Here is a 537,488-nt window from a genome sequence, read left to right as displayed (position 1 = left end):
CTCAGTTCATCACACTCTTGCCACAGAGTCAGAAGTTTGTGTTCAAGAAATATTCAGAACACAACATCTTGAATCACTTCATTGCTAGGGGATTGTTGAGGTGCCATGGAATCCCTACAGTGTGGAAGCAGGCCATTCGGCCTATCGAATCTACAGTGAACCTCTGAAGGGCATTGCACCAGAACCACACCCATAATCCCACATTTCCCATGGCTATCTCACTTAGCCCGCATGCCTCTGAACAATTTAACATGGCCAACACACATAACCTGCACATCTTTGGACGTTGGAAGGAAACTGGAGCACCTGGAGGAAACCCAGACAGACGTAGGGACAGTGTGCAAATTCCACACATTCTGTCACCCGAGGCTAGAATTGAACCCAGGTCCCTAGAGCTGTGAGGAAACAGTGCAAACCACTGAGCCACTGTGCCACCCCTGCAAGCAAACAAAGTGGTAAACATCAGGTACACTGTCACTGTTGTGAAATAAATTTTCTCTGGTGTACTGGCTAAAATTAAGCCCCCAAAAAGATATTACTAAGGCAAAGTCAAATCAGATTGCTGTTCAAGAAAAGGTTGATGTATGCAAAATGAATTATTTCTTACACTTAAGCAGTGACATCACTTTAAAACTGGCTGCAAAGATCTCTGCAAACATCTTTTCATGTTTTTGTAAGATGTTATACAAATCCCAGTCTGACTTTCACTGGGACACCCAGTGGTAATAAGTAAGATTCTCCACATTTCTATTATGAAGAGCAAAGGTTGGGAGCCAAGGCAACATTCCACAACTAGCCACACTCCTCGTCACATTGTTCTCATACATATGCAACCTTAGCATCTAGCAAACAGTGCGGAAAATTGCCCTGTCCATAAAACATAGGTCAAATCCATTCTGGCCAATATTTGTTTGTTGACTCAGTCTGTTGTACAAGGTAATGTTTCTGAAAGTGGTCATTTTACATCAGCTCCACCAATTTTACCACTGTCTCTCAGAGTCTGTTACCTTGCTTTCAAATGGAGCAGATATGACTGCTAACTCCCTAGGTCTTATAATTATGCCTGGCAATATGTAGCTACTGTCATCATGCAATAAACCATCTTGTTGTTTAAGAATTGTGCCTCTTCTGAAGATACAATATTGTGCTGTATCGTCGATCGATAATCATTGGATTAGCCTAAGGTAAAGGAAAGGAGGATTAGTGGCAGCAAAGGACATAATAGGAGAGGTGGCAAATACCACAAAATGCCAGCACTGGTCATTTTAGAAAATATCACATGGTCTATCTCGATCATGAGCAAAGTAATGGAACGGGGTTTCAAGGAGTGCTTAGTATGTAATGAAATGTTCATTGATGCCCACATTGGGTTCTGTTACAAACCCCAATGATCCATATCTGGGCACCAGAGCTGAATTTCAGGAGTGAAGAACATATCTGCCCTCGAAATCAGGGCAGAATGTGACTAAGTGTGACTAATTAAAATTAATTGCAATAGCATTTAGGAGAAACAATTCAATTGCTGAAATATACAAAAGGTGATGGTACGGCTGTTGGAGGCCAATCATCTCAGCTCCAGAATATGGTCACAGGAGGTACTTGAGCGCAGCTATCTTCATTAACTTTATCAATGACTTTCATCCAACATTAGAACTGAGAATATTACGTGGTGTTCATTTGTAACTCCTCAGACCATGAAGCAGTCCATGACTGCACACAGCAAGAGTGGGGCAAACACCAGCTGAAGGAATCTTGGACAACTGGCCGTCTAAATATGCTTTTATTCTCCTTATAATTTGAAGGATTACTCAGATCCTCCAATTATTTCTGCTGATATGTTTGGCTTACGTTATACTGTGGCTTCACCGTTTTGGTGCTGGCCAGAATGAGAGTTACAGAGTCATAGAGATGTACAGCACTGAAACAAACCCTTCAGTTGTACTCGGCCATGCTGAACAGATATCCTAAATTAATTTAGACCCATTTGCCTCCATTTGGCCAATATCCCCCCAAACCCTTCCTATTCGTATACCCATCCAAATGCCCTTTATATATTATAATTGTACCAGCCTCCACCACTTCCTCTGGCAGCCCATTCCATACACGCACCATCCTCTGCATGAAAAAATTGCCCTTAGGTCCCTTTCAGATCTTTTCCCTCACACCTTAAACCTATACTCTCTAGTTTTGGACTACCCTACCCTGGGGAAAGGACTTTGGCTCTTCACTCTATGTATGCCCCTCATGATTTTGTAAACCTCTCAACCGCTTATGCTTCAGTGAAGAAGTCCCAGCCTCTCTTTGTTACTCAAACCTTTGATTCCCGGCCACATCCTGGTAAACCTCTTCCTCAGAAACAAAAGGTTTATTTGTATACATCTGACAGAGGAGCAGAAAGAAGACAGATGGTGTGGAGGGTTGCTAATGATAGTGAAAGAGAAAAAGAGGTGCAAAATTAAGGTCTGAAAGATTGTCTCAAAGCACCAGACAGTGTGTGTCCGCATGTGTGTGTGTGTGTATGCATTGGGGGCAGATAAATTTAGGAAAAATGAGGTACAAAAACATAAATATGTAATACATTAAGGAAGAAAAATATCATTCCTCAAATAAGAGGTGGAAAAATATAGATTACAAGGTTGTCTGTCCCTCTTGATTATAAAACTCTCAAATAGTTTTTAAGAATTTAATTAGGTCAATTCAATAAGCAACTGACCCATGACTTTAATACAAAATGTAGAGTGCACAAAATCTTCCACTTTCATTTTATAAATTAAGGAGACTGACATATTGCAATTATTTATACACTGAGAAGCTCATATTCCTTATTGCACAGCTCTTTTTATTTTCTGTTTGTTGTGAATGATGATTACTCTTTTAATTTTTATCATCACAACAATTTGACAGCTGCCATTTTCACTTTTTAATAAACCAATTAGCTGTCTTCTTAGACACTTAAGGACAATGTGAGGTTGTGAAAGATGCAATAAAACTCAAGTTATTTCTTTAAGCAGTGACCCTTGTTGATTAATGAGTGCCAATGTTGAATTTGTGTTCGCCCCATTCAACCTTTTTGAATGACCAGCTGAATGATTTTGGAGGGCCTTGTGTCAGGATGCCCCTAGCTCTAGGCCAGAAGGCCTGACTTCAAATCCCACCCGCCCCAAACACGTCTGTAATAATAAACAAAGAACTGGGATTTGCTGGAGATCTGAAACAAAAACGGAAATTGCTGGAGAAACTCAGCAGGTTTGGTAGTATCTGTGGAGAACAAGAATAGTTATTATTTCAAGGTCAGTAATCCTTCTTCAGAACTGTTAGCAACCAGAAAAAGGTGATGTAAATGCTGACCAGATGTAGGTAGGGGTTAGTGAGAGGAGATATAGAGATAGAGCCCAGAGAGACAGGACAACAGGCAGACTGAGGAAGGGCTGAATGATGGTAAGCCGGTCAGAAAGAAAAGCTGGTGATAGGGACCATAAATCAGCGAAGATGAGTTGAATGTGCCTGTAATATGTCTAAATAGGTAGATTAAATATCTTCAACATTGCTTGCACTTGTGTGACTGCTCCACAACCTTCAGGGGAGCTAGTAAACAACATGAAAATGCAGGACTTTTTTCTCAGTGATCCAGATGGAGGAGAAGGGCTGAAGAAGGGCTTATGCCCAAAATGTCAATTCTCTTGCTCCTTTGATGCTGCCTGACCTGCTGCGCTTTTCCAGGAACACATTTTTAAGCTCCGGATGGAGGAGAAAGTTTGCCAACACATGAAAGTTAAGGGCTACTCTCAACACTGAAGTCGGGTAGCGAGACTTCCGAATGGGAGATCGATCAGTGATTTTCCTGAGAATGTGTCTGATGTGGTGAGCTACACTGTGATGGGAAACCCGATGCCACAGATTATGCTTTATGCTATGGCTGGAATTCTAAACAATAGTCTTATGAAGTCATCGAGTCATACAGCACAGAGACACTTCGGTCAAACCAGTCTATGCCGAACATAATCTCAAACTAAACTAATCCCACCTGCCTGCTCCTGGCCCATATCCCTCCAAATCTTTCCCATTCATGTATCCATCCAAATGTCTTAAACATTGTACTTGTACCCGGATCCACCACTTCATCAGGTAGTTCATTCCACACTTGAACTACCCTCTGTGTAAAATAATTTGCCTCATCACATTTTAAAATCTCTCTCCTCTCACCTTAAAAATGTGCCCTCTCGTCTTGAAATCCCCCATCTGAGGGATGAGACAACTACCATCAACTCGATCTATACCTCTCCTTATTTTATAAACTTCTTTCAGGTCACCACTCAACCTCCTACGCTCCAGTAAGAAAAGTCCCAGCCTATCCAGCCTTTCTTTATTACTCCAACCTTGCACACCTGGCAACATCCTGGTAAATCTCTTCTGAACCATCCCTACCTTAATAATATCCTTCCTGTAACTGGGCAACCAGAACTGGACACTGTATTCCAGAACAGGCCTCACCAAAATCCTGTACAACCTCAACATAACGTCCCAACTCTCATAATCAAAGGACTGAGCAATGAAGGCAAGCGTGTCAATTATCTTTTTAACCACTCTGTCTATATGTGATACAAACTTTAGAGAATTATGTACCTGCACCCCTAGGTTCCTCTGTTCTAATACATGACCTAAGGCCCAGCCATGAACTGTATAAGCCCTACCCTTGCTTGTTATACCAAAATCCAATACCTTGCATTTATCCATCTGTCATTTTTCAGCCTGCTGACCCACTTGATCGAGATCTTTTTGTAATCTTAGTAACCTTCTTTACTGTATGTCATGCCACTAATGTTGGTGTCATCCACAAACTTACTAATGATGCCTTCTATATTCTCATCCAAATCACTTATACAAATGAAAAACAGAAGAGGATCCAGAACCAAACCCTGTGGAACACTGCTGGTCACAGGCCTCCATTCGGAAAAGCAATGTGCCACCAGTACTCTCTGTCTCCTGCCATTAAGCCAATTATGTATCCAATTGGCAAGCTCGCCCTGAATCCCATGGACCTAACTTTACCAATTAGTCTGCGTGTCCCCGTGTCTGCGTGGTTTCCTCCGGGTTCTCCGGTTTCCTCCCACAGTCCAAAGATGTGCTGCTCAGGTGAATTGACCATGCTAAATTGCCCGTAATGTTAGGTAAGGGGTAAATGTAGGGGTATGGGTGGGTTGCGCTTCGGCGGGTCGGTGTGGACTTGTTGGGCCGAAGGGCCTGTTTCCACACTGTAATGTAATCTAATCTAATCTAGTCTACCATGCAGAACCTTGTCAAAGACTTTATGAAAATCCAAACTCTGCCATCATCGATCTTTTTGGTAACTTCCTCAAAAAACTGAATCAAGCTTGTGAGACACAAATTTCCTGGCACAAAACCATGCTGACTATTCCTAATTGATTTTTTGCCTTGCTAAATGTCCATAAATCCTATCTTTTATTATCACCTCCAACAATTTACCGATAACCGAAGTCAGACTCACAGGTCAAAATTTCTCTGGTTTCTCCTTACAAACTTTCTTAAACAAAGATATAACATTAATCACCCTCCAGCCATCATGCACCTCACTCCTAGTTACAGAAGATGCAAATATTTCTACAAGGAGTCTCATAAGTTCTTCCCTTACTTCCCAAAGCTTTCTGTCATACATTAGATTAGGTCCCAGAGATTTATTCTTTAAGACCTCCCAAATTTATTTTTTCTGTAATGTGAACTGTTTTTAAAACCTTAAAGTTTATTTATCTCCCAAAACATATTTTTTTTGGCAACCTTGCACATTCTGTTCATGCTCAGCAAGCATGCAGAGTGAGAAGATTTGGGTGTTTGCAGCATTACACCCATTCGTGCCAATTACTGCACTCCACACAGCAAGTTCCATGGAAGAAGAGACATGACTTAAATTGTAAGAATGGAATCTTTATTACAGGCAGGAGATTATAATCACACTCAACAAAATGGCAGACTCGAGAAAGGAAATGTGCATTTTCATCAGGAATAAGCAAGGCTTTGTGATTCTTTTTTAATGCATAGCACAAGTCAGTGTCACAAAACTTTACTAATGGCAAGCCAACATTTTCCAGTGAGCAAGCAAACCTATAAAACTGAGCAGCAGCAACAACGGTTTGAGGTATTCCATTGAAAAATGGGGCAGCACAGTGGTTAGTACTGCTGCCTCACAGCTCCAGGGACACAGGTTCAATTCCAGCCTCAGGCAACTGTCGGTGTGAAGTTTGCACATTCTCTCTGTGTCTGCCCGGGTTTCCTCCGAGTGCTCCGGTTTCCTCCCACAGTCCAAAGATGTGCAGGTCAGGTGAATTGGTCATGCTAAATTGCCTGTAGTGTTAGGTGCATTAGTCAAAGGGAAATGGGTCTGGGTAGGTTACTCTTCGGAGGGTTGGTATGGACTGGTTGGGCCAAAGGGCCTGTTTCCACACTGTAGGGAACCTAATCTAATTTTAAATACAGTTTGCTTTTGTAGCTGTGCTCCTGTCATAAATGTAAACAGCAAAATAAATTTTCAAATATGCTGTGAAGGGCTCCTTATTTATTACATTTGATGTTGTTGCTATTGTATACAATAAGTGAGGTACAACTAGAACAAGCCAAAAACAGCAGTATTGTCAACGAGAGGATCAAATAGAAAAGCAAGTCATTTGTTTATAAATAGAATTCAAAAGCAGCTTTCAGCTGAGTAAAACTATGTGGGAGAAAGTGGATTTTGCAGAAGAGTAGTATCCCACTTCTTTGTGTACCTGCACCACTACAGGTTCAAGTGTGAAAGACACAGTCTCATAATAGAGACGTACAGCACAGAAACAGACCTCATGATTTACCTTATCCATGCCGGCCAGTTATCCTAAATTAATCTACTCCCATTTGCCAGCATTCGGCCCATATTCCTCCAAACCCTTCCTTTTCATATACCCATTCTTTGAAATGTTGTAATTGTACACCCCTCTATCACTTTCCCTGGCAGTTCATTCCATACATGCACCACCTTCTGTATGAAGAAGTTGCCCCTCAGGTCTTTCCCATCACCTTAAACCTACGCCCTCTAGTTTTGGACTCCACTACTCTTGGGGAAAAGATCTTGGCTATCACCCTATCCCTGCCTCTCATGATTTTATAAACCTCTGTAAAGGTCACCCTTCAATCTCCGACACTTCAGGGAAAATAGCCCTAGCCTATTCGGCCTCTCCCTGTAGCTCAAACCCTCCAACCCTGGCAACATCCTTCTAAATCTTTTCTGAACTCTTTCAAGCTTCACAACATCTGTCCTATAGCAGGGAGACCAGCTGGTATTAAAGACGGACAATGTGAGTTCCAGATGCTGCTGTGAGGAGACAGTGGGGTGAAATATAGTCAGCTAGATGTTGTGATGGGCAGCTACTGGTTCCATAAGAGAAGTAGGCCATTCAGCCCATCGAATGCCCATTCAAAATCACGCTAAGTCATTGATCTCACCACCAGGGTTCCATGCTATTCAACCTTGATCTTGAAATCTACCATTCTCCACCTTGAACACACCAGTGATTGCTTCCACCACTTTTTCAGATACAGAATTCCAAAGATTCACCTCCCTCAGGAAAGAAGTCCCACCTCATGCTCAACGGCTGGTGTTTATTCGGAGATTTTATCTCCCTGGTTTTGGAACCCTAGCCTTGCGTCATCTACTCTGTTTAAATTTTCAAGAATGTTTGAAGTTTCTGAGACTGCCTCATCCTCAGAAACTCATGAGAACCTGTCCAACTAAGACAGTGCTGCTAACCCGAGAATCTCCACTGTGCTCCCTCCAGATATATACAAGTACAGCCTTCCTTAGATAAGGGGAGTAAGACTACACACAACACTGCAGTTGCATTCTCTCCAGATTTTAGATGCAGGGGCCCTGATTAACATAGGTTTCACGAAATGAAAACTCATACTTACAAACACAATCTCTTATCGGGGTGTAATTTTAAAGATCTGACCACATGGACAGTTCCTGTACTTGTGAATGGCTGCTTTAAGTTGTCCTGCACTATTTTGTGACTTACATACAAATCGACTTGCAGATTCAAGAGTGGAACTCGTTCTAAATATGCAGACGGCCTGTAGCGCCCATTCACAGGAGGACCTGCCACAGGATTACACCCGAGAAGGGCAGCACAGCCCACAGCAGCCTGGCCTACTTTGTCTCTGCACCTACTGGTGCTGCAAGGAGGCAGACGGGATCAGTTCCAGTATACACGGAAAGCAAAGCAACAATAACCTGGTCACCAGCCACTGAGCCCATCAACTGGGAGGGAGCTGATGGATCATAGATATCTTAGATGATTGTCAACCATCCTGTTATAATTTCAAATCATAAAATCATAGAATCCCTACAGTGTGGAAACAAGCCCTATGGCCCAACAAGTCCACACCGACCCTCCGAACAGTAATGCGCCTAGCCTACATACCCCTGAACACTATGGGCAATTTAGCATGGCCAATCCACCTAACCCACCCATCTCTGGACTATGGGGGAAAACCAGAGCACCTAGAGGAAACACACGCAGACATGGGGAGAATGCGCAAACTCCACACAGACAGTTGGCCGAGGGTGGAGTCGAACCCGGATCCCTGGAGCTGTGAGGTAGCAGTGCTAACCACCGAGACAGCGTGCCACCCCTGAGTAATCCTGAGTTGAGCTGATAACCTCCCAGTGGGACAGATGTCTACCCCATTGAATTGGAGACCAGGACACATGTTCCGCTGGTCACTTATCTTTGTCAGATCACTCAGACTGCCTGTAGTGCTTTCATGGTGTGGAAATATAGTACAGAAGGAGGTCATTCAGCCCATCAATTCCATGTCAGGCATCCTCCATTCTGTAATGGTGAGCTCAACAGCCCAGCTCTGCGCCCATAGCGCATCACGTTTCATTCACTCCACTGCTCATCCGATATTCTTTTGAAATGGTTGATTGCATTAGCTTCCACTGCTCTCATGTCCCTGTTTTGCTAAAAGACTAATGGATGCATCTTGCACTAAGACAGGAGAAGCTGAGGTCTGGGTAGGCTGCTGGTGGAAGGAGCAGGAAATCTGAGCATAATCTAATGCCCCTCATCCCACATCTTCGCAGTGCCGTACAGAGAGAAGAGCTGATATGATGCTTGCTACCCCCACCCAAAACTTAGCCTTCAGCTGGCTGTAACCCTCATCCCTGATTACCACATTCCCTAACCCCACCTACAATTCTTTCTCCTCCTGTTCCCTGATCAGTGCCTGCCCCTGGCCTCTCACCTGCTCTCGGATTGCTGTAAACCCTGCTGAAAGAGAGGGTACTATATTTCAACACACTCTCCGCACAGTACCATCCACAGTACCTTATTATCTTGCATAATAAGGGGCACAGCATTCAGGACTGAGATGAGGATGAATTTCTTCACTCAGAGAGTTGTGAATCTGTGAAATTCTCTCCCACCGGAAGTTGTTCGGGGCCAGTTCATTCGCTATATTCAAGAGGGAGTTGGACCAAGCCCTTCTGGCTAAAGGGATCAAGAGGTAGGGAGAGCAAGCGGGAGTGGGTTACCGAGATTGCATGATCAGATGATCAAAAAGAATGGTGGTGCAGCTTCAAAGGGCTGAATGGCCTACTCCTGCACCTCTTTTCTATTTTTCCAAAGCCACCAATGCATTAGATGTGCAATAGCATAAAACTAACCACGCCAAGCAATAATAAGAACTCGTGGTACATCGATATCTGTCCTCTCCCCGCACCACCCTACAATCACAAAAATGGTTCACAAATCTCCCTCCCATCTGCTTTATGTCTGAGTGAGTCCAGGCTGGGATTTTGTGCATGTATTTGACACCTTCTCAGGTCAACCTGACTTCAAAATTGCCGTGGCCAATGCCCTGGAACCATCCTTTGCTCTCTTCAATACAGAAACATGCTCATCAGAATTTTGAAATTTGCTTAAAAAGTTTTCTTTTTTCAAAAAATTAATAACCCTATAAATTTAAGGTATTTTGTAAAGGTCGCAATTCCTCACCTCTCTCAATGCCCCCTTTGAGTTGGGTTATGGAATCAGTTTTCAGCATTTTATAATAACTATAAGAACTAGGAGCAGGATTAGACAAGACAATTCAGCCCCAAGTCTGCTTCACTATTTGATACAATTCTGGCTAATCTCACCTCTGCTTCAACTCTTCTTTCCTGCTCACTCTTCATAATCCTTCAAGCCAGTGCTAATTACCTATCCCTTCCTTAATATCTGTGAAAGCAAATTTCACAGATTCATGACACATTGAGGGACTTAATTTCTCCTTAAATCTGCTTCAAGTCTGCTCCCCCTCATCATAAAACTTCGGCCTCTCGTTCCAGATTGCCCCACATGAAGAAACATCCTTTCCACATCAGTGGAACAAAGAACTGCGGATGCTGGAAATCAAACAAAAACATAACTTTCTGGAGGAATGCAGTAGGTCTGGCAGCATTTCTGATGAGAAAGTACAGTAATTATGAACCGCTCTTGTGCTTTCTCTCCACAGATGTTGCCAGATCTCTGGCCTCCCTACATCTGATTTGTCAATCTCCCTGTACCTGGACAGGGAGACGGACCGCTACCGCATCACACACCAGATTACAATCTTAGCATCCTAGTAATTTGCAGCTAAGGTTGAAAGCCCAATTAATGTCAATAACCACAGGGTGCACCTCTCCAGTACTTTCTGATGCTGTAATATCTTACTTTAGTGGCATTTTGGCATTTCAGCACTCCTTTGATATTGCACAGTACTTACCGAATGGAAATTTAAATTAACACCATTCACCATTATTGCAGTGACTTCAGATTCAGTACCTGTCAGCTATGAATGAAGCAAGGCCTGTTTGACAACTTGTCTTTGTTTGTCCAAAACTGGTACATATTTGTTTTTCCTCACATGGTGCAGTAGAATAGAGGGCCTAAATTCCATAGTAGTTACATTTCCTCATTCTTTTATACTTTCTACAACCTTTGATTTACTTCCTCATTCACAATCGCACAGAACTGTTCAAAGGAAAGGTTTTACTTCAGCGTGTTTTGGTTAATTACAGATGGTTCTCTCCCTTGGCAAAATATTTATTTCCCAATAAAGTGGACTCTGGTGCTCCCATTCCCTAGCTCCGGCACTTTTCGCTCCTGCTCTCTCAAGCGGACAGGTTGGCTTGACAATGATACGTGACCCTTGGGAGTACGGTTCAGCAACTTACTTAACCACAGCAGCAGACACTTTCAGGTTCAGAATTTGAAAAGCCTGTTTGCACTGTCTTCTAACACAGCAAGCTCCCAGCATTTGCGTTCAGCGTTCATGATCACTGACTCACGCAAATCATTCTGTGCACCATACTGCACAGTGTGGTGTCAATGCCAGCCCCTCTGGGGTTTCCACACCACAAACATGGACAACATGGGAAAGGGATTTGAAAATTTGCATGTGAAACTGGAGCTGCACACACAAAACAAAAATGACAAAATTCAGCTCTTAAAGCCATAGTATTGTCACGCCAGCTGTGTGGTCCACAGATTATTTTATAGCTACTGAGGCAAGTTATTCCAACTTTTATGAAAGGAATTGATGGAAGATACTCAGGCAAGAAAGTGGAGAAGACCTGATCCTGGCTATAAGCGAGGAGTGAAAGGCAGATGGTGACAAGGTTTGCCAGTGGGCTGGAATATGGGCCGTTGATGAAGTAATGGTTTGATTCAACATCGAAAGTGTGCAGACTTGCTGAGGCTGTGAATAGCCAATAAAAGGGATCATTTTTTAGAGCAGCTAAGCACATCAGGCTTTTGTCTCTTCAACAAGATGATTAGTTGTTCCACTGGGAAATTTTCATAGCAGATAAAAAGTATTATTTTCAAATATCCCATTGGTTCCTATTCTAAAACTTGGTGATATTCCTCTGCTCGGCATTCCATGTGAACACCTGGACTTTATTTTTCTGACACAATGGGAATGGTGACAATATGCCAAACGAGAACACAAGGTCAAGATATTGAGTGTTCAACTAAGCACGGTCTGCGAAATGCATTTCCAACTTTGTAGCCTGCACAGGTTCATGTTAAATGAGGTGGTGTGTCTATCTGCTGGATAGCCAACTGCATGAAACAGAAATGAAAATTGCAGCCTGGATTAAGGTTAGAAACATCCATTAAGAACTTATTCTATTTTAAGAATGGGTACAAATTCAGTGAATTTGACTTAGTGAAATTAAACAAAAGCTCAAGTTGACTGAAAAATTTATTATTGTTTAATGATGGAACAAACTAATGATAAGAAATGAGCACATCGAAGATACATTGACATTGTACTGCAATGGATATATTTGTCAGAAGAAATCCAGACATGGGGTGAGTTAATGAAGACTAATGCAATTAGTAGCAATTCCCTTCAAGTAGCAATCTGGTTATTGTCAACTGGGGAAAGGCCAAAATTGTTCTGAGTCACTAGTCAATCAGCTTTTTAAGTTCCTGCTCCACCTGTTCCACAAACGCCGGGAAGCTCTGATCCAGCAGACAGAGTCGCAGGAATGGACCCAGCTCTTCAGTGGTCAAGGTTGACTGTTGATAGGCCACTGGCAGCTGAGGTGAAGTTGCTCCCAGCATGGACTAGGGAAGAAAAACTCATGACAGATTCAAAGTGGTTTTCAAAAGACCCGTCACTGAAGTATGTTCTCTCTCTCTCTCTCTCGAGCTTCAACGTAAGCTTTGACCAGCATGCATATAATATCAAATTAACAAAACCCGAAGTTGAAAAATCAGAAATCAACTTCAAGTTAAAGGAAGGTCAACTGTTAACCTCTTTGTAGGTCAGGTAACACCGATTGAGAGAGAAACAGAGTGTTGGGGCTGGAGAACCACAGCCGGTCAGGCAGCATCCGAGGAGCAGGAGAGTCGACGCTTCAGGAATAAGCCCTTCATCACGTTCTTGATGAAGAGCTTATGCTCAAAACATCCATTGTCCTGCTCTTCAGATGCTGCCTGACCGGCTGTGGTTTTCTAGAACCAACACTCTTCGAGTCTGATCTCCAATGTCTGCAGTCCTCACTTGTTATGTGAGAGAAACAGAGTTGATATTGCGCGAACTGAAGGAAGATAGAAATGTTTTAGGTTTTGTACAAGTAAAAGTGCAAAGAACAAAAAGGAGGGGTCCGCCCTTGAGTAGCAGGCAGAGAAATTAAACAACAACAGGTTTCATGGCTCAAAAGGGAAAGAAACTAATAATGGTTTTGGGAAAGAAATAAAAGATTTATCCAACAAACACAGAATGCTGGGGAAACTCAGCAGGTCTCGCAGCATCTTCAGAGAGAGAAACAAACTTAAGACTCGGGCTACTGTCTATATGGAGTTTACACATTCTCCCAGTGTCTGTGTGGGTTTCCTTTGGGTGCTCCAGTTTCCTCCCACACTCCAAAGACGTGCAAAGTCAGGTGAACTGGCCATGCTCAACTGCCCATAGTGCCCAGGCATGTGAAGGGCCGGCACATTAGTCAGGGGTAAATGTAGAGTAATAGGGTAGGGGAATGGGTCTGAATGGGTTCCTCTTCGGAGGGTCGGTGTGGACTTGTTGGGCCAAATGGCCTGTTTCCACACTGTAGGGATTCTTCCATTCCACGCTTCAAGCCCAGTATGAGTGTTCTTCAGAAAAGATTTGTCTAAAATTAGTCTGAATGACAGAATTATAAACAGCTCCGTCAGAGAAAAAAAAAAGTTGTGAGGAACCAGATTAAGATGACGCATGCAAAAAACAAAATGGGGGAGGGGGTGGGTTTACAATCTGAACTTGTTTAATTCAATACTACAGTATGGAAGGCTGAAAAATGCCTAATTGGAAGAGCAGCAAATACAGTTCAAAAATCGTTAATCAAAACAAGTCCATGTAAATTGCTGTTGCATCTGGGATGGCTTGGACAAGGAGAAGGGATGTGTTGAAAGGACTGGTGTTACCCCCTCTTCGCTTGCACAGGAAGGAAAGGAAGTCCTGCTCAGTTCAGCTCCAAAGGAAAGCCTTCAATCTAAAACATTAGCTCTGTTTGTCTCACCTCAGAATCTGAGTTTGAACAGCATGGAAAGTGGCCCTTCAGCCCTACATGTCTGTGCTAGTCATCAAACACCTATCTATTCTAACCCATTTTCCAGCACTTGTCCCGTAGCCTTATATGCTATGGCATTTCAAGTGTTCATCTAAATGTCTTGAGGGATTACCCCCTCTGAAACACTTTTAGATAGTGAGTTCAAGATATCTACAACCCTCTGGGTGAAAAAGAAATCCCTCAAATTCCCTCTAAACTGCCTGCTCCCAATCCTCCTTATCTCCCAATTCATGAATCCAGACACATTTATCACTAGATGAAGTCTCAACAGAAGTCAGAGATGTGTAGAAATTCTCTCCTTAATGTCATTGAGAGACAACCTGCAGCAAGTGAACTGCAATGGATCAAGACGGCAGCTCACCACAACCTTCGAGGGCAACTAGGGACGGGGCAATAAATGCTGGCCAGCCAGCAATGCCCACATCCCACAAAATGAATTTTAAAAAGACTCAATTTCATCAATTACTACCAACATTGTAAAAATCACACAACACCAGGTCACAGTCCAACAGGTTTAATTGGAAGCACGAGCTTTCAGAGCGCTGGGCCTTCATCACGTGGTTGTGGAGTGTAAGGTCGTAAGACACAGAATTTATAGTCCACTTATAGTCCACTTATAGTCCACAACCACCTGATGAAAGAGCAGTGCTCCGAAATCTAGTGCTTCCAAATAAACCTGTTGGACTATAATCTGATGATGTGTGATTTTTAACTTTGTCAATCCCAGATCATTACTACCAGCATTGTACACTTTCCTAGAATACCTGATCTTCAGTCTACCTCTGTGAATGCATAGCTTCCCAATGGGGAGCTAAGGGAAACAACTAACTCTCATCCAAATTGAGAAGAATAATACTTCTACTGAATACCTTGCCACATCTCGACTTTTAACAGACAAAGAGTACAAATTTGTGGTAACTAGTTGTGATACAGTCAAATAATATTTAGATTAGATTACCTACAGTGTGGAAACAGGCCCTTCGGCCCAACAAGTCCACACCGACCCTCCGAAGCGTCACCCACCCACCCATTTATTAGGAGAAAATGAGGACTGTAGGCGCTGGAGATCAGAGTCGAAAGCGTGGTGCTGGAAAAGCACAGCAGGTCAGGCAGCATCTGTGGAACAAGAGAATCCACGTTTCGGGCATAAGCTCTTCATCAGGAATGAGGCTTGTGGGCCAGGGCTGAAGGATAAATGGGAGGGGGGTGAGGTTGGGGAGAGGTAGCTGGGAAAGCGATAGGTCGATGAAGGTGAGGGAGAAGGTGGTAGGTCAGAGGGGGCAGTGATGGATGGGTCCAGAGGGCAGTGCTGAGTTGGTGTCAAAATTAGAGTGGTGCTGGAAAAGCACAGCAGGTCAGGCAGCTTCCGAGGAGCAGGAAAACAGACGTTTTGAGCAAAAGCCCTTCATCAGGATATCTTTGCTGTCCTCAGACTGAGCCAAGGCCTATGGACCAAAATCTATTTGTAATTTACTACTTAAAAAGTGTGTGTATCACTCAGAAGCCATAAGGAAAGCTTCCGGAAATAATTTTAATCGCCTTACTGGATTGGGAGATGTCACACTGCTATTAGTGCATTGGAAAATACACAAAGACTTTCACTCCTTGTGAAATCTACTTGGCATCCTTCCTGGGAGTATCTACTGTCTGTACTGACTGCAAAAATTCAAACAGGATTTGATTCAAGAACGCAGATTTGAAACAACGTAAAAAAGATGGTTTAGTCTCCCTACCTTTGCGAGTTGCTTGATAGATATCCTACCCTCAGGAAGGGTACCTTCTGCTGATGTTTGTCCCTCCTCTGTGCCATGCCCCTGTCATTACAAAGCAGGGTCATGAAATACTAACAACTGAGGCACTTCAGATATGAGTGTCATATGGTACACATTGGGAATCAAACCTTTGTATCAATGCATAGATGGCATCTGCACCGAAGAAAGCTAATCTTGGCAGTTCCAGTGTGATATCATTTCTACAACTGTTAGTGACATTAAACCAGAATGCACTGAAAACTGGTGAGTCACCACCTAACGTCTAGGCAAATCATAATCAAATCACATGGGAAGCTGAGAGGTGAGTGTGCCTCCATCCTTCCTTGGATACTAGCAGGTTGCTGTCTCCTTACATGCAACACAGCTGATACTGACACCTCAGAGAAGCAGTCACCCATTAACTACAGCAAGTATTGTTTTAACCAGCACCTTATGAACCAGCATTTTTCATAAACCAGCAAAAATTACATACCTCAAATACCAACAAGGTTACTATATATTATACTGTCCAATCATCATAGCTTTCTAATTTACCTCAATGTAAATATACTTGTTGAACTGAATAGCCACACGAAATATCAACAGTTCATTCTGGCAGGTGGGACTAGATTGGGTTAGGATATCTGGTTAGCATGGATGGATTGGACCGAAGAGTCTGTTTCCATGCTGTACATCTCTATGACTCTATAAGTACTGCGATCTCCAAGTAGTCGGTTGAGGGTGCAGGTGAGAAAGCTCTCTGCCGTTATTTAAGGCAAAGTTGTGTTATTATTTATGTGATTTGTGCTGTAAATAAAGTATAGCAGTGATGTGTACACACCCTGCATTACACTTCGATTACTTCGCATGTATGTTCACATTGGTTATATGGACCTCTTGATTATCCAGAATATTTGATCAATCTGCAACACTCCTGGTCGGTGCCGGATAATAAAATGCTTGTTGTAATTTGAATGCACTACAGTAAACATCGGAATTCAAACATATTCAAGCTAACACAAATGCCCAAATTGTCACATCTTTGAATAATTCATATCTCTAGGGACATTCCTTGACTATAACTGATGGCAGAATTGCTAGCGATGATTACCCAATCATGGGAAGCACTGGGAACCTTCCCATCTCTGCTGATGCACATCCACTTCAATGGGAAATGATTTTCTTTTTTGGTTTCCAGGAGGTTTAAAGCAGCTGAGATGAATGAGTTAAATAATACATTTGCATTTTGGGGGGATTTTCAGCATCTAGTTATTTGACATATTATAATTCATGGTCGTATTCTGGATCAAGCAAGGATTATTCACTCCTTCCACTAGATACTCCTCCAGAACAGATACAAAAGTTAAAGACCAGTTAGAATAGAAGAATTATAGAATGCCTACATTGTGGAAGCAGACCATTCAGTCCACACTGATGCTGTGAAGCACATCCTACCCACACGCACCCTATTCTTGTAACACTGCATTCCTGTGGCCAATCCACCTAATCTTCACATCTTTGGACTGTGAGAGGAGACCAGAGCACAAAGAGGGAACCCATACCAACACAGGAAAAATGTGCAAACTCCACACAGACAGTTGCCTGAGGGTAGAATTGAAGCCAGGTCCCTGGCACTGTGAGGTAAAAACAATGACTGCAGATGCTGGAAACCAGATTCTGGATTAGTGGTGCTGGAAGAGCACAGCAGTTCAGGCAGCATCCAACGAGCAGTGAAATCGACGTTTTGGGCAAAAGCCCTTCATCAGGTTTACCAACTTGCTTACATCTGTCCTCCCCTCCCACCTCCGGGTATCCCAGAGGTGTTCTCTGAAACGTTCCGCAAGTAGGCGGCCTGTCTCCCCAATGTAGAGGAGGCCACATCGGGTGCAGCGGATGCAGTAAATGATGTGTGTGGAGGTGCAGGTGAATTTGTGGCGGATATGGAAGGATCCCTTGGGGCCTTGGAGGGAAGTAAGGGGGGAGGTGTGGGCGCAAGTTTTGCATTTCTTGCGGAGATAGGCCATGATTGAAACCTATAAGGCAAACCATCTATTAAAAGCATTGGGATTGCCGTTCTCAAGAGTGACCACCAACAACAATCGATTCTACGCTGAGTCAAGTTTTTCCTCAGTGAGAAGGACAACTGGAATGCCAGCAGTTGATTAAACTGTAGAGAAACAATAGGGCAAAACAGAAAATAAAAGTGTGAATGTTGAATAAGTTGTGCGGGGGAAGTTGGTGAAAAGAAAAAAAAAATTCACGACACTGAATTGTGTTTTCTTCAGGACCCATGAAAGATGTCAAGTTCCTTTCATACATGCATTTTGACTGGAAATTTCATATGCCGGACCTTGGGTAGTGTTGTAGAACAGAGGGACCTGGGGTGCAAGCACATAGTTCTTTGAAGTTTACATCTTTGAAGACAGGGTGGTTAAAACGACGTTTGGCCGCTTGCTTTCACTGCACAGTCCTTTGAGTATAAGAGTTGGGAAGTCACACTGAGAGTGTACAGGTGAGGCTGCTTCTGGAATACTGTGTCCAGTTCTGGTCACCCAGTTATAGGAATGATATTATCACGCTGGAGAAGGCTCAGAAGAGATTTACTAGGATTGTCGCTGGGTCTGGAAGGTTTGAGTTATAAAAAAAGGCCGGACAGGCTTGGACTTTTTTTCACTGGAGTTTAGGAGGTTGAGAGGTGACCTGATGGAAGTTTATAAAATAATGAGGGTATCGATAGAGTTAATGGTAGTTATCTTTTCCCTATGATGGGGATTTTCAAGTCAAGGGGTCACATTTTTAAGGTGAGAGAGCGTGTGGAATGAACTTCATGAGAAAGTGGTGGATGTGGATACAATTATAACTTTTAAAAGACATTTGGACAAGTACATGAATAGGAAAGGATGTGGAGGGACACGGGCCAGGAGGAGGCTGGTGGAACTAGTTTAGTTTGGGATTATGTTTAGCATGAAATAGTTGAACTGAAGGATCTGTCTGAATCTATGTAGGATTTATCCAACATCGACAGCTTCTTAAGCAAATCACACTCAAGCTCACCGTAATAAAAACAAAATGCTGAAAATCTGGAACAAACACAATGCTGGAGAAACTCAGAAGTTCTGGAAACATTTGTGGAGAGAAGGAGAATTAACTATTAAAATCTGATATGACTTCTACAGAGCTAGTGTAAATAACGTCCACTTTCAGTACTGACCCAAATACCCGGTGATAAATGCTTGTTCCAAATATTCCACAGTAGCTGGGCTTTAAGTATGGTAATGGTATGGAAAACCTGGCAGGTTCCAGCAGTGATGAGTACTTTTGCTGCTGGCAAGTACAGGTTAGACCTAGAGCTGCATTAATAACGAGGGGTGGCACAGTGGTTAGCATTGCTGCCTCACAGCGCCAGAGACCTGGGTTCAATTCCCGCCTCAGGCAACTGTCTGTGTGGAGTTTGCACGTTCTCCCTGTGTCTGCGTGGGTTTCCTCTGGGTGCTCCGGTTTCTTCCCACAGTCCAAAGATGTGCAGGTTAGGTGAACTGGCCATGCTAAACTGCTCATAGTGTTAGGTGAAGGGGTAAATGTAGGGGAACAGGTCTGGGTGGGGTTGCTCTTCGGAGGGTCAATGTGGACTTATTGGGCCGAAGGGCCTGTTTCCACACTGGAAGTAATCTAATCTAAACAGCAGAGAATTGTGTGAGATCGCTCAATAGAGCTGATGGATGGAAAGCCTCCATGAAACTCGTCAAGACTGATACTTCGCTGCTTTTTGGTAACATTCAACCCAAAAGAAGCGCTGAGGTTAGCCAAAGTCAGGACAGCCGTGACTTGAGTTGGAAATGTGCAGAGATGTTCCAACACCATTGCTGCCCATTTTCTACTCAGCGACAGAGGTTGCAGGGAAAGGCAAGCAGTCAACCCAACGTTAAGCAAGTTTTAGAGTCATAGAGTCATACAGCACAGAAACAGGCCCTTCAGACCAACCAGTCCATGCCGACTATAATCCTAAACTAAACTAATCCCACCTGCTTGGGCTCAACCCATATCCCTCCAAACACTTCTTATTCATGAACTTATCCAAATATCTTTTAAACATTGTAACTGCATCCACATCCACTACTTCTTTTGGAAATTTATTCCACACCCAAACCACTCTGTGTAAAAAAAAATTGTCCCTTTAAAATCTTTCTCCTCTCGCCTTAAAAATATGCCCCCTAGTCTTGAAATCCTGCACCACAAGGAAAAAACACCTGTCAATCACCTTATCTGTACCCCTCATGATTTTATAAACTTCTACAAAACCTTCTATAAAACCTTCTCTGCTTCAGTGAAAGGGTTACACCTGAAATGTCGACTTCTCCAACTCCTGATGCTGCCTGGCTTTCTGCATTCTTCCAGCCTCCTGCCTGCCTATTTTGGATTCCAACATCTGCAGTTTTTTTTGTCTCTAACCGAGTTTGTTCCTCAGTGAAAGAAGTCCCAGCCTATCCAGCCTCTCCTTATAACCAAAACCCTTCATTCCCTACAATACCCTAGTAAATCTGTTTTGAACCCTCTCCAGCTTAATAATATCCTTTGTATAACAGGGAGACCAGAACTGCACGCAGTAGTCCAGAAGAGGCCTCACCAACATCTTGTACAACCTTAACATGACACCCCAACTCCAATGCTGAAAAGGTCTGACCAATAAAGGCAAGCATGCTAAATGCCTTCTTAACCACCCTATCTACATGTGATTCAAAGTTCAAAGAATTATGTTTCTGAACTTCTAGATCTCTCCGTTCCACAACACTACACAAGGCACTACCATTAACTATACAAGTTCTGCCCTTGTTTATTGTACCAAAATACAATAACTTGCATTTATCCAAATTAAACTCCATCTGCCATTCTTCAGCCCATTGACCCAATAATCAAGATCTCTTTGTAATCTTAGATAACCTTCTTCACTGTCCACTGTACTACCAATTTTGGTGTCATCCACAAATTTAACCATGCCTTCTATATTCTCAGCTAAATCATTTATATAAATAACAAAAGTGGACACAGTACCAATCCTTGTGGAACACCGTTGTTCACAGGCCTCCACTATGAAAAACTACGTCCAGCACCCTCTGTCTCCTGCCATTAAGCCAGTTTTATATCCAATTGGCAAGTTCACCCTGAATGTCATGTGGTCTAACTTTACTAATTAGTTTACCATGCAGAACCTTGATAAAGGCTTTACTAAAGTCCAAGTAAACAATGTCTACCACTCTGCCCTCATCAATCTTCCTGGTTATTTTCTTACTTGCTTACCGCACCCACACAGCACTGGTAGGGGAAGGAGATGAATACTACGGTGGGTTGGCACCAATTAAGTTAACCGCGCCATCCTGAATGGAGTTGAGCTACTTGAATGTTCAGCGCTGTTGCACCTGCACATTAGTGATGTGCATTCCACTTTGCTTCAGACGCGAGCACTGTAAATAGTGAAGAGAGGTGAGGAGCTGAAATTTCCTTGCTTCAAGAGCACCATTATGTCATACCAATGTTATCTGTCACTTGTCAATTGAAATCTCAAAGTCTTGATGGCACCAAGTCATGTTGCTGGGGATTGACATGGACTACTTCATTATCAGAGGAACTTTAAATGAAACAGAGCCACTGTAGAAAGATTGTTAAACAGCTGTATTTCTAGTTTTATGATTGGCAGGTCAACAATAAAGCTGAAGACCCCCAAGGAACTCTTGTGGTGAAATGCCAATGCTGCAACTGTTGGCCTCCAACAATCACGCCATCTTTTGTTGCTTCAGGCATTACTCCAGTGACTGAAGAGTTTGCCATCTGACCCTTACTGACTTCATCATTGCGATTCGTGGTAATCAATTCAGACATGACGAATAGTTTTGTTCAAAGCTAGTGAAGGGAAAAGTAATCTGAATAACCTCAACAGATTCTACAACACCAGTGGCAAGCCCTTTAAAGATGAGGAAATGGATGGGGATTGATCAATATCGATGCGGAGAATTGCCAGCAATTCAGCACTCTGAACTCCTGAGGTATAAGCTTAAAAAACAAGCGAGAAAACATAACAGCTGGGATTGCTCACCAACACTAACACGAATAGCAATGCTTTTGACACAGTACAGCTTTTAGTAGTGACTCTGTAACACCACATGCAGATAATCGCCTGTCAGTGCTTTAAGAGATTTCACAGGTACAGGGCATTCATGTTATTGCCAGCGACCATTGTGAATATTTTGATCCCACGTTAATATTACAATCCTATACATACTCTTAACAGGAGCATTAGGTAGATTCAGTTCAGCATTTAACATTAAATCACATCAAAATAAACTGGTTGCAAAGAAAGGATTATTTCACCTCTTGATGACCTACCTCTGGCTCTAAACTTCCAGAGCAGCCAATGTTCGTTGCCTGGCTCAACTGTAGAGCTTGATTCAGATTTTGTCCATTGGGATTCTGCACATTGATATACTGAAGGAGCTTCTGCACACAGTTAGTACAATGTTCCAATGCTTGCTCATGGGAATTTCCACTGAACTGCACTCGAAACATACGACTTTCATTCTGTAAAAGAAGAGGAAGATCATGAAATGGTTTGAATAATTATGACACAGGGAACTTTAACTATTTGCATGTACTGAGATCAAATTTATTCATTTACTCTAAAACTTGGGAGGTCTTGTCGAACAGAGGGTAGTATCCCAGCCTCAGAGTTGAAAGGTCATGTTTCAAGTCCCACTCCAGGACTTGATGGCCAAGGAAGGTGCTTTCATTATGTAGCTGAACAAGTTGAGAATCAACTGTCCAACACACACAAATGGCAGGCAGTAGGAGCTGGTCAGCCTTGTGATGGGAAGAAGCCGAGAATCTCTATTATTGTTATCCACAGCTAGTCTCCAACATGGATGTACACGTGTTTGCTGCCCAGCAACTCATTCACTTCTAAGTTAGTCAACAGCATAAATTGAAAGGACTGAGTCTTAAAGAAAAAATCTTTACAAATTTTAGATATCACACTTTGAACTCTCAATAATTTCAAATCACATCAAGTCGATATTTTTTCAAAGTAGGTAAAAATGAGAAGCAGATATCATTTCTTTTCTGCAGTACAAAGGTACTTTAGGCAAATCTCTTTGCCACCAGTGATAAGCGCTCACCCATTATTAACTGTGTTCAAAAAACAAGTTTAGAAGTAGTTTACTGATGCAGTGGTTTGTTGGTCAGGGAATGCTTTGCCAGAGGATATGGTTGAAGTAGAGATCATTGCATCTTTTAAACAAAATGCTTGAATCTCAGGGTCATTAAAAAATGGGATTGGTTATGGTTTTCTCAGAGTTGCAACAACTAAATCAGTGTGAAAGTCGAGTTTGACAGGAACACAACATGTACATCTTGTGAGATACACTGTCTGATTTTCAACTGAGTGGAAAATGAGTTATGACAAGGAGATATAACAGGCAGCTAATCCATTATTGGATTTTGCAAACCACTGTGATATCAAGGTATATGGGACAGTGTAGGAAAGTGGTGTGAAGGTAGATGATCAGCCATGATCCGATTAAACGGCAAAGCAGACTCGATAGGCTGAATAGCCTCCTCCTCCTACTGTCCTACGTTCCAGAGTTGAATCTCTATCCCAACAGAACAAATTATCATGTCCCATGCCTTAAATCTCCTATGACTACAGCTAAACATACATGATATTTATGTGATACACTATTTTAATCAAATATTTATTAGCTGATGAAGCTTAAAATAAAATTTTCCACAAAACTTAATTCAAAACACATTACAGTCAAGGAAAACTGAGTCACTATTTACGGATGTTGCTTTTTGCTCTACGGAACTACTGTAAAAAAAGAGAGTCCTTAAAAGGACATTAAATTAATAAAGCATGAAGTTCTAACATGATCTGCTACTTAAAAAAGCAATAAAAAAACCACTAATTGCAGGAGATCTGAAACAAAAAAAACACACACAACTTTAGAACTGAGAAAATAGAGTTAAAAATCACACAACACCAGGTTATAGTCCAACAGGTTTAATTGGAAGCACACTACCTTTTAAACCTGTTGGACTATAACCTGGTGTTGTGTGATTGTTAACTTTGTACACCCCAGTCCAACACCAGCGTCTCCAGATTATGAGAAAATAGAGGACTGTAATAGAGTCAGAGAAAAGACGAGGTGACAGAAAAGACAAAAAAATCCACATGTAAAATCCTGTGAGAAAGACTCGTGCGAGACATCGGAGTTTCAAAAGGCATGACAATGCAAAGAATGTGAAAAAAGCTACATTTGTGACAGGCAACTCAGGAAACTATGAGATGGATTAGAAGTTAAAATTAAAACAAGAGAAGTGGATGTGGCTACTGCTCCAGGGAAGTGTCCGGGGCTCGATCACTCTGTTCGCTTTCGTTTTCTTTTCTCATCTGTTTCTCTTCTTGGTTTTTGCTTCCACTGACCTTCTGAGGTGAGATTGGTCATGGCGACATTGACAAGGAAGGCGTTATGAAGGTGATTTTGTCAGGGTCTGGAGTGTGGCGACAGCTGGTGAGCCCGGAATGGGGCCCTGGGGGCAATGTCGAGGCGATGGCTGGGCAAGCACGGGACCTGGCACTGGCTGCTACATCAATGGAGGTGGTAGCGACAAAGTAGGCCCAGCAGTCAAAGATGGCACTCAAGGAGTAGCAACTTGGATGTTGGTTGGTTGGTAGTGGCACAAGGGTTATGGACTCGCTTTAAGTTTTTTAAAACATTATTCCCAAGCTATTCAAAATGGTGTCGGCATCATGGTGACAGTGAAAGCTTTTCACTGTATTTTACAGTTGTTTTTGCACTGTAAAATACACCTGACAATAAAATGATCCATTTATGTTCCTGTAAAAATTGATTTACAACTTCCTACCTTAACTTTAGACCCAAAGAGCAGACAATCTGCTCTGCGGACTGCTTTCCACCATTTGTGAGCTTCAATCAAGGAAAATCCTTCCTGAAAAATCAAGGGCATTAGGTCAATCACCGGTGAACCTCCTGAAACAGAATAAAACAGAAGAATACTTCTTCAACTCTGGTTCCAAGAAAGCCCTTATAGTGCCTGGGAAAACTCCTCTAGTATTCATGGTTAAAATGTTTTCAATATTTAACTTCAAAACATTCCAGAGTTCAGTTAGGAACATACAGCAGTGTTTCTCAACAAAGGAATCAGGTGAGTTCAGAGCAAACCAATTGCTACATAAGTTATTTCTCATTTGTGGAGCTTACTAAGCCAGGAAAGTTTGGAGAGGAATCTTCACATTGCTAGAACTGAGAAAGTTCAGTTCTAACGATCAGAACTGGGCAAAGTTCCATGTTAGCGCGGGCTATGAAAGTAATTGTAAAATTAGCTCACAGCTCATGATAAAGAAATTAGGGAAAGTCAATTAAAAGGACAGATGTGAAATTTCTCTGGGACAGAGTCTCTGTAAAGGTTGATGTTGGGAAACAAGTTAATATTTATTTAAAACCTGCATTGTTTGATTATTTTGTTTGTGTAATAAACTTAGTTCTACTGTTAATAACATCTGTAGGCACAGTTAATATGTTTCAGCGACTAACCAACTGCAAAAGTTTACAAAAAACCTGCAGATCCTAGAAATCAGAAACAAAAACAAATGATTGGGGAAAGTTCAGCAGGTCTGACAAAATAAAGTCATCGAGATGTACAGCACGGAAACACAGTCTTCACTCCAACTCATCCATGCCGACCAGATTATCCTAAATTAATCTAGTTCCATTTGTCAGCATTTGACCTCAGTCCCTTTAAACCCTTCCTATTCACGTACCCATCCAGATGCCTTTAAATGGTGTAATTGTACCATCTGACGGGAGAAATCAGAGTTAACATTTCAGGTCCAGAGCTGCAAGTTCTGAAGACTTTGATTAACTTTGTTAACTTTGATTTGTCCCCACAGATGCTGACAGACCTGCTGAGCCTTTCCACCAATTTTTGTACCAAACGTTAATTGCAAAAAGCTAAAAGTACGCTTTTTGAAATCAGGTTTCATTCTGGGATCCAACTTGCCCAGTATCATCATCAGTTGCACATGCCTTCATATAAAGCACTGGTTAGCCGTCAGTTGAACAGTTATATCCAATTTAGGACATCAATCTGGGAATCACATTAAGGTTTTAGAGGCGACCTAGAGAACTCTACAGAAATTGTGCAATGCCGAAAAGTTCAAAGGCTGGAATATTCCTATAGGTTCAACTGTAGATTGCTGCAATTAGAAGTTTGAGATTGTCCTGTAAATTGCCAATCTCTATGTATATTGTATGTATACATAATATATAGATACGTTACATATGGGATTTCACTATTTGCATTCATCGTTGCAAAGTTAAAAATTACTTCACCTACCCTTTGGGTGGGAATATGCATCTAAAGTATAATTTAGAATGAAACAGCATTAGCTATTTGAAACTTGGGTTCAGCGGTAAATTTATTTCTATTTTCATTAAGTGACTTTAATGCTGTAAACAAGAGACATGACAAAGAATGCAATAATAGTTTTTGAATGTTTTTGTTCAATTTATTTAGTCTTTCAACAAGCCACTCTAGAAATGGAGCAGTATCTGGAAGACGTCTTCAGGTGATATGCGAGTCATCTGAAAGGCTATAGGTATGAAAGAAGTCCAAGTTTCTCAGCGAGTTGCACAATCCTGCAATACAGCTACAACGTAGCTGTACATTAGGGTGTTGCCTGACTACACAGTGCTATTGGCATTTTAAAATGCATTGATAAAGCAAGTTTCCTTCTCTACTGTGTCCTTGAGAAATGCAAAGCATTGAGGGGTCAGTATCAGTTTGTGGAACTATGTGCCCACTGGAGGTGCTCCAGGTTGTATGGGGTTGAGTTTTGGAAATTCCAACCTCAGGCTTTGCAGCATAGTACAATAGTTGAATCACAGGACAACAATGCTCCAAACGCAGTACCCTTATTCCCATCCCCACCCCCTTCTAAATCCCCAATGCTGTTATATTGCTAGGCTATTAAACTGAAAGCCCCAGGTGATGTTCTGGTGACCCAGGTTTGAGTCCTGTCATGGCAGATGGCGGAATTTGAATTCAATAAAACCTGGAACTAATCATGACCGAAAAACCATTGCTGATTAACATGGAAATCCATCTGGTTCACTAATGTTCTTGAGGGAAGGAAATCTGCCAGCCTTATCTGGTCTGGCCTACATGCAACTCCAGCAATGGGTTGTCTCTGAATGGCCATCTGGGTAGTTAAGGACGGGAAATAAATGCTGGCCTGACCAGTGACGCCCACAGTTCATGAACGAAAATAAGATTGAATTGTGGGAGAATTTTCTGTGCAGTGTTAAAAGAATGCTTTCATTAACTGATATGTTATGCATGAACTGACTTCTTCTCTACAGCAAAGCTGATCAGAGAAAGAATAATTAATTTATTTACTTCAAGTATGGCAAATAGATATGAATACAGATTATCTATGTGATATGCTCAATTTCACTTATTATTATGCAAGATTTCATGAATATTCAAAGGCTGCTATTATTTCCAACTGATGAATAACACTAAATGCACTGCACATACTACTGAGCAGAACTTGGATTAACAAAAACAAGTTGGCTCCCTTACTTAATTTATATAGGAATCAGTCCTTTCACCTGACTAATTGACTATCTCTGTCTCATTGTGTCCACTGCAGAGTTGGTGCAACCACTTTGGACGTTATACTTAGCCAGATACAAAATACTGTCGAGCTTCCCATTGTCTCAGGTTTTCGGAATTATTACATTCTTATATTTCCGTCATGTGTGGTTCTGTGGTTCAAAAATACACTCTGATTTGAAGTTTTTAAAAAAAACACAGTGGCTTCCACCAGAAACTTCTTTCACTATGTATTTCAACATTTTGTAATATCCCAGATTTCACACAGTCAGAATAGAGTCAGAGACTCATTTACATTTATAATGGATTGCACTATCTCCCTTTTTGAACAATACACTTGAACAACTTCCGCCAATTGTTAACTGGATATTTTAATTAGCTACTATGGTAATCGATTAAAGATGACAAGATAGCTACGAATGGAGGAACATCATTTTTCCTATTTTAGATGAACCAGTTGAAAGCTGTTTTAAAGAAAAATCCACATTTATATAGCACCCGTTCTGACTTCAGACCACCCAGAAATGCTTTACAGCCAGTGGCGAGCACTTGAAGTGTAGCCACTGTTGTGATATGGCAAGCATAATAGAATAACTAATAACAACTTATAATTATATCAAACAGTGTAGGTGCTGGAAATACTTAGATCTGGCAGCTACTATACAGAAAGAAAGTCAGATAATCTTGGATGTAGTTTTGCTCGCTGAGCTGAAAGGTTCATTTCCAGACATTTCATTACCTTACTAGGTAACATCTTCAGTGGACCTCATGTGAACCAATGCTGAAAATTCCTGCTTTCTATTTATATGTTTGGGTTTCTTTGGGTTGGTGACGTCATTTCCTGTGCTGTTGTTATTTCCTGTGGTGAAGTCACTTCCTGTTCCTTTTCTCAGGGGGTGATAGATGGGGTCTAACTCGATGTGTTTGTTGATAGACCTCCAGTTGGAATGCCATGCTTCTAGGAATTCTCGTAGGTGTCTTTGTTTGGCTTGTCTTAGGATGAATGTATTGTCCCAGTCGAAGTGGTGTCCTTCCTCATCCATATGTCAGGATACTAGTGAGAGAGGGTCATGTCTTTTTGTGGCTAGTTGGTGTTCATGTATCCTGGTGGCAAGTTTTCTGCCTGTTTATCCAATGTAGTGTTTGTTACAGTCCTTGCACGGTATTTTGTAAATGACGTCAGTTTTGCTCATTGTCTGTTTAGGGTCTGTATACTGAGTTAACCTTTCAGGTGAATGATCTTTCTTCAGAGCTTCCAAACTGAAACACCGACGCCAGAAATACCAGAGAAACTCAGACTTATCCAGTGCCTATAATAGAATGAAATATCCCAAAGCACTTCACAGAAGTGTTCTGAGACAGACTGGCTCTACCACATTCAGGAGATATTAGACAAGATCACAGGGCACTGAGTCAAAGAAGTATATTGTAAGGAGTGTCCTACAAGGAGGAAAGTGAGCATAGAGAGTAAATTCTAGAGCTAGGGACTGAGGCAACAGAAGGCACAGCCTCAAGTGGTGGAGCAACTATGACCGATAGACGCTAGACTTAGTGGAGTGCAGTTATCATGGAGGGTTGTGGGACTGAAGGAGAAGGATTAAGGATCTGAAAACAAGGATTTGAATCAGAAAAACATGACACTGTTTAACCAGGAGCCTATGTATGTCATTGAGCACAGGAATCACAGGGGAGCAGGACTTAGCTTCAGAGTGAGGAGGTCAAGTTTCTGGACGAGAGAGTCTGGAAGTCCAACAAGAACTCCATTGGAATAGTCAGATCTGTAGGTAATGTAGACATGGACAAGGGTTTGCACAGCAGTTGAGTTGAAATGGAATGAAGTGAAGGATGTTACAGATTTGGAAAAGGTGAGTTTCGGGATGAGGAGTGAGAGGTCAGAAGCTCATCTCAGGAATAAATGCCATACCAGGTCTGTGTACAGACTGACTTCATCACAGACTGTTGGCAGGGAGAGGAATGGAGTTGGTAGTTAGGGTATGGAATTTGGAGCAGGGGCTCAAATCAGTGGCTTCAGTCTTCTGAATATTTAATCTGGAAGACTTTTCAGCTCATCCACAACTGTACATCAGATGAACAGTCTTAGAATTTAACATGACAGAAACTGGGAGGGGCAGTAGCAAGATTGAGCTGGGTCAGCCACGTATAACAACTAACTCCATGCATTCAGATTATGTGGTTAAGGGGTGCCATGCAGTGAGAATTAGGAGGGGGCAAAGAATTGGGGACAGGAGGTAATTGCACACAAGCAAGAACTGAAGCCACTGCAAGTCATTTTCTAGCTATTATGAGGTAGATATTAATGGATCCATGATAGAGTAGCCCCACTCAGCTGAATGATGGAGACGCTGCGGAGATAGATGGCGGTCAACGGCATTGAAGGCTGTAGACAGTCAAGGTGGAGGAAGGACAGCTTCCCTTTGTCGCAGACTGGAAACCTGGAGTGTCGTGGTACAAAACCAACTTTCCCTTTGCCTCTGCACAGGAAAAGATCTTGTCTTGTAGATTGCGTTTTTGCACAGAAGAGGGCATAAGAGGAACACAGATACAATCATTTCTGCAATACCTTAGTTGTATTAAAAGTTTGGTTTTGTAATTACTGTGTTGTAACAATAGTCATCATGGTTCCAATTTGTGAAGGTCAACATAATTCCTTTGACAGTCAACGGCTTGTTTCAGGGGAGGACTGCTCTACATCTAAGCACATTGAGACATTTCTTCCCCCACCTCCCCCCCCAAAACCCATTTTCAGTAATTACAAGTTGTACACAAGAGTCTTTAAGACCATACCTCAGAAAGATAAACTATAAGAAGGTTTACAATAATACCTGCAGATGGTTATCTCCAAACACAGAATTGCACATTTCTCAGAAGTAGGCCAATTTGGTTAATATCCCTCATGTGGCAAATGCTGTGCCAGAATCCATCTGTCTCCAAGTATTCCATGTACTCCAAAGAATATTTTAAAACATCTTATTTTTCCTTCCCCCATCCACCTCCCAAACATTTGCTTCCCACTCTTCATGAAAATATTAACTCCCTGCTGGAATACAGTTGCAAGAGGGATTCAGTAAAATAGCTCTGTTTCACATCTAAGGAAGATATTTTATGTGACAGTATATTGTCACTAAACCAAACCCTAACATTATCCGAAGCAACACACATGCAATTTTCCTACAAAACCTACCAGTGGTCACCAACATACAAAATCATGGATATTTTCCTCTCTCCAACTTAAGATAGTTAGAAAACCTTTCAGCTAACCTAATCATCACAGTCAAAAATGGAGCATGCCCAGTTTTGATAATACAGTTGTTCACTACTTTAACTTCCTCAGTCAGGAAGCCTGATGTCTCACATTTAATGTGTTCTTATTCCAACTTTAACTGCACTAGACCTCATTGAAAATATACAAAAGTGAGCTCATGAATCCTAGCTGGCCAATTACTGTCCCGACAGTCAATTCTCGATCATCAATAACAAGAGAATAGAACGGGTCATCAAGCCACTCAGCTCCTGACCTCACTACAGCCTTGGTTCAAACATGGACAAAAGAGCTGAATTCCAGAGTGGAGAATGACAGCCCTTGACATCAAGGCCACTTTTGACTGACTCTGGCATCAAGGAGCCCCAGCACTGGAATCAGTGCATCAGGGGCCAACTCTCCCTTGGTTATGGTCATACCTGGTGTGTGGGAAGATGGTTGTGGTTGTTGGAAGTCAGTCATCTCAGCTTCAGGACCTCTTTGCAGGAGTTCCTCAGGATAACATCCTAGCCCCAACCATCTTCAGTTGCTTTATCAGTGACCTTCCCTCCATCAAAAGGTCAAAAGTGGGGATGTTCTCCAATGACTGCACAATGTTCAGTACCAGTTGTGACTCTTCACATTCACAGCAATCTCTGTTCAAATGCAACAAGACTTCAATCCAGGCAAGTGGCAAATAACATTCGCACCACACAAATGCCAGGCAATGACCATCTCCAATAAAACATAATCTAACCACTGCCCCTTGACATTCAATGGTGTCACTATCCCTGATTCCCCTGCTATCAACATTCTGCCATTGAGCAGAAACAACTCATGTCAGTACAGTAGCTACAAGAGCAGGTAGGCAATTGGGAATTCTGCAGCAATTAACGCATCTCCTGACTCCTCAAAGCCTGCCCACCACCTACAAGGCACGAGTCGAACCCTAATCTGTTCAACTATGCATCAAGACAATCGCTCATCCAAATAATCAACTGAACATTCTCTGAACTGCTTCCAATGTAAGCATGACCCTCCTGAAGTGACGTGATCAAAACTGTACACACTTCTGCAGATGGGGCCACACCAAGGTCCTGTGGCAAGGCTTCCCTATTTCAGGCCTTCTTCCTTCTTGCAAGGCCCAACATTCTATTAGCCTTGTTGTACCTGTATGCTGATGTTTTGCAAATCAAGTACAAGGACAGCCAGATTCCTCTGTACCGCAGTTTTCTGCAGTCTGTCGCATAAAGCCAGATTACATAACCTTCAGTAAGCAGAGCTGCAGAATGCTAGCATGAAATGAGCACAAAATGATTCCACATTAACAGTTGTGTAAATGTTATACGAACTGGATTCAGTCCAGTTTGCTCATCAGCAATCTTCCTCTCTGCTGACCCCATTTCCCACCTTGGTAATAATTTAGCTTGCTTCATCTTTAATCACAAACCCTTCAAAACCACTGGCAGCAGAGACATTCAGCTGTCTAGGTTTCCCGCTCTGGAACTTCATCAACTGTACTTTCTGCCCAGCCTCTCTCTTCACCTTGAAAGTTGGTGCTTAAAAACCCGCCTCAACTAAAGCTTCTGGTAGATTCAGTGTCAATCATTTCTCGTCTGATTTCAGATTAAGGATCCTTGAAACTGCAAAGTACCAGGTAATCCGACAGAATAGAAACACTTGCCCTTGACATTTGATGGCATTACTGTTGGCAACCTGTCCACAATCCACAGCCTGAGGATTATCATTGGCCAGAAACCAGACTGGCCAAGATACACAAATACAAGAGCAAGTCAGAGGCTGATTACTTTGCTGGGAGTAATTTACATCTCGACACTTCAAATCAGGGCGGCACGGTGGCACAGTGGTTAGCACTGCTGCCTCACAGCGCCAGAGATCCGGGTTCAATTCCTGCCTCAGGTGACTCTGTGTGGAGTTTGCACATTCTCCCCGTGTCTGCGTGGGTTTCCTCCGGGTGCTCCGGTTTCCTCCCACAGTCCAAAGATATGCAGGTCAGGTGAATTGGTCATGTTAAATTGCCCGTAGTGTTAGGTAAGGGGTAGATGTAGGGTGGGTTGCGCTTCGGCAGGTGCGGTGTGGACTTGTCGGCCCGAAGGGCCTGTTTCCACACTGTAAGTAATCTAATCTAGAATAAACATCTACATGGCACAGAATCAGGAGTGGGATGGAGACTCTCCAATTGCCTGGATTAGGGCTCAACATGCTCAACATTCTTCATCCCCCATGAAACAAAGCTGTCCTCTTTTTAGAAGAAGAATCTCGACAGTGCAGAAAAAGGCCATTCGGCCCAACAAGTCCACACCAACTCTCCAAGGGGCAACCCACCCAGAACAACTCCCACACCTTATCACTCCACATTTACCCCTGACAAATGCACTTAATCTACACAACCCGACACACTATGGGCAATTTAGTATGACCAGTTCACCTAAGCTACACATCTTTGGACTGTGGGAGGAAACCTACGCAGACACAGGGAGAATGTGCAAACAGTGGCCCAAGGCTGGAATGAAACCCAGATCTCTGGTACTGTGAGGCAGCAGTGCTAACCACTGAGCCACCATGCAGCCCCAGTTCTTCTGTACTGGCACTCAGTCCACATCCTATGCTTTACACACGGACAATAAATACTGGCCTTGCTAACAAAAAATCTACATACCGCAATCAAATATAAAAATTGCATTGCATTCCTAGGGTAAAGGTACTAAGTATTTGCAAGTTATTGTTCATTCAGTTCTGGACTCTAACCCAGATTTATTTTTTTAAAACGTGGATATTTGAACACAACTAATTTAGGAATTAAATGCCCAGATCCCCTGAATAATTTTAAAAACATGATTTTTTTTTGACAGGGGAAATCCCATTTCTGAATTAAAATGTATTTATTGTCTTCTGATCTGCATAATCCTTTCCAAGAAGAGAATACAGTAGGACAAGGGTATTTGATTAGATTGCTTACAGTGTGGAAACAGGCCCTTCGGCCCAACAAGTCCACACCTCACAGCGCCAGAGATCCGGGCTCAATTCCCGCCTCAGGTAACTGTTTGTGTGGAGTTTGCACATTCTCCCCGTGTCTGCGTGGATGTACTCTGGTTTCTTCCCACAGTCCAAAAATGTGCAGGTTGGGTGAACTGGTCATGATAAATTGCCTGAATGCGTCTGGGTGGGTTTCTCTTCGCAGGGTCGGTGTGGACTTGTTGGGCTGAAGGGCCTGTTTCCACACTGTAAGTAACCTAATCTAATCTCACTGCACAATTCAAAACAGTAGAAGGGGAGCCCAGCAGGTTTCCAAGCCAATTCTTATCCTTCAGTTGATACAAAAACAGATGCTCTGGTCACTATCTCAACGCTGTGTGCAAACTGACTACTGCTTTTTGCGACATTAACTATGCTTTTTTAAAATTCATTCACGGGACGCCAGCATTGTTGATTGGCCAGCATTTATTGTCTGTTTCCTCGGTGCCCTTGAGAAGATGGGGTGAGCTGCCTTCTTGGACCACTGCAGTCCATGTGCTGTAGGTTGACCCACAATGCCCTTAGAGAGAAAATTGCAGGATTTTGACCTTGTGATGGTGAAGGAGCAGTGATATATTTTCACGTCAGGATGGTGAGTGGCTTGCAGGTGATGGTGCTCCCATGCATCTGCTGCCCTCGACCTTCTAGATAGAAGTGGTCATGGTTTGGAAAGTGCTGTCTAAGGATTTTTGCTGAATTTCTGCAGTGCACCTTGTAGACAATACACACTGAACCCACTCAAGCGAGTGGGGAGTATTCCAACAAACCCCTGACTTGTGCTTTGTAGGTGGTGGGCAAGTTTTGGGGAGTCAGGAGGTGAGTTACTTGCTGCAGGATTAATTGCCTCTGATTTGCTTCTGTAAACAGTGTTTATGTGACAAGTCCAGTTGAGTTTCTGGTCAATGGTAACACTAAGGATGTTGATAGTGGGCGATTCAGTGACGATAACATTATTCAATGCAAAGGGGCTGTACTTAGATTTTCTCTTATTGGAGATGGTTATTACCTGATATTTGTGTGTAGCAAATCTATATCACAGTAGAGGTGGTGTTGGATGTATTGGAATGTATGATGGTGGATAAATCTTCTGATCCTGACCAGATACATCCAGGAACACTGCAAGAGGTTTAAAGAAAAAAAATTGTGGGGCCCTTGTTGATATTTTTGTATCATTATTAGCCACAGGTCCCAGAAGATTGGAGAGTAGCAAATGTTATGCCCTTATTCAAGGAGGGCTACAAAAATAAAAACTGGGAATTATAGACCAGTAAGCTTAACATATGTGATAGGCAAGTTACTTGAGAAGATTCTGAGTTAAGATATACATGCATTTGGAAAGACAGGGTTTGATTAGGAATAGTCAGAATGGTTTTATGCATGGAAGATCATGCCTCATAAATTTGTTAGAGTTCTTTGGTGAAGTGACCAGGAAGGTTGACAAGGGCAGGGCGGTAGACATAGTCTATATGAATGTCAGTAATGCCTTTGATAAGGGTCCACATAGTAGGCTGCTCTGGAAGGTTAGATCGCATGGAATCCAGGGAGAGCTGGCAAATTGGACACACAATTGGCTTGACGGTAGGAAGCAGAGGGTAATAGTGGAAGGATGCTTGTCAGACTGGAGGCCTGTGACCAGTGGAGTGCCTCAGGGGTCGGTCTTGGTCCCATTATTGTTGTTTTCTATGCCAAAGATTTGGATTAAAATGTACAAGGCATGATTAGTAAGTTTGCAGATGATACAAATTGGTGGTATCATGGAGAGTGAGGAAGGTTATCAGAAATTGCACCTTGATCAGCTGGGGAAGTGGGCCAAGAAATGGCAGAGTTTAACATAGATAAGTGTGAGGTCTTGCATTTTGGATAATCAAATCAGGGTAGGAATTTCATGTTGAATAGTCGGGCCTTACGGAGTGCAATAAAACAGAGGGACCTTAGAGCTTAGGTGCACGGTTCACTGAAAGTGGAGTCATAGGTAGACAGGGCAGTGAAAAAGCTTTTGGCACACTGGCCTTCAGCACTTAGTATAGAAGTTGGGAAGTTATCTTGCAGATGTACAAGACGTTGGTGAGGCCACACTTGGAGTATTGTGTTCAGTTTTGGTCACCTTGCTATAGGAAGTTATCAAACTGGGAAGTGTGCAGAAAAAAATTTACAAGGATGTTGCCAAGACTCAATGGTCTGAGTTACAGGGAGATGTTGGACAAGCTAAGGTTTTTTTTCCTTTAGAGCATAGGAGACTGAGGGGGGACTTAGAGAAGTGTATAAGATCATGACAGACATGGATAGGGTGAATGGACTCAATCTTTTTCCCAGGGTTGGGGAGTCAAGGACTAGATGGCATCAGTTTATGGTTAGAGGGGAAAGAATGAGTGAACCTGAAGGGCAGATTTTATACACAGAGTGTGGTACTCATATGGAATGAGGTGCCAAAAGAAGTGGTTGAGACTGGTACATTTACAACATTTAAAAGGCTTTTGGACAAATAAATGAAGGATATGGGCCAAGTTCAGGGAAATGAGGTTAGCATGGTTGGACATTTCGATCAGCATGGACTAGTTTGGGCCAAAAGGCCTGTCTCCGTGCTGTAGGACTCTGACTAAATGTTACTTGTCACTTGTCAGCCCAAGTCTGAATATTGCCCGATCTTGCTGCATTTGAACATCAACTGCTTCAGTATCTAAGGAATCACAAACGATGCTCAACATTGTGAAATCATCAAACATCCCCACTTTTGACTTTATGACAGTTGGAAGGTAACTAATTAAGCAGCTGAATGGTTGGGCTTAGGGCATTACCCTGAGGAACTCCTGAAACTGAAATGACTGACCTCCAATAACCTTGTGCAAGGTGCTATATAAATCCAAGTTATTTCTAAAATCCTAGTTTACCTTTGTTTCCTACATTAACCTCACTTCTGATCCTACTATACAACAGACAGTATTCTCATTTAATGCATTTGATGTAGACGCAATAAAAAGGTAAGCATTATGGTCATGAATACTAGTCTTGTTTTAAACAGTCAACACACAAAGGGCAAAACCAATGTCTGCCCCACCACAAGCACCATTCTGATTCTCACCAATCTGTTTTATTACATTGGTGTTGAATCTTTCTAGGGTTTCCTTCTTTAGAAAGATAAGACAACACAATTACAAAACGCTACAGTTGTTTTTCATCAACCAGGGTGGCACAGTGGTTAGCACTGTTACCTCACAGCGCCAGGGTCCCAGGTTCGATTCTAGCCTCAGGCAACTCTCTGTGTGGAGTTTGCATATTCTCCCTGTGTCTGTGTGGATTTCCTCCCGCAGGCCAGGTGAATTGGCCATGCTAAATTGCTAATAGTAGTAGGTGCATTTTTATAGGGAAATGGGTCAGGGCGGGTTACTCTACGGAGGGTCGGTGTGGACTGGTTGGGCCGAAGGGCCTGTTTCCACACTTTAGGGAATCTAAATAAAAAAAAAACCTGTTCAGATGTATTATGACAAACCTCTGGACCAGGTAAGACTTGAACCAGGACCTTCAGGCCCAGAGATCAGGACACTACCATTGCAACAAGCAGTCTTACAAAAGTTTACGTACAGAGGTATGTTGAAAACGTTTAAAAAGGTGGCATTCACAAATGGTTATTGTTACATTATTTATAAGTAAATATCCTTAATGATACCCAGTATTCCTCTCAACGCCACTCACTCAGCAGCCATGGGATTTATTGTTGCCACCTCCCACGCAAAATAAACTATAACATTATGCTGGACTAATTACCAGGTTAAATATCAGGTTTCCTTTATACTTGACAGGGACTTTTTAAGCCTGTCCATGATCAATAAACAGCATTAACATTATGAGAAGGCAAAGCAAAATTAAGAAAGAAAATCTGAGCTGAATCCTGAGGTTATAGCCTCAAGGAAACGAGAGATGCAAATGTGTTTTTCCGCTGGCATACACAGGTTGCGTATATGCAGTGTCATTATAGGTAAGTTCTGACTATTCCAGGCACTATTTTCAGGCTCCCCCATGTTTACACGCCAAAACAAAAACAAATAATGCATTCACTCGCATCTCAACAGCAAAATTCAAACTAGCACTAGGTGGAAGGATGGCAGGAAAGTTAGCAGCTCGAGAAGCAACACCGCTACACCATGAGCCCCGATTGTCTGAAACTCAAACTCAGCAACACCCCTATCCAACCAGCAATACAAGCAACAGGACAGCATCGTAATCAGTGATTGAAGATTGAGAATCCTCACTGATTCTCTCGCACTCATATACAGGGGCAACATTTTTCTGTCTGGTAACCCTCATTCTGGGTGTGAATTTGCCCACCTACCCTGTGATTTGAACACATTTGTCACATTGAGCATAGGAAATTTGTCATTCCCTGTTATTGAAAGAAGGTCGAAGAAAACAGGTCAAATCCATCTGCACCACCACATGCTGCCCTTGAACCGGCTGTGAAGATTGAAACGGTCACACATCTCCTTGAGAAACATGCCTTTGGAAAGGAAGCCTGGAGAAAGATGCAGTGGTTGTTGTCAAGATTTGACCCAGGCATTTCCGTGCAACAGGACTCCTGAGCTCTATGGTTTGTTCCCTGGAACACACACCAAGTCAAACATAAGCTCCACCTAGAGGACCATCAACTCAGTGAAAGATGCTCTTTGGTCTGCCTGAAACCTGTTGGTCTTCCAGCGTTAATCCCAAACTAGCGCTGCAGACTGGCACAGTCCAAGCTCAAGGACTATGTGCTGAGGGAGGCACTAAAGCTTGGGGCAGCTGTAACCAAGGCACGGTGGGGAAAGACCACTGTCTGAGGTCTTGCTGAAATGAAATGGAGGTCTGTTCAGTTGTTGGACCCTCCTGGTGCCTCAAATGCATGTAAATATAATCTGGTTCATGGTAGGAGTGCCCTTGGTTTGATTGGATGGAGTCAAACTCTAATGATTGTTTGCTTTCTTCATATGCTACCATACAGAATCGAACCCCATTTAAGACTGTACAAAGATTTTTTTTTAAGAACAAAGTACATTTTTTGAAATTAAAAGAAAGATGGGCAAAGTGATCAGGACTTGCACTTACTGACATGTCTGCTGCCTCCACTATCACACTGAGTTCTTTAGCAATTTCTGTTTTGGTTTCAGATTTTCAATGACTGGAGTTATTGTTTTAGTTTGTATTCCTCAGTTTGGTACGATGCTTTAAGAGTGTCAAAGGTAACTTTTTTCACTACTCACACAGATGTCTATGACTTAAAGAAATGCTCATATTATCGATGAAGCAAGTTTAGTACGTGAAACACAGAAAAAGCCTTGGCTCCATTTATCCATTGATTATATTTAAGGAGAGGTTATTTTTTTTAAAAATCATCCTGACTTGCAACTGTACTGCGGCTCCTTTACTGGCACTGGGTCAAAAACTTGGATCTCCCTTCATCATAGCACTGTGGGTGTTAAATAAAGTCGCAGGTAGGTAGGATAGTGAAGCAGGCATTTGATAAGCTTTCCTTTATTGGTAAGAGCATTGAGTACAGGAGTTGGGAGGTCATGTTACGGCTATACAGGACATTCGTTAGGCCACTGTTGGAATATTGCGTGCAATTCTGGTCTCCTTCCTATCGGAGAGGATTTGAGCTATAGGGAGAGGCTGAACAGGCTGGGGCTGTTTTCCCTGGAGCATTAGAGGCTGAGGGGTGACCTTACAGAGGTTTACAAAATTATGAGGGGCATGGATTGGGTAAATCGGCAAAGTCTTTTCCCTGGGGTCAGGGTGTACAGAACTAGAGGGCATAGGATTAGGGTGAGAGGGGAAAAATATAAAAGAGACCTAAGGGGCAACGTTTTCACACAGAGGGTGGTACGTGTATGGAATGAGCTGCAAGAGGCTGTGGTGGAGGCTGGTACAATTGCAACATTTAAGAGGCATTTGGATGGGTATACGAATAGGAAGGGTTTGGAGGGATATAGGCCGGGTGCTGGCAGGTGGGACTAGATTGGGTTGGGATATCTGGTCAGCATGGACGGGTTGGACCGAAGGGTCTGTTTCCATGCTGTACATCTCTATGACTCTATGACTGCACTATTTCAGGGAAGCAAAAAAAGAACAAACTCTGGATGTTGGAAATCAGAAAAAAGAACAAAACAGAAATTGCTGGGAAAACTCAGCAACTCTGCCTGCATTTGTGGAGAGAAATCAGAGTTAATGTTTCAGGTCCGATTTCCCTTCTTTCGAAAGAGATGCACTATTTCAGGAAAATGGCTTACTATCACCTTCTCAAAAGGTGTTTATGGTGTTTAAGGAATGGTGACAGGGTGATCATATGACTGCTATGTAACGTAAAGATAGCAAGGAAGTAAATTGAAGTTGCTCGGTAAGAATTGATTGCTTTTAACCAATATTGTAATTAGATATGCTTTCAGAGGCTGAATGGCCTACATCTGCTATCAAGTCAACGTGGTCATTCAATGAGATCGTGACTGATTTGATCATCCTCAACATCTGCCTTTTCCCCACAACCCTATTCCCTTAACTAAAAAAAAGTCTTTAGCAGCTTTGAATACACTTAATGATCCACAACCCTCTGTGGGGAAAATATACTTCTAATTGACTACCTTCAGAGGGAAGGAAATCCTCCTCTTCTCTGGTCATAAACGGGCAGCTCCAAATTCTATGAGTATACCCTCTCCTCTGGACTCTCCTGCAAGCCGAAAACAGCCTCTTTGTATCTAACCTGTCAAGACCCATAAGCAAGTTGAATGTTTCAATAAGGTCGCCTCTCATCTTTCTAAATTCCAAAGAGTACAGTCCCAAAGCTCAAGCTCTCCTCATTAGAAATTCCTGCCGTACCTGGAATCAAACAAAGGAACCTTCTCTGTGCTGTCTCTATGTCTTTCCCTCAATAAGGGAACCAAAACTGATCACAGTATTTGAGCTGTGGTCTGACTAGTAGCTTGCATGATTTTAGCAAGTGATGAAGAAGAGGTGGGAGGAGACTTGTGAGGAGCACAAGGATAGAAGCAGCTGGTCTGAATATTATGTTTGAGACGCACGTTCGATTTAAAAAGTTTAAAACTAAAAATTGGATAAAACATTTATGGATATGAAGGTATGTTCATTAAATAAACCTATTGATAAAAGTAATTCAATGCTAATTGAGCTACTTCAATTCACCTCCTTGATCTCTAAGTTATGGAACGTAGCAATAAAAATAAGCTTCATCTTCCAAGAAGTAACTTTTCTTTTAAATCCAATTTTTCTCAAACTTATTCAGAGCTGTTATTACACACCTCTAGAGTAGGTAGGACGTGAACCTGGGCCTCTCAGTTCAGGGGTTGGGACACTACCACCAAACCAAGAGGGCCACCAGTTACTAGAATCCTGTCTCGTTATTCATGCACAGGATGAAGGTGTCACTGGTTCGGCCAGAATTTATTCCCTAAATCTCTACAGGGCAGTTAAGCGTCAAGCACATCATTGCTGTGGGTCTGGAGTCACATGTAGGCCAGACCAGGTAAGGATGGCAGATTTCTTCACTAAAAGGACATAAGTGAACCGGGTGGGTTTTACTGACAATGAATTCATGGTCATCACTAGATTCTTAATTCCAGATATTTAAATTTCCACCATCTGCCATGGTAGGATTCAAACGCAGGTCCCCGGAATGTTATCTGCATCTTTAGATTAACAGTTCAGCGATAATACCACTTAGCCATCGCCTCCTGATGGAATGTAAATTTACTTTCTTGATTGAAACAGGCATCATAACTAAAGCTTGTCTTCACACCGTAGGGAAAAATTATTGTTTTTTTGGAAATAAAAAGTAAGTGGCCTTTAACCCTCTACTGCTCCAACCTGCATACTGTCTTGGGAAAATAAGAAATCTGACCAATCCCCTATTGCCCTAATCTGTATATTTTTCCAGGACGGCTGTCTGATAAGGAACATGAACCGGAGCAAGCCATTTGGCCCTTCAAGTTAGCTCTGCCATTCAAAAATAAAGTGAGGCTGGCCTTCCACCAAAATGTCACCTTTCCACACTCTCCCCTAATCCCTTAATTTCCTTCATGCTCCAAACAAAGCTTCTCAGAATCCTCGCAACTGTATTAGACAAGAAACAACTGAAGATTGTTATTCAGAACTTTTATTTCTTTAATTATCCCCCTAACAATTTGTACTTAAGGATCTGTACCGTGACGCTGTTGTACCTAAGATGGCACTATGAGTGGTGATTTGTAAACTTTGCACTCTACTCATTTGAGAATGTGACAATAAAGCTAATGAAGATGGGGAAACAAAAAGGTCCAACAATTTTCTCACCTAAAAACAGCAAGAACGGGGATAGTTTTTCATTTTCAGATCTGTCGTGGTGCCAGAAACCCACAGCCAGTGGGAAACTAACCAAGCTGGGTTTCAGACACCCAAGGCAGTCATCACACAAGCTGCTGTGTTCAAACGAAGGGAGTTTGTAGGGAAGCCTAGCTGCACCATGGGGAGTCCAGAGGCTTGGCAGCAATGAGAGAGAAAAGGGAGGTTCACTTCCTGGGAGAGTGGTGGGAAGAGGGCACGTCACCACACAGGAGGGGTGTCTTCTCAGTTCAACGGCATCGCGCCCTGCCTCCAATTCTCCCTTTTCTCTTTGCTGAGCAGTCTCCCTGCAGGGTCTCACCACTCTTCAGGTCCACACATAGGTGCAGGCTCAGGTTATTGGAATGCAGAAGGCCACCACAGTAACAGAGTCCCACGCAGAAAAAGGTTTACAGGGGATAAACCGATTGGTCTAGGACTTGGACTCGGCCCGGTCCAGCCCAGTGATGCCCCCTCAGTTGTGAATCTGTGTTTTGCCCAGGCTCAGTGAGGAAGGCATCCTGGGTGAAGTGCCAGGTTGCTGAGAGGAGATGCTGCAAAGGACCCACCGTGATGAGGTGCTAGATGTTTCCAAACATCTGCCTGGACAGCAGCAGCTTCCATGGGCATTTCTTCTCAGGCATCTACAGGTATTTTGACCGCTCCCTATAGACCTTGTGTTCAGGGTAGGATCTTCATGTTCTGGACTAATATCCAGTGCCCCACTTTTCCGATTTGTCTTCAAACCATCTCCAGCTGCATCTGACTTGGTGCTCACCTGAAATCCAACACTTTTGCTCATGCAATGCCTAAAGGGTGGCAAGTTGTGTGTGCTGGCTAATCTATGATGAGCTGCTGCAACTTTGAAGGGGTCAGCCTTATGGATATCACAAACTCTTATTTTATTTAAACTCCTCTTGTCTCCATGACGTTACTGCTTGTCCCCCACCGCCCCCAACACAGTCCTCGCCTGTCCGCAACTGGTCCGAGTCAGAGAGTTACAGAATGCCCAACACCCTTAGAGATTCAGAACACTTGGAGCTCAGCGTTTTAAAGAAGCCATTTGAAACTTATGATGTGGTTTTGGAACCCTGCAGCCCCCAATCCTGCAGCTCTTGGAAGAATGAAGAATGAAGAGACCTAAGGGGCAACATTTTCACTCAGAGGTTGGCATGTGAATGGAATGAGCTGCCAAAGGAAGTGTTGGAGGTTAGTACAATCACAGCATTTAAAAGGCAAATGGATGTGTATATGAATAGGAAGGGTTTGGAGGGATATGGGCCAAATGCTGACAGGTGGGACTAGATTGGGTTGGGATATCTCGTCAGCATGGACGAGTTGGACTGAAGGGTCTGTTTCCGTGCTATACATCTCTATGACTCTACGATGCTGGTTGCAGAGTGGTGGGCCCAGAGTCTGGTCACAAAACGTCAGCCAATAGCATGCTGGACATAGCAAGGTAACTGGGGTAAAGGGACTGCCAAGACGTTTATAATGTAAACATGTACACAGTCAAATTTTAAATGCCCAACGCTTCACTGCACAGTATCATACAATTATTAATCAGCTGAAATTATCCAAGGTACAGCTCTGTCATAAGGGAAGAGGCTCTTGACTTATGCAAATGTACATGGCTTACAGCTCTCTGGCAGTAAAGGGCATAATACAGCGCTGAAAGTCAAGATGTTTTCTTCTATTGTGGTTGTTTAAGAAAGCAATGCAACAACTTCAAACATTTATTAACAATAAAAAAGGGGAGCGGCAAAACAGCAGAAACAAACAGAAGACCTAGATCATTATTGCTTGAAAATTGAACAATTTACTCAAGTCACATGTAGAAAGGACTCCACAAACCATGAATAACTTAAAACACATGGTTAAACTTGAATAATACATTTTAAAATAGTAGTCTCCAAGAAATTAACTGATATAAAAGAAAACTGTTGAGGGAAAAGAAACTGACATCTTGAGTAAGAGGTTAGTAAGCAAGGTTCTTTGTCTTCTGTTTTACATTTTCTGTTTTAAGGTCCAGTGAGGAATATCACTGCAATCGAGTACTCTGCAGTAGGACTGCATGCCAATGTCTGAGTTATTTGTTTCTTTAATTGCAACAATCACGCTGCAAAGAGCAGATAATTATATTCACTTAAGTAACAGGATTTTCCTCCTCAGCAATTAACTGGTTTATTCAATGGTGAGGAAATGCTGTCAATTAATGGAGAAAACTACTTAAAATCACAGAGTGGTACTGTACTTTAAAAGGCCATTTGGCCCAGTATTTGTGCTGGTCCTCTGAAGAAACAATTCACCTAATGCTATGCCTCCATATTTTGTCCTTGTCCTTGCACATTTTTCCTTCTCTGATAACGATCCAATTCCCATCTCAGAACTTCAACTGAACCGGTCTCCACCATATAAAAGTACAGCGTATCCTGGATCCTAACCTTTTGGCAACTTTGGTTGTTAGTGATGTACCCTGTGCCATGGATGTTTTGAGGTGCTTTGACAAAAAAAAAGTCGTTTGTACTTTGCCAGTGTACTTCAAAGCATATTATGAGTTATCGGTTACTTACCTACAATGTTGGATTAATCCTATAAGCTTGTACAACAAACTCCAAAGATGATAGAATCAACAATAATTCAGCGGAAGCTGAGGCCACTCAGTCCATAACGTCCATGCAGGCATTTTCAAAGTGTAATCTAATTAGATCCCTCCTGGTCTTTCCCCACATCCATGCCATTTTTCTTTCTTTCTTCAAATGTTCATCCAGTTTCCTTTTTGAAGCCCTCCATTAAATCTTTCTCCACTACTCCCTTAGGAAATTTATTCCCAAGTCATTTTTGCTCAAAGTCTTGCTTGCAAATCACCTTTAAATCTGTGGCATTTGGCTTGTCAATACTTTAGCTATTGGAAATAGCCTCTCTTTATTTACTCCTTCTCAATCTTTCATGATTTGCTTTTATTAAATCTCCTGTTAGCCATTTCTACTCCAAGGACAACAGTCTTTCGAAATAAGTGATCTCCCACCCATTCTGGTAAATCTCGTAAATACCCTCTCCAAAATCTTCATGTGCTTTCTGTGACACCATATTCCAACTAGGGTCAAGCGAGTGCTTAACTTTGTGGCTTCTATGATCTGTGCCTCTGTTTGTAAAGCCTATGAGTCCTTACATCTTTTGTTTTTGTTAACACTCTGGCCCCCCTATTACAATTACCACTCCATCAGTGCTTCTGATTGCCAGCAAAGTAATGGATTGCTGTTGTCAATCATGCTGTCAAGTGGCACTTAGACAGTAATAAACTGCTCACTGATGCCTAGTTTAGGTTCTGTCAGGACCACTTGATTCTAGACCTCATTACAACCTTGGTCCAAAAGCGCTGAATTCGAGGGGTGAAGTGAGAGTGACTGCCCTTGACATCAAAGTAATATTTGATTGAATGGGACGAGCATAACTGAAGTTCATGACCATTCAGGGAAAGCCCTTCACTAGTTGGAGTCACACATTGCACAAGGAAAGATGGTAGACGTTGTCAGAAGCTAGATATTATTGCCAAGCTCCTCAAGACAAATAATTTTTAATCAATCTATTCAAGGTTGATATGACAAATCTCTGGAGAAAGTAGGACTTAAACCCAGGCCTCCTGGCTTTGGGGTGTGGATGCTACCACTTCGCCACTGGAATTTTCCTCCGGATAGAATTAAAGGCACAATCTTCAGCTCCATCATCAATGACCTTCCTACCATCACATCCTCAGAAGTAGTAATGGCTGCTGAAGTGATCAGCACCATTTGCAACTCCTCAGTATCCATATGTACCAAGACCTTTATAAAATCCAGGCTTTGGCTGAGGAGTAACACATGCCAGGAAATGACCCCTCTGCAAGAGAGAAATACCATGTTTCTTTGATGTTCAAGTGGCCGTATAAATCATATAGTAGCAAGAGAAGAATGATTGGGGCAGTGGTAACACTCCTGTAATTCTCTCAATATCTTTCGATCATCTCCAAGGCACAAATCCAAAGTGTGATAGAATATTGGCAATACACATTCATCTAAAGAGGAAAGGTTGGATAAATGAATTGAGAGCTACCTGGATGATGAAATGTATGGAAATTAAGATGAAGCAGAAAAAAAAAATGTGGATCATTCAATTGAGAATCAGGTTAAATATAGGAGGTTCAGAGGGGAATTGATAGAACAAGAGCGAGCCAGAGAGAGAACATGGGAAGAGATTGGAAGCTAACATGAAAATGAATCCAAATATTTTGCATGGCCATGTAAATAAGGCAGCAACATGAGGAGTGAGAGAGAATTGCTGAGGTACTAAGCTAATACTTTACACCTGTCTTTACCACGGAAGAAGGTGCTCTCAAGTCATGAAGGAGGAGACAGTTCAGGCACTTGAAGGTTTTCAAATTGACAAGGAGGAAGTGTTATTCTGCTGTCTCTCCTTAAAGGTGGCGAGGCACCAGAACCAGATCGGATTCATCTGAACATACTGAGGTAAAGACAGGTGTAAAGTATTAGTTTAATACCCCAGCAATTCTCTCTCACTCCTTATTTACATGGCCATGCAAAATATTTGGATTCATCTTCATGTTAGCTGCCAGTCTCTTCCCATGTTCTCTCTCTGGCTCTTTCTTGTTCTATCAATTCACCTCTGAACCTCCTATATTCAATTTTTTTTCTGCTTCATCTTAATTTCCATACATTTCATCATTCGAGGAGCAGGAAAGTCAACGTTTCGGGCATAACCCGCAGCTGATGAAGACCTCCAGCGTCTGCATCCCTCACTTTCTCCAACCTGGAGAAGGTACACATCACTTCAGCATGTCACTGCATTAAGTATGAATTCAGTACATTTAAAACCAGTTTGTGAAAAGTATTTAATGTATGTTCTGCAAACATACCTGACTCCAACTTTGTTTAGATACAACTCCTGTTCAGTCTCTTCACAATGAAATCTCTAACGCTGTGCACTGATACAAACATGCACAGAGCCTTCTCTTAAGCAGCATGGATGGAGATCTAATCAGCCAGCAATCTTGCCATGTAAGCAAAGTTCTGCATAGCTGCAATTCAAATTACCAATCTCGTTCTGGGAGATCTCATGTGCACTCTTTACATGGCACACCAGGAACATGTTATTCAGGTTCCTCTGGAAAATAGCATTCAGTTCCTCTGAGCTTCTGTTCCCAGAGTGATCCTATGGAGGGTTAGTATCCCTACAGTGCAGAAAGAGGACATTCAATCCATCAAGTCTTCAGCGACCCTCTGAGAAAACATCCCACCTAGATCCAACCCCCATGGATAACCCATTTATCCTTCACATCTCTGGACACGATGGGGCAATTGAGCATGGCCAATCCAGCTAACCTGCACAGTTTTGGGCTATGGGAGGAAACCCACACTGATACAGGGAAATTATGCAAATGCCACACAGTTGCCAGAGGCTAGACTTGAACCAGTTTCTCACCATGAGACAGCAATGCTAACCACCCAGATGCCCATAAAAGCATGCCTAACCTGTGCACAGACCAGCTCAGATAGGCCAGGTACTCCCCATTGAGGAACTGAGCCTTGGTCTCCCACGCAGCAGGTGGATATACTAACTACTACATTCACGAGGAGCTGCTGGCTAGAAATTCTCTAATTTTTAAAGTAAAAGTCATCACCATCCCAGGAGGGTTGTTCTTTCATTTTGGAGAGACGACACGTGATGAGTTTAACCTGGGGGTCACATCAGGCAAGGAGCAAGGTTGAGAAGGCAGGATCCAGCTGTCTGTCACAGTGTGGCAAATCAGCCATTCAAGTAACTTAGGTGACTGACTAGAGAGAGTTCTTCTACAATCAAACTAACCATTAGTTACATCTAGAAATACAATAATGTTATGTTTGTAAGGCAGCATGCTTTTATCTGCTCATGCTTACATATATTTAAAATGGAAAACCAAACTATTTTGTCTGCAAAATTTTCATTTTTTTTCGTTTGTTAAACTCAATAAATCCAGTGTTCTTGGTTTTTGTTTTGCAATACACAAATGTTTATTTTCAAAATGTGGTATAGTTATTTTTTATTTCTTCTCAATATAATGATTTATTTTCTCTTTCGTGTGAATTTCTGGCAGCATTTTCTGCAATGAAGCCACAGGGAACCATTTGTACAATCTCATCAAGCCAATCACTGGCTTGTGGAAATATTCTTTTTCTTCCAAGGCCCCATGTACTAAAACACCTCAAAGCAGATCCTTTCCTGTCACTTCCTAGGTCAGAAACAAACTACATAACACAAGAAGATAAGAAATAGGAAGAGCAGTAGGCCATTTGGCCCTTCAGGCCTGCCCTGTCAGGTGACAAGGTCAAGGCTGATCTGTCCCAGGTCTCAAACCTTCCCTTCATGCCAGCTCAACACAGCTGTCAACTTCCTGAGTTACAGGGGAGTATCTGGCATGTCTCAGCTGGACTGTACACAAGTTAGGACATGATTTTATGGGTGGCACAGCAGCTCAGTGGTTATGACTGTCGCTTCACAACATCAGGGATCTCGGTTCAATCCCAGCCTCAGGCGACTGTATGTGTGGAGTTTGCACTTTCCTCTGTTTCCTCTGGGTGCTCTGGTTTCAAAATGGCTGTATTCATGAGTTACTACTCTCAGACAGCACAGGGAGGGGAAAGTGTCACACTAAAGCAATCAAAACAACTTTGTCCTTGTGAATTCTCTCCAGCATGAGACAGACAGCTGGATGCACTTTTATGGTCTTAAGGAGTTATTTCACATCCCCAACAACAAAAATTATCTCTGGGATCTGCAACTCACTTCATTATCATTTCTCAAGCCAAAGGCATTAGGTGGGATTTTGACAACAAGGCTTCTGCACTTTGTAGAATACATCAAGGAGTGGAAAAACACCTCAAAACCATTCAGCCACTTACTAGTAGGGTTGTCCCACCTCGAGAGATTAGGAAATGACCTGACTGCACAATCGTCAGCAAAAGAAGGCCCTTTTCTGGATCAGACTCAAAAACCTACAAGGAAAAACAAAACTGGTTTGTGGCATTAACAGTTAACATTATCAAAGTTATTTTCGCAGCATTTAGCAATACACATCCTTTCAGGAGATTCATGAATGTGCCTGATATGTCGCACTTTTGAAACCATGAGCCAGATTGGAAATTTGTAAACCAACAAGCACTTACAGACTCCACAAATACTATAAGCACCGATCTGCTTCCTGCGATCTCACACCCCTTCACAATCCAGCCATCACATCCCACTCCAAAACATTCCATCTTATACCAGCCATATAAAGCAGACATAATCTCGCACCCCAGTGTCTGCTATTTCACAGTTCCTTCAGATGCCACTCATAATCTCACACTCCGCACATACCATCTGGCCTGATTAACATCATAAGAATTTTTTTTTGTGATTGCTTACGTAAGCTGGGGTGGTTACCTTCTGCGCACTTTAACCTGGTGGAAGGCAAGCAGTTTAGGTAAAATGGACATACTATCCACAGAAGAAACCCTACATCAGTGGCTTAAAGTGTATATTGGCTTTGTTTGTTCAAGGTGCCAATGTGAAACAGGTGACGATCTAGAGCTGGCAGGGTGAGGGCATCGCTGGAGATAGAAGATACTAAACTTAACAGTTTAACAAGAGAGAGCTCACACCCTGGTAACATGATGAAATTAATTTATATAGATCACCATTCTATAGATTTCTAGCGTCAGAGAATACTCAAGACACAAACAAAAACACTGTTTCAAAGGGTGACTTTGACTACCAGACTGAATAAAAAACATCTTCAGAAAAGCTTTTGAGGGGATTACCTTTGAAGTTTAAAGCAAACAGAAACAGAATACTGCAGAGCTTTGTCGAGAGTTAAAGTTTCAAGAGGGAGCCAGAAAAAGTTAGATGCACAACCACGGTGGCTCAGTGGTTAGCACTGATGTCTCACAGCACCAGCAGCCTGGGTTCGATTCCTGCCTTGGGCAACTGTGTGGAGTTTGCACATTCTCCCCGTGTCTGTATGGGTTTCCTCCGGGTGCTCCAATTTCCTCCCACAATCCAAAGATGTGCAAAGTCAGGTGTCTTGACCATGCTAAATTGCCCAGAGTGATAGGTGCATTAGTCAGGGTAAATATAGGCTAGGGGAATGGGTCTGGGTGGGTTACTCTTCGGAGGGTCGGTGTGGACTTGTTGGGCCGAAGGGCCTGTTTCCCTACTGTAGAGAATCTAATCTATGTAATCAGCTTCAAGAACAGAAGCAGAGAAAGTATCAGGGGAAGATGTAATAGAGTGGAAGCTGAATAGAGTAAACAACTCAAGATGATGAGTGGAGGGCAAAAGCAGATGGCAAGTGGACATGTAAAGAAACACAAGTTAGATGATAAGAAAGAGGAAAATGATGTAGGCCATTCAAAAGGATTCTGGCTAATTCAACACTCCTCATCTCTACTTCCCTAGCCTTCCCCTATCACCCTTGATTCCCCGACTGATCAAGAATCTATCTATCTACTTCAGCCTTAAATAGGCTGAAGGACTGCATCCTCAGCTCTCTGTGGCAAAAAGTTCCAAAGTTGCTCAACCCCCAGAAAAAGTTCTTCCTCGTCTCAGTGTTAAATTGGAGCCTCTTAACTCTGAGACTGTGCCCTTGCGTCCTAGACTCTCTCACGTGGGGAAACATCCTCTCAGCAATAACCGTCAAGCCCAGGGTTTAGGAGGTAAAATCTGGAAAAGAATCACCATCAAATTCTTTCTAAAAGAGAAAGAGACAAAAAAAAGGAACCTTTCCTTCTGAAATCATTGAACTCCACATTTGAGTTCTCAGGAATATAAAGTGCTGAATCAAAAGAGAAAGTGCTGATTGTCAAGTTTACCGGATCAGGGCGGGAGACAGAGGTCAGAGTGGGATTGGAGCTGACAATGAAAAAAATTCATCAGAAATAAAAGGAGTAGACCATTCAACCTTTCAAGCCTGCCCTTCCATTCAAAAAGGTCATGGTTATCTGTCCTAGGCTGCATTTGTCTTTCACATCAGCACAGTTTAGCCATCAACCACTTCAAATTTCAGAAAAGGCGTTGAGTGATCTAGCACCCACAATTCTGCGGGAGAAAAGTTTTCACATCATAGTTTTAAATGAACGCTCTTTACCTTGCAATTATATTCTAAGTCCAACATTCCTCTACACACTGAATCATAGAATCCATACAGTATAGACGGAGGCCACTTGGCTCATCAAATCTACACTGATCGTCCAAAGACCAGAACCTCACTAATCCATCTGGCCTGCACACTATGGGCAACCATAAGAGAACATGCCATCTTAAGACTATTCTGTATTTTTTTTTTAAAATAGGCCCCGTCATGAGCTACTGCAAAATTACCAACTGAATGTTTGGTGTTGCACTTGCAAACTTACAAATATGTTCTGCAAAAAGATTACCTTTTCGCCGTTTTGTCACAGAGTCTTTATAGTATGGATAAAGGTCCTCAGCCCATCATATCTATACCAGTCATCAAGCATCCATCTATTCTAATCCCATTTCCCAGTACTTAGCCCATACCCTTGCATGTTGTGGCTTTCAATGCACTCATTTAAATACATCTTAAAATTTCTTGGGAGCGGTTTTCCTCTGATGGTGATGGCTAGCACGAGGAGACAGCTTTAAATTGAGGGGTGATAGATATGGGACACATGTCAGAGTTAGTTTCTTTACTCAGAAAGTAGTAGGGGCATGGAACACACTGCCTGCAACAGTAGACTTGCCAACTTTAAGGGCATTAAATAGTCATTGGATAAACACATGAAAGACAATGGAATACTGTAGCATAGATAGGCTTATTGCACTGTAATGTTTTATGTTCATGTTCCTGCCTGTTGTGCCATGGGTAGTTTCCAGAGACCACTACCTTTGGGTGAAAAGAAAACTTCCTCAAGTTCCCGATGAAACCTTCTGGGTCCCTTATAGCCCTAATTACTGACCCCTCTACCAAGGCGAAATGTTTTGCCCTATCTTCGCCCCTTATGAGTTTGTATATCTCTATCAGGTTCTCCCCTCAGCCTTCTCTCCTATAAAGGAAGCAACCCTAGCCTATCTAGTCTCACTTCATAATGGAACTGCTCCAGCCCAGGCAATATCCTGGTGAATCTCCTCACGCATTCTCTAGTGCTATCCCATTCTTCTTTCACATAGCAACAAGAATTGTATCTCGCTGTAACCTAACTAATGTTATATCCAGCTGCATCATAACCTTCTTGCTGTTGTATTCAATCTCTTGATTAATAAAAACAAAGTTTGTGAGAAAATTTGTAGCTCGGGTGCTCGTTGTTGTGGTTCTGTTCGCCGAGCTGGGAATTTGTGTTGCAGACGTTTCGTCCCCTGTCTAGGTGACATCCTCAAGTGCTTGGGAGCCTCCTGTGAAGCTCTTCTGCGATGTTTCCTACGGCATTTATAGTGGTTTGTCTCTGCTGCTTCCGGTTGTCAGTTCCAGCTGTCCGCTGCAGTGGTCGGTATATTGGGTCCAGGTCGATGTGTTTGTTGATAGAATCTGTGGTTGAGTGCCATGCCTCCAGGAATTCCCTGGCTGTTCTGTTTGGCTTGTCCTATAAGAGTAGTGTTGTCCCAGTCAAACTCACGTTGCTTGTCCTCCGCACGTGTGGCTACTAAGACTAGCTGGTCTGTCGTTTCGTGGCTAGTTGGTGTTCATGGATATGGATCGTTAGCTGTCTTCCTGTTTGCCCTATGGAGTGTTTTGTGCAGTACTTGCATGGGATTTTGTACACTATGTTGGTTTTGCTCATGCTGGGTATCGGGTCCTTTGTCCTGGTGAGTTGTTGTCTGAGTGGCTGTTGGTTTGTGTGCTGTTATGAGTCCTAGTGGTCATAGTAGTCTGGCTGTCAGTTCAGAAATGTTCTTGATGTAGGGTAGTGTGGCTAGTCCTTTGGGTTGTGGCATGTCCTCATTTCGTTGTCTTAATAAAAACAAGTATCCCATATGCATTCTTTACCACTATCTACTTGTCCTGCTGCCTTCAAAGATCTAGGGACATACTTAACAAGATCCTTCTGATCCTCTGTACTTCCAAAGTTCCTACTATTCATTGTGTACTCCCTTGGTCTGATAGTCCTCACACTTCACAGAGTTAAATTTGCCACTGTTCAGTCCGTCTAAATCAGCTTTCCTCCTAGTTATTTACCACACCGATTTTCATATTATCAGTGAACTTACTAATCACACCTCCTACATTTACGTCTAGATCATTCATATAGACTATAAGCAGCAAGGACCGAAATACAGAACCCTGTGGCAAGCCACTGGACACAGACTTCCAATTAAAAATAACACCTTTCAACCATAAGTCTATGTTTCCTGCTACTAAGCCAATTTGGATTCCAATTTGACAATTTGCCTGGGATACCATGGTCTCAGTTTCTTAACTGACATCATTGACGCAGAAAATACTGTATCCACGACAGAAGATTAAACAGGAATCAGTAGAAATCATCACTTCATTGGAAGAAGAGCTGTGAAATCTATTTTGATTGACACATCTGTCGTTGGAAATTCAACGTAAGGTTTTGTTTGTTCATTACTGTCACTCCTTCTTTGTTTAATGCAGTGCTTTTGTTCAAATTCACATTGAAATTCAAACACCCAATCCAAATAGCGCACTTTGTGATCAAGAACTGGATAACAAGGGATATTATTGAGGGCTGAAAAATAAAATGGGGAATTAAGAATGAACAGATGAGCACACTTTTCCATATAGAAACAACACACCAAAAACTGAGTGACCAGTCAAGTACAACTTGTTGCCTCAGATCACATCCTCACTTATCACTTCCTTCCCCTCAAATAGTACAACCTGTTTATATCAGCACTCTTTCCTAAAATAAAAAAACAGAAAGAACTGGAGATGCTAGAAATCAGAAACAAAAATAGAAATTGCTCGAAACCTACTGCAGGCCTGGCAGTATTGGTGGAGAGAATTCAGAGTTAACATTTCAGGTCCAGTGACTCTTCTTCAAAACTGACAGTAGCTGGGATAGGATCCTAAACGTTTACTCTGATTTCTCTCCACAGATACTGCCACACTGAGCTTTTCCAGAAATTTTTGTTTTTGTTTCCGTACATAAGTTAGCTGACATGCATCTCCAATTCATTCTACATTTTCCAAACAATCCCTTCCATATTTCCCAAATGATACACATCCAACACTTATGCCCCAGCTCAGAGTACACAACTCCGAACCCAACCCCCACCTTGCCCAGGGTGCGCACCAACCCCTCTCCCCATAGCCAAATCGCTCAGGGTGCGCACCACCCCACATTACCCTAGCCCCTCCCCAAAGGTCCATTCTCCTCTACCACACCCTAATCACTCCCAACCCCTCCCCCTCACCCTCCTCACCTTCCACCCCCTACCCCCTCACTCTCCACCCCCTACCCCCCACCCCCTCACTCTCCACCCCCTACCCCCCACCCCCTCACTCTCCACCCCCTACCCCCCACCCCCTCACTCTCCACCCCCTACCCCCCACCCCCTCACTCTCCACCCCCTACCCCCCACCCCCTCACTCTCACTCTCCACCCCCTACCCTCCACCCCACACCCCCTCACTCTCACTCTCCACCCCCCCCACTCTCCACCCCCTCACTCTCACTCTCCACCCCCCCCCACTCTCCACCCCCTCACTCTCCACCCCCTCACCCTCCACCCCCTCACCCCCTCACTCTCCACCCCCTACCCCCTCACTCTCCACCCCCTCACTCTCCACCCCCTACCCCCTCACTCCCACCCCCTCACTCTCCACCCCCTACCCCCTCACTCTCCACCCCCTACCCCCTCACTCTCCACCCCCTACCCCCTCACTCTCCACCCCCTACCCCCTCACTCTCCACCCCCTCACTCTCCACCCCCTACCCCCTCACTCTCCACCCCCTACCCCCTCACTCTCCACCCCCTCACTCTCCACCCCCTACCCCCTCACTCTCCACCCCCTACCCCCTCACTCTCCACCCCCTCACTCTCCACCCCCTACCCCCTCACTCTCCACCCCCTACCCCCTCACTCTCCACCCCCTACCCCCTCACTCTCCACCCCCTCCCCCCTCACTCTCCACCCCCTCACTCTCCACCCCCTCACTCTCCACCCCCTCACTCTCCACCCCCTCACTCTCCACCCCCTCACTCTCCACCCCCTACCCCCTCACTCTCCACCCCCTACCCCCTCACTCTCCACCCCCCCTCACTCTCCACCCCCCACCCCCTCACTCTCCACCCCCTCACTCTCCACCCCCCACCCCCTCACTCTCCACCCCCTCACTCTCACTCTCCACCCCCCTCACTCTCCACCCCCCCTACCCCCTCACTCTCCACCCCCTCACCCTCACTCTCCACCCCCCTCACTCTCCACCCCCCCTCACTCTCCACCCCCCCTCACTCTCCACCCCCCCTCACTCTCCACCCCCCCTCACTCTCCACCCCCCCTCACTCTCCACCCCCCCTCACTCTCCACCCCCCCTCACTCTCACTCTCCACCCCCCTCACTCTCACTCTCCACCCCCCCTCACTCTCACTCTCCACCCCCCCTCACTCTCACTCTCCACCCCCCTCACTCTCACTCTCCACCCCCCCTCACTCTCCACCCCCCCTCACTCTCCACCCCCCCTCACTCTCCACCCCCCTCACTCTCACTCTCCACCCCCCCTCACTCTCCACCCCCCCTCACTCTCCACCCCCCTCACTCTCCACCCCCCCTCCCTCACTCTCACTCTCCACCCCCCTCACTCTCACTCTCCACCCCCCCTACCCCCTCACTCTCCACCCCCCCTACCCCCTCACTCTCCACCCCCCCTACCCCCTCACTCTCCACCCCCCCTGCCCCCTCACTCTCCACCCCCCCTGCCCCCTCACTCTCCACCCCCCCTGCCCCCTCACTCTCCACCCCCCCTGCCCCCTCACTCTCCACCCCCCCTACCCCCTCACTCTCCACCCCCTCACTCTCACTCTCCACCCCCTCACTCTCACTCTCCACCCCCCTCACTCTCCACCCCCCTCACTCTCCACCCCCCTCACTCTCACTCTCCACCCCCCTCACTCTCACTCTCCACCCCCCTCACTCTCACTCTCCACCCCCCTCACTCTCACTCTCCACCCCCCTCACTCTCACTCTCCACCCCCCTCACTCTCACTCTCCACCCCCCTCACTCTCACTCTCCAACCCCCCTACCCCCTCACTCTCCACCCCCCCTACCCCCTCACTCTCCACCCCCCCTACACCCTCACTCTCCACCCCCCTCACTCTCCACCCCCTCACTCTCCACCCCCTCACTCTCCACCCCCTCACTCTCACTCTCCACCCCCTACCCCCTCACTCTCCACCCCCTCCCCCCTCACTCTCCACCCCCTCACTCTCCACCCCCTCACTCTCCACCCCCTCACTCTCCACCCCCTCACTCTCCACCCCCTCACTCTCACTCTCCACCCCCCCTCACTCTCACTCTCCACCCCCTCACTCTCACTCTCCACCCCCTCACTCTCACTCTCCACCCCCTACCCCCTCACTCTCCACCCCCCCTCACTCTCCACCCCCCCCCCTACCCCCTCACTCTCCACCCCCCCTACCCCCTCACTCTCCACCCCCCCTCACTCTCCACCCCCCCCCACCCCCTCACTCTCCACCCCCCCCCACCCCCTCACTCTCCACCCCCCCCTCACTCTCCACCCTCACCTCCCAGGTTTTCTGGCCTCCCCCGGGCGGCACGAACCGCCCATACCGCTTCAGCGGCCACTGGATGTGAGGCAGGTCCGCCTGAGGCTGGCTGTGGGCCGGAGGCTGCTCCCGCTCAAGCCCGGGGCCGCCTCCGAGACCAGACTCGGATTCCAGCAGCTGCCCCGCGGGCCGAGCGGCCGCCATCACTGATGAAGATTGGTCGGGGTGGGGAAGTGCTAACGATGTAAATCAACCAATCAACAGTGGCAGGTGACCCGCCAATCACACTGAAGAATCAACGGACCCTGACCAATTAGGTTGCAGCTCGATTTCTATTGGTTTACTGAAAGGCGGGAATCACAGTGTCCAACTGCGACGGTGCCCTTTAGACCAATCAGATTTAGAGGCGGGAAACGGGCTACCCAATGAACGTGCTGCCTTTTACTGCTGAAGGATTCCATTGTGTGATCTTCCTGGGCCATTCCTACAGTGTGGAATCAGGCCATTCGTCCCATTGAGTCCACACTGACCCTATGAAGATTATTCCCATCTCCCTACTTTATCCCTGTAACCTTCCATTCCCCATGGCTAATTCACCCAGCTTACATATTCCTGGACACGAAGGGCAACTTAGGAGAAAGTGAAGACTGCGGATGCTGGAGATCAGAGTCAAGAGTGTGATGCTGGAAAAGCACAGCCGGTCAGGCAGCATCCGAGGAGCAGTAGAGTGGATGTTTCAGGCGTAAACCCTTCATCAGAAATGAGGTCTGATGAAGGGCTTATGGCCAAAACATCAATTCTCCTGCTCCTCGGATACTGCCTGACTGACTGTGCTTTTCCAGCATCACACTCTTCGACTGAGGGCAACTTAGCATGGCCAATCCAGCTAACCTTTGGACTATGGAAGGAAATTGGAGCACCCAGAAGATACCCACACAGACACAGGAAGAATGTTCAAACTCCACACAGTCACCCGAGGGTGGAATTGAAGCCAGGTCCCCAGCACTGTAAGGCAACAGTGTTAACCACTGATCCACCATTATGCCCTTATTCTTAGTAATGTGCATATTCTTCGTGAAGAGGGCTGTGCTTGGAGTTCTGAAGAATCAATGGACCCTGACCAATTAGATTGCAGCTTGATTTCTATTGGTTTACTGAAAGTCGGAAATCACAGTATCAACAGCAAAGAGGCATTTCAGACTAATCCTGGTCCTCCTGGTCCTTTGCTCATTAAGATCTTCCGCTCTTAAAACGGTAACTCAGCAAAGACAAGACATGATCGTAGTGAAAGGGGAATCAGGCTCGAGGAACTGGCAACTATATAGTCTACTTCTGATCCTATTTCTTATGTTCTTAATTGCAAGTAAACTGTTGCTGAAGGTCACTTTCTCAGATCTCCAGAGAAAGAGTAATCCGGAATTAAGTTTTAGGCTAACCAGGATATCACAAACAAAAGTTTTTTTTTTAATTGATTCATAGGATGAGGGAATTACTGGCCAGGCCATCATTTATTGTCCAAAGGGCAGTTAAAAGGCCACCATATTGGTTCTGGAGTCACATGTAGGCCAGGCCAGGTAAGAATGGCTGTTTCTTTCCCTAAAGGGCTTTAATGAACCAGATGAGTTTTCCCCGACAATCATAATTACCTATAAACTCTTCATTCCAGGGTGTTTTGAATTCAAATTTCATTATTTGCTAACATAGGATTTGAACCCAAGTCTCCAGAACATTGCTGGATGAGGAATCCAATCATAATACCACTTGGCCAACCACTCAGCTGCACTGTCATTTTAGCAGGGTAGATTATTCACAGAATAACAGCAGAAGGTGCAGAAGGAAGCCGTTTGGCCCATCATGCCTGCATCAGCTGCTCAGACCAATTCACCATAGACATTTCTCTCCATGAGACAATGACAATTGATTATATTGCTTCAGGGTCACTACTCCACACCAAGCATAGACAAGTCATGGAGTCCGAGAGTCATAGTCATATAGTCATACTGCACAGAAGTAGACCCTTTAGAACACAGAACGTTACAGTGCAGTATAGGCCCTTCAGCCCTCGATGTTGCACCACCCTGTGAAACCAATCTGAAGCCCATCTAACCTACACTATTCCGTTCTGTTCCATGTACCAATCCAATGACCATTTAAATGCCAGTAAAGTTGGTGAGTCTACAACTGTTGCAGGCAAAGCATTCCATACCTGGCTACTCTCTGAGTAAAGAAATGTCCGCTAACGTCTGTTCTTTATCTATCACCCCTCAATATAAAGTTATGTCCCCTCATGCTAAACATCACCATCTGAGGAAAATGGTTCTCACTGTCCACCCAATCTAACCTTCTGATTATCTTATATGTTTCAGCCTTCTTCTCTCTAATGAAAACAGCCTCAAGTCCCTTAACCCTTCCTTGTAAGGCCTTCATTTCATGCCAAGCGACATCCCTGTAAATCTCCTCTAATCCTTTCCAAAGCTTCCACATCCTTCCTATTATGTGATGACCAGAACTGCACACAATACTCCAGTGCAGCTGAACCAGAGTTTTCTACAGCTGCAACATGACCTCATGGTTCCAAGATCCAATCCCTCTATTAATAAATGCTAACACACCGTATGCCTTCTTAACAGCCCTATCAACCTGGGTGGCAACTTTAAGGGATCTATGTACAAGGGCACCAAGATCTCTCTACTCATCTACACAATCAAAAATCTTACCATTCACCCAGTACTCTGCATTCCTGTTACTCCTTCCAAAGTGAATCACCTCACACTTTTCTGCATTAAACTCCATTTTCTACCTTTCAGCCCAGCTCTGCAGCTTATCTGTGTCGCTCTGTAACCTACAGCATCCTTTGGCACTATCCACTACTGACCTTAGTGTTGTCCATAAATTTACTAAGCCATCCTTCTATGCCCTCACCCAGGTCGTTTATAAAAATGACAAACAGCAGTGGACCTGAAACAGATCTTTGCATTACACCACTAGTAACTGAACTCCAGGATAAACATTTCCCATCAACTACCACCCTCTGTTTTCTTTCAGCTAGCCAATTTCTGATCCAAACCGCTAAATTGCCCTCAATCCCATGCCTCTGTATTTTGTGCAGTAGCCTACCATGGGGAACCTTATCAAACGCCTTGCTGAAATCCATATATACCATGTCAACCACCTTACCCTCATCCACCTGTTTGGTCACCTTCTTAAAGAACTCATTAAGGTTGGTGAGGCTCGACCTACCCTTCCCGACATCGTGTTGACTATCCCTAATCAACTTATTCCTTTCTAGATGATTATAGATCCTATCTCTTATAACCTTCTCCAACACTTTACCCACATCGAAGTAAGGCTCAGTGGTCAATAATTATTAAGGTTGTCTCTACTCCCCTTTTGCTATCCTCCACTCTTCTGGAGACAATGATTAGATTAGATTAGATTAGATTAGATTACTTACAGTGTGGAAACAGGCCCTTCGGGCCAACAAGTCCACACTGCCCCGCCGAAGCGCAACCCACCCATACCCCTACATCTACCCCTTACCTAACACTACGGGCAATTTAGCATGGCCAATTCACCTGACCTGCACATCTTTAGACTGTGGGAGGAAACCGGAGCACCCGGAGGAAACCTACGCAGACACGGGGAGAACGTGCAAACTCCACACAGTCAGTCACCTGAGGTGGGAATTGAACCCGGGTCTCTGGCGCTGTGAGGCAGCAGTGCTAGAGAAGCCGAGGATAAATCTCATCCAGCCCAGGGGATTTATCTATTTTCACACTTCCCAGAGTTTTGAACACCTCCTGCTTGTGAACCTCAATCCCATTTCGTCTAGTAGCCTGTTTCTCAGTATTCTCCTCAACAACATTGTCTTTTTCCAGTTTTTTTCATTGAGCACTTCCCGTTTCTCCTCTGATTCCACACATAACTTCCCACTACTGTTTTTGATTGGCCCTGATATTAATCTAGTCATTTTATTATCCCTTATATACCTATAGAAAGCCTTCAGGTTTTCCCTGAACCTATCTATCAACAACCTCTCATGTCCCCTCCTCACTTGTCATAGCTCTCTCTTTAGGTCTTTCCTGGCTACCTTATAACTCACAATTGACCTAACGAAGCCTTCACATCTTATCCTAATGTAAATCTTCTTCTTCCTCTTGACAAGAGATTCAACTTCCTTCATAAACCAAGGCTCCTGCGCTTGACAACTTCCTCCCTGCCTGACAGTTACATACTTATCAGGGACACGCAGTAGCTGTTCCTTGAATAAACTCAGCATGGTGGCACAGTGATTCTCACCGCGCCACAGACCTGGGTTCAATTCCTGCCTCAGGCAACTGTCTGCGTAGAGTTTACGCATTCTCCTTGTGTCTGTGTGGGTGTGCTTTGGTTTCCTCCCAAAGTCCAAAAATGTGCAGGTTAGGTGAATTGGCCATGTTAAATTGCCTGTAGTGTTAGGTGTAGGGGAATGGGTCTGGGTGGGTTGCTCTTCAGAGGGTCAGTGTGGACTTGTTGGGCCGAAGGGCCTTTTTCCACACTGTAAGTAATCTAATTTCTATTGAGCCGTTTCCTTCCCATCCTATGCATCCTAAATCTTGTCTAATGGCATTGTAATTGTCTTTCCCCCAGCTGTAACTCTTGCCCTCAGGTGTATACCTATCCCTTTCCATCACTAAAATAAACAAACTGAATTATGGTCACTATCAGCAAAATGCTCACCTACCTCCATATCTAATACCTGGCCAGGTTCATTTCCTAGTACCAAATCCAATGTGGCCTTGCCCCTTGGTTGGCCTTTATACATACTGGACAAAAACTGACTCAACTAAAGTACTTGAACTATAGTATTCCCAGTCAATATTTGGGAAGTTGAAGGCCCCCATAACAACTACTGTCATTCTTGCTCCTATTGAGAATCATCTTTGTTATCCTTTCCTCTACATCTCTGGAACTATTCAGACGCCTATAGAAAATTCCCAGCAGGGTGATCTCTCTTTTCCTGTTTCTAATCTAGTCCATATTACCTCAGTTGATGAGTCCTCAAACATCCTTCCTGCAGCTGTCATACTGCCCTTAACTAACAATGCCACACCCCCATCTCTTTTACCATCTTCTCTGTTCTTACTGCAGCATCTAAATCCTGGAACATGCAGCAACCATTCCTGTCCCTGCTCTACCCATGTCTCTGAAATGGCCACAACATTGAAATCCCAGGTACCGACCCATGCTGCAAGTTCAAAGACCTTATTCTGGATTGTTGAAGAAAACTCTCAGACTCAGACCTTGCGAACTGATTAGTTTATTACATGATATATCATGGGGAATTCTCCGTCCTAACTGTGGCTCGGTGTTATTCCAAAGTACATCAGGATACTACAGGATTATATAGAGAAAACAGCTAGGAGCTGACCTTTAATTACACAGTTTGGCATACTTACAAGTTGGTACTAAATTAGGGGTCAGCCATTAAGTTCAAAACTAAAGCACTATTATGCATTCCACAAGTGGACAGATCAAGTGGTATCACCACCTGCTCTCGTTACACAAATTGCTAATACTAAGCAGAGATATCCCTAATTGACTGAATGACCATGAAGAGGCAATAACTCGAGAAGGAAGGGGAACGAATTGGAAAGTCTATGTCAACGTGACTGGTTCTACAGCCTGCGCTGATCATTCAGTAAAGGGAGGAGACATTATCTCGAGAAGGAAGATAAGAACAACCTTTCACATTACCTCATAGTAAAGAATACATAGCCAGCAAAGTTCTGGCTGGGGACACAAAATGGAACTCTCAGCCGAATCAGGAAAATGGCTTCCAGACAAATAATGTTAACTTTTCCCCAATATGAATGTTCCTGGCATTGAAATAGACACACTTCAAACCAACATTTTGCTTGCCGATGCCCTCGTGCAACCCTGAAACCTTATTTCTGACATCCCTACTCTCAGCCTTCTCTATACTCAAACTACAATTTATATTGCCATCCCCCTGCTGAATTAGTTTAAACCCACCTGAAGAGCATCAGCAAATATCCCCCCCAGGATATTGGTACCCCTCTGGTTCAGGTGAAGACCATCCTATTTGTCGAGGTCCCACCTACCTCAAAAAAACCCCAGTTATCCAGGAATCCAAAGCTTCCTCCCTGCACCATCCCTGTAGCCTCTCTCTCCCTATTCCTCATCCCACTAGCACATGGCACGGGCAACAAACCAGAGATAACAACTCTGTTTGTTCTAGCTCCAAGCTTCCACCCGAGCTCCCTGAAATTCTGCACTAAATTCCTATCTCTCTTCCTACCTATGTCATTACTGCCTATGTGGACCAAGACTTGGGGCTGCTCCCCCTCCCTCTTTGGTCCAACTAGTCCATGCCAAAATAATCCCTAACTAAACTAGTCACACCTGCCTGCTCCTGCCTCATATCCCTCCAAACCTTTCCAAATCATGTACTTATCAAAGTGTCATTTAATGGTTATAGCTGTATTCAGATCCACCATTTCCTCAGGAACTTCATTCCACAAACAAACTACTCTCTGTTTAAACAATTTGCCCCTCATATCTTTTTTTAAATCTCTCTCCTCTCACCCTAAAAAAACTCTTGAAATTCCCCATCCTAGAGGAAAAGCACCTACCATTAGCTCTATCTATACCCCTCATGATTTTATAGACATCAGTAAGGTCACCTCTCAGCCTCCTATGCTCCAGTGAAAAAGTCCGAGCTTATCCAGCCTTCCTTTATGACTCAAACCTTCCCTACCCAGAAGTATCATGGTAAATCTTTTCTGAGGCAGGTACCTCAGTCAGAATTGGAATGCTGTTGGTGGTTTTCTGAACCTTACACTAGTTGATTAGCTAAATGATTTAACCATTCCCCTTTAGCAGGGTAATAGGCACAAAATATTATGTAAGTTTAAGTGCAAATTATGGTAAGTGTGAATCACAAATCTTTTGGCTATTTTCTAAGTCTTAGTATTACAAGCCAGCCATACCCACAAATATGCACATATTTCCAGGATGAAATACTCAACGTTTCAGCATTTCTGCTAATTATGCTCATTTGCAGACCATCATTGGAGTGCTACACGTTAAGCTTATTTGGAGTACAAGCATCTCGATAGGCTCCTTTCAAAAACATATTCAAATTTCTTTCTTAAATTAGGGAAGCTGCTGGACTTCAAAAGGTTCAGTATAGGTTTTCTAAAAAAAAGTATTGCTAGTTATTTCAAATCAGCTTACTTTGATGGCACAGACTGACACTGTGATTAAAATTGCTTATTTTTTGTCATAAACTTGTGATAAATCTATTTGCAGATGTGTTAGTCAAACTGCATCACATTACTGCAACTAAATTTATAACAAGATATATTTTTAAAGCAATTAAAAAGATACACACAAGTGTGGTAAATGTTTGGTACTCTCTTCTATAATGGTAATGAACGCAGGATCTGTTGTTCATTTTAAATCTGAAATAATGAAATAAATGCACAGAGACTTGCATGTCATCACTAAATCACTCTTTATTTCAATGTACACAGTGCATGTACTCTGACCAGCCAGCTCAAATCCATCCTAGACTGAGAGGCTTTCTCAATCTCCTGTTTATTTTTTTTAATTCCTCCACACTACCGCCTAACTAGGGTAGTGCTTATATTTTCCCTAGCACCCATGTTGTGTGTGTGTGTGTGCGGGTGTGAGACACAGTGAAAGACACAAGGTGCACAAATCTTTATTCAATTTCCACCACCAGGAAGAAAGGAAACACCCGAGTGGCCAGTGACAAGCAGTTCCTTTCTTAGAGGGCAATGCTGCGTGATCAAACAGTGAAGGGGAGGGCAGGGATTAAATCAAAATAGAGTTGGAGGGGGAATCTTCTGTTTAATTTTTTTTCTTTAGTGAACACTCCTTTTTTTTTGTTTTTTTTCTTTTTTTTTAACCCCCACACTACCGCCTAACTGCAGTAGTGCTTATTTTTGTCCCAGCACCCATGGTGTGTGTGTGTGTAGGTGTGAGACACAGTGAGAGACACAAAGTGCACGAATCTTTATTCAATTTCCACCACCAGAAAGATAGGAAAACACCCGCTTGGCCAGTGACAAGCACTGCCCTTCACATCAAAGGGCAATGCTGTGTGATCAAAACAGTGAAGGGGAGGGTAGGGAGTAAATCAAACTAGAGTTAGAGGGGGAATCTTCTGTTTATATTTGTCAGCCAGGCACGCTGATTGGCCCAGGCTAACAACCCCAATCAAGGATCTCATAGTCAATGAGATCCACCTAAACCTGATTTCAATCACTTTAGATAGATTATTTTGTTAAGCAAAGGAATTGATCAATGGCAGGTATATAGAGTTAGGCCACAGGTCAGCCATAATCTCATTGAATGACAGAACAGGCTCAACGGGCTGAATGGCCTATTCTGCTCCTATAGCTTGATTGCACTTATTCAGGGACAAATTTTGTTTTGCAGTTTAGTAATAAGTAAAGAAATTCAAAACCTCGCAAACCAAGAGTGTATTTTGGCCCAATCTTAGCAAGATAGTTGATTGGAGCCAAAGCTGAAATTCTACATCCAAGTGTTAAGAGTGCCTCTTATTAATGACATAAACCTCTTTTTAAGCGGTGAGATTCAGCCGATCGTCCGTGCTTGATGAAGCTGTGAGATCTTTTCTTGACTCGTCTTTCTTCTTCCATTGTCTTATATCGTCCTGCTTTCATGAGGTCGACACATTTTACAATTTGCTTTGTTGACATATGCTGAAGCATTTATTTTGTTAATATTTTGCATTCTGAAAACCTCTCTCAGTATTTGAAGATTTTGGGGAAAGTGTTGGTGTAGTGTTAATGATCCAGAGGCTCTGGTAATGCTCCAGGGACAAGGTTTTGAAACTCACTTGCGATCTGCTGGAACTTGAAATGAAACTCACAATCCATGATTGCTATAAAAACCACATCTGGTTCATGAACGTTTTGACAATCATGCATGAGATCTTTTCAGAATCATAGAATTCCTATAGTGTGGGAGAAAACCATTCAGTCCATCAAATCCACACTAATCCTGTGAAGGGCATCCACCCACACCCATCCCTCTACCCTATTCTTGTAACTCTGTATATCTAAATGCTAAGCCATATAGCCTGCACATCCCTGGGCAATTTAGCATGGCCAATCCACCTAACCTGCAACCAGTGGAAACCCATGCAGACATAGGGAGAATGTGTAAAGTTCAAACAGATAGTTGCCTGAGGGTGGAATCAAACTTAGGTCTCTGCTGCTATGGGGCGGCAATGCCTATCACTGAGCCACCATGCCACCCCATGGATAGGGGTCTGGAATGCACAGCCCAGGAGGGTAGCTGAGGTGGGTGAACTCACAACCTTTGAAAAGTACTTGGATGAGCACTTGAAATATCATAATCTTCAAGACTAACAGGACATTTGGTTCAACAAGTCCACACCTCCAAAGAATAACCCACCCAGACACATTCTCCTACCCTATCACTTTACATTTACCTTTAACTAACACATCTAACCTACACAACCCTGAACACTATGGGCAATTTAGCATTGCCAATTCACCTGACTTGCACATCTTTAAAGTGTGGGAGGAAGCCGGTGCACTCGGAAGAAATGCGCGCAGACACGGAAGAATGGACAAAGTTCACACAGATGGTCATCCAAAGCTGGGAGGCAGCAGTGCTAACCACTGAACCACCATGCCACCCCATTAGTGGTGGAGGCTGATACAATTACAGTATTTAAAAAACATCTGGATGAGTTTATAATAGGAAGGGTTCAGAAGAATATGGGCCAGGTGCTGGTAAATGGGAATACTTCAGAATATCTATTTCCTTGCTGTACATATCTATGACTCTATGACTATGGGCCATGTGTTAGAAAGTGGGACTAGTGTAGATTTGGTGATACAGACTTGGCGGACCAAAGGACCTCTGCTACGCTGTATGATTCTATTATTTCATAAACTTTTATGGAATATTTCTTACAACATTCAAGGCCTTTATCACCTGCAAACCTTCCAGCTTTTTAAATCTTCCTTCTATTTCTCAAAATATATTTCTCCAAACCAAATACTTTTATACTTCAACTTTCATTGACCTTTTCAGAAACAAAAACAGAAATTGCTGGAAAAGTTCAGCAGGTCTGGCAGCATCTGTGGAGAGAAATCAGAGTTAATGTTTTGGGTCCAGTGACTCTTCCTCAGAACTGATGTTGCCTGGTCTGAAGCGAAGGTCTTATGAAGAAAGGCTGAGGGACTTGGGTCTGTTCTCATTGGAGAGAAGGCTAAGAGGCAATTTAATTTACAAGATGATCAGAGGATTAGAAAGGGTGGAGTGAGAGTCTTTTTTGTAGGATGATGACACCTGCTTGTACGAGGGGGCATAGCTGCAAATTGTGAGGTGATAGACTTATGGCAGATGTTAGAGGCAGGTTCTTCACTCAGAGAGTGGTAAGGGCGTGGAATGCCCTGCATCCAATGTAGTTAACTCAGCCACATTAGGGGCATTTAAACAGTCCTTGGATAAGCATATGCATGATGATGGGAAAGTCTAGGATGATGGGCTTAGACTAGTTCACAGGCTGGCGCGACATCAAGGGCTGAAAGGCCTGTTCTGTGCTGTATTGTTCTATGTTCTATGTTCGATATTACATTGACTGCAATCTTTCCTCATTCCCTCACAAGGGGTTTAAGGACAGCAAGCTAATTGTCAGAATAATTCAAGACAAACGCTGCTGTCCCGATGTTCCTGGTAATGTACAGATTGTATTTATTATTGATTTAACGAAAAGAAGGTGTAAGGACAGTTCATGTAAACAAAACAAAATTGACGCAGTCAGCTGGGCCAAATGACCTGCTTCTTCTCTGTTCTATGATTGTATGTAGACAGCACTTCTCCAGTATCTATTTTGTTCAAGTGACATTCTTTTGTTCATTATTTTAATACAGGAATTAATTGTTTCTCTTAAATGGGTTGATGCTGCCTTTAAAACAGGAGACAAAAGAATGTCATATGATCCCCGAACATGACTGGTAGTAATTTCTAGGCTAAAATGTCACTGTAATGAATAAAATGATGAGGTGAATTTCAAATCCAGGCTTGGGTATTCAGACTTGTTTGGGAATAACAAATACAGTAATTTAAAGCTCTTTTTGAAGTATTATTAATGACACAAAGTTTATTAATGTATAAGTATTGTTAAGTGGTCACTTGGTGGCATAGAACTATTGGGAAAATATACTTTTGCTGAAGCTTTTTTGACTTGTACTGTTGACAAGTGGATTCTGATTGGTAGAGGTGTTGCCATGGAACTTGCATCAGTTGCACCAATCAGCACTCCCTTCCCATACTGTTTCAATGTTGTTTTTCCTTAACATTAGCGTTTCTTGAAAATTGTCCTGATGAGTGCTAGATGAAAAGCTACCACAAAGAAGCATATTTTTTCCCAGTGATATAAATGATTTCAAATCATAGTAGTCAGATGTTTGCAAGAAATACAAAAATCTTGATGAATCTCTTTTGAGGAATCAGCTTATCAAAAGCAGAAGATAGCTGAAAGAGTACCACAACAGCTGAGAAATAAAAACATTCCAATAAATCTGACTGTTGTTGCAAGAAATCCAAATGAGACCATCATAGTAAGTATCAGGAGCAGTGAGAATACTTTTCTTATCATCCTCAAGAGTATTAGAAAAGTAGTGATCATGATGAATAGATTGATGCTACAAAATGATTAGGGGTTTAGATAGGGTTGACCATGAGAACCTTTTTCCACGTATGGAGCCAGCTATTACGAGGGGGCATAGCTTTAAATTAAGGGGTGGTAGGTATAGGACAGATGTTAGGAGTAGATTCTTTACTCAGTGAGTCGTGAGTTCATGGAATGCCCTGCCAGCAGCAGTGGTGGACTCTCCCTCTTTATGGGCATTTAAACGGGCATTGGATAGGCATATGGAGGATAGTGGGCTAGTGTAGGTTAGGTGGGCTTGGATTGGCGCAACTTCGAGGGCCAAAGGGCCTGTACTGCGCTGTATTTTTCTATGTTCTATGTTCTATGTTCTTAAAGTCAATGTAACTAGGACAGTTATCAGGCCCCATCACTTTATACAATTAAACTCCGAGAAAAAATATTTTTGTTGTTGGGCAAAGGCTAAATGATACAAGCAAATCATAACTTTGGATGATATGAGTTATTGAATTATGAAAGAATTATTTCATAAATTAACATGTTGTCTTCTAACAGTACAATGGAGAGTTCATTCTTGCAACTTATTCCAGTTATGAGAACGAGCGTTGCAACAACCTGTAAATATTCGTGAAGGACTGAAATACAATCTCAAACCATGGGAGCCAGCAGATGACTTTTAAAAAAACATTCACCCGTGTCTGTGTGGGTTTCCTCCAGGTGCTCCAGTTTCCTCCCACAGTCCAAAAATGTGCAGGTTAGGTGAATCGGCCATACTAAATTGCCCGTAGTGTTAGGTGAAGGGGTAAATGTAGGGGTCTGGGTGGGTTGCGCTTGGGCGGGTCGGTGTGGATTTGTTGGGTCGAAGGGCCTGTTTCCACACTGTAAGTAATCTAAATGTTCGATCCCATGCACATGTAGAAAATGTTGCACATGGTAAATGAGGAAGAGGCTTTACTGAACCCACAAGGCCATCTTATTCTTTTAATGGCTAGTCCAGATCTTCCAGTGGCTGAATAGCTGTTATTCTTTGGAATACTGCATTCATTTCTGGTCTCCCTGCTGTAGGCAAGATGCTGTGAAACATGAAAGGGTTCAGAAAGGATTTACAAGTATGTTCTCTGGCTTGGAGAGTTTGAGCTGTAGTGAGAGGCTGTAGTGGGATTATTTTTCTTGGAGTTTCGGAGGCTGAGGGGTGACCTTATAGAGGTTGTAAAATCATGAGGGGCATGGAGCTGTGAATAGTCAAGGTCTTTTCCCCCAGGGTAGGAGAGTCCAAAACTAGAGGGCATAGGTTTAAAGTGAGAGGAGAAAGATTTAAGAGGACAACATTTTCATGCAAAGGATGGCGTGTGTATGGAATGAGCTGCCAGCGGAAGTGATGGAGATTGGTACAATTATAATATTTAAAAGACATCCGGATGGGTACATGAAAAGGAAGGGTTTGGAGGAATATGGGACAAATGCTGGCAAATGGGACCAGATTAATGGAGAATATCTGTTCAGTATGGACAACTTTAACCAAAGGGCTTGTTTCTATGCTGTACATCTCTGACTGTATGTGGAATCCCCACCACAGCAGAGTCTAAAGGAATTGACCAGGAAATTCAAGCTTCCACCCGCCTGGAACCCTCTGAAAAAATTATCTTTCAAATTGGAGAATCTCAAGTTTTCTAATGAAATTAAGGAAGTAGTTACTCAAGAAAAATTAAACTATTAAGTCTACCTCTTGAGTAACTGTTTAACTGATGTCATACTTAGCCCACGTACCCCAGACCACTTATAGAATATCTCACAAGCTTTAAAAAGTACTTGGTTGAGCCCTTGTCAAGAATGTGGTGCTAGAAAAGCACAGTCGGTCAGGCAGCATCCGGGGAGGAGGAGAATCGATGTTTTGAGCATCGGTCCTTCATCAGGAATGGCTGAGCACTTGGAATGTCATGACCCCAAGGCCATCACTCTAGCATGGGAAAGTAAGACTGAAGTAGAGGTAGTAGTGTATTTTTAGCAGTGCAGACTTGATGGATGAAGACCCTCTTCTGTACTACATGATTCTATGATTCCATGACCCTGATTGAGCATATCTTAGGACTCAAAACCCCTGCCAATGGACATGCTCACTCATTCTCCTGCTCCTTACCTGAACCACAGCCACACACTCATCTCCCCACACTACCCAAGCTCCTGAAACTCCAGCAGGACTATACTCTACTGCCACCACTGAACCTGACTCCCTCCCCAGTGCTCGATCCAACACCAGACTTGACCCATACCATGCAAGGCTCGATTTCCAACCCACACCAAATATTGCAACACCAACTTATAATCATAGAAACCTTACGATGCAGAAAGATGCCCATGAGTCTGCACCGACTCTCCAAAGAGCACCCCACCCATGCCCGGCCCCCACCCAATTCCCATAAACTCACATTTCCCATGGCTAATCCACCTAGCCTGCACATCTGTGGACTGTGGGAGGAAACCCAGAGCACCCGAAGGAAACCCACTCAGACAGAGGGAGAATGTGCAAACTTCACACAGACATTCACCCAGGGCTGGAATCGAACCTGGGTTCACTGCAGTTGTGAGGCAGCAGTGCTAATCACTGAGCCACCGTGCTGATTATACGAGCTTGCTGTGAAGTGATTAGCTGTTGTGCTTTCTAATTATGCATGTTACTCGAGTCTGAAATTCACTGATCTTATAAGCCATATAATTGGCCTATGTGAAGGGACACTACCACTGCACAACAAGAGCCTTTCCTCTTAGCCTTTTACCTCAGATGTCAATGCGACCTGGTTATTGACATTTGTACTAATGGAAAAACTGTCTTTCCATCCATCCTATACATGCCCTTCATATTCTTATAAACCTCTATTAGGACTCCCACCAACCTTAGCTATTCCAAGGAAAACAACCCCAGTTTTTCCAATCATTCCTCACAGCTCAGAGTCTCCAGCCAAGGAAACATCCTTGCACACCCTCTCTCGTACAATCACGCCCTTTGCAAAACGTAGTGACCCAAGCTGTATGCAGTACTCCAGTACAACCTCTGTACCTCGACTGGTAAAGGCAGGTATCCCATGACCCTTCTTAACAACTCTATGTGCACAAAGGGCCACAAGGCTAAAAGTTTGATTGATAAGAGTAGAAGTTCGGCACAACATCGTGGGCCAAAGGGCCTTTTCTGTGCTGTACATTTCTATGTTGTATGTTCTTCAGTGGCTGCTGCTCTGTTAAAACTCATCCATTACATTGTGATAATGCAACCTTTCAAAGCACCAATGACATAACTCCCTTCCATGTGTGACAATGCTGCCCCTTTAACAAGGTTATTTTGTCCTGGTTTTTTTTGAAGAGGGGTGGTAAAGGCAGAGGTGCTGATATGTCTAAAAGTTAAACAATGGCAGTGGAGTGGCCAGTTCTCCCAGTTCAGGTTTTTTTTTCTAGTTTGGTTTCTTTTAGCAGGCAGTCAGAAACTGTTGGCAGCAGAGAAGCTGCTACTGTGAAAAAAAGGTTCCATGCTTCAACAGACATTTCTTGCCTCGTTTTTCTCTCTGCAATCTCTGCTGCCTGTAAGAATCTGAGTTTGAATTTACCATTTGCCAAGGAGTGTGTTTTTGGGATGTTGCGAGTATTGGAGCAGCTCCTTTGTTAAGTTGCGATTTCAAGTCGGTTGGGTTTCCAAATAGCTAAGTTGTTCTAAATTCTGTTTTCTTTGATTTGTGTTTCAACCATATTATGTGAATAAATTCTGTTTTGCTTAAAGCTGAGTGGTTTGACTAGCTGCATCCCTCCTGGAATATCCGCTTGCACCTGCCTATACAAAAAAAAATAAGTTAGGGTCTGGGCTACCTTCTTGAAGTGTTTTGAAAGGGTGTGGCTTTGTCCATAACACATGGAAATTTTTTTAATTAAGTGTTGGAGTGGGTGGGTGGGAGGGAAGCAATTCCTTTTGATCAAATGGCAAAAGTTTTTTTTTGCCTGTTTTAAAAGGAAATGGTGACTTACAGAACCAGAAAGAAAAGGAAAGTTCCATTTATATACCATGACTACATCTTTAAGAAAACGGGTCTCTCCATTTCAGACACTTCTGAGGGGAACCGCATTTCTCATGGGTCTGCAAAATTCTCTTCCCGGAGAGCCACGGAGGCAGAGTGATTGAATATTTTTAAGTACAGGTGGGTAGATTCTTGTCCAACAAGGGGCACAAAGCGGGGACACAGACAAGAAAGTTGAGTTGAGGCTGCAGTCAGATTTTCTTGAACAGCAGAGTGGGCTTCAGGGGACAAATGACCTGCTCCATCTCGAACGTTGTAACGTTCTTAGTTCATCGCTGCAAAAATGACTTAGACTATGTTGCAGAAGGAACACAAACAAATTTCAACTCCAAGGCATCTAAAAAACAATGCTTGCTCGAGGAGGTAGGTTTTAAGCAGTGACTTAATAGTGGAGAGAGCTGTAGAGAGAGAGATGTTTAATGAGGGAATACAAGAGCTTGGGATCTACACAGCCACAAGTAACACAGTTACGGAAATTGAGGATTTACATAGAGTTGAATCATAGAAGTCCTACATTGTGGAATTGGACCAATCAAGTCCACTCTAACCCTCCAAAGATCATCCTAGAATCATCCCCCTACTCTATTCCTGTAACCCTGTATCTGCCATGGCTAATCTACCTAGCCTGTACATCCCTGGACACCAAGGGCAATTTAGCATGGCCAATCTACCTAACCTTCACATCTTTGTACTGTGGGAGGAAACCAGACCACCAGGAGGAAACCCACACAGACAAGTGGAGAATGTGTAAACTCCACACAGACAGTCCCTTGAGGGTGGAACCAAACCTGGGTCCCTGGCACTGTGAGGTAGTAATGCTAACCACTGAGCCACCATGCCACTCCTAATATGCACCAACATGTTATGGGTTGTAGACATGGGGGAGGATACAGAGGTGGCATGGGGAAAGGCTATGGAGGGATTGCACCACAAGGACAATATTTAAAAATTTAGATATTTCTCGACTGGGAGCCAAAATGTGTCAGCAACCACAGAGATAATGGGTGAGAGCTGGAATTGATGTTTTAGGATACGGGCAGAGATTTTTGTGAGTTCAAATTCATGTTGGTTGAATGTAGAAGGCTAGTCAGGGCAATATTGGATTTGTTGTCTCTGGATGTTACAAAGGAATGCATACAATTTTCAGACACAGATGAGTTGAGGTAGGGACAGTAAAGAGTGATGTTGTAGTATTCCTGTTTTAACTGGCCATGAGGAGGCAGGTATAGAGATAAAGACTGTGAGCACCATTGAGAATGAGTTAGGAACATTTAACTGACTTGGAACCACTTGAACAAGACAAGTAATTGTTTTAAACTAATGGTAAACTAACAGACCTTCCAGACTGAACAAGAATGTCCTTCCAGTTCTTTATCCACAAATCATAAAAGATGAGATTTTGACATTTTCTTTCAACTCTAAGCTTCTCACATTCAAAAGCCAGGATGAACATTTTTTTTCGACTGATTGTGCAGCTAATTGAAATGTAAAACAGCGTTGGCATAAGCATGCTGTGGTTGGCTGATTTTTCATTGTTTTAGGCAGCTAATGTCTGTTGTTTGAAGTCAGGCACAGCAAAATGATACTCATTTGTGATTTTGACTGGCACTGTGAAAATTTCTGAAAGTCCAATAATGCACCCATTCTTTTTAAATAAAGAGGAATTTAGTGAGGTACTTGTTTTTGTTCGGCACAGACTCAGTGGGCTGTGCTGTGGACCTCTGTGATCTATATGTCAACAACTCTGACTTTTACTCTTAGTTCCAAAACAGGAGTGCAACACAGTGAACAGTACAATGGTTAGAGGTAGGGGCTCAAGACTAATAATCCAGAACACCAGGCTCATGTTCTGAGGGCATGGGTTCAAATCCCACCATGGCGTCATGAAATTTGAATTTGATTAAAAAGTTACTTTGGCTTTAAGAGGTATATTTTGTCCAGGTTCTTTCTATGAAGAAAGGTTGTGACAGATGTATTGAGCAGTCTGCTCAGAGCCAATAAAGTTAATAGCTTGTGAGGCTTTCTTTTTTAAAATTGGAACAATACAAGCATCCTGGATGGGTGAGGTCAAGATCCCACAGAACCAGGATATTTACTTTTGATACTTCAACAGCAGTTGTTGCTGGGGTCTTGAAGCTGGATGTGGAAGCTGTTTTTCCTCTGTTTGTTATGGCTGAAAGTTATGGTTCTCCTCCTGCCACTAGAATTGCATGTGAGACCATCTATTTTACTGAATTTGCCTTTGCCAAGGGTGTGTTTATGGGGATGTTGCTATATTGGAACAGTTACTGTTTAGTAATTCAATAATCTTTTACTCTGTTAAGTTATTCCAATTTCTTCTTTCTTTTGTTGTCTTTCAACTGTAGAGTATGAATAAAGTGTGTTTAGCTTCAAGACTGGTAGTTTGACCAATTGAATTACATCGAACTACAACACCTGGCACTTGCTTATAAAATAAGAAAACATTAGGATCTAGACTATTATCTGTTGAGGGGGCTTGGTCCTGTCCATAACAACTAGTCTAATTAAAGCAACTGCCAGTTATTGTTAAAAACTACTTTATTCACTAAAGCCCTGCCATACATGCCTGGTTTGGTCTACACGAGACTCTCGATCTGCAGCAGCATGGTTGACTCTGGGCAGCTGGGGATAGATAGCAAATGCGGGTCTCACTAACCATGCCCACAACCCTGCATAAAACTTTTAAATATAATATTTAAGGGTAGTAATCAAATAATGCTTGATGGTGTTTCATAGAGGAGAAAGGGGGAAATAGAAGCAGCATGCTTAGAGTTAACACATTCAGTTGTTTGAAAATCAGTTTGTTTTTAGCTTATGGTTAATATCGCAATGACAGCTCATATGTAAATAGTGCCTTTAACATACAAAGTATTGTTCATACTTTTAGTCAAGTTACTATAGTTAGAGCTAAAACTAAAACCAATCAACTCAGAAGATACAGATGCAAAGGATACAATTCTAAAGAGTGGGCAGGAACAGAGACATCTGTGTGTATGAACATAAATCATTAAAGGTGGTACGGCAATTATAGAGTGTGACTAATAAAGCATACAGTGTTCTGGGCTTCATACATGGGGGCATTGAGAATAAGGGCTGGGAAGTTTTGATAAATATAAGAAAAGGTTAGACCTCAGCTGTGGTGCTGTGTACAATTCAGGGATAAGACACTCTAGGAAGGATGTGAATGTGTTGGAGAGAGTGCAGAAGAGGTTCACAAAAATGGTTCCAGAGATGAGACCCTTCAGTTAAGATGAAAGATTGGAGAAGTTGGAACTGTTTTTCTTAGAAAAGAGAAGGTTAAAAGAAGATTTGAAAGGGAGATTTCAAATCATGAGTGATCTGTGAAAGGGAGAAATTGCTCCCACTCATAAAAAAGATTGAGAATTAGAGAGCATCATTTTCACTTAGAGTCTTACGGATGTACAACATGGAAACAGACCCTTTGGTCCAACTCATCCATGCTGACCAAAAATCCTAAATTGATCTAGTCTCATTTGCCAGCACTTGGCCCATATCCCTCTAAACCCTTCCTATTCATATACCCATCCAGATGCCTTTTAAATGCTGTAATTTTACCATCCTCCACCACTTTCTCTGGCAGTTCATTCCATACATGCACCACCCTCTGTGTGAAAACATTGCCCCTCAGGTCCCTTTTAACTCTATCTCCTTTCATCTTAAACCAATGTCCTCTTGTTTTGGACTTCTCTACACTAGGGAAAATACCTTGACAATTTATCCTATCCATGCCCCTCATGACTTTATAAACCTCTATAAGGTCACCCCTCAGCCTCTGACACTCCAGGGAAAATAGCCCAAGCCTATTCAGCCTCTCCCGATAGCTCAAACCCTCTAATACCTGCAATATTGTGTAAATCTTTTCTTCACCCTTTCAAGTTCAACAACATCTTTCCTAAAGCAGGGAAACCAGAATTGAATGCAGTGTTCCAAAATATGGCCTAGACAATGTCCTCCTAATCACAGCATTGAGGAGCTGCCAGGGTGACATGGTGGTTAGCACTGCTGCTTCATAGTGCCAGGAACCTGCATCCAATTCCTGCCTTGGATGATTGTCTGTGTGGAGTTTGCACATTCTCCCATCTCTGTGTGGGTTTCCTCCCACAATCCAAAGATTTTGCAGGTTAGTTGAATTGGCCATGCTCAGTTGCCCATAGTCAAGAGTAAATGTAGGGGAACGAGTCTATGGGTTACTCTTCAGAGGATCGGTGTGGACTTGATTAGATTAGATTCCCTACAGTGTGGAAACAGGCCCTTTGGCCCAACTAGTCCACACCAACCCTCCGAAGAGTAACCCACCCAGATCCATTTCCCTCTGACTAATGCACTTAACCCTATGGGCAATTTAACATGGCTAATTCACCTGATCTGCACATCTTTGGATTGTGGGAGGAAACCAGAACACCCAGAGGAAACCCATGCGGACACAAGGAAAATTTGTAAACTCAACACAGACTGTCACCCAAGGCTGGAATTGAACCTGGGACCCTGACGCTGTGAGGCTGCAGTGCTAACCACTGAGCCACTATGCCACTCCTTGTTCAATCAAAGGGCCTGTTTCCATACTGTACGGAATCTAATCTAAAGAAATAAGGGTGATGTGAGACCACCTTTTCACACAGCGAGTAGTTAGCGTATGGAATGCATTGCCTGGAAATGTGGTGGAGGCAGGTTGAATTGAAGCATTCCAGAGGCAAGTGGATGATTATTTAAGTAGAATCAATGTGCACACTTAGAGGGAAAAGATATTGGCAGTGAGTAAAGTGCTCAGAGGGCCAGTGCATCTACAGTGGGCTGAATTCTTCCTTGCAACAATTCTGCGATTCTGAGTGGAAATTTTCTACACCTCCCAACAACTTCAAAAGTGAAAATAATTGGTATTTTCAAATATTGCCCTGTTAATGTAAACAAACACATCAAGTAGCTGTAATTATTTCTACCTTGCACAATCAAAGAACAATAACTACAAAACACTGATGTGTCCGTGAGACAATAAAACCCAAAGCAAACACAGAAATAGCCCATAATATAGAATTATTTTTTACATGGCTATGTCAACATACTGTAGTCTTCACACAAAGACCCATGCTGTGAGTTGTTGAATTTACCCACTGACAATAATTTTAATATCAATGACTCGGTTAGTACCACCAGGTTTTGTGTCAATGACTGTGAGTAACAACATGAATGGGTTTAGCCCTGACATGCTGGGAAGAGTCTTGCAGCATCTTTGCAGAACCCACTGTTCATTCTATACCCTTAAACATCTCAAAGGGAAGGCTATGCTAATGCCTTCATTTTGTGATGTTTAAGGGCGTGGAACAGTTCTTGTGATCTGGGACCTCCAGCATATAGAATAGCCTTCTCTGGAGGTCTTGCCCATCAACAGCCATTGTTTTCTTGATTCTCTCATGGGATGTGGGTATCAATGGCAAGGTCAATGTTTGCAGCCCATTTCAAACCCACTTTGAACTGAGTGGCTTGGAAGGACATTCCAGAGGGCTGTGAAAAATTACTTACAGTGGTGTGGAATCAAACTGACTCTAAAGGATGTTCATGAGCCAGATGGGTTTTTACAATGATTGGTGATAGTGCCACGGTCACCATTACTGAAACTAGCATTCAATTCCACATTTGTTCATTGAATTTGAATCCCATTGGCCACCATGGTGAGACTTGAATCCATGTCCCATAGAGTTAATCTAGGCCTCTGGATTACTAACAAAGCAACATTACTCCAGGGTCTCCTTCTCCCAGTCAGAGGCTAGCATCTTTTGGGCTCAGCAACACCACTGAGGAAACTATGGTTGCTACAGCAAGGACATGTCCTAAGAGCCCCTCAAAAACAAAGTGATCCAAGTCAGTAATGTTGGGGAGGTGGGCCATGCAGTGGGAGTTGGTGTCAAGCACTCATCCAAGAAACTGGGCAGTATTCCCTAAACTTCTGACTTGTACCTTGTAGATGACAGATTGGCTTTGGAGAGTCAGAAGATAAGTTACTTGCTGCAAGATTCATACTCTCTCAACTTGCTCTTCTAGCCACAGGATTCATATGACAAGTCCAGTACAGTTTCTGGTCAATTGTAACCCCAAAGACATTTGGGGCAGCAGAGTGGCTCAGTGGTTAGCATTGCTGCTTCACAGAACCAGGGACCTGGGTTAGATTCCAGCCTCGGGCGACTGTCTGTGTGGAGCTTATATGTTCTCTCCATGTCTGTGCAGGTTCCCTCTGGATGCTCTGGTTTCCTCCCGCAATCCAAAGATGTGCAGGCTAGGTGAATTGGCCATGCTAAATTACTCATAGTTTTCAGGGATATGTAGGTTAGGTCCATTAGGGGAATGGGTCTAGGTGGGTTACTCTTTGGAGGGTCAGTGTGGACTTGTTGGGCTGAAGGCCCTGTTTTCACACTGTAGTGATTCTATTCTACTGACAGTCACAGATTCAGCAAAGATAATACCATGCCACCGAGTGATGATCTCATTGGATGTAGTCATTGTCTTTTGAGTGTCAAAAATGTTACTTGCCACTTGTCAGCCTAAACCAGGGTATTGTGCAGATCTTGCTGTGTTTAGATGTGGACTGCTATTTGGGATATCACTGCTGACCATTATCCGATTATGAGCAAACATCCCAACCTCTGAGCTTATAATGGAGGGAAGGTCAATAACAAAGTAGCTGAAGGTGTTTGGGCCCTGGACACTTCACTGAAGAACTACTTCAGAGATGACCTGGACCTTAGTTGACTCACCTCCAACAAGCTCAACCACAATCCACAACCCGTTGGGCATCCTGCATGTTGGCCAAACTACCTGGAGCAGTCTGCTAAGGCCCTAAATCGTGGCCTCCAAAGCTGTGGGCCATAATGCCTAATGGAGTTGGCGGCCAGTAGTCACATGCTCCAAAGCAGCAATGATAAAATGTCAAAATGCAAGACCCTTTAACTCTCACGGTTATTTTTTGATATTGGGTGTGGCCTAACTGCCCATTTTGTGGGCCCGAACCATGTCCTAAAACCTTAGTGGGAGGGAAGGGTGCTACTTCCCTTAAAACCCTGTGGAATGAACAGGGTTCCCCCTTCATCTTCACACATCTCTCACCTGCTCTCCTCCTCCACCTTGATCTCACAGAAATTCCTCCACATAGACATTCCCCCTCTTGCTCACACAATCATCTCCCCATTTACAAACTATCTCCCATTCTCCGCTTGTAGAAGCATTCTCCCCCACCACTCCCATCTCATACTCCTCACAAATCATACCCCCTACACCATCCTGCTCTGGCAACTTTCCAACACTAAATGGGTCACTATGGGAAAGGTTTAGGGAAATAATTGGCCACTTCAGGAACTCGGTTGGCAGGAAGATCCATGGCAGGCCATCCAATCCAAAACTTAACAATGGCAGAATTGGAAATGTGGCAGGCTCTGGTGTTGCACCACCCTGCCCAATTAAATGCCTTTTCTGCCTTCAAGCCCACGTCCAGCACAAGTGGAGCATTATGCCCACCTTGTCCAACTTTGAGGATCCTTAACACACCAGAAGGTGCTGCTGCTGTGTATTTCTCTTGGAAACAGAAGGAGAGATGTCTGTACCCAGGGTAGCAGTCAGTGATGGAATTCCTAGCACCTGGAGTAGATGAAGCAAATAGCAGAGATGTGGTTAAAGAGGGAGTGAAATTGGTTAAGAGGAAGAAAGGAATAGAACGTTCTTATGACAGAGGTAGTGATGCTACCTTTTCTATGGCCTGGTAAGATTATAGCAACTTTACCTTTCACTTTTCCATACCTCTGGAGCAGGTGAGATTTAACCCAGTCCTTCTGGCTCAGAGATAGGGTCATGGCCGTTGCATAACATGATCCTGTGTCCTCTGTTTAATGTAAGACATTGCCTGAAGAGTGCAATTAGCTGTGAACAATTCTGATGTCACAAGTTCTCTGCCCTCACTAATGTAAACGAAACCCCAACACCTCAAAGCATTTACAGAAAGGTATGCCCCACCGGTTTTGGATTGTATTGTTTCATGCCTCCAACTCCATTTCAATGTACTCCCCTCCCTCTTTCATGATTACTGTGGCACTGTTCCTAATGGGCAGTGCTTGGCTAATTGTTATCAAAAAAAGAGAATCTGCCTCATTGCTGCTTTGGGGATCTACCAGTCTGAAAAAAAAGGCTCAAATAAATGTAAATTATCGCAGATGCTGGAAATCTGAACCAAATGCCGAAGAGACCTGCAGGTCTGATGGTATCTGTGGAGAGAGAAATAGAGTTTAATTTTGAGTCGAAAAGAAAGTGAGGACTGCAGATGCTGGAGATCAGAGCTGAAAATGTATTGCTGGAAAAGCGCAGCAGGTCAGGCAGCATCCAAGGAGCAGGAGAATCGATGTTTCGGGCATGAGCCCTTCTTCAGGAATGAGGAAAGTGTGCCAACCAGGCTAAGATAAAAGTTAGGGAGGAGAGATTTGGGGTTGGGGCGTTGGAAATGCAATAGGTGGAAGGAGGTCAAGGTGAGGGTGATAGGCCGGAGAGGGGTGGGGGCAGAGAGGTCAGGAAGAAGATTGCAGGTTAGGAAGGCAGTGCTGAGTTTGAGGGATTTTTAGATTAGATTACTTACAGTGTGGAAACAGGCCCTTCGGCCCAACAAGTCCACACCGCCCCGCCGAAGCGTAAGCCACCCATACCCCTACATTTACATCTACCCCTTACCTAACACTACGGGCAATTTAGCATGGCCAATTCACCTGACCTGCACATCTTTGGACTGTGGGAGGAAACCGGAGCACCCGGAGGAAACCCACGCAGACACGGGGAGAACGTGCAAACTCCACACAGTCAGTCGCCTGAGGCGGGAATTGAAGCCGGGTCTCCGGCGCTGTGAGGCAGCAGTGCTAACCACTGTGCCACCATGCCGCCCTTGAATGAGACAAGGTGGGGGGAGGAGAAATTAGGAAACTGGAGAAATCTAAGTTCATCCCTTGTGGTTGGAGGGTTCCTAGGTGGAAGATGAGGCGCTCTTCCTCCAACTGTCGTGTTGCTATGGTCTGGCAATGGAGGAGTCCAAGGACCTGCATGTCCTTGGTGGATTGGGAGGGGGAGTTGAAGTGTTGAGCCACGGGGCGGTTGGGTTGGTTGGTCTGGGTGTCCCAGAGGTGTTCTCTGAAACGTTCCGCAAGTAGGCGGCCTGTCTCCCCAATATAGAGGAGGCCACATCGGGTGCAGCGGATGCAATAAATGATGTGTGTGGAGGTGCAAGTGAATTTGTGGCAGATATGGAAGGATCCCTTGGGGCCTTGGAGGGAAGTAAGGGGGGAGGTGTGGGCGCAAGTTTTGCATTTCTTGCGGTTGCAGGGGAAGGTGCCGGGAGTGGAGGTTGGGTTGGTGGGGGGGTGTGGACCTGACGAGGGAGTCACGGAAGGAGTGGTCTTTTCGGAACGCTGATAGGGGAGGGGAAGGAAATATATCCCTGGTGATGGGGTCCGATTGGAGGTGGTGGAAATGACGGCAGATGATACGCTGTATATAGAGGTTGGTGGGATGGTAGGTGAGGACCAGTGGGGTTCTGTCCTGGTGGCGGTTAGAGGGGTGGGGCTCAAGGGCAGAGGAGTGGGAAGTGGAGGAGATGAGGTGGAGGGCATCGTCGATCACGTCTCGGGGGGAAATTGCGGTCTTTGAAGAAGGAGGCCATCTTGGTTGTACGGTATTGGAACTGGTCCTCCTGGGAGCAGATGCAGCAGAGACGAAGGAATTGGGAATATGGGATGGCATTTTTACAGAGGGCAGGGTGGGAAGAGGCGTAGTCTAGGTAGCTGTGGGAGTCGGTCGGTTTATAGTAAATGTCTGTGTTAATTGTCTGTTTAATTTTGAGTCCACAATGACTCTTCTTCAGAACTGGAAACATTCACTCTATTTCTGTCTCCACAGATGATGCTAGACCTGCTGCATTTCTCCAGGATTCTCTGAATCTGTTGCAAACAAAAAGGCTACAATTGGACAGCTTGATTGACACCACATCCAGAAGCATCCATTCCCTTCACTACACTCAGGAGCAGCACTGTGTACTGTCTACAAGATGCACTGCAGAAATTCACCAAAGATCCTCAGATATAGCATCTTTCAAACCAATGACCACTTCCAATTAGAAGGACAAGGGCAGCAGATACATGGGAGCACCACCTTCTGCAAGAGGCCCTCCAAGCCACTCATCATCCTGACTTGGAAATACAGTCAGTTCTGCTATAACTTGTCTTTTGTTAATGTGAAATGGCTGTAACATGATTGGGAATAGCGAATGCAGTTTCACAATGGGAACTTGTAAAACGTATGCTATCTATAAGGTGATTAGATCGCCAAAACTTTAAGTGTTACTTGTATTGTGCGATTTTTGTCTAGTGCAGGGTTGCACAGATCGTGTTATAGAAAAATTGACTGTATTCCTTCCATGTCACTGGGTCAAAAACCTGGAATTCCCTCTGTGGGAAGGGCACTGTGTGGGTCTACCTACAGCACATGGACTGCAACGATTCAAGAAGGCAGCTTACCACCACCTTCTCAAAGACAATAAGTGCTGGGCATAGCCAGCAACAAAATGAAAGGGGTCGAATTGTTTTCAAAGCCTTTCAGAGGGAATGTAAGCTGTACTCTTTTCTTTAATTATTGCCAGTTAACCCCCTTCCATCTCCCCAACCTCCACGTTTTCACATAATTTTGTTGCTTCAGGACGTCAGGTGCTGCTCAGTTTTCAGGCCCACGTCTTTGCAAGTTGGACTTTATGACAAACAGCACTGGAGAGAAACCTGAGCTGGGGGTACTGGCTGCCATCGATTTGAGATGCTCTCTTGTAGCCCCCTCCCAGGGACTCCCCCAAACCTTGCCCCCTTCCCAGTTTGGGGGCCGAGGGTGAACTGTGCAGCCTGCAGGCTTCAGTCCTGGGCCAATCCCAGTTTAAAAGACAGGGGGAGGGGACACATAGAACCCAGACAAAGGTGAGGGGCAGCTTCTATGGCAACCCAATAGATCACATTCCCCTATTCAGTAAGCCTATGGGAAACGCAGAGCGCTCTCACGGCAGTTAGCAGCTTTTCTTCGCTGTTATAATGGGATCTCTGCCGTGGGTAGGGTTCAAATCCCGCAAAGGATGAAGCCTTGTTGATTGTTATTTTTTTTATTGTTGTTAAATTTCTGCTGGCTTGTCTTTTATTCTCTGCTTTCCAGTCCAAGGATTCTCCCTCTTTTATTTTATTTTTGGAGAAGTGGGAGGACTCGCACGCCTCTTTGGGGTTTGCAGACTGCGAAGTCCTGGTGCCTTTTTGAACCCCATGGCCGTGGTGGGTGGGTGGGCGAGGGCTCTGAAGAGGAGGGGGGGTAAGCGTCCGGATTTCCAGCGCCCGTCCATACAGGGAAGGGGAGGGGGGAGGAGAGGGGGAGGTGGGTGGGGAGGGAGAAATCCTCTCTCCGCTCAGTGCATCAGGAGCTAGAGATGTGGCAGGGATCTGAGAGCCCGTGGTCGCTGTGTCTCTCTGACGGCGGAGCCACATCTACATAGCAGGGGTACAGGGAGGCTCCTAGCCGAGGGGACATGGACAAGCTGGCTCCTTCCATGCGCAAGAGACTCTACAGCCTTCCGTCGCCGACCCGGGCTAAAGCTGGGACAGAGGACGAGGAGAAGGAGGGAGACCGAGAGGCGGCCAGGAGGAGTTTCAAAATGAGACCCTTGCCTTCTCCCTCCGGAGGGCTGACCAGGGAACCACTGGCCGGAGGACAGGACAGCAGCCTCTTGGAAACCGAGCTCGGGAGGACGGTCAAAGGCAGCAGCAGCAGCAGCACGAACGGGGACTGCCGCCGGTTCCGGGGCAGTCTCGCCTCGGTGACCGGCCGCACGCTCCAGGGAGCCGGGCTGGCCGACGACAAGCGCCTGATCGTCGAAGGGGACTCCAGCCCCAGCGAGGACACCAACCCCGGCAGCGAGGGCTCCGAGGCGAGTCCCCAAGCCGAGCCGAGCCCCGAACCCGAGCCCGGGCTTGCTTTCCTGAAAGTGGACACCGCCGACCAGATCCTGCTGGAGGATGAGCTCCGGGGGGGCCAAGCCGGCTTCATGCAGAGACAATTCGGGGCCATGCTCCAGCCGGGAGTCAACAAATTCTCGCTCAGGATGTTTGGGAGTCAGAAAGCAGTAGAGAGGGAGCAGGAGCGAGTCAAATCCGCCGGCTTCTGGATTATCCACCCTTACAGCGACTTCAGGTAACCCACTGTCTCAATGCCCTTAAATCACTTTAAAACAGAAACAAAGTTCATTCCCTTGCCTTTCAGCCAAGATAAGGCATGTCCCAATTAGATCCTGCAAACAGGAGGGAGGTAAAGTTCCAAAGAAGGGAGTTGGCACAAGGAACAGATTTAAAATAGTCCTTTCCCTGTAGTGTTGAGAGTTTTATTGTATGAAAACTGCCTTGATAAATAAAGCCAAGTATGAGGATTTGTCCAGCGGCCTGGCAAGATTGGGGATGTTTGTTTCAATATTATTTATGCAAGTTTTATTTTATGGAACGTAAATAAATGTGCAGCTTGTGAGAGTTCCTAACTAGGGAGGTACAGCTCCACCCCGTTCTTTGCGGGTAAACATTTTGTTAAACTCTTGGCGAGCCACACTCAGAATTCTAACCTTTGCCAATTCGTTCTGGTCATTGTGAAAGTTTGCCTAGAATTTGGCAATGATCGCAAAATTGCATGTGTCCTTAGTTGTTTGTGTTAACGCACTCCCCATCCACGTCGGCTTATATTTACGTACATTTAATGGCAATGACCTGGTTCTTCGATTTCATCAGTCATTATCCATCTCCCACACCAGAGATCTCCAGAGATCACCACATCTCCTCTGTGCACCAGAGTTCCCTCCTATACCCATGCAGGGGCAAAGCGACAAGCAAGGTAGCCCTGTGTAGCTGACAGAGGAGAGGTAGCTGAGAGGCTATGGTGCTCTATAGTTAGGCAAAATCTGACACATTCCAAACTCGCCTCTGGGCATGAGAGTTTGGACAAGATCATCCAACAGCTAGCGCTGATAACGCTTCAGGCTCATATGTGTGTTGGAAATTGCAATGGGGTGTGGGAGGGGAAGGGGAGGGCGGATGGACAAGAGGACTTTTTTTAAAAAAAAGCCCTGTGCGTTAAGGCCAGGAGGATAGGCAGGGCGCGCCCGCAAGGCGGAATAGCGGGATTGGTGTGGTGGTTGCTGTCCGTGGTGCTGAACGCGGCCGTTCCCTCCATATCCCCGCGGCCTCAGTCCCCACGGCTTCGCCAACGCGTAGCCTCGAGACTCAATGCAACTTGCGCCGCGACAGAGCCATTAGAACCGAGTTCACTCCCGAAATAACGCGGATTCCCTTTGGAACCGGCGGTTTCAAGAATTGCGCTCCACATTGAAGAGCGCCACCAGCAACCAAACCAAGTTAGCGCCCTGGAGCACGAACAAAACAGGAATTGGAGCTGGAGAGGAATCGGGGGCACTTTAAACCTTGCGATTTGATTATCCTTATAGGTTTGAAGGTCTTTGGAAGCTTAGCATGGTAGAACTTGAACAAGAGGGTGCCTGATACCCATGTGTGACCCATCTCTTGTAACTGTCTGCTTTAGCTGCTTACTGGGGTTGGTTAGCTCAGTTAGTTGGCTGGCTGCTAAGCTGTGTAACGTGATGCTAACACTGTGGGTTCGGTCCCCACTTCATAGAAGACCCCATCATTTTAACCTTGCTCCTAGCCATTGCGTGGCGACCCTTAGTTCAAACTCGCCACCATTCCAATGGTTTCTCTCAATGCTTATTGGGGTATTGTAATTTCTTGGGCGATTAACCTGTCCATGACCATAGAACCTTGCAATGATTATATGACAGCCGACAGCACTCTTCTTCTACAAGTTGTAATGCTGAAGAGAACGTGTCCCGACCACTAAGGGACCTTGCCATAGCTTTGCGTTCTGTTTGTTTTTCTTTTGCAGACAGGCGCATAGTGGTGATGACAAGACGATATCTTGTCCCGGTGATCGGCTCGCAAGGCAAAACTAAGTAGCTATGCTTTCCAATTGTCAGCTGGACCCGAAGACCCTATGCTTGAGATCACTCTTATTGTCTCATACAGTCCAGACAATGGCATACCGTGTCATTCCTGGCTCACCAACCCAGTGATTGGATGGACGGGCCTCTTATATTACCGGAAATATTGGCTCGTTTACCAAGGATTCTGTCCAGCTTTCTGCTCTTTGTACAGCCATAGAGTCATACAGCACGGAAACAGACCCTTCGGACCAACTAGTCCATGCCGAACATAATCCCAAACTAAACTAGCCCCATCTGCCCGCTCCTGGCACATATCCCTCCAAACTTTTCCTATTCATGTCCTTGTCCAAATGTCTTTTCAAATGCTGTAATCATGCCCACAACCATTACTTCCTCAGGAAGTTCATTCCACACAGCGAACCACCCCATGGGTTAAAAAAAGTCCCTCGTGTCCCTCTCCGTATCTCTTTTATAAACTGACCAAATGCATAACATACTGCCCATTTAACGTGCATTGGCGATTTAGCAGAGAGGAACACCGTCACGTTTCTGGCAAACTGATGGTGAAAAGTTGAACGGTACAAAAAACAATTTTACTTCCGTTGAGGTCTTAAAATGCTCCAGTTCCCCAGAGAAAACACAATGCTGTGCATTTCTTGTGAAGATAGTTATTGTTGACTTTGTGACCATGAGTGAGACAGCAACTTCACCTACGGAGATATTCATGGTTTCACAGCCAGCCGAGAGATATGTTTAAACGATTTCTTCAAGTAGTGCTTCCTATGCATTATGTCATAAGTAGGAGTAAGTCCAGTTTAAATTAAGCAACAAGCAGTCATACCTGGACTCATGAGAGCGTCATTAACATGTTCTTAAATACGTTAAAGATGAACTCCCGATCAATGAAATTTGACTCTGCCCCACAGCTTTGTTCACATTTTACCTCACTCTATTCACGCAATTTGGTACTGGAGATGTCATCATTTAAGTCTGATTTAGCTCTACAAACACGACTGAACGCTTCCTAAAGTTGAAACCATGCTATATGTGCAAGCGACTGACGATGCAGCCTTCAGACGTGCTGTGACAGATATCAGTGTAAAAAAGACATATTGTTCTTTCAGCCACACGTTGTCCTAGCTGATTAAACATCAAATGTTCCGAGCAACATTGATTGTAAAGCTAGGCTGTGTTTTAATGAGTCACAGACATTTTGAGTGTGATACATTTCATCACCTCCTCTTCATGTTTAATAAACTCCAGGGTGGAGTATGTTGGAAACACCGCCGTTTCATTGATGTAAGTGAGAGGCAGTTTTGCTTCTCTCGTCCTGAACATGTGAATGGGAAGGTTTCGGTAATGAGCCTAGTTTAGTTTGAAGGAAGGGAATAAAATGCAAAGCCTGTGTACCCAATCCAGCCTGGCACCTCATTGCTGTACCGGAGGAGTGTTACACTGCCCGCAATGCCGACCTTTCAAAGACTTGATAAAATAACACATTGTCTACTCTATAACGTGGACGCTAAACACCCCATGTCAGTTCTTGGTGGGGGTGGGGGGGAACTGCATCTTAGTTACAAATCACTGAAAAACAAAAAAACTTTGTAGTGTGCAAATTGGCTGATGTGTTTAACAGTGACAACATTCAAAAATACTTTATTGGCAACAAAAGATCTCAAGGCATCCTGAAGTTATGCAATGTAGTACATAAATGTCAATGATTTCCTTTTCTTTACTGACAATAGACAATAGGTGCAGGAGTAGGCCATTCTGCCCTTCGAGCCTGCACCACCATTCGATATGATCATGGCTGGTCATCCTTAATCAGTATCCTGTTCCTGCCTTATCTTCATAACCCTTGATTCCACTATCCTTGAGAGCTCTATCCAACTCTTTCTTAAATGAATCCAGAGGCTGGGCCTCCACTGCACTCTGGGGCAGAGCATTCCACACAGCCACCACTCTCTGGGTGAAGACGTTTCTCCTCATCTCTGTCCTAAATGGTCTACCCCATATTTTTAAGCTGTGTCCTCTGGTTCGGCACTCACCCATCAGCAGAAACATGTTTCCTGCCTCCAGAGTGTCCAATCCTTTAATAATCTTATATGTCTCAATCATATCCCCTCTCAGTCTTCTAAACTCAAGGCTATACAAGCCTAGTCGCTCCAGTCTTTCAGTGTAAGGTAATCCCGCCATTCCAACCTCCGCTGCACTCCCTCAATAGCCAGAAGAAGGGTAGCATGGAGGGTAGCATGTAACAATTGATGATACAACATTGACTGAAGTTCATGGTTTTATCTTGTTAATTTCAAAACATCCACATACGGACAAATCATATAAGAAATAATGTATTTCAGGACCTAAAGGGGTCTGCACTTTTCAGATAGGCTGGGAATTTTTCACCAGAGCAAAGGAGGTTGAGAGGTGATCTTACAGAGGTTTAGAAAATCATGAGCAGCATAGATAAGGTGAATAGCGATGGTCTATTCCCTAAGGTGGGGGAGTTCAAAAGTAGAGGGAATAATTTAAAACTGAGAGGAGAAAGATTTAAAGGGTATTGTTTTTACACAGAGTGGTTAAGATTAGATTACCTATAGTGTGGAAACAGGCCCTTCAACCCAATAAGTCCACACCGACTCTCCGAAGAGTAAAGCACCCAGTCCCATTTCCGTCTGACTAATGCACCTAACACTATGGGCAATTCACCTGACCTGCACACTTTTGGACTGTGGGAGGAAACCCATGCAGACATAGGGACAATGCATAAACTCGCACAGTCACCCAAGGCTGGAATCAAACCTGGGACCCTGGTGATGTGAGGCAGCAGGGCTAACCACTGAGCCACCATGCCACTCCACATGTGGAATGAACTGCCAGACCAGATGCAGGTACAGTTAGAACATTAAAAAGACATTTGGATAAATACATGAAAAGAAAAGCTTTGGAAGGATCAAGGCCAAGCACAGGCAGATGGGTCTAGTTTAGTTTGGAAACATGATCAGCATTGACTAGTTGAACTGAAGGGTCTGTTTCCATGCTGTATGACTCTATATATAATATATATATATATATATATATATATAGCAATAGAGAAAATGTAAATGAAACAAAGGATTATTTTTGGAGGACTGCCCTTAATTGTGTTAAACTGAGCAGTAATAGAAGAGGTACTGGGACACCAGTCTGGTCTTGTAGGTGATATGATGTGTAACAAAACAAATTGTGATTCGGTGGTGCTGTTCTTACCTCTGATTCAGGAGACTTAACTTCCAGTCTCACTTCCTCCAGAGACATGCAGTTACATCCCTTAATGAGTTGATTAGAATATATAGCAATAAATTCAATGAGCAGCAAAAGAGAATGCCAAGTAGCATAAAGTAATTAAAACAACATCCCTGAATATAAGAATCTGTGCTAATGTGATTTTATGATATAAAAGAGTCCAGGAGCTCTTCAATCCAGTGTTGGAGTTGATGACCCTTTGCCTGTCTCTAGCCCTGGGCAGCTCCAGGCCAGGTAAGGCATTGGAGGTCAAAATGAAACACGGGTAGAATGTTAAATGTAAATGCAAAATGCTAGGCTTGGAATTATTGACAGAATATTCATGCTATGGTTAGTAAATCTGATGTTGTCAGTGCTGAATTGAATAGTTTTCTTAAATAACTTGCTAAAAGTATTTCTGTAGATAATTACAGAGTAAACTGAATGCCAAACAGTTAGTGATGGAATAGCATCAATTAACAAAACAGTGAGCAGTCCTTAGATTTAGCATGTCTTCCTAACTTTTTTTTCCAAGAATAATATTTGTTAGCATCTCTATTTAGTTCATCATCAATTCTCTCCCCTTCCCTTCCTAAATGTGTCGATTGATTCCTTGCTGATGTTGTGTTCCATAGGCACCAGCCACTCTCCATTAACACATCTAAAATGGCAACTCATATAAATAGGAAGAAAGACTTCCATCTATACCACATTTTCTTCGCACATTTAACATCTCAACATTAAAACTAATGGTGGGCTTTTTGAAAATCAGAGACTGTTGCTAAATAGAAACTTTAGTCAATTTGCAGTCAATTTGCACTCAATAAATTCCCAAAGATGACAATGTGATAATTACCAGATGATCTTTTTTTTTGATGTTGATTGAAAGATAATCATTGACCAGAACAGCAGTGTCTTGGGATCTTTTACATTCACCCAAGTGGCAGATAGAGTCTTGGTTTAATTTTTTAACCAAGAGATAACAATCTAAACAGTGTAATACTCCTACTGCAATGCTCTGGAGTGTCAGCTGTGTTTACTTTTGCCTGGAACTCCAAGCCGTTCAGTAGGTCTTGTGATTCACAGATGACCAATTGAACCATGATTGACCTAGGAGGTGAAATGTATTAATCTGCTTTATTGGTGAATTTCAGTCATGGGTGTAGTAGTTGGACCCTTGCACAATATGCATAGACACCCCTGAATGAGGCTTCGAAGTGGGAGCTCTGATCAACTTCTTCAGTTGACCACAGGTACTGTGGGGCAATTCTCGCAGTTGAGGTCAGTGTACCAAGGTCATTACCCAACAAAACTGTGGTGAACCTGATTGTTGTGGTTCAGTAGCTCACTATTTCTGTTGGTGGCTGCATTTATAGAGATGATCTGATTATGCATGTTCTTTTTTCAAAAGTGGAAATGCACTGTCTTTTAACAAAGTGCAACTGATTCATGCAGTTTACAAAGTATTTTCCATATCATGCTCATTTTGTTTGAAAATAGTAAAGCATTCAAAAATTACTAATCCTATCTTTCAGTTCTAAAATGCTTCAGAAGAATAAAACACAGAACACAATCAGAAATTGCTGAAAAAACTCAGCAGGTCTGGTGGAAAACGATTCTGAAGAAGGGTCACTAGAACCGAAATGTTAATTCTGCTTTCTCTCCACAGATGCTGCCAGACCTGCTGAGATTTTCCAGCAATATCTGTTTGCATTACTGACTTTCAGCATCAGTAATTGTTTGATTTTTTTCTGTATTGTAAAACACAAAACATATATTTACAAAATGTGAATCAATACAGAAGACAAGAGACAAGAAAAACTAGTGGATTTGATTTTTACTGCCTTCCATACCATCATCACTGACAGTTGACAATTTCCTAAAGTGACATTCCAGAAGAAAGGAAATAAAGTTCTAAGGGATGACAACTGCACTTTTGTCCAGATTTCCAATTTTAGGTTTTCCTTTGTCAAAGGGCATCCTTTTGGCAGTGAATGTCTATCACTGTCCCTCTGAAACTGGCCAGTCAGAGGCCTGCAAGAATTTCCTCGGGGAAGTCTCCCTTCTAATAGTACATCTGCAATTTGGAATTCACTCTCGTGAAACACGAGGAATGAGTCCTTTCCTTGTTAATCCAAATACAAAAATATAAACTTTGACCAGGAGAAAATAGTCCTGCAACTTTGCAGAGAGAAGTCTTCATTTTATGTTATATAGAGACACACACAAACTCCATCAGTTGGCAATCAGCTGTTTCCTTCCATCAATGTACCCTTCACGTTTTATCTGTTCCAAGTTGCACTCTGTACTTTAAATTGATAGTTCAGAAAGCTCTGGTGTCTTTTTAGAATACAGAGGGCAGCACAGGGCCACTGTGAAATTGTGATGAACAACATAAATTTGTTCATTTCAAACAATTGCCGACTGAGAGAAATATCAATTATTAGAACCCAAAAGTTATTGGAATGGATGTATTATGATGGCATTTTAGTCTATTTGTAGTCTATAACCTGTAGGGGCAAGGCACTTGAGAATGTGGACCTTAGATTATAACTCGTGACACTGAATGAATAACAGACCATGAATGATAACTAATCTAATCACTGTTTTCTGTGGATGTGGAAAGTTAGATTGATGATGTTTGGGTATAAGTAGCGTTCACATTGTATTTCCCAATGTCTGGCAGAGACATCCCTTCCTCAGCCACAGCCTGTTACTAAACCAGTGGTAATTCATGGGGACTATAAGTACAACAAAGAAGGTATTAAAATGATATTTGAAATTTATGCAGTTCATAAACTGTTTCCCATGTCTCTAATGTTGCCCTACCCCCATATCTTTCATGGGTTAGTTTGTTTTCAGTATCTTGTTTATCAGATTGATCATTGTGATGTCAAGCAGAGAGCTCTAGTGAGAATGCTGCAAGGACAATGACAGATCTTTAAGACATCTGTCCCAGTTCAAATCAGGAATTTGTCATCCCTTTGTGTCAGATAATTGCTGATTTGGTTTTTCCATGAGGCAAGCTGGGGTTCAGCAAGTGCAAGACTTGGGGGGGCCCAGTGGCAAGCACTGCTGCCTCACAGCACCAGGGACCTGGGTTCAATTCCAGTCTCAAGTGACTGTCTGTGTGGAGTTTGCAATGTAATCCCTGTGTCTGCCTGGGTTTGCTTCCACAGTCCACAGATAGATGTGCAGGTTAGGTGGATTAGCCATGTTCTAATTGCTCATGGTTTCCAGGGATGTGCAAGCTGGATGGATTAGTCATGGGAAATGTAGGGTTACAGGGAAAAGGTAATAGGGTGGTTCTGGAAGGGATCCTTGTCAGAGGGTGGGTATGGATTTGATGGGCTGAATGGCATGCTTCCAATCTTTAGGAGATGCTATGCCATAAAGATAGTCGGGAGAGTGTTGGAATCTGCAGTTTATAGTTGTCAAGACTTCAGCAGCTGATGAACGGGTAAGGCCCAAGTTGCAGATGTGGAAACCTGACCATTTTGTAATAGAGGTGGATATAACGTCACATGCTCATCTCAGGATTGTGTAGGACCCTAAGTTTGTGACTGAGTGATGTTTAAACTGAGGCAGGCATCCAGGATGTGTGATGGAACTGGTGCTGTAGGTTCTGAGTTTACAACAGGGAGCTGATGATAATGGCCTCAGCCTTTTCAGTGTTTAGCTGGAGGAAACCGCAATGCGGAAGAAACTACGGCAGACACCAGATTAGCAGCACGAGACCACAGAGCCAGGGCTGAGTGAGTTGGTGGAGAACTAGAATTCTGTGGCTTCTGCATTCACAAGTGATCTGATCCACCTGCAGGTGAAAACTTTCATAAGCTCTCTGATCGGTACATTTTCTTGCAGTGTTCAAATTATTTCCTATGAACTCTGTTCTACGTGCAGAACGACCTTTCTGTTCTAATAAAACACCTTGAGTCAAGAGTGGTAATTGACAAGATTCTATTCTAACAATAGGAGTTATTTGCAAATGACTAGGGAATCTTGCTTCTTCCTTATTGAGGAGGATTTCACCTCTGACTTACACCCTTCACAATTGCACAGGCACAGAAGTACAGTTCAGTGAATTAGCCTATACAACTTTTAACTTAACTCAGCCATTGTGGAAATTCCACAATGGGCGGCACGGTGGCACAGTGGTTGGCACTGCTGCCTCATAGCGCCAGAGACCCGGGTTCAATTCCCGCCTCAGGCGACTGACTGTGTGGAGTTTGCACATTCTCCCCGTGTCTGTGTGGGTTTACTCCGGGTGCTCCGGTTTCCTCCCACAGTCCAAAGATGTGCAGGTCAGGTGAATTGGCCATGCTAAATTGCCTGTAGTGTTAGGTAAGGGGTCGATGTATGGGTGGGTTGCGCTTCGGCGGGGCGGTGTGGACTTGTTGGGCCGAAGGGCCTGTTTCCACACTGTAAGTAATCTAATCTAATATCTATATCTAGTGTCACAACTGCCCCTATTAAGAATTCCCTTCTAGACATTCCTGACTCATGCCCATAGGAATGGAGAGTCAGGTTATACAAATTCTTGTTTACAATAAGTTAACACAAAGATGATCAATATTTCATTTGCAATGAATGAGTTGACTTTACCTGCTACATAATTAAATTGGTTAGAGTTGAATTCTTAATCTGAAAGCTGATAGGCACTAATGCCAATAAAGTAATCTATGGTCAAAAAATATCATTGCATCAATTGTACACGTTCCTGTGAGCAATACAACAATGTTCCTTTTGGCTTTATATATCAAAGAAAATGCATCCATATGTTTGTTCCAAACACCTAAAGTCTTATAAACTGCCCATTGATATAATTGCAATTGATAAAATGGACATTGAGCTGCAGCTTGACCTTTAAAATCACCTTCTACCAACCTTTAATTCTTAAATTATTAATATTATTGAAAAAAAGAAATATGAAACTGAAGAATAGTGGTTTTATTTGGCTCTGAAGAAAATGAGAATTCTCTGTTTGTCTTAAATCTTAAATTGCTTATGGATAAATTCAATCTCTCTGGGTGAGGCACATTTCCTTTTCACACATTCTGATGCTGAAATAAATGTTCACCTTACAATATCAAATCTACTCAAATGTCAAAAATAGGCACATTCCTGTAATGGTAATTGCATATCAAAACAAAATGTAACTTGAATCTCAATTATAAGTTAACACCCAGTTACTCTTGTTCACGATAATTTGCTTTGCTTCATCTTATCTACCTTAACATATAGCCTTTATTTTAACTGTCCTCTAACTGAATACTTTGAGGTATTCTACTAATTCTAAATGCTTTCCCATTCTTTAAAAGTGTCACAATTTTTCAGTGTTCAGTTCATCTATTTTCCCAATTGGTTCTCTTCCTCTTTCTCTCCCAGTTATATTTTAGCAATGAGAATCATTCAACTTATTTTTCAACATAATGAATGACAATATTTTAAATTGAGGCAGCCACTAATATACAGGATCATAAAAAGCTGTTCATACAATTTGAAACTGTCATTCTGCCTCAATATTCTGCATGCATTTATCATTTCGAGGGATTCCTCACCTTAGTAAGATAAAAAATTTACTTTTCACCTTGGAGCCCTGACCTCCATGTATTATCTAGGATTATTTTTCATATAGGGAGACTTTGATTATTTTATGTGCATAAACAAGCAACTTATCCATTTCCAGCGTGTGGGCATCACTGGGAAGGCCAGCATTTAGCGGCCATCCCTAATTGTCTTTGAGAAGGTGGTGATGAGATGCATTCTTGAATACAACTGGGCTGACAGGTCATTTCAGAATGCAACTAAATATCAATGTCATTGCTGTAGATCTGCAGTTGAATATAGGTCAGACTGTGTAAGAATGGCAGATTTCATTTCGCGAAGGAGATTAATGAACCAAATTGTTTTTTTTAACGTCAAGTCAGTAATTTCATGGTCATTAATACTAGCTTTTTATTATGGATTTATTAAATTAATTGAGTTTAAATTCCCCAGCTGCTATGGGATGTTTAAGCTTAGATCATTAGTCCAGGTCTCTAGATTATAAGCCCAGTAACGTAAACACTCTGCTACTGTGCCCCAGTAATTTGCAGTTCATGCAGGATAACTGCACCAAGACAAATTAAAACAAAATTTAGATGTTTACAAGTATTCCGTTTGGGACTGCATTTCCTCCATTTGCCAAGAATACTCATTCTTTAATGAACTGTCACTGAGCGGGAAGGTGCAGAAATCTCCTTCCCCAGGTGATATTAACACACTGTCTCTTGAGATTTTCTGCTCTCTACTGCAGTATCTTTGTGAATTCCCTTATATTCCTTGTTGCAATTATTCATTCACTAATGCACGTCTAAATAGAACATAGAAAAAATATTCAGCTGAAATATGAATGTCGACAGGAGATGAATGTCGAGAACTGACCTGAAGTGGATTCGTGTTCAGATAATCAGACCATGTATTGTACTGTGTTCAATTGTGATATAAAAATAATCCTGCAGATCTTTGCCTGGATGAAATACTTTGCAGGCCTACTAAAAGTATTGAGTAAAATCTTTGTATTTTCAAGCATTACATTTTACATCATGATTAAAACTTGAGAGCAGAAATCATATAGATCGATAGAGGAAATAGAAAGCACATTTAATAATTATCCTTTAATGTACGTCAAGAATGCAATCAAAGATTAAATGTTAGGATAGCAGTTCCCACATTGGTGAAAGGGTACTGATCAACTGACTGGGGTGCATTTACAATATGGACTTTCCTTCCAGATATCTCCCTGTGGTTTGTCTGACTTTAGTTTTCATGGGCAGACCAACTTTCTTATGAGCCTTTACTGACTATATGTTTGGAGTAACATCTATCATTTAGCACATTGCTCCTATTCAACTCAAGGTAGCTGGTTAGCTCATTTAGCTGGATTGCTAGCTTGTGGTGTAGAGTAATGCTAAGAATGTAGGATCCATTCCCACACTGGCTGTGATCCTGTTAACGAATTTGTTTTCTTTCCTCTTGCCAAAGGTAAGTTGATCCTCAGGTTAAGCCACCACCATCTCTTTCTAATAAATGAGATGTGTTACATATTATTTCACCTCATCAATCATTGTGTATCACTCACCGGAGAACACATGAAGGGTACTCACATAATGCTTCCATCTCTTTTTAACACAAAATAAGCCTCACATGAACAATGCACACAGGCAACATCAATCTGCTAAAGCCTTTCAGTTAGTGCAGTAGGAAGCAAAGACAAACAGCTTATCAACTGAGCATCTACAGCAAATTGAATTGGCTTCTAAGCAAGCAGAACAAGGGCATCGAAGGTTTTTGTGTTTCTTTTAAGAAAGCCTGTTCATAATAATGGTGATCAGAGCAAGAGATGTTACCCACAATTTCTATTTACACTCTGGTATCACACAAAACCATGAGAATAGGAGGGTGGCATGGTGGTGACATCACTGGACTAGGAATCCAGATGTGCTCAGGATATGAGTGTCAATCCCACTGCATCTCGTGAAACTTAAAAATAACTCATAAATCTGGATTTGAAAACTAGTTTCAGTAATGATGACCATTTCAACATTAATTGATTATGGTTAAAAAAACAACCTCCATCGGGTTCACTGATGTCCTCTAGAGAAGGAAATTTGTCATCCTTAGCTGGTTTGACACATGTGACTCCGGACCCATAGCAACCCGGTTGAGAATTAGCTTTCTGGAATGGCTCGGCAAGCCATTCAGGTCAAGGGCAATTCGGCCTGGATGATAATTGCTGGCCTTTCCAGCAACAATCTCATCCCCAGGATATTCCATTAGGACCCCCTCCCCACCCTGCAAGACCAGAATGCCAAGTTCCTGCTCAGGAAGCCCCCACCCAATTTTCACACCTGCTAGAAAGGCAGGTATCTGAACCTGTAGAGAGCTGAGGCCCACAGTGGCTGCTAATTGACCATAGAAGGACCTAAACGGCTGACAAGCTGAGAAGGCTCATAATAAACATTCTTATGCAGTGCTTAGTGACTGATCTAGCAAGAAGACATCAGCTGTGCATTCTCCAGGAGCAACCCACTTAATTATTTTCCATTCTCACCACTTTCTTCAGCACCACCAGAAAGGGGAAAATAGTGCCAATGGTCTTTATATGAATGTAAAATTCTTACCAAGCAATATACTTCAAAAGAATGAGGGGGTGATGGTGGTAGAGTGGTAAAGTCTTTGGATAGTAATCCAGAGCCTCAGCCTAATGTTCTGGGCTCATGAGCTCAAATTGCATCATGGGAGAAAAGGTATTGGGTCAAGTCTCTATCACAAGAAGCAGAATACATGACAAACAGATGGGACTGAAGACAAGCTAGTCACCAGGACCTGATAGACTGCATCCAAGGAATTTGAAGGAAGTGGTTTCGGAGGTAGTGGAGACATTGGTTGAAATTTTCCAGAACTCGTTGAACTTTGAGAGGGTTGTAGTGGAATTGAAAATTGTTAAAGTGCCTGATTTAAGAAGGGAGAGAAACAAAAAGTAGGAAACTAGGCAGTTAGTGTAACATCTGTTGTTGGGAAAATCTGTTGAGGACATAAAAAACTGTCAACGGATATAGTTAGGTTGAATGAGTAGGCAAGAAAACTGGGCAATGGAGTTTAACATTTGAAAATGCAAGGTCTTTCACATTGATAGGAAGAATCAAATGATGAGCTGCTATTTAAATGAGAAGAGACTCCAAAAACATGCAGTGCCCAGGGACCTGGGTGTTGTGTATGAAGCACAAACAGTTAGCATGCATGTGCAGCAAGTAATTGTGAAGGTAAATTGAATTTTGGCCTTTATTGCCAGGGGTTGGAATGTAAAATTAGGGAAGTTTTGTTTCAACTGTGCAAGGTGTTGGTGAGGCCATGCCTGGAGTCCTGTGTCCAGCTTTGTCCCTATATTTAAGAAAGTATAGTTAGGATTTGGAGTACTTCAAAAGTGATCAATTGAGCTGATTCCTCTATTCAAGAGGTTGACTTTTCAAGAATGGCTAAACAGGTTAGACCTACATTAATTTGAATGAAGAAGAATGCGAGGTAAGGATATTGAAACAAAAGGATTTTCAGGGAACTTGACAGCGTAAATGTTGAGAAGAAGTTGCCATTAGTTGGGGTGGGGCGGAAGTTAGAAGTTTACAACTTCTAACTTGCAATAGGCCTTAACACCTGCTGGAAGTGAAGACTACATTTACCTCACCTCAGGGAAAGGCGAGTTACATTTTCATTTCGACAAAATGAGTTAGCTAGCTGTGAAGTAGACAACATGAGATTGGCATGCAGCCACAGGACAAAGAGTTCCTAACACAAAGACTGAAATCATGTTTGAAAAAATGTCAGGTCTGCTTTATCCATCTAAAATCACAAAGAAGTAAAGGCGAAAAAGAATTAGTGGAAAATACAATTTTTGATAAAATTGCTTCTGAACACTTTTCTTGTGCCACCTTTGAAGTAAAATTTTAAACAACATAATGTCGCCAAAAAGAATAGAAACTTTAAGAAAAATTCATTTGGAATTTTGCAGTTCAAATATTCTGGCAACAGGAAATAAACAGAAAAAGATGTATTGTCCTGTTCTGAAGCAGAATCATACTGAACACGAAATGTTAACCCTGTTTCTCTCTCCACAAATGCTGCCAATTCTACTTAAATTTTCCAGAAATTTGTGCTTTTATTTAATATTTATTATATGCTAGATTTTGGAACCTATAACTTAAGCTGCAACATTCCAGTTCAAAGTGGAAATGAGTATAACTCCCTACATATAATTTTCTTTGGGACATGGTAACATGAAGCAGCACCTCTAAAGGAACTATAGCAGCATGTAAGAGCAAAATCAGCTGATTTGCCAGTTGCACAGAAAGTTGCACTTGCCACTAAGCAGTAATGACAGCTTTCAGCACTTGCTGAGTCACAGAGAAAGGTGTAAATGAGTATGGCACAGTCTTGAGCAGATTTGGATGCTAATATGAACAGATTACAAATTGTCGCGTGGTAGTAGAGAACTTGAACATTGCTGAGAAATGAGACACGCTGTTGACCCTTTTAATCCTGCAGTTGAGGACAGGCAAAGAATACCAGATTTCAAAGGGAGAAGTGATTTATGTTGCATTGAAAAAGGGGACAAATTGGTTGGCATGTTGAATCTGATTGATTAGATGAACATATGCTCATACTCAGGGACCAGTCCTCTGCAAGAAATAGGGACATGCTTGGGTATTGTGTCTTTCCTGAATTAAACAAGAACCATGGGTGATACTAGTTAACAACTGAAAGAATTGCAGATGCTATAAATCAGAAACAAAAATTGAAATTGCTGGAAATGATCTGCACATCTGGCAGCATTGTGAAGAGAAATCAGAGTTAATGTTTCAGATCGAGTGACATTTCCTCAGAACAGATAGTGGTTCCTTGGTGCATTTTCCATGACAACTCCTTGACCAATCACAGTCACCTTGCCAACCAAAAGTACCCTTTTCTCAAGCAGTAGAAATTGTTGATTCCTTTGCAATTTGGCATTTTTGCACCTGCCCTGATGAGCGCAAGATGAAACGCTTCAATAAATTTAAAAATGGATGCAGTCACTTAATGAATTACCTTCTTGTTATCACTTTCAGAACTCGCTGCATGCAAGTTGACTCCCTCACTTTCTGTGTTATGATAATGCATATACTTATCAAACATTGGTTGTAAGGTCCTTCAGAATTTCCTGAGATTGTGAAAGGCTCTGTGCAGATGTGCCCCTTTTCCATAATTGTAATTGCCCTGCTCAAGGGTTGACTGCATTTGTTTTGCAATTGTCAGTCCATCGTGCATGCACATACTGTGCTCAGCAATCAGTCTTGCTTGGTGTCAGATTCAGATTGGATCTTGCTATTTTTGCTCTCATTGGCACAAACTTGTGAATTGCATCTATTCATATCTTCATTCATTTAGTTTTATTTCTAGGAAACTGTAATAATACCAACCCAAATATAGACTCATCAAAAGACACAAGAAGGAAAGGAAACTGTAAATTCTGGGATTCTGAAACAAAATGAAATTTTGGAAATACTCCCCAGGATAGCTAACATCTAAGAGGAGATGAAGGTTTAACACTATTATGAATAGGGCTATTTATCAGAACAGAATTCTAGTGAATTAGTTAGGGGACAAAAGTACCACTTGTTTTCAGTCATCTGAAAAAACATAATGCCTTTTGCATATACTTTTTAACTGGATTGCAGCAAACCTGTCGATGGCTTTATGAACAAAGATCAGTCGATATGAACAATAAACCCAGGGGAATCCCTTAGTCATGAGCGTCTTTGACTGACTCTGCATATTCACCAATCTCTCATTATTACAGGATCAGCATGCATCAGTTTGACAATTTCTATGTATAAGATCGCCAATATTTCCAGATAAAATCAGTATGTCTGGTTAATGTTTTCAGTGCTCAAACAAACTGAATTATTTTTCCCTGTCCACAGTAGGATACAATTCCATTATGCGAACTGAGATTCCCCCAAAAGTTCACTTGATTGATGCCTTAGTCATGCATTCCATTTAATACGGAATATGTTGTATTTATAGGGAATGTGCTATATTTACAGTTTGGTGTGCTGTATTTACAGGGGCTATACACTATTTCCAGTAAGATATGCTGCATTTACAGGGGTTATGCTGTATTCATGATAGGATATTCTATATTTACAGGGGCTGAGCTATTTTCACAGTGTGATATGTGTATTTACAGGGATTCTGCTGTATTCACAGTGATATAGGCTTTAGAGGGGCTATGCTGTATTCACAGTGGGATATGTTGTATTTACAGGGGCTATGCTATATTCACAGTAGGATATGCTGCATTTACAGGGGCAATGCTGTATTCACAGTAGGATATGCTGTATATACATGGGCTATGCTATTTTCACAGTAGGATATTCTGTATTTACAGGGGCTATGCTATTTTCACAGTGTGAAATGTGTATTCACAGTGATATATGCTTTATTTTCCGGGGCCAAGCTGTCTTCATAGTGGGATATGATGCATGTACAGGGCTATGCTGTATTTACAGGCGGAGCTGTTTTGTTTACAAATAGAGATGCTGAATTTCCAGAGGTTTTGCTGTTTTCACAGGAGGCAATGCTGAATTGGAGGAGAGGCTGTATTTTGGCAGAAGTGCAGTAACTTTTGCTGGGTGGTATGCATTGTGCTGTATTTTGCCCCTTTATGTGTATGTGTGGGGAGGGGTGGGGGGGATGGTGGGGGTAGTATTTTTGTGTTAGTGCTGAGAACCAAACAGGTGCTAAAATTTAAAAGGAGGGAAATGAAGTTGAAAGATCATATAGAACAATGTTGGATATGAGTGGGTGGTTGGCATACCACCAGAATCACCACCCCCCCCCCCCCCCCCCCCAACACCACCATTCCCCGGAGTTAGGTTCAATGGAGGAAGATGGACAGCAACCATAAAAAAGTAACAAGGATGACTCTACGTCTCAGCGATGGACCCGCCCATACTACCCTCAACAACTTTCTCCCCTCTATCCTTCATCAAGTGGGCCCTAGCATACACATCTCCCTCTTCCAAGCATTCACCTGCACATTTCCTCTCTTCCTGTCCCACAGTTAATATGAGCATCTTATCATATACCACTAGTTCAGGGTCACTTTGTTCCTTCCTGCTCTTTCCAGATGTCAAATGGTCCCCACTTTTCCATCCATCACCACCCCATCCTCATTTCATCTTTCTTTCCCCTCACTACAAACTATAATGTCTGACCCGTCCCCCCCCTCATCTTAGCTGCTCGAGGAATGCTCACACTGGACAGGAGTCAGAATGTTAACTTCAGCTCTGGGTCAAAGCACTAAATGGGCAAAATTATCTCCACATTGCAATGAAAGGCTTGCATTTATATAGCACCTTTCATGACCACAGGGCATCCCAAACGTCCACATGGCCAATGAAGCCCTTTTCAAGTGTGAACTCTGTGACAATTGTAGCAGCCAACCTTGTGCACAGCAAGATCCCACAAACAACAATGGGATACTACTTTGGTAATCTGTATTTTGTGATGTGGGATAACCATTGACCAGGACACTGGAAATAACTCCCCTGCTTTTGTTTGGATGAGATTTCATAGGTCCTTGACCAGAGAGGGCACATGGGACCATTGCTTTGGACCATTGTCAAAAAGATGTTATCTCTACCAGTACAGCATACCTTCAGCACTGCATTGCATTGGAGTGTCAGCCTGCACAGTGAGGTTCCCAAGTCTCACCTACTGCACTGGAAGATAAAGCACCAGCCCAACATGTTTGAACATACTGAGTTCTCAGCACAGTGGTATATTGTTAAAAGCAAACTCTTTCAGATAGACATTGAAGGTTGTATGACACTGTTTGCAGAAAAGCAGCAAGTTTAGCCGATGTGCTAGCGAGCAAGACACCCTAAACAGCAAGAAATCATCCTGTACATTATTCAGTGGCACCATGCTGTGTAAAACAAAAAGGTTGCCTGTGCATTTTATTTAACAGCTGTCATCCTATACTTCATTGCGTATTAAGTGCTTTTGGAACCTTTGCAGAAATTCAATGAATAAATGCAAATTTTAAAATGACACAACACCAGGTTATAGTCCAACAGGTGTAATTGGAAGCACTCGCTTTCAGAGCGCCACGTTCCAAAAGCTAGTGCTTCCCATTAAACCTGCTGGATTATAACCTGGTGTTGTGTCATTTTTAACTTTGTACACTCCAGTCCAACACCGACATTTCCAAATCATAAATGCAAATTGTTCTTCACATTTATCGTATTTAAATGAAACAGTGACATGTTCAGCTCTCATTTGCCAGTGTGAGTGTCACACTTTATGTGAGGAACTTGGTCTCACAAAACCTGCTTTTTGGTGGGTTTCCCAGAATCGTGAGTCTTAAACCCTGATTTTTACCTTTCTGCCACTTTGCACTGTCTCTGAACGTGGTTTCATAAATGGTGGGAAAATGACTGCCACTTGCTTGCCTGGTCAATGGCTTTATGCTTATCTGTGCAAAACAGTTTATAGCTCCCCTCCCTTGCTTCAAACCACCAACCAGCAAACTCCACAGAGAGGAAGCTGGGCAAATTATGAATTGAGTTGTGGGTGCAAAACTAGCGGAGGTGAATTGGCTGGTCGTTTTTCTTCCCAAGCTCCTTTCCCTATCTCTCTCTGTTGGAGCTGCAAATATACACTGCCTACTTCTGTTCCACACGGAAATCAGGGCTCTATTTCTTCACTCTTTCTTCTGATCTTTGAAACAGTAAAATCATCATGGGCGACTCTCTCATTAGAGAGACAACTGGTGATAGTTTTAATCTGAGGGTCATCATATCTCAGGCAAAGTGAAAGGTTGAGAAGGAGGGACCTTTATGGTAACTTCAGCTGGTGCAAGAATGAAATGTGCCCTATTAGCTTCAAACTGTGTCACAAACAAACAAAGCTAACTGAATCCCAGAAAGAGGCAGATGTCTTGGAAACCTATTGCCAGTGTCAATCAGGATCTGAGGACAGTCAGGCCTTTAATACTTTCTTCCAGGTACAGATAGTTAAAAAACTTAAACTCTTGTGTATGTTGGTGCAATGTGAATGGATTTTTTAAAAAATCATTTACAAAATGTGGGCATTTATTGCCCAGAGGGCAGTTATGAGTCAACCACATTGCTGTGGATTAGGAACCACATGTAGGCCAGAATGGGTAAGGATGGCAGCTTCCTTCTCTGAAGGACATAAGTCAACCAGATGGATTTTTCCACCGTGGTAATGGTCATCATTGATTCCAAATATTTATTGGATTCAAATTCCACCATCTACTCTGGCAGGATTTGAACCTGGGTTGCTAGAACATTATGTTGGGTCGCAGGAGTAATAACTCAGTAATGATTCCACTAGGCTATTGCCTCCCCCTAAATGGCTTTGTTTTAGAATTGGTAGATGAGTGGTATGATTACAGCTCTAGTTGAAGAGTTTGGTGGAATAGACAGAAAGAAACAGTTTCCTTGTGTGGAGGAGTTGAGAAGAAGGGGACATAAACAAAAAAAAAGATGAAGCCAGATGAAAAGAAATCCTTCTTCAAACAGTGTATTGTGAAAATTTGGAACTTTCTACTCCTAAAAGCTGTTAAGGTTGAAGGATAATTGAGAATGTTAAAATGGAGATTGGCAGATTTTTGTTGGGTGAGGGTACTAAGGGCTACAGAACACAAAACGCTGAAGTCAGAGTAGACTGTTCAGTCCCTCAAGCCTGCCGACCATTTGATAAGTTTATGGCTGTAATCTCAACTCCACTTTGCTGCCTGTCTCCTGTATCTCCTGAATCCCTTGTTGATCTGAAATCCATCTTGCTAAACCTTGAATATATTCAATGACCTGCTACTCTCTGGGAAAGAAAATTCCTCAGGCTAACAACTCCATGAGAGAAGAAGAAAGCAGGAATTATCAGCAGTGCTTTGCCCGGAGGCCTACTGAAAATATTACTGGGTAAGGTGATGAAACGTCTGGAAGTGAACCTTCCAGCTCAGCTAGCAAACCTATATCCAGAATAAATTTCCTCCTCATCACCCTTTAACGTTTAAACTGTTCTTGATATCCCTGGAAGGGAAAACTTCCTTCCAGCATCCATCCTGTCTCGCCCTCAACTGCAGTTAGTCATTGAGTTCAGAAACAGATCAGCTATGGTCTAATTTATTGCCAGAACAGGTTTGAGGGGCTGAATGGTATTCGCCTGTTTCTACGTTTAGAGGTTTAAAGGCAGGTGTCCTGCAGGACTCACCTAGAAATAAAGAAATCTCGAAGAGGAACTTGACCAACAAGAAACTATCAGTGAGAAGAGTTAAAGAATTACCAGGAATTTCTTTGAAGCTGAGCTGTGACAAATAGAACTTAATTCTGCCTTTAACCTAGCAACATTGCAATGGTTTTGGACATCTTGCTAGATGAAAGGCATTATATAATTGCAAATCGCTATAGTAGCAACTGATCCATGACAGCACCTGTGTACAAAAGGAAAAATTGACAATATTGTGAAAACACTTTAATGGAAGTTGTTTGGTATAGGTTTTCATCTCTTGTAGTTGGTAATAAGAAAAAAAACCCTCCAATTTTCAGTAATTTCACTGAATCACAAAACCTCAAGAACTAATTTCAACTTTTGGTGCTAATCAGGAAAGTAGGCTGGCTTTCTGCCTAGCCCACCATTGAACCATTCTAAATTGCTGAGTTCCCTCCCACAAAATTTGCCCCATGAGCAATCACGTACGTTTCAGGTTTATGAGTCATGATATTTTAAAACACGCTCGATTCACAAATGATCCCTTCAGATTGGAAGATTGTAGCTGTAGTCCCATTATTGAAGAGAGAAGGAGGAAAGAACAAGAAATGATCGGCCTTTTAGTAGAATTTTAAATTTTTGCCAGAGTTGATTGAGCCACTTGAAAAAAATTGAGCTTAATAGCAAGAGCCAACATGGATTTGTGAGCCTTGGATCATGTCTTATATTCCTGACTGAGGAAGTAACTAAAGTAATAAATGGTGAATGTCCGAAGATGTAGCTTACATGGATTTCCTGAAGGTATTTCATTCCGAATAAGAAGCAATTAGCTAAAATTAAAGCTCATGGAATTTAGTGACCTGTTCGTAAGATTTGTTGGGTAAATAAGAAGCTTGATTTTTCCCCTGGGCCAGGGAAGTAAGTTCAGGGCTGTTTGTGGATCCTGAACCCACAGTTGGAGAGAAACAATCACTCATTTGAGCTTTTACTGTGATACCCCCTTAATTTGAATGGGACAAAGCAATTGAGCACAGCGGGTTAGCTTTTAAAACTGATAGGCCAGTCACAGACCTTGCAACTTGAGGCGAGTGGCAATGGAAGACGAGATGTGGAGGTGCCGGTGTCGAACTGGGGTGAACAAAGTCAGAAGTCACACAACACCAGGTTATAACCCAACAGGTTTATTTGAAATCACAAACTTTTGGAGCACTGCCCCTTCATCAGGTGAAGAGGCAAAAAGAAGCCAAGAGAAAGTGGGTTTACCTTCAACCTCTATCTAACCATTCCTAACCTTTCCTTTGTAACATGTATTTAACAACCAGGTGACCACTCTAGCGGAAGGGTATAAATGTTGTATTACTGGCTTTTAACACAAGCCTACTAAACACTGACAGGGAAGCAAAATGAAGGGTTCTTTAATGGAGAATAGCAGCAGCCCAGGAGACTGTGCTACTATCACTGGTCCACCTACTATCGCACTTGTTAACTTACATCACTTTACATAAAGGTAGTTCTTCTATAATGCGATGGTTGCATTCTTATGCATTATAGAAAAATCACGCTTCAGATACAGCATTTAAAGTCTGGGGGTTGTAATCGCTTTACAGCCAATACATGTTTTTGAAGTTGCGCTTTAGAAACAGTGTCCCCACTTCATCAAACACGTTACACCGAATTCATGTTAACGAAAAAGGCATAATAGCAGAATGACCTGTGTTTAGCAGTTTGTCAATCAAGTTAATCTACATGCAATTCAAGACGATATCAGGCCAAGGAGGAGAAAGTGAGGACTGCAGATGCTGGAGATCAGAGCTTAAAAATGTGTTGCTGGAAAAGCGCAGCAGGTCAGGCAGCATCAAAGGAGCAGGAGAATCGACGTTTCGGGCATAAGCCCTTCTTCAGGAATCTTTCAGATCAAGGAAGGGAGGCATGCTGTGGGCAGGCTCTTGGATTCTCCTGTACCCAGGTGCACAGAGAAAGCCTCTAAACCTGCTTTGAGTGTTAGTTCCCCTTCACCCACCAAGCCTACTGCTGGATCCCTACCTATAAGCACCTAAACCTGCTCCCTGGTGGCGTGGAACCTGGAAGTCAATGGAAAATTCCATCCACTTTCCTTTGAATTGGTTCCAGTTGGACATTTCATAAGCCTAACTGGCTACCCAGCATATGCAAAAGTGACACTTCTGCAAACATGGCCAGGAGCTGGGACTCAACCAGGAAACCAACATCCCAGTCAACAGGGCTATTTTTGGTGCCCAGCTGTTTCCAATTTCTGCTCCAGCAGAAAATTTAACTCAGCGAATACGGATAATGGATATGTACCTGAATGAGAAGGAAGTAACTAATGATGTCCCAAAAGGATCTTTACTGGGGACGAACCATTCTCACAGTATCTATTAATGACTTTGATTCTGCTACAATGAGCCATATATCCATGTATGCTGATGGCACACAGATTGATGGCATTGTAAGTAGTGTAGATGGAAATATAAAATTACCAAGAGACATTCATAGAACAAATGAGAAACAGATGAATTTGAAGGAGGTCCTCCAGTTTGGACCAAAAAGAGACAGAACAAAATGATACTTAAATGATAAATGACTAGATCAGTGGAGAAATTTAAAGATGATGTACATATTACCAAAATGCAGTAATCAAGCACAAAGCAACATTGAAAAAGCCTAATATATACCTAATTAAGCAAGTAAATTATGAAATTATTAACTTGAGAGCTAGAATATAAAAAGGAGAACTGTTACTAGAACTATACAACATCCTATACAACATCTTATATCACGTTCCTGATGAAGGGCTTATACACGAAATGTCGACTCTCCTGTTCCTTGGATGCTGCCTGACCTGCTGTACTTTTCCAGTGCCACACCTTTCAACTCTAACTCTCCAGCATCTGCAGTCCTCACTTTCTCCTAGAACAATGCAAAGCCTTAATTAGGCAATGCATTGTACAATTTGGATCTCCACACCTTATAACGGATATATTGGCCTCAAAGGGAAGATTCAATAAATATTGCCAGGGGTTCAAGGGTTAGACTACGATGGTTTGATTAAATAAGCAATGCTTTGATTCCTCAGAATATAGAAGGTCAAGCAGCTTTGTGACTGAGGTTTTCCTCAGTTTAAAAGGAGTTGGGATAGGCGTAGAAAATGTTTTTTTTTCCATTAATGGAAAGCCAAGGATAAGAGGACAAAATCCTAAACTCAAAGTCAGGCCATTTGGGAGCGAGGTTAGGAAATATTACTTCATCAATACTGCAATTCAATACTTGGGTCAGTCAGATTTAAATCTGAAACTGTTGGACTTTTGTCAGCTAAAAGCTGAGAGAGATTTGGAATGAGTGGGTACAGCTAGGAAGCAGATCAATTATGATCTAACTGATTGGCATGATAGATTTTTAGGGCTGAATGGTACACTTGGGCAGCACGGTGGCACAGTGGTTAGCACTGCTGCCTCACAGCGCCAGAGACCCGGGTCCAATTCCCGCCTCAGGCGACTCTCTGTGTGGAGTTTGTACATTCTCCCCGCGTCTGCGTGGGTTTCCTCCGGGTGCTCCGGTTTCCTCCCACACTCCAAAGATGTGCCGGTCAGGTGAATTGGCCATGCTAAATTGCCTGTAGTGTTAGGTAAGGGGTAGATGTAGGGGTATGGGTGGGTTGCGCTTCAGCGTGGCGGTGTGGACTTGTTGGGCCGAAGGGCCTGTTTCCACACTGTAAGTAATCTAATCTAATCTAATCTAATAAACTTCAGTTCCATGAGTCTATTTTCTGGATCAATTGCTTATTTGTGGTGCCCTTTTCATAACTTGATCTGTCTAGGTTTCTGTTGGTTTAACCATGGAATTTCTTTGCTTGGTTCATGCTTATGGGCCAAGTTACACCATAGTTTGACCATTGCCTTCTGCAGGATGGCTGATTGGGAAACTCTCTCCCTCTTGCTGCCTGCCATCAGGAGTATTCATGGATTGATAATGAACCTGGTTCGCCAGACTTTGAATGTACCTAGTGCGGGACCTGAACCTGGAGCTTCTGATGAGACATTCGGGTCATTCTCACTGCACACTGAAGAACCTCCTCACTAATATGATATACAGTCAACTAATGCAACCCTAAGGGCTATTCCTGCCTGGGCTACAATTACTTTCGGTAATGGCTGAACAAGAAAATCTTGTTCTTTCTGTTAGGGGTGAAGGAAGGCTAACTCTTCTTCTATACTCATTTACGCATCATTGAGGGACTGCTCACTATACATGGTTGATGGCCACTGATATAAAACTAGATATAGATAATATGGTATTGAAAGATTCAACAGATATGTTATAGCTCCTGATATATACATGTCACAGGCTATTGCTAAGTAATTCAGTTACAAACAGTTGCATGCTTTCAACAGATGTACAATGTTAAAAATCACACAGGGAGAAAGTGAGGACTGCAGATGCTGGAGATCAGAGCTGAAAATGTGTTGCTGGAAAAGCGCAGCAGGTCAGGCAGCATCCAAGGAACAGGAGAATCGACGTTTCGGGCATTAGCCCAAAATTTCTGAAGAAGGGCTGATGCCCGAAACGGCGATTCTCCTGCTCCTTGGATGCTGCCTGACCTGTTGCGCTTTTCCAGCAACACATTTTCAACTAAAAATCACACAATACCAGGTTATATTCCAACAGGTTTATTTGGAAGCACTAGCTTCAGTGTGCTGCTCCTTCATCAGGTAAGTAGTGGTGCTCTGAAAGCCAATGCTTCCAATTAAACCTGTTGGACTCTAACCTGGTGTTGCGTGATTATTTAACTTTGTCCCCCCCAGTCCAACACCGGCTCCTCCACATCACGGCTGCCTTCAACAGGTGTATCATACTTCAAGTTGCTCCATTTAAGGTGGAGTCGGAGACCTTTGCACCTTCAGGTCACATGACATGACACAATGATTATATCATGTTCTTAAAGGTATACTGCATGCTAACTGTGAAACATACATAGTATATGGCACTGACAGTGTAACAAAATGTCCCAAGGATATTATCAGTTATTTTATAAAATGACACACAGCCACATAAGGAAGGTTGGGTGGCAAAATGCATAAGTATAAAGCTGGGTTTAACTGAGCACCTTAAAGGAGGAGACAGAGGCGGAGATGCAATGGATTTTTGTAGCTTAGTGTCCAAGGCTTTTTTTTTACTTTTTTGCCATTGATTAAAGTGCAGGAACAAAGACAATTTGTGGGAGAATTGTACATGATTTTACTGGAAACATTGCAGTTGTTGGTCTTCATATTAAGAACCGTGCTTGAAGTGATCTGGTGAAGTTTCACTAAACTAGTCCCTGGGAGGAGGGTTGGCCGTTGTGATGACAGGTTGAATAATTGGCCTTATATTCGATGGAGTTCAGAAGAACAAGAGGTGATTTCATTGAAACACAATTGTTTCTGAAGGGGGTTGGTCAGCACTGATGCTCTTTCTGCTGGCTGGGGAATCTGAAACAGGGGCACAAGGTCAATTTAAGGGGCCAATCAATTAGGACGAAGATGAGAAGAAATTTGCTCACTCAAGGGGTTGTGAATCTATGGAATTCTCTGCCCCAGAAGGTTCTGGGATGCCGTTATTGAATATGTCATTATCATAGTCCACTCAGCCCATAGTGCTGCATGGATTCCATTATCTATTGCAAATCTCTTATCTTTACATAATATTGCTGCACACCATTTCTATCCAAATAGTCATTTGATATCCTCTTGAATCCCTCAATTGAATGCCACCTCTACCACATTTCCAAGCAGTGCATTCCAAAAATTTAAGATTATGATATGCAGATGTTTGGTCTCTTAGAGAAACAAGGGAGTTGGGAAGTTGAGTTGAAGTCCTTGATCAGCTTTTGAATACAGAAGCGATATAAAGGGGCTGAATGGTTTACTCCTGCTCCTATTGTGTTGAGGTCCTGCCTTCAAGCTGCTGAAGAGACAGTTACCAATGGTGAGGTGAAGAAAATGGCGGGGTGTGGTGGTGGGTATATGCCAAAGGATATGAAACTGAACGATTGGAGAGATCTCAGGGTGAGGTTCTTGGTGCACAGTGGTCGTGTGAGCCAGGAGGCCCTGATTTAAGTCCCACCTATCCTAGAAGTGTGTAATAACATCTCTGAATGGGTTATGTAGAAAATATCCTGAACGTTATTGGTAACAGATCAGGGCAAGCTAAGGTGTCACCAAAATAGCTTGAAAATGATGATAGCTTGTGAGCTGAACTTGGCACCGCTTAATAGGAGATGGAATTTAGAATCTGTCAGTAGCTCTACAATAATTGTTTGGACAGTTTCAAAAGCATAATCTTGGAGTAAAGACATTTAGATGAAGCATTATTTTAAATGTTATGGTGGACTGCCATTTCCCATAATCTAGGTTGGTTGTAGCCTTAGCAGAGTAATGCCAAGTTAGCAGCTGCTTCAAAGCCAGTGTCAATTGAATCACCTGAGTCATAATTAACATGCTACATCGTCCAAATTCATCATCTGCAAATGTGAAAATTCTTGTTAAGAATCCAAGCTGCTTGGACACCCCACAGATGCTGATGGTTGACAAGGTTTTACACAACTTTACATAACTCACAACTATTGGCAGTAAGTTGCAAAATCACCAACCTAGGTGGACCAGCATCAGGTGTAAAGAGTGCAGTGGCGTCTATTGTTCCTGGTACTAGATTAGTCCCCACACTAACACAAAATGGAGAGTCCTTCACTGATCCAGCTCCCTCACAGCCAGTTCGTAGAGTGAGTACACTCCTGTTTATGTTTTTGTTTTCCTTTCTACTTCTTTACCCTGCACTACCGCCTAACTGCGGGAGTGCTTATATTGTCCCCAGCACCCATGATGTGTGTGTGCAGGTGTGAGATACAGTGAAAGGCAACAGGCGTACAAATCTTTAATCATTTTCCACCACCAGGAAGAAAGGAAACACCCATGTGGCCAGTGACAAGCAGTACCCTTCTCAAAAGGTAATGCTACTGTGTCTCTGCTGTTTATATCTGTCAGCCAGGGATCCCTGATAGGACTAGATTAACAGCCCCAATCAGAGAATTTATGTTCAATGAGGTCCACCTGACTGAGCCCGTTACCATCACTACAATGATGATTGTGGTATTGTAGTGGGCTAACAAAGAATTGCAGTCTATTTGTGGAAAGGAGTGAGGTGACACAGGAAGAGCAGATACTCAGTGTTATGCATAATTTTGCAGAGACAGGATGTGCTATGATTTAGCAGAACAATGAAAACAGTTTGTTTCCAAACTGACAAAAGCCAGAATCCCTGTCAGGATAAAAGAAAAACATTATTTGTGTATGAGGGCGTGACCTTTGTTGTCTTCACAACGTTTAGCATTCTGCACCTAACTTCAGCATGACTTACCACAGAATGTCAAATAAAAATGCATACGGAAGTAAAGGTCATCGCCACTTCTTCCAAATAATGGAATCTCGCTGGCCCATTAGCTCATAAAATGTTACCTTACAGAAGAAACCTATGGAACATTGGCTTCTAGAATACTCATTAAAAGGAACGTGGTCTCGCGGACAGAGAGATGTTTGGAAGGGTGGAAAAGAAACCTTGACAATTCTTGAAAGGGGAAGCTGAATTGTCTTCTTGCACAGGATTCATTACTTGCCCTGTTTATAAATAGTCTGGACTTAGCTATTTAGGAGAACCATATTCAAATTTGCTGCTGGCACCATGTTGGGAGAAGGACTGAAAGTTGTTAAATAGTTTGACTATAAGCTAGCACTCACCTCAATGCATACTGATCTTTGGCCATGCTAAATTGCCCGTAGTGTTCAGGGATATATAGTTTAGGTGCATTAGTCATGGAAATGTAGAGTAATAAGGTAGGGGTGTATGTCTGGGTCGGATACTCTTCGGAGAATCATTGTGGACTTGTTGGGTCAAATAGCTTGTTTCCACACTGTAGAAATTCTATGATTCTATGAAGATGGCTGGGTTGATGGTTGAAATGATTTAAAGTAGAAAAAGACACTTTGAAACAAGAATGGGCAAAGGGGCAGCCCCTCGCGCCCCCGCCCCGTGACTGCAAAGAGTAGAGAATCAAACAGAATTTAGTGTGGACATGCTCAGGTCATTGAAGGCACCAGCACAAGTAAGTAAGACATTAAAATGGAAAACGAGTTCCAGAGACAGAGAAGACATGGTGGCTCACTGGTTAGTGCTGCTGTCTCACAGCGCCAGGCTCCCATGTTTGGTTATAACCTTCGGCGACTATCTGTGTGGAGTTTGCACATTCATCTCCGTGTTTGTGTAGGTTTCCTACTACAGTCCAATGATGTGAAGGTTAGGTGGATTGGCCATGGGGAACTGCCCATTGTTACGACATGGGTAAACCCTCCTGCTTAATTTAAACCAGCAACACAGAAAAGATTTATTCTGTGTAGTAATCTGTGAAAATTCAAAAGGCCAACAACTATTTAAAGTAAAAATAAACAACTTTATTTCTTAAAGTATAACAGAGAATAATTAACTAGTAACTATTTACATCTCCTTCCTCTGACCTATCTTTTACTTTCCCTTCTATATCTCTAGTCTGATAAAACCCCCGATTAAGATTTACTGAAAAATTCAAATTTCAAAACCAACTAGCTGTTGAATCTCCTTTTTTTATATCTTCCTCTGTAGATTTGCTCTCCAGGTCAGTGTCAATGTTTTCCTCTGTCCAAACTCCTTCTCTAGCCAGGTACCTCTCAGAGGGTTCTGACTAGCAGCCTACATCTGTTGGTCTATTGCAGTTCTCCCTTAACTGTTCAATTTTTTCCCAGTCTTATACCCCCAAAGTATTAGATTATGTCATTGGCTTTTAATATTGTCAATATACTAAGTTCAAACTTGATTGGAGTTTGGTATATTTTTTGGGATATAATTTAAACTGATTGGCCGAATTCAAATTTACTTTTTGACTCCTGGCAACCAGCTACACTAGCTGCTGGACCAAAAGGGTGCATTGTATCTTGTTCAGAACACTTGGTGCTGTCAGGTAGTTCTGCTAGCCTTTAATTCTCTCAAAGGTACAATACACCCACATCATCATAACATCATATCGCCCAAGGATGCGCAGGCTAGGTGGATTGGCATTGTGAAATGCAGGGTTATAGGGATAGGGCAGGTGGTGTGGGTCTGACTGAGCTAGTTTGGGCCAAATGGCTTGCTTCCACACTATGGTAAGCATGAAAATAATGCAGAACAGGTTTATGACTCCAAAGCATTGTCTACTGTTTTGGATTGCTGTTACACGAAGAATATAACGACAATAGAAAGAATGGAGTGTGGATTTGCTGTTCTTTAACAACAGTTAAAGTTGTGAAGAGAAATTGGAGATATTGTCTACTGGCGGCACGGTGGCACAGTGGTTAGCACTGTTGCCTCACAGCGCCAGAGACCGGGGTTCAATTCAGTTGCCTCAGGCAACTGTCAGTGTGGAGTTTGCACATTCTCCCTGTGTCTGCGTGGGTTTCCTCTGGGTGCTCCGGTTTCCTCCCACAATCCAAAAATGTGCAGGTTAGGTGAATTGGCCACGCTAAATTGCCCATAGCGTTAGGTGAAGGGGTAAATGTAGGGGAATGGGTCTGGGTGGGTTGCGCTTTGGCGGGTCAGTGTGGACATGCTGGGCTGAAGGGCCTGTTTCCACACTGTAAGTAATCTAATATTATAGATTTTCTCATTGAAGTGGTGAACATAGAACATTACAGTGCAGTACAGGTCCTTTGGACTGCGATGTCGCGCTGACCTGTGAAACCAATCTGAAGCCCATCTAAGCTACACAATTTATTTTTGTTCATATGTCTATCCGATGACGATTTAAATACCCTTAAAGTTAACGGGTCTACAACTGTTGCAGGCAGTGCGGTCCATGCCCCCACTACTCTCTAAGTAAAGAAACTACCTGTGACATCTGTCCTATATCTATCACCCTTCAAATTAAAGCCATGCCCTCTTGTGCTAGCCATCACCAGCTGAAGAAAAAGGCTCTCACTGTCCACCCAATGTAGCCCTCTTATATGTCTCATTTAAGTCACCTCTCAATCTTCTTCTCTCTAGTGAAAACAGCCTGCAGTCCCTCAGCCTTTTCTTGTAAGATCTTCCCTCCATACCGGGGAACATCCCAGTAAATCTCCTCTGAACCCTTTCCAAAGCTTCTACATCCTTCCTATAACGTGGTGACCAGGACTATAAGCAGTACTCCAAGTACGGCCACACTAGAGTTTTGTATAACTGCAGTGTGACCTCATGCCTCCGAAACTCAATCCCTCTACTAAACTCATAAGAAGTATGCATTCTTAACAAGCCTATCAACCTGGGTGGCAACTTTCAGGGATCTAAGCCTAAAGTTTATGGAAAAATAATGACTGACAGATTATTTCTCCTTGTTGGAAATCTAATTAAAAAGGAGGCATATATTTTTGATAACAACATTCTTTAAGAAAAAGACACATTAAATTTATAGTAAAACAGAAATTTCTGGTGAAACTCAACAGATTGGGCGGCATTTGTGGAAAGAAAGCAGAGTTAACATTTTGGATCCAGATTTCTTCAGACTACTTTGATTAACATAGTTACACAACTTTGGATAGAATGTTGAATTCTTTCACACAAACTGTTTGAAAGAAAAAGGCCTGTCTGTTGATTTTATTTGTAAAAGGGAATTGTGGATAGTAAATTGAGAAAAAGGAAATTGTTAATGGGGTATGAAGACCAGTTAGAGTCTGGGTGGGGTTCTCAGGAATGTGGGTGTGGATTTGATGGGGTATAATTCCACACTATAGGGATTCTATGTCGCAATTTCAAACAAACGAACATGTCACCTAAAGATAGTCAAGAATATCAACATCATATTATTATGCTGTATTCCACAAGTAGCACTCTAAGATGAACTAGGGAACATGTCTAAGTCAGTTACCAGAAACTAACATTGAAACTCAAAAGCTTTCACACCCAAATATTGTTTTTGATTAAAATTGTATTAACTATTTCTAATGGGAATCCACAATATCTGGAGCTCTTTGGAGGGAAAGCACTTGTCTTTCAAGCGCTTGTCTTATGCCTTGGCAATTCGTGATTCATTGTTGCATTTCAATAACTTTAATACTTAAGTGACAAACATACAGGATATTGGATACTTATCGGGGATTAAAAAGCAATATCTTTGGCCTGTGTAAGGTACTATAGACAATGACAGCAACAGAATGTTTGTAACCATCAGCTAAGCTTACTGGCAGGCTGCCCAAGCACTTCTAGAATTTCCTGGTGTGTACCTAGCAACCTTTTTTTATTAGCCTGACGTTGACATCCCAGTCCTCTACAACAGAGCGAATATCTGATCTTGCCATCTGGGCACATTTTATCCCCTGTGCTCTCACTCCTGCATTCTGTGGTCAATGATTCACTATGCGAAGACTCCCTTCCTCTCGCCAACCTCTGAAGTAGGTACAGTGCCAACCTGTTACTTGTGAGGGTCAGCTTAAGGGATGCTACATCTTCAGAAGATCAGGCATCCTCATCCTAAAGTGGCAGAATGCTCTCAACATGCCTGAATTGTGAGGGAGGGACAAAAGTTAGTGCTTAGTCTGAAAAAGAAATGTGTGCTTGCTGAAAGCAGCTGCAGTTTGTCATGTTGTGGGTCTAGGGTGAGATCAAATCATCGAGTCATAGAGCTGTACAACACAAAAGTAGATCCTTCGGTCCAACTCCTAAATATCCCAAATTAATCTCGCCCCATTTGGCCCATATACCTCTGAGCCCTTCCTTTTCAAATACCCATCCAGATGTCATTTAAATGTTGTAATTGCACCAGTCTCCAACACTTCCTCTGGCAGCTCATTCCATACACATACCATCCTCTGTATGGCGAGGTTTCCCCTTTGGTCTCTTTTAAATCTTCCCCTTCTCACCTTAAACCCAGTCCCCAGTCCCACTAATGTTGGAGTCCCCCACCCTGGGGGAAAAACCTTGTCTATTTACCCTATCCATGCCCCTCATGACTTTATAAACTTCTATCAGGTCGCCTCTCAGCCTCTGACGCCCCAGGGAAAACAGCCCCAGTCTGTTCAGCCTCTCCCTAGAGATCAAACCCTCCAACCCTGGCAACATCCTTGTAAATCTTTTCTGAATCCTTTCAAGTATCACGACATTCCTCCTATAGCATGAAGACCAGAACTGAAAGCAGTATTCCAAAAGTGGCCTAACCAATGTCTTGTATAGCCGCAACATGGCATCCCAACTTCTACACTCAATGCACTGACCAATAAAGACCAGCCTACTGAACACCTTCTTCACTATCCTGTCTATCTTGAACTCCACTTTCAAGGAACTTTGAACCTGCACTCCAGGGTCACTTTGTTCAGCAACACTCACCAGGACCTTACAATGAAGTGAATAAGTCCCGCCCTGATTTGCCATTCCGAAATGCAGCACCTAACATTTTTCTAAGTTAAACTCCATCTGCCACTCTGCAGCCCATTGGCCCATCTGATCAAGTTCCCATTGTATTCTGAGGTAGCCTTCTTTGCTGTCCATTACAGTTCTAATTTTGATGTCATTCGCAAACTTACTAACTGTACCTCCTATGTTCACATCTAAATCATTTATATAAATGACAAAAAGCAGTGGACCCAGCACTGATCCTTGTAGCACGTTGCTAAGAAGCTAAAGGGGGTAAGAGGTGGGACATGAAATGCCTTCTTGTCAGGTTGTTGAGTCTATTCAAGGCAGGGGTTGATAGACTTTTGGATACAAAGGAAATTGTATTGGTGTCATGTTGTGAATATCCAGTTCATTATTTACATGTTTGAGAATATAACTTCTAGTTTTCATAATTAACATTTTAACTATAGGAAATTGTTGGGAAATGAAATATAAACAATTCTGATGTAAATGCAACTGAAACAAGCTGACAATGAAGAAAACCTAAACAATGATTTCATGATCTCTATTGGTTGTAATGGAGCTGGAGGGGTCTAGAGAGGGAGAGAGGGAAATCACATCTGTGAGCAATAAAAACACTTGTATGGGTTGCAAGATCAAAGAGTTGTGTTGAAGATAAAATCATTAATTTGTATTTCTGAATCATCCTGAAGAATGCCACATTATCGCAGAAATAGTCATTCAGGGCGGAGCCTTGGTGAGAGGGTCTTTTGTTCAATTTACCTTTGTGAGTTTTTCGACAATAACAATCTGAAGGAAGCAGCTGGAGGAATTTTTCTAGCTTGCATCTGGTCGAAGAAATCCACAGGGGTGTTCAGAGCCCAGGGCAGAAAGCAGTCAGCTTGAATAACCAGATGGAAAGAGCTGCATGAGCAGACTGGGAGGTGGTTAAAACAACAGTCTATGTATATTCAAAGCCAGAATAAGGAGCTGAAGAGTTCACTGTCTGGAGCTTTTAAAGAGATCAAAAAACTAATGGAAAATCCCCATATAATTTATACCTTTAAGGACTAGCTTGTGTACTGTGTAGAATTAAAAACTCTGGAGAGCAATGTTTCCATCCAGGAAAAGTGAATGAACCTTAAAAAATTCATAAAACGGGATCCTTGGGGATGATGTGTGAGACGAGGGTAATAGTGTAACTGAGTTCTTCGCAATAAATACTCACTATTAATAATATAGGGTTATCATTAATAGCTCTTACTTTGATTAATTTTGTTTTAATGGTCCAATAAAGTTTGTGTTTGTCAAAATAGCATTAGCCCCTGTTGTATTGTTCTGCCAGTTAACTGCTGGGTATTGGGATTTCCTCTTTAAACAGGAATAGTTTTAAATGTTCAGGACATAATAACAGAATAATGAACTTGGTGTAAAAGGTTAGCTGTGACCTTAATTTTTTAAATTCATTCATGGGATGTGAGAGCCCCACTGGCTGGGCCAACATTTATTGCCTATCCCTAGCTGCTCTTGAGAAGGTGGTGGTGAGCTGCCTTCTTGAACCGCTGCAGACAATTTGGTGTAGATAGACCATTGGAGAAGGAGGACCAAGATTTTGACAGCGTGGAAATGAAGGTACAATGATATATTTCCAAGTCAGGATGGTGAGTGGCTTGGAGGGGAACTTACAAGTGGTGGTGTTTATGTGTATCTGTCACCCTTGTCCTTCTAAATGATAGTGGTTGTGGATTAGGAAGATCCTGTCTAATAAAACGTGGTGAATTCCTGCATTGCATCTTGTAGATGGTACCCATTGCTGCTAGTGAGCATTGGTGGTGGTGGCAGGAGTGAATATTTATGGTTGCTGTGCCAATGAAGCAGGCTGATTTCTCCTGGATGATATCAAGCTTCTTCTGTGTTGTTGGATCTGTGCTCAGAAGGTGCTAAAGAGTATTCCATCACACTCGTGTGTTGTGCTCTGTAGATACTGGAGAGGTTTTGGGAGTCAGGTGATAAGCTAGTTGGTGCAAGAATCCTAGTCTCCAATCTGCTCTTGTAGTCACTGTACTTACTTAGCTAGTCCAGTTCAGTTTGCGGTCAACTATAACTCCTAGATTTTTAATAGTGGGGAATTCAGTGAAGATGGTGTCATTGAATCTCAAGGGGTGATGATTAAATTCTCTCTTTTTGGAGATTATCATTGCCAGCACTTGTGTGGTCTGAATGGTACTTACCACTTGTCAGCCCAAACCTGGTATTGTCCAGGTTTTGCTGCATTGAACATGGGACTTCTTCAATATCCGAGGAGTCATAAATAGTGTTGGACATTGTGTAGTCATCAGTGAACATCCCTAATTCTGGTATTCCAATGGAGGGAAGGCCATTGATGAAGCAGCTGAAGCTTTTTGGGTCTAAGACACCAACCTGAGGAACTCCTGAAGAGATGTCCTGGGACAGGGATGACTGATGTCCAGCAACCACCACTACCTTCCTTTGTGCTATCTCGGAGTCTAACCAGCAAAGAGTTTTCTCCCAACACCCATTGACTCTAGATTTTTCAGGACTCCTTGATGTCACACTCAGTCAAATGGGCGGCACGGTGGCTCAGTGGTTAGCACTGCAGCCTCACGCACCAGGGTCCAAGGTTCGATTCCAGCCTTGGGTGACTGACTGTGTGGAGTTTGCACATTCTCCCTGTGTCTGCGTGGGTTTCCTCCGGGTGCTCCGGTTTCCTCCCTCAGTCCAAAGATGTGCAGGTGAATTGGCCATGCTAAATTGCCCATAGTGTCAGGTGTATTAGTCAGAGGGAAATGGGTCTGGGTGGGTTACTCTTCGGAGGGTTGTTGTGGACTTGTTGGGCCGAAGGGCCTGTTTCCGCACTGTAGGGGATCTAAAAACTTCATGTCAAAGGCTGTCATTCTCACTTCACCTCTGGAGCTCAGCTCTTTTGTCCATGTTTCACCTAAGACTGTAATGAGGTCAGGAGCTCAGTGGCCATGGTTGAACTCAAACTGAGTGTCAGTGAGCAGGTTACGGCTTGTAAGTGATAGCACTGTTGATGATTCCTTCCATCCCTTTACTGAATGGTGGAATGGAATCAAAAGGCTGAATACCCTACGACAAATTATATTTTTAGGTTGCTATACTTATACAAATATGTCAGCCAGTGCTCCCTGATTGGCCCAGGTTAACAATCAAGGATCTTATAGTCAATAAGATCCACCTGGCCCTGGCTCCAATCACAGCATTGCATTTCAAACAAAATTATTAAGTGGCTGCAAAGTATTATTTAGACATTCTAAGGATGTGAACGTTGCTATACAAATGCCAGGCCAAGTCCAAAAGTAAGCTATACTGTGCTATGGTCTGGAAAGCCAGGGTGAAGGATGGAACTGCTTTAGTGTAGTCGTTTTGCCACCTTTGATCGATGGCTCAGAGATAGTTGGGAATATTATAATTTTAATATCATGTTTATAAGCAAACATATAGTATCGCTGATGCACATTTAACGACACCTCAGTTGTCTTCAATTATATGCAGATGGAAGGTAGTTTTGAGCTTTTACTTGAGAAAAAATGAAATTAGAGTGGGGTTGAGCTCTGAGGTGTAAGCATGTACAAATAAATAAATATACAACAGGTTTAATGTTGATCCAGTTCTATCCTTCACCTTGGCATTCCAGACCAGCACTGTCTAGCTTCCTTTATGACTTTGTCTTGCATTTGTATAGCAACTTTCACATCCTTAGAATGTCTAAATAACACTTTACAGCCACTTAATCATTTTGTTTAAAATGCATTGCTGTGATTGGAGCCAGGGCCAGGTGGACCTTATTGACTATGAGATCCTTGATTGTGGTTGTTAACATGGGCCAGTCAGGGATCCTTGGCTGACTGGTATAAACAGGAGTGTCAGAAGGTCTCCTTAGTTTAGGAACTGGCTCTGAGCTGGTTGGTCTGATTAGTTATCTTGGATAACTAATGGCAAGGTCAGCAGAAGAGAGAGCATTCAAGGCCTCGGCCTCTAACTTTTCATCTAAAAGACAACAACACTAACAATGAGACTTGCTGTCCAAGCTGCACAGAAGTATCACACTGGGTTATGTGCTGACATCTCTGGAGTGGGATTTGAAACCACACATTAGACTCAAAGGTGTGAATGCCAGCAGCTGAACCACAGATGCCTCTGTTGGGGTGGTTGTACAAGGCATACTGTTGCATCAAACTGTCTCGGCGCAACTGGGAATTAATGTCAACCTTGTCAGCCAGGCCCATGAAGAAATTTTTAAAAATGTGTTAACACCTTTACTAATGTGGTGATGAGAAGGAGAAGAACTGCATGAAACATCCCTCTATTAATACCTTTAACCATCACTTCTGGGCTACAATATGGAAATAACCTGAAAACTTAAGATGATGAGACACGTTTCTTTATTTTTCTTCTTGAGGCTATTAGGTTGAACTTCCTGAGTCATTTTAATGTGAGTATTGGACTTTGTTCTAGTTCATAGTTAAAGATTTGAGGACATTCAATTACTAGTGTGATGAATACTGTCTTACCATCAAATAAACTGGCTTCCACTGGGATTCTACAGGATACTTTGTCGCCTTTATTGAATTATGAGTTAAAAAAATTGGACCTACCATTTAATGTATATCGTTTAGTTTTGTGCATGACAAACAGATTTCTCTTTCCAGAAAATGGCAATACTATTCAGAGGGTACAAAATATAACTTGTGGATTGTTGAGGGACCTTTGACTTTCACAGAATCCCTACATTGTGGAAGCAGGCCAATTGGTCCATCAAGTCCATACTGACTCTCCAAAAAGCATCCCATCCCCGCTACTCTGTCCCATAGCTAATCTACCGAGTTTGCACACGACGGGCAATTTAGCATGGCCAAACCACCCAACCTTTGGACTGTGGGAGGAAACCAGAACTCCCAGAGGAAACCCATGCAGACACAGGGAGAACATACAAACTTCACACAGTCACCCAAGGTTGGAATCAAGCCCAGCCCCTGGTGCTGTGATGCAGCAGTGCTAACCACTGTGCCACCCCTCTTATGATGTAGCATTGTATTGGAATGTTGAGATGAAGGGTAATGGTTCATTTTTTATTGTAGTATTACTGTTTGCTAATGTAGGAGCAATTAGCTTTCTCAGTATGTGGTCTCATGCTATCATATAAGTGAAATTTTATTTTTAAATGTTATATGAGCATTGTCGATGAGCTTTATGTTTTTAAAACAAATGAAATAAATATTTGCCTAAACATAGCAGGACATCACAAAGTGTTTCAGAAACAATGAATTACTTTGACATTTACTAACCAGTAGTCTGGCTGTTATAATAGCAACTATTCACGCAGTAAAGTAGCACACAGCAATGTGATGAATGGTCAGTAAATCTGTATATGGATGTTTTCAGTTGAGGGCAGGCTGAGATGTTAAGATATCAGCGTGGCTCTTTGCTGTCCCTTTAATTAATGGCCAGAATCTTTAACATTGACCTGAACGAAAGTGAGACATTGCTTTTGTTGTATGCTTTATCCTGAGCACAGTGCCTCTAACAATGCAGCAATCCTTCAATATGATAAAGGCAGCACCCTTGCTGTTTGTTAGCTTGGCTCTGTTTATAGTATTCACCTTCTTTCACATAGGAGGTTATGAGTAACATTCCCACCTGTTACATACTTCTAATGTCTAATTTGACTCAGGGAAACGTAGAGATTACACTAGTATCTAAGCATATTACGGACTTTATTTACAGAATTTTAGACAATGTCTACGCCATCTTTCCTGCTCAGCTTCTAGTACATTCTGTGGTGTCTGTTGCATGTCCTCTGGTACATTGCTTAACCAATCAATCACAGATAGTATCTGTTACTTACCAGTCTCCCGCATCAAACACAGAACAATCAGACCATTCAATACTCCACCAGCCCAAGATCTAATGTGACATGTAGCCTGACATTTCAATACTTTCTTAAACGCAGGGGATGCTGTATTGCTGAAAATGCAGTCTTGTCGATAAAATGTTAAACTGAGATTTCACCCCTGCCCCCACCATTCAAACTGACATAAGAGTCTGATTCGCTATTTTTTATTTTCACCGACTTGAAATCCTGAGACTTCCTAACTAATAGCACAATGGGAACAACTTCAGCAAGTGGACTACAAGCGATTCAAGATGAAGGGCCACCATCATCCTTTCAAGGGTAACTAGGGCACTAAATGCAAGGCTTGCCCACCTCCTCGAAATGAAGCATGCAAAGAATGCAGTTATCTAATGAATTGACCAACTTTCCTCCCCTTGCTATTTGATCACTTAGTCCAAATGCTTCCAGTTGTCGAAGTCTTGCCTGCTGCATTTGGCTCAGTATCAATAACAACTCCACTTCAGAAGTAATTAAGTCACCGTGAGGTATTTTGGAGTCCTGTGAGCTTATAGTAAAGGCACTGTATGAATGCAAGTTCTTCCTTTCAAGAAAGAGACAGCACAGTTGGCTTTCATATGTCATTTTGACACCTTTGGAGTTGCATGGTTTTGCTCAGAGCTCCTTTTCATCTACATTATAAGCAACATGGAACTGGCAATACAGCTCAGTTGAATTGGCATAATGGCAATATTATAGATCTCAATAGATGATTATAAATTGTTCTGGATTGGTGTTAAATAAACAGCAGAGGGTGGTTGTACTTGCAATAGTAACCCACCAAGTGGTGTTATCATCTATTTGTTTCAATCACAAGTTGGATTATTTGTGTAGACAACAAGTAGAAAGCCATCTGTTCTTCTTCTGCCACACGCTGCTGAAGTGTTGGAAGAAGAAAGCAAACATATTAATCATCTAAGATGTTAGCGGGTAAGCAGCATCCCATTTGAAGCATTAAAGCATGGTGCCATATAGTATTATTACATTTGCCAGAAGGTGACTTCTGATCTCAAGCTATCTTCCAGGCTGTCTTGTTTAGGTGTCCAGAATGGGAAATATCTTGTATATCAATAGCAACAGGGAAGGGAATTTGGAAGCTCTAGTATCTTGCACAGAATCTGGCAAAATGGAAGCGTTATTGTCGGAAAAATATGGTCAGGTCGCAGAGATTCTGATGGATCACTAGCTCCCTCATATCCTCCATCATTTTGGTAATTTTCCACCACAGCTGACAGACATACAGCCTGTTGCATGTCCCTCTGCTACATTAGTGCCAGGAATTAGACATTGTTATTAAACATTGTTCAAATAATTAAGCCTAACTGACATGGAGCATCCAGAATGTTATTGCATTTGGCACTGAGTAGTGCTCAGTCTAAATTTATTCCACTAAAATAAACAAAGATGTTGGAAATCCGAAATAAAACAGAAACTTAGCTGGTCTAGCAGAATCTGTGGAGAAAGAAACAGTGTTAAAAGTTTTGAGTCTGGTAAGATGTATCTTTGGAACCTGTGATATTGGCAAGACAAGTATTTGCAGCCCATCATGGATTGCCCAGGAGCTGAGTGGCTTCCTAGGCCATTTCAGAGTCAATAATATTGCTGCGTGCCTGGAGTCACATCTAGGCCAAACTAAGCAAGGACAACAGATTTTCTTTCCTTTAGGACTCATTCCATCACTGAACATCCCACTCCCCTTAGAAATGATACTAACAATGAATGTGATGGGGTGAAGATAGACCCAAGTCAATCTGGCCAGCTGCTAGGCTCAGCTTTCTCCCCTTTGTTTCCTCACCAAATTTTAGGACAAAACAGATGTAAGCCCCCAGTGCTCAGAAGGTTACTCCCAAACCATTAGCCCTGCCTTGCCTATGTAACAGGCAACTATCAACCTAAGCATACCGCTGGTGGTGTTAGAAATCACAGAGGGAGCCAAAGTGGCTGTGACAACATGAACCTTCAGATGCATGTTGTAGCCCAGAGCTATGGATTGTGTTGGTACAGGCTCCAATTTCTCCTCAGCACATGGCTGATAGGAATCTCTCTCACCCATGCCATCTGCTATTGGCATGTGTTGGAAGGATTTGCAAGTTGTCACTCAACCAGTTTGGTTACTTTAGCCATCAATTGGGACTCAACTGCCGAGTGTCTGGCCAAGAGACAAGGAAACCATTCATTGTGTTACAAGATTTTCTCATCCTAATTACACAACACTAGAAATTTTCAGCACACCTTCAGAGCATTGTATATGTGCTTAACATTTGTGAGAGAATCTTGAAATGAGTCCCACTCTGCCATGTTTTCATCCAATATACCGAAGTCTTCTTAGGCACTAAATATTTATCTAATTTTCAGCTAAGTTGTCTCTCCCTCATCTAACCCTTCTGGCAAAGATGCCCACACTCTCACAAACCTTCTGTATGAAGAGTTAGCTCCACACTCTGTTTTTAGAAGCAGGGACACAATTGCAGTGCGACTTACTCCCCTTAAAAGCCCATCACTAAATTACTGACTGAGCTGAATAAACAAATAACAAAGTTCAAGCATTGCACACCAAAGGTAGTGTGACAACAATACAAAAAAAACCCAATAGAGCGTGGGATAAACAAGGGAGGGGACCAAATTAAATTTGTGTGGGAGGAGGTGATGATACACTCCAGACCCTGTGGTAACATCAACCCTCTCTAAAGGCCTCAAAGATGCTGGTGGATACTGCATGCTCCTTCTGCAGGGACACTGGGACATGAACGTAGCCACAGAAGGGAGGTAGATTGTCAAGAATCATGATCCTATCCAATCGCCTCACAGTGGGGCGGCATGGTGGCTCAGTGGTTAGCAATGCTGCCTCACAGCACCAGGGACCCGGGTTCAGTTCCTACCTCAGGCATCTCTTTGTGTGGAGTTTGCACATTCTCTCCGTGTCTTTGTGGGTTTCCTCCGGGTGCCCCAGTTTCGTCCCACTGTCCAAAGGTGTGCATGTTAGGTGCATTAGTCAGGGATAAATGTAGGGGAATGGGTCAGGGTGGGTTGCTCTTCAGAGGGTCAGTGTGGACTTGTTTCCACACTGTAGGGAATCTAATCTAATTTAAAGAAAAAGTTCCACAACCAAATCACCCAGATGACTATTCATCAAACACACCATTGCAAGTATTTTTTACTGTGAAATGCCCACCTCCAAATAAACATACACTGTCTACCAGCGGAAGTGTGATCTTCCCACTTTTTCGGAAACAAAGAAGGTTTGTGATGAACCAGCTCAGACACGCTATAACACACCTCTGGAGCATAGAGTCATAGAGTCATAGAGATGTACAGCATGGAAACAGACCCTTTGGTCTAACCCATCCATGCCGACCAGATATCCCAACCCAATCTAGTTCCACCTGCCAGCATCTGGCCCATATCCCTCCAAATCCTTCCTATTCATATACCCATCCAAATGCCTCTTAAATGGTGCAATTGTACCAGTCTCCACCACTTCCTCTGGTAGCTCATTCCATACACGCATCACCCTCTGCGTGAAAAAGTTGCCCCTTAGGTCTCTGGACTCCCCCAACCCCAGGGAAAAGACTTTGCCTATTTATCCTATCCATGCCCCTCATAATTTTGTAAACCTCTATAAGGTCACCACTCAGCCTCCAACGCTCCAGGAAAAACAGCCCTAGCCTGTTCAGCCTCTCCCTGTAGCTCAGATCCTCCAACCCTGGCAACGTCCTCGTAAATCTTTGCTGAACCCTTTCAAGTTTCACAACATCATTCCAATAGGAAGGAGACCAGAATTGCACGCAATATTCCAATCGTCTAACCAATGTCCTGTACAGCCGCAACATGACCTCCCAACTCCTGTTCTCAATACTCTGACCAATAAAGGAAAGCATACCAAACGCCTTCTTCACTATCCTATCTACCTGCGACTCCACTTTCAAGGCAGCACTTGGCCCAGAGGGGCCGACCAGACCTCCCAGTCATTGCCCATTTCAATTCCCCTTCCCATTCCCTTTCTGACATGACCATCCTTTGCCTCCTCCATTGCCACAACAAACCAAACCATAAATTGGAGGTACAACACCTGATCTTCTGCCTGGATGGCCTACAGCCCAGAGGACTCAATATTGAGTTCTCCAATTTCAAATAACCTCCCTTCCCTCCCACTCCTCCCAGCCATGTACCAGATTCATTCCTCCCATTAACCAAACAGGTCATACCCTCTACCTGTCTTCAGCTATCCTCATGTCACCATCCTGCCCCCGGCACCCCCTTTATCTGCAGCTCTCCTTACACCCACCCCCAGTCCTGAAGAAGGGTTAAACCCGAAACGTTGACTTGTCCACATTCTGGTGCTGCAGGACTTGAACCCTGGCCTCCTAGCCCAGGAATTGAGGGACTCTATCATTGCATCAGAATAGCTTTCAATCCTTCCTTTCCTAAACCCCCAACAAATCACCTTTGCCACTTTAATAAAGGAACAAAATACAAGCACTATCCACATGGACAATGGAACTATATCAAAAATAAAGGAAAAGTCGGAAAACAGGGGAGGTTCTAAATCAAAATGGAGTTGGTATCGCCTAAATCTTGTTTTCCTTCAAGTCAATATCCATTGAGAAATAAATGTTAGTAACAATACCTAAACCAATCAAACATGTATTTAAAAAAACTCATAACACAGCCAGCTTTTACAAAGTTGACAATGTCCTTATTATTTTGAATGCCCACCGTCAAATCAAATCTCCTTGCTTTTTCAAATAACCCACAACAAGTCACTTGTTTCACCTGCTAAATGAACAAGTTAATCTCCTCACTCTTGCTAACTTTTCCATTTTTTAATATTTTCTTCTCTTTTCAATTTTTATTTTTAAAAGTCTCCTCATTTTTTAATATCTCATTTTTAATAACTCCTCATTCTTACTTACAATCTTAAGTTCATCAATCCTTGTCCACAATCAAACTGTATGACCATTGTCTATTCACCATAGTAAAACCCTTAATCTTTTATAAACCTGTATTGAAGCTGTAGTAGGAACAGCTTGATTATCTCAAAGACCATAGCTTCAGTTCAATTCTAGTGATGTCAAATGTGCTTGACTGGCAAAATGAAAGAAGGAATGAACATCTATATAAGAGATAAGTATAATTCATTTTGACTCTCTTTGACTGCACAGCAGTTTTAGACTGATTTTATTATTTTACAGTCACTCACTTGCAATTTTTTAAAAAATTCACTTGTGGAATTATTGGCATCACTGGCTGGACCAACATTCATGGATAACAATATTGTCCAGAAATCAGCAGGTTTGGTGACTCACTCCAATTTAACCATTGGGAGTGATACTGGGTTAAAGATGTTTTAAGGCCAAACTTGCATTTCCTAAGAATTTAAAATCTTCCTTTATGGCTGCCTATAATTTCTTTGGGAGCTTCACTTATTTTTAGTCACTTTTTCAGTCTGAACAGACTGTAAGTTTACTTTGAGGCAATCTGATGAATTAATTGTGAATCTTTCATTGGTGATGAAAGTTGAGACAATGTGTTGTGTTACTGGTTTAACCACCCTGCTAAAGGAAGAGGGTTTCGATGTGTGAAACTGCTGGAATTTGTTAAAATATAAATAGATGTAACAGCCTGTTTACATATAACTGTTCTCAGAATGTGCTATTGCAGAATATCACCACTGTTGTCATGGCTTCATTTTCAAGCCTTAGTGATTAGGCCTCACTTTTTTTTGTCTTGGAAAGTTTTAGTGCTTTTTCATCTGTCAAAATCCATTCACTTGGTCCCACATCCTCATCTCTTCCTTCTATCGTCACATTTTGAGATGCCTATAGGTGAAGATGCTATATAAAGACTGTATTCAATTCAATGGAAGCTGTAAGGTGCTAGGAGGAAAGGTGAGGCACTGAAATTTAAAATGAGATATTAGCTTCATTTGAACAATGGCACATCCACCTTCAAATTTTGTGTCTGCCTTGCAGGAAATATATAGACTTATAGGTGAGTGCACAAAGGATGTCTACATCCTTAAAGGATGTAAATTTAGAAAACGATTTAATGAGAAAAATGTTTATATTGTGATTTCCTTTGGAGAAGAGAGAAATTGGACTGTGGAAGAGTGCTGTGGTTTTGCTTTATTCATTCATGGGATGAGAGTGTAACTGGCCAAGCCAATGTTTATTGCCCAACCCTAATTGCCCAGAGGGCAGTTAAGAATCAACCATGTTGCTGTGATTCTGGAGTCACACATAGACAATCCCAGGTAAGGATGGCAGTTTCCTCCCCTAAAAGGCATTAGTGAACCTTCCAGCTCACTAGGCAAACTTACATCCAGGCATTAGTGATCCAGATGGGTTTTTCCAACAATCCACAATGGATTCATGGTCATCATTAAACCCTTACTTCCAAATTTTACTGAGTTCAAGTTACACCATCTGCCGTGTCAGGATTTGAACCCAGGTCCCCAGAACATTACCTGGATCTCCGGATTAACAGTCTAGCAATAATACCACTAAGCCATTGCCTCCCCCATTTGTTCTTACAGATTTGCACAGATGTGGAGAATTGGATCCAGGAATTTTCTAATAACCATTTGTAACTCTACTTGCGTTATTTTATTGATCTGAAGCAATCAATCTAGTAACAATTGAGGAACAGTTTTGTAGACAGACACTGAGAATGCTGGAGAAACTCAGCAGGTCTGGCAGTATCTGTGGAGAGAGAAACAGACTTAAAATTTCAAGTCCGTTATGATTCTTTTTCAGAAGTGGAATTTTGTGAAAGTTGATTATGCTGACAGCTGGGCGGGCTCCCCTTTTACGTGTGCTCCAGTCTTCTGGCCTCTGGTAAAGCTGAGATGATTTGGATTGTATCGTTTGTAGTGCAGTAGTGGTGTCCCTGCCTCTGTATCAGGAGGCCCAGTTTTCAAGTCCCATCTGTTCCAAAGCAGTGTCATAACATCACTGAAGAGGTTGATTAGAAAAGATATAGCTGATTTGCGATGTCATTTGGTAGAAGAGAAATCCTTAGATGTTCCTTTGTTGCTGACCTTGGGACAGTACTGCATTCTACACATAAACAATCTGATACTGTCTGTAGGATGCAAGGTTTGTAAATATTTCTAATCAACCTGTTCATAGAATCCCTACTGTGTCGAAGCAGACCATTCAGCCACATAAATCTTCTGAAGAGCATCCCATTCAGACCCACACCGTACCTTATCCTTGTAAACCTTCACTCCCCACATAGCTTGTAAATTTACCTCAGACATGGCTAATCCACCTAAACTGCACATCTTTGGACTTTGGGAAGAAACCCACACAGATAGGGGGAGAATGTGCAAACTCCACACAGACAGTCGCCTGAGGCTGGAATCGAACCCAGGTCCCTGGCACCGTAGTGCGAACCACTGAGCCAACTTACCACCCGATCTTCAGCGATGTTGTCACACATGTCTAGAGCAGGTGAGACTTAGACTGTGCCTCTGGCTCAGGGAAAGGGACACTATCACTTCACCATACAAGCTAGTCAAGCACCGTTCACTTGCAAGGATTGTAAATTGTATAAACTAGGCAGGTCCTAAAAGTGTCTCCACCTCCTGATGCTGCCTGGCTTGCTGTAGTCTTTCAGCCTCCAGCGTCTACTTGGGATTCCTGCACCTGCAGTTTTTTTGTCCTTAACCAAGTATAGATTGGTTTAGGACATGATGTAGAGGTGCCGGAGTCGGATTGGAGTGGACAATGTCAAAAATCACACAACACAAGATTATAGTCTCACAGGATTATATGAAAGTACAAGCTTTCGGACTGCCACCTGATGAAGGTAAACATCCAAATAAACCTGTTGGACTATAACCTGGTGTTGTGTGATTTTTAACCTGCTTTAGGCCAGATTGATGAAGTTACCGGCATCCATAAAGGAAGATCTGAAATCTAGTGGAAATACAAGTTTGGCCTTAAAGCACCTTTAACCCAGTATCACTCACATTGGTTACATTGGAGTGAGTCAGCAAACCTGTTGATTAGCTATAAATGTTGGCCCAGCCAATGATGCCCATATTCCATGAGAGAATAAAACCAAATTGCAAGTGAGTGACTGGAATATGATAAAATCAGTTTAAAACTGCTGTGCAGGCAAAGACAGTCAAAACCAATTACACTTATCTCTTACATTGATGGTCTTTTTTTTCCTTCATATTGTTATAGTCAAGCACATTTAACAGAGCTAGAATTGGACGCCAGTTATGGTCTTTGAACTAATTGTGTGATTCCCACTAAAGCTTCATTTCAGCTTTATAAATGATGAAGGGCTTTAATAGGGTGAATGGACAAAGGCTATATGAGCTGATTGCAGAAAAGGGTTGATGAACTGAATTTTGTCACTAAGGATGAGGAGCCATTTAAAAAAAAGGGAGGAGAGTTTAAAAAATTGAGAAGTTAAAAAGAGTAAGATTTTAAAAATGGACAAATTAGAAAGGGTGAGGAGATAAGCTCCTTGTCAACAAAGATTTTTTCAGAAATTCAAATTAATGGTGTGCGGCATATGATGGTTATAGGAAAAACATTTTAGAATGAAGATTTTGCTGCCATATGGATTAATTGAGGTGACTAGCATGAGCACTTTAAGGGATGCAAGGTACATAGCTAATTAGCTTATTGAAAAATGATCATGGCTGCAGATGACAAATGGTGGTGAAGGTACAAATAAAACAAGTTATCATAATTTATAACAATTAATGACTATAATTTAAAAGAAAACTAACTTATAAAATAAGAGAAGGATGGAATAATTCTGTACATTTCCATACACAAGTTATTATAATATATTGCAAACTTAAGGTATCCTTAACTTAGAGAATAAAAATGAAATGTCCACTGGATATCCATTTGTATTTTATCTTATTGACCAGACCAGACCAGAGCCCCTCAATATATCTTAAGAAGGTAGCCTGGAGTCTAACATTTTCTTATTTTAAAGGTAATTTTGAAGTGCTATGTTCCAGATGCAAGGTCAAACAACTCAATGTTAAGCAAAACACAATTTATTTAAACACTATAGTTACAATACAACCAAGGAAAGAGGAATTTAGAGTAACTTAACAGATTGGAAACTTAATAGAATAATAGATACAGTACCTATTACTAACTGTTCCAATATAGTAACATCCCATAGACACACTCCTTGGCAAAAGGCATATTCAGACACAGATTCCCACATGCAATTCTCCAATTCAGGAGGCAAAAAACATCAAGAGAAAGTATCAGCAAGGAGACATTCTAACTCTTTTGAGACCCCAATGGCTTCTGCTTAAAACTAAACATAAAAGCTAAAAAAAAACTAGGAAGCCTGGTCTATGAGAGCTGGTCTCACCCAGGCTGCTTCCAAAGTGATAACATGACCACTGTATTAAACTCCATAGATCATGCAATAGCCAGGTTGACTTCATTAAATCCTCAAACTTTAGGCACACTTTGGATGGAAAGGTGTAAAAGTGTATGCTATTTGTATGTTAACTGAGGTGGTGAGCAATAACGGGACATTCTTGTGCGCTCCTATACGTAAGAGCAAATTGAATTTGTAGTTGTTGGGTTGGAGGTACATGTTTCGATTCTGTATCTCATGTCAGGATAATGGTCCAACAATCAACTCCTCATCAGGGATTGTTTAACTCTTTGGGTTGGTTTAGTTAAAACAGTAAAACACGTTATAAGTTATGAAGCAGACATTACAGCAAACCATTTCTGTATTTGGAGCTGGCAGGCAGAGTTGCAATCATGTTTACACTTTTCATAAGAATTCCTTAAATGCAAGGTGGAGATAAAACTCTGGTTACTTTACAAAGCATTTAATTATGCACAACATCAAGTGTACGTGAAGTTTGGTTCCAGTTCTATTCTGGATGTCCCTGTCTATCAGGATTGTAATAACTTTGTTAATAGCATTTTCTGAGGTACAAGTGTAAAAGAAATTAGCATGAAGCATAAGTGCTGGTACATACTAGTTGGATTGAAACGTCTGTCTCTGTGCTATACATATTGAACATTTCCATGCAATGTTCACTTTTCGAAAAGTAAAGATTGCGAATGAAACAGCAGTATTTCTCCTTTTAGGTTCTACTGGGACCTGACTATGCTGCTTCTCATGGTGGGAAACCTGATCATCATTCCTGTAGGGATCACGTTCTTCAAGGATGAAAACACCACTCCCTGGATAGTCTTCAACGTCGTGTCAGACACCTTCTTCCTTGTCGATCTAGTGCTGAATTTCAGAACTGGGATTGTTGTGGAGGACAACACAGAGATTATTTTGGACCCACAGAGGATCAAAATGAAATACTTAAAAAGCTGGTTTGTGGTAGACTTCATATCCTCCATTCCAGTGGACTATATTTTTCTAATAGTTGAAACGAGGATTGACTCAGAAGTTTACAAGACTGCCAGGGCGCTGCGGATTGTAAGATTTACCAAAATCCTCAGTCTTCTTCGGTTGCTGCGGTTATCCCGACTAATTCGTTACATCCATCAATGGGAAGAGGTAAGTCTCCACTTTATTTAGCTCCAATAATTTCTTTGAGTGGAGGAGTCTAGCCATTTTTGTAATATTAACAACAGAAAGTCCCTGAAAATGTTACTGAATTAGTGAATTAGTTTGGATTGCGAAAGATGTACTGGGATTTGTCTTCATGATCAAGGCTAAAGGTGACAGGGAATTCAGGTCACAGAGCTTCCCAGATGGAATTTCACGATCCCTGCTCTATCTTTGCATGAAGATTATTGGTGAGGTTATGATTCCCATGCAATTGTTCCTGTATCCATCCTGTTTAAGGTCTCTTTTCAACCACGGTGAGGAAAGTGATGGTAGGCCCTGGAAAGTTTAGAAAAGGCCTTGATGTGTAGTCCACTTGACCTAACACCAGGAGAAAGTGAGGACTGCAGCTGCTGGAGATCAGGGTTGAAGTGTGTGGTGCTGGAAAAACACAGTCGGTCAGGCAGCATCCGTGGAGCAGGAGAGGCGATGTTTCGAGCATAAACTCTTCATCAGGAATCATTCAAGATGAAGAGCTTATGCTTGAAATGTTGAGTCTCCTGCTCTTTGGATGCTGCCTGACTGGTTGACCTAACACCACACAGGACAATGGCCAGTTGGTGACCTGTACTCCATCAATAATGACCCCAGCTGTTTGCATGTGGTCCTGATCTCGTGTTGAGGTCTCCAGGGTTGTAACCCCATCAGAACCAGCTCTGAACCATTGCTCTAGCATCTCCTTTGGGCTCAATGCTCAGAGGCAGCTGAAGCAAGACAGACTTGCCTTTACATAGCAACTTTTCAGGCCCTAAGGGTGTCCCCAAAGCACATTGCAGCTGCTGAAGTATTTTTGACACGGAGTCACTGTTGCAATGGAGGATATTGTTATTGCACAGCAGGATCCCACAAACACCAAATGCACAATGATCAGATAATCTGTTTTCAAGTTGTTGTTTGAGGGATAAGTACAACATGAGGACATTGGGGATAATTCCTTGGCGCTTCTTCCATCAGCATCCTTCACATTCATATGGATGTTTTACAATGCAGTCGGGAATCTCTCTTTAATATCATCCAAAAAGGCAGAAAGTCTGACCATGCAGCAGTGTGCCAGTCAGCCTAGAATTTGTGTGCTTGTTCCTAGACCTTACCAACCATAGCTGAGAGTGCTCCCTTTCTGCCACATCTCTGGAGGACAGAACATTGTATAGAAATCCAGATATACTTTGTAATAATTTTCAAATGCAGAACTAGGGCAGGGTTAGCAAGTGATGTAAAAGTCTGCTCACTGTAATTTGCCTCAAAGCCACATAGTGACGGGCATGGAATATTTTCCTGGGTTTAAGGTACTCTTGTTTATTAGGTTAAATAAAATTTATGTCTTTAGACGAAATTCTGAGTTCAGCATTATTTTTAGCATGCTGGCTAATGTGCTTGTGAACTGTTTTAACGAAGCTATTAATCCAATAAGACAGTTTTATTTGGTTTTAATTGTGCATATAAGATTAATTAGTGCACTGATCTTTAAGGGTAAAGGTAGAATGGTGAGTCACACAGTATGAAAAGAAAGAAATGAAGCCTTGCATTTATATTGCACCTTTCATCACCTCTCATCTTCCCAAAGCACTTTATGGCAAATGGAGTACTTTTGATGTGTAGACACTGTTATAATGTAGGAAGCACACAGGGATTTAACCAGATTCTCCCCATCTTAAAAGCTGATTGTTTGAAATGCTGAGCAAGGTAAGACAGGATAACTCCAAAGTTATTGTTCAGGATCACTTTGCATGAGGCATCTTTTTTTTCCTTGGTCCCTCAGGATTGAGGGCAACTTGCTTCCTCTCCCACACAGTAGGTTCTGATGAAGGGCTCCAGCCCGAAGTGTTGATTTTCCTGCTCCTCAGATGCTGCCTGACCTGCTGTACTTTTCCAGCAACACACTCTCAACTCCGATCTCCAGCATCTGCAGAACTCGCTGTCTTCTAAGTTCTGAGATGGACCAAACGCAGGCAAAGGGGATAGTTTAATTGTGAAAAATGGGCAGCGTGCCCAGGTTGGGCCAAAGGGCCTATTTCCATGCTGTAGACCTCTATGGCTCTGCGGTTGACATATCCACTGTGCCATCAGCATCTCCAGAACAGCTGATGCCTAAAGGGTTGGTTGGATGAGGCAGGTCAAGGTTTGTGCATTCCCTCTGATGACTCAACTTGGACTCTGAATGTTTCCATTTTCTGTTTGGAGTCTTCCCTGATGTACCTTCTCCAATTTCGCCAACCACAAAACTGGGTATCCCTGAGTTGGACCACTTCCAGAATGCTTTGAGGACCATTTCTAACATGTTTCGGCTCTGCTCCTGGGATTCTCCAGCTGAGTGACTGAGCTCCAAGTGGAAGAATTGCTTCCAGGAGATTTGGCAATGGGTATATGCTTAACATGCCCCTCCCAAGGTTGACATTAGCAAATTTCAATTAGATCAACCCTTTAACATAACAAAATAACTCAAGATGTTTCACAGTAGTGTCACCAAACAAAACCTGAATAGTAACAGAGGTGAACAATGACTTGGTCAAAATGGAAGGTTTTAATGATCACGTGAAAAGAGTCAAGAGAGGTAAGTGATGTAAATTTTTGTAACAAAATCCTGTAATTCCCTCTCTAAAGGCATTGGGGGTTAACCCATATCAGGTGGACTGCAGCAGTTAAAGAAGGCAGCTCATCACCACCTTCTTAAGGGGCAACTAGGGACGGGCAATAAATGCTGACCCAGCCAGTGACACCCCAATCCCACAAATGAATGAAAGAAATCCCTGACAGTTTTGTTTTACCTAATGAGGCAATGCTCATGTCCCTGAACATGAAAAAGAATGGTGGGCTTGGATATTGAGGCCAACTGGAAGGGCTCAAGGGAATTCCAACACTTGGTGGCTGAAGGCAAAGCTGGATGGAGGGATGAAAATCAGGGACACACAAGAAGTCACTACTAGAGTAGTGTAGTGATGTAAAGGCTGAAGAAGATTGCAGAGCAAGAGGGATCAATGAGTCAATATTTTCCAGTTAACTTCCAATTTCCCAATGCACTGGAGATGCCTCATTGTGAAAAAAAACAAAGAAATTAGAAACCAAAACAGAAATTTCTGGAATAGCTCAGCAGGTCTGGCAGTGGAGTGACATTTGATTAATGTTTTGGGTCCAGTGACCCTTCTTCAGAACTGACGGTAGCTAGGAAAAGGTTTTTTTTTTCTGCAGACGAAAGGGTGGAGGGAGGGGGTAAGGACTAAACAATAGGCGAAGGTAGAGCCCAAAGAGAGAGAAGAACAGTTGGACAGACAAAGGAGTGGATGACAATCTGACTGGGAGAATGAATAGCTACTAATGAGGCCTATTAATGGCTAACATTGGGTAATGTGTAATCACAGACCATGTGGTAATAAGGCAGAGGTGGGCACTGCAGATGCTGGAGAGTAAAGTCAAGATTAGTGTGGTGCTGGAAAAGCACAGCAAGTCAGGCAGCATCCGAGGAGCTGGAAAATTGACGTTTTGGGCAAAAACCCCTCATCAGGAGTAATAACAATCATAACGTGATAATAAGGCCTGGCATGTGTGTAAGGACGTGGGAGGAGGTTCCTCAAGCCCTAACTTTGTTGAATGCGACATTGAGTCCAGAGGATTGTAGGGTCCCCAAGTTGAAAATGAGGCGTTGTCCTTTCAGCTTGCTCTGAGCTTCGCTGGAGCACTGCAGCAAGCCTGAGACAGAGATGTTGGCCAGGGGGACAGGGTGGGGTGTCGAAGTGGCTGGCAATGGGAAGCTCAATGCCTAATCATGGCTGAACAAGAATCGCTCCTTCTGCCTGCCATCGGCGTTTATTGGAAGGTTTTGTAGGTTGTTTGTCCTCATCATGAGCACATCTGCCTTGGTTGTCAATCCCTGAGCTGGACTCGAACTTGACGTTTCTGATTCAAAAGCAGCTGAGGCAACCCACTGGGCCACTTTGCAGGGATGTATCGGCCCCTATTTACTTGCCCATCTTGAGCACAAGCCTTTCTTTTGTAATCATTTCAAACCCAGCACAACGTTACAAAGCATTTTCCTTCTGTTTTGGCTTCGCTCCAGAAGAAAATTAGGTCAGTCCGAGATACCGAACAAGTAATGAAATTTCAGCCCAACAGCTGTTGGTCTGTGTGTGTGTTCCTTTTAAAAATATACTTTCAATGGCCTTCCCCATTAGCATCAGCACATGAAACACATGCAAATACACAAATGGAAAAACTTCGCAGGCCTTTGAAATACATGTCACATCAAAGTGTTTGAAGCGCTGAATTCTAGGGCGGCACAGTGGCACAGTGGTTAGCACTGCTGCCTCACAGCGCCAGAGATCCAGGTTCAATTCCCGCCTCAGGCGACTGACTGTGTGGAGTTTGCACGTTCTCCCCGTGTCTGCGTGGGTTTCCTCCGGGTGCTCCGGTTTCCTCCCACAGTCCAAACATGTGCAGGTCAGGTGAATTGGCCATGCTAAATTGCCCGTAGTGTTAGGTAAGGGGTAAATGTAGGGGTATGGGTGGGTTGTGCTTCAGTGGGGCGGTGTGGGCTTGTTGGGCCGAAGGGCCTGTTTCCACACTGTAAGTAATCTAATCTAATCTAAAGTACGATGTGAAAATAATATTGCACACAATCAATACATTCGGAGAGATGTGTGTAAGATAATAAAAAGAATGTCACAGAGTCTGCACTTGACCTAAGGATTAAGAGATTTCCACAATTGGATTTCTCCTCCAGAATGTCATTAGCCACTTTAAGGAAGTTAAAAACAATTACCTGGCATCACTTTGCAGTGACCGTGAGATAAATTAAGTCCTTCCGAGATGTTGCCTTGTGATGGGGAAACAAGGAAATCTGCATTACACTTTTCAATGACTCCATCAGTAAATTCAATCTTCCCTCCACTGGAGCTCCATTGCGCAGAAATTCTCCATCTGCAAACAAAAAAAAAATCCTGCTGATTCTGGAAATCAGAAACAAAAACAGAAATGACTGGAAAAACTCAGTAGGTCTGGCAGCATCCGTAGAGAGAAAGCAGAGTTCACGTTTTGGGTGTAGCGACCCTTCTTCAGAACTCAAGAACCTTGCTGCAGCTGTACAGGACATTGCAATTGATGTCCCCCAACTTTTTTTTATTCACTCATGGGACATGGACATCACAGCATTTATTGCCTGTCCTAGTTGCCCTTGAGAAGGTGGTGGTGAGCTACCTTCTTGAACCGCTGGAGTCCATTTAGTGTGGATAGACCCACAATACCGTTAGGGAGGGAATTCCAGGATTTTGACTGAATGGTACTAAAGGAATGCAGACATATTCGCAAGTCAGAATGTTGAGGGTTTGAATGGGAACTTGAAGTGTTCTGTATAAGGTGGCAACATAGGTGCAGTCAGGGCAATTCAGTGGAACTGCATTAGATTGAGGTCTTTGTCTTTTGATAAGTTTAAGCAGGTTGTCCCTGTACTCAAAGAATGAGAGGTGATCTTATTGGAACATTGAGGATGTTTGACAGGGTAACTGCTGAGAGGGTGTTGTCCGTCACTGGAGGCATCTAGAGCTAGTTACCAGAACAGTTTCAGAATAAGAGATCTCATGCTTAGAACCAAGATGAGGAAGAATTATTTTCTCTCCTGGTCATGAGTATTTTGAATTCTTTATCCCGGTGAGTTGAGGGTTATAGGGGACAGGCAGGAATGTAGACTGAAGCTACAATAGATCAGTCACAAGAAAATCCAAAGAACTGCGGGCGCTGAAAATCAGAAATTGCTGGAAAAGCTCAACAGGTCAGGCAGCATCTGCGGAGAGAGAAAGCAGAGTTAAGGTTTCGGGTCCAGTCTTCAGAACTCAGTCCTGATCTTACAGATTGGTGGAGCAGGCCTGAGGAGCCAAACGGTAAAAACAATGACTGCAGATGCTGGAAAGCAAATACTGGATTAATGGTGCTGGAAGAGCACAGCAGTTCAAGCAGCATCTGCTGTGCTCTTCCAGCACCATTAATCCAATTGAGGAGCCAAATGGCCTACTCTCTTGCTCCTATTTCATATGGTCTTATGCAAGTACAATTCTCCATACAGAATAAACCATTGCAGTGCATATGTGAAAGAATGGAGTAGTGCTGACAGAGCCAATGTTTGCACCAGCTGTAGAACTCGCCCAGCTTCAACAGACTTCCAACATTGGCAAGATACGTTCGAATAAGGGAGGTGTTTCAGCCCATTTAGCTTTCACCATCTGGCATAGCAAGTGGAACATCCTGTATCTGCTCTGTGAATGATTTGATTACCATGTCCTCACCAATACATCCTGGTAACAGGTCTTGTTTGCTGTGAGCTTCATACAGTCATAGAGATGTACAGCATAGAAACCCGTCCGTGCCGACCAGCTATCCCAACCCAATCTAGTCCCACCTGCCAGCACCCAGCCCATATCCCTCCAAACCCTTCCTATTCATATACCCATCCAGATGCCTCTTAAATGTTGCAATTGTACCAGCCTCCACCACTTCCCCTGGCAGCTCATTCCATACGTGCATCACCCTCTGTGTGAAAAAATTGCCCCTTAAGTCTCTTTTATATCTTTCCCCTCTCACCCTAAACCTTTGCCCTCTAGTTCTGGACTCCCCCACCCCAGGGAAAAGACTTTGTCTATTTATCCTATCCATGCCCCTCATAATTTTGTAAACCTCTATAACGTCCCCCCACAGTCTAAGGAATGTACCCTGGTGTTGGAGCAGACATCTTTTTCCTATGTTCCTACCTCATCAAACATGCACCTTTCTGAACACTGAACCCTGCTTTTAGACCATGGGAGAAATTTAACTCCACAGAAAATGAAAGTGTTTGGGCTCAGTGGGAGAGGTTAATATGCTAAAACTCCCAGCATTCCACCCTCCTCTAACTTGTCGGCTTTAATGAGAGGCATGATGAAGGTTGCCTAATTCAGTCCGCAAGCCTTGGTTGATCTTTTGAGCTCTTTTTTAATGAGGCTACATGTTTTTTTTTTAAAATGACCCACTTTGAATTTGACTCTGGGTGGGTTGATTTCTAGATTCAGAAATCCTGACAATGGTTAGAAGTTTAAAAAAAAGATGACAGATGCTGGAAATCATAAGCAATCACAGAAATTGTTGGAATGGCTCAGTCGGTCTAGCAGCACCTGCGGAGAGAAATCAGAGTTCATATTTTCGGGTCCGGTGACCCTTCCTTAGAACTTGTGACAATGGCAATGATTGTTGGGCTCAAGGAGCAAGTGCCTTTCTTTTTATCTGCTGGAGCTAACCAACTGTTCATGAGGCCCTTCACATCAGTCCTCGGGGAGGGAGTGGTGGGACAGGGTAGGGGCCGGGGGAGTGGGAAGTGATGGGACAGGGTGGGCAGGAGGTGGTGAGATGTTGGTGGGGCGGGAGGTGGGAGGGTTGTGGGAGGGGGAAACGGGATGGGACATGCTGGGGAAGGGGAGAATTTTGGGATAGGGTGGTTTGGAGGGGAGTCATGGGACAGGGTGGGAGCAGGGGAGAGGGGGAAGTGATGGGACAAGGTGAGTTGGGTGGGTGGAGGGGTAGGTGATGAGATGTTGGTGGGGTGGGGAGGTGGGAGGAACCTGCACATGGGTGATAAGTGCATGACAGTCATTGGGCGCCTGTATTAGGACAAAGATGTCTTTGAGCGGCAGTGGCTGAGCAATGATTTCCCTGTGTGGGGAGGGGTGGTAAAGCTGACTTAAATGTAAAATGTCACATTTCCTTCTGACTGAGGGGTTTTAACTCTGCGAGACCCCGTCCCTGCAATCAAAGAAGAAAAGCTTTAAATGTTGCAACTAGTTATAACTCATATGGATAACCTCGAGAGTGAGTATCCAAAAAGAAGCAGAACACAAAAGGGGTGTCAGGACATTACTCAATTTCTTTCAGAGAAGAGAGGCCTTTAAAAATTGACAGAGGAAAAACAAGACATGCAAATGCCTTTTACTGAGATAGGTCGTGCTATCTTCTGGAACAGCAAGCTATAAATGTTGGATTCAAGCAGCACTTTGACAATGCACCAGATGCTATATTTAGTGATATATCCAGATGCTGATATTATTGTGCTAACCTAGTGTTTGTAAAAATAAGCCTGTGAGTGAATTGCTTTCTGTTGTTAAGATCTAAGCCAGATTAACGTCAGTTTTGTTTATACATTCATTTTGTGGAAATAAATATTTAGAGAGAGATTATTTTTTATTAGTTTTTTTTTAAAGAAAATGAGATTGTTCTTATGAAAAGCAAAAAGATTTGAAGGAGATTTAACTGGGGTTCTCTGAATGATTGAGGCATTAGAACAGCTCTTCCCAGAACATTTTCCCACTGTTATTCCAAATCAAGACTTGAAAATTGAATTGAGTCGAATTTATTGTCACGTGTACCGAGGCACAGTGAAAAGCTTTGTCTTGCGAGCAATACAGGCAGATCACAGAGTTAAATAACACAGATAAGTAAATAATAGGTAAACAGTGGCAAAAACAAAAACACAGGTACAGGTGAATGGTAAGAGTTTGTGAGTCCATTCAGTATTCTGCCATTGGAAACAAAAAAGGCTGGAGATCACAGAGGGTCAGGTGGCATCCATGGAGAGAGAGCAAACTAGCATTTTGAGTCCAGGTGACTGTCCCTCAGAGTTTGACAATCATCAACATCTTGAGAAAGGACTGAGAGTAGAGCCAGGGGGGCTGCTGGGAGAGCTGCAGCCTGTTAGAGTAAATCTTTGGTTTCAAAAAAAAAGTTCTTTATCCTTTCCAGTCCCTACTAGAAAATACAGGAAAATGGAGAGATTCTGTCATTGGCGTAGAGAATGGAAGCGATGAATGAATTCAACACTGCCGTTATGCTGAAGAGTATGCCACAGAACAATACACTGTTGTAATTGAGCTTTCAACAACAAAAAGAAAGACCTGCATTTATGCAGCACCTATCATGATGAAAGGATGTTCCAAAATCATTTGAACAGCCAATTAAATAATTTTTGAAGTGTAGTTGCAGCTGTCATGTCGGAAACACAGCAATTTGTACACAGCAAGGTTCCACAAAATGCAATGTGATAATGACCAGGCCATCTGTTTTTATGATGTTAATTGAGGATAAATATTGGCCAGGACATCAGGGATAACTTTGCTACTTTTCTTCAAATTAATGCAGCGGGATCCTTTACATCCTGAAATGATTGAATAAGACATCATTTAAATGAGAAAGACAGCACCCCCAGTAGAGCAGCACTCCCTCAGTGTCCCCTTTGATCTTGTCCTGAAGTGGGACTTGAACCTAGAACCTTCTGTGAAAGTCGTGATCCTTAATATCCAACATTTTTGATCTCTGGCTAGTGATGGAAATGTCTGAAAAGGTGGCATCTGATCATGCTTACCGGCATTGTTTCATTTTCATTACAGGAAGTGAGGGGCTAGGAATGGTATCTGTCCACATGCAGTAAATAATTTATTGGGTGAAAAAGATTGTCAACAACAGAAGCTGACTGCGAATATTAGGCTCCCGAAAAGGACTGAAGCACAGCCAGAACTAGAATGCAACCTCTGGGTGACAGACTGGGGGGGTGAGGCCTGTGCTGTATCTTCCAGTGTACTACTGCAGCCCCTTTTCATTCCTCTGTCAACTCCCCCCTCCAATCTGACATCGATGGATTACAGGATGAAGAGCTGGAAATCCATTTTACATTCTGTTCCCAACCCAATGCGTTGCAGATAGCGCTAGTCCTTTGCTTCGAAAGGTGTTGAATGAAAAGAAAAGGCAAATTACCTTTCAGAAGAAGAGAAACTCGGAGATTTTAGTGGAACTAAATTGCCAGATATTAAACCACACTAAATCAAAGCCCAGTTCTGTGGACGCTGGAAATCTGAAATAAAAGCAGAAAATGCTGGACAAAACTTAGCAAGTCTGGCAGCATCTGTGGAGAAACAGTATGTATTTTGAGTCTTCAGCCCCCCAGCCTTTGGGTGATTGAAAATGTTATGCAATGCCAGTCTAACTGTGCATGCATTAGAGATAGAAAGGGATACAGGGATAGTGAAGGAAAGCAGATTGGAGATCAAAGTCTGAGCATGATTTTATTGAATGAAAGAGCAATGCATCCAGTTCGTGTCCATATTTTTTACACGATAAACTTGTAACAATTTTGAGACAGATTGTTGGTCAATGTTTATTTTGTCTGTCTATGTCAAGAGTTTTGGGAGAAATCATAGTATCTCTACAGTGTTGAAGTAGGTCATTCGGTCCTTTGCGTCCACACTGACCTTCCAAACAGCATCACACCCAGATCCATCCCTACCCCCACACCAGTCCTGTAACCCTGTATTTCCCATGCCTGGACCACCTAGCCTGCACATCTCTGGACGCTATGGACAATTGAGCATGGCCAACCCACTCTAACCTGCACATCTTTGGATTGTGGGAGGAAACTGGAGCAGCCGGAGGAGACCCACTCAGACACGGGGAGAATGTGTAAACTCCAGACAGACTATCACCCGAGGCTGGAATTGAACCTGGGTCACTGGTGGAATGAGGTAGCAGTGCTAACCAACAAGCCACCATGCCGCCCCCACATCCTGTCGCATCACAGCCAGAGGAGCTGAAATCAGAAAACCGGTTAATATGGAATCTATACAGCGTGCGAGTTTGAAGTATGGCAATGGGCCTTTTCCAAGTTTTTATTTTAACTGCCCACATTTGTGTGTCGGTGCAGAGTAAATTATGGTTTTCTCTATTAAATGACATTATTTAGACCATAAATGCCTGTTTCCAGGGAGTGTAATGAAGTGTTTGCTCTGTTTTCCCTCTATCAGCTTTCAAATCCACCTACTTATCTTTGAGAGGTCACAAAACTCAAACTGTGTGATGTACTGTACACTACTTGCAGTCACAGTTGTATAATGTCAGCAATCTGTGTCCAAAACTGTTACACATCCATTATGTATTTGCAAAGTGATCATTTCTTCAGATGTAGCATTTGCTAACTCATTACTTTCATTCACCTTCTAAATTCTGATAGTCTACTGTCAAATCGTGCACAATATTGATTAATAAAAAAAGGCAGTGTTCCTGTTTTGGACGGTTACTATAGAACTGGACGAACAACCTGAACATTGTAAATTCAAGTGTGATGTTTCAATCCTAAATCTGGTTATGAGAGATCCAAAACCAAAGGGGAAAATAAATGATGTGGTAGTGCTGGTGTTGGACTGAGGTGAACAAAGTCAGAAGTCACACGACACCAGGTTATAATCCAACAAGTTTATTTAAAATCACAAGCCTAGTTTCGTGTGACTTCTGACAAAGAGTAAAAGACAATGAACAAGCCTCTCAGTCCGCATTAGCGTATAAGGAAAGCAAAGCTCCTGCCTGCACCTCACCAGGATATATGTGACTTCAATCCCACCACATAGAGCTCCGAGGCACACAAGATCATTATGGCTATGATTTCTCCCAAAACTCCTGGCATAGAGAGAGAAAGAAAAATGTTAACCAGGTACCGGTCTCTGAGTTGTTACAAGTATGTAATGTAAGGAAAATGGACATGGCCCAGATATAGCTCCACCATTCTTTGGCCAATCTTTGATCTCCAGTCTGTCTTTCTTTGCTCCCCCTTTATTCCTTCCTGTGGTTTAATATCTTGAACGTACTCTGCACAATGTACCTGAGATAGAGAAACCCAAGACTTGCAATGCTCTTGGGTGGAAAATTTCCTCTGAAAGACTGACTTTTTATCCTGAGGCCGTGACCTCAGTTTCATGACTTTCCAACCACGGGAAAAGCCTCTCAGCATCTAAAGCCATTATGCTCTTTAGGAATTTATACCTTTTAATTGTGGAACAGTGGTAATGTCCTTACCCCTGGATCAGAAGGCCTGGGTTCAAGTCCCACCTGTGCCAGAGGTGTGTAATAACATCTCTGAATCATTCCTAATCAATGAAGTTGATTAGGAAAAACAGGTTAGACAAATAATTTCAATGATATTCAATGGCCTCTTGTGGGGAAAATGTAATCTTGGAGATGTTGTGTGAGGGTTTGCATTCTTATGGTGTTCTGGGTCATGGGATGGACCTATAACACTCAACAGATGAATGCAGGGGTATGTGCCTCATGTATACTATCACTGCTCATTGCAGGTTTACCCTTTCAGAAATTTGACTATATATTTTGATTTTACTGAGTGAGTATATTCAGAAGATTCTGGATAAGGCTATCTGATATTGTACTGAACTCCCAAGGAAATGCAATCTCTTAAAATTACCCTTTTAATATATTCATAAGTGGGATTGAAAGTATAATAGAATGGTTGCAGCACAAAGGGAGGCCATTCTACCTGCTGCGTCTATCTTGGCTCCCTGCAGCAACAATTCACAGCTGTGCTTCCTGACCTTAGACCTCATGATCCTGCAATTTATTTTCTCTTCCAATTCCAAGAAGCAATGATTGAATCTGCCTCCACCATATCCTTTGACAGCACATTCCCAGCTCCTAAACACTTGATGCAGGAAAAATGGTTTTCCCTCACATTGCCTTTGCTTCTTTTGCCAGTCACCTTGAATGGGTGGCCTCTAGTTCTCAACCTTGCCACCAATGTGAACAGTTGCTTCTGATCTACTCATTTCCAGATCCCTCATTATTTTGAATGCCTCTATCCTCTTCCCTTGTGAGAACAACCCTAGCTTCGCCAATCTAACTATGCAACTGAGGTTCCTCATCCCTGGAAGCATTCCGATAAATCATCTTCTCTGCACTCTGTCTGAAACCATCATGTCATAGACTTCCTATAGTGTGGAAACAGGTCAAAGAGCATCCCACCCATCCTTACCTACAATTCTCTGTTTCCTACAGTTAACCCATTTAGTCTGCACATCCCTAGGCACTATGGGGAATTAGCAATGACCAATCCAGCTAACCAGCACATTTTTGGATTGTGGGAGGAAACCGGAGCGCCCAGACACAGGGAGAATGTGCAAGTTCCACACAGACAGTCGCCTGAAACTGGGATCGAAACTGGCTCCCTGGCACTGTGAGGTAGCAGTGCTAACCATTGAGCCACCACGTCATCCCAATGTCTTTGCTGACCTAGGTGAAGTTATAAGAGGTCATGCAATACCCATAAATATAAAGTGCAGTCTGGTACATTCGAGAAAGTGAAGTGTAACATTTTTGTTTTACAAATATCTTTTTGACTATTCAATGCAAAAACCTGATTGGAAAGATTTGTGTAAGGTCTGCATTAATATTACTGCATAAAGCAATACACAAATGACCCAGTGTAGCAAATATATAACGTAATTCCCATTTACTGAGTTCAAACATTTACAGCAAGAAGTCTCTTCCTAGGACAATACCTTTCAAGTTTAAATTGGAGTAATAATGAAACATGTTATGTCTTTTTATGAATCCCTAGTTATAATTTACACAGATTTCTAAGTGCAACAACTATGTTTTTTTTCAGTCTCCAGTCATAATAAGCATTTAATATTGTTGATTTTTCATTATGTATGCAGTGAGCTGTTCTTCCTGTCGATTAGTTCTGCATTAAGGAAATGATGCTGAATCTGTTTACATTTTTAACAACGGTAAACTGTCAAATTATTCAACTTTCCTTAAATATTCCACAAGAAGACATTAGGACGATTACCGATTCTCTAAAAGGTTCTATTCCTTGACAGGAATACAAACGCTGTAGCACTGAATGCGGCTGAATGCAACTTGTTAGCCTTTATTGTTAAGTGTCAAACACATTCCTGTGGATCACTTAGACTAGACTGGGTGAAGATGACAGACATGCTTCCCAAAAGGATATTAGCAAATCTGATGAGTTTTCATGATAACCAGGTTGACATGACAACCATGAAACTAATGCCAGCCAGATTTATTTAATTAAATGCATTCAAATCCCCCAGCTGCTATGGTCATATTTGGAATTGGGATTTTGTCTCTCTATGGAGGTGTGAATCTAAACGCAACGCACTGAACATAAATCATTTTTTGATGGCCTTCCTTGCTCTGACACCCCACAAGAGGATTACTAAAAAAGAAATTGCATCTCTTCCAGCACGCATTTTTAATGTTCTGGTGTGGGTTTTGGAATGACCCCCAAAACGCGTACTTCCTTGAAGAGTTTGTGACCGCTGAGAGAGGCTTGAGCGGTGAGGGAATCCATGCAAAATGTTTGCTACCTTGACATTATCATTTTTAAATTGATGACTGGATGTGTTTTTAATACAATTATTCATTGTAGGGGTGAGTCCCAAAAAGATAGGTTGATACTTGTCATTGAGTCACAGAATCATTCTTCATAGAAACAGGCCCTTCGGCCCACTATGTCTAAACCAATCAATAAACTCCAAAGTACACTAATAACATTTACCTGCACCTTGTCTATCGCCGATGATGCCCTGGCATTTTAAGTGCTCATCCAGATGCTGCTTAGATATTGTGAGAGAACTTGCCTCCACCACCCTCTCAGACAGCACGTTCCATATTTCTGCCACCACCTGGGTCACAGAGTCATAGAGTCCTATAACATGGAGACAGGCCCTGCAACCCAAGCTGGACCATGCTGGTTCTCTGAACAACCAACCCCTCACCTTAAACTTGGGCTATCTGGTCTTAGATCCATCTGCCCTGGGGAAAAGATTCTCACAATCTACCCTGTCATAATTTTGTACACTCCAGTAAGATACCCCTTCAGTTTCCTGTGCTCCAAAGAAAACAAACCCAATCTATCCAGTCTCTCCTTGAGACCATTTGATAGCAGTGGGCACCATTTTCTAAGCGTTGTCATTTGTCACAATATTTTTTTTCCCCATTGAAGGAAGTGTCATAATGTGTTAACATTTAAAAAAACCTAACAGTCTCTGCTGCAATATTTTGTGCAGTTATTTAAATCAATTGTCAATTCTGTGTGTTTTCAGCATACAAAACTACTTTTGAAAGTTTTTTTTTAAATCTATGCAGCTGCTTCTTTCTATTGATGATAGGAACTCTGCTTTGAAATGGGAATGGTGTCTGTCATTTTCGGACAACGTGGCTAGGATCTTTTGTTATGGCTGTTATAATCATAATGAATACTTGGTGGGACTATCATATGAAAAGAGACTTGTCAAGCTGTATTCTTAGAAGCATGAGGGGCTACCACATAGCTACCTATAAAATCCTAACCAGATTCTACAGAATAAATGTAGGAAGATGTCTCTGATGATCAGGGAGTCCAGAACTAGGAGTCAGAGTCTAAGGATACAGGGTCAATCATTTAGCACTTGGAGGAGGAGAAATTCTCTCAGCCAGAAACTGATGAGCGTGTAAACTTCTGTACCACAGAAAGATGTTGAAGCTAAAACGTTGGATATTTTCAAGAAGGACTTAAATATAGTTCTCAGGGGCCTGAAAGAAAAACCTGGAACAGGATAATGAGTAGGATAATCAGCTGTTGAAAGTGTTATGGAAGAAACCAAACCTTCTCAAAATGTATGAAGAAGGTAGCCTAGACCCTAACTTTTTCTTAATTTAAAGGCAAGTGTCAAGTGTAGTGTTCTAGATGCAATTTGGTTGGTCAAACTACCAGATTTGAAGCAAAACACACATTGTTGATACACTACGGTTAAAATACAACAAAAGAAAGAATTGGAATCACACTCTATTGGAAAGCTTAACAGAATAATAGATTATTTAACTACTAAGCAATAACTGTTACAATACAGTAGCATCCCATAAACGCACCCTAGGCAAAGGCAAATTCAGTCAAATAGATTGTCTCACAGGCAGTTCTCTAGTCCAGGAGGAAAGAAGATCAAGGGAATAATTTGAGAGAGAGAGAGTAGCAGGGAGAGATGTACTGTAGCTTCCAAACCCAGCTTCAAAACCCAGCAACTGCTACTAAAAATCTAACACTAAAAACCCTAGTTCTGTGAGAGCTTACTCATTCAGGCAGCTTCTATTACTCCAACTATTTTTTTAAAAAGCCTCACAAGTTGTTACCTTTATTGTATTTAAATAGAGAGCTCAGTACCTCTATCTCACCTCTTCATCAAAACAAAACAGGACCAAGTGCCCCTCTTAAAACCATAGCATCGTCACAAAAGGCAGAGCAGGTTCAAAGGGTCGAATGGCCTACTCCTGTGTCAGTTTGGTAGAGTTTCAAAAGCCATTTCAGATTCAGCTCAGGAGATGATCTATTAATCCAAGAATGATTGTGCCTTTTTAACAGGTTGTAACTACAGAATATGCCTGGTTGGTTTGTAAATTTAACAGGCGCCTAAAGGATTGATATTTATTTTGGTATTCTATAGGCTGTTGCAGCTTTATTTCTATAGAATTCAACAGAATTCAAAATTAGACAGAGTTTACATAACAGTTACAATCTGTAACACAGTTTAAGTCAGGACAGTAGGTTGATGATATACCCTGGGATTCTTAAAATGATCAGAGCTCCATTTCCCTCACATTGAATTCAATAATATTACGGAAGAAAACTAAACTTAAATGCACTTAGTCAACACAAGTTTTGAGAGGATTTGTAGTTCAGGTGAGGTTCTGGATGTAAGTTTGCTCGCTGAGCTGGGAGGTTCATTTCCAGATGTTTCATCACCATACTAGGTAACATCTTCAGTGGGCCCCTGGATGAAACACTGCTGATAATTCCTGCTCAGCGAGTAAACTTATATCCAGAACTTAATCAAAACATTAAAATTTATTGCATCTTCTGTTTCAACATTAATAGTGCCCAGCATTAGGGGTCTTGGTCAAGGCTACTAGATTTTTTAAGTAATGTGCTGCTCAAAAAGGTTTGACAATATTTGGGTGGAAATCACAACTGTCCAAATTATGACAGATCACATACGCTTTCATCTCAGTTTCTCTCTTGTGTTCTCACTTTTGCCTTTGAAGTGAAGAATAATAATTTGTTAGAAAGGATGGGCTTGAAAGTTTGTAGAATCATAGAATCCCAATGGTGCAGAACAATACTATTCAGTCTACATCGACCCTCTCATGGTTTTCTTTTTAAACCATGGTTTAGCCCACCTCACTGGATGCTACAGGGCAATTTTCAGCATGGCCAATCCACCTAACCTGCACATCTTTGGACTGTGGGAGGAAGCCCATGCAGACAGAGGCAATTACATTGACAATCGCCTGGGGATGGAATTGAATTCAGATCCCTGGTGCTGTGAGGCATCAGTACCGACCATTGCGCCATCTAATCTTATCTGATGATAACCTATAAAATTAGTTCTCATAATTGCTCCTCATGTGATCTGACTCACCAGTTTTGCCACCAACCCAGAAGATTTAAATTAGCCGTGATCATATTGAATGGCTTGAAGGGCCAAATGGCCTACTCCTGCTCCTAATTTTCTATGTCTCCATGTAATTCAGAAGTGTACAATCATTTTAAAGTTCTGGAAGAGAGATTCATGTTGCTGTGTGCACTCACTCTGACTGCAGCATCAAGGCAATGACAGATCCAAAGCAAGAGCTTACATTAATTGTACATTCTGGCTTTTGACACAAGTTGTGGTATTTATGAAAAAAAAAGTCCCTGAGGGCGAAACGTTGGTTGAAGGACATTTGTGAAATTGCTTACAAGGAAAGTGTAGTGTCAAGGTGTGAATGGAAAATAAGACACTTTCTGTATCATACTTCTGCAGTTTAATGTAGCCCTATGTGTGCCATACGTTTCAACAACACTGAAAGAATGAAATGGCTGCTTTTCCAGCACCACTCTACTCCAGAATCTGGCTATGATAATAGATATTGGTTCTGACCATTCAGAAAATAATTTCCAACACTACCAAAGCGTTAAGCAAAAGAACTAAGCAACTAACATAATCGACAAAATCACCTTGATACTGGAATTAAGAAATATTGACAAAACAGTCCTACCCCTTGTGAGTCAATTTTCTTTCTAATTTATTGAAGGAAAGCTAGCTGGGAGCATCCGTTGGTGCTGTGCTGCTTTCTTGAATCATGCCAGTCTATTTTGTGTCGGTACAGCCACAGTGCTGTTAGTGAGACAGTGTCAGGATAATGACCCTGTGACATTGAAGGAATGGCAATATATTTCAAAGTCAGAATGGTGAGTGCCTTCGTGGGGAGCTTGCATCTGGTGGTGTTCCTATATGTCTGTTTCCTTTGTTCTTCCAGATGGTATTTTGTTTGTAAATTTCAAAGTTGCCAACAAAGGAGTCTCTTTTTCAATATATGTTGTAGATGATATACATTGTAGATGCTGAGCATCAGTGGTGGAGTGAGTTAATGGGACCACATCCACAAACATTTACGTGGGCTGCTTTTTCTTTCGTCCCAGATGGTGTCAAGTTTTTTGAGTGCTGTCAAAGCTGTAATAATCCAGGCAAGACCTACGATCACATTTCCTTGCTCCCCCAAGCCTGTCCAAGACCGACAGGCACATTGTAGGTCTTGGACAGGCTTTGGGGAGCAAGGAAATTAGTTACTTTCTGCAGGATTCTTAGCCTCTGACTTGGTCTTGTAGCCACAGCATTTACATGGCTGGGTCAATTCAGGCTCTGGTCAATAGCAATCACATTTCTTCTCATTTCAAATGGTAGATGACCAATAAGAGATCGAGAAGGATTTACTTCCACTCTGATTTGAGCGTTCTAAGCCCAATGCACAATCTGCAGATCCTGCCCCCTGTAGGCCAGTTGGTTATTTGCACCCCTCTCCAACACCATGGCTTCATGTTTCTAATTCAATCTTTTGATGTGTTCTGCACCTTCTGGAATAAACCTTCCCCATACTGGGTGATTACAAGCCAGAGGGTCCCACAAGGCAGAGAGATATTTGACATGTTTGGAAGTATGTTGAGAACATTCCTCAAGCCTTTTGCCATAATTGAGTTCCAAGTAGGGGACTTACTTCAACTTTTGGTGCCAGGCCTGCAAGCAACCAATCAGCAGAGTCGGTTTTGAGGATTGAGCAGCTTGGTGCTGGGCAGATTGGTTTAGGAGAGGGCACTGCTTTTGGATCTCCTTAACTGCTGCCCGATAAACTGGTAACATGTTTTGAAGAGCAGCCAACTTTGGAACAACGGTTCTCAAAGCTTTCTGTAACTGAGCCCTTGACTCCTGTCTGGGTTGGAGAGACACTAATCAATAGGAGTTCATCACAACGCCATCATTGTGTGATTCAACTAACAGGATGGTATGAGATGGAGATCAGTCTTTTATCAGTTACGGATTCCTATAGGTTCCTGTGTTCACTCCACATGGGAAGGGAGGAAATCTTGCCTCACACCCCACCCCCAGGTATTCCTTTGCCCCAGTGATTCCCAGCATTGTTTCACAATGCAGAGGATATAGTACAGTCCCAATTGAGATAAAGTAACTGCTTACCAACACAGCATGGACTGGAAGGGTCCGTTTCTGGACTATATGACTCTATGACATGATTAAATGAAATATTTCTGTGCCATAAATTTACATTGTGCAGCTGAACATTAATCAATTGCAGAGACTTAAAGAGCAACGGCCTATCCGTTGAGTCATGAGGCAAATTTAATCACCAAATCTACACTCTCAATTATTTTTACAACTGAGCGGCTCAGAAGAACATTTTTATTTTCAAGGTGCATTGTCATTTTATTGAAGATTCTGAGTGGGCTTAACAGGACAGATGCTAAGAAGACATTAGGGTTAGGGAGAATGTAGAACGAGCCAGCACTGTTTAAAAAAAAACTCCCATTTCAGAAGGAGACGAGGAGGAAGATCTTCTTTCAGAGAGTCGTGATTGTTGGCATTCGGTTCCACAGAGTTGAGGCCCAGTGATGATTTTGTCAAATGACAGATCTGATTATATGGCCTTCCCCTGCTTCATTTTCTTATCTTTCTCTGTTCCTTGCACTTCCACGGTTTTGATATAAAACTTGCCTCTTTCCCCAACCTTTCAGTCATCTGTCTTAATGGCTACGACATGGCTGTTTATCAAACTTTGCTTGATATCAGTCTTGTGAAGTGTCTTGGGACACTTTAACTACATTAAAGGTACTATACCAATGCATATTGCTGTTACCTAGCAGAGTGACTGCTCTGAATGGTGCTTTATGCTCCACAAGAGCTAATTCATGTTGCCCCACCCTCATCGAGTCAGCACTGAGGCCTGGAGTCCGAGTCTGCTCTGAGGCCAGGTGTTCAGGATGTCACCGAGAAGAAAGAAGAGAGGACAAAAAAAGAAAGACAAAAAGGAACAAAAAAGAAAAATAAATGGCGGATCCGATGAGCTCCAGCTGAAGGGTCTAACTCCACTGCCCTCTTGGATCATTAATTTGCCATTGCAATAATTCTACTTTAGTGTAGGGGTCACTTACTTCCCGAATAGTGGCTGTGGAATATTCAGGTCAATTTCCTTTCTTCGGATGTTGTTCGTAAAACCCACTAAAAGCGAGCAAGGGTGAGCAACCATAGAGTAAGGCAGAAACTAATTGAGTGAGACACAAACAGAAGTTGCTGGAGAAACCCAGCAGGTCTGGCAACACCTGTGATGGGAGAAACAGAGTTAACGTTTTGAGTCCGTTGTGACTTTCTCAAGAGCTATATTCGCCTTCACCCTGCAGTCAGACCTGCTGAGTTTCTCCTGTACTTTCTGCACCTTTTTCAGATTTCTAGCATCCACAGCATTTAATACTTAAAACATTTGTGCGTTAAAATGGAAGAAGGATCTTTGTACTTCAACAAATCTTCCATAACAGTAGAACGTCACAAAGCAATTAACAGGCGAAAGTGAGGACTGCAGATGCCAGAGATTAGAATCGAGAGTGTGGTGCTGGAAAAGCACAGCAGGTCAGGCAGCATCCGAGGAGCAGGAGAATCGATGTTTCGGGCAAAGGACCTTCATCATGAATGAGGCTGGGAGCCTCAGGGGTGGAGGGATAAATGGGAGGGGGGTGTGGGGCTGGGAGAGGTAGCTGAGAGTGCAATAGATGAATGGAGGTGGGGGTAAAGGTGATAGGTCGGAGGGGAGGGTGGAGTGGATAGGTGGGAAGGAAGATGGACAGGTGGGACAGGTCATGAGGGCGGTGTGGAGCTGGAAGGTTGGAATTGGGATAAGGTGGGGGTTGGGGAAAAGAGGAAACTGGTAAGGGAGTGGTGAGGGAGGAGGCCCAGTACCTGTATGTCCTCAGCGGAGTCGGCCGGGGAGTTGAGGTGTTCGGCCAAGAGGCGGTGCGGTCGGTCGGTGCGGGTGTCCCGGAGATGATCTCTGAAGTGCTCTGTGAGTAGGCGTCCTGTCTCCCCAATGTAGGGGAGACCGCATTGGAAGTAACGGATACAATAAGTGAATGTGTGGATGTACAGGTGAAACTCTGATGGATGTGGAAGGCCCCTTTGGGGCCTTGGATGGAGGTGAGGGAGGAGGTGTGGGAGCAGTTTTCGCATTTCCTGTGGTGGCAGGGGAAGTTGCCAGGACAGGAGGGTGGATTGTTGGGGGCCGTGGACCTGACCAGGTAGTCATGGAGAGAACGGTCTTTACAGAAAGTGGATGGGGTAGAGGGGGAAATATATTTCTGGTGGTGGGGTCCATTTGTAGGTGACGGAAATGGCAGAGGATGATACAATGTATATGGAGGTTGGTGGGGTAGAAGGTGAGGACTGGGGGTGGTGGATTCTGTCCTTGTTGCGGTTGGGGTGGGGTTGGAGGGCAGAGATGCGGGAAGCATATGAGATGCGCTGGAGGGCATCATCAACCACATGGGAGGGGAAATTGCGGCCTTTAAGGAAGGAGGCCATCTGGTGTGTTCTGTGGTGGAACTGGTCCTCCTGGGAGCAGATGCGGTGGAGGCTGAGGAATTGGGAATAAGGGATAGCATTTTTGCAGGAGGCAGGGTGGGAGGAGGTGTAATCCAGGTAGCTGTGGGAGTCGGTGGGTTTGTAAAAAATGTCAGTGTTGAGTCAGTCACTGTTGATGGAGACATAGAGGTCCAGTAAGGGAGGGAGGTGTCAGAGATAGTCCTGTGGCATTTAAGGTCAGGGTGGAATGTGTTGGTGAAGTTGACGAACTGTTCAACCTCCTCGTGGGAGCACGAGGTGGCACCGATGATGTCATCAATGTAGCGGAGGAAGACGTGGGGAGTGGTGCCGGTGTAACTGCAGAAGATAGATTGTTCCAGTTGGCCGACAAAGAGGCAGGCATAGCTGGGGCCTATGTGGGTGCCCATGGTTACCCCCTTCCATTTGGAGGAATTGGAAGGATTCGAAAGAGAAACTGTTGAGAGTGAGGACCAGTTCAGCCAAACAAATTTGAGTGTCAGTGGAACGGTACTGGTGGGGATGTTGGGAGAGGAAGAAGCGGAGGGTTTGGAGGCCCTGGTCATGGCGGATGGAGGTGTAGAGGGACTGGATGTCCATGGTAAAGATGAGGCAATGGGGGCCAGGGAAACAGAAGTCTTGGAGGAGGTGGTGGGCGTGGGTAGTGTCCCGAATGTATTGGGGAGTTCCTGGCCCGTGTGGATAGGACAGTATCAAGGTAGGTGTAGCTAAATTCAGAGGGGGAGGAGCAGGCTGAGACGTTAGGTCAGCCGGGATGGTTAGGCTTGTGGATCTTGGGTAGGAGGTAGAATCGGGTGGTGTGGGGTTCCCGAACTATGAAGTTGGAAGCTGTGGGTGGGAGATCCCCTGAGATGATGAGGTTGTGTATGGTTTCCAACTTGAAGATACCTCCTCCTACCACCCCTTTGACAATGACCTCACCTCCCATCACCAAACCATCATCTCCCAGACTGTACATAACCTCATCACCCGCACCAACCAACCCCACCACCCCATGGCTGAACACTTCAACTCTTCCTCCTATTCTGCTGAGGACATGCAGGCCCTGGGCCTCCTCCATTGCCACTCCCTAACCACCTGACACCTGGAGGAAGAATGCCTCATCTTCTGCCTCAGGACCCTCCAACCCCATGGCATCAATGTGAATTTCACTGGTTTGCTCATTTCCCCTCCCCCCATCTTATCCCAGTTCCAACCTTCTAGATCAGCACCACCCTCATGACCTGCCCACCTGTCCATTTTCCTTCCCACCTATCCACTCCACCTTCCCCTCCGACCTATCACCTTTACACCCACCGCCATCCACTTATTGCACTCTTAGCTACCTTACCCCCAGCCCAAGCCCCACCACCTCCCATTTACCTCTCCACCCCCGAGGCTCCGGGCCTCATTCCTGATGAAGAGCTTTTGCCCAAAACGTCAATTTTCCTGTTCCTCGGATGCTGCCTGACCTGCTGTGCTTTTTCAGCACCACACTCTCGACACAAAGCAGTTAACAGCCAAGGAAGTAGATATTTTCTCATCGACCTGTTCAGTGATATTATTACAGACCTTTGGAGCAGGTTGGGACTTGAACCTGGGTCTATGAGTAGGTACACTGCTGATGTAACACAAGGGGCTCAGCCAATGAAATATAGTTGCCATAATAATGAGAGAAAACTGATAGCCCATAAACTCTCTCAATCAGTAATGTACCAGTAACCAATTAATCTAATTCTGTGATAATAATGGAGGCATCAGTATTGGTCAGGGTACTGGGGATAACATGACTACTTTCTGTTGAAATAGTGCCATGGAATTTTTTCTAACATTTGTGTGTGAATGGTCACAAGGGACCTCAGCTTAACGTGTCATCTCATCAGAAAGATGACATCCCTGACACTGCAACACTCCTTCTGCATTGCACTGCTGTCATCCTTGACACTTGGTGCATTCAAATCCTAGAGTGGAATTTGAACCCAGAGGCAAGGGTGCTATCAAGTGAAACACGCTTGACACTTTTATGAGTCCACTTCATTTATAATTAATGAACTGTTGCGTTAAACAGCATTGAAACATAACAACTGGGAAGATAACTATGGTCATTTAAACAAAAAGAATTGTGGATGCTGGAATGATTGTTACCGAGTAATTTGTTCCTGGTTAAAAGATGATGGCTTTCCTGCTCCCAATAGGATGGTGGAAATCACTAGTTTAAAATCACCCTGTTCTGATGTGCTATGACAACCTCTAGAGTAGATGGGACTTTGACACAGGTCTCCTGACTCAGAGTTAGGGACATTACCACTGCACCACAAGTGCCCAAGGCACTTTGATTGAATTCAATGGATTGATGAACTGTTCATACACACAAAAAAGTGATCATTTGGTGCAAATAGCTCTTTCCAGTATTTACCAAGTCAAGATTCAGATTAGTTCAAGATTGAGATTTTTCTTAATTCATTCATGATACATGGACGTCACTAGCTTGGCTGTTGCTTATTGCCCATCCCTAATTGCCCAGAGGGCAGTTAAGAGTCAACCACTTTGCTGTGGGTCTGGAGTCACATGTCGGCCAGACCAGGTAAGGATGGCAGTTTCCTTCCCTAACGGTGAACCGGATGGATTGTAACATCGGCAATTGTGTGGACTCCCTTTGATCGTTACTTGGAGTTTGGTCCCATATTTTCCAAATCACGGCTTCTTTTAGCGTCCAGTACAAGTTGCTGAAAGCTCAGTCGAACCCTCTAATTATTAAGCTGACTTGTTGACTCCCAGACTGGGAAGTTGCCACATGTCAGTGTTTCAGAAACGTGGAGGAAGTTGTTAATTTGCCATTCAACTTGCCACTTTGCAATTCCTCCAGCTAATAGCAAGCTAACTTCATAAAATAATGCGTTTTGGGTTGTCATGTAATATTTGCATATTAATCAGTGGCAGAAAATGAAGCCTGATTGCTGGCAGCTCTGACTGCAATGACATGAGTTATGAGTCATGTAGGATGCTATCAGGAGTGAAAAATCAAACTCAAACAAGTGAAATTAAAGTTGATGATCCCATCTACTGAGAAGTAATAGGGAAGCAAAACTATTGACCTGCTATAAAATGCTTCCCAACTTCATAGTTCACAAACTGGGTTCTGCTCTAATTGCTCCATCAAACAACAAAGGGTGTACAGTTAATCGTGGAATCCCTATAGTATGGAGGCAGGCCATTCAGCCCAACACCGACCTTCTGAAGAGCCAGACCCATCCCATTCCTATAACCCTGCATTTCCCTATGGCTAACCCACCTAGCCTGCACATCCCTGGACAATGTGGGCAATTTAGCATGGCCAATCCACCTAACCTGCGTGTCTTTGGGCTGTGGGAGCAAACAGGTGCACCCAATGTGGGGAGAACATACAAACTCCCACGCAAACAGTCACCCAAGAGTGATGTCGAACCCAAGTCCCTGGTGCTGTGAGGCAATAGGGCTAACCACTGAGTCACCATGCCACCCTAAGAAAGTCGAAAGTGAAATCACAACCTATCAGGGACACCAAAAAGAAACATTGGGCAGAATCTTTTAGGGTCCTGAGTGTTGTGGGCCAGGGCTACATTTTGGCAGAATCTGGCAAGAACTATGTTGAGGTCAAGAGCAACTCACCATATCTTTTAATGATTTGCCAAGCATGAGCACAAGATGAGTTCCTCACTTGGCAGTGGTCAGTTGTCAGTGAAGGAGGATTATAGCTTTTCAAATGCCATATTGATGCTGCAACTTGCCTCACTAATGTTCAACTTGCTAGAATGGCGACGGGGAGGAAACATGAAGGGGATAGATAGATAAGTTTCTAATCAGCAACGGAATCAAAGGTTATGGGGAGAAATGAAGAAAGTGGAGTTGAGGCTGGTCAGATCAGCCATGATCTCATTCACTGGCAGAGTAGACTAAATGGGCCAAATGGCCTCCATCAGCTCCTACATCTTACAGTCTCATGGGAGGGTGTGTGGAATAGCATCGGTGGACTGTGTGAGAGCATTTATTGGCAGTGATTGCCATTGTAATCTCCACAGAGTGAGGATTACTAAGATGCAATGTGGGTTAGGAGGACAATTGCAAGTGTGTGCTGTCAGGTTAAATGAGGTACTTGGAGGCTCTGGAGGATGTTACCTGACAACCACGTGGATCCTGGTGTCGTGCTGTCCCAACCATAAGCTGCATTCCCTTCCATCACTTGCCTTTCTCTCGATGTGAAATGCAAATGCCCAGGGCAGGTCGGGTCTGGTACACTTTGGGCAAAAGCACATTTGCTGGTTGTTATTACACTACAGGGTCAAATACATGAAGCATGCATTAGCAAGCGAAAGCTACATTTCATTTGCAACCATGTCTTTGACCATATGCAATGCATGCAGAAGAACATCTTAGGTATAAAAGATGGATTGACCATGCAAATCTCACATCGTCATCTCAGTAATGTGGAAGTTAGTAGCAATGACTGAAAAGGAGGTGAATGCTGGCTAAACTCTCCCTTCACTGTGGACCTTCCATAGGTACTGTCAGGCAAGGAGAACATCATTGGATTATATGCCCTGTCGACAATGGATGAAGCAATGATAGGCTTCATGACTGATGTGCACCTGGGATGCATTGGTACTCATGGTCTGATGTGATGTGCTGATCATTCAGTTGTTATGGAACCATCAAGTTGGTGTGCATGCTTTGAGCAGCCTTGTCTTCCCATTTGCTGTAGTCTGATATGCTCACTACTGCTGGGATATACTGGCATCACAAGCACCATCTTGAAACTGCAAGGATGCACCCAGTCAAGAAATGGCAGTCTACTCTTGTGCTGCAATGGCACAGCAAGCTAATCCTTCCCAGGACACAGAAGTGGCACATACAACTGATATTCATAACATTCCTACAGTGTGGAAGTCGGCCTTTCGGCCCATCAAGTCCATACCAACCTTCTGAAGAGCATCCCACCTCCTCCCCTTTAACCCTGCATTTCCCATGGTTAATCCACCCAGCCTACACACCCCTAGACACTATGGGCAATTTAGCATGGCCAATCCACCTAACCGGCACATCTTTGGACTGTAGGATTTGACCAGAGCATCCAGAGGGAACCCAAGCAGATACGACTGGGCATGACACCCCACCCCCCACCCCCCCTCCCCCCCACCACTTCAACTTTGAGACATGGGCAATTAGCTGATGTGTGTTTTCTGCCCAAGTCAAGTGTGAGATTGACAAAGCACTGTCCCAATGCAGTACATTTCCCATGCGCTTGGCTGATGACTGCTGAAAAGAATGACAAGCTGCTTGCTTCTGTTCCCAAGCATAAGGCAAGACAGAACAACTTTGAGATGCAGCCTGGTCCAAACTATGTTTTGGGTGCCAGTCCCTGCTTGTTTTAGCAGCAGTGTTGCAATGATAGAGCAGAGTGACTGGCACATGTGGGATGACCACGTTCATGGGCATGGATTTTGTGTGACTACTACCCTCGAGTGTGCCCTTAGACATTGGTGCTGAATCTCCAAGATTCTGGGTAAGCCAACAGCTGGTGTCACCAGGTATCCACTCTGACTGTAATGTTGCTAATCCTTGTCTTTCAGTTTCTAGCTGGAGGGTGGGAGGACTGGGGAGTCCATACTCAGCAGGGAGGTTGGTTCCACTGGCGGGCGGAACTAGAATTGGGAAGCATAGACTCAAAATAAAGGGGAACAGGTTTAAGACTGAACTGAGGAGGAACTTCTTTACCCAAAAGGTTTGTGAATCTGCGGAATTCCCTGCTTAGTGAACAAAGTTAAAAATCACACAACACCCGGGTTGTAGTCCATCAGGTTTATTCGGAGGTACTAGCTTTCAGAGCTCTTTCGTTAGGTAGCGCTCCGAAAGCTAATGCTTCCAAATAAAGCTGTTGGATTATGACCTGGTGTTGTGTGATTTTTAACTTTGTCCACTCCTGTCCAACACCAACACCTCCTAATGATGGGTGCCTAGTGAAGTAGTTGAGGCTACCTTATTGAATATTTTTAAGACAAAAATAGGTAGATTGTTTTTTGAACAATAAAGGAATTAAGGGTTATGGTGAGTGGGCAGATACGTGGAGCTGAGTCATGATCTTACTGAATGACGAAGCAGGCTCATGGGGCCAGATGGCTTACTCCTGCTCCTCGTTCTTATGTGGCTTATGTTCTTGTGTATAATGAGTGATAAATCCTATTAATGGAGCTGTCAGTACTAATTAGTATGAATCTCACCTCGACGTCTGGAATTTAGTTGGAAAGTGTGGTGACTTGTGGCTCCAAGATAAGTTTCACTTGACTTCTAATGCTATTGGCCTAAATGTCTTGCCATAACCCTTGTCATTCAGGGCCTGAGAAGACTGTATATTTATTCAGGCAGCAGATAATGCATAGAATGTGAGGGCTGGGCAGAGAGAGATCCCATATATAAATGGTGATCTGTCCCAGAACAGGCCTCTATTTATTTCTCCACACCCTAAAGCCTTGCTCTTTCATAATCCTATAGGGGGAGGCTATTGTGCTAATGTTACTAGACTAGCAATCCAGTGTCTCAGGTTAATGTTTTGGAGGCAAGGGTTCAAATCCCATAATGAGAGATGGTGAAATTGGCATTCAATTCAATTGGGACTGAAAAACTGGCTTAATGGTGATTGTTGTTGCAAAAATCCACTTGGTTCATTAACGCCCTTTAGTGAAAGTAATCTACCATCTTTACCTGCTTTAGGCTACACGTGGCTCCAAATCCATAGCAATAGCCTCTCGGCAATTAGGCAATAAATGCTGATCTAGCCAGGAACACCCACATCTTGTGAACAAATAAAACAAGAAGGAGCTCATTGGAATCTCCAATTTCAAATTGTCTAAAGCCATTCTCTTTCCGTTAATTTTCATGGCCCACATTCTCCTACATTCTCAAAAATACCAACTCATTCAGTAAGTTGTTATACTTCAGATTACAGTCAATCCAAACCTGCTGTCCTTTTCTCGATTTTCACTAAGATGCTTTCCTCCTCAACTCTTCTGAAAACTTTATTGCGATTGTGCTCTCTCCAACTGACCCACTCCATCTGGGTCAGTTGGGTTTCTTCCCAGTGCTCCAGTTACCCCCCACAATCCAAAGATGTGCAGGTTAGGTGAGCTGGCCATGCTAAATTGCCCATAGTGTTCAGGGAGGTTAGGTGCATTAGTCATGGGAAATATAGAGTCATAGGCTAGCGGTCTGGGTGGGATACTCTTCGGAAGGTTGGTGTGGACTTGTTGGGCCAAATGGCCTGTAGCCACACTGTAGGGATTCTATTCTATTTTATCCTCCTCCAGAACCATATCTCACAGATTTCTTGTTTTAGGATGTCACATTTCACGAGGTCTACATTTCAAATCACAATACTGAACATTCTTTTCTTAAGATCTCTACTCATTCATTTGTGGAACAATGCTTAGCGTTTGGAGGATGACATCCTTTGATGTTCTTCACCAAATTAGCCTTATTTTTTTCCCAGGAGATCACAAGGATTCAGGTGGAGTGGAGTTGTATATGTGGAACAGGCTGGATAGACCTTCCTTCTGTCTGTTAATGTCTATGTTGTGGTAACTGGATGTTTCTGTTGCAAGAAGATCCATACAGTAATTGTACCATTTGTAGCAATCAAGAGTTTTATTGAAGTAACTGATCATTATTTATGCAGAAAGAAAGAACTTGAGTTTAGATAGCACCTTTCATGATTACAGAATGATGAAGTATGTAGCTGCTGTTGTAACGTGGAAAGACAAACATGGTAATTAGCCTTCACATACAAATAAAGAAGCAAGTGTTCTAGTTTTGGTATTTTCACAGATGACCAACCTTGGTACCTGTTGTGTATTATCCACCTACACCAGTGTGTTGCACCGAGTAGGGGTTGTTTGTGTTAGTTTACTGCTACATGTGTTCCTTTGCCCATCAGCCAACAATGGTTTGTTCCTGGACCATTGCTGGACAGCCGTTTGCTTTTGGACTGATTACTCTCCGAGAGATTGTCAATCTCCTCCCCCAACACATCTGATCAAGAGGGGCGAGACATGTGTGCAGGGCAAAAGTAAGTTGGTTGATTGCAACCAACAGAAAGATTCAGATCATTCACGCTGCTCTTGTTATTTGGCAGGCCAGCATTTGTTTCCCAGCTCTAGCCTGCCTTGAACTAAATGGTTTTCTAAGCATTTTCAGAGGGCAATTAAGAACCAACTACATCAGTCTGGATCTGGAATCATGTCAAAAAAATTGGGTGAGAATAGGAGATCTCTATTCCTCAAGATATTTGGATAATTCTTCTGCCACTAATAGTTGCTCCACTTTCTGTGCCATGCAGTCTCACCCTGTAGGTTGTAATTTTTGCTGTTTCAACCATGGTAACCAGCCTGACAGGACAGTTACAAACTTGACAGCTAACTAGTAAAATAATGTCCATAGATGTAGACGAGTTTTGTGTCTTCTGGCTCAGCTGGTTTATACACACATCCACATGCACGCCCATCCACACACACACACCCATACCCATATACACACACCTATCCACACACACACACTCATGCAGACTCATACACACACACATGCACATCCATCCACATGCACACCCATCCACACACACACACCCATACCCATATACACACACCTATCCACACACACACTCATGCACACTCATACACACACACACATGCACGCCCAACTCACATGCATACCCATACATACTCACACATGCCTATACCCATACAAACACACACACACACCCATACACACACACTCATGCACACATGCCCATGCACACACGCAAACCCATACTCACACACACACAACCATACACACACCCATATTCACACTTTGCACACCCATGCACACATACAAATGTGCATGTATACCCATACACTCACACACATGCACATACATGCACAAACCCACTGACACACATGCACACCCACTCACAGACCCATATTCTCTCTTTCCCTCACACACACACACACGCACGCGCTCTGGTATCTTCTCAGTTTGCACTACAATGTCAAGTTGTGAAGAGTGTTCTTCTGTGTGGACCTCTTTGTGTAGGACCACCATTACTTCTATTGTTTTGAAACTGAATATTACTTCTGCACATCTTCAAATGTAGGAACCCACTCCTTTGTAGTGACTGAACATTGTCTATGCCAGTAGCCCTTGTTGTCCTGTGGCATTGGCAATGATTGTCTTTTGTCAGATGTTTGACTTGCTCTCTGTGTAGAATTGTCATGTGTTTTTCGACAGTGTGCATACATTTAAAAGTGAATAGACTTTATTGCTCTTTTGAGCTTAATATTCTTCCCTTGGGATCCCTCTTTGAGTCATTCTGGTTTCTCCTTCCAGCATATTTTAAATAGTTTTCATCAAAGTAGAATCTTCTTTGGACTGGATGAAATCTGACAAAGTTTCATTAAGAATTCCAACACAATTTCTGGCTCTAATTTCTGATTTCAAAGCTTGCCATATATATTTTTCCATTAATCTTTAGAGGCCATGAATGAAATATTTAGGTGTTCTCCCAGAAATTAAACTCTTCTGAACAGTTAGTCATTTCAAATTTAAGAACAAATGCATTTTATCAAAAGTTCAGAGGACATCTTCAAAAATGCTAAGAATTTCTTTGCTATTTTGTCTTTTACTACATCTTCTGCATTCAGGCTCATGAATGTAATAATGTATTGATATGCTCAGCTTCCATCTTGGTGCTTAATTTTGAGTCAATGTTATAGCAGGTCGTTCAGCTATAAAGCACGTTTCGTTAATATGAATTCGTTCTATGCTGAATTGGAGACACTGTTACGAAAGCGCAAATTTTTAACACGTGTGCTGGCTTTAATGCGATTACTTCACCTACACTTTAAGCGCTGTTTCTAAATCTTAATTTTTCTATAGTGCGGGTTGCACAAGAATGCAACCATCACATTATAGAAAAATAGCTGTATCTTCAGAACTGTTACTTCCATGAAGTTCAGTCTTGTGTTCTGTATGTTCATTCTTTGAACTTGAATCTGCTGGGAGACATCTTTTTACATGATGTCTCAATGTTCTGATTAGTTTTATGAATGCACAGAAAATGTATTTTTGATTTCAAGATTGATTTATAACTGCTGTCTTTAAGCCTGTATTCTTGCATTCACCAATGCTCTTAAGTATAATGATTTTAGAGTTTGCTCACCTTTGTACCATAGCAATATTTCTGTAGTACAACACCAAACACTAAAATAAAACTTTAAATTGTGTTGCTGGCTGTTCTGTAGTAATTTATTTTGTTCACAGCATCCCCACAGTGTGGAAGCAGGCCATTCATCCCTTCGAGATGCCCCCAAACAGCATCCCAACCAAGATCCAACCCCATCCCTGTAACCCTGCATTTCCCATGGCTAACCCTGGACACTATGGGCAATTTGGCATGACCAATCCACCTAACCAGCACCTCTTTGGAGTGTAGGGGGAAACTAGAGCACCGGATGAAACCCATGCAGACATGGGGAGAATGTACAAACTCCACACAGAGAGTCATAGAGATGTACAGCATGGAAACAGATCCTTCAGTCCAGCTCGTCCATGCCAACCAGAAATCCCAACCTAATCTAGTCCCATTTGCCAGCACTTGGCCCTTATCCCTCTAAACCCTTTCTATTCTCAAACCCATCCAGATGCCTTTTAAATGTTGCAACTGTAGTAGCCTCCACCACTTCCCCTGACAGCCCATTCCACACATGCACCACCCTCTATGAAAATGTGAAAATGTTGCCCCTTAGGTCCCTTTTATATCTTTCCCCTCTCACCCTAAACCTACGCCCTCTAGTTCTGGACTCCCTGACCCCAGGGAAAAGACTTTGTCTATTTATCCTATCCATGCCCCTCATGATTTTATAAACCTCTGTGAGATCACCCCTCAGCCTCTGACGCTCCAGGGAAAATGTCCCCAGCCTATTCAGCCTCTCCCTATAGTTCAAATCCTCCAATCCTGGCAACATCCTTGTAAATCTTTTCTGAACCCTTTCAAGTTTCACAACATCCTTTTGAATAGCATGCAGTATTCAAAAAGCCATTTAAGGGTGGGATCAAACCTGGGTCCCCAGCGCTCTGAGACAGCAGTGCTAACCACTGAGCCACTCTGGAACCACCATGTTCAAGAACTGTGCTCTGTTTCTTTGTTACACTGTATCACTGAAATGCTCCTCTGCGTTTTGTTTGACAACAGAAGCTTGGAAAACCTTATCATTTCAAAGTTTCATGTTTGTTCTCATGTAAAATAAGCATTTACCATCTAAATACCCCCTTTCATGGCCTAAAGCATCAAATGTTTCCTTCTACACATTAAGAAAAATAAATCTCTGGCTGCAGTCTCCAAAGAATGATCCCACCAGAATCATGCTTAATTACTGAATCTGGAACTTTTTGAACCTTCAATTTCCTGACTTCTCTTCTTCTGCAAGATTCTTTTACTGGATCATTCCAAACTTGCTCTTTTTCACCTTAAATTAATGCTGAGGCCTTCCAGATTCTGTCAACAAGGTAAAAACAATGACTGCAGATGCTGAAAATCAAATACTGGATTAGTGGTGCTGGAAGAGCACAGCAGTTCAGGCAGCATCCAACGAGCAGCGAAATCAACGTTTCGGGCAAAAGCCCTTCATCAGGAATAAAGCTGTGGCTAGTGCTGCTGCCTCACAGTACCAAGGACCCAGGTTTGATTCCAGCCTCAGGCAACTGTCTGTGTGCAGTTTGCAACTTCCCTGTATGTCTCAGTTTATGTTCTGGTCCTTTTCACTGTTCCTCACAGCTGCCACTTATAGATTCTAATGTTAATAACATTACTACTCATTGCGAGAGGCAAGAACTATCTTGTACACTTGCTTGCCTTCTCTTTCTGGTCTTTGTGCCAATTTTTAAACAATTTCTTTTCCCCTTTTCTCTTGGGGACATCTGACGACTTCCTGGAGCTTCAGTTGCTCCTACTGCCTCCTTTTCTTAGGCCTCTATGGTTTCTAAATGTGGCCGGCTCTTGACGTCACAGAGTCATACAGCACGAAAACGATTCCTTCAGCCAAACTCATCCATGCCAACCAGATATCCCAAATTAATCTAGTCCCATTTGTCAACATTTGGCCCCTATCCCGCTAAACCCTTTCTATTCATGTAGCCATCCAGATTTCATCAGCCTCCACCAGTTCCTCTGGCAGCTCATTCCACACACCCATCTGCATGAAAAAGCTGCCCCTTAGGTCCCTTTTAAATGTTTCCCCTCCCACTTAAATCTATGCCCTCTCGTTTTGGACTCTCTCACCCAGGGGAAAAGATCTTGGCTGTTCGTACAATCCATGTTCCTCTTGCTTTCATAAATGTTTAGAGGATCACCCCTTCAGCCTCTGATGTTCCAAGGAAAATAGCCCCAGCCTATTCAGCCTCTCCCTATAACTCAAAACCTCCAACCCTGGCAACATGCTTGTCAATCTTTTCTGAACCCTTTCAAGTTTCACATCATCCTTGCTATAGCAGGCAGACCAGAATTGCACGCAATATTCCAAATGTGGCCTAACCAATGTTCTATACAACCACAACATGACCTCCCAACTCCAATATTCAATGCTCTGACCAATAAAGGCATGCATACCAAACACCACCTTCATTGTCCTATCGACCTGCGACTCCACTTTCAAGGAGCTATGAACCTGCAGTCAAAGATAACTTTGCTCAGCAACATTCTCCAGGACCTTACCATTAAATATATAAGTCCTGCCCTGATTTGCAGCACCTCACAATTATCTAAATTAAATTCATTTCTCTTTGACTGCCTACACTCTTGTCTCATTGCTTCTTATTAGTTTCTGAATGAAATTTTGCCCCTGGATTGTTGGCTGTATTTCCTGCTTCTATGCCTGCCATTGTCTCTTTCTGTTGTTAACTGCTTTTTCAACTGCCGACTAGCTGGCTGACTGGGTCTTCTTAAAGTGGTAATGCTGCTACAGTGGAAAACTCACTTGCTTGAATAATTTTTTTTCTGGGTTGCCTGGACCTCTTCTGTTCATGGTGGCTGTTTAGATCCACAATGTTGCAATAGTGTGGTATTTTCCAAGATCTCGGTGGTATCTTGCACTACTTGTCAACTTTTACCAAAGTGTAGTGTTACGTAAGAGTTGGTTGAGGTGATTCTCTGCCATTAATCCTCAGTTTAGCTCCAGACAAAACAAAGACAATCTAATGATTATTGGTAGGAGATAAACCTCCACTATATATTTTCTCCAGAAGAATCACTATTCTTCAATAACAAAAAGGTTTATTGCATGAGGGTACTAGTAGACAACCCTTTATCTGAAATCCCGAAATCCGAAAAGCTCTGAAATACGAAGTTAAAAATCACACAACACCAGGTTATAATCCAACAGGTTTAATTGGAAGCAGGTAAAAACTCGGTAAAAAACTAGCTTTCGGAGCAACGCTCCTTCATCACGTGATAGTAGAGGGCTCGATCGTAACACAGAATTTATAGCAAAAATTTGCAGTGTGATGTAACTGAAATTATACATTGAAAATTTGATTGTCTGTTAAGCCTTTCATCTGTTCGAATACAGTAATAGTTTCACTTCTTTCATGTGTAAATCAAAAAACCTTTTTTTTAAAAGGTTGCATTCTCGGGTTAGCTGTTAACAATGGTGATAGCTAGACAATATGTTGAAGGTGTTGGACCCCTGTGTTCTCTCTCTATGCCATGATGTTTAGATTGATTCTAATCTAAAAAGTGAGATAACAGAGTTTTACATAAATTCATGCAGTTTTTGAGCTCAGAGTTCTACATGAATGTATGCAGTTTTTGAGCAAAGTGCAATGTAACTCTGCAAGTACAAATTCACCCCACAAAATATATGTACGCATGTGGGTCTTTGTCTGTGTGTGTGTGTCTGTCTGGGGTGGGGGTAGTGAGTGTGAGAAAGTGTGTGTGTGTGTGTGTGTAGTGAGTGCAGAGTGTCTTAAGTCTGTGAGGGGGTGCATGTGTGAGTGTGGGAGTGTGTGTGTCTACAAGGGTGTGTGTGGGTGTCTGTGTGTGCATCTGTGTGTACCTGTGTCCATGTGTATGTGTGAGAGTGTGTGTGTGTAGGAATATCTCTGTGTGTGTGTGTATAGAGCAATGGTGATCACCTGTAATGTGACATGAACCCAAGGTCCTGGTTGAGGCCCTCCCTATGGATATCGAACTTAGCTATCAGCCCCTGCTCGGCCACTTTCCTCTGCTGCCTGTCCCAAAGTCCACCTTGGAGGATGGTCACCTGAAGGTCCGAGGCTGAATGTCCTGGACCACTGAAGTTTCCCAACTGGGAGGGAACCCTCCTGTCTGTTGATTGTTGTGCAGTGCCCAAATCATCCGTTGTCGTAGCCTTTGCTCGGTTTCCCCAATGTACTATGCCTCTGGGCATCCTTGCCTGCAACGTATAAGATAGACAACGTTGGCCTAGTCACATGAGTACCTGCCACTTACATGGTGGGAGGTGTCCCCACGCGTAATAGTGACCATCCTCCAAGGTGGACATCGGGACAGGCAGCAGAGGAAAGTGGCCGAGCAGGGGCTGATAGCTAAGTTCGATATCCATAGGGAGGGCCTCAACCAGGACCTTGGGTTCATGTCACCTTACAGGTGATCATCATTGCACTACACACACACACTCTCACATACACATGGACTCTCTCACAGACTTAAGACACTCTGCACTCACTGCACACACACACACACACACACACTTTCTCACACTCACTACCCCCACCCCAGACAGACACACACACACACAGACAGACAAAGACCCACATGCGCACATATATTTTGTGTGGTGAATTTGTACTTGCAGAGTTACATTTGCTCAAAAACTGCATACATTCATGTAGAACTCTGAGCTCAAAAACTGCATGAATTTATGTAAAACTCTGTTATCACACTTTTTAGATTAGAATCAATCTAAACATTATGGCATAGACAGAGAACACAGGGGGCCAACACCTTCAACATATTGTCTAGCTATCACCATTGTTAACAGCTAACCCAAGAATGCAACCTTTTTTAAAAAAGTTTTTTGATTTACACATGAAAGAAGTGAAACTATCACTGTATTCTAACAAATGAAAGGCTTAACAGACAATCAATTTTTCAATGTATAATTTCAGTTACATCACACTGCATATTGTTGCTATAAATTCTGTGTTATGATCGAGCCCTCCACTATCACCTGATGAAGGAGCGTCGCTCCGAAAGCTAGTGTGCTTCCAATTAAATCTGTTGGACTATAACCTGGTGTTGTGTGATTTTTAACTTTGTACACCCCAGTCCATCACCGGCACCTCCAAATCCTGAAATACGAAGGTATTTTCGTGAAGTTTGTTTTTTCATTAACAAGGTTGTTTGGCGTGTAAACAGTTAACCCAACTCCACACCCACTCAATGCGTGTCACTCAGATACGACGAGCGTGGGCATGGCCCAACACTGGCAGGCCTTGATCCTGTTTCAGGGCCTGTTTCAGTCACAGTGAGTGCTGTGAGGTCTTTGTTTTAATTTCACCATCAAACTGTCACTTATTCTGAAATTTGAAATTCTGAATTCCGAAAACTCGCTGGTCCCAAGCATTTCAGATGAAGGATTGTGCACCTGTAATAAGTACAATAACATCTGGTCAGGCATAATTACCAGGATCTTAGGGAATGCACTGTGTATGACTTCATTGATGGGTGGAGCTCATGTAATATGAAAACTAACTTCTTCAGAACCAACGATTGGCTGAGTTGGATTTGGGAAGAGTAGGGGTTGCAGTGTAGAGGTGTTACAGTGTTCTATACGTCAGGTTTTCAATTTGCCTTATTTTTGAGTAAGTCACTGTAGTGATTGGAACCAGGTGGATCTTGTTGACTGTGAGATCCCTGATTGGGGTTGTTAACCTGGGCCGATCAGGGAGCCCTGGCTGACAGACATAAAGTGGGGATTTAGAATCTCCTCAGTTCAGGGACTGACTCTGAGCTGGCTGGCCACAGCCAGTGTACTGCGCACAAGTAAATAAAGAGTGACTTAGTGACAGGATACCGCCATCTGTGCAGCTATTTCAGTTTACGAGGATGTTGCCTGGTATGGAAGGTGCTAGCTATGAAGAGAGGTTGAGGAGGTTAGGTTTATTTTCACTAGAAAAAAGGGGATTGAGGGAGGACCTGATTGAGGTTTACAAAATCATGAAGGGTATAAACAGGGTGAATAGAGACAAGCTTTCTCCCAGGGTGAAGGATTCAATAACGAGAGGTTATACTTTCAAGGTGAGAGGTGAAAAGTTTAAGGGAGATACATGCGGCAAGTACTTCACACAGAGGGTGGTGGGCGTTTGGAACGTGTTGCCAGCAGAGGTGGTAGAGGCAGACATGGTAGATTCATTTAAGATGGGTCTGGACAGATGCATGAGTCGGGGGGGAGCAGAGGGATACAAATGCTTAGGAATTGACCGACAGGTTTAGAGAGTATATTTGGATCGGCTCAGGCTTGGAGGGCTGAAGGGCCTGTTCTTGGGCTGTAAATTTTCTTTGTTCTTTATATAAAATAATCAAATATTTTCTCTCAGCTTCGGACATCTTGGTCAGGGTGGTAAGTAGGAGAGAAGAAGATTTTGATTTTTTGATTTGATTTTATTTTCAGGTGTATTCAAGTACTAAAGTACAGGAATACAGTGAAAAGTGTATAATGTTGCTGCACAAGGCGCCATCTTAGGTGATAGTACCTAGGTAGGGAACTTAAGAACAAGGTAGAAAGAAAGAGCAAGTTAAAAGTTAAGCATTATAGTAATTATAGTATAGTGTAAAACATACAAAATAAGGTTAAAGGTTACACACTGCAGACCTTCTTAGTCCTGAGTAGAAAGGGAGGGGAGTGGTGATGGCCCAGTGGCATTATCACTGGACTGATAATCCAGAGATCTAGATAACATTCTGGGGACCCAGGTTTGAATCTTGCCATGGCAAATGCTGGAATTTGAAATCTATAAATATCTGGCATTAAGAATCTAACGATTACCATTGTCTATTGTTGGAAAAACCCATCTGGTTCACTAATGTCCTTTCGGGAAGGAAACTGCCAACTTTACCTATTCTAACTGACATGTGACTCCAGGCCCACAGCAATGTGGTTGACTCTTAACTGCCCTCTGGGCAATTAGGGATGGACAATACATGTAATCAGTGGTGTGCTCATCCCATGTGAATGAATAAAGAAAAAAACCCTGAAAGTTCAAACATGACGGTCTTTCTTAAGTACCTAGCCACGGTGTGACTACTATGCCAGGCCAAGAGACTGCCATGTACCGCTGAAAGACTACCATGCTGGGCCGAGAGACTACTTCGCTGGGCCACTGAGAGAGTGCCCTGATGGGCCAAAAGTCCTCCATGCCATGCCAGATGGCTGCCATGCCAAGTTGGGAGGTCTGCCCAAGAAGAATGAAAAAAAATCGCAAAAGAGAAAAGAGAGAATAAAAGTTGAAGAAATGGATGGAGTGAATCCGCTCTGCCACCATCTTGGATTTGATTGTCAGTCCGATTGCCAGTCTGTGAAAGTAAAGCACCATTTTCCTCATCGTGTTGCACCATTTCCTTCTGTTTCTCTCCTGGTTTTGAGTGAGTCTCTGCAGGTTGATGCGTGAGCCACCACAATAAAGCAAGACCGAGTCTTCCCTTCAATCTAAATCAAAAAAGAAATTGGCCATCAGTTAGGGAACATCTCATTCCTGGCGTTCTTTTCTACATCCACCATCTTTTTCAGCCATAGCTCTCATCCATCTGCCCATTGCTTCACTCAAACACCATTTGCCTTTTAACGAACGTGTTCATTCATTAACTTATTTTGTTTCATCCATTCATGAGCATCAGTGACTAGCATTTGCTATCCATCCTTAATTGTCCTGCAGGCAGTTAAAATAGAACTACATTGCTGTGGGTTGGAGTCACGTGTAGGCCTGACCAGGTAAGGGTGGCAGTTTCCTTTCCTGAAGGACATTAGTGAACCAGTTGGCTTTCCCCCAACAATTGGCATTCATTAGACTCTTAATTCCAAATTCTGTATTGAAATCAAATTCCACCATCTGTCGTGGCAGGATTTGCACCTAGGTCCCTGGGGCATTTATTGGGTCTATGGTTAATAGCTTACCAACAATGCTACTGGGCTACACCTCTCCTTATGTCCAAGTGTGTGGTGCTGGAAAAGCACAGCCGGCCAGGCAGCGTCCAAGAAGCAGGAGAGTCGATGTTTCGGGCATTAGCCTTCTTCAGGAATGTGCCTCGTGCCCGAAGGGCTTGTGCCTGAAACTTTGACTCTCCTGCTCCTCGGATGCTGCCTGACCGGCTGTGCTTTTCCAGCGCCACGCTCTTTGACTCTGATCTCCAGCATCTGCACTCCTCACTTTCTCCGACCTCTCCTTACGTGTTTTCCAGTTGCAGTTATCATTTTTACCTGATTATTTTTCCACCGCTAACATCAAGCCCGATGGTCAAAAATTACCAGGTTTATTCCCCTCCCCTTCTGTTCGCAGTAACAGTTGCAAACCTGTAATACTCTGGATGTTGCGATGGTGTCAGAGAAGATCGAGGGGTTAGTTTCTGCTTTCCTCATTTGATAATCCAGACAATGTGACTTCTGAGGGCAGTTGACTTTCAAGTCACTCCTCTTGTCTATTTATGTCTCATCCCATATCCTTACTGTTTCCTCCTTTGCATCTGTCTTCGGTAGAGGAAAAGATACTGCCAATTTCAGTGGAAAGTAGTCATCAAGTTCCTCACCTCCATAAGAAGATCCACCTTATAATAACTGATCTGACCCACTATCTCTCTGACTAACCTCTGTTTATATGTTCACAAAAGAAAGTCTTTTGGCTTCCCTTTTATTTTGACCGCAAATCTATTCTTGTAGCACCCTCCAATAATTGGACCCATTTTCTGCAGTGAAATCACTCCCTGGGTGCCCATTACCCACCATATAATTACCAGCACTTCACAGACACAAAAAATACATTAACAATCTGCCTTTAAATAGTTGCAACCAAAAGAACTAGACAAGAGCATGGGGAAGGTCTGACTTCTACTTAATCACAGTTACAGATATAAAACAGGAGGCAGAAATTCAATTCATTGAACTATTCAGTTGTACCTCACTCCCCCTTCCCAACAAAGATCCAGCTCAATCTTTAAAACTTGACGTGTTTGTTCATATTTAGTGGAGGCAAAGTCGGACACTCCAGCTGGAGTTTCTCTGCTCTGCCTCATTCTTTCTTTCCTTTTCTTCCTCTATTCCACTGCCTCTCAGCCTCAGATAAGCAGCCCCGGCCTTCAACCCCTGGCCTCCGAAGTGAGGAAAGCAGTCGGTGGACTGAGCGGCCCAGTGCGGAGCGGAGCATAGAGGCCCAGTGTGGAGGGGGACTGTGGCCCAGTGAGGGGCGGGGCATAGTGGCCCAGTGTGGAGGGGGACTGTGGCCCAGTGAGGGGCGGGGCATAGTGGCCCAGTGTGGAGGGGGGACTGTGGCCCAGTGTGGAGGGGGGACTGTGGCCCAGTGTGGAGGGGGACTGTGGCCCAGTGTGGAGGGGGACTGTGGCCCAGTGTGGAGGGGGACTGTGGCCCAGTGAGGGGCGGGGCATAGTGGCCCAGTGTGGAGGGGGACTGTGGCCCAGTGTGGAGGGGGACTGTGGCCCAGTGTGGAGGGGGACTGTGGCCCAGTGAAGGGCGGGGCATAGTGGCCCAGTGTGGAGGGGGACTGTGGCCCAGTGTGGAGGGGGACTGTGGCCCAGTGTGGAGGGGGGACTGTGGCCCAGTGTGGAGGGGGACTGTGGCCCAGTGTGGAGGGGGACTGTGGCCCAGTGAAGGGCGGGGCATAGTGGCCCAGTGTGGAGGGGGACAGTAGCCCAGTGTGGAGGGGGACAGTGGCCCAGTGTGGAGGGGGACTGTGGCCCAGTGTGGTGGGGGACTGTGGCCCAGTGTGGAGGGGCACTGTGGCCCAGTGTGGAGGGGGAGTGTGGCCCAGTGTGGAGGGGGGAGTGTGGCCCAGTGTGGAGGAGGGAATGCAACCCACTGTGGAGGGGGACTGTGGCCGTTAGGAGGGGCTCTGTGGCCCACTGTGAAGGGGGACTGGGGCCGTTAGGAGGGGCTCTGTGGCCCAGTGTGGAGGGGGACTGTGGCCCAGTGTGGAGGGGGACTGTGGCCCAGTATGGAGGGGGACTGTGGACTAGTGTGTAGGGGTCAGTGGCCCAGTGTGGAGAGGGACTGTGGCCCAGTGTGGAGGGGGACTGTGGCCCAGTGTGGAGAGGGACTGTGGCCCAATGTGGAGGGGGACTGTGGCCCAGTGTGGAGAGGGCACTATGGCCCAGTGTGGAGGAGTCAGTGGCCCAGTGTGGAGAGGGCACTTTGGCCCAGTGTGGAGGGGGACTGTGGCCCAGTGTGGAGGGGGACTGTGACCCAGTGCACAGCATGGCATAGTGGCCCAGTGTGGAGGGGACCTGTGGCCCAGTGTGGAGCGGGGCATAGTGCCCCACTGTGGAGGAGGACTGCGGCCCAGTGTGGAGGGGGACTGTGGCTCAGTGTGCAGGGGGACTGTGGCCTAGTGTGGAGCGGGGCATAGTGCCCCACTGTGGAGGAGGAGTGCGGCCCAGTGTGGAGAGGGGACTGTGTCCCAGCGCGGATGGGGACTGCGGCCCAGTGTGGAGGGGGACTGTGGCTCGGTGTGCAGGGGGACTGTGGCCTAGTGTGGAGGAGGACTTAGGCCCAGTGTGGAGGGAGGACTGTGGCCCAGTGCGGAGGAGGACTGAGGCTGAGTGTGGAGGAGGACTCTGGCTCCGTGTGGAGAGGGGACTGTGGCCCAGTGTGGAGGTGGACGGTGGCCCAGTGTGGAGCGGGGACTGTGGCCGTGTTGAGTGGGGACTGTGGCCCAGTGTGGAGGGGAACTGCGGTCCAGTGTGGAGAGGGGACAGTGGCCCAGTGTGGAGGGGGAGTGTCACCCAGTGTGGAGAGGGGACAGTGGCCCAGTGCGGAGCAGGGCATAGTGGTCCAGTGTGGAGGGGAACTGCGGCCCAGTGTGGATTGGGGACTGTGGCCCAGTGTGGAGGGGGACTGTGGCACAGTGTGGAGCGGGGACTGTGGCCCAGTGTGGAGCAGGGATTGTGGCCAAGTGTGGAGCGGGGACTGTGGCCCAGTGTGGAGGTGGACTGTGGCCCAGTGTGGAGGGGGGACTGTGGCCCAGTGTGGAGGGGGACTGTGGCCCAGTGTGGAGGTGGACTGTGGCCCAGTGTGGAGGGGGGACTGTGGCCGTGTTGAGTGGGGACTGTGGCCCAGTGTGGAGGGGAACTGCGGTCCAGTGTGGAGCAGGGATTGTGGCCCAGTGTGGAGAGGGGACTGTGGCCTAGTGTGGAGTGGGGACTATGGCCCAGTGTGGATAGGGACTGTGGCCGTGTGGAGGGGGACTGTGGCCCAGTGTGGAGCGGGGACAGTGGCCCAGTGTGGAGCGGGGACAGTGGCCCAGTGTGGAGCGGGGACAGTGGCCCAGTGTGGAGTGGGGACAGTGGCCCAGTGTGGAGCGGGGACAGTGGCCCAGTGTGGAGGGTGTCTGTGGCCCAGTGTGGAGGGGGACTGCAGCCGTGTGGAGGGGGACTGTGGCCCAGTGTGGAGGGGGACTGTGGCCCAGTGTGGAGGGGGACTGTGGCCCAGTGTGGAGGGGGACTGCGGCCGTGTGGAGCAGGGACTGTGGCGGTGTGGTGGGGGGGGCTGTGGTCCAGTGTTTGCAGGGACTATGGCCGTGTGGAGGAGGACTGTGGCCGTGTGAAGCGGGGACTGTGGCCCAGTGTGGAGAGGGGACTGTGGACCAGTGTTGAGGGGGGACTGCAACGCAGTGTGGAGGGGGACTGTGCCGTGTGGAGGGGCTCTTTGGTCCAGTGTGGACGGGGACTGTGGCCGTGTGGAGAGGGACAGTGGCTCAGTGTGGATTGGGACTGTGGCCGTGTGGAGCGGGGAGTGTGGCCCAGTGTGGAGGGAGTCTCTGGCCCAATTTGGAGGGGGAACTGTGGCCGTGTTGAGCGGGGACTGTGGCCCAATGTGGAGTGGGACTGTGGCCCAGTGTGGAGGGGGAACTGTGGCCCAGTGTAGAGGGGGACTGTGGCCATGTGGAGGAGGTACTGTGGAGAGTGTGTAGGGGGGACTGCGGACCAGTGTGGATAGGGACGGTGGCCAGGTGTGGAGTGGGGACTGCGGCCCATGGTGGAGGGGAACTGCGGCCCATTGTGGAGGGGGACTGTGACCCAGTGTGGAGCAGGAACTGTGTCCCAGTGTGGACCGGGCACTGTGGTCCAGTGTCGAGTGGGGACTGTGGCCCAGTGTGGAGGTGACTGTTGCCCAGTATGGAGCGGGGAGTGTGGCACAGTGTGGAGGGGGGACTGTGGACCAGTGTGGAGGGGGACTGTGGCCCAGTGTGGAGGGGGACTGTGGCCCAGTGTGGACCAGGGATGGGGCCCAGTGTGGAGGGGGCATCTGGCCCAGTGTGGAGGGGGACTGTGGTCCATTGTGGAGAGGGGACTGTGGCCCATTCTGGAGTGGGACTGTGGCCCATTCTGGAGTGGGACTGTGGCCCAGTATGGAGGAGGACTGTGGCCCAGTATGGAGGGGGACTGTGGCCCAGTATGGAGGGGGACTGTGGCCCAGTGTGGAGCAGGGAATGTGGCCCAGTGTGGATGGGGACTGTGGCCCAGTGTGGATGGGGAATGTGGCCCAGTGTGGAGGGGGACTGTGGCCTAGTGTGGAGAGGGGACTGTGGCCCAGTGTGGAGAGGGACTGTGGCCATGTGGAGGGAGACTGTGGCCCAGTGTGGTGGGGAACTGTGGCCCAGTGTGGAGTGGGGACTGTGGCCCAGTGTGTAGTGGGGACTGTGGCCCAGTGTGGAGCAGGGACTGTGGCACAGTGTGGAGAGTAACTGTGGCCCAGTGTGGAGCGGGAACTGCGGCCCAGTGTGGAGAGGGGACTGTGGCCCAGTGTGGAGGGGGGACTGTGGCCCAGTATGGAGGGTGACTGTGGCCCAGTGTGGATTGGGACTGTGGCCGTGTAGAGAGGGGACTGTGGCCCAGTGTGGAGCAAGGACTGTGGCACAGTGTGGATGGGGACTGTGGCCCAGTGTGGAGGGGGACTGTGGCCCAGTGTGGAGGGAGACTGTGGCCCAGTGTGGAGGGGGACTGTGGCACAGTGTGGAGGGGGATTGTGGCCCAGTGTGGAGCGGGGACTGTGGCCCAGTGTGGAGGGGGACTGTGGCCCAGTGTGGAGCGGGGACTGTGGCCCAGTGTGGAGGGGGACTGTGGCCCAGTGTGGAGCGGGGACTGTGGCCCAGTGTGGAGGGAGACTGTGGCCCAGTGTGGAGGGAGACTGTGGCCCAGTGTGGAGGGGGACTGTGGCCCAGTGTGGAGGGGGACTGTGGCCCAGTGTGGAGGGGGACTGTGGCCCAGTGTGGAGCGGGGACTGTGGCCCAGTGTGGAGGGAGACTGTGGCCCAGTGTGGAGGGAGACTGTGGCCCAGTGTGGAGGGGGACTGTGGCCCAGTGTGGAGGGGGACTGTGGCGCAGTGTGGAGCAGGGATTGTGGCCCAGCATGGAGTGGGACTATGGCCGTGTCGAGGGGTGACTGTGGCCCAGTGTGGAGTGGGGACTGTGGCCCAGTGTGGACCGGGGACTGTGGCCCATTGTGGAGTGAGGACTGTGGCCCAGTGTGGAGAGGGGACTGTGGCCCATTGTGGAGTGGGACTGTGGCCCAGTGTGGATGGGGACTGTGGCCCAGTGTGGAGGGGGACTGTGGCCCAGTGTTGAGCTGGGACTGTGGCCCAGTGTGGAGGGGGGACTGTGGCCCAGTGTGGAGAGGGGACTGTGGCCCAGTGTGGAGGGGTGACTGTGGCCCAGTGTGGAGGTGGACTGTGGCCCATTGTGGAGTGAGGACTGTGGCCCGGTGTGGAGCAGGGACTGTGGCCCGTTGTGGAGGTGGACTGTGGCCCAGTGTGGAGGGGACTGTGGCCCAGTGTGGAGCGGGGACTATGGCCCAGCGTGGAGGGGGACTGTGGCCTAGTGCAGAGCGTGGACCGTGGCCCAGTGTGGAGGGGGATTGTGGCCCAGTGTGGAGGAGGACTGCGGCCCAGTGTGGAGCGGGGACTGTGGCCCAGTGTGGATGGGGACTGTGGCCTATTGTGGAGCGGGGACTGTGGCCCAGTGTGGAGGGGGACTGTGGCCCTGTGTGGAGGGGGGACTGTGGCCCAGTGTGGAGGGGGAACTGTGGCCCAGTGTGGAGAGGGTACTGTGGCCCAGTGTGGAGGGGGGACTGTGGCCCAGTGTGGAGGGGGAACTGTGGCCCAGTGTGGAGAGGGGACTGTGGCCATGTGTGTAGGGGGGACTGTGACCCAGGGTGGAGCGGGAACTGTGGCCCAGTGTGGAGGGGGACTGTGGCCTCGTGTGGAGAGGGGACTGTGGCCCAGTGTGGAGGGGGACTGTGGCCTAGTGTGGAGGTGGACTGTAGCCCAATGTGGAGTGTGGACTGTGTCCCAGTGTGAAGAGGGGACTGTGGCTCAGTATGGATTGGGGTCGGTGGCCCAGTTTGGAGGTGGACTATGGCCCAGTGTGGAGCGGGGACTATCGCCCAGTGAGGAGAGGGGACTGTGGCCCAGTGTGGAGGGGGACTGTGGCCCTGTGTGGAGCGGGGACTGTAGCCCAGTTTGGAGGAGGACTGTGGCCCTGTGTGTAGGGGGGACTGTGGCCCAGTGTGGAGCGGGAACTGTGGCCCAGTGTGGAGGGGAACTGTGGCCCAGTGTGGAGGGGAACTGTGGCCCAGTGTGGAGCGGGGACTGTGGCTCCGTGTGGAGGGGAACTGTGGCCCAGTGTGGAGCGGGGACTGTGGCCCAATGTGGAGGGGGACTGTGGCCCAGTGTGGAGGGGGACTGTGGCCCAGTGTGGAGGGGAACTGTGGCCCAGTGTGGAGCGGGGACTGTGGCCCAGTGTGGATTGGGACTGTGGCCCAGTGTGGAGGGGAACTGTGGCCCAGTGTGGAGGGGGGACTGCGGCCCAGTGTGGTTCGGGGACTGTGGCCCAGTGTGGATTGGGACTGTGGCCCAGTGTGGAGGGGAACTGTGGCCCAGTGCGGAGCGGGAACTGTGGCCCAGTGTGGAGCGGGGACTGTGGCCCAGTGTGGAGAGGGACTGTGGCCCAGTGTGGAGCGGGGACTGTGGCCCAGTGTGGAGGGGGGACTGTGGCCGTGTGGAGGGGGACTGTGGCCATGTGGAGGGAGACTGTGGCCATGGGGAGAGGGACTGTGGTCCAGTGTGGATTGGGACTGTGGTCGTGTGGAGGGGACTATGGCCCAGTGTGGAGGGGGACTGTGGCCCAGTGTGGAGGAGGTACTGTGGCCCAGTGTGAAGCGGGAATTGTGGCCCAGTGTGGAGGGGGACTATGGCCGTGTCGAGGATTGACTGTGGCCCAGTGTGGAGTGGGGACTGTGGCCCAGAGTGGACCGGGTACTGTGGCCCAGTGTGGAGGGGGAACTTTGGCCCAGTGTGGAGAGGGGACTGTGGCCCAGTGTGGAGGGGGAACTTTGGCCCAGTGTGGAGAGGGGACTGTGGCCCAGTGTGGAGGGGGGACTGTGGCCCAGTGTGGAGAGGGGACTGTGGCCCAGTGTGGAGGGGGACTGTGGCCCAGTGCGGAGGGGGAATGTGGCCCAGTGTGGAGGGGGGACTGTGGCCCAGTGTGGAGGGGGGACTGTGGCCCAGTGTGGAGGGGGGACTGTGGCCCAGTGCAGAGGGGGACTGTGGCCCAGTGTGGAGCGGGGTCTGCGGCCCAGTGTGGTGGGGGACTGTGGCCATGTGGAGGGTGACTGCGGCCGTGTGGAGAGGGGACTGTGGCCACAGTACAATTTGGGACAGCGGCCCCAGTGTGGAGTGGTGACTGTGGCCACAGTGCAGCGGGGGACAGTGGCTCCAGTGCGGAGGGAAACAGTGGCTCCAGTGCGGAGGGGGACAGTAGCTCCAGTGCAGAGGGGGACAGTGGCTCCAATGCAGAGGGGGCAGTGGCCCCAGTGCAGAGGGGTCAGTAGCCCCAGTGCAGAGGGGACAGTGTCTCCAGTGCAGAGGGTGACAGTGGCTCCAGTGCAGAGGGGGACTGTGGTCCAGTGCAGAGGGGGACAGTGGTCCAGTGCAGAGGGGGATTGTGGCCCCAGTGCGGAGGGGGACTGTGGCCCAGTGCGGAGGTGACAGCGGCCCCAGTGGGGAGTGGGGAGAGCGGCCCCAGTGCGGAGTGGGGAGAGCGGCCCCAGTGCGGAGGGGGACTGTGGCCCAGTGCGGAGGTGACAGTGGCCCCAGTGAAAAGTGGGGAGAGCGGCCCCAGTGCGGAGGGGGACTGTGGCCCAGTGCGGAGGTGACAGCGGCCCCAGTGGGGAGTGGGGAGAGTGGCCCCAGTGCGGAGGGGGACTGTGGCCCAGTGCGGAGGTGACAGTGGCCCCAGTGAAAAGTGGGGAGAGCGGCCCCTGTGCGGAGGGGGACTGTGGCCCAGTGCGGAGGTGACAGCGGCCCCAGTGGGGAGTGGGGAGAGCGGCCCCAGTGCGGAGTGTGGAGAGCGGCATCCAGTGGGGAGGGGGACTGTGGCCCATTGCAGAAGGGGACAGTAGCTCTGAGTGGAGTGTGGCAGCAGCCTGTGGTCAGACCACATAACAAACCCCTGCTCCAGTCTGCTGCAGAGAGTATTTGGAGAGAGACTGTGATGTTTGTCTCTGTAACTTTGTTTCTTGTTTTTTCTGACCTATGGTTACACTGGGTCTAGCTGTCATGTGACTCTTCTTCATTTTTCTGCTCTGTAACTGAGGATTGTACCTCGGTACTCTGTACCCACAATGGTGCTGTAAGTGGCTCGTTTGAGTAAATGTGACAATAAAACTAATTCAATTTGGAGTTGAGTCTCAAATTTCAGCTTTGTGCTGAGAAGTGCTTCTTGATGTTCGTCTGGAACAGACTGCCCCTAATTTTAAGATAATGCCGCATTATCCAACTTTTCCTAACAGAGGAAGCCATACTCGTGGTCAGACTGTGGTGTAGTGGTAATGTTAGTCAAGTAAGTAATCTAGTAGGCCCAGGCTAATGCTTTATAGACATCGGTTCAAATCCCACCACAGTAATTATGGGGTTTAGAGTTAATGAACAAATTTGGAATTGAAAAATAGTCTCTGTGATAATGGCTGTACAACTAATGTTGGTGGTTGTAAAAATTGAGCAGAAAATGATGACTACAGGTGCTGGAGATCAGAGTCAAAAAGTGCGGTGCTGGAAAAGCACAGCTGGTCAGGCAGCATCAGAACAGCAGGAGAGTCAACGTTTCAGGCATAAGCTCTTCATCAGGAATGAGGGGCTGGCCCAGGGGGGCTAAGAGATAAATGGGAGGGGGAGGGGGCTGGGGGGAAGATAGCTAGGAATGCGATAGGTAGATGAAGGTGGGGGTGAAGGTGATTGGTCAGAGAGGAAGGTGGAGCAGACAGGTTGGAAGGAAGATGGACAGATAGGACAATTCAAGAGGGAGGTGCCAAATCGGTGGGTCGGATCTGGGATAATGTGGGGGGAGGGGAGATGAGGAAACTGGTGAAATTGATCTTGATCCCGTGCGATTGAAGGACATGGGTTGAATGTCAACCCTCCAACTCGGCACCACCCTCTTGAACTGACCTATCTGTCCATCTTCATTCCCACCTATCCACTCCACCCTCCTCTCTGAACTATCACCTTTACCCCCTCACCTTCATCTACCTCTCGCATTCCCAGTTACCTTACCCTCCGCTCCACCCCCCCCCCCTCCCATTTTTCTCTCAGCCCCTTTGGGCCACCCCCTCATTCCTGATGAAGGGCTGTTGCCCGGGATGTTGACTCTCCTGCTCCTTGGATACTGCCTGACCGGCTGTGCTTTTCCAGCAAAGCACTTTTTGGTTGTAAAAATCTGCCTCGTTCAGTAATTATCTTATTAGGGAAGAAAATCTGTCACCCTTTCCTCATTTAGTCTACAACACGGTGGCACAGTGGTTAGCACTGCTGCCTCACAGCACCAGAGACCCGGGTTCAATTCCCGCCTCGGGCGACTGTCTGTGTGGAATTTGCACGTTCTCCCCGTGTCTGCGTGGGTTTCCTCCGGGTTCTCCGGTTTCCTCCCACAGTCCAAAGATGTGCAGGTCAGGTGAATTGGCCGTGCTAAATTGCCCGTAGTGTTAGGTAAGGGGTAAATGTAGGGGTATGGGTGGGTTGCGCTTTAGCGGGGCGGTGTGGACTTGTTGGGCCGAAGGGCCTGTTTCCACACTGTAAGTAATCTAATCTAATCAATGTGGTTATTGTTAAATGCCGTCTGAGATGGCTTTAGCAATCCAGTCCATTCATGAGCAATAATTGTTCAGAGGAGGTTCATTAGATTGATTCCAGAGATGAGGGGTTTGGCTTATGAACAGAGTATGAGCAGTTCACACTCACTAGAGTTTAAAAGAATGGGAGCAGATGGAGCTGAAGTATATAAAATGCTAAAGATGATTGAGAAAGTTGGCATAGAAAGGATTTTCTTCATGTGGGATAATCTAGAAAGAGAGGTCATAGCTTCAGGATACTGGGTAGGAGATTTCAAATAGAAATGAGGAGAAATTCCTCTCAATAGGTCAGAAATCTGTGGAATTCACTTCCTCAGAGTGTGGCGGATGCTGGGATGTTAAGTAAATGTAAGGAAGAGATAGCCAGATTTTTAATTAGAAATAGGTTGATAGGTTATGTAATTGAAGCCAAAATAAGATCGGCAAAGCTCATATTAAATGGTGAAGGAGGCTTCAGCAGCTGAATTCTACACCTATTCCTTGTTCTTATGTTCCTCGTGCTGGCCTTGCCAGAATGCCCACGTTCCAAGAATAAACACAAATCCTTTGAACATTTTAAACACTACAATCTGAACACTACTTATTTTGCCCATCAGAAACCTCTGGCACCAAGGACAATGGATTTTACTGACACAATTGTTAAGAATTCAGAAGGGAAAGCTGACTGGAATAACCTGTAAAATTATGCAGATGATAATTCCAGTCACTAAAGTAGCAGACAGTGATATCTGTGTTCACAGATACAATCCTCCTGCCTGTAATTCGTCACAATCTGACGTTGGTGTGACTTGCTGTGGTCTCTTTTCACATGCAGTCGCTGATAAGACAGTTCAAATAAAGGAGAACAAATTACACAGATCGACCTAGCAACCACTATATCTAACTTGATGGCAATTTATTAAATTAGGTTGTGATACAGAAGACATTGGACACAAATGAACAGCAATCCACATGCCAGTTTTAACACTAAATAAGGTATCAACTCCAAAACGCTCTTTTGACAAGATAGCTCTATTAAAATTTTAAAATTCCTCATTACAGTTTCCAACACCCTGCCTGGTCATGACCTCCATAATTTTGTAGAGTCTACAACCAGCTCTAAGAGCCTCAAACCTTGTGTGCTTCCAATTATGGCCAAGGGAACACACCCAATTTTCATGGATCCATCTTTGACAGCTGTGTTTTTATCAAATGAATCCTAAGTTCCAGAAATTCCTCCCAAAATTTTTGTCTCTTGTTTCTCTGTGTGTGTCTTCCTCACCTCTCTGTCTTTCTCTTTCTTTCTCTCTCAATCTCTCTGTCTCTCTCTCTCTCCATTTCTCTCTCTCTCCCTTTCTCTCTGTGTCTTCGCATAAACCAAATCATCCGCTGACAGTTCCGCCACCTCCAAACAGACCCCACCACCAGGGATATATTTCCCTCCCCACCCCTTTCTGCCTTCCACAAAGACCGTTCCCTCCATGACTACCTGATCATGTTCATGCCCCCCAACAACCTACCCTCCCGTCCTGGTACCTTCCCCTGCCACCGCAGGAATTGCAAAACCTGTGCCTACACCTCCTCGCTCACCTTCATCCAAGGCCCTAAAGGAGCCTTCCACATCCATTAAAGTTTTACATGCACATCCACCAATGTCATTTATTGTATCCGTTGCTCCCGATGCGATCTCCTCTACATTGAGGAGACCGGATGCCTCCTAGCAGAGCACTTTAGGGAACATCTCTGGGACACCCACACCAATCAACCACACTGCCCTGTGGCCCAACATTTCAACTCACCCTCCCACTCTGCCGAGGACATGGAGGTCCTGGGCCTCCTTCACCACCGCTCCCTCACCACCCGATGCCTGGAGGAAGAACGCCTCATCTTCTGCCTCGGAACACTTCAACCCCAGGGCATCAATGTGGACTTCACCAGATTCCTCATTTCTCCTTCCCCCAACTCACCCCAGTTCCAAACTTCCAGCTCAGCACTGTCCCCATGACCTGCCCTACCTGCCTACCTTCCTTTCCACCTATCCACTCCACCCTCCTCTTTGACCTATCACCTTCATCCCCACCCCCATTCACCCATTGTACTCTTTGCTTCATTCCCCCACCCTCCTCCCTGACCTATCACCTTCATCCCCTCCCCCACTCACCTATTGTACTCTATGCTACTTTCTTCCCACCCCTACCCTCCTCTCATTTATCTCTCCATCCTGCAGGCTCTCTGCCTCTATTCCTGATGAAGGGCTTTTGCCCGAAACGTCGATTTTCCTGCTTCTCGGATGCTGCCTGAACTACTGTGCTTTTCCAGCACCACTCTAATCTGGTCTCTGTGTCTGTCTATCTTCATTGTAAGTTACATCTTTGACCAATTTTTTGGGGCAGTTGCCCTGCAATTCCAATTACGAATCAGTGTTAAGTTTGCTTTGATAATTAGCAAAGCACCTTGGATCTTTCGCGACATTAAAATAGCTTTATTGCGAGTTGGTGTCATTTTAGCAGATTGTGTCTTGGAAAAAGAATAAGAGTCATGGAGTCACATAGCATAGAAACAAATCCTTCAACCCAACTCATCCATGCTGACCAAGTTTCCCAAACTAAACTAGTGCCATTTGCTTGCTTTTGGCCCATATCTTTCCTATTCATGTACCTGTCCAAAATACCTTTTAAGTATTGTGACTGTACCTGCATCTACCACTTAGTCTGCCATATGTTCCATACACACACCACCCTCTGTGAGTAAAAGTTGCCCCTCAGGTCCCTTTTAAATCTTTCTCCTCTCAGCTTAAAATTATGCCCTCTAGTTTTGAATTCCCCAACCCTAGACAAAAAAAAAATCCTTTGCTCGTCACCTTATGTATGTCCCTCATAATTTTATAAATCTTTATAGGTTACCCCTCAACCTTCTACAAACTAGTGAAAAAAGCCTCAGCTTAACTACCCTCTCATTATCGGTCAAACCCTCCAGTTCCAGTAACATCTTTGTAAATCTTTTCTGCGCCTTTAATAACATCCTTCCTTTAGTAGAGTAACTAGAAATGTACACAGTATTCCAAAAGTGGCCTCACCAATGTCTAATACAATGATAACATGACATCCCAACTCTTAAACTCACTGTTGCAGACATTGGGTGTGGATTACATTGTCACATTATAGTGCCTGCCCTGGGAAAGAATCGTTCACTGAAGGTTTGTATCCCATACAGATCTGTCCCTATGGATGGTGAAGGGTGTCTGATAACAGTTATGAATAAAACATCGATACATGGAGTAATCCCATATTCCTTAAAAGCATAAAGATTTTAAATGCTGATTTATTTTTTCAGGGAGATGTAGGTGTATTCAATCAATCAACACATTTTAACACACAGGTACACCCAACAAATGCAAGGAGATGGCATATAGGCCTTAATTGAGAGGGGACTGTGGTATAAATGGCAATCCTCCACCCCGAATATATGCTGTTGTTGTGTTCACTGGTACTATTTTGGTTGCCTTATGTAGATTCATTTCCACCAACCCATCTTATTAATATTATTCTAAGTTACTGACACCATTTAAGAAGGGGTGCCCACAAAAAAGTCTTCAGCAGAACACAGGCCCAATCTTGCTAAACACAATAAGTTAATTGCTCAAGATAGTGCTTAATATCTACATCTGAGTTACACGGTAAAGGAGTAAGACTACTGGGTTCAATGCCAGAGTATGTACACATTGATCTCAATCCAGGAAATAATCATACAACATAGAATAACAACTGGTTAGCTCCCCTCATGATTAGCACTGCTGCCTCAGAGCACCAGGGACCTGGGTTCGATTCCACCCTCGGGCGACTGTCTGTGTGGAGTTTACACATTCTCCCCGTGTCTGTGTTGGTTTCCTCCGAATGCTCCGGTTTCCTCCCACACTCCAAAGGTCTGCAGGTTAGGGTGGATTAACCATGGGAAATTGCCCACAGTGTCGAGGGATGTGCAGACGAGTTGGACTAGGCATGAGAAATGCCGGGTTTCAGGGATAGGGTTAGATCTGGGCGGGATGCTCTTTAGAGGGCTGGTGTGGACTCAATGGCCTGCTTCTACGCTGCAGGGATTCTCAGATTAGTCCTTTGCAATTTAGCCGAACTTGTTTAGTGATGTCAGTGAACCCTTCCGCGTAACAACTGTCTCATACAACAGGCTGGAGTCCAAGAATATGAGAGATTAGCTGTAATTGTGTAAGGCTTTGGTAAAGACCATGCTTGAGTAGTGTGCACAGATTTGGACTCCATATCTGAGGAATAAAATTCTTACTTTGGAAAGGGTATAACAACAGCTACCCACTTGACTGGTTTCTGGCATTTAGAGAGTTGCCTTGTGATGGGAAACCAGAGCTCTCTGGGGTTTAGATGAATACGAGGTGACCTTATTGACCCATGCATGACTGTGAAGCAGCTTTATGGGATAGACAAGCACCGATTGGTTCCCTTGGTTGGGGAATCTAGAACACAGGGACACAACCTCAGGAGAAGGAGTTGATTATTTAGGACTGAGCAAGTTTTCACTGAAAGAGTTGTGAAACACTTTGTATCTCCATTCATCCCTAAATGTTTTCAAGGTTGGGATACTGAGTCTGCCACATGAGAGACATGGGGAGTAAATCGGGAAAGTATAGATGAGGCTGATGGTTAGTCATGATCTTACCGAACAATGGAGAAGGTTCAATGGCACACTCGGTCCCCTGCTGCTCTTATTTCTTATGTTCCTGTGTGGTCATAGAGTCATCGAGATGTATAAACCCTTCAATCCAACTCATCCATGCCAACCAGAAATCCTAAAATTAATCTAGTCCCATTTCCCAGCACTTGGCCCATATGCCTCTAAACCCTTCCTATTCATATACCCATCCAGATGTCTTTTAAATGTTGGAAGTGTAAAGGCCTCCACCATTTCCTCTGGGCTCATTCCATACATGTACCACCCTCTGTGTGAAAGAGTTGCCCCGTAGGTCCCTTTTAAATCTGCCCCCTCACATTAAACTTATGCCCTCGAGTTCTGGACTCCCCCACCCCTTATCTATTTACCGTATCCATGCCCCTCAAGATTTTATAAACCTGTATAAGGTCACCCTGTAGTTTGTGCCTGGCTTGAAGGTTAAAAGAAGGACCTTCACTTTTTGGGTGTATTAATCATCCTTGGCAATCATCCCAACAAAGGGAAGATGATTCAGCCTCAGCAGGTATGACAACAGTAGGACAAAACACTGGGGTGTACTTGAAATATAATTACTGCCGTGGTGAGAGTGCCATTATTTTTCACAGCAAGATCATGCTATGAAAATTAATCGGAGTGGAACATCTTGATTTTGAGTCAAATTTTAGAATTGCATTTTCCTTCACTTGACTTTACCCAATGGTTGCCTAATCTTCAATTGACCTGTCTTTGCTTTGACTTAGCGCATGCCGCCCCCAACAAATGCTACTCCAGTCAATATCAAAAGCAAGAAGTGTTTCTACTCCTTCATGACAGTTTAGAGGGGCCGAGTCCTGCCCTGGTTTGCCTTATCAAAATACAACACCTCACATTTATCTAAATTAAATTCCACCTGCCACTCCTCAGTCCATCGAGATCCAGTTCTGAGATAATCTACTTCACTGTCCCCTGCATCACCTATTTTGGTGACATCTGCAAACTTACTAATCATCCCTTCTACATCCACATCCAAATCATTTATAGAAATGATGGATCCAGCACTGTTCCTTCAGCACACCACTGGTTGTAGGCCTCCAGGCTGAAAAGGAATCCTCCACCATCACCCTCTATATCCAACCTTCAAGACAATTTTGTAGCCAATTAATACCATGTGATCTAACCTTACGAATCAGTCTACCAAGTGGAATCTTGTCGAATGCTTTGCTGAAGTCCATATAGGCAATGTCTGTCATTTTTGCCTTCATCAATGTTCTTTGTCACCTCTTGGAAAGACCTAAACAAATTAGTGAAACACATTTTCCCATGCATGTAACTATGTTGACTATCCTTAACCAGTCCTTGCCTTTCCAATTATGTGCTAGCCACTTGCAGTGCTTAAATGTAAAATGGTTTGAAGTATGTTTCTGAAAAGAGAGACACATTGATAAAGCTTTTCATCTTACACAAGACAAGTAAGAATGCCAGATTTCAAAAGATCACAATCATTTACAAAACCAGAGGAAAGGTTGCTGATTGAAATCCTTTTCGTCTTACAAGAGAGGGAAGGCAGCTTCTCCATGGCATTGACTCAGCTGATCAGAATTACAATGCCAACCAATCAGCACTGTTTCCTCCTATAGCATAACTTACTTTGATCATTTTAAAAATTGGCATTTGCGCATTTGTTCTGAAGAGTATAACATGGAAGAGCTTAGGCAATATGTCTCTTTTCAGCCAGCTTTCTAACTACAGCACATGGACTGCAGCGTTCAAGAAAGCAGATCACCACCACATTCTCAAGGGCAACTAGGGATAGATAATCAATATTGAGCAGTCAGCGCTGCCCATGTCCCATGGTTGAATAAAAATAAAAGTTCTGTGCGAACAAGGAACTGAAGTAAATTGATAGAATTAGGATATCTTTTAATGCATATGTTTTATTTGATACTTAGGTATACTGACCTTTTAATTTAATTCCAGTATACATTACATAGTGTCCCTTAATGGAATATAGATTATGGGCTGTTCTATTCTAAATACTCTTGTGAAATAACTAAATAATAAGTTTGACAATCAATACTCAATCACATCCACTGAAAGAGCAATATGTCCATGAGTTCTTGGGATCATATTGAATTGAATTGAATTTATTATCAAGTGCACAGTGAAAAGCTTTGTCTTGTGAGCAATACAGGCAGATCACATAGTTAAGTGGCATAGATAAGTAAATAATAGCTAAACAGTGGCAAAACCAAACACATGGGTACACTGTACAGGCGAATGTTAAGAGTTTGAGAGTCCATTCAGTATTCTAACAACAGTAGGGTAAACACTGTTACGAAACCAGCTGGTGCGTGTGTTCAGGCTTCTGTACCTTCTCCCCCGATGGTAGAGGTTGTAGAAAAGCATTACCAGGGTGGGATGGATCTTTGAGAATGCTGGTGGCCTTTCCTTGACAGCGGGCCTAGTAGATGGATTCTATAGATGGGAGGTTGGCCTTTGTGGTTGTCCAGGCCGAGTTCACCAATCTCTGTAACCATCTCCGATCTTGAATGGTACAGTTGCCATACCAGGTAGTGATACATCCAGATAGAATGCTCTTGATGGTGCACCTATAAAGGTTGACAAGAGTATTTGTCGCCATGCCAAATTTTCTCAGCTGCCTAAGAAAGAAGAGACATTGTTGGGCCTTTGTAACCAGTGCGTCCACATGAAGAGTCCAAGAAAGCTTGTTGTGGATGACCACTCCCAGGAGCTTGACACTCTCCACTTGTTTCATCTCTGTGCTGTTAATGTGTAGGGGGGAGGGCATGAGTAACATCCCGTTGAAAGTCAGTAATGAGTTCCTTGGTTTTGCTGGCATTGAGAGCTAGGTTGTTTTCAATGCACCGTTTTTCCAGGTCTTCCACCTCACATCTGTAATCTGTTTCGTCACCATCTGAGATTCAACCGACTATGGTGGTGTCATGAGCGAACTTGTAAATGGCATTAGTCTGGTATTCTTCAGAGCAGCTCTGCCACTGGTTCTGTATTAGTTCGTGCCATGCACTTAGTACCTACTTCCACACCAGGAAGTGCCTGCATCTGGGTATTTAAGTGCAGCTGTGGAATTTCTGAATTGCAGCTGCATGATCCCATAATGATATGGTTTGAATGCTATCTAATCAAAGTGTGTGGTTCAAAGCATAGTAGATTATAGTCCAACAGGTTTATTTGGAAGTACTCGCTTTCAGAGCACTGCTCCTTTGACAGATAGCTAGTGGGGCAGAATCATAAGACACAGAATTGACAGCACAAAATCAGAGCAACTGATATTGAACAAACCTCGACTGTGGTTAATCTTTTAGGGGTTGCAGGTTTCAATTCATTAATAAATAAATCCCAATTTATAAATTATAAAATGTCACATTGATTGACTGGCTGCAGATTGTGTGTTTTTTGAGCAAAATAGAATGTATCTGCAAATACAATTCCTACTTTGGAAATAGAACCAGTCTGACTCAAGGTTGGAATACATACAGACTCTAACCTCACACCCTTAATGCATTGTCTGAGCTGAGATGTCACCTTTCTTTATAAAACCTTAAGTTATCGCGAGAATGTGACTTGAAAGAAGTTCTGTGATTTACATATTAAGGAATCAAAACCTGCATCGCATTCTAAAAGATTAACCACAATCTATGTTTGTTCAATATATCATATCAGTTGCATGACGTTATGATCTTGTGCTATGAATTCTGTGTCTTATGATCCTGCTCCACAGCTACCTGATGAAGGAGCAGCGCTCCGAAAGGTAGTGCTTCCAAATAAACCCTGTTGGACTTTAACCTGGTGTTGTGTGATTTTTAACCATGTCCATCCCAGGCCAACACTGGCACCTCCTCATCATAGTAGTAATTGCATACTCAGCACATTCAGACATATGTTAGACACAGGAGGACACCACAGGAGTATTGTGGAAATTATCCCTGAGAACTTAGCAGGAAAAAAAATCAAATGTCAAAATGAATCAAATTGTTGAGCAGATGGAATTCTTTGCAGGCTGTGCCTTTGCAGAACTTCTCAAAGTTATTTACATTTTAATTTAGCAATCAACCGCAAAACCTGCCTAACAATAATGAGAATCATTGCACTGTTATAAACAGTGGAAATAAATGGAAAACATAGAAAGTTTCAAATTAAATAAAATGTAATTTACACGAAAATTATTTCCACAGGGTGCTGCTGACAACATTGCCATGGCGAAGTTACATCTGAAAGCAACACTTAAAGTTAGTCATTTTAAGCCAGAGTTTCTTTTGGTCGTCATAAACTCAAAGCAGATTGAGATAGCCTTCAATTGGTGGAGCAGCCCCATAAACCAGCTCATTCTAAGTGGAGTAAACAAAACACAGAAGTTGCTGGAGAAACTCAGCGAGTTTGGTAGCATATGTGGAGAGAGAAACAGAGTCAACGTTTTGACTCCAGTACTCTTCTTCGGTTCAGTCCATTGACCTCCTCCCTCCTCCATATCCAAGGGCCCAAACACACATTCCAGGTGAAGCAATGCTTTACCCGTGCTTTACTCAATCTAGCCTACCGTATGTGCTACTCACAATGTGGTCTCCTCTACATTGGATTAGATTAGATTCCCTACAATGTGGAAACAGGCCATTGGGCCCAACAACAAGTCCACACCAACTCTCCAAAGAGTAACCCGCCCTCACCCATTGCCCTCTGACTAATGCACCTAACACTATGGGCAATTTAGCATGGCCAATTCACCTGACCCGCACATTTTTCGATTGTGGGAGGAAACCCACACAGACATGGGGAGAATTTGCAAACTCCACACACACAAACAGTCACTCGAGGCTGGAATCAAACCCAGATCCCTGGTGCTGTGAAGCAGCAGTGCTAACCACTGAGCCACCATGCCACCCCAAGGCAAGGAGAAACCAAGTGTAGATGGGATGGCTGCTTCACAAAACATCAACACTCCGCCCACGAAAAAGACCCTGAGTTTCCAGTCATCTGCCATTTCAACACACTACCCTGCTCCCTGGCCACAATCTTTGTGTCAGGCAGTGCTCCAGTGAAGTGAAGCTCAAGCTGGAAGAATAACACCTCTTGGGAACTCTACAACCTTCTGGACTGTATATAGTATTGAGTTCAATAATTTTAAGGCTTATGCACCCTTCCCCACACTTTCCCCCACCCCCACACACCAGGCCTTGTTACCACATGATTTGCTATTACACACAACCCGTTGTTAGTCATTAATAGTCCCCATTAGCAGCCATTCATTCTCCAAGGCTGACGGTTGTCTACTCTTTTGCCTGTCTAACTGTGTTTTTCTCTCTCTCAGCTCCATTTCCACCTATTGTTTACTCCTTGCCTCTTCCCCCTCACCCTACCTTCTGCATAAAAAGACAAATTCTTCCCAGCTACCATCAGTTTTGAAGACAAGTTACCGGACCTCAAACGTTAGCTCTGATTTCTCTCCACAGATGCTGCCAGATCTGCTGAGTTTTTTCCAGCAACTTCTGTTTTTGTTTCTGCAACATCGGTCCCTTGGCACCAGAAATAGACTTTTAAAACCATCCAGGAGATGGCAGATCACCAACATCAGGTCCATTGCCTGAAAGAGGTTGAGATTGGAGAATGTACTTTTGGGATTTGGAGGAATGTCCGTTTATTAAACAGCCACAGCACACTGTTCCCATAAGAAATATAGCTGTCAGTGTGTCATCAAATACACCCAATTTCCCTACCATGACAACTGAATGCACAGCCAATAAGGTCACATATTCACACACAATAACTGGACCCTTGCACACATGGTTCCATGTGTTAATAGTATGGGTAAAAAGGTAAAAACAATGACTGCAGATGCTGAAAACCAAATACTGGATTAGTGGTGCTGGAAGAGCACAGCAGTTCAGGCTGCTCGTTGGATGCTGCCTGAACTGCTGTGCTCTTCCAGCACCACTAATCCAGTTAATAGTATGGGTGTCAGTTTAGCTCAGTGGTGAAGTAGTGCGATGCCAACAGCATGGGTTCAATTCCATAGCAGCTAAGGTTATCATGAAGGACTCTCCTTCTCCATCTCACCGCTCATCTGAGGCATGGTAACCCTCAGCTTAAATCACCATTGGTCCTCTCTCTCCCTCTGTCTAAGGGGCAGCACAGTGGCTCAGTGGTTAGCAGCGCTGCCTCTTGGTGCCAGGGACCCAAGTCTGATTCCAGCCTGGGCCCCTGTCTGTGTGGAGTTTGCACATTCTCTGCGTGGGTTTCATCCAGGTGCTCCGGTTTCCTCCCACAATCAAAGGATGGGCAGGTTAGGCGAATTGGCCATGCTAAATTGCCCCATAGTGTGCAGATTAGGTGCATTAATCAGGAGTAAATTTAGTATAATACAGAAGGCGAATGGGTCTGGGTGGGTTACTCTTCAGAGGGGTCAGTATGGACTTGTTGGGCTGAAGGGCCTGTGTCCACACTGTAGGGATTCAATGAAATCACAGTCCTATGATCTGGCAAGACTATGGCAACTTGAAATGCTTAACAGCATTCTGATGTAGGGACTTCAGCCCGTGAGGTTTTACTTGTGCTCCTATATCTAGATACAAGCTGAAACTGTGGTTGTTGGGTTTGGTAAAGTCACCAAGACCCTACCAGGCTACAGGCTTACGCTCCTTATGACCTCAGGTAAGGGGAGAGTCCTTTGTGATAACCTCAGCCGCTGATGGGAATTGAACCTATGCTGTTGGGGTTATTCTGTATTGCAAACCAGCCAATGACCCCTTGGAGGTGTTTGGAACCTGCGTCTGTGGGAGTAAAAACCCATAAGTGGATAAAGATTAAGTTCCAGTCTATCATTCACCAGTTGGCTAACTGGAATCGAACACCCTGCACAGCAGTTTTCAGGATAAATTGAACTTTTAGGGCATTCACTGTTTATATAATTTGGGAGGTTTTCTCCTATCTTTAACATATTTGATCTAATAAAGGGTCTCTAAAACAGACTGCACTCGGAAAGGACAAGCATTAATTGGGGATTTTTTTTACCTCGATAGGAGGCCTTTACATGATCAGTTTCGATGTTGAGTGAAGTAAATCCCAAACTGCATTGGATGCTAACCCCCCTGCTCTTCTAGATTAAATTCTGAGATCACTAAAACAGTTAAATTAATAGCAACGGGTCCCCCAATGCTTTGAAAGCTTCACTCAGTCTCAGCCTTGTAACCCTTAACATTCTAAATCAATATTCCATCTAACTATTCAATACTTCAGTACAAGTCTTCATTTTACTGTCTCAGAACTATCAAAAGCATTATGACCATTTCCACCTACTTTCGATTTTTAAAAATCAATGCGTGCAGGATGTAAATTTAAAATAGTTTTAAATCAATATCTGGGAAAGACATTCTTTCCTCAAACCACATGTGGGGAAGTAAAATTGAGAGGAATGTTGTATTATCGGAGTTTCAATGTTTTCATCTGAAATGACCATGGTGACAATTTTCTCTCACTGCATGTTATGATAAAAGTTCACATTGTCTGGGTTTGTGAATGTGGGTTGCTTACTTTTAAAAGTGATTTAGAAGTGAAAGACAAAGGTGACTGCAGTTAAGAACTGAACAAAAACTTAAATAAAGTGACCAACACTCTGGACAGACATGGTATAAATTTTAAAAGTTATAGGGAGGATGTTGTGAAACTTAAAAGGGTTCAGAAAATATTTACAAAGGTGTTGCCAGGGTTGGAGAGTTTCAGCTGTAGTGATCTTCCCCAAGATTTTCAGTCCTGTTATTTATAAAACAAACAGCCATATTTCATATGATATTATATCCATGTAAGTTAAGAGTCAGCTTTGACAAAGGTCAGTTAGACTCTAAACATCAGCTCTTTTCTCTCCTAACAGATGCTGCCAGACCTGCTGAGATTTTCCAGCATTTTCTCTTTTTGTGTTAGGTTAAGAGTCTGACTTTCTTACAAGTCCATTATTCATTACCCAGGTTTCTTTTGTAATGTATGTTTGTGTTATTAAAAATATATTTATAATTTATAGTGAGAGGCTGAATACACTGGGGCTATTTTCCCTGGAGTGTTGGAGGGTGACTTTATAGAGATTTATAAAATCATGAGGGATATGGATAGGATGAATAGACAAGGACTTTTCCCCAGGGTAGGGGAGTCCAAAACTAGAAGGCATAGGTTTAAGGTGATAAGGGAAAGATTTAAAAGGGACCGAAGGGACAATTTTTTCATGCAGAAGTGGTGTATGTATGGAATGAGCTGCAAGAGGAGGAGATGTAGGCTGGTACAATTACATTTAAAATGATTTGGATGGGTTTTTGAATAGGAAGAGATATGGGCCAAATGTTGGCAAATGGGACTAGATTAATTTAGGATATGTCATGGATTAGTTGGACCAAAGGGTCTGTTTCCATGCTATACATCTCTGTGACTCTTTGATCCTAAGTTCAGGCCCCAGCACTGACCCCGTGACACATCACTCGTTACATCATTTCGAACAGTAAACAATCCATTTTTGCTTCTCACAATTTCCTGTTAGCTAGCCAATCTTCCATTGATGCCAGTGAGGTCTCTGGTATGTAGTGGTAGTATCCTTACGTCTGGGTTAAAAGGCTGAATTCAAATCCCTTCTGCTCCAGAAATGTATCATAACATCTCTGAACAGATTGATAACAAAATATATGTCTATGCAGATGTGTTACCCGTTATGCCATGGGCTTTGATGTGACACTTCAACAAATGCATTCATGTGATCCAGTACCCCTTTATTCCATAACAGATGTTACTTCTTGAAAGATCGTGGGTGGCACAGTGGCTCAGTGGTTAGCACTGCTGCCTCACAGTACCAGGGTACCAGGTTTGATTCCAGCCTTGGGTGACTGTCTGTGTAGAGTTTGCACATTCTCCCCACGTCTGTGTGGGTTTTCTCCGGGTGTTCTGGTTTCCTCCCACAGTTCAAAGATGTGCAGATCAGATGAATTGGCCATGCTAAATTTCCCCATAGTGTTAGGTCAATTAGTCAGAGGGAAATGGGTCTAGGTGGGTTACTCTTCAGAGGGTTGATGTGGACTGGTTGGGCCAAAGGGCCTGTTTCCACACTGTAGGGAATTTAATCTAATCAATCTAAACTCCAATAACTAGGTTAATCATGATGTCCCTCTGCACACAATTATGTCAACTCTGCCTAATTATCTTGAGCATTTTTCCTGCTAAAAAATAATAGTTTACTATCTTTCCTATGACTGATGTTAACCTAACTGGCCTTCCTGCCTTTTGTTTCCCCTTGTGAGCTGTTATGATAATGGTAAATATGGACTTTCACCCAGTTCACACGTTCATGGAAGATGCAGATTGGCGATAGGTTGGAGTATTCAATACGGCAAAATGATGGATGGGTTAGATACACTTGGATTGTTTTCACTGGAAAGACAGAGGCTGAGGGATGACATGATAGAGGTCTACAAATTTATGAGCGGCGTAAGTAGAGTGGATACTTAGATGCTATTTCACAGGGAGGAAAGATCAACAGTAAGAGGCCGCAGGTTCAAGGTGAAAGAGGGAAAGTTTGGAGGTGAAGTGGTGCGAAAATGTTTCAAACACAAGGTGGTGGGTGCCTGGAATGCACTGCCAGTGGAGGTGTTGGAAGCAGGCACACTAACAATGTTTAAGGCGTATCTTGATCGACTCATAAATGAGAGGTGAACAGAGGGCTAGAAACCGTGCATGGGCAATAAGTGGTGGGCCTAAATAAGGATTAGGAATTGGCGCAGACCTCGTGGGCCAAAGGGCCAGTTCCAGTGCTGTATTGTATTGTATTGCATAATGAGCAGACTTGGAAATATACAAAGTGTTGGAGAAAAAATATACAAAGGAATCTCTCTCTGTCTCTCGCTCTCTCTCTCTCCCTCTCCTGCTCTACTTGCCCACCCGGAACTCCAAGAATTTCCTGAGTATTACTTTCCTGGTAGTTAGAATTTTCTTCAGTTCATTGTTCTTTTCCGTTCCCGTTGATTTTGAATGTTACTTACCTCCTTTATAGTGAAAACCAATGCAAATACCTGCTAAGTTCATATGCCATCTCCTTATGTTCCCTCATTAGTTCTTCAAATTCAGTTTCTATAAGGTCAACACAAGACTATAAGATCAACATGTATCATCACCTGGTGAAGAAGCAGCTCTTCGAAAGTTGGTGATTTCAAATAAACCTGTTGGACCATAACCTGGTGATGTGTGATTTTTACCTTTATTTACAGCTTCTTTTCAAATATCGGTGGCATCTCTTCACATCAACTTGCTTCCAGCTTAGTTTATTTCGGAGACCCCAATGACTCCCCCCATATGACTTGTCATTTATTAAAATTTTGTATCCCATCTTCTGACCTGCGCCCATCTTTTAACAATTATGTACATTCTCTTAATGCTTGATAATACCTTTAATTTTTTACTTAATCATTTATGGTGTGTGTTTCTCTTCCATTATTTTCTTTCTTGTTTGAATATATATATTTTGTAAATTCTGAACTATCTGCCTTTATGTCTGCCACAATAGCTCAATTGACCTAACTCTTAACCTAATTTAGTATTTTTCATTTTAGCTAGATTTATTTTCATGCCCTCATAATTGTCCTTTTTCAGTCTAAAATACTCGTTTTGGAACCAATTTTCACTCCTTCAAACTATATGTGAAATTCAGACATATTATGGTTGTGCTGCTTAGAGACAGCCTTCACTATGAGGTTATTATGGACTACTTTCTGGTTGGGTCCAGTTTGAGCTGTTTATTCTATGAACCTATACTGGAAACATTATATGATCTCCTCACTTGGCTTCTATGCCCAGGTCTTTATATGTGAAATAAAATCACCCATTCTCACCATAGCTTTCTCCCAAGATCCCATGATTTCATCCATTATGCTCAATTCTACGATGTAGTTGGGATTTGTGAACCTGAAAACCACTGCTATTCATGACTTGTCTTTACCACTTCTCACGTTTACCCAAAACCCTGGATTCCATCCTCCCTCTCCAACTTGCTAGTGCCATCACTAATTAACACTGCCACACCTCCACCTTTTCCTCAGCTTCCTCTCCTTCCAAAGTGTCATGGACACTCCATTATGTTGTCCTACAGCCACATTTCTGTAATTGTACTTAATTAGTTGCGCTATCAGTTTTTTTGTTCCAAATACCATGTGCATTCACTTGGAGAGCAGAAGCTTGAACACACACACAGCATGTTCAAGAACAGCTTGTTCCCTGCCATTATTAGACTGATGACTAACTTCATCGACTATTATCTGTATTCTACCAACATGTATTTTTATGAATGTGGTTATACTATGATAATAATCAGATAATATAATTTGTTTTTGCAAGATTGATTAAGGTTTCAAATATTGGCCTGTTCCTCGTCAAAGGAGTATCATGAAATCTTTTGTATCCATCTGAACAGATTGACAGGGCCTCACTTACAGCATCTTTGACAGTGTTCCCAGAGTATGACATGGGTGTGATGTGCACTTAGGCTTGAGAGAGGGACTTGATTCAGGGACTTTTTGAAGCAGAGGTGAGAGTGTTATTAACTGAGCCACAGCTGATAGCTGCATAATATCCATATAAAACCACATTAGCTTCCTTCTATTGCATTGTCTGTGGTGACTAGTGCTTGTTGTGACATTTGAATAGTCTAAATTCAACTGAGGCTTACCAAATTCCTGTATCAGAGCATTGGGCAGCAATATTACTTCGGAATCAGAACTTTGATGCTTCAAGCCCTGTTGTAACTTGCCTTCAGTGTCTTGCAATTTCTTTCACTTGAGATGTTGAGTCAAGTCCCCATCTACTCCCCATCTGTATCGTCACCATCCATTCAACTGGATAGAAATCTGTTGACAAGTTGATATGTAGAAGAGCAGCAATAGTGTCTTGAGGTTTTCAACCTCGCCCGTCATACCCAAAATCTTCAAGAATTAAAGATTAAGGTTGCACAGCTAGAAGAAAATGATGAGACAAGTTGATGCTATTGATCACATAATTTGGTTATTAACTAACATTATATACTGGGTACAGTTATGTCTGCAACTCATTTTTACTTGTTCATGCGTCAGCATTTATTGTCCATCCCTGGTTGCGCTGGCGAAGGTGGTGGTGAGCTGCCTTCTTGAACTGCTGCAGAGCTGATCATCTATGGACACACACAGTGTTGGTAAAGAGGAAGTTATAAGACATCGAGCCAGTGACAGTGATGGAACGATTATATATGTCCAAGTTAGGATGGTGAGCTGCTTGGAGGAGAAATAGCAGGTGGTGGCATTCCCATGTATCTGCTACCCTTTTAGATGGTAGTGATCAAGGGTTTGGATAGTGATGTTGAAGAAGTCTTGGTGAGTTGCTGCAATGCAACTTGGAGATGCTATGCACTGCTGCTACTGTGTGCTGGTGGTGATAGGAGTGAACGTTGAAAGTGGCGGATGGGATGCTCATCAAGCAGGTACTTTGACTCAACTAGAGTGTTGTTTGAACTGTGCCATCCAGGCAACTGGGAAGTAATCCATCCCATTCCTGACTTGTAGATGGAGTCAGGAGGTCTTCCTAGTCTAGGTAAAAACAATGACTGCAGGTGCTGGAAACCAGAGTCTAGATTAGAGTGGTGCTGGAAAAGCACGGCAGTTCAGGCAGCATCCGAGGAACAGTAAAATCGACGTTTCGGGCAAAAGCCCTTCATCAGGAATACTTCCTCATCTGACTGGCTCTTGTACTCACAGTAGTTACACAGCTGATCCAGTTTAGTTTCAGGTCAAGAATAAACCCCAGGATGTTCATTCATTCAGTTACATTAGAAGGTACAGTGTATTATTCACCTCTATGTTTCTACCAATTCCTTAACAGTTAGAAATTTAAAAGGTTGCCTGTGAGTGTTAAGCTTACGTTATTTCAGCTGCAGCAGAGTATCCGATAGGAATAACAATAAAAAGATACACTGATGGTGAGCTGCAATCTTAAATGACCCAGTGGTATGACATGCTTAAATGCTTAAGCAGTTCCCCTTATTTGCTCTTCCTTTAGTGCAACAGATGTACTGACACACTGTCAGGAGTCCCCTGCCCTGATGTCTTCCTTACTCAGTGAGTCAATAAATACTGAAAAATATTGAACTCATGGGTCCTTTAGAATCGGTAGATGGTAATCTGAAAACATACTCTTTAACATTCAGAGTATTCTTCCCCACAAGCATAATAACAACTTATGTCATATAGCTTCCTCTATTAAAAAGGACTCTTGTCACAAGTGCATTTTAAAACAAAGTACAAAACTTTGCCCAGTTGGGATATGTTACATAGAACATAGAACATAGAAGAATACAGCGCAGTACAGGCCCTTCAGCCCTCGATGTTGCGCCGATCAAAGCCCACCTAACCTACACTAACCCACTATCCTCCATATACCTATCCAATGCCCACTTAAATACCCATAAAGAGGGAGAGTCCACTACTGCTACTGGCAGGGCATTCCATGAACTTACGACTCGCTGAGTGAAGAACCTACCCCTAACATCAGTCCTATATCTACCCCCCCTTAATTTAAAGCTATGCCCCCTTGTAATAGCTGACTCCATACGTGTTACATCAGATGACAAAAGTTTGGGCAAAACATAGGGATTATCTTAACGGGACAATGAGGTGTAGAAGTTCAGAATATTATACATGCTGCAGAATCAACCATTACTAACAGTTGGTGTAGAGTGCTTCCTTATTCCTGTACAGGATCTTAGCCCCTGCTTGGTTAACCGCAGTAAAGGATAAGCAACGAGTGAGTCTTAACAAGCAAAGGCACTTGTCTTAACACAATGAGTCTAGTTTGTTGCAGTAGGTACAAGTTACTTTGTCTAGTTTGTTTTAGTAATTATGTCCAACAGGAACTACAATGTCACACTTGACAATAATTGGGTCCTGGGCTAGATCACTGGATCTTCAGCTAGATCCCTGATTCTTCACTGAAGTCTGTGCAGCATCATCAGATGTGTGGAGCTGTATGAAGTTACCAGCATTAATCCTTTCTGAACCATTACATTGGACCACACAGCGGTGTAGGGCGGGCATTCCAAAACTTAAGATACTTCTTGCCTTTAATTCCCAGTTTAACACTGGGCACAAATTGGGCTGAAATTTGCTTTGCATTTTTCAAAAAGAAATTGTAATGAAAGTTTGAATTGAATACCAAAGTAATGCCAAACAAATGAATGTTTCTATCGCTACTGCAATTCGAACCATAACCAGTTAGCAAAGCATTTTGGATCAGTTTTGCTGAGTCATTCTGTTTGGAAAGATCTCAACCTGCAACAAGAGCGTTGATGTGGGATCAGAGTTTCTTCCAATGTCTTGGTCTTGGAACGGTGAGACAATGAGGAAGAAAAGGATATAGAAAGAAAGAAAGATAGAAGACAGAAAGACAGAAAAAAAGGAAGGAAGGAAGAAATAAAAAATTCATAACTTTGAAGTTAAAGAAAACTACAATGTGTTTAATGGATGCAAATGGGACGGAATGGAAAAGAAGGACCTCCCCTTTCAAGGTATTGTTGAGACTGCACTTGGAGCACTGTGTATTGTATATGGTTTCCATCTCCTTATTTAAGAAAGAATAGACCTTGCTTCAGGCTGGATCTGGGATGGTGTGATTGTCTTGAGAGGAAAGATTGAGCACTTTGGGCATGGGCTCATTGGAGGAATGAGAAGTGACATTTAAGATTTTGTGGGAGTTTGACAGAGAAGATGTTGCATAAGTATTTCCCTGCATGGTGGATTTCAACTCAGGAGCACAGTTTCAAAACTTGGGGTCTCCCCACTGATGTTTTGAAAATTTCGTAGGGGGTCGTTACTGTAAATATTGTTCCTCTGAGTGGAAGCCGGGTCTTTGATTGAGAGAATGAGGACTGCAGATGCTGGAGATCAGATGAGGCCTTTACCAAAGACTGATTGTTCATCTTCAGTGAGTGAGAGGACTTGGGGGATGGTAAGGATGAGGCCTTTACTGAGGACTAATTGTTTATCCTCACTGGTGAGGTCTGAATATATTCAAGATTAAGTTAACCAGATTTTTGATCTACAAGTGAGTCAAGGCCACAACCAAATCAGTCATAATCATGATTGTATTGAATGGGGTGTCTTTCTAGTTAGCACTGCTGCCTCACAGCATAAGGGACCTGGGTTCAATGCCAGCCTCGAGTGACAGTCTGTGTGGAATTTGCATATTCTCCTCCCACAGTACAAAGATTTGTAGGTTAGGTGGATTGGCCATGGGAAAGGCAAGGTTAAGGGGATAAGCTAGGGGGTGGGTCTAGGTTGGATGCAGTTCGGAAGGTTAGTATGGACTCAATAGGCCAAATGGCCTGCTTTCATACTGTAGGGATTCTATGAACTTCAGAAGCCAAAGGTTCTTATTCTTTATGATTCTACATATAGCCCCTGTGACAGAAACAGACCATTCAGCCCAACTGATCTATGCTAGCTTTCTTTGTTAACATTTTATGTTAAATAGTAAACATTTAGTTTGCTTGTATTTATTAACTCAGTCTTTTTTCTCTAACCAGGGCTGGAATCATTTGATCTCATTGTTCCTTGTGAAAATAGACAAGTTAATGGATGTTTGTGGAAGGTGCCACTTTTAGGATATTTAAGTGGGAAAATGTATAACAACCCATGGGGATAGCTCTCTGGAAATTGAGTCCTACTATTCCCAGAGTCATCATGAATGTTAAAGATTCTAAAAGTATGCAAAGGTTTTCTCCTCATCGCAGGTTGACAGAAAGCAGAGAACATGTTTCTGTACTTAACAAATACTGCGGTCTAGATTAGAGTGGTGCTCGAAAAGCACACCAGTTCAGGCAGCATCAGAGGAACAGTAAAATTGACATTTCGGGCAAAAGCCCTTCATCAGGAATACAGGCAGAGAGCCTGAAGGGTGGAGAGATAAGTGAGAGGAGGGTGGGGGTGGGGAGAAAGTAGCATAGAGTACAATATGTGAGTGGGGGAGGGGATTGAGGTGATAGGTTAGGGGGGAGGGTGGAGTGGGTAGGTGGAAAAGAAGATAGGCAGGTAGGACAAGTCATGGGCACAGTGCTGAGCTGGAAGTTTGGAACTGGGGTGAGGTGGGGGAAGGGGAAATGAGGAAACTGTTAAAGTCCACATTGATGCCCTGAGGTTGAAGTGTTCCGAGGTGGAAGATGAGACGTTCTTCCTCCAGGCGTCGGGTGGTGAGGGATCAGCGGTGAAGGAGGCCCAGGACCTCCATGCCCTCGGCAGAGTGGGAGGGGGAGTTGAAATGTTGGGCCACAGGGCGATGGGGTTGATTGGTGCGGGTGTCCCGGAGATGTTCCCTAAAGCGCTCTGCTAGGAGGCGTCCAGTCTCCCCAATGTAGAGAAGACCGCATCGGGAGCAACGGATACAATAAATGATATTGATGGATGTGGAAGGCTCCTTTAGGCCCACTCACCTATTGTACTCTCTGCTACTTTCTCCCCACCCCACCCTCCTCTCTCTTATCTCTCCACCCTTCGGGATCTCTGCCTGTATTCCTGATGAAAGGCTTTTGCCCAAAACGTCAATTTTACTGCTCCTCGGATGCTGCCGGAACTGCTGTTCTAATCTAGACTTTGGTTTCCAGCATCTGCAGTCATTGTTTTTACCTTAACAAATACTGCTATTTATTACAAGTAAACAGTGTCTTACTATAGATGAAACATTATGCACCATTGACATATAACTCTGCCAATAAAAATATAATCCTCTTATATTCTGCCTTTTTATATATACAGACACATGACATGCATGCAAACACACGCATACACACACTCACTCAAAGATTGCTGAGTTTTTTATGATACTTCTCCTGGTTCAATGGTCATCCTTCTCTAGATGCTTCCACTGGTTTACAAAAGGCAGAATGTGGCTGGTTTATTTATGAAGGTCTTTGACTTATCAATGAAGAATCACACCTTACAACAACTGTTGAATAAAACTGTAACCTGGTTTTTTTCAGGTCTAAAGTGGTTTACTGCAGAGAACTGAAAGAGAGCTCCTAAGCTGTTGGTAATTGGATGGTTTCTCCCAATCTTGTTCACAGACCCTGGTTGTTTAGTTACCTGAGAACTAATCCCATGACTGTTAGCAAGCAAAAAATCAATGATATCTGGTCACTAGTTCATAGCCTGATCAGCTTCTTGTTTTTGACCAAGGCTTCAGCTGTGCACAAGTGCCTAGTTCCAGCTTGTCTAGAAACTACGATTCTGAAATAACTGCACAGAGGCCAGTCTCCTGTCACCAAGTCACCCCATATTTATATATGCACAGTACACTGGCTGCAACCGCCCAACTCAGAGTCTACACCTGAAGTGAGGAGACTCGAATCCCCTGTTTATATCAGTTTGCAGAGCTCCCTGATTGGTCCAGCCAATAAGATCCACCTGATTCCAATCACACAACCTCAACTACTGTTTCTTCAGCAGCTGCATAAATAGTATTTGCAATGAGTTTCTTGTTTTCAAACATACAATGATCCTCCAGCCATTCTTCATTATGAGGAGTTCTCATTCTCAGTTCTAATTCTCGTTCTCGTTCTTGTTCTGATATGCTCTTTACAACTTGTTGTTTATAAATGTGATCAGCAGTGGGAGGCCCTGGTAATTCAACTAGCCTTGTGAGCCAGTGACTTGGCCATTCTTCTCATCGGGAATACCCCAGTGAGATGATGTCACTGGGGCTCTGGAATACTGGGTCTAGAACATGGGATTGTTAACATGACTGATAATATTTTGCCTTCAGTTTTCCGCTTGGTAACCTGGTGTCACATTAGTTATAATGCCCTAATGATCATCCTTACAGATTGATTGATTAATTCTATGGGTTAGTCTATTTGGTTCAAATAGCATCCTGGCTATTGTTAGAATTTTAATTCATACCATGGTTTTGGATTTTAAGCGTAAAATGTATAGTTAGTCTCTCTAATGGTTGATAACGACAGCTATCATTGATTATTGCAAAAATAAATCTGATCCACGAAAGTTCTTTGGGAAACCTGCTGATTTGTGGTGCTGAACTGGCCTGCATGTGATTCCAGATCCATGTCAATATGTTTGACTGTTAACTGTCCTCTGAAGTTGCCTGGCAAGTGAGTCAATTCAAGGGCAGTTGTGAATGCACTGTCAGCTTCCCATGAAAGAATAAAGAAGGGGAAAAAATAAGTTTGCTTGATTCCTTTGGGATGGTGAACAGTAACTTCTAGAAACGTTTCTCCTGATTGGCTGCAGAGTTTTGCCTTTTTACTACCTCTTCACAGAGACCATGTTAACGAGAATTGGAAGGCCGAGGTTCGGTTGCCTACTGGATATGATGACCTGGTTAAGCCTAATCATCCTCACTTTCATTTTATTCTCACAGGTACTCATCCATCTTGATAGAGATGCAGTTTTTCCACTTCTCCACTAATACAATCTGACTGGCATTGACAGGACCAGGTGTAACTTTACTTTTAAGAGAGTTCACCTTTAAGGACTCCGTGTCCTGTGGATATACAATGTCATGACTCTGCCTGACAGTTAGTCTGCTATGTCGTACACACAAGCCGAAACGAGTTGTTTCCCTCTAATGAACTGCTTCATAGCTTATGACGTGGTTTACTGTTTTAAATAAGCTCATCCACAGAATTAATCGATCTATAATGGGTGATAATTAGACCATTATAACTAATTGGACACCAGGTATTAGGCAGAAGACTGAAGGTAAAATATTACCAGTCATGTGAACAATCCCAGGTTCTAGACCCAACATTCCAGAGCCTCGGAGCCATCATTGCACAGTAGGGTATTCCTGCTGTGAATAATCACATCTTTGATCAGTAGAATATTCATTTGTGCAATTTAAGATTCAAACTGCTTTTTTTGTTTTGCTGTTATGTTAATGATGTATACCAACTATGAATTTAAGCCTCTTTGAATTATTATTGTAATAAGACATTTTTTTTGTTTTTAGACTCTATAATATACTGGTATTCAGGTCCCGTGTACCAACTGTAGGAAGTCTATTATTTAGAAGGAATTTTTCAATTGTTTGTTAAGAAGCAGCAGTTTAGTTATAATACAATTGTTAATGAGACAGAAAAGTTGCATTGCCCAAGACAATTGAGGATGGTTCACTGATATCAGAAGATAGTCAGGCTGTTGGCATGGAGTGTATTGACCTCATTAAAGTTGCAGTGGCAGCATCTTGCTCTTTAGCCAAAGAGCTAGGGAGCTCTTCCTAGGGCATTTCTCCTCCTCTTTTGTAGATCAGAAGGAGACAGTTGCTTGGTGAGCACGTCTACCCGACAGGGATCGTGTCCTGACCCTGAGTACTTGTTGATATATTCTATTTCTGGTGGTTTTCTCTATGACAATCACCTGTTTCAGTCTTTCTATGAAATGGACATGGGACAACTACTCACAATTTCAGAACAGCTGATAGCCTCTTGCCCCCACCAGCTTGTATAATGTAAGAACAGACCTTTCTGTTCCTCCTGAACAACTTGATGACACGAGGTGTCAGTGACCAGGTAACTTTTGGTTTTCGTAGAATCCTTACAGTATGGAAAGAGGCTATTCTGCTCACTGAGTCTGCACTGATCCTCCAAAGAGTACCCTCCCAGACCTATCTCCATAACCTTGCATTTCCCATGGCTAACTCATCTAGCCTGCACAGGGCAATTTAGCATGGCCAATCCATCTAACTGCACATGTTTGGAGCATGGGAGGAAACCAGAGCGCCTGGTTAGAAACCCAACAGACAACATACAAACTCCACACAGTCACCCAAAGCTGGAATTGAACCCAGGTCCCTGACACTGTGAGGCAGCAATGCTAACCACTGAGCCACCATGCCATCCTTTAACTTTACTTTTATTCCTGTTTCTTAGCATTGTTTACATTTACTGTAGCAACAGTTTTAAGAAGTGTCCTATCAGACTCAAAACGTTAACTCTGTTTCTCTCTCTTTAGCTACTGCCAGACCTGCTGAGTTTCTCCAGCATTGTCTGGGTTGATTTTAAGAAATCTTGTGCTACTCAGAACATACTAGAGCAACCTCAAAGTATTTGGTTTCTCAAGGGATTCCATTTTCTAAGACCAGCACTTGTAACCTACACTTTTGACAGAAGCATGACAAAAGTTTCCTAACTTGGGACATCTATGAATAGCAAGTGGGAGATTTCCTGAGACATTGTTGGGATTGATGTTGTTAGATCAGGTTTAATTTGTTCCTTTCAGAGAAAGGTTTGTGCCTTTATGCTGCAAATTCATCCAAAGTGTTCAATTCTCAAAATAAAGCAACTGTTAGAATAATCAATTCTAAAATGAGCAGTAGGTCAATCTAACCATCAGCTTTTTAAAAGGTAAAATCTTGCAAAGAATGGTTTCATTTGGAAGCAACTTGCTGTTGATGTTTAGACCAACTCCTATGCAGATCTGAAAATTCAGGCTGTCCATTGCAACTTAAAAATGGTTTCTAGATTCTTACAAGGGCAGAATTTATATTTGCCAGTATTAGAATGGCTTCATCTGCAGGCACTTTTCCTTGTTGTTAAATCATAAACAAGACTTGATTTCAAGCATGCACTTATTATTACCATAAAACTCACTGTAATCAGCTTCACTGCTTTTCTCTCTGACAGGGTCTGAGCTTGTTCATTTGATCTTTTATTGTTTACAGCCTCATCCATTATTTTTTCACTTGTCTTAATACCACTCCATTGACCCATTTAATCACTCCTTTTCACGACCCTGTAGCTGTGCTTTTTTCCTCCAATACTGGCTCCTGAACAGCTCCAACTTCAATCGCTTTGGCAGCTATGCCTTAAGAAGCCACGGTCTGAAGCGGATAAGAGTTGGGAGGTCATGTTGCAGCTTTACAGGGCATTAGTTAGGCCACTATTGGAATATTGTGTGCAGTTCTAGTCTCCCTGCTATTGGAAGGATGTTGTGAAACTTGAAAGGGTTCAGAAAAAATTAAAAAGGATGTTGCCAGGGCTAGAGGATTTGAACGATAGGGAGAGATTGATTAGGCTGGGACTACTTTCCCTGGAGTGTCGGAGGCTGAGGGGTGACCTTATAGAGGTTTATAAAATCATGAGGAGCATGGGTAGGGCAAATAGACATGATCTTTTCCCTGGGGTGGAAAAGTCCAAAACTAGAGGGTCTAAGGTGAGAAGGGAAAAATTTACAAGGGACCTAAGAGACAACTTTTTCATGCAGAGGATGGTGCATGTATGGGAAAAGCTGCCAGAGGACGCGGTGGAGGTTGGCATGATTACAACATTTAAAATGCATCTGAATGAATATCTGAATAGGAAGGCTTTAGAGGGATATGAGCAAAGAACTGGTAAATGGGACTGGATCAGTTTAGGATACCTGGTCGGCATGGATGAGTTGGACTGAAGGGTCTATTTCCGTGCTGTATGACTCTATGATTGCCTCACAGCCTCTCCACTCTCTTTCCTTCATTTGAGATGCCTCTCCTTTTACTGCATTCAAAGACACTGTACAAATATAATTTATATTTTGTCCTTTCTTTCCCCCCTTACCCTCACTCCGTTGGTTTTGGCTCTGCAATAAAATCTATTAAATCTCCATTTGCTTCCAGCTCTAAGGAAAGGTCAGTGATCTGAAACATAACTCTTTTTACACACTCCACATATGCTGTGTGCCCTTGAGTGTTTCCAATGTATTTTTTTATTACTCACAAAAGGTTGATATTGTATGCCAACCGAGAGGCAGATAATCACCAAACCAGTATTAGGTGGTTCTTGTTTGAAAGACCATATTAAACCTCATCCTTTGTCACCTCAAGACAACAATTCACTGCATTGGATGAATTGCAAGGAGAAATATTTCATCACTTAGCTTCACTACTCTCCAGCATTGCTGCTAAACTCAGGGATGTTCTTTAAAGTGGTTTTGACTGGATAGACATAGATCATAGAAGAGTACAGGGTGGGAACGAGGCCTATGAGCCAAACATAATGGCAAATTAAACTAATCCCTTCTGCCTGCCATTACTCCATATTCCTCCATTCCTTGCATATTCATGTGCTTACCTAAATGTCCCTTAAACACCCCTATCGTACCTGCCTCCAGCACTATCCCTGACGGTGCCTTCCAAACTCCTACCACTCTCTATGTAAAACTCATGCCCTTCACATCTCCTTTCAACTTTCCTCCTTTCACCCTAAATAAACTCACCTGTGTTTTAGACATTTCAACTCCAAGGCAAAGGTCCTGACCGTCAAACCGACCTATGCATCTCATAATTTGATAGACTTCCATCAAGTCTCACCTCAGCCTCTGCTACTCCAGAGAAAACAACCCATTTTTTTCTAGACTCATCTTATAGCTCATACCCTCTGATCCAGGCAGCATCCTGGTAAACCTCTTCTGCACCCTCTCCAAAACCTCCACACTTCTCCTGCGATGTCACGACCAGAAGTAAATGTAATATTCTAAATATAGCCTAACCAAAGTCTTTTCAAGCTGCCCCATGCCATTCTGACTGTTTATTCAATACCCTGACCAATAAAGGCGAGCATGCCAGAATTCTTCTTTGCCACCCTAGCTACTTGCGTAGCCATACGGTGGATTTTCCCATTTGGAGGGAAAATCAGATTTAGAGTCATACACGTAAGGTAGACAGTAATAAAACCAACAGTGAATTCAGCTTCTTTACCCAGAGAGAGATTAGAATATGGAGCTCATACCACAAGGTGCTGTGGAGACAACTTTGAAGTTAAGAGAAAGCTAGAGAATTGTATTAGGGGTGAGTATAGATAAAGTCCAGCTTAGATGCAAAAACTATGGAATGTAAACACCAGCATATACATGTTGGGCCAAATGGCTGTGTTGTAAATATTTAATGTAATCATCATTAATCTTACGATGACAAGACTGTGGGAAAACTGCTGGAAAATGGGAATAGAATAGTTAGGTGGTCAGGCAACATCCAAGGAGCAGGAGAATTGACTTTTCAAGCATAAGCTCTTCATCAGTAATGCTTGAAGCATCGATTCTCCTGCTCCTCAGATGCTGCCTGACTGGCTGTGCTTTTCCAGCACCACACTCTTCGATTCTGATCTGCAGTGCTCACTTTCTCCCATAGAATCTTGAGGTGGCTATTTTGGACTGGCATGGAAATTATTAGCCTTTTTCTGTGCTGTGGATCCTTATGAATCCAATCTCTTTGCAATTTGTACTATTTCCTGACCTCTAAATCTCACAATTTTTATCCAGATTTTGTGTTTGAATAAGATAAATAGATAGAAGGAAATAAGTTTAAAGGGGAATGGGCAAAGGACAGATACATTAACAGTAGGAATACCCTTTGTGTATAGTGTTATGATCCTAATAGTGACAGATAGCTTTCAAAAAGAGAATATTGTGTGCAATTCTGGTCTCCCTAATTTAGAAAGGATGTTGTGAAACTTGAAAAGGTTCGGAAAAGATTTACAAGGATATTGCCGGGATTGGAGTGTTTGAGCTACAGAGACAGGCTGAATAGTCTGGGGCTATTTTCCCTGGAATGTCGGAAGCTGAGGGGTGACCTTATAGAGGCTTATAAAATCATGAGGGGCATGGATAGGATAAATGGACCTGGTCTTTTCCCTAAGTTGGGGGAGTCCAGAAGGAGAGGGCATTGGTTTAGAGTGAGAGGGGAAAGATTTAAAAGGGACTTAAGGAACAACTTTTTCACACAGAGGGTGGTGTATGTATGGAATGGGTTGCCAGAGGAAGTGGTGGAGGCTGGTACAATTACAACACTTAAAAGGCATCTGGATGGGTATATGAATCGGAAGGGTTTACAGGGATATGAGCCAAATGCTGGCAAAGGGGACTAGATTAATTTAGAATATCTGGTTAGCACAGACATGTTAGATTGAAGGATGCTGTACAACTCTATGGCTCTAAATTTCCTGAAGAGAAAGAAAAAGGGAAAGGGAAAGATTTTACATTTAAAACATTTATGTAACAAACAAGCTCTAACTTATTAACTTATACTAACTTAATGTTAATTAACAATAAATTATTACAGCAAGGTAAAGAAAAGACATTTTCCTATTACTATCTAATACAATTGAGATGGAGCTTATAATGTCTTTTGCTGTGAACTGCACTCTGGGAGATGCTTGGCTTTACAAAAACAATTCCACTGTTGTTTCTGCTTCAGCAGCAAGCTCACATCATTCTATTACACCGGGTCAAAATGTTCACTGACTTCCAAAGGTCATTCCACTTAAGCCTGAGTCTTGCAGCTCTGACTTCCTACAGCAAGGCACATCTCAACAACTCGTTCTTAAAAAACCTTTCTTTTTATAACAGAGACAGAACAACTCTCACACACACCCTGCGTTTTGTTCAATCGTTCTTCCTACCTCTCCACAGCAGTAACTGCTTTTGCTTTTTCAGAGTACTATTTGCTTTCTCCCTCTCTATGTCTCAAAAAGTACATTTCCTGTACTGTGCGGGAACTGTCACTTAACATTTCAGTCAGTAACTTAGAATTTCTTTGTGGGTACCAGTCAGGTTACATCGACCTGCCTCTAAATGGAGGTGTCCAAATAAGAACTAGGAGCAGGAGTAGACCATCTGGCTCCTTGAGCCCGCTCTGTCATTCAATAAGATCATGGATGATCACTTCATGACCTCAGCTCCAACTACCCACCCTCTCACCAGAACCCTTAATTCCTTTACTGTTCAAAAAATGATTTATCTTAGCTTTAAAAGCATTTCCCAGATTTTATGTTTCACTTTGAATAAATAGAGACAGTTTAAAACATAATCGCCTTGTCAAGTCCAAGGGTTTGTAACAGGAGATAATCACCAATGTCAAAAGTAATGTTGCAGTTTGTCGTATTCCATGTTGTGATTCCCCACTAGTGGTGAAACCTGCAGTCACAGAATCAAAGAGTCATAGAACCCCGACAGTGTGGAAGCAGGCCATTTGGCCCATTGAGTCCGCACCGACCCTCTGAAGAGCATCCCACCCAGACCCACCTCCGACCCTATCCCTGTCACCCTGCATTTCCCATGATAAGGACTAGAATGCGTGTCCGCATTTGCAGAGTAACATATCATTGGAGCTTGCGTTTAAGTCTCTTTTAAGGTATGATGGGAGAAATACAAAAGGGACAGAGGAGCAATTTGATCACACAGTAGGTGGTGAATGTCTGGAACTGTGTGCCAGAGGTAGTGCTGGATGTGAGTACAGTTTCACCATTTAAGAAAAATTTGATGATGTACATAGATGGGATAAGTATGGAGGGATATGAACCAAACACAGGCAAATGGGACTAGTTCAATTGTGAAAACTGGGCGGCATGGATCAGTTGGGCTGAAGGGCTGTTTCCGTGCTGTAAACCTCTATGACTCTATGACACTAATCCACCTCGTCTGCACATTCCTGGACACTATGGGCAATTTAGTATGGCCCATTCACCTAACCTGCACATCTTTGGAATGTGGGAAGAAACCGGAGCACCCGAAGGAAACTCCACACGGACCATCCCCCTGGGGATGGAATTGAACCTGTGTCCCTGGCACTGTGAGGCAGTAGCACTAAGTATGTTTTTTTGTTTGAATCTTCACATTCAATTTGTGCAACAGTCTCTTTTCTATTTCGTCAAATATATACCTCCAAAAACCAGATGTGCTCTGAAACTCCACAACTTGCCTCTAATTACAATCCATTCCTCTTCCTCAGACTTGCTGACTTCTATTGCCTGCATAGCCATGTCAATTTTATCATCCTGTCTGTACGTCTGTGGTCTGTTTCTCCCTGCTCCGCCATTTTATTCAAACTTGCCACTCCACTCTCTCTGACCTATTTGTACATAGACTGTAGATTGACCTGTTACCCCCCACAGTTCAAAGATGTGCAGGTTAGGTGGATAGGCCATGCCGCATAGTGTCCAGGGATGTGTGGATGAGGTGGGCTAGCCATGGGGAATGCAAGGTTATAGGGATAGGGTATGGTGGGGGATGGGGGGTCTGGGTGGAATGCTCTTGAGAAGAGTTGGTGTGGACTCAATGGGCTGAAGTCTAGATCAGAGTGGTGCTGGAAAAGCACAGCAGGTCAGGCAGCATCCGAGGAGCAGGAAAATTGATGTTTCAGCCCTGATGAAGGGCTTTTGCCCGAAATGTCGATTTTCCTGCTCCTCGGATGCTGCCTGACCTGCTGTGCTTTTCCAGCACCACTCTAAGCTTGACTCTGATCTCCAGCACCTGCAGTCCTCACTTTTGCTTCATTGAGCTGAAGGGCCTGTTTTCTGCACTATAGGGATGTTATTGACTGCAAAGCAGCTTGAAGCTTCCAATGGTCATGACAAAATTGTAATATAAATGGAAGCCCTCTTTTTAAAAATTCCTTAACACGAACCATAACGATGAAAGCAGCATTGAAGAGCCTTGTGTTTATACCTCTAACCCCTGGTACTCATTCCATTTTCTAATATTACACTGTCAAGCTCAATAATATTCCCTGTTAGCTTTCCTCAGTGGTGTCAAAAATATTCACAAAGACTAAAGAAAAAAAAAGATATGAACAGGGAAAAACAAAAAGAATAATTTAATTCTCTTGATTTATAAAAGAGTTAATGGTGGCAAGGATTCATTTCTAAGAAACTGCTGGAATGGAATGAGGCAATCGTTATGCTCTTTGCAAGTAATTTTCCCTAAAGTGCTACAGTAATCTTTGTCATTTCAACTGTGATCCTTCATTTGATTATTTCCAGTGGTGGCAAGATAATGTTGCAAAGTACCTGAGACCCTAAACAGTGAAAGAAGAATAAATAAAATAATATTGATTATCAAATGCATAGAGTTCTTGCAAAATAAACAACTTTGCTTTCTTATTGAATGTAAAGATTGCAACACATTTTTTACTGATTAACTTTTGTTGTGCTCAAGAAGATAGATGACAGTGCTTGGAAATTAAATATTTTTGACATGTAAAGGATCAGTTTTTTATATTTTTGATATGAGTTTCACCTTTCCACACCATGCGCCTGGTAATGAAACATGAGCCTAATGTCTGGTCCCAGTAGATAAAGTTGGGAGAACTCTTTATTCCATTCATTCTCATGTCCTGGCTTTTGCCACATTTGGTGCAGAACCAGACAACTACAGGATGAAACTCTCTTTGAATTATCTCAGTCATCGACTAACGGTGTTCATTATGGGCTTCCTGTGGTTAATATATATGTGGAAGCTCAGTAGTTAGCACTGCTACTTCACAGTGCCAGGGACACAGAGTCGATTCAAGCCTCAGGTGATTGTCTCTGATGGGTATGCACATTCTCCCTGTGTTTATGTGGGTTTCCTCCAGGTGCCCTGGTTTCCTCCCACAGTCCAAAGATGTGCAGGTTGGGGTTGATTGGCCATGCTAAATTGCCCCATAGTGTGCAGGGGTGTGTGGGCTGGATGGATTAGCCATGGGAAATACAGGTTATGGGGAAAGGATAGGGGGTGAATCTGCGTGGGATGCTCTTCGGAGGGTCAGTGTGGACTTGATGGGCTGAATGGCCTGCTTCCACACTGTAGGGATTCTGTGGCATCACTCAGCAATACTTCTACTATGTGCTTTAAACCCATTTTCAACTTGACTGATTTGATTTTTTTATTCATTCATGGCATGTGGGCAGCACTGACTGGGCCAATATTTATTGCCCATCCTTAATTGCCCAGTGGGCAGTTAAAAGTCAACCAGAATACTGTGGGTCTAGAGTCACATGAAGATCAGACCAGGTAGGGATGCAAGTTTCCTTCCCTAAAGGACAGTAGTGAACCAGATTGGCTTTTTCCTGACAATGGATTCATGGTCATCATTATTCCAGATTTCCAAATGCACCATCTGCTGTAGCAGGATTCAAACCCATGTCCCCAGAACATTACCTGGGTCTCTGGATTAACAGTTCAATGATAATACCACAAGGCCATCACCTCCTCTTACATAAGCAGTGTTTCAAACACCGGTCATTCTATATTTTTGAGGTAGATGGGAGTTTATTGAAATCACCTTCTTCAGATGCATGCCTGAAGGCTGGTCCAACACTCAGTACCATGTCAACCATCACCTGCCACCCATTCCCTCACCTCCACCCTCCGCCCCCCACCCCTCACCAAACTACCACCACCCCACCCCTCCAGACAGGTAGGCAAGGAGACAGAAGTTGTGTCCATCCCAGCTAAGTCAAGGATATAATGCCTGGGCTCTTGGTACCAATCTGATTCACACTGATTCCACATCTCAGCATCCCCCATCAAGGCAGTCTGAGTTGCTATGGCAACATGCATGTTTGTAATCTGGGGCTGTGAATAGTCATAAAGCAGGATGGGGAGATGTCAAGTTGCATAGAAACCTATAAGATTTTATCAGGACTGGGAGAATATTGTAGAGGAGAAGAATGAGGTACGAGATAATAGACTAAAAAGGATCGAGGTTAGTTACGCACAGGTGTTATCAATTCTAGAAGGAGTGAAAGTAGACAAGTCCTATGGGCCGGATGGGATTTATCCGAGGATTCTCTGGGAAGCTAGGGAGGAGATAGCAGAGCCTTTGGCTTTGATATTTGAACTGTCATTGTCTACAGGTTTAGTACCTGAGGACTGGAGGATTGCAAATGTTGTACCCTTGTTCAAGAAGAGCAGCAGAGATGACCCAGGTAATTATAGACTAGTGAGCTTACTTCTGTTGTAGGAAGGGTTTTGGAAAGGATTATAAGAAATAAGATTTATAATCATCAAGGGCAGGTCGTGTCTCACAAACCTCATTGAAGTTTTTGAGCAGGTGACGAAGCATGTAGATGAGGGTAGGGCAGTTGATGTGGTATACATGGACTTCAGTAAAGCCTTTGATAAGGTTCCACAGGGTAGACTGATGGAGAAAATGCAGAGGCATGGAATTGAGGGTGATTTAGCAGTTTGGATTAGAAACTGGCTTTCTGAAAGAAGACAGCGAGTGGTGGTTGATGGAAGATATTCAGTCTGGAGTCAGTTACTAGTGGTGTGCCACAAGAATCTGTTTTTGGACTACTGCTGTTTCTCAATTTTATAAATGACTTAGATGCAGGCATAGATGGATGGATTAGTAAATTTGCAGATGACACTAAAGTCGGTGGAGTAGTGGACAATTTGGAAGAATGTTACAGATTACAGGGGAACTTAGGTAAACTGCAGAATTGGGCTGAGAGGTGGCAAATGGAGTTCAATGCAGCTAAAGGTAAGGTCATGCACTTTGGGAAGAATAACAGGATGGCAGAGTACTGGGTCAATGGGAAGATTCTTAGTAGTGTGGATGTGCAGAGGGATCTTGGAGTTCATGTGCATAGATCCCTGAAAGTTGCCACCCAGGTGGATACTGCTGTTAAGAAGGCATACAGTGTGTAGGTTTCATTGGTAGAGGGATTGAGTTCCGGAATCGTAATATCGTGCTGCAACTATACAAAACGCTGGTGCGGCCACACTTGGAATACAGTTCTGGTCGCCCCATTACAGGAAGGATGTGGAAGCATTGGAAAGGGTGCAGAGGAGATTTACCAAGATGTTGCCTGGTCTGAAGGGAAGGTCTTATGAGAAAAGGCTGAGAGACTTGGGTCTGTTCTCATTGGAAAGAAAAAGGCTAAGGGGGGATTTGGTAGAGACATACAAGATGATCAGAGGATTAGATAGGGTAGACAGTGAAAGACTTTTTCTTAGGATGATGATGTCAGCTTGTACGAGAGGGCATAACTACAAATTGAGGGGTGATAGATTTAAGACTGATATCAGAGGCAGGTTCTTAATGCAGAGAGTGGTAAGGGCGTGGAATGCCCTATCTGCTAATGTAGTCAACTCAGCCACATTAGGGAGATTTAAACAATCCTTAGATAAGCACATGGATGATTTTGGGATAGTGTAGGGGGACGAGCTGAGAATGGTTCACAGTTCGGCGTAACATTGAGGGCCAAAGGGCTTGTTCTGTGCTGTATCGTTCTATGTTCAAACATTAGAGGCAGGATGGATGATGCTTGGGGGAGGGGGTCAAAAACCAGATCATAGTTTAAGGATAAAGGACTTTTTAGGACTGAACTGAGGAGAGCCCTTTTCTTCTCACAGTCCAAAGATGTGCAGCTTCGGTGAATTGGCCATACTTAATTGCCCATAGTGTTCAGAGATATGTAGGTTAGGTGCTTTAGTCAGAGTAAGTGTATAGTAATAGGGGTAGGGGAATGGATTTGGGAGGGTCAGTGTGGACTGGGTGGGCCAAATGACCTGTTTCCATGATGTAGGGATTCTAAGATTCAGAGTGGTGAGCCTGTGGAATGGTTGAGGACAACACATTGTGCTTTCAAGAAGGAAGTAGATATAGTTTCTATGGCTAAAGGGGGAGGGTGAATTAGGACACTGAGCTTGATGATTAGCTATGATCATAATGAATAGTGAATGACAATGAAGAAGGGGTTTGGTATTCTTGCCTTTATTAGTCAGTGCACAGGAGTTGGGAGGTCATGTTGCAACTGTACAGGATATTAATTAGGCCACTTTAGGGATACTGTGTGCAATTCGGGTCTCCCTGCTATTGGAAGGATGTTATAAAAAGTGAAAGGGTTCAGAAAAGATTTACAAGGATGTTGCCAGGGTTGGAGGGTTTGAGCTAAAAGGGGAGACTAAGTAGGCTGGGGCTACTTTCCCTGGAGCATCAGAGACTAGGGGAGACCTCACAGTTTTATAAAATCATGTGGGACATGGATAGGATGAATAGACAAGGTCTTTTCCCCAGGATGGGGGAATGCAAAACTAGATCTCTTAGGTTTAAGGTGAGAGGGGAAAGATTTAAAAGGGATCTAAGGACCAACATTTTCACACAGAGGGTGTTGCGTGTATGGAATGAGCTGCCAGAGGAAGTGGTGGAGGCTGGTACAATTATAATATTTAAAAAGCATCTGGATGGGTGGATGAATAGGAAGAGTTTAGAAGAATATGGGCCAAATGGCACTAGATTAGTTAGGGTTGGCTGGTCAACATGGACCGAAAGGTCTGTCTCCATACTATACATCTCTATGAATGGCAGAGCAGGCTCTAAGGGGTTGAGTGGCCTACTCCTATCTTCTATGATGAGTCTCCAATTTTTCTTTCTGCCTTGTGGCTGTACAGCAATCACTCCTGCCTTTATTTGCCTTCCAATGGCATGTGTTGGAAGGATTCACAGGTTGATATTTGACCTCTTTGGCCATGTTGGTGATCAGACATTCCGGGACCATCAGGACCCACAGTGGGACTTGAACCCAGAGCTTCTGGCTTAGAGGCAGGGGTGTCATCCAAAACCCATTGAGCCACAAGAGCTCCCTAAGATTATTCCAAAAGTGGCTTAATCAATGTCCTGTAAAGCTGCTCTTGCACATCTTTAATGTTCTCCTCCTACAACTGGTATCCCAGCTCTCAGCTGCCTTTTGGGCTCTGGAATTCCCTTCTTAGATATTTCCTCTTCTCCCCTATCCTTTAAAACTTAAAACATTTCTCTTTGCTGAAGCTTTTGGTCATCTGTCCTAATAGCTCCGACGGTGGCAAAGGTGTCATTTTCTTTCTGATATTGCTTCTTTGAAGTGGCTTCGAACATTTCATTAAATTAAAGATGCTCTATAAATCCAAGTTGCTTTTACAATTTCCTTTTTCAAAGTCCACACATTTCATTGTCAGCTGGCTCAAAAAGCATTTTTACTTCAACTTAAATCTTCATCATTCCTGATGAAGAGCTTATGCCCGGAATGTCGATTCTCCTGCTCCTCGGATGCTGCCTGACCGGCTGCGCTTTTCCAGCACGCAATGTTGACTCTGATCTTCAGCATCTGCAGTCCTCACTTTTGTCTTAGATCTTCTTTACGTTCCCTTGAATTTCTCCAACCGCTTCAATGCAGCAGCATATGAAGAAACTGGAAATGCCCGCAAACCAGTCGGTGTATGTGGCTCACAGCAAGGAGGCCTTGCAAGTGTCTTGGCCTCACACTTGCCAACCATGGACAGGCAGAGCTCAGTTTACTTAATTTAATATTTCCTCCCCCAGACGGCAGAGAAAGATGTTTATCCAATCTGCCTCTATAATGCATCAGTTCATAACACAGCCAACGTTGGATCTCTTTGAATCAGATTGTCAATTCCGTGCCAATTTCTGCTGCATAGTCAGTAGTTGTGCATTGTTGACCTGCAGCCATAGAAATATCGCTTCAGATTTTCCAATCATACTTTGGCCTTAACCACTCAGCCTTCATTCAATCAGTCAGAACTGGATTTGTATTCTAATCACATAGCTGAATGGCTACTCTGTTGAATACACTCAGTGCTCGTAAGTGCCATGATTTTTCATTTGTCATCACCATGCTCTGTTCGCCAGTTCTGGCCTCTTGCATGTCACCTCAATTTTTAACGTTATCCTGGATTTTAAGCTTCTCTTCCCATCTGAGCTCTGCACTCTCCTCCTGCCCCCCAAACCCCCCCCCCCCCCCCCATCGACAAATCTCTGATGGTGGAAACCTGAAACAAACACAAACTGCTGGAGAAACTCAGCAGGTCTGGCAGCATTTGTGAAGAGAGAAACTGAGTTAAATTGAATCATATCAGACCCCAAAACATTGTTTTCTCTCCCCAGGGATGCTGCCGGACCGGTTGAGTTTCTCCAACATGCTCGGTGCTTGCTACAAATCTCTGGATTGCTGAGCCTTTTCCAGTTCATACATCGAGTCATAGAGCCGTAGAGTTGTATGGCATGGAAACAGACCCATCGGTCCAACACCAGATATCTGAAATTAATCTAATCCCATTTGCCAGCATTTGACTCATATTCCTCTAAACCCTTATTATTCATATACTTGTCCAGATGCCTTTTAAATGTTGTAATTGTACTAGTCTCTACTACTTCCTTTGGCAACTCATTCCATATACACACAACCCTCTGTATGCAAACATTGGCCCTTACATCCCTTTTAAATCTTTCCCCCTCTCACCTTAAACCTATACTCACTAGTTTTGGACTCCCCTACCCTGGGGAAAAGGCCTTGTCTATTCATCCTATCAATGCCCTTCATGATTTTATAAACCTCTGTAAGGTCACCCTCAGCCTCCGTCTCTCCAGGGAAAATAACCCTGGCCTGTTCGGCCTCTCCCTGTAGCTCAAACTCTCCTACCCGAATAACATCCTTGTGAATCTTTTCTGAACCCTTTCAAGTTTTCAAAGTTTGTGAGAAGATTTGTAGCTCGGGTGCTCGTTGTTGTGGTTCTGTTCGCCGAGCTGGGAATTTGTGTTGCAGACGTTTCGTCCCCTGTCTAGGTGACATCCTCAGTGCTTGGGACCCTCCTGTGAAGCGCTTCTGTGAGGAAACATCACAGCGCTTCACAGGAGGCTCCCAAGCACTGAGGATGTCACCTAGACAGGGGACGAAACGTCTGCAACACAAATTCCCAGCTCGGCGAACAGAACCACAACCTTTCAAGTTTCACAACATCTTTCCTAAAGGGTGGGGGGGAGACCAGAATTGAACACAGTATTCCAAAAGTGGCCTAATCAATGTCTTGTACAGCTGCTCTTTCACATCTTTAAGCTTCTCCTCCAACAACTGGTATCCCAGCTCTCAGCTGCCCTTTAGACTCTGGAATTTCCTTCTTAAGTATTTCCTCTTCTCCCTCCTCTTTCAAACTGTCACTTAAAACATATCTCTTTGCCTAAGCTTTTGGTCATCTGTCCTAATAGCTCCTACAGGGGCAACAGTGTCACTTTTTCCTGATATTGCTTCTGTGAAGTGTCTTCGGACATTTCATTAAATTAAAGATGCTCTATAAATCCAAGTTGCTTTTAAAATTTCCTTTTTCAAGGTCCACACATTTCATTGTCAGCTGGCTCAAAAAGCATTTTTCAAAATTCACTCATGGGACATGGGTGTTGCTGGCTGGGACCACATTTCTTGCCCGTCCCTAGTTGCCCCTTGAGAAATTAGCGGTGGGCTGCCTTCATGAACCGCTGCATTCTGTGAGAAAAGTGAATTTTCAGAACCTTCAGCTCATTTGATAGATATGTTTGTCCTTAATAAGTAAAGCAGATTGGCTTGAGCTGTTTGGTTTCAGGAGAATCATTAGGAAAAGATCTTTTTATTCTGTAAAATCACAAGGATTAGACAAATCAGACGACGATTTCCTGCAGCATTGAAGAGTCTGGCTTGTGTAATCTGATTTGTCCTTGTTTTGTTGCTGTTTCTATAGTAATAGCAGGAAAGAGAGGAAGTTGAGAAATTACAGACAGACACAGACCTCGCAATAACTAATAAAGCAAAAAATGAAATAGATTGAAGATGAGGATAAACATTGTTTGTGAACACCTACACTCCCTCTCATTTTTCCTGCTACTGCACAGACCTCTGACATGCATGGCAACGACTTCCAGAACCTGGGGTCAAAGTATCCCAATACCTACTGGTTTGTGGGGACTCTACAAATTCTGCATAGTAGAATAAGCAAATAAACAGCTAGTAAAATAACATTTTAGACCAATGTCTTGGAAGGAGTTTGTGAGTCATTTTCTGTGTGATGAAGCACCATCTTTTATTTCCACCTTCCCATGGTTGATGTACCATTTTATATTTTCACCTTTCTGTGCTTGGTGCTCCATTTATATTTTCCCCTTTCTGTACTTGGTGCTCCATTTATATTTTCCCCTTTCTGTGCTTGGTGCACCACTTTATATTTTCCCCTTTCTGTACTTGGTGCTCCATTTATATTTTCCCCTTTCTGTACTTGGTGCTCCATTTATATTTTCCCCTTTCTGTACTTGGTGCAGGATTTGAAAGCTTTTCCTTTCTGCGCTGTGGTGCGCCAGTTTATATTTCCCCTTTTTTATGCATTGTACACCATTTTACATTTACCCTTTTATTTTCATTCTTTATGTTTTTGTTTTCCTTCCAATGTGGGTGGAATATTCCCACAAAAGAAGATCCAAACTCAAGTTATTATTTTCAAAGTTGAGATCAGTGGATTTTAGCTGAATAAGGGTAACAAACAACATTCAAGCAAGAGTAGAAGATAAAGATACAAATCATCTGTGACCTAACCATACGGCAGTGGAACCACCTTGATGGGCTGAAGGGCCTCCTGATGTTCCCATGCTTCTATGGGCTGTATTGTACATTGATGTGGTAGGCCTGCATATTGTGGTTGTAATGAAGTCAATCAGATGGACCTCATAAAATATGATGGGGCTGTTAATCTGGTCCAATTAGGAGCTCTGGCTGATGTATAAAAAGTGAGGTGCCAGAGATACTCTGAATAAGGCAGCACTAAAGTTGAGGACTGTTCGTGTGTTAATAAAGGATGACTTCGTGTTGGCTATTGGCCTCTGTGGAGTCCTTTCATTGCCCCATAGATAAATTCTGGGAGTGAGCTCTATTCTAGTGTGTTATAGAGTCAGAGAATATGGAAACAGACCCTACAGTCCAAACAGAACGTGCCAAACATAATCCCAAACTAAACTAGTCCCATCTGCCTGCTCCTGGCCCGTATTCCTCCAAAGGAGAAAGTAATGATTGCAGATGCTGGAAGTCTCTTCTGACTCATATCTCTCCAAATCTTTCCTACTCATTTGGCCTATACAAATGTCTTTTAAATGTTGTAATTGTACACACATCCACCACTTCCTCAGGAATTTTATCGCACACGTGAACAACCCTCTGTGAAAACATTTGCTCCTCTTTTCCTGTTGCATTGACTGGTGATTTATTGACTTAAACCACGACCATGTCCCCTCAGAAACAGGAAATCCCACCTCTGAGAACTGGCTGTTGATCAAAAGTTGGCAGTTTTCCAATACCAGCAGCACCACCAGGAGCAATGGCTACTGCTGGTATTGCAGCAAGGACTACAGAAAGGTGTGCTGTGTTGGAGGCAGACCAGAGTTAAGTTGGGGGTCAGGCTCGCAAATTTTACCTATGGGGGCAGGATTATCATGCCTGTTGTAGAATTCCATCCGTAGGAACAGAGGAAGCCATTTAATCTCTCAAGCTGAGGTGAGGGGTGATGGGGTGAGGTAGAGGAGACTAGTGTAGACAGACTAGTGAGGGAAACTGGGTCAAAGAAGGACTTGGGGCTCATTAAGGAGGTGTTCTGTCCCCCCACCAACCATTATAGTGAAAGTTGCTTTGGGTACAGCAATAGTGGCAGGTTTAAACTCTCAATTGCCTATTGAGTATCATCCATTGGCTCACAGTGGGCAAATCACTCATATCTCTTATTCCACTTGGGGTCGGGGGAGTAGAGGACAGGCAAAAAGACATTTCACGTCAACCCCTGCCAAATGGGTACAATACAATCCAGCTCACTGTTCCCACAATCAGTATTTTCTGACCAAAATAAAACCAAGCCTTTTGCAATAACCTGAGTTTGTGAAAGATGCAACATAAAGCAATTAATTGCGAGTGAAGTACTTTTGTAGTGTAGTCACTGCCAGTCACTGGCTGGGCCAACATTCCTAGTTGCCCTTGAAAAGATGATGGTGAGCTTGTGTTCTTAAGCTGCTCTGGTTAGTCCATGCGCTGTAGGTTGATGCACAATGCTATTAGAAGGGAGTTCTAGAGTTTTGACTCAATGATGCTGAAGATATTTCCAAGTCAGGATGGTGAGTGGCTTGGAGTGGAATTTGCAGATGGTGCATTCACATGTATCTACTGTCTTTGGCCTTCTAGATAGTAGTGGCCAAGGATTTAGAAGGTGCTGTCTAAGGAGCCTTGGTGAACTTCTGAAGTGCATCTTTGTGATGATGCACATTGCTGCTACTAAGCATCATTGGTGAAGGGAGTGGATGCTTATGGATGTGGTGTCAATCAAGTGGGCTGCTTTGTCCTGGATGCTTTCAAGCTTCTTCACTGTTGTTGGAGCTGCACCCATCCAAGTAATTGAGGAGTATTCCATCACACTCCTGACTTGTGCTTTGTAGATGGTGGACAGGCTCTGAGGAGTCAGGAGGTAAGTTACTCACTACCCACTCCAAGATTCCTAACCTCTGATCTGCTTTCTTAATGGTGGTATTCATATGGTTAGTCTATTTCAGTTTCTGGTCAATGGTGACCCCCAAGATATTGATAGTGGGAGATTCAGTGATGATAAAGTCATTGAATGTCAAAGGATGTTGGTTAGATTCTCTCTTTTTGGAGCTGGTCATTGTCTAGCATTTATGCGGCACAACTGTAACTGGCCACACAACCCTGGATGTTGTGCAGATGTTGATGCATTTGGACATGCACTGGTTATGGGGCATCATTGTGTCACAACAAATACTCAGTGTGTGAAATAGGGTCAGTTAAACTGTTGACAAGAATGATGAGTGCTTAACGCATTTCTACTCATTACTTAACAGATGGAAACATGTCATATAACCAGAATTAGTGTCCTTGCGTTCCTAGAAATGGTTTCTGGTACATTCTGAACATGCTGGCCTCACCATACATCAGATAATGTATTGATGGACCTCCCTGTGTCTCATTGCTTATGCTAAAAGCTCCTAAGAGTGACCTAGAAGTTTCTGAGCATTGTAACTGTTCACAACATCATATGATAGGAAGGAAGGCCAGACCTCAGGGCTAAATATAAGTGGATGTTAATGGTGTCATTAGCAGCATCAGATAGTCCAATCAATCAATGGCATCCTTGAAATTCTTACATCTTTGACCCCAAAAAGCCATCTATTCCTCCTGCCCCAATGTGCTGAATACACAGGAGACTGCATTTGGTGAATTGAACAAGTGAATTTAATAAAACAATGCTGGTTGCTTCCTCTGCATTTGTATGACCCAATCATTGACCTCCTAATCAATAAAGACCTGTCTCAAAAGAAGCTAACAAATTGTACCATTTTGTCTGATTGGACAGATCTTCCACATGACCTACGACCTGGCAAGTGCAGTGGTGCGCATTGTTAACCTCATTGGGATGATGCTGTTGCTATGCCATTGGGACGGTTGCCTCCAGTTCCTGGTTCCTATGCTGCAGGAGTTCCCAGCTGACTGCTGGGTGTCTCTCAACAACATGGTGGTGAGTAACTCTTGGCACACTACAAGAATATGCATCAATGTAATGTATTAGTGATTCGAACTTTGGGTACTACATGAGAGCCACATTTCATACCTGGATTTATTGTGCTCAGGTGAAGCCATTTAGGAAGAATTCAGACTAGACTCTCAAGAGGGCACTTGTGGTGCAGTCGTAGTACTCCTCCCTCTGAGCCAGGAGGCCTGGGTTCAAGTCCTACCTGCTCCAGAGTTTGGTAATAACATCTTTCAACAAGTTGAGTACAAAGTATCTAATAGATTCATGAGAATGGTTCCAGGGATGCAGATAATTTGGAACAGTTTTCTTTGGAAAAGAGAAGATTCAAAAGAGTTTAAATTGAGGTAGTCAAAATTATTAAAGGTCTTGAAGTAATAGACAAATCTGTACTGGAAACAGAAGGAAAGACATTTTGTTTTGGCACGGGTTAAGGTTTGGTATGTGCAGCCCTTGGTAGAGTTTGGTATGAGCTGCCCATGGTAGAGTTTGGTATGAGCTGCCCATGATAGGGTCTGGTATGTGCTGCCCATGGTAGAGTTTGGTATGAGCTGCCCATGATAGGGTCTGGTATGTGCTGCCCATGGTAGAGTTTGGTATGAGCTGCCCATGATAGGGTCTGGTATGTGCTGCCCATAGTAGAGTTTGGTATGTGCTGCCCATGGTAGAGTTAGATTCAATCGAAGCATTCAAAAGAGGATTAGATTATTGTCTGAAAATGAAGAATATGAAGGTCATGTAGACACAATGGTGTGGATCACCAAGCACACTGTTCATTTGCAGAGTCACATAGACATGACCAGTGGAATGGCCTCTTTCTGTGCTGTAATAATACTGAGATTTTGGTTGCTATCAGTTTATTCAGGCATCGAGAAGTGTCATCGAAACAAGGTAAGCACTCATTTCTTTGCGCTCTTGACAATGGCTTTGAGATGACAAGAACATAGTGAGTCATCGTCACATTGGATAAGACATAAAGACACTATTTGTCTCATTGCCTTTGCTAAAACCTCCAAAAATAAATCGAAGCAGCACTTTGAGATGGGAGATCAAGCTTTTCGCTTGAAGTTTTCACCAAATACCTGAGATGAAAATGGAGAACTGATGTGCAAAGTTTTTTTTTGTACAGGAAGATACAATGGATTAGCCTTGAAAAGGAGTTGGAGCACAGCAATGTGTGATTATCCCATGCCTGATGAGTGCCATGCTGACTGAACAGCAACTTGGTGCACGCTCTTTGTAATGATTCCTGTGGTGGTCAGCTCAAAGTGTTCCGTTGTTTGTGTTATGGACCAGACCAGACCTCTTCAAACTATTTTAAGAAGGTAGTCTAGCCCCCAACTTTTTTCTTATTTTAAAGGCAAATCTAACATGCTGTGTTCCAGATGCAATTTGCCTGGTCAAACTACTTGATGTTAAGCAACACACAATTTATTTAAACATTATAGTTAAAATACAACAAAAGAAAGAAGAACTTAAAATAACTTAACCCTTTTGGAAAACTTAACCATACAAAAGATGTAGTAACTATTACTAACTAACTGTTCCAATATAGTGACATCCCACAAATGCACCCATTGGCAAAAAGGCAAATTCATAAAAATAGATTTGTCTCACAGGTCTGCGAGAGCACACCACACCCATCCAGGCTGCTTCTATTGTTCCAAAAACCCCAACGCCTCCCAAGCTCTTTACTTTATGGACCTTCATTAGCCATCCCAAACTCTGTCTTAAAATCTCTCTTTAAAAAAAGGACAAAATAACCTCTTAAAGCCACAGCATCATCACAATTGGCAACATTGTCAGCAGACCACCCTGCTGTCTTTGGAGTTAGCTGCATTATCTCAAGGAAAGGGGGCCTGATCTCTGATATTGGCATTATATGTCATGCAGGAAGTCAACCTTATCTGGGACACTGTAAACGTGGCACAACACGAGGGAGCTTTCAAGGTTTGAAGATAATGCACTGGAGTCTTGGGTGAAAGAGAATAGAAAGTAGATTGTTTTGTCCACATGGGATCTTTTCCAGGCAAGCAGCCAAAAGGCAACTGGAGGAGATAGCCATTGAGGTTAATGCCAGAGGTCGAGGATTTAGTACCTGGATGTAGTGGCGCAGAGGTCATTTGATGTCCTCTCATACTTGGTCATGGTCATTGGACTCAGCTTCAAATTTCATGTCCTACCAATGGCTTAATTGGCATAACAGATTCTCTGAACCTCCATCAGTCACTTGTCAACAATCTCTGCCAGTCTAGACTCACTCCACTGCATGCCTCCTGTGCTTCACACTGTGGTAAACCTTAGAACTTTCACACCCTGGCAATTCAGCTAAGACAGGCATGTCACCCAAACACATTTTATAATGCTCATTCATACATTTCCAATTTTTTTGGAGGACAAGTCATCACGCAGCGGGAGGTGGGAGAAGCTTCCCAGATTGAGTACAAGTTTATGGGTGACCTAACCCTGATGAAAGAGGCAGGGCCAGGCATTATTTTGTCGGTGGGGCCAAATCGATTGAAGGTGATGGCATCCGCACCTCACACTTAATGCTCCTCGGAGAGTATACCTACTTTGTACCAGAATTTATTCTGACTTCAAATGTTTCAGCACGGGCCATTTATATTCTTCCTAAGTCCCCGTATCCCCTCAGACGGATTTTGTCCAAGAAGGTCAACCTGGACGGGCAGTAGAGGAATGGCAAAAAGAAGAAGAATGATCAAGAAGCTTAATTATGCAAGCACACACAGGATGTGCGTGTGGATGTAAGTTTGCTCACTGAGCTGGAAGATTTGCTTTCAGATGTTTCACAACCATGCTAGGCAACATCATCAGTGAGCCTCTGGTGAAGCACTGGTGGTATGGCCCGCCTTTTATTTATGTGTTTAGGTTGCCTTGGGTGGATGATGTCATTTCCTGTAGTGAGGCCATTTCCAGTGGTGATGTCACTTCCGGTTCTTTTTCTCAGGGGGTGGTAAATGGGATCCAAGTTAATCTGGTTGTTGACAGAGTTCTGGTTGAAATGCCACACTTTTAGGAATTCTTCTGGGTGTCTCTGTTGGGTTTGGCCTAGGATGGATGCATTGTCCCAGTTGAAGTGGCGTCCTTCCTCATCTGTATGTAAGGATCCTAGTGAGAAAGGATCATGACTTTTTGTGGCGACTTGATGTTCATGTATCCTGGTGGCTAGTTTTCTGCCTGTTTGTCCAATGTAGTGTTTGTTATAGTTCTCGTAAGACTGTCTGTGTGTGTGCATGTCTGTATATGTGTTTGTCTCTGCATGTGATATGAATGTGTTTGTGTGTGTGTATGTGTGTGTGTCTCTGCATGTGATGTGAATGTGTCTGAGTGTGCATGTCTGTCTGTGTGTATGTGTCTCTGTGTGTGATGTAAATGTGTTTCTGTGTGGGTGTGTGTCTGTATGTGTGTCTCTGCGTGTGATGTGACTGTGTCTGTGTGTGTCTGTGTGCCTGTATGTGTGTGTCTCTGTGTGATGCGAGTGTGTGTGCATGTGTGCATGTCTGTATGTGTGTGTCTCTGCATGTGATGTGAATGTGTTTTTGTGTGTGTGCTGTCTGTACATGTGTGTCTCTCTGCATGTGATGTGAATGTGTCTGTGTGTGCACATGTCTGCATGTTTGCATGTGTGTGTCTCTGTGTGTGATGTGAATGTGTCTGTGTGTGAGCGTGTCTGTATGTGTGTGTATCTCTGTGTGGTGTGCATGTATTTGTGTGTGTGTATGCGTGCCTATATGTGTGTGTGTCTCTGTGTGTGATATGAATGTGTGTGTGTGCGTGTGTCTCTGCATATGATGTGAATGTGAGTGTGTGTGTAGGCTGTGATACAAGGCTGATCTGCAACCACAGCAGAAAGGCAAGGTCAGTGCAGGTTCCAATTTGTTGGAGGAGGAAGTTTCATGCCTCCTCTGCTGCAGTGGACTCGGGTAAAAACTTCGACTGGGTTCACAAGTGAAGATTGAGGTAAAAATGAAGGGCTTTTGCCCGAAACGTCGATTTTGCTGCTCGTTGGATGCTGCCTGAACTGCTGTGCTCTTCCAGCACCACTAATCCAGTACAAGTGAAGATTGACAGGCTCAAACACTGAAATGTTTGGGCACTGGAAAACCTGTCAGAAAGTCTGTTGGTTTCTGATGAGAGAGGATATACTGTGACCAGCCTCTCTTTGAGCAGAGATTCTCAGTGATCTTCCTTGTACAAGAGAGAACAGCGAACTGTGATGCGTGAAATCTCTATCTCTGGCATGATCAGAGCTAGAAACAAGAAAGGTCATTTTGAATGCTTAACTTCATTGCCTGAATGCTCTGAGCTTACAGTCATGGCTGCTCCAGGTAATAGAGTTCAATGGAGACTGAAACGTAGATGCCCTGATGCAGTCTTCCTGGCTGTTCCCTGAATGCTCTGGGCATATTGAGCCTCCTACTGTGGTGCAGGCTCGAAGGGCTGAATGGCCTACTCCTGCATCAGTTTTCTATGTTGACAGAGTGTCCATCTGCACAGTCCCTTCCCCTCCCTGTCACAGCCACTTATCCTACTTTGCACTTCACGGCAAAGACCTGCACATTTGCCCAGGTCTGGGTTCAGAGATCTGTGCAGAGGACTTGAAATCAGGTGAAATGTTTTCCATCTGTCTCATCTGGACATTGACTGGTCGAAAGAACTGCAGAAAGCTCCACGTGTGTGTGGAAAATCTCACCCACGCCAACCTGCAACGAATCCCATATGGAATTGACAATCACGTTACATCCAACTTATAGAGGTTTATAAAATCACGAGGGGAGTAGATAAGAGGAATAGCCAAGGTCTTTTCCCCAGGGTGGGGGAGTCCAAAACTAGAGATACATAGCTTAAAGATGAGAAGGGAAAGATTTAAATAGGGGCTAAGGGGCAACTTTTTCACAGAGGGGTAGTGTGTAAATGAAATGAGCTACCAGAGGAAGTGATGGAGGCTGGTACAATTATAACATTTAAAAAATACATTTGGACAGGTACATGGGTAAGAAAGGGATATGGGCCAAGAACACCAAATGAGACTAGTTCAGTTTGGTCAAAGTTGGTTTCCATGGATGAGTTGGACCTTGCTGTTTGATTCTATTACTCTATGACTTAGCTAGTACCTTGGGTTTGCTTCCTCTCTGGTTCAATTAATTCTGAGATAATTAACAAGACCACTGCAAACTATACTATTCATGGGGCAAGTAACAACTCTGGTCACTTGATGATTTATGTGCTCCCTCTGATTCTTTGACTTTGCCCGGACTTCTTCCTGAGCAACCAGGTGAAAGTGAGGGCTGCAGGTGCTGGAGGATCAGAGATTCCACTCTCATTCCTGAGCAAACCTCTCAAATGGTGCGCTGCCTTCCCACCTAGCTGCCTGAGGAAGGAGCGGGGACTCCGAAAGCTTGTGGTTTCAAATAAACCCGTTGGATTACAGATATCCCCCGCTATCCCAAAGTAGAGCATTCCTATGAAACCTTTTGTAAGCCGATATGGAGAAGGAAAAGAAGGATTAATTTATCTGGAAAATTTCGCCTTTTCTCATAAAGGCGAAAATCCTCTTTGGATTTCTTTTGGTTAGTGAAAACAGGTACTAACATGGGTCTTTTGCAAAAGCGAAGTGGGGTGAAGCAAATTTTCGAAAAACGGGGGATAACTTTATAACCCAGTGTCGTGTGATTTTTGACTTTTTCCTGACTGAGGCCTCTCCACGCAGATCAGTCACGCTAAAGCCAGGGACTCCACTGAATCTAGCAGGATGGGCCTTTCTCCAGCTGAACTATCATGAGGGAGGAAGAGAGATAGGGTGGTGGGCCCCACATTGGCAGAGGCTGGCACTGATTCGCTGTGCAAGCCGCCTGGTCTTTGGGTAGATGTTACCGATCCCTGGCTCGTGGCTTTGATGTTGGTCATTTTCTACATTTGGAGCAGCTGCAGTTCCAAAGCAGCACCCCTCGCACCTCTGGGTGTCAATGAATGACTGAATTTCGCATGAATGGCCCTGCATTACACTACGCGGCAATGTCAGAATGGAATTGCTGGTTAGTATCTTCCAGAAACGGAGTCTCTTTCAAAGGTTTCCACTTTTTCTCATTCACACTGATGGCCATTATGACACTGACCAGGCTGCTTGATAACCAGCTTGTTACACGTTCCTCTGCTCCAGCAGTCCTCCATACATTTCTCTGGTACCTCTGCCAGAATCCTGATAAGCACAGGAATTAAGTGGAAGAGATAATGGCCACTGACAGGCTGCCATTTTACAATAAGCATCTTCCGTGGATGCACTGGACACTTTTTTGTAGCACTCACTCAATCAATCCTTCTCCCTTATCTAAACATCTAAACATCTTCAAGGTGTTAGGCCTTCCAAGAACACAATGTGTATGTATAACAAAAACACTTTCTGGACAGGGCTTTTGGACCAAACATTATCAGACAGCGATGTGATTGGTGGATGTTTTATTTTCTCAGAGTCAGCTTAACTCGTGTCATCGCACGCACTATTTAACCTCTCGCACCCCTAAAAAGGAACTGTTTATCTGAACCAGAAGCTTGTGGGTAGAAGCCTAGAGATCTGAGCACTAGTTTCAGATGACATTGCTCTGAAATGCTGAGGCAGTGTTACACTGATGGAGATACCGCCTTATGCATGAGCTGTTAAGTGATCTTAGGTAAAAACAAGGACTGCAGATGTTGGAAACCAGAGTCTAGATTAAAGTGGTGCTGGAAAAGCACAGCAGGTCAGGTAGCATCCGCGGAGCAGGAAAATCGATGTTTCGGGCAAAAGCCCTTCATCAGGAATAGAGGCAGGGTGCCTGCGGAGTGGAGAGATAGATGAGGTGGGGGGGGGGGGGGGGGGGGAGTGGGGAGAAAGTAGCATAGAGTACAATAGGTGAATGGGGGGGCGGGTGAATGGAGGTGATAGGTCAGAGAGGAGGGTCGGGAAAGGTAGCAAAGAGTACAGTGGGTGAATGGGGGTGGGGATGAAGGTGATAGGTCAGAGAGGAGGATGGAGTAGATAGGTGGGAAGGAAGTTCCCTGTTAGGTGATCTTGCCCACTTAGATTCCACGATGCTGGTTAATTTTTACTCTTTGGCCAACTTCACAAGTAAACAAATAATTTGGATTTTTTCATATTGCTCTTTATGGGAGCTTGCTATGTACGATTTAGCTGCCATGTTTTGCCCATTATACCTTTGAATATAGGAGTTGGGACATCAAGTTGAGGTTGTACAGGTCATTGGTGAGGCCTCTTTTGGAGGACGGTGTCCAGTTCTGGCCAGGTGTTCAGAAGAGATTTACCAGGATATTGCCAGGTATGGAAGTTATAAGGAAAGTCTGGGACTTTTTCAATGGAGTTTAAGGGGTTGAAGGCTGACCTTATAGAGGCTTATAAAATCATGAGGGGTATAGATAAGGTGAATCACAGGTGTCTTTTCCTAAGGGTAGAGATTTTCAAGACTACGGGGCCATTTTTAAGGTGAATGGAGAAAGATTTAGGAAGGACATGAGGGGCAAGTTTCTGACACAGAGTGTGCTTTGTGTGTGGAACGAATTGCCAGAGGAAGTGGTGAATGCAGGTAAGGTTGCAACATCAGTATTTTCTGTGGAAAAGGATATGGAAGATATAGACTGTAGGGAAATAGACGGTTACATCTTGCAAAATGTCCAGATTACAGAGGAGGAAGTGCTGGATGTCTTGAAATGGTTATAAGTGGATAAATTGCCAGGACCTGATCAGGTGTACCCGAGAACTCTGTGGGGAAGCTAGAGAAGTGATTGCTGGGCCACTTGCTGAGACATTTGTATCATTGATAGTCACAGGTGAGGTGCCGGAAGACTGGAGGTTGGCAAACGTTGTGCCGCTGTTTAAAAAGAGCGGTAAAGAAAAGCCAGGGAACTATAGACCAGTGAGCCTGACCTCGGTGGTGGGCAAGTTGTTGGAGGGAATCCTGAGGGACAGGATGTACTTGTATTTGAAAAGGCAAGGACTGATTCGGGATAGTCAACATGGCTTTGTGCGTGGGAAATCATGTATCACAAACTTGATTGAGTTTTTTGAAGAAGTAACAAAGAAGATTGATTAGGGCAGAGCAGTGGATGTGATCTATATGGATTTAAGTAAGGCGTTCAACAAGGTTTCCCATGGGAGACTGATTAGCAAGGTTAGATCTCATAGAGTACAGGGAGAACTAGCCATTTGGACAGAACTGGCTCCAAGGTAGAAGACAGAGGGTGGTGGTGGCAGGTTGTTTTTCAGACTGGAGGCCTGTGACCAGTGGAGTGGCACAAGGATCGGTGCTGGGCCCTCGCATTTGTCATTTTGTCATTTACATAAATAATTTGAAAGCGAGCATAAGAGGTACAGTTAGTAAGTTTGCAGATGACACCAAAATTGGAGGTGTAGTGGACAGCGAAGAGGGTTACCTCAGATTACAACAGGATCGTGATCAGATGGGCCAGTGGGCTGAGCAGTGGCAGATGGAATTTAATTCAGATAAATGTGAGGTGCTGCATTTTGGGAAAACAAATCTTAGCAGGACTTATACTCTTAATGGTAAGGTCCTAGGGAATGTTGATGAACAAAGAAACCTTGGAGTGCCGGTTCATAGCTCCTTGAAAGTGGAGTCTCAGGTAGATAGGATAGTGAAGAAGGCGTTTGGTATGCTTTCCTTTATTGGTCAAAGTATTGAGTACAGGAGTTGGGAGGTCATGTTGCGGCTGTACAGGACATTGGTTAGGCCACTGTTGGAATATTGCGTGCAATTCTGGTCTCCTTCCTATTGGAAAGATTTTGTGAAACTTGAAAGGGTTCAGAAAAGACTTACAAGGATGGTGCCAGGGTTGGAGGATCTGCGCTACAGGAAGAGGCTGAACAGGCTGGGGCTGTTTTCCTTGGAGGGTCGGAGGCTGAGGGGTGACCTTATAGAGGTTTACAAAATTATGAGGGGCATGCATAGGATAAATAGACAAAATCTTTTCCCTGGGGTCGGGGAGTCCAGAACTAGAGGGCATAGGTTTAGGGTGAGAGGGGAAAGGTATAAAAGAGACCTAAGGGGCAACTTTTTCACGCAGAGGGTAGTACGTGTATGGAATGAGCTGCTAGAGGATGTGGTGGAGGCTGGTACAATTGCAACATTTAAGAGACATTTGGATGGGTATATGAATAGGAAGGGTTTGGAGGGATATGGGCTGGGTGCTGGCAGGTGGGACTAGATTGGGTTGGGGTATCTGGTCAGCATTGACAGGTTGGACCGAAGGGTCTGTTTCCATGCTGTATGACTCTGTTACAGCAATGACTGCATTTCAAGAAATAATCCATTGGCATTAAAGCCTATTAGGCTGTCCTGAGGACATCAAAGACACAACATAGATACAGCTCTTTCTCTTTTCTTTTTATTTCACTAAATTTATTTTGATTGTGTATTATACAATACAGTTGGAAGATTTCTGGCAGGTATTACTAATTTCAGAGTAGAAGGTTAATACCTTATTATGTCCTTTTTCATTGTAGTGATTAAGGATCAGAAATGAATTCTACAATGTGCTTTTTTTATGCAATTGCTTTAGTTTTCAGCATCTTTCTGAAGTCCAAGCGCTTGAAGTCAGTTAGAAAGAGGTTTGAAAGTGACAGCAAGGATTGGAAACCCAGTTTGTTCAGGAGCTAATATGACTTAGCAAAAGCAGTTGTGATGGGTGAGTGTGCCAGACTACAGACTGCAGAGTCTTTGGCAAGTGAAGCTTTCCTGAACCGGGATATGGTGGCAAAAGTAATTAATCGTGAGGCAACAATTCCATGACCCAAATACATAGCTTCATAGAAGGACAAAGCCATCAGGTACAGGGGATGTTCTTGTGAAGTGCAGATATCTTTTGAGTTGGACATACACAGAATCCCTATAGTGTGAAGCAGGCCTTGACACTGTGAGACAGCAGTGCTAACCACCGAGCCACTGTACTGCTCTGAGTCTCTGAGTTTCATCTCCAAGTCACATGGTAGATGTTGGGAAGATTCACAACTTTGTATGACTGACCTGGGAGCAAGTGGCTCCAGAGACTCAACCATCTTTCCCGGCAATGGTTGTGGGATGCAGTCATGCCAGTCAACAGAAAATTCCAAAGCAGCCACAGAGGCAGTCAGGTATAAGGCTAGACTACCTAAAACGCTTAATGCAATGCTGTGGAGCTTCATGTCCCACACCCCTCACATTCTCTCATTAGCTCACATGCTCCTTATCCATGTCATACTCTGACAATTCCATGACCATGCCAAGATGATGTAATAAGGTTTAGTTGAGAGACCAGTCTATAACTCCATGAAGGCTGGTGTCCCATCATCAAGTCATCCTTTATTTACACGTGCATAGTACATGACACTGACCCAGCTAGCTCTGAGCCAGCTCCTAGTATGAGCAGAACCCCTGACACGCCTGTTTATCTCTGTCAGCCAGGGCTCCCTGATTGGATCAGGTAGACAGCTCCAATCAGGGAACTCATATTCTATGAGATCTACCTGGCTGACCTCATTCCAATCACTACAGCCTAAAGACTGGACTCTTGAAGCATCTGAGCATGTTTCACAGACAGTTCTGGTTCATCTGTCAATTTCAAAATGTTTATTTCCTCAAGTTATATATCTTGACATTTCTATTATTGAGACTTAAACTGTCCTGATGACCGACAATGCAGTAAAAGGATTATTTTTTAAGAGAGTGGAAAATACTGAATGAACTAATGATTATTTATTTGAATTCTCTTTGGTCTTTGTTTAGTTCATTCATGGAATGAAGGCATTGCTGGCTAGGACAGCATTTATTGCCCATTCTTAATTGCCATGGATAAGATGGTGATGAACTGTGTTCTTGAACCATTGCAGCCCATGGGGTGTAGGGATATCCAATGGTGTTCTCAGATATTGTCCCAGTGGCTGTTAAGGGACATGATATTGTTTCTAGTCAGATTGGGGTGTGGCCTGGAGGGGAAAGTATTGGTGGTGATGTTCCCATCCACCCACTGCCCTTGCCCTGCTGGCTGGTGGTGTTTGTGAGTTTGGAAAGTGCTGGGTTACTGCAGTGCATCTTGTGGACAATGCACAGTGCAGCCAATGTGGGTCAATGGTGAAGAGAGTGAAAGAGGAAAGAGGTGAATGTGGTTCCTCTAATGTTAATCCGAAATCCTCAGGAATGGAGTCAGGAATGCTGGAATAAGGGCCTGTCTGCCATTCTTAAAGGGTTATAGTATCATCGTCACTGGATGAAAATCCAGGCGTGTTGCTAACCATGTATTAATTTGGTATTTAATTGTACTCTGGTACATCCTATGCTCCAACATTAGGGGCAGTGTAACTTGTTGGTTTGGAGATATATAACACGATTGGAGATATATGATAATAATCGCTGCATAAATAAATCTTGTGTATAGACCACTTTCCAGTTAAATACTCTCCAGTTTTCTGAACTGAAATAAGTATTGATGTTTCTTCAGTGTCACTAAATAAAATCCTAGACCTCACTTTATTGAAAAGGATTGTTAAAGATCCTTTACCTCAGGGAATGCAGTGGAAAAACAACCTTCACCTTCTCATGGGTGGATAGAGAAAAGCAATGTATCATTTTCACTAAATCTATAAAATGAATTTTTAAGAAATTTAAGTCAGAGTTAATGTAGGACTAGATTGAGGCAGATGGGAATGTTGCATCCGCGATTTTGCTCAGAATAATGCAGATGGCACTAGTTTCTAAGTTTTTTTAACAGGTTTTACTTACAGGAGGTTGAAAGCATGGAATCCCCACTGTGTGGAAACAGGCCATTCAACCCATTGAGTCCATACCGACCCACCAAAGAGCATCCCACCCAGACCCACCTCCCAACCCTATCACTGCATTTTCGCATGGCTAACCCACCTAGTCTGCACACCCTTAGAGACTATGGACAATTTAGCATGGCCAATCCACCTAACTTGCACATCTTTGAATTGTGGGTGGAAACCGGAGCACCCAGAGGAAACCCACGCAGACACGGGGAGAACCTGTAAACTTCACACAGACAGTCACCTGAGGGTTGAATCGAACCCGGGTCCCCCAGTGCTGTGAGGCAGCAGTGCTAACCACTGAGTCACCGTGCTAATTTCTGTATTGTCGCAATCATAAAATATCTGCAATGCTCTTCAGGTCTAGCTTCCAGAAACTTCTGTGGTGTTGGTATTCTTTAGCTGTGAGTCAATGCCCAGGCCAAACCAGTCAAGCACAGTTGTCATGGATCAGTTTCTGGAATAACATAGTCTAACTCAGAACTACTGAGCCATTCAACACCACATGACCCTTTGAGTGCTTGGCTACCCAGTATGCCTGGATGGTTTGTGACAAATATGATATCAACAGCGTGGGTTCAGTTCTGGCACCAACTGTGGGCACCATGAAGGTCCCACCTTCTCAACTTTACCCCGTCACCTGGGGTATGGTGACTCTCAGGTTAAACTCAGCTGTCGTCCTCCCTTTCTAACAAAAGAGCAGCTCTAGGGCACGACAGCAACTTTATTTGCTGCCCTGAATTTGGAGTTTTGAAGCTTGGTGGTGGTGGAACAAGTTGAGAGTGTGTTGCTGGAAAAGCACAGCAGGTCAGGCAGCATCCGAGGAGCAGGAGAATGAAAGGTTCCTGAAGAAGGGCTTCAGCCTGAAATGTTGATTCTCCTGCTCCTCAGATGCTGCCTGACCTGCTGCGCTTTTCCAGCAACACACTCTCAACTCTGTTCTCCAGTATCTGCAGACCTCACTGTCTCCTCGGTGTCGGAACAAGTGTCAACATTTTATCCGATTTGATTTTGTCTGTTTGTGGCTGAGCAAGGCTAATAGAGTTAGGTGTAGCTTTTGATAGACCACCAAAAAGAAGAATAATGTTACCTGCCCAATACATGATTCTACGCCTGAGGAAGGAGCTGAGCTCTGAAGGTTTGCAATTTCAAATAAACCTGTGGGACTATAACGTGGTGTTGTTTGATTTTTGACAAAGTCATCTCCAGTATTCCAAAGGCAGTTGCAGACTCGAAAGAGATGAAGGTGACCCAGTGTCAGTTTCCGTCAGCATGAATGTGCAAGTTGACCGTCTACACGGAGATGATTTCCCTGAGAGACAGAGATCAGGTCCGAAAGCAGAGAAGGCCAGAACAGGCCATTGGGTAATTATAATGGTCACCGTACAGGGATGGAAACAAAAGCCATTAGTGAATGAACACTGATACTTATAAACTGGTATGGTAAAGAATTTCAAGCAAAGTTTGTGTGTGACAAATATTGCAATGTGGAATTTTAATTTGGGGGGATATCTGCCACATTTCCACGACTTGATTCAACACTCCCTCAAAGAATCTTCCTTCACAACAAAAAGCATCCTTTGGCTAATGTCGGCATATATCTGAAAGTAATTATCTAGTTGATACGCTGTCATGGGGGACCATGCTTGAAATCAAGGCCACTAAACCTGAAATTGTCACAAATGGTAAAGATTTTATAAAAGTAAGCAAAATTTCCCAATTTACCTGTCTTTTAGACCCAGGTTGTTTATTTATGCACAGAATTTGATTCTAGCTACAGATACAGTCAGTTCTTCTATAATGCAATGTTTGTATTCTTGTATAACCCCGCATTATAGAAAAATCGCACTTCAGAAACAGTGTTTAAAGTGTTGGCGATGTAATTGCATTACAGCCAACACATGTTTTAAAAGTTTGCACTGAAGAAACAGTGTTGCTAATTCATCAATTACGTGTTACGGCACGTTCGTGTTGACAAAATGCATGTTATAGCAGAACAACTTGTAAACTATTATAAACCTTTTCATATAGCTCTATTAGTTAAACTTCGAACACACTAATGGAACTCTGCCTAAACACACATACAGATTGTTCTTCTGTAACGTGATGGTTGTAATCTTGTGCAACCCCGCGTTATAGAAAAATCACAGCTCTCAAAGTGTTGATGACGTAATTGTGTTACTGCCAACTACGTTTTAAAAGTTTGCGCTTTAGAAACAGTGTCCCCAATTTATCAATTGCGATACAGCAAGTTTGTGTTAATGAAATGTCCATTATAGCAGAGCGACATGTACAGTCAGACTGTATTTTTAAAAAAAAATTGGTGTTGTGGGTAGAGGGAAAGACTGGGAAGGTTGTTCACAGGAGTTTCTGCGGATAATCCAGCTATTAGTTCACACTTACAATGTCTCTGATTTATTGGTTAAAAACTATAGCTTGCAGCAACTGATGAAAGGAATTTAAAAAAAAAATAACACAAAGAACTAGATGCCGGTAATCTGAAAACAAAACAGAAATTGCTGGAGAAACTCAGCAGCTCTGGCACCATCTGTGGAAAGACAACAGGGTTAATATTCTGAACAAGGGTCACTAGACCCAAAACCAACACAGATGCTGCCAGACCTGCTGATTTCTGTTTTTTGTGCGGTTGAGGGGAAATGCTGGCTTCCCTCAGGCTGATAGAGTCATACAGCATGGAAACAGACCCTTTGCTCCAACCAGTTCATGCCGACCAATCTCCCAAACTAAACGCGTCCAACCAGCCTGTGCTTAGCCCATATCCCTCCAAAAGTTTTCGTTACTTATTAAAATGTCTTTTAAACATTGTAACTGTACCTACATCCATCACTTCTTCTAGAAGTTCATTCCACACACAAACCACACACTGCCAAAAGTGTTGCGGCACAGTGGCTCAGTGGTTAGCAGTGCTGCCTCACAGCACCAGGGTCCCAGGTTTGATTCCAGCCTTGGGCAACTGTCTGTGGGGAGTTTGCATGTTCTCGGTCCAGGTTCTCCAGTTTCCTCCCACAGTCCAAAGATGTGCAGGTCAGGTGAATTGGCCATGCTAAATTGCCCATAGTGTCAGGGGTGAATGTATGGTAGGGGAATGGGTCTGGGTGGGTTACTCTTTGGAGGGGCAGTGTGGACTTGTTGGGCCGAAGGGCCTGTTTCCATACTGTAGGTAATCTAATCTTATACCTTTTTAAAATCTTCCTCCTCTCACCTTTCGAGACTAAGGGGCATAAATTTAAGGTGAGAGGAGTAAGATTTAAAAAGGACATGAGGGGAAACTTCTATACACATAGAGTAGTTAATATGGGAAAGAACTGCCAGAGAAAACAGTGGATGCAAATACAGTTATAATGTTTAAAAGACATTTGGATAAGTTCATGAATAAGAAATGTTTGGATGTGATTCCACTGCAGAGAGAAGAATGACTCTATGACAGTGCCTTTCCCTCCAATGGCTTCCGACATAAAAATCCACCCTGACCAACTATTGAGATCCACTCACATAATTGTTGACAGAAAGTCTTTGCCAGCAATAATGTGTCATCATTTCCCAGACAGTTCAGCTATTGCTGACTGAATCATTATTGGTGCATACCTGTCTGGCCTCGAAGCTAACTGCAACTAGACATCCACACTGCTTGAATCAATAACAATGTAAACAGCACTTACAATGAGTGTCAGATAACTTGCTTTTAAAACATCCAGTAATCCTTCACCAATCCTTGGTTTTTAAAACAGTGATTTACCCATTTCAGTCCAGAATCAAAAGTATGGAAAAGTAAAAAGATTTGGTCTTTATACTGTGAGATTCATCAATGCCATTGAAAGTAATATAGAAACAGGAGAAGGTTATTTAGCTTCGTGAGCCTAATCCGTATTCCACCTCAATCCCAACTGCCCACCTTTTCCTTGTATCAAAGGAGAAATTTCAGTATAGCACAGGAACAGACCCTTTGGCCCACCAAGACTAGCCTGACACATGATGCCTTTTTAAACTCAATACTTTTGCCATTACATGGTCTGTAGCCTTCTAATCCCTGCCCTAGTCTTATTTTTCGGCTCCTCAGATGCTGCCTGACCTGCTGTGCTTTTCCTGCAACACACTCTCAACTCTGCTGCCCAGCACCTGCAGACCCCACTGTCTCCTATTCTTATATCTGCCAAGATATAAACATTCCAATGCCTCCACTACCTCCTGTGGCAGTACATTCCAGACATTTACAACCCTCTGTGTAAAAGTTCTATCTTGCAAATCTCCTTTAACCTCTTTTTACCTTAAACCTGTGTCCCCAAGCAATTGATATTTCCCGCCCTGGGAAACAGAATCCCCATCCTTTCATACTTTTGGTGAACTAATATTAATCAATCCCAGATTGAAAATTAAAAACTCACCTCGTAATGAGTTGCAATAATGGAAGAGAATTCGAAACATTTAAAGGGATAGGCTCAATTATGGATAATGAATATTCTGTCTGAGACCTTCTGCTGAAAAAGCATTCTCCAGTTAACCATGAGCAATGGCAAAGGAGATCCATTCTAATCCCTATATAATTTCAGCACAGGAAGATGTGAGAGGCTATTATGTAAGGCTTTGAAACATCAATGGAAATAATCCATCATGTCAGAACATAAATTTCTCAGTTTATTGTATGTAGAAATTTCTTGCCCACTTGTCAAATTAAGCTGTAATTGTGAGGGGAAGTGTATAATGTATGCAGAGGAAGCTCGGCCAAAGGCAGTTTGTACACAAGTGATAAATATTAAAGTAGAAAATGATAATTAATACTATAAAGGATTTGACAAAGTGCTGGCTTTATAGAAAATTTATAACCCCTGCTTTAGGCAGTACCGTGTACTGAATGGCCCAGATAAAAATACAGTCGGCATGCGGCCAAAGCAAGGCCAAATAAATCAACGCATTTGCAGAACTCTTTACGTCTCTGCAAGGAACTGGCTCAGCACTTTACTTATATATAAAGATAAGCATTGTCAGAAGTTTGAAATGTGGGATGGTGAATCGGAGGGACCATTAGATCTCAAAACACTTTGGTTACCCGTTCCTTCATTAGTTACTCTTCTATTTCCTAATACTTTCGGGATTTCCTTTGTACCTCGATTGGCTTTTCATGATGCTCATGGTATTTGTACCAACCCTAACTGCCTCATCATCCTTGCTCAGTAACATTGTCAACCAATGTGTCCATTCGGATTGAGTCTTGCTGAAACCCTTCCAGTCCTACTCATCCCTGCTACCTCTCCCCTGGACTCTGCAACTACTATAACTCTCTGAATTCTACAATGGTTCAACATATTTCTGAATTTTTCTGAGGTAAACCTGAGGGCTCCACTTACACTTAATCTTATTTACATCAATAGGCTGAGGTTAGAACAGACACAATAAGCAGGCATCTTCCAATTTGCTCATAACCTTTACTGGGAGGTGATGGCCTAGTGATATTATTGCTGGACTGTGAATCCAGAGACCCAAGGAATGTTCTGGGGACCAGAGTTCAAATCTTGCTATGGCAAGTGGTGGCATTTGATTTCAATAAAAAATATCGAATTAAAAGTTTAGTTATTGATTATTGGAAAAACCCATCTGGTTCATTAATGTCCTTGAGGGTAGGTAACTGCCATTCTTACCCGGTCTGGCCTACATGTAACTCCATACCCATAGCAATGGGATTGACTCTTAAATGCCCTCTGGGCAATTAGAGATGGGCAATAAATTCTGACCTAACCAACGACGCCCACATCCTTTGGATGAATATTTTAAGAACTCCAAATTCAGGGTGAAATGAGGAACACAATCCTTCTCTGTAGAGGCAACAGCCCTCCAAAAGTGATTTTCCCTAAATTGACTCGAGAGTGGAAAATGATGGTAACATCACTGGACTCATTGCACAGAGGCCCAGATTAATGCTCTGTTGACAAAAGTTCGAATCCCACCATTATTCATGGAATATAAATGCAATTCAGAGATTGGAATGTAAACATTTGCCTCAATAATGGTGACCATGGAAACCAATGTCACTAGTTTACTAATGCCTTTCAGCGAAGAAAATCTGCCGTTCCTACATAGTCAGGTCTATATATGACTCCAGACTCACAACAATGTTATTTATTCTTAACTGGCCCCCAAAATGCCGAAGCAAGCCAACCAATTCAAGGCCAATTGCAAATGAATAACAAATGCAGTCATTGCCGACACTGACAGCTTCCATCAAAAAGAATAAAGGAAAATGTTACATTTAGCCTCTAACATTGGCTCTCAGTACCCTTTAGTGCTTTTATCATAGTGTGGAAACAGGCCATTTGGCCCAACAAGTCCACACCGATCCTCCGAAGAGTATCCCATCCAGACCCATTCTCCTACCCTATTACTCTACATTTATCCCATGACTAATGCACCTCACCTACACATCCCTGGACACTATGAGCAATTTAGCATGGCCAATTCACCTAACCTGCACATCATTGGAATGTCGGAGGAAGCCCATGCAGACACAAGGAGAACATGCAAACTCCACACAGGCAGTTGCCTGAGGCTGGAATTGAACCCAGGTCCCCGGCACTGTGAGGCAGCAGTGCTGACTACTGAGCCACCACCTGCCATTAATCTGCTGACTGACTGCAGTATAATTGCACACCTCAGTACCTAGAATATAGAACATAGAACATTACAGTGCAGTACAGGCCCTTTGGTCCTCGATGTTGCACTGACCTGTGAAACCAATATGAAGCTCATCTAACATACACTATTCCTTTATGTTTATCCAATGACCATTCAAATGCCCTTAAAATTGGCAAGTCCACTACTGTTGCAGACAGGGGCATTCCATGCCCTTACTACTCTCTGAGTAAAGAACCTGTCTCTGACATCTGTCTTATATCTATCACTCTTCTATTTAAAGCTATGTCCCTTCGTGCTAGCCATCACCATCTGAAGAAAAAGGTTCTCACTGTCCACCCTATCCAATCTCTGATCATTTCGTATGTATCTACTAAGTCACTTCTTAACCTTCTTCCCTGTAACGAAAACAGCCTCAAGTCCCTCAGCCTTTCCTCATAAGACCTCCCCTCCATACCAGGCAACATCCTGGTAAATCTCTGCACAGAGAAAGTGAGGACTGCAGATGCTGGACGGAGGTGCTTCATTCCTGATGTAGGACTTATGCCCGAAATGTCGATTCTCCTGCTCTTCGGATTCTGCCTGACCTGCTGTGCTTTTCCAGCACCACACTCTCGGACACAAATCTCCTCTGCACCCCTTCCAACACTTCTGTACCTGTTGCCATTAGAGGCTCAAAGTTCTGCCCAGTGTACCTGAACAAGTAAATGCAGCAAGGATGTTCCTGTTGATCAGGTTGTCCTGAACAAGGGGAATCACAGTTTAATGCTATCTGGATTCAGAATTGGCTGGCTGACATAAGGCAGAGAGTGGTTGTAGATGGAAAGTATTCTGCCTGCAGGTCAATCTTGAGTGGGGTCCTGCAGGGCTCTGTTCTTGGGCCTCTGCTCTTTGTAGTTTTTATAAATGACTTGGATGAGGAGATTGAGGGGTGGGTTAGTAAATTTGCAGATGACACAAAGGTTGGAGGTGTCATCAATAGTATAGAGGGCTACTGCAGGCTGCAGCGCAATACAGACAGGATGCAAAGCTGGGCTGAGAAATGGCAGATGGAGTTCAACCTGGATAAATGCGAAGTGATGCATTTTGAAAGGCCGAACTCACATGCTGAATATAGGATTAAAGACAGGATTCTTGGCAGTGTGGAGGAACAGAGGGATCTGGGTGTGCAAGTTCATAGATCCCTTAAAGTTGCCACCCAAGTGGATAGGGTTGTTCAGAAAGCATATGGTGTTTTGGCTTTCATTAACAGGGAGATCGAGTTTAAGCGCCGTGAGGTTTTGCTGCAGTTCTACAAGTCCCTGGTGAGACCACACTTGGAATATTGTGTCCAGTTCTGGCCGCCCTACTATAGGAAAGATACAGAGGCTTTGGAAAGGGTGCAAAGAAGGTTTACCAGGATGCTGCCTGGACTGGAGGGCTTGTCTTATGAAGAAAGGTTGAATAAGCTCGGACTTTTCTCTGTGGAGAGAAGGAGGAAGAGAGGAGACCTGATCGAAGTGCACAAAATAATGAGGGGAATAGATAGAGTCAATAGCCAGAGACTTTTCCCCAGGGCAGGATTGACTGGTACGAGGAATCATAGTTTGAAGATATTAGGAGGAAGGTATAAAGGAGACGTCAGAGGTAGGTTCTTTACACAGAGAGCTGTGAATGCATGGAATGCGTTGCCAGCTGTGGTGGTGGAAGCAGAGTCATTTGGGACATTTGAGTGACTGCTAGACATGCACATGGAGAGCAGTGAGTTGAGGGGTGCGTAGGTTAAGTTACTATATTTTACATTAGGATTAAATCTCAGCACAACATCGTGGGCCAAAGGGCCTGTTCTGTGCTATACTTTTCTATGTTCTATGTTCTACATACAGGGTTGGCCATTTCGGACTGAAATTAAGAGAAATTTCTTCACCCAGAGAGTGGTCAGCCTGTGGAATTCTCTGATAGCGGTTGAGGCTAAAACATTGGATGTTTTCATGAAGGAGTTAGACAGGTACATAGTTTAGTGAAGAAGGCATTTGGTATGCTTTCTTTCATTGGTCAGAGCATCGAGTATAGGCATTGGGAGATCATGCTGCAGCTGTACAGGACATTGGTTAGGCCACTTGTGTAATATTGTGTGCAATTCTGGTCTCCCTCCTATCGGAAGGATGTTGTAAAACTTGAAAGGAATCAGAAAAGATTTCCAAGTTGGAGGGTTTAAGCTACAGGGAAAGGCTGAATTGGCTGGGACTGTTGTCCCTGGAATGTCTGAGACTGAGGGGTGACTTTATTAAGGTTTATAAAATCATGGGGTGTATGGATAGGGTAAATAGACAAGGTCATTTCCCTGGGGTGGGAGAGTCCAGAACTGGAGGGCATAGGTTTAGGGTGTGAGAGGAAAGATATAAAAAGGGAGCTAAGGGCCAACATTTCCACATACAGGGTGGTACGTGTATGGAGTGTCAGAGGAAGTGGTGGAGGTTGGTACCATTACAACATTGAAAAGGCATCTGGATTGGTATGTGAATAGGAAGGGTTTAGAGGAATATGGGCCATGTGCTGGCAAATGGGACTAGATTGGGTTGGAATATCTAGTCGGCATGGATGAGTTGGACTGAAGGGCATCTCTATGACTCTGTGACCTAGCTTTTGGTGCTAAGGGCATGTGAGGAGCATGTGAGGAGATTGTAGGAATAGGGCACAATGTTGGAGACATGATCATACTGAATGGCGGAGCAGGCTTGAAGGGTCCACTCCAGCACATACTTTCTATGTATCCTTGGGGTTGTTCGCTGATAAGATGGTTTTAGTAAAGGCCTCAGGACAAGATAACTCTGGAGGACACTGGTATTAAGATTACCCTTGTAATGCTTTCCAAAATTATGGAAAATAATTTTCGCTGATAATCAAAATTTATTTAACGGTGAATTAATTATACCACACTACTCAATGTGAAGAAAGAACTTGTATTTTTAAATCGAGTTTTACATGTCCACAGGATACCTCCAAGGGCTTTACTGCCAATTATGTACTTTACAATCTTCCTTCAGCCTTCGTGGGTTGAAGAAAGGTGAAATATAAGGCCCAGAAAGGGTTACTTAGAATTTAGAATTAGAATTAGATTGTTATTGTCACATATACTCAAGTAGAGTATAAAAAAGATAGGTGGAGGCAAAACTATGGTAATTTGAATGGGACATAGAGAATTTTAAAATGGAGGTATTTCCAGATGGAGTCAATGCCGACATGGCGTGATGGATGAACAGAATTTGGCATGAGGAGGGATTGGGCAGCACAATTATAAATGACCTCATGATATGAAACATGGTAGGTGGGAGGTCCTTGTTCTCATCCAAGATCAGCTCTGGGAATTTCTAAGGTGTTTTCTTTATGATGCTGGCACTTTTAACGTTTACTTCTGAATTCAGCCGGCAGGTTGGCAAGAGACTGAGGAAAACATTCCCAGCACAGATTTGGAGTGAACTTTTATATTGTTTCAAGCTCATTTGAACTCCTCGAATCACGAAACCAACACTTCTGTCAAAGCATATTATGTGGAGTTTCCCAGAACCATTTGCCAATATTTCATAGAATCAAACGCGAGTTAAAACATAAAATGAGGTGGTGCTGGAAAAGCATATCAGGTCAGGCAGCATCCGAGGAGCAGGAGAGTCGGGCAAAAACCCTTCATCAGGAACATGTACTCATACATGAGTACGGTGAAAGGTGTATAATGTTGCCATTTCCGGCGCTATCTTAGGTACAAAGGCACCTAAGTACAAAATAATAGGTAGAAAAATAAAGAAAAAAAGTTAAAAGTTAAACATTACAGTCCCTTTTTGTGTAAAGCTGCCTCATGGAGCCCATTCTTGTCAAAATCACTTGTACGTTATCTGTCCAAAGAATAGTGTTACATGCTTTGCCATGGCTCAGACCTTGCAGATAGCTGTTTCTGCTCCAGCACTGTCACTGTGTCAGAAACATGATGAAAATCATCTGAATGGGATCACTGCTGCCCTTCTGATTGAGTTATAGTGAAGGGAAGAGAAGCTGCAAGGATATTGCAAGCTCATGAATTTTCCATCATCTTTATAAGCTTCAAATGTCAAATTATCAAATTATCAAATCCAACTGTCACAATGTACACTGGAGAGCCCTCATCCATGAATTAATGATCTTCTCTTAATGTTCTTGCCTACATTACCACAGTGACGATCCTTCCAAAGTATTTAATCGACTGGAAGGTGCTTTGGGACTGCCTGAGATTGTGAAAGGTGCTTTAGAAAGGCAGGTTCCTCCTTTTTGTAAGAACTCCATGTGTGGTGAGCTGTTGGGAGGTGAAGGGGGTGGTGGCCGGGTCGGGGGGGGGAATAGTGTAGGGGTGTGGGGGGTGCGGAGGGAATGTGGGGTGGGTAGGATGAAAGATCCCTAAGGATGAGCACCAACATCCATGGAGCTCTGTGCTATCAGCTCCTGACTGCATGTGAAATTTCTACTCATAAAAGAAGACAAACAAAATTATTAAAAGTCAAAGCTTGAAACACTACACATGCCGAATCTTTAAAGAAAAGGCAAATATAACAGGTGAGGCTTGGGGTAATATTTTGAGATGCTTGTTAACAAAGGCTTATTTATCTAAACAGCTCACCCCATGTATTTTATTAAAAGAACAAACTGATTGTTTTTGTCAGTTGATTCACGCCCATTGTTCCTCTAAAGTGAAAAGAATGGCTTTGTTCAATTGTGAAGATCTTCTGTTTGTACAACAGAGATCTATGCAGTGTTCATTTCTTCCTGGACAATTGCCATTTTATGTTGTATCTCGCGTTTGATTCTATGAAATATTGGCAAATGTGTCTGGGAAACTCTACGTGTTCTGCTTTGACAGAAGTGTTGGTTTCGTGACTTGAGGAGTTCAAATGAGCTTGAAACAATGCGAAAGTTTACTCCAAATCTGTGCTGGGAATTTTTTTTCTCGGTGTTTTGCCACCCTGCTGGCTGAATTCAGAAGTAAACTGTATTTCCGTCAACGTTCAATGTGCCAGCATTGTAAAGTAAACACCTTAGAAATTCCCAGAGCTGATCTTGGATGAGAACAAGGACCTCCCACCTACCACGTTTCATACCATGAGGTCATTTATAATTGTGCTGCCCAATCCCTCCTCATGCCAAGTTCTGTTCATCCATCACCCCGTGTGGCATTGGCTTTGTCCAGAAATACCTCCATTTTAAAATTCTCTATCTCCCATTCAAATGACTATAGCTTTGCCTCCACATATCTTTTTCATATTTTATAATGGAATGGTGATCGTTATCTTCAGTCAGGCATTTGACAGGTTCCGCAAGACAGACTGGTAAGCAAGGTTAAGTCTCATGGAATACAGGAAGAACTAACCATTTGGATACAGAACTGGTTCGACGGTAGAAGACAGAGGGTGGTGGTGGAGGGTTGCTTTTCAGACTGGAGGCCTATGACCAGTGATGTGCCACAAAGATCGGTGCTGGGTCCACTACTTTTCATCATTTATATCAATGATTTGGATGTGTACATAGGAGGTATAGTTAGTAAGCTTGCAGGGAGAAAGTGAGGACTGCAGGTGCTGGAGATCAGAGCTGAAAAATGTGTTGCTGGAAAAGCGCATCAGGTCAGGCAGCATCCATGGAGCAGGAGAATCGATGTTTCGGGCATAAGCCCTTCTTCAGGATTCCCGCAACATATGCGCTTTTCCAGCAACATATTTTTCAGCTTAGTAAGTTTGTAGATGACATCGACATTTGAGATGAAGTGGACAGCGAAGAAGGTTACCTCAGAGTATAACAAGATCTTGATCATGTGGGCCAATGGGCTGAGAAGTGGCAGATGGAGGTTAAATTAGATAAATATGAGTTACTGCATTTCGGAAAATCAAATCTTAGCAGGACTTATACACTTAGTGTTAAGGTCCTGGGAAGTGTTGTTGAACAAAAAGACCTTGGTGTGCAGGTTCATAGTTCCTTGAAAGTAGAGTCACAGGTAGATAGGATAGTGAAGAAGGCATTTGGTATGCTTTCCTTTATTGGTCAGAGTATTGAGTACTGGAGTTGAGAGCTTGTGTTGCGGCTGTACAGGACATTGATTAGGCCACTTTTGGAATGTTGCATGCAATCCTGGTCTCTTTCCTATCGGAAAGATGTTTTGAAACTTGAAAGAGTTCAGAAGAGATTTACAAGTTTGGAGGATTTAAGCTATAGGGAGAGGCTGAATAGGTTAGTGCTGTTTTTCCTGGAGTGTTGAAGGCTGAGGGGTGACCTTATAGAAGTTTATAAGATCATGAGGGGGATGGATAGGATAAATAGACAAGGTCTTTTCCCTGGAGTGGGGGAGTTCAGAACTAGAGGGCATGGGTTTAGGGTGAGAGGGGAAAGATATAAAAGGGACCTAAGGGGTAACATTTTCACACAGAGGGTGGTACGTGTATGGAATGAGCTGCAAGAGGAAGTGGTGGAGGCTGGTACAATTTCAGCATTTAAAATGCATCTGGATAGGTATATGATTAGGAAGGGTTTAGAGGGATATGGGCCAAGTGTTGGCAAATGGGACTAGATTAGTTTGGCATATCTGATCGGGCTGGATGAGTTAGATTGAAGGGTCTGTTTCAGTGCTGTCCACCTCTATGACTCAATTATTCTACTTGCAAGGCCAGCATTTGCTGCCCAACTCTAATTGCCATTGAACTGGGCAACTAAGATTCATCCCCATCGCCACTGGTCTGGGGTCACATGTAGGTCAGAGTTGATAAAGAGAGCAGATTTCCTTCCCGAAAGGACATGAGCAAATCAGGTGGGTTTTCACCACAATCTGGTAAAACTCAATGAATTTATGTAATTGATGGTTTTTGTCATGTTCCCATGACTAGGTGAGAGGGTAAAGATTTAAAAGGGATTTAAGGGGCAACTTTGTCACACAGAGGGTGGTGCGTGTATGGAATGAGCTGCCAGAGGAAGTGCAGGAGGCTGATAGTATTACAACATTTAAAAGACATCTGGATGGGTATGTGAATAGGAAGAGTTTAGAGGGATATAGGCCAAATGCTGGAAAATGGGACTAAATTAATTTAAGACATCTGGTTGGCGTGGAGGAGTTGGACTGAAGGGTTTGTTTCTGTGTTATACAACTTTATTTCTCTATGACTCAGTTCAGATTTATATTCTAGAATAATTAATTGATTTTAATTCCACTAGTATTGGGATTTGAACCCACGGCCCCACAGCCTTAGCCTGGATCTCTAGGCCACTAGCTCATTGAGATTGCTTTTATGCCATCACCTCAAAAAGAGGTGGGAACTTTGAAGAAATGCAAGTTTCCTTTTCAAAATGCCAGCGTGCCACTAATACAGACAATACGTGCCTCTGGACTCAGCTGAAATGTCTGCCCAATGACTCAGCGACACTGAACTTTCGATAAAAAGTCAAACATTTAATAAATAAATGCTGGGTCATTAGCAGCAGGTATGAAGGAAACTACGTGGTTCAGTTCTTTGTGCTTTTGACGAGAGGCACGTGACTGTGTGAGGTCTGTCACATAACCTCACACAGTCTTGGGGAAAGAGCAAAGGATAACAAACAGCCTGCCTACACAGTATCAGAAATGCAAATACTTCAGATCCCTGGTAGAAGTGATGTGTGACAGGTGATCACAATCTGCTCTGCTGACTCCTGATAGCCACGAGGCGTCTTAAAAAAAAGCAGAAAATGAGAACTGCTCAGTGCCTCTGCTCCTGAGGTGGCATTCTCTCTGTCAACGCTACACAATGCTTGCTAGAGGTCAGGTGGTGTAGAGGGTTGCAGGCCTACCAATAGGGCTGAAGTTCAAGTTCCATCTCAGGACTTGATAGATATGGGATGCCATGTGGCCTAATACATTGCATTATCAGTCCCTAAGACCTTATGATCCAACCATGCCCAGTAATAAGCTTGGGAGAGTTTCCTGGACCAGTCAGCACCCATACAGAAACTTCAACAAAATGGCTTCCATGGGTTTGAAGGTTCTTATTGTGAGCAAGTGCTCCCCTTAGTTTGAGGGGATTACCAGACACACCAATGATTTGGAGGGCACTAACTGCATGAAATCAGTCAACGTTTCACCAATAAGGGGCAATGGTTAGAAATACTGGAAGGAATTCACTAACCATTGCTCAGAACTTGTCCATCAAGTTGCATTAGCCTTTCATACCCCCATGTCTTATTGTTGAGGTAAAGGGCAGCAAACAGGAAGGGAAAGGAAGAAAATCCTGTTATCCAGATCCCATTACCTCATGTGTCCAAAGATGTGGTCAGTCACATGAAGGCCCAGAGCTGTTGCTCACAATTCTGATTAGATGTCACCATCAAGTCAAAGGACCACCGATCAGATTGAGGGACAGTATGCAGCATGGAGAGTATGTGGTTTCCCTGGGCCAGAAGGAGGGGATACTGTGAATTTCTAAAATATAACAGGGCAGCACAGTGGCTCAGTGGTTACCATTGCTGCCTCACAAGGGCAGGGAGATGCTTTCGATTCCATCATCAGGTGACTGCTTTTGTGGGGTTTACACATTCTCTCCGTGTCTGCGTGGGTTTTCTCCGGGTGCTCTTGTTTCCTCCCACACTCCAAAGATGTGCAGCTCAGGTGGATTGGCTGTAGGAAATGAAGAGTCACAGGGACTAGTTGGGGTGCTCCTGAGAGGGCCAGTGTGGACTCAATGGGCTGAATGACCTGCTTCCACACTGTAGGGATTCATAGAATTATAGAATACCTACATTGTGGGAACAGACCATTTAGCCCAATAAGTCTACACCAACCCTCTGAGGAGTAAACCTCCCAGAACCATTCTGCTATCCTATTACTCTGCATTTACCCATGACTACACATCTCTGAACGCTATGGACAATTTAGCTTGGCCAATTCATCTAACCTATACATCTTTGGATTGCACATTTTTATTACCCTTTTTTATGGTAATCTTTGGAATGTAGTCACTGTGATCATGTAGGAAACCCTGCAATAAGTTTGCACAGAGCAAGGTGGCACATATGAAATAATGCCTAGTTAATCTGATTTAGCATTGTTGGTCGAGGGGTAAATGTAGACCAGGATATTGAGGAGAACTCTCACTCTTGTGAAAATACTGTGGTATCTTGTACATTGACCTGAAAGAGGGTCAGTTAGCTCAGTTGGCTGGTTGGCTGATTCGTAATGCAACGTGACACCAACAGCATGGGTTTGATTCTCACACTGGCTGAGGTTATGGTGAAGATCTCACTTTCTCCACCATTTTCTTCACCTAAGGCATGGTGATTCTTGAGTTAAACCACCACCAGCTGTGTCTTGCTCTCTAATGAGAGGGGGGGACTATGGCTGCTTTATCTATTCATCTGAAAGAGGGTTTGGGCTTAGGTTTCGTCTCTTACCTGACAGGAAAACCTGCCCTCAGTACTCAGAATTTTGCCTTTGATATTGTACTCCGGTCTGGTAGCTGGTTGAGATGGATCAATATCATTGCACCAAAATATAAGCTAGGAGAAAGTGAGGACTGCAGATACTGGAGATCAGAGTCGAGAGTGTGATGCTGGAAGAGCACAGCAGATCAGGCAGCATCCAAGGATCAGGAGAATCAACATCAGGATGAAGGGCTTACACCCGAACCATTGATTCTTCTGCTCCTCAGCTGCTGCCTGATCTGCTGTGCTTTACCAGCACCACACTCTTGACCAAAATATAAGCACAAAGATAGGATCAGGGTTAGCCGAGTAGGGATAATATTCCCAATACATCATTGTGCTTCCATATGTGAGATGCGGTAGAGGTCCATCTGACAACAGGACCCTCTTGTTGATCCCTGCCTCAAGTCCTGAGCATGGGGTTGTTTGTATAAACCTGGGTCCCTGACCTTGAGACCAGGAGGATATGAAAGGTGACTTCAGAGAAGCATGTGCTGAAGCTGGAAGTGGGGGACAAAGGGAGGAGTGTGAGGTGAATGGGTGGGGCTGCTGAATTCAATTGCAAGAGCTGTCCCTTTAAGATTGTTGAACTCAGTCCACACCAGGCCTCCCTTCTTCGCACAGAATATGGAAGCTGCCAGGTTAGGATACCCATTGTACTCTATGCTACTTTTTCCCCACCCCCACCCTCCTCTAGCTTATCTCTCCACGCTTCAGGCTCACTGCCTTTATTCCTGATGAAGGGCTTTTGCCCGAAACGTCGATTTCGAAGCTACTTGGATGCTGCCTGAACTGCTGTGCTCTTCCAGCACCACTAATCCAGTTTACGATATCTGCTAAAATGCTCACACATCGATCTGAAGAGAAGCTGAGAGGTGTCCTGCTAACACCTCCACCCACCTCCAACATTATGGAAAGATCTGTTTACCGAATACTGCCACCTTCCACCCAAATGAAATGAAAAAAACAGATAGAAATTCAGATGCTTGAGAAGGGAGAAAAAAAGTTAAGAAGGAAAGAAGAGGTAAGAAGCAATAGAGATGCCTGATTCAGCAGTATTAAACCATCAGAGACATGAACGGGCTGGGGCTATTTTCCCTGGAGCTTCGGAGGCTGAGAGGCGACCTTATGGAGGTTTATAAATTCATGAGGGACATGGACAGGGTGAATAGTTTTCCCTAGGGTAGGGGAGTCCAAAACCAGAGGTTTAAAGTGAGAGGGGGAAAGGGACCTAAGGAGCAACATTTTCAAACAGGGGGTGGGTGTGTGTATGGAATGAGCTGCCAGTGGACATGATGAAGGCTGGTACAATTATAGCATTAAGAATGCAACTGGATGGGTATATGAATAAGAAGGGTTTAGAGAGATACAGGCCAAAAGCTGGCAAATGGGACTAGATTAATTTAGGATATCGAGTTGGCATGGCCAAGTTGGATCAAAGAGTCTGTTCCTGTGCTGTACACCTCTATAAAGCTACATTCCCCAAAAGTACTATGGCTATAACAGGAAATCAGAGGATGGGATATCTTCAGTGAGAAACTCATCTCCTCTACACCTAGAGCTTGTTCACTACCAACAAGGCACAATTGAAGGATTGTGGAAGAATACTGGCAACTTTCCTGGATGGGTGCAACTCTGTTTAGATTAGATTCCCTACAGTGTGGCAACAGGCCCTTCAGCCCAACAAGTCCACACCGACCCTCTGAAGAGTAACCCACCCAGATCCATTTCCCTCTGACTAATGCACCTAACAATATGAGCAATTTGGCATGGCCAATTCACCCAACCTGCATATCTTTGAACTGTGGGAGGAAACCAGAGAACCCGGAGGAAACCCATGCAGACACGGGGAGAATGTGCAAACTCCACACAGATAGTTGCCCTGGAATTGAACCTGCGGTCCCAGGTGCTGATAGGCAGCAGTGCTAGCCACTGAGCCGAAGATCGACATCATCCAGGATGGCCCACTCACTCTCTCCGTCATCAGTGCACGGTGACAGTGCTGAGTACCACTTACAAGTTGCAATGCAAGAACTCACCAAGGCTTCTGACTGACATCTTTCAAACCTGTGACCTCAACCCCCTGGAAAGACAAGGTCTGCAGATGCATGGGAGCACTAACACCAGCCAACTCCCCTCCAACTATACACCCCATGCTGACTTGGAACAGTGTCAGTGCTGTTACTGAGTCAATCTTCTACACCTCCCTTTCTCACGATGTTATAGGTAAACTGCACCACATGGACTGCAGCAGTTCAAGAGGTGACTCAGCAACAGCATCTCAAAAATGATCTCAGAATGGATGAAAACCATCCTGCCTTAGCTGTCGATATTCACTTCCCACGTTAGAATTAAAAAACTAATTTCACTGAGATTGTTTGCCCACTAAACAATAGCAAATACACTTCACGACTACTTTACTGATTGTCAGGCACTTTGGTGAGAGTTCTGATGACATGATGGTAAATGTAAGTATCTTTCTTGCATAATTATATGGCTCAACTGCATGCTAACTAAACTGCTAAAGACTCTCTCACACAATACGGGTGTACACTTTATAACTACTTGACAAGGTGGAGGAGGCTATTTTCCAAAATATTTATTGTGCTGCAAAGGTCTTCGGCATTTTGATTTCTTGTAGAACATAAAGGCTTTGTGCCAGCGCTGTTGGATAAAAATGCATTCATTTACAAAATGTGCACTCATTATTAATTACAGACACCCCCAAGGTATGATTTCACAGGTTCGCTTCACCTTCTGTATTACATTAAACAAGGACAGTGTCTTCAGAAACAAACAAGTTAACGATGAAGATGCTTGTTATTGGTGGAGGGAGATATAGTCGGTTCTGCAGTTATGAAATAGTTCCATCCCGTGCAAAACCATGTTATAAGAAAATCGTGTAATCGTAGCACCATTTAAACTAATGGGGCCTGAATTGCATTCTAACCAATACATGCTTTAAAGGTTTGCACTTTAGAAACAGTTAATCGTGTTATAGTGAATTTGCATTAACCAAACGCATGTTATAGCAGAACAACCTGTAGAAAAGGAGGCTTAGATATATAAAGTACCTTTCTCAACCTCAGGATGTTCTGTTAATGGGCTTATAAAATCATGAAGGGCATGGAGAGGGTGAATAGCCAAGGTCTTTTGCATAGGGCGGGGGAAATCCAAATCTAGAGATCACAGGTTTAAAGTGAGAGGGGAAGGATTTTAAAAGGGGCCTGATAACTTTTGCACACAGAGGGTGGTGTGTGTATGGAATGAGTTTCCAGAGGAAGTGGTGGTGCAATAATAATATTTAAATGAATAGGAAGAGTTCAGATCTGATGAAGAGTCTTCTGGACTTGAAACATAAGCATGCTTTTGCTCCACAGATGATGTCTGACCTGCTGTGATCTCCAGCACTTTCTGTTTTCAGTTCGGATTCCAACATCTGCAGTAATTGGCTCCAACAGAGTTTAAAGGGATATGGGCCAAATGCTGGCAAATGGCACTAGATTAATTTGAGGTGTCTGGTCAGCATGGACTGGTTGGACTGAAGGGTCTGTTGCTATGCTGTATAACTCTATGACTCTTTAAGTACTTTAGAAGCACAATGACAGTTGTAACAAAGTGCACCCTAACCCTCATGCAATTTGTGCTCCCGAGGTATGATAATATCCAGGTTGGTTAGCAATGATCTAATCTACCACAAACTAAGTGATAATGATGGGATAATTTGTCTTGGTAATGCTAATGAAGTGATAAAGTGTGGCCAAGTCTCTGGGGAAAATAATCCTCCCCACATTTTCAAAAAATATTGCCAAAGAATCTTTCCATTCTTTGAAAGAGCCTTCACTTCATGAGTCACCTGGAAATCAGTAGCTCTGACTATTGTTCTCACTCAGTACCACATTTCAGCATTAACTTGGGTCTTGTTTTGAAGTGCTCAGAGTGGATTTGAAGACACAGCCTTTTGTTTAATGATACTGACAAAATTGTTGCCCTGCCCTAAGTTTTCCACTTTCAGTTTGATGCTGACAGTCAGTTTTTCTATAACACCATGATTAAGTTCTTGTTCAATCCAGTATTACAGAAAAATCACACATTAGAAACAGTGTTTAAAGTGTTGGTGCTGTAATCGTGGTATAGCCAACACGTGTTTAAAAATTTGTACTTCACAACCAGTGTGCCCCAATTCATCGATCGTGTTGCAGTGAAATTGTGTTGACGAAATGCAGGTTAAGACAGAACATCCTGTATTTAATTTCAAGAGGAAATCCTTGCCAAGGCTCTTTGAATCATTGCACCTTTCGAGCTCACAACCTCTGCCACCCAGGAGGGCAAGGTGCAGCAGATGCGTGGGAACACCACCCACTTGCAAGTTCTCATCCAAGCCACGCACCGTCCTGACTGGGAAATATATCACTGTCTCTTCACTGTCGCTGGGTCCAATTCTTGGAACTCGCTCCCAAAAAGCGCAGGGGGGTGTACTAACATCCCAGGGACTGCTTAGGATAGGCAATGGCTGTTGGTCATGAAGAAAATTCAAGGATGCCTAAATGGAAAGCACTGACCATGGAGTGTGAATGTTGCTGTGATTCCTTTTCATAAAGTCCATGTTGCTTTATGTACTTGCACACATTAGCAACAAGATGCTTTTTGTCCAAGGATAGTGTTCCTTTAAAACCACCTCCAACCTTAATTCTGCACAGCGAGTAGAACATTACACAAACCATTGGCATTATGTTCTGAAGCCCATGGAGGTGCAAATGAAGAACTGAGCTTTGCAGATTTTTAATATTGCAATGTCCCCATTCCATTGACTAGCTGTGAAAATAGCCTGCACCATATTACACTGATAAGAAGTCTGTTTGATTTCCCCCCTACTGACTGCTCAATCATGCATCAATCGCTCTGTGATGGTTACCACGGGAGACTGTACTAAAGGCCCAATGATAACGAGGTACTCTGCAATGGATGGCTGAATTGAAGCATACTTTTGCACTGACACTTCATGTGAATTGGAATAGCTTGTGTTGGATGACGGCAGTGTGTTAAATGAGGCTGGCAATGGCCTTTATCATTTGGACATGGTTGGAATTGGCAGATAGTCCAAGTGCTTGATGGATTTAAAAGAGGATCAAGTTGGAATGAAGGATGAATGGAATTCTGGTGACATTGTGATTACCATCCCACTTATTGATTTTGGGCATGAATAAGGATATGTATATGTCAAATGTACAAAATGAGCCATGTGTTTAGATTCCCTACAGTGTGGAAACAGGCCCTTTGGCCCAACAAGTCCACTCTGACCCTTCGAAGCACAACTACCCAGACCCATTTGCCCAACACTATGAGCAATTTAGCAAGGCCAATTCATCTGGAGCACACTGGGGAAATCCACGCAGACATGGAGAGAATGTGCAAACTCCACACAGGCAGTCACCCGAGACTGGAATCGAACCTGGGACCCTGGAACTGTGAGGCAGCAGTGCTAACCACTGAGCCCAACGTGTTCACAGGGTTCAGGTGATGACCCCCAGAATATAAGGCAGTTGTCCTATAGTTTGCAATTGTTTTTACAAGTGACCAGTTCTCTGAAAACAACAGGAAGCTGCAGAGGGTGGTATGTGTATGGAATGAGCTGCCAGAGGAATTGGTGGAGGCTGGTACAATTGCAACATTTAAAAGGCATCTGGATGGGTTTGGAGGGATATGGGCTGGGTCCTGGCAGGTGGGACTAGATTGGGTTGGGATATCTGTTTGGCATGGACCGAAGGATCAGTTTCTGTGCTGTACATCTCTATAACTTTATGACTCTCTGCTCAAGCCTTGTGCCTTTTTTGCATTATCTGAGAGCCTGGCTCTCCTATAATTTCCCATTTCTTTCTCCATGATAATTCTCTGGCCAATGAAAATCAACTTGGCAACCGATCCACAACCTATTTTCCTATTGAATCAATTGTGAGCATGCTAATTTCACTTTTGTGGTGTGTGTGTGTGTGCGCGCTAGACAAAACGCTTTAGCAATAAATATCTCTCCTCAGTGAAAAATGCTTTTATTTTTACAGAAAAGTGATAAGCACACTTGTTGATTCAAAATGGACTATTCAGATCCTTCATCCTGTGCGGGAAAAATTCCTAACTTCCCACACACCAGAGGACAACAGTGGCTGAAGGACCTGAACTTAAGGGAATTTCTATTTGCCAGGATTTGGTGTTGGAGAGACTGTTAGGTCTGAAGGTTGATAAGTCTCCGGGACCTGATGGCCTGCATCCCAGGGTACTGAAGGAGGTGGCTTGGGAAATCGTGGATGCGCTGGTGATTATTTTCCAGAGTTCAATAGAATCGGGGTTGGTTCCTGAGGATTGGAGGGCGGCTAATGTTGTGCCACTTTTTAAGAAGGGTGGGCGGGAGAAAGCAGGAAATTATAGACCAGTTAGTCTGACCTCAGTGGTGGGAAAGATGCTGGAGTCTATTATAAAGGATGAAATTACGGCACATCTGGATAATAGTAACAGGATAGGACAGAGTCAGCATGGATTTATGAAGGGGAAATCATGCTTGACTAATCTTCTGGAATTTTTTGAGGATGTAACTCGGAAGATGGACGAGGGAGATCCAGTGGATGTAGTGTACCTGGACTTTCAGAAAGCTTTTGATAAAGTCCCACACAAGAGGTTAGTGAGTAAAATTAGGGTGCACGGGATTGGGGGCAAAGTACTAGATTGGATAGAGAATTGGTTGGCTAATAGGAAACAAAGGGTAGTGATTAATGGCTCCATTTCGAAATGGCAGGCAGTGACCAGTGGGGTACCGCAGGGATCCGTGCTGGGACCGCAGCTTTTTACAATATATGTAAATGATATAGAAGATGGTATCAGCAATAACATTAGCAAATTTGCTGATGACACAAAGCTAGGTGGTAGGGTGAAATGTGATGAGGATGTTAGGGGATTACAGGGTGACCTGGAGAAGTTAGGTGAGTGGGCAGATGCATGGCAGATGCAGTTTAATGTGGATAAATGTCTGGTTATCCACTTTGGTGGCAAGAACAGGAAGGCAGATTACTGCCTCAATGGTATCAAATTAGGTAAAGGGGCTGTTCAGAGAGATCTGGGTGTTCTTGTCCACCAGTCAATGAAGGCAAGCATGCAGGTACAGCAGGTCGTGAAGAAGGCTAATAGCATGCTGGCCTTCATAACAAGAGGGATTGAGTATAGAAGCAAAGAGGTGCTTCTGCAGCTGTACAGGGCCCTGGTGAGACCACATCTGGAGTACTGTGTACAGTTCTGGTCTCCAAATTTGAGGAAAGACATTCTGGCTATTGAGGGAGTGCAGCGTAGGTTCACGAGGTCAATTCCTGGAATGGCAGGATTGCCTTACACGGAAAGACTGAAGCGACTGGGCTTGTATACCCTTGAGTTTAGAAGACTGAGAGGGGATCTGATTGAAACGTATAGGATTATGAAAGGACTGGACACTCTGGCAGGAGGGAACATATTTCCGTTGATGGGGGAGTGCCGAACCAGAGGACACAACTTAAAAATACGGAGTAGACCATTTAGGACAGAGATGAGGAGAAACTACTTCACCCAGAGAGTGGTGGCTGTGTGGAATGCTCTGCCCCAGAGGGCAGTGGAGGCCCAGTCTCTGGATTCTTTTAAGAAAGAATTGGATAGAGCTCTTAAAGATAGTGGAGTCAAGGGGTATGGAGATAAGGCTGGAACAGGATACTGATTAGGAATGATCAGCCATGATCATATTGAATGGCGGTGCAGGCTCGAAGGGCAGAATGGCCTACTCCTGCATCTATTGTCTATTGTCTATTGTCTATTGACAATGTCTCTCCAATAGATCCTGGCTACATAGCTCAGTCCATGATTCGGAGAAGCCGGTGTTGGACTGGGATGTACAAAGTTAAAAATCACTCAACACCAGGATATAGTCCAACAGGTTTTATTGGAAGCACACTAGCTTTTGGAGTGTCGCTCCTTCATCAGGTGATTATCAACAATCTCCGAAATCTAGTGTGCTTCCAATTAAACCTGTTGGACTATAACCTGGTGTTGTGAGATTTTTAACTTTGTTCAGTCCAGTGAGTGAAAACAAGAAATTTCAAAGGTGACTTGCACTTCAAACATTCCTGCTTGCCTCAATGGAATTTAAGCAAACAAAGTTAACACTGTATCACAAAAGGAGATAACAGCTGACCAAACATGAACTGAAAGGGGTGAGTATTGAAGGACTATTTTAAAAGGTGAGTCAGAGCAGCTGAGAAGTTTAGCAAGGGAATTCCACAGCCGAGCCAACTGAAAGCACAGACACCAGTGTTGCAGTGGTCTGGAAAATCCAAGGAATTTGTCACTGTGATCCAAAATTGGCTACGATAGTTGTGAGGAATGAGGAAAACTTCAGGTTTGTTATGGGGATGATGATTCCACCACCACCACCACCACCTCCCCCCCCCCCCCCCCCCCACCCCCCACACAGGAACCGTGTACAGAGCAGCCTTGGTTATGCAAACAAGACTGGCGGGGAGTATTTTGTTTGGATAACTGATTTTTCGGATACCGGATAACATTTTTACAGGACCTTGAGATGTTGTTTGGATAATCCAAAATTCGGATAATTGATGTTCGGATAACTGAGGGTGTTCTGTATACATTGGCTGCAACTTCACACCTACCAAATACAACCAGAAACATGAGGATGGGGCACCTATCAGCAATTGCCTCACCTCACATGCCCCAAGGCTGCCATCTTACAGTGACATCCCTTGCATTTTAAACCTGGGACTTGATGACATCCTTAGTATCATAAGTTATTTTGAGGAAGGATACTTGATTCCCCTCTTTGTGAAGCTTTGACCCTTTAAGATCACACTCTACCTCTTCTAGTGCTAGTGCATTTCAGGAAATTTCCACTATTAATGTAAGGGATCTGCTTCGAAACTTCCATGTTCTTGGAAAAACATTGCCTCCAAGATTGAGGAAGATCTGTAGCCAGGTTATTTGCCACCAGAACTCAATCATCCGAATGGGTAGGATTCCAAAGGGAATTATCATATAGATTCCAAAGGGAAATTATCAACTTGCAAATACCATGAAGAACCTTAAAATGGCATTGCTTTCCTCTATCTCTCATCATTTTCCATTCTCTGCCTGAGAGTAATTATTCTCTGAAAATCAGCAAGTCATTGTGAGGTTTTTACTATGAACAGGATAAGTTTAGTGATTGTAACAAGGTCAGCCAGGCACACCTCATAGAACCAAAAACAGAAATTGCTGGAAAAGCTCAGCAGGTCTGGCAGCATCAGTGACTAGAAATCGGAGTTAACACTTCGGGTTCGATGACCCTCAGAACTGGATCTCGTAGAAAATGAGTTTGCTCATTGGGTCTGTTAATCTGATCCCATCATGGAGCCCTGGCTGACAGATATAAACAAGAGTGTCAGAGGTTCTGTTCACCCTGCAAGCAGGCTCTGAGGGACCAAGACCAGTGTCAAGGTCTCTCTAAGCGTCAATAAAGGGTGACTAGGTGATAAGATACTTGCCTCTGTGGAGGAAGACCTTGAGTCTCCCTCATTCTGAAGAGGGAATTGAATGCTTTGCTATTGGTATCAATCTGATCCACACACTAGCCAACTCTTCAACTGAACTAACTGGGTCCCCACATATTACTTTGCAGCAATGATAGGGTTCACCAAAAGAAACAAAAGAGACTGATCCCACAATATTAATAGTTCAACACTGATTAGATTTTTCAATTGGAGGCCATGGTCATGGAAAATGGATAGTGAACTAAATTTTTATCTGATAAACCTTGTTGGGAGCAGAGTAAAAGGTGCTTCATCCGGGGTCTTACTATAACACTGAACACCGGAGATGAGAACCAGTCACATTTCCCAGCAGTGTAACAGATAGATAAAGGCTTGCTTCATTGAATGATCATCATGATGACAGGCCTCAATTGTGATTACAATACAAATAAAGCAAGTAACTGTAATTCATAATATAGTTATAGATAATTATTAAAATCCATAATGTGACATGAAAATAAATGATAAAATTAGTGTTGCGCAGTGTGAACATGCAGGCAAATAATTATAGCACATTTCAAAATGCGTGCCTGAATTTACAGAATAAGATTGAAAGTTTTACTGACCTCTGCTTTTTGTATCCCTGATGTGGAGATGCCGGTGTTGGACTGGGGTGGACAAATTCAGAAGTCACGTGACACTAGGTTATAATCTGGCAGATGTTTTTGAAATCACAAGCTTTCAGAGCCTAGCCCCTTCAACTCCAAAAGATTGCAATTTGAAAAAAACTTGTTAGACTATAACCTGGTTTTGTATTAAGGTCTATAGATCATGTATTTTCAGGTCAAACTCATTAAATTCACAATTAATTACATACAATAGGAGTTTTATAAAGTTGGGGATTTTCATTGTCTGATAGTTGATTCGTTCTGTATTTTACGTACGCAATGGTGTCTTTTGTCTATAATTCCATTGTAGATTGAGAGACTAGGTGAAGGTGGGATTTAACGGATTTCTAGTGAAGCCCAAATAAACATTCTGCACTGGTGCAAAAATCTGGAGCAGTGAGAAAGAAGTAATTAAAATATTTCCATTTCTGAGATTCCCAATAGAGTGGTGATGGAAGACATTTCGGGTAATTTGATTTCATGGAATTCCTTATCAGCTCAAGTGTAGTAGGACCTTTGTGGTGCCATGGTATTGTCACTACTTCTGGGCTGGGAGCCCTGGGCTCAAGTCCCACATACAGCAGAAGTATGTAAAGGCAACTCTGAACAAGTTGTTTAGAAAGTATCGAGTCATACAGCATGGAAACAGACCCTTCAGTCAACTCATCCTCACCGATCAGATGTCTCAAACTGGTCTAGTCCCCTTTGCCAGCATTTGGCCCTATCCCTCTAAATCCTTCCCATTCATACACTCATCCAAATGCCTTTTAAATGCTGTAATTGTACCAGCCTCCATCATTTCCTCTGGCAGCTCATTCCATACACCCACCACCCTCTGCCTAAAAAAACGTTGTCCCTTAGGTCCCTTTTAAATTTTTCTCCTCTCACCTTAAACCTATGCCCTTTCACTTTAAACCTATGGACTCCCTTACCCTGGGGAAAAGGCATTGGCTATTCATCCTACTCAAGCCCTTCATGATTTTATAAATCTCTATACAGTCATCCATCAGTCTTCTACACTCCAGGGAAAATAACCCCAGTCTATTCAGCTTCTTCCTTTCGCTCAAGCTCTCCAACATTCTTGTAAATCTTTTCTGAACCCTTTCAAGTTAAAAGTCTTTCCTGTAGCAGCAAGACCAGAATTGAATGCAGTATTCCAAACGTGGCCTCACCAGTGTCCTGTACACTTACAACATGACGTTCGAACTCCTATACTTAATGCACTGGCCAATTAAGGCATGTGTACCAAATGCCTTCTTCACCACCCTGTCTACCTGCAATTCCATTTTCAAGGTTAACTCTGTACCTGCACACCTCGGTCTCTTTGTGCAGCCACACACCCCAGGGCCCTACCATTAATTATATCAGTCTGCCCTTGCCTTATCAAAATGCAACATCTCACATTTATCTAAATTAAATTCAGTCTGCCCCTCCTTGGCCAATTGGCCCATCTGATCAAGGTCCTGACATAACCTTCTTTACTTTCCATTACGCTATCTATTTTGGTATCATCTGCAAACTTACTAACCATACTTCCTATATTGTTATTGAAATCATTTATCTCTATGATGAAAAGCAGTAGACCCAGCACCAATCCTTGCAACACATTGCTGGTCACAGATCTCCAGTCTGAAAAGGAACCCTCCATCACCACCACTGTCTCCTACCTTCAAGCCAATTTTGTATCCAATTGGCCAGGTCTGCATTGATTCCATGTGATCTAACCTTGCCAACCAGTCTGCCATGTGGAACCTTGTCAAATACCTTGTTAAAGTCCATATAGATAATGTCTACTGCTCTGCCTTCATCAGTCTTCTTTGTCACCTCTTCACAAAGTTCAATCAAGGCGGTGAGATGCGATTTCCCACACCCAAAGCCATGTTGACTACCCTTAATCAGTCCTTGCCTTTCCAAATGCATGTAACTCCCGTCCCTCAGAATCCTCTCGAACAACTTACTCACCACCAACGTAAAGCTTACCCACTGGTCTATAGTTCCCTAGCTTTTCCTTATAGCCTTTCTTAAACAATAGCACCATGTTAGCCAACCTCCCATCTTCTGGCTCCTCATCTATGGCTGTTGATGCAAATATCTCAGCAAGGGGACCAAACACCTCCACTAGCTTCCCACAAAGTTCTGGAATACACCTAATCAGATTCCAGTGATTTATGTACCTTTATGCATTTTAAGATTGCCAACACCTCCCCTTCTATAATATGGTCACTTATCAAGACATCACTAATTATTTGCTGAAAATGTGTTGCTGGAAAAGCACAGCAGGTCAGGCAGCAAGCAAGGAACAGGAGAATTGACGTTTTGGGCATAAGCCCTTCTTCAGGAAATGTCGATTCTCCTGTTCCTTGGATGCTGCCTGACCTGCTGCGCTTTTCCAGCAACACATTTTCAGCTCTGATCTCCAGCATCTGCAGTCCTCACTTTCTCCTCCATCACTAATTATTTAGCCAAGTTCCCTAGCTTCCATGTCCTTCTCTATGGTAAATACTGATGCAAAATATTTGTTTAGTATCTCACCTGTTTCCTTTGGTTCTACACATAGATGGTCTCATTGATTACTAAGGGGCCCTATCCTTCTGCTAGTTACTCTTTGCCCTTAATGCATTTTTAGAATCTCTTTGGATTCTCCTTAATCTTATTTGCCAAAGCTATCTCATGTTCCCTTTTTGCCCTTCTGATTTCCCCCTTCGGTATACTCCTCCTGTCTTTATACCCTTCCAGGGATCCACTCCATCCAGCTGTCTTTACCTGATGTATGCCTTCTTCTTTTCTTGACTAGAATCTCAATTTCTCTAGTTATGCAGCATTCCCTATGCCCACCAGCCTTGCCCTTCACCCAAACAGGAATATTCTGTGTCTGGACTCACGTTATCTCATTTTTAAAGGCGTCCTACTTTCCAACCATCCCTTTACCTGTAAATAGCCTCTCCCAGTCAGCTTTTGAAAGTTCTTGCCCAATACCATCAAAATTGCCCTTTTATCAAAATTGCCCTTTCTCTAATTTAGAACTTTAACATTCAGATCAAGTCTATCCTTTTCCATAACTGTTTTAAAACTAATTGAATTATGATTATTTGCCCCAAAGTGCTCTCCACGTGACACCTCCCCCACTTGCAATGGCTCAGTGGTTAGCACTGCTGCCTCACAGCACCAGGGTCCCAGGTTTGATTCCAGCCTCAGGTGACTGTCTGTGTGGAGTTTGCACATTCTCCCAGAGTCTCCCTGGGTTTCCTCCGGATGCTCTGGTTTCCTCCCACAGTCCAAAGATGTGCAGGTCAAGTGAATTGGCCATGCTAAATTGCCCATAGTGTTAGGTGCATTAGTCAGAGGGAAATGGGTCTGAGCAGGTTGCTCTTCAGAGGGTCGGTGTGGACTGGTTGGGTTGAAGGGCCTGTTTCCCCACTGTAGGGAATCTAATCTAATCTAATCTAATCATTTCCCAAGGTCAAGTTTTGCTCCTTCTCTAGTCGGTACAACCACGTGAAATCATAGAATTACAGGGTGGAAGCAAGCCATTCAACCCATTAACTCTGCGCCAACCCCCCGAAGATCATCCCAACCAGACCCTCCTCTATGCCCTATTTGGTAACCCCGCACTTCCAATGGTCAATCTACCTAACCCATGTTCCCCAATATCGAAAATACAAGTGTAAGGTTCTTGTGGTATAATAGTAGTGTCCCTGTCTTTGAACCAGGAGACCTGTGTTTAAGTCCCGCCTACTCCAGGGTGCGTGCTAGTACATTGATTAGAAGAAAATAGTTTCTCTAATGGGGTACAGTACTAGGGAGGGTTACCTTAAAGTTAGAGTTTAGCAACAGAATCTGTATAACGAATGAACAGTGTGGACAATGGCAGGAAACTTTGGAATATTAGATAAGATGTCCAGCAAATGCCCATTTTCTAACCAAGTGTTGAACAATAAGAGGAGTGGTGGAGGATCGAGGGAGATGAGCCTGTGTGGCACTGTTGTTAGTGCTGGCACAGTTGCAGGGATGATGGTGAGGTGTCGCGAATGAATGAGAAGGCATGCAGCATTAGTAAGGTGGAGGAATTGGGATGGGCAAGAACAGGTGAAGGGTCGGCAGAGTATGAGCCTTTGGTGGGAGATGGGTGCAGTAACAGAGTTAGATTGAGTGTGAGGCAATGGAGAGAAGAGGGTGGCACTTTGCCTGGCAGAGTGAAGGAGATAGTTACTTCTTACATACCTGGGAATTTCTCCAGATGATAGAGAGTAGGTGGCATCCTTGGAGCAGGCTGGCAGGGTATAGTACTGAAGTAAGAGGATGCCCCCTACTCTGCACCATTTCAGGATCTCCAGTACCCCGCCCGAACAGCAGGATAACAATTTCTCCTCATCTACCATGACAGGCACAAATGAATCAAGGCAGCACCTGATTGACAATGCTTGACTGGGACATGAACTTTTAACTGTAGCATCCCAGAATCCCCTGATTCCTAAAATGGCAGGACTGATGTACGAACAGAGACTGGATTGGGCAGGACTATATTCACTGGCGTTTCGAAGAATTGCATTAAAGCCTATTAAATTCCGACAGGACTAGACAGAGTAAATGCCGGAAGGATGTTTCCAATGACTGGGAAGCCCAGAGGCAGGATCACAGTCTAAAGATATGGGCCAGGCTGTTTCGAACTGAAACTTCTTCACCCTGGGAGTGGGGAGCTTGTGGAATTCTCTGCCATGAAAAGCGTTTGAGGCCAAAATATTGAATGTTTTCAAGAAGGAGTTAGATATAGTTCTTAGGTCGAAAGGGATCAAAGGATGTGGGGAGAAAGCAGGAAAAAGGTACTGAGTTGGATGATCAGCCACAATCATATTGAATGGGGGAGCAGGCTCAAATGGCTGAATGGCCTACTCCTGCTCTTTTTTGCTGTTTCTCTGAGACATCGCTAGCACATGGATCTGAGCTCCCTTGCCACCTTCCTGCTAAAGAACAGGCAAGATAACTTTGTGCAAGGGTATTATAATGTTACAGATGGAATGATTTCACCCCTGAAGCACCAATAATGTGAAGGTTGCAGTGTGAACTGTAAACAGAGATGGAGACTTGATGTGCAATGCTTGGAGACCAAATGAGCCAGTGACTAACGCAGTCAGATTGTTAAGTCAATCCATGTCATTTTTTTTTCTCTGCTCAGGAGCTCAGACCTGGCACACGCGGTGATAATCACAGAGCCTGAAATATAAATGTCAATCCATTTGATATTGACATCTTTGCCGTTTGCAGCAGAACTGCACAAAATCTGGCGTGGCAACTCCTCCTACCTAATTATGGTACTTTTGTACAACCGATTCATGGATTCAACCTTATCAGCAGCTCTCCGTGCCTGCTTCCTCAGAACAAAGAGCACTGATGTTAGGAGGTGCAGGGCCACAGTCCAGAGAACACCTTCCTGTGAGAGGACTGGCCATCACCAGAAGCAAAAGCGAATGTGGCCGTTCTGAAAAGGTTTGCTGAAAATACCATCAACGTCAATTTTGGCAAGATTGTCAGCGACCGGTGAGGAACTGCAATGTTCAAAGTTTGGCAGATACCGCTTAACAAGAGATTTATATGTCACCGTTCAGAACCTCCTGAAATCTCCGATTGCTTCGAGCCATGCAGCACAGAAACAGACCCTTCGGTCCCACCAGTCCATGCTGACCATAATGCCAAACTAAACTAGTCCCAACTGCCTGTGCTTGAGCCATATCACTGCAAACATTTCCGATTCATCTAAATGTCTTTTAAACATTGTAACTGTACCCTCATCCACTCCTCAAGAAGTTCATTCCACACGTGAACCACTTTCTGTTTAAAAGAAATTGCCCCTCATCTTTTTTAAATCTTTCTCCTCTCACCTTAAAAATATGCCCCCCCACCTTGAAATTCCCCCAGCCGAGGGAATAGACACCTGTCATTCACCTTATCCATACCTCTGCTTTAAAGCAATTTTGAACTGTAGTCACTGTTGCAATTTAGAAATGTAATTGAATCCCTACAGTGTAGATGCAGGCCATTCGGCCCATACCAATCATCCTGTGGGCATCCCACCCAGACCCAGCTCCCTACCTCATCCACATAACCCGGGACTTACCCTGGCCAATCCACCCAACCTACACATCCCTGGACACAATGGGGCAATTTATCATGGCCAATCTATTTAACCTGCGCATCTTTGGACTGTGGGAGCAAATGTGTGCAGGCATGGGAGGAGAATGTGCAAACTCCACACAGTCACCCAAGGATGCAATTGAACCCGGATCCCTGGCGCTGTGAACCACCATACCACCTTAAGTGATGATTAGATTAGATTACTTACAGTGTGGAAACCGCCCCGCCAAAGCGTAACCCACCTCTACCTCTACCTCTACCTCTACCTCTACCTCTACCTCTACCTCTACCTAACACTACGGACAATTTAGCATGGCCAATTCACCTGACCTGCACATCGTTGGACCGTGGGAGGAAACCGGAGCACCCGGAGGGGACCCACACAGACATGGGGAGAATGTGCAAACTCCACACAGTCAGTCGCTTGAGGCGGGAATTGAACCCGGGTCTCTGGCGCTGTGAGGCAGCAGTGCTAACCACTGTGCCACCGTGCCACCCATGATAGGTCCATGATCACAATTACAGAGACAAGCTTTACCTCTCAGCTGCTAATTTGTGCACAGCAAGCTCCCACGTGCAGTAATATTTTAATTGTAAAGATAGGATGTAATGAATTGGAATATAAACCTCAGAGGTAGACTGTGATGTGACTGACCTTAGTAGTCATGCGTTTGTATTCTGCTGGAAGGTTGGAACAAGTACAGGACACAGCATGCTACTCTCTGTCTTTTCCATCATGTACAGACTGTAAAGAAACATAATTTCAAAGTGACCCAAAGTGCTGGCCTGAGCTTGCACAAAGATTCAAAGACCCCCCCCCCCTGCCGAGATAAATAATAATCAAGTTATTTGTATTTTCTGTTGTAATGAGTTTGTTGAGGGATAAATATTGACCAGGAAACCAGGGAAATAGTGTCAGGTCATATTTCAAATCCACCTGATGGATTCGGAGGGGCCTCAGTCTTAAGGTCTCATTGAAAAGGCAACACCTACAACTGGGCGGGATGGGACCATTCGCCACAGCAGGTTCGCCGCAGCAGATTAGCCACTGCCCTTTCACCGCCAAGGACGCTTAACCACTGCCCATTGGCCACTGAAGACGAGTCGCCACCGTAAGCCTTTGTAACTCTTTTTTATATATAAACCAATAAAATGATATTTATTTTACCTTTTTTTATCAATATGTAGTATGCAGTTGTATAAATAAAGGGGACTGAGAAGTATGAAAGAACAGGCGGGAGGGAAAACAATCAGTACATATATATATTTCCGGTGGCGAATACTATCCCAGAGGTCAAACGACCCCAGTGGAGAAACGCTGGTGGTGAACCGGCAGTGGTTAATCAGCGGCGGTGAATGTGCCGCGGTGAATTATCACCAACCCACAACTGGGACAGTGCTGCATTGGAGTGTCAGCCTAGAATTTGTGTACAATTTGTATGAACCTCAAGGCCTTCTGGTTCAGAGGTTAATTTGTTTCAAATCAGCTGATTAAGAGCTGAAAACAGAAAGCAATTGTCTGTGAATATCGTCCTGAGAGCTTGGTGTCAACCGGCTTCTTGAGCTGGTGTACTTTGTTACACCTCAGAAAATCTCAATCCTGCTATAATTTACTGTGCTATCCAAACTTAACCATATTTATTCTCCGCCCCGTGGCCCAACATTTCAACTCCCCCTCCCACTCTGCCGAGGACATGGAGGTCCTGGGCCTCCTTCACTGCTGCTCCCTCACCACCAGACACCTGGAGGAAGAACACCTCATCTTCCCCCTCGGAACACTTCAACCCCAGGGCATCAATGTGGACTTCAACAGTTTCCTCATTTCCCCTTCCCCCACCTCACCCTAGTTCCAAACTTCCAGGTCAGCACTGTCCCCATGACTTGTCCGGACTTGTCCTACCTGTCTATCTCCTTTTCCACCTATCCACTCCACCCTCTCCTCCCTGACCTATCACCTTCATCCCCTCCCCGACTCACCCCCCCCATTGTACTCTATGCTACTTTCTCCCCACCCCCACCCTCCTCTAGCTTATCTCTCCATGCTTCAGGCTCACTGCCTTTATTCCTGATGAAGGGCTTTTGCCAAAAGGTCGATTTCGCTGCTCCTTGGATGCTACCTGAACTGCTGTGCTCTTCCAGCACCACTAATCCATATTTATTCTCATCTGGAAAAGAAACCAAAGGCTATTTTTTGCAGCCTTAGGAATGATGCTGTGAGGTCATAATATTGGGGCAACATCTACCTATTACAAATATCTGCTGTAGCACGTAAACTTTTTTTTTCAAAAATATACTTTATTCACAAAAAAATCTCTTTGTATATCTAAATTGTGACCAAAGCAGTTCAGTTCAGTACATTTGCACATCAAGGAGAAAGTGAGGACTGCAGGTGCTGGAGATCAGAGCTGAAAATGTGTTGCTGGAAAAGCGCAGCAGGTCAGGCAGCATCCAAGGAGCAGGAAAATCAATGTTTCGGGCCTGAGCCCTTCTTCAGGAATGAGGAAAGTGTGCACATCAGGTCAATAAGCAAAACATTGGACTCTGACTGTATCCAAAAAAAAACTGAAGACCTCTCTTGCACAGACAATACTAATATTTACATGTATTTGAGGCGCTAGTAGGGTCCGATAAATGAATGGACCCCCATTTACCTTCAGCAGAAAGACCTCAGATAGTGGTCTGTCCCCACCACGCCTTGGCAGCAGCTAGCCTTAGCTTTCGTGCACCCCTCAGCATGTAGTCCTGAACCTTGCAATTGCCATTCTGCAACACTCAGTCAGGGTCAACTCCTTGTTCTGGAAGACCAACATGTTTCAGGCAAAGTGTCTTTCATCAAGTTGATAGTCATCCAGGCGCAGTGAATGTTTGTCTTGGTGTGTGTCCCGGGGAACAGATCATAGAGCACAGAGTCCCACCTCACAGAGCTGCTTGGAATGAACCATTACGTCCCCAGACGCTGAGGGAAAAGGAGAGGGTGGATTCTGTTGTGTGGTTCCCTGAGCAGGCTGTCCAAGTCTTTTGGCAAAATGCATCATCACCAGAACTTTCCAATAAGCACCAAGACAAGCTTGGCTGGTGGTGAGAAGGGCATTGCCTGTGAGATCCTTGATGCACACCCGGTCAGTCTATGCCAATGCATGCTGCCCTCGAAGGGGCTGCGGGGGGTGGGGAGAGCAGAGAATATCACACACCTCCTTCTGGAATGTGCCTTTGCAAAGGAAGTCTGGAGGAAGATGCAGTGGTTTCTGCCGTAGCGCATAAACTTTGATCTTCCGGAGGGTTTATCAGTGAATATATTGTGAAATTTGGAGACAGTGAGGACTGTGGATGCTGGAAAGTCAGAGTCGATAAAGTATGGAACTGGAAAAGCACAGCAGGTCAAGCAGCATCAGAGGAGCAGGAGAGTCGATGTTTCAGGTCAGAACCTTTCATCAGGATATATTGTGTAAAGTCAAAATGGTTGTTCATTCTCTCTTCTCTTGACTTTCTTTTTGGAAGACTTCTCTCAAACAGTGAGCGCCAATTTTTTTTTTAAAAAGAAAATTTGGATGAGTTGCTGAGCCTGACAGCTAAAGTAAGCTCAGCAGAGAGGAAGAGAGAGAGAGAGAGAGACAGTAGTTAACACTGTGATTGATTCAACATCAGCTGTGCATGTTAACTCAGTCCTGTCATGCTGCCAATAACACTGGGAGTTGTCCACAGGAGTCTTTGCTTAACTGAAAAAAGCATTAAAACTAACCTGAACAAAGACAAAAGGGTTCAAATTATTGATAATTGTGATTTTCAAAAAGGAAATATCTTTTTAACAAAGGAAACACTCGAGGTGACAGTGATAAAAATGATTGAGAGCCAATACAATGAAGACAGGGTGCAATGAGGTAGGTTGACAGGCTAATCCCTCATTCATTATTCAAGCTTCTCAATGGTGTTCCAGTAGCATAGGCCAAATTTGTTTCAATGTGTCAGCATCACTGACATTGCAGTCTACCTTTCATTAATCCCTTTTGTCCCATTTCTTCCCAAACCAATTCCTACCGAATTAAATTGGATGGCAACAGGATATATTGTCACCTGTCTCTGCTACAAAGAGAATCTGGCGACTCAACTCAGACAGAGAGAGAATCTCATCAATTCTATCCTTTCTAAAAAGAGTTTCAATCACCACAACATCTTTAGCAGAAGTCTAACCATTGCCAGCTAAATCAAAGAAAGGGTTTTATCAGTGCTGTCCATTTTAAAGAACTTTTCATTGACAGCGTTTGATTTAAAGAGCCTTATCCTGCAGCTCTTACAGAGAATTTCTTATTACATGTATATCCTTTAAAGGGGACTTGGAACAAAACCGAAAATGCTGGAAAAAAATCAGCAGATCTGTCTTCAACTGTGGAGAGAAGGCAGAGTTAGCATTACTTGTTGACTTCTTTTTTCCTATTAAATGGATTATTGTTGCTGCTTGCTTTTTCTTAAGAGAATTTCACCATTTTCATCCATTTGAACACAAATGCTTCCACTTAATCTTGAGATTTGACTATGCTGGCATTTTGTTGGGTGGTCTTCCATTTTGGATGCTTGAATTCATCCAATATATGTGCTGCCTGTATCTGAACATATACCAAGTCCTGTTGTCAGGTCACATCTTTGGGCTAGGGAGAGGCTGAATAGGCTGGGGCTATTTTCTTTGGAGTATTCCCTTAGAGAAGTTGTAAAAGTCAGAAGGGGCATGTTTAGGGTGAATAGTCAAGGTCTTTTTCCCAGGGTCAGTGAGCCAAAAACTAGAGGGCATAGGTTTAAGGTGAGAGGGGAAAGAATTAAAAGGCACCTGAGGGAAAGCAGAAGTTGGTGTATGTATGGAATGAGCTGCCAGAGGAAATGGTAGATGCTGGGTCCTATTGAATGGGCAAAATCCAGGCCATTGTTATCTCTGAATGTCAAGAATTGAAAGGAGGTTTCTCTGGGGATTAAATTGAAAAAAGCAACACTTTACTCAACCTGAACATGATTTGGAGATGCCGGTGTTAGACTGGGGTGTACAAAGTTAAAAATCACACAACACCAGGTTATGGTCCAACAAGTTTAATTGGAAGCACTAGCTTTCGGAGCACCGTTCCTTCATCAGGTGGCAGCTCTGAAAGCTAATGCTTCCAATTAAACTTGTTAGACTATAACCTGGTGTTGTGTGATTTTCAACCTGAACAGTTCATTATGACTTTACCAGCCCATAACTGTGTGTATTTGCGTTCTATATGTGTTAGTTAGTTTTACAATAAATGTACTATATACAGACTCATAAACAATGATTGCTCAACCTCTCATTCTTCCATTCTTGATGAAAGTTGGACTGGGTAGCTAAGTGGTTAGTGCTGCTGCCTCATAGCACTAGGGTGCTGGGTTCAATTCCAACCTCAGGTGACTGCCTGTGTGGAGTTTGCATGCTCTCCCTGTGTCTGTGCGGGTTTCCTCTGGGTGTTCTGGTTTCCTGTTGCAATCCAACGATGTCTACTTGTGACTGTACTTTTAAGAGGTGCGCACCTGCACTGTTTGGTCTCTCTGTTTGGCAACACTCTCCAGGGTGAATTGCCCTGCTGGGAGGGTCAGCAATAACGGATGTGGGGTGGGATGCTCTTCGGACGGTCAGTGCAGGCTCAATGAGCCAAATGGCCTCTGTCGAGACTGCAGGGATTCTATGAGTTTCTTACCACCCGTGTCCCTTTTAAAAGTAAAATCTAGAATAGAAAATGCCAAGCTGGTGTCTCATTCTACGCGTTAAAGCAAAGGGACATTGATTAATGATGTTACTTCTGCAGAGGGCTTCAGCTCAACTCACTCACCTATCTTCTCCCACTGCAGATCACAGCATGTGTCTGCATCTCAGCATTCTGTCAACAAGGAGAGGATTGCCCAGATTTTGTCAGCCCGTCACTGAGAGGTATAATTAATTAACCAGAGTCACAGGGAGGTAGCAACTAAACCCAAGGGGGAAACAGAGGCTGTTTGTGATGGAGCTGTTGGTGCTCAGAGGGCAGCTTTTAGTGAGTGTTATCTTGATGTGAGAGTAAGTGTGTGCCCAGATCTGTCAAGTTTGACTGATTAGTAAATGTTGTGCTAAATCGGCCGCTCATTCTCGCTAATGTTTACACGTGTTGCCAACAGAAAAACAAGCAGCATCTATTCGAACAAGCACATTTATGCCACGCATTCCCTCACCCTTCACTGGAAGTTATACCTGTGACTTTGAATTTCTCTCTAAAGCCATCTGCCACTCTGCCCATCTACAATTCTATCCCTCTATCTTCCTTGTGGAATCCTCTTTGGGTTGGATTTTCTCAGCTTTTTGGTGGTGCTTCCTTTTTTTTTGGTTCGGGGTGGGGAGGGCAAGTCACTATTGACCCACAGAGGGTGGTCCATCACGGCCACGGTCGGTCTTTCTCACGCAGTCCCGGCTCTTCAACTCACCCGTTATGCATCGGGACTTCCACACGTGCCACTGCTGGGATTTTGCAAAATTCCTGCCGCTAGGGATGCGTTCAGATTTCCCAGCACCGCAGCATTTCAACCCTTCTTCAACAGAGCAAACACTGCAGGGTGGTAAAGCGAGGACATGGTTGCCCCGATGGGGACCCAAAGATACAGGTGGGATGGACACTAGAACAGGGTCCTAGTGGGTCACCCAGGAAGGCCAGGCAATTAGGGAATGGCCAGTCTCGTCAAAGATAGTGGCTCAGGTACATATGGTCAAAAGCAGTACCAAAAGGCGGTTAAGTGACCTTCTACCCTCCACAAGAGAAATGCCACCATTTTCTCTCGATGCCCTCATGTTCCTTGAGGCTCCATTCACTGAAAGCCCCCGAGGGGGAGGCAATGGCCTTGTGGTATCATTGCTAGACTGTCCATCCAGAGACCCAGGTAATGTTCTGGGGTCATTGTTGGTCTGGGGACCTGGATTTAAATGCCATCACAACAGGTGCTATAATATGTACTCAGTAAAATCCGGAAGTTAGGGTCTAATGATGACTGTGAGTCGATTGTTGGAAAAACCCACCTGGTTCACTAATGCCCTTTTGGGAAGGAAATCTGCCATCTTTACCCGGTCTGGCCAATATGTGACTCCAGACCCACAGCAATATGGTTGACTCTTAACTATTGTTTGGGCCATTCGGAATGGGCAATAAATGCTGGCTTGGCCAGTGACCCCCTCATTCCATGGATAAATAAAAAATGACCCTCACACTGAGGATCATGGGTCTAAACTCTCTATTGTTTGCAAGTCAGTGGCTTTCCCTCAGCTCCTCCTCCCAAATGATGAACCCTTTGTATTCCCTCACTGGGAACAGCTCTCCTGCCCAATTATCTCCAGCGACTTCTCTCCCCAGCACTTCTATCCTGAATCCTCCCTTTGTCTTATTGCAGGAACAAAATGTCTCCAAACTGGGCTAAGAAGGCTAAGTGGCAAACATTGGAGTTCCTCACCACATATGAAGAAGTAATGTCGGTGTTGGCTGGAGAAGAGACCAGTCATGTAGGGACACAGAGACCCTTGTGACTAATAACTGGGTCAGCTTTCTTTGGCACTGAGTGGAGCTCTTCCACCAGAGCTAGCTCATTCATAACCTGAATAAGCTTTTACCCCTTTTACACAACCAGCTCCCCCCCTCTTCTCTGAGACAGGCACTATTGAGAGTCAGCGAACCGTGTGAATGGGGATAACACCCGAGAATCTGGATTCCACCTCCACTCCTGAGGAGGAAGCCAGCCAACTCTCAGACGATGCACCGCCAACGCTCAGGGAGTGTAACCTCAGTGGGTTCGCTAACCTGATTAGATTCAGGAGCGCAATCTGAGCACATCACAGACCCATCTTCCCAACTGGTCAAGGAAGATTTCTGACACTCAGAAAGCTGCTGGAGACCTGCTTCACCCCAGGCCAGAGATGATCCCATGAGTGATTTGAACAAAATGAGAGAGGGGAGAAAACGCAGGAAGGTCGGTTTATCAGAGGCAGTCAGTAAGCTGTACTGAAGGACAGAGGAGTCCTCTCATTATCAGTGCTCTGTTGACAGTGGCATGAGTGCATTTAGCTATCTCCTTGTAGAGGTGGGCTACTGCCATGGCAAGTCAACAGTGTGGTGCTGGAAAAGGACAGCAGGTCAGGCAGCATCCAAGGAGCAGGAAAATCAACGTTTCAGGCTAAAGCCCTTCATCAGGAAGCTCTGGGATGCTGCCTAACCTGCTGTGCTTTTCCAGCACCACACTCTCCACCCTAATCTCCAGCATCTGCCATCCTCAGTTTCACCCAGTTGATTACTGCCATGGAGACCATGTTCCTGCACCCACAGGGCCTACTGGATTTATGTATAGACCTACATCTCTACATCTCTGCATTCCTGCAACAATGATAAGGTGAGACGGGGAACGAGAAAATTCACTCCGGGTGCCACTTGGTCTAAGGGAGACTGGTTTATAGCAGTAGGCACCCAGAGAGAGGAGGAGCCACACCCAGGGCCCTCAGAAGCATCCTCCCTAGATATTCCAGAGGCCAGCTGTTCCTGCGGGAAAGTCAAAGCTGAGCAGTGTCTGGGAAGGAGACTCTCAATGGGCCTGGGTCCTAAAACCACCCCTCTCCTGCATTCCCAATGACCTTTCAGACCAACAAGGTCAACGAGAAAGCAGGCTCCCTGCAGCCCAGCTGAGGGACTTATTTTGGACATTGTGGGAGGAGACGAAGAGAAGACATTCTGATGGAGAGTACAGGGGTGACACTTGGCTGCAAATGATCCTGCGCGTTTGTAAGTTCTTGTTCACTCACCCTCTTAAAATGTTTACTCCGGTCTCTTTTGTAACTGTAAGAGCTGGTGAAGCTGCATCTATTTGAGAGATGGGCAGCCTCTTCAGATGTCTCAAAGATAAAATAGGTTGGAAAGGCCGTGCATTTTCCATCTTGCATGTCATGTTTTCATCGCAGATAGCCTCAGACCTCCCACAAAAACTCCAATCTGCCACCAAGAGACATGCCCAGCTATCACTTGTATCCATACAGGGACCCGGGTTCGATTCCAGCCTCGGGCGACTCTCTGTGTGGAATTTGCACATTCTTCCCGTGTCTGCTTGGGTTTCCTCTGGCTGCTCCGGTTTCCTCCCACAGTCCAAAGATGTGCAGGTTAGGTAGATTGGCCACGCTAAATTGCCCGTAGTGTTTGGTGTGTTAGTCAGAGGGAAATGGGTCTGGGTGGGTTACCCTTCAGAGGGTTGATGTGGACTTGTTGGGCCAAATGGCCTGTTTCCACACTGTAGGGGTTCTAATCTGATCTAATCAATTGGAAAAAAAAACATGCACAATAAAGGGGACCAATTTGTCTTGGACAATGTATCCATCATCGGACGAGCCAAACAGAGATATGTGTGGCAATTCTTGGAAGCCGGGCATTCAACCTGGAACTCCATTAACAAACATGTTAAGTTGGACCCCATATGCCAACCACTAAGAAACAGAACCAGCAACACAAGTGGAAATGACACCACCCATCCCAGCAGACCCAGACCGAGCAAGTGGGACAGAACACCAATGCTTCACTGGAAGCTCACTGATGATGTCACCTGGTGTGGTGACGAAACATCTGCGAACAAACTTACCAGCTCAGCGAGCAAGTCAACAACCTCGACCATGTCCCAGATTTGTGTATCGTCACATTGTCACTCATAGCCAAAGCATTGCATTTTAATGGGCAGCACTGAGGCTCAGAGCAATGAGCAGTGACTGTGGTAGAGCCTGTCCTGTATACGTCATCTACACTTACACCCATCCCGCCAGGAATCGGTGATACTTCCACACGTGCCTGCAGACAAGGTTGCTTTCAGTCTTTCAGCTTTTCAAGGTAGCACACTGTCATTCAAGGCTGGGTGTACAATGGGAGGTCGACTCTTCCTCATAGTTGAGTGGCCTGTTTCAAGAAGCAGCACAAAGCATCGCATTTTTCAGGTGAATTGCCTTTCTACAGGATTTTCCAGCATCTCAGAGCAATTTTGCACAAACTCTGAAATATTGACGGAAAGGTGTAAAGGAGAGGCCAGGATGTGGAGGTGCCAGTGTTGGACTGGGTTGGACAAAGTCAAAAATCAGACAACACCGGGTTATAGTCCGAAAGGTTTATTTGAAAGCAAATGTTTGGAGCACTGCTCCTTTGTCAGGCAGCCAGTGAGAGAGAATATATTTGGACACAGAATTTATAGTTGAAGATCAAAGGGTCATACAATTTATGCGGATATATTGAACAAACCTAGATGGCTATTAAATCTTTAATCAGTTGGAATGGAGGTGCAGGTTTTGATTGATTAATCCCTGCCCCAAGATAAGTTCAAGTTTTATCAGAATAAAGGAAATGTTTCAGCATTGCTGCTTACCCCATGTAGGTGTTCTTTGCAATTCACTTGGATATTATATACTCAATGGAATCTTCAGCTCAGTGCCACTGAGGGGTAACTATTTGAAGTTGATTTTCTTGCTGAGCTTGGTGACGCCATTATGATCACTGTTTTCTTCAAAGTCATAGAGATGTACAGCATGGAAGCAGACCCTTTGGTCCAACTCATCCATACCAACCAGATTTTTTCAGCAATACTGCAAGGAACCCTCTGAGAGCGTTTTACATTAGATACAGTCATCTGTAGGGTGTGTCGGAATTGAAACCATTCAGTAATGGCACTCTTAATCCTTCACATCGATCACTACAAAGAAACGTGTTGTGCCCTAACACAGTGTGTTCTGAGTTATTTACAAGGAGGCCATATCTTGATACAGAGCACCGAGTAAATTTATGTTGCAGATCCAAGGTGCTAATGCTACAGTGGGGAAGTGAAATTTAGGCATTTATCCATCATAGTAACACTCTGTATCTAAAAGCCACCCTCACAAGGATGGCATGGCTGCACAATGATTAGGAACTACTGCCCCACAGCACTGGGGACGCGGATGCAATTCCATATGCATGTGTGTTTATGTGTATGCATGTGAGTGTGCATGTGTGTGTGTGTGCTTGCGGCATGTGTATATATGCATGTGCTAGCGTGTGTGTGTGTGTGTGTGTGTGCATGTGTGCATGTGTGTGTGTGTAGATATCCCCATGTCTGTGCGGATTTCCTCCCACAGTCCAAAGATGTGCAGATTAGGTGGATTGGCCATGCTAAACTGTCCTGTAGTGTCCAGGGTTGGGCAAGCTAGGTGAGTTAGCTAGGTGGAGGGTGGGATTCTTTTCGGACATTTAGTGCAGACATGATCAGCCAAATGGCCTCTATCTGCACTGTAGGGGTTCTATGATTTCATAGACGATGTCCTTGCATTCTTACAGTTCAGCGGATCAATGTGGCAGCTCTGAATTGGTGTTTCCCAGTGTCAGGTATAAAAAGTGGAGCACAGCTACCAAACCCAGTTTGTACCTGTATTGCTTTGCATACCTAATATGGCAGGGAACCAATTGATACCAAATATATTTCAGCCATGATAGCTTGACCCCATAAATTCTGATGTTAATTGTTAAAAAGAGTGACCTTTTAATGAAATGCAATTAGATGCCAGGTGTATAGCAATGATGCATGGTTAATGCAATTTCTCCTGGCAAAGCCTCACAGCTAAAGAATTGTACTCTACCCCCCCTACGCACACCCCCATATACACACACACTCAGTCTGCATGAAAGGCAGCCATTTTGAATCATTTGAGCAGTTGAGTTGGAACGGAGATGGTGTGGTTTCAGCTTCACATCCTCAAAAATGACTTACAGGCTTATGAACACTGACTCACCTTTTAAAATAGTCCTTCAATATTCACCCCTTTGAATTAATGTTTGGTCAGCTGTTATCTCTTTCTGTGATACACTATCAATTTTACTTGCTAACACTCCACTGAAGCATGTGGGAATGCTTGAAGTGCAAGTCATTTTTGAAATTTTTTATTTTCACTCACTTGACTAAACCATACATCCAGGATTTATTAGAGAGACACAGTCGTCTGGCGTGTGGGAAGTTCAGGAGCTTTCCCGCACAAGATGGAGGATCTGAATAGTCCATCATTAAATCAACAAGTGTGCAACTTACCTCTCTCTCTCTTTCTCTCTCTCTTTCTTTCTCTCTTTCTCTGTCTCGCTCGCACATGCACACACACACATGCATATATTCAAATACACACACACACACACACACCAATGCCCTCATCCAATGAATGAAGTTTTAAAAATTGAATCAGATTCCACAATCCTTTCAGTGTATTCCAGGTTGAAACAATGTGCTGTGGACCCCTCATGTTTTGACTTGTCAGTTTTTATCTGATTACCCTCAGGATAAATGCCTTTGAATGTTTTAATGTGTTAAAGATGCTACGTAAATGCAAGTCATTTTGTTTCATTACCCTATTACTCCTAGTGTCCAGTTTTCTTTGGAGTAAACAGCACATGCAGCAGTTAATTTGAATGTTTGTTGGATTTCATGCTTGTATAGCACATTAATTTATTTTATATAAGACTACTTGGATCAATTAACCTTCCGTCAATTAATCAAGTGCCTGTTGCTTGCCTTGTTCCCCCACATTGTCTTTTTTAAATGCTCCTATCCTTTCTGCAAATAGCTTATGAATATATTAATTTGCAAACATCCAAATTGGGGGCAGTAGCAAGCCATTCAGCTCAGCTGCTCTGCTATTCAATTCGATCATGACTGAGTTGATTGTAATCTCAATTCCACATTTACACCGAAGCTCCCACCTCCCACCAGGGTTATCATTGCCTCCACTGCTGGTCAAGAATCTATCCATGAGTTTACTTAACTTTTAATTTTCAGATCTAAGAAAGGGTCTGTCCACCTGAATAACGGAATCATTCGATTGTTATGGATATGTGGAGGCCATTCGGCCCACAGTGCCTGCATTGGTTCTAACACCCATTGCCAATCTCCTGCCTTTTCCCCTTATCCCTGCATACCATCACTATCTAAATAATCATCCAGTTCCCTCTTAAATGCCTCATTTGAACCGGTCTTCACCACATTCCCAGATACTCTAATATTTGCTCAGTGAAGAACATTTTTTCTCATGTCATCCTTACTTTGTTTTACCATCAGTTTAAATCTATGACCTCTTGTTGGATGTACCCACTAGAGAAGGTGCAAAACTTGACCTACTCTTGGGAAATAAGGCAGGGCAGGTGACTGAGGTGTTAGTGGGGGAGCACTTTGGGGCCAGCAACCATATTTCGATTTGTTTTAAAATCGTGATGGAAAAGGATAGACCAGATCTAAAAGTTGAAGTTCTAAATTGGAGAAAGGCCAATTTTGATGGTATTAGGCAAGAATTTTCAAAAGCTGATTGGAGGCAGATGTTCGCAGGTAAAGGGACGGCTAGAAAATGGGAAGCCTTCAGAAATGGGATAACAAGAACCCAGAGAAAGTATTTTCCTGTCAGGGCGAAAGGGAAGGCTGGTAGGTATAGGGAATGCTGGATGACTAAAGAAATTGAGGGTTTGGTTAAGAAAAAGAAGGAAGCATATGTCAGGTATAGACAGGATAGATCGAGTGAATCCTTAGAAGAGTATAAAGGACTTAGGAGTATACTTAAGAGGGAAATCAGGAGGGCAAAAAGGGGACATGAGATAGTCTTGGCAAATAGAATTAAGGAGAATCCAAAGGGTTTTTACAAATATATTAAGGACAAAAGGGTAAATAGGGGGAGAATAGGGCCCCTCAAAGATCAGCAAGGCGGCCTTTGTGTGGAACCACAGAAAATGGAGGAGATACTAAATGAATATTTTGCATCAGTATTTACTGTGGAAAAGGATATGCAAGATATAGACTGTAGGGAAATAGATGGTGACATCTTGCAAAATGTCCAGATTACAGAAGAGGAAGCGCTGGATGTCTTGAAACGGTGAAAGGTGGATAACTCCCCTGGACCTGATCAGGTGTACCCGAGAACTCTGTGGGAAGCTAGAGAAGTAATTGCTGGGCCTCTTGCTGAGATATTTGTATCATCGATAGTCACAGGTGAGGTGCCGGAAGACGGGAGGTTGGCAAACAACAGTGGTGCCACTGTTTAAGAAGGGTGGTAAAGACAAGCCAGGGAACTATAGACCGGTGAGCCTGACCTCAGTGGTGGGCAAGTTGTTGGAGGGAATCCTGAGGGACAGGATGTACATGTATTTGGAAAGGCAAGGACTGATTCGGGATAGTCAACATGGCTTTGTGCGTGGGAAATCATGTCTCACAAACTTGATTGAGTTTTTTGAAGAAGTAACAAAGAAGATTGACGAGGGCAGAGCAGTAGATGTGATCTATATGGACTTCAGTAAGGCATTTGACAAGGTTCTCCATGGGAGACCGATTGACAAGGTTCGATCTTATGGGATAAAGGGAGAACTAGCCATTTGGACAGAACTGGCTGAAAGGTAGAAGACAGAGGGTGGTGGTGGAAGGTTGTTTTTCAGACTGGAGGCCTGTGACCAGTGGAGTGCCACAAGGATCGGTGTTGAGTCCTCTACTTTTTGTCCTTTACATAAATAATTTGGAAGCGAGCATAAGAGGTACAGCTAGTAAGTTTGCAAATGACACCAAAATTTGAGGTGTAGTGGACAGCAAAGAGGGTTACCTCTCAGATTACAACAGGATCTAGATCAGGTGGGCCAATTGGCTGAGAAGTGGCAGATGGAGTTCAGTTAATTCAGAAAAATGCGAGGTGCTGCATTTTGGGAAAGCAAATCGTAGCAGGACTTATACACTTGATGGTAAGGTCCGAGGGAGTATTGCTGAACAAAGAGACCTTGGAGTGCAGGTTCATAGCTCCTTGAAAGTGGAGTCGCATGTAGCTAGGACAGTGAAGAAGGCGTTTGGTATGCTTTCCTTTATTGGTCAGAGTATTGAGTACAGGAGTTGGGAGGTCATGTTGCGGCTGTACAGGACATTGGTTAGGCCACTGTTGGAATATTGCGTGCAATTCTGGTCTCCTTCCTATCAGAAAAATGTTCTGAAACTTGAAAGGATTCAGAAAAGACTTACAAGGATGTTGCCAGGGTTGGATGATTTGAGCTATAGGGAGAGGCTGAACAGGCTTGGCTGTTTTCCCTGGAGCTTCGGAAGCTGAGGGGTGACCTTATAGAGGTTTACAAAATTATGAGGGGCATGGATAGGATAAATGGGCAAAGTCTTTTCCCTGGGATCGGGGAGTCCAGAACTAGAGGGCATAGGTTTAGGGTGAGAGAGGAAAGATATAAAAGAGACCTAAGGGCCAACTTTTTCACGCAGAGGGTGGTACATGTATGGAATGAGCTGCCAGAGGATGTGGTGGAGGCTAGTACAATTGCTACATTTAAGAGGCATTTGGATGGGTATATGAATAGGAAGGGTTTGGAGGGATATGGGCCGGGTGCTGGCAGGTGGGACTAGATTGGGTTGGAATATCTGGATGGCGTGGACAGGTTGGACCGAAGGGTCTGTTTCCATGCTGTAAATCTCTATGACTCTATGTTCTGTTCCTGTTTATGAACAGGTACTGCTACTCTATTCATCTTACTCATGAATTTGAAAGCCCAAGTCTCCTCTCAGCCTTTTTCTCTCTCAGGAGAAGAGTCTTATTTTCTACAATCTACCTTCAGAGCCGAAGTTTTTTATTGCTGGAACCATTCTTGTAAATTATTTCTTCAGTTCTGCTGCAATGAATTAATAATATCTTGATATATTGATACATACATATTGATATATTGCTGGGGTGACATGTTTGCTCAGTGGTTAGCACCGCTGCATCACAGCACCAGGGACCTGGGTTTGATTCCAGCCTCGTGGAACTTTCTGAGTGAAGTTTACACATTCTCCCTGTGCTGTGTACATTTCCTCCGGTTGCTCCAGTTTCCTCCCACAATCCAAAGATTTGCAGGTGAATTGGCTGTGCTAAATTGCCCATAGTGTTCAAGGATGTATAGGTTAGGTGCATTAGTCAGGGGTAAATGTTGAGTAATAGGGGGGTGGGTTGCTCTTTGGAGGGTTGGCGTGGACCTGTTTCCACACTGTCGGGTTTCTGTAATCTTTCCTAGAATGTGCCATCCACAACACTGCTGCAGCCGAGGTCTAACAGATGCCTCGTACAAGTTCAACCTCAATTCTATTCCCCTGTTAGAATGAGCCTTGCTTGTTGGTGTTTGTGCTATTTTCATTTTGTTCTAAAGCAGACTATTGAAAATTTATATTCATCTCATTCTTGGGTGTGGGAGTAATCTCTGCTTCCATGACTACTCTCCTTTAGGAGTGTCGGAATTGGGTGTCATGTTGAGGTTCTACAGGATGTTGGTGAGGTCTCTTCTGGATTGCTGGGTCTAGTTTTGGTCTACATATTATGGGAAGGACATTATTAAAATGGAGAGGGTTCAGAAGCGATTTACCAGGAAGTGGCTGGGAATGAAGGGTTTGAGTTATAAGGAGAGGCCGGTTAGGCTAGGACATGTTTTCACTGGAGTGTAGGAGGCTGAGAGGTGACCTTATCGAGATTTATAATTTAATGAGGGGTATAGATAAGATGAATGGCAGGTGCCTTTTCCCTAGGGTGGGGTTTCAAGACCAGGGGTATTTTTTTTAGGGTGAGAGGGGAAAGATTTAAAAAAGACATGAGGGGCGTTTCTTTTGTTTACGCAGGGAGTAGTTCATGTGTGGAATGAACTTCCAGAGGAAGCAGTGGATGCAGGTACAGTTACAACATTTAAAAGACATTTAGGTAAGTTCATGAATAAGAAATGTTTGGAGGGATATGGCCAAGTGCAGGCAGTGTGACTAGAACATGGTCAGTATAGACTGATTGGACCAAAGGGCCTGTTTCCATGCTGTATGACTATAAATCTATGACTACTCCAGTGGGTTTCTGCAGCACCCTTCACCATCTCCACTGGTAGCAGAAGTGCAGAGGGTGTTGGTAGCATGGCAGTAGTGGCTGATAGTGGGAATGGATTGATGCCCACAAGAGAGGGACCTGATTATCTCCAGACCAGTGGTAGGCACATTAAAATCATTTTATGTGATCAAAACCCCAACATTTCTTCCCTAACAACACAGTGTGTATCTACACTGAGTGGATTGCAGACGTTCAAGATTGTAGCTCACTACCACTTTCTTAAGGACAATTAAAAGTAGTTTGGCTTTGTTAATGATGCTCAAATCCCATGAAAGAAATTAAAAAGAAACAGCTAGAAAGAAGAAAGAATTCACGAAAGAACATGCTTCTATTATTGTTGAAAAGAAATGCGTTTTGCCGAAGTTGTTAATCTTGCATTCCTCAGGACATTTCACAAGAATACCAATTCAAAGGGAAAACTAACAATCATGTTGCCTGAGAGGAGAGTGCTGGTCAGCTGATAAAAGGGCTCTGATTGGCAGAGGAATTGCCATGGAAGGTACATTCATTAATGATGGTTGACAGCTAACTGACAAATTTTGCTTAAATTTTAAAGCAGGCAGGTTTATTGTGAAAAAAACATGATGTGTCTTTTTTAAGATTCACTCATGGATTGTGAGTGTTGCTGGCTGGGCCAACATTTATTGCCCATCCCTATTCATTGTTGAGAAAGTGGTGGTGAGCTGCCGTCTTGAACCGCTGCAATCAATTTGCTATAGGTAGACCCAGACAACCATTAAGGAGGGAGTTTGTGAGTTTTGACCCAGTGACACTGAAGGAACAATGATATATTTCCAAGTTGGTTTGGTGAATGACTTGGAGGGGAACCTCCTGGTGTTGGTGCGCCAGTGTATCTGCTGCCCTTGTCCTTCAAGTTGATGAAAGACTTGGGTTAGGAAGGTCCAGTATAAGGAGTCTTGGTGAATGTCTGCAGTACACCTTGTAAGTCGTGTCCACTGCTGCCGCTGAGTATCAGTAGGAGATTGAATGTATGATTTGGAAGTGTCTCAAGAAAGGAACAAGGGATGATTTAGGAAACGACAGGCTAGTCAGTCTAACCTCAAATTGGAAGCAATTCTGAGAGGCAAAATTATCAAGAACAATCAGCCTAGTTTTGTTCAGGGGTTCACATCTCTGACCAACTTCATTCAACTTTTCAAAGAGGTGACCAGGTGTGTATGTGACAGCAATACTTTTGATGTTGTCTACTTGTACTTCAGCAAGGCTTTTGCTAAAGTCCCACCTGGCAGACTGGTAGAAAATGTAACGGCACTTGAAATCCATGGACATTGGCAAATTGGATCCACAATTGTTTGAGTGGGAGAAAGCAGAGGGTGATGGCTGAGAGGTATTTTCTCGACTGAAAATCTGTATCCAGTAGAGCCCCACGGGATCAGTGTTGGGATCCATGCTGTTTGTGATTTGTGTAAATGACTTAGATTTGAGTGTATGAGGGTTGATCAGTGGGTTCACAGATGATACAAAAATTGATGGGTTGGTAAGTAGTGTGGAGGACAGCCTTAGATTACTGGAGGGTATAGATGGGCTGGTCAGATAGGCTGGCCAGTTGCAAATGGAATTCAATCTGGATAAATGTGAGATTAAACACTTGGACAGGACAAATAAGGCAAGGGAATATGACCCTGGGAAACACTGAAGATCAGAGGGACCGTGGTGTGCATGTCTAATAGCTCTTTAAGATAGCAGGACAGGTTAAAGTGGTTCAGAAAGCAGATGATATTCTTACCTTTATTAGCTAAAGCATGAAGTTTAAGAGCAGTGAGGTTATACTGGAACTGTACATGACATTAGTTAGACTACAGCTATAGTACTGTGTGCAGATCAGATTATCGGAGCAATGTGGTAGCACTGGAGAGGGTGTAGAGAGATTTACTGGATGTTGCCTGTGCTGGAATGTTTCTGTTATGAAGAAAGATTGAGCAGACTGGGGTTGTTTTTCTTAGAGCAGAGGAGACTGAAAGGGAACATGATTAAGATGTAGAAAATGATGAGGGCAGAGATAGGGTAGACAGGAATACTTTCCCCCTGGATGGAGGAATCAATGCCCAGGGGGTATAGATTTAAGGGAAAGAGAAGGAGGGACATCAGGAAAGAACTTTTTCATCCAGAAGGAGGTGGGAATCTGGGACTTACAGTCTGCAAGGATGGCAGAGGTAGAAACATTTAAGAAGTATTTAGATGTGCACTGTGAAGCTGAGGCATACAAGGCTATGGGGCAAGTGCTGGAAAATAGGATGAGAATAATAAGGTAGCCTTCTTTGACTAACATTGAGGTGATGGGCCGAAGGGACATGTTCTGTACTATCGATGTCTATGACTGGTACCAATCAAGTGAGCTGCATTGTCCTTGATGGTGTCAAACATCTCTTGAGTGTTGTAGGAGCTGCACTCAAGGCAAGTTCACTGCACAAGAATTTATACAACCCGTGAAAAAGTGCTGGTTGGTTGGTACACTGATTGGCCAAGGTGTTGCCATGCAGAATACAACAGAGAGCTATAGGCTCTCCAAGTCATTCAAAATAGACACAAGTTTGAATATGTTCATTTGTTTTTGCAGTGAACAGGTCCCTGTGTGTGACTGTATGGTATTCTATCACACTCATGACTTGTACTTTGTAAATGGCTTTGGGGAACCTGGAGTTGTGTTACTTGCTATAAGGTTCCTAGCTCTGACTTGGTCTTTTTTTTAAGATTAGATTCCCTACAGTATGGAAACAGGCCCTTTGGCCCAACAAGTTCACACCTACCCTCCGAAGAGTAACCCACCCAGACCCAACATTTACCCCAGCTAATACACCTATCACTATGGGCAATTTAGTATGACCAATTCACCTGACCTGCACATCTTTGGATTGTGGGAGGAAACCCACACTGACATGGGAAGAATGTGCAAACTCCACATAGACAGTCACCTGAGGCCCGAATCGAACCTGGGTCCCTGGCACTGTGAGGCAGCAGTGCTAACTACTGAGTCACCATGTTTTGTAGCTGCAGCATTTATTTGACTAGTCCAGTTCCGTTTCTGGTCAATGGTAAGTCCCATGATATTGATAATAGAGGATTCAGTGATAGTGATGCCATTGAATGTTAAGGGATGATGGTTAGATTCTCTCTTGTTGGAGGCGGTTGTTGTCTGCCACTTGTGTAGGGCGAATATTACTTGCTATTTGACAGCTCAAGCCTGAGTATTGTCCAGGTCACCCTACATTTGGACATGGTAGCTGAGGAGTCAGAGAGAGTGCTAAATATTGTGCAGCCATTTCTTATGATGGAGGGAAGGTCCTTGATGAAGCAACTGAAGATGGTTGGACTTAGTACACTGCAGTGAGGAACTCCTGCAGAGATTTTCTGAAGCTGAAATGATTGACCTTGAACAACTACAAGTATTTTGTTGATGCCAAGTATGACTCCAGCCGACAACTCCTACTATTCAATAATGCCACTGTTATTGCTGAAAAGGGAGGCATACTGTTGAAGTTTTTTCAGTTTGCACACAATAGGGCAAATGCAAAAGTACCAAATTTAAAATATTCACAAGAATTTATACAACCCGTGAAAAAGTGCTGGTTAGTTGGTACACTGATTGGCCAAGGTGTTGCCATGCAGAATACAACAGAGAGCTACAGGCTCTCCAAGTCATTCAAAATAGACACAAGCTTGAACATGTTCCTTTTTTTTGCAGTGAACAGGTCCCTGTGTATGACTGTATGGTATTGTTGTGTTTGACCCCAAGGTTGTGAGGTGAAAAGCTTTGTCAATAAGACTCACTTTTCAGAAATATTCTAGTTGTGCACAACCAAGTGATTGTCAATACTCACCTCTTACCAACATGGCTGACAGAAGCAGTTTATGAAGCAAGGAATTCACTTGAGGTTCCATCTTGTGTCATCTACAATGGAATTGCAGTACCATTGACTGGGACTTGAATGGATGTGTCTTATTACAAACATATAGATGCCAATAGATGCAAACATTCCAGCACTAAAACTCTCAATGACAGCGTTGCATTTTAACTTTGAAAGAAATATGGGAGGATACGAGTATCCTAATAAAAAGGAGAGGGGCCCAGCCATGTGTGAGCAGCCCATGGGTTGTGAGTGAGGCCCAATTCGTCCGCACTGATTTGGTGTCCTAAACTGAACTAGTCCCATTTGCTCGCACTTGACCCATATCCCACTAAGCCCTTCCTATTCATATACCCATCCAGATACCTTTTAAGTGTTGTATCTGTACCAGCCTCCACCAATTCCTCTGGCAGCTTGTTCCACACATGCATCACCCTCTGTGTGAAAAAGGTTTTTCTTTTTTAAATCTTTTCCCTGTCACCTTAAACCTATGCCCTCTAGGTTTGGACTCCCCTACTCTGGAGAAAAGACCTTGACAATTCCCCTTATCTACGCCTCTCATGATTTTATAAACCTCAAAAGGTCACCCCTCAGCCTCCCATACACCAAGGGAAAGAGGCTTAGCCATTCCAGCCTCTCCTTATAACACAAACCCTCCAGGCTGGGTAACATCCTTGTAAACCTTTGTTGCATCCTTTCCAGCCTAATAACATCCTTCCTATAGTTGGATGAACTATAGGGTTTTAATGGTGGCTCAATGATTAGCACTGCTGCTTCAGGGACCTGGGTTTAATTCCATCCTTCGGCAATTGTCTGTGTGGAGTTTGCACATTCTTCCTGTGTCTGTGTGGGTTTCCTCCTACAGTCCAAAGATGCGCAGGTTAGGTGGATTTGTCATGCTAAAAATTGCCCATTATGTCACAGGGATGCGTAGGTTAGGTGGATTAGCCATGGGAAATGCAGAGTTACAGGGATAAAAGAAAAAGACAGCTGGGTGACGGTTAGGGGACAGAAAGGGAACTGGCAGGCAGTGCAGGGATCCCCTGTGGCCATTTCCCTCAACAATAAGTATACCGTTTTGGATACTGTTGGGGGGGATGACTTACCAGGGGAAAGCAGTGGGGCACCTGCTGCTCAGAAGGGAAGGGGGAAGAGGAGCAGAGCAGTAGTCATTGGGGACTCAATAGAGGGACAGACAGGAGGTCCTGTGGGGACGAGAGAGACTCACGGGTTGGTGTGTTGCCTCCCGGGTGCCAGGGTCCGTGATGTCTCTGATCGTGTTTTTGGGATCCTTCAGAGGGAGGGAGAGCAGCCCCAAGTCGTGGTCCGCATTGGCACCAACGACATAGGTCGGAAGAGAGATGGGGACTTGAGGCAGAAATTCAGGGAGCTAGGATGGAAGCTTAGAGCTAGGACAAACAGAGGTGAGGAATAGGGAGAGAAAGGCTACAGGGATCGTGCAGGAGAGAGGGTTTCAGTTTTTTGGATAATTGGAGCCCTTTCTGGGGTAGGTGGGACCTCTACAAGCAGGATGGTCTTCATCTAAACCAGAGGGATACCAATATCCTGAGTGGGAAATTCACTAAAGCTACTAAGGTGGATTTAAATTAATACAGCAGGGGGATGGGAACCAAAATTGTAGGACAGGTACAGAAGAGGATGAGAGTAGGAAGTTCCCAAATCAAGTATCTGACACTGGCAAGCGAGAACCTGGTTTGAAGTGTGTGTACTTCAACGCGAGGAGCGTCCGAAATAAAGTGGGTGAACTGGCAGCGTGGGTTGGTACTTGGGACTTCGATCTTGCGGCCATTACGGAGACATGGATAGAGCAGGGACAGGAATGGATGTTGCAGGTTCCGGGATTCAGATGTTTCAGAGAAGATGGTAAAAGAGGGGGAGGTGTGGCATTGTTGATCAGGGACAATATTACAGTTGTAGAAAGGATGTTTGGGGACTCGTTAACTGAGGTAGTATGGGCTGAGGTTAGAAACAGGAAAGGAGAAGTCACCATGCTGGGAGTTTTCTATAGGCCTCTGAATAGTCCCAGAGATGTAGAGGAAAGGATAGCAAAGATGATTCTCGATAGGAGTGAGAGAGGCAGGGTAGTTGTCATGGGGGACTTCAACTATTCAAATACTGACTGGGATCACTACAGTACGAGTACTATAGATGGGTCAGTTTTTGTCCAGTGTGTGCAGGAGGGCTTCCTGACACAGTATGTAGACAGGCCTACAAGGGGCGAAGCCAATTTAGATTTAGTACTGGGTAACGAGTCTGGCCAGGTGTTAGATTTGGAAGTAGGAGAGCACTTTGGAGACAGCAATGACAATTCTGTCAGGTTTACTTTAGTGTTGGAAAGGGATAGATGTACTCCACCGAGCAGGAGTTACAGCTGGGGGAAGGGAAATTATGACGCAATTAGGAAAGATTTAGGAAGCGTAGAATGGGGAAGGAAACTGCAGGGAATGAGCACATTAAAAATGTGGAACTTATTCAAGGAAAAGCTCCTGTGTGTCCTAGATAAGTATGTACCTGTCAGGCAGGGAGAAAGATATAGAACGTGTGAGCCGTGGCTTACTGAGAAAGTGGAATCCTTGGTCAAGAAGAAGAAGAAGGCTTATGTTAGGACAAAATGTGAAAACTCAGTTAGGGCACTTGAGGGTTACAAGGAAGTCAGGAAAGACCTAAAAAGAGAGCTCAGAAGAGCCAGGAGGAGACATGAGAAGTTGTTGGCGGATAGGGTCAGGGTTAATCCTAAGGCTTTCCATAGGTATGTCAGGAATAAAAGAATGACTAGAGTTAAATTAGGGCCAATCAAGGATAATGGTGGGAAGTTGAGTGTGGAATCAGAGGAGAGAGGGGGAAGCACTAAATAAACATTTTTCGACAGTGTTCACTGCAGAAAATGAAAATGTTGGTGAGGAAGATCCGGAGATACTTGCATCGAGAGTAGAGGAGATTAAGGTTCACAAGGAAGAGGTGTTAGAGTGTGAAAATAGACAAGTCCCCTGGGCCAGATGGGATCTATCCTAGGATCCTCTGGGAAGCAAGGGAAGAGATTGCCGAGCCTTTGGCATTGATCTTCAAATCATCATTGTCTACAGGAATAGTGCCTGAGGACTGGAGGATAGCAAATGTGATTCCCTTGTTCAAAAAGGGTAGTAGAGTCAACCCTGGTAATTACAGACCAGTGAGTCTCACTTCAGTTGTTGGTAAAGTGTTGGAAAAGGTTATAAGAGATAGGATTTATAACCATCTAGAAAAGAATAATCTGGTCAGGGACAGTTAGCACGGTTTTGTGAAGGGTAAGCCGTGCCTAACGAATCTTATTGAGTTTTTTGACAAAGTGACCAAACAGGTAGTTGAGAGTAAACTGGTTGATGTGGTGTATATGGATTTCAGCAAGGCGTTCGATAAGGTTCCCCACAGTAGGCTATTATATAAAATGCGGAGGAATGGGATTGTGGGAGACATAGCAGTTTGGATCAGTAATTGGCTTGCTGAAAGAAAACTGAGGGTTGTATTTGATGGAACATATGCAACTTGGTGTCCAGTTACTATCGGCGTACCACAAGGGTCGGTGTTGGGTCCACTGCTGTTTGTCATTTTTATAAATGACCTGGATGAGGGCTTAGAAGGATGGGTCAGTAAATTTGCAGATGACACTAAGGTCGGTGTGTGGATAGTGATGAAGGATGTAGTAGGTTGCAGAGAGACATAGATAGGATGCAGAGCTGGGCTGAGAGGTGACAAATGGAGTTTAATGTGGACAAGTGTGAAGTAATACACTTTGGCCTGAGTAATCAGAATGCAAAGTACTGGGCTAATGGTAGGATTCTTGGGAATGCAGATGAGCAGAGAGATCTTGGTGTCCATGTACACAGATCCCTGAAAGGTGCCACCCAGATTGACAGGGTTGTTAAGAAGGCATACAGTGTTTTGGCCTTTATTAATAGAGGGATTAAGTTCCGGAACCAGGAGGTTATGATGCAGCTGTACAAAGCTCTGGTGCGGCCACACTTGGAGTATTGTGTTCAGTTCTGGTCACCGCATTACATGAAGGATGTGGAAGCTTTGGAAAGGGTGCAGAGGAGATTTACTAGGATGTTGCCTGGTATGGAAGGAATGTCTTACGAGGAAAGGCTGAGGGCCTTGAGGCTGTTCTCATTAGAGAGAAGAAGGTTGAGAGGTGACTTAATAGAGACATACAAGATAATCAGGGGGTTAGATAGAGTGGACAGGGAGAGCCTTTTTCCAAGTATGGGGACGGCAAACACAAGGGGACACAACTTTAAAGTGAGGGGAGATAGGTATAAGACAGATATCAGAGATAGTTTCTTTACTCAGAGAGTAGTAAAGGTATGGAATGCTTTGCCTGCATTGGTAGTAGATTCGCCAAGTTTAAGTGCATTTAAGTCGTCATTGGACAGGCAAATGGACATACATGGAATAGTGTAAGTGGGATGGGCTTCAGATTAGTATGACAGGGTGGCGCAACATCGAGGGCCGAAGGGCCTGTACTGCACTGTAATGTTCTATGTTCTATAAGAGCGGGATGCTCTTCAAAAGGTCAGTGTGGACTCAATGGGCTGAACGGCCTGCTTCCACACTGTAGAGATTCTGTGAATTGTACACAGTACTCAAAATGTGGCCGTACCAATGTCTTGTACAGCAGTAACATGGCGTCACAACTCCTGTACTTAGTGCTCTGACTGATGAAAGTGAAATCTTATGGGGGCCTGAGCAACTTGGGTATGGCAATATATATGGCAGAATGTGATGAGAAGTCCGGCAAGGCTCATCGTCACAATAGGCCTGGTGCCATTGTTTATGCTTTAACCAAGTGGCAAAATGGGTTTCTTTCTGGGTGATGGCAAGTTGCCATTCAAGGGGGATTATTGCTTGTTTAATTGCCTTGTTGATGAACAAAATCTCCCCTTTAACATTCAGTCTTACCAAATGCTCCAAATACGCTAGATATTCTAGAAATATTCACATGGACCGGGTAGTTATCGGTTTCAGCTTACCGCTGGAGGCTCTGGAAGAAAAGATCTTGCTCATGATAGGACAGCATCTCAGGGCACCATTCATATGAATCCCTTGTCCATTAATACTGGCATCTGATATTTTCCAACCCCTCACAGACTTTGTGGCACCACTCCAATCCACTAGGAACTGCTCAGGAAGCACACAGTTGCACTGCAGAGTAACTACTGGTGAAAAGTTGCTGCCATGAAGACAGGGAGGGGCACCCAGCTCACATATAGAATCATGCAAACCCTACGGTGCAGAAAGAGCCCATTCAGCCCATTGAGTCTACATCAACCCTCCACAGAGCATCCTACCCAGATCCAGTCCCCACACCCTATCCCCGTAACCCCATATTTCCCACAGCCAATCCACCTAACCTGCACATCTTTGGACTGTGGGAGGAAACTGGAGCCCATGTAGTCACAGGAAGAGCCTCCACATGGACAGTTGCCTGAGGCTGGAATGGAACCCGGTTTCCTTGTGCTATTAGACAGCAGTGCTAACCACTGAGCCACTCAAAGCAATCGCAGCAGGAATTGGACTAGGCTGCATCTCAGGGCTGCTCATTTGCTTTGTGGGTGCTCACTCATTGAGGGTCTACAAACATGCTCAAGCATCCCCACCTTGGCCACCATTCCAGTTAATGTGTCGGTCGGCTCTCAAGCACAACTGTATTGACATGCTGTTTTGTGCAGACCCACAGATAGGCCATCAAGACCTGATGTAAGTGGGAAGTGAGGGCATTTCGATGTTCAGAACACTTAGATATCAGTTTCACACCTTGGGAATGTGCCAACCATTTGCACTCTGTCGGGGAGTCAAGGCTGTGGGTGAGGGGGAGGGAGGGACTGTAGCAAGCATTTCTGGAGATGAGAAGGGGACAAAGAAGAGTAAACTCATGATGCGTGGGAGTGGTTTGCAATACAACATTGGAGAGTAGGGTTGGCCGCAGAGAAGGCATAGTGACACTGACCATCACCATGGCATCCATAAGGGTAGCATTGTGGAGCAGGATAACATCACTAAGGTGTAATTATGGGATTAGAGAAGAGAGATAGAGGCACAATTCAATATGGTGGATCTCTGCGCTGGGGGAATGGTGGATATAGGCCATTGGGGTACAGCAAGGATAAAAGAGGGCATTGAGTCTCTTGGCAGAGAGTATGTACTTGGTGATTAGGTGGAATCCAGTGCTGATGGTGTTCACCACAAGCTGTGTCCCCTTCCAGCTTGTGTCATTGGTTAGAGGCGATATGCAACTGGAATATGCCTGGTACAATGCCTAAGTTGGGTGATCTGTGTAGCTAAACAATAACATGCACATACTCTGACCCAAGTTCTCTTGAGAGACTTTAATGTAAGTAGCTATTAAGTATTCTGTAACAGACCTGGTCTGTTTATCAAGGCTGGGCCTTTGTTGTGGACATGCTCCTCACTTGGTATCAGTAATTTAGACTAACTCCAATAAACAAAATTTGTGGCAATAAGTCAATGCAAAGCATCTCAGATATTAACAGTAGTCATGTCCACAAGATAAACCAACTCATTTTATCAAGCAAACCTTTGGTTATTTAATTAAATTTTTTGGTGCCAAATTAGGCTTACTAATCATTGCTGTGAGTTTCTGCATGTGCTTTGGGATGTCAAAAGTGCTATCTAAATGTATGTTGCCATTGTAGCCTGTAGTGAATTCCATTTTCAAGCTGAGCTAGTTGTCATTGGTATTGATTGTGAATACTGTGAAATAGTCTGACAAACTACTGGAATGTTTTTGAAGCTATAACTGGTGGAATAGAGAAGGGAGAACCAGTAGATGTTGTATATTGGGATTTTGATAAACTCTAAAATAAGAGGTTAATGTGTAAAATTAAAGCACGTGGCATTGGATGTAATATAGTGAGAGTCTGGAGTGAGAATTGTTAGAGGACAGGAAATAGGGTAGAAATAAATGCATCTCTATCTGAATGGAAGATGCTGACAAATGGGCAAATGTGTTTAAGAAGGCTTTTTTTTTCTATAGGCTAAGGGTATTGAGAGGTGTGGAGAGAAAGGGAGTATGGTGTTGAGATGGAGGATCATGTTGAACAATGGGGTGAATGACTTACCATGCTCCTATTTTCTACGTTTCTATGTATGTATTATTCATTCTTGGGATATGGGCATCGCTGGCAGTGTGTATCTTTATACCCCATCTATAGCTGACTGAGTAATTTGCAAATATACTCCAGAGAGTGGCATGGTGATTCATTGGTTAGTACTGCTGCCTCATAGTCCCAGCGTCACGTGTTCAATTCCACTCTTAGGCTACTGTCTGTGCGACGTTTACACATTCTTTCCGTGTCTGCGTGGGTTTCCTTCAAGCGTTCTGGTGTCCTCCCACAGTCCAAATTAGGTGCAGACTAGGTGGGTTGGCTGTGCTAAGTCGCCCATAGTGTCCAAGGATGTGTTGGCTAGGTGGATTGGCCATGGGAAATGCAGGGTTCCAGGGATAGCATAGGAGGTTGGTCTGAGTAGGAGGGTCAGTATGGGCTGTATGGTCTGCTTCCACACTGTAGGGACTGTATGATCAGAGAGCAGTTCAGGGTTCATCACAATAGACCATTTTATTTTTGGCAGGATTAAGAAAACACACAGCCACCATTGCATATCCATTTCTGCTGTGCATAATTCTGTAGAAAATGAAATCTGTTGCAAATGCAGTTGACTGGGTGCCATCAATAAAAGACCAAAATTCAAAATCATTTCTTTGTCAGATTTGCAGAGAGTGTGCACACATAGTGTGTACCATTTGTCAACGTTCATCATATTACATTTTTATATTTAATCTCATTTACCTTGCTTAACCAGTATACATAATCATCCCAGATTTAAATTGCCTGCTGAAAATCTATAATATAGGTGTCTGCACAAATACTGAAATTCTTTCAGTAAAGCTGCTATTTGTTCGGTCGTGTTTGATTGTAGAATTATACGTTCAGAAATCAATGTTTGCTTCTCACGATTTTCTTATGTTCTGAGTAAAAGATTCTGGAAAGAGCCAAGCCTTACGTTTCTGTCTGTGTCACTGGTGAGTGGATTTTCGAGATAGGAATAGGTTGTAATGCCCTTCCCACATCTTCCGAGGCCAAAACTATAACAAACAGCAAAAGGAGCAGATCGTACAGCCCTCGGCCTTCTTCTTAAATTAATAGGATCATGTTTGACCCTTTAAATCAACTCCTCCTTCCTTACCTCCTGACAAACAATTGATTTTAGCCTTCAATATATTCGGTGCCAGTCTGAGGTCGAGTTTCAGAAGATTCAGTGCTATTTGAGTGGAGAATATCCTCACTGCAGCCTGAAATGACCATTCCATTATCCTGTGATTATACCCCCCTAGTTCTCTCTCCAAGGAAAGCTATAACTTCACCAGTCTAACTGGAAGGTATTAAATTGCAGTATTGTTAATAATGGCAGGTTTGGTACAGTCAGTAAAATAGTCAGTCAGTCAAATCTGATGCTGAAATTGCTACCATGAAAAGGGAATAAAATAGAATAACTGCAAGTGCACGAAATCAACAAGTGCCTACAAACCGTTATGGTTCATTTTAAGGATGCTAACTTTCTAAATCTATTAATTATAATTCAAATTATTATAATTTTCTTGTTCTATCAGGTGAATGCATATTCTGCAGTTCCTTCAAACTCTTATTTAAAATTCATCGCAGATAATCGGCCAACTCTTCCGTTTACAACTCCTACAGTAACAGAGAAATGTAGGTATTTGCTAACTAACCTGTTCAGAAGTAGTTATTACACATCTCTGGAGCAGGTGGAACTTGAACCTATGATCTCCTGGCTCAGATGTAAATGCAACACACTGACCAGCAAAGACTGACAATCACGACAATGATAATGTCATAGAGTCATAGAGATGTACAGCACAGAAACAGACCCTTCAGTCCAACCCGTCCTTGCTGACCAGATATCCCAACCCAATCTAGTCCCACCTGCTAACACTAATTTCTCATAATCTTGTAAAATGAGGCAATGATTCCTGTCTTCTCATGTTGACCACTGATTTAGCATAGAGAGTATTACTAATTTCTTTTAAAATCCCACTTCCAAAATTATCCTCGATGGCGTTTCAACTCTTTGGGCAGGCAGATGCTGTACAGGTATTTTGGCTGTTAATCTGTCTTCACCAAATCTCTCGTTCACAAAAGCAAGCAATAAGTTTAAAAAACTGTTCAGCTCAGGCAATCTATTTAATTTAGAGGCTTGTAGAATGGGCAAAGGCAATAAGAGCTTTGTGGAATTAATTCTTCACGTTGTACAAGATGGTGCGAAGCCACATTGCGAAATATTTTAATGAAATTATTAGGAGCAGCTATCGGTCATTTTGTTCATCAAACCAGTTCGTAAACGTGTGGCTGATCTGGTGATCTTAACTCCACTTTCCTGTCTGTTCCTTGTAACTCTTTACTTCTTCACCAATCTCTCTGCTTCAGCCTTGAATTTAATCCTCCATCTTCCATTTCTAACTGCGGAAGAGGATTCTATTGATTTCCGATCCTTCGTGAGAAGAAATTTCACTTCATAGAATCACAGAGCAGTACAACGTGGAAACAAACCTTTCAGTCCATCTCGTCCATGCCAACCAGATATCCTAAATTAATCTAATCCCATTTGCCAGCATTTGGCCCAAATCCCTCTGAACCCTTCCTATTCATGTCCCCATCTAGATGCCTTTTAAATGTTGCATTTGTACCAGCATCCACCACTTCCTTTGGCAGCTCATTCCATACATGCACCGATGCCTGTGTGAAAAAGTTGCCCCTTAGGTCCCTTTTAAATCTTTTGTTCTGTACTCCCTACCCCGGGGAAAATAACTTGTCTATTCACCCCATCCATGCCCCTCATGATTTAATAAACCTCTCTCAGGTCACCCTTCAGCCTTTGAAACTTCAGGAAAAATAGTCCCAGCCTATTCTGTATAGCTCAACCCCTCCAACCCTGGCAACATCCTTGTGAATTTTTTCTGACCTCTTTCAAGTTTCACAACATCCTTCCCATAAGAGGGACACCAGAATTGCATACAAAAGTGACCTTACCAATGTCCTGTACATCTGCATCTCCTACATTCAATGCACTGACCAATAAAGGCAAGAGTACCAAATGCCTTTTTCACCATCCTATCTACCTGTGACTCCACTTTCAAGGAACTATGAAATAGTGGACCTCTTAGTTTGAAATTGTGGCTCCTGGACTTCAAATCTCTGAAAAGGGGAAGCATTCTTTCAGGATCTTCCCTGTCAATCCTTCTCAAAGTCTTCAATGTTTCTCTAAGATCATCAGCGATTCTTCCAAAGGTTTCGAGAGTTTCGAGAACTTCTTCCTCTAGTTGGCGATCTAGAGCTAGGGTGTGTAATCTGACAGTGAATTTCAGACCATTCAGAAGAGATTAGAAAGCACTTCTTCACACAAATGGTAGTAGATGTTTGGAAGTTCCTTCCACAGTTGGTATTGAATGCAGGTTCAGTTGTTAATTTTTAATCTGAGATGAATAATTTTTTTTTGCAAACAGTTATTAAGTGATATAGGCCCAACGTACATGTATACAGTTAAGGCCACAGATGAGCCATGATTTCATTAAATGCTGGAACAGGCCCAAGGATCTGAATAGCCTTCTCCTGTCCCTATCATCCCATGGTCCTAACTGCAATGAGTATCGGTCCAACCTGTTCAACCTTTCCTCATAAAATATTCACTTTATACCAATCAATCTCATGTCCTAAGACTGAGTGCAATTTGATTTTAGCACTGTGTTTTAATTAAGGATAAAAGTCTTCCCTTTGTGAATTCCAGTGAAGAATAGTATTGAGGTATAGGTATATTATCTATATATTGAAATATAGATAATATGCAGTAATAAATTGTTTCTTGTGCTTATTACTGCTCTAGTTATTCCTAGCCGTTTCAAACTAATCATAAAAGTAAATAAAGCCACTTCTTAAGCAAAAGATATTACTCTGGCATCACAGACAAAAAAAGTTTTGAGACTCAATAAAAAGACCTTTCATTTTGGGTTAAAAATCATACAACACCAGGTTATAGTCCAACAGGTTTAATTGGAAGCACTAGCTTTCGGAGTGCTGCTCCTTCATCAGGTGGTTGGGTCATCAAGAGGAATTGAAAAATGCATTTCCTGTGTGCTAACTTTCTTTCCGTTGTTTTGGTCTGGAGAAAAATCTACTCTTAAAGAGGCTGAAAAGTGCATTTAATATTTTTTAAACATCTCCTAAATGGGTAACGATCATGATCATTGTCTCAGTTTTAAAAATGAACAAGAGACAAAGAAATGGCAAAGCTTAGAAATGAAGCTGAGACATGGGTTTATACACTGAATTGAAAGCTGTGTAAAACCATTTCCACAAACAAAAGTGTTAAATATAACAATCAGAATAAATAGATTGCTACATTCTGTAATTTATTTTGTTTTTTTTTCTGTACTTCCAGCAGCTTGTGGTGGATATAAAAATACTCCCTTTCCTCTTGTGTGCACTCCAGTGCGGTTGTAAGGTTCCTGGGTTTTTTTATAGAATGTCAAAGCGTGTTTTCTGCCCTGACATTTACAAACACTAATCTACAAATTTCAGGAGCAGCAGGATTTACCTTGATCAGTCACTTATTTAACAACCCACTGAAGTAAACATGTGCCTCACCACTTCAAAAACAAAATCAATCCTGGACAACATGCTTGAATCGCATTTAATTTCTTTTTCAAGTAGCCCCACAATGCCAACATCTTGCCACACTTGGGCTGGCATGGTGGCTCAGTGGTTAGCACTGCTGCCTCACAGCACCAAGGACCCGTGCTCTATTCTAGACCCGGGTGATTGTGTGGAGTTTGCACATTTTCCAGCATTCCCAACATTCATGGTGGCTCTGGAGAGGCTGCTGCCTCACAGAGCCAGGACCCGGGTTCGGTTCCACCCTCGGTCTGTGTGCAGTTTGCACATTCTTTCTGTATCTGCCTGTGTTTCCTGCCACAGTCTAAAGATGTGCAGGTTAGGTGGGTTGGGCCATGCTAAACTACATATTCAGGATTATGTAGGTTAGATGTGTTAGCCATGGGTAATGCAGGGTTATAGGACAGGGGGATAGATCTGGGTGGGCTGCTGTTCGGAGGGTTGGTATGGACTTATTGGGCCAAATGGCTTACTTTTGCACTGTGGGGATTCTATTAAAATAAATACATTTCATGCCAATTGCAGTGTTTTGTATAATTTCTTGACTCACACAAAGAAAATGACTTGCATTTGTGTAGCACCTTTCACCATCCCGAAGAGCTTTAAAACCAATGGCATACTTTAGAAGTGTGGCTGCTATTGTAATGTAGGAAATGTTCCAACCAGCCTTATGAAATAAATAACTGAATCACCTGTTCTCATGATATTGGTTGATGAATAAGTATTGGCCGTCACGTCAGGGAGACGTCCCCTTGCTCTTTTTACCAAATGGTGCCATGAAATCCTTTGAAACAGCGAAGTTTTCTATGACAACAAAGGCCAAGTACGACAATCAAGTGTGATCTCTGCTCTCCAAGTGGTTGTGGAACTTGGAGCCTGAAGGAAGAAACTGGATGCCTTTGATAGCAGATGTCTTTGTGCGGTTTTAGGCAGACACTAGAGGGATTTTTTTTTTAACCCAACTCTGAAGGTACAAATCGCTCAGAAGTGAGTCCAGTTTCAAACAGCATCTGCATTGTACCATGCAGCTGGTTGGGTCAAGTCTGCAATACCTTGACCAATGGCCGCTGCATCCTGTTCCTGCCAATGGGCTCCTTCGTAGAAGAGGATAATGTTATGGACCAAGCTAGACAGCCTCAAAATATTTCAAGAAAGTAGCCCAGACCCTAATGTTGCCAGCTGTTTTAAGCAGGTGTAAAGTAGATATTCCAGGACAGATGCAGTTGATCAAACCACTTAGTTTTAAACAAAACAGAATTTATTTACAAGATTACCAAATGAAGTACAAACAAAAGAAACATAAAACAGATAACTTGTCCTATCTGAAAACTCAGCAGATTATTCCAGCTTAAAGATGCTGTTCCCAAGACTTGCAACATTCCCCATAGACACCCCTTGGAATAAAAGGAGAAATCAAATGTAGGGTCTTACAGAAGAGAAGTCAGAGAGAGAGTACCAGGGTTGAAAAGCGTGTTGCTGAAAAAGCACAGCAGGTAGGGTAGCATCAGAGGAGTAATAGAATCAACGTTTCAGGCATTAGCCCTTCATCAGAAAATGATGCCCAATGCTTTTGCCCAAAACCTTGACTCTCCTGCTCCTCGGATGTTGCCTGATCGGCTGTACTTTTCCAGCACCACACTCTTCGACTCTGATCTCCAGCATCTGCAATCCTTACTTTTTCCTTGAGAGAGAGTACCACCTGGACCTGCTTCTTTGTGTCCAGCAGCTTTTACAACTGCTGTGCTAAAAACCCCACCATTGAAAAGCTGAGCTGGGAGAACTGGCCTGTCCCTTTTCATCGTACAAGTGTTTTTATTTAAAAACTCGAAAGCCTTTTGCCTAAGGCAGTATCTGTTAACTGTAATCAAATTGGCCCTAAAACCCTTCAACCCCAGGCTTTTCGGAGTCTCTGAAAAAGAAACCAAGGACAACATAACCTTGTTAAAGAAGCAGCTTTGTCACAACAACCAAACAGGAACTAGTGCAAGGCTGTCGGCGGAGATCTCTAGCTGGTCAAAAGACGCCAGAGGAATGTGACAGCTTTGGCTGTGGACAAGCAGAGAATGAAAATGCTCTGTCTGCCTTGTGCATCGTTAGATGTTGGAATTTACTGAGTCCAAGTGAGTAAGATCTTTTGCACTCACCTGAAGGGGGCAGCAGGGGCCTTGGTTTACAATCTCATATTGCACAGTCATGATTGAACAACGTTGGATTTGTCACTCAATAGGCAATATATAATCCAACCTCTAACAAGCCTAGTCCTTCTTGCATCAGGTAACTCTCTACTTCCTAGTCTTCATGGTATCTAGGATTAATATAAAGTCGTTGATTTAAACCCTGCATCATGACCACAAACTTAGGAACAGCAGAAGGCCACTCAGACTGTCAGGTCTGCTTCATGATCCAGTCAGATCATGTCTGGCCTGATTGTGACTTCAACTCCACTTTCCTACCTGTTCACCCATAATTCTAGACACCCTTGTCAATCGAGAATCTGTCAAACTCAGCCTTGAATATATCCAATGACCCAGCCTCGACTGCTCTTTGGAAAATACAATTTCACAGCAAATCGATCCTATGAGAGAAAACATTTCTCCTCTTCAGAGTCTTGGATAGACACATGTAATCTTCAAACTATTTCCCCAACTTCTTGACACCTACAAAAAGCAAAGAGTCATCTTCCTGGTATCTACCCCCTATCAAATCCACTCAGCATCTTAATAAACACCGAAAGAACTGCAGAGGCTGGAAATCAGAATCAAAAACAGAAATTGCTGGAAAAGCTCAGCAGGTCTGGCAACATTTGTGGAAAGAAATCAGAGTTAATGTTTCAGGTCACAGAGTTCTTAGGCAGGGTCACTCAACCCAAAATGTTAACTCTGATTTCTTTCCACAGATGTTGCCAGACCTGCTGAGCTTTTTCAGAATTTTCTTTTTTTGCCACTCAGGATCCTAATTGTTACAGTTAGATCACCTCTCATTCTTCCAGACTCCAATGGGAACAAGCCTAAGCTGCTGAACCTTTCCTCATAAGTTAACCCACTCATCCCCTGAGTCAAATAACCCTTTTCAGAACTGTTTATAACACAACTTTCTGAAGTAACAGGGCCAAAATGGCACACAGTGCTCTAGATGCAGTCTAACTGAGACAAGTTAAGGTCAGTCTTAGTAATAGAGTGCTACTCAGCTTTACTTTAATGTCAGTCCAAACTCAAATTGTTGCATTTACACCCTGGTTGATCTGGTTAACTTAATCCCAATGACCACACGAGCATGATTTAACTCATGGTGAGTGTGGATCAGAACATTATGTAGAAATGAATGCTACAGCATATAAAAGATAGTATGCTACTGGTCAGAAACTGGAATTAGGTGGCAGGAAGACATTATCATGAAACAGTGGGAACATTCCAGGCATTCCCTGCAAAGTCCTAAGGGTGATTGTGAGCAATGATGGTTCGTGGTAGATTGTTATATGGAATCAAAAGTGGAGGAAAAATAGAGCTTAGTTTTCTGTTGTTCTTTTTAACAAGGTCAGAAAATCATTTGGAACAGCAAGTTAAGGTAAACAGCAGTTCCAAGAAAGCATGTGTAAAAATCAACAGCAAGGGAAATAATTGCTAGGATGCTTGTTAACTGGGACTTTACAACCAGGGAGACATGGAGAGTCAAAGGGGCAGCAGAAGCAGGTTCATTCAGACAGAAATAGGTTGATTCAGAGAGAAGGTCTGTGAAAAGGCAGAGGTGCTGTTATTAGCAATCCAAGCAGTTAGGGCTGGTGGAAGGGTCCCAGAGTTTCTCCATAGAAAACTAGAAGCAGAAGGCTATGGAACTGACAGAGAAGAAGACATCCAACCAGACCCTGGTCTAGATGACATTAAGGAAGCTACGTTAAGTAGTATGTGAATAAAAGCAAAATACTATAAATGCTGGAAGTCTGAAATCAAAACAGAGAACACTGGAGAAACCCAGCCGGCCTGGTGGCATCTGTGGAGGGAGAGATAGAGTTAACATTTTCTCCATATAACTACATGAGCAGGGAATTGGGACTAATTTAGTTTGGGAACATGGTCAGTTTGGACTAGTTGGACTGAAGGGTTTGTTTCCGTGCTGTATAACTCTATAACTCTATTTTGAGTTTAATATAACTCCTTCAGAGCTCTGCGAATACCAACTTTGATTCTCTCTCCATGGATCCCACCAAGGTTGCTGGGTTTTACCAGTTCCTTCTGTTTTAAAATAGAAATGAGTTGACTTAACAGGTTGATTAAGGGAAGAGATACTAACAAAGAAAAATAACATGGAATGAATGCAGTAATTTGCTGACATCAAGTTGATAAAAGAGGCTTTATTACGGAGAGAGAGAGAGAGAGCTGACTGTTCCCTGACATTTGCGCCTCTGTCAGATTGATTCTTTCTTACTGATATTTATATTGAGATAGTTCTTGTATAATGTGGCAGAGGTTGTGTTTTGCTTTTGTGCGATAAGCTTTAATATTCTTTTGGTAAAAGTAAACTGGTAGCCTCTTTTGACAATGTTTCAGTGGCTGACCTCCATGATAAGAAGAAACAATTGCTCTATAAAGCCAGGTTACACACTGGGATCAGAATGTCCATTATTACCATTAACCAATGTCACAGCATGTAACTTATGTACAAATGGCAGCATGGGTCATTGAGGCTGTCATTTCAACCCCTGCTAACTGCAGCATTAGCACAAAGCAAAGCTGACTTGGATTTATATTGCGCTTACTGGGTTTATGGCAGCCTTGTGTCTTGTTAAATGATGGATTTTTGCTATACTGGTCAACTTCATGTTAAACATCGGCTGATGTGGGTCAGGAATCCCATTCGGTCATGATAACTGTTTGCTGCAGAGTCAGAAGGGTGGCTGAGGAGGTGCAGGATGCAGTAGCTTCTGCTTTTTTTTGGGCCTTCTTCTCATTCAGTTAGTATCTTCCAAACAGACAGCCTCCAGAGCCCATCAACCAGTATCTCTAGCTGGCCGTGTCATTGTCAGCCATCTTGATATCTCACTTGCTGGTGTTCCTGTAGGAGAGATACAGATGATGAGAAGAATGTGACCCATTAGTCAGTTCACAGACTTGACAATTTATGGTTACAGGCCCTCATCCTTTTGATGAAAATAGAGTGATAGAGTAATACATCATGGAGAAAGACCCTTCAGCTCAACTTGTCCATGCTGACCACGTTTCCTAAACTGAACTATTATTCTATGAGTCTCGTCCCATTTGCCTGCGTTTGGTCCATATTCTTCTAAATCTTGAAACGTCTTTTCAATATTGTGATTGTATTCGTCACTTTCTCCAGCAGCTTGTGCCATATGCTCACCACCCTCCCTGTGACAATGACTAAGACTTGTAGGCTTAGCTGATCGGCATGGATGAGTTGGACCAAAGGGTCTGTTTCCGTGCTGTACATCTCTATGACTCTATGACTCTAGCGATGTGTGATGGAATTCACACCCTCTAGAACCTCAGAGCTGCTAACTCAGTACTCCTAAGAGACGCCAAGGACAGATTTGAGATGATGAAGATGGAAACAGTTCAGCCTTTTATCCTGCCTAGCATGTGTTGTACATGTCACACTGTTGGAGAGGAATGAGCTGAGGATGCAGGCTTGTAAGACTCGTAGTTTGGTATTCTCAGTCAAATTGCTATTTGTCTGTTCTATTTTACTCAGCTTGTCAATAACAGCTGTAGTATTTGTAATGCAGGTGTTGCTTTTAGCATCAAGGGACAGATTGCTCATGATTGTAGGGACTCAATACATGAACTGCACCTAGAAGCACAGATGCATGAAAATGCTACCATTAAATTCCTCTGCAAGCTCACACCATGGAAATATCTCGCCATTCCTTCACTGTTATAGGGTCAAAATCCTAGAATGCTCTTTTTCATAGCACTGTGGATGTATCTAGACAAAATAGAGAGGGAACCCTGTAGAATTCTCTGCCACAGAAATTGGTCAAGACCAAAATATTGAATGTTTTCAAGAAAAAAATAGATATAGTTCCTTGGACTAAAGGAAACAAAGGACAGGGGGAGAAGGTAGTAATAGGTAACTGAGTTGGATGATCAGCCATGATCATATTGACTAACACCAACAGGCTCAAAGGGCTGAATGGCCTACTCCTGCTTCCATGTTTCTACGCTCCTGTGAAGGCACTACCTCCTCCTGGAGCCTGGGAACAAGAGCTGAGCCAGCCAGAGACACCCACGTTTCATGAATGAATAATTTAAAATAAAAATCACATTACCACACTGCCATCTCTTATTGTTGACAATCCTGAACCATCACATTAGTCTTTCAGATACTTACTGTCAAGTATAAGAGAGTCTGTCTATTTGCCAGTGGGCCGAGGAGTGACAGATGAAGTTTAATATTGATAAATATGAGGTGTTCCATTTTGTTAAGACAAACCAGGGCAGGGCTTACACAGTTAATGGTAGGGCCCTGGGGAGCATTTTTGAACAGAGAGATCTAAGGGTGCAGGTATATAGTTCCCTTAAAATAGTGTCACAGGTAGACAAGGTGATGAAGGAGGTATTAGATACACTTGCCTTCATCCGTCAGGGCACTGATTACAGGAGTTGTGACATCAAGTTGTTGCTGGGCAAATTATTGGTATGCTGCATTTGGAGTACTACAAACAATTTTGATCACCTTGCCATAGGAAGGATATTATTCAGCTGGAAAGACTGCAAAAAAAAGATTTACAACCATGTTATCAAGACTGGAGGGTCTGAGTTATAAAAAGAGGCTGGATAGACTGGGACTTCTATCCCTGGAGCACAGGAGGCTGAGGAGTGACCTTATAAAGGTTTATAAAATCATGCAGAGTCCAGGTAAGGTGAATAGCTAATCTCTTTTCCCCAGGGTCGGGAAGTTGAAAAGTAGAGGGCACAGGTTTAAAGTGAGAGGGAAAAGATTTAAAATGGACCCAAGACAATATTTTCACACAAGAGGTGGCACATACACGGAAGGAGCTGCCAGAGGAAGTGGTAGAGGTGGGAACAGTTGCAACATTTAAAAAGTATTTGGACACATACATGAATGGGTAAGGCTTAGAAGGATATTGGCCAAACACAGGCAAATGGCACAAGTTTTGTTTTGGAAACCTGACCAGCATAGATGAGTTGGGCTGAAGGGTCTGTTTCTGTGCTGTATGACACAATGGCTCTATGAAGGTACAGAACCAGCATCGTTAGTGTGGAGCAACTTTCTCATGAGGATTTGGTGCATTTTTGTCTCAGACATCAGGTGGGTATGGCTGAACAGATTTCCTCAGTTCAGATTTGTAATGAACTTCCTCCACAGATGAACTCTTCCCCCTTGTATTTACACCAATCTGTTCCAAAAGCTTTTGATTCAGAGCCTCATTGGCGCAGGGCAATGGGGATGTGCCTGCACCCTTCCAATTGACTCCTTTTGAGAGCTTTCAGTGCTCTCGAGGCTGCAACTGATTCACATAGAATTAGTACAGATCGTTCAGCTATAACTCGCGTTTTGTTAACACAAATTCACTGTAACGTGATTGACAAACTGGGGACACTGTTTCTAAAGCATGAATTCTTAAAACATGTGGTGGCTGAAACTCGAATACATCGCCAACATGTTAAGTGCTGTTTCTAAAGTGTGATTTTTCTATAATGCAGGGTTGCACAAGAGTGCAGCTATCGTGTTCTGGAAGAACTACCATGTGCCCCACAGTACGATAGATACTGAACTAGAGAGATAAAAAACAGTCCATTTTGTTATGTGTTCATTCAAACATTTCACACAAGCAGTTTGGTTTACTGACATATTTTGAGGCCACAAATAATTCTTATGCAGACTCCTAGACTGTACAGTGCATTTCGTCAAAAACAATATTATCTTTGCTCATTACCTGAACCACTTACAGAATTGGATGGAAAACAGTGCTGCTGCTCAGTGCTCTGTTTCCCAGGTCTCTTAGAGTCACTTAGGCTTACTTGACTCATTCCTTCTTTCCCATTCTGTGGTAATTTCCCAGCTACTCCAGAAGTCTGTCTTATTTGTTGTTGAATTGCACCTTGTCTGGAGAAGTGTGTGGCTCTCATTGAAAGTGACGTGGAATTTCAATGCGAAATCTATTTGGAATCAAATACACCAGGCGGGGAGGAAATGATAGTTAAAGCGGGCTATTCAGAGGCTGCGAATGCAAGACATCCAAGAAGCCCTCTTTGTGGTCAGTTCAAGAGATAGCAATATTGCCAACTTGGCTTAAAAATGGCATTTCAACTGATGCACAGCAATAGGATGGTTAATGGCAGTAAAGTGACAAAGGAGGTTTGATGATGGCACCCTGTAGAATTTGAGGTAATTAATATCACGCTAGCCAAAGGAAAATAAGCCTAGAGGAAATGAAAAGGGATGAACCCAACTTGACCTGTGACTCAGGTGAACTTGTATGTGGTAACACATTCCTGACAGGAATCAAACTTGCAGGCATGACAGATCAACAATGTGTGGTCAGTATTTCTCAGTGGGTTGGACTCTTGTGTCTGAAAGTTCTGGTTTCAAGCCGGACTCCAGAACGTACTGAAGTCTAGGCTGACTCTCCAGTGCAGTAGCGAGGGAATGCTGCATTGTTGGATGAGATGAGATGTCAAACTCAGTCCTAATCTGCCCTCTCAGTTCGATGCATTAGTTTCCATTTTAAAAAGTAGAGGATTTCTCCCTGGAGTCAGCTTGGCCAGTACTTATTCCTTGTTACATTCAATTGAATAAAGTCAGCAGTGACACAACACCAGGTTAGAGTGCAACAGATTTATTTGAAATCACAAGCTTTTGGAACACTCCTTCATTGTCAGGTTCACCTAAATGAATAAACCTGTTGGACTATAGCCTGGTGTCATGTGACTTCAGACTTTATCCACCCCAATGCAACAACAGCACATCCACATCATCACTTCAACTGAATAGGTACCCCTTCATTTTAATTCCCTTGTTTGGATGCAAAAAATATTTGGTTTCTTCATAGCACAATTCAATTTAACTGTAGGTCATTCTTTCAAAATTAAGAAATCAACTATGTGGTTTTCTCGAGTGGCCTCTCAGAGCAGTAATAAAACACAACAGCAAATGCATGCACAAGCAGAGGTGAAAGGTTGATAAAGGAGAGAGTGTGTGGTGCATAAAGGAAGACAAAAGACTATGCAACTGAGCATAGTGATCTTAACACACGGTTACAATCAGACCAGCCATAATTTTATTGAATAGCAGGACAGGTTGAAGTAGTTGAGCTACCTACTCGTATATACATATGTTTAGATGTTGGAGGTGTTAGGTCTGTCTCAATACCTGGCAGATACAAAACAGATGAGATGTGTTGTTCCAATTGTTGAGATAGGCCTCGCTGGACTTCTTATGTGATTCTACCATAAATCTCAGCATAGCCCACCTCATCTGGGCCCCTAAAGGATTTTATCCAAGTTAACTTCGGCTCAGACTCATTCATGTTTACTGATGGTTTTGTGGCTCAACCCGTAGTCAGCTGAACTTTGCATCTGTGTTGTGCTTTCATTTGCCAATACTATTTTAAGTCCATGAATGTACCCAGATATTTGTATCATAGATTTCCTGAAGTGCAGATGAGATCATTTGGCCCATCAAACCTACCCCAACTCTCAACAGAACATCCTACCCAGACCCCATCCTGACCCACTTCCCCACTCTATCCCCATAACCACCATTTACCATGGTTAATGCACCTAGCCTTAGACCCTTGGACACTACAAGGGAATTTCGAACAGTAAATCTACCTAACATTTGTGAACTATGCGAGGAAATCAGAGCACATGGCAGAAATTCATGTAGACAAGAGGATAACTTGTAAACTCCACACAAACGCTGGAACCCAATGCTGGAATCGAACCAGGGTTCTTGGCACTGTGAGACAGCATAGAGTCTTAGAGTCATACAAGAAGGAAACAGATCCTTAGGTCCAACCATTCCTTGCTGACCATAATCCCAAACTAAACTAGTCCCACCTCCCTGCACTTAGGCCATATTCTGTCAAACATTTCTTAGGTTAGATTAGATTCCCTACAGCGTGGAAGCAGGACCTTCATCCCAACAAGTCCATACCACTCTCCGTAGAGTAACCCACCCACACTCATTTCCCTACTATACCCCTGACTAATGCATCTAACACTATGGAGCAATTTCTCATGGCCAATCCACCTAACCTGCACATCTTTTGGAATGTGGGAGGGAACCAGAGCATCCGGAGGAAACCCACACCGACATGGGGAGAATGTACAAGCTCCACACAGACAGTCGTCTGTGGTCGGAATCGAATCTGGGTCCCTAGCGCTGTGAGGCAACAGTGCTAACCACTGAGCCACCATACTGTCCTTATTCATGTACTTTTCTAAATGTCTTTTAAATGTTGTAACTGTATCCGCGTCTACCATTCCCTCTGGAAGTTCATTCCACATGTGAACCACTTTCTGTTGAAAGAAATTATCCCTCATATCTTTAGATTAGAATAGATTCCCTACAGTGTGGAAACAGGCCATTCGGCCCAACAAGTCCACACCAACCTCTGAAGAGTAACCCACCCAGCCCCATTTCCCTCTGACTAATGTACCTAAACCTACGGGCAATTTAGCATGGCTAATCCACCCTAACCTAACGTCTTTGGACAGTGGGAGGAAACTAGAGCACCCAGAGGAAACCCACGCAGACACAGGGAGGATGTGCAAACTCCACACAGACAGTCGCCTGAGGCTGGAATCGAATCTGGGACCCTGGTGCTGTGAGGTAGTGGTGCTAACCACTGAGCCACCATGCTATCCTCAAAAAAAGTGAGCTTCAGTGAGCCTAACGTGATTTGAACACACAATCTTCTGATCTGGAGTCAGATGCACTGCCGTTGTGCCAAAAGCAAATGTTGGCAATAGTGGGATTTAAACCCACACCTCCAAAGAAACTGAAGCCTTAACAGCACCTTAGACCATTCGGCCAAACTACCATACAATGTTAGATCTTTTTTAAATCTTTCTCCCATCACCTTAAAAATATGTCCCCTAGTCTTGAAATGCCCCACCCAAGGGAGAAGGCAACTGCCATTCACGTTATTTATACCCCTCATGATTTTATAAACTTCTATATGATCATCCCTCAACCTCCTACCCTCCAGCCTATCCAGCCTCTCCCCATAACTCAAACCCTCCATTCACAGCAACATCCTGTCAAGCTTTTCTGAACCCTTGCCAGCTTAAAAATGTCATTCTTATAGTAGGGAGGCCAGAACTGAACACAATATTCCAGAAGAGGTTCCGTCAATATGTTGTTCAGTCTTAACATGACGTCCCAACTCCGATACTCAAAGGTCTGAGTGATAAAGGCAAGTGTGCTAAACAACTCCTTAACCACCCTGTCTACATGTGATGTAAACTTCAAAGAGTTATGTACCAGAGCCCCCTTTCTGTTCCACAACACCACTAAAGGCCTTACTTTTAATTGTAGAGGTCCTGCCCTTGTTTGTTTTACCAAAGAGCAATACCTTGCGTTTATCCCAATTAAACTCCACCTGACACGCTTCAGCCCATTGACCCAATTGATCAGGATCTCTTTATAATTAACAGCTAACCCGAAAATGCAACTTTAAAAAAAAAGGTTTTGTGATTTACACATGAAAGAAATGAAACTATCACTGTATCCTAACAGATGAAAGGCTTAACAGACAATCAATTTTTCAATGTATAATTTCAGTTACATCACACTGCAAATTTTTGCTATAAATTCTGTGTTACGATCGAGCCCTCCACTATCACCTGATGAAGGAACGTCGCTCCGAAAGCTAGTGCTTCCAATTCAACCTGTTGGACTATAACCTGGTGTTGTGTGATTTTTATCTTTGTAATTAGGTAACCTTCTTCTATGTCCACTAATACCGCCAATCTTGGTGTCATCTGCAAATTTACTGACCATTGACCACTGCACCGGTTGATGGAAGTTGAAAAGTAATTACCACTACGTTAGCACCCTGAATCACTAAAATGGATTATTTCTGCACTACGTCACTTGTGCAACCTTGTTGAATTTTACAAGTGTCTCCTTTCACAAGTTGGTTGCAAAGTGCACATCCTGAGGGCACGAGACACATGACATGAACACCTTTGTTTTTAACCATTTCAATTGATAGTTGGAAAGCCTCTCAAATTGTTGGGGCAAGTAAATTATGTTCACTGAATTTATTTATCCTTGTTCTGAACATGACTTGCAAAACCTGCTATTTCAACTCTGAATGAATTGGAAACCTAATACAGCACATACTAATTGTTGCAGTGCCTAAACAATTGGCAGTAACTAAAGGGCTATGTGGATTCCTAAACAATGACTTTTCTGAGAAATTTGTTCATTGTCAGTTTCAGAGGCAAACTGGTTCTTTATCAGTTAACCTTGCCTTAATCTGTGGGAAAGAACCATGCCTACTTCCTCATGATTAATGTGCAGCAATCAGTGAGCGTGAGTGATGAGGCTATAAGTGTGTTGTGACTCATTCAGTCACTGTTTGTGGAAAAAAATGTCACATCACAACCATCTTAAGTGAGCACATAGAAGGCACTGATAAGTTTCAACATGGGACAACACATTGAGGGAAGGAGTGTGTGTATAAAATGAGCTGCCAGAGGAAGTGGTGGAGGCTGCTACAATTCCAACATTTAAAAGCCATGATGTGGAGGAGCAGGTGTTGGACTGGGGCGGGCAAATTTAAAAATCACACAACACCAGGTTATAGTCCAACAGATTTATTTGGAAGTACTTGCCTTCAGAGTGCTGCTCCTTCATCAGGTGATTGTCACCACTTGATGAAAGAGCAGTGCTCCGAAAGCTAGTGCTTCCAAATAAGCCTGTTGGACTATAACCTGGTGTTGTGTGATTTTCAACATTTAAAAGGCAAATGGATGGGTAAGTGAATAGGAAGGGTTTAGAGGGATATGGGCCAAGTGTTGGCAAATGGAACTGGATTAGGTTGGGATATCTGGTTGGCATGGACGATTGGACTGAAGGGACTGTTTCCATGCAGTACATCTCTATGTTAAGTACAATTTTGCTTTCTGTTAACATCCCTTCAATAGATTATCTAGTTATTATCACATTGCTATCTATAAGAGTTTGCTTTTCTCACAGGAGCTCACATGCATCCTTCACAAAAACAACTGCAAAAGCTCTTAATTGGCTATAATACAACATTGGGATGCCCTCAGTTCATGAAAGGTGCTAAATAAATGCAAGGCTTTCTTTTAGTGGTTTCTTAACTCTCATTCTGTTTTTTTTTCAAACCAGGTACTGTTACTGGTTGTCTCCCTTTTCATACTCAAAGAGATGTACAACATGGAAACAGACCTTTTGGTCCAACTCACCCATGCCGACCAGATATCCAAAATTAATCCAGCCCCATTAACCAGCATTTGCCTCATAACCCTCTAAGCCCATCTTATTCATATACCCACCCAGATGCCTTTTGAATGTTGTAATTGTACCAGCTTCCATCACTTCCTCTGGCAGCTCATTCCATACACGTACCACCCTCTGCGTGAAACAGTTGCCTCTTAGATTTCTTTTAAATCTTTCCCCTGGCGGTACAGTGGCACAGTGGTTAGCACTGCTACTTCACACTGCCAGAGATCCGGGTTCAATTCCTGCCTCAGGCGACTGACTGTGTGGAGTTTGCACGTTCTCCCCATGTCTGCGTGGGTTTCCTCCGGGTGCTCCGGTTTCCTCCCACAGTCCAAAAATGTGCAGGTCAGGTGAATTGGCCATGCTAAATTGCCCGTAATGTTAGATAAAGGGGGGAATGGGTGGGTTGTGCTTTGGCGGGTCGGTGTGGACTTGTTGGGCCGAAGGGCCTATTTCCACACTGTAAGTAATCTTAAACATATGCCTCTAGTTCTGGACTCCCCCACCCCAGGGAAAAGACCTTGTCTATTTATAAACATCTGCAAGGTCATCCCTCAGACTCCGACACTCCAGGGAAATAGCTCCAATCTATTCAACCACTCCCTAGAGCTCAAACCCTCCAACCTTGGCAACATTCTTGTGAAGCTTTTCTGAACCTTTACATGTTTCACAACATCCTTCCTATAGCAAGGCTACCAAAATTGAATGCAGTATTCCAATAGTGGCCTAACCAGTGGTCTGTACAGCCACAACATGACCTACCAACTCCTACACTGAATGTACTGACCAATAAAGGCAAACATATCAAATGCCTTCTTCACTATCCTATCTAACTGCAACTCCACTTTCAAGGAGCTATGAACTTGCACTCCAAGGTCTCTTTGCTCAGCTACACTCCCAGGACATTATCATTAAGAGTATAAGTCCTGCTCAGATTTGCCTTTCCAAAATGTAGCACCTCACATTTATCTAAATTAAATTCCATCCTCAAGATCTTGTTGTACTCTGAAGTAAACTTATTTACTGTCCAGTACGTCTCCAATTTTGGTGTCATATGCAAACTTATTAACCATACTTCCTCTGCTCACATCCAAATAATTTATATAAATGATGAAAAACAGTGAAATCAGCACCAAACCCTTGTGGCACACTACTGGAGTCACAGGCCTCCAGTCAGAAAAGCAACCCTCCACCACCACCAACAACCTTCCCACAACCGATGTCAGACTCAGTGGTCTATATTACCCTGGCTTTTCCTTACCACTTTGCTTAAGTAATGGAACCACATTAGCCAACCTCCAATCTTCTGGCACCTCACCTTATGGCTATTGATGATAGAAATATCTCAGCAAGGGGCCCAGCAAACACTTCCCTTGCTTCCCACAGAGTTTTAGGATACACCTGATAAGGACCCAAGGATTTATCCACCTTAATGTGTCCTTTAAGAGTGTAGAAATAATAAAAATCTAAAAGTTTTGTCACCCAACACTTCAAGTTGGACTTCACCCAACCATCTTAATAGCATGAGAAAAGATTCCAGAAGCTTCCATCTGCCCAGAAACTCTGAATATTTATATAATGTCATGTGCTCCATTATATATCCTAGACTAGTTGAATTTCTTGGTCTGATGGTTTTAATGATGAGAGATCATTGTTCCCCCAGAGTATTCAATTACCTCAAACTAAATGTACTTGCATTATTGACTGTTTAATGCATAATTAATCGTTTAACTACCTACTGCATAAAAGATATTTAATGAATAGATACAAATCCTTAAAAAATCTTTACTTTCAAATCAATAAAATGGTGTCTATGTTACAATAGCGTGATCAATAATTTCTGATACCTTATATTGGCTTGCATTTCCCCTTTAATTCCCCCTGATACTTGACTCCACTTTTGTCTACTGTTAGGGCTCTTTCAATTTGGGTGGTACTGACATTTCCTTGTTGGGTGCAGGCAATATCAGACTCACCCCGGGGAAAAGACCTTGTCTATTTACCCTATCCATGCCCCTCATGATTTTATAAACATCAGTAAGGTCACCCTTCAGCCTCCAACACTCCAGGGAAAATAGCCCCAATCTATTCAACCACTCCCTAGAACTCAAACCCTCCAACCCTGGCCTGTGATAAACCAAGTGGAGTTATATAGAATTGAAGGAGGCTATTCAGCTCATGAAAGCTATGATGATTATATTAAGAGCGATCCACTCCCTTACTATTTTCCCATTATCTGAAAATCTTTTCTCTTCTCCATTTCCACCTGGAAAGTTTTGATCGAATCTGCTTCCGTTATCCTTTCATGGAGCATATTTCAGATCAAATCAATGCACAACAACCAATAATTTATCTTCATCTGACTCCTAATATCTGAAGCAATGAAGAGATCCCCAAATAAGACAATGATTCTGCACATATCAGTCACAACATGCCACACTTACTTTGCTTTTTTTTTATTGGATGTAGGCATCAATGACAAGGTCAGCTTTTGTCACCCATTTCCTAATTGCCCTTGGACTGATTGGTATGTCAGTTTGAAGCCCTGAAGAGTCAGTCACATTGCCATGAGTCTCGAGTCAAATGTAGGCCAGACCAGGTAGGGATGGCAGATTGTAGCTATCTTTGCTAAAGGAGATTAGTGAACTTGATGGAGTTGGGTGACTATCAATGATAGATTCATGGTCACTGTCAATCAGACTAGATTTATATTCCAGATTAGAAATTGGTGGGATTTGAACCCGTGCCCAAATGGGCGGTGCAGTGCCTCAGTGGTTAACACTGCTGCCTCAGAGCGCCAGGGACCCGGGTTCAATTCCAAGTTGGGCGACTGTGTGGAGCTTGCACATTCTCCCCCGTCTGTGCGGGTTTCCTTCGGGTGCTGGTTTCCTCCCACAATCCAAAGATGTGTAGGTTAGGTGAATCGGCCATGCTAAATTGCCAAACGTGTTCAGGAATGTGTAGGCTAGGTGCATTAGTCAGGGATAAATATAAGGTTGGGGAATGGGTTTGGGTGGGTCACTCTTCAGAGGGTCAGTGTTGACTTGTTGGGCTGAAGGGGCAGTTTCCACACTGTAAGAATTCTAATGTCTTCAGTGCATTACCTTGAACCTCTGAATTGTCAGGAGTGTGGTACCACCACTATGGCCCTGTCACCCCCTACTGGATCAATTACATGGAGCCATACAACATGGGAACCAACCTTAAAGGCCCAATTTGTCAATGCTAACCTGATTTCGTAAATTTGGCCCATATTCCTGGAAACCCATCCTTTCCATGTACCTGTCCAAATGTCTTTGCATTGTTGTAATTGTACTAGCCTCCACCACTTCCTCTGGCAGCTCGTTCCATACACACACCACCTTCTGTGTGAAAAAATTGCCCCTCAGGTTCCTTTTAAATCTTTCCCCTCTCAACTTAAACTTACGCCTTCTATTTTTGGACTTCCCTAATCTGGGGAAAAGACCTTGGCTATTCACCTTATCTATATCCCTTATGATTTTATAAAACTCCATAGGTCATCTCTCAGCCTCCTAAACTCTAGGGGAAAAGGTCCCAGCCTATCTAAGCTCTCCTTATAACTCAAACTCTCTTGTCTTGGCAACACTCTTGTAAATCTTTTTTGCACCCTTTCCTAGATGTAGCAGGGCAAACAGAGTTGTATGTAGTACTCCAAAAGTGGCCTTATCAATGTCTTGTACATCCATAACAAGACAGCTCAACTCCTATCATCAATGCTTTGACCGATATAGACAAGCATGCCAAATACCTCTTCACCATCCTGTCCACATGTAATGCCACTTTCAAAGATTTATGTACCTACATCCTGAGGTTTCTCTGTTCAACAACACTCCCCAGGGTCCTACTATTAACTATGTTAGTAGGACTGCCCTGGTTAGCCTTACCAAAATGCAACACCTCACATTTATCTGAATTAAACTCCATTTGACATTCTTCAGCCCACTGGCCCAGTTAATCAAGATGTACTTGATTTACTTAGATAATATATACTTAGACAACCTTGTTCATGTCCACTATACCACCAATTTTGATGTCACCTGCCAACTTACTAGCCATGCCTCCTATATTCTCATCCAAATAATTTATATAAATGTTGAACAACAATGAACCCAGCCCCGATCTCTGCAGAATACCACTGGTCACAGGCTTCCAGTCTGAACAACAATCCTCACCCACCACCCTGTCTCCTACTATCAAGTCAAATTTGTATCTGATTAGCTAGATCTCTGTAGACATAAATATTACATCGGATATAGAGCACAGAAACAAGTCATTTATCCTAAACGGTCCACACCAGCATTATGCTCCACTTAACAATCAGGAACAACAATTAGTTTCCAAGTTACCTCAGCATTTGTTTACTCAGTTTACATGCACAAAACAGGGAGTATTGAACAGGAATTTTTTTAAACATTTCTTCAGTTAAATTTCATTACACAATGTGGACTGACTGGCTTTAAAACAGTTCCTTCTCAGTAAATGAGCAATGAACAGATGGATTTTTTTTTGGAAGTACTAGGATCTAGGAAAAAAATTATCAAACTGGAGAGGCTTCAGAAGAGATTTACCAGGATGTTGCGGGGTATTGAAGGTTTGAGTCATAAGGAAAGGCTGGATAAGCTGGGACTTATTTCACTGGAGCATAGGAGGTTGAGAGGCGATCTCATAGAAGTTTATACAATAATGAGAGGTATAGATAGAGTTAATGACAGTTATATTTCTCATGGATGGGGGTTTTCAAGACTGGGGGCATATTTTTAAGGTGAAAGAAAAGAGATTTTAAAAAAGACATAGGAAGTAAAGTTTTTACACAGAGTGTGGGTACAATTACAACATTTAAAAGATATTTGAATAGATACATGAATAGGAAAGGTTTAGAGTGATATGGGTCAGGAAGCAGGCAGGTGAGACTGATTTAGTTTGGGATTATGTTCGGCATGGACTGGTTGGACTGAAGGGGCTGTTTCCATGTTGTATGACTCTATGACTATGACTCCACGTGTGCTAATATTTATTAGGCGAAAGTGAGGACTGCAGATGCTGGAGATTAGAGTCAAGTTAGAGTGATGCTGGAAAAGCACAGCAAGTCAGGCAGCATCCGAGGAACAGGAAAATCGATATTTCGGGCAAAAGCCCTTCATCAGGAATGTCAATTTTCCTGCTCCACGGATGCTGCCTGACTTGCTGTGCTTTTTCAGTGCCACTTTAATCTTGACTCTGATTTCCATCATCTGCAATCCTCACTTTCACCCAGTTGATTTTAACTTTACTGTGAATCCTCTTCCAAGGATGTCTACCTTGAAGAAGCTCTCCTCCTCTCTCTACAAGGATCTCAGTGAGTCTCTCTCTCTCACTGCAATCCCCAGGTCATCTCCTCTGCCATTCCTGATGAAACCCATTTGCCCGAAATGTAGATTTTCCTGGTCCTCAGATGTTGCCTGACCTGCTGTGCTTTTCCAGCACCAATCTAACCTTGCCAATATTTCTTGCCTATTTGGTGTTCCCCTGGAGATGATAGTGGAGGCCCACCTTGAGCTGCTGCCATCGTTAGATGTAGGGAAACCCACAATGTTGTTTGTATTGATGGATTCCAAGATTTTGACCCAGGGACAGTAAAGGAACAGCAATGTAGTTCCAAATAAGGATGGTGATGGGGAACTTGCAGGTAGTGATGATCCCATGCATCTGTTACCCTTGTCCTTCCAGTTGGTAGGGGACGTGGATTTGGAAGGTGCTGTCAAAAAGGAGCCTAAGTGAGTAACTACAGTGCATCTCATGGGTGGTACAAACTGTGTGTCAATGGTGGAGGAAGTGTTGAAGTTGATTGACTGGGGGGTCAGTCAAGTGGGCATCCTTGTCCAGATGTTGTTGAGCTTCTTTATCTGCACCTATCCAGGCAGGTGAAGAATATTCTATCATGACACTAACTTATGCCTTGTGGATTGTGGACAGGCATTGTGGAGATAGATAGGTTACTCGCGGCTGAATTACATAGAAAATAGGAGCAGGAGGAGGCCATTTGGCCCTTTGAGCATCCTCCATCATTCATTCTGAGCATAGCTAATCATCCAACTCCATATCCTATTTTCTCCTCATACTTTTTGGTCCCTTTAGCCCTAAAAACCATATCTAACTACTTCTTGAAAAACAAAAGCTTCCTAGCCTCTGGCCTTCTGTTGTAGCCACAGTATTTATAGAGCTTGTGCATTTTAGTTTCTGATCAATTTATTTATGCTCCAGTCAGTTTTCCACCCCCATCCTCGACAGTGACTTTCCAGCTATATGGAAAAGGCCATAGGAACACAGATAGGCCATGCAGCCCCTCAAGCCTGTTCCACCACTCAGCCAGGCCATGTCTAATCCATAAACACTAACTCCATTAGGATCTGTGATCCATAACCATGGCATGAGTGCTCTGCTTGGAGACAGGTTCTTGACTCATTGTCAGCTAATATGTCATCTTGAGCTAATTTCTTAGCAGTTTCGGTCACTGATGGTTTTTCTATTGCCTTCTAAGTCATATTGGACTTAGTGGGGGTGCTAGATGAGCAGGCAATTCCCACATCTGTCTGAGGTAGAACAGGAATTGAACTAACCTTGTTAGTGTTGTGCTGAACCACAAGCTATCCAACCACCTTCCAGCTCCACACCCTTAATGCTCTTCATAAGATCACTACAGTGTAGAAAGAAGCTTTTCAGCCCATTGAGTCCATACTGACCCTCAGAGGAGCATCCCACCCAGACCTCCCTGCTACCCTATCCCTATAGCTCTGCATTTGCCATGGCGAGTCCACCTGGCCAGCACATCACTGTGACACTATGGAAAATTTAGCATGGCCAGCCCTATAGGGAGGCAATGACCTAGTGGTATTATCACTGGACTGTTAATCCGGAGATCCAAGTAATATTCTGGGGACCTGGTTCAAATCCTGCCACTGCAGATCCTGCAATTTGAGTTCAATAGCAAATCTAGAATTAAGAGTCATGAAACCATTGCTGATTGTCAGAAAAACCCATCTGGTTCACTAATGTCCATTAAGGAAGGAAACTGCCATCCTTACCTGGTCTGGTCGACATGTGACTCCAGATCCGCACTCATGTGGTTGACTCTTAGGTGCCCTCTGGACAATTAAGGATGGACACTAAATGATGACCTAGCCAGCAATCCCACATCTCATGAATGAGTAAGAAAAATCTGGAAGGAAGACAGAGCACCTGGAGGGACAAACACAGGGTGATTGTGTAACCTTCACACAGACTGTCACTCTCAAGGACACTCAGGTCACTCGTGCTAAAAGACAGATGAACCACATCGCTGCCTGAGAAAAGTCTCTTAACCTTGCCGTACAAAAATCTCTGTCTCGGTTTTGAAATGTTTCTGTTGTCCCTCACCAGGCTCACCATATTTCCAGGCCAGTTGGGAGCAGGGAAGAGCTTGAGTTTCAGATTGCTATCCTTTGGAAGTACAGCTTCCTGACATCACCCCTGAACAGCCTCACTGTAAGTTTAAGGCTGTGCCCAGTTTACACTCCATGTCAACCGATAGGACCCTATCTCCAGCTGCTCCACATTCGGACGAATCGCACATTGGATAAGGGACCTCAATTATCCAGCATTCGATTATCTGACATTTGGATTATCTGGCAGGATGGCAAGGTCCCGGTGCTTGGCTAAACTGTGTTATCAGGCATTCGATTATCCGAACATTCGATTATCCAAACAAAATGCTCCCTGCTCGTGTCACTTGGATAATCAAGGTTCCTATGTAATGTGGTCCTGATAAAGCGGAGCATCCTCTGCAAACTTAACTTGGGAAACACTGTAGGACATTAACTGGTAAAGCAAATAGATGGTTCACAAACAGTGATCCATAAATCATGTGTACAGCTGTACAGGACTTTGGTTAGGCCACAGTTGGAGTACTGTGTGCAGTTCTGGTCGCCTCACTTTAGGAAAGATGTGGAAGCTTTGGAGAGGGTGCAGAGAAGATTTACCAGGATGTTACCTGGAATGGAGAATAGGTCGTACGAGGACAGTCAGAAACTTTTTCCCCGGGTAAAACAGAGTGTTACAAGGGGACATAAATTTAAGGTGAAGGGTGGAAGGTATAGGGGAGATGTCAGGGGTGGGTTCTTTACCCAGAGAGTGGTGGGGGCATGGAATGCGCTGCCCGTGGGAGTGGTAGAGTCAGAATCATTGGCGACCTTTAAGCGGCATTTGGATAGGTACATGGATGGGTGCTTAATCTAGGATAGAAGTTCGGCACAACATCGTGGGCCGAAGGGCCTGTTCTGTGCTATATTGTTCTATGTTCTATGTTCTATGTGTAAGTCAAAATTATCTGCAAATATTCAGGCAAAATCATTGACCTTTGTTTTGAATGTAATAAAATGCCAACAGTTTGCGACCTTAATTTTGAACAACAGCGGATACTTTTGAAATCTCAGCCACAGGACAAGTGCAGGCCCGGTGGGTTTATTTTGCTTTAAGTCTGTGATGTCATTTCCACCAACAAGACATCAGCAGGTTACGTGCCAAAGGGGGCGAATTAAGACTTTGCACGACTCCAGCTTTTGTTGGCAGAGAAAGGTTGACTTATTATTTTTTTAAAAATCACAGGATCACAGGATCCCTACAGTATAGAAGCAGGCCATTCGGCCCATCAAGTCCACGCCAACCCTCTGCACAGCATCCCACCCAGACCCCCCAGCCTTATCCCCGTAACCCAGCATTTCCCATGGCTAACACGCCTAGCCTGCACATCCCTGGACTCCATGTGGCAAGTTAGCATGGCCAATCCACCTAACTTGCATATCTTTGGACTGTGGCAGGAAATCGGAGCACCCGGAAGAAACCTACACAGACACAGGAAAAACATGCAAACTTGGTGGCACAGTGGTTAGCACTGCTGCCTCACAGCGCAAGAGACCTGGGTTCAATTCCTGCCTCAGGCAACTGTCTGTGTGGAGTTTGCACATTCTCCGGGTGCTCCGGTTTCCTCCCACAGTCCAAAAATGTGCAGGCTAGGTGAAGTGGCCATGCTAAATTGGCCGTAGTGTTAGGTGCAGGGGTAAATGTCGGAGAATGGGTCTGGGTGGGTTGCTCTTCGGAGGGTCGGTGTGGACTTGGTGGGCCAAAGGACCTGTTTCCACACTAAGTAATCTAACCTAATCTTCAGGCTGGGATCAAAGTCAAGCCCCTGGTGCCATGAGACAGCAGTGCTAACCACTGAGCCACTGTGCAATAGAGATGTACAGCACGGAACTAGACCCCTCAGCCCGACTCATCCATGCTGACCAGATATCCTAGATTTGTTTAGTCCCATTTGACAGGACTTGGCCCATAACCCTCTAAATCCTTCCTATTCATATACCCATTCAGGTGCTTTTTGAATGCTGTAATTGTACCAGCCTCCACTACTTCCTCTGGCAGCTCATTCCATACACACACCACCCCTGCGTGAAAAAGTTGCCAATTAGGTCCCTTTTAAATCTTTCCCCTCCCACCTTAAACCAATGCCCTCTAGCTCTGGACTCACCCACCCCAGGGAAAAGACCTTATCTGTTTACCCTATCCATGTCCCTCATGATTTTATAAACTTACCACCTGAAAAAAAATTGATAAATCGGACGAATGATCATTGTGTTTATGAGGCTCTAAACTTTTCCACTGTGTGATAAAATGCAGTTTTGTACCCATGATCTTGGGTACCACGAGTGTCTGAATGCGCTGCAGTAGGAGTGTAGAGTTGCAGATTAAGCATTTGTCCAGTGATTTAAATTGAGATGGTGTTAGCAGAGACTTTTTAGACTTCTTGTTCGGGCTCTTGGTTGCAAGCATTGTGTGCTTCAAGGAAACGTATGGGGATAAAACATCTTCAAGGTAAGTCCAGGCAAAACATGTATAAAAAATATTGGGTGGAATTTGAAAGGATTCCCATAAAGCCATTGTGATACCCATCCCACACCATTGTAGGTTTGCTCTGCAACTATCTAAGATTCAAGAAATGCAATAAGTGACTCAGGGCAAGGCTTCCACCCTATCCGGTGAAGAACATTTCAGTGAAGGAGTTTGCACATTCTCCCCGTGTCTGCATGGGTTTCCTCCGGGTTCTCTGGTTTCCTCCCACAGTCCAAAGATGTGCAGGTCAGATGAATTGGCCATGCTAAATTGCCCATAGTGTTAAGTGCATTAGTCAGAGGGAAATGGGTCTGGATGGGTTACTCTTCGGAGGGTTAGTGCGGACTTATTGGGCCGAAGGTCCTGTTTCCACACTGTAGGGAATCTAAATCTAATAACTCCAATTAGCTTGACCAGCAGCTCTCCAGTCTCAACAACAGTACCGCCGGGAGAAGTGGCCATCACCGTAACTGCAACTGTCTCCAACGATGAAGAACTGGGAACTGACCGAGAGGTGAAAAATGGCGCCCAAGATTGGCAATGTTGTTGTTGGTTGGGTCCAGCGGGGGCAGAAGGGCAATATTGACAAGGTGGGCCACAGCAAGAGGCTCCGACATTGCTGGGTCTGGCACAGGGAGTGTTGGAAATGAATCGGCAAAGCGGCAAAAGATGGCGTTTAAGGATTGGCATCATCGACATTAGTTGGGTCTGGCATAGATGGCGGTAGGGAGTTGGTGGCTCTGAGCCAGCGAAGAACCTAAACATCAATGGAGTTCTCTTTAAGCAACACCTTTTCACTTTTCTCTCATTCTTAAACTATCAAAATGGCACCACATGGTGGCTTTTCATTGTATTTTAGTGTATTTCTTACAGGAAAACATGCGTGACAACAAAAATCATTAATTCGTTTAATTTTGAGTGAGGTTCTTGTTGGGGCCATGAGTTGAGGTCTTGGGGAGAGCTGGCCCGCACAGACCAGAGACACAAACAAGGAGGGTTGCTGAGCAAGGGGAGAGGGTCTCTCTCATGGAAAAGAGCACGACTGAAGGAGGCCCCTTCCCACCAAGACTGAAACATACTAACCTTCTAGGCTTCTCACCCATTGCCAACCTCACCTGTTATAAAATTGCAATCGTATGAAGGGCTTATGCCCGAAACATCGACTCTCCTGCTCCTCGGATGCCGCCTGTCCTGCTGTGCTTTTCCAGCGCCACCCTTTTTAACTGTGATCTCCAACATCTGCAGTCCTCTCTTTCTTCCTGTAGGAAATTAATTATCTATTTGAAGATTATTTTTGGCCAAAGAAATAAAAATCATGGAACGTGGGTCTTCCTAGAACTTCCATGCTTTGAAGCCCATCCTTAATTGCCCTTCAGCTGGGTGGCTGTGTAGGCCATTTTAGAGGGAAGTTAAGAATAGACCATGTAGTTGTGGATCTGACATCATGAGTGGGTGGGCAACAAGACAAGCACCAATGGAAGCTAACAGATCTTCTCTCCTGTAAGGCCGCACACAGGGAAGCATAAAACTCAACCCTCTGTGTCAATGTTCCTTTTCCTCAGAACTAAGAGACTTTGTGATTCTTCTGTGGAAATAGAATGACATGTCTTTACCCTATTTAGCAAGTTGTGCAATGCCCATCAGATCCAATTACTCAACAATATTTACAGATCCCAGGAGCTGATGAAGTGCTGGGTTGGGCAACCTAAGTGACCTCGTCCTATTAAGAACACAAGTGAAGGAAGTGAATGCATAGAGCTATCACAGGAAGTCTAGAACATTCTTTAAGCAATAGGTCATTTTCTAAGAATCAAGTGACAGCTGGAAAGATAATTAATGAATCATAGAGTGCACCAAATGTCTTATTTTTAACAATTGGCTCTATCTCTGAAGATTATGTTCTCCATTTCACAACAGTCAGTGGCATTAGCAGTAGATGCATGCACATCTCATTTAACCGTCAGAGGTGCAGTCAAGTACAGTAGAGTGAAGTGTGAAATGTGCGCTATTTAAGTGTACACTATTCTTGACAATGACGGTGATGATTATTGAGTATCCAGAGCTTGCAATGTGTCACAATGTCCTGGACACATGAGTTAAGTGCAATGGCAAAATATGATATCGATTTTCACTCTGTGGGATACTGGTAGAACATTCTGCAACAGCGATTCACTGAGCCACAGACAAGAGAGCGTGACAATGCTTCTGTAATGTCTCCTCACTCAGTGAGCTTTCAAGTAGCTTTTGGGCTGGCAAAAGGGGATGTACTGAGCATAGCCCGAACCAATGTTGCCTCTTGTCCCTTAGCCAGTCCGGTGTTGACTTAGGAGAGGATTGGTTAAGAAAGAAACAAAGCAATGTCTGATATTGACAAGAGTTGTAACATGCCTTGAGGCTTTAGAATAGAAAACGTAACTCGTGAACAAATCACCAATGCTGTCAAGGAGTATCAAGTATCATTTTTATGTTGGGATTATATTCACTAAAATGTTATGGAGAAAACACTCTCGAAAGCACACATTATAGAGAATAGGCTCTGAAATAAAAGGTGAGATTAGAATTCACGGTGATCCACCTTAAAAGGCCTTGAGCTTAAGACCATAAATCATAGGAGTGGAAGAAGGCCATTCATCCATCAAGTCTGATCTGCCATTCAATGAGATTCACAGCTGATCTGACAATCCTCAGCTCCACTCTCCTGCCATTTCCTTATATCCTTGATACCTTGACTGATTCAAATCTGTGTCTCAGCCTTGAATGTACATATAGGATTGAAACTATCCACCATGGTTGACATTTATAACAGAGGAGAATAAAAGACTCGAATTTATATTGCATCTTTCAGGAGCACTGGAAATTTTTTCAAGCAGAGAGTGAGGAGCCTGAGGAATTTTCTGCTGCAGGAAGCAGTTGAGGTCAAAACATTAAATGTTTTCCAGAAGGAGTTAGATATTGATCTTAGGACGAATGTGATCAAAGAATATGGGAGAAAGTGGAAACAGGGCACTGAGTTCGATGATCAAATGTGATTAAATTGGATGATGGAGCAGGCTCGAAGGGTTGAGTGGCCTAAACTTGCTCCTATTTTCAATGTGTTCCGATGTTCCAAAATGCCAACTGTAAATTAAGCTCTTCTGAAGTATAATCACCATGGCGATGCAAAAAAAGGGCGTGATTAGTACACAGCAAGCTCCCACAAAGGGCCATATGGTGATGACCCAAAAATCTATTGATTGAGGGATAAGTAGTATCCGGGCCAACTCCTCTGTACTTTTTCAAAGGTAAAAATCACACCAACACCAGGTTATAGTCCAACAGGTTTATTTGGAGGTACTAGCTTTCAAAATGCTGCTTCTTCATCAGGTGGTCTTCACCAACCACCTGATGAAGAAGCAGCGCTTCGAAACCTAGTTGGACGATCACCTGGTGGTGTTGTGTAATTTTTACATTTTGTCCACCCAGTGCAACACCGGCTCCTCCAAATCAGTACTTTTTCAAGAAAGGTATCTCATACAAAAGATAGCACCTCTGCAGTGCATCAACCTCCTGATACTACACTTGGAATGTCAACCTTGCTTTGGTGTTCAGGCCTTGGAATAAGACATGGACACACACCATTTTTGATCCCAAGGTAAGAGTGCCACCTACAGAGCCACTGGACTGCGTGTAGCTGGTTTCCTCACAAGGGAAAATATTGTTTCATATTCCAGCAAATAATCAAATGTGAAGTAGATAAACTTTAATTTGTTAAAGGGACACTGTCTTCACCAAAAGGCAGTTGGCCAACATTTTCTTTGAATAGGATAGAGTGGGAAGTTGAAGCATAGTTTGATGGTGGCACAGTGGCTAGTACTGCTGCCTCACAGTGCCAGAGACCTGGGTTCAATTCATGCCTCAGGCAACTGTCTGTGTGGAGTTTGCACATTCTCCCTGTGCCTGTGTGGGTTTCTTCCCACAGTCCAAAAATATGCATGTTAGGTGAATTGGCCATGCTAAATTGCATGTAGGGGAATGGGTCTGGGTGGGTTGCTTTTTGGAGGGTTGGTGTGGACTTGTTGGGCCGAAGGGCCTGTTTCCAAACTGAAAGTAATCTAATAAAATCAATTATTATTAATAATACCATGGCGATGTTGGGAAACACATCACATGCTGCTCTTTTCTTATGAATTGCCATTAGCAAGGAGACCTTTCTATTGTTACAAGAGGTGACAAAGATCACTATACTGTGGATGAGAGTGTTTGTGCATATTTGTTTTAAAAATTTTGCATTTATATCCTTGAATAAAAGCAAAATACTGCAGGTACTGGACACCTGAAACAAACCCAGCAGATGTGGCAGCATTGGTGGCTTTCCTTTATTCATTCATGGGATGGGCATGTCGCTGGATAGACCAGCATTTATTGCCCCATCCCTAAATACCCAGAGGGCAGTTATGAGTCAAGTGCAGACCTGAGCTTCCCTAAAGGACATCAGTCAACCAGATGGCCTTTTCCTGACAATCGGCAATGGATTCAGAGTCATCATTAGACACTTCATTCCAGATTTTTTAAATTAAATATCAAATTCCACCATCTGCCATGGCAGATCCTTAGAATGTGACCTGGTTCTCTGGATTAACAGTCCAGCGATAATACAATTAGGCCATTGCCTCCCCCCGCACTTAGTCGAAAGGTCCAATTCTCTCCCATGAGTAAACTTTAATTTGCACACTTTATTTCATTTTTGTTTCCTTTTTGCACCATTAAGAATCCCTTAGTGTGAACATCTCTTTTCTTTCTCCCACCAATGACACCATGTCTCTAGCGGCTGACTCTCTGCAACCCCATCTAAACTCACTCTCTTTCAACGTTTAAACTGCTCCTTCGAAACAACCTTTTTGACCAAGTTTTTGACCATCTGCCCCAGAATCTCCTTAAGTAACCCGGTGTCCCGTCTCATTTGCTAATACTCTTGAAATGTTTCACGTGTGACTATATGCAAGTTTTGACAGCACTGTGGAATGTGAAATTGATAAAAATGTAAGGGAATGGGGACAATTTGGGGCGGCACGGTGGCTCAGTGGCTAGCACTGCTTCCTCACAGCTGCAGGGTCCCTGGTTCAATTCCAGCCTCAGTCTGTGTGAAGTTTGCATGTTCTCCCCGTGTCTGCGTGGGTTTCCTCCCACAGTCCAAAGATGTGCAGATCAGGTGAACTGGCCATGCTAAATTGCCCATAGTGTTAGGTGCATTAGTCAGAGTGAAATGGGTCTGGGTGGGTTACTCTTCAGAGGGTCAGTGTGGACTGGTTGGGCCATAGGGCCTGTTTCCACACTGTAGGGAATCTAATCAACAGGAAAACAAATGGTTAAAATATATCCCTCGTTCCTCTTAAAGCAGGGAGGATGGGATTTCCAGAATAGAACATAACGTGCTCCTTCTCAACTTCCCCTCAAATGAAATGTCAGAATGCAGATTGTTCACATTTAGTTTGGCCACTGCTGAACTCACTTTGCAAATCTGTGCCGATGGGTTTCCTTGCTGCCCTCTAACGGTTTGTTCTCTTTCGCAGGATGAAACCTGGTCGAAGCAGTACACCTACGCTCTGTTCAAGGCAATGAGCCACATGCTGTGCATCGGGTATGGAAAGCAGGCACCTATTGGCATGTCTGATGTCTGGTTGACCATGCTCAGCATGATAGTGGGCGCCACCTGCTATGCCATGTTCATCGGCCATGCCACGGCACTCATCCAGTCATTGGACTCATCTCGGAGACAGTATCAAGAGAAGGTAAGGGCCCTCTACCTTCATTCGCATCCAATGTGGTAACCTCCTGTCTACAGAAATCACGATGGCACTAACGCTGGATGGCTGAGAGCCGCTGGTGCTTGAAACTAATGCTGTCAGTTTTATTTGAAACAAATTCTTTATTCAGGAACCTGCAATATTGTACTGAATAATAGATACCCGAGAGTGAATACAAGACTGTAATCTAATCGAGGGTTCCATTCTTGTCGTAAACTGTGAGAATATTCAGGTGTCACCTGAACTCAGAGATTGTATTGCTCTTTTTAAATCGCTCCAAGTTATTTGTGTTGAACACAACGCTATTAATTCAATAGAAGCATGCAGTCATCTAACTGTGGATGAAGTTGTTTGTGTTCTACATTGTTGATCTATGATGGCAGTTATCTGAAGGGTTAATGATTACAGTGCAGCATTACTTAGAAATGATATTCAACAAGAACATGGCTGCTATCTATGTGCATAAAGCCATTATTTTCAGTAAGCCTAAAATCAGGGAATGAAGAAATGTACTTACTGTGTTGAAATCTGCACTATTAATGTTAGTACTTCTATCAGGAACCACCAAACACAGCAACTTGCATTTGTTTAATACCGTAAATGATTAAGGAAGGGTAAAGTGAGACAAAAGTTCAATGGATGTCATACATAGAAGCAAACTTGGTAGAGCTGACCAACAATGTTGTCAAAGAGATGCGTTTTTTTAGAAAAATTGCTAAAATTGCGATGGAACAAGAATGGGAAGTCTGGAAAGGGACTGAGAACTGAGGCAGCTGAAGGCTGGGCTGGTTAAAGATGGCGTGAGAGGATTTGGCTCATGAGGATCTTGAGATGATGTGGGGTGGAAACCATGGGGTGTGAGGAGGTAAAGCCAACAGGCAAGGCAGTGGGCAGGTGAGGCTGAGGTGATGCAGTGGAGGGATCACTTAGTAGAGAAAAAAGGTATGATTAATGTGGTACGTTTTGTGGCCACCACTGTTTGTTATTTTTATAAATGACCTAGATGAGGGCGTAGAAGGATGGGTTAGTAAATTTGCGGATGACATTAAGATCATTGGAGTTGTCGATAGTGCTGAAGAATGTTACAGGTTACAGAGAACCATAGATAAGCTGCAGAGCTGGGCTGAGAGGTGGCAAATGGAGTTTAATGCAGAAAAGTGTGAGATGATTCACTTTGGAAGGAGTAACAGGAATGCAGAGTACTGGGCTAATGGTAAGATTCTTGGTAGTGTAGAAGAGGAGAGAGATCTCGGCGTCCATGTACATAGATCCCTGAAAGATGCCACCCAGGTTTTTGATAGGGTTATTAAGAAGGCATACGGTGTGTTAGCTTTTATTGGTAGAGGGATTGGGTTTTGGAGCCACAAGGTTATGCTGCAGCTGTACAAAGCTCTTGTGCAGCCACACTTGGAGTATTGCGTACAGTACTGGTCACCACATTATAGAAAGGATGTGGAAGCTTTGGAAAGGATTCAGAGGAGATTTACCAGGATGTTGCCTGGTATGGAGGGAAGGTCTTACGAGGAAAGGCTGAGGGACTTGAGGCTGTTTTCATTCGAGAGAAGAAGGTTGAGAGGTGATTTAATTGAGACATGTAAGATAATCAGAGGGTTAAAAAAAGTGGACAGGGAGAGCCTTTTTCCTCAGATGATGATGGCTAGCACAAGGGGACATAGCTATAAATTGAGAGGTGACAGATATAGGAGAGATGTCAGAGGTAGTTTCTTTACTCAGAGAGTAGTAGGAGCGCGGAACGCATTGCCTGCAAGAGTAGTAGACTCGCCAATTTTAGGGGCATTTAAATGGTCATTGGATAAGCATATGGATGAAAATGGAATAGTGTAGGATAAATAGGGTTCAGATTGGTTCCACAGGTCAGTGCAACATCGAGGGCTGAAGGGCCTGTACTATGCTGTAACGTTCTATGTTCTAATAGAGTTTAATCAATGAAGGGGAAGGATGAGAGGAGACCTTAGGGAAATGTAATTGGGGAAACAAAACGCTCAACTGCTGTAACAAGGAACTTGTGTCACAGGGACAATATTTGGAAATGTTCCCTTTTATAGTGTTCGAATCCTCTAAACTTATGACACACTTTATTTTAAATGAGTTCCTCGCCATCCTGATTGTTCACCCTTATTCTTACTCCCCTTTCCGAAATGGGTGAATTATGCAGGTTCTTGATGCCCCAGATAGTTGTTGCCTTGCAGGAACATGTCTGAAAGCTTCGCCAACCACATACAACATTGGGCCACCAAACATTTCGCTGAAGATTGGCTTTTCCTGCAACTTTGCCCTCTCTGATACCTCACTGAGAAGCTGAGGCCTCTCAGGAAGCAATTTGTCACCTTTGACTGCAACAAACTCACTCTCGGCATCATGGTTAGGTTCTCCATTTTATTTATAACGGTGATGATTGAAACGCAGTACAAAGCAAGCAATGCTGACGTTACATTGTGTGCTGGTGACTTGACAACTGAAGCAAGTGCTTCCCTTTCTGGGGCTGTGGACTGCAGTCATTAACGTTTGATCATTTGACAAAGCGACAGGACTTGTGGCCCCTGCTACATGCCGAACTCCAGGTGGTCATTGCACAGGCTGTCCTGCTGTATTCAACTCTGCCAGGGATAAGGTTACAGCAAAGCTGTTGACAGAACCTTCATCGATGCTCACAGCAAGGTAGAAAGATGAGTAACAAGTAAACTGGTTGAAACTCGTTTCTTCAGTTTCTGATTCATTTTAACATCTATTAAAATGAAATAACGTCTCCAGAACGAAAGATTTTAGAACGTTAAGGCCTGGTCTGATCAAAGTCTTCAAGATGTTAACAGGGAAAGACAGGAAAGAAAAGCTTTTTTTTTTCACTGGTTGGAGATTCAGAACTAGAGGGTATAGTCTGAGATTAAGGCCAGACCTTTCAAGAGAGATGTTACACATCTACACATAGAGGATGGTAGGCTGTTGGAGCTCTCCTCCAGAAATGGCAGGTGATCAGTTACTAATATTAAATCTGAGAGATTATTTTGTTATGCAAAAGTATTAAGGGATTTGTGCCAAGAGCAGACATCTGGAGTTCGGCCACAAATCAACCATGATCTCATTGAATGGCAGAATAGAATGGAGGGGCTGAATGGCCTATTTCCGTTCCTATCTTCCTCTGAAGTGAAGAACGACTTCATTTGGAGCGTACTCAGATTAAAATTACATGATCAAGACGTAAGGCACCTTCCAATACAGAATGTACGAGGCAGAAATATATTTTATATTGCTTAAAAACTGCATGAATCCATTTAAGGTTCGATAAATCCCTTTTTTAGATTAGAATCAGTCTGAACATTGGGGCACAGATAGCCTTACACAAGGCACCTCGAATCTTCAATGCATTACCTGGGCAGACATGGCACCTACTGTACACTTGAGAATATTACTTTAAAAAAGTTCTACGATGTACATGTGAAAGAACTGAAACCAACATGGTCATTCTAAAAGATGAGAAACTTAACAAACAATCCAGGTCTTTTTCAATATATAATTTCAGTTACATCACACTGTAAACTTTTGCTTTACATTCTGTGTCTTACGATCTTATACTCCACAACCACCTGATAAAGGAGCAGGGTTCTGAAAGCTAGTGCTTCCAATTAAACTTGTTGGATTATAACCTGCTGTTGTGTGATTTTTAGTAGAAAGTGAGGACTGCAGATGCTGGAGATCAGAGTGAAGAGTGTGGTGCTGGAAAAGCGCAGCAGGTCAGGCAGCATCCGAGGAGCAGGAGATCGATGTTTTGGGCGTAAGCCTTTCATCAGGAATTCCCTATTTGTCAATTCTCCTGCTCCTCGGATGCTGCCTGACCTGCTGTGCTTTTCCAGCACCACACTCTTGTGTGATTCTTAATTTTGTACACCCCAGTTCAACACTAGCACCTCCAAATGACAGTTTATCTAGATTCTGTTCATCTGAACAGACAGAAAATGACGGTCCCTAATTACTAATTATTTGGACAGCACAGTGGCTCAGTGGTTAGCACCGCTGCCTCCCAGCGCTAGGGACCTGGTATCGATTCCTGAAGAAGGGCTCATGCCTGAAACGTCGATTCCCCTGCTCCTTGGATGCTGCCTGACCTGCTGCGCTTTTCCAGCAACACATTTTCAGCTCTGATCTCCAGCATCTGCAGTCCTCACTTTCTCCTACCCGGCATCGATTCCACCCTCGGGGGACTGTTATGTGGCATTTACACATTCCCCCCTTTGTCTGTGTGGGTTTCCTCCAACAATGTACTGGTTAGGTGGATTGGCCATGGGAACTTCAGGGTTTAGGAAAGGGGGATGTGTCTAGGTGGGATGCTCTTACGAGGGTCAATGTGGACTGAATGGCCTGCTTCCGTAATGTAGGGATTCTATGATGTTTCCTGTTAATGTGCTTCCCCATGCTCCTCTGAACCGTTTGGTTAGTCAACCTCATCATCATCAATTAATACAAATTTTCTTTTTCTTTAAAGTTGTGCTAATGAGAGCGTTTAGCTTGTTACCAGTGTCCACATGTTGCTCACAGCTCATACTCGCTTGTGCCCTCACCAAAATCGGGTGGAGATATTCATGCCAACTTCCCCCCCTCCCCTTCCTTAAGTGTAGCGGAGGTCAGCTGGACCAGTCTGACCACAAGCTGGGTGGATCTCAGACTGAAGAATCCAACCAGGAACAACACAAGTCCTTATGACTCAACTGCTCAGTGCATAAAGCCATCAGAGAATTCGCAGTGCACTTATTGATTTATGGCATTGCTTCTTTCTGAGAACCAAGCAAATCTTTTTATCTGCTGGAGCTGTCTTTTTTTCCAAAGGACAGCTGCATTTAAAAATAAACAGTCATTAAGCCTTATTTTCTGTTATTTTCTCAACTCGAGGAGCGACTTAGTCAGTGCCCTGACGTTATTGTTATGTCCATCTGAATTTTTGCTTGACAGATAATCAATTTCCCTTTTACACTTACCTTCTACCTTCTACAATACTTTTATGTATGATGATGGGTGTAATGGACTATTCTGAAATTACAATGAACATCTGACATCCTTAGATTAGCACTAAGTACTGCAGATTTTGACATGACTGAACCACCACCCTTCTTAATATATCATAGAATCCCTACAGTTTGGAAACAGGCCCTTTGGCCCAATGAGTGCACACTGACCCTCCAAAAAGTAACCCACCAAGACCCATTCCCCAACCCTGTTACTCTACATTTACCCCTGCACCCAACCTACACATCCCTGAACGCTATAGACAATTTAGCATGGCCGATCCACCTTAACCTACACAACCCTGAACACTATGGGCAATTCAGTATGGCCAATTTATCATGGAAGGGAACTGGAGCATCCAGAGGAAACCCACGCAGACATGGGGAGAACGTGCAAACTCACACAGACAGTCGCCCAAGGCTGGAAACGAACCAGGTCGCTGGTGCTGTGAAGCAGCAGCACTAACCACTGAGCCACCGTGCCACCCATTTTATCGGCGCATCAGTTTTTTTGGCACATCAGTTAATTTAACTCCTCTACATCTACATTAAGATAGGTGTTCTATACCTTGTTCTTGAGCTCTCTATTCAAAGCCTGACTGATAGCATGACATCCTGCTCTTCGGATGGAGAGAGGAGGCAGTTCCAGTATCCAGCGCAGCCACAATGGGGATTGAATGCATTGTCACCAATCCACTCCATATCGGAGATGGTGGCATCATAATGCGTTCAATGCGCGGGTTGTCCAGAGCTAAGAGGCCAAATGCTTTGGAGACATGGGTTCAAATCCTACTCTGGCAGGGATGGTGCAATTTGAATTCCATAAGATCTAGCATTAAGACAAACTAACCTAACGGTGACTGCGTAATTACTGTGAAAACCCATTTGCTTCACTTGTGCAGTGTTAGTCTCCTAGTCTGAGGAAGGACATTCTTGCTATTGAGGGAATGCAGCAAAGTTCACCAGAATGATTCCTAAGATGGCAGACTTACGTATGAAGAAAATTTGGGTGGACTGGGCTTTTACTCGCTGGAATTTAGAAGAATGAGGGGGGAAATCTCATAGATACGTATAAAATCCTGATGGGATTGGACAGTCTAGATGTGGGAAGAATGTTCCTGATGTTGGGAAAGTCCAGAACTAGGTGTCACACCCTAAGAATAAGGGGTAAGCCATTCTGGACTGAAACATTTCTTCACTGAGAGAGTTGTGAACCTGTGGAATTCTCTATCACATGAAACTATTGGGGCCAGTTCATTAAAACATATTCAAGGGGAGCTGGATGTGGCCCTGGTGGCTAAAGGGAGCATGGGATATCGGGAAAAAGTGGGAGTGGGTTACTGAGATTAATCAGTCATAATCATATTGAACGGTGGTGAAGGGCCAAATGTACCTATGTTCTATGTACCTGTGTCCTCAAGGGAAAGAAATCTGCTGTCCTTACCTGGTCTGGTCTACATGTGAGTCCAGACCCACATGTAGGGTTGACTCTTCACTGCTCCCTGACATGGCCTAGTCAGGTGGTCAGTTCAAAGGCAGTTAGGGATGGCCAACAAATATATCATACAAAAAAATGGGCAACTCACATTCCATATGATAAAAAAAGGTCTGCTAGCCACCACAGCAATATACACTATAGCATGTGGGTTGGAGTTGTGGATACTGATGGCACAGACTCGAATTTCCTTCCAGCACATGGCTGATCAAGGATCTCCCCCACTCTTACCTCCTGCCATTGATGTGTGTTGGGAGGTGATACTCAACCTGTTTAGCCATGTCATGACTGCGCTGTCCTTGGCTGTCAAGTCCTGGATTGGGACTTGAAGCTGGAGTTTTTGGCTGTGAGATATGACAATGTCCACTGCACACCACAAAACATCCTTACATTAGTACAGTTATATTCAGCAGGTGTTTTACAAAGTGATAGATCAAATGACCTAAAAATATTTGAGCACAAAGGTACACACTTGAATGTAAGGGTGGTGTAACCTACAGAACTATAGACTAAGAGCTGGAAGGTGGGTTAGTCTGGATAGCTCTTTCTCATTGGGCATGGCCATGATGGGCAAAATGGTCACCTACCGTGCCATAAATCTTAGCGTTTCTAATTGTTATGCTGTAGTCTGTGCATTGGCAACTTCACTGTCAATGGATCATGCTCAAACTCACTGAAGCATTAAATCTTGAAGGCAGATGAAACACTTATTGAAACATTAACCAAAGTACCTCTGTGTCTTCAATCACTGCAACTGTGGAAATTTGATGCGTGCAGAGTCTTATTGCCTCGGATGTGGAAAGCTCACATCACAATCAAGGACGGCATTTATTGCTCATTCCTTGTTGTTTTCGAGACGCTGGTGGCAATTCATCCACTTCAGCTGCTGCTCTCTGCAAGTGGTTGGAGTCTTGATCCTGAGAGTGTGATGGAGGCAGTCATGTCAAAGGGAACCAGCTCAGTAACCAATAAGGAAGAAGGTTTAGAAGTATGGGGAGAAGGCTTGGTGGTTGTGAGGGGGAGGTGGAGACCATGGCCTTCTTTTGTACTATAGATTCTGTGTATTCCAACAAACCGTAATATATTTGTGTGACTGCTTTCCCACTGATGTGTAGTTGTTCATCAAATTGAAAGTTGCATATAACTTGGGTCCTTGAGCTAATTTAAATGTGCACAAAGGCACCACATCTAACACCCAAAGCGGGAAGTAGAAATAAATCAATTGACCTTTACACTGAATCAAACTTCATTTAACCCGGCATAATTCTAAACATTTTCCAAAAGCCAACCTTACATCCATTGACTCCATCTACACTTCTCACTCCCTTGGGAAGGCAGCTGACATCATCAATGACCCCTCCCACCCCGGTTATAATCTCTTCCATCAGGCAAAATATACAAAAGCTTAAACACACGGACCAACAGATTCAAGAACAGCTTCTTCCCTGCTGTTATTAGACAGCTGAATGGCACTCTCAAATTTTAAACTGAATGTTGATCTCGCTCTCTGTGCACCTCATTGCAGCTGTAACATGGTATTCCTCAATCTGTCCCATTATCCTAATGCTCTTTGTATGGGATGATCTGTCTGTAGTGCATGCAAACCTGTACCTAGGTACATGTGCCAATAATAAATCAAATCGAATCAAAGATGGTATTATACCCCTCTAGAGCAGGTGGGACTTGAACCCTCCTGACTCCAGGGAAGGGACGCTACCACCTGCATCACAAGAACGCTATCATTTAACATTCATTATTTTTCTTTATATCTGAAGATGATATCACTCCAATCCAAATGGCTTTTCCATCAACAAATCACGTGATGTTTAAAAATTTTTCCTAACTACAAATCATGTATGCAATTAAATATTAACAAGCGAAGTCCACACAGGGCAATGAAATCCATCTAAAGTTAAGCAGTGTTACAGAGAGTGGGGAGGAAACTGCTTAACATTCCCTGTGATAGGAGAAAACAGTCACACCTCCCTAACTACAAATTAATCCCTGAGAGATAACTGGACGTTAGATTATGGACCAGGCCAGACCCCTCAAAACATTTTAAAAAAGAGACCCAGACCTGACCTTTCTAGTTGTTTTAAGCAGGTGTGGGTGGACATTCCAGGAGTAATGCAGCTGGTTAAACCACTGTTTTAGAACATAGAACATAGAACAATACAGCACAGAACAGTGCCCTTTGGCCCTCGATGTTGCACCGACCTGTGAACTATTCTCAGCTCGTCCCCCTGCACTATCCCAAAATCATCCATGTGCTTATCTAAGGATGGTTTAAATCTCCCTAATGTGGCTGAGTTGACTACATTAGCAGGTAGTGCATTCCAAACCCTTACCACTCTCTGAGTAAAGAACCTGCTTCTGACATCTGTCTTAAATCCATCACCCCTCAATTTGTAGTTATGCCCTCTCACACAAGCTGACATCATTGTCCTAGGAAAAAGTCATTCACTGTCTACCCCATCTAATTTTCTGATCACCTTGTATTTCAACAAAACAGAATTTATTTACAGAATACCAAATGAAATAAAATAGAATATAGAATAACTTAACCTATCCGAAAACCTAAGTGACTCTATTTCAACTTGTTCCAATTGGATGCTGTTCCAATTTCCTGCAACATCCCCATAAACACCCCCTTGGCAAAAAAAAGGTTAAATCAAACGCAGGTTCTTACAGGAGAGAGATGTTGGAGAGAGAGTCAACCAGAAAGCCTTTGCTGAATCAGGGAACCTCTTTCCCCAGCAGTTTTAACCTAAGGAACTGGAATAAAAGCCTGAGTTGGGAGAACCGGCCACTCCCCTTTCATTGCACCACTATTTTTTAAGAGATAAACCCTAAAGACCTCCTCTGATTATTGACTTAGGCAGTATCTGTTAGCTGTTGTTAAAGTAGCTGGCATGGGTGGCACGGTGGCACAGTGGTTAGCACTGCTGCCTCACAGCACCAGAGACCCGCGTTCAATTCCCGACTCAGGCGACTGACTGTGTGGAGTTTGCACATTCTCCTCGTGTCTGCATGGGTTTCTTCTGGGTGCTCCGGTTTCCTCCCACAGTCCAAAGATGTGCAGGTCAGGTGAATTGGCCATGCTAAATTGCCCGTAGTGTTAGGTAAAAAGGAGTACATGTAGGGGTATGGGCAGGTTGCGCTTTGGAGGGTCAGTGTGGATTTGTTGGGCCGAAGGGCCTGTTTCCACACTGTAAGTAATCTAATCTAGCCAGTTCAGATATACCAGGACCTCTCTCAAAAACAAAACAAAGGCAAAATAACTTTGTTAAAGGGTCAACATCATCGCAGTTCTCACTAGAATGCTAATGTGTACCATTGTCATTGATGTACCACAGTCGCCTCCACTTGTCCGTTGCCCTAATTCCAATTGCTCTCAATTTCGACCTCAGCTACACAAACAGCTACCACCTCCACATTTTTATCCCTCCCCAGTAATTGTAATTGTGGAGTAAGCCAAAAACAAACTTCAGGAATTAGCACTTGTGCAGCTAAATGTGGAATGTAGCATTCCAGCTAGCTGACCTACCCACGAGCTTTTTTTTATTCATTCATGGGATGGGGCCATCTAGGCCAGCATTTATTGCCCATCCCCGAGGGCAGTTAAGAGTCAACCACATTGATTAGATTAGATTACTTACAGTGTGGAAACAGCCCCTTCGGCCCAACAAGTCCACACCGCCCCGCCGAAGCGCAACCCACCCATACCCCTACATCTACCCCTTACCTAACACTACGGGCAATTTAACATGGCCAATTCACCTGACCTGCACATCTTTGGACTGTGGGATGAAACCGGAGCACCCGGAGGAAACCCACGCAGACACAGGGAGAACGTGCAAACTCCACACAGTCAGTCACCTGAGGCGGGAAATGAACCTGGGTCTCTGGCGCTGTGAGGCAGCAGTGCTAACCACTGTGCCACCGTGCCGCCCATGCTGTAGGTCTAGAGTCACAGGTAGGCCAGATCAGGTAAGGATGGCCGTTTCCTTCCTTAAAGGATATTAATGAACCAGATGGGCTTTTTTAAAGCAAACAATGGTTATTGTTGGATTCTTCAATTCCAGATTTTCTTTTATTAAATTCAAAGTTCGCCACTTGACATGGCAGGATTCAAACTCAGATCTCCAGAACATTCCATGAGCCTCAGGATTAACAGTCCAGTGATAATACTGCTCAGCCATCACCTCCCTGCTATGGGCTACACTATCGCAGTAGCTTGCTGATTGGTTCACAACATTGATATACAGGCAGCCCCTGGGATGCCACTGGGTTCCACTCTGGTGCTCGGTTGCAAGTCGATCTGTACATAACTCGGAATACAATATAGCTCAATGTGAAGCAGCTGTTCAGGAGCACTGAAGATCTTCATTAAAGCCATGTACGGAACTGAGTTCGTTAAGTCAGACCTCCATAAGTCAAGAAACCACCCCCATCGCCTCAGCCACACATGCAATGGAGTGAAATTGATCCAGTTTCCCAGGACCAAATACAGCCAGTAAATTCAGGAGTTTGTGAAGTTTTGGCAACAGAAAAAGAGGAAACAGGAAAGGGTCATTAGATCTCTTCCAGCCTGCTCCACCATTCAAAAAGACTATGGCTGATCTGATTGTAAACTCAACATTTGTGTTCCCACTTACACTTTTGATACTCTCCCCATACCCACCTCCAACTTAAACAAGGATCTATCTACTTCTGCATTATAAATCTCCCCACTTTTGGGAAGATGTTGTTAAACTAGAAAGAGTTCAGGAACGATTTACAAGGATGTTACCAGGGTTGGAGGGTTTGGGCTACAGGGGGTGGCTAAATAGGCTGGGGCTGTTTTCCCTAGAGTGATGGAGGCTGAGGAGTGACCTTATAGAGGTTTATAAAATCATGACAGGCATGGATAGGGTGAATAGATTTTTCCCTCAGGGTAGGGGAGTCCAAAACTGAAGGGCATAGATTTAAGGTGAGAGGTAAAAGATTTAAAGGGGACCTAAGGGGAAATTCTTTCATGCAGAGGGTGGTACATGTAGGGAATGAGCTGCCGGAGGAAGTGGTGGAGGCTGGTACAATGACAACATTTAAAACGCATCTGGATGAGTATATGAATAGGAAGGGTTGAGAGGGATATGGGCCAATTGCTGGCAAATGGGACTAGATTGATTTCAGATATCTGGTCAGCGTGGACAAGTTGGACCAAAGGGTCTGTTTCAGTAGCTGTACATCTCTATAACTCTATGACTCTGCTTCCACCACCTCTTCAGGAAGAGGATCTCAAAGACTCACAATCCTCTGTGAGAAAAGAAATTCACCTCATTCTGTTTTAAGTCAGCAACCCTTTACTGAACAGCTTTCCTGCAACCTTTTAATTTACATTATTTCCTCTTTGGCAGAAACAAAGGTTATGCCTAATTGTTTTGCTTCAGCTGCTCATTGCAAAAATTGCCCTCACAGCTTATAGCTGTCGATCGTCCGTGGCATTGCTCATTGTGTTCAGGGCATTAAGTGGAGCTACAATGCCACCTGGTGGCTTTTAAAAGAAAATCTTTAATGGGATATGGGTGTCACTGGCAAGCTTGGCTTTTGCTGCCCGTCCCCAGTGGCCCTTGGACTGAGTTATTCTCTAGTCCATTCCAGAGGACAACCACCTCTCTGAGGGTTTGAAGTCACATGTAGACCAGACCAGGTAAAGGTGGCATACTTGCTTCATTAAAGGACAATAGTGAACCAGATGGGTTTTTAACCACAGTTGGTCATGGTTGTCGAGCTCACCATTACTGAAACCAATTTTACAATCAAAATGTATTAATTAAATATAACTTATATCAGATGTCACGATGGGATTTGAACTCAAGTGCCCAGAGAAACTTCATGGGTCTCTAGCTTAATGGTTTAGTTATTACAAGTATTTGATTTGGTTTATTATTGTTACATGTACCAGTGAAAAGTTTTATTTTGCATTTAGTATGGGCAGAACAGAGCAAGGAATACAGTGTTACAGCTGCAGAGAAGGTACACAAAGAGCAAGATCAACATTAAATTTAAGATTTGACAGGAACATTCAGAAGGCTAATAACAGCGGGGAAGAAGCTGTTCTTGAATCTGTTAGACTGTGCCACCATCCTTTCCATAATCTGAACTCTGCCTCAGTCAGCAACTCCAGAATCACTAGAATTGACAATTCCAATTAAAAATGAAAATGTAGGGAATTCCAATGCGAAATATTAACATAAAAAGTGTGACCAAAAATAGTCACAACTTGAAATAAAGTTTCAGGATAGGAAGACTTTTCCTAACCTAATATACAAAGATCAGCCCCACTTTGAAATATACAAGACAGCTTGGACCATGAACTGTCATATACCATGAGACTAGCAAATCTAATGGACGTTTTTGAAGATGTGATGAAATGTGTAGATGAAGATAGGGTAATTTATGTAGTTTTATGAATTGCAGCAAGGTCTTTGACAAGACCCACATATGAAACTAATAAAAAAGGTAAAGCTCATCAGATCCATGTTAACTTTCCAAGTTGAATCCAAAACTGGCTTAATGGTAGGAGGCAGAGGATGGTAGGAGGCTGCTTATGGGACTGGAGCCTGATGTGCAGTGACATGGCATAGGGACCAGTGCTGGTTCCTTATTGTTTCTGATATTCATAAATGATGGAAATGAGATTGTGAGAGAGATAATACAAAGATTGACAGTAAGGAAAGTATAAACAGATTAGTCAGATGGACAAGTCAGATGGAATTTAACTCTGATAACTGTGACATGATGCAGCTTCTTAATCATTCAAGGGCAGAGGGCAATGCTGATTAGGTCACCATTAATTGCCCAGACCTCATTGCCAAGAGGGCAGTTAAGAGTCAACCATTTTGTTGTAGGTCTGGAGTCACATGTAGGCCAGACCAGGTAAGGATGGCAGACTTCTTTCCCTGAAGGACATTAGTAAACCACATGGGTTTTTCCTGACAACCCCATCAATGGATTCATGGTCATCATTCGACTCTTAATCCCAGATTTTGTTTTTGTTGAGTTCAATCTCCACCATTTGCCACTCAAATTCAGGTCCTGAGAATATTACCTGGGTCTCTGGATTAATAGTCCAGAAAACAATACCACTAGGATATTGTCTCCCCAAGGAGGGATATTGGAACAAGACAAGGTAGTATTCAATCAATATCAAAACACTAGGAAGCACAGGCCAGACCCCCTCAAAACATTTCAAGAAGTTGTCCATCCATTAACTTTGCGAGATGTTTTAAGCAGGTGTATATTGGATATTCCAGGAGTGATGCAGCTGGTCAAACCACGCAGTGTTAAACAAAACAGAACTTATTTGCAAGATTACTGAATGAAACACAAACAAAAGGGAACAGAATGCAGAATAACATAACTATTTAACAAACCAAATTACTTGATTGCAACTGAATGATGCTGTTCCAAATGCCTGCAACAGTCTCCATAAACACCCCCTTGGCAAAAAAGGTAAAATCAAATCCAGGTTCTGACAGAACGGATGTCTGAGAGAGAGGATCAGCATGGAGCTGATTCTTTGACCAGCAGCTTCTGAACAGCAGGATTACTAAAAAACAAAAAAAAATCAGAGAAACCCCCCCCCCACTTCCCCCTCCAAAAAAATAGAGAAAAGCACAACTGGAAGAACTGGCCACTTCATTGTACAAGGTTTTGTTTTAATTTAAAAGCTTCTTCAAGTAGATAAACCCAGACATCTCGGCAACTCTGCTTTTTTCCAAGGACAAAATTCCAAGGACAACGCAGCCTTGTTAAAGGAGTAGCACCGTCGCAAGAGGAACAGCGGGACCATGGGATGCCGTCCACAGATCCCAGAAGGTGGCTAATAGGAAGGCAATCAGGACACTAGCCTTTATCAATCATGGCATAGGTTATACGACCGGGGAGGTTGTGTTGAAGCCAGACAAAACCTTGTTGAGGCCATAAATGGAATACTGTCACCACGCTGTAGGAAGGATATGATTGCATTAGAGAGGGTGCAGAGGAGATTCACCAGCATGTTGCTTGGGGTGGAGCACTTCAACTATGAAGATGCTAGATAAGCTCAGGGTTGTTTCATTTGAGCTGTGATGGTTGAGGGATAGATATTTTTCCTATCAACATCCTGTGGTTTACCATTGATCAGAAACTTAACTGGACTTGCCGTGTGGCTACAAGAGCAGATCAGAGACTAGAAAGCTTTCAGGGAGTAACTCACCACTTAACATTCCAAAGCCTGTCCACTATTTACAAGGCACAAGTTAGGAATGGGATGGATATCCCTCACTGGGTGCAGTGCCAACAAAACCCAAGATGCTTGACACCATCCAGGACTCAGCCCACTTGATTTGCCCCACATCCTCAAACATCCACTCCATCCACCGCTGACGCTTAGTAGCAGCAGTGTGTACTATTAACAAGATGCACTGCAGAAGTTCACCAAAGATTCTCAGACAGCACCTTCCAAGCCCACGACCACTTCTATCCAGAAGAACAGGGCAACAAATACATGGGAACACCACCCCTGCAAGATCCCCTCCGGACGTCTCCAATTTAGAGCCAAAGTGATGCTTTTGACATGTAATATATATATCACCATTCCTTCAGTGTTGCTGGATCCAAATCCTGGAGTATTTTTCCGAACAGCATTGTGGGTTTACCTGCAGAAAATGGACTGCAGCAGCTCATCACCACCTTCTCATGGGCAATTGGGGATGGGAAATAAATCTTGCACCAGCCTAATCTGATGACTGAACAAAACAAAAATTACAATCCTAAACTTCATTGGTTGCAAAGTAGTCATCATAGGATCCCTACAGTGTGGAAGCAGGCTATTCGGTCCATCGAGTCCACACCGACCCTTTGAAGAACACCCCACCCAGATCACCCCCACCCCTCCCCATGCATGTAACCCTGCATTTCCCATGACTCTTCCACTCAACCTGTATATCCCTGGACACTACATGCAATTTAGCATGGCCAGTTCACCTGACCTACACATCTTTGGACTGTGGGAGGAAACTGGAGCACCCAGCGGAAACTCGTGCATTCACGAGGGGAATGTGCAAACTCCACACAGTCAGTCGTCCGAGGCTGGAATCAAACGCGGGTCCCTGGTGCTGTGAGTACTTTGGATCATCGTGAAAGGGGCCATATAAATGCAAGTCATTCTTTTCATTGTAACAGGCAATGATTTGGATTTCACTGCCTGGAATCAGATAGAGTTGTACCTTTCCAATGGAAATTGGATCTCAATTTAAATAGGAAACATTGGCAGATCCACAAAGACAGAATAGGAGAGTCTGACTAATTGGATCATTCTCTCTCTAACAGTTTTCATGTCCTCAAGATGTTCCAAAGTCAGTGAAGAGAAGTGACTGTTGCTTTGTAGATATGCAGAGGAGGTAACTTGTGCACAGAAGGATCTCACAAATGGCCAAGGTGTTGCGTGAACAATGATTGTATGTCAGGAAGTCCCCAACACCTTTGTTTTATAAACAGTCATGAGATCCTGAACCGATATACAAGCCTAAGTAAAAACCCGGAGAAGCATGGATGCTGGAAATCAGAAAGAAAATGGGAAATTACTGGAAAAGCTCAACATGTCCAGCAACATCTATGGAGAAAAATTAGCATTACCATTTCAGGTTCAGTGGGAACGTGAGGACTGCAGATGCTAGAGATCAGAGTCAAAAAGTGTGGTGCTGGAAAAGCGCAGCCGGTCAGGCAGCAATCATGTGCGGAGACCCTTCCTCAGGAGCTTTTCCAGATACACAATCCTGCTGCCTAACATTCCATCAACAGAGATGGCAGATCTGATCATTTCTGAAGGAGGGTCAATGGCCTCAAAACATTACCTCTGTATCACTCTGCACAGACACTGGAGGCATAAGGAAAACACAGCGGGTCAGGCAGCATCTGAGAAGCAGGAAAATTGACGTTTCGGGCAAAAGCCCCTTTATCAGGAATGAGAATGAAGGGCTCTTGCCCAAAACGTCGATTTTCCTGCTCCTCAAATGCTGCCTGACCTGCTGTGCTTTTCCAGCACCACTCTAATCTAGACTCTGATCTCCAGGATCTGCGGTCCTCACTTTCACCTAGACACTGGAGGCATGCTGAGGATTTCTAGCCATTTCTGTTTCTCTTTTTGAGGTGATGTGACCATTACCCTGCACCACTGAAATGTACATGATGTGCTTAAGCTGTGGCACAGAGCTTCAACTTTATGAAAGAGCTTGCATTTCTATCAGAGCTTTCGCAACCTCACGACATCCCAATGCATTTCACAGCCCGTGGACTAGCTTTTGAATTCTGGTGATTGTGGTACCATTGATAGCACGACAGTCAATTTGTACGCATCTAAGCTCCTTGAAACAGCAATGTGATAAAGACCAGATAATTGTAACTTTTTAAACACTGAGAAAACAGTTATCTAGTCATTATCACATTGCTGTTTCGGGAGCTTACCACGTGCAACTGAGCTGCTTGATTGCATGTCAAAAGCGTCACTTTGGCTCTAAATTGGAGATGTCCCAAGATTGTGCATTGCACCGTAGATATACATATTCTTCCATGATCTAAATGTTGTGCTTTAGCTTTTATACAACAGAGTGAAGAGCTGGTTCATAATTCTGGTCCAGAAGCTAGAGTAGTACATTTGAGGCTTGCATTTACATTAGATTAGATTCCCTACAGTGTGGAAACAGGCCCTTTGGCCCAACAAGTCCACACCAACCCTCCAAAGAGCAACCCACCCAGACCCATTTCCCTCCCCTACCTTACCCTATATATACCCCTGACTAATGCACCTAACACTACGGGCAATTTAGCATGGCCAATTCACCCGACCTACACATCTTTGGATTGTGGGAGGAAACCCACACAGACACGGGGGAGAATGTGCAAACTCCACACAGACAGTGGCCTGAGTTGGGATTGAACCCAGGTCCCTGGCGCTGTGAGGCAGCAGTGCTAACCACTGAGCCACCATACCACGTGGATAATGAACAGAGATTCACAAGGTTTGCACGTCAGGCACCGCAACCTTCATAATTTGAATGCCGCACAGAAAGAGGCACTCTTCCCAGCCAGCCTGTACCGGTATTTTGAGAAAAATATCACAAGACCGTAAGATATAGGAGCAGAGAGTAGGCCATTCAGCCCATCGAGTCTGCTCCACCATTCAATCATGGCTGACATGTTTCTCAACCTCATTCTCCCGCTTTCTCCCCGTAACCCTTGACCCCCTTGATACTCAAGAACATATCTGCGTCAGTCTTTAATTCGTTCTGCTCCCCTGCTCACAATCCGTGGCCTGAACAATTTTTCATTCTCAGTGTACAATCAGTACTCATCTTGTCTCCATTATGAGATTGATCAAAGAACAGAGACAATTACTTGAAGATGTAGAACTGCCTATTTATTCCAAGCCATTGTTACAATATCTATAACGTATGTCACATCTGTTGATAATCCTTTGGCAAGATTTGTAATGGTGTAACGACCTTTCTGAACTGCAAACTAAACTTCACTTAATGTTATTTACTTTTTAAAAAAATCTCCATATATCTTTTGAAAAATACCGAAAGCCAAGTAGCTGTCTTCTGACACAATGTCACTGCTTATTGTGAAGGCGAGTCTGTGACTCTGTGTTCTGGCCGTACCTACATTAGAACCTGGTTTCCCTGGCAACGAGCAGTTCAGGGACAAACACAACAGGCTTGCTATCATATCTGTCACTGGAACTGACCTGGAGCCCAACACAGTGGAAAGCATCACTCACTGAGCTAAAGATTCCTCTCCCTAATCATTCTCGAACCTGATTAAAGGGCGTTTACTGTGTCAATGAGGCTTTGTAGCACTTTATACAAAACAAACTTTAGAAAAACACAATTCCCATGGCATGATATTTAGAAGTAAAAGCCTCAAATTTGTTGGTTTAATCAGTTGTGCTTAATGCTCTGACTAGACTTTGAAATTGTGCTGCTTTATATTTCTGACATGCTTAGGTTTCCAATATTGCCTCAGTTGGTTGCACAGCTTGTTGGCACCTTACTGTAGTTGTCTCCATCTTCCCACAGAGATGTCCTTTGTTGTATAATGTGTCATAGGGAGTTGTAGAGTCATACAGCATGGAAACAGACTCTTTGCTTCAACCAGTCTATGCCGGTCATAATCCCAAATTAAACGAGTCCCAGCTGCCTGCTCCTGGTCCATATCCCTCCAAACATTTCTTATTTGGGTATTTACCCAAATATCTTTTAAACATTGTAAATGTACCCACATCCACCACTTTCTCTGGCAGTTCATTCCACACACAAACAATGCTCTGTGTAAAAAAAAGGTTGCCCCCATGTCATTTTTAAATCTTTCTCCTCTCACCTTAAAAATATTGCTCCTAATTTTGAGCTTCCCCACCCTAGGGGAGAAAAGCTCTGATCATTCACCTTTTTGTGCTCTTCATGATTTTATAAACCTCAATAAGATCGCCTCCTCAACCTCCTATGCTCCCAGCCTTTCCAGTCCATTTTTATATCTCAAGCCCTTCCTTCCTGGCAGCATCTTCATAAATCTTTTCTGAATCATCTCCAGTTTAACAATACCCTTACTGTAACAGGCAACCAGAACTGGGCACAGTATTCCAGAAGAGGCATCACCAACATCCTGGATCATTTATCCCCCATTTCCGTCACCTCCAGTGGGGTGCCCCCAACCAGAAACATATTCCCCTCCCCTCCCTGTCAGCCTTTTGCAAGGAAATTTCCCTCCCGCAAACCTTCAGCACTTTACCTGCACTTCTCACCATCTAGTCTACTGCATTCGCTGCTCACAATGTGGTCTCCCCTACACTTGGGGACAACAAAGCATGGACTGGGCGACCACTTTGCAGAACACCCATGTTCTGCCCACGAAAAAGACCCTGAGCGTCCAGTTGCATGCCAATTCAACACACTACCCTGCTCCCTGAACAACATCTCTGTCTCAGGCTTGCTGCAGTGCTCCAATGTTTTTTGATGGTAGCTATTATTGTACAAGAATACCTGAAAGAATTAAAACAACACCATCTACGTTCTGCCCATCAAGACATACAGGAGTGTTCCTGGAGAAGCTAACTAGAGTTCTGCTTGTGTTCACCAGAGGGTATATAGTGCTTCAGTGATTGTTCTTAATGTTAACAGGATGTAGCTAAAGTTATCTTGAATGAGCTTGGTAATCTCTCAAGAGACTACCACGTATCATAGATATAATGTAAGTAGCTACTAAATAATATGAAATAAACCTATTTATTGTTCATCAAGATTGAGACTTTCTTCTGCCAAAGGGTTTGTGTGTCCACATAATTGTAATAGCTTACTTTATTAACAAGAGGGAATCTCCCCCAAGCATTCCAGATGCTCCCAGCAGAAACCAATATTCACAAGATGCTGGCAGTGCTAGGAATTGAACATACAAGAAAAATGATTAAATTTAGAATCGCTACAGTGCAGGAGCAGGCTATTCGGCCCATTCGTGTTCACACCGACCCTCTGAAGAGCATCCCACCCAGACCCACTCCATCCCTGTAGCCCTGCTAACCCACCTAGCCTGCACATCCCCAGATAACATGGGCAATTTAGCACCGCCAATCCATCCAACGTGCACACCTTTGCACTGTGGGAGGAAACCAGAGCACCCGGAGCAAATACGTAGAGAGTATGCAAACTCCACACAGACAGTCACCAAGGCTGGGATTGAACCCGAGTCCCTGGTGCTGTGAGGCAGCTGCGTTAACCACTGAGCTACCGTACCACCCCCAACTCTTAAAACAAGACAATCATCGGTGATTCTGTGAAAGCTATGTGGTGTGTGGATATCATTGATGTAGCTGTCTCTTTGAATTAAGGACTGAGTAAAGGACAAGTGTGAAGGTCAAAGCCATCAATCTTCCACCATATCTGTTGTCCCACCAGGAAGTACACAGAAAGTCCATTACTGCGATTCAATCGCCTTAGTGGATTTTATAGGGCACTACTTTTCATATTTAATTTTAACATCCTTGAAACTGGACTGTGTGACAGTATAGTGATGCTTCAAGTTGGCATTATATTCTGGGCAATGGTTTAACCAAAGAGGTTGGGCAGAGGTAACACTCTCAACATCAGCAGGTTGACACCAACAATTGAGTAACTTGCTCCCACGCTGTTTCTAAGTAAAGTCTAAAGAAGTAAACTCCTGAACCAAGCATGGAGCAAACTAGTCACAAGCCTTTTCTCGGAGATATTGAAGAGTTACCTGCCCATGTACCTGGCCTTTGGGCATCCCTGATGTAAATCTTTCCACCATTTGTAGTTGTGCCTTTAGCTCCCTGGGACCTAATCTGTGGACTTTCTTCCCTACAAACTATCCTCTCACTTTCTCTCTATCCTCCTTTTAGACACTCCTTAAAACCCATATCTCCCAGCAAGCTTTTGCTCATCTGACCCAATATGTCTTTTTTGCCTCTTCATTGGGCCTTGCTGGCTGGCTAAGTCAACATTTATTGCCCACCCCTAGTTGCCCTTGAGAAGGTGCTGGTGAATCACCCTCAAGAAGATGTTGGCAAAGTGCCACCACTACATCTCCTGCCCCACTAGAGGACTGAACCCCCTGCTACATAACCATTAAAGATGCCTCCTGCATCACCACACCACCCATACTTTGGCAAATCTGATCATGGCGCTGCGTTCCTCCTGCCAGTCCTACAAGTAGAAGCTGAAACGAGGATACTTCACAAAAGGAAATACAATTCTGGTCCGAGGCAGCAGAAACGTGTCTCCAGGACTGCTTGGATTTGGTGGTGTACTCGGCAGGAAACCTAGACAAGTATGCTGCCACCATCCCAGGCCTCATCAGCAAATGTGTGGAGAACTACGTGCCAAGGAAGTCAATCTGAGCGTTACCTTGGATGAGCCGGGAAATCCATTTACCGTTGAAGACCAGGTGTGCAGTATTCAAACTGGATGATCCAGATCAGGAAAGGAACTTCCAGATGTGACCTCCACAAAGCCATCAGAGATGCCAAGAAGCTGGGCCGGACCAGGTTAGAGGCCCAAACCAACCAAACTCCCGCTACCTGTGGCAAGACCTAAACAACATAACGGTTATACAGTGAGGCGGACACTGACACATCCCTCCCTGATGCGCTCAATGCTTTCAAGTGCTCGGTTTGAGCAGAATGCCAGTGGCATTGGTGACACCTGCTCCGGACACACCCGTTCCCTTGCTCACCGCTGCAGACTTCCGATCGGTCTTCCTGGGAGTCACCCCAAGGAAAGCGATGGGTCTGGATGGTGTCCCCAGCCGACTGGATGGTGTCCCCGGAGCCTGTGTGGACCAGCTGACGGAGGTATTCCCTGATATCTTTAACCTCTCCCTCCTTCAAGTTGAAGTCCCCACCTCCTTCAAGAAGACCACCATCATTCCCATACCTCAGAAAACACATGCAATGTGCGTTAATCACTACCGTCTGGTGGCTTTGACCACAATAATCATGACATGCTTCAAGAGGCTGGTTATGGCCCACATTAACTCCAGTATCCCAGCCTATCTCGATCCCTTACAATTCGCCTACTGACATAACAGGTCCACAATGGATGCCATATCCCTAGCCCTGTACTCACCCCAGGAACGGCTGGACAACAAGGACACTCACATCAGACTCCTGCTCACCAACTACAGCTCCACCTTCAATACCATTATCCCATCAGACAGTTCTCAAAACTCTTGGTCTCAGCTCTGCCCTCTGCAACTAGATCCTTAGTATGTTCTCCACAATAACACTCAACACTGGAGCCCCCCAAAGGATGCGTCCTCAGCCCCCTAGTGTACTCCTTGTGTTGCCAAATTCCAAACAAATGCCATCTCCAAGTTTGTTGTCAACACAACCATGGTGGGACAGATATCAAACAATGATGAACCAGAATACAGAAGGGAGATAGAGGACTTGGTGACGTGGTACAAGAATAATAACTTCTCTCTCAACAAAAGAACTGGTCATTGACTTCAGAAAGAAGGGAGGAGGCCACGCCCCCATCTCCATCGACGGAGCAGAGGTTGAGAGGGTGGAGAGCATCAAGTTCCTCAGAGGGACAATAACTGACAACCTGTCCTGGACTTTCCCACATAGATGCAAGGGGCAAGAAGGCACAACAATGTCTCCTCTTCCTCAGGTGGCTCAGGAAATTCGGCACGTCCATGAGGACCCTCACCAACTTCTACAGATGCACCAGTGAGAGCATACTGTCCGGATTCATGACGGCCTGGTATGGCAACTGTACTACACAGGACCATAAGAAACTGCAGAAGGTGGCGTGCACAGCCCAGACCATCAGGAAAGCCAACCTCCCATCCATGTACTCCATTTACATGACTCACTGCCGTGGAAGGGCTGCCAACATCATCAAAGACCCCTCCCATCCAGGCAACGATCTCATACGAACTCTTCCATCAGACAGAAGATACAGAAGTTCGAACACACGCAGCAACAGGTTCACAAACAACTTCTTCTTCCCTGCAGTTATTAGACTGATGAATGGATTTCCTAACTTCAAATACTGCTGACCTTGTTCATGTTGGTCTTCTCGACAGCACGCTCTGTGTGGTGTAACCTGTATGCCTCTGTCCAAGTTTTTCTCACCCTACGATCTGTACATGCTTGCTTGCTATGATTTGCCTGTACTGTTCACAAACAAAGCTTTTCACTGTACCCAGGTACATGTGACAATAAATCAAGTCAAACCTTCTTGAATCAGTCCAGTCCATTTGGTGTAGGTAGACCCACGACACAGTTGTGAAGGAAGTTCCAGGAACTTGACCCAGTGTCACTGAAGGAACAGTATTATGTTCCAACTCAGGATGATGAGTGTTTTGGAGAGGAAATTACAGATGGTGTTGATCCTACCTATCGGCTGCCCTTGTCCCTCTGAACGGCAATGGTCACGGCCGATGCTGAGTTAAGAAACCTTAGTGAATTTCTGCAGTGCATCTCGTAGATGGTACGTCCTGCTGCTACTGAACTTCGGTGGTGGATGGAGTGGATGGCTTGTGGTGCAAATCAAAGGGGCTGCTTTGTCCTGGAAGGTGTCAAGGTTCTTGAGTATTGTGAGGACAGCTACAAGAATGCTGTGTTGGAGAAACTTAGCAGGTTTGTGGAAATAGAAACATAGTTTCACATCCAAAGACTATTCTTTGGAATCCTGAGACGTTCTGCTCCTATTTCAGATTAGCATCATCCACAGCATTTTGCTTGCATAAGGGTGGCATGGTGGCTCAGTGGTTAGCACCGCTGCCTCGTAGCACCAGAGTCCCAAGTTCGATTCCAGCCTCGGATGACTGTCTGTGTGGAGTTTGCATGTTCTCCCTGTGTCTGTGTGGGTTTCCTCCGGGTGCTCTGGTTTCCTCCCATAGTCCAAAGATGTGCAGGTCAGGTGAATTGGCCATGCTAAATTGCCCATAGTGTTAGTCAGAGGGAAATGGGTCTGGGTGGGTTACTCTTTGGAGGGTCAGGTTGGGCTGAAGGGCCTGTTTCCACACTGTAGGGAATCTAATCATAACAGTCTCACCAATGTGCACGAATTCTGACTGAATGTCAGGACAGCTAACTTGTAGTTAATTCCAGCTTTCCTCTTACTTTAGAAATTGAACAGCACCCTTTAAAATAAGACTAAAATGTTGGATTGAACTGACAAGTGAATACTGTGATCAGAGGCAGTAATGTACCCAAATTAGTTTGAGAGGTCAGGGTAGTGTCACAGTGTGCAGCCAACTCAGTTGTGGTCTGCTGATAGCCAGATGTCTGTAATTACGATACGAGTCTGCATTACCCATCTCAGGGACAGCAAAGGGCAGTGAGTGCTTGGTGTTTAAAGAGATGTGACACATATCACCACAAGTTGCACATTCTTGTGAGCTCCAGACTCCACGTGCAATACTGTATATCAGAGCACTGACACTTCCCGCAGACACTAGCCATGAGCTGTCCATTAAGCATTGGCAACTCCAAATGCGATCTATAAGGAAATAATTACAGGCACCTTACAGCAGCTGAGACCCTGTCAGAAAGGCAAGGTTTTAAAGGGGGTGCTGGTCTTAAAAGACTCCTTACACTAATACGTTGTACACGACTGCATTCAGAGGTGATGGTTAAAACATTGGAATTTGTTAAATACAACAGATTGCACCTAGACAGAGGCTAAATTTTAGGCATTTGGAATTTTTGCCAACACTTTGTGAGCCACAGGTTTAGTTTAATCTTGCCACCAATTTGAACACTGGCATCGAGGCATTCCGTGTTACTGTAATTCCAATTCCTGCACTTGATTAGGGCAGGAGGTGGTTTTTTTATTTGGAGACAAAATTGAGTTTGCGCCCCAGGCTGGTCCAATAAACAATGGGGGTCACAGTGAAGGACTGCTCCTGTTCATTGGCTCATTCCACAGCCTGCAGGTGCCACAACTTCCCCCCCTCATACAAACTCACCCCCCCCCTCCAATATCAGGCTCTCTCCATGCCACAAACACTCCTCCATCCCCACACACACTCTCACCTCCCCCACACACTCTCCCTCCTCAATCACACTGGCCCCAGTTCCACGCAAACTGCATCCCAAAACCCACATACACTGCCCCAACCCCACACATAGTCCCCCTCCCCCCCAACACACACCCTCCCCCATACGCTCTCCCTCCATCCCACACACTCTCCCTCCATCCTACACACTCCCTCTCACCCCCACACACACTGCCCCCACCCCTACACACACTCCCCCACACCCAACACACTCTCCCCCCACCCCTACACACTGGTCCCACCCCCACAGACCCTCCCCCACCCCACAAACACTCTCCCACCCTCAACACACACTCCCCCCACCCCCACACAGTGCCCCACCCCATACACACTGCCCCCCATGACCACACTCACTCTCCCCATACTCCCACACACACTCTCCCCACTCCACACACTTTCTCTCCTCACCAATACTGCCCCCTCACCCCCACACACATGCCCCCCAGCATCTCCACACACACACACTGCCCACATACACACAAAACCCCCTCCACCACATGCACACCGTTGTCCCCCCCACACACACACCTCCCCCAAATCTCCACTCGCCCCACCCCCACACACACAATCCCCATGGCTCCCCCAACACACTCTCCACCCCCAGACACACACCGCTGTGCCCCCCACGCACTCCCTCACCCCATCCGATCTCACCCCCTCCCCATGCACACTTCCCTATTCCCCACACACTGACCCCAGGCCCACACACACTCCCCTCAGCTCCACACACACTGCCCTCTCATTCCCCCCACTTCTTGTCTCTCTCTGACAAACACACACACAGTCCCCCATCCCCACACTCACTACTCCCAACTCCACACACTCAACCCAGCTCCCGACACAGTCCCCCCTCCCCCCACACACTCCCCCTCCCCTACACCCATTCCCACCATCCCACATTCACTCCCCCATCCCCATACACACACACCCCCAGGTCCACATACACTCCCCCCCATCCCCACGCACACTCCCCCACCTCCATCTCCCCCTGAACCCCATATTCCCCCACCACCACACACATTCCCCCCCATGCATGTGTGCACAAACACATACACATACACACATGCACCCACTCCCCGTCCCACATACATACATGCACTCGCACATACATACATACAATCACACAACACACACCCACATACTCATACATACTCCCCTCTAACACGCACAGACACACACTCCCTGTTCCACACGCACATACACACGCTCCCCCTCCCACACACATTCCCAATCCTCACACCACCCCATACACACACCTGCTCTCCCCTATCCCCACACACACACATGCCCCACATACACTAGACCCCCCCACACACATATACAATATCCCCACAGAATAACCCCCTAACCCCACACACACTTGTGCACATGCACTCCCCGTCCCACGCCCACATATTCCCCTCCTATACACACTTGTCTCTAACACACGCATACACACTCCCCTATCCCACACACATGCGGACGCTCCCCCTCCCACACACACATGAACCCCCACACACATACTGACACCCCCCTTACACACATGCACACACTCCCCCTCACACACACGCATACCCTCCCCCTGTCCCACACACACATGAACACACGTTCCCCCACCCACATACACACACTTCCTCTCCCACACATACACACACACACACTCCCCTATGCCACACACACATGCACACACTTCCCCTACCACACACACATCAACCCCCACACACATCCACACATTCCCCCTTTGCACACACACACTCCCTCTCACACACACACAAGCCCCCCCCACCCACCCACATACATACACGCACTACCCCCCACACACACAGTCTGCCCCCCCCCATTACCCGAGTGCACCCCACCACTCCCAACCAGCTGCGACCACCTTCAGGCAGCCCACAGGTTTAAAGGCAGCAGTGAAGATTCCTGTGTCCTCCACAGCAATAGGAGAAAGTGAGGACTGCAGATGCTGGAGATCAGAGCTGAAAATGTGTGGCTGGAAAAGCAACACATGTGTCCTCCTGTGCCCTCCACAGCATTACACCAGGCTCCATCCCCACCGAGCTGACCCAGGAAACCTGGGAGGGAGGAGAATTAGCCGGTGCGCATTGTAGGACGAGCACATCCCATTGTTGACAGAAGACAATCCCTGCTAATGTCAGAGAGTGAGAACTGCATTCTTTAAACAACGTTTCTGAAGCACGACAGGGAAATATCTTAGAGCTTTCATGGGATGTGGGCACTGTTGGCAAGCCCAAACCTTGAGCTAAATGGCTGACAAGGCTATTTCAGGAGGTTGGTTAAATGTCTTATTTATGTTTCCATGGCTTTACAGTCACATGTCGGCCTAGCTAGATCAGGGCAGCAGATTTCCGTCCCTAAATTTATTCTTCCATGTGATGTGGGCACCATTCACAAGGCCATTTGTTGCCCTTCCCTAATTGCCCTTGAAGGCACGCTTCCTTCCCTGAATGACAAGGGTGAACCAGTTAATGACTGATGATCACCATCGCTGCAATGTTATCTTTACACTACAGCCTTCCCTGTTTAAATACCTTGCCCCATTCCTGCTACAATTTAGCCGATGATAGGTCCTTGCGAGCTTGGTAACCTGACACCTTCTACTGTGTGCATTCCTTTTGGACAATAAGAAATAAAATAACTTTCCAGTTCCCTTGAGCACATCGAAGGATGTCTAAGGCCACAGACACTTTTATGTTGAGACAAATTATAGTACGTGTCAGGAACAGGTGGGACCCGAACCTAGACTTTCTGCTCCAGGGGTAGGGACACTGCCACTGCTATCAAAAACAGCCCTTCATTGCCAAGGTCACACCATACTTGTGGGAAAGTGATGGCCTAGTGGTATTCTCGCTTGACTGTTAATTCACAGAGGAGGAAGTTGGGACTGCAGATGCTCGAGATCAGAGTCGAGAATGTGGTGCTGGAATCCCTGATAATGGGCTTATGCCCAAAGCATCAACTCTCCTGATCCTCGGATGCTGCCGGACCTGCTGTGCTTTTCCAGCGCTACACTCTCGACTCTGTTAATCCAGAGATCCAGGTAATGTTCTGGAGACCAGGGTTCGAATCCCACCATGGCAGATTCAATAAAAGAAAATCTGGAATAAAGTGTCTAATGATGATCATGAATCCATTGCCGATTGTCCGGTAAAACCTATCGGGTTCATTAATGTCCTTTAGAAAAGAAACCTGCCTTCCTTACCTGGTCTGGCCTACATGTGACTCCAGACCTACAGCAATGTGGTTGATGCTTAACTACACCCTGAGGGGGGCAATAAATGCTGGCCCAACCAGTGATGCCCTCATCCCATGAATAAATAAAGAAGATAAACAGGTAATTAATACTCTACAATTAATTGGCCACTTAAGGGCTTGAGTAGACTTAGGAGGGTCAGGGCTGTCGTAAGGCTACATACTCTAGATTAGAGTGGTGCTGGAAAAGCACTGCAGGTCAGGCAGTATCCGAGAAGCAGGAAAATCAACGTTTCGGGCAAAAGTCCTTCATCAGGAATGAGGCTGGGAGCCTCTGGGGTGAAGAGATAAATGGGAGGGGGGCCTGGGTCTGGGGAGAAGGTAGCTGAGAGTACAATAGGTGGATGAAGGTAGGGATGAAGGTGATAGGTCGGAGAGAAAGGTGGAGCGGATAGGTGGGAAGGATGATTGGCAGGTCGGACAGATCATGAGGGTGGTGCTGAGCTGGCAGGTTGGAACTGGGGTAAGGTGGGGGGAGGAGAAATGTGGAAACTGGTGAAGTCCACATTGATGCCCTGGGGTTGAAGTGTTTAGGCTACATGCCACAATTTCCAAGCTTCTGCCCTCTTTCAAACCCATTAGTGGGATCTGTAAAACTCTGCCCCCAGAAGAACTCATTACTGCAAAACTCTGAGACATCCTGAGGTCAAGGAATGTACTGCATAAAAACACCTTCTTTGAGCCCACATTATCTTGTCCTACTTCCACAGTTTAACTTAGAGTAATATTCCAGTTTTATGTCTTCCAGTCCCCTGATCATATTATCTAATATCAGCTCTGGAAACCCTCTCATTTGGGCTGACAAGTCCAAGTTCCTCCACTCCTTCATCATAACTCGGCATCTCGACAGGAAGGATGTTAGCTTGCAGTAATCCAACTAAGACCCCGCATCACCCATAGCTGCTCCACTGGAGATAAAATTCTAGACTTCTCTTCATCTTCCAGTTGAATGAAAAAGAACGTTTATATCATGTAAATGGCAGCCATCATGATCCAGTGCAATGATCATCATTGGTGGTCCCTCACAGATGGGGATGACTCTCTCCCATTCTCAGGGTGAGTCTATAGGTGGCTACACAGACCAATGCAGCTACCCCAGGCTCTGTTACACCGGGGGTCACCAGAAGGGGGTGGGTGAGGTATTGGTGAGGCACTGCGTTCCTTACGCTGTTTCCCCCCTCCCCCGGCTTCAGCTTTTTCCTGACAGCATGTCTCGAGGACCTTGACGCCTTCGTGGATGCTCCTCCCCCACTTTGGAACAGTCCTGGGGCAGTGATTCCCAGGTGTCTGTGGGAATGCTGCACTTCCCCAGTGAGGCCTTGAGGGTATCCCAGAGGCCTTCCCTCTGTCCCACCTGGGGCTGGCCTGCCATTTCGGAGCTGGGAGTAGAGCATCTGCTCAGGGAGTCTCATGTCAGTCATGGGATCAAAGTGCCCAGCCCATATCAGGGTGAAATACATGGTTAATGGCTGAAGGGCACAGTTCTTTCAAGAATATTGCTCACAGATTCAACTCATTGGACAGAATTTTCCAAATCCTAGAGTGGCAAAGCGAGAGGCTGGTTGTTGGTGGGGCTGGGCACGAAACATTCTCCCACTGCCATGGGGACTTCCTGTGTGTGGTGATTGTGTAGTGGTGCTGTCATCTGACTAGTAATCCAGAGGTCTAGGGTACTGTTCTAGAGATGTTGGTTCAAATCCCAGAATGGGAGATGGTGATGTTTGATACAAAGAAAAACTTTGAACAAGCAGCTGGTCTAACAGTGATTATAGAACCACTGTCAATTGTTTTATCAACCCATCTGGTTCACTCGTATCCTTCAGGGAAGCAAATCTGCATGTCTTACTTGGTCTAGCCTACATAATAAATACTAGCCCAGCCAGTGATATCCATATCCCAAGTATGTATAAAACGAATTGTATTGAATTTATTGTCACGTGTATCGAGGCACAGTGAAAAGCTTTGTCTTGTGAGCAATACAGGCAGATCACAGAGTTATGTAGGATAGATAAGTAAATAATAGGTAAACAGCAGCAAAAACAAGAACACAGGTACAGGCGTATGTTAAGAGCTTGTGAGTCCATTCAGTATTCTAATAACAGTAGGGTAGAAACTGTTATTATGTTCAAGAAATGAGAAAGGGTCATCATTGCTTAATTACTACAAAGAGAATTAAAGTGTTCCAAAATAATTAAAGAGGATAGGCAGGGTAGATGCATGAAAGATCACTACCTGGTATGGCAACTGTACCATTCAAGATTAGAGATTATTACAGAGAGTGATGAACTCAGCCCGGGCAACCACAAAGGCCAACCTCCCATCTATAGAATCCATCTACCAGGCCCGCTGTCAAGGAAAGGCCGCCAGTATTCTCAAAGATCCATCCCACCCTGGCAATGTTTTTCTCTACAACCTCTACCTTCGGGGAGAAGGTACAGAATCCTGAACACACGCCCCAGCCGGTTTCTACCCGACTGTTGTGAGAATACTAAATGGACTCACAAACTCTTCGCATTCACCTGTACCTGTGTTTTTGGTTTGTCGCTGTTTACCTATTATTTACTTATCTATGCCACTTAACTCTGTGATCTGCCTATATTGCTCGCAAGGCAAAGCTTTTCACTGTGCCTCGGTACACGGGACAATAAATTCTATTCAATTCAATTCAGTTCAATTCAAAAGATGTTTCACCTGGTTGGGAGTCTAAAACTGGGGGCGCAATTTAAAAATAAACAGGAAAGATGAGGAGAAATGAATTACTCAGAATCTTTGGGACTCGCGATCACTGAGGGCTGTGGAAACTCAGTCTTTTAGCATGTTTAAGATAGAAATTGATCAATTTTTGATTACCAGTACTGTACAGAGTTATGAGGTTGGGTTAAGTAAAAAGCATTGAAGAATTCAATCAGCCATGATCATATTGAATGGTGGCGCAGACTTGATGGACTGAATGACCTCCTTCTGTTCCAACCTTCCCAACTTTAAAATACAATTACAGCCAAAAACCTCGTTCTTTGACTTTGTTCAATATTGAGATCTTAAAATGTGCCCTGCACTGAGTTTACCCAGATTGTTGTGGCAAGATTTGAACAAGTCGTCAATGCTAATGCTGCAGAGGAAGAATAACAACAACTCGCATTTATATAGCACCTCTAAAGCATTGCACAACACTTTGCAGGAATGTTGTTCATATACTGAGCCATTGAGGGAGAGGCTCAGTGGTTAGCACTGCTGCCTTACAGCACCAGGCACCCAGGTTCAATTCCTGCCTCGGGCGACTGTCTTTGTGGAGTTTGCATATTCTCCCCGTGTCTGCGTGGGTTTCCTCCGGGTGCTCCGGATTCCTCCCACAGTCCAAAGATGTGCAGGTCAGGTAGGTTGGCCATGCTAAATTGCCTGCAGTGTTAGGTGTCAGGGGTAGATGTAGGGGAATGGTTCTGGGTGGGATGCTGTTCGGAGGGTTGGTGTGGACTTGTTGGGCCAAAGGGCCTGTTTCCACACTGTAGGGAATGTAATCTAATCTGGAAACAACGACCAAAGATTTGTTCATAGCATCCCTACAGTGTGGAAGCAGGCCATTCAGCCCACACTGATCCACCAAACAAATCCTATCCAGATCCACCCACCTACTCTATCCCTGTAAGCTTGCAATTCCCATGGCCAATTCACCTAACTTGCGCATTACTGAATACTATGGACAATTTAGCACGGCCAACCATTCTAAACTGCATGACTTTGGATTGTGAGAGGAAACTGAAGCTCCTAGAGGAAACGCACACAGACACGGAGAGGATGGGCAAACTCTGCACAGTCACCCAAGGATGCAATCAAACTCAGGTCACTGACGCTATGAGGCAGCAGTGCTAACCACTGAGTCACTGTGCTTCAGTGCAATGCCTTAAAGAAGTAGGGAGAGCTGGGACTTAGGGAATTTGTGCAATGAGATGAATCTTTACCAGTCCCCTGTAGCCCGGTACGCGGATTTTTAAGTAAGAATAAAAAATTGAACGTCATTCAGCAGCCTCTCTGTGTCTAGCCTTTGCCAACATCTTCAGCTCACTCACACACCAAACTCTCTGCTCTTCCAAATCTGCTTCATAGTGCATTTCACCCAGCGACAATTCTGCCATCAGCAGCACCCTGGTCAGCTGTTGCATACCCACCACCTACAATTCTCTTCTGAAATTATTTCATTCTTTCAAAGGCCCACCTCTCCAACCATGTCTTTAACCAGCTCCTGTGAGACAGCTTCCGTTTACCAAACCTTTCTTTCCTCAGTTGGTGAAGTTGTTGATGTCACTTGGTTATTTTCGGAGTTCGGTTGCTGTCCAGAATTGCTTACGCCTCTCATTAGATAGAGGGTCATCTCTGCCAATCCCCTTGCAAAGGGTGGAAGAAGGGCAAGGATATTAATGTGGCATTAATTTAACAGTATTTCACAGGACCTTGAAAAAACACCTGACACAATTATAGCATTGTTTCAAGTTATTAAACATTAATTGAATACTTTTAACTAATCAATAGGATATTTGATTAAATGAATAATTGGTTGGCAGTGTCTTAAATGGAAGTACACCTGATGCCATGATTATAATTAACTCATTCGAAAGATTCATGAATTCAATCATGATTACATAGTCCTGTTACACAATTATTGTAGGCCGGTAAGTTTTTCTTTCATTTTTCACACAATGTTTGCTGGGTCCTTCTGAATTCACCGAGTATGATCACATGCTACATATTTTTTTTTAAATTGGTCCTGATAATCTTACTCCCATTTTTAAGAAGAACCTTTGTAACAAGATGTGTAAAAAGAAAACAAAGGAAGACTTTCTAGACCACAAGAAATCCCAAAGCACTTCATAGCCGGTAAAGTACATAAAGTTATAGTCCAACAGGTTTAGTTGAAGTCACAAATTTGAAGGTTTCACCTGACAAAGGAGGAGTGCTCCAAAAGCTTGTGATTTCAAATAAACCTGTCGGACCTTAACCTGGTGTCATGTGACTTCTGACTTTGTCCACCCCAGTCCAACACTAGCACTCCCATATTAAGTGAAAGTTAGTCACCAGTACAATGTAGAAAATACAGCAGCCAATTTGCACACAACAAGTTTGTACAAACAGCAATGTTAATGACCAGACAGCCAGTTTTGGTGGATGGTGTTTGGGGGGATCAATATTGGCCTGTTAACTAGGGATTCCTCCCCTGCTCTCTCTTAAAGTATGACATGAGATGTTTTGCTTCAGAACAAGACCTCAGAATAACATCCCATCCAAAATGGCACCTCGAACAATGCAACAGTCCTGAACTGAATTGTCAGCAGCAATTTTCCTGCTCAGTTCTCTGAATTGAGACTTGAATACACTGCCTTCTAACTCTGAGGTACAGTTGCCACCCTCAGAGTGACAGCAATTTCAGCAATGGCTCACGAACGTCCTTTCGGCAAGGAAACTACCATGCTGACCTGGTCTGGCCTACATGGGACTCCAGACCCACAGCAATGTGGTTGACTCTTAACTACACTCTTGGCAATTAGGGACGGGCAATAAATGCTGGCCTAGCCAGTGACGCCTCATCCCATGAATGAATAAAGAAAAATTGCAGACAAGCTAGTTTAACGTTTTGGAGTTAGAGAACCATAGAGTTGTCCAGCTTGGAAACAGAACCAATGCCGACCAGATAATCTGTGATAAGCCTCATTTCTGTTTTGCTTGCTTTCCCCCATAACCATTGATTTCCTTACTGATTAAAGTTCTGTCTATCTCCACCTTGAACATACAGTCTGTTCTGCTATAATGTGTGCTTCTTCAGGGCGAATCGAAGAATTTAGACCGTTATTTGTAGAATGCAAACTTTCCTCACCTGCATTGACTACAATGCGTTTCTGGCCCCATTAGTTAAAATGGTGCAGCTATTGCAAGATTTTCTTATAACACGAGATTGCACGAGAACGGAACTCTCCGGCTATATCAGAGCCGACTGTACTTAACACCCCAGACACGTCAGCCCTGTAAGGTAAAGGATTCCCCAAAGATTGACTACCCCCTGAAGGAAGTAATTCCAAATCATCTCTGGCATAAACAGATGAATCCTTAATCTGAGATTACACCTCTGGTTTCAGATTCTCCTGAGAAAGGAAACATGTTTTCCGCATCTACCCTGTCAAGTCCCCTAAGAATGATGTATGTTTCAAAAAGGTAGCCAGTCATTCTTCTAAACTCCAAAACTATTCTGCAAAATGACCGTGTGATAGTAATCAAGAACAAGCTACATTAACAACTTAGATATTGTTTCTAAAACTACGGGCAGATCAAGGATAACAGGTCTGTCCCCTTTGACATCCTAGCATGTTCATTTTGCAGAATAGTTTTGCCTTTTCAAATCCAACTCCCTATTATGTCATCAGATTGGGTGGAGCTTAATGCGGCTTCAGAATTAACCATTTCTGAACCATTACCTCACACAACAGTTGTTAAGTGACATGAAAAAAAACAAAGATTTGGATAGAGAGCATAAAAAAACCTCAAATTTTGCTGAAAATGGACAAATGCAAGAATGCCAATCACGACAATTTATACCTTCGCTGAAAGGGATGATGAGTTATTGACAAGTTGACTCTGATTGGCTGAGATGTTGCCATGGCAAATGCAGGGTGCCGTGCAGCTCACCAAGCTCTCGGCTACTTCAGAAATGAGCCTAAGTTTAAATGTATTATTTTATTTGGATGGAATGAATCCTTCAACAGTGCCTGCTCCCTCAGCACTGACACTCCGACAGTGCCCACTCCCTCAGCACTGACCTTCCATCAGTGCCTGCTCCCTCAGCATTGATCCTCCAACAGTGCCTGCTCCCTCAGCACTGACCCTCCGACAGTGCCCACTCCCTCAGCACTGACCCTCCGACAGTGTGGCACTCCCTCAGCACTGACCCTCCGACAGTGCAGCACTCTCTCAGCCCTGACCCTCCGACAGTGTGGCACTCCCTCAGCACTGACCCTCCAACAGTGCAGCACTCTCTCAGCACTGACCCTCCGACAGTGCCCGCTCCCTCAGCACTGACCCTCCGACACTGCTGCAATCCGTCAGCACTGACCCTCCGACAGTGCTGCAATCCCTCAGCACTGACCCTCCAATAGTGCGGGGTCCCTTAACACTGACCCTCCGACAGTGCCTGCTCCCTCAGCACTGACCTTCTGGCAATGGCCACACCCTCAGCACTGACCCTCCAACAGTGCCTGTTCCCTCAGCCCTGACCCTCTGACAGTGCCCGATACCTCAGCACTGACCCTCCAACAGTGCCTGTTCCCTCAGCCCTGACCCTCTGACAGTGCGGCACTCCCTCAGCACTGACCCTCTGACAGTGCTGCAATCCCTCGGCACTGATCCTCCGACAGCACCTGCTTCCTCAGCACTGACCCTCCAACAGCGCCTGCTTCCTCAGCACTGACCCTCTGACAGTGCCCGCTCCCTCAGCACTGACCCTCCGACAGTGCTGCACCCACTCAGCACTGACCCTCCGACATTTGGGCACTTACTCAGCACTGACCCTCCGACAGTACCTGCTTCTTCAGCACTGACCCTCCGACAGTGCAGCACTCTCTCAGCCCTGACCCTCCGACAGTGCTGCACTCTCTCAGCACTGACTCTCCAACAGTGCTGCAATCCCTCAGCACTGACCCTCCAATATTGTCCAAACTCTTCCGACAGTGCGGCACTCCCTCAGCACTGACCCTCTGACAGTGCCAGCTCCCTCAGCACTGACCTTCTGATAGTGCTGCAATCCCTCAGCACTCCCCCTCTAACAGTGCCCCCTCCCTCAGCACTGACCCCCTGGCAATGGCCGCTCCCTCAGCACTGAACCTCAGACAGTGCCGCACTCCCTCAGCACTGACCCTCTGACAGTGTGGCGCTCCCACAGCACTGACACTCCGACAGTGTGGCACTCCCACAGCACCGACCCTCCGACAGTGCCCGCTCCCTCAGCACTGACCCTCCAACAGTGCCTGCTCCCTCAGCCCTGACCCTCCGACAGTGCAGCACTCCCTCAGCACTGACCTTCCGACAGTGCCGGCTCCCTCAGCACTGACCCTCTGACAGTGCTGCAATCCCTCAGCACCGACCCTCCAACAGTGCCTGCTCCCTCAGCCCTGACCCTCCAACAGTGCCCGCTCCCTCGCCACTGACCCTCCGACAGCACCTGCTTCCTCAGCACTGACCCTCCGACAGCGCCCGCTTCCTCAGCACTGACCCTCTGACAGTGCCCACTCCCTCAGCACTGACCCTCCGAAAGTGCCCGTTCCCTCGGCACTGACCCTCCAACAGTGCCTGCTAACTCAGCACTGACCCTCTGACATTTGGGCATTTCCTCAGCACTGACCCTCCGACAGTGCCTGCTTCTTCAGCACTGACCCTCCGACAGTGCCTGCTTCTTCAGCACTGACCCTCCGTCAGTGCCTGCTTCTTCAGCACTGACCCTCCGACAGTGCAGCACTCTCTCAGCCCTGACCCTCCGACAGTGCTGCACTCCCTCAGCACTGACGCTCCGACAGTGTGGCACTCCCTCAGCACTGACCCTCCGACAGTGCTGCAATCCCTCAGCACTGACCCTCCAACAGTGCAGCACTCCCTCAGCACTGACCTTCTGACAGTGCCCGCTCCCTCAGCACTGACCCTCCGAAAGTGCCCGCTCCCTCAGCACTGACCCTCCGAAAGTGCCCGTTCCCTCGGCACTGACCCTCCGACAGTGCCTGCTTCCTCAGCACTGACCCTCCGACAGTGCTGCACCCACTCAGCACTGACCCTCTGACATTTGGGCACTTCCTCAGCACTGACCCTCCGACAGTGCCTGCTCCTTCAGCACTGACCCTCCGACAGTGCAGCACTCTCTCAGCCCTGACCCTCCGACAGTGCTGCACTCTCTCAGCCCTGACCTTCTGACAGTGCCCGCTCCCTCGACACTGACCCTCCGACAGCACCTGCTTCCTCAGCACTGACCCTCTGACAGTGCCCGCTCCCTCAGCACTGACCCTCCGAAAGTGCCCGTTCCCTCGGCACTGACCCTCTGACAGTGCCCGCTCCGTCGGCACTGACCCTCCGACAGTGCCTGCTTCCTCAGCACTGACCCTCTGACAGTGCCCGCTCCCTCAACACTGACCCTCTGACAGTGCTCGCTCCCTCAGCTCTGACCCTCTGACAGTGCTGCACTCCCCTAGCACTGACCCTCCAACAGTGCTGCAATCCCTCAGTTCTGACCCTCCGACAGTGCTACAATCCCTCAGTGCTGACTCTCCAACAGTGCGGCACTCCCTCAGCACTGACCCTCCAACAGTGTGGCACTCCCTCAGCGCTGACCCTCCAACAGTGCTGCAATCCCTCAGCACTGACCCTCCAACAGTGCGGCACTCCCTCAGCACTGACCCTCCAACAGTGTGGCACTCCCTCAGCGCTGACCCTCCAACAGTGCTGCAATCCCTCAGCACTGACCCTCCAACAGTGCGGCACTCCCTCAGCACTGACCCTCCAACAGTGTGGCACTCCCTCAGTGCTGACCCTCCAACAGTGCTGCAATCCCTCAGCATTGACCCTCCAACAGTGCGGCACTCCCTCAGCACTGGCCCTCCGGCAGTGCTGCAATCCCTCAGCGCTGACCCTCCGACAGTGCCTGCTTCCTCAGCACAATGAATGTCTGTTCCTCAAGCATGTGTGAAGAAGTCACAATGTGAGCTGTTCTGATTACCTTCGATTAAGTGATAAAAGGACATTAAAAGATTTAGATGTAACACATGTGAGGAGGATGAGCATCCTTTAATATGTTTAATTTAAACGTAAAGAAATGAAATGCCAATACACCTACTTAAGTTGAGATCTAACAGATGGCTTTTAATGTGAAAGTAAATGAAGGGTAATCCACACAGGAGCAAATAACAGGCAACTGGCCCATAACTAAAAAGGATCCCAAATATTCTTAAATTCATGGAATTGGACTACAGGGAGAGATCAGATGATGCATTATGAACCAGCAAGATGAAGTAGGTTTCATTTAGGTATGATTTTAAACTTGGTCAAGTAAAAACAGTGGAGACAGCAATTGGTGTGGAAAATCCGACTTCAGTATCCTAAAGACAGTGAAGATTACAATCAGACAGAGCTTCCTTCCCTGATTATTAGCCATGATTCTGACTGGAAAGAGCTCTAGTCTGATCCTTGGGAAATGAAATCAACAGACCAAAAAATATCTGTGCTGGTTGATACTGATGGCAGCTTTATATATGCAAGAATGACTATTAGACAGGTGTCTTGAAGTTTATTTGCAACACCATCTACCTCCAAGGCAATGATATCAGAGAGGTACACACATGGACTGTGTACTGTGCTTGCTGATGTTACTGTAAATTACACATAACTGATTAACTATACTGATCCATTACACTGACCACAGGTGAGGCAGGTGCCTTTATACTGAACCATCCTATGTTGTGTGGTCATGTAGCTTGTCCAAAAGATCTTGTCTGTAATCCATACCATAATATGACATGACTCCATTTCATTTAAAGAATGGGTATCCTTTCCTGGTAATAAAGTTTGGGATGCATATAAGTACTGAATATTGTCTCTGTACATTTAGATAACACAATGATAGATGAATAACATGACTAGATTGAGATCCTATACACTTGTCATGAATTCATTTAGCTTCACTTCTGCAATGTGCTATGTCCCTTGTGTATCATTCATCATAGAAATAATAGTTGATGTCATCATCCTGTATGATGGATGGTTGTTGATATGCAGTTTGGATTTGTTGTCAAATTCTGTGTAGTAACTGGTTGTTGTTCATTACAATGTCATATGTCCTTGGCTGAATACAGCCTTTTCAAAAAGCCAAATGTTTGTGTGAATATCTCAGGCTTGTGTGGTTTGATCTGGGTTACTGGCTGCATGCTCATAGATCATGCTGTTCCATCATTTTCTCCCTTCTTTCCAGGAATAGTTTATGCACATATGGTTAGGTGGCAAGTGTGTGGGAGGGAAAGAGCTGTCTGGATCTGTCACCCAAACATGGGATCCACCAATGAAATAAATCATTACCTGGAGTAGCACCACAATTTAACATTGAAAATCTTGGCAAGTCTCTTTTCCTTTAACAAGTTTGCAGTATGGACCACAGTGGGGAGAGTGGGTAATATGTTGAACACCCTAATTCCTGCTCGTGTCTTTGAAGGATGAAGTAGTGTACTGTCAGACTGTTGTTGGATACAGTTTATTCTGGAATGCTGAACATACTGAATATGGCAGTCAATGTGTCAACAACCATTACACTAGTGGTATGTTTGATTTATCATACAAAAGTTAATTTGGTGAAATTGCCACCAGAACTTATTCCTGTCCTTGGACAGTTGCATATCAGTCAAAGATATCAACCTTGCACCGCATCTCAAAAGAAATAAATGTATTCCATTGTGGAGGTTGAGGGAATTGACAAGTTTTACATGCCTTGATTAATTTATTAATGTCATAATTAATACTGGGCCAATATGGGGATTCACACACCAGTCTCTTACTTTTGTTTCTGCACCATATTTCCTTTATGGGTATGGTCTAGCTTGTGTTGATGGATGAACAAAATGCATTAGATTAATGTTGCGGTCTGGAATCTTTCACCATGCAACTGAATGTTCGTCAACTTGCAGACTGTGATAATATGTGGATCTGTGCATGCTGGTAAAACAAGGGTGGAAGGTCCACGTATTTCAACAGTGCAAATGATTTCAGATGCCATCTGAAAGATCTGAATTGGCATTTAAGATGAGTAATGTTAACGCATGGGATATCAGACCCATTGTAAGTAGGAGAGGAAGCTTGACAGGGTGGCACAGTGCCTCAGTGGTTAGCACTGCTGCCTCACAGCGCAAGGGACCTGGGTTCAATTCCAGCCTTGGGTAAGTGTCTGAGTAGAGTTTGCACATCCTCCCCAAGTCTGTGTGGGCTTCGTCCCACAGCCCAAAGATGTATAGGTTCGGTGATTTGGCTGTGCTAAATTGTCCAAGGTGTTCAGGGATGTGTAGGTTAGGTGCATTAGTCAGGGGTAAATATAGAGTAGGAGGGTGTGTACTCTTCGGAGGGTTGGTGTGGACTTGTTGGGCTGAAGGGCCTGTTTCCACATTGTAGGGATTCTTAAAAAAACAGTCAGTGAGGATTATCAGCCATAATCAAATTGAATGATGGAACATGCTTGAGGGACCAAATGGCTTACTCCTGCTCCTATGTTACTTTATTCTGCATGGATGGCACCTGCTATGCCAGGTTTTAGATGCTGTCTCATGTAAAATTCATGAAGGGATGATATTTGCATTGTCAGCTGTATTACCTTCGACATCTAGTGCCCGATGTCCATTCCTTGAATGGAGGTGAAGGCTTCAGCTTTTCCGACAGTATCCGTACAGCGTGTCAAATTGACCACGTGTATTGACTGAATGGGGTCGACATATTGAAACATTGCAGGTTACCTCTTGAACTTTGTTGATGTGTTTCTGTGCTGTGGACAGAACATTGGAAATTTTTAACATTGTTCCTTGGCCAGCCCTTCATCACATGCTGCTGGGCAGCTTGTGTGGTGTGTTTGGATTCCTCTGGGCAGTTGGGCTTGCTACTCATTTGACCCTGATGTCCTCTTGCAGGTCAGAGCTTGTATATATCCTGAAATGTTAGATAGTGCCCCTGGTGGGTGAGACAAACAATACCGCATACAAGATTTGGATGTTCCACTGAACCTATTAATTGCATTAATTACTCCAGTGTCAAGTTCTTGCAGATGCTACTTGCCTGCTACAATAGTTTTGAACTATCACCCTTAAATATATTGCAATGCACTCCAATCATGGTGCCTTCCTTTGTTGTTGGCCCTAGCAGTGCGTTTCAAAAAGATTTGTTGGGACAATCAGGTGTATGAGCTCCACAAGCCTTTCCGCTAATTTGGCTTCAATGAAATCACACTCGCATCAATGCCAGCCCCTAAATTAATTAATTGTTTCACCTCGCTGTTGGCATTATGACACGTACTGAAGCCCATGTGTCCTGAAATTACCTCCAACTTTAAGTTGATCTCAACTTTCTGAAAAAGAAAATCATGATGATCTTTGCAGTCGTTGTCAGAAATGCTGGAGAATTTTATTGTCCTTAATTCTTCAAAGCAGGAAATTTCACTGCCTGCCTCCTTTGTCAATTCTCTGTTCATGCTTTCTTAACATTACTGAAGTTCTGATGGAACATCAAAAACGTGGCAATCCTTCATTAAATACTGGCAGTCCTTGTTTCGCAGGTGTTGTCTTTGTTTTAGAAGTTTATTTAGTTTTTTGCTTCTACTCTTTCTTTTTATTCCCTCCAATTTCTTTTTATCTTTCTCTTTTTACATTAGATTAGATTACATTATAGTGTGGAAACAGGCCCTTCAGCCCAACAAGTCCACACCGACCCACCAAAACCCCTAACCTAACACTACGGGCAATTTAGCAAGGCCAATTCACCTGGCCTGCACATCTTTATGTGCTGTGGGAGGAAACCGGAGCACCCGGAGGAAACCCACGCAGACAATGTGCAAACTCCACACAGTCAGTCGCCTGAGGCAGGAATTGAACCGGGGTCTCAGGTGCTGTGAGGCAGCAGTGCTAACCACTGTGCCACCGTGCCACCGACGCTGACTGAGATTAAAGAAAAGGTTCCTTTTCCCAGATTGGCTTAGTTTTATTGAACACAAGACACCCTTCTAATAGGTCACATTATTCCAATCAGCTCACATAGGACAGAAAAATACTACAGACTTTGCACTGAGCAACATGAGAAATAGAATTAGGATGAGGATTAGAATTAGAGTTTTTTTTGTCATGTGCTCAAATGAGTACAGTGAAAAGTCCCCAACTCGCTACTTATGATGCCAGTTTAAGTACCAAGGTACCTAGGTACAGATTCTTAAGTACAAGTTCTGTTGGAAAAACAAATTAGAAAAATAAAGAATTAAAAAGTCCAGCAATAAATGAGGAAAAAAACGAGTTCAGGATAACAGTCAGAGTCATAGAGATGTACAGCATGGAAACAAACACTTCAGTCCAACTCGTCCATGCCGACCAGATATCCCAACCCAATCTAGTCCCATTTGCCAGCACCCGGCCCATATCCCTCCAAACCCTTCCTATTCATATACGCATCCAGATGCCTTTTAAATGTTGCAATTGTACCAGCCTCCATCACTTCCTCTGGCAGCTCATTCCATACACATACCACCCTCTAAGTGAAAAACTTGCCTCTTAGGGCTCTTTTATATCTTTCCCCTCTCATCTTAAATCTATGTCTGGACTCCCCCACCCCAGGGAAAATACCTTGTCTATTTATCCTATCCATGCTCCTCATGATTTTATAAGCCTCTATCAGGTCACCCCTCAGCCTCCAACACTCCAGGGAAAACAGCCTAACCTATTCAACCTCTCCCTATAGCGCAAATCTTCCAATCCTGGCAACATCCTTGTAAATCTTTTCTGAACCCTTTCACATTTCATGATATCTTTCCAATAGGAAGGAGACCAGAACTGCACACAATATTCCAACAGTGGCTTAACCAATGTCCTTCCAAATAGGAGTTGGAAGAAGCTGTATAATCCTTGAACCAGCTCCACAGTTCAATGGTTGATCTGATATTGATCTCAATTCCACTCTTCTTGCTTGTTCCCCATTGCCCTTGACTTCCAAAAGTTTAACAAATGGCCAAACTCAACTTTGAATATACTTGATGATTCTGCCTTCAAAGTCCCCTCGGGTCAGAGAATTCCAAAGAGTAATAACTGTGTGAAACTTGATTCCTCCTCAATTGCAGCTTAAATGGGCAATGAAGTTATTGTGAAGTTATGATCCTGGTTCCTGATTCACCCCATCAAATAAAGCATTTTTTCACCACATAGAGTGCCAAACCACTTCCGAATCTTAGCGGACAGAGAAACAGAGTTGATGTTTTGAGTTCAGTATGACTCTTCTTCAGAATCTAGAACAATCCTGAGAACAGACTTCTTTTAAGACCTTAAGACCATAAGACATAGGAGTGGAAGTAAGGCCATTCAGCCCATCAAGTCCACTCCACCATTCAGTCATGGCTGATGGGCATTTCAACACCACTTACCCGCACTCTTCCCTGTCTCCCTTAATTCTTGTTTGTTTCTCCACAGATGCTACTGCACCTTTTGTGCCTGCATCAGATTTCCAGTATCTGCAGTGTTCTGTTTTTATTCCTCAGAATCATATATGTTCAATAAGATTCCCTCTCACTTTTCTAAAATCCAATGAATACAAGCACAACCTGCTCAACCTCTTGTCATAAAGGCATTCCTTCAACTCAAGAATTAATCAGGTGGATCTCCTCTGGACTGTCTCATAGGAAAAAGGAACAGGAGTAGGCCATTCAGCCCATTGAACTGTCTCCTGTATTCCATAACATGATGGTTAATCTTCTACATCAGTGCAATTTTTCCACACTATTTCCATATCCCTTGATATCTCCAAATCTTCTGAAACGGGGAGAACAAAATCTGAAATAAAATAAAAGTTAATGGGAAAAGCATTGTGTGGAGAGAGCAAGAAATAGAATTTGTGGTTTAGGTTTGTAACTTTTACATCAGACCTTAAATCTTCACATATCTATATTGCCTTGCATTTGATTTCAAAGATTAATCTTTGAAGATGATAAGCCAAGTGAATGAACATTCCTGTTATCCACTCTGGCACTTTCTATAAAACCAGATCATAGAAGAGACATCACACTTAATTTTGATGGAATTATAAGTTGTTCTTCCTGCTGACAGTAAGCCGATGAATTCAGCAGGCAACCTCTGCCCAACATTAGCACTCTTACTTCTGGTGATTTTCATAATTCTTTAATAAACTGCGGCTGTCTCTGGAGAAATTTGCATAATCCTGAGAGTTTGCGGACCTAATTAACTTCCAGCCAGCTGCCTCTGGTGTAAGGCTTTATTTACAACATTGCTTACTGACTGACAGAGCAGGTGGACACATGTTCAACATCTGTCAGGACCACCGCCAAAGGATTGAGCGGAGAGTGGACTCAAATTGCCTACTTAGTCTCAGTATGATGAGGAATGATTAAAATTGAACCAGTATGAAAAAATAATCATTTGCAGAGGAGACAACACAGCAAATTGTTGGGAGTCTCTTCCTAATGGCGCTGTAGGAGTAGCTGCATTAGAAGGACTTGAGCAGTTCATCATTACCATTTTAAAGACAACGTGAGACAGAAAATCCCCAGCCATTGATACCAACATCCCATGAAGGAATTTTTAAAAATCTTTAGGTTGGTTTAGAGAGCAGCTCCATAACTCCCTCCTAAATCTTAACATTCACCTGTACCTGTGTTTTTGTTTTTGCTGCTATTTAACTATTATTTACTATCTATGCTACTTAATTTTGTGATCTGCCTGTGTTGCTCGCAAAACAAAGCTTTTCACTGTGCCTCGGTACACTGACAATAAATTCAATTCAATAAATCTTATTTTTGAAGCCTTGACCATCACGTGTGGGAATTAACTTTAAAGTTCTAAGACTTCTACATATGAAAATGAATCCATCAACTTCCCCATCGATGCATCACCAATCTCTCAAATAGTCAAATCAAGTGTAAATTTGTCAGTAGTCTAGGCTCACTAAAAATTGTGAAACATAAAGTAACAAAAGCTACAGCATCGATGACTGTTGGTTAACGTGGTGCTACTGTTTAAAAAGGGTGGTAAGGACAAGCCAGGGAACTATAGACTGGTGAGTCTGACATCGGTGGTGGGCAAGTTGTTGGAGGGAATCCTGAGGGACAGGATATACATGCATTTGGAAAGGCAAGGACTGGTTAGGGACAGTCAACATGGCTTTGTGCGTGGAAAATCATGTCTCACAAACTTGAATGAGTTTTTTGAAGAAGTAACAAGGAGGATTGATGAGGGCAGAGTGGTGGACGCGATCTATATGGACTTCAGTAAGGCATTCGACAATGTTCCCCATGGGAGACTGATTAGCAAGGTTAGATCTCATGGAATACAGGGAGAACCAGCCATTTGGATACAGAACTGGCTCAAAGGTAGAAGACAGAAGGTGGTGGTGATGCAGGGTTGTTTTTCAGACTGGAGGCCTGTGACCGGTGGAGTACCACAACAATTGGTGCTGGGTCCACTACTTTTCATCATTTATATAAATGATTTGGATGTAAACATAAGACATATAGTTGGTAAGTTTGCAGATGACACCAAAATTGGAGGTGTAGTGGACAGTGAAGAAGGTTACCTCAGACTACAACAGGATCTTGACCAGATGGGCCAATGGTTTGAGGAGCAACTGATGGAGTTTAATTTAGATAAATGTGAGGAGCTGCATTTTGGGAAAGCAAATCTTAACAGGACTTATTCACTTAATGGTGTGGTCCTGGGGAGTATTGCTGAACAAAGAGACCTTGGAGTGCAGGTTTATAGCTCCTTGAAAGTGGAGTCGCAGGTAGGTAGGATAGTGAAGAAGGCGATTGGTATGCTTTCCTTTATTGGTCAGACTATTGAGTACAGGAGTTGGGAGGTCATGTTGTGGCTATACAGGACATTGGCTCGGCCACTTTTGGAATATTGTGTGCAAATCTGGTCTTCTTCCTATTGGAAAGATGTTGTGAAACTTGAAAGGGTTCAGAAAAGATTTACAAGGATGTTGCCAGGGTTGGAGGATTTGAGCTTTAGGGAAATATTAATAGACTGGGGCTGTTTTCCCTGGAGCGTTGGGGGCTGAGTGGTGACCTTATAGAGGTTTATAAAATCATGAAGGGCATGGAAAGGATAAATAGACAATGTATTTTCCCTGGGGTCGGGGAGTCCAGAACTGGAGGGCATAGGTTTAGGGTGAGAGGGGAAAGATATAAAGGACACCTACGGGACAACTTCTTTTATACAGAGGGTGGTACGTGTGTGGAATGAGCTGCCAGAGGAAATGGTGTGGGCTAGTACAATTGCAACATTTAAAAGGCATCTGATAAATAGGAAGGGTTTGGAGAGATATTTGCTCGGTGCTGGCAGGTGGGACTTGATTGGGTTGGGATATCTGGTTGGCATAGATGAGTTGGACCAAAGGGTGTGTTTCCATGCTGTACATCTCTATGACTCGATGACTCTGTGAACAGTAATGAAGACATTCTAACTTCGAACAGAGATAATAATAATGATGACGCCGTTGTGTCCTGTGGGAGGATAAAACCAGCAAGTGGTCTGATGGGAAGAAAGCTGTTGCCTCCACCATTACTATCCATTGCCCTAAATGACAATATGCATGTAAAGTATGTTGCCATAGCAATTCAGAGCCCCTAGTGAAATGTAACTCACATAGCATTACATTATCAAATTTGTCTGTGTCCTCCTGAAATCTGTAGCGACTTGCTCACCATTTGACAGATTTTCAAGCTTTATGTTGTATGCGAACTTTGAAACTGTTTCCTTTCTACATGCATCTGAATCTTTCAGAAATCAAACCAAGGCAATGGAGCTAATCCTAACTCCAGCGAGTACCATTGTTACTTGCCCCCCCTGGTCACCAATAAACTCTTAGTTCCAGAGTTTTATTGAATTCAAATTCCACCCCCTGACATGGCAAGATTTAACCCCTGCATCCCAGAACCAGTCAGGGTTTGAAGGGCTTTTGCCCGAAACGTTGATTTCGCTGCTCGTTGGATGCTGCCTGAACTGCTGTGCTCTTCCAGCACCACTAATCCAGTATTTGTATATTAATAGTCCAGCAATAATACCACTGAGCTACCACTTCCCCGAGTCCCCCCGGCCCAGTCTGAAAAACAAATGGACAACAGCACGTTCTGCTTTCTGCCTTTTAATCTATTTCATATCCATACTCGCTCTCTTGCATTAAGCCCATCAATTTTAGTTTTGTTAACAACTGGGGGAGGTGATAGCTCAGTGGTATTATTGCTGGACCATTAATATACAAACCCTGACTGGTTCTGGGATGCAGGGGTTAAATCTTGCCATGTCAGGGGGTGGAATTTGAATTCAATAAAAATCTGGAACTAAGAGTTTAATGGTGACCAGGAATCAATTGCTGGAACACCCGTCTAGTTCAGTGGTGTCCTTTAGGGAAGGAGCACTGCCATCCTTACCTGGTGTGACTCCAAGTCACTTCCCACCTACATGTAAATCCAGACCCACAGCAATGTGCTTGACTCTTAACTACACACTGGACCGTTAGGAATGGGCAATGAATGCTGTCCAAGCGAGTAATGCCCCTGTCCTGTGAATGAATGAAGAAAAACAATTCTCTGGCAGTTTATCACCTTGAGCTGATAGCAATGGATTAAGGGCTGATGTTAGGATGCTTTTTTTAAATGGAGTTAAGTGCTTTTAGGGAGAGTAGTGAAGACGTCAACCTGGCAGTTGTTTCAGGAGGAATTAAATATTGTAATAGGCCATTGCAGGAACTGTATACACATGAATTAAGATGGGCTGAATGGCGTACCTTTTCTGTCGACCTTTGCAAAATCTAGAAGCAGGAAGGAATACTTTGCCCTGAAAAAGTGTTTAAATCTTAAATTACAAACTGGTTCTGAGGGCTGAATATATTCCTGTATGCGACATGCCATGGTAATAATCTTGTTGCAATATTTACTACTCTACCATCCTTTGGAGGTAATTGAATTATCTGTAAAAACTCTAGACTCCTCAGCTACTGTAATGTTGGAGGACCAAGCTCTTCCTTTGGAAGGTATAATTCAGCATATATATTCGTTCTGAAACCTTACTTGATCAATCTGTTGAGGGAGAGGGAACAATCTTGCCGACATTTCACTTCAATTAACTGTTAAACCTGAATGGAATCCCTTCAGTGTGGACACAGGCCATTCAGCCCACCAAGTTTACACCAATTCTCCAAAGAACATTCCTCACAGACACACACTCCTGTCCTATCCCTGGAACCCTGCATTTCACTTGGCTAATCCACCTGGCCTGCACACCCCTGGACACTGGCAATTGAGCATGGCCAATCCGCCTGACCTGCACATCCTTGGACTGTGGAAGGAAACTGGAGCACCCGGAGGAAACCACACAGACATGAGGAGAATGTGCAAACTCCACACGGACAGTCACCTGAGGGTAGAACTGAACCCAGGTCCCTAGCACTCTAAGGCAGCACCCACCAATCCGTAACCTGAAGACTGACCTTTGGATGAACTTGACAGATGAGGACATTTAATGATGTTAGTGAAGATTAAGATCCTTTATTAACTATTAACACTAGGACATTTTCAGAACCGTTTACACTTACATTCCAATTCCATGTGATCAGACATCACTGATAATATACTCCAGATATTAGCATGTAGCTAATAACCCCCTTGTATTGCACCAACATTTGAAGCACTCTCTACCATCACAAGCTTGGTGAGGCCTGTTATAGATTAGGCCAGACCACTCAAAACATTCTTAAGCAGGCAGCCCAGACCATAACTCTGCAATTTGTTTCGATAAGTGTACAGTGAAAATTACCTGGAGTAAGTTAGCTAGGGTAACTACCAGGTTTTAAAACAGTCAAAAATTTATTTACAAAATTACACAATGAAACGCAAAGAACAGAATAAAGAACCCCTACAGAACTCAATCTATCCAAACTAGACTTAATTATGCTGTTCTGAATATATACAACAGTCCCAATAAGCAAACCCCCTTAAAAACCAGTACAAATGGAACACATGCTTACAGGTTGAAGTTGGAAGGGCAGAAAAAATAATTGTTTCCACACAGCTTACTGTTGAACTCCCAACCAGTTTTGGACTGAACTGAACTGCTGACCACTCCCCTTTCATTCTACAGGTCACTTCTAAAACATGACCACTTTGTCCTGAAGTCTTATCTATTTACATATAAACAAAAGGCCTCTCAATACCCTTTAATCTCTGTACCAAACCAGTCTGATTGGAACCCAGCCTGGTTTATTACCCCTCTGAAAAAAAAATCAAGGACAGAGTATCCTGAGCCAAGGAACAGGTTTTAGGAAAAAAAGGACTAGCTTTGTGATAGGCCGAGGGAGAATTAAACTGGAATTGATCTACCTTTGTTCGGCAAGCATGTAGAGATTACAGAACCAAGGCAAGCATACATGGATAAGGTACATAGAGTCATAGAGATGTACAGCATGGAAACAGACCCTTCAGTCCATGCTGACCAGATATCCTAACCTGACTTAGTCCCATTTGCCAGCACTTGGCCCATCTCCCTCTAAACCCTTCCTATTCATATACCCACCCAGATGCCTTTTAAATGCTGTAATTGTACCAGCCTGCATCACTGCCTCTGGCAGCTCATTCCACACACGCACCATCCTGTGTGAAAAAGTTGCCCCTTAGGTCCATTTTCTATCTTTCCCCTCGCACTCTAAACCTATGCCCTCTAGTTTTGGACTCCCCCACCCTAGGGAAAAGACCTTGCCTATTTATCCTATCCATGCCCCTCATGATTTATAAACAGAATCCTTTCAATGTCAATCAAGCCATCCTCAATCTTCCAAACTCTAGTGGAAACAAGCCCAACCTGTCATGTTCACCTAACCCACCATAAGACAATACACTCATTTCAAGTAACATTCGAGTGAAACTCCTCTGAAATGTCTCCAATGCATCTTTATCCTGTGATGATACTATGGCTTTAGGAGATGCATTTTGTCCTTTTTTTTAAATGAAGTAAGGTTGAGATAGAGGTACCGAGCAGATTGCTCCATGCCAGTAAAGTAAATAGCTAGTGAGTCCTTGGGTTTTTTTTGGTGTTGGAAAAATGAAAGCAGCATGAATAGGTGAGGACAGGCTTACACAAAACCAAGATTTTAGTTTAGCTTTCAGAACCTGTTGGGGTTTTTTGAAGTTGGCTGTAGACGCTCCTTCTCATAGACTTTTCTCTCAGATCTATTAAAATCTATTTGATTGATTGGACGGATCTCAGGGATGGTATGGTCCCATCTATTCCCATGTCCTTTATCTCAGTCCAATCTGAGAGCAGCCTATGGTCCAGCAGGACTATGCCACTTTATCTTAGTTTTCTGTTCCTCCGATCACCAGAACTGATCATCTGATTGGTATGTCGTTACTGCGCATGGGACCTATTGCTGCATTTCCTTCATTACAGCAAGGATACACTTTGAAGGTAAATATATCTCCTGTAAAGTATGTTGGGTTGTCAAGGGCAACATAGAAATGTGACAACTTTCTTGATTGTCCTATCCATCTCACTCATTATCTCAGAATTCCCTGCCATCTTGGCCCTTGTTTACTAATAGTGACCTGCGAACTGGAACTGAAAGTGTTAAAGGCGACTAGCTTATACCAGAAAAACCAATAAATTTCGCTGGCCACAGCTCAATACTGAAGTGAGGGAAATGACTAAATCAGACATCTCTGCCTGCTGATTGTAGTCGGCACTGAAAATTGGCAGGCGTGAGCTACTGATCTGCAGGGAACACCTAGCATAACGCAGAGTGAAATTAAATGGGCAAAATTTCATCTTCTGCAAAGCTCTGATTAATCACTGTTAGTTTGTGGACATCTAGTGTTAGATTGCATTCACAATGTAATGCCACATCTCTGGTGTCTATGTGTGCATTTTTCCAGAAGTATGTTTTCATCCCTCCTTTGATTCATCATTGAAAGATTGTGGTGCGAGATGCTGCAAGTCATTAACTTTGACTCATGAGAATCCAAATGGTTGAGTTGGTTGAGCCAGCGAGACGTAGGAGATCTCAGGTTTTACCCTTTGTCAGGAGATGACTTCTGGTAGAATGGTGGTACAAGTGCTACAATGATTTTCATATTCTTGAGCTTTTGACAAGTTTCACATTCCTGATTATTTGACCCTAATATGTCATGAAACATCAAATGTAGCCATCTCATCTCACAGATTACACACTATCTCAACACATCTTAATAAATTATGATTTTATTAAATAGCGGGACAGACTTGTAGGGCCATATGGTCCTCCTTGGTCATTTGCTCTTATGTGTATTCTCAGCAAGGTTATATGCATTGAAGCAAGACATCTTCACTCCTCTACTAAAATCCTCTTGTGACGAAGATCAACATGTCTTTGGAGTCACAGCATGGAGACAGGCCTTTTGGTCCAACTTATCCATTCTGATCAGACATCCTAAACCAACCTAATCCCATTTGCCAGCATTTGGACTATATCCTCTAAGCCCTTTCTATTCATGTACCCATCCATATGCATTTTAAATGTTGTAATTGTACCAGCCTCCACCATTCCCTCTGGCAGCTCATTCCATGCATGCACAACTATCTGCATGAAACAGTTGCCCATTATGTTACTTTTAAATCTTTCTCCCTCACCTTAAACCTACACTGACTGGTTTTGAATTCCCATACTCTATCCATGCCCCTCATGATTTTATAAACCTCTATAAGGTCACCCCTCATTCTCCGATACTCCATGGAATATAGCCCCAATCTATTCAGCCTCTCCCTATAGCTCAAACCCTCCAACCCCAGCAACATCCTTGTAAATCTTTTCTGATCTCTTTCAAGTTTCACAACATCTTTCCTATAGCAGGGAGACGAGAATTGAATACAGTATTCCAAAAGTGCCCTAATCAATTTGCTGTCCTGATTTCTTCCTGCAAGTGCATGTTCGCTTTCAATGAATTGTGAATAAAGATGTCCTTTGGACTTCCCAGTGTCTCACCAGTTCAGAAATACCTGAATTTCTGCTCTTCCTTCCAAAGTGAATAACCTCATGTGTATCCACTTTATATTCCATCTGCCATGTTCTTGCCCATTCGCTCAGCCTGTCGCAATCCCCTTTAAGTCTCTTTTCACCTGTCTTTAAGCTGCACAACTACACACACACACACACACACACACACACACACACACACATACACACTGTCTGAGGGTCCATGCACAGTCATGAGTGTGCCGATGTCGTTCACACTATTGACCTTCAGTTCTGGAAGCTGCTGCAATGCATGGACCTCAGAGATTCGCACAGAAAAGAACGAGCGGGAGCGCTGCTCTCTACTGCTAAAACCCATCAAACATCAACCGGCAATAAGTTAGGAGTGATTGCAGTATCTTCCGCTTGCCTGGATAAGTGAAGCACCAACAGAACTCATTAAACTTGACACCATCCAGGAGAAAGCTGCTAGCTTGATTTGCACCCTATCCACCACCTTAAAACTTCATCGCAACATAGGAATTAGGAACAGGAATAGGCTATTTGGTCCCTTGAGCTTACTCTGCTATTCACTGAGTTCATGTCTAATCTGATTGTGGTCTCAACTCCACTTCCCTGTCTGCCTTGCATAATATATAAGTTCCTTGTCAATCAAAAATCTATTTAACTCAGCCTTAAATAAATTCAATGCCACAGCATCAATTGCTTTCGAGTGAAGTTAATTCCATTGACTAATGACTCTCTAAGAGAGAAAAAAAATCTCTTGATATCTGTCGGAAAAGGAAGATCTCTTATGTTTAATAAAACATCAGAAAGTTCCGGAGACACTGTTCAGATCTGGTAACATCTGTGGAGACAGAAACAGAATTAACCCTTTGACTTGAATAGGACTCTCCTTCAGAATCTCATACTTTAAAATGTGTCCTCTAGTTCTGGTTTCACCCGCAAGAGGAAACATTTTCTGGGTATCCATATCAACTCACCTGAAATTCTTATATGGTACCATAAATTCACCTCTCATTCTGATATTCAAGCCTGCAATTGATGTAATTTGAACCTGTTCAATATTTCTTCATAAAATAAGCTCCTTCATTCCAGGAATGAGTTAAGTGAACTTTCTTCGAGCTGCTTTAGGTGAAGTTATACTTTTTATCAAAACTGCACACAACTCTGCAGATGTGGTCTCACGAATGACATGTACAGCTGCAGAAAACCTTCACTGTTTTTGTACCCTACTCCCTTTGCAATAAATGTCAGCATTCTATTTGCCGTCTAATCACCGGCTGCATCTGCATTCTATACGTTCTTTGTAATTTACACATCAGGACACCCAGATCCCTCTGCACCATTGTGTTCTGCAATCTCTCTCCATTTATTCTGAGCATTGCTTTTCTATTCATCCTGCCATTCACCTGCTCCTCCACCACTGCAGTACCTCTTCAAAGTACCTTCTAAAATCGGCAATCACCTCTAAAAGGACAAGGACAGCAGCTACATGGAAGCACCACCCTTTGAAATGTCTCTTCCAAGACCCACACAATCCTGGCTTGCAACTGTCTCACTGTTGCTTCACTCTCACTGGGTTCAAACTCCTGGAACAGATAGTGTAGCTGCAGCTAGTTATGAAGCTAGCTCATCGCCACCACCAATACCAATGGACAACAGGCAGAAAACTAGCCACCAGGAAACATGAACATCAACGAGCCATAAAATGGCATGACCCTCTCTCACTAGTATCCTTACATACAGATATGGAAAGACACTACCTCGACTGGGACAACACATCCACACTAGGACAAGCCAAACAGAGACATGCATGAGAATTCCTAGAAGTTTGGCATTCCAACCAGAACTCTATCAACAAACACATTCATTTGGATCCCATCTCCCACCCCCTGAGAAAAAGAACAGGAAATGGCATCACCGTAGGAAATGATGTCACCACAGGAAATGACGTTACCAACCCAAGGAAACCCAAACATATAAATAGAAAGCAGGAAACGCCAGCAATGCTTCGACCGGAGGCTCACTGAAGATGTTACCTAGTATGGTGATGAAACGTCTGAAAATGAACCTTTCATCTCAGTGAGCAAACCTACATCCAGAACCAAAACCTGAGCTACAAATCTTCTCAAAACTCGCTAACAGCATCTACAGGCCGAATCGGCAATTCCCTTGAAAGAAACATACTACCGGAGCTTCTTTCATTTCTCATGGTCAGAAGTCACACGGTACCAGGTTATATTCCAATAGCGCTGCTGTGAAAGCTTGTGACTTTAAATAAACCTCACAACTCCAGGTTCTATTCCAACAGGTTTATTTGTAAGTACAAGCTTTCGGAGCACTGCTCCTTCATCGGCACCCCCACCTCAAATAAACCTGTTTGACTATGGTCTGGTATCGTGTGATTTCTGAGCTTGTCTAGCCCAGTCCAACACCGGCACTTCCACATCTTAGTTTCTCATCGTAATCACTGAATGCAGAAGTCAAATCATTTTAATTAAAAATTTCAGCATGCAATTACTCTCGCCCCCTCACTCCTTTGTTTGCTGATTTTTAAATCATATATTTTCAGAAATTTAGTCTTGCAGATATATTTTATGAAGCTTTGGGGAGTACAGAATTAAGCTTCCCTCTCACATTTTTACTTCAATGGAATCAGTGCCAATTCCAGAGTTGAGGACAGAATCATGCTTTGATGCAAAGCCTTACCCACCTTCAGGACACCCTCAGGCGATGCAGACTGCAGTCGCTGTAAATTTGAATGCAGACACGTAACAGTAGGAGGCCATAAATAACAAATAAACTAAATGAGTGGTTTAGTTTTGGTGGATAGACAAACTTTGGCTACTAATACTTATTCCTGATGAAGGGCTTTTGCTCGAAACGTCGATTTTACTGCTCCGCGGATGCTGCCTGAACTGCTGTGCTCTTCCAGCACTACTAATCCAGAATATGTTTTCCAGCATCTGCAGTCATTGTTTTTACCTACTAACACCTGGGACCAAGCTTCTGTCAAATGGAGCCTGTAGATCCACCTAAATAAGCAACTAGAGTGTCTGTTTAGTGCTAATTCACCTTTGACCTGCCGTGTACTGGCCCAGAGGGCAGATTGTCCTCACCCTGTTGAAGAAACATACAGTTAACTGTCTCCTGTTAGGTGTCATGGTTATTAGGCACTCAAAGAAGAAAGGCCTCCTCTTACTGATTTGAACTTAGATGTTACAGTGGCCAACACCTGAATTATCCAGCAACAGGATCAATTTCCCACAACAGTTTCACAGATGTTTGACTTTGCTGTTGGATGAAACGATAGCAAGGCACTGCAGGAAGTGCCTGTGTGAAATCTGATCACGACATATCAATATTGGGGAGAGTTCAGGCCAGTGTTCCGTATCAAATAGCAAGGCTTAATTGTGACATTTAGGAGTAAATTTAAGAGTTGTACTGCTAGCACAATGTGGTCAATGCCTGTATCTTTTTTTTAACCTAACTCTATTTCTTGTCAATCTTTTCTGTCAATACACTGACCATTTGGCCCATTGGTTCATGCTTTTCTTTATGCTCCATTTATATCTCTTGCCACCATTCCTCAAACTTCCATTGTTGTCTCACCCATTCAACATAATCTTTTGCATCTTTCTCTCTCAAATATTGTTTTCGTTTCCACATAACTCATCATCCTATTCAACACCAGCATCTGCTTGTGGCTGTCATTTCCACAGTCGCTGGGTAAGCAGTCAATTCCCTATTAGGTTTATTACTGACTATCTTATGCTTATGGCCCCTAGTTACTGTCCAATCACACAAGTGGAAACATAATTTTTATGTATCAAATCCTTTAATAATTTTAAAGATCTCCAACAGGTCATCCAACAGATTTCTCTTGTCTTAATAGATAGAAAATTGACAAAGTTTGAGATTCTAACCCTCATGCCTTACTCCATTATGTGCACCAGCCTGTACACCTGCACATACCACAGCAAACATTTATTTAGCAATCAATTTGTTCTTCAGTTTTTGTTTCAATCTGCTTTGACCTTGGTTTCTGTCAATTTTGCATCCAGTTTGGCTTTCTAATTCTGTGAAGTCCAATTTTCATCCTCTTGAGTCCTTAGAAACTTTGGTTTTCATTAAGCAAATGAAGAGCGAGATTCAAGGATTTCACCTTATTCCATCTGCATAGTTGCAAGATGTACCAATAATTTGTCTGTTGACTGACCTACCTCAATCGATTTATATCCAGAAAACCCAGACATGAGGCAAGGAGAAACTCAGTGGTAGAGAGCTTTGGGACCTGCAGAAACAAGGTCAAAGGTTCCTCCCCAAAGTATGTTCCACTCACCACACATCTTGTCTCAAATTACTCATATACTGTATCCGAAAGGAATCTAACTAATTAAATTTGAATGAATCACTACTAATTGCTTTCACCATCAACTCAGGAAGCCTGTTCTATAGATCAACCACTAGCTCATTGAAATTATTTCTGCTGATTACTTTGAATGTAGTCCCCTTCAAGTGCACACTGTGGTCTTTGGTTCCACTTGTCCTGGGCAAGTTGACACAGCTTGTCATGGTCCAAATTATCATTTTCTCTTGAGTAATAGTTAATATTAAGTAAACGTTGAACGAAGACTTTTGACCAAATATTCCTCATTCTTGATACATGCTTATAAGCTGACCACTGACTTTTAAATGAATGCTCATTTGTCCCATGTTTGTTATGGGAGGGGGGGTTAGTGTGGACAGTCTGGTGATTTTTTTTTATAATTGCTCATATCTCATTTAAATCATCAGAATTAATCAGCTGGGACTGCAGTTTGCTGCTGAAATCATGACCACGGTCAGCAACCACTCAGACAGTGTCCTTATCGACAGTTCTCAGGAACTAGCATTAACTTTGACTCCAAGGAAGCTCGCTTAAATATAATTCGAACCCGGACACTTTGCTCAAAAACATTTGCACAAAGTAGATAACAGCTAGTTAATTTAGAATCCTAAAATCAGCTCTCATATCACTTTTCAATCTACTCTTTAACAGTGAGAGCAGACCTAACTTACAGTATCGCTTCTCACATTTCAATCCTTTCATTCCCTCATTTTACAGGTTGCTCTTTTTCTGCAGTGTCATTTCCACACTGCAGTCAATACTCACACTCACTGGCTAGTTTTATTAATTATCATTCTTTTATTACACCGTAATTTGTACACCACTGTGCCTATTCTCTTGGCATGTCAGGAATTACTGTGTTGCCTTGCATGTTTTGCACTTCTTATGCACCTTATGCTGCCCTGTGTATGATCGTGTCATGTGTGCTGTTCATGTAGCATTTTGGTCCTGGGGGAACTCTGTCTCGTTTTGACTCCATCAGTTGTATATGGTAGAAATGACAAATAAAGCTACCCTTGACTTGACTCTCTTAGTGGCTAATTCTCACATGTGACCAAACAAAATGGAGAAGTGTTTTTGGTTAAGGACCAAGCATATTGAGAGACTTTGTCACAAACATGCTGGGAAAGTGAGGTGTCCGAGAGAGTGCACGAATCTCCAATTGACTTATTCGACCAAACCTACTCTGCAGAGTCTGCCAATTGTACATTAGATTTAGCAACTCTCTTAGAACCCATTGAACTTGAAGTGGAAAACTACGTAATCCATGATTCCAAATGACTTCCTAAAATAAAAGAATAGTTTTCTTACTGCAGAAACCAAACTGCACACAGTATTCTAAATGCAATCAGACCACTTAATTGTGAAGATTTTCTTTTTTTAATTCATTCATGGGATGTGGACTTCATTGGCCATCCCAATTGCTCTTAAGGAAACGATAGGAATGATATTTCTGAATGGCTTGCCAGGCAATTTTAGAGTCAACCACATTGGCGTGAGTCAAGCATCACAAATTAGCAAATCTGAGGTTCCATCCACAAAGGTTAAGGGTGACCCTTGAGGATTATCATAGCAATGCCTTCATTCAAATGCTGATGCTTGCTTTACAATTCTGGATTTATTTTGCCAATTGGGTTCAAGTGCTTGGTCACCATATTGCAATTTGAATTCAAATTTCATCATGGTGGTACACACAGAGAATATCCAGCTACATTAGATGGACCCCCCCCTCAACAACTCCCTCGCCAGGTCCCGTTCCCAACTAATCAAAGGTCATCTGGATCCAGTTCTTCATAGGTGTCTGCACAGTCCCCTCTCCCCACCAAAGTGCGGGGTGTCTGGCATTTGCCTTAGAGTCATAGAATCATGGAGGCATACAGCCTCAGTCCGACTCGTCCATGCCAACTAGGTATCCTAAATTAATCTGGTTTCATTTGTCAACATTTAGCCCACATCCCTCTAAGCCCTTCCTATTTATCTACTCATCCAGATGCCTTTTAAATGTTGTAACTGCACCAGCCTCCATCATTTCTTCTGGCAGCTCATTCCATCCACCCACCACCCTCTGTGTGAAAACGTTACCCCTTAGGTCCCTTTTAAATCTTTCATCTCGCCTTAAGCCTGTGCCCTCTAGTTCTGGACTCGCCTACCCTGGGAACAAAAAGACCTTAGCCATTTACCCTATTCATGCCCCTCATGATTTTATAAACCTCTATAAGGTCACCCCTCAGCCTCCAGGGAAAACAGCCCCAGCCTATTCAGCATCTCCCGATAGCTCAAACCCCGCCCCCCCCCAAACCTCAGCAACAAAACAGGGAATGCCCAGTTTACAGACGATGAAGTATTTCTGAAGTTGTAATGTTGAAAATTGCAACATGCCTAATGTCTCACAGAACCTTTCATGCAATTACTTTGAATTGTAATGATTTGCTAAATGGGTAAGTCATTTATCACACCACAACCCATGACAGAGAGTGTGCAGTGGTAATGTCATGATCTTTGGACCAGAAGATCTGAGTTTGTGGCCCATTTAAGGCTGTGATGGTCCGAAGGTATGCCACAGTATACCCAAACACTGATGTTTTAAAAAAAAAACCCACAAACAACAATGAGGAGATTGTTCGCCCAATCCATTTTGGGTTGTGTAGGTGGAAGTAAATTGATTGAATCTCTTGATATTCTTATGATTGTCTTCAAATAGAGCCATTGGATCTCGGACATCTATATGAACAGGGAGACAGAATTTCAGTTTAATATCACTTCTAAAAGATAGCATCCGCAGCATTTAGCTCAGGAGTCTTTGACAAGGAGGTTGAGTGAAGTGATTATGCCACAGTTGAAGAGGGTGAAGACATGACTACCCAGCTGGTTCAGTGTGCTACGTGCATGATGTGGGAGGTCAACGACTCTGGTGTGTCTGGCTTGTATAAGTGTGGAAAGTGTGTGTACGTTCAGCTACTGACAGAGCATATTGCAGCACTGAAGAAAGAACTCGAGGACCTTAGGCTCATCCGAGAGAACGAGATCTTTCTGGACAGGACCTTCAGCGAGGTTATTACACTGACCATACCAGAAGAGAGCAGAAGAGAGAAGACGATGTGGAAGGCAGAGAGGAGACAGGTGCAAGAGACCGTGGGGGAAGTACCTGTTAGGAACAAGTTGAATCTTTTGGAAACAGTAGAGACAAATGACACTGCCAGTCCGCGAGGCGGTCAGGTCTGTCAATCAAAAGTTGGCGTGGAGGCAGAGCCGAGGAGTCAGACATCTCACAGAGCCATGGTGATAGGGGACTCCATAGTGAGAGGAACTGAACGGGGTTTCTGTGGCAACAGGCGGGATTTAAGGATGGTGTGTTGCCTTCCTGGTGCCAGGATTAAGGACATCGCAGACAGAGTGCATGAAATCCTCAAGGGTGAAGGTGAAGAGCCAGAGGTGGTGGTACATATCGGCACAAATGATGTCAGGAAGAGGAGGAGGAAGAGTGGGTGGCACAGTGGTTAGCACTGCTGCCTCACAGTGCCAGAGACCCTGGTTCAATTCCTGGCTCAGGTAACCGTCTGTGTGGAGTTTGCACATTCTCCCCGTGTCTGCATGGGTGTGCTTCGGCTTCCTCCCACAGTCCAAAATGTGCAGGTTAGGTGAGTTGGCCATGCTAAATTGCCTGCAGTTTTAGGTGTCGGGGAATGGGTCTGGGTGGGTTGCGCTTCGGAGGGTCAGTGTGGACTTGTTGGGCTGAAGGGCTTGTTTCCCCACTGTAAGTAATCCAATGTAATACTACAGCGGGACTTCAGAGAACTAGGAAGAAGGCTGAAAAGCAGGACGTCCATGGTGGTTATCTCCGGTTTGCTTCCAGTTCCTCGGGCTGGAGAGGCCAGAAACAGGGGGATAATGGACTTGAAGGTGTGGCTGGGGAACTGGTGCAGGAAGCAAGGATTTAAATTCTTGGATCACTATGTTTTGTGGTAAGCATAAATGATACAAGAGAGACGGTTTGCACCTTAATAGGTTGGGGACCAGCATTCTAGCAGGCAGGTTTGCTACTGCAACACAGCTGTGTTTAAACTAGATAGCGGGGGTGGGGGATGTTTAAGAAGGAAATTGAAGGGAAAGTTAGAACAAGGGAAGTCAAGAAAGACAACGGTATCAATGAAGCAGAAAACTCAAAAAGGGATCATGCTGTAAGGTTGAGTGAAATAGGGGTTGATAGGAAGGGTGAGTCAATAATAAATTTAAAATACTATATATGAATGGACGAAGTATTAGAAATAAGATGGATGAGCTTGAGGCTCTTTTGGAAATTGGCAGCTACGATATTGTGGGGATAACTGAGACGTGGCTTCAAGTGGACAGGCCTGGGAAATGAATATTCAAGGCAATCCGTGCTATTGTAAGGACAGACTGATGGGCAGAGGGGGTGGGATGGCCCTGTTGGTAAGGGATGATATTCAGTCCCTTGCGCGGGGTTACCTAGAATTCGGGGGATGTAGAGTCAGTATGGATAGAGCTAAGAAATTCAAAGGGTAGAAAGACCCTCTTGGGAGTTATCTACAGGTTCCCAAATAGTAGTATGGATGTAGGGTGTAAGTTGAATAAGGAGCTGAAATTGGCCTGTCGCAAACATGTTACTATAGTTGTTATGGGGGATTTCAACATGCAGGTAGACTGGGAGAATCAGGATGGTATTGGACCTCAAGAAAGAGACTTTGTGGAGTGCCTCTGAGATGGATTCTTGGAGCAGCTGGTGCTGGACCCTACCTGGGAGAAGGCAATTCTGGATCTGGTATTGTGCAATGAATCAGAATTGATCAGGGACCTCAAAGTGAAGGAGCCATTAGGATGTAGTGACCATAATACAATAAGCTACAATCTGCAATTTGAAAGGGAGAGGGTATAATTGGTAGTGACAATATTCCAGTTGAATAAAGGGAACTATAGAGCTGTGAGGGAGGAGCTGGCCAAAATTCAATGGTGCAATACCTTGGCAGGGATGACAGTGGAGGAGCAAAGGCAGATTATTCCGGGTATAATGCAGAAGATGCAGGATCAATTCATTCCAAAAAGGAAGAAAGATCTTATGAGGAGGCAGGGGTGGCTGTGGCTGACGAGGGAAGTTAAGAAACATATAAAGTCAAAAGAGAAAAAGTATAACATAGCAAAGATGAGTGGGAAAACGGAGGACTGGGAAGCTTTTAAAGAACAGCAGAGGGTAACTAAGAAGGAAATACACAGAGAAAAAATGAGGTACAAAGGTAAACTGACCAAAAATATAAAGGAGGATAGTAAAAGCTTTTTTAGGTATGTGAAAAGGAAAAAAATGGTCAAGACCAAAATTGGGCCCTTGAAGACAGAAACGGGGGAATATATTACAGGGAACAAAGAAATGGCAGAAGAGTTGAATTGATACTTCAGATCTGTGTTCACTGGGGAAGACACACGCAATCTCCCAGAGGTAACAGTGGCTGAAGGACCTGAACTGAAGGGAATTTATATTTGCCAGGAATTGGTGTTGGAGAGACTGTCAGGTCTGAAGGCTGACAAGTCCCCGGGGCCTGATGGTCTACATCTCAGGGTACTGAAGGAGGTGGCTCGGGAAATCGTGGATGCATTGGTGGTTATTTTTGATAGATTCAGGATCAGTTCCTGGTGATTGGAGGGTGGCTAATGTTGTACCACTTTTTAAGAAAGGAGCAAGAGAGAAAGCCGGAAATTATAGACCAGTTAGTTCTGACCTCAATGGTGGGAAAGTTGCTGGAGTCAATTATAAAGGTTGAAATTCCAACACATCTGGATAGCAGTAACAGGATAGGTCAGAGTCAGCATGGATTATGAAGGGGAAATCATGCTTGACTAATCTTCTGGAATTTTTTGAGGATGTAACTCTGAAGGTGGACAAGGGAGATCCAGTGGATGTAGTGTACCTGGATTTCCAGAAAGCCTTTGATAAAGTCCCACATAGGAGGTTAGTGAGCAAAATTAGGGCGCATGGTATTGGGGGCAAAGTACTGATTTGGATTGAAAATTGGTTGGCTGACAGGAAACAAAGAGTAGTGATAAACAACTCCCTTTTGGAATAGCAGGCGGTGACCAGTGGGGTACCGCAGGGATCAGTGCTGGGACCGCAGCTTTTTACAATATATATTAATGATATGTGGTATGAATAGTAGCATTAGCAAATTTGCTGATGATAAAAAGCAGGGTGAAATGTGAGGAGGATGTTAGGAGATTACAGGGTGACCTGGACAGGTTAGGTGAGTTAACAGATGCATGGCAGATGCAGGTTAATGTGGATAAATGTATGGTTATTCACTTTGGTGGCAAGAGCAGTAAGGCAGATTACTACCTAAATGGAGTCAAGTTAGGTAAAGGGGCAGTACAAAGAGATCTGGGTGTTCTTGTACACCAGTCAATGAAGGCAAGCATGCAGGTACAGCAGGTAGTGAAGAAGGCTAATAGCATGCTGGCCTTCATAACAAGAGGGATTGAGTATAGTAGCAAAGAGGTTCTTCTGCAGCTGTACAGGGTCCTGGTGAGACCGCACCTGGAATATTGTATGCAGTTCTGGTCTACAAATTTGAGGAAAGACATTCTGGCTATTGAGGGAGTGCATCATAGGTTCATGAGGTCAATTCCTGGAAAGGTGGGACTATCTTATGTTGAAAGATTGGGGTGACTGGGCTTGTATACCCTTGAGTTTAGAAGGCTGAGAGGGGATCTGATTGAGACGTATAAGATTATTAAAGGATTGGACACTCTGGAGGCAGGAAACATATTTCCGCTGATGGTTGAGTCCCGAACCAGAGGACACAGCTTAAAAATAAGGGGTAGGCCATTTAGGACAGAGATGAGGAGAAACTTCTTCACCCAGAGAGTGGTGGCTGTGTGGAATGCTCTGCCCCAGAGGGCAGTGGAGGCCCAGTCTCTGAATTCATTTAAGAAAGAGTTGGATAGAGCTCTCAAGGATAGTGGAATAAAGGGTTATGGAGATAAGGCAGGAACAGGATACTGATTGAGGATGATTAGCCATGATCATAATGAATGGTGGTGCAGGCTCGAAGGGCAGAATGGCCTACTCTTGCACCTATTGTCTATTGTCTATTGTCTATTTCCTCCCTCCTGTGGAGCCATTGAAGTACTTTTTGAAGTGTAGTGACTGTTAGGATGCAGGAAAGGCGATACAGAATTTGTGCACAGCAAGCTCCCACAAACTGCAATGAGTGAATAACCTGATGTCTTGCTGCAGCTGTACAAATTTCTGGTGGGGCTGCACTTGGAGTATTGTGTACAGTTCTGGTCACTGCATTACAGGAAGGATGAGGAAGGTTTGGAAAGGGTTCAGAGGAGATTTAATAAGATGTTTCTTATTATGGAAGGAAGGTCTAATGAGGAAAGGCTGAAGGACTTGAGGCTGTTTTTGTTAAAGAGAAGGTTGAGAGGTGACTTAATTGAGACATATAAGATGATCAGATGGTTAGATAGGATGGACAGTAAGTGTCTTTTTCCTCGGATGGTGATGGTCAGCATGAGGGGACATAACTTTAAATTGAGGGCCAATAGATATAGGACAGATGTCAGATTTAGTTTCTTTACTCAGAGTGTAGTAGGGGCATGGAATGCACTGCCTGCACAGTAATAGACTCACCAAGTTTAAGGGTATTTAGATGGTCATTAGATAAACAGATGGATGAAAATGGAATAGCGTAGGATAGATAGGCTTCAGATTGGTTCCACAGGTCGGCACAACAGCGAGGGCCGAAGGGCCTGTACTGCGCTGTAATGTTCTATGTTCTATGATGTTGATTGAGGCCAGGGTACAAGGGAAATCTCCCTTGCTTTTCCTTTGAAATATTTCAAGGGAATGTTTTCAGATCAAATGAGAGGGAAGTTGGGGCTTCAGTTTGACAACTCATCTGAAAGATGGCACCTCTGACAATGCAGCACTCCCTCAGTACTGCACTGCAGAGTCAGCCTAGATATTCGAGCTGACATCTGGGAGTCTTAACTTGAACATGCACAACCTTCTGATTCAGTCACGAGTCCTACCAAAAGAGCCATAGCTGACTCAAAGGAGAAAATTGTGATTAAGAAAAAGGGAGTTTGGAATGTTCAAACAATTATTAGAAAGAATGTCCAACAAAAGAGGTTATTGAGTTGTCCTTTAGTTTTTTTGAAACTGGTAATTTCTTTTCTTGTACAATAAATTTTCATGCTACACAGTAGTACAACACCAGGTTATAGTCCAACAGGTTGAATTGGAAGCACACTAGCTTTCGGAGCGACGCTCCTTCATCAGGTGGTTGTGGACACTATCACCTGATGAAGGAGCAGCGCTCCGAAAGCTAGTGTGCTTCCAATTAAACCTGTTGGACTATAACCTGGTGTCGTGTGATTTTTAACTTTCTACACCCCAGTCCAACACCGGCACCTCCAAATCAGGAAAATAGCATGTTCTACAAAAGTGCTTTAGTTACCGGGCATGTTGTAGTGAGGCCGCTGAGAGGATGACTGTACACAGTAATAATTTGGTTAGAGCTGTAGATTGGCTTCCCTGGGGTGAAAACTCTAAAGGCACACAGATTATCCGAACATTTGTAGTTACACAGCAATTACCCCAAGCAGCATGGTATCTGCAGAAGAGGTGTGTTTTGTTGCTGGTTCTCCCTTCACAAAGCTCCTATGAGGCTTTTTGTTAACAAGTTGCAATTTAACAAAGTAATAACTGCTTTGCAATTTACAGCTTACAACTGCTGCTAGGAAGGCAGTAGTGTAATGGAACTGTCATCAACGAGTAATCCCAAGTCTTCCATTAATGCTTTTTTGGGATATGGGTTCAAATCCCATCAAGGTAGCTTGTGGGATTCAATGAATAAATCTGACATGTAAAGCTTAAGGGCAATTAAGGAGGGATAGCAAATGTTGTCAAATGCCTGTATCCGATAACAGAATTTTTAAGCAAATCTTGGGTCCATCCATGACACTATTTTTTGTTCCCATATTTATCTATGAACATTGAGAAAATAATAGGTAGGATGAGACAAATCAGGCCTGTTTTCTCTAGAATTTAAAAGGATAAGGAGTGATCTGATCAAAGTCTTCAAGACATTAACAGGAAAAAATATGGTAGATAAAGATAAACAATTACCATTAGTTGGGTGTTCTAGAATTAGGGGGCATAATCTGAGGAAGGGTCACTCAAACGGAAACATGAACTCTGATTTCTCTCCACAGCTGCTGCCAGACCTGCTGAGCTTTTCCAGCAATTTCTATTTTTGGCAAACCTGCGAATTAGTGCCAGACCAATCAGGTGGTAGATGTTTGGAACTCTCATCCACACGCAAATGGCAGTGGACTCTGTTCTATTAACCTGATATATGTATGTAAGGTATGATTTGTCTGGTTAGCATGCAAAACAATCATTTTCACTGTATCTCAGTACATGTGTCAATAATGTATCAAATCAAATCAAATTGTTTCAAATAAGGTGTTTGCTTTGGAGAAATGAAGGTGAGAGAAGTGTTCAAAGTCCAGAGGAGTTGGATGGGGAGAGTTGTCAATGTAGTGACTGCAATTAGGTCAGCCAGCTGGATCTTGTAGAATATGAGTTCACTGATTGGGCCTGGTAATCTTTTGCAACCAGGGAGCCCTGTCTGACAGATAAAAAGAGGAGTGTCAGAGATTTCGGCACTCTGGGTGCTGTCTCTGATGAAGTTATGCCGGTGTCAAAGAGTCTCCATGTTTGAATAAAGGATGACTTGGTGACAGGATACCAGCCTCTGTGGAGTTAATTCAGTCATATATCTCATGGTCAGTACATCCGTACACCTTTAAGAATAAAGTAGATTTGCCACAGTTCTTGTGGACTATAGGACTGCTCTCTCATTAAAGACAGATGACTGGTGGTGGTTTAACCTGAGGGTGACCACGCCTTAGGTCAGGTCAAAGAGGTTCAGGGTGATGTCGACTGCACTTTTAAAACAAACAGTATGTCAGTATACGTTTATGAACCATGCTAATGGGCATCAGCACTGTATGAAGGTATGGCAGCTAAGGTTATGAGGCTCACGTGCTCCATCTTACTCCACGGTCAGTTTTGAATGTACGCCAAATTGTGGAGGCAGGCATGAAATATGATTGATTTCCCCAATCTACAGATGCACAAACTTTGAGGCTGTGCATTGATAATATACTTCCCTAATACCTTCAAATATGGTGTTTCTGTCAGAAATGCTTTCAATATGACATGCAGTTAAGCAGCCCAGTAGATCTGGCAATGAGGTACTAGCACCAGTGTAAATCCAAAAAAAACACATTTTCTTATCACCACGCTAACAGGCTACTGAGTAACAATGAGTCAGTGGGCATTTTTACTTTGGCTTCTGACCTGATGATGGTTTCTGCATTTCCCAATAGAGTTTGAACAAAAGGCAAAGGATAAGTGGGCTATGGCAGAAAACCCAATTTTGTTTTGAATGCTTTGTTGTTTTTTGTAGTCCAGCAGTCACCGTTTGCAATTACGTTCCCATTAATTTACAAATGCCTCCCACTTGCTGATGATTGTAACTTTTCTGAGTTAGGATTAAGGTAAAAATAATATATAGCCACAATTGTACGGGCACCTCATGAGCACTGCTGTGCCCACATGATAGAATCAGTGAATGATAGAGCACAGATAGACCTCGTTCAGCTTATTCCTGTTTGGAAAACAAGCAGCCAATCGGGTGGCATGGTCCCTCAGTGGTTAGCACTGCTGTCTCACAGCGCCAGGGACATGGGTTCAAGCCCTAAGCTTGGGTGACTGCCTGGAGTTTGCACTTTCTCCCGTGTCCATAAGACATAGGAGAGGAAGTAAGGCCAATCGGCCCATTGAGTCCACTCTGCCATTTAATCATGGCTGATGGATCTGTGCAGGTTTCCTCCCACACACCAAAGATTGTCTGTGGTGTCTAGGGATGTGCAGGTTTAACCACAGGAAATGCAGGGTTATAGGGATAGGGTGGGATGCTCTTTGAAGGTTAGTATGGGCTGAATGGCCTCCTTCCATACTGAGCCATACAGGAGGAGAAGGAATTTGCAAAACTTCCAAGTACAAAATGAAACTGAACCAGCAATCAGATTGGTAACAGAAGTACAAAAAGGGCTAACAGTCAGAGATCTAAGAGCTTGGCTATGTGCAACCCAAAGGCTGGACATTCCACATGCTGTTTGAAGGAGTAGAGAAGTCAGCTTCAGGAAATCATAGAATCCCTTCAGTGTGGAAGGAGGCCATTCAGCCCATACCAACCTTCAAAGAGCATCCTACCCTATCCCTATAACTCTGCATTTCGCATGGCTAAACCTGCACATCCCTGGACACCACAGACAATCCACCAAACCTGCACATCTTCGGTGTGTGGGAGGAAACCTGCACAGACCCATCAGCCATGATTAAACAGCAGAGTGGAGTCAATGGGCCGAATGGCCTTACTTCCACTCCTATGTTTAATGGACACGGGAGAAAATGCAAACTCCTGGCGCTGTGAGACAGCAGTGCTAACCACTGAGGAGCCATGCCACCCAATTGGCTGCTTGTTTTCCAAATAGGAATGAGCTTAATGGGGTCTATCTGTGCTCTATCATTCACTAACTTCTATCATTCACAGGAAATTCACTAACACAGCCTCCTGAATCATTTGAGACAAATATGCTCCATTGACATCAACAGCGATAATAAGATGTGGTTAATAATTATAGATGATCGATTTAAGCAGAGCAGCTCTGTCTATCACCACGGATCCAGCTCAGCATCACAGTACTCTGAACTCCGCCCTTTAACCTGACTTGTGTCAACTTGCTGTCTTGTGATGTAAGGACATAAGAACTAGGAGCAGGAGTAGGCCATTCAGCCCGCTAGCCTGCCTCATCATTTAATACGATCATGGCTGATCCCATCTCGGCCTCAACTCCACTATCCTGTTTATTCTCCATAACCCTTCAACCCATTACGAATGAAAAGTGTCTATCACCTCCTCAAATTTACTCAATGTCTCAGCATCCAATGCATGCTGGGGTAGTGAATCCCTCAGATTCATGACCCTTTGAGGGAAGTAATTTTGTTCTCATCTTCTTGACAAGATGCGGGTAAAAATAGAGGGGGGTGGTGCGTGAGGCTCCCATTTATGACTCTGATGACAATTTGTTGCTCTTAGATTGTTATGAATCTGTGGGACTCACTTCCCCAAAGAGCAGTGGAGGCAGGGCCAATGAATATTTTTAAGGCTGGGTTAGATTGATTCTTGACCAACATGGATGTCAAAGGGTGTTGGGGGATAAGCAAAGCAGTGGTCTTGTAGCTGCAATCAGAACAGCCATGATATTATCAAATAGCAGAGCAGAGTCTGCTCCTAATTCATATGCTGGTATGCACTTTGCCCGTTAGGGCCACTCAGAGTGTCACGAAAGTGTTTGTGCCGATAACTCCACACTCAATAGATCATTTGCCATCCAGCACTGCCACCACTACATTACCGGTAATGCTTTAAGATCTGGAGAAAGATTTTTTTTCTGGTTATGAATGGGCTTCATTCATCAACGTCAGATGCGTGGAAACCTCCCCCCCCCCCCACTGGGCTGAGATTTTTGCAACCCTCCAGCAGAAAGCCGAGCTGTAACTCTCTAAGTTTAAGATATGTGCTTTTATGTGGGTGTGCGTGCATGTACAACTCAATCCAATTGTTGACAGATTCCGCACGAGTCAGTGAGGGGGCATTAGCACTTGTGTGTCTCTGTCATATAAATTGAGGCCAAATCATTCTAGAGGTATAGTTTTCATCAATGATCAGTTTGCCGGACATTAGGGAGACCACTGTAGCTTGTACACTGCAGAATTATAAATTTATTGGGTTTTAGTGCCTTCTCTTTGAAACCTCAGTGACAAGGGCAAGAGTTGGATTTGCTAAGTTCTGACTTTAAGTCACTAGTTTGGCTCTAGTTCTTTGGTCTAGCCATTCCAAATATGACCAATATTGTTGGATATAGAGTACAGGCCCTTTTAAAGTTTTGTTAGCCCTGCACTAGCAACTGACTGAAGGTGCTTAATGTCCAGTAACTTCACCTTTTCTTTCTCCCCCTCCACAGTACAAACAAGTGGAACAGTACATGTCCTTCCACAAGTTACCAGCTGACATGCGCCAGCGAATCCACGATTATTACGAGCATCGCTTTCAGGGCAAGATGTTTGATGAGGAGAATATTCTCGGGGAGCTCAGTGATCCTCTGCGTGAGGTGAGGCGCTGTTAAACAGCAAACTCTTGGTTTGTCATGTTTTAAATGTTTCCATCAACTTGGCCCAGTCAACTGGGATCAGAAAGTTCTGCTTCGTGCCTTCAAGGTGATTCAATTTCCACCATTAATAGATTCCCACTGCATTTCCCTTGGTCATTTTCGGGGCTGCAATGTAAGTTTGGCTACTAGAATGGCCTGTAGCCCCAGTGGACCATCGGGCCACTCTCTCATTTCAGGGAGTTTAACCTGAGGGTCACCATTCTCAGGCAAAAGGTGAGGTTGAGAAAGCAGAACCTTTATATTAGCCGCAACCAGTGCAGGAATTGAACTTATGCTGTTGGTATCACTCTGCATTGCAATCCAGTTCTGCAGCCAATCAAGCTCTCCAACACACTATACATGGAAGAGAGATCAAAATTTGCAAAGTCGGTTGGGCAGGAGCTTTATTTTCAAGGTGCTCAGTTTCAATGGAGTTGGATCCCTCAAGATCTAGTTATAAAATGTAACCAATTTTTCCCCGTTAGTTACAGGCTTCCATTGCGCCCATGGGTAAGGGGCTTGGCAGCAGCTATTTATAGAATCATAGAGTCCACAGCTTGGAAACAGACCTGTTGGTCCAACTCATTCATGCCAACCAGATATCTCAAATTAATCTCGTCCTGTTTGCCAGCATCTGGCCCACATCCTGTAAACCCCTGCTATTCCTGTACCCACCCAGATGCTTTTTAAATGTTGCAATTGTATCAGCTTCCACCACTTCCTCTGACAGCTCATTCCATACTCGCAACACCCTCTGTGTGAAAAGGTTTTCCTTTAAGTCCCTTATATATCTTTGCTGTTGGTGTTAACTTTGCTCAAGTGAAGATGCTGGTGGTGCTTGTGACTCTAATTTCTGGTGGCGCTAAAGCCTGTGTATAGCCTTGCAAACTGTGACAAAGTATGTTCCATCACATGCGACCACACTCATTAGTCAGACATCAGTCATTAGTTGGCCAACACATCTATCCCTGTATTGCACCATTTTGCTATGCCATTTGGAAAGCAAGAGGACTTACATTGACTGCCAGCCAAGCAGCTTTCTCAGTTTGTTTTATCAATTTTCAAAAGTTTTATTTCTGCTGAAAACCCTTGATGTTTACACTGACGAGGCATGGCACTGTAAAATACCAATACCGCAGGGAAGGACTGTTCAATAGAATATCTGACTGCAGTGAAGTGCCCTTATCTTAGAAATGAAAAAGAGACTCTATAGACCTTCCTCCTGCCGTGTGCGTTTCTCCGATCGGCTGGAAGCATTAGCATCAAAATGATGAGAGGCCTGGTTCACGTCACTACCCCTCTGATCTGATCGAGATCAAACCTCTTTTCAGGTTAGAAAGGGGCTGACATTATCAAGCCTCCTTCCCCCCACTTTAAAAATCAGACTCTTTTACATTTGAAAAAAAAATCTTACTATCATGTCCAGATTTGTTATTGTTTTGCTGCTATTTTTGTATATTTGTGACAAAAACATCCAAGGACCAGACAGCCTGAAGGTATATCTGAGCTCCACAGTTTTATTAGAAGCTGAAATAACACTGTGGATAGTTCCTGTTTGTTACCTGGAGGGTGAGTCAGTGTGGGCCCTGCTCTTTCAGACTGCACTGATTCCCTGCAAGTAAGCTGCCCCCATTATGCCATCACTGCTTGAATGTATATAATCAGTTGAGCGCAAACAAAAGGTGGTTAATGTTAATGATAACTCTTTGGAACTGGGTTTTAACAAAATGCTGAGGGAGAATGCAAGGAGCCTTGGTAAGCAATGGCACAGATTTTGGAATGTGGGTGATTGTCCCATGCCTTGCCAACAGGCCAGTGGGTTGGGCAACATGGTGGCTCAGTGGTTAGCATTGCTGCCTCATAGAACCAGGGAGCTAGGTTTGATTCCACCCTCAGAAGACTGTTTGCACATTCTCCCGTGTCTGTGTGGATTTCCTCTGGGGGTTCTGGTTTCCGTCCAAAGATGTGCAGGTTAGCTGGATTGGCGTGCTAAATTGTTCAGGGATGTGTAGGTTAGATGGATTAGCTGAGGAAAATGTAGGGTTATGGGGAACAGGGTCTGGGTGGGGTGCTCTTTGAAGGGTCAGTGTGGACTCGATGGGCCCAATGGCCTGCTTCCACGCTGTGTTAATTCTATTCTATCTCAATTGCATACCATCAGGTGGCATTGTCGATAGAGGAAGGAAAAAATGCATCTACCAGTCACTCTATGCCATACTTCCCAAACAGCAACAGCTGCCAAGACAGCAGGGTGGGCTGAGAGTAGATTTCCAGCCTGCCACCTCAGAATGTTATTAAAAAGGGCAGACTTAAGAAATCATTTTAAAATTGTTCAAAGATCTCATCCAAGTTCCCAGAGGAATCTAGTTCGATTAGATTAGATTCCCTACAGTGTGGAAACAGGCCCTTCAGCCCAACAAGTCCATACCGGCCCTCTGAAGAGTAACCCACCCAGAGCCATTTCCCTCTGACTAATGCACCTAACACTACAGGCAATCCACAATGGCCAATTCACCTGACCTGCACATCTTTGGACTATGGGAAGAAACTGGAACACCCGGAGGAAACCATCACAGTCACGGGGAGAATGTACAAACTATACACAGACAGTCGCCCAAGGCTGAAATCAAACCTGGGTCCCTGGCGTTGTGAGGCAGCAGTGCTAACCACTGAGCCACCATGCTGCCCTAGTTGGTAGAGTAGTCATCAATCTGGGCAGACCAGGTTTGATCTCAACTCTGACACCAACTCTGGCAGTTTCAACTGGCCTCATCTGGAAATGGGATAAAATCAACTTGTTATCACTGCCCAATAATGAGTTCAGAAAAGATTTACAAGGTTGTTGTCAGGGGTGGAGGGAGAGACTGAATAGGCTGGGGCTGTTTTCTCTGGAGTGTCGGAGGCTGAGGGATGACTTTATAGAGGCTTATAAAATCCTGAGGGGCATGGATAAGGTAAATAGATTATGTCTTTACCCTGGCTTGGGAGAATCCAGAACTAGAGGGCATAGGTTTAGGGTGAGAGGGGAAAAATGTAAAAGAGACTTAAGAAGCAATTTTTTCACAGAGGGTAATGCGTGTATGGAATGAGCTGCCAGAGGAAGTGGTGGAGGCTAGTACAATTATGATAGTTAAAAGGCATCTGGATGGGTATATGAATAGGAAGGGTTTAGAGGGATATGGGCCAAGGGCTGGCAAATAGGACTAGACTGAGTTAGGACCTGGTTGGCATGGACAAGTTGGACTAAAGGGTCTATTTCCACGCTGGACATCTCTATGACTCTAAAATGTATCCACTTAGATATTTCATGATAACATTGGAACAGGAGTCAGCCGGTCAGTCCCTTGAGCCTATTGCCTCATTCAGTGAGTTCATGGCTGATCTGTGACCACACACGCCCATATTCCTCAAGACCAATGCTTAACAAAAATTTTTCTATCGCAGATTTAAAATTAACAATTGCTTCTTCATCAATTCATGTTCAAACATCTACCACCGTCTGCATGTAGAAGCCTGAATATCCCTCCTGAATGGTCTGGCCTTAATTCTCAGACAATGTCCCCTGGTTCTAGAGTTCTCAAGTAATAGAAATAACTTATCTTTTCTACCCTGTCTTTTCCTGTTAATATCTTGAAGACATCAATCAGATCACCCCTTAACCTTCCAAGTTCTGCAGGAAGCAGACCTGATTTATACAATATCTCCTCATAATTTAAGATCAGATATTATTCTTTTAAACATATGCAAACCCCCTTCAAAACCAATCTATCCTTCCTTGGTTGTGGTGCCCACATCTGCTCACAGTACTCCAAGTGGGGTCTAACCAGGGTTTTGTACATCTGCAGCATAACTTCTTCATCTTTGTACTCTCAATATAAAGTCCAGCATTCCATATGCTTTCTTTATTATTTTCTGCATCTGTTTGTGACCTTCTAAAGATCTGCACTCCCTGTATGAGTCGATTTGGGTATCCATTGTATTGAACCTCCATCCTATACAGAAAGCATCCTTTGTTGGTCCAAAATGGATAACCTCACACTTACTTACATTGAACTCCACCTGTCACGGTTTTGCCCATTTTCTTAGTCTATTGATATCCCTTTGTAATTTCCCTTTGTACTGTCTACAACGGCAACTAACTTTATGTCATCAAACGATTTGAATATATGACTTTCTATGTCATCATCCAAGTTGTTAATAAATGAGGTGACTATTTGAGGCCTTAACCCAGATTCTTTTTGGGCACCACTGGCCACCAGACCTCAGGTGAGGGAAAAGTTTGAGAAGGAGAGCCCTTCATGGTAACCTCAAACCAGTAATGGGAATTGAACCCACACTGGTAGTATCACACTGCTCTATAAACCACCAACCCAGCCAAATGAACTAAACCAATTTCCCTTCTGAAAACGTGATTCTGTTTATCGTTTCTCCCCTTCATTTCTTTTTGACAGGAAATAATAAACTTCAACTGCAGGAAGCTGGTAGCCTCCATGCCACTCTTTGCCAATGCAGATCCTAATTTCGTCACATCCATGCTGACTAAGTTGCTGTTTGAAGTGTTCCAACCTGGAGACTACATTATCCGCGAAGGGACTATAGGAAAGAAGATGTACTTTATCCAGCATGGGATTGTCAGTGTCCTGACAAAAGGCAACAAGGAGACCAAACTGTCTGATGGATCCTACTTTGGAGGTGAGAATTTCTTCATTTGACACAAGAGTTTAAGTAGATTTTGGAAATAGGATAGGCCATGAATCCCTAAACAGATACAGCAGCGTTGTTGAAACGAGAGACCCGTTGCTGACAGGGCAAATGCAAAAATGCCAAATATTCAATAGTCACAGCAAATTCCAGGTACAAAGGAGGAGTTGATGCCTGGGACAGATCAGCCATGAATGGGCTGGATTGAATGGGGCTGAATGGCCTACTCCTCCTGTTTCTTATGCCCTTACAGGGGTGAAGAGCAGTGATTGATTGACAAGTCAATTCTGGTTTGCCAAAGCATTGCCATGGGGAAAGAAGTAACAACTCAATCAGCACCTTTTTGCTTCTGTAAGTGTAACTTGTGGCGGTCATTTCAAATATGGCATTCCTGATGAGTTGAAGATGAAAACCTTTAGCAATAAGTTGCTCTTTTCAGCAAAATTCAATTTCTGCATGATTAGACCACTGTTGTAAAACAGCAATCCTGGTTTAAGGAATGGACTGGAGTCAATCTTGACTTTGGCCAACGGCACTGATGAATCTGCAGACAATTTCACACTCTGTGATTTTTGCATGCATTGAAGTCAGTTGGGGAGAAATTGAATGCATGTTGCCTCAAATTATTTTGCACTATCACACAAAATCGAGATTGACACCGGTGTGTTTGCAAAGGTAGACAACGTTGTGGCAGTTTCACTCAGGACATCCAAAGTGTACTTGAGGACTACAGCTAGGATGGGGTCTCCAACATTCTTTCCACCACATGGCTAACCAGGAATTTCTCCCACTCTTATGCTTGCCATTAGTATGTGAGAAAAGGGACGGCACGGTGGCTCAGTGGTTGGCCCTGCCTCACAGTGCCAGGGACTCAGGTTCGATTCCGGCCTCAGGCGACCATCTGAATTGAGTTTGCACATTCTCCCTGTGTCTGTGTGTGTTTTCTCTGGGTGCTCCGGTTTCATCTCACAATCCAAAGATGCGCAGGTTAGGTGAATTGGCCAAGCTAAATTGCCCCATAGTGTTCAGGGGTGTGTTAGTTAAGGGTAAATGTAGAGCTATAGGGGAGGGGAATGGTTTAGGTGGGATACTCTTCGGAGGTTCGGTGTGGACTTGTTGGGCTTAAGGGCCCATTTTCATGCTGTAGGGATTCTATGAAAAGGATTTACAAGTTGATAACTTTGCCATTGAATCCTGGGATGGACCGCAAACCCAGAGCTGCTGCCTCAGAGGTAGGGACATGACTCACTGCATTGAAGACCTCCTAGCACAGTCCTATAACCAAAGGTTGATCTGGCTTGACTGACTTCAAATTCTCAAAGGGCGATTTCCATTGAGCAGGAAACCTGAAGGTCCAGAGATGATATGATTGACAGTTCCTTCCCAAATCCAGCAGGACCCTATGAGGGACTGGATAATTAAATAGTTCAAACAGCCAAGCTAGAAATTAACAGGGGAACAGGGAGAGAAAAAAGGTGGGAGAGGGAAAAATGTGCTGGTGCCCACCTCCTGAGAAAGATTCTATCATTGGCACTGGTCCGTGTCCACTTTGTTTGAGATGTGCAGCATAAGTCATTCTCTGACACAATGATGCTTTGAATTTAAAGTTAATTAACATTAAGTCCATCTGCTGTTTTGTATTGCTACTCTATTCCATCACAGCCTAACAGCTCACTGATTGAACTGATGTGTTATCAGCCTCTATTCAATGTGTTTACCTAATTCTTATCCCTCTTTTTAATATTTTAAGTTGCTTTTCCCTTCCCCAAAACTAACACTGCGATGTCTCCCCCACCTCCCTGCTTTGATCCTCCATTGGCATCTCTTCTCCTCAATGGATTTGAAACAAAATTTTACAATCCTTACAGAGTGGGAGCAGGCCAATTGGCCCATTGGGTCCACACTGACCCTCTGAAGAACATCCCACTAAGACAATCCCCCCACCCTATCCTTCTCACCCTGAATTTCCCATGACTACTCTTGCATGTCTCTGGACACTGTGGGCAATTTAACATGGCCAATCCACCTAACCTGCACATCTTTCAACTATGGGAGGAAACTGGAGCACCCAGAGGAAACCCACACAGTCACCTGAGGGTGGAATTGAACCCAAATCCCTCACACTGTTAGACAGCAATGTTATCCATTGAGTCACCATACCACCGAATCATGTTGCGACCATCCCTTTACTTCGAGATTTCAATTCTACCTTTCCCTTCTCCATGGTTTAGTTCTGTTTAGTTTCCTTTCTGTGCATCCCTTTGCTACATTTTTAAAAAGAATTCATTCATGGGATGAGAGGATTGCTGGCTTGATAGGGGATTGTTAAGATCAGAGTGGTGTTGGAAAAGTACAGCAGGTCAGGCAGTATCAAAGGAGCAGGAAAATCAATGCTTTGGGCAAAAGCCCTTCATCAGGAATAGAGGCAGGAAACCTCAAGAGTGGAGAGATAAATGTGGAGTGTGGGGCTGGGGGAAAGGTAGCAAAGAGTACAATAGGTGAATGGGGGTGGGGATGGAGGTGATAGGTCAGAGAGGAGGGTGGAGCGGATAGGTGGCAGGTAGGACAGGTCATGAGGACAGTACTGAGTTGGAAGGTTGGTTGAAGATGCCCTCCAACGCATCTCATCCGCATCCCGCACCTCCGCCCTCAAACCCTACCCCTCCAACCTTTGCATTAACCGCATCATCAGCCGACATTTCTGCCTCCTCCAAATGGATCCCACCACCAGGGATTTATTTCCCTCCCAACCCCTTTCCGCTTTCCGCAAAGACTGCTCCCTCCGTGCCTACCTGGTCAAGTCTATTACCTCCAACAAACGACCCTCCTGTCCTGGCACCTTCCCCTGCCACCGCAGGAATTGCAAAACCTGCGTGCATACCTCCTCCCTCACCTCCATCCAAGGCCCCAAAGGAGGCTTCCACATCCATCAAAGTTTCACCTGCACATCCACCAATATCATTTATTGTATCCGTTGCTCCCGATGCGGTCTCCTTTACATTGGAGAGACTGGACGCCTCCTAGCAGAGCGCTTTAGGGAACATCTCCAGGACACCCGCACCAATCAACCCCACCGCCCCGTGGCCCAACATTTCAATTCCTCCTCGCACTCTGCCGAGGACATGCAGGTCCTGGGCCTCCTCCACCGCCGCTCCCCATCACCCGACGCCTGGAGGAAGAACGCCTCATCTTCCGCCTCGGAACACTTCAACCCCGGGGCATCAATGTGGACTTCACCAGTTTCCTTGTTTCCCCTCCTCCCACCTTACCTCAGTTCAAACCTTCCAGCTCAGCACCATCCTCATGACCTGTCCTACCTGCCAATCTCCCTTCCCACCTATTCGCTCCACCCTCCTCTTTGACCTATCACCTCCATCCCCACCCCCATTCACCTATTGTACTCTTTTGTACCTTCTCCCCCCCAACCTCCCCATTTATCTCTCCACCATGGAGACTCCCTACCTCTATTCCTGATGAAGGGCTTTTACTGCTCCTCGGATGCTGCCTGACCTGCTGTGCTTTTCCAGCACCACTCTGATCTAAACTCTGGTTTCCAGCATCTGCAGTCCTCTCTTTTGCCTAGGGGATTGTTAAAGGCTAACCACATTGCTGTGGGTCTGGAGTCATAGACCTGACTAGGTAAAGATGGCTGATTTCCTTCCCTAAAGAGCATTAGTGAACAGATGGGTTTTCCCAATAATTGGCAATGGATTCATGGTCATTGTTAAACTTTTAATTTCAGGTTTCTATTGAATTAAAATTCCACCATCTGCCACAAAGAGATTCAAATCCAGGTCCCCAGAACATTATCTGGGTCTCTAGATTACTAGTCCAGTGATAATACCACTCAGCCATCGCTTTGCTACATATTTATGTCCTACTCCTGAAGTACTCAAATATTCTTCATCCAACTACATCGCTATTCACACCCCACTCGCTTTCCCAGCCCTCCCTGTGTCTGAAGATGGGTTTACTTGTTTCTATAAGCAGTTTGCGCCAGTCCAATTAACAGACAGTCGCAAAGGAGTCAGCTTTTATTACCATGTGTGAATTGTAATCATTTCTACAGCTGCAGCTTTGCCCGAACATGCTCTCAGGCTGAGTGATATGCTGAGAAAAGGAGTTAAGAGTACAGCAGCAGGGTATTGCATGTTATTAGGTTTACATCTGTCAGCAAAGGGGTTGGAACGAAACTCTGCCCATTGAAGGACTTCTCCCTGTGCTGTTACAGTGGGGTGCAAGATGCTGGAGAAATAATGGCCTATGAACGTATCCATTTGCTAACGGATAATATTATCATGAAGTCCAGCCATTAAATTTGACACAACCACACCAAACCTGTTTTCTATAGCACATTCAATGTCATAAAATATCCTAATGTGTCGCAACAGTGTTATGGAACAGAATTTGACATTGAAGCACATTTTTTTCAATTTATTAAAGGGATGTTGGCAACAGTAACTAGGCCAACATTTATTGCTCTGGAGAAGGTGTTGGTGAGCTGCCTTTTTGGGGAGCAGGAACACCCATTGTGCTGTCACCTCCTTGAAAAACTCAGTCAATCCTGTCAAATATAATCTCATCCAGTCAAAGCCATGTTGACTATCTTGGATTTGTCCTTGCTTTTCAAGAGGAGGCTAATTCTGTCTTTTAGATTTTATTTCTACCACTGATGTTTGGCACACTGGCCCATAGTTCCCTGATTCATCCCGACCACCCTTTTGAATAAGCTGTTCTTCTCTCTGTTGACCAGAATGTTTGGAAATTAATGTCCAGACCAATGCAAGCTTCTCCTTTGCTTCCCACAGCAGCCTGGGACACACCTCTTCTCGGCCTGGGATTTGTCCAAACTTAAACCCACTAAAGCCATTATTACCTCCCTCTCAATTATAATTTGTCCCCCCTTTCTGATCTCTGTGTCTACACAATCCTTCTCTGTCAGCAAGAAAACTAGGAGTGAGATGAGGAGATACGTCTTTGCTCAGGGTGGGGGGGGGGGGCGGGTGGTGGGGTTGCTAGGAATTGGAATGCAACGCCTAAGACTATGGTGGAAGTGGATTCCACAGGACGTTTCAAAAGAGAGCTGGATATATATTTGTAAGTGATGAATTCGAAGGGCTGCAGAGATAAGGCTGGAGAATGGGACTAGCTGGGTCGCTCCTTCAGGGGCTAGTACTGACGCAATGGGTCCTCTGTACTCTAAGATTCTATAATTCTATGATTCGTTATAGTGAACACAGATGCATAGTACTCATTTGAAACTCAACCTATTTATTCTAACACAGTTTGCCACTTTGATCCCTAATGAACTCTACTGTTTCCCTGATTCACCTCTTTTCCCAATATACTGAATAAATGCCTTTAGATTTTCCTTTATTTTACTCACCAGTGTCTTTTCGTGTCCCTCTTCAATCTCTTAATTTCTTTTTTTAAGCATAGAACCATAGAGTCATATAACACAGAAACAGACACTTCAGTCCAACTTGTCAGTGCTAACCAGATATCCTAAACTGATCTAATCCCATTTGCCAGCAGTTGACCCATTACCTTCTGAAGTCCTCCAGCCACAGCTGGTCTGGTCACCTCACCACAGGCTGTACATATCTATGACTCTTAGACTCTATGGCTTCCTCTAGCAGCTCATTCCAAACATGCACCACCGTCTGTGTGAAAAAGCTGACCCTTAGGTCCCTTTTAAATCTTTCCCCTCTCACTTTAAACCTATGACCTGTAGCTTTGGTCTCCCCTACCCTCGGGAAAAGACCTTGGCTATTCACCCTCTCCATGCCCCTCATGATTTTATAAACCTCTATAAGGTCACCCCTCAGCTCCAGAGTAAATAGCCCCAGCTTATTCAACCTCTTTCTGTAGTCCAAACCGTCCAACCCTAGCAACGTCCTTATACATCTTTTCTGAACCCTTTCAAGTATTGCAACATCTTTCCCATAGTAGGGAGACCAGAATTGAGAGTAATACTCCAGAAGTGGCCTCATCAATGTCTTTTACAGTCGCAACATGACCTCCCAACTTCTTAAGTTAACAGGAGCATGTTCTAGATGCCTCTCAGGTTTCTGGTATTTTGAGCTCTTGATATTTACCGTAACTTTCCCTTTTGTACTTTATCAAATCATGTAAATTCCTCAAAATGCAAGTTTCCCTGGACTTTTGTTGGTCCTAGCCTTCACCTTTATGGAAACATGTTGGCCCTGCATTCTCATTATTTCCTGTTTGAAAGACTCTCACTGCTCCGATGTAGATTTTCTTGCAACTAACTGCTCCTAATCCACTTTGGCTTGATCCTCTCTAATCATATTGAAATCATGGAGTCATGGAGTCACAGAGTCATACAGCATGGAAACAGATCCTTCAGTCCAACATGTCTATGCCAACCATGTTTCCCATTTGCCTGTTTGACCCATATCCCCCTAAACCTTTCCTATTTATGCACCTGTCCAAATGTTGGAATTCTACTCACCTCCACCACTTCCTTTGGCAGCTCATCCCATACATGTACCACACTCTGTGTGAAAAAGTTGGCCCCCTCATCCCTTTTAGATCTTACCCCTCTCACCTCAATCCCACACCCTCTAGTTTTGAACTCTCCCTGCACCAAGGAAAAGATCTTCCCTATTTATTTTATCTCTGCCCCCAGTGATTTTACAAACCTCTATAAGATCACCCCTCAACCAAGTAGCCCCCAACCTCCCGAAACTGAAACCCTCCATTTCTGGCAACTTCCTGATAAATCCTTTCTGCACTCTCTCTAGTTTAATAATATCGTTCCTATAACAGGGCGACAAGAAATGTACACAGTACTCCATTTGTTTGTTCATTCATTTCAATGTCAGTTGGGCATACCGGAACCTTTTCCCAACCTTTTACCCTTTACTGACTCTTCTATCCCCACACCCGATGTTGTTCTCCAGAATTAGGTCCAACTGTATCCCCTGTCTAGTAGGACTCTCCACATATTTGCTTAATGCTCTCCTGCATACAATTTAAGAATTCTACCCCCCTAAGCCTTTCACACTTTGGTTATCCCAGTTAATATTGGTGGACAGTCACTGGGGAAAGAGATTAGTTACTTGCCTCAGAATTCCTAACCCAAACTCTGACCTATTCTTTAGGTTAGATTAGATTACTTATAGTGCGGAAACAGGCCCTTCTGCCCAACAAGTCCACACCGACCCTCCGAAGAGCAACCCACCCAGACTCATTCCCCTAAATTTACCCCTTCACCTAACACTACGGGCAATTTAGCATGGCCAATTCACCTAATCTGCACATCTTTGGATTGTGGGAGGAAACTGGAGGAAACCCACGCAAACACAGGGAGAATGTGCAAACTCCACACAGACAGTTGCCCGAGGCGGGAATTGAACCCGGGTCTCTGGAGCTGTGAGGCAGCAGTGCTAACTACTGACCCACCGTGCCACATAGTATTTATAAGGTTGATCTAGTTCAATTTCTGGTCAGTGGAACCCTTGATAATGGGTGCTTTGGTGATGGCAATGATCATGAATATCAAGGGCTGATGATTAGATTCTCTCATGTTGGAGACTGCCATTGCCCGCAGTGTGTGGTGTGAATGTTACTTGCCACTTATCAGCCCAAGACTGGCTGTTGTCCAAGTTATTGTTGAATATTGACACGACTGCTTCGGTATCTGAGGAAGCGAGAATGGTGCTGAATATTATATCATCATCAACAAATATCCCCATTTTTGATCTTATGTTGGAGGGAATGTGATTGATGAAGCACATGACGAGATCTAAGGGCAAATGACTGAAACAGTTTCTTTCATGGGATGTGGCTATTGCTTGAAATGCCAATATTTGTGGCCATTCTATAATTGCTCTTAAAGAGAAAGGCTTAACAGGGCATTGCAGGCGCTGGTTAAGAGTGAATCACATTATGACCAGTCTGGAGACACATGTAGGCTAGAACTGTGGAAGATTTCCTTCCTGAAATGACATTCATAAACTAGACAGGACTTTAGTTGAGATCCCATTATGGTCCCTGCTGTGACAAGCTTTATATTCCAGATACACCAGTGGCTGTGATGGGTTTTGAACCCATTTCACCAGAGCATTAGCCTGGGCCTTCAGATTGCTAGTCAAGTGACATTACCAAAATGCCAGCTTGACCAGCTTTAAGGCACATCTTAAATGAGGGGAGGGACAGAGGGAGGCAGAGAGGTTTCAAGATCCTAAGGACCAGGCAGCTGGAGACACAGACATGAATAGTGGAACAATTGAAATGGGGATGGACAAATTGGAGGACTTCAGGTATACTGGATCAATGTAGGGCTCATGGAGGTTTAGAGATGGGGGCAAGGGCAAGTGATCGAGGGACTTGAAAACAAGGATAAACATTTTACAATTGTGAAACTCCGTATCCCTGGGTTTGCCAATGCCCATTCTATCACCTTCCCCTTGCACACCCTTAAATATTGAAGCCATTCGTGGTGAAGTGTCTTGAGACATCTTAAAGACACAAAACAGACTAAAATAAATACAAGGACCTTCTTCCTAAATCACTGGGATACCAAGACTGAATCACAAATGTGTTCATTACCAGTAAATAGCCATCAATAGTTTGATAAATCCCAGTTTCTCTCTGTCTGGCTGGTGCTGTACACAAGAATGGTTTTATTTTGTCTAATGAAATGTCAAAGATTTATTTCAGCCTTTTGCTACTTTTATCATGAGATAATCAATTTGCCCCGTCTTTCACTTTTATGGTTCCGATCTCTTAATACTGACATCTGGGGGAAGAACCATATAGAGCATGTAGTGAGCTCAGCATTAAGATATGATTCACTGCATTTAAGTTGATTAGAACTGTCCAACCCAGTTATAGTGCTGATCTGTAAAGCAATGTCTTCTAAATGTATCTTGGGTTCCATTTGTTATCTGCACTAACTTTACAGTTTTTGCGCGAGGTGGTGTTTGGAATGACTAGACAGAGAGGGGAAAAGTGAGGACTGCAGATGCTGGAGACCAGAGTTGAAAAATGTGGTGCTGGAAAAGCGCAGCAGGTCAGGCAGCATCCGAGGAGCAGGAGAATCGACATTTCGGGCATAAGACCTTCTTCAGGAATGACAGGTCTGGGAGAATGTTGTCCTGAGCTGGGGTAGGGCTGATTGCAGGGAGTGTAGGTAGCGGCACATGGCTGCGAGCGTGGAGTGGAGGATCCAGAGGGAGGTCTGTTGCTGGAGGCTTCGGATTTGTTGTAGGTACTGGTTGTCCTGGTTGGGTCCAAATTTTGTTGGTCTGAACGTAGTCCGGAGTCCGTGCGGGGTCAGTCAGTTCCATAGGCAGGTGCTGAGGAAGGAGATGTGGCTGTGGTAGCGAGTCTGTTTGAGAACATGGCTGAAGAGCTTCAGGGCAGAGGAGATGACCGGGGGGAAGGGCTTATGCCCGAAACGTCAATTCTCCTGCTCCTCAGATACCGCCATGACTAGACAGAGCTAAGTTAAAAATCACACAACACCGGGTTATAATCCACCAGGTTTATTTGGAAGCACTAGTACTAACCAAGTCATGTAGACAGAGCTAAATATGTTAAGTATATAAGGTTAAAAATCACACAACCTCAGGTTATAGTCCAACAGGTTTATTTGGAAGCACTAGCTTTTAAAACGCTGCTCCTTCATCAGGTGGTAGTCCATAAGAAGGGTGTCATAATAGCTTTGTTCAAAAACTGAATCCCAAAAAACATTTAGAAGAGTCAGAGAGGATAAGTTTATTAAATTACTAATTTTCATCATATCAGTAGAAATGAACAAACAAAATGGCTGCAGATACAATTACAACATTTAAAAGACATTTGGATAAATACATGAACAGGAAAGGTTTGGAAGGATATGGGTCAGGAGAAGGCAGGTGGGACTAGTTTAATTCGGGATTATATTCAACATGTTCTGGTTGGACCGAAGGGTGTGTTTCTGTGCTGTATGTCTCTATGAAAGGGTAATATTGGGATAAAAGAAATTAACCGACTAAATGTGCTTCACAAAGTGAGATCTAGCATTAACGTGTAACTGTCCTAACTACAGATAATTGGAGTACTTTAAATTTGAAAGTTAAAATCACACAACACCAGGTTATAGTCTGGCACTGGTACCTCCAAATCATGGTTGGACTATAACCTGGTGTTGTATGATTTTTAATTTTGTACACCCCAGTCCAACACAGGCACCTCCAAATCATTTAAATTGCATGTGATGGGGATGAAGAAGAAATGAGCGATTTCCACATCTGAGGAGAATAAGTTTCAATACACGGTTTGGTCCATCAATAGTTATTACAATAGCAATGAACAAGGAAATGGCTTTGGTCTCTTAAGATTCCCTACATTATGAATAAATATAAAGTAGCTTATTCAGTGAGATGCTCCGTGAATGAATAGATAATAGGCTGGTGGACTGGGATCCCTTTATCTGAATCAGAATCAACAAAAGGATCATTCTTGAGCAATCTATTGTGCTATAAGCACTGGTTTGAATTAGCCAGAGGGCATGTTGGTTGCAAAACACTTGAGTTATTAAGAGGTTGAACTAAGATAAAGTGGGGTAGTACTGCTAGATACTGCCTGTTATTCTGTCTAATTTTTTTTGGTCTAATTCTCTGTTATTTCACTATAAACCACCTGATGATTGCTTTACTCATCAATGGGAACAATTTTTGAACAGACAAGTGTCCTTAGTGACTTCCTTTTGTCTGGTTTTTTGCAGTGTTTTTGCAAGCTATAATTAGTTGAATCTCTCTGTTTCCTTTCTGGCCTTTGATTTTAAAATTAAACTAAACTTTGAAAATATTTGAACTTTGCGTGTTCAGCACTCCTGTACCAATCTGGAAATTGGGCGTGAAGCTATAAGACAGCCAAAATCAGACACCCAAATTCTAGAGATTCATGTTCTGCTTCATGTGTCTAGATTAGAGTGGTGCTGGAAAAGCACAGCAGGTCAGGCAGCTTCCTAGGAGCAGGAAAATCGACATTTCAGGCAAAAGCCCTTCAGCAGGAATCTGCTCCTCGGATGCTGCCTGACCTGCTGTGCTTCCCCAACAGCACTCTAACCTCGGCTCTGGTTTCCAGCATCTGCACTCCTCACTTTTGCCATTCTGCTTCATTCCAATGGGGTCTGACCCAACGTTGGGGGGGATTTATACCAAGAGAGCAGCGTTTGGAGAGTGAAGGAAGGTACTCTGCATTAAATGTGAACATATCGAAAATTCAGATTTTCATTGACCTTTGCGACTTTCACTCAATTTGAAAGCCTTCAGATTTGGACAATGGTTTATTGGTCACTGCAGCAAGAGTGTGAATTCATTGACCACACTAATCAACCGTTCTTTCTTTCCCTCTCGGTAGAAATCTGCTTGCTGACCCGGGGCCGTCGAACAGCGAGCGTGCGAGCTGACACTTACTGCAGGCTGTACTCCCTCTCTGTAGACCACTTCAATGAAGTGTTGGAGGAATATCCAATGATGAGACGTGCCTTTGAAACAGTGGCTCTTGACAGGCTCGACAGGATAGGTATATCTCCTTTTTATTCTAATTGAGAGGCAGATTCACCTCTTCCTCCACAGCTTTTATTTCTAGCTTCTTCTCGCCCTCACTGCCGTAAGAAATAAAGTATCAGGAAATACTTTCATGTCACACAGTTCATAAATAAATGCTACTTATGTTCAGGAAATCAAGGACGTTACACTGTTACCTGTGAATTTGCAAACTTTTGTGCTTCCTTCAGCTGGTGTGACACTGAGGTATATCACGAGAAGAATCGTGCCTGAAAACAGCAATTTCTGGAACACCTTTCATGTGCCACATTGCTTTACTATTGAACATTTTCACCCCTCACTGCTGCAATATTATGTAGCTGCCAATCCATGTACAGCACGTTCCTATAACAGCTGTTTGGTAGTGACCAGATAATTTGCTTTCGTGATGTTGATTGTAGGTTAAGTATTATTGAGAATATAGGGAAGAGTAACTCACCTCCTTTTCTCCAAAATAATGCCGTGCTTTCTTATAAGGTGGACAAGCAGGAGGCTGGAAGAACACAGCAAGCCAAGCAGCATCGGGAGGTGGAGAAGTCGGCATTTTGAATGTAACCCTTCTTCAGCATTGGGGGTAGCTGTAAGGGGAGCTGCAGATAAAGGGGGTGAAGGGTGGGAGGGGGCAGGGTGGTGAGGTGAGGATAGGTCACTGCCACAGCACTGTGACCTCTTCAGCCTTCCAGCATTTTGGCCATACTTTATGTGCAGCTCCCCTTATACCCACCCCAGTTCTAAGGACGGGTTACCCCCAGACACTTCGACTTCTCCACCTGCTGGTGCTGCCTGGCTTGCTGTGTTCTTCCAGCCTCCTGCTTCTCTACCTCGGATTCCAGCATCTGCAGGTTTTTTTGTCTCTAACCAATGTCATCTTTTAAGCCCAGTTGAGAGAGTTGACGGGACCCAGGAAAACAGTTTAATAAAAGTAAGTCATAGTATTAGAGCACCTTGGAACTGCTCTGTCATCAGAGGGAGACAATTGGTGGTGAGTTTAGCCCAAGGGTTACCACCCCTCAGATAACATTGAGAAGACAGAACTTTCATGGAGAGCTTGTCTGTATGTGACTTGAACCCATGCTATTGGCATCCACAGAACACACCAGACGACCTCCTTCTTTAAAGACCATAATTTGCCTTCCCACATGGCTGAAAGTGCCCTCCAACACATCTCATCCACGTCCCACACCTCTGCCCTCAAACCCCACCCTTCCAACCACAACAAGGACAGAGCCCCCCCCCCCCCCCCCCCCCACCCCCCAGTCCTCACTTCACCCCACCGACCTCCGCATAAACTGCATCATCCGCCAACATTTCTGCCACCTACAAACAGACCCCACCACCAGGGGTATATTTCCCTCCCCACCCCTATCTGCTTTCCGCAAAGACCATTCCCTCCATGACTACCTGATCAAGTCCACCTCCCCCCCCCCCCAACAATCCACCCTCCCGTCCTGGCACCCTCCCCTGCCAGCGCAGGAATTGCAAAACCTGCGCCCACACCTCCTCCCTCACCTCCATCCAAGGCCCGAAAGGACCCTTCCACATCCATCAAAGTTTCACTTTCACTTGCACATCCACCAATGTCATCTATTGTATCCATTGCTCCCGATGTGGTCTCCTCTACATTGAGGTGACTAGACACCTTCTCGCAGAGCGCCTTAGGGAACACCTCCAGGACACCTGCACCAATCAACTCCACTGCCCCGTAACTGAACATTTCAACTACCCCTTCCACTCTGCTGAGGGCATGCAGGTCCTGGGCCGCCTCCACCACCACTCCCTCACCACCTGACACTTGGAGGAAGAACCCCACTGCATCAATGTGGACTTCACCAGTTTCCTTATTTCCCCTCCTCTGACCTTACACCAGTTCCAACCTCTGGCTCAGCACCATCCTCAATACCTGTCCTACCTGCCAATCTTCCTTTCCACCTATCTGGTCCACCCTCCTCTCTGACCTATCATCTTCATCCACACCTCAATCCACCTATTGCACTCTCAGCTACCTTCTCCACCGTCCCACCCCCATCCCATTTATCTCTCCACCCCGGAGGCTCTCTGCCTCATTCCTGATGAAGGGCTTTTGCCTGAAACATCGATTTTCCTGCTCGTCGAATGCTGCCTGACCTGCTCTGATCACTAACCAGTTGCCCAGCCAACTGAGCTAACCAAGTAACACAGTGACCACTGCTGTCATCTGACAGGGTCAGTTCTGATGTCTTACATGCTGTGGTCAGCAGTCAATGGCTACTCCCTCATGAGGTATTTGGCATTAAGGCTACCATACCAAAAGAAGTGCAAAAATAATTGGAACTGTGGAAAGTATATGAATTTATCTGTAAATGGCGATTTTAAAGGTTGATGCTTTCAAGTTCATTATAATATATTGGAATTGTACACTCCATCCCACAATGACTTGTACCATTCCGACACTGAGCAGAGGCAACAAATTAATCATATTGCAATGACAAGAACTGATGAAAATCCAAATTATTAAAACAAATAAATACACATTTATTTAAATTCATTGGCCGGACTAGTCCATTGTGGATAAAAGGAACTTATCCAGACATTGTGCCTCTTTTTTTTAATTAAGCAAAATGTGAATGACAATTGTTTCTTAGAGCATTCTCCATGTCAATCAATCAGCTCCCCTTCCTTATGCAGCATTAGTTAGAATCCCTACAGTGTAGAAACAGGTCCTTCAGCTTAACAAGTCCACACCAAACCTCCCCCCCAAGACCCATTCCCCTACATTTATCCCTGACTAATGCACCCAACCGACACATCGCTCGACGCTATGGGCTATTTAGCATGGCCGATTCACCTAACCTGCACATCTTTGAACTGTGAGAGGAAACCCACATAGACATGGAAAGAATATGCAAACTCCACACAGATGGTCACCCAAGGCTGAAATTGAACCTGCGTCCCTTGCACTGTGAGGCAGCAGTGCTAACCACTGAGCCAATGTACCACCCCATTATTGCTTCCTTGAAATTTGGCATTCTTGCATTTGTCCTGATAAGTACAAGATGAAAAACTTTGACAGCACGTCTCCTTTTCAGCAATACTCAATTTCTGTATTGCAATCTATAAATTGTAATATTGATTAAAGCAGTCAATTTGCAAGAACCTGTTAAAGCCGGTGAACTGTAATTTTGAAAGCGTTAAATCCCTAACCTACCATCTTTTCAATTCAGGCAGTGCTCAAAGGTTTGCAATCTTGAATCTAGACCTTTCATTTTTTAATTGCCAAAATTATGTTGCTCTTTACTTTTTTGTCGGCTGAATGAAGTAATGAGTTGAACAGATAATGGAAGGAGAATGACTGAAAGTCAGCCTGTGACCTAATCAGTGGAACAGTCCTCTGAGAGTAGGAGAAAGCAATGTAAATTTGACAATATAATTGAAATCACAGAACATTATAATTTTAATAAGTAATCTGTTACTTGTCAGATTTTTAGATTATTCTGATAGTGATTTAACAGAGCTATTGTTAAAAGAAATCTTGCTGCATTTTAGTACTTTTTAAAGCGATGCAGAGAGTATTGAGATTGCACCTGCAATAATTGAGTTGGAATTCATACTAAATAATTGCTGATAGAAAATGTTCTTTTTAATCACGTAAAGAGGCACAGGGAACCTTACCAAGAGAGAGTTTACTAAGTTGATATTATATTTTACATTTCTTGAAAACCAAAGTGCTGCAGATGTTGGAAATCTGAAATTCTGAAATCAGAAAATGCTGAAAATAGTCAACAGGTCAGTCAGCATCCGTGGTGAGAAGCAAGGTTAATGTTTCAGGTTGTCAAGCTTTCACTGGGGATATCGCTCCTACATTTCTTTGAAGTAGAAACAAGGGATTTTTATATCCACCCAAGCAGATAGATGGAGCCTTAGGTTTCACATCTCATTGAAAGACAGTGCCTCCCTCAGTAATAGAAAAATAGAAACATAGAAAATAGGTGCAGGAGTAGGCTATTCGGCCCTTCAAGCCTGCACCACCATTCAATGTGATCATGGCTGATCATGCAGTCTCAGTATCCCACTCCTGCCCTCTCCCCATATCCCTTGCTCCCTTTAGCTGCGAGGGCCACAACCAGGTCCCTGTTGGATATATCTGGCCCCCACAACTTCAGGGAGAGAATTCCACAGATTCCCAACTCTCCGAGTGGTGAAATCCTTCCTCATCTCAGCCCTGAATGGCTTACCCTTTATTCTTATACTGTGACCCCTAGTTCTGGACTTCCCCCAACACTCAGAACATTCTTTCCACATTGCACCTGTCCAGTCCCAGCAGGATTTTATATGCTTCTGTGAGATCCCATCTCAATCTTCTAAAGTTTAGCAAGTACAAGCCCAGTCTTTCTTTATTTACTGGATTGTCAGCCTTGACTATTGCTCTGGACTATCAGATTGAGACTTGAACCCAGGACCTTATGACTCCATGGCGAGAGTGAGGACAACAATTATTAGTCCAAATAACAACGGGGCTAAATTTGCCTCCTCTTTTTTGTTGTTTGTGAATATTGAAGCTAGATGGGCTGTTCGCAAATGAGCAGGAAATTCTTCTGATGATCTGACCATCATTTCTCCTTTCACTTGCAATACGTTCTCCCTGTGGTGAGAGATCATTCACCTGAAACGTTGACAGTTTTACCCTGCTCTGATGCTGCCTGACCTGCTGCGTATTTCCAGCATTTTCAGCACCCACAGTCTTCTGCTTTCTGTGAGGTTGCCATTAGTTCATCTTACAGGGATCTTGCATACAGTGGGCATAAAGGTCTGCTTGCAATGTGCTTCTGAGTGGTGTGATGTGGGAATAGGTAAAGGCAGATCTTGTGTCTCAGTCAGCAATGTTCCCGCCTTCGACCTAGCTGCTCTGGGTTGAAATTCTAATCTAAAATTTGTTGGCCAAGGAATGTGCATGAATAAGATGATCAAGCGGGTTAATATTCAACCAGTGCACACAACCAACAGGCTGATGATAAGAGCAGGAGAGAAGCCCATTCTTCAGGGTACAGTGATGTCTCTCAGAGTAAAGCCCCTTGTTTCTGTCTAGCAGAGAGTGATGCTTATAGTAGGGACTTTGGTAGGGAGTGGGCTGTGTAAATGACAATTCATTGCAGCCCCTTCACCGTTCTCGTCAAACTCAGGGCCATATTATAAATCTAGGAGAGAGTGAGGACTGCAGATGCTGGAGATCAGAGTCAAAAAGTGTGGTGCTGGAAAAGCACAGTAAGGCAGGCAACATCCGAGGAGCTGGAGAGTCAATGTTTCATGAGCTTCCTGATGAAGAGCTCATGCCCGAGACGTCGACTCTCCTGTTTCCTGGATGCTGCCTGACCAGCTGTGCTTTTCCAGCACCACACTTTTTGACTTACTATAAGGCACCAACCTCAATCAGAAAAGGACACCACCAACCTTGTGAGGTTGCAGTTGACTCCCTGGGGTAAGGAACAGAGGTGGACACAAGAGGGGAAGTAAATCATTCTAAGTGTAAATTAATGGGAGTTCGCCACTGATGAGTCCATTTTCCAAGATGTTATGTTGCAGACTCTGACACTCCAGGGAAAATAGCCCCTGTCTATTCAGCGCCTCCCGACAGCTCAAACCGTCCATCACTGGCAACATCCTTGTGAATTATTCCTGAACCCTTTCAAGTTTCACAGCATCTTTCCTCAAGCAGGGACACCAGAATTCAACGCAGTATTCTAAAAGTGGCCTAACCAATGGCCTGTACAGCTGCAACATGACTTCCCAACTCCTGTACTCAGTAACTGGCCAATAAAGGCAAGCATACCAAGTTTGTAAAATCGTGAGAGGCATGGATAGGGTGAATAGCCAAGGTCTTTTCCCAGGAGAAGTGTGTCCAAAATTAGAGGGTATAGGTCAGATAGGAAAGATTTAAAAGTGACTTAAGTGACAACTTTTTAATGCAGAGAATGATGCCTCTATGGAATGAGCCACCAGAGGAAGTGGTGGAGGCTGGTACAATTACAATATTTAAAAGGCATCTGGTTCGGTACATGAATAGGAAGGGTTTGGAGGGATAAGGGCCAAGTGCTGGCTAGATTGATTTAGGATCTGGTTGGCATGGACGAGTTGGACCAAAGGGTCTGTTTCCACACTGTACATCTCTGAGACTGTATGACAATATAAAATGAGTATTGGAACATGCTGGAGATTGCAGATGGTAGAAAAGGAGTTTTCTAGTAAGCTTTGCAACAGCATTTTGCTACTGAATCTTTTCTCTTCCATTTCCTCCTCTACTTCTTTCATGATTCCATTTAGTTGCTCGGAATGCTTTAAGCCAAGTGTTCCGGGCACCTCTTCAGGCCATTTGGAACAGTGGGCGAACCCAGTGGAATTGCACTGACAGGCCAATTCTGTTGAAACAGTGGAAGTGACACAAGCAGGTCAGACCACAAGGAGGACAGATGGGATCCACTTGCTCCAATTCCGGTCTCAGGTGTTGCCCGTGTGGAACTGGCAGAACAAGTTGCAGGTCAACTGGATGCAGAACATCTGCCAGGCAACCTCTGGCAAGCAATTTAATTCATAGCTTGATATTGGCTCCAGACAAGCTGCAAGTTCCATGTGAGGCTGAAAGGGAAAGGCACCCTCCTCTCTATTGATTCACTCTGCGTTCGCCACCCTTTCTTTATCAGTCAGAGTTATGGATGCTCTTCAGAGGGTGAGTGCAGACTCGATGGGCTGAACGGCATCTTTCCACACTGTAGGGCTTCTATGAGAACTGTTAGACCAAAAGACACAGGAGCCATGGGAGGCCATTCAGTCCATCGAGTCTCCTCCACCATTTATTGAGATCATGGCTGATCTGATCATTGTCAACCCCACATTCCTGCTTTTTCCCTTACTGATTAAAAATCTGTGGTGCTGGAAACAGCATCCGAGGAGCAGGAGAGTCAATGTTTTGAGCATAAGATCTTCATCAGGAATGTGATGAAGGGCTTATTCCTGAAACCTCGACTCTCCTGCTCCTCGGATGCTGCCTGACCTGTTGTGCTTTTTCAGCACCACAGATTTTAACTCTGATCTCCAGCATCTGCAGTGCTCACTCTCTCCCAGTTGATTAAAATCTGTCTATCCTAGCCTTGAATATGTCGAATGACTTAGTGCTGTGCCCAATCCATTGGCTCCTTCGCTTCCTTCGCTTCGATTGATCAGGCAATCTTATTACCCCAACTTTTGCAGAGGCCGAAATATGCATTCATTCAAAATGCTAGTGGCCGCTGTAAATGTTAACAATGCTTTTTTGTTTAACCCTAATTTTCAGCTTCTCATATGTTTAAACCTCCTCATCATAGTTTGTTTGCAATTTCCCCCACCGTGCAAAGTGAGCTCACAATGCCAAGTCCAATCAGAGTTGGGAATTTGTCCATGTTGTGAAAACCATGCAGTTCCCACAGGATTAGTGTGGGGAGGTGGTGTGGAGGCAGAAGGGTCATCCCCTAACATTTGGAAGGGTTGATTAGCTAAACCTGGGTATCCAAGATGGAGACCTGCACTGTTCAAGCTCAGACCTGTCGCTCAGATCAAAAGCAAAACTCACAGAGGTTAAGAGCAACAGATGCCCCTTACAGTGTGCACCAAGACACCAATGCAGTCGAACTGAAGCACTGACTGCTGTACTGTAGAATCCTGCAGTGAAGGAAACAGGACTGCAACTGGACCAGATTAGATCAGAAACATAGCCTGTTTTGTATCTCATTCACATTAGTCAACGTATATACTGTTGCACATTTGTGTTCCTTATTTTGGTCCATGCTGACAGATGTATCTGACTCGCTAGAACAAACCGTACCTGAGAAACTATTGGTAAAGATACAAGTGAGCAAACACTTGATGTGTTCCTGTTGTCCATTATTTAAACAGAGGAACCAGTGCATTTAAAATAAGGTGATTAAATACTGCCTCTCAAAGTGGACAAATGAATGTCAGGTGTTTGCGTTTAATTGTACCATGGCCTTTATCATCAATAACAATTTCCAGGCCATTGTCCCCTATAGATTTTCTGTGAAATAAATGTTTTCGTACACTGACAATATATTGCCAGAGGTTTAGATCTCACTTCCTGAAGGAATGATGGCAGAAACACAGGAAGACAAATGTTGCTTCCCTCAGGATAATTACAACCCTTCAGAATGTTAAGCCTTATTAAAGCACTATGAATAGCATTCTGTTGCAAAGTTGTTTTTGACTTAATATATTCTCATTCTGCTGACGATCAAGGAATAGAAAAATTATTGCAGCAACATAGCAGAATGGAATCAGTACAAGAGTGGATGCTGTGTCAAATGAATCACCTGTATGTCTGATCTCCAACATGACAGTTTCCATCTCCACATCTCTCTATTGCAATCCTGGTCGTTCATTTCTTGTGTCTCCTCAGCTCTGAGTATAGTTTTTCTGCATGTTCCAGGCTTCTCTTAATATCCTCACTGTCAAATTGGGGACTTCTTGCAACATCCCCTCTCCTAGATGCACAGTAGCAAACCAGGGCTTTTACCAGAACCAAGTCATAGAGCGCAGTTTGTGAAGTTCAGTCTGATACCACTCAGTCAAAGTTTCTTCATTCCAGTTCACTGATAATTCGAAAATGCTTGGATTCAGTTTTTCATATTGCATATTTCAAATAATGTGACTTCTTTTTGCCTAAGTCATGCATACAATACTTGATCTTGTCATAGAATCATACCTCATGGACACAGACCCTTCGGTCTAATCAGTCCATGCTGAACATAATCCCAAACTAAACTAGTCCCACCTGACCCATATCCCTCTAAGTATTTCCTATTCATGTACTTATCCAAATATCTTTTAAACATTGTAATCCACTAATTCCTTAGGATGTTCATTCCACACGCAAGCCACCCTCTGTGTAAAAGATTTGCCTCTCGTCTTTTTATTTTAAATTTCCCTCCTCTTACCTTAAAAATGTTCCCCCATGTCTTGAAACCTCCATCCTCGGGAAAAGACACCAAACATTAATCCTATCGATACCTCTCATTATTTTGTCAACTTTTATCAGGTCGTCTCTCAGCTTTTTACACTCCAGTGAAAAAAGTCTCAGCCTTGTCAAGAGCTTTTAAAACTAAAATAAAGGGAAAGTCACGATAGTCCTATCAGACCAAACAGCTGCTCTTTTGTGGGGAGGGGGGACAGAGAGAGAGAGAGAGAGAGAGAAAGAGAGAGAAACAGTTGTGGGTGGTTTAACCTAAGGGTCACCACGCCTCAGGCAAGGGGAGTGTTTGAGATAGAGAATCCCTCATGATAACCTCATCTGGAACTGGACCCATACTGTCGGATCATTCTGCATCACAAACAAGTTGCCTAGCCAACTGAACTAACTGACCCATCCCAAGATAATGGTGTTGCAGTCCTACTGGACTATGGGGCTGATCTTTCAGAAGAAAGAGATGACTGGGGTAGATTAATGTGAGCGTTATTATACCTCAGGCGAGGCCGAGAGTTTGAGAAGGAGAATCCTTCATGGTAACCTCAGCTGGTGCAGAAGTTAGAATCATAGAGTCATAGAAATGTACAGCAATGGAAACAGACCCTTCAGTCCACACACAGTGTTGACATCAGTCTGCATTGTAAACCACGCAGACAACACAGCAGAACTAACCAAACCCATCTTAACTCCAGACTCTTATTTTACAGTCTAATTCATGCAACATTTAGATTTTTATATGCACGTTCTCCCTACTACCATGTCAGAACGATACCAGAACTTATTAACTTTATTGCTGGTGTTGTTATTTGTACTGTGCTCTGATTTTTAAATCATCTTCAAATCTAAAATTCCTTACATTAATAATATGGCTCATGCAATTATTTTTTTATTTTCAAAACACACCCACCCTGAACTACCTCCTCAATGTCCTCAACTAAATTTGGAAGTTAGAATACAGTAGGTTTGGATGCCTTGGTCAGTATTTCTCCCTCAATCAACAAAAAAACAAAGATAAAAGGCAGATATCGCAGTTGGTGGAAATCTGAAACAAACAGAGAATGCTGGAGAAACTCAGCAGGTCTGGTGTTATTAGTGGACAGAGAAACAGAGTGGAAGTTTTGAGGTCCACTATGACTCTTCTTCTGAGCATTCTGCTTTTGTCACAAAATCAGATTATCTGGCCATTATCACATAGCAAGGGGGAGCTTGCTGTGCACAGATTAACAAGAGACAAAAAAAAACTACAGATGCTGGAATCCAAAGTTGACAAGCAAGAGGCTTGCTGTGTTCTTCCAGCCTTTTGCATAGATTAGCTGACAAGTTTCCAATAATAAAACCAAAACTCCACTTTAAATGGACTGCATTGGCAGTTCAAGGCATGAGAAGCTGTTCTAAGATGCAAGTCTTCCTTTTCCTTGACATGGAAACTACAGTGACTATAAAAAATGGTGTTTCATTCCCCATTGTAAACGTCCTTCAACTTCATAATGTCCACATTAAAAATCAAACCAGTCGAAAATGGCATGTGAAGTTTGTCCGTACAGAAAGCTCTATTTTTTTTTAACTTGTTCAACTTGCCTTGTGAAGACACAAATTAATAATAATACCCTACTTTCTTGACAAGCAATACTGTCTAGGGACTGAGGCAGTCTGTGCTGGATACAGGTCATTAGTTAAGTAAATACCTGCAGTCATTACAGCAATACTCCAGTCATTATAACACTGCTGAATTCAAAACTGTCCGTATTAAAAAGAGGGGGAAGAACAACGAAAAGCCAGTTTCACCTTGGGATTTTCAGATATGGTCCAACTAATGACATACGACACAGATAAAGCACATACCTCTATTTCCATGGCTCGTTTTCCCTGGAACACGTTACTCACCCGTTACTGATCAGAAGTCTCTCTCATTGTGTATCAGAAGAATTTGCAGGTTAATTTTCAGCTGTTTTGTCCTGCTACAAATGCCTTTTTCCTGACCATCAAGTTCTGGAGTAGTATTTGAACCCACAGCACCTTGCCTAAATTGCTCAGTCTTTTCAGTGTATGAGTTGTGACGTCATGTTGAGGTTGTGAGGCCTCGTCTGGAATACTGTGTCCAGTTCTGGTCACCCAGTGATAGGAAGAATATTATCAAGCTGGAGCGGGTTCAGAAGAGATTTACCAGGATGTTGCCAGGTATTGAAGGTTTGGGTTATAAAGAAAGGCTGGATAAGCTGGGCCATTTTTCACTGGAGCACAGGAGGTTGAGAGATGATCTGATAGAAGTTTATGAAAAAAATGAGAGATAGGGTTGATGGCAGGTGACCTCTCTCTGGGATGGGGCATTTCAAGACGAAGGTCACATTTTTAAGGTGACGGAAGAAAGATTTAGAAAAGGCATGAAGGACAAATGTTTTACACAGAGGGTGGTTCGCATGTGAAATGAACTTCCAGAGGAAGTGGTGGATGTGGGTACAATTACAATGTTTAAAAGACATTCGGATAAGTACATGAATAGGAAATGTTTGGAGATATGGGCCAGGACCAGGCAGGCGGGACTAGTTTAGTTTGGGATTACGAGGTAAACACAATGACTGCAGATGCTGGAAACCAAATTCTGGATTAGTGGTGCTGGAAGAGCACAGCAGTTCAGGCAGCATCCAAGTAGCTTCGAAATCGACGTTTCAGGCAAAAGCCCTTCATCAGGAATAAAGGCAGTGAGCCTGAAGCATGGAGAGATAAGCTAAAGGAGGGTGGGGGTGGGGAGAAAGTAGCATAGAGTACAATGGGTGAGTGGGGGAGGGGATGAAGGTGATAGGTCAAGGAGGAGAGAGTGGAGTGGATAGGTGGAAAAGGAGATAGGCAGGTAGGACAAGTCATGGGGACAGTTACTGAGCTGGAAGTTTAGAACTAGGGTGAGGTGGGGGTAGGGGAAATGAGGAAACTGTTGAAGTCCACATTGATGCCCTGGGGTTGAAGTGTTCCGAGGCGGAAGATGAGACGTTCTTCCTCCAGGCGTCTGGTGGTGAGGGAGCGGCAGTGAAGGAGGCTCAGGACCTCCATGTCCTCGGCAGAGTGGGAGGGGGAGTTGAAATGTTGGGCGACAGGGCGGTGTGGTTGATTGGTGCGGGTGTCCCAGAGATGTTCCCTAAAGCGCTCTGCTAGGAGGAGCCCAGTCTCCCCAATGTAGAGGAGACCACATCGAGAGCAACGGATACAATAAATGATATTAGTGGATGTGCAAGTAAAACTTTGATGGATGTGGAAAGCTCCTTTGGGGCCTTGGATAGAGATGAGGGAGGAGGTGTAGGCGCAGGTTTTACAGTTCCTGCGGTGGTAGGGCAAAGTGCCAGGATTGGAGGGTGGGTTGTTTGGGGGCGTGGACCTGACCAGGTAGTCGCGGAGGGAACGGTCTTTGTGGAAGGTGGAAAGGGGTGGGGAGGGAAATATATCCCTGGTAGTGGGGTCTTTTTGGAGGTGGCGGAAATGTCGGCGGATGATTTGGTTTATGTGAAGGTTGGTAGGGTGGAAGGTGAGGACCAGGGGCGTTCTGTCCTTGTTACGGTTGGAGGGGTGGGATCTGAGGGCGGAGGTGCGGGATGTAGACGAGATGCGTTGGAGGGCATCTTTAACCACGTGGGAAGGGAAATTGCGGTCTCTAAAGAAGGAGGCCATCTGGTATGTTCTGTGGTGGAACTGGTCCTCCTGGGAGCAGATCCAGCGGAGACGGAGGAATTGGGAATACGGGGTGGCATTTTTGCAAGAGGTAAGGTGGGAAGGGGTGTAATCCAGGTAGCTATGGGAGTCAGTGGGTTTGTAAAAAATGTCAGTATCAAGTCGGTCATCATTAATGGAGATGGAGAGGTCCAGGAAGGGGAGGGAGGTGTCAGAGGTGGTCCAGGTAAATTTAAGGTCAGGGTGGAATGTGTTGGTGAAGTTGATGAATTGCTCAACCTCCTCGCGGGAGCACGAGGTGGCGCCAATGCAATCATCAATGTAGCGGAGGAAGAGGTGGGGAGTGGTGCCGGTGTAATTACGGAAGATCAACTGTTCTACAAAGCCAACAAAGAGACAGGCATAGCTGGGGCACATACGTGTGCCCATGGCTACCCCTTTGGTCTGGAGGAAGTGGGAGGATTCAAAGGAGAAATTGTTAAGGGTGAGGACCAGTTCGGCCAAACGAATGAGAGTGTCGGTGGAAGGGTACTGTTGGGGACATCTGGAGAGGAAAAAAATGGAGGGCTTGGAGGCCCTGGTCATGGCAGATGGAGGTGTAGAGGGATTGGATATCCATGGTGAAGATGAGGCGTTGGGGGCCAGGGAAACGGAAGTCTTGGAGGAGGTGGAGGGTGTGGGTGGTGTCTCGAACATATGTGGGGAGTTCCTGGACTAGGGGGGATAGGACAGTGTCAAGGTAGGTAGAGATGAGTTCAGTGGGGCAGGAGCATGCTGAGACAATGGGTCGGCCAGGATGGTCAGGCTTGTGGATCTTGGGAAGGAGGTAGAACCGGGCAGTGCGGGGTTCCCGGACTATGAGGTTGGAAGCTGTGGGTGGGAGATCTCCTGAGGTGATGAGGTTCTGTATGGTCTGGGAGATGATGATTTGGTGATGGGGGGTGGGGTCATGGTCGAGGGGGCAGTAGGAAGAGGTCTCCTTGAGTTGATGTTTGGCTTCAGCGGTGTAGAGGCCAGTGCGCCAGACTACCACTGCGCCCCCTTTATCCGTTGGCTTGATGGTGAGGTTGGGATTGGAGCAGAGGGATTGGAGGGCTGCGCGTTGTGAGGGTGAGAGGTTGGAGTGGGGGAGGGGGGTAGACAGGTTGAGGCGGTTAATGTCCCGGCGGCAGTTGGAAATGAAGAGGTTGAGGGCAGGTAATAGGCCAGCGCAGGGTGTCCAGGTGGATGCAGTGTGTTGGAGGTGGGCGAAGGGGTCCTTGGAAGGTGGGCGGGAGTCCAGATTGTGAAAGTAAGCTTGGAGGCGGAGGCGCTCTGCATGGACTGGTTGGACCGAAGAGTCTGTTTCTGTTCTGCATAACTCTACAACTATGACTCAGAGGCAGGTAATTTTTCCATTGTGCCAAAACAACTCCATATAGCAGAAAAATAAAGAAAGAAAGAGCAAAATAAGTTTAAAGAAGTGTTACTGTTGTAGTGGACATAGAACAAATTATGAGCAAGCTCCCCTCACACAGCAGGATAATAAATAAGCCAATTGTGAGTAGCAAGAAAGCAGACTAACTTTGAAATGATTACAAAATATTTGAGTAGATTATATATATCTCCTTTAACATAACTCAGCAGGTTGTGGTCACAATATCGTAGGTAGCACAATGCATTCTGTGTTGCACATCTAACGAGGAAAAGTACAGGGACTTGGAGCTGAATTCTACCTGCTGTCCCGGGCGGGGTGAAGTGGAATTGTGGGAGGATAACAGAGGTGTCAGAATGGCTCCCCACCACTGTGTCGCCGCCAGCATCAGCTGAGATGTGTGCCTTAAAGCAGGTTGGCGATCCTCTTCATGGCCATTTTACAGAGCTGCCGCCATTTTACTGATGGCTGAGAAGGCCTCCCTCTCCCCCCACCTACCTCCCACTGCTGGCATAGCCACTGGGTTTGTAGAGGTGGCTACCCTGTGGCAGTGCGCGAGGCCTGAGCCTTCCCGGCTCAAAGCTGAGGCTGATGGCCCAAAAAGTTGAACCTAGGTAGGTTCCCTTTCTCTCCCACAGAGCCCACTGTCTCCTAAGTATTGATTTTTGTTCTTCTGTCTGAGGATGCTGAAGGGGCCCTGAGGTCTCCCACCTGCCTGATCTCTCTCTCTCTCTCTCTCTCTGTCTGTGATGCAGCTGAGTCTTCAGATTTAGTACACTGCTCCTTGCAGCTGTGTAGAACTTCTATTAGGCTATGTTTGGAATATTGTGTACAGTACTAGTCACCACACAACCAGAAACATGTGGAGGTTTTGGAGATGGTACAGAAACAGTTTACCAGGATGTTGCCTCGCTTGGAGGGTAGTAGCAATGGGGAGAGATTGGAACAATTTGGCTTGTTTTCACTTGAACTTCAAAGAATGAGGGGTGACTCGACAGAAGCTTACAAAATTATGAAAAGCATGGATAGAATGGATAATTAGAACCTTTTTCCCAGGTTAGAAATCTCAATTCCTAGACGGTATAGTTTTAAAGTGAGAGGGAGAAGATTTAAAGGAGATGTGAGAGACCAGCTTTTTGCACAGAGGGTGATAAATGCTTGGAATGTGTTGCCAGAAGAGGTGGTTGAGGTGGATACAATAGCAACATTTAAAAGGGATCATGACAGATATATGAATAGGAAGGCATAGAGGGCTACACACTGTGTAGAGACAAAAGGTTTTTAACTTCGAAAGGAATCATGTGTCGGATCAGTCTATTCTTGTGCTGAACTGTTCTTTGTTCTTGGCTGGGTAATACCAGGCCATCCTGGTAAAGTTGTTGAGCTGCCAACAAACGCACGCTTGGGAACCCAATTTATACTGTGACCTTGGGATCCCCAAATAAACCAAGCTACTGCAGATACTGGAAATCCGAAATGAAAGCAGAAGTTGTTGGAGAAACCCAGCAGGTCTGACAGCATCCGTGGCTCGAGAAAGCATTTCAGGACCAGTGTCCTTTCTTTAGAAGTGAAGCAGAACTACCATTCCCAGACAGATCGTTTGGAGAATCATACTTGACTGTAGATACTCCCTGGAGTGGCATTGACAGAGGAAAGTTAGAAGTCACACGACACCAGGTTATAGTCCAACAGGTTTATCTGGAAGCACTAGCTTTCGGAGCGCTGCGCCTTGTGGTTGTCACCTGAAAGCCACCTGATGAAGGAGCAGTGCTCCAAAAGCTAGTGCTTCCAAATAAACCTGTTGGACTCTAACCTGGTGTTGTGTAACTTCTAACTTTGTACACCCCAGTCCAACACCGGCATCTCCAAATCTTGACAGAGCAAGCTCTTGAATAGGAATAACACTCAAACATTTGTTAGAAAAATACCATTGGTACCAGTGCGAAGACAATGGGGCAACTTGTAGCGATGAAGAGATAATGACTTGGGTTTTGAGTTGTCACTAATTTGTTAGCCTAGCATTAACTTGTCGCTTGCAGCAATGTCTTGGTGAATGTCAAAACTTCTGCCTTTGCATAACAATTTAAATTCCCAGCAGTAAGCTTTTTTACAATCTAGAGACCCTGTTCTTGTGTGAGACAGTGCACCTGATAAGGATCTCACATCACAGCACAAAAGAAAGCAAACATTAATTCTTCAACTAACACCACCAAAGTGGGTTAGCTAGGTGTTTACCTGACTTCTTTTGTGGCACCTTGCTGTGTGCAATTTGTCTGCAACATTTCCAAGCAACCAGCAGGACACAAAAGAAAATTTTTCAACAATCATTTCTGAAGCATCTTGTCACATTCTGATGGTGGGAAAGGAGCCAAATGCAAAGTATATTGTCTCCTTTATGTCAAGTGCCACATTTATCATTAAAAAAGACACTTATTTAACATTTAAATAAGAGAAAACAAAAACTAGATGTTTCCTGTTGTTTCCACTGATCTTAATTTAATTGCTCTTCAAACGAAAGAGTGAGGGATTTATAACCAGCTGTCAAGCTGTGTCATTGAGACCAAAGAAGCTATTCTGTTCTGTTGGCTTACAGAAAGCGTATACAGGATGTTTGTTCAGAATGGCACAGAAGGAGGTCATTCAGCCCAACATGTCTATGCTAGCTCCCTGCAAGAGCTATTGAACCGGTCCCACTCTTTTACCTGAAGGCCAGGAATTATTGTTTCCTTGGAAAGTTACCCTTTTGAAAGCCATTATAGAATCCTCTTCACCCATACCCTCAGCTAGAGCATTTCAGACCCTAACCACTCTTGGCAAAATCTTTTTTTGCCATTCACTTTAAGTCAATGCATTCTACTTCTCAATCCTTACAAAATAACAACTAAGCCTCTTGTCACATTCATGTGATTAGAGAGTCATACAACATGAAAACAGACCCTTTGGTCTAACCAATCCATGCCGAACATCATCGCAAACAAAACTAGTTCTCCCTGCCTGCTCCTGGTCCGTATCCCTCTAAAGCTCTCCTATTCATATATTTATCCAAATATCTTTTAAATCTTGTAATATTACCCACATCCACCACTCCCTCAAGAAGTTCATTCTACACACAAACTACCTGCTGTGTAAAAAAAAATGCCTCTCATGTCTATTTTAAATCTGTCTCCTCTCACCTTAAAAATGTGCGCCTTTATTTGCGGCTGGCACGGTGGCACAGTGGTTAGCACTGTTGCCTCACAGCACCAGAGACCCGGGTTCAGTTCCTGTCTCAGGCAACTGTCTGTGTGGAGTTTGCACGTTCTCCCTGTGTCTGCATGGGTTTGCTCTGGTTTCCTCCCACAGTCCAAAAATGTGTAGGTTAGGTGAATTGGCCATGCTAAATTGCCCATAGTGTTAGGTGGGTTGGTGTGGACTTGTTAGGCTGAAGGGCCTGTTTCCACACTGTAAGTAATCTAATCTTGAAATCCCACATCCTAGGGAAAAGATACCTTCCCTTAACCCTATCTATACATGATGTTATAAATCTCTATAAGGTCATCTCTCAACTTCCAATGTTCCAGTCAAAAAAGTTGCAGCCTATCCAACCTTTCTTTACAAGTCAAACCTTCCTTACCTGGCAATATCCTGGTAAATCCCTTCTGATCCCTCTCCAGATAAATAATATCCTTCCTATAACTGAGTGATCAGAATGGGACACAGTTCATTCAGAGCATTAGATGAAGTATGGGTGAAGTTTTAGAAGATCAGTGAGCTATATTTAGAGACAGAAAGGAGCACGCCTACTACAATATTGAATTGATAGTTATGGCTCTTCAGGCAGATCCTAATGGTTGTTAGGAAAGGACCATTGGAAAGCTTCCTTCAATTTCATAACTGGTCAAGGTTTCACATAGAGTCATACAGTCATAGAGATGTACAGCACGGAAACAGACCCTTCAGTCCAACACGTCCATGCTGACCAGATATCCCAACCCAATCTAGTCCCACCTGCCAGCACCTGGCCCATATCCCTCCAAACCCTTTCTATTCATATACCCATCGAGATGCCTTTTAAATGTTCCAATTGTACCAGCCTCCACCACTTCCTCTGGCAGCTCATTCCATACACGTACCACCCTCTGCATGAAACAGTTGCCCCGTAGGTCCCTTTTACATCTTTCCCCTCTCACCCTAAACCTACGCCCTCACGTTCTGGACTCTCCGACCCCAGAGAAAAGACTTTGCCTATTTACCCAATTGATGCCCCTCATAATTTTGTAAACCTCCATAAGGTCTCCCCTCAGCCTCCGACGCTCCAGGGAAAACAGCCCCAGCCTGTTCAGCCTCTCCCTGTAGCTCAAATCCTCCAACCCTGGCAACATCCTTGTAAATCTTTTCTGAACCCTTTCAAGTTTCACAACGTCTTTCAGGACTGTCTTAGGAAAGAAAAGGATTGATGAGGCGGGGATTTGACTTGTGAGATGAAAAGAGTTGGGAAGGGAGGAGGAAAGTCAGATGAAAGACGGTGCAGGAGAGGAAGAGAAGAAGAAATTTGGTGAGGGAGAAGAGAAGGGGAACAGTAACAAAGATCAGTGTTATGGTCCCAGCTGATGTTACCAATGGACAAGTAGTGAAATCTAGCTTGGTGGATTATTTTTTTTGATGAGACTTAAGCATCCAAGGCTGCATATTTCCTTTAAAAAAAATCTGAAACCTATTACAGAAGAGAAAACTAATGATAAAATTAAACAAACCTGGCTGTCGAAATCAGAGATAAAAAAAAACTGATGTTGGAATCCACAATAGACAAACAGGAGGCTGGAAGAATGCAGCAAGCCAGGAAGCGGAGCAGCCATGTTTCGGGTTTAACCCTTCATAAGGCCGTGTCTCAATCCAAAACGTTGACTCCTCCGCCTCCTGTTGCTGCCTGGCTTGCTGTGTTCTTCCAGCATCCTGTTTGTCAGGCTATCTAAATGCAGGACACAGTTAGAAAAGTCAAGCAGCACCTCATCACTTCCCAATTTCTTCCAGAAGTCGTACGCCTCTATGTTAAATCGTTAAGTTCAACTCAACTGGTGCATTACTGTCCACCACATGGTGTCATAGTCCGACCAGACCATTTAGAGAAAGAGAGAGAGACAATCGGCAGTTGTTTAACCTGGATGGCACCACACCTCAAAGAACGGTTGAGAGGGTGGGATTTTCATCGTGACCTCAGCTGGTGTGGGAATTGAACTTAGACTGCTAACATCACTCTGTATTGTGAACCAACTCTGCATTGTAAACCAACTATCCGACCCTACTGTAAAGTCTTCTTACTGAATACTCAGAAACCTGATGGCTTAAACTTCATCAGCTTTCAATCAGCTGATTGAACCCCCTTTTCGGTTAAGTGACTCATTACCTGAATTGTCTCCTTTTTTGGAGAAAAAATATATTGTGCTTCTGAACCAATAGCATGTAAAATTCTTCCGATTTCTGGATTTCATGAGCTAAAATTGAATGGCCTGCTTCCACACTGTACGGATCTTATGATTCTAAAAAGTCCAGAACAACGATGAAAAATGCAATGCGATTATAAAAGAAATACAAAGGAAACATAATCAGTGTGAAGAGGAGTAGGCATGCAGAGCTTTATGAGAGCTCTCAAGCAGCTATTGCATGCCATGATGAGCTTCTAGCTGTCTCCAGGATGGACAACAGGGCAACCAGTGGGGTGAGAGATGATCATAGTATTCAGCACATGTAGAGAAAGCAAGGTAATGGAAGCACAGAACAGAACATAAGTTGCACAGCAATCCCTTTTCCACCAACACAACAGTCAGTCAGCATCCCTTCGGATTGCCTATGGAGGAGGCATTAATTCTGTTCAAGAGAAAAACCAGAGAATGCAGTCATCAGCGATAGATTTGATCATGGCCGTTAAAAGGAGGAGAAACAAAGGAGGTGATGCTTTATATTAGCGATAACATACTGATGCACCTGGCAACTGGGGTAAAGCAATCACTTGTTCTTTGTTGCAAAAGAAAGGTATTTTTTTTTTAAAAAAGCAGGACATATCAGCTACCAGGGAATAAATCTAAGCCTGTGTAAGCAAAGTGATTCACAAAGAGTTACAGTCTGGAATCAAAGCTATAACCAGAAGGAAAAGCTGGATTCTGATCAGAATGGTTCTATAGCACAAAGCTAAAGCTACAAAAGGTAGTGTGTAATAAATTCAGAAGTTCAAACACTGCCGTAGAAGAAACACTAAAGATACCTCTCAGGAACCACTCAATATCATACCGCAGATAATGTAATCTAATGAGCACAGTTATTGGAATTTTAATGGAAAACTGACGGGTTTTACATGAGCGTGGAAGTTCCAAGGAGAATGCAAATCATTCCAACATCTATTTAGGTCAAACTAGAAGCTGCAATAACACTCATAACAGCAGAACGATTGTGAGGACTGGTGAAGAAAAATTCATTACTGTAAGTTCGTTTGCAAGGGTTAAATAAGATGTGGGTGGCACAGCGTCTCAGTGGTCAGCACTGCTGCCTCACAGCACCAGGGACCTGAATTCGATTCCAACCTCAGGTGATGGTGTGGAGTTTGTACATCACTTTGCCCTCATCAATCCCCTTTGTTACTTTTTCAAAAATCTTAATCAAGTCCGTGGGACACGATTTCCCATGCACAAAGACTATCCTTAATTCTGGAGTGTCAGCAGCATGGTTGAAGTAGAAGATGGTTGCACTGCTGTATTAAGGGGCCATGGTCTTTATATCCCAAGTGTGGATCAAGAGCTAAAGCAACAAAGCTGTTGGACAAAGAACACAAACTACTTATTGGTGATAACCCCTATGACGCCCAAAGAGAATTATTGGTTCATCTCACTGTGGACGTCATAGAGAAGAGTTCTCTTGGTAACAGGCAACAGCCTGCCGTGCTGAAACTCATCATCTGAGCCCTCTTATAACCCCCTCTTCCACAGTTACATTTGTGCCCAGATTTCCTTTGAGAAGGAGCACAGTGTATCCATCAATGCTCTCAATGCCTCAGAGAGAGGTGGCACTGCGTCGGATACTGTGCTTTATACCCCCCCCCCCCCCCCCCGCCCCCACCCCCACCAACTCCAGTTTTCCCTTCCAACTGTAACTTTGGTTTCATCCCTTCCTGCTCTCCCTACCCTGCTTCACCTTGCAAAGTTGCATTATCTTGAATAAGCTTTGCTTGTAAATATTCAATTGGGGATACATGGGTGTTTTTACTGATGGTACTGTGCTCGCTATAAACAAAAAGAAAAAGAATCGCAGTGATTTTGGTGGGGGGAAGGTGTTCAGTTGTGTGTGATAACACTTTTGGGCAGAGAAAGAAAGGGATAAAAAGCAGATGTAGGTTAGGTCTGCAGAACTGTCTGCCCCAGTCCGGGAACGAGTGTATCTATGCCATGAGTATTGGCTCTGTTTTGGTGTTCAGCAATAAATGAGGCTCCTTTCCAGTCTGGCTTCCTGAGTTATTACATTATTAGTTGTGCCAGATTAGTGCATGAGAATGAGGCAGCATTTACAAGTTATTTGTCTGCAATCAATTTTGCTTGAGCTGGAGATATTGGAGGGAAGGATGTAGGGGGTAAGATGAGACAGAGCAAGGAGGAACAGTTCCCTCTGGGACACTCTGATCCACCCCTCCTTCACTCCCAACACCTCTTCACTCCCCCATGGCAGCTTCTGCATGCAATCGCAGAAGGTACAACATCCGCCTGTTTATCTCCTCATTCCTCTCTATCCAAGGTAAAGCAGCAAGTTAGCTGCACTTCACCCAATCTAGTCTACTGTTTTTGCTGCTCACAATGTGGCCTCCTCTACACTGGGGAGGTCAAGTGCTGACTGGGTGACAGCTTTGTAGATTACTGTCTGTGAAAATGACCCTGAGCTTCCAGTTGCCTGCCACTTTAACCCACCACTGTGTTCCCTCGTCACCATCTCTGTCACAGGCCCACTGCAGTGTTCCCGTGAGTCTCAGAGCAACCTGAAAAACAATGTCTCATTTTCCACTCAGGAACCCTGCAGCTTCTAGAACTCACCATTGAATTCAATAACTTTACAGCCCGATCATCTTTCCAGACTTTTTAAAAACTCATACCCAGTCCTGTTATGACATGGGTTGCTTTTAGCACAGTCACCCATTCCCAAATATTCCTAAGTCCATCAGCGCGTGTTATGGGCTGCATTCAACATAGCTCATCCGTTTTCTCCTACTCTGAGCTGTTATTATCACCTACTGTATTTAGTTTATCTTCCATCCTGGCCTGCTATCCATAATGCCCTTATTTACCTACCCCTTTTGTGTGTCTCTCCTTCTCTAGGCTCCATCTCCACCTATCTGCAACTCAGCCAATGCTGTCTATCTCATACGCTGTAGGAGAGTTGATGTTCCAGGCATAAGCCTTTCATAGCCATTCCTCACTTCCTCCTATTTGCTGAAAACTCTCCAGCATCTGCAGTCCTCATTTTCTTCCTAATGTCTATCTTATCAAGGTAACCTGTAACTAGTTATTAACATCCAATTATCCAAACCTTTTTAACTACCAGAATTGGTTTTGCTCTACCACACCAAACCAATGAGACCCTGTAGTCCCTACACTTAAAGAATATGTTGGCACAAGCCTTCACCATGAACTGCACCTTATACAGTAGAGATATAGCATGCCCATACAAAATATGTCAATATTTTTGACTCTTCATCATTGATAGTCCCTTACTGACAGAGGTGATTCTATCCCACTCTCAGGATGAGTCTGTAGGTGGCTGTACAAACCAACGCAGCTACCCCAGGGTTTGTTACACTGGGGGCAGGTGATGGTCACGGGAAGGGGGTGGGTGGGACGTTGGTATGGCTACGCGCTCTGTTTCGTCCCGGCTTCCGCTTTTTCCCGACGGCAGGTCTTGAGGAGCTCAACATCTTCCCGGATGCTCCTCCCCTACATTGGGACCGTTTGGAGCCAGTGATTCCCAGGTATCTGTAGGAATGCTGCACCTCCCCAGTGAGGCCTTGAGGGTATCTTTTTTTTTATTTCAAAAATATACTTTATTCATAAAATGATTTGATGGTCTGTACATTTGATCATGCCATACATATGTCCACATTTACAAACACAGATTCGAATTTATCCTTGTCATATACAGGCCTGTGCATTTTTCAATCTTGTACATATATTTGGCTGAGGCATCAGCAGAGCCCAAAAAAACGTCCGCATGGGCCCCCTGTTCTTCTTTAGGCAGGCCGATGTTACACGATGGTCTTCCCCCACCGCGCCTTGGTGGCAGCTGCCCCAAGCTTCAGCGCGTCCCTCAACACGTAGTCTTGGACCTTGGAATGTGCCAGTCTGCAACACTCGGTCGGGGTCAACTCCTTCAGCTGGAAGATCAACAGGTTTCGGACCGCCCAGAGAGCGTCCTTCACCGAGTTGATGATCCTCCAGGCGCAGTTAATGTTCGTCTCGGTGTGAGTCCCGGGGAACAGGCCGTAGAGCACGGAGTCCCTCGTCACGGCGCTGCTCGGGACGAACCTCGACAAGCACCACTGCATTCCTCTCCAGACTTCCTCTGCATAGGCACATTCCAGAAGGAGGCGTGTGACAGTCTCGTCCCCCCCCCCCCAGCTTCGAGGGCAGCGTGCGGTGCAGCAGAGAGTCCGGGCGTGCATGAAGGATCTCACAGGCAGAGCCCTTCTCACCACCAGCCAAGCCACGTCTTGGTGCTTGTTGGAAAGTTCTGGCGATGAGGCATTCTGCCAAATGGCTTTGACAGTCTGCTCAGGGAACCGCTCGACAGGATCTGCCCTCTCCTTTTCCCGAAGGGTCTCAAGGACGCTACGTGCTGACCACTTCCTGATGGACTTGTGGTCAAAGGTGTTTTTCCTCATAAATTTCTTTTATGAGGCCTTGAGGGTATCCCTGAGGCGCTCCCTCTGTCCCACCTGGGGCTGGCCTGCTGTTTCGGAACTGGAAGTAGAGCACCTGCTGGCAGAGTCTCATGTCGGTCATGGGGATGAGGTGCCCAGCCCATCACAGCTGATCAAGAGGGGGGTCAGTGCCTCGATTCTGGGTTTATACAGTTCTGGGCCAGAGGCTTATAATGGATGTAACAGATTAATCCATCCTCAAATTGAGCAAATTTGAGTTCTGATTCTTATCTCCCCTCTGAAATGCAAATACAAACTATTCAGTTCAAACACTGGCTTTGCCAACTATGCTCAGATCCTGTAAAAGATAGAAAAAACATAACAACTGAAAGATTGACACCTAACGCTCGGTTGGATAGAAAGGGATGTGGAATCAGGGAAATCAAAGGTGTGAGCTGGGCAGTGAAACAGGACAGGGATGTCATAATTAGAAGGCATGACAGTTTGGAGAGGTAAATTGAGGTCAATTCTCTGGGGAGCACTGGGAGCTAATAGATTCTTTTGAGGACAGGCGTGAGAGGGCAATAAGCAAGAGAAGGCTCGAGCTATAGAGTTCTAGGTCAGAAGCTTGTGATGGATGTGAGGTCCCCAGGTTAAGTGATTAATCCATCCTTAAACTGAGCAAATTTGAGTTTCAGGGCTTGAGCATGAAACATAATTGACATGTTCCAGAAGCAGAATTTGGGAGTCCTGGACACAGGCTAGATGTGAGATGGAAAGCTGTCTAGTTGTGATGATACAGCGATAAGGATTTGATCTCACAAATCAAGTAGCTGCCATTGGAAATGTCAATAGATTTGAATCAAGATACAGGTGACAAATGCTAATTAACTAATCATGTATTCATGCTTATCAGTGGGCAATGGTGATATTGCTTATCCTTGCCATTTCTTTGACTGAGAGACAAAATGATGAGGTCCCTAGACAGTGTGGATCGAGAAAAAAGTGTTCCTATTGTTAGAACAAGATAGAACAAGATTGACTAAAGTAGTAATGGAGACATGAGGAAAGATTTGTTCTCCCTGCAAATGGTTAGGTCTAGAATGCATTGCCCGAGACTGTGATGTAGACAAGTGGGAGGCTGGAAGAACACAGCAAGCCAGGCAGCATCAGGAAGTGGAGAAGTTAACGTTTCAGGTATAACCCTTCATCAGGACTGAAGAAGGGTTATTCCAAAACTTCGACTTCTCCAGCTCCTGATGCTGCCTGACTCGTTGTGTTCTTCCAGCCTCCTGCCTGTCTACTTTGGATTCCAGCATCTGCAGACTTTTTTGTCTCAAACAAGATTGTGCGGGAGGGAGGATTGATTGAGGTGTTCGACATGGGGTTGGATTTTTATTCAAAAGAGAAGGTGGTGCAGGGGAATAGCACTGGGTGCATTGCTAATTTGGAGATGAAGAGCAGTTATGACAGGCTGAATGGCCCCCTTTCTATAACTCTATGACAGATCTTAGGGGGACATTAATTTAAGAAACTGATTAATCCATCCTTAAACTGAGCAAATTTGAGTTTCAGGGCATGAAACATAATTGACATGTTCCAGAAGCAGAGTTTGGGAGTCCTGGACACATTCCTGATGAAGTGCTTATTCCCAAAATTTGTTTCTAAATTATCAGCAAGAATTACTGACTACAGATTCCTGTGTGTGTGCACATAAGCAAGCTCTGTAGCATTACAGAAAGCTTACCTATCTGCCAAAAACTATCAAAAAAGATGAATGATACTAGAACTGTTCCGAGATCATATTCTCTATGTAATTCAATGCGACTTAAATTTAACATTAAGTCTGATTAACTGGGAAACTATTTCATTCATGCTATTTCTAATGGTCCTCACCATTCCCACTAAGAATTCTTAGTTTGCAAGTCTGACATTCCTGTCAGCTTTGTCCGAAACAAAAATGAATTATGAATTCTTCAGAATACAGCAAGGAGTCTGATTAAATGTGTTGCAGGTGATCGAATGGTTGGGAGTTATTGTGTTGTTTGATATCAGATGGATTTCAATGCATTTCAATAAGGGCTCATTGAGTTGGAGATGCTGAGATTAGCTGGTCTAACAATAGGAGCAGTCAATATCTTTGCTACTTAATTCAGTTGCAGCTGAGGAAGTATTCTTTGGACTTGAATTGCATGTCGTGGTCTTGCATCAATTAATTCACAATTCCAGTGATGGAAGCTTAAAAGAATTTCTGCAGTGACATGGAAGCATTGGTGTCAGCATTGCGATCCCAGCAGTTGTGAGAAGCTGCATCAAAGAGACTGCAGCTTTTTAATGAACTGTTCAGATTAAGTTCTCTTTGTTTGACACTGCACGACAGAAGTAAAAAACAATCAATTCTGTTAATGTTGTTCAGCTGAAACAAACAGAAACACTTCCCCAACAAGCTACTTACATAGGCATTGGAAGAGTACAGTGGATCAGGCAGCATCCAAAGAGCAGGAGAATCGACGTTTCGGGCATAAACTCTTCATCAGGAATTTTTATTGGAAAGAGAAGGAGGTGGAGGGCAATAGCACGAGGTGCATTGCTAATTTGGATTTGCAGCGCACTTATGACAGGCTGAAGGCCTCCTTTCTGTAATTCTGTGACATCTTAGGGGGACAATATTTTAAGAAACTTTTTTAGACACTTGTTTCTGAATTATCAGCAAGAATTACTAACTGCAGATTCCTTTATGTGTGCACATAAGCAAACACAGTAGCATCACAGACACATTCCTGATGAAGTGCTTATTCCCGAAATTCTGATTCTCCTGCTCCTCAGATGTTGCCTGACTGGCTGTGTCTTCCAGCACCCACATTTTTCAACACTGATCTCCAGCATCTGCAGTCCACATTTTCTCCCAAGCTTTATACATAGTCCACTCTGATTTAGACTTTTGGAATCCTGTTGTTTTAAGGTCAGCTACATAGAACATAGAACAGTATAGCTCAGAAACAGGCCCTTCAGCCCATGATATTGTGCTGAACATGACACCAAATTAAACTAATCCCTTCTGCCTGCACCTTGATCCACGTCCCTCTGTTCCTTGCATATTCATGTGCTCATCTAAAAGTTCCTTAGGCCCCCCATTGTACCTGCCTCCAGCACCACACCAGGCAGAACGTTCCAGACTCCTACCACTCTCTGTGTAGAAGACCTAACCCTCACATCTCCTTTGAACTTTCCCCCTCTCACCCTAAAGGCCTGCCCCCTTGTTTTAGACATTTTGCCCCTGGGAAAAAGTTTCTGACCATCAACCCTCTAATTTTATAGACTTACCCGCATCCACCACTGCTCCAGAGAAAACAACCTGAGTTTTTCTAGCTTCTCCTTATAGCTCACATCCTCTAATCCAGGCAACACCCTGGTAAACCTCCTCACCTTCTCCAAAGCCTCCACATCCTTCCTGTAATGTGGCAACCAGAATTGAACGCAATATTCTAAGTGCGGCCAAAACAAAATCTTATAAAGCTGCAAGCTCTCAGCTGTAACCCTTTAGTGTCTGACAATTGAAGCCAATTGGAAGACCTGGATTAATGTAGAATTACAGAATGGTGACAAGATGATCAAGAGGTCAAGGCAATGGATTGATAATCCATTGTTCTCTGTATGTGAGAGTTTGGAAACCATCCTTGTAACACAGGGGTAGTTTCCCTACCTTTGGCCTGATGGTTTGAATGCAAATCCCATCTTAGAGCATAAAACAAACACAGAGAATGCTGACAATACACAACAGGTCTGGAGCACCCATGGAGAGAGAACCAGAGCTAACATTTGGTGTCTGGCTTGACTCTTCTTTAGGAAGTCTGAACAGGTTTGTTCAAGGTACCTAGAATCACAGAATGGTCACATGACAGAGGGAAGTCATTTACCCTTTGATTCCTGGTAATTTAGCGATTCCCAATCTATGTTTTCCCTGCAACCCTGCAAATGTTAACCTGAGAAGTACCAATACTTTCTGAAAGTTATATTTGATCTGGCTAACACATTTGCAATGAGTAAAAGGCTCTTCCTCCTATTGCCTTGGTTCCTTGATTATTCACTTTACATCTGTAGGCACTGTTGCTTGAGCTGTCCTTCACTGGGAACAGGTTTGCCTTACCTTCTTTGTTAAGCCCTCTCAAGATTTGGACCACCTCAAATCAATTTCCTCTCCACCGTCCCTTCTCAGGGGAGACCACCCCCAGCTTTTGCCAAGCTATTTGCATAACTGAAGTCCCCTCATTGCTCGGAATGTTAAGACCATAAGAATACAAGACATTGGAGCAGAAAGTACGCCATTCAGCCCATGAGTCTACTCTACCATTCAATCCTGGCTGACAGGCTTCTCAATCCTATTCTCCCATAACCTTTGATCCCCTTGACAATCAAGAACCTCTCTATCTCAGTCTCAAATGTCAATCTCTTCCACATCCTTCCCAAAACCATCAAAATCAGATATCAGAATTGCATTCCTCATGCCCCTAATCCATGAGCAATTTGCTGTAGGAGATTAAGCTGCTGATAATTGGTGGTGAGTGGATTTTCCATTACCTTGTGCCACTCCCTCTGCCCCCACCCCTTCTGCCCCCACCCCTTCTGCCCCCACCCCTTCTGCCCCCACCCCTTCTGCCCCCACCCCTTCTGCCCCCACCCCCTCTGCCCCCACCCCCTCTGCCCCCACCCCTTCTGCCCCCATCCCCATTGAAACGTTTGAAAATTGAAAATTCTCCCATAGGTACTGCGGTCCCAAATTAATCTCCAACGCCACCGTTTTCAAATTGTGCCCTTAATAGGTCTGACCCTGCTGCACATAGAAAACTGGGGCCTAGTTTTTACTTATTAACATTTGACATTCAATAGAAAGAAAAATCTTTTATTCATATAACTCTTTCATGACAACAAAATTCCCCAAGCACTTTACAGGAAATCTGGTACTTTCTGCAGTGTGGCTACTGTTGGAATCTAAGATTCATAGCAGGCAATTAGCAATCAGAAAGCTTCCAAAATCGCAATGGGATAACAACTAAATAATGTATTTCATAAAATTGATCAAGGAATACGCATTGGTCAGGACACCAGCATTGCTTAACTGCCTTCCTACATCAACATCAAAGAGAGACCAGAAAGAGCCTCATCTGAAAGTTGGCACCTCTAACAATGCAGCACTCCCTCAATACTGCACTGCAGTGTTAGGCCATGTGCTTTGCTTTAGGCCTCTGGAGTGAGACTTGAGTCCGCAATCTCTTGGCCCAGTGAATACCACCAGCTAAGGCACAGCTGACACAAAATAAATGCTGAGGAGCAGGAGAATCAATGTTTCACGCATTCCTGATGAAGGACTTATACCCGAAATGTCGATTCCTCTGCTCCTCCTATGCTGCCTGGCCTGCTGTGCTTTTTCAGCACCCCACTCTCGTCTCTGACCTCCAGCATCTGCAGTCCTCACTTTCTCCTACAAAACAAATGCTGTTTTATTCTGAGACTAGCGAGTGATAATTTCTCTTTCGGGGACGATGGATCACTTTTTAGTGCAATCTCTGGATTGATGCATTTCAAATCAACTAGGAATTTATTTTGCTCTTATAAAGTCCTTTTTAACATCATTTAACATTTCATTTCTCACCATTCGTAATCTGTGCAACCAAATGGTTTAGAAATAATTAATTAGAGTGAAGCAATCCATTTTCCTCTATAATTAATGTGGGCAACTCTCACTGTGGCATGACTGATGACGGGGCAACATTGTTGGATTAACCCCTTCGCTCCAATAAATACATCATGTTATATCTTCCAACTTTCTTCGCCATGTCTAGTTTCTGTCTCAAGGTTTGAAGTTTTGAATGATTGTATCACCAACTGGCATTTTAGTAAGAAGAGTTTGCAAATGTTGAGTCATAGGGTCGTAGAAATGTACAGCACGGAAACAGACCCTTCGGTCCAACCCGTCCATGTCGACCAGATATCCCAACCCAAACTAGTCCCACCTGCCTGCACCCGGCCCACATCCCTCCAAACCCTTCCTATTCATATACCCATCCAAGTGCCTCCTAAATGTTACAATTGTACCAGCCTCCACCACACCCTCTGGCAGCTTATTCCATACACGTACCACCCTCTGCATGAAAAAGTTGCCCCTTAGGTCTCTTTTATGTCTTTCCCCTCTCACCCTAAACCTATGCCTTCTATCCACAACCCCACGGAAAAGACTTTGTCTATTTATCCTATCCACGCCCCTCATAATTTTGTAAACCTCTATAAGGTCACCCATCAGCCTCCGCCGCTCCAGGGAAAACAGCCCCAGCCTGTTCAGCCTCTTTCTGTAGCTCAGATCCTCCAACCCAGGCAATATTCTTGTAAGTCTTTTCTGAACCCTTTCAAGTTTCACAACATCTTTCCGATAGGAAGGAGACCAGAATTGCACGCAATATTCCAACAGTGGCCTAACCAATGTCCTGTACAGCTGCAACATGACCTCCCAACTCCTGTACTCAATACTCTGACCAATAAAGGAAAGCATACCAAACACCTTCTTCACTATCCTATCTACCTGCGACTCCACTTTCAAGGAGCTATGAACTTGCACACCAAGGTCTCTTTGTTCAGCAACACTCCCTAGGACCTTACCATTAAGTGTATAAGTCCTGCTAAGATTTGCTTTCCCAAAATGCAGCACCTTGCATTTATCTGAATTAAAATTCATCTGCCAATTCTCAGCCCATTGGCCCATCTGGTCCAGTTCCTGTTGTAATCTGAGGTAACCTTCTTTGCTGTCCACTACACCTCCAATTTTGGTGTCATCTGTAAACTTACTAACTGTACCTCTTATGCTTGCATCCAAATTATTTATGTAAATGACAAAAGGTAGAGGGCCCAGCACCGATCCTTGTGGCACTCCGCTGGTCACAGGCCTCCAGTCTGAAAACAACCCTCCACCACCACCCTCTGTCTTCTACCTTTCAGCCAGTTCTGTATCCAAATGGCTGGTTCTCCCTGTATTCCATGTGATCTAACCTTGCTAATCAGTCTCCCATGGGGAACCTTGTCGAATGCCTTACTGAAGTCCATATAGATCACATCTACTGCTCTGCCCTCATCAATCTTCTTTGTTACTTCTTCAAAAAACTCAATCAAGTTTGTGAGACACGATTTCCCACGCAAATAGCCATGTTGACTATCCTGAATCAGTCCTTGCCTTTCCAAATACATGTACATCCTGTCCCTCAGGATTCCCTCCAACAACTTGCCCACCACCGAGGTCAGACTCACCGGTCTATAGTTCCCTGGCTTGTCCTTACCACCCTTCTTAAACAGTGGCACCACTGTTGTTTGCCAACCTCCAGTCTTCCGGCACCTCACCTGTGACTATCGATGATACAAATATCTCAGCAAGAGGCCCAGCAATCACTTCTTTAACTTCCCACAGAGTTCTCAGGTACACCCAATCAGTTCCTGGGGATTTATCCACTTTTAACCATTTGAAGACATCCAGCACTTTGTCCTCTGTAATCTGGACATTTTGCAAGATGTCACCATCTATTTCCCTACAGTCTATATCTTCCATATCCTTTTCCACAGTAAATACTGATGCAAAATATTCATTTAGTATCTCCCCCATTTTCTGTGGCTCCACACAAAGGCCGCCTTGCTGATCTTTGAGGGGGAGAAAGTGAGGACTACAGATGCTGGAGTACCAGAGTTGAAAGATGTGGTGCTGGAAAAACACAGCAGGCCAGGCAGCATCCGAGGAGGAGGAGAATAACGTTTCGGGCATAAGCCCTTCTTCAGGAATGAGGCTGATGTGCCAAGTGGGCTGAGATAAAAGGTAGGGGGGAGAGAATTTGGGGGAGGGGCACTGGAAATACGATAGGTGGAAGGAGGTGAAGGTGAGGGTGATAGGCCAGAGAGGGGGTGGGGCGGAGTGCTCGGGAAGAAGATTGTAGGTCAAGAGGGCAGTGCTGAATCCGAGGGTTGGGACTGAGATAAGGTGGGGGAGGGGAAATGAGGAGGCTGGAGAAATCTACATTCATCCCGTGTGGTTGGAGGGTTCCTAGGCGGAAGATGAGGCGCTCTTCCTCCAGACATTATGTGGCCAGGGTCTGGCGATGGAGGAGGCCAAGGATCTGCATGTCATTGGTGGAGTGGGAGGGGGAGCTAAAGTGTTCAGCCACGGGGCAGTTGGGTTGGTTGGTGCGGGTGTCCCAGAGGTGTTCCCTGAAATGTTCCGCAAGTAGGCGGCCTGTCTCCCCAATGTAGAGGAGACCACATCCGGTCTTATTTCTCAGTTCCACCCAAATAGCTTCCCTAGATATATTTCCAGGAACATCCTCCCTCAGCACAGCTGTAATGCTATCCCTCATCAAAAATGCTATTCCCCATCCTCTCTTGCCTCCCTTTCTATCCTTCCTGTAGCATTTGTATCCTGGAACATTAAGCTGCCAGTCCTGCCCATCCCTGAGCCATGTTTCCGTAATTGCGATGATATCCCAGTCCCACATTCCTAACCATGCCCTGAGTTCATCTGCCTTCCCTGTTAGGCCCCTTGCATTGAAATAAATGCAGTTTAATTTATTAGTCCTACCTTGTCCCTGCCTGCCCTGACTGTTTGACTCACTTCTGTTCTCAGCTGTACCCATCTCAGATCGATCTCTTTCCTCACTATCTCCCTGGGTCCCACCCCCCACCTTACTAGTTTAAATCCTCCCAAGCAGTTCTAGCAAATCTCCCTGCCAGTATTTTAGTCCCCTTCCAATTTAGGTGCAATCCGTCCTTCTTGTACAGGTCACTTCTACCCAAAAGAGATTCCAATGAACCAAAAATGTGAATCCTTCTCCCATACACCAGCTCCTCAGCCATGCATTCATCTGCTCTATCCTCCTATTCCTGCCCTCACTAGCTCATAGCACTGGGAGTAATCCAGATATTACTACCCTTGAGGACCTCCTTTTTAAATTTCTGCCTAACTCTCTGTAATCTCCCTTCAGAATCTCAACCTTTTCCCTTCCTATATCGTTGGTTCCAATGTGGACAATGACCTCTTGCTGGCCCCTCTCCCCCATGAGAGCATTCTGCACCCTCTCTGAGACATCCTTGATCCTGGCACCAGGGAAACAACACACCATTCTGCTTTTTCTCTGCTGGCCACAGAAATGTCTGTCTGTACCTCTGACTACAGAATCCCCGAACACCATTGATCTCTTGGAAGCCGACGTACCCCCCGTTGCATTAGAGCCAGTCTCAATCCCAGAAACTTGGCTGTTCCCCTGAGAATCCATCACCCCCTACATTTTCCAAAACAGCATACCTGTTTGAAATGGGTATATCCACAAAAGGCTCCTGGGCTAGGTGCCGACCTCTTTCACCCTCCCTGGAGTTCCCCCCTTCCTATAACTGCCATCCATCACATACTGTTGCTGTTGCAAATTCCTCATCACTTCTATCTGTCTGTCCAACCGATCCACTCGATCTGATAAGATTCGCATCCAACAGCATTTATGGCAGATATAATCCGCATTAACCCTTAAACTCTCTTTAAACTCCCACATCTGACAAGAAGTACTTATCACTGAAAAGGCCATTTTTGCTCCTTCACAATCTACAGACCCAGAAAATAACACTGTCTTATTCCTCTACAAACACTGCCCCAGGTTAAATTAATAGCTATGGCTTATATTTTAAGTTTAATCAAGAGACTTATCTCCAAAAATAAATAATCAAGAAAGAAACCACTATGCTCACTACTGCAGCCTTTCTCTTGGACAGACTTAAAACAACAATTAACTTACCTGATTCTGTGCTGTGAACTTTGCCCAACAGTTTCTCCGAGATTAGTTGTGAATTTCATTGTTTATTAATTTTCCCTGATGCACTCCGATGTCCAGCGATACATGAATTCAAACAGCAAAGGCAGTAACTGTGCAGGTTCTCTCTCACTCTCACTCTCACTCTCACTCTCTTACTCTCTCTCTCTCTCTCTCTCTCTCTCTCTCTCTCTCTCTCTCTCTCTCACTCTCTCTTTTTCCTGCACTGTCCTCACCTTGTGCTTCCTTTGCTCTTCTCCCTTTTAAACTGCTGTTGTTTTGACTTTTTTTTCCCAAAGTTCCAAAACAATGCAACAGCCTATAAAACAGTGAGTGCTGCTCCTGGAATTCGAGGAAATCACCTCCAACACCTAAAATACCTCAAAAAAAGGAGCAGCTCTTACAGCCAGAAATGTTTCCTGTCCTCCATCTTGGATTGCCCAGAACTGGCTGTTCTCAAAATGAAAGTGCTCACAATCCAGACTGACAGTGCAGTGCTTTACTGAGGGAGTGCCAATGCGCTGAAGTTGCTATTCCTCGGATCAATCACTAAATCCAAGTTATATCATTCTGAAATAGGAATCTATGGCAATTCCTGCAAATACAGGAGAGAGATAGACTGACACCTTCCATTCTGTCCATCATCCGTGTTACTTAATTTTGATAAAGCTAATATATGATCCAAAATTCCTCATTAGTGTCCAGTCAAAGTAAAAATTGCCATCAGCACACATTCATGGACTTAAACAGGAAACAGTATTTCATCACACACATTCATCTTGGAAGGGCTTCTCACAGCATAAAATGCAGAGCAAATACAAAAGAAAGATGCATTAAAGAGAAGAATGCTCTTGTACCTAAGCTAAAAAAATAATTTACAGTTACTTATATGTAAAAACCAAGAGAAGGAGGGAACCTTTCACTCTGGAGTGGAAGTCCAGGGAAGTACAGATGGCTGTAGTCAGATTTGGTAGAGTTCCTGCAAATGAAGTACTATTCAACAAGTCTTGTAAGCTTGTAGACAAGCCCTGGTCGTAATTGTAGCTCGGGTACCAACTCCCTTTGCAGGTGAACTCTGCACCTCTAGGTATTCAGGTTCCAGGAGGCTTTTAAAAGACTTCAACACCTTGCAGTTCTGAAATGGTAATGTGTTACAGCTTGGTTTCCACTGGGCTGATTTTTCTGAGGTCTTTTTCAGAGCGGGCAGGACTTTGTTAAATTGAAAAACTTCAAAATCAGTATTATGCCATGCACATGATGAATGAAACACAATGGAGGGCAATTAACAGTCTTTCCATGTGAATAAGAGGATCTGTTATAGGTATATGGCCTCAATTGCCTACCTTTGTTATCTGGCCAGATTTAGAATTAGAGTCTGGCCCCGTATTATCCTTGTGTTTTGGAGTAAGCCCCTTGTAAACAGTAGTGTGGAATTCTACAGATGCATACTATTTAAGCATGTCCAACTTAATTCTCCTTGTAAATTTCCAAAAGCTCATTATGTATTCTTGATTAATAGCCTGGAAATCCATTAGTCTGTTGGAACTGTTGAACCCCAATGAAAAGCATTGCTTGATTGATAGCTCTATCTCTCGGATCCATTAAGAAAATTGAACAGTATTGATTTACGCAAATGTGAGAGGGTTCAAATGTTTGCAAATTCTGCTATTAATACTTATAAATAGTCTGGTTAATTGACATGTCTATAGACCTGTAGCAAAATTAGTGCTTTTTAACAGAAGTGAAAACAGTGAATGAATGACTTTATTTTCTAAAGCTTTCTTTTAAACACAACCTATTGTCACAATAAAGTTCATTGCTTCTATACCTTTTACAGTGGGCGAATGGGCATGGACGTTCCATAGCTTGGCATGGGCATGTACAAGGAGACATGTGGGGACATGGAAAGCATGAAATTGTCTTGGGGACATGAGGTGCCGTGGGGGATTTGGGTCGGCATATGAGATGGCGCTGCATGGGAGAGAGTGACAGAGTAAGAGGGGAAAGGACAAGAGGGCCTTACCTTTTATGCACCAAGTTCCATGCTACCAAGATGGGACTTATAAACAGTGTACCTCTGCAGTGGCCTGCCTGGCTGTGTTTTCAAGTGATCTCTTTCTCAGCTGGCCTGACTCAGCGGCCTGCCCAACATCCCCCCCACCCCCAACAATGAAGATCATGGCTTTGGAATCACCTTCTCCAGAAGTGATCGTGCAGAGCCGGGAATTTTCCCAGCTTCCTTCCTCAGGGTTGAGAATCCAGGCCATTTCGCAAAACCAATTCAGTGGCTGTAAATTATTTTGGGGCATCCTCAAATTGTGAGCTTCGGCGTAGTAAAAGCAAAACGTAGAAATGCATTTTATGTTGCTTCTCATTGTGTTGCGATCCTGAAGTTAGACGTTTATAAAATTGGGGTGGGCGGGGTTGTTAGTGGTGGTGGGTGGGCGGGGGGGGGGGGGGTGGGGGGTGCATGGATTGGGTGAATAGCCAAGGCCTTTTCTTTAGGTTGGGGGAGTCCAAAACTCGAGGGGAAATGAGAGGGAAAACGTTTAACAGGGAACCTAAGGGGCAACGTTTTCACTCAGAAAGGCGGTGTGCATAGGAATGAACTGCCAGAGGAAGTGGCAGAGGTTGGTACAATTACATCAATAGTGCTCTCATGCATTCAGCACCTTCAAATGTCGAGTCATGAAGAGCCTCCTGGGGAGGATTTAGAAAGTTCCAGAAGGCTAGCAGTTGGCTGTTCAGCAATCCTGCCTCATGTGCATTGCAGTGCCAGGGAACCTTGTCACCTTAGGTTGAAGATGAAGGCAATGGGCTTTGTTGGTTCAATGGTGGTATCTCTACCTCTGGACAGAGAGGACCCAGGTTCCATTGTCACCTGCTCCTCAGTTGTGCAATAGCAGTTTTGATCAAGTAGATTGGAAAATATCTAAAAAATGATGATGGGCTAGTAGCATTACAGCTGGACTAGTAATCCAGAATCCCAGCTAATGTTCCAAGGACCTGGGTTTGAACTCTATGAGACAGATGGTGGAATTTGGACTCAATAATATACTGGAATTAAAAGCCTAAATGATTATCATAAAAACTCAGCCTACACACTGGAGTTAATTTTCCAAAGAGTGGCAGGGAATCATGTTCCATTCCTTCACTAATGTTTTTCATGCCTACATGTGTGTCTAGACCCACAGAAATGTGGTTCACTGTTAGTTGTCCACTGAAATAGCTGTAAGTCACTCAATTGTATCAACTGCTGAAAATGAATGACTCCGGGTGGATCTTCTAAACCCACAGCCGCTGCCATCTAGAAGGACAAGAACAGCAAATAAAAACCAAAAGAAATCGTGGATGCTGTAAATCAGAAACAAAAACAGAAGTTGCTGGAAAAGCTCAATAGGTTTGGCAGCATCTGTGAAGAGAACTTGGAGTTAACGTTTCGGGTCCAGTGACTCTTCCTCAGAGATAGCAGATAGATGGGAACTCCGCCCCTCACAAGTTCCCCTCCTATCCATTCACTATACTGACTTGGAAATACATTGCCCTCCCGTCAGTATTGATCAAAATCTTGGAATACCGTTCCTAATGGCATTGTGGGTGTACATACAGCAAATGGACTGCAGCAATTCATGAAGTCAGCTCACCATCGCCTTCTGAAGAGCGAGTAGGAATGGTCAGCAAATGTTGGCCAGTGACACTGATGTGCTGTGAGTGAATTTCAAAAAAATGAAAATTTTGGTAGATTGGCAATTCCAGGGGTAAGAGTTGAGAAGTATGGCACTGGAAAAGCACAGCAGGTCAGGCAGCATTAGAGGAGCAGGAGAGAGTCAACGTTTCGGGCATAAGCCTTTTATCAGGAATGCGCCACACTTTTCAACTCTGATCTTCAACATCTGCAGTCCTTACTTTCCCCAGTTCTCAGGATAAGTCCTGCTCTTTGACAGAGCAGCAGCACTAAGGCACATGGTGTGTAGTGTGAAAGTAACTTCACATTGAAGTGAAATATCACTCCAAGATATGTTAATATAAACTGAGGACAATGTGGGTAACTCTGCATTAAGAAGGCTTGCACCTGGGTTTCCCCGTGTGATAATATTCCAACTGCAGCAGGGTGTCTGGGGAAGGTGTGACTCCTGGTGCCATTAGGAAGAATTATGTTCTCCTTCAGACATATCTGCCAATGCTTCACGGATAATGAACAACTTTGAAGTGCAGCAGCTGTTGTTATTGACCCAGCAGTCGGGTGATGAAGACTTTCTTTCCTCGATGTCGTGATTTTTCTAGAAATGTCAGCCAGGAGAAATCTCAATGTTACACATGGACCAGGCTGACTCATCGCAGGCTGGTATGATGGAAAACCTGGAGCAGGATCCACTGGGAACTCTCACCCTACACGCCCAGTGGGTCTTCACACAGGTTGAGGCCCAGTCTGTGTTTTATGCCTACAGATAAGAAAGAAAAGAAAGTAAATCTTTTGCAGCTGTACTTAAAAAAGCAGAGCAACACATCAGGGGATTGAAAGGGTGTCAAATAGATTGCTCAAAGATCCAATGCTTGTGATTTCTATAGATTCATCTAGTTAAACTGTGCTTTCTCTTAGAAACGTTATATAAGTAAGGAACCTTAGTCCACAAAGGACCATAGGCATGTTTCTTCGTTAGAAAAAGAGTGACAGCTGATTATATAAAGAGTGTAACCAATTCACAAGCATGAAATAAAAGGAGGAGGTAGGTTACGACAGGGATTGGAGCCATGCTGTTAGCTTTATTCTGCATCCCCCTTTAGACATCAAATTAACTGTGCGATCCAATAACATTCCCCACCCCCACACCCCTGTGTCAAAGCATTAAAACCATTGCCTAACCAAAGTCTGTCTATCTCAGAGAATCGACTTAGAGCTCAAGATCAACATTGAACAAGAAAAGATGGATAAGAGTCTTAGAAATGTACAGAATGGAAACAGACCCTTTGGCCCAACTTGTCTGCACCGGCCAGACATCTCAGTCTGACCTAGTCCCATTTGCCAGCATTTGGACCATATCCCTCTAAATCCTTCTTATTCTTATACCAATCTAATGCCTCTTAAATGTTGTAATTGTACCAACAACAACCACCACTTCCTCCAGCAGCTCATTCCATACACGCATTGTTTTCTGTGTGAAAATATTACCCCTCAGGTTCTTATTAAATTTTTGCCCTCGCACCTTAAGCCTGACCATCTAGTTATGGACTCTCTTACCTTGGGAAAATGACATTGGCTGTTCACCTTATCTACGCCTCTCATGATTTTATAAACCTCAGTGAGGTCACCCCTCAGCCTCTGACACACCAGACAATAAAACCCCAGCCTATTCAGCCTCTCCCAATAATTCAAACCCTCCAATCCTGGCAGCAGCTTTTCTGCACCCTTTCAAGTTTAACAACATCCTTCCTTTAGAAGGGCAACCACACTTGTAAACAGTATTCTAAAGATGGCCTCATCTATACAGCTACAACATGATGTTCCCATTCACTGTTCTGACCAATGAAGGCAAGCATGCCAAACGCCTTTGTCACCACCCTGTTTACTTGCGACTCCACTTTCAAGGACTTATGTACCTGCACCCTTAGGTCTCTTTGTTTGGCAATACTACCCAGGGCCCTACTATTAACTGTGTTTGTCCTATCTTGATTGCCTTACCAAATGCAATACCTCACATTTATCTAAATTAAACTCCATCTGCCACTCGTCAGCCCATTATCCATCTGCTCAAGGTCTCATTGTACTTTGAGGGGTGGCACGGTGACTCAGTGACTCAGTGGTTAGCACTGCTGCCTCACAGCACCAGGAACCCTGGATTGCTTCCAGCCTCGGGCGACTGTCTGTGTGGAGCTTGCACATTCTCCCTGTGTCTAGGTGGGTTTTCTCTGGGTGCTCCGGTTTCCTCTCACAGTGCAAAGATGGGCATGCTAGGTGAATTGGCCATTCTAATTTGCCCATAGTGTAGGTTAGATGCATTAGTCAGGGGAAATGTAGGGGAATAAAGTCTGGGTGGGTTACTCTTCAGTGGGTCAGTGTGAACTTGTTGGGCCAAATGGTCTGTTTCCACACCGTAGGGATTATATGATAATCTTCTTCACTGTCCACTACAGCACCTATTTTGGTGTTATCTGCAAACTTACTAACCATGCCTCTTATGTTCATATCCGAATCATTTATATAAATGACAAAAAGCGATGGACACAGCTCCGATCCTCGTAGCGCACCACTGGGGACAGGCCTCCAGTCCAAAAAGCACCATCGTCCTCAGTCTGCTACCTTCAAGCCAATTTTGTATCCAATTGGCTAGTTCCCACGGGATTCCATGTGATCTAACCTTGCTAACCAGTCTACCATGCAGAATCTTGTCAAATGCTTTACTGAAGTCCATATAGACAACGCCTACCATTCTGCCTTCATCAATTTTCTTTGTCACGGCTTCACAACATTTGATCAAGTTGGTGAGACATGATTTCCCATGCTCAAAGCCGTGTTGACTATCATTAATCAGTCCTTGCCTTTCTAAATGCGTGTTAAATCCTGTCCTTCAGAATCCCCTCCAACAACTTACCCATCACTGACATAGTTGCTATATTCTTAGACTTACAGGGGCAGCATGAGAGCCAGACATTTTGACAGCTCCTGTGGAAGGGTAAATATGTATGGTAATTGTGAGCACAGGGTGATAGGTGGGTTGTTTGCCAAAGTGCCAGGTGGATAAAGGGGAGATTGCGAGTGGCTTGGGTGCCTGGATCTCAGGTATGTAGGGTACCACGTCAGCTGGTAAATCGAAACAAGGAGTGAGGAAAGGGGACAGCAAAGAGATGGAATGTTTGGGGCCAGTAAGGCTGAATGGGGGATATCAAGTCAAGGTCAGAGGGTAAGGTATCTGGAGATGGCGTGGTAAGTTGTGGGAGGAGCTAAATTTAACATCTACCCAGGGCTTTGACTAGATTTTTAATTCTCTAATTTTACCTGCATGACTATTTACTTGATGACAGTGGCACCCTCCAAATTCCTGTATATAAATGCACACTTTTAGAAGAGTCCAAGCATAGGGAAAAGACCCAGTGGAATCGTCAATTTCTTGAACATTTCCCTTGGAGTCTGCTACGTTGGGGATAATGCTGGGTCCCTGTGCACAAGTCCCCTCTACACTGTAGTAATGATCATCTGGCCATCGGAAAAGCCAGGACTTTGTCCGGAAAGTGATCCTCACCACCGATGATAAGCTGACTTGCCTGTGGTTACTGAATTTATCCTTCTCCTCTTGTTAGTGTGAATAAATGATTGCAAAGTGCTGATATTTTCCAGGTCAGGGAAGGTTAAATTTCATAAATATTAAACAGCAGCAGCCCTATTATTTTCTGTGAAGTAATATTTCAATATTATAATTTTGGTACTGCATTCAAAGAGCAGAAGGGGAACTGCAGAATAGTCTGTTTAATGAATAGGTAGTGTTCTGTACTCTTTGAATTTTTAGCCCTAGTTGAATTCATTTTTAATAAGTATTTAAGCTAATGATGTAGGTATAATCCAAAATCGAATGTTCACACACTGGCAGAGTTCATAATGTAACATCGTCAATGTTTTAGACCCCCGTGTTCTGCTAGACAGTTTGAGCAATCCTTATTTGACTGAAAAAAACTTAAATCACAATCTGACTCACACTCTGAATCTGGGTCAGGAGAAGGTTCATTAATATTAGTCCCTTGTATGCTGTGAAATGATAATTCTTAATGATGTTATTCCCAACGAAATGTGAGATGGAAATTCCCATGGTGTCAGGAAGCATAGAAACTGGACCCATTTAATTGCCAGAGAGGCCATTTATCAATCTCTTAACAACTGGAAAGAGCTACCGAGGGAAAAGCAAATGAATGTCAATTAGACTCATCAACAGGCCAAATTGACACCCATTAACCCTGAGCCCACCCTTCAAATATAGGAACCACAGTGTTCACAGTCTTTCAGGTGCCAGTATAGTGGCAACAAAAGTTCCTTGCTTTTTAGCTCCAACCAACCATTCCCCACTCCCACACCATACCCCCCCTCCTCCAGCAATTAAGGCCTAATGTGCATTTGCCCTTCTTAATGACTTGCTGCATCTGCATGCTAACAGCTTGTGTTTGATACACAAGACCATCTGGACTCCTCTGTGCTTCACTGTTTTGGAGTCTATCTCCATTTATATAAAAAATCTGCCTTTTGCTAGTCCTGCATTGTTCTGTAATGTCTGTACTGCCAGACTGAACGTTACACTTGACAGTGCCTTTATCATTTTTGATCTTCTGTATAAACATCTTGATTATGCTTCTCTCTTTTAAGATAGCAATAACTGAGATTGACAGCATTCCAATTTTGTCAAGTGCTTTTTAAAGGAAGGCACATGTGTAACTATCACAGATTGTAGTCTTTCATCTGAATGTTGCACGTATTATATACCAGGGTCCATTTAGCAGTGCTCAGTGGGGAGGCGCATTCAAAGAAAATTTATGTTAGAAATTAGAGATAACACTTTATCTGACAGACCCCCTAAAATCAGGGCTGAAATAGAAATAAAGGGCTGAATTTTCCCAAAGTGTGATTTCAGTGCATTTTGTGATGGGTTTCTCTCTGTGAGCCCCAGTGACATTTCTCACCTGACGTTACACCGCTCACTTCATTAAGAGTGCACCCTCGCCTCTGCAGTGCTGCTGTTACACAATCTTGTAATTAGCGATGGCCAAAGTCCCAGGACCTTATGGTGCTCATGCCCCATGATTATGTCCCACCATTTCAAAGATTGTCAGCCAGTTGTGAAGTTGCCACCTGGGTCAGTATGATCTGGAGGAACGTACAGTAATGTCATATGAAGGTTATTGACCTTCTGCATTCTGCAAGGATAAGTTCCACTATCTTCCCCCTGCTACTTCTCACTCTGCCATTGCACTCACCTCCAACCAAGACTAATAGACTTCAACTCTTGATATTGCATGCAGCATCTTCTCTCAATGACTCTCACCCTTCTAAACGTTTCTTCACTCTGCAATTCCTACTAATTCACTAGAGACACCTCATCACCTTTTTTGAACAAGGATGGACCAGCCCCTTGACTACCATGGTCTCCATTGACTGGACTAAGGACTGCTCCCCTTAGACTTACAGCGGTGGTTATTTGGTTGAAGGGTGTTTGTTGTATTAATTGCAGCCATGTGTTGGAGGTGTGACAAAAGACATAGCACAGTGTCGTGCAGCAATATGTCCATCTCCTTGACTGCTCGAGCTGAATTTACCCAGAATTCATCTGAGTGTCAATTCTGGCGAGTTGTGTGTGGGGTTTCTCTCCGTGAATCCGAGCATTCCTTCCTCACCAAATCCTCGGCACTCGTCTCATTATTTGTGCACAGCACTCATCCTGTTTTCCGCTCAGCGTCGGCTGAAGATTTCACCACTGCCAGGAATCTCTTGCAATGACAACATTTTTAAATCCCAGCCACACACCAGGTCAGTGTACACAGTGAAAGGAGAATGTAAAAGGAACATTTTTTCAGGACATATTGGTGGGCCATCCAACACTGCAATGCAAATGCATATTAGGGGTGGGTGAGTGCCTGGGAGTATTGCTTCTCTATTCATTTCTTTCCTTCATTCATTCACAGATTGAGGGTGTCACTGGCTAGGCCAGCATTTATTGCCCATCCCCAAATGCCCAGAGGGCAGTTCAGAATCAACCACATTACTGTGGGTCTGGAGTCACATGTAGACCAGACCAGGTGAGGATGGGAGATTTTCTTCCCTAAAGGGCATTAGTGAACCAGATGGGTTTTTCATGACAATTGGTGAGAGATTCATGGTCATCATTAGATTCTTAATTCCAGATTTTTTAAAAATTGAATTGTTGGGCCAAAGGGCCTGTTTCCATACTGTAGGGAATCTAATCTAAAAATCTAATCTCATTCAAATTCCACCAGCTGCAGTGACAGGATTCAACCCAGGTGCCCAGCACATTATGTGGATCCCTAGATTAGCAGTCCAGTAATAATCTCACAAGACCATTGCCTCCACTGCTAGACTATTAATGCAGAGACCCAGATAATGTTCTGGGGGACCTGGGTTTGAATCCTGCCATGGTAAGTGGTGGAACTGAATTCAATAATAATAAGCATTTAATGATGACCATGAAACCATTGCCAATTGTCGGGAAAATCCCATATGGTTCACTAATGTCCTTAAATCTGCCATCCTTACCTGGTCTGGCCGACATGTGGCTCCAGACCGACAACAATGTGGTTGACTCACAACTGCCCTCTGGACAATGAGGGATGGGCAATAAATGCTGGCCTAGCCAGAGATGCTCTCATCCTGTGAATGAATTTTTAAAATAAAATAAAAATTCATAACTGTTTTGCTATTGAAGAGCCAGGCTACATGAGTCACCTATCTTTAGTATCATTCCATCTTAGACTCCAGTCTAAGAGTAGATGAAAGTGAGGACTGCAGATGTCGGAGATTAGAGTCGAGAGTGTGGTGCTGGAAAAGGTCAGCAGGTCAGGCAGCATCCGAGGAGCAGGAGAATCAACATTTTGGGCAAAAGCCCTTCATCAGGAATGAGGCCTTGATTGTCTACTGTTTTCTTAATGCTCAGTGTAAGCTGAAGGATTCCCATTATTTAACATGGGAGTATTACAGACCTGAAAACCATCAAATGGTTGAAAACATTTGCTTTTATTCAGCAAAAGCAAAAGCAAAGAAAACATACATCTGAGAACAGACAGATCAAACCAAATTTATAATCAGTGAGTGACCACCGGATTCAGCTTACACCTATTGGAAGTCAGTGTCAATTGAGCCCTGTTTGGCTTATTGTACCCAATCCTGCAGTACTCCATCATTCAGGTGAAACTAGAACTGGGGTGACATAGCCTCAAAATAAAGGGGGAGCAGATTTGGGACTGAGTTGAGGAGGAACCTTTTTACCCAAAGGGTTATGAATCTGTGGAATTCCCCGTCAAGTGAAGCAGTTGAGTCTACCTTGTTGAATGTTTTTGAGGCAAAGATAGATGGATTTTTGAACGGTGAAGGAATTGAGGGTTATGGTGAGTGGAACGAGGCCATGAAAAGGTCAGCCATGATCTTATTGAATGGTGGAGCAGGCTTAACGAGCCTCCTGCGCCTGTTTCTTATGTTCTTATGTTCACCAGCTTGTGTTCCCCCACTTAATGTCCTCAACTTGCTCCTCGGTAGACTGCCGCTACTCTCCCAGCTCTCTAGCGTCCATCCCATCCCCACTTCGCTTGTTGCAGTTGTGCAGAAAGTAGCGTGTTCGAGTGGTGTGGCACCCACTCCCTTTCCAGCATTAGCCACATTCCTGCCACATATGTTCCTCCTCCACATCTCTGTGCACATCACAGCAACGGGGACAATAACCCCTGCTGTGCCTGGAATCATTGGTCTTGCTTCCAATGAACCTGCGTGGGGAATATCAGAAAACAAAGCAGATTCTTAACAGTGTGAACAGTCAGCATTCACGTCACTCACAAACCACAACTTATGACAGTCCTTCATACAGTGGGACACGGAGGGCTCAGACAACGATGGCTGTAAAATACCTCTAAATGACCTTTGACATAGCCACCTCATTCTGATGAACACAGCGCTAGCCATGTCTTACAAATACAGTTGGAGATTGTACAATTATTGATCCCTTGCCTGTATCCCCACCTCCACATTACCAAGAAAAGTAGCAATGCATATAAGAGCATGTTGGTAAATACTCCTGTACAAGGTGAGAGTAGATCAACTCCATGTTCCTATAAAACCCATGAGAGCTTGGCTTGTTCTTCAGGATTGTGGCCCTGCAGGTGAGACTTTTAAGGTCACATGGCATCATTCTGCTTTGCAGAAGGAGATAGAACACATGCTCTAAGATGGTATAATCAAAGTGAATTACACTGACCGAACCCCCCCTCGTCATGGTGCCAAAGCCAGATGGTACCCAACAGTTATGTGTGGACTATTACAAAGTTAATGCCTTTACAAAGACTAATGCATATCCAGTTCCACAGTTGGAGGACTGTGTCGAAAAGATGGAACAAGCAACTTATATTTCTAAGTTGGACTTGCTCAAAGGCTACTGGCAGGTACCTTTGTCCGAGGGAGCAAAGTCAATTTGCCGTTCAGAAAGCCAAAATTGCCTTTGCTCCCTCGACTTTGCAATAGTCCACATATAACCGTTGGATACCACCTGGCTTTGGCACCATGACTATAGGTGAGCTTCAGTCACTGTAACTCACGCTGATCCTACCATCTTGGAGCATGCGTTCTACCTCCTTCTGAACCTGCGCCAACTTTAGAGGGTTGTGCCTATAAGGATATTGTTTAAGTGGAATAGCATCTCCCATATCTACGTTATGCACAATTAGGTTCATACTTCGCAGTTTGTTTCTGCATATCTCCCCATGTGATAGTAATAACTCTTTCAGGTCATTTCAGTTTTCTTGTGGAAGGTAAGTCAATAATTTATCCGAATGTTTGGACAAATTCCTCATTGTCCAATTTGATTTGAGGAATGTCCAATTCAGAATCCTCTGAACTTGGTTCTTCCTTCTGTGCTATTATCATTAACACCTCCTCCTCTTGCTTTCCTTCCCTGTCAAAGTACCTTTTGAGCACATTCACATGACACACTCTGTGAGATTTCTTCCTGTCTGGAGCCCCAATCGAGTAGTTCACCTCACTCAATTTCCTTTCAATTTCATAGGGTCCACTAAAACGTGCTTTTAAAGGTTCACCTATTACTGGAAGTAACACCAATATCTTATCCCCAACAGTAAAATTGTGAATTTGTGATTTCTTATCTGCTTCCTGTTTCATTGTATGCTGCGATACTTTCAAATGCAACTCTCTAGCTCGATTTAGTTGTTCTGTAAAATTTGACACATAGTCCAAATTGGTGATCTCTGAATTCTCTCTTGTTAATTTCTCCTTAATAAATTTTAATGGTCCTCTTACTTCATGCCCAAAAATTAATTCATATGGATTGAATTTGGTTGATTCATTGGTGCACCTCATAGAGTCATAGAAATGTACAGCATGGAAACAGACCCTTCAGTCCAACTTGTCCATGCTGACCATATATCAATCTAGTCTCACCTGCCAGCACCCGGCCCATGTCCCTCCAAACCCTTCCTATTCATATACCCATCCAGATGCCTTTTAAATGTTACACTTGTACCAGCCTCCACCACTTCCTCTGGCAGCCCATTCCATACACGCACCACCCTCTGAGTGAAAAGGTTGCCCCTTAGGTCTCTTTTATATCTTTCCTCTCTCACCCTAAACTTCTGCCCTCTAGTTCTGGGCTCCCTCATCCCAGTGAAAATACCTTGTCTATTTACCCAATCCATGCTCCTCATGATTTTATAAATCTTTACAAGGTCACCCCTCAGCCTCTGACGCTCCAGGGAAAACAGCCCCAGCCTATTCAACCTCTCCCTACAGCTCAAATCCTCTAACCCTGGCAACATCCTTGTAAATCTTTTCTGAACCCTTTCAAGTTTCACAAAGTCCTTCCGATAGGAAGGAGACCAGAATTGCATGCAATATTCCAACAGTGGCCTAACCAATGTCCTGTACAGCTGCAACATGACCTCCCAACTCCTGTACTCAGTACTCTGACCAATAAAGGAAAGCATACCAAACAACTTCTTCACTATCCTATCTACCTGCGACTCCACTTTCAAGGAGCTATGAACCTGTAGTCCTAAGTCTCTTTGTTCAGCAATATTCCTTAGGATCTTACCATTAAGTGCATAAGTGCTGATAAGGTTTGCTTTCCCAAAATGCAGCACCTCGCATTTATCGAAATTAAACTCCATCTGCCACTTCTCAGCCCATTGCCCATGTGATCAAGATCCCATTGTAATTCAAGGTAACCTTCTTCACTGTCCACCACACCTCCAATTACTAACTATATCTTTTAAGCTCACATCAAAATCATTGCAATCTCTGATCGGAAAAAGTAGAAACGGAACTCCCTTTTTCCAATCGTTTGGATAGTCCTGATCATCAGCCCTCAATATGGCCTTTAATGTTTGATGCCATCTCTCTAGTGCTCCCTGTGATTCTGGATGGTATGCAGTAGATTTGAATTGCTTTATACCCAAGTTATTCATAACCTCCTTGAATGGTTTGGATGTGAATTTTGACCCTTGATTGGACTGTATCTCTATTGCTAGTCTGTATCTCGTAAAAAAATTTGAATAATTCTTCTGCAACCTGTTTAGCTGTGATACTGCATAATGGGACTGCCTCAGGAAATCTAGTCAATGCATCCATCATTGCTAATAAATACTTATTCCCACTTTTTGCTTGAGGTAAGGGACCTACGCAATCAATCAAGACTCTCGTGAAAGGTTCCTCAAATGTTGGAATAGGTATTGAAGGTGCAGGCTTTATTACTGCCTGTGGTTTTCCGATTAGCTGACATGTATGACACACCTGGCAATATTCAACTACATCCCTGTGCAATCCAGGCCAGTAAAAATGTCTTTGTAATTTAGCCTGTGTTTTCCTCACTCCTAAAAGACCTCAAGTGGTAGCTCATGTGCCACTTGCAGCACCTCCTTTCTGTCACCTACTGGCAAAACAATTTGATGAACTTCTGTCCATTTCTCATCTGCTTGACTGTGTGATGGTCTCCATTTCATTACGAAGACATCATTTTGTTAAGTAATAACACACAGGATGCATTCACCCTCCCTCTCTGCATATGCCTTTTGATACAACTGTTTTAAGTTCTCATCTTTCTGCTGTAACTCAATAAGCTGAGCAGAGCTAAAGATAATTGCATTTCTAAAATTTGGGTCCCACTCTGTCCCACTCATTTGATCAAGAAAAGTCTTTGATAATGCTACTTCCTTATCTGTGCCTTTTGATTTCTCTTGCTTCAGCTTGTGACTCTATGATCTTGTTACTTCACAATCAGGGAAGATTCCTGAATAAACGTCTGCATTTCTTCAGTTGCCTACGTCTCCACTGGCTTTTCAACCAGAGTAGGCAGCACGCCTACCTGTGAATCAGCTATATCATTTGAAGGGCAAATTGTATTCCTGGAGCTGAGAGTTTGTCCAGTACACCTACCACATACTCTCCACTCTTTTCTGGACAGTTTAGCCTCACTTTATGTAATTAAGTGCTTTTTGTCTCACTATGGATTCCCGTTACCAGTATCTTTTCTGGCAATAGTCCTTCAGGAGTACATATCTCCTCATTCTTTAGCATCACAAACTGAGAGAATCCTGTGTCCCTTAATATTGTAACTTCTTTACCTACTGCTCCTGGCCTGTGTGAATACATTTTTATATTTTTTAGCAGATCTGGCACTTCCTCCTTAATCAACCTCTGATGCAGCTTTCTAGCTTCCATTGGGCTGTTTGTTACCATGCCAACAAAACTTTCAGGCTTGTCTTATTTTCCTACATCTGGCTTTCTCCTAGCCCACCAGCACTGTGATTTCATGTGACCCACTTTATTACAATGAAAGCACTGGAGCTTTTTACCTTCTGTGTCCCCCTCAAGGGTTTCTTTCTCACCCTGTGGTAAATTATCCTTATGATCTTCACTGAGATCCACCTTTCCCTTTCCACGTAAGGATTTCTCTTTGCCCCAGTTTCTATCCCTCATGGACTGAAATTGATTCTGGAGGCCAAACTGTGTTTTATGGACCAGCTCATAATCATCAGCCACTTCAGCTGCCAACCTTGCCGTTTTAAACTCTTCAACATGAGTTTGCGCTGCTTCAAGCAGTAAATTTTTGAATTCCTTCAAATTAATTACCTCTCTAAGGGCATGGTAGGTTTGCTTTACTTTTTATAGTTCTTATCCATCTATCAGAATTACTTTGTTTGATCCTTTCAAACTTAACAGAAGTTTCATCAGGATTTCTCCTTAAATTCCTGAAATGTTGTCCATTGGCTTCCGGGTATGGTCATATGCACTTATGTTGGTTTTTTCCACCTCCTCATACTTCCCAGAAATTTCCTCTGATTGTGATGTGAAGACCTCTCTCGCCCTACCTGCAAGTTTTGTTTGAATCAACAAAACCCACATGGTCACTACATTTGTTTAGCCACTTTTCCGAATGAGATGGAAAAGGCTTCCACGTGCTTCTCCTCAAACTTAGGCAATGCTTGAGCGTACTTAAACATTTCCCATCAGGCTTTCACCCAGCATGGGTTTGCTCATCCCCACTCTCTTCTTCACTCGACTTGCCTTTAGCCTTCATCCTCCATCCAATTAAGCTGACTTCCCTTTTTAAGTAAGCAAAAGTGAGGACTGCAGATGCTGGGAACCAGAATTTAGATTAGAGTGGTGCTGGAAAAGCACAGCAGGTCAGGCAGCATCCGAGGAGCAGGAAAATCGATGTTTTGGGCAAAAGCCCTTCATCAGGATTTGAAGGGCTTTTGCTCAAAACATCGATTTTCCTGCTCTTTGGATGCTGCCTGACCTGCTGTGCTTTTCCAGCAGTTCTCTTTTTAAGTGTCAGTTTTTGCAGTTCAAACTCTCTTTCTCTTTCTCTTCTGCTTCTAACCGTAATTCAAACTGTTTCATTTCTGCTGCCGTTTCCTTGTCTCTCGCCTCTAACTCAAGCTGCTTCATTTGCAATTGGATTCTTGCCTTCTCTATATACCCTGATGGTGTTTCCAGCAAATCTAAATGCTGAGCTACTGCTGAAATCACCACATCTTTCCTCACATTAGGACGTAGCTTCAACGCCAGCTTGTCTACTAACTCCTGCAGCTTGGTCTTCTTCACCTTCTGTAAAACTTCCAAAGTCACGTTGTCCACCTCCAGAAAGCTCTTGGTGACTAAAATTGCCATTGTTATCCCCAGCTTTGTCTACCCAACCAAACCAACACCTGAAATAAAGACACTAGCATCTACCACCTATTAGCAAAGAGCCCCGAGTCTGTTATGCACTAGGCCAGACCACTCAAAGCATTCTTAAGCAGGCAGGCCAGACCGTAACTTTGCAACTTGTTTCAGTAAGTACATAGTGAAAATGACCTGGAGTATGTTAGCTGGGTTGACTACCAGGTTTTAAAACAGACAAACATTTATTCACAAAATTACAGAATGAAACACAATGAACAGAATATAGAATACCCACAGAATTCAGACTATCCCAAACTAGACTTAATTATGCTGTTCCGAATATACACAACGGTCCCAATAAACAAGATCCTTAAACACAGTAAAAATGAAACAGAGGCTCACAGGTTGAAGTTAGAAGGGCAGAAACGGAGACAGTTTAGCAGCGTGTTTCCACATAGCTCCTGCTGCACTGACTAACAACAATTCAGCTTCCAGCACTGACCACTCCCCTTTCATCATAAAGATTACTTCTAAAACATAATAGTTTTGGCCTAAGGTCTCATCTGTTTATGTATAAGCAAATACCCTTTCATCTCTGTACCAAACCAGTCAATCCGGAGCCCAGACTGATTTATGACCCCTCTGAAAAAAATCAAGGACACAGTAACCTTGAGAAAAGGAACAGCTTTTAGACAAAGGACCAGCTTTGTCACAATATGTTTTTGAGGGGGTTTGACCTGGTCCATAACAGACCGGAAAAACCTCCTCTTACTCCACCTGCTCTGGGTGTGGTCACAGCCATTTCCGGTATGCAGTTATGATGTTTGCAAGAGTAGAAGACAGCATGTGCTGTGCTTGGCACAGTGAGTCACAGCCTGGCAATCAAGGAGCCCCCACAAGCCTCCATGTTCCTTTCTTCCTGGCTTTCCTGTTGAGCCCACCAGTGTGGACCCTGCACAAGATCCCAGTAACCAATTTGAATTGTGACTTAATCTCCCAGCATGACCCCCTGAGCCCAAGACAACTTAGTTATTGTGCTGCATTGGCCCCCACGGTCAAAGTTGCAGTGCTTGTCATTGTGATTGATTCTCCCCTTTCTGCGTGGTGTCAGTACAGCCGCAGGGCTATGTAAATAATGTGAACCAACTGATCGGAGTGGCATATACCCATGCTGTAAATTCTGTGTGATTCTATGCTCAATATAGAGGTCTTGAAGTGACCCAATTGCATAAACATGAGAAAATGCTCAAAGAGCAGACATAATCCTGCCTTTCATTACTCACCTCTCAAATCAATAGTGTAAATGATGTTTAAAAATAAACCCATTTATTACTTGTGGATAATTTTGGGATTATAGGCCACTTTTGAACATGATTACCACTTAAGGTATTAAATTGATTCTGTTGTTCTGCAATTTCTAATCTTCAATAATTTTAATCTGTACTTAAATATCGATGGGTAGGAACCAGAGCCGTGCTAAATCCCACAACAACGGATTATTTGATAAGTGACTCACTGAAGCGCTTCCCACATTTTATGCACATTAGAAATCTTTCTCAATGCCTTTCATTTGGCAAAGGTCTAGCATGATCAGCTCAATTCTCATGCAAACCGTGCCCTTTGAAGGAGTCGCTTTATTCCTTTACAGAGAATAGACTAATAGAACTTTAATGTACAGAAAAGTACAAAGCAACCTGGAAAGTTTCAACTCTCATTCTTGGTCTTGATAGCCATGGGAGGGGGGGGCTGTGGCAAAAATGTTGCAATGGCCTAGTGGTATTATCACTGTGTTCTTAATACATTGTCCCTCATAACATTATGCGGACCTGGGTTCAAATCCTGCTATGGCAGGTAATGGTATTTGAAGCTAATAACAGCAGAAACAAATTTTGGATTAAAAGTCTAATGATGACCATAAATTGATTGTGGGGAGGAGCCACCATCTAATGCCCTGGCAGGTAGGACAGACCCATAGCCTTTCCCTGTATTGAAACTGAAGTATGGTTCTTTTATTATTGCCCTTGATAAAATCATCAACTGTGCAGTGACAGGCGATGAAACCTTTATAACATTTTCATTCCATTCATTGCATGAAACCATTAAGAATGAGGAGAAAATTCTGAGGAACGCAACTTTGCATAATTTTCTTTTCACCCATTGACAGTAATGTCTCCATGGGGAATAAAGGATTTGCGAGCATGTTGCAAGTAATCAGTAGATTAATGCCTCTGTTACTAGCTAGGAGGATTACTGGAATTAATCCATTAATGTAAGGCAAAACCGTGCGCACTTTGTATGACTTCACATTTAACACACAATTTAATCTGATTTGGCCTGGCTAATCTCAGAAAGGTGACAGCCATATTATAGTCACATCGCTATTATTTCTTGGAGTATAGGTATGAGTTATGAATCGATTCTGATGGGTCATAGAGTCATAGAGATGTACAGCAGGGAAACAGACCCTTTGGTCCAACCTGTCCACCCCACCCATTATCCCAACCTAATCTAGTTCCACCTGCCAGCACCCAGCCCGTATTCCTCCAATCCTTCCTATTCATATACTCATCCGAATGCCTCTTAAATGATGCAATTGTACCAGCCTTCACCACTTCCTCTGGCAGCTCATTCCATACACGTAACACCCTCTGCATGAAAAAGTTGCCCCTTAGGTCTCTTTTCTATCTTTCCCCTCTCACTCTAAACCTATACCTTCTAGTTCTGGACTCCCCCACCACAGGGAAAAGACTTTGTCTATTTATCCTATCCATGCCCCTCATGATTTTATAAATCTCTATAAGGTCACCCCCTCAGCCGACGCTCCAGGGAAAATAGCCCTAGCCTATTCAGCCTCTCCCTATAGCTCAAATCCTCCAACCCTGGCAACATCCTTGTAAATCTTTTCTGAACCCTTTCAAGTTTCACAACATCCTTCTGATAGGAAGGAGACCAGAATTGCACACAATATTCCAACAGCGGCCTAACCAATGTCCTGTACTGCCGCAACATGACCTCCCAACTCCTGTACTCAGTACTCTGGCCAATAAAGGAAAGCATACCAAATGCCTTCTTCACTATCCTATCTACCTAAGAAAGTCTCAATAGAAAGATTGAGTGAAAGTGATTCTGATCTATAATTGACACTTTTTTCAAGCTAGTCTGAGAACTTGTTTTGCACTTTAAGGCAAACTATCCCCCTTTACCTAATAGGAAACACACACCACCTTGCCTTCCAATTGAGCGTAGCTTACAAAATATTTAAACTGCAGTGGTTAGAGTCTGTACCTCTGGACAGAAGCTCTGAGTTCACTCCCCACTCCAGAATTTGATGGTGAGGAAAAGTGCAACATTACACAATCTAGAATGTTGGTTATCAATCTGCCTATCTTTCTGATTGCCAATGGCTGGCTGTAAGAGCAGGCCAGTTTCCTGTCGCTGCAAATTAAATGATTTCATCTTCAGATACTTGCCATAAGCCAGTGTCATTCCTCTGGACAGAAGCTCTGAGTTCACTCCCCACTCCAGAATTTGATGGTGAGGAAAAGTGCAACATTACACAATCTAGAATGTTGGTTATCAATCTGCCTATCTTTCTGATTGCCAATGGCAGGCTGTAAGAGCAGGCCAGTTTCCTGTCGCTGCAAATTAAATGATTTCATCTTCAGATACTTGCCATAAGCCAGAGAGAGAGACACACCCACACAGTGACCTCCAACTGGCTAATTGTGTGAACCATCTGAGGTTTGATCAGTCTGCTGAAGGGAGCAAAGAAACCCTTCCAACCTTTCCCAAAAAAGGTGATAATGTTTTCTTTTCCATCACAAACAAAATCAGAAACTACTGGAAGATCTCAGCATCTGTGGAAAGAAAGCAGAGTTAATGTTTCAGGTCCAGTGACCCTACTTCAGAGTTGCTGAGTTTTTACAGCAAGTTCTGACTTTGCTTCTGATTTCCAGCAACTGCAGTTGCAGTCATAGAGATGTACAACATGGAAACAGACCCTTCGATCCAACTCGTCCATACCGATCAGATATCCCAACCTAATGTACTCCCACTCGCCAGCACCTAGCCCATATCCCTCCAAACCCTTCCTATTCGCATACCCATCCAGATGCCTTTTAAATGTTGCAATTGTACTAGCTTCTACCACTTTCTCTGGCAGAATATTCCATATACGTACCACCCTTTGCGTGAAAGGTTTGCCCATTATGTCTCTTTTATATCTTTCCCCACTCACCCTATATCTATGCCCTCTAGTTCTGGAAGCCCCACCCCAGGGAAAAAACTTTGTCTATTTATCCTATCCATGCCCCTCATAATTTTATAAACCCTCATGATTTTATAAGGTCACCCCTCAGCCTCCGACACTCCAGGGAAAACAGCACCAGGCTATTCAGCATCTCCCTATAGCTCAAATCCTCCAACCCTGGCAACATCCTTGTAAATCTTTTCTGAACCCTTTCAAGGTTCACAACATCCTTCCGATAGGAAGGAGACTAGAATTGCACACAATATTCCAACAGTGGCCGAACCAATGTCATGTATAGCCACAACATGACATCCCAACTCCTGCACTCAATACTCTGATCAATAAAGGAAAGCATACCAAACACCTTCTTCACTATCCTATCTATCTGCGACTCTACTTTCAAGGAGCTATAAACCTGCACTCCAAGGTCTCTTTATTCAGCAACACTCCCCAGGACCTTACCATTAAGTGTATAAGTCCTGCTCTGATTTGCTTTCCCAAAATACAGCACCTCGCATTTATCTAAATTAAACTCCATCTGGCACTCCTCAGCCCATTGGCCCATCTGATCAAGATCCTGTTGTAATCTGAGGTAAACATCTACACAGTCCACTACATCTCCAATTTTGTTGTCATCTGCAAACTCACTAACTATGCCTCTTATGCTCACATCCAAATCATTTATGTAAATGACAAAAATTAGTGGATCCAGCACCAATCCTTTGGCACTCCCCTGGTCACAGTCCCCAGTCTGAAAAACAACCCTCCACCACCACCCTCTGTCTTCTACCTTTGAGGCAGTTCTGTATCCAAATGGCTAGTTCTCCCTGTATTCCATGAGATCTAATCTTGCTGATCAGTCTCTCACAGGGAACCTTGTTGAAAGCGTTACTAAAATTCATATGGATCATGTCGACTGCTCTGCTCTCTTTGTTGCATCCTCAAAAAACTCAATCAAGTTTGTAAGACATGATTTCCCACACACAAAACCATGTTGACTATCGCTAATCAGTCCTTGCCTTTCCAAATACATATACATCCTGTCCCTCAGGATTCCCTCCAACAACTTGCCCAACACCAACGTCAGGCTCACTGGTCTATAGTTCCCTGACTTGTCCTTACCACCTTTCTTAAATAAAAGCACCACGTTTGCCAACCTCCAGTCTTCCGGCACCTCACCTGTGACTATCGATGATGCAAATATCTCAGCAAGAGGTTCAGCAATCACTTCTCCAGCTTCCCACAGAGTTCTCGGGTACACCTGATCAGGTCCTGGGGATTTATCCACCTTTAACCGTTTCAAGACATCCAGCACTTCCTCCTCTGTAATATGGACATTTTTCAAGATGTCACCATCTATTTCCCTACAGTCTATATCTTCCGTGTCCTTCTCCACAGTAAATACTGATGCAAAATACTCGTTTACTATCTCTCCTATGTCCTGAGGCTCCACACAAAGGCCGCCTTGCTGATCTTTGAGGGGCCCTATTCTCTCCCTATTTACCCTTTTGTCCTTAATGTATTTGTAAAAGCCCTTTGAATTCTGCTGAACCTGATTTGCTAAAGCTATCTCATGTCCCCTTTTTGTCCTTCTGACTTCCCTCTTAAGTTTACTCTCACTTAATTTATACTATCCTAAGGATTCACTTGATCCATCCTGTCTATTCCTGCCATTTGCTTCCTTCTCTTTCTTAACCAAACTCTCAATTTCTCTCATCTCCCAGCCTTTCCTTCCACCTTAACAGGAATATATTTTCTCTGGACTCTCGTTATCTCATTTTTGAAGGCTTCCCATTTTCCAGCCATCCCTTTACCTGTGAACATTTGCCCCAAGTCAGCTTTCAAAAGTTCTTGCCTAATACTGTTAAAATTTACCTTCCTCCAATTTAGAACTTCAATTGTTAGATCTAGTCTATCCTTTTCCATCACTATTTAAAAACTAATAGAGTTATGGTTCCTGGCCCCAAAGTGCTCTCCCACTGACACCTCAGTCACCTGCCCTGCCTTATTTCCCAAAAGAAGGTCAAGCTTTGCACCTTCTCTAGTAGGACATCCACATACCGACTCAGAAAATTGTCCTATACACACTTAACAAATTCCTCTCCATCTAAACCCTTAACACTATGGCTGTCCCAGTCTATGTTTGGAAAGGTTAAAATCCCCTACCAGAATCACTGCTTTATTCTTAAAAATAACTGAAACCTCCTTCCAAATTTTCTCAATTTCCCACTAACTATTAGGGGCGTCTATAATATAATCCCAGTAAGGTGATCATCCCTTTCTTACTTCTCAGTTCCGCCCAAATAACTTCCCTGGATGTATTTCTGGGAATATCCTCCCTCAGCACAGCTGTAATGCTATCCTTTATCAAAAACGCCACTCCCTCTCCTCTCTTGTCTCCCTTTCTGTCCTTCCTATAGCATTTGTATCTGGGAACATTAAGCTGCCAGTCCTGCCCATCCCTGAGCCATGTTTCCGTAATTGCTATGATATCCCAGTCCCATGTTCCTAACCATGCCCTGAGATCATCTGCCTTCCCTCTTCGACCTCTTGCATTGAAATAAATGCAGTTTAATATATTAGTCCTACTTTGTTCTCTGCTTTGTTCCTGCCTGCCCTGACTGCTTGAGTCACTTCTTTTCTCAACTGTACCAGTCTCAGATTGATCTCTTTCCTCACTATCTCCCTGGGTCCCACCCCTCCAACCTTTCTTGTTTAAATCCTCCTGAGCAGCTCTAGCAAATCTCCCTGCCAGTATATTAGTCCCCTTTCAATTCAGGTACAATCCATCCTTCTTGTACAGGTCATTTCCACCTAAAAAGAGATTTCAATGATCCAGAAATGTGAATCCTTCTCCCATACCCAGCTCCTCAGCCATGCATTCATTTGCTCTGTGCTTCAATTCCTGCCCTCACAAGCTCGTAGCACCAGGAGTAATCCAGATATTATTACTCTTGAAGACCTCCTTTTTAAATTTCTGTGTAACTCTCTACATTCTCCCTTCAGAATCTCATCTTTTTCCCTTCCTATGCTGTTGGTTCCAATGTGTACAATGTCCTCCTGCTGCCCCCTCTCCCCATTGAGAACATTTTGCATGCTCTCTGAGACATCCCTGATCCTGACACAAGGGAGGCAACACACCATTCTGATTTTTCACTGCTGGCCACTGAAACGTCTGTCTGTGCCTCAGACTAGAGAGTCCAAGTAACACAATTGATCTTTAGGAACCCGAAGTACCCCTCATTGCATTAGAGCCAGTCCAAAACAGAAACTTGGCTGATCGTGCTACATTCTCCTGAGAATCTATCATCCCCTTCATTTTCCAAAACAGCATATATGTTTGAAGTGCGGATAGCCACAGAAGACTCCTGTACTGCCTCCTAATTCTCCTGCCATTCCAGCAGTTAACACATTTATCTGATTGTATTTGTGACTTTTCTCCCTTCGTATAACTGTCATCCATCAAACCCCCTTGCTCCTGTAAATTATTTGGTGCCTCTAATTGTCACTCCAATTGATCCATTCAATCTGATAGGCTTGGCAACCAACGGCATTTATTGCAGATATAATCCTCAGTAATATGTAAAGTCTCCCTGAGCTCCCACATCTGACATGAAGAGCATATCACTCTACTAAGGGCCATTTTTGCTTCTTCCAATTTTCAGACCCAGAAAATAGACCCAGAGAAATTCCTCTACAAAACACTACTCCAGGCTAACTTAATATTTATGGCTTATATTTTTCAATTTAATCCAGAGACACATCTCAAATAAAACGTATTATCAAGAAAGAACCCACTCTACTCACTATTGTAAATTTATATCAAGACTATACTTAAAGCTATCCACTTATCTGTTTGTATGCGTGACCTCTCCCAAATAGGTTCCTCCAAAATCAGTTGAGAATTTCACTGCTTGTTAATTTTCCCAGTCACACTCTGATGTGAAGTGATACATGAATTCAAACACCAAAGGCAGTAACTGTGCAGGTTCACTGCTGTGTCAGTTAACAGTGTGGGTTTCTTGTTCTCTCTCTCTCCCCTGCACTGACTTGACCATTTGCAGCCTTTGCCTATTCCTATCCCTTTTAAAAGTGCTGTTGTTTTGATTGTTTTTTTCTCCAAAGTTCCAAAACAGTGCAATAGCATATAAAACAGTAAATGCTGCTCCTGGAATTTGAGGAAATCACCTCCAACACCGAAAATACCTCAAAAAAGGAGCAGCATGTTACAGCCAGAACGTTTTCCCATCCTCCATCTTGGATTACCCAGAATTGGTTTTACCTGTCTTCCATCCCTATCACTTTGTTCATATAATCCTGGACAATGTCTTATCCCTCTGGCTGCAATAACATTTATTCACCTACAAGGATACCATAATATCCAGTTTCCTAAGAATTCGGAAGTCAAAGATTTCCCCTAAGTCACATGGCCATGCAGATGTATGGCTTCAGGTTCCAGAAGACGTTGCCATACGCAGACCATTATGTGGAGGTGCTGGTGCTGGGCATTGGCAGGAAACATTGGGGTGAGCCCAGCCCCATATGGGGACGCTGGTCTCATAATTACAGTCCTCCATTTCCAGTCAGTGGTCTAGATGTTCACCTCCTACACACGCAAATTGAATTCAATAACTCTCAGCCAGATGTTCTGATCAGGTTTGGTAAACCCTCTGTCGATTGTTCTGATGATAAAGTACCTACTTGCCGTGAGATGACTTCAGTGCTGGAGATTCCGATAAAGGGGCTACCCTGTTATGTATCTGTCCAGGAAACTGTGAATCCAACAGCAAGTCATGCTCTCTCCCCCCCCCAGTCTTGTTCTCTGACTTAAACATCCGACAGCACAACAAGGCATGTTGACAGTTTTCATGAAAGTTTAGATATGCAAGGTAAGCGTGGATTGAGAGTGCCAGGTGATGGGCGGAGATGTGAAGAGTGCCAGCTGGATGATAGGGGTAGTGTATCAGATAGGTGAGAAGGGGTGTGGGCATGGTTGGCTACAGAGGGAACAGTCCAGGGTGAATTGTTGGATCCATAAGATGGGAAGGGGTTATCAGGTCTGGGGTCTGTCAGATCTGCATCTGGAAAGGCATGGCCAGGCCAGGAAGGGGGTTTGGGATACCAAGATCAACTGTCGACCTTTGTCTTGGGTCTGGTTAGATCAAGCCAAGTGAAGTCAAGAAGGGGGGGATAATGTCAGTCTGGTCAGGAGGCGAGGGTTTCTGGAATCAAAGAGGTGGAGATGGGGGAGTTCGGATTTCTGGAGATGGGGATATGGTGATGTGACAGGTGCCAGTCCATCAGGGTTGGTTAGGGGGATATTGGAAACAGATTGGGTTATAAGGGAGTTCTGGCTGGAGTAGGGGGGTGGTGGTTGGGAGAAGTGGGGGAGTAGGGGTGGCGGTCTTGGCCAGGAGTCTGGGTAGTGTAATGGATTGGGGGAGGTCTATTTAGGGACGGAGGGTAGTGGAATCTATGATGAGTCATGGGGATTTAGTTCAATAGTTACCTTGGACTTGGAATATGTTCACAATCCACAAATGTTTCCTGGGTAACTAATAGCTTAATTGAGTTGTAAATTCTGCAACTTTGGTGAACTCTTTCAGAATTACTTATCGGAGGCATCTGCTTCAGGAATTCTTCATGGTCACAATGTGCAACTTCAGTCTGCGCTGCACCAATAATGCCTTTGGAATAATCCCATTCTGACCCTTGGAGTATCTAGCTCCAAGCACAGAACATAGAACATTACAGTGCAGTACAGGCCGTTCAGCCCTTGATGTTGTGCCGACCTGTGAAAGCAATCCAAAGCCCATCTAAGCTACACTAATCCATTTTCATCCATTTGTGTGTCCAATGACCATTTAAATGCCCTTAAGGTTGGTGAGTCCACTACTGTTGGAGGCAATGCGCTCCATGCCCCCAACTCTCTGAGAAAAGAACCTACCTCTGACATCAGTCCTATATCTATCACTCCTCAATTTGAAGCTATGTCACCTCATGTTAGCCATCACCATTTGAGGAAAAAGGCTCTCACTGTCCACTCTATCTAATCCTCTGATTATCTTATACATCTCAATTAAGTCACTTTTCAACCTTCTTGTCTCGAACAAAAACAGCCTCAAGTCCCTCAGCCTTTCCGCGTAAGACCTTCCCTCCATACCAGGCAACATCCTGGTAAATCTCCTGTGCACCCTTTCCAAAGCTTCCACATCCCTCCTATAATGCAGTGACCAGAACTATACACAATGCTCCAAGTGTGGCCTCACCAGAGTTTTGTACAGCTGCACCATGACCTCATGGTTCCAAAACTCAATCCCTCTACCAATAAAAGCTAACACACCGTATGCCTTCTTAACAACCCTATCAACCTCGGTGGCAAATTTCAGGAATCTACGTGCATGGACACCGAGATCTCTCTGCTTATCTACACTGCCAAGAATCTTACCATTAGCCCAGTATTCTGCATACCTGTTACTCCTTCCGAAAGGAACTTGGTTTCAGCTAAATGATCATTAGTGTTTCTACTTATTTTATAAATCTAAGTGGATCGTGAAAGGCAAGAGTAAATTTAATCAAATATTGCCCGTACCTGAGCTAACGTATGTGTAGTTAACTTTATTTCATTATATCGTCAGAAATATGAGAGCTAAGAAGCAATAATTGATCCCTTTCAGCATTGCCTGTATTCTAAAAATCAATCAGAAAGTGAAAACAATAATGACCTTCCCTCCACTGTAACATCAGAAGTGGGCGTGTACCCTGATGATTGTGCATTGTTAACCATCATATGTGAATCCTCAGTTACTGAAGTAGCAAGAACAAAATCAGAAATTGCTGGAAAAAAATCAGCAGGTCTGGCAGCATATGTGGGGAGAAATGTTTTGGATCCAATGACCCTTCTTCAGAACTGATGATAGCTGGGAAAGGGTTGGTACAAATGCTAAAGAAGGGATGGGGGGGGACAGCACAGGAGTAAACGATAGTGGAGGTAGAGCCCAGCGAGAGAGAGTACAACAGTTGGACAGACAAAAGTGTGGGTAAAGATCAGCCTGGGAGAATGCAGCAAGACCAGGCAATATCCAGTTTTAAATTGCCAAGTGGCAAAACACATTCACACCACATGAGTACTAGGCAATGGCTATCTCCAACAAGAAAGAAAATCCAACCATCTCCTCATGGTATTGCCATCATTGAATCCACCAGTATCAGTCTCAGGGGGTTACCACTGACCTGAAGCTGAAATGTTCCAGCAATAGAAATCCATGATTCCTCAAAGCCTGTTTAAGGCACAAGCCAAGAGTGAAATGGTCTATAGTCCCCTTGCAGAGATGAAAGTAGCAGCAATAACATTCAAGAAGCTTGACATCATCCAGGGCAAAATAGCCAGGTTGATTGGCTATCCACCACGTTTAACACGCAATCCATACATGGCTGACACACACTGGCAGTGTACTATCTACAAGACATTTGAGCAACAGGTCCTTCCAAACCCATGACTTCTACCACCTAGACCGACAAGGGTAACAGAGGCATGCAAACTGCATCCCCTGTAATTTCCCCTTCAAGCCACACACCATCCTGACTTAGAACTTTGTCACGGTTCCTTCAGTGCCCTGGAGTCAAAATTCTGGAACTGCGTGCCTACTTACACCACAAGAACTGCTGCAGTTCATGGAGGCAGCTCACCACCACATTCCCAAGGACAATTACGGAGAGGCAGCCAGCAACAACCACAAACATTGAGCGAGTCTTTTAAAAAAAATGCATGGATGACAGTATAGAGTTTGGTTTCCATGCCGAATGAAGATTGTATTTTCCTCAGAAGAAGAACTACAATGGTTCAATGGATTGACACCTGGGACGACAAGGCTGATTTATGAGTAGACATTGAACATAGTGAGTCTCTACTCTCTTGAATTCAAACAATTGAGGTGCATTCTTTTTGCAATATTGACAGGGTTTACACATTATAGGGGTGTGAGTGATCAGTGTTATCGTGAGTGGCATGGATATGGTAAATAAACAAGGTTTTTTCCCTGGGTTGGCAAAGACCAGAACTAAAGGGCATAGATTTAGGGTGAGAGGGGAAGGATTTAAAAGGGACCTAAGGGGAAACGTTTTCATGCAGAGGGTGGTGCGTGTTTGGAATGGGCTGTCAGAGGAAGTGGTGGAGGCTGATACAATTACAACATTTAAATGGCATCTGTATGGCTACATGAATAGGAAGGGTTTAGAGGGATATGGGCCAAATGCTGACAAATGGGGCTGGATTAATTTACAATATCTGGTCGGCATTGACAAGCTGGACCAAAGGGGTCTGTTTCCGTACTGTACGTCTCTATGACTCTATGTGTGGCAGAACCATAAAAGAAATGGAGCAAAGGTCATCTCAATGTTGAGAGAATCTCACTTCATCAAATTCATAACTCATAGAGTCATAGAGCATGGAAACAGACCCTTCGGCCGAACTTCTCCATGCCAATCACCTAAACTGAAGTAATCCAGTTTTTCTGTATTTGGCCCATAATCCTTTAAACCTTTCCTATTCATGCAACTATCTAAATGTCACTTAAATATTGTAAATGTACCCACTTCTGACACTTCCTCTGGCAGCTCATCCCATATACCCACCACCCTCTGTGTGAAAATGTTGCACCTCAGGTCCCTTTTAGGAAATTTCAGGATTCCTGTTGCTATCACTCACACTTCTGTACCCATTGACTCATGGCGCTAAAATGTTTGAAAATAGATATACAACCCAGAATCCCCTGTATGATGATGAGAGCCAATTGCTATCACATACTTCAGCCATTTAATTAACTGATAAGAGAGAACTCAGTGCCTGATTTTGAGTTGATGCTTCAATTAATTACCCAATGACATTAAACACTGGGGGGAATTATAGTAATGCTAATCATATGGTTTAATCAGATCCTCACAGTAGTCTGACACAAACTCCTCACAATATTTTTTCTTCCAGTGTTTTATATCTTGTCCGCATTCCCCCAACCCTTTCATTCCAGTATTCTTTCTACTCCTGAAGGTGTCAATTCACAACAAACAATTACATTGGCATACTCTGTTTATTTTCTGAATTTAAGTTATTTAGTCATACAGCCACTCCAACCAAGCTCTCCCCCACCTTCTATATGTACAATTTACCTCAGAGGTCAATGACCATCAACTGGAAGTCGATCTACAATGATATTTTCCTTACTGTATTGCTACAGTCATCAAGTCTATCCTTTTATTCTAGTGCAAACTCTGGCCAGAGTAAACAGTCTTAGTATGTCAAAGTCTGGCTTTCTAAGCCTCAATAGCGCTGAATCAGATAGAAACATGTTCAGGATTTAAGGTCTGACTGAGACGATTACTAACTCAACATCAACTCACTTGTTCACAATAGGAAACATTGTCATCGATCATCAGATTGTGATCTTACCTGCAACAGCTACTGGAGTTCTGAGTGAGGGAACAGTTTTGAATGGAGTTTTGTATTGATTTACTAAGACATGAGTGCTTTTATTAAGATCAACATGTGCAGTTTTTTTGAAAATTGCATTGGGAATTTTGTCACCCTAAAGCTGCCAGTGCACATGTACCAGCAGAGAGAGTCTGAATTGTAAAGAAATGGAACATTATACAATAAGTAATTAGATTTTAAGGACATGATCATCATGGAGAGTAGATGAGGTTGAGTGGTGTCCCATATGTGATGGTACTGTGCCTTTGAGAGTTGTATTCTGTCCTGTTCCTTTGCAGAGGGGTGTTGGCACAGTTGTGCCAAAATATTTCCATCGAGCATGCAGTTGGTAAATAGCTTTTCAGTTCTCCCTGGATGCTTTGTTGAAATGAGGCAAAAGAGACATGAGTGGGTGGGTCCAGGACTCATTCATCCCTCAGCAAGAGACTGGATAGAACACATCTCTTAAAGGCACAGTACTGTCACACATATCAAGAAGAGAGCTTGTGAATTCTCTGTTAAGAACCCGCTATGATATTCTTGGGATGCAGCAAGTTACATATTCAGTCAGAGATATTTAGAGTTCGAAATGCTCAAGCTATTAAACAGGAATCCTTTATAATATTATCAATTATTTCCTAGCAGACTCCAATTGCACAATTCAGCTTTAAGTAGACAAAATGCACAATATAATTTTCAATAAGTTACACAAGCTGATCTTAACAATGACAGTTATATCTTATGAAATCATTGCAAAGTTCCACTCAAAACTATTCTCTCACTCAGAACTTCAGTGGGTAAGATTGTGATGGCATTGTGCTTAAAGTAGGACTCGTACTGAAGGTTAATATTGCATGTTGGTGGCAAGGCAGAAGGATCAGAGGGGGTAAGTGGAGGGCATTATTTTAACTCCTCCCAACCACTCACTCTTCACTGGTTCACATTCCACCAGCTAGAGGACAGTCAACATTGGGATCGAAGAGTGCATAACTTTGCTAAAGCCTGGAGGTAGAAAGAAATATGGTGAAATGGTGAACCTTCTGCTTCAATAACTATGGGGTGACAGAGTGCAGTAGGAGACTAAGGCTGGTACTCCATCATCAAGTCATCCTTTACTTACATGTGTGTAGTATGTGACGCTGACCCAGATAGCTCAGAAACAGCTTTTAGTGTAAGCAGAACTTCTGATGCTCCCATTTATCTGTCAGCCAGAGATCCCTGATTAGACCAGGTTAACAACCCCAATCCAGGAACTCATATTCTATGAGATCCACTTGGCTGACTTCACTTCAATCACTGTGGAGAACATTCTGTCCATCAGCTTCTTTGAGAATGCTACCCAGTTGATTACATTCTCTTGTACTTTGATCACGACCCTCCAAATGTTCCAATTGATTCCATGTCAATAATTAGCATTGAATCTGTTTCCAGTTCCTTTTCAGAAAACAACAACTATATCTGTAATAAAAGCAAAATAGTGGAGATGCTCGAAATCTGAAATTAAAGCAGAAATACTGGAGAAAGTCAACAAGTCTGGCAGCATCAGTGGAGAGAGAAACAAAGTTAATTTTTCAAGTCAAGTATGACTCTTCTTCACAGGCAGATGTTTCTAAGTGCCTTTAATGTAACAACTCATGTTACTATGCATCACAGACAATGCACAGTATAAGTCTGAGCCACTTAAGGAGCTATTTGGCCACGGTGATATATTTTAAGGTTAAGGGGAGTAATAGAGATTGAGGGAAGGGTATTTCAGAGCTTAGGGCTTAGGCAACTGAAGGTGTCGTTACCAATTGTACAAAATGTCGGGTGTACAACAGGCCAGATATAGACATATAGAGATCTTGACAGGTTATGGGGTTGAAGGAGATAACAGAAATACAGAAGAGCAAGGTCATTTGAAAGCAAGGAAGGGAATGTTAAAACCAAGGTGTTACTTGACTGGGAACCAAAGTAGGTCAGTGGACACAGGTCTTTTTTTCCTGTTATTCATTTGTGGGATGTGTGTGTGTCACTGGGTGGGCCAACGTTTATTGCCCCTCCTGAGTTGCCCTTGAGAAGGTGGGGGCGAGCTGCCTTTTTGAATTGCTGCAGTTAACCTGGTGTAAATAGATCTACAATGTTCTAAAAGATCTATTTACCGTGCCCCAGGCAGCACAGTAGCTCAGTGGTTAACACTGCTGCCTCACAGTGCCAGGGACCCGAGTTCAATTCCCACCTTGGGCAACTGTCTGTGTGGAGTTTGCACATTCTCCCTGTGTCTGCATGGGTTACCTCCCGGTGCTCTAGTTTCCTCCCACTGTCCAAAGATATGCAGGTCTGGTGAATTGGCCATGCTAAATTGCCTGTAGTGTTAGGTGTCAGGGGTAAATGTAGGGGAATGGGTCTAGGTGGGTTGCTCTTCGGAGGGTCAGTGTGGACTTGTTGGGCCGAAGGGCCTGTTTCCATGCGTAGGGAATCTGATCTAAAAGACTACAGGTAGGAGTTCCGGGATTTTGACCCAGCGACACTGAAGGAATGGCGATATATTTCGATGGTGAGGAACTTGAACGTGGTGGTCCCACATATCTGCTGCCGTTGTCCTTCTAGATAGAAGTGATTGTGTGTTTGGAAGGCAGATTTCTGGTGAATTTCTGCTCTGCAGGGTGGTGGAGAAATAAAGTTAGGACATGGGTAGCAGGGATTTAGATTGGCAGAAATTACACTTCACGACAGGAAAAGAAAATCTCTGGTTCTTTAGTGAATTGCATTGAATGATTTCAATCTCGCTAAACAGATGTCTAACATGTTCACACTTGCTGTTTCCACAGGCAAGAAAAATTCCATCTTGCTTCATAAAGTGCAGCATGACCTAAACTCTGGTGCCTTGAACTATCAGGAGAGTGAGATTATCCAGCAGATCGTGCAACATGACCGGGAGATGGCGCAGAACATCCAAAATAATCCAGTGCCCACAGTGTCCACGCCTACTCCGGTCATCTGGACCCCGCTGGTTCAAGCCCCTCTCCAGACAGCAGCAGCGACCACTTCAGTGGCGATTGCACTGACCCATCCCCATTCACACCTCTGCGGCAACATGTTCCAGCCTTCGGTGTCCATATTGAACTCGCTGGGGCAACAGGCCAGTCAGACGCCAGGCCAGCCGAAGCGGATGCCATGCTCTGCGCCCACCACCGGACCCTCGTCCATGGGCTCCCCATCCAGCACACCATCTCAGATGCAGACCCCCTGCGCGGAATCGCCCTCGGCCGCTCTGTTCCAGACCCACCAGCTCAAGGGGGGCTCCGCTTCCAGCAGCCTGAGCCAACTCCAGCAGCCCCCGACGGGATCACCCCCACCCCGTACCTCAGGGGGGACCCCTGCGGCTCTGAGTCAGGCCCAGCCGCCCTCCCCCAGCCTGAGCCAGCTCCAGCAGCTCCTGAGCCACTCGCCTGCCCCCGGCCTCCAGCCGCCCTCCTTGGGTTCGTCCTCGCCCGTCTTCACGCAGTTCCGCCAGCCTTCGCCCGGCATGAGCCAGTTCCACCCCGCCACCAAACCGCCTCAGGCGCACACCAGTCCCCTTCAGCTCCCCCCAGGCAGCAGCACCCAGTCGGCGGAGCTGAAGCACTTCCTGCACGCGGTGTCAGGCTCTCCCTCGGCCAGTCAAGCGGGCACGGGCTCCCCCCCGTTCTGTCCGAGCCCCCTCCCTCCAGCTGCTTCGGGCTCTCCGTCGGCTCAGTTCCCGGTGCCGCAGAGTGGGAGAGGGCAGCAGCCAGGGTCCAGGATCCAAGCTCCACCAGAAAAGCCCAGCTACCCGTCGGCCATGGTGTCACCGCTCCAGCAGCATCCGAGCACACCGTGCTACTCCCCCGGTGCTCTGAGCCCTCCGGTTCAAAGTCCAGTGACTAAAAGGACATTTCACTGCGGCTCCTCTGAGGCATCAGGCTCCCGCACGTCTCTCCTGACACCACAGACCCCTCCGGCCCTTCAGCAGATCATCACGCTCAAAAGCACGCCACCGCTGCCAGTCGGACGCTTGACACAGGACCTTAAGGGGATCTCTGCCTCCCAGCCATCCTTGCCACAGGAGTTGGCTCAAGCAGCACATCAGAGCAGCCCTTCCTCAGGCAGAGAATCTGCTGGCAGCGTGATGAGTTTTACAAGGCCCAGGCGCCTGAGCAAACCGTGCAGCTCCATCCCTGAGCGTATGACTCTACCAAGGCAGATGTCATCAGGTTGTTTACCTCAGTCACAAGGACACGTACTTGGCACATTTTACCCAACTACATTATCTAAGGACGAGACTGGTCCTCAGAAGGGATCAGTAACCTTTGGTTCTGATTTGGAACCTGTTCGGTCGAAGCTCCCTTCCAACTTGTGAGGTTATATGAACAGGTCACGAGTAATCAAATTTATTATATATATATATATAAAATTCTCTTTACTTCTGTATAACTGTGATTTTTTTTAGATAACCAGTTATTCTAGAGCTATAGTTTTGTGTCGCATTATTTTATAAATTTTCATACGAAGCGAACTGTGTAAATTACTGCAGATAAATATAGTATGGCCTCTTTCGCAGTATTAGAACTAATAGCAAAATGGTATAGGGATACTCAAATGTAATTTTTCTTTTAGAAAGAAAACATACTTAATGATGCTTGAAGCTTCATTAAAGGTCAGAAACAATTTAGCACCAACAAGTAGTCCAGTAATGCATCCAAGGTCAAGGTTTCAACTCAGGTGAAGCTCAATTGATGCTCTACTCTTCACCAGTAGATGTCCATGGGTAGGAGAAACCTTTGCTCTCAGGTACTTAGAGCTGTCAGAGTGTTCCGACGTTAATTGATATTTAAAATTGGTGTTAAATAGGGTCAAGGCTGGATGGACCATGGAACAATGCAAATGCATAGGGGCAAGGGTTAAATCAAGTAACATTCAATATAATTTTCAAGCATTAAAGTTGGGTCTTTGAGCTAGAGTGACCTCATTGGCACATCCTTTACACGAAACACTTGCAACCAATTTTTTTCGCCTCACATCCCATGTACTCTATTTGCATTTATAAAGCGTCTTTCAACATCCCACAGTGTTTCACCAAAGTGCCATCAAACAGGATTTGACACCAAATTACCCAAGGGGGTATTCAGACAGGTACGTATGTGCTTGGTCCAAAACATTATATTCATAAGATGACATGAGACTAATGCAGGAGAGAGCCATTTTACTGATTGACTCCACTCTACTATTCAATAGAATCATGACTTATTTAAGAGTGGTCTTAACCCAACTTTCCAACCTGTCCTCCATAACCCATGTATCCCTGGTTGTTCAAAAATCTTTCTAAGTCGAGCTTCAATGACCCAACTTTGATTGTTCCCTCTCAAAAGGAATTCCAAATGAGAATGATCCTCTGAGAGAAGAAACTGCATCTTAAATGGGAGATGCCATATTTTTAAAACCGTCAATAGACGTGAGGCTGGAAGAGCACAGCAGATCAGACAGCATCTGAGGAGCTAGAAAGTCAATGTTTCAGGCTGAAGCCCTTTGAAACCCATCCGCTGGTGGGTGATACTAGGATTAGGGGACATAGCCTCAAGGTTAGGGGGAGTAGATTGAGGACAAAGATGAGGAGGAACTGCTTTTCCCAGAGAGTAGTAAATCTATGGAATTCTCTGCTCAAGGAGGTAGTAGAGGCAGCGTCATTAAATATATTCAAGACACAATTGCATGGGATTTTGAAAATTAGGGGATTTAAGGGTTATGTGGATAATGCAGGTAGGAGGAGCTGAGATAATGGATAGATCAGCCATGATCTTAATGAACGGTGGAGCAGGCTCGACGGGCCAAATGGCCTACTCCTGCATCTATTCCTATGAAACTATGACCTGCTGTGCTATTTCAGCTTCACGTATGTTGACTCTGGCTTCCAACCCCTGCAGTTCTTCCTGTCCCCTAGTTTTTGAAAGAGTGCTGAGTTCCAAAGTGGAGTCATCCTCCCAACAGTCAGGGCCCCTTAGAATCAGAATATATTTCTTCAAGATCACCTCTCACTCTTCTAAGCGCCAATGAATCAGTACACATACCTCATTTCAGGCCATGATACACTCTGAGTTCCCATTATATATATTTTTGATGAATGTCTTGAAGGAAAAGAGAGACGTTAAGCCATGATCTCTCCCCAGCAACTGATATTGAAGAAAAACTGGGTAAACCATAACGCAAGTGGAAAATGTTTTATGCTTACAATGGGAGGAACAAAGACCTTTCGAGATAAATTAAAGCAGAACGTGGTTGACGCTGCCAAAGAAGCTGCTAAGAATTCCATCTTGTTCCCCACATGTAAAGAAAACAAGGGCTTCAGAAGCAAATATTTATGTGAATATTCCTTTAGTGAATTGACTTGTGAAATTTTGCAGTGAATGTAGACAGATTATACCAAAAACTCTCCAATTTGGGTTTTAGCACCTTACTAAGTAAGATTTTAAAATATCAAATAAACGGTGGACAGGGTTGGCTGGCTAGCACTCTCAATGGTTCAGAAGCTTAATTCATGGCTCATTTTGATGCTGGACTTTATAGCCTGACATGGTGTGGGTCTGACCCTCACTGTAGAGTGAGTTAACTCATTGCAGCCAAGACAGCAGTTCAGGAGGTATAAGCATTATGAGGACCTTGGACCAAGCCAAAGGCCAAGATGGGCAGGCAGACCTTCGACTTGTGACCCTGTTCAACCTGGCATCTACCAGGTGCAGATGGAATGTGAGGAGCACCCAGGTTAGCTGCAAGGATTATATCCTCAAATAGCTCACTTGTGCTCACTGCCTGTGCTAGCATAATGAAGATTAGTCAATTTGGTGAGATTCTGGAATTTGGTGAGTGCCTATTGAGCCATTAGAGTGTGCCTTCGTGGGAAAATATTGGAGGGATCAATAATATTCAAAATTATTTATTTAATTGATAATATTCTAACAACCTTTTGTCAGATGTTGCAAAAAATGTCTCTGAACAAGCAATGGGAAATAAAATAAAGACTCATAATCAATATTATCAGAAAAGAATATTTCTTAAAAAATCCCACCCAAGCGATAGATGTAAAAAGATCATTTAGTCTTTCCCCGCTGTACACCAGTAACGTTCCTCTTCAATCACTTCCTATACAGTTGTGAAAGTGTGTTTTTTAAACAGGTTAACAAATTCATTAGAGTAGCACAGAAAGGGATCAACCAGTGCACAGAAAACATCAAACGATAGTGTGACTGCTAAATCTGGAATCTGACTCCAGAATCATTGTAAGATCTACACACCATCCCAATGCCACAGGTAAGCAGGTTGGATGAGCGAAGAAGACAATGATTAGGGCTGACAGAACATAATATGCCGCCAACTTGTTGAATCGAGAATGAGAAGTGAGAGGACCCAGATTAAGTTATCTATTTTGTTGGGTATTTTCCCCATTTTAAGAATGGGAGCTATTATGTTTGCAGGGAGTTTGCTTATTGATGTCATCAATCTGTGTTAGGTGCATGAATGGTGAGCACATGATGTTAATTCTCAAGATACGAGCGTCGCTATCTGGCCTAACATTTATCACTTAGCCTTGGTTGGACCATCATGCAATTAACTGACTTGTGGGCTACTTTAGGGAGTGGTTAAGACTCAACCACATTGGTGTTATGTATGGAGCATATCCCAGGTAAAGACAGCATGTACAATCTCCCTATAAAACACCAATGAATCAGTCGACCTTTATGTCAGATTAGCAGTTAGTTTTATTTCTATTATATAATTTCCAAATATATTTTTAAACAGAATTACAATTTGAACTTATTTTTTCTGAATTTCTAGTCTAGTAACAGAAACAGTACATGACCAGGTCCTACGGTGGCAACTAAAGAGAAGTCAATTTGTCTAGTAAAGAAATACCTTGTAAAATTTGCATATAATAATAATTCTCACTTGGAAGTCATTGTATGTCTGGTGACACATAGCTGTTCTTTCACCATTGATCTCAAGGTAAGACCATGCAGTCCAAGGTTGAGGTGACATTAGAGCTGAAAATGTGTTGCTGGAAAAGCACAGCAGGTCAGGCAACATCCAAGGAGCAGGAGAATCGATGTTTCGGGCATGAGCCCTTCTTCAGGAAGAAGGGCTCATGTCCGAAACGTCGGTTCTCCTGCTCCTTGGATGCTGCCTGACCTGCTGCGCTTTTCCAGCAACACATTTTCAGCTCTGATCTCCAGCATCTGCAGTCCTCACTTTCTCCCTGAGGTGACATTAGGTTGTGCTTGATTTCTCATTCTAGATGACACAGACCTTTTCAAGGCTTGAAAATTGTCATCATCATTTGGAATAAGATATCAAACCCAGCATACCAATCTCCAGTTCTGGAGAAGAGTTGCTGTTCTCAAGACATTGGCTCTGCTTTCTCTCCACAGATTCTGCCAGACCGGCTGAATTTATTGAATCATATATTCCCCACAGTGTGAAAAGAGGCCATTCACCCCATCAAGCCTGCACTGACCCTCCAAAGAGCTATCCATCCAGACCAGCATCCCAACCCTATCCCCTTGACCCAACATTTATCATGGCTGGTCGGCATTGACGGGTTGGACCAAAGGGTCAGTTTCCATGCTGTGCATCTCTATGACTATGACTCTATAACCTGCATATCCCTGCTGAATTTCTTCAGCAGTTTCTGCTTTAGTTTCATTGTAATTTTCCCTTCATTATTCTTTCACAGCTTGTGAACTTCCCTAGTTAGTCAGCATTAATTCCTTCTTTAATTGCCTTTGGGAAGGTAGCAGGAGAAAGTGAGGACTGCAGATGCTGGAGACCAGAGTTGAAAAATGTGGTGCTGGAAAAACACAGCAGGCCAGGCAGCATCCGAGGAGCAGGAGGCATTTCGGGCATAAGCCCTTCTTTAGGAAGGTAGTAGTTAGCTGCCCTCTTGAACTGCTGTCATCCTTGTGGTGTAGAAACATTTCAGTTAGAGAGGAAGATCCTAACCCAAAATGATGGACTGCACGCAACCCAGAGAAAGAAATTCCCAAAGAGATGTCGGGTGTCCCCACTATTTCATCAGACAGTCAAACTTTCACATCAAAAACAATCATTGGACAAGTCCGTCAAACATCATTAACTAACTAACAGCAAAGTACAATGGATGCTGGGAATCTGAAATTAAAACAGAGAATGTTAGAGAAGCTCAACAGGTCTGGCAGCATGTTTGGAAATTGAACAGATCAATCATTTTGAAAGCTTGTGTTTTCAAATAAACCCGTTGGACTATAACCTGGTGTCGTGTGATTTTTGACTTTGTCCACCCCAGTTCAACACCTCTATATTTTGAGTCCAGTATGACTTCTTGGAAAATCAATCAGAGTTAACAGTTCGGATCAAGAATTTCTGAGGAGGGGTGACTCGAGCCAAGACATTAACTCTCATTTTTGTCCACAGATGCTGCCAGACCTGCTGAGCTTTTCCAGCAAAACTTTGTTTTGTTTCATCCTCAAATCTTTTGGTTTTTAAGAAGAGTCGTAACAGAGTCAAATCTCTCTCCACAGATCCTGTCAAACCTACTGAGTTTCTCCAGCACCCTCTGGTTTTATATCATTAACCAACTATTCTGATTTGAACTGAATGGCTTCCCTGTGTCATACTTGAGGAATTGGTATGACAATGCATTGGGCAATGCATTCCATGAATTCAGCAGGTCTGGCAAGATCTGTGGAGAGAAAGCACAGCCAACATCTCAAGTCCAGCAATCCAACTTGCCATAATTCAAATTCTCCAGTCCAAAATACTTGAGATCAAGTCATTTCCAGATAGCATAATTTTCTGGATTACAGAATGTTAGAATGTCTAAATACAAGCATGCAAACTGGAAAACACCGCTGATATAACTACTTGCCTGAAACATAAAACAGTGACAAAATTCAAAACTGTTCAATGCAAATTGTGTTGTGCATTCAGGAATATATCGCTGGTGGTTTGCTTGTTTGTTAAAAAATACATAGTCATAGACCATACAGCAAGGAAATAGACTGTTTGATCCAACCAATCCATGCTGCTCAAAATCCAAAACTAAACTAGTCCCACCTTCCTGCTGTTGGCCCATACCCATGCAAAACTTTAAGATAAGTTCATGAACTTATCTTAAACGCTGTAATTGTCCCCACATCCTCAGGAAGTTCATTCCATATGCAAGCCACCCTCTGTGCAAAATATTTGCCCCTCATGTCTTTTTAAATCTCTCTCCTCTCACTTTAAAAATCTACCCTTTAGTCTTGAAATCTCCCATCCTAGGGAAAAGATACCCACTACTAAGGCCATCTAAAGGGTTATTTTATAAACCTCTGTAAGGTAACCTCTCAACATCCTATGCTCCAGTGAAATAAGTCCCAGCCTATCCAACTGTCCTTTATAACTCAAACCTTCCATGCCTGGCAACATAATAATAATATCCTTCCTATAACATATAAATGAACATAAATCATAACAATGAAAGGGAAAAAGTAAACCTTTGCAAAAACTGGCTCTGATTAAATATATTAAAAACTACTTAAGTGCTTCTAAAGCAATTAATGAGGTGATAAACCCATTGTAGAAAAAACAAAACATGATGTTTCTTAAAATTTCTGAAGCTTCTTTGAACTTAAGCCCCCTTTTCCATAAAACATCTAATTTCCCCAGAATTCTAAAGAACATCACACCAAAAAAGAAAACAATGAATAGGCGCCATGAGAATAGCTGCCATCGCCGAACTAAGAGTTAAAATCAATTATTAAACAGTAACAAAAATGATTTGCCTTATCCAAGTATTGTGTCTTTCATTTATCCACTCTCAAAAATACTGTGCTACAATAATGCCAATGACATTGAGGTGATTCCACACGCTGCTTCACTACAACAATAGTTTTTGACATGCTTCAAACATGAACTTTTAAGAATACTATGCCCCACAGTTAGAAGAAGGTAAATGTTCATTATCATTCCTGAGACCATGCCTTCTTGATTTTTTGGCAGTGCATGATCAATCGAGTGACAAATCCACAAGTTGCTCAAACAATCTCCACGCAACTGTTGTTTTTGAACACTATGTTTCTGGACTGTAGAAAGTCTACTGTCTATTCAGAACAACCATAAGAAGGGAAATAGCCAGTTGGAAAGAGCTGGTCTACATGTATACATTATTCAAAAATTCTTTTGTGAGATTGGGGTATCAGTGACAAGGCTGGCATCCCCAATTGCCCTTGAACTGAGTGGCTTCCTGGGTTGCATTTGAGAGCAAAAGGGCACAAGACACAGCTGTGGGTCTAAACTCATGTGTAAGCCGGACTAGTCATAGAGATATACAGCACAAAAACAGGCCCTTAGGTCCAACTTCTGTCCATGCCGACCAGATATCCTAAATTAATCTAGTCCCATTTGCCAGGATTTGGCCCATATCCTTCCAAATCCTTCCTATTCATACACCCATCCAGATGATTTTTAAATGTTGTAATTGTACCAACCTCCATCACTTTCTCTGGCAGCTTATTCCATATACACACCACTCTCTACCCCTTAGGTCCCTTTCAAAACTTCCCTTCTCACCTTAAACCTTTGCCCTCTTGTTTTGGTCTCCCCAGCTCTGGAGAAAATACCTTAAGTATTCACCCTATCCATGCCTCTCATAATTTTACACACTTCTATAAGAATCCCCCCTCAGCCCCTGACATTCTGGGGAAAACAGCCCCAGCCTATTCAGCCTCTCCCTATAGCTCAAACCCTCCAATCCTGGTAACATCCTTTTCCTGTAAGGTATTCATAAACCAGATGGGGTGTTATTGGTTTGGCAAATGATGATTGTTTTATACTTAACATTACTAGATTCCAATCTATATTGAATTGAGTTCAAACTTCACCAGCTGCCAATATAGGACTTGAATCAGTGCCTCTAGAGTGTTATCCTGTGCCCCAGGAATCCTAGCCAAAAGGGATGACCACTATCTCCTTGCATGCAGCTCAAGAAGGATGTTTCAAAATCAAATGTATTTTTTCCATCAAATTACATGTGATATTGCTCACAGTGAGTCAGAAAATACACGTTTAATGCTTACAATATCATCAACGAAATGTGGTGGAGAAAACGTGGGTTTTGTTTGATTGACTAATGGGACAAGGGCATCGCTGGCTGGGCCAACATTTCTTGCCCATTCTGACATGCCCTTCAGAAGGTGATGGTGAGCTGCCTTCTTGAACCGCTGCAGTCCACATGCTGTAGGTTGACCCACAATGTCCTTAGGGAGGGAATTCCAAGATTTTGACTCAGTGATCGTGAAGAAACAGTGATATATTTCCAAGTCAGGATGGTGAGTGGCTTGGAGGGGAACTTGCAGATGGCAGTGTTCCAATGTATCTGCTGCCCTTGTTCTTCTAGATGGGAGTCGCTTTCCATTTGGAAGGTGCTGTCTAAGGATCTTTGGTGAATTTTTGCAGTGCATCTTGTAGATAGTACACACGTCTGCTACTGAGTGTCGATGGTGGAGGGAATGGATGCTTGTGGATGTGGTGCCAATCAAGTGGTTTGTCCTCGATGATGTCAAGCATCTTGAGTGTCTTTGGAGCTGCATCCATCCTGGGGAATACTCCATCACATTCCTGCCTTGTACTTTGGAAATGGTAAACAGGCTTTGGAGAGTCAGGAGATGAGTTATTAGCTGTGGGCTTTCCCAGCCTTCGACCTGCTCTTGTAGTCACTGTGTTTATGTGGCAAGTCCAGTTGAGCTTCTGGTCAATGGTAACCCCAAAGATGTTGATAGTGGGGGATTCAATGAGGGTAACATCTTGTCTGTCAAGGGACAGTGGTTAGATTGCCTCTTATTGGAGCTGATCATTGCCTGGTATTTGTGTGGTACAAGTGTTACTTGCCACTTGTCAGCCCAATTCTGGATTTTGTCCAGATCTTGTTGCATTTGAAAATGGACTACTTCATTATCTGAGGATGGTTTCAGGTGGATTGCACTGTGTGGTTGGTTGAGTTTACAACCCGAGAGGAATTGTTAAGATGAATATATTTTGAAAAAAGTTTTTTTAAAGAGTGGTTAATTTGACCCTGCTTTGCAGTAAAATCCTACCATTACCTTTATGAGAATGCTTTTGTGGTGCGTTGTAGTGTCCCTCCCTCTGGGCCAGGAGGCCTGGCTTCAAGTCTCTCCTCCTTTAGAAGTGTGCGAAAACATGTCAGAGCCAGATGATTTAAAAATATCTGTTTTTTTATGAGAATAATGATGATTTTTGAGTTCCAAATTTCAGCGTGGCACCAAGATAGAAAATAAACCTATTGTTGTTAAAGATTATAAATTTATTCCTTGTGAAGATGTATTAAGTCAAACTCCCTTCTTCACCTGTCTCATAATTAGCTTGTGATGACAAAACAGGTCCAACTTGAATTTATGAATTGATGGTATAGTTGTTATTTAGGGTAAATACAGAGAATGCAAGATGCTACTTCTTGGAAAAATTTTATTTTCTCAGGAGAGAGCACCATAGCAATATCAGGGAGCCCAGCTTTGCTTGATGTGATCAGGGAACTGTCTCAATTATCAACAAAGGGAGAGTAGTGGGTTGATACACTTTCAAGTTAATTTGTATGGTCACCAAAGTAAAACAACAGTATTGGAAAAGGGTATCTTGGAGTTTTTAATGAGTTTCAGGGAGTAAGGAAGTAGACAACATAAGAGTCTGTTTCTCAATACATAGTGACAAATATTAAAGTCAAAGAATGTGGTGCTGGCAAAGCATAGCTGGTCAGGCAGCATCCGAGGAGTTGACGTTTTGGGCATAAGCCCTTTATCAGGTTGCTCCTCGGATGCTGCCTGACTGGCTGTGCTTTTCCAGCACCATACTCTTCAACTCTGATCTCCATCTGCAGTCCGCACTTTCTCCTAGTGACAAGGGTTAAATATGCGGTAAAATCAAACAAATTAAAAGGCTTCACGGTGGGTGCATTTTCCCTTCCTTATATCCAGTGGAAGTTTGATATCCCACACAACTCAGAAACCTACATACATCAGCCTCACTGTCTTCATGTGCTCAGCCCTTACCTCATGTTGCTGGTCATCGTAGTTGTAGTGGGGAACACTTATGATTAAAAAAGAGAAATTGCTCCATTTCCAAGTAACCAATTCACTTAACCATGTCCCGCAATCTCCTGTGCACTAACAATCACAGTTCCCGATCCAGTCTGATCTCAGGGTGGAAAAAAACAGAAATACTGTCCACTGATCCGAAATAAAAAAAAATACTACTTCCTCCAAAATGAATGAAAGGGTCATGGAAGTGAAATTCGAAAGGTCAGTGTGGTAAGGGTTAGCAGTTGGCACAATAGACAGGAGTAAGTGGCTGGGTCATCTTGTTTTGTAGGTAATTATAGTGTGAAAGTCTACTGCAGGCCTCAGTGTAATAAATACAGTGGTCCACAATTAACAAATGCTCATTCTTATATACACGATCTCATACAGGGACGTCATTTTAAAGACCTGACATACAAACATTCCTGTCCTTATGAATGGTTCCTTTACATTGTGTTCCATCTTGCATACAAATTGATTTGCAAATGGACTGCAGAATGCAACGCATTTGCAACCCAAGGACTGCCTATACTGTAAAGAGGTCATTACATATCATGACAACTTGCAAATGTTGATCCCTGCTATTCACTTGACCCTTCGACAATCTGCAACCATTCTGTATTCTATCAGGTTTACAACGACAAGACAGCACCACAGGAGATCCATGGAAAAGCAATGTTCTAAAATGGTCCTAATCAGTCAAGAACATGTGTTGTACAGATTAGATACAACTTGATATGAGCAATGGAAGTTAATTGTGCCTCTGGTGTTTAGGATCATATAACTATAATCACTGAATAGTTCATTTTGCACATTCAAGTGTCCTTCAACATGTTTCCTCAATTTGTTGTGCAATTTACTCATTTTTTTCCTGAATGTGCAGGTCAGGAATATATTAATATTTAAGGCAGGAACAAATTATAACAGTGATTTGCAGCAAAATAGCTGGACTCACAATCACGATGATGATATTCTGATTGTCTAATGAATTCCTTCTACACCATATATGTAACAACTTCAGAAATAAGAGCAGGAGGAGGCCATTTGGTCTACTCTACCATTCTTCAACTCTGCTTTCCTGCCTGGCTTCTGCAACCCTTGGCATGCTCAAAAATTGAACAATTTGGGGAACTGTTTGATGTTATTTTTGTTTTCTATTAAAAACGCACTTAGAAGATGTGCACAAAGCTCTCCTACTTTAAACCAGTGACTGGCCATCCTTCCAGCCTAGGGATGTTAGCACAAGAGTAGGGAGGCAGTGTTCGGAGAGTTGAACGTCATTTCTAATCACATTCTAGAATCCGCGGGGAATATTGATGTATGGACATCAGATGAGTTGCGAATGGGACTGCATTGTGACTCCCTCCAGGCAACTTGGTAGGGTGGGGGGCATTGTGACTCAGTGGTTAGCACTGCTGCCTCACAGCACTAGTGATCCGGGTTCAATTTTACCCTCAGTTGACTGTGTGGAGTTTCCACATTTTCTGTTTGGGTTTCCTCGAGGTGCTCTGGTTTCTTTCCACAGTCCAAAGATGTGCGGGTTGGATGGATTGGACAAGGGAAATACAATTGCAGGAATAGGGGGGCGTCTGGGTAGGATGCTCTTCAGAGAATCAGTGTGGACTTGATGGGCTGAATGGCTTGTAGAGTTTCCATGATTCTCAGAAAATTGCCCAGCTCAGTTCAAGAATGAAGTACACTATGGTACTGTGTGAAGTATCAGATGATGGCTAACAGTCTTGGATGGAACCACAATAAATCATCACTGTCTTCAGGTGGAGGAGCTGAACTCTTTTACAGAATCACAGCTGAATTCTTCTACAGAATATTTTTGGATTGCATTGAGATCAGTTGACAAACTACCTGCCAATTGTTACATTTCTAACATACACTATTTCATAGAATCCATAGCACATAGGGTTGCAATTCCATTCATTACACCCTTGCTAGAGCATCATGTCTGCTTCTCTGACATTCAGTAGCAGATGAACAAAGATTTCCTCTTCGTTTTCCCTTAGAAGACTGAAACCATTGTTTTCAGTCTTCTGCATCAAACTCCATCCCCTAGCCATTGACTTCATTCCTCTCTGTTGGAGAGGTTTTGCCAGTCTGCTCACAACTTTGGAGTCACATCCCAGAAGGAACAACACAGTAAAACTTGCAAATAATGTATATGGTCCAACTCATTTTGTACACTTTAAAATGGAGCTGCTAAACTTCCAGTGTATGCATTTTAAAAGATTTCTGTTTTTCTTTCACTGGTTTTTCCCTCAAGCCTTTGATCCTGATATGAGCTTCCTAACTCACTATGACTGTCTATTTTCATCTCTGTTATATCATCAACATCACCTCTGTTATGTCATCAACACAATCTCTGTCTCAGCTTGTCTCTAGCGGAAGTCTTCCTTCACGCCTTCATTATCCTTGAACTGGACTATTCCAATGCATTCCCAACCAATGTCTGACTTTCTTCAAGCTTTAAATTTGAGATTATCCTAAACCTTGCTGCCTGTATCTTAACTTGTTGAAATCCTATTCCCTTCACCCTTGTGCATGCTGATCTATATCGGTTCCTGGTCAAACAACATTTTGATTTCAGGATTCTCATCTTTGTCTGCAAATCCTTTCATAATCTCCCACTTCCTTATCTCTGTAATCACTCCCAGTCTCACAATCCCCCAAGATACCTATACTCCTCCAACTATAGCTTGTTGTAAGACTTTTATTTTAATTGATTTGATTTGTTGTTGTCGCATGTACCAAGATACAGTGAAAATTGTTGTTTTGTCTGCTAACCAGACAAATCATACTTCACATGAGTACATCAGGATAATAGAACAGAATGCTGAAAATAGTGTTACAGCTACAGAGAAGGTTCAGAGAAGGATCAACACTAATATATGAGAGGACAGTTCATAAGTCTGATAACAGCTGGGAAGAAGCTATTCCTAAATCTGTTAGCACGTGTTTTCAAACTTTTGTATCTTCTGCCCCATGTTAGAGGGTGGAAGCAGTATAACTGGGGTGGGGAGGGGTCTTTAATTATGTTGGTTGCTTTCTCAAGTTAGCGGGAAATGTAGGCGGAATTAATGGATGGAGGCTGGTTTGCGTGAATGACTGGGCTGCATTCATAACTCTCTATAATTTCTCGTGTTCTTGGGCAGAGCAGTTGCGATACCATGCTGTGATGCATCCGGATAGGATGCTTCCTATGGTACATCTATAAAAATTGGTAAGAGTGATTGTGGACATGCCGAATTTCCTTGGATTTCTTGCTGTGCTTCCCGGTGAAATTCCGGCATTGGAATAGGAGCGATGAAACGTCCTGACCCAGTCGACTGCCTCCCACTGACAATTTCCTCAGGAGCTCAAAACTGAGGGGTGTCTTTTATCCTCTTCCGTCTTTCTCTCCTGTCATGAGCATTCAAAACCCAAGCTGAGTTTCATTTAATGCTACACCATGATTTGCCTCACACACGGACATCTTAATTTACCTCAACACTCACCTTTTCATCCTCAGTGGCAAATGAACAGCTTGAGCTTCCCATTGAGATTTTCTCATCAACAAATGCACATTACTGTACAATACGTTCCATGTGTGGATAGGTAGAAGAATAATTATATACATCTTTTTTCAGAGAAAGCTTAATGAGCAAATTGACTGATACAGTTATTTTGTGATATTGTTCAAATATTGATAAAGTTACTAATGTTATAAAATGCTTTTCTTTTAATAAAATGTAAATAACACAGTCAACATTTGGCAAACCTTTCTTTTGGAATATGAAAAATAAATTATGAAGAGGATACTTTTTACGGCTTTTGCAAAGAAGACACCAACTGTTTATGTTATAGCAGGCACTGTAATATTATATTCTAAAATATCTTTTAGAAGCCCAGAGCCTGGGGCACAACAGGTTATGTGTCTGATTATGAATCCATAATTTGGAGGCTTGACTCTTAGGGGTAGGTCAGTGGCTCAGTGGTTAGCACTGCTGCCTCACAGCGCAGAGGCCCAGGTTCGATTCCAGCCTCGGGTAACTGTCTCTGTTGAGTTTGTATGTTCTCCCCATTTCTGTCGGGTGCTCCAGTTTCCTCTCACAGTCCAAAGATGTGCAGGTCAGGTGAATTGGCCATGCTAAACTGCCCAGAGTGTTAGGTGTATTGGTCAGAGGGAAATGGGTCTGAGTGGGTTCCTCTTGGGAGGGTCGGTGTGGACTTGTTGGGCCGAAGGGCCTGTTTCCACATTGTCGGGAATCTAATCTTCAAAGAAAGGTGTTAGATCTTATGAACAAAAGTTCATTGCAAAGACGCTGTCACATTTTCCCTCCTGTCACATCTTCCTCTTTCATTGCAAATACTTCCATCAAGGAGATTAGTTCCGGTGAGATACAACATGAAAGATAAATGCTGGATGGGTAATCTTTAATCACAAAACACTTCAAAATGCAAGACACCACCAAGAATAAATGGCTAGGAATAAATGCTGGCTGTGTGGTATCTCCTAATCATTTGCTGTAGCTTTGGTGAAAGATTCGTAGAAATGTTGAAAATAAGAATAGCAGTAGGCCATTCAGCCCTTTGAGTCTGCTCTGCCCATGTCCATTTCCCTTTACACCCATGGCTGACCATCCAACTCAGTACCCTGCTCCATTTTTACCCATTAGCCTTTGATCCCTTTAACGCTAAGATCTGTATCTAACTCTCTCTTGAAAACATTCAATGTTTTGACCTCAACCACTTTCTGTGGCAGAGAATTCCACAGTGTGCCCACTCTCTGGGTGAGCAAATTTCTCTCAGTCCTAAATGACCTAACCCATATCCTTCAACTGTAACCCCTGGTTCTGGACTCCCTGGTCATTGGGAATATCCTTTCTGCATTTTCCCTGTGTGGTTCTGTTAAAATTTTATAGGAAATCCTGCCACACCCCCCTATTCTTCTTATCTCCAGTGAACATCATCCTAACCTATCTAGTCTCTCTTCATTAGTCATTGCTGCCTTCTTCGGAATCAGTCTGATAAACCTCTGTTGCACTCCCTCAATCGCCAGACCGTCCTTCCTCAGAGAAGGAGACCAAATCCACAGACAGTTCTGGAAACTCCAAAAGTAGCATAAATGCTCATCGTGTTGGTTCTTCAGATTCAATCAAAAGCCCATCGGGGAATTCAGCCCTGCGATCTTTGGGCTTGCATTTAACCTATTTCATTTCATGTTTTAAAGCAACATAGAGGATATGTCTATGTCCTGGTTGCCTATTGGTGGAGCTGAGTTCCTCTTACCCTCACTACAAACTTGGCTCATTCAGGATTCAACGTCATCCCCTCTCTTCCTCCACAAAGTAACACAAGTACTAGACATTAAAAGGCAGGGCAATCTCAGTTTCCAAAGGGCAACTGAAATCATCATTGAAACAATTACATGGTTTATCCGAATGGGTTTGTCTCCCTATGGGAGTGTGCATTCAGGCATGTCTCACACACTAGTGTGACACAAAACAAGCTCAATCTGCAAAGGTCACCAGCTACAGAACCATCTGGTTCATCAGCTGTAACAGTGATCGTCAGTGATATCCGAGTGACACTAAGGAATCTCGTTGTGGCCCTTTGTAAAACGTTAACAAGCAACCTTCATTAGAAGCAACAGTAGGCCAATACCCATTGTGTTGTAGCTCTGTAATATGTTCCTAGCCATCCACTATTGTCAGTCTATCTCTGACTGTTAAGGATTATTGATCAAGAACAGCATTCCATTTGAACTAATGATAAACTTGATAACTGCATTTCAAGACAGAAATATGAACAGAGAAGAAAGATGAGAAACTAAAAGTATGCTTTTCAGTAAGGCTGGGATTAATTTTACTTTATTGTAAGTCAAATAGATGTATTTATATTGACAGATATACCTGACAGTATTAGAATTTTTTTTTAGAACTTTTCAAACCAACTATGACCAGCTTCCTTCCATTATCAAAAAAATTGTCGTATTGTTTAGCCACAAGATTTCTACTGTGGATGTTAGTGCACAATGGGGAGGCAGAGATAGTTACATGAAGTCTTTAAATACACGGTGCTGCCATTTTAGTTCCTACTGTGTATTTTTCAAAGGGAATTAAATCCATCTGTCTTCTTGTTTCATCAACCTAGCCTCTAATACATTCTCTCTAAAAGTGCACCAGCCATCAGATTTGGGGAAGGCCAGGCAGAGTTAAGGGTAGTGCAGTTTTAATACCCACCTCACTCGTTTCTATTTACTTATTGAATGTAGAATAAAACATACTTGGAAAATAAGCAAATGTAAATACCGAGCTCATTTGCTACAATAAACATGAAAATAAAGTGTGCGCAAAAGTGACTCATTGTATTTCTGGACAGCAAGTGGAAGTTAAAGAAGAATGGGATTTCTCTGTGAGGAAGGAAGGGGAAAATCAGTGAACGTGAGAGCGTGTGGCATAAAGAGTGTTAGTGAATGTGTCTGTGTGTGAGAGAGAAATGGAGAGTCATAGAATCCCGACAGAGTGGAAACAGGCTATTTGCCAATCAAGTCCACACCAATCCTCTGAAGACCATCCCTCCCAGACCCACCCCTCTTCCCTTTCCCTGTAACCCTGCATTTACCAAAGCTAACCCACCTAGTCTGCACATCCCTGAACACTATGAGAAATTTAGCTGGGTCAATCCATCTAACCTGAACAGCTTTGAACTGCTGAACGAAATCAGTGCTCCCAAAGGAAACCCACACAGACACAGGGAGAATGTGCAAACTTCACTTAGACAGACACTCAAGAGTGGAACTGAACCCAGGTCCCTGGTGCTGTGAGGTAGCAGTGCTAATCATTGAGCCACTGTACTGCCCTGAGAGTGTGTGTGAGAAATAGTGTGTGAATGTGTGAACTTGAAGAATAAAGAGTTTTAGTGAATGTGTGTAAAAGATACAGATTGTGAGTGCATGTATGAGATAGTGTGTGTGTTTGTGTGTGTGAGAGAGAGATAGAGAGAGAAGAAAATGTGAGTGAATGGGTATGTGAGGGAGATAGGAATAAATGTGAGAGCATGTAAGTGAATGTGTGTCTGAGAGAGATTGAGTGAATGGGTAAGAGAGAGGGAGCAATTGTGTGCATGTGATAGAGAGTGTAAGTGAACATATGTGCATGACATGGAAGATGTAAGTCAATGTGTGGGGGGTATAGAAATTGCAACTGAATTGTATGTGAGATACAGAGTGTGAGTGAATGTGTGTATGAGTGAATGCATGAATGAAAGTGTATATGAGATACAGACTCTGAGGGAATGTGTGGGTGTACATATGAGCATGTGTGTCACTGTGAATAGAGAGGTTGTTTTAATGTTTGCGTGAAATATAGAAGTGAGACATAGTTTGACCCTGAGATTAGTTTGTGAGGCATGTTTCATGGAAGCGGACTCTGTGTCACCATGAAGCCTGGAAGGAATTTCAATGTATCAGTATACTTTTCCACCTTTGAGGTAGCTATTAATTTTATGGCTGTCCATAAGTGATGTGGACCCATACACTGCCTTCCCTATACCAGCATTTAAAAGTCAAATCAAATGTGGAATTTAGAGCTTTTACATAAAGATGCACAATTGCAGAAAATGAAGGCTTAAAGAATGTTTAATTATTCCTCTTTCATAGATCCCCAACAGTGCAGAAAGAGGCTGTTCAGCCCACCACATCTGTAACAACTGTCCAAAGCAGCATCCCAACATTACCAGGGCTAACATTTACAATGCGATTAGGCAAGATTTAGGAAGCATAGGATGGAGAAGGAAATTGCAGGGGATAGGCACATTAGAAATGTGGAGCTTATTCAAGGAAAAGCTACTGTGTGTTCTAGGTAAGTATGTACCTGTCAGGCAGGGAGGAAGCTGTAGAGCGTGGGACCCGTGGTTTACGAAAGAAGGGGAACCTCTGGTCAAAAGGAAGAAGAAGGCTTATGTTAGGGTGAGATGTGAAGGCTCAGTTAGGGCGCTTGAGGGTTACAAGGTAGCCAGAAAAGACCTAAAGAGAGAGCTCAGAAGACCCAGGAGGAGACATGAGAATTTGTTGGCGGATAGGATTAGGGTAAACCCTAAGGCTTTCTATAGGTATTTAAGAAATAAAAGAATGACGAGAGTAAGATTTGGGCCAATCAAGAGAAGTTGTGTGTGGAGTCAGGGGAGATAGGGGATGCACTAGATGAATATTTTTCAACAGTATTCACTCTAGAAAACGACAATGTTTTCGAGGAGATTACTGAGTACAGGCATCTAAACTAGGTGTGATTGAGGCTCACAAGGAGGCAGTATTAGAAATCCTGCAGAGTGTGAAAATAGATAAGTCCCCGGGGCCTGATGGGATTTATCCTAGGATCCTCTGGGAAGCCAGGGAGGAGATTGCCGAGCCTTTGGCATTGATCTTTAAATCGTCATTGTCTACAGGAATAGTGCCAGAAGACTGGAGGATAGCAAATGTGGTTCCCCTATTCAAGAAGGATAGCAAATGTGGTTCCCCTGTTCAAGAAGGGGAGTAGAGACAACCCAGGTAATTATAGACCAGTGAGCCTAACTTCAGGTGATGGTAAAGTGTTGGAAAAGATTATAAGAGATAGGATTTATAATGATCTAGAAAAGAATAATTTGATTAGGGATAGTCATCACGGTTTTGTGAAGGGTAGGTTGTGCCTCACAAACCTTATTGAGTTCTTTGAGAAGGTGACCAAACAGGTAGATGAGAGTAAACCGGCTGATGTGGTGTATATGGGTTTCAGCAAGGCGTTTGTTAAGGTTCCCCACAGTAGGCTATTGTATAAAATGCAGAGGAAAGGGATTGTGGGAGATATAGCAGTTTGGATCAATAATTGGCTTGCTGAAAGAAGACAGAAGGTGGTGGTTGATGGGAAATGTTCCTCCTGGAGTCCAGTTACCAGTGGTGTACCACAAGGGCCGGTGTTGGGTCCACTGCTGTTCGTCATTTTTATGAACGACCTGGATGAGGGGTGGGTTAGTAAATTTGCAGACGACACTAAGGTCGGTGGAGTTGTGGATAGTGATGAAGGATGTTGTAGGTTACAGAGAGACATAGATAAGCTGCAGAGCTGGGCTGAGAGGTGGCAAATGGAGTTTAATGCGGACAAGTGTGAGGTGATTCATTTTGGTTGGAGTAACCGGAATGCAAAGTACTGGGCTAATGGTAAGATTTTTGGTAGTGGAGATGAGCAGAGAGACTTCGGTGTTCAGGTACATAGATCCTTGAAAGTTGCCACCCAGGCTGACAAGGTTGTTAAGAAGGCATACAGTGTTTTAGCTTTTATCAATAGAGGATCGAGTTCGGGAACCATGAGGTTATGCTACAGCTGTACAAAACTCTAGTGCGGCTGCACTTGGAGTATTGTGTACAGTTCTGGTCACCGCATTATAAGAAGGATGTGGAAGCTTTGGAAAAGGTGCAGAGAAGATTTACTAGGATGTTGCCTGGTATGGAGGAAAGGTCTTACGAGGAAAGGCTGAGGGACTTGAGGCTGTTTTCATTAGAGAGAAGAAGGTTGAGAGGTGACTTAATAGAAACATATAAGATAATCAGAGGGTTAGATAGGGTGGACAGTGAGAGCCTTTTTCCAAGAATGGTGACAGCGAGCACGAGGTCATAGCTTTAAATTGAGGGGTGATAGATATGGGACAGATGTCAGAGGTAGTTTCTTTACTCAGAGAGTAGTAAGAGTATGGAATGCTTTGCCTGCAACGGTAGTAGATTCACCAACTTTAAGTGCATTTAAGTCGTCATTGGACAAGCATATGGATGTACATGGAATAGTGTAGGTTAGATGGGCTTCCAGTAATTTCAGATTGGAATGACAGGTCGGCACAACATCGAGGGCCGAAGGGCCTGTACTGTGCTGTAATGTTGTATGTTCTATGTTTTATAACACACTTAACCTCTTCAACACAGCCAATCCACCTAAACTGCACATCTCTGGACTGTGGAGGGAAACTGGAGCACCCAGGGGAAACCCATGCAGACATGGGGAAAATGTGCCAACTCCAGTCACCTGAGGGTGGAATCAAACTCAGGTCCCTGGCACTGTGAGGCTGCCTTAATAACCACTGAGCGATCATGACACTGCTTAATGCTTCTTTGGGAGCTGCATAGAGGCAGAAAGAGATACTATCTCCCTGCAATATGCCGGTGGGAAGAAACTGGAGCTTCTGTTCACCATGCTGGATGCAGAGCTGAAGCACTGTTCTCCTGCAATAGGCGATTTGAGTGACACTGACACCATATGCTCACCCAAAAGACCATAAGGTACTTGGTGAGGGTTACTACCATGGGTGAGTTGTCAGACTGCATAGGGATCAGGGTGGGTGGGTCTGGTAGATGGGGGTGTGCAGATATGCATAGATACATATATACGAGTGAATATGAAGAGTAATGTGATGTAGCTGACTTGACAAAGCACAGTGAGGTCAAACAAATGATATGTATAGCAGGTTATATGCAAATGTACAACTGTGCTCACTTTTCCTGACCTGGTAAGCTCATTAACATGCTTCAGCCCTACATCCAGAATGGTGAATTCAGCTCCAGCTTCTTATCACTGGAACTACCTTCAGCTTTAGCTTTCTGGTGCCACCTGTAGGTTTCCCTCTCATATTGCAGAGAGACGGTATCTCTTTCCACCTCTTTACAGTTCCCAGTTTAGAGGGGTGGTCTGGACTCGATGGGCTGAATGGCCTCTTTCCGTACTGGAGGGATTCCATGATTTTGTGATTCTATTGCCTTGCAATTAAGGATATCATTCTGTTTCCCTTCCTAATAATTCGCTCTGTCTGCTGGATCCACTAGGCCAGCACCTTGCTGCTTGGTTATGTTGTGCAGAGTCCATGAATCCATTGTCAATTGTCAAGAAAAACCCATCTGGTTCGCTAGTGTCCTTTTGTGGAAAAACACTGCCATCCTTACTTGGTCTGGCCTACATGTGACTCCAGACCCACAGTGATGTGGTTCACTCTTTATTTTCTGACATCTTCGTCTGTGAATGAATAAAAATGAAAGAGTAGGAAGCCACAGCTCTGCAAAAAAAACCCATTTAGTGAAGACTGAAGGTCACCTCCAGACCAACAAGACTCCTGAAGCAGATCTTGTGCAGGCCAATTGCTTATCCAATTGCATTTCCTGTGATCATATGAATTTCACTGCCCTGCTTGTGGGTTTCCCTTTGGCATTATTAGCCAAGTTTGTGATCTAACAGACAGCCCTCATGTTTTGATTTTTGGTTTGATTTGATTTGATATATTATTGTCGTATGTACTAAGATACAGTGACAGGTATTGTTTTGCATGCTATCTCGGCAAATCATACCTTACATTGGTGCATCAGTATAATAGAACAGAATGCAGAATGTAGTATTACAGCTACAGAGAAGTTGCAGAGAAAGGTCAACTCTAATAGATGACAGATCTGTTCATAAATCTGATAACAATGGGGAAGAAGCTGTTCTTGAATCTGTTGGTACAGTCCATAGGGACCTGACCTGCTATAGGATAACTGCATCCTGGAAACTTCCTGGCACATGTCCATGGAATGCTTTTTTTCCTTGTATTTGCACATTGGCTGCATATTGAAGGATGAGCAGTCAATGCCATGTGGAAAACCAAACAAAGTTACCCACCGGAGACCAGCCATTCTAAGCAGCGTCACCACAAGCAAAGTTCACATCATTTTCAATGCTGAACAAACTAGCAGCCCCTGTTTTATGTCGTTCTTCAAATCTTGGAAATATCTCTCGCAGAGCCCTGGAAGAATCCCAAGCTGAAAAGATTAAGGGTATGTGGTGACTTTCACTAAGAAGTAGTATCACACTGTCAACGAGAGCTCGTCTTCTTCTTAGAGAGTGACTGTTTTCACAGACAAACCTCTGATGAACTGCATATCTGTTCTCTCAATATTGTTACTCTCACCTTTTTTTTTGCTTCTCTCCCTCACTCTCTGTTCTCCCCTCCCCACTGCTCTCCCCTCTATCTGCTATTTTCATCTCTCTACTGTATGCCCTCTATTATTCTGCCCACTCTACTGCTAGTCTGCCCTCTCTACTGTACTCTCCCTCTCTCTCTCTGCTCTCTCCATTCTCTGTTCTCCCCTCTCTCTGCTTTACTCCCCTCTATCTGCTACTTTCCCCTCACTCTGTGCTCTCCTCACTCTTTTCTGCTCTTACATCTCTCTACTCCCCACTCTCTCTGTTCCTGTCCCCTTTCTCCACAGCATTCCCCTCACTGCTGATTTCACCCCTCTCTTCTAATCTTCCCTCCCTCTACTTATCTGCCCTTTCTCTCTCTCTGCATTCCCTCATATCCTATATTCCCCTCACTCTCTCCCTGCATAATGCCCCTCTGTCTGCAGCACTCCCCCCTCTCCACAGCTCTCCCGTCACCGTCTCTCCCTACACACTCTCCCACCTCTCTCTCTCTCTCTCGTCAGCTCTCCCCAGTCTGTCGCTTTCCCCTCTCTACAGCGCTCCCTTCTCTCAGCTACTCTCCTCTCTTTCTTTCTCTCCTTCTCCTGCTGCCCCCTCTCTCTGTTTCTGTTCTCCCTTCTCTGCTGGTCCCCCTCCCTGCTCCCCCTCTCTATATTGACTTGCCTTTAATGTTACTGCCTCTCTCTCTCTGCTCCTCCCCCTGTGGTTGTCCACTGATTGAACTCGCCACATTAGGTTTCATTGCTTCTGACATTCATTTTTGCTGAAATTCTGAGCCGTAATCTAGGCCAGGGCTGACCTGAGTCTCAATCTCTCCAAAGTGATCACATGTATTCTGAACAAATCTGTGCTTCGATTGTATGCATTTCCAATGGACCCTTTACATTGTCCTTCTGTTCTCGTTGATTCAAAAGCCAAGTTTCATGACCCCCAGGAAACAGGTAATTGTGTCATTGAAATTGGACGCAGACTGAAATATCACTGCAATGATTCATAAACTTACGCTGCTAACCTGCCTTTCCAAAGGGGATTACTGGTAACCTGCTGAAAATGTGTTTGTTCAACTCAAATGTCAATGCGTTGGACTTAGCTTAGTGAGAAGTCACACGACACCAGGTCATAGTCCACTGGGTTGATTTGAAATCACAAGCTTTTGGAGTGCTGCTCCTTCCTCAGGGTCCTGCGAAGGGACAGTGCTCCAAGCGCTTGAGATTTCAAATAAACCCGTTGGACTATAACTTAGCGTCTTGTGACTTCTGACTTTATCCACCCCAGTCCAACATCAGCAACTCCGCATATTGAAATTAGCTTGCATGTGTGGGAATGGGAGCGCATCAATGTGTGTGACACAGAGAAAGAGAGAGTGTGTTTCAGTGTATGTTTGAGAGAGCATGTAGAGGGTGTAGGCATGTATGAGTGGCAAGGCAGTGTGGACATGTGAGAGAGCATGCGTGTGGGAGTTTGCACATGGGAGAGCATATATGTGTGTGCATGAAAGAATATATGTTTGCTCTGTCTGTGTGTGAGAGAGAGGGTTTGTATGTATCAAGTGTGTGTGAAGAGAAAATGTGTGTGTAGTGCATATGTGTGAGTGAACATAGACATGTAGTGTGCATTTGTGAGTCAGAACATACATATGCAGTCTATATGTGTTAGAGAAAGAGAATATACATCTGCATGTGTGAGTACATTTATGGCACTCATGGGGTGGCTCAGTAGCTAGCAGTGCTACCTCACAGCACCAGGGACCCAGGTTCAATTCCAGCCTCGGGTGATTGTCTGTGTGGAGTTTGTACATTCTCCCTGTGTCTGCGTGAGTTTCCTTTGGGTGCTCCGGTTTCTTCCCACTGTCCAAAGATGTGCAGGTTAGGGTGGACTGGCCATGCTATATTGTTAGGTTAGGTGGGTCAGACATGGGAAATGCAGGGATAGCGGGGGCAGGGGTTGGCCTGGGCCGAGTGGCCTTCAGGGGGTCAGTGTGGACTCAATGAGCCGAATGGCCTGCTTCTGCACTGAAGGGATTCTCTGATAATGGAGCAAGTCAAAGCCACAATTGCTCAGTGTTGTGGAGAGGATTGTCTGGTGGATAATTCAACCCTCTTTTCCACAGGCATTTTGAACAAAGGTGAAGAACATTTCCGCCTCTCTCTCTCTTTTAACCAGAAGGTTTCAGCATTTGACTTGAAATAAATAGCAGTATCTTCAACTCCAACAATTATCCTGGCACGTTCACAACTGGGCTCCAAATTGGTCTGAGACTCATCTGCTGAGTATTTTTCAGAATTCCCTGCACTTATTTTAATTTCAGATTTCCAGTTTGTTTTGAAATTGATGGAGCTGCTTCCTGATGTGGTTACCTTGGACCTGATTCTTATCTGAGATGGACGCAGCCATTGGAGCCTGCTTCAGACTTTAATAGGGTTGGTATTTCAAAAAGCCCACGCATCTTACACTGGAGAAGGGGGCCATGTGACTCTGCACTGGTCTTTTGAAGGAGCTATCCACAAAACCAATATTGCCTGCCCTTTCCCCTCAGCACAGCATATTTCCTGTCTTCGGGAGACCATCTGTGTGGCAGCTTACATTTTCGGAATACTTTCCTGCTTGGTTTGCAAAGTTGTAAGCACCAATTGAGTTTGATGCCCACTCTGCTGGTGTAGGAGGTTGTCATGCCTAATTTCATCCCCCACTATCCCCACCCTTCCATTACAGCTCTGTTTTGAATCTGAATTACCAATAGATTTTTCAATTACAAATACGCCAACAACAATTATAGTAAATTGATGGGTTTTCAAGTCCAGTTAAAGTCATGCCTATTATCTCCAGCTTACAGTATTCCCTATGGAACTTGGGTTCTCAGTGAGGGAATGGGAATATATGTCTGCTTTATTGTTTTACTCAGCTCTCACGCCCACCCATTTGTAATCCTTCAAACGATGTCTGCTCAACACAGCCTCAACATAAACACTACGGTTAAGATCTTACTCCAGGTGAACTTGCATTGTAAAATGACGATCTGAAATGTGTTTGCTTGGCTTCATTCTGGGAAATGGGTTCAGGTCTCTGGGCTATCACAACGTCATTAGTGGAAGCATCTGCAACGAAGCTGACCATTTTGAGCATCTCCAACAGGCCCAAGTGGATGCCAAACTCAAACAGTGAGAACAATCTGGAACAAGATGGTGCCGACACAGGGTGACTCTTTGCGAGCGCCCGGCAGCAGATCTTATTATCAAATTTCTCACAATCATTCTGCACTTTTAAACCTCAATCATTCCTTGCTCTGTCCAATCATCTTATAATCTTTGTGTCTTTTCTGTTATGATCTGCCTACATGGCATGAGAGACAAAACTTTTCACTGTATTAATGTACATCTGAGAATAATAAACCAAATCAAAGCAAAGAGGAGTGGGTGAGATCCTGAGCATTACACCCACACATTTCAACATATACCACCCAGCAAACCTGTGGCTGGGCATGTCAGTCAAATGCTCAGCCACATCAGGATCCACAGTACAGTGAGTGCGAGAGAGTCATCCTTAACCCAAGGGACTGCTTAAGCAGAAGATGAGTTATAATGGCACTCAACTTGTGCCATCCATTCAACAGAATGCTCTGGACTTAAAATCCTGAAAGAAATATGGAATCTCAGCTTCATGCAGTGAATTCCCAATGTAACTGGTGGTCCCTGACTTACAATCCCTGTCTTAACAACATTCATACTTCTGAATAAAATCCTGCCTTATTATTCATCTCAAGGATCCAACAGGCAAACACTTGGTCGTAGTCACAAACGGATAGTTTATACTGCACTGTACCATGTATTGATATGTATACAAATTTATTCTGGAATGGAGCCCATTTGTAACCGAGGGACTGCCTCTAGCATTTTTGACTATAGCTTAAATACAATATGCATGAGAGTGGTTTAATTAAAGTGTTTCTGTGAGGGTGAGAAATAGTGTGCGTGTACGAGATAGAGGGATTGTGAGGTATGCCTATTCAAGACAGAGATGAGGAAGATTTTGTTTTCTCTGAGGATAGCTCAATCTATGGAATTCCTTACAGCAGAGGATAGCCAAGGCTGGGTCATCAAGACTGAGATGGACACATTTTAAATCAGTTAGGAAATTGAGGATTATGTGGAAAATGCAGAAAGGTGAAGTTAAGGATTATCAGTCTGGTCAGGGTCTCATTGAATAGCAGAACAAACCCGATCGACTGAATTCGTTACTTTACTCCTAAAGCGCATGAATTGGATGAAAGCAAGTAACAATATATTAGGGGTGGCTCAGTGGTCAGCAATACTGCTCCACAGCACCAGGGACCCAGGTTTGATTCCCCCCTTCGGGAGACTGTCTGTGTAAAGTTTGCAATGTTGTCCCTGTGTCTGCGTGGGTTTCTTCCAGGTGCTTCCCACAGTCCATAGATGTGCAGGCTAGGTGGATTAGCCAACGGGAAATGCAGGGTTACAGGGATAGGGCAGAGATGTGGGTCTGGGTGGGCTGCTCTTCAGAGGGTTCGCATGGACTGAATAGCCTGCTCCCATACTGTAGGGCTTCTATGTATTTGTGAGAATGAAAATATTCCTGTAGCTTTGCTTACAGAGATTCAGAGGGTTATGGAGCCACAGAAATGTAATCAGCAAATGTAACCCGAAGTGAGTATGATACTGGAAGTTTCTTGATGAAGGGCTTATGCCCGAAAGGTCAATTCTCCTGCTCGTTGGATACTGCCTGACCTGCTGTGCTTTTCCATCAGTAAATGCCCACTGCGCAAAACTCTTTAAATCTTTTTTTTTGTGTAGATTGGAAAAATTGAAGCAAATATAGTTAGATCATTATTTTTTCAATGAAATTCTTCCAAAACTACGAGAGATCATTTCACAGGTCAGTCTAAAAGGAATACTCAAGCACTGAGATAATATTGAGAGGATTTAGTAATGCATTCTATGAAAATGTGGTCTATAAGTAGACTGAAAGCATGCTTCCTACTCCATTTAGATTTGGTTATCTGCTTTGCTGGCGACCAGAAATTATTTTGTTTCCCTCAAATAGATAATAATGATTCTTTCCAGTCGACATCAGGAAACCAGGAGACAGAGCTTCAATTATAGCACTTCATTTCAAGATAGATGCCACTTCACTGAACAAACACACTGTGCTCCCCTCAAGCACCTGATAAGTTTTGACATGCATTGCTGTCAACAATACAGTCTCTCTGGTCCAAAGGTGAGAGCTGAGAAGGAACAGACTCCTTCCTGATATTGTTTTGGGCTGACGACGTCAACTTGAGACATGAAATGGTTAGCATTAATTATATTTACCGATCTACATTGGTTGCTGTTCAAGCAACATGTCAATTTAAAGAAAAATTCAACTATAAATAGAGTTGTCACTAGGCTTGCTTTTGTGTTCACCGTCTGCTGAGGTCGGTTTGAACTCATACCCCCTGAATGTTGACCGTGGGTTCTTGGATTACCAGTCTAGTGATAATCCCACTTCACTAGCACCCTGCCCATGAAGGCAGTCTACTGACTACGCTCTGTCCTTGGGGTGGGGAAGCTGTTAAGGGCAGGTCAATTGTGCCTCCATTTCTGGCCCCGTTCTGAGATCAAGCACCAAATCCACTGCCAAGATCTTCCCCTCCTTTGGTCAGCATTCATGTCCTCTCCACCTCAGCGTGTTCCCCTAATTCCCACCATGAGACCCTCATATCACATCTAAACTGAAGTCCAGGAATTCCCCAACTACTACACCCTGTGGGGATTCTAGGACTACTGAGCTGCCAACCAATCAGATTCTAGAACTACAGAGACAAAAAAAAAACCTGCAGATGCTGGAATCCAAAGTAAACAAGCAGGAGGCTGAAAGCAGCCAATCAGATTCGAGGACTACAGAGCCGCTAACCAATCAGATTACCTGACAGCTCTCTGAAATGGGACATTCCCCCAGATGGCTGAATTCCATCTTCATCCAATTAAAATGTTGAATAGTTGTGGGAGTGTTGGGACGTGCTCCTTATTAGCTTCTCTCACGAGAGGAAATCGTTTCTCTCTCTCCTGATCCTACTAACCCCTTCAAACACCTCAAACACCTCAATTTGATTACCTGTTAATCTGCTAATTTACGTTCCAAGAAATAATGTACCTCTTGCTGTAAAGTAATGTATCGTTCCAACCTGCTCCAAACAAAAGAACACCAGATCAGGCACTATTACAAGTCTCTATTAAATATCTCAGTAAATATCTCTATCATCTAAAAGGACAACATAGAATATGTAATTACAGTGCAGTACAGGCCCTTTGACTCTTGGCTGATGATCCAAGAATGAAAGCCAGCGTTCGTCACTATCTTTAATTCACCTTCTGGTCTGCATGTTGTCAATCTTGCTATGTAGTTGGCTCAAGGGAGTGGGAACAACTACATAGTTGCTCCAACTTGTGAAACCAATCTAAAGCTCATTTAACCTATACTATTCCATTATCATCCATATGTTTATCCAATGACCATTTAAATGCCCTTAATGTTGGTGAGTCCACTACTGTTGCAGGCAGGGGCATTCCACGCCCCTTACTACTCTCTGAGTAAAGAACCTACCTCTGACATTTGTCCTATATCTATCATCCCTCAATTTAAAGCTATGTCCCCTCATGCTAGCCATCACCATCTGAGGAAAAAGGCTCTCACTGACCACCCTATCTAACCTTCTGATTATCTTATATGTCTCAATTAAGTCACCTCTCAATCTTCTTCTCTCTAACGAAAATAGCCTCAAGTTCCTCAGCCTCTCCTCACAAGACCTTCCCTCCATACCAGGCAACATCCTGATAAATCTCCTCTGCACCCTTTCCAATGCTTCCACATTGTTCCTACAATGCGGCGGCCAGAACTGTATGCAATACTCCAAGTGCAGTCACACCAGACTTTTATACAGCTGCAAAATGACTTCATGGTTCCAAAACTCAATCCCTCTACCAATAAAAGCTCATACACTATACTCCTTCTTAACAACCCTGTCAGCGTGGGTGGCAACTTTTGGGGATCTATGCGCACGGACACAGAGATCTCTCTGCTCATCCACTGTCAAGAATCTTACCATTAGCCCAGTACTCTGTATGCCTGTTACTCCTTCCAAAGTGAATCACCTCACACTTTTCTGCATTAAACTCCATTTGCCACCTCTCAGCCCAGCTCTGCAGCTTATCTATGTTCCTCTGTAACCTGCAACATCCTTTCGCACTGTCCACAACTCCACCGACTTTAGAGTCATCCACAAATGGGTGGCACAGTGGTTAGCACTGCTGCCTCACAGCGCCAGAGACCCGGGTTCATTTCCCGCCTCAGGCGACTCTCTGTGTGGAGTTTGCACATTCTCCCCGTGTCTGCGTGGGTTTGCTCCGGTTTCCTCCCACACTCCAAAGATGTGCAGGTCAGGTGAATTGGCCATGCTAAATTGCCCATAGTGTTAGGTAAGGGGTAGATGTAGGGGTATGGGTGGGTTGTGCTTCGGCGGGTTGGTGTGGACTTATTGGGCTGAAGGGCCTGTTTCCACACTGTAAGTAATCTAATCTAAAAAATTTACTAACCCTTCCACACCCTCATTCCTTGCAGTACCCTGCTTGTAACAGCACTCCAAGATGAACATTTTCCCATCAACCACCACCCTCTGTCTTCTGACAGCTAGTCAATTTCTGATCCAAACCACTAAATAACCCTCAATTCCATGCCTCCATATTTTCTGCAATAGCTTACCGTCGGCAATCTTATCAAATGCTTTACTGAAATCCATACACAACACATCAACCTTCATCCACCTATTTGGTCACCTTCTCAAAGAACTCAATAAGATTTGTGAGGCACAACCTACCCTTCACAAATCCATGTTGACTATCCCTAATTAAATTATTCCTTTCCAGATTATAATACATCTTACTTTTATAGCCCTTTCCAAACTTTGCCCACACATAAAGTAAGGCACACAGGTCTGTACTTACTAGAGTTGTCTCTAATCCCTTCTTGGACAAGGGGCCCACATTTGCTATCCTGCAGTCTTCTGGCACTATTCCTGTAGACAATAAAGATCAAAGCCAAAAGCTCTGCAATCTCCTTCCTAGCTTCCCAGAGAATCCTAGGATAAATCTCACCTGGCCCAGGAGACTTACCTATTTTCACACTTTCTGGAATTGCTAGCACCTCCTCCTTATGAACCTCAATCCTATCTAGTCTAACAGCCTATATCTCAGTCATCTCCTCGACATCCATTATTCTTTTTCCTGTGTGAACACTGACAAAATATATTCTTTTAGCGCCTCTCTTATCTCTTCGGACTCCATGCACAACTGTCCTTGATTGACCCAAATCTTATCCTGATCATTATTTTATTCCTGAAATACCTATAGAAAGCTTTAGGGTTTGCCTTGATCCTAACTTCCAAAGACTTCTGATGTCCCCTCCTGGCTCTTCTTAGCCCTCAAGGAGGGCAGACACATTGGGTCATACCTACCAGCAGGTTCCCATCCAAGTCACACACCATCCTGACTCAGAATCGTACTGTTGTTCCTTTACTGTCACCAGATCAAAATCCTACATCCTTAACAGCGCTGTGAGAGTAACACCACCCCAAGGAATACAATGGTTCAGGAGGCAAATCATGACCTCTATTTTCTCTGGGGTAATTAGGGATGGGCAATAAATGTTGGACAAGCCAACAGTGTCTATCTTCAATTAATTAATAAAACTAATAACTGGATAAATACATAAAGAAGAAACTTAGCCACATCACAACTCAATAAATTACATCCATTATGCTCATTTAAGCTAAAACTCTGCCTTTGTTGGAAGGGCTATTGTGGATGTAATATGGTTTCCAACTATCTGTGGGAGTTAGGGATATCTCTACTCTGTTTAATTATTCCAGTCGCAGCTAGGAGTGACACAGATACTAGACCCTAGTTTTACAGTGGCTGAACTTGTCAAAAGAAATATTCATCTGCACCTTTTTATTCTAATGTGATACCATAAGACTTCCTTTGTGTTTCCTAATAACAGTACCATAGCTGATGATCTGGAAAGGCAGATCATATATTACTTCCCTTCTTTATTGTGCATTGAAACTGTTCAAAATTAATTGCAGTCTTGCCAGATGGACTATATCTTAACTGTATTAAACAATGACTGATAACAGTCAGCCCAATGTATAAGGCAAACTCATTTCTTTGCTTCCAAAAATATTGTTCATTTATATGTGTATAAGTTAACCCTCTTTTCATGCATCCTGTGTCATCATTAGTTTTCAACCTTAGTTTGTCTCTCCACAAATACACGTTTTATCGAACAGAACCTTAAAGCTGGGGGAGTAAGTGATAAAGTGAACATTTGGGATGGTGTTGTGAACAAGTGTAGGTGTTTACGAGACACCAACTCATTGTCACTCCAGTGGTTCACTTCTATAATCAGAATGTAAGTCAAGTCCTGCTTTTGAAGGGATTTTTCAACATTTCAAATGTCAAGTTATACTCTGACACCTATCGTGTTTTTCGGTTTATAGAGATAAGGAATTCCAAATGTGACATCCTTTGTGTTTATCTCTGTTCGCCTTGTCATAAGATGATTTTGACTTCACACCATCTGCAACACCTTCCGATCCAGTAGAAGACATGCCAACACCTTCCATAATCGTCCATCCTCCCACTTGCTCGAGCCAACTACGTAACAAGAATGACAACATGCAGACAAGAAGGTGAAATAAAGATAGCGATGAATACTGGCTTTCATTCTTGGATCATCAGCCAAGAGTCTAACAACTTACAATCATGACAAAGCTCAGTGCACATTTGTCCCCAAAGTCAACAATGAAATCATATTGCTCACAATTTACCTGTATGATGCTGGTTGACTGAAATCCATTTAAGAAGTGTTCAGGGAGAATGTAAGAACTTGCATTTATATAGAGCCTTGCTCAACATCTGTACTGTGGGCCTAGACAAAGTCCTCCAGTGGAACAATATCACAATCTTTATTTTCTATGATTTGGAGATGCTGGTGTTGGACTGGGGTGTACAAGTTAAAAATCACACAACACCAGGTTTAATTGGAAGCACACTAGCTTTCAGAGCGACGCTCCTTCATCAGGTGATAGTAGAGGGCTCAATCCTAACACAGAATTTATAGCAAAAATGTACAGTGTGATGTAACTGAAATTATACATTGAAAAATTGATTGTCTGTTAAGCCTTTCATCTGTTAGAATACAGTCATAGTTTCACTTCTTTCATGGGTAAATCACAAAATCTTTTTTTTTAAAAGTTGCATTCTCGGGTTAGCTGTTAACAATGGTGATAGCTAGACAATATGTTGAAGGTGTTGGCCCCCTGTGTTCTCTGTCTATGCCATGATGTTTAGATTGATTCTAATCTAAAAAGTGAGATAACGGAGTTTTACATAAATTCATAGTTTTTGAGCTCAGAGTTCTACATGAATGTATGCAGTTTTTGAGCAAAGTACAATGTAACCCTGAAAGTATAAATTCACCCCATAAAATATATGTGTGCATGTGGGTCTTTGTCTGTGTGTGTGTCTGTGTGTGTGTGTCTGTGTGTGTGTGTGTATGCGCACGTGTGTGTCTATCTGGGTTGGGGGTTGTGAATGTGAGAAAGTGTATGTGTGTGTGTAGTGAGGGCAGAGTGTCTTAAGTCTGTGAGAGGGGATGGATGTGTGAGTGTGGGAGTGTGTGTGTCTGTAAGGATGTGTGTGGGTATCTGTGTGCGCGTCTGTGTGTATGTGTGTCCGTGTGTAAGTATGTATAGGGGTGCCTGTGTGTGTGAGAGTGTGTGTGTGTGTGTGTGTGTGTGTAGGAGTGTCTGTGTGTGTGTATAGTGCAATGGTGGTCACCTGTAATGTGACATGAACCCAAGGTCCCGGTTGAGGCCCTCCCTATGGGTACCGAACCTAGGTTCGGTCCCCATAGGGAGGGCCTCAACCGGGACCTTGGGTTCATGTCACATTACAGGTGACCACCATTGCACTATACACACACAGATACTCCTACACACACACACACACACACAGGCACTCCTATACATACTTACACACGGACACACATACACACTGACAGACAAAGACCCACATGCACACATATATTCTGTGGGGTGAATTTGTGTACCTTGCTCAAAAACTGCATGCATTCATGTAGAACTCTGAGCTCAAAAACTATGAATTTATGTAAAACTCCATTATCTCACTTTTTAGATTAGAACCAATCTAAACATCATGGCATAGACAGAGAACACAGGGGGCTAACACCTTCAACATATTGTCTAGCAATCACCATTGTTAACAGCTAACCCGAGAATGCAACTTTTTTAAAAAAAGGTTTTGTGATTTACACATGAAAGAAGTGAAACTATCACTGTATTCTAACAGATGAAAGGCTTAACAGACAATCAATTTTTCAATGTATAATTTCAGTTACATCACACTGTACATTTTTGCTATAAATTCTGTGTTAGGATTGAGCCCTCCACTATCACCTGATGAAGGAGCATCACTCTGAAAGCTAGTGTGCTTCCAATTAAATCTGTTGGACTATAACCTGGTGTCGTGTGATTTTTAACTTTATTTTCTATAAAGATGTAAGAAAGAGAAGTAGCCTATTGAGCCTCTTAAACAGTTCATGAGGTCATGGGTGGTCTTCTACTTCAGCTCCACTTTCTCATCTGATTCCTGTATCCTCAGAAACCATAGGACATAGGCCATTCAGCCCATCGAGTCAGCTCTACCATTCAATGAGATCATGGTAATCCTCAACAATACTTTCCAGTTTGTTCCCTTGATCCTCAGGCAGAGATTTTCCGTCCTAATGTTCAAGAGTGGTATTGAGTATGTTGGGCAGAGTGACATATCCGCCATCACCCTGGACAAGTTGTCGTAATATGGTCATGCGCTTCTCAGTTCATTATCAAGACAAGAAAGGTGTTACATTTCACCACATTTCAGTCCTAAATGATGGTCCTTTAATTTGGCATCACCTCAATAGCCAGAGGGACCAGCCTCTCAGCACCAATCCCGTCAGATCCTCTATGCAAAGACGCTGGCTATATAAGGACTGGATTCTCTCTTTTTACGGCCTCACTACTTTACCCCTCTTTTAATAGCTGCATCACTTTGCAACCTGTGATTTGCGTTGGGATGAAAATACATTATACCAAACAGAAATTGCTCAAGTGTACAAAGAAAGAATTTGCTTTTGAATGTGCCAAAACAATTCAGACCATAAATTAAATTTAAATCCCTTTTTTCTCTTTTGAGGTGCCACAGTGGCTCAGTGGTTAGCTCGCAGCACCAGGGACCCATGTTCAATCCCAGCCTCGGGTGACTGTCTGTGTGGAGTTTGCACATTCTCGCCGTGTCTGCGTGGGTTTCCTCCAGGTGCTCTGGTTTCCTCCTATAGTGGGTGGGATGCTCTTTGAAGGATTGGTGTGGACTCAATGAACTGAATGCCCTGCTTCCACATAATAGGGATCCCATCTCATTGATATTATGTCAGCAAATACAACAGTCAATCTGTGCACAATAAGATCCTATAGCTATAACTATCATTCACTACCAAACTGTTGAGTGAAAGACAAATGTTGACCAGAATACTAGATGAACTCTGTTACTTTCCTTTAAATAATACATTGATTTAACCTCTTACTTTTACAATGGGAGATTTTTATATCAACCTGAGTATACAGTTAACACTTCATCCCAAAGATGCCACCTTCTGCAAGGCACCATCTCCCCAGTACTGCATTCTATCACTAACCTAGACTACATATTTAAGATCTGCAATAGGTCATAGGAAACAGGTGGTAGAGTAGGCTATTCTGCCCATTGAATCTGCTCAGCTTTACAATTGGATTACGTCTGATTAGATTAGATTACATTGCAGTGTGGAAACAGGCCCTTTGGCCCAACAAGTCCACACCGACCCACCGAAGAGTAACCCACCCATACCCCTACATTTGCCCCTTACCTACCACTACGGGCAATTTAGCATGGCCAATTCACCTGACCTGCACATCTTTGGACAGTGGGAGGAAACTGGAGCACCCGGAGGAAACCCACGCAGACACGGGGAGAACATGCAAACTCCACACAGCCTGAGGCAGGAATTGAACCCAGGTCTCTTGCGCTGCGAGGTAGCAGTGCTAACCACTGTGCCACCGTGCCGCCCATAAATATATTCAATCTCAATACCATTTTCCTGTGCTATCCCCATATCCTTTTGAGTCTTTAAAATTTAGAAATCTATCAATCTCTGTCTTAAACATACTGTACTCAATGACTAGCCTCCACAGTCAACTGGGGTAGAGAATTCCAAACATTATCCCATTAACTCTTAACTTTCAATCTCTGAAGCAAAGATGGTTCAACAATCTGACACAGAATAGTTCCTTGAACGCATTTCAATCAGGTCACAGCTTCGTACTGAGGGATAAATGGGATATTCAGAAATTTAGAGGGTCACAAGGTAGGTAAATGACTGTGATGATTGTGCAATATTAGGAGCTTTGGTTTCAGTGTGAGGATACTGGAAGCTGGAAGGTAAAATATACACACATGCTTGGCCTCATTATAAGTTTTGGTGTGAACATTTGTTCAGTGGCATCTGTTTTTTGTGCACTGACAAGTCCTTAAAACAGTTGAAGTAACAGCTGGAGATAGTGACAGGGCGTCAATGTCCCAACATTTTTGCACATTAATCTGTTTGCAAATTCCTGCACAGTATTTGCGAAACAGAACATAGAGTTTCTTCATCATCACTGCAACCTCATGGTTCCTACATGATTCCCTGATTATTCCTGTGGCATAAAACAGAGCCATATCCTTTACTTTTGAGGATATATATTGGAATCATTTTTACATAAGATACAAAGTGATGATGGAAACAAATTATGCACAATAATAGAAAAATAATTTGCAGATACAACTTTTCACATCTCTCTCTCTCTCATCACTTTGATTGACACTTTGTTGAATTTTGTTTAACTTACTCTTCTGCTGAAGTTAGATTCCTTAACCATCTATGCTAGAATATGTCAACAAGCAGAGCACTGCAGACACTAGAATTCTGAAATGTAAACTGAACATGTTGGAAAAGCTCAAAGCACCTATGTTGAAGGAGATTCAGAATCAGTGTTTCATGCCTATGATGCTTCTTCAGAACTGGGAAAAGTCAGGCATGGAATCATAGAATCAGACAGTAGAGAAGAGGCCCTTTGGCCCATCCACTTGGAGTGTCACTGAAGCACTTCCTCTGTCCATCTGGGACTTACCTGCCATGCACTGGCAGCATGGGTGCTACTACACCAGCACCTTGAGGTGCCTGCTTCAAACAGTAGATGTTTCAGAGCCATATAGGGAGGTGGGAACACCACAGGTCTGTATACCATGATCCCAAGCCCTACATCTTTTCTATATATGTACCAGGATCCCTTTTGCTGTTGGCTCTGCTTTTATCACCCTTCCCACTCCAATTCCAACATGACCATCCTTGGTCTCCTTCATTGCCAAAATGAATCAAACTGCAAATTGGAAGAACAACACCTCATCTTTTGTCTGGGCAGCCTAGAGCCAGGAGAACTCAACATTGAGTTCTCCAATTTCAAATAACCTCCCTTCCTATCTTCCGTCTCGTTTCCACTCCCTCCCTCCCATTCCTCCCATCGATCCTTCCCTCCAGCCATCCAACCGGATTCATTCCTCCCATCAACCAATCAGGTCGTACCCTCTACCTGTGTTCACTTATCTCCATCTAACCACCCTTTTGTCCCCCAACCCCCTTTATCTGCAGCTCCACTTATACCCACCCCCAGTCCTGAAGAAGGGTTATACCTGAATATTTGATTTCCCCACCTCCTGATGCTGCCTGGCTTGCTCTGTTCTTCCAGCCTCCCATGTGTTTGCCACCCTTTCAGGCAGTTTATTCCAGAATATATAAAGATACAGTGTTAAACAAAATCTCATTTGTCCACTGTTTGTTGAGCTAATTGTCTTAAAGTAGTCAAAAGGTTATGACATTTCAGTAGAAAGTATTTTTAATGAGTCCCAAGAATAGTCCTGTTACATGTACACTCTGTAGGTTTCAAACATTGCTATGTTTCCCTCGCTTCGTTCTTTATATATATTAGTCCAGAAAAATAATTTGAGTTGTGTCTACTAAAAGCCCACTGCCATAACTGCTCATTAACATTGTCCTGTTCGTTTGTTGAGAGAAGATTATTATTTTGTTTATTGTCTACTGAAAAGCCCCATGGACAACCCCGATACCACAATAAATTGAACCATTGTGCTCTGCAAATCATCATTAAGCCATTAGCAAGTGTTCAGTGTCTTAAATATTGCCAGGCGAGAGTTACCAGACAGCACGGAGCAACCTGCAAATATTCGGATAATTAAAGAGGAGTTTCTAGTTACACATGACATTCCAATAGTATAAAGTTGTCAATCCAAACCAGGACAACCATGAAGGATGTTCTGTCTATGGAGGGAGTACAGTAAGGTTTATCAACTGATTCCTAGCATGACATGACTGGCATATGAAGAGAGACTAGATTGGTTAGGACTATATTCACTGGAACTTCAAAGAATGAGGCAGGATCTTATAGCAATTTATAAAATTCTAATAGGACTAGGCAAGATAAAATGCAGAAAGGCTATTCCCAATCACAGGAGGGCCCAGACCAGGGGTCACTGCCTGAGGATACAAGATTTAAGACTGAAATGAGGAGAAATCTCTTCACCCAGAGATGGTGAGCCTGTGGAATTCTCCAGCACAGAAAGTGGTTGAGGGCACAATACTGAATAGCTTCAATGACTTAAATACAGTTCGTAGGGCTAAAAGGATCAAAGGAAATGGGGTGAAAACAGGAACATGGTACTAAGTTGGATGATCAACCATAACCTATAGAAAATGGCAGAGCAGTCTTGAAAGGCCAAATGACCAACATCTGTTTTAATTTTCTAAGTTTCCAAGAATCTTTCATCAAAGCTGCAGTGAATGAGTGGGAGATTCCATGCTGCCATCTCTCATTCTTGGCAGTATCTTGCATTTTTTTATAGCTTTATGATTAAAGCCTATTCACTCAGCATTATTTCTCATATTTTAATCTGGAATTAGGACGAGTTGGACTGGTTGGGCTGAAGGGTGTGCTTCTGTCCTGTGTGAGCCCATGTTGCATTCCACCAAAATTCTTCTCGATGATGGAAGTGTTTGCAATGAGACAGGAACACATGACAAGAGGGCAATCTAACAAAAAAGCTTTCTCACCCAGAGAATATTGGGATTCACTACATGTGGTGTGGCATGGTGGCTCAGTGGTTAGCACTGTTGCCTTACAGCACCAGGGACCCAGGTTCGATTCCGGCCTCGGGCGACTGTCTGTGTGGAGTTTGCATATTTACCCCGTGTCTGTGTGGGTTTCCCCCAGGTGCTCCGGTTTCCTCCCATAGTCCAAAGATGCGCAGGTCAGGTGGATTGGCCATGCTAAATTGCTAATAGTGTTAATTGCATTAGTCAGAGGGATATGGGTTGGTGTGGACTGGTTGGGCCGAAGGACCTGTTTCCACATTGTAGGGAATCTAATCTAATCATGTCAGGATAATAAAGGCAGAAACCCTCATAACATTGAACAAATATGTAGATGTACACTTACAGTGCCAAGGTATACGGTTAGGGTTAGGACTAGGATTAGAGTTAGCATTAGGATTGCGGTTAGGTATATTGCAGGTATGTAGACCAAGTGCTGGAAAATGGGATTAGAATAATTAGGTGGTTGTTTATCATCAGCACAGACTCATTGGGCTCAAGGGCTTCTTTCTGTGCAATAGACATTTTTGACTCCAAGTCCATGGCAAGACACATGGCCGAGATGTGTCAAATGTAAGTTTTAGTGTAAAATATTCCATGTTGCAGCAAATCTACACCCCCCCTTCAATCCTTTTCCTACATTTGCTAAGATCGTGGCATTGTGAATTTGGCCTTAACTCGCTTCCCTGCCTGTCACTCACTCGCCCTTGATGCTCTTGTCAATTGTAAACCTTTAGAACTCAGCCTAGTCTGTGTGCAATAACCCAACTCTCAGGGCTCTCAGAGACAGAACTGCACACATTAACGTTCCTCTGAGAGGTGTAGTTCCTCTTTATCTTTGACTGAAATTGAGCACTCCTAATTTTTAAACAGTGATCCCTTATTGTAGAATCATCTCTTGGGGGGAAGCATCCTTTCAGCATCCACACTGTCATGCCCCTTCAGAAAGACATCTCTTTCAATAAGATCAGATCTCATTTCATTGAAACTCCAATGAAGTACATCCAATCCATTCAATAAAAATTTTGGCTACCCAACTCTATATCAAGATCATATCAGAAATGACAACCAGACCACTCCAACCACTAGGAGTCTTGACAGCATGGCACGGTGGCACAGTGGTTAGCACTGCTGCCTCACAGCGACAGAGACCCGGGTTCAATTCCCACCTTGGGCGACTGTCTGTGTGGAGTTTGCACATTCTCCCCGTGTCTGCGTAGGTTTCCTCCGGGTACTCCGGTTTCCTCCCACAGTCCAAAAGATGTGCAGGCTAGGTGAATTGGCCATGCTAAATTGCCCCTAGTGTTAGGTGTAGGGGAATGGGCCTGGGTGGGTTGTTCCTCTTTGGAGGGTCGATGTGGACTTGTTGGGCCGAAGGGCCTGTTTCCACACTGTAAGTAATCTAATCTAATTCAGCACATGAATCCACAGCCACAGTATGCCAATACTCATCACACCCATAACATGCAGCTGCAACGTGATATATAAAAATCCATGTAACGACCAGCACAAACATTACATCGGCCAGACTGGAAAAAAACGAGCAACCTGGATACACAAACATCAACCAGCAGCAAAATGGCATGACCAGCTCTTCCTCATTTCAGTACACACAGACAAAGAGAACCATCGATTTGACTGGACAACATAACCATCATAACCAACAGACAAGTTAAACAGAGACATTCATGGGAATTTGTAGATGCCTGGTTTTCAACCCGTAATGCCATCAACAAGCATGTTGACATAGACTGCATATACAAACCACTACATAGGAAAGCCGGTAGGGCTATCACCCACCTTAACAGACCGAGGCGTCTCGATATCAAGTGGAGTCAAAGAACAATATTTCACAGGAGTCACACTGATGATATTGCCTAGCACAGTGCTGAAACATTTGCATGACAACCCATCACATCAGTGAACTAAACTCCAATCACATCCCTTGCCTACCCGTGTAATCTTGCATTTCCCATGGCCAAGCCACCTGGCCTGCAAGTCTCTGGACTGTGAGGAGGAAACTAGAGCACCCGGAGAAGACTCAAGGCGACACGGGGAGAATGTGCAAATTTCACACAGACAGTCACTGAGGGTAGAATCAAATCCAGATCTCTGGTGGAGTGAGGCAGTAGTGTTAACCACTGAGCCACTGTGTCACTACTTGCTGCATTGTAGATGGAACATACTGCTGCTACTGTTGGTGGCAGAGCTCACTCACACTCCTCAGCATTCAATCATACTCCTGACTTGGATCTGGGTGATAATGGACACGTTTCAGGGAGTCAGGAAGTGATTTGCGCACTGCACAACTCCTACTGTCTGACCTGTTCCTTCAGCCATGCTAATTATATTGTTGGTCACATGCAATTTCTGATAAATTAATATCCACAAGCACTACCATAGCACCCACCCCTTCACACCAGGATGTTGATGGTGGGAATTCATTGGTTGTAGTTCTGCTGAACCCCAAGATGAGATGGTCAGGTTCTATCCTACTGGAGGTGATTATTACCTGGTACTTGTTTAGTGTGAAAGTTCCTTGCCATATCATCAGACTTGAAGAAAAAAGTTCTTAAAGGGGTGGCTAAATTTAAGACAATGTCAGATCTATTTCCAAGCTCTTGACACAGTGCTGGGGCTTCCTAGACTATCCACAAAGGGGGCAGAGCATTTATAGTTACAACGGGTCTGCACTGGGCAATGAAGTGGTATTAATACCACTTTCCTGGTTCTCCAATTAGTGGGAGACATAGCAATGGTTAGCGCTCAGTGGGTGAGTGTTCAGATTATGTCAATTTTTTCTCAGATTGGAGAAGCTGTTTACAAGCAACTACAAGCAAAACATTGTCTTTCTTCTTTATTCTTCCACGGGATGTGGGCTTCACTGGCAAGACGTTACGAACCAGGCCAGACACCTTCAATACATTTTAAGAAGGTAGACCAGACGTGACCTTTTCTAGTTGTCTTAAGCAGGGGTAATGTGGATATTCCAGGGGTAATGCAGCTGGACCAACCACTCAGTTTTAAACAAATTTATTTATACATAAACAAAGGAAAACCAAACTTAGAGTGACATAACTATTTGAACACCCAATCGACTCTATCGAAACTTAATGATACTGTTCCAAATAATTGCAACATCTCATAAACACTCTCTTGGTTAAAAAGGTAAAATCAAACCCAGCTTCTTGTGAGAGAGATGTCAGAGAGAAGAGAGGATCAGCATGAAATTGTTTGCTGGGTTCCCAGCAGCTTCTCCAGGTTCCCAGCAGCTTCTCCAGGTTCCTAGCAGCTTCACTGGATTCCCAGCAGCTTCTCCAGGTTCCCAGCAGCTTCTCTGGGTTCCCAGCAGCTTCTCCAGGTTCCCAGCAGCTTCTCAGGGAAGCTTCTCCTGCTCCTTAGATGCTGTCTGACCTGCTGCGCTTTTCCAGCAACACATTTTTCAGCTCTGATCTCCAGCATCTGCAGTCCTCACTTTCTCCAAGACAAAATAGAGACACACATGAGAATTCTTAGAAGCATGGTATTCCGAATGGAACTTGACATGGACCCCATTTACCACCCTCTGTGAGAAAGAACAGGAAATGTTATCACTACAGGAAATGACATCACCCACCCAAGGAAACCCAAACACATAAATAGAAAGCAGGACATAACACCAGTGTTTCACTGGAGGCTCACTGAGGATGTTACCTAGTATGGTGATGTAACAGCTGAAAACGAGCCTTCTAGCTCAGCGAGCAAACTTACATTCAGCACCTCAACATGAGCTACAAACCTTCTCCAAACCCGCTGACAACACAACCTTGTTAAAGGAACAGCATGGTCACAACATTTGCTGCCCATTCCTAGTTGCCCGAGAAATGTATGGCTTGCTAGACCATTTCAGAGAGCAATTAAAAGTCAGTATCACTGCTATGGGTAATGGGATAAGAATGCCAACATGAACTAAGTCTAGGAGGTTGAGGGGTGACCTTGTAGAAATTTATAAAAACATGAGGGGTATAGATAAGGCGAATGGCATTGTCCTTTCCCTTGGGTGGGGGATTTCAAGACCAGGGGACATATTTTTGAGGTGAGAGGAGAAACATTTTAAAAAGACATAAGCGGCAATTGCTTTACAGGGAGAGTGGTTCATGAGCAGAATGAACTTCCAGAGGAAGTGGTGAGTGTGAATACAGTTACAAACTTTAAAAGACATTTGGAAAAGTGCGTGAATAAGAAACGTTTTGAGGGAAATGTCCCAAGCACAGGCAGGTGGCACTAGTTTGGTTTGAGATTATGGTCAGCACTGACTGTTTGGACTGAAGGGGGTCGAGAGTGTGGTGCTGGAAAAGCACAGCAGGTCTGACAGTATCTGAGGAGCAGGAGAATCAATGTTTCAGGCATGAGCCCTTCATCAGGAAGGGTCTGTTTCCATGCTGTATAACTCAATGAGTCTATAAAATGAGAAAATAAGAATGAATCAGTGAATTGAGAGGACAGAGTGAAGAATGTATTAATCAACTAAGAAAGAGAAGAGAAGAATATTTTGGCGACAGCCCCATTAATAACTTCAGTCCGACAATACATTGAAAAGGCATTGCCAATAATTAATTATCATTTCACTGCAAGAAAGGAAGGAAAGTCCCTTCTGAATTTCCACTGTCTTCCAATGTGCATTAATCAGATTCAGAGTTGGCATCTTACATTATAACAAGTCCAGATCCCACTGCACTTTCAGGGCAATTATAATCCTGAGGCTATTTTTACACACATCCATCAATTTGTTGGTCAGTGGGTGGGGCATACTGCAGTCACCTCAAAGACAAGGTGCAAATGTCATCTTTTTGATGGGTTATAATTGGCATGGAGAGCAGAGAGCATGAACTTTTCATAGTTCAGTCACTGGGAGGGTGGAAAATGGCTATAATCTTAAAGTACACTAGTCCCACCTGCCTGTGCTTGGCTGATATCTCTCCAAACATTCCTTCTTCATGTATTTATCTTAATGTCTTTTGAATCATGTAATTGTATCTGCATTGACTATCTTCACTGGAATTTCATTCCAGACATGAACCACTCTATGTGTGAAAAAAATTGCATCTCCTGTCTTTTTAAACATCGTGGACTCAATGTTATTGAGAAGCAAAGATCAGAAACCATAGCCGTGCAAGATGTAATGATATACACCATTTTGAGAAATATGGTTGAGCAAGACTCTATTAGAATCATCTTCCCTCAGATCCCAGTTCAGTTGGTGGACATCATCAGATATTACTGAGGGTGTCAGTCTAGATATCAGTCTTTAGCTGTTAACCTATTATACTACAGCATTTGCATAGAAGCATAGGAATTAGGAGCAAAAGTAGGCCATTTGGCACTTTGATCCTTCTTTGTCTTTCAATATGATCACAGTCGGTCATCCAACTCAGTATCCAGTTTCCACTTTTTCCCCATAAATCTCTTTAGCCCTAAGAACTAGTTACAGTTTGTAGGAGTATGGTTTCCGATCCTCGCCTGTCATTGGTTGGTTGATATAGGTATCCAATGCACATTTAATGCCTTCTACTACTTTCCCAGAGAGTGTAAGCTGGGAACCCCCGCAGATCCAGCCACGGTACAGCATAAAAAAAGAATAAATGGCCTGACCAGGTCTATCCAGGCAGCAGTCCTCTTCATGTCTGTTTACCTTTGCATGATTTTAATTCCAGCGTTCACTGTTTTACCATTCCTCGGCCTTCATACCTCACAACGGGCTCCAAACCATCCCTCCTTCCTGCCCATATAAGCCCCCACTGGTACATTTCCACCTACGTTGCTTTCTGTATTGCTTGTCATTTGGCACACTGAGCTGAACAGGTTCCTGCGTACAGTCATAGGGATGTACAGCAAGGAAACAGACCCACCAGTCCAACTTGTCCATGTTGCCCAGATATCTTCCAGCTGAAGGAGTTGACCCCGACCGAGTGTTGCAGACTGGCACATTCCAAGGTCCAAGACTACGTGTTGAGGGACGCGCTGAAGCTTGGGGCAGCTGCCGCCAAGGCGCGGTGGGGAAAGACCACCGTGTAAGATCGGCCTGCCGAAAGAAGAACAGGGGGCCCATACAGACGTTTTTTTGGGCTCTGCTGATGCCCCAGCCAAATATATGTATATATACAAGATTGAAAAAATGCACAGGATTGTAAAGGACAAGAATAAAGTCGAATCTGTGTTTGTAAATATGGACATATGTATGGCATGATCCAATGTACAGACCATCAAATCATTTATGAATAAAGTATATTTTTGAAATAAAAAAAAAGAATCTAGTCCCATTTGCCAGCACTTGGCCCATATCCCTCTAAACCTTTCCTATTCATATACCCATCCAGATTCCTTTTAAATGATGGAATTGTACTAGCCTTCACCACTTCCTCTGGCAGCTCATTCCATCCATGCACCACGGAGGGTAGGGAAGCTTGGCTATTCACTCTATCCATGCCCCTCATGATTTTATAAACCTCTATAAGGTCATCCCTCAGCCTCCGACACTCCAGGGAAAACAACACCAGCCTATTCAGTATTTTCCTTTTTTTTATATATTACCAAAGCTACAGAAAAGTTTGCAAGTTAGCCACTAGACCCTTCAGACAAACACAGAGGAAACCCATATGCCATTAGATAAAAGTTTAAAAATTTGAACTAAAAAATAAATAGATGTTTAGGAATGGAATTCTAGAGTTTAGGAGCCAGGTGGGCAAAGGCATAATTAAAAATACACCATCTAAACATAAGAACTGCTAAAACAAAATGTACTTTTGAAGCTTTGAATGTTGAATTCATCAGGACAGATGCGAGAGTACCAAATTTCAAAGGGAGCAACAATTTATGTGGCTTGATAAATGGGTACCGATTGGTTGACAAGTCAACTCTGATTAGTTGATGCTTTCTAGGCAGAATGCAACATGGAACCTCTTCACTGCTCTTTGTTTAAATCCAAAGTGACACAGTGCCTGGACACATTCCTTTAATTTGCAAAGGACAGGCCCCTAACTATGAATATCTGTAATTTTTGGCAAATGAAAGCACATCGTATTGCAAGACCAACAAATAATCCTAAACAGATTGTTAATGTGATTCCTAGCAGACTTGGAATTATTCAGATAGTGCTGTCTAATTACAGAATCACATCTAACACCCCTGGTGGCATTTCAGCCATACCCAGGTTTAGTGCCACTAAGCCACGATTCACATAAATGTAAGTTCATTCTTCCTCCTGAGGCTTGAAAGTGTTAAATATAAACCCGAGGACAAAGTACTCGTGGTTCTTAATTCAAAGAACATTGCCTTCACATCTTGAGGACACGCCGTGCATGGATCAGTCTGCCTCAGACTCTAATGAGCTGCCTGAGTTTTTGACTGGGGTCTGACACAGAAGCTTTCACCTCAAGGGAACTGAAGCTGACAACATGTAACCTGCCCTCTAAAAGCACTCTTCCTGGTTGCCAATTAAGGAATGAAAAGTTGAGCCGCTCATGGATCAGTACATGACACAGAGGCTCCAGCTCACCTTAAGGTGACTCGATACAGGGGCTGGGAATGCTGCCACATGGTGGAAAGTTCAGCACAAATTAGCAGGAGAAAAAGCGCAAAAGGTATTTTTCTTTAGTTGCCCTAGTGTGTTGACTGTCAGAAACAGCATGCTCAAGTATTGCAGTGTATTTAGTTACAGATTGCTGTCTTCCTTCGGTATGTAGTTGATTTAATTACAAACTGTGCGTTATGAAGCAAAATAAGCATTTACATCCTTCTCCCCTCTTCTCTTCCCTTCCCTAGTTTTATCATCATGTTTTCTGAAATTAAATGTACTGCTCGTTCTTAAGCAAACATCTGTCTATCTCATCCAAAAAGTCAAGTATTGGAAACTTACAACTGTATAGTACAGGAACGGACACTTCAGCCCACGATGTTGTGCTGAACATGTTAAACCAATCCCATCTGCTTGCCCTCAATCAATATCCCTCCATTACTTGCATATTCATAGTTAAAAATCACACAACACCAGGATATAGTCCAACAGGTTCATTTGAAAGTACAAATAAACCTGTTGGACTCTAACCTGGGGTTCTGTGGTTTTTACCTTTGATCACCCCCGTTCAATACTGGCACCTCCTCAACATTGTATATTCATGTGTTTATCTTATAGTCCCTTCAACGCTCCTATCATATCTGCCTCCAGTGCCACTCCTGTCAGCGTGTTCCAGACTCCTACCACTCTCTGTGTAAAAAACCTGCCCCTCACACCTCCTTTGAACTTTCCCCTTCTCACCTTAAATACATGACCCTTAGTATTAGACATCTTTAATTGAGAATTTTTAAGGTGAGTGTCCACAGGACAGTTCAACAATGGGGGCATCACAATCTGTCCCATCTTCACCATTTGCACACGTTCCTTTTGAGGCCCAAAATGCTCACTGGTTCAGATCAGTGTAACCCAAGGGCTAAATGTTCACGTCTAACAACAACTTGATGCAACATCCCAAAGCCTTTCACCTCAATCAAAATATGAGCCACATAACATTTGGACAGGCGGCCAAATGCTTGGTTAATAAAAATATAGGGAGTATCTTCAAGGAAATAGGAGAGATTGGTACGCTGGAAAGGTTTAGAGATGCATTCCAGATCTTGAGGCACCCCTGGTGGAGTGAACGGAGTCAGGGAGGCATAAACGACCAGAAATGGAAGAGCAGAGAGATGTCTGAGTGTTGTAACATAAAGTAACTTCTCCTTAACTTACAGATTCAGACTTTGAACCAAGCTAAGGATCCAATATAAGGATATCTGACTGACCTCAAGGCAGTATTTACGATTACACTTGGAGGCTTTAAGATATTTATTTGTACATGGGAGATGGGCATCATTGGCTGGGCCAGGATTCATTGGGCATTCCTGGAAAATGTGATAGTGTGCTGTCTTCTTGAAATGTTACATTCCTTGAAATTGAGGGACAACCAGGATGCTGGTAGGGTAGGAGCTCTGGGATTTTGGCCTAGCGAGAGTGAAGTAACGACGATGGTGTGTGGTACGGAGGTGAGATTGTCGGTGATGGCATTCCTATGTGTCTGCTTTATAATGTATAAGAACATGTTGTTTTGCTGCATGGACTTCAGAGCAAATGGGCAGCCTGCCTTTAACGCAGTTACATGAAATTATGACATATGATATTCTGATATAAATATACTTCCCTGACCTCCAGTTGCTTTCTCTGTGTAATGGTGTCAATGTAGTGTGTATTGTCAGTCAGTTATATGTATATAACAGACAGTAACATCAGTATGCATAGAACCCAGACTATGTTCTGGTCTGATGATATTACAGCAACAAGAGTAGTTAGTATTGTTTATAAATTTTAAGAAATCCCTCTCAACAAGAATCCATTTTTTATGGTATGTTTAGAGGGGTTAACATATGAGGCAACAGTCAAGCCTCAAAATACAATCAGTGGTATTCAATTCAAAATGCTACACGAAGGGAACATAATTAGAATATATCTGCCTTAGTATACAATTTGAGATTGTTAAATTGTATCGATTTCTGAAAAAAAACCCAGGAGTTTGGGGTAGATTTGCGTTCTATGTAAAACATGGTTTAGAACCTTATTCAGTCTTTTCCTGTAAAACTGGGTCAACACCGTGTAAAACTGCTTCAGGCTTCAACCAGATCAATCTGGCCTACAGAGATATGAGAGGCGATTTGTGAGCTGGAAAGTTCTTCTGGGGATTCTGGGAATTCTTCTGAGGATCTGCAGAGTGCCTTGGCAAGTACAAATAGAGGTGTTGTCTCCCCAGTGTTTGAATGATAAACTGAAATAGGCCTTTGCAGCCTGAGCTACCGCTGTGGGGATTAGCCCTTGACTGGATAGGCTGCAGTTACTGCTAAAGTTGTCATCTCTTCAACTCATGAATTTCCCTATTGCTTTTACCCTAGTGATAGACACAGGCTGGCAGAGAACATGAGAGATTTGATGAACGGGGTAGGATTTTCATAGAATCCCTAGAAGGCAGCAAGAGGCCATTCTGCCCATTGACGCCTGCACCAACCTGCTGAAAAGCATCCCACCTTAACCAGACCCTATCCTCACATTTGGCATCACCAATCCATCTCGCCTGCACATCTTTGGAGTGTGGGACAAAACCGGAGCATCCAGTGGAAATCCACACAGACAAAGGGAGAATGAGCAAACTCCACACAGTGATCCAAAGTTGGAATCGAACCCAGGTCCATGGTGCTGTGAGGGAGCAGTGCTGGCCGCTGAGCCACCCTGTTTTTATGGCTGGCTTTTGAATCCCACCGTCAGGCTCAAAGTAAGGATTAGAATCGTGTTTGCCTTGCGGTAAACCACCCCTCACCTGAAGTGATGGATTCGCTCACTAAGCTGATGTGCTTTTCTGCAGACATTTTGTTGCCCTCGCTAGGTAACGTCATCAGTGCATGTTCGATAAGGTGTTGGTGGTCTGCCATGCCTGGTTTTACGCGTCTCTGTTTGTTGGTACTTGCAGTTATGTATCTGCGTGGTTTGTATACAGGGTCCAGTTCAATGCGTCTATTGATGGAGTTAAAAATCACACAAAACCAGGATATAGTCCAACAGGTTTAATTGGAAGCACACTAGCTTTCGGAGCGACGCTCCTTCATCAGGTGATAGTCACCTGATGAAGGAGTGTCGTTCCGAAAGCTAGTGTGCTTCCAATTAAACCTGTTGGACTATAATCTGGTGTTGTGTGATTGTACACCCCAGTCCAACACCGGCATCTCCAAATCATGGCTTCTATTGATGGAGTTCCGGTTGGAGTGCCAGGCGCCAAGGAGTTCTCTGGCATGTCTCTGTTTTGCCTGTGCTAGGATGGTTACATCGTCCCAGTTGAATTTGTGTCCTTCGTTGTCTGTGTAGTTGGAAATAAGAGAATGCTGGATGATGTAACCATCCTAGCACAGGCAAAACAGAGAC

The 537,488-nt window shown here is 43.7% G+C and overlaps 2 protein-coding genes across 2 annotated transcripts; one reads left to right on the top strand and one right to left on the bottom strand.

Annotated features, from left to right (window-relative positions):
- Positions 1–12,276: 12,276 nt before the first annotated feature.
- Positions 12,277–57,137, bottom strand: rec114 (REC114 meiotic recombination protein). Its single transcript, XM_072553061.1, has 6 exons — positions 56,938–57,137; positions 49,132–49,224; positions 24,793–24,876; positions 22,258–22,449; positions 15,862–15,942; positions 12,277–12,644 (listed from the first exon to the last, which is right to left on the bottom strand). Exons 1-6 carry the CDS (start codon positions 57,121–57,123, stop codon positions 12,483–12,485), a joined length of 798 nt encoding a protein of 265 aa, XP_072409162.1. The 5' UTR covers positions 57,124–57,137; the 3' UTR covers positions 12,277–12,482.
- Positions 57,138–84,187: 27,050 nt separating this feature from the next.
- On the top strand, positions 84,188–491,308 carry LOC140458455 (potassium/sodium hyperpolarization-activated cyclic nucleotide-gated channel 3-like). The gene is made up of 8 exons (XM_072553060.1): positions 84,188–84,954; positions 134,297–134,720; positions 227,585–227,746; positions 333,452–333,670; positions 403,314–403,460; positions 407,951–408,191; positions 419,577–419,741; positions 486,912–491,308. Exons 1-8 carry the CDS (start codon positions 84,293–84,295, stop codon positions 488,459–488,461), a joined length of 3,570 nt encoding a protein of 1,189 aa, XP_072409161.1. The 5' UTR covers positions 84,188–84,292; the 3' UTR covers positions 488,462–491,308.
- The last annotated feature ends 46,180 nt before the right edge of the window (positions 491,309–537,488 follow it).

The sequence above is a fragment of the Chiloscyllium punctatum genome, chromosome 33 (genome assembly GCF_047496795.1).
Source record: "Chiloscyllium punctatum isolate Juve2018m chromosome 33, sChiPun1.3, whole genome shotgun sequence".
Classification (NCBI taxonomy): domain Eukaryota; kingdom Metazoa; phylum Chordata; class Chondrichthyes; order Orectolobiformes; family Hemiscylliidae; genus Chiloscyllium; species Chiloscyllium punctatum.
This window is presented reverse-complemented; position numbering and strand designations above follow the sequence as displayed.

What these genes read in the sequence shown, in the direction of transcription:
- LOC140458455 (XM_072553060.1), top strand. Translation starts at nt 84,293, where the DNA reads ATGGACAAGCTGGCTCCTTCCATGCGCAAGAGACTCTACAGCCTTCCG. An exon ending in ACATCCATCAATGGGAAGAG is followed by an intron (nt 134,721 to 227,584) that starts GTAAGTCTCCAC and finishes CTGATTGGACAG; the next exon opens with ATCTTCCACATGACCTACGA. An exon ending in TGATGGATCCTACTTTGGAG is followed by an intron (nt 408,192 to 419,576) that starts GTGAGAATTTCT and finishes CCCTCTCGGTAG; the next exon opens with AAATCTGCTTGCTGACCCGG.
- rec114 (XM_072553061.1), bottom strand. Translation starts at nt 57,123, where the DNA reads ATGGCGGCCGCTCGGCCCGCGGGGCAGCTGCTGGAATCCGAGTCTGGT. An exon ending in TCTTTGGGTCTAAAGTTAAG is followed by an intron (nt 22,450 to 24,792) that starts GTAGGAAGTTGT and finishes CTTCTTTTACAG; the next exon opens with AATGAAAGTCGTATGTTTCG. An exon ending in CTGGAAGTTTAGAGCCAGAG is followed by an intron (nt 15,943 to 22,257) that starts GTAGGTCATCAA and finishes TTGTAATGACAG; the next exon opens with GGGCATGGCACAGAGGAGGG.